The following is a 487,587-nucleotide window of genomic DNA, read 5'->3' as shown; positions in this document are numbered from 1 at the left end:
ATAACTTTTGCGCAAACCAATCAATAAACGCTTATTGCGATTTTTTTTTACGAAAAATATGTAGAAGAAAACGTATCGGCCTAAACTGAGGAAAAAATAATGTTTTTTTATATATTTTTGGGGGATATTTATTATAGCAAAATGTAAAAAATATTAATTTTTTTCAAAATTGACGCTCTATTTTTGTTTATAGCGCAAAAACTAAAAACCGCAGAGGTGATCAAATACCACCAAAAGAAAGCTCTATTTGTGGGAAAAAAAGGACGCCAATTTTGTTTGGGAGCCACGTCGCACGACCGCGCAATTGTCTGTTAAAGCGACGCAGTCCCGAATCGCAAAAAGTACTCCGGTCTTTGGGCAGCAATATGGTCCGGGGGGTAAGTGGTTAAGGAGCTGTGTCCGTCCATGGACGATAAGAGAAACTCTTTTTTCATTTTAGATATAGAAGAAATTATAATGCGATTGTCAGGTTTCTATTGTTGTCTGTTGGCTTTGTTTAAGAGATTTCCACTTTTCCACTCACTTTCTGTGCCAGTGGCATTATGTTAATTAAAAGGTCCAAATAAATAAATTTGTCACACAGATCAGAAAAAGATTTGTTTTATTTAAAGGCCGGCAGTCACATCATAATAAATAGTGGACATGTGTCTCATATTAGGTGGGTGTCGCACTGTGTACACAATTATAATGCTGAACCTGCTAATGCCTCATTTTGAGAAAAGCCGGGTGAGAGCTTATTTGGCAATGGCAAGGAATTTATATATATATATATATATATATATATATATATATATATATATGAAGAAAATAATAATAATAATTTGTACAATATTCGGAAAAATGCTCTTTAATACCCGGAAAGACAACACACTCACTTCAAGGGCAAGGAAACCTACAAAAAAAAAACACATTACTATATATAAAAGACATATTAATAAATATGTATGTAAAAGTTCTGTTTTCAGCAAGAAACATCCATCTTTTTTTCCTGCATGACAACATTTTAGGCTGAAGGCGCTTGCTGCATTTTCCCATGGGATGACTGAGGGGAGGTCAGCGGTGTGCAGGAAATCATTTCCCCTGGGTGGTTACATCACTCCGAGTTTGGTACGGATACGCTGAAACCTTTACATATATATATTAATGATCGTCATCAATAGCTCTTCTCCGGAAACCACATTGTATTTTAAAGTGGATGTAAACATCAGACATGACCAAAGCATATCCCTCTATAGCAGGGATATGCAATTAGTGGACCTCCAGCTGTTGCAAAACTACAAGTCCCATCATGCCTCTGCCTCTGGGTGTCATGCTTGTGGCTGTCAGAATCTTGCTATGCCTCATGGGAGTTGCAGTTTTGCAACAGCTGGAGGTCCGCTAATTGCATATCCCTGCTCTATAGTGTGTACTTGTCTCAATCCAGAGCACTAAGCGTAGTTTCTGTCTGCGGCTTTGTTCCTCTGCATTCAGCATGAGTCACTTCTGATGAGTTTTCCTGACACCAAGAGAAAATTGGTGACGGGGGAGGGCACAGTCTGTGATTGACAGCCTCAGCTCTGTTCCTGTGTGCTGTATACAAGGGGGTGTGTCCCTTCCTCCAATCAGCTCTCCTCGCTTATGTAACTTTAGCCCCCTCCCCCCTGTTTTGAAGAGGTGAGAGATCCTATGTAAATTCTGTGCTTTGAATGAATGTAGGGGAAAGACGGCTGTAGATAGACAGGTACAACTTATGTAGGAGGATGTGTTTCATCTCTGTGTATCTGTAGGCCAGTCACTTCACTGGGTATATTATATGTAAGGGTTTACAACCACTTTAAGTCCCTGAGACCGCTCCTTCCAACCTCATGTACAAAAGTGTCTGGAGGGAGGACTAATGCTCACAGCAAGCAGCTTTTCACTTCCAATCAGAAAGTTGATATGGACAATATACACAATTCTTTCAAAAGCTTTAGTGTGTGACGTTTCTTTGCCACTGTGATGACAGAAGTTTTTAGAAAACATGAAACCTAAAATTAATTAACCCTTTAAATTAATAAAACATTCCAATTTATTTACAAAGTCAATTTATGGCATGCCCAAGAACATCAAAAAGTTCTAGCACGCCTGGGAAAATTGGTCCTTGTAGAGGTTAACCAAAAAAAGATCATTGCCTTTGAGCAGGGGTCTCCAAACTTTTTCAAACAAAGGGCCAGTTTATTCTCCTTCAGACTTAAGGGGGGCCGCATTGTGGCCAACAGGGGCAGAAAATGTCATGGGCCCATCATCGGTGAGAATAAATATGGCCTCATGGTTGGTGCTCAATAGGAGGAGTGGTGCCCCTATTAGTAGGAGGAATAGTATACCATCATTGGTATCCATAGAATAAATAATGCCCCATTGTTGGTGTCAGTGGGAGTAATAGTTCCTTATAGCAGTGGAAGGAATAGTGCTCCAAGGGCCGGATAACGACTACCAAAGGGCCACACCTGGCCCTTGGGTCGCAGTTTGGAGACCCCTGCCTTTGAGGATCAGAAGTGCTCATTACTGCATGCATGCATTTTCTGACATACAGTGGAACCTTGGTTTACGAGTAATGCGGTAAACAAGCGTTTTGAATAACAAGCAACTTTTTTTTTTTTTTTTATTCTGACTCGGTTTCCGAGTGTTGTTTTGCAAAACTAGCAGAATTCAAGCTAATGGGGTGTGCAGTACCGCATTTGGCCAGAGGTGCGGGGGCGCCAGTGACACTCAGAACAGTTCGGAGCAGTTTGGAAATACACGGAATCACTCGAAAATACGCAGAAATACTCAGTTCCCGAACCATTCCAAGGGTTTCCGCGATCGGTCGAGATGTCCCCCGAGTATTTCCGAGGCTCTCCGGCGCCACCCCACCTCTGGCCACATGCGGTATTGCATGCCATAGATGTCAATGCGGAACAAATTATCTTTGTTTCCATTGACTTCTATGGGGAAACTCGCTTATGTGAGTGTTTTGGATTACAAGCATTCTCCTGGAAAGGATTATGCTCGTAATCCAAGGTTCCACTGTAATGGAAATTTTTATGACTGATGTATTCCTAGAAAAAGGTGGTTTGGTCCTTTTAAAGACACATTATGGGAATTGCGTCCATTCATAAAGAATTCAGAAGATCCCAGAGGTTTGGTCATTCATTGCTCTTCCACTCTAAGATATGCAGGTCTACGGCTAACCTATTAGGTCATGTTGACTGGTGTTTAAAATCTGGACCCATAAAGAAAGTCTCCGCATGCTTATGGCTCTGTGCACACTAGCTTATGTTAAGGCTGCGTTCACATATGTGCGTTCACACAGGTCCAGAGTAGATTGCATAAGGGGGTTCTGTGTGTGTTTGGGTCCCGTTCAGCTGCAAATTGAGGCAAAAATTCAGACCTGAACCGGTGAACAGACACGCACCGGACCCCAGACACGAACCCGCGGCCGCACATATGTGAACCCGGCCTTAAGCTCCTAAGAAGCTACTTTGAGCACCTAGAAGCAAATGGTGTCCTATATGCCCATGCACATTACCGTAAGAAGCATTTTTCAAGCTTCAGCTTCTAGGAGCAGAAAAAAAGAAAACTAGTTCTTGGAAGCGATTTGCTCCTAGAAGCTTCCAAACGCTGTTAACTGCTGCTAAGCACAGGCTTCCAGTGTTTGACGTTTCTTTAAAGGGGTTGTAAAGGTTCATTTTTTATTTTCTAAATAGGTTCCTTTAAGCTCGTGCATTGTTGGTTCACTTACTTTTTCCTTAGATTTCCCTTCTAAATGTTTTTTTTTCTTTGTCTGAATTTCTCACTTCCTGTTTCTCCTCAGTAAGCTTGCCCCCATCATCCGAGCCGTTCTGACTGGGGGTTAGTCAGCCAGAACAGCTTACTGAGGAGGAACAGGAAGTGAGAAATTCAGACAAAGAAAAAAAACATTTAGAAGGGAAATCGAAGGAAAAGGTAAGTGAACCAAGAATGCACTAGCTTAAAGGAACCTATTTAGAAAATAAAAAACAAACCTTTACAACCCCCTTTAAGCCGGCGGCCCGCTGGCATCCTTAACAACCAGTGAATAGCTGGTTGTTAAGGAGCAGGCTGGTGCCGGACGCCGTGTCCTTAACAATGGCTGACCGCTAAAGTCTATGCTATTCATTGGTTTTTAAGGACGCCAGCTCGCTACCGCTTCTAAACACTTTTGAAAATGCTCCTAAACGTTGCAAAAATATGCAAAATATTAGCGTTATTATCCAGCTTTAACATTCTTTTGGGTGTCCAGTGTGCATGGAGACTTAAGCTTCATTTGAAACAAATACAGCAGAATATTGATTGTGCACCAGCAATGGACATGATGATACTTGCTCAATGTAGGCTGACAGAAATTAACATTTTCTATGCACTTTCTGCAGCCTCTGCTCATAGAACTCAAGCCAGCTGCAGAGAGATATGTCCCACCTGCTTTATACAAGAAACAAGCTATGCACGTCTTAAAGCTGACCATAGACCTCACAGAATCAATGAACAACCCATCCCTGTTAATCTTTTAGTCTATATTTAGCTATACAGACAAACACAGGGTACATAATATGGCCAATGTGGTACCCCCTTCAAATTATTGAATTTTAGACAATCATGAGCAGGGCCGGATTTCCCACAAGGCCACCGAGGCCAGGCCTTGGGGCGGCAGTGGGTGAAGGGGCAGCGCCGCTCCTGCGGCGACTTCTTGGTCTTCGCGGCCGCCCCCCGCACTGTAATGTACTATTTTTTTCGCCCGCCACTGGAGGTCTGCGGCCGGCGGAGATAATGTCTCCGCCGGCAGCCATTTTCTAGAAGACCACAGACTAGTAATAAACTAGAAGGGAGCATGCCGAGTGGCTACAATAGAAATTGAGCTGGGGGCACCGCCCACCCCCGCCCCTGGTCTGTCTGTCATCTGTGACCTGTTGTGGAAAGGGGTGGCGGGTGGGCGGTGCCGCCGCTCAATTTCTATTGTAGCCACTCGGCAGGCTTCCTTCTTGTTTATAACTCGTCTGTGGTCTTCTGGAAAATGGTTGCCTAACAATTTGTTCCCCCTCAGCCTTCAGTAATGGCGGTGGAGACACTACTGCTGGGACATAGAAGGGCTCTAATGGTGGGGGGGGACTTTATTGAAGGACCTGGCCTTGGGGCGGCACAGGAAGTAAATCCGGGCCCGATCATGAGCTTATAATATGCCAACAGTTTGAGAAGTTTGTTGTGGAGGAACGTGAGAGGCCTGCACTAACCCTAACCTTCAAAACACTTGCGGGATGAATTGGAACACCGATGGCAAGAGAGGTCTTCATCCCACATTCGTACCAGACCTCAAATGTTCTTTTGGTTGAACGGGCACAAACTCCTATAGAAAACCTTCTCAAAACAAGGCAGGCTGTTATTCTGTATACACAAAGGATGAGGGAAAACTCCAGAATAATACCCATGGGTCAGAAATGGAATGTCCAACAAGCTCATATAGATGTGATGGCTTTCGTGTCCATACATTTTGGCCATATAGTGTATAAAAAAGCAAGACTCATGATCAGGGTTGCCAACTTTCAGTAAATTTACGAAGTTTGTAAAATCCAAAATTGTTGCATCTGTCCATGAATGTCAGTTACGGTCATGCACCCTAAATGTCCGTAATGGACATTCAAGGACAGATGCAAAAAGTACAGATTTTACAACCTGGTCGTAAATTTACTGAAAGTTGGCAACCCCGCTCATGATTTGACCAAAAACAGCTTGCCAAGTAGGCAGATTTAGGTTCAGCTAATTGGATGTTACAATTGGGAGCAACTTGGTTCCCGGCTAAAATCAAACAATGAATGCAAGACGCGGCAAAACTGTCCCGAAATGCAAAATATGTAGATAAAGAAAACCCACTAAAAATTCAGACAAGGGACTTGCAATTCAGGCTCTTTTATCCCAAAAAACATTCACAGGATAGTAGTAGTGTACCAGCCACGTCCTAATTGTACAGGGTGGGCCATTTATATGGATACACCAAAAACAAAAGTTGGATTCAAAATGGCCGACTTCAAAATGGCCGCCATGGTCACCACCCATCTTGAAAAGTTCCCCCCTTACATATACTAATGTGCCACAAACAGGAAGTTAATATCACCAACCATTCCCATTTTATTAAGGTGTATCCATATAAATGGCCCACCCGGGTGGATCCATATAAATGGCCCACCCTGTAGATCTCTGACTTGAGAAAAGGTTGAGTCCTAAAATGTTGCAACATAAAAGTCTATGATGTGGCTAGTATGCTACTACTGTCCTATGATTGGCTAATTTTGAAATGAAAAAGCTTGAACTGAAGTCATACATGTAAATCTTATGTAGATTTACGGAATTACACCCCAAGTCTTCCTATGGGGCCAGATTACATGAGGCATACTTGGAAACATAGGATAAACGCATGTCATACATAAGTAAGAGTTACAATAGTGGCACTGTACCTTTCTTTCCCTGAAAGAGCTTATACTGTATACGTTTTGTGAATATAATTAGTGTTTCCAATGACTTGATCTTGAGTGCATGAACAATAAATGAATTGCAATGTATATACACAGTTATAATATATTTTTTAGCATCAATGCTTTTATCGAGTATAAACATTGGGGGTTTCCAGTTACCAGAATCTGTCCCTCAAAGTAGCACTGTTTAAAGGGTAAGCCATCCCAGAATTGATATTTCAGTTTTGTGTGTACACTGAAAACACCTACCCAATCAGTTTTAACCCTCCCCATGACCCATTCCCCTTCTCTGTATTGAACTATCTTTAGTTACCCAGCTACTGTCGGTGTATTCCTATGCAGCAGCGAGCACAAGAGACATGGGACCATCCAAATGCTGATCAAGATACATTTTGCCCAAGGTGGGAGGATACAGAGGTAGAAGGCTCAGGTATCAACATTCCTTCTAGGGTCCTAAAAAAAAAAAAAAAAAAAAAAGAAGGCCAGTGTGTGTTACAAAATGTCCATCCACAAAAAAAGATATATCAGTTTTGGGTGAACTGTCCCTTTAAAAAGAAAATTGGTTGCCCTGAGGAAGCTCAGTTTAATGACGGAGGTCGATCTGTATTCCAGAGAAGCTCTACATATGGCCATTTGGTCTGTAGACAACGCTTGATGGGAGTGTCATCTGTTTGGAGTCTTGGGTCTTCAAATCCCATGACGGCTGTCCCTTCAATGTAGGTGACCTGACACAAAAGCATAGATGTTAGGGAATGGGTCAAGAGCCATATTAAAACATAACACCTTGTGGACGTTACTGGAACCAGAGAAGGACAGTAGCACACAATTTGTTATTTTATTACAAACAAATAAAATAGATTTTCATTATACTAATAAAAGCATAATATCAGTTCTCATTTGAAATGTTGCAGGCCATACATTTACACTCCAACAATATTTCTTAGCTATTATGCCAAGAGGTCGACGCGTTTCACAAACATAGCTTCCTCAGGACCTCAATATCTTGACCACAAAGAAAAAGGCCTATCCAAAAGGGAAAAAAAGCACAGCAATTAATTCGAAACAATAACATGCGACAAGTAGCAACCATGCTGTGTGTCCCCAGATCACATACAGCTTTATGATACATGGCACACCATTGGCTTTTGCCACACTCCGATTGGCGCATGTAAGTGATCTGGGGGGTACACAGTACCATTTCAAATGAGCACTGATCTTATGCTATTATTAGTATAATGCAAATATATTTTAATTGTTTGAAATAAAATAAACACATTTTGTGCTACCACTTGTCTCTGGTACCAGTAATGGCCGCAAGGTTTTATTTATTTTTTCTTAAATAATAATTATGGATGAGGTACCAACATATAACCCAAATCTACTTTTATACCTAAAACATCATACCAACTTACATTTAAGGAAATATGTTCTATGCAAGGGCACCGTTTCAACTTAAAGGGTTACTAAAGGAAATGTTTTTTCTTTAAAATAACAAACATGTTATACTTACCTCCACTGTGCAGTTCGTTTTGCACAGAGTGGCCCCGATCCATGTCTTCTGGGGTCCCTCAGCGACTGTCTCTGGTCCTCCCTGCAAGAACTCACCACATTCATGTGAGAGAGCTTGCACGGTGATGAGTCCTTGCGGGCGCGCTCCCGTGATACAGCGAGCGGCCATAGCCGCTCATTGTATCACCCGGCCCCGCCCCTCGGAGCTCCGCGTTACTGGATGTAATTGACAGCAGCGCCAGCCAATTGCTGCGCTGCTCTCAATCTATCCGCTCTAGCCAATCAGTGGCCAGGCTGAGTGGCGAAGAGGATGTCGGGACCGAGCGCGGGACTTTCGACGTGTCAGGTAAGTAAAACGGGTGCTCAGGGGGGGTGGGGGTTGCGGCATCATGAGATATTTTTTCACCTTAATGCATACATTGCATTAAGGTGAAACATTTTTTTCCTTTACAACTCCTTTAATTGACCACAGTACCATGATGTCCCCTTTTCCTAAGTTCCTTGAGTTGGCTTTACATTTCACATTTAGATCTCCCGAATTACTTGCATGCTTTAGGGTCAGGAGGTTTCTCAGTAGACGTCTCCTGAGAATTTTCTGACACACACATCAGAGTTTAGGCAGAGCAGGAGATCTAGCGCTGACAACTATTTCACAGACATCAGATAACGGTCTTCTAATCCAACCAGTAGTGATCAGATGTGGTGGGGAGTCCATGCAGGGAGACTGACGTCAGGCTGCCCCTGTGTGGCAGTGATGGTATATCCAGGAATCGGATGTCCGCCCAAAGACGATGTGTCCAGCAATCCACTGCGGACTGTCATCCTCTCTCTCTCCCCCTCACCCACTTGTGAGTTCTATTTGTTTTATATGGTATTTTATGTAATAAATTGTGGTACACAATGCCGGTTTGGCGCTTTCTTCCCTTCCCTTCCTATTTTACAGCTTGTGGATTTCCAGCCCACAAATGAAAGCAGCCTTGCCAGCACCACAGTGTCAGCCATTTTCTACTAAATAATTTTTTTTATCCCTATACCCTATATTTCAATACCTCTTTTTTAACATGGAATATGACATTTTATCACTATAAAATGGGCACAGTGTCAGCGCTGTTTTTTGTTTATGTCTCTATATGATGATACTGCACAAGTGACAGAATAAAAAAAAAAGTGTTTTATTTAATTTCTTAATTTTCCCCCCAAAAAATTGACAAAAAAATTACAACTTCAGAAAACTCACCGTGCCTTTTATTAAAGAGGAGTTCCACCCAAATTTGGAACTTCCGCTTATCCCACTCCTCACCCCCTTACATGCCACATTTGGCATGTAATTTTTTTTGGGGGGGAGTGGGGGCTTCAGGAGGAGTGGGACTTCAGGAGGAGTGGGTAGACGATTAAGCCTAATCGCCTAGGTGATTAGGCTTAATCACCTACAGGAAGGGGCTGCTGTAGGCGATCGGCCAGAACACGTGACAGGTCCTCGGCGATCGCCTGTCCAATCAGACGGCGCCGGGCCGCTCGCGCATGCACAGTGGGTGCCCGGCCGTGAAGCCGAAAGCTGTCACGGCCGGGTGCCCACACTGAGCATGAAGACGCCGGCCGGCGAGGGGGGGCGAGGAGCGGAGCCCCGTCCAGCGCGTCGCTGGAGCCGTGGAGCAGGTAAGTGTCGGTTTATTAAAAGCCAGCAGCTACACTTTTTGTAGCTGCTGACTTTTTATAAACTTACAAAATGGGTGGAAAACCCCTTTAAATACCTTGGGTCTACTTTCCAAAAAAAGGGGTAATTTGGGGAATATTTGTACTGCATTTTAGGGCCTCGAGAAATGAGATAGAATGTCAATACATCAGGATTAATTCATTTTCAGATATACCATAGTTTGTGGACTTTAGAACATTCCTACAGACTAAATAATATACACTGATTTGCGTTATTTTCAATGTCAATACATCAGGATTGATCAATTTTCAAATACATTTTACCACAGTTTGTAGACTCTATAACTTTCTCATAGACTAAATGGTATACATCGATTTGGTTTATTTTTGCCAAAGAAATGTAGCCTTAAACATTTTGGCATAAATTTACAAAGAAACATTATTTGTTTGCAAAATTTTATTCCAAAAATTAAAAAAGATGTGTTATTTTTTTTTCAAATATTTCAGTATTTTTTCAATTATATAGCAAAAAAAAAAAAGTGGTGATCAAGTACCACCAAAAGAAAGCTCCATTTGTGTAAAAACAAATGATATAAATTAAATTTGAGTACAGCACTGCATGACTGAGCAATTGCCAGTTAAAGTTGCGCAATGCTGAATAGCAAAAAAATTCCTGGTCATGAAGAAGATAAAACCTTCTGGAGGTCAAGAGGTTAAAATGTCTGGCCATTAGCACGTCTCTGAAATACACACACATTTTCCCATGTTATTTCTTTATAAAAACACAAAAAAAAAACTGTTGAACCCACCAGAAATCCAGGGAGCTGGCAAGGTTTTTGTAGCATTGAAATGTGTTCTTAGCCGTACTCGACTGGGAAAACAAAACACCTCCTTACCGAATGGAGAAAGGGGGAGGGGCTTCTGTAGTCCAGCAGCAGAGAATTGGGCACTGTTGACAACACCGCTTTGGATTTCAGAGAGATCATCTCAAACAGGAAATTAGGAGCTTGTCTCTTGATTTCGAACTGGACCACCAGGTGTTTTTCTGTGCAGCTTTTTAATAATACAAATATGGAGAAATATGCGTGTGTTGCACATATACTGCTTTTTTTTTATTGTGCTCAGACATGCACCTTAATTTACTTCTACTTGAAGACTGTGAGAACACCGTAAAATGATAGCTTCATCCTTATGTCATAAGTGCAGGGACCCTACAATTTAATAATTCTTCCAGTATTATATTATTCTGCTTTGCTTCATGGAACACATTACTGGACTTTTTTCATTTTTTTTTAATGAAGCCTTAAACTAGAAGATGACGTTCAGCCGATGGCTTGACATGAAATGTCCCATCACAGTCACACCCTTGCTGGTCCTTATTTATTGTTCCTGCGACCATGGAGACAGCATCACATCATTATTTACAAGCTGGAATTCTGAGCGGCGAATCTTCTTTGAAGAGATTTTGCAGTAACCAGAGCCAGTAATTCAGCAAACAAGGTTAAGCAAAACTAATGCGCGTGGAAATTTCCCCAAAAAAGGTACGAACACACGATGGTTTGAATTTAGAACTAGAGCTTCAGCACAGATAATCTAATTCTAAATTTTGAGGTGGAGCAGTAAGCCATTTCTTTATACCACCTTGCATAACGCGATGCAATACAATCCTGTCTAAACCTAAAAGGATATGAAATTTAAGTTACATTAATAAAATGTAAGTAAAATTTATATATAGCCATTATTTTTTAAGTTTTGGATAGAGTAGGGAAGGATAAGATCCTCAGACAGTTTTGCTGCTGGTTCCCCCCTGCTATGTAGAAGTCCCAAAAAAAAAGAAAAAAAGAAAAGAGTCTGGTTAATAACATCATCAAAATATGATTCTTTGACTGTCAGGGCTGGGCTCAGCTCTTCCTTCTCTGAGCTGGCCGCTCAGCTGTCAGCGAATTATGCTCCTATGACTCACTTGTCCTACTCATCAGTCCTGCCTACTTAAGCCTTCCAGCTCAGTTGCTCTCTGCCTTTGCCTTGGTCAACATCACAGAGACTATCTTCTGCGTTCCTGTGAAAGACTTGCTTGGCTGACGTTTCTTCTGGCTCCAGATCCTGTTTGCTGTTCTACTATGTTTATCTCTGGTTCTCTGACATTTGGCTTGGCCGACTATCCGATCCGGTTCCTGAACTCCGGCTATATTTTGACTCCGTTTATCTTTTTATTATTATTAAACAAGTGTGATTTAACTGTACTTGTGTCTCGATCTGATTCATGGTTTCTGACAGACTGCTTCTGTACACTCATTTGGCTGTCTGGTTGTTTGACGTACTTGCAGTACATGCTCTGCAGGGCCTATTAGGCTTCTTATGGCAGCTCTGAGAGTCTTTAACATGACTTCATCGTTACTAAGTTTTTGATATGCGCATTGCTGCCCTTTATTACATTTTATTTGCAGCCACAATCTAAGACTAGCCAATCTAGCCCTGTAAAGCAAAAATCGTAATACATGCCTTTCCTGAAGCCGCTCCGGTCCAGTCCCACGCTGAGCAGCGACTTCCCTGTGTAGGAGTGTGCAGAAGAGGCAGCAAACAACGGAAGCCCCATAGTAACTCTATGGGTGATGTCACTTCCCAGCCATTGTCGGCTGCCTTCAGCAAACAGCTTCCGCCGCCGGAGATCAGACCATAGCGGTTTCAGAAAAGGTATGTATAGCGATTTTTGCTTTACAGGGCTAAATAGGGCAGTCTGGTGGCTGCAAGTAGTTTTAGAGATTTTAGTGTTAGGCTCAACTTCCACTTTAACCTGTTCCCCGGTCTGCCTTTTGAGATGCTTCTTTCCTTGGGTGCGTTCATCACTTACATCCATAGAGCTCTGGAAAGTTGCCATCATTTTCTGTTGGTTTCTTAGCTTTACATACGAGTTGCAGACCATTGTTAAATTGCACTATGGTTTTTGCACCCTTTAGAACGCTCTCTGTTGATCCTTTTTCATGTGTGCATTCTTTTAAATTTTTGTTCTGTATTAATAAAGATTATGTAAAAAAAATATCAACTCCAAAAAACAGGGTCATCGTCCCCAAGGTGTATCTGGTGGGAAAATCTTACAGTATCCCCAAGGAACAAAGGGGCACTGGTAAATATAATAAGACCATCACCATATGTCCTTCAGGCTGGTACATCCACAATGTGACTCACCCAATGGAAACAGCCACTTCCAGTGACAGAACTTCCGGTTTTAGAGAATGTATTTTATTTAAATTACAATGGCTCAGAATTTTTTTATATACATATGTTTGAACTAACAAAAATTGAAAGTGAAGCTATCATTTACCCATGCAGGGCTAACAAACAGGTTGACTTAAATGTTGGTCCCACCTGGTGATTCCAAATATTTATTCTTTCAAAGAAAAGAACGCCAAACCAACTGTGAAACATGGAGGAGACTCAATTATGTTTTGGTGCTGCTTTGATTTGTCTGGCAGGGGGTGCTCTGTGCAGGGCACAATACAATCTCAAGACTATGAAGGAATTCTGGAGCAAAACCCTACACCGGTTTCAGAAAGCTCTGCCTCCAGTGCAGGTCCTGGTCCTTCAGCAACAAAACACTGAACTATTCTGAAGTGGCTTTCTTTGAGCCCTTATCAGATTCCTATCAAACATCTATAGATAGAGCTAAAATTTGCAGTCTGGAGATGGCACCTTTCAAGAAGACCAGGCTAAACTATCTGTCAGCAGGTGCAGGTGTAAACATCTCACTGTGTTTTTTTGCAGTAATTGCCTCTTAACGTTGTGCAAAAAAATCTTCGTTTTGGATAGAGATTAGAATAGCTGTCAAGCTTTTATTTCTGCCTGTGCCTCAAATGCACCTTCTCTATTTGTCCTGTTTATCGTTGTCATCGAAAGTGAAAGTAAAAAAATAAAAAATGTTGGGTTGTCCCCTGAAAGGTAATATAGGGGAAATCTTCCAATGGGCACACTAGTTCTGGTAACCTGGGTTCCCAAGGGATTCTCTTAATTTGCCGGGATTTCTTTCTCCCCCAATGAGAGACAGATGGCAAAAAAAAAAAAAATGACAGGGGTTTTAACCCTCCTTTATTCTATCCAAAAAAAATAGTTTTACCTATAGCCCTACTTTAAGGGTCCCATTATTTTTGCCAATGCGATTATCATTTTCTTTAATTATTTAAAAGATTCCGTGGACACATTTGTATGTATTTCAGCTGTGCAACTCTCTCTGTCTGAGTTTTAAATCTGAATTTTGGAAATGACGGCTGACGTCATCATGCCGGGCGAAGCTTCGGACACCATACATAAAATATACTTTTTTACTTCTAATATGTGTGTGTTTTTCAAAAATTTGATAAAGCAATCTTCACTATTGGGCTTTCTTCTTGCCTTTCCTATGAATTGTCTAACACTGAGGAGGTAAGGATCAAGGTTGGTGGACAAGTAGAGCAGTGTCCCCATATAAATAAAAAAAAACACATTTGACCTCCTTGGTATAAAGAGGTCCATTTGAGCAGGTGAGAAGACACACATGAGGTGGGGTGAAGGGCACTGTGGTGATTAAGTGAAGAGTTTTTTTCTGTGAAGAAATCTTTGTTTTCTGGGACAAAGGTGTACGGGATCTTTTGATGAACTTTCTTCACTTCATGAATTTCATCTGATATGGACTTTTTTTGATTACTTATACTTAGTTTATCCAACTTTAAATGTTATATGTATGAATATATACATTTAGAGGTGTATAATATATTTAATATTTTGTGGTAGTGCCCATGTATTGCTGGCAGGGCAGGGGTGCCCTACCATGGGTACTGCTGGGACCATTGAACCCAGGCAAGAACGTGGACAGACTGACCATTCGGGCACTCAGGCAGCCACTAGGGTGCCCCATGAGAGGCTCCTGTCCTGGACACTCCTACTAGTTCGTAACAAAAAGGAACAAGTAGTAGCAAGAGCGGGCTGAAATGGGATGGGGGTGGTGTGAACATGGAGACATCCTGATGATTTCACTGCAGAGCTCCCTGTAAACAGGGGGGGGGGGGGGCAGGGGAGCTGCAAGCACCAGCACACTGGACAGGTGCTAGACTGGTGCCCTGGAAGCCGGCCAGGTTGCTTTGCACTTTGTAGCGGGGGACAGGGAGGCAGAGGTGATATGGAGACTGGGACGTAGAGGTTATATGTCCATATACTACCATACACTACCCTAGCCTGTCCATACACTACCCTAGCCTGTCCATACACTACCCTAGTCTGTCCTAGCCTGTCCATACACTACCCTAGCCTGTCCATACACTACCCTAGCCTGTCCATACACTACCCTAGCCTGTCCATACACTACCCTAGCCTGTCCATACACTACCCTAGCCTGCCCATGATATAAAACTATGGTTGTGGGGAGGCCTTTTGGTGGGTGCGGGCAGCATTTATTTTTTGGACCCAGGCAGCACAACTTTTTTGGCCAGTCCTGATTGTTGGTACCCTTATAAATATCTTATTCCTGGCTCTGTCCCTGCAGTGTTCTCTCTAAGCAGCTGTGACACCGGAGGGGGAGAGGGTTCCAATCAGCGCGAGTTCCACTTTAGGGTGGAGCTCCGCTTTAAGGACACTGCTGGAGTCGGCTGGAAGCGGGGGATAGGGTAAGCAATATACCTTATCCCTGCACCCCTACACTAAATGAGCATCTAACCCCTTGGGGTGGGGGTATTTCATCTCATTTCTGGAGTAATGCTTTAATTAACAGTCCGTCAGTCTTAATACCAGTCATCCCATTAGAACGTGGCCTTCCCATACAAGGATGAGTGTTGAAGAAATATAGTTGGCTTTTCTATTTTCATATACAATATACATGGTCACCTTTGAAGGTCTTATTCTCTCCAAATGATTTTTCAAGACTGTCAAAACAGATTGTCCCACGACACGTTCCGCTTAGTCAGCTCCTGCTTAGGTGTCTGGATTGTCTCCATTAGAGCCAAGAATTTCACCCCCTTTATTACTCTTTATTTATGCATCTCCAAAAGAGTGTCAACATAGCTATAATAGGTTCCATATGGAGGTTCACATTAAATAAAAATTTATGTCCTTTAAGTCCCCCATGCAAAAATGAAGAGGCATGACAAGACATCAAGAAATAGTATAAAAGGAGAGAGATAACGGCATGTGATGACAGCACGAGAAGTTAATATGAGAGGTCATGTAACCCTTCCAAGAAACAAAAAAAGACAACATTTCATTCCAATGCAGCTGTCAGCATCACTTTACATGAAACATACCTTCTCATTATTGTTTGATTGTCTTAATCCATTATAATGATACACACTAAATGATTCTGGAACTTTCGAACCCTTAGAAGTGGAAAAAGAAGGTAAAATACAATGTTATACATAGACATTTAAAGCTGTATAAAAGAGATAAAATACAATGTTCTACAATATATAAACATTTAAAGCTGTATAAAAAGATAAAACTAATCATATACACAGCAAAATAAATGTTCTAATTACAGTTATGTAATCCCTTCAGCAAAACATGTAAAACTCTTTAGTGGGTGTGCACGGGAATGCTTGGGGACCCATCTTAAAGGAATACTGTCACAGGGAAAATATGAGGGTTGTCATTGCTGGCCTCCTGAAGAAAATGCTAGTTGCTTGGCTTTAGTACTTTTGAATCACAGATCCAGAACAAACTTGCTATAAATTAGTGTCAAATTTCCTCATCTCTACTTGTTCAGGGCCAGTGACTCAGATACTCAGCATTGAAATCAAAGCTTCAGCATGTCAGCAAGCATAGGCGATCGCAGGGGGTGTGCCTGGGCACACCCTAATTACTCTATGCAGTGCCGATCCCCCCTAAGTTGCCCCCCCTACTGCAGTGCTGTTGGCTTCCCTCCTCTCCCCCTGGCTGCTGCAGGGGATGTTTCAGGATCGAGAGCTGGGGAAGGGGCTAATCAATATGTCATTTAACGGCCCCTTCCTTTTTTAAATGGACACACTCATTTTGTATAATTATAATACTATGATTCAGTTTATGAACGAAAAGCACAGAGCACTTCTCATTCATTCACTGTCCAGAAAAAGGCATGCTTGTTTGAGCTTTGGGGTGCACACCCTAATGCAATGGGCTGCACATACCGTGATTCCCCGAAAATAAGCCCGGGTCTTATATTAATTTTGGCAACAAAAGACAGTAGGGCTTATTTTCGGGGTAGGTCTTACCATGCAATGTGCTGTCTTCTCTCCCCCTCTCGCTACCTGCCTGACAGAAATCTCCAGTGTGAGCAGAGTTAAAATGCTTGTAAAATCTTATAATCCACTCTATTCTAGTATATAATGTACAATGTGTGTGTTTCTGTAATATAATTGTGCCAAATACCTTCGTTATAGCGCCGCTCTGCGCTTCTGTGACCCGCCGGAGCTCTCTTCCCCCGCAATTATATTACAGAAACACACACATTGTACATTATATACTACTGTAATAGAGTGGATTATAGGATTTACCAAGCATTTTAAACTAGGACTTATTTTCAGGGTAGGGCTTATATTGCAGCCCTCCTGGAAAATAGCGCTAGGTCTTATTTTCGGGGAAACCCGGTACCTAAGCCAGCAAAGGAACAACTTTAAAAAAATGTGTTTAGCAACAGCAGCCTACATGAATCTTACATAAAAGAGTCCAAATTACCCTTTCACTGCCACCGATGTAAAACGTATGTATGTAAGCAGCAGCAGCTTTTTTTTCTTTTTTACATACTCCTGGCTTCTACAGAAACTGGAAGGAATGCAGTACCATTGTCAGGCTGACTGTCAGCAGTCCGATGAGTGTGATTTGGGTGGCTGTACTTCCACAACCACTTAGATATGCCATTCCCCCCGCCATGTATCCTGGTCACCACTGTCCCACCTGCAGGCCTGGGATAGGCATCGGTGGATAGAGCAGAGGGAAAAGAGCGAACAGCAGTTTGTTGATCATCCATCCAGGTGAATGAACCCAGAAGCTGTGTATTATGTCACTTTTGGGTCCAGAGATGTCATTCCCTGGGAGCTGGGGCTGAGAATGAAACGAATCAAGCGCAATCTGTGCTCAATTAGCTGCAGTGGAGTGCAGGGGAGAAATCAGGGGTCTAACAGATGTCTCATTAAAGAAAACATGTTACACACAAAAACAAATGCACACACCCCCCAACAATTTTAAAGGCCGATGCCTCCATGTACACACACATAGAAACGTATACAGCTATTTATGAAAACAATGGCTGCACTACACATATTTGGTATTGCCACATCCGCCAGAGTGAGAGCAATAATTCTAGGACTATCATTCACAATTGACTCTAAAGTGATAACTTGTAAAGGCTTTTAAAGTGTTGCCTGGAGAATTATTGGGTACCGAAATTTGTCACCATTTCACAGGCACAATTTTAAGGCTTCACATGTTTGGCAGCTATTTACGAGATGCAATATCATCTTTTATAGTTTACCACATATTTAGTCTTTTTTTGCCCAAATTATCGGTTTGATAAACGTGCCTCATCATCATGTGACCCAAAAAATAGCAACTACTACCATTTTAGTATGAAGGGTCTTTGCTTTCAGCAAATATATATATATATTTAACTAATTTTCAGGTCTTAAATGTGTATTTTAACACACATACTATATGATATATATCTATGTATATCTATATATATCTCTCTCTCTCTATATATATATCATATCTCTCTCTCTCTCTCTATATACATATATATATCTCTATATCTCTCCATATATATATCATATATCATATCTCTCTCTCTCTCTCTATATATATATATCTCATATCTCTCTCTCTCTCTCTCTCTCTCTCTTTCTCTCTATATATATATCTCTCTCTCTCTCTCTATATATATATATCTCTCTCTCTCTCTATATATATATATATATATCGCTCTCTCTCTCTCTATATATATATATCTCTATCTCTCTCTCTATATATATATATATCTATCTCTCTCTCTATATATATATATCTCTATCTCTCTCTCTCTATATATATATATATATATATATATATATATATATATATATATATATATATATATATATAATCTCTCTATCTCTCTCTCTCTATATATCTCTCTATCTATATATCTCTCTCTCTCTATCTATATATCTATATCTATCTATATATATATCTATATCTCTCTCTCTCTCTATATATATATATCTATATCTCTCTCTATATATCGCTCTCTCTTTCTATATATATATATATATCTATATATATATATATCTCTCTATATCTATCTATCTATCTATCTATCTATCTATCTATATATCTCTCCATATTATTTCTCTATCTATCTATCTATGTGTGCAGGTACTGAGGTGGAATATTACTGCTCAAAAAAAAAAAAAAAAAAAAAAAAAAGATGTATGCATCTTGCTCTAACTATACTCAACATGTTGGGTTTTATGTTACTTTTAAGCAGGATAATTATAAAGCAAGTGCACTCTCCATGTAAACAAAAGCATGTGCCCCCCCTTTGCATCCCTCCTCAAGCCTGACACAGATCAGCAGCACAATTGCCCATAGGCTTCTGTACACAACATAGCATACCTGGTCGGGGAAAAACTCCTGCAGGAATGGGCCCAGTAATATGATCCCCAGACCTTCTGGGTCTAATTTGGTCTTCATGAGGTTTACACTGCAAAACATTGAAAATCAAACAATAAGCAAGGAATATTTGTGCGTTCCTGAGATATGCTGCGCTGCGCGGCCTGCCTCTGCCAATGAATGCTGTTCTATTTTCAGAATCCAGGGCGCATTCATCACAATGGCATCTCATTGGCCAAGTTGAGTTATTTTAAGGCTGCATAATCTCATGATTAAAACCAAAACAGTCATGATAATTTTGGGAGACGGAGCCTTATTAGGAAAACATTTCTGAAGACAGACTGTGTAGTAACCTGTGCTGGGAGCGTAGAGTGATCCGATCTCGTATAAACAGAAAAACAGTTACAAAGCCAACAAGAACTCATCAATTAAATGGACGCTAAAGCCAGTGTTGTTAACCCCTTCCATACTGGGCATTTTCATCCCCTTCCTGCCCAGACCAATTTTTAGTTTTCAGCGCTGTCGCACTTTGAATGACAATTGCGCGGTCATGCTACACTGTAACAATTTTTTTATCATTTTGTTCCAACAAATAGAGCTTTCTTTTGGTGGTATTTGATCACCTCTGCGATTTTTATTTTTTGCGCAACAACTAAAAAAAGACCGATTTTTTTTTTTTTTTCTGGGTAAATAAATAAGTTTTCTACTTCGATTATAGGCACCGATGAGGTGGCACTGATGGGCACCGATGAGGCGGCACTGATGGGCACCAGTGAGGCGGCACTGATGGGCACCAGTGAGGCGGCACTGATGGGCACCAGTGAGGCGGCACTGATGGGCACCAGTGAGGAGGCACTGATGGGCACCAGTGAGGCGGCACTGATGGGCACCAGTGAGGCGGCACTGATGGGCACCAGTGAGGCGGCACTGTTGGACACTGACAGGCCGCACTTTTAATGCGGCACTGATGGGCACTCATAGGCAGCACTGGGAATTTATAGGCGACACTGATGGGCACTCATGGGCGGCACTTATGGGTGGCACAGATGGGTACTTATGGGTGGCACAGATGGGCACTGATAGGTGGGCACTGGGCATGGATGGGCACTGAGGGTGGCACTGATGGACACTGAGGGGTGGCACTGATGGTATTGCTGGACATCACTTGTTTATCCCAGTGCCAGTCCCATGTTGTCCCATGTTGCCAGCCAGTGCCCCATGGGCACTGATTGGCACCTATTCTCTTTTTTTTTATTTTTTTTACTGCCCTTGGTAAAGGACCTGGGCAGTTTTTGCGATTCGGCACTGCGCCGCTTTAACTGGTGGTCATGTGTGGGCTTTCCTGGCGGTCCAGTGTGGGCATCCGAGGGGGGGGCTGCGCTGACAAACAATCAGTGATTGGACACGGCTGATCACGTGGTAAAGAGCCTCCGCCGGAGGCTCTTTACTGAGATCGGAGATGCAGGGTGTCAGACTGACACCCGCATCACCGATCGCGACCCCACGGGCACGCGCCGGCATGAAATCCTGCAATAGACGTCCAGTCAGGATTTCACTACCACTTCCCGGACGTCAATTGTCCATTGACCGGGCGGGAAGTGGTTAACCCCTTCCCGACCGCCGCATGTACATATACGTCGGCAGAATGGCACGTTCAGGCACACACACAAAGTAAACCCTAACTCCTACAGCGCCCCCTGTGGTTAACTCCCTAACTGCAACTGTCATTTTCACAGTAAACAATGCAATTTAAATGCATTTTTTGCTGTGAAAATGACAATGGTCACAAAAATGTGTCAAAATTGTACGAAGTGTCCGCCATAATGTCGCAGTCACAAAAAAAATCGCTGATCGCCGCCATTAGTAGTAAAAAAAAAAAAAAATAATAAAAATGCAATAAAACTATCCCCTATTTTGTAAACGCTATAAATTTTGCGCAAACCAATCGATAAACGCTTATTGCGATTTTTTTTACAAAAGATAGGTAGAAGAATACGTATCGGCCTAAACTGAGGAAAAAAAAAAAAATATATATGTTTTTGGGGGATATTTATTATAGCAAAAAGTAAAAAATATTGCATTTTTTTCAAAATTGTCGCTCTATTTTTTTTTATAGCGCAAAAAATAAAAACCGCAGAGGTGATCAAATACCACCAAAAGAAAGCTCTATTTGTGGGGAAAACAGGATGCCAATTTTGTTTGGGAGCCACGTCGCACGACCGCGCAATTGTCTGTTAAAGCGACGCAGTCCCAAACTGTAAAAACACCTTGGGTCTTTAGGCAGCATTATGGTCCGGTCCTTAAGTGGTTAAAATGCAAATTAATTTATAACTTTTTTGAAATGCGTTTTTTTTTTTTTTTGGATATCTTTGTTCTTATTCTGTCTCTCTCTGTTAAAATAAACCAACCATTAAAATTATAGACTCATTTGTCGGTGGGCAAACGTACAAAATCAGCAGGGGATCAAATACTCCCCCCCCCCCCCCCACCTCACCTCACTGTACAGTGAAATCCGGTAATAAGGAATAGAACCCTCGACTCCCACAATTCTCAAAGGAAATAAATAAAAAAGGCTGCAGATGGAGATCAGGCACGGAGACCATGGTCAAGGTGGGTCATGTGGTTATCGGATGGTCTGAAAACGTTATTCCCAGATAAACAATGGAAAGTCATCTTTCCAGCAATACAATGTCACATAAAGAAAGCGTGAGAATACTCAACTGTTCACATGACCCCATAGATGGGAGCCCAGGTCACATGTGGTTATTTGTTGTGCTGTGTATTTTATATAGACACACACATTTCGCATGTGCAATTAATCAGGTTTCACTGAAAAAGTCCATCCAAAGCGTATTCATAAGTCTCAGTGCTGTCACTGTCCTGGCTGAGAGTACTTACGTTTAGTGGTTTCCATATAGATTATGTAGACTATATACACTCACCGGCCACTTTATTGGGTACACCTGTTCCATTGCTTGGTAACACAAATTGCTAATCAGCCAATCACATGACAACAACTCAATGGGCTAGATTCAGCAAGAATTTACGCCGGCGTATCTATATATACGCCGCGTAAATTCAAAGCTGCGCCGGCGTATCTTCTTTCTGTATTCAGAAAGCAAGATACGCCGAAATTAGGCTAAGATCCCACTGGCGTAAGTCTCTTACGCCGTCGTATCTTAGCTGCATATTTACACTGGCCGCTAGGTGGCACTGCCGTCGATTTCAGCGTAGAATATGCAAATTAGCCGGATACGCCGATTCAGAAACGTACGTGCGCCCGGCGTTTTTTTTTACATCGTTTGCGTAAGGCTTTTTCCGGCGTAACGTTACTCCTGCTATATGAGGCATAGCCAATGTTAAGTATGGACGTCGTTCCCGCGTCGAATTTTGAAAATTTTACGTTGTTTGCGTAAGTCGTTCGCGAATAGGGCTTTGCGTAAATTACGTTCACGTCGAAAGCATTGACTATTTGCGACGTGATTAGGAGCATGCGCACTGGGATACGTTCACGGATGGCGCATGCGCCATTCATTAGAGACGTAATTTACGTGGGGTCATGTTTTATTTACATAAAACACGCCCACCTCTTCTCAATTTGAATTTGGCGCGCTTACGCCGAGAGATTTACGCTACGCCGCCGTAACTTAGGGCGCAGGTTCTTTGTGAATCCAGCCCCAGCCTCACTAAGTTACGGCGGCGTAGAGTATCTCAGATACGCTACGCCCGCACAAACCTACGGCGGGCTTTATGAATCTAGCCCAATGTATTTAGGCATCTAGACGTGGTGAAGATGACTTGTTGAAGTTCAAACCGAGCATCACAATAGGGATGAAAGGGGATTTAAGTGACTTTGAAAGTGTCATGGTTGTTGGTGCCAAATGGGCTGGTCCGAGTATTTCAAAAACTGCTGATCTACTGGGATTTTCATGCAAAACCATCTCTCGGGTTTATGGAAAATGGCCAGAAAAAAGAGAAAATATCCAGTGAGCGGCTGTTGTGTGGATAAAAATGCCTTGTAGATGTCAGAGGAGGATGGACAGATGATAGAAAGGCAACAGTAACCCAAATAACCACTCGTTACAACCAAGGTATGTAGAATACCATCTCTGAACACACAACACATTGAACCTTGAAGCAGATGGGCTTCAGTAGCAGAAGACCGCACCGCTCAGCTAAGAACAGGAAACTGAGGCTACAATTTGCACAGTCTCACCAAAATTGGGCAAAAGAAGATTGGGAAAATGTTGCCTGGTCTGATGAGTCTCAATTTCAACTGCGACATTCAGATGGAAAGGTCAGAATTTGGTGTAAAACAACATGAAATCATGGATCCATCCTCCCTTCTATCACCGGTTCAGGCTGGCGGTGTAATGATGTGGGGGATATTTTCTTGGCATACATTGGGTACCAATTGAGCATCGTTTAGATGCCATGACCTGAGTATTGTTGCTGACCACGTCCCTCCCTTTATGACTACCGTGTACCCACCTTCCAGCAGGACCCGATAAAAGGTTCTAACCCTTCTATCCAAAACAGTTTGGGAACAGGAGCCTCATTTACATTTGCAGTGTCACCTACAGGTAAAATTTGGAACTGCAGTTCATTTATTTATATGTAACAAACTGTGTGGACATTGGGGTTGATGGACAAAAACTGGAGAGTGCAAAATCTGGTGCAGCTGTGCATGGTGGCCAATCAGCATCTGAATTCAGCTTGTTCAATTAAGCTTTGGCAATAAAACCTGGAAACTGATTGGTTTCTATACAGAGCTGCACCAGATTTTGCACTTTCCAGTTTTTGAAAACTTGGAAGTGCAGTCGCTGTAGATCTGAGGGGAAGAGTGAAATGAGGGGGAAGAGTTGAACGAGGGGGAAGAGTTGAACGAGGGGGAAGAGTTGAACGAGGGGGAAGAGTTGAACGAGGGGGAAGAGTTGAACGAGGGGGAAGAGTTGAACGAGGGGGAAGAGTTGAACGAGGGGGAAGAGTTGAACGAGGGGGAAGAGTTGAACGAGGGGGAAGAGTTGAACGAGGGGGAAGAGTTGAACGAGGGGGAAGAGCTGAACGAGGGGGAAGAGTTGAACGAGGGGGAAGAGTTGAACGAGGGGGAAGAGTTGAACGAGGGGGAAGAGTTGAACGAGAGGGAAGAGTTGAACGAGGGGGAAGAGTTGAACGAGGGGGAAGAGTTGAACGAGGGGGAAGAGTTGAACGAGGGGGAAGAGCTGTACGAGGGGGAAGAGTTGAACGAGGGGGAAGAGTTGAACGAGGGGGAAGAGTTGAACGAGGGGGAAGAGTTGAACGAGGGGGAAGAGTTGAACGAGGGGGAAGAGCTGTACGAGGGGGAAGAGCTGTACGAGGGGGAAGAGCTGTACGAGGGGGAAGAGCGCAACGAGGGGGAAGAGCGCAACGAGGGGGAGGAGCGAAAACGAGGGGGAGGAGCGAAAACGAGGGGGAGGAGCGAAACGAGGGGAAAAAGCGAAACGAGGGGGAAGAGCGAAACGAGGGGAAGGAGCAAAACGAGGGGGAGGAGCGAAACAAGGGGGAGGAGCGAAACGAGGGGGAAGAGCAAAACGAGGGGGAAGAGCAAAACGAGGGGGAAGAGCAAAACGAGGGGGAAGAGCCAAACGAGGAGGAAGAGCGAAACGAGGAGGAAGAGCGAAACGAGGAGGAAGAGCGAAACGAGGAGGAAGAGCGAAACGAGGAGGAAGAGCGAAACGAGGAGGAAGAGCGAAACGAGGAGGAAGAGCGAAACGAGGAGGAAGAGCGAAACAAGGGGGAGGAGCGAAACAAGGGGGAGAAGCGAAACAAGGGGGAGAAGCGAAACAAGGAGGAAGAGCGAACCGAGGGGAAGCTGTGCCGATTTATATCCTCCAATCCTGTACAAGCAAAAATGCTGTTTTTTATGTTTCTTGCATGTTCCCCTCGGATCTACAGCGACTGCACTTCCAAGTGCACCTGTAGTGCAAAGTGAATTTGCCTTTAGTAAATAAATCCCCTCGTGTCAAAGACTTACACGTCTTGATGGTTCTGCGCTGAAAAATTTGTGTGACCCCCAACAATCCACTCTTGGAGAACGTGCAAAGAGCATGGAGGATTGACTGCACAACCAGACTGTGGAAAATACCTTTCAGAGTTTATTACTTTAACAGCCATGCAGGTGCAGAGCCCCAAACGCAGACAGTGTGCATTCGGTGACCCGCACCACTGTCACATTGGGAGCGGTGACTGTGTGTGTGCAGCTGCTGTGTCCCAATTGACATGAATTGGGCTGACTGCATGGGAATACATGGAACACCTGTGCATCCCCATTTGGGCAAACAGCCCTTACAAGGGTGTACGCTGTAGTACGCTCGTCTAAAGCAGACTTTACGAAACAAAACCGTTTAGGCGTATTTCACACCGGCACTGTCTGGGCTGTGCAGCAGGAGATATGTGAATCAAGCAGAATGGGATGGTTGTCACTTTTGTGGCATCCAAGTTCATCCAGGCTTTAGTTCCATTTAAAACCTGGAGCTTTCTGGACCCATGTTAGATCTATGGGTGGCTGGATGCAAACGCACGTGCGTTTACATTACACTGGCTCCAATCTATCATGTTCAGGCCCAGAGAAACAGAAAGGCAGCAGACCCTTTCCATTTCTTTCCAAACCAGGATGGACCTCAGAAGTAGGTGGAAGTGAACAGATGTACATCCCATAGACTTATATAGAGATTCTGATCAGCTCAGTCTAAAGCAGTGGTCATCACCCCCGTCCTTGGGGCCCACTAACAGGCCAGGTTTGCAAGATAACTGAAATACATCACAGGTGATATCATTTTCTGCTCAGTGATTGCATTTCCCCAATACATAAAACCCAGCCTGTTAGTGGGCCCTGAGGACAGGGTTGATGTCCACTGGCCTATAATACTGATCAGACCACCCGTGTGAATGGGGCTTTAGTGGGCTTTGCAACCATTATGGTTTGAATAATATTTGGAGATACTTACTATTCAGGATCTGACACAAGATCCAGAGCCTTCATGACTTCTTCCAGCAAAGCATCGGGAATGAAGCCATTGTCTGCAAGAAAAAAAAAAAAAAGTAACTAAGACACAGCAGAGGCAGCCACGTTGTAGACTTGTGTGTACACCTCGTTTTACTCTTTGCATTTCTCTATTAAAGTGTTTGTTACCCTAAAAAAAAAAAATTAATCCGTTTCCCTTAAAGCATGTTAGAAATTACACAGCACAAGCACTGTGCTGTATATCACCTGAAAAACCTGGCTGATCCTGCCTGGCTATTCCCTCCCCTCTGTAAACTGACCACGGTTTATCATGGCTGCTGAGCCCTGACACCGTGATCAGTTTACATGCCTCCGTCATCCACAGCCCTCCGCTCCTGTGCGTCTCCTCCTCCCCTCTGCCTGTCAGCTCTGTCTACTCCATGATTCTCCCCTCCTGGTGCAATCATATCTATACTACGATCATGACATCCCCTCTGTTATATAATGCTATGTGCCCCTGTGTTATATAAAAAATGCTGATTATACCGTATATCAGAGCATCTCCCAGAGCTCCCGCGACTCCTCGACTCTCTCCTCCCCGGCTGACATCAGCGCCAGTGCTCGGCCCCACCTCCTATAGTTGTCAGCTGAGCCCAGGAGTCACGTGAGCCCCTCAGATATGCAGTATAATCAGCATTTTCTTTCATATAATACAGGCGCAGGGATTCATAGCATTATAAAACAGAGGGGATGGCACGATCATAGTATCGTGGGTTAACAACCACTTTAAGTGGATGTGCATGCTAGTGCTAACTAGCCTTAAGCCTGCTCCTATCCCCCAATAAATCTTATTTTAAATACCTTGTAGAAGGAATATGCTTATAGTTACCCATTCTAAGGGTGTTACAGTCCGGTCACATGATTGGCTTCTAGCGGCGGCTTCAAGGGAGAGGAGGGACAGATAACAGACGCCCCATAGTAAGCCTATGGGTAATGTCACCGCCCAGCATTTCATCTATTGTCAGTGATCTCTCCTCTCCCATGAAGCCGGCCACTGGGAAGATCATGTGACCGGACAGGAGGACCCTCAGAATAGGTGGCTATAAGCACCTTCCGGTCACAGGGTAGAAAAGGATTTATAAGGGGTAGGTTCAAGTGTCATTAAACCCACATCATAAAAAAATATGAATAAATGGTGTATTACATGCTGTTCATACTCCGTCACTATGAGATTTGTTTTCTGTATACAAACCCGATTGATCCTACTGCTCTCTATCTCCACCTTTTGTTCACGTCCCCAATTCAGCTAGAGATTTTGCAGCTATAGTGGCAACTCTGCACATGCTCAGTTTTCAGCAATTTGCTATGCTAAGCATTTCCTCCCTATCACATCTGCGTAGCCCATGTGACTATAGAGTCTCATATGTGGGCGTATACACAGTGGTAAATAACAGCCCACTCCCTCCCTCCTCCATACCCACTAACCAGCTAAACACAATGGGGGTGGGATATTACATGTAGATTAATATTGGCTTCACCTCCCTCCTATTCTAAGACACAGGCTGGAGGGGCTTGACATTGGCAGAAATCCACCCATATCATGTGATTTTGACAAAATAATTAAGATATGAATTCAAACATATTTGTATGACAATTTAAAATAGTTCATTAATATTTTAACTCTGTATTGTGGTGGAGATGATTCTAAAATCCCTATTTTCAAATTAGGCCAATTCTTTTTATTATTAGAATCACTTAAATGTTGCTTTTCTTATATTCTTATATTGTTTTTATATTCTTTATACTGTTTATTTGTTTTTATACACATTATGCATACGTATGTATGAGAATGATCAATACTGCTTATTTTCCTTGATAAGTTTTGTCAAATATGTTTTTAGAGTATATTTCAACTTGGATGGACATACAGAGAGAGAACTATTGAAATCAAGAAGCAGCTCCATTCCCCTCACTCCTAAATTTCTCATTCCAAAACCCCCTTCTCTTCACCCCTACCAAAGGAATTCTATGTAAAATGGCGAATGAGTCTGAAAAAAGACACAAGGGGACTTTATGCCACATGACAAGAAGGGTGTGTGCAGCTAGTCTGGAATGAACTTGTGAGGAGAAACCACCCTTCTATATGAACTGACCAATGACAGACTCACAGGGGGCGTGTAATAAGAGACTGAATGGGAGTTATCAGTGGGTGTGAATTGTATAGGTTGACCAATGAGAATGCATTTTGTGATCTTGTGCTGAAAATAAAACCAACTGCCCAGTTGGCAGCCATTCTCTTTGCTGGCTGAATGTTGGAAGGTGAGATGTAGATTCTGTGTCTGGATTGTACATGTCACCTTATATATATATATATATATATATATATATATATATATATATATATATATATATATATATATATATATATTAATTTGGGTCTTCCGGCAGAAATGGGTAACCCTGAGATTGTCAGGATATAAATTAAGTAGTCTACATCAGTATTCCAAAGGCTTTTTTGTTTTAACATGTGACCAGCAGCAGAGGACTAGAAGCTCCTCCTGCTTATGTTTCCTGCAGACAGTGGCAGAAAGCTGGGTCAGGTGACAGCTGTATACCCATTAAGAAAAAACATTTTTTTTTTAATTAAAATTAGTGCCATCAAGCACATACAGAAAAAAAAGCAACAATGTAAATTAATCAGTGTGTGTTTAGTATCATAGCATATTATTAGCAACAGCCTGGAATTCCACTTCAAGCTGAAACATGGAAACCCATTTAACGATGAAGTGTGACTTAGTGATTGACATTCAAATACAGTGGAACCTCGGTTTAAGAGTAACTTGGTTTAAGAGCGTTTTGATTTGCGAGCAACTTTTTTTTTTAATTATGACTCGGTTTGCGAGTGTTGACTCACAAGACTAGCAGAATTCAAGCTAAAAAAGGCCCGCAGTACCTCATTTGGCCTGAGGTACGGGGCGCAGAAGCCGAGCAGAGCTGAAAATAGGCCTGTAGTACCTCATTTGGCCTGAGGTACGGGGGCGCAGGAAACGAGCCGAAGTGTCCTCGGGCCTTTTAGCGCTCTCTGGTGCCCCCACCTCTGGTCGCATTCGGTATTGCATCCCATTGAAGTCGATGCGGAACAAATTATTTTCGTTTCCATTGACTTAAATGGGAAAACTCACTTTGATATGCGAGTACTTTGGATTACGAGCATTCCTTCTGTAACAGATTATGCTCGTAATCCGAGGTTCAATTGTACACTTACAGCAAGCCGTAAGAAAATAAAACAAGCCCTCACTAACCTCTGTACGTTTAGGCACATTACGGTAAAAATCTTTAAATTTCAGAGAGAAAAAAAAAAACCACTTTTACTTTCCTTCTTTTTTTTTTAATCGCTAAATGGTTTTGTTCCCCCTCTCAGCAGTGACTTGGTAGCTTGCCAGTCTTTAAATCTCAAAGATGCACAGAAAGAGGGGAGAATTCATTGCATCTTTCCAGGGATAACATTTACGGAATTATGCCACAATTCTTGCAGCAAAGCAGGTCAGTGATGGCCGTTTTTTAGGCTTGGTGCAAACTTTTGCATATGGAAATGCATGTGTTGAGGGTTGGAATGCAGCGGCAGCACCATTCATACTCATTAGAACCCATTGCACATGCGTTGCATCACACCACAATGCACAGGACCACCTAAGATTGAGTCACTCTGCATTCCCAAAGAGCATAGGCGTTGGGAAGTCCATTAAAGTGAATAGGCCTGCCTTAAAACAATGCAAATTAGTGCGCGACGTAACACAGGTCAATGTGCTTTGTGTTAACGGACCACAAACATGAATGCTCATGTAAATGCTGGAATGTCCACAGCCTGGCGACAGATCCACTTTAGCCTAATACATGTGTTCCCCAGATTCCAGAGGCAGCACTCTCAGTTCACAAAAAAACTTGCTGGGAAAAATTCCAGAAGAACAAATGAGGTTTAACTGGAAAATCATTAACAAAAAAACGTAGAAACATGAAAAAAGTGACAGCAGAAAAAGACTGAGTAGTTAGAGTCTGCCCATGTTTTTTTTTATAGTTTTGGTTTTTTTCATTAACCACTTAAGGACCAGAAGGATATACCCACTTCCTGACCAGGCCAGGATACGTCTAACTGCGTCGCTTAAATTGACAATTGTGCGGTCGTGCGACGTTGTACCCAAACAAAATTTTCCCACAAATAGAGCTTTCTTTTGGTGGTATTTGATCACCTCTGCGGTTTTATTTTTTGTGCTATAAACAAAAAAAAGGGGCGAAAATTTTGAAAAATAAATAAATAAAATCTTTTACTTTCTAATTTAAAAAAAAATCTTCATCAGTATAGGCCAATATGTATTCTTCTACATATGTTTGGTAAAATGCCATCAAAATCGGACCAAAGTAGTGCAGGGACTACTTTGAAGTCGGAACCATTTTATTTTTTACTTTTTTCATTTGAGCAGAAAATCGCACAGAAACACGCGAATGGTGCGTTTCCATTAATTTCTATGGGAATACAAACGCTCCAAAAAAAAACAAATCTGCCTGATTCAAGCGACAAAAAAGCTCCAGAACTTTGTTAAGCTTCAGGCGACATGGAGTAGAGATGTGAACCATCTCCATAGAGAATAGATTTTTTTTCTCATCCAATGTTTTTGAGCTTCAAGCAGATATAATCGTTTAGGTGTGAACGGGGTTTAAGGCTTTAAGAAAATTATATACAGCAAGAAAAAATGTCAAATATACCGAAAAATTGATTATGAGTTTCCCTACAATTTAATATTGTGGATTTATGCTTTATTATATATAAAAAGAAGGGGGACCAGATTTGGAATTTCAAACCGATATCAATGAATGTTAAAGAGGAGTTCCACCTAAAAATTTAACTTCCTCTTAACCCACTCCTCGCCCCCTTACATGCCACATTTGGCATGTCATTTTTTTTGGGGGGGGGGGGAGTGGGGGCTTCAGGAGAAGGGGACTTCCTGTCCCACTTCCTCCTTCCGCAGAGGGGCTGCAAAGGCGATTAAGCTTAATCGCCTTTTGGCAGCCCCTCCCTGTAGGCGATCGCCTAGGACACGTGACAGGTCCTAGGCTATCGCCTGTCCAATCAAACAGCGCAGCGCCGGGCCTGCGTGCATGCGCAGTGCCGCTCACGCATGCGCAGTGGGTGCCCGGCCGTGAAGCCGAAAGCTGTCACGGCCGGGTGCCCACAGTGACAATGAAGACACCGGCCGGGGAGGGGGGGAGAGGAGCGGAGCCCCGGCCGGCTCGTCGCTGGAACGTTGGAGCAGGTAAGTGTCAGTTTATTAAAAGCCAGCAGCTACACTTTTTGTAGCTGCTGACTTTTAATAAACTTAAAAAATGGGTGGAAAACCCCTTTAAGGCTTAATTTATTATTTAATTTTAAACATCTAGTTATGAGACACAGTTTCTGATTTTCACCCTTGAGCGGTAAATATATTATTACTAATTTTATAGATAGATAGATAGATAGATAGATAGATAGATAGATAATCAGTACCTTATAGTGTGTCAGAATCAGGGCTGTGGAGTCGGAGTCGGAGTCGAGGAGTCGGAGTCGGGGGAAATTTTGGGTACCTGGAGTCGGAGTCGGCAAACAATGCACCGACTCCGACTCCTACTAAATTTAGATTGGAATTAAAAAAAAAAAAGCAAGTTTAAATGTCCCAATTCACAAAAAGTTATAATTAATGACTTCTCTACTGTAAGAATAAAGACCAATGCATGCAGTGCCTCACGTAACCGCAAAACGAACAGGTTAAGTGACCGTGAAGAAGCATGCTTCACTATATGGCACGCAACGCACAATTAGGAGCTGCAATACTTATACTTTCCATAGTGTTGTGTTCTGGTTTTACAGGGAACGCAGCGTCCATGTGTAACCTAGCCTCTCACTGATAAGGGATTAAACAAATATGTTTTTTGCAGGACTAGAGAGTGAGACACTTGTATAAGTGAAGGGAATGGAGGGCCAATAGTTCAAGACTGAAGCTGTAAACCATTGGAAAAACTGCTGTCATTTAGCTAAGGCTATAAAAACTTGTAAACTCTGATTGTTAGCTTAAACTTTAAACATGACTATGGGATTCTCCTAGGAAAATCATGTTTTAGAATAAATGCCCCTTCCTGGATCCTCCCACTGCCCTATGTTTTGTTTTAAAACAACCAAATAATGTGGTTTGTATTTTTGAACTGGTAAAGATCCTGTTCCTGATGTTTATGCCTGCTGCTACTATCCAGCCACTTGATTGATTAAAGCGGAGGTTCACCCATAAAACAATTTTTCCCCTTAGATGGATGCTTGTTTTGTCTAGGGGAATCGGCTAGTTGTTTTAAAATATGAGCTGTACTTACCGTTTTCGAGATGCATCTTCTCCGCCGCTTCCGTGTATAGGTCTTCGGGAATGGGCGTTCCTTCTTGATTGACAGTCTTCCGAGAGGCTTCCGACGGTCGCATCCATCGCGTCACTAGTAGCCGAAAGAAGCCGAACGTCGGTGCCGCTCTATACTGCGCCTGCGCACCGACGTTCGGCTTCTTTCGGAAAATCGTGACGCGATGGATGCGACCGTCGGAAGCCTCTCGGAAGACTGTCAATCAAAATAGGAACGCCCAGTCCCGCAGCCCATACCCGGAAGCGGCAGAGAGGATGCATCTCGTAAACGGTAAGTACAGCTCATATTTTAAAACAACTAGCCGATTCCCCTAGACAAAACGAGCATCCATCTAAGGGTAAAAAGTGTTATGTACGGGTGAACCCCCGCTTTAATAATAAAAAAAAAAAAAAAAAAAAAAAAAAACTTTGTTTTCATTGTGTTTGTCTTTTGCTTAAACTGTGCAATACAGTAGACTGTTGGCTTCCCAGCCAGTAGTCCTGTGGTAGGTTGCGTTTCTTTCCCTCAAGGAATGTATAAAATACATTCGCATATTAATACAGAGGAGTCGGAGTCGGAAGTACATAAAACTGAGGAGTCGGAACATTTATCTACCGACTCCACAGCCCTGGTCAGAATTATAATTCTTTCTGATATATCTCGCCAGAATATAAATCCCCCTGAAGAAGACTGAGAAAGCACAGGTCGAAACGCGTCTGCGTTTTTCATGTGCATGTCAACTGTATAATATGTACAATGTACTTTGTCACAATTTTAATATTAATGTATTATTCTTCAGACATGCCTGTAACCAGAGTTTATTCTGTTAAAAATCATTAGTAGCTTGTATTTTATTCTGTGTACAATAAAATATTTTATATCTCCATCCCTCTTTTTGATCGATGTACCATCCTGCAAAACAAAACTTTGGGGGAACTTTGCCATTTTGCAATTTATGATTTTGTAGTGCCATTTGAGGTCTATCATCAAATATAATTATGTACATCCCAACAATACAAGGTGGTTAATAAATAACTGTCTGGTTAATTATTATACATTTTTTTTACTGCGTTGATTTTTAATATGAAACTTGGTGCGATGCTTTGAACACAAAGGCCCAGATTCATGTAGATCGGCGTATATTTGCGCGGGCGTAACGTATCCTATTTACGTTACGTCTCCGCAACTTAGACGGGCAAGTGCAGTATTCTCAAAGCACTTGCTCTGTAAGTTGCGGCGGCGTAGCGTAACTAGACCGGCGTAAGCCCGCCTAATTCAAATGTGGAACAGGGGGGCGTGTTTTATGTAAATAACTTGTGACCCGACGTGATTGACGTTTTTCTCGAACGGCGCATGCGCCGTCCGTGGAATATCCCAGTGTGCATTGCTCCAAAATACGCCGCAAGGGCGTATTGGTTTCGACGTGAACGTAAAAGACGTCCAGCCCCATTCACGGACGACTTACGCAAACGACGTAACATTTTCAAAATTTGACGCGGGAACGACGTCCATACTTAACATTGGTACGCCTCATATAGCAGGGGTAACTTTACGCCGGGAAAATCCTAACGTAAACGGCGTATCTGTACTGCGTCGGCCGGGCGTACGTTCGTGAATTTGCGTATCTAGCTGATTTACATATTTCTAGGCGTAAATCAGCGTACACGCCCCTAGCGGCCAGCATAAATATGCAGTTAAGATCCGACGACGTAAGAGACTTACGCCGGGCGGATCTAATACAAATCTATGCGTAACTGATTCTAAGAATCAGGCGCATAGATACGACAGCGTATCTCCTTTGAGAATCTGGGCCAAAATCCCATTCAACTTCAATATACGTGTGAGATAGAGACGGCTGGACAGGAATTGCCTATCACCAGTCATTATTCACAAGTGTTTTCTTAAGAAATAGATTAGGATGACTCTCCTGTGTCCGGGGTGGAAAGTTTGGGTGTCAGATTCGGACACTCGGATCATATTTACAAGGTGACGTGATGAACGGTGATTCATGTTGGCGATTTGCTTAACTCCTAAAGGCAAAGTGCGATTCTACGGGAACATATGTTGGGCTCTCCAGCTTTGACAGACACAGTACAGTGCAGACCTCCTGACCATCGGTGACAAATGATAGAGGGTGTCAGGAGGGAACCTGCATGGTTAATGGCAGGAATCGTTATAATGTGAGTGTTCCCAGATGTTCCCAATGCATCAGTGTTACCTCTCATTTACATGGAGAGGCCGTACACAATGCAGACACCCGGAATAAAGCCTATAGAATTACTAATCATTTGTGAGCTGATCAAGCACCACATTTATTAACCGACTCACTCTGATATTTTCCAACAATGAACTCACTGTATATTCTTTTTAACACTAAGCCTATGTTATAGTTATATATGTATTTTTTTTTCTTTTGCATTTAACCACTTAAGGACCGCCTCCTGCACATATACGTCGGCAGAATGCTGGGCACAGGCACGTACATTGCCTTTAAGAGCCCAGCCGTGGATCGCCGGCGCGTGCACGCGACCCGGTCCGAAGCTCCGTGACCGCGGGACCCGCGCACCCTATCGCTGCCGGTGTCCCGCGATCGGTCACAGGAGCTAAACACACCTTCCCAGTTCTTCACAGTGGCAGTGTGATTGATGTCTTTCCCTATATCAGGGAACAGACAAATCAATGACGTCACACGTCCAGCCCCGCCCCCTACAGTTAGAAACACACATGAGGTCACACATAACCCCTACAGCGCCCCCTAGTGGTTACCTCCCAAACTGCAATTGTCATTTTCACAGTAATCAATGCATTTTTATAGCATTTTTTGCTGTGAAAAGGACAATGGTCCCAAAAATGTGTCGAAATTGTCCTATGTGTCCGCCATAATGTCGCAGTCACGAAAAAAAATCGCTGATCGCCACCATTAGTAGTAAAAAAAAAAAATATTAATAAAAATGCCATAAAACTACCCCCTATTTTGTAAACGCTATAAATTTTGCGCAAACCAATCGTTAAACGCTTATTGCGATTTTTTTTACCAAAAATAGGTAGAAGAATACGTATCGGCCTAAACTGAGGGAAATTTTTTTTTTTTTATATATATTTTTTGGGGATATTTATTATAGCAAAAAGCTAAAAATATTGCATTTTTTTCTAAATTGTCGCTCTATTTTTGTTTATAGTGCAAAAAATGAAAACCGCAGAGGTGATCAAATTGAAGTTATGGCTATTCGCTTATTTGCAGATTCATCGATAGCCAATTATTGTACAAGATTTACGGTATATAGCGCCAACAGTTTGCTCAGTGCTTTACAACATGAGGGCAGACAGTACAGTCACAATACAATTCAATGCAGGAGAAATCAGAGGGCCCTGTCCATTAGAGCTTACAATCTAGAAGGGAGGGTCAAGTGACAGAAAAGGTAATAACTGTGGGGGATGAGATGAAGAAAATTAAAGTACAGTTGTTAGGTGAAGGCAGGATAGGCCTTTTTTGAAGAGAAAAGATTCCAGGGATCGCCTAAAAGTGGATAGAGATGGAGATAGTCTGACAGATTGAGGTAGGAAATTTCAAAGGATGGGAGAGGCTCGGCAGAAGTCCTACAGACGAGTGTGGGAGGAGGTGACGAGGGAGCAGGAGGTTTTGGGAGGAATGAAGAGGACGATTTGGTCAGTATTTTGAAACTAGGTTAGTGACATAGGCGTGCCCACAGGGTGTGCCTGGACACACCCTAATCACCCCGTGTGGTGCAGATTGCCTTCTTTAGACCCCTGATATTTCACCAAAGCCCCCCAACGGGGCTCAAAGAAATAGTCAAAAATAATAAAAAATAAAAAAAATAAAAATAAAAAAAACTTACCTCAGCCACAGCCTTACTTACGCCAATCTCTGCTCTACTGACACCGTCGGTATATATACTGTACACACACACACACACACACACACGTGTGTTTGAGCTTTGGGGTGCACACCCTAATGTAATGGGCTGTGCACACCTATGGCTAGTGATGTAGCTGGGGGCCAAGTTGTTATGTTATTATTAGGATTTTAAATTTAATTGATCAGATAATAAAATTGAAGCGTGTGTGGCCACCATAGGCGTGCGCACATAGGGTGTAAGGTGTGCCTGGGCACACCCTAATCACCCTGTACTGTGCAGATTCCCCCTGCTGCCTGGCTGCAGAGAAAGGGACTGGGGAATCTCTGTCCTCAGTCCCTTTCTCTGTCTTAAAAGTTAGACATCAGGGGTCTGTTTAGACCACTGATATTTCACCAAAGCCCCCAACAGGGCTCCTAAAAAAAAAAATATATATATATATATATATATATATATAAAAAAATATATATATATATATATATATATATATATATAAAATAATAAAAATAAAATTGTAAAAAAATAATAATAATAATACAAATAAAGACACTGACACCAATCTCTGCCCTGCTGACAAAGCCCTACTGACTTGCCCACTGCCATATACGGTATATTACACACGCATGTGTGTTTGAGCTTTGGTGTGCACACCCTAATGCCATAGGCTGCGCACACCTATGGTGGCCACCATTACATGGAGCTTCTGATCAGGTCAGCCTACAAACTGACACATGGGCCTGATTGGATTGCTCATGTGAAAGAGGCCATAATGATCATTTTTGTCAAAGTAAAACCATTTGTTCTGGTGAAAAAACAAATCCAATTCACCCAACTATCTTTTCCTTGTTGTTCGGAATGATGATTAGCCAGAAATGAGTACTAACCTATATTAACTAGATTATTGAGTTTATAGCTGAAATAGAATGCTGGACAGTATTATCTGGAATAATTATTGCTCCGTACTGGAAGACGGGAGGGTTGGGTGGAGGGAACTGACAGACACAAGCCTGAGCTAACAAATTCCTTCCCCTCAACCTGTTTTATAGAGACATTTGTTCCGGACTATTAACTGCCAATAGGGTGCAAACACATTCTGCTTGCACAATTAACTGGACAATTAAACAGCATTTTGGAGGTTTGTGGAGATGGCACATTGCTGTTGGAAGAACAGAAGGCAACACAAGGTAAGATAATAACTTCAGTGTTAAAGATAACAAGTGGGAAAAGCAATTGAATGCAGTTAATCGCAGAGCCAGATCCCATGTCCCATCACAATGTGGATGGGGAATTAAAGAACATTAGCTATGGTTTATAAATAGGGTAAACTCCTGCGCTGTCTGAGAGGTGGAGGGGAGGGGAACAAACTAAAAATACTGCTGCAAATATAGAAGTCTACCTTGATAGACTAAGGTGAAACAGAAAAAATTTAAATACAATACTTGCGCTGTAAGGTGTGAAACAAAGAGTGAATAGTGGGTGATAACGTTTATAAGTGACTAGTGGAAATATTATTTGGTCAGAACAATATTATAAAGCATATATAGCAATGAAAATACAAGGACAGTCCTTAGTGAAAAATCTGCACTCTGGGGAAGTCCAGATCCGGCGCAGTCCTGCCGTGTATTGGTGTGCTCCAACAGAGATAAATCCTGATCTCCAACGGTGCAGGTGTTGTGTAAAAATAAAAATAAAAATAAAGATAAGAATGCAAAAGATACACTTTAGGAGAAAAAACACGGAAAAAAGTTCTAAAAGAAATGTATATAAGACCCTTGGATCCGGAATATAGGTGGAATAGAATAGTAGAGCCAACACCAAAGTTACATGTAAACACCTTTGGTGAACCCAGCTGCTCACCTCGAATTGCCCGCAATATGTCCAGATCAACCTGGTCTAGATGATTATAGTCCACAAATAGGTAGCACACGTAAATCTCCGTCCGATGTTTAACATGAAAAAACAGAGTAAAAGAACAAAAAGAGGCTGATGGTGAAATACCGTCACAAAAAGAAGTTGGCAATTGGGATCTTGGCGGGTGGGAGTGCCAAGATCCCAATTGCCAACTTCTTTTTGTGACGGTATTTCACCATCAGCCTCTTTTTGTTCTTTTACTCTGTTTTTTCATGTTAAACATCGGACGGAGATTTACGTGTGCTACCTATTTGTGGACTATAATCATCTAGACCAGGTTGATCTGGACATATTGCGGGCAATTCGAGGTGAGCAGCTGGGTTCACCAAAGGTGTTTACATGTAACTTTGGTGTTGGCTCTACTATTCTATTCCACCTATATTCCGGATCCAAGGGTCTTATATACATTTCTTTTAGAACTTTTTTCCGTGTTTTTTCTCCTAAAGTGTATCTTTTGCATTCTTATCTTTATTTTTATTTTTATTTTTACACAACACCTGCACCGTTGGAGATCAGGATTTATCTCTGTTGGAGCACACCAATACACGGCAGGACTGCGCCGGATCTGGACTTCCCCAGAGTGCAGATTTTTCACTAAGGACTGTCCTTGTATTTTCATTGCTATATATGCTTTATAATATTGTTCTGACCAAATAATATTTCCACTAGTCACTTATAAACATTAGCTATGGGTTACTGAACTTTGTACATTGCCCTTTGATTTACTACATTAAGGCAAGTGTTTATTGAACTGTACTTTTTAACTTTGCCCTACAGGTAAGTTTAGAAGTCTTGAGCTGCCCATGGATTGATTGGACGTGGATTGACTGGTTCAGCAGAGCTCATTTATTAAATCAACCCTACAAACTGTAGGTACAGAGGCAAGTGAGAGCATCTCATTTACTATTTTTCGAGAAGATGTCAAGTCTTGAAAGCTCATTTAAAGTTGAATTCCAGGTATGGATCTTTTCACATAATTAACGTTGGTCTAGCTTGGACAAATGTAACTACAGTGATGAAAATAAGTATTTGAACACCCTGCTATTTGGCAAGTTCTCCCACTTGGAAATCATGGAGGGGTCTAAAATTGTTATCGTAGGTGCATGTCCACTGTGAGAGACATAAAAAAAAAAAAAAAATCCAGAAATCACAATGTATGATTTTTTTAACTATTTATTTGTATGATACAGCTGCAAATAAGTATTTGAACACCTGAGAAAATCAATGTTAATATTTGGTACAGTAGCCTTTGTTTGCAATTACAGAGGTCAAACGTTTCTTGTAGTTTTTCACCAGGTTTGCACACACTGGAGGAGGGATTTTGGCCCACTCCTCCACACAGATCTTCTCTAGATCAGTCAGGTTTCTGGGCTGTCGCTGAGAAACACGGAGTTTGAGCTCCCTCCAAAGATTCTCTATTGGGTTTAGGTCTGGAGACTGGCTAGGCCACGCCAGAACCTTGATATGCTTCTTACAGAGCCACTCCTTGGTTATCCTGGCTGTGTGCTTCGGGTCATTGTCATGTTGGAAGACCCAGCCTCGACCCATCTTCAAAGCTCTAACTGAGGGAAGGAGGTTGTTGCCCAAAATCTCGCAATACATGGCCCCGGTCATCCTCTCCTTAATACAGTGCAGTCGCCCTGTCCCATGTGCAGAAAAACACCCCCAAAGCATGATGCTACCACCCCCATGCTTCACAGTAGGGATGGTGTTCTTGGGATGGTACTCATCATTCTTCTTCCTCCAAACACGGTTAGTGGAATTATGACCAAAAAGTTCTATTTTGGTCTCATCTGACCACATGACTTTCTCCCATGACTCCTCTGGATCATCCAAATGGTCATTGGCAAACTTAAGACGGGCCTTGACATGTGCTGGCTTAAGCAGGGGAACCTTCCGTGCCATGCATGATTTCAAACCATGACGTCTTAGTGTATTACCAACAGTAACCTTGGAAACGATGGTCCCAGCTCTTTTCAGGTCATTGACCGGCTCCTCCCGTGTAGTCCTGGGCTGATTTCTCACCTTTCTTAGGATCATTGAGACCCCACGAGGTGAGATTTTGCATGGAGCCCCAGTCCGAGGGAGATTGACAGTCATGTTTAGTTTCTTCCATTTTCTAATGATTGCTCCAACAGTGGACCTTTTTTCACCAAGCTGCTTGGCAATTTCCCTGTAGCCCTTTCCAGCCTTGTGGAGGTGTACAATTTTGTCTCTAGTGTCTTTGGACAGCTCTTTGGTCTTGGCCATGTTAGTAGTTGGATTCTTACTGATTGTATGGGGTGGACAGGTGTCTTTATGCAGCTAATGACCTCAAACAGGTGCATCTAATTTAGGATAATAAATGGAGTGGAGGTGGACATTTTAAAGGCAGACTAACAGGTCTTTGAGGGTCAGAATTCTAGCTGATAGACAGGTGTTCAAATACTTATTTGCAGCTGTATCATACAAATAAATAGTTAAAAAATCATAAATTGTGATTTCTGGAATTTTATTTTTTGATTATGTCTCTCACAGTGGACATGCACCTACGATGACAATTTCAGACCCCTCCATTATTTCCAAGTGGGAGAACTTGCAAAATAGCAGGGTGTTCAAATACTTATTTTCCTCACTGTATGTATTTACCACACCCGGCCGATGCCCCTGCAAGCTGATAATCACGGAGTGGCTGCTCTGCTGCACTATGAGCACAGGGTGTCAAGCAAACCGACTGCAGATGTTTAGTCAGATTAGGCAAACCGTCAGAAATGGTAACAGAAGTGATGTTCCGTCGCCACCATCTTGCTACACCCAGCACTCCTACACAGTAAGGATACTCTGAGAAGGGGGAATGTGGAAATCTTGTTACACCCGCCGTAATTTTCCATTTTACAGCTTTTTTTTAAAAAGGAAAGTGAGTTTATATAGTGAAATACAGTGCTTAGAAGTCCGTCTGACTAGTCAGTAATTGCATTTTAAAAGCAAACTTCTGTCAGATTACCAAACCTGTGAGATGAGCATTCCAAGTACTGGATTTCAGTCTATAAACTCACTTTACTGTTAAATATAAGTGTAAAATGCAAAATTTCGGTGGGCGTAACAAGATGTCCGCTTTACCCTTCTCAGAGTATCCTTACAATGGAGGAGTGCAGGGTGTAGCAAGATGGCGGCGACAGAATGTCACTTCCATTACCAATTCTGACGGGTCACCATATCTGACGAAACACAGGCAACTAGAGGCAGGGGTGACCAGGTCTGCATAGCTACACTTTGGAAACTAAGACCAGACTATAGATAGGATTTAATCAAGTTCATCAACAGTGGAGCAAAACCCATCCAAACACCAGCAAACAGAAAACACAGCAAACACAAGGATACAAGTAAACCAAACGACAAAATACCTAACAAGCAGCCCAACTTTAATATATCCAAAAAGAGGATCACAGATAAACAGGGTAATATCATAAATGCAAGGAAGGGGGGAACCAGGACTGGGATCAGGAACAAGGGGAGCAGATAAGAGGCAGCAAGGTACAAGACAGGAGCAAGATCAAGTTGGAATCTGGATTAAAACAGCAAGCAGTTTCTGGCTAAACTGTCTAATTGGGTAACTAAGTGGCAAATGAGGTTTAATGTTGATAAATGTAAAGTTATGAACTTGGGGGTTAAGAATATGCATGCATCATACATACAAGGGGAGAACAACTGGTGGAATCAATGGTGGATAATCTGGGGGTTTTGGTAGATCATAAGATCAATAATAACATGCAATGCCAAGCTGCGGTTTCCAAAGCTAGCAAAATCCTTAGAGAGAGAGAGAGAGAGAGAGAGAGAGAGAGAGAGAGAGAGAGAGAGAGAAATATGCAGTTCAGTTTTGGGCACCAGTTCTAAAAAAATGATATCAGGTAACTGGAGAAAGTGCAGAGAAAGGCAACCAAACTGATAAGAGGCATGGAGGAGCTCAGCTATGAGGAAAGATTAGAGGAACTAAATGTATTCCCTCTTGAGAAGAGGAGATTAAGCATGTACAAATACATAAGGGGTCCATATAGTGAACTTGGTGTTGAGGTATTCAATTTAAGATCATCACAGAGGACAAGGGGGCACTCTTTACATCTGGAGGAAAAGAGATTTCATCTCCAAAATTGAAAACGTTTCTTCACGCTAAGAGCTGCGAAAATGTGGAATAGACCCCCTCCAGAGGTGATTCTGGCTAGCTCAGTCGATTGCTTTTAAAAAAAAAGGGCTGGATTCTTTCCTAAATGTACATAATATAACTGGGTACTAACATTTAAAAGGTAAAGTTGATCCAGGAAAAATCCAATTGCCTCTTAAGGGATCAGTAAGGATTTTGTCCCCCTGCTGTAGCAAACTGGATCATGCTCTGCTGTTTTTTTTTTGCCTTCCACTAGATCAACTGTGGGTATAGAATTTGGTATATGGGATTGTATTTAATTTTTTTTTGGTTGAACTTCAGGAGGAAGAACTAAATAACCTCCCGACAGCCAACATCAGGTGGAGCCTGATTACTGGGATCTGCTGCCTGCTGGGAGACACCCGCTGGTGGACACCAGAACAACCACCCTTCACCCAGGAAACCACAGTGCCATTATCAGGAGGATCCAGGTCCTGAATCGAGGGGTCGCCTGCTTAGCACGGGCGACATTTAGAGAAAGCTCTGCATTTTCATTTACATCTCAAATTATAGTCCCCTGTGTACACCTTGGGTTAGATCCCCAAGCAAGTCTAACTGAAAAATAAGCTTATCTGCTAAAGCAAAAACCCCAATTAATTAGTTGTGTGCGCCCACCTTGCAATGACATCAATGGAAGTCATTATGAGCCATGCTGGGTCTATTCCCACCCCCAACACGAACTTATCATGAATGACGTATTAAAGAAAGGAGGAAATTTAATTGGTTCATTCTCCAAATTCCTCCAAATGTCTATGACAGAGCCATGAGGATTTTTATGAGCTGTAAGAGTTGAACATATTTTTCTGAGAAAGGGTGGACGAGTTTATGAAATTATTTAGGCGTTACGTTGTGTGGTGCATTTTGATGAAAACAGTTCCACGTTAAGTAAACTCTCACTGGCTTTTATATTGAAAGAACCAATCTTCATATCGTTTTAATTAAAGCCAACATTGTAAACAATGCTTACAGCTCAGCTGACAAAGAACTTACATAAAATTAAAGCGAATTTTAATGTACACAACAATAACATATCCAAGCTGTGCACTGCTGAGCAGAATATAAAACTGGAAACTGATGAGGGCCACATGAGCTGGCAATCTCTTAGACCCCTTTCACACTGGGGCGTTTTTCGGGCGTTTTTTAGGCGCTTTGGCGTTTAAAAAAAGCCTGTAAAGCGCCTGAAAGAAGCCTCATCTGCAATCCCAATGTGAAAGCCCAAGTGCTTTCAGAGGCCTTTCACACTGCCAGCGCCCGAAAAACGCTGGTAAAGCGCTGCTAAGACCCTTTTCACACTGAGGCGCTTTTCAGGCGCTTTGGCGTTAAAAAAAGCTTCCTCAATGGGAAGGGGGCTTTAGGAGCGGTGTATTAACCGCTCCTAAAGCGCTGCAAAGAAGCTGCATGCAGGACTTTTTTTGACGCCCTGCCAGCTCAGCGCCTCAGTGTGAAAGCACTCAGGCTTTCACATTGGGATTGCAGATGCAGCTTCTTTCAGGCGCTTTTTTTAACGCTAAGACCATTTTCACACTCGGGTGTTTTTCAGGCGCTTTAGTGTGAAAGCACTCGAGCTTTCACATTGGGATTGCAGATGCAGCTTCTTTCAGGCGTTTTACAGGCGCTTTTTTTAACGCTAAAGCGCTTGAAAAATGCCCCAGTGTGAAAGGGCCCTTAGAATATTAACCATGAAAAAGGACCTTTTCACACAGGTGTTCATCAGTCCATTTTTAATGTGATTAGATGAATCAAAAGCAGACTGCAATGTAACCCTAATGGGCAGGGGAGGGCTGGCAGCCTAAGGCCTGGGGAGCAAGTCCAGTCAAGTGGCCCATTAAACCAAACCAATTGAATCAACTAGTGAAGGACTACAAGTCCAAGCATGAACCCCTGAGATCTAAGAATGTGACCCCCTTACATCTCACGGGTTCATGCTGTGACCTGTAGTCCTTCATTAGTTGGGGGGTGACACATCCTAAGCTCTGAGGGGATCATGCTGGGACCTGCAGTCCTTCACTTTTGGGGGTCACATCCTCAAAAGTGAATGACTACAAGTCACAGCATGAACCCCTGAGATCTACGGATGTTACCCCCTTAGATCTCACGAGTTCATGCTGTGACCTATAGTCCTTCGCTAGTTGGGGGAAGGGGGGCAGGACACATCCTAAGCTCTGAGGGGGTGATGCTGGGACCTGTAGTCCTTCACTTTTGAAGGGTCACATCCCCACAAGTAAAGGACTACAAGCCCCAGCATGAACACTGGCTGAGATCTAAGGATGTGACCTTCTCTGCTGTCAGCTCATGCGCCCATGACACACAGGCTCCACATATATTGTAATTCATCCACTACTCCCAAACTCACCTCGGGCAGGTTGTCTCTTGAGAGGTGCCCTGTTTGATCATGGCCACCCTGTCCGCCCCCGCCCAGTCCAACCCTGCCTATGGGCAGCCAGATGCAAATGAAGTTTTGTTGGACCAATCACATGATGTCTGTGTCCAGATACACGTTTCCTGATGTGATTTGATGAGAGCAGGTATAGGATGGCGCATGTCCATTTACATCCAACCACCTAAAGTGACTGGATGGGGGCAGATATGGGCGAATGCATGTCCATTTATATGGATTGCCATAGGGATTACATGGGTCTGTTTTTACTCCATCACAAGCTAGAGGAGAAAATGGAATGCACAAGGATGTCCTACTGCATAGGTGTCGAACACAAGGCCCGCGGGCCGAATCCGGCCCCCAAGCCATTTCATGTGGCCCTCACAACTCCAGCCCTCCTCCAGACCCTGTACTTTCTGTTTTTAAGCAATGCACCCAGCATAAGCATAGGGAAAGGGGGTGCACTGTGATGTAAGGGACTCAGCTTCTGATGGTGGGGTGGCTCTTGACATCTAATGTAAGGGGATGGGATGCGCTGGACCTAATCTTACAGATACAACCGGCCCTTTTGAGGGCAATCATAATGCTGATGCGGCCCACGATAAAATTGAGTTTGACACCCCTGTCCTACTGTATATGTGACATCTATTTATATTATGATTCAACTCAGGAGGGGATACGTTTATAGATTTTTAGTGTGGTCTATGTCCCGTTGGGGAGGTTCATCCTCTCCATTTGTCCTGATGACCTTTGTTACTAGAACAGAAAAAGGGGGGGTAGTCAAAATGTTCCTGGTGTTCCTGGAACAGGAGGTGAGATGGAATCATCCAATGAAAAGACCTGCTCTGCTGACAACGGTCTGAGAAATTTCCAGAACCTTGGAGAAATATCCTCTCACTTCTAGTGGTCTCTCTGCAAAAGAGAAGTGAAGGGAAATCTCCCCAATCATTCCCATTCTAAATAAAAAATTTTGTCTGTAGATATACTTAAAAACGAATTACTGCAACTGTATATTTGAGCTTTTTTGTTTCTACAATCTCTGTAATACAGTAGGCCCCATTTTGTCTCCGTTTAAAAAATATAAATTTCCTCAATAAAAATATTTTTCAAAAAAAAAAAAAAAATATATATATAAATTTCCAGTTGGAGTTCTTGCTTTTTTTTTTTTTTTAATAACCACAAAAGAGGTTTTCATCACTGTTCAGAATGTAAATCTAATGTAAGTGACTACACCCATAATCTGCCCTCTCGCTCCCTCCTCTGAAGAATAATCTGCCTATATTTTGCCTTCTCTGGTTCTTCCCAACCAACCCCCCCCCCCCCCAACATCATAAGGACATTTTTAAATAAAGCCAATAGCTGACGTGATCTAGCAGGACCTAATTTTCTGACTAAAGTTCCACTTTAAGCTTTGGCAAAATAACCCGGAAGTTGATTGGTTTCTATGCAGAGCTGCACCAGGATTTGCACTCTCCAGCTTTAGTAAATCAACCCCATTGTGTCATTTGTTTTGAGGATTCTGGTAGCTTCACCAAAATAACCAATGGCCCTGTGTGTCCCGGGGGCTGAACAGACACTGAAGACAGGGTGTCCCGTATAGACATTGCGCCTCCATGAGTCTCACCTGAAAAAGCCACCTTAATTGGCCTCATGGGTAGCACAGCCCTGGGCACAGGGATCACAATTAGATACCCAGGAGGGCAAAGAAACAAGGTTCAAATTGGAGTAAAAGTATTCCCAAGACAAAACCTGGTCTTCCTGAGCTATGAATGGCATGACTACCTGAGACATCAACACAGGCAGGGATGGTGGTACAAAACAGATTTATGTTTGGCAAAAACTGCTAAAGAGAATTTTAGGATTGGAACCCCCCCCCCCCCGGTGAATTAGCTGTCTGTACGTCAGTTAAACATAGGCATTGTATTTGTTTGCCAGCTTTACCAGCTGTGCCAGTCTAGTGTTCTCTCTACACATGTTTCTTATGAGGATGTTTAGAAAGACAAAGCTGAGAATTAACTGCAAAGTCAAATTCCTACACCCAAATGAGGTGTCTGATACATCAGACATAACACATCACTGGCAGGGGAAGCTTTGTCATTAAGAAAATAATATAAAAAACCTGGCCAAGCAACTACTAAGGGGCCATAATGGAAAAATGAAGATAAAAATGGTTTTCAGGCTGTCCAGATATGGAAGAGAGTCCTTTGCTCTCTGCCAACAACCTTTGGAGTGCATTTCTGCAGACCAGTCCCTAACCTATACCTGCAACTCAAGAAAGCCATCTTCTGTATCCAGTAGATCGAACTCAAACCAACCTGAAACTGTGAAGATCTAGTCCCCCCTAGGCCTTCATGCACACATTAAATGTGTTTTCAATCTGAATGCCACGCCAATCTATATACTGTAGTTTGAAATACAGTGTAATCCACCCTTCAGTGCACAGATGTGAATGAGCTTTGCAATTTGATTTGCTGTGCCCCCCCTCTTCAAAAATGCAGGTACATTTTTTGTCAAGCATTGAGGGGTGTTAAAATAGATGTAAATATAAAATCTCATATAAGCCTTAACCTGTTAATGTTATTTCTGAAAGTATTTCCAATACTTTCTAATTCTGAAGGTTTCACTGAAAGTGATTATAGTGATTATACCATGAAGGTTCCTAAATTTCCTCGCTCTACAACCCTGGTGACATCGGGAGCTCTACAACAAAATGGCGCCCATCCACACACGGCCTCTGCATATAGTAAGCTCCTCTTACTTAAAAAAAAAAAAAAAAAAAAAAAAAGGCTTTAGCTTGGTCTTCCTACCAATGGGAGAACCCCCTCTAACATGTTTCACCCAATAGGGGGCTTAATCTTAGAGGCCCTATTTGGCAGAACATGTTAGAAGGGGTTCATGGGACCAACTGAAGCAATTTTTATGAAGAGGAGCTCACTATATGCCGAGGCAGTGTGTGGACGAGTACCATTTTGTTATTTTGTAGTAGTCCTCAATGTGTCCTACGAGACAGTATTCAACCCGACCAGCACCTGCAAACAATGTGTCCAGTGGGCTGGGATAACAGATTGAGGCATTGGAGCAGTACTTAGTTTCTGGTGAAATTTGAACACAACTGTCATTATGACCCTACCACTGTAGGTACTATTGCAACAATATATGATTAGCTCTTAGGAAGACCGGCCCCCTTCCATACCTAGATCGCAGGGACAGAGATCTTGGGAGAGGGAATGGAAACACATTTGCTAAACCAAAACCCCTATGAACTATTAATACATTCAATACAGAATCTAATTACAAACTGCTCATGTGCTGGTTAATGGTTCCACAATGTTTGGCAAATCTTCACTGGATGCCTCCAGCTCATATTTAAGGAGCGGTCAAATCCTTGGCACCCATCTACTTATCTGTTGGGAATACCCTAAGATTTGACATTATTAGATTAGCATACAGTATATCAAGTGGCATATAAACGCCTAAGCAAAGGCTTCTCTAAATCTCCAAAAGAGGTCCTTGCCCAACCTGAAACCGGACACTTGCACAAACCCATTTTCCACTACTGCCAATTGACACAGATAGCGGGCCTCAGCCCCGCCCCCCACTCTTGTGTCAATGCATTTGATTGACAGCAGTCCAATGAGGAGCGAGACAGTGGCGGGAGCAGCTGCATCGTGCACACCACTCGATTGGATCGGGCTCAGTTAAGTAATCAAAAGGGGGGGGGGGAAGCTGCAGCACAGAAGGTTTTTCACCTTAATGCATTAAGGCTTTAGAACCACTTTAAGCAAAAAATTAAAATAAAATTTGGTTCTTAATTAACAAATAAATTGGCTGCTATTCCTAAATCCTTGGATTAACACCTATCTCTCGTGGACCTAGACCATACACCGTTGGCTCTCTGAAAATAGGGCTCTTTTTGTATTACTTGAAATCATGGCTAGAATCCACCCTCATTTCTTTTTTACCTCTTCCCCTCCCATCCTTACCTTCACACCTGGTGAGCTATCCTTCCCTGTCTTTTACTCTCTTTACTATTTTCTCATCTTCAAGGTGTTAGGGCTGGACTCTCAAGCCCAACCATATAACCCATAATAGCTGACCTTATTGTTCCCATAGCTCTACACTTTTGGTAGCTTTGGGGCCCTGAGTTTACACAGGGCCTCTATTGTCCTAATCATATATTGCGAGACCACCCTGTTCTAGTTACATAATCCATTCCTTGGCGTTAGGAAGGCCTTTCGAAAGGATTAACACCTATGAAGCCTTCCTGACACCAAGGATGGGATTAGGTAATTAAAATAGAATGGTTCAACAATTTTCACACCTCCCATCTTGTTCTTGGACACAAACAACGTCCTTTCCACGGTGATTGGATCAAGTTGTCGGTTCTACTTGTGTGGATATAAATGCTGGGGTATATTCCCGATACTCATTAGAACTGAAGAAGTGGCTTGGATAACCCAAGAAACATCTTCAGCATCAACTAATGATGAATATATTTTAACCGTGTATTTAGCCGTCTTCCTGGAGTTAAGCTTTAAGAATCCAAAAAGAAACCTAAAACCACTGGTCTGAAAATTTACTAGCAGTGTCACAAGGGAAACATGACTTACAAAGCAGATAATATAATGGTTTATTTAATAGAAATTCCATTTAAAATTCCTATTAACCTGCAGAAGTTTGTGGTGGTTCTCAAACATTGCAGACCAATTACCAGAACGGACACAGGCAGGCCGGATGGAACTGGATGTATCATTTATGTATACGATCTTTAAAGTACAAGGCTTATTTGTACAATATAAAGTCCGCGCAGTGCCAGAGTCCCACACATGATCCTCCAACTCAGCGCTGTGAAAATATCTGCTAGATTATTTACTGGGATCTTAATAAGGCTAAGGCCACATAAGGCTCTCTTGTACGGCTTGATCAAGTTTCTTCTGTCAATTAACATAAAAGTTAATTCAGTCAGCAGCTGGGTTTCCCATCCGCACATTCAGCTTCTCTCATAGCAAGTCAGATAAAAATCAGGCGTCTTACATTCTTTCAGCTCATTGTTGGTGATCTGTGGGTTATATCTGCTCAGGCTTTGCCCCTAATTCCATTTCAATTTGTTATTGAAAGAATATTTTAATTCCTGGCTGACCACAGTGGTGTCACACAGAATGAATATTCTATGGAGTGTCAGCTGAGCTTATAATAATAATTGGATATGACTTCAGTTACAGTTTTTGGAGAGAAATAAATGACTTCGATCTGATTACTTTCTAAGTAGCATTACTTTAAATTATCTATTATTCCCATTGGAGGTGATGGCATGTATGAGTGTTATTGTATCACTTGCAGCTGCCTTCCAGTTTTTCAGTGTATTGAAGCACTGTACCCAGAAATTTTTGCCCAAGAAAATGTCCCTGTTTTTAGCATCAACAAAGCAAAAAAAAAAAAATACCGTATTTATCGGCGTATAACACGCACAGGCGTGTAACACGCACCCTAACTTTAAGAGGGAAGTTTCAGGAAAAAAACTTTCCACAGCCCCCTGCGTATAACACGCAGGCACAGTTTACCCTCTATATTCAGGTTAAAAAAAGTGAGTGTTATACGCCAATAAATACAGTAGGTATAATTTTAAAGCAGCTTTAAAGCCCCTTTCAATGCTTTACTGCTGCCTATTACAGTGTACTTTCTAAAAACACATATAGGTAGATTCACAGAGAACGGCTTAAACTTACGGCGGCGTAGCTTAGCGTGTTTAGGCTACGCCGCCGTAAGTTAGCTAGGCAAGTACATGATTCTCAATGTACTTGCCTGCTAAGTTACGACTGGGTAGCCTAAACCTAATTCAAATGTGTTGGGGGGGGGGGGGGGGGGCGTGTTTAATGTTTATTACGTTTTTTTTTTACTGCGCATGCGCCGGGCGCCTACATTTCCCAGTGTGCATTGCGGCTAAGTACGCCGCACGGGCCTATTGATTTTGACGTGGACGTAAACAGCGTAAACTCCGATTCGCGGACGACTTACGCAAACGATGTAAAAAATTTGAATCTCGCGGCGGGAACGGCGGCCATACTTTAACATTGTTATTCCACTAGGGCCTAGCTCTAACTTTACGCGGCCTATCTCTTACGTAAACGGCGTAAAAGTACTGCGTCCGCCGGGCGTACGTTCGTGAATCGGCATATCTACTAATTTACATATTCTATGCAGACCGCAATGGAAGCGCCACCTAGCGGCCATCCGAAAAATTGCAACCTAAGATAGGACGGCGCAAGCCGTCTTATCTTAGATATGTTTAAGCGTATCTCTGTTTGAGCATACGCTTAAACATAAGTCGGCGTAGATTCTGAGTTAGGTCGGCTTATCTACTGATACTCTTATCTACTGACACTCTTACTGAATCTACCTAATAGAAACTCACATTATCCCCCGATTCAGCCCATGGAGTGCATGTCCACTCCACAATCAAGTCCATGGAGAAAAAATGTGTTTTTTTACTTACCGTAAAATCCATTTCTCCGAGTTCATTGACAGACACAGCCTTCTTTATTCAGAACCATAGGGATGTCACAAAGCAGTGCGAAACATGGGGGACGGGACAAGGAAAAATCCCAAGACTAACACAAGAGCCAACCAGGTAACAAGAGCTTCACACAGGACAAGCTGGAACCCAACCTGGACGCTACCCTTCAAGAGGAAATAGACCCTCTAAACAGCAGCCTGCAAAAACTTGCGGCCAAAAGAGGCAACCTGCAGATGCCAACCCATCACTTTGTAGAACTTGTGAAAATGTAAACGAGGACCAGTGGCCACCTTGCAAACTTGAGCAACGGGCGCCTGATGACAGAAGGCCCAAGAAGCACTAAGCGCCCGAGAAGAATGCACCTTAATATGGAAGGGGGGAACCTGATCCCTGACAGAAAAGCCCAGGTTCATCATCTATCCGATCCATTTAGAAAAACGTTGCAGAAGAAGCAGACAGCCCCTTTCTTGGCCCGTCTGAGTACAGTGAGCCTGACCTCCAAACAGACTCAGTGGCTGGCAAATACACCGAAATCCCCCAAAAACACATTCAGGGCAGATAAGGCAAATTCCTTGGGATGTGCTGACCGGGGACACAAAAAAAGGCATCACAATATGGAAATCCAAGGACGGAACTATGGAAAAAAGGGTGAAGAACCACCTTAACCTGGGCAAGGTGAACGACAAGAAGAAAAAATGTAATACCTAGAGCAGGGAGGGGGTTATTTACTGAGGACAGCCCATGGGTGTAACCAGGTGTTTTTTTGTGTTCTGCCTATGGAGGCGATATAACCCTATGGTTCTGAATAAAGAAGGCCAAGTCTGTCAATGAACGAATGAAAAATAAGAACTACAATTCTCTAACTTTAGGCAGGCCATAGAAAGATTATGCAATTTTCATTCCTGCAACCACGGGAAATCGCTCAATTTCCCCATCAACACAGTCAGCGTTCATGGCAGAATCCCTCCCGTGGAGCTATTGTGTTCTCCCAGTGGGGGGCCACGGTGAGGCATCTCTACCAGAACACAATGATCATTGCTAGCAGCTATAACCATCAGTAATAATCACATGCTAGGAATCAGACATGCTGGTTAAACCCAAATTGCTAAATGGATTAACTTGGGTACAATCAGCATGCCCATAGATGGTTTGAATCTCAGCCGGTCCCTGTTGAAACGGCCAAGATTCTAACCATCTATGGCCGGCCTTACGGATTTATATTCTGCCAGCTCAAAGTCTCCTGGGATAGTGACCTCAGACTGGAGACTTTGGGTCAATCTCTTCTGCACTATGCATACACCAGTCAATTTCCGCTGCACTGACCATATGCAGTCATGCAACATCAGTGGCCTGGGCTCAAAGAACCCTATAAAGAGTCGCTAGTGGTTGACACTAGAAATCACTGGATGCGCCAGGCTGCTTAGTATATTTTTTAAAGAACAGCTCAACTGACAGTGTAGGAAGGGCAAACAAAAATGTAATTGAAAGGGGGTAGTGATGGTCCTCTTTAAGACAGGTCAATAGAGCAGAGAAAAAAAATAGGGGAAGTACAGACTGAGGCAGAAGCGGGTTTAGGAATAGGGAGGCAGAGGGTCAAGTCAACCACAGTGCACCGATTGGGTAAATTTGGTAAACTTGATATAAGATTGCCAGTGATCCCAGACTTTATTGCATCAGGTGAGTATAACTGTAAATTGCTCCATGAGACAGAAATTTTTCCTGCTTTGAGTAGGCCTAATTGTAGTAGTGTTGTAGTTTGACTTAATTGTCAGTTGAGAAGTTTGCTTACACTTGGTGGCAATTAAGCACTGGGCTGCCATTAAAATGTGTAAATAATTGCTTAAAATCACACATTATAAATTATCACTAGGGTAGGAATAGTGGGGAAATCTTCCAATGGGAACACTTATTCTGGTGACAAATTAGGCATTTCCCTTAGGCCTCGTACACACGATAGGTTAACCAGAGGACAATGGTCTGATGAACCGTTTTCATCGGTCAAAACCGATCCATGTGTGGGCCCCATAGGTTATTTAACCATCGGTTAAAAAAAAGCCAACTTGCTTTAAATTTAACCGATGGATTCCTAACCGATGGGAAAAAAACGATCGTTAGTAGGCACAATCATCGGTTAAAAATCCACGCATGCTCAGAATCAAGTCGACGCATGCTTGGAATCATTGAACTTTGTTTTTTTCGGCACGTCGTTGCGTTTCATGTCACCGCGTTCTGACATGATCGTTTTTTTAACCGATGGTGTGTAGGCGCGATGGACCATCAGTCAGCTTTATCAATTAACCAATGAAAACAGTCCATCGGTCCGTTCTCATCGGATGGACTGATTGTGTGTACGAGGCGTGTACAGATATTTCCTCGCTTCCTGTTGTATCTATAGGAGTGAAAGGAAATTCTCCCCAATGTGGTGCCTTAGAAGGTTTTTAACTATCCCCATCTTTCACAAAATGGAAAAACCTGGCTTTATATACACTTTAAACTAAAGCAAAGATATGGGAAAATATCAAATACCCAACCATTGGTTTATCTATGTAATCATTCATTGAGAAATCATTAAATGTGTGTGGAATACAGTTAGAATTATTAGCTCCATCTGTCTTTACGTTCACTATCTATAATCATTGTGTAAAACAAATCAATCGGATGGGTCTATTGCATTGCACAGTAATCTCATCCGAGTAGGTTTTAGGCACCTGGAGCACGAGTTGTGGGGACACTGTACCGGGGGGCCAAGCATTAAGTACATTTCACCAATGGGAAATACACTTTTAGTATCTAATAAGCAGACGGGGCAGAGGATGCTGCAGAACTGGAGGTTGTGAACATTGGAGTCACCCTTCAACTATACAGTGTGGCAGGAGACTGTCACAAGATTGCTATGAAATTCTAGATGTCAAAACTGGAGATAGGGCTCTGCAGATGTACAGTATATAGTGGTGTCATGTGTTTTAAAGTATAACACATTTAAAATAAAATGTATTACAGGCCAAATGATTTACATATCTATTCAGCTTCTTTTAAGATAACATCACCCATGCCAAACAGCATATCCAGGTCCCTGACCTGACTTTTCTTTAATGTATCCCAAGCAATACAGGGTGGTGTATGACCTGACCTAGTCAAGGTGTGAAGCATGGAAGGAACAACATAAAATGATAAGGTTTTCCAGAATATACAAGTATTAGGCCCATTTCACAGGGACATCCCGATTAGGTTTCCCCCGTTTTTTAAGCTGACCCAATCGGAACCTCTATTGCCCTCTATGGCTGACACCTGCCGACATCTGATCTGCTAAAAAAATAAAAAAAAGACGGACGGACGGGGATCAATTCCCCTTCCGTCTGCCGGATCAGATGACAGACGGAGCGCACACGGACCTGTCATCCACCTGCTCAGCGGGAATCAGGGGAAAGATTCCCCCGCTGAGCAGGCAGATCCGCTGCTGGAATCTGCCCCATAGAATTAAATGCAGACGTTTTATATTTACTTAGGTCATCAAGCATCCATATCAGATGTATTGGTTTTTGGTACACCGATTACACATCCTAATTGACAGCAATAATGATACTTGAGGCCACCAGAATGTAATGACTATATGTATTTTTTTAAATCGCACCTCAAAAAACAATCTAAATAAAAAACACACACATACCTTCTGGATCATATGTTTGAAAAATCCGCCTTGCTTGCTCTGTAGGAGATTCAGGAGCAACCAGAGTAATTTCCTGGAAAAAGAAAAAACACAAAAATCATCACTTACAGTTCAACAAACTAAAAATGTATAGTTTCTAAGAATAAGAAATATGAAAATACCAATGCCCAAGACTATGCTACTAAGTACATTCAAAAAGTAACCTCTTCCCTGGTACAGTTTGATCTCTGGAGCTCAACTAGACTCAGTATGGTGGTCTGGACTTTCCTCCCACCTCAGTGGCCAATGAAAAGTGTGCTGACCCATCTATCGGGGCAAGGACACCCTCCACTCTGAGAAGGCTTTCAACAAACTTTGGGAGTGTGTCTGTGGGAATCTGTTGTGCCCATTCAGCCAAAACTGCATTTGTGAGGTCAGGTAGTGATGTTGAAAGAGAAGACCTGGCTCACAATTGGCATTTCAGTTCATCACAAAAAGGGTGGAGGTCAGGGTACTGTGAAGGCCACTCAAGTTCCTCCACACCAAACTCAGAGTTACAGTCATAGTGGAACGGAAAAAGGACCTTCCCAAGTCTGTTACGACAAGGTTAAAAGCACATCATTGTTGAATTGCAGTGGTGCCATATTGTCTGTGTATATCGGATTTTTTTTATATTATATTATAATATATATACATATATATATAAATAAATATATATATATATACATACATACACACACATATGTGTGTGTGTGTGTGTATACATATACACATACACACACCCACCCAAAGATTTTGCATGGCAAGAACTGCAAACAGAGGTGGCAGGGTTATTTGAATGTGCACTGGTGGTGTTCACAGGAAAGCTTCTATGCCATTTTGGATGAGGACCTGGCTCACAATCGGCATTTCAATTCATCTCAAAAAGTTCAAATCACTTGAAGGTAGTTGTATGGTCTACACAACTACAAAGTCCTGTATAATACAAAAATGTAATTCTTGGGGTTGTCAACCTTCATCTAATTGCCCACGTAACTTGCATACGGACACGTTAATTGATATGTTATGGCATTGTCCTAAACTATTTCAGCATTGGAAAGATATTTTTTATTTCATCTTAACATTCTTCAATCCAATCGACTTCTGACCCTAAACTTACCCTGTTGGGAATATTTCCAGAGGCTTGGCCATTATTTTCTCATAAAATGTACTCGTTTGTTATTTCTTGCCCGTAAGTGGATTTCTCATCATTGACTATCTTCTAACTCGCCAACTTGTGTTCAGTGGTGCACGGCGGCAAATGGCGTGCTGGATAGGGATTGATTTATTTATAAGCCAAGGGGTTGGGAATACATTTGATAAGATCTGGTCTTCTCCACCCTATATATAGTATCCACTTGTGTGGATGTTCTTTTTTGGTATGGTCCAAAGTGTTTCTGCACAATGTTGGGTCTATGGTGTGGAGCGTAATTGAATTACCAATTTTTCTTTAATGTTAACCACTTAAGCCCCGGACCAAAATGCTGCCTAAAGACCCAAGGGGTTTTTACAGTTCGGGACTGCGTCGCTTTAACAGACAATTGCGCGGTCGTGCGACGTGGCTCCCAAACAAAATTGGCGTCTTTTTTTCCCCACAAATAGAGCTTACTTTTGGTGGTATTTGATCACCTCTGCGGTTTTTATTTTTTGCGCTATAAACAAAAATAGAGTGACAATTTTGAAAAAAATGCAATATTTTTTACTTTAATAAATATCCCCCAAAAACATATATAACATTTTTTTCCCCTCAGTTTAGGCCGATACGTATTCTTCTACCTATTTTTGGTAAAAAAAAATCGCAATAATCGTTTATCGGTTGGTTTGCGCAACATTTATAGTGTTTACAAAATAGGGGATAGTTTTTTTTTTTTTTTTACTACTAATGGCGGCGATCAGCGATTTTTTTCGTGACTGCGACATTATGGCGGACACTTCGGACAATTTTGACACATTTTTGGGACAATTGTCATTTTCACAGCAAAAAATGCATTTAAATTGCATTCTTTATTGTGAAAATGACAGTTGCAGTTTGGGAGTTAAACACAGGGGGCGCTGTAACATTTAGGGATCACTGTGTATGTGTTTACTAGTGTAGGGGGGTGTGGCTGTAGGAATGACGTCATCGATCGTGTCTTCCCTATAAAGGGAATGACACGATCGATGCGCCGACACAGTGAAGCACGAGGAAGCCGTGTTTACACACGGCTCTCCCCGTTCTTCAGCTCCGGGGAGCGATCGCGACGGAGCGGCTATAAACGAATAGCCGCGCCGTCGTCCCGGATCGCTCCTGAAGCCACGGGGACCGCCGCATGTACCGGGGGGGGGGGGTCCCGATCGGACCCCCGACCCACATCAAGCAGAGGACGTATATATACGTTGATGTGCCTGTCTGTGCCATTCTGCTGACGTATATGTACATGAGGCGGTCCTTAAGTGGTTAAACATTTCTCAGCAATGACTGCTATATTCCAGAACAAAAATTATTGTTAAATGTATCTATTTAAAATAATTTTATTTTCATTTTTGTATTTTTTGTTCTGTATAGGTAGGTATTTGTGGTGTGTTTTGTTTGTATATGTGTATTAAAAAAAAAACATTTAAAAACTCAATAAAAATTATTTGATTAAAAATAAAAATGGGCAGACCCAAACCCAACAAACATGACGTGGAAATAAATTGCTATTTAAGTGATTACATTATCCAAAGATCGATTATATTTTACACAGAGCTTTACAATATAAAGGGAAACAGTACAGCAACAATACAATTCAATACAATAGTTCAGAGGGCCCTGCTCCTTAAAGCTTACAATCTAATAGTATATATACACATTTACCCTTTAAAAAGATACTAGGGAAAACATCTCAAAAAGGCGAAAAAATATCTGACATGCTTGTACATAGGATTAATACACTCTTCCCAAAAAACTCACAAAATCATATGGCAAAGTCCAGCACACAAGAATATATTATAGCAGATGGGTATACAGATTTCCTCCTAAATGTGCTAATCTATACAGACTACAATAATTTATAGGCCGGCGGGTGAAAGGAGAGAGAGAATATAAAGAACAGACACCCAGGGAGGTTAGGGAAAGCCAACTCATCAAAGAGAAGACCTTAGTGCTGTACTCTCTCTGGATTTCCTCCAAATAACTTCTGGGACTGCGGGGTGGACAGGACTGCGGAGCTAAGTGGTCATAAAAGTGAAAGTGTACTTTACTGGAAGATGGATGTGTACTTGCCAGATCGGACTATAATATTTGGGGGCAGCAAAGTGCAGAAAGGATTAACGTAGTGTTGGGGATTAGTTTGGGTAAGATATCAGCGGGATGACCTAACTATTAGGGTTAGAGTTTAGAAGAACGTTGTGGGAAGATTAAAGTGGACCTAGCATATTCTATATATTTTCATACCAAATGCACACATTGCCAAGTATTGGCTAAATCAGGTCATAAATAAATCTATTTTATTTCCTTCAAACCACTTCAACCTAACTGTGTTGATGTAAAAATCCCACCTGGCTTTTTACCAATTAAAAGGTGGAGCTTATCTAAAAAAAAAAAAAAAAAAAAAAAGTATAATGTTCCCGTGTATTGAGACTTTCAGCAAGAAGAAATAATATAAAAGAGCAAGACGAGACAAATATTTGTAAAAGGTGAGGTGCTGTGCTGGAGAGTGCTTCCTACCAGAATACAACATACACATTTTTTGGTGTACAATGCAGGTCATAACATGTTAACTAGGGATGACCCGAAAACACCCCCCCTGTTCGGTTCTAATTTTAAAGCCTAATATGCAAGTTATTGTCGTAAAACGTCTTTGAGAACCCGGGTCTTCCCCCAGGGAACATGTATCAATGGAAAAAAAGTTTTAAAAACGGTAGTTTTTTTCTGGAGCAGTGATTTTAATGATGCTTTAATGATGCTTAAATAAAAAAAAAAAAAAAAAAATGAAAAATTCCTTTAAATATCGTACCTGCTGGGTGTCTATAGTATGCCTGTGAAGTGGCACGTGTTTAGAACTGTCACTGCACAAAATGAGATTACTATAAGAAAAAAGTAATTTAAAACTGCTTGCGGCTTTAATGTAATGTCTGGTCCCTGCAATATGGATGAAAATCATTGAGAAAAATAGCACAGACACAGACAGTACACACACCACGTAGCTTTAGGTGCACACTGCAGAGGACACAGGCAGTACACACCATGTAGCTTTAGGTGCACACTGCAGAGGACACAGGCAATACACCACGTAGCTTTAGGTGCAAACTGCAGAGGACACAGGCAGTACACCACGTGAGAATACTGCAGCTAGCACAATCACCTGCCTGCCAGTAAATTAGGAAGAGCTGATCTAGCTAAACTATACAGTGTATAAATATATATACAACACCTGGGATGCATATATATCCTCTACACACTGTAACTTTAACTGACTAGCCTGCCTGCCTGCTCTAACTACCTGCAAAAAAATGACACTCTCTCTGTCTCTCTTAACCACCGCAACACACTACACAATGCCGACCTGCAGGCGGCCTTTTATAATGTGGGGCGTGTACTAAACCCCCTGAGCAATAATTGGCCAAAGCCACCATGGCTTTGGCCAATTATGGCTCTCCGTTTTTTGCAAGCTGTGATTGGCCAAGCATGCGGGTCATAGTGCACGCTTGGCCAATCATCAGCCAGCAATGCACTGCGATGCCGCAGTGAATTATGGGCTGTGAAACGTAACTCGAATTTGGCGCAAACGGCCCAAAACGTTCGTAATTCGACGAACGATCGAACATACGATGTTCAGATCGAACATGAGTTTGACTCGAACACGGAGCTCATCCCTAATGCTAACGCATTACAATACTAAGACTGGCTCTTAATAAACACAACTTGGTAGAAGCAGAGCTTTCATTGCTCATATCAGAGCTGCTCTCCACCTGATGACCTCTGATCGAATGACTACTGCAGGTTCTCATTTGGCCTTGGCTTATTGCTCTCCATATTGCTCCTTTTTACTTCTGTGATCGCAAATTTTTATTACTACCGATGCCAATCGGTTTTTATGCAATAAAACCTATCCTTTTTGATCCAAACAATGTGGAGCACCTTCTTTTTTCTCTTTACATCTTCCTTGAGAGTTTTTTTGGCCCTTCCATCCGGCTGTTTTAACTTGGTTTCTCAACCTTACGGTCACCTACAAGACCCCTGGAATCTGCTCCTGGAAACCCCTGGGTTCCCATGATCGCTGTGGAAGACTGCCCATCTTGGCTCTCTCTGCTCGATAGACTCGTCATCGATGTTTGAGTCCACCATCTCTGGTAAGAGTACATACCCAATTATTTTAAATTGAAGATACAACACGTTGATGTTTCCACGTGTTCACTATATCACTGTGCTTCACTTCTGAGCAACAACTATTTTATACTGGACTTTGTGTTCACTACATGGATTAGTTTGTTCATTTGGACATTTCCCATAACATTCTATATACGAGTTATATATGTTATGTTTTCACACTTTGTACCTACCTTCATGTGTATTGCAACATTTGATTATTTGAATATTGCTTACTCAACTTTTTAGCACTACATTTTCCATTTACCAGGTTCTCATTTACAGCTTCCTCTCCAGCAGGAAAACAGTGAGTTAAGCAGCACATAGAGGATTAAAAATCACTTGATTCCCCAATCAACACAGTGTTCTGCCAGCGTGGGGGTGCAAGGGGCCTGCCCAGCCGGCAGAACACAATGGTTAATACTAGCGTCTATAGCCACCAGCAGTAATCACATGAAAAAACAAAATCTGACTGGCTGATCGACTTGGGTACAATTAGCCTGCCCATAGATAAATCTAAACTCGGCCGGTCCCTACTGAACTAGCAGAATGCTGATCAATGTATGGCTGGTATAACAACCCATAAAAGTACAATTGTAATATTATGTGATACCTACCTAATCATGTGTATAAAAGCTTCAATTGTGTCAAATAAAACAGAACAATTATTTGGAAAGACGCGGAGTGTATCTTTTGTGTCTGTTCTCTACTTCAGTAGTTATTCATTTGGAACCACTAAATATGAGGATAGGAGTTGCCTATCTATAAAAATTCCAGAACAGTATACATGGATTCGAAAAAAGTAAACATTATTTTGATGTTGGAATAAAGTTGGTTTTGTAACAAATCACAGTAAAAATGGCTAAAACGCTCTGGCAGAATCTTACAGGAGGAATCTTTATAACATTCCTAGACGCATACTTCTATTTCCCGCAGGTGACCATCTTGCCAAACAAAGACCGATTCCCACAGTCTTCCACCTACGCCATATCCCTGAATGCACATCATATCATCCTATTGTGTAGTTGGTAAAATAGGATACATTTATTTATAACCCTTAATAAAAAAAAAAAAAAAAAAAAGTATATTTAAAATGAAACAGCAACACCAGCACTAAGCTTCAGAGCAGCTCTGGCCACATTGTGGAGTCCACATATCCAAATGACATTTGTGTAGCAGAATATGGCTGACCACACACATAAAGCAGTGCTCGCAAGACTTGTGGGCATTCCTTTGCGCTGTTTTAGGACCCTTTCACACGGGGCGGATCAGTAATGATCCGCCTCCGTATGCTCCGTAAGCTCAGCGGGGATCGCTCTGTAGATCCCCGCTGAGCCGTCAGATGACAGGGCAGTCCCCGCACACTGTACAGGGACCGCCCTTGTCTTTTCCCCGCTTTCCCCTATGGGGGATCGGATGAACACGGACCGTGTGTCCGTGTTCATCCGATCCGCAGACGGGTTTTCTTCCGTCTGCAAAATCGGATCTTTGCGAAGGCGGGTGATTACGGGTGTCAGTGGATGTTTATCTGCTGACATACGCAATCACAAAGGGACCAATGTATGTCCCTTTTTCATCCGCAAAAGGATGGATGAAAAAGCGGACATACGGTCCGCATGTGTGAAAGGTGCTTTTCGTCCAGAAGCGGGAAGCTTTTAACTCCAAATAAGGGGTTAAAAACTCCCGTGTTGTGGCGCTTTGGAAGCGCTGCCCATTCATTCCAATTGTCAGGGCGCTTTGGGAGCGCTAAATACAGCCCTCCCAAACCGCCCCAAAGATGCCGTTTGCAGGACTTTTTGGAATGTCCACAAGTGCACCACTCCAGTGTGAAAAGTCACATTTGAATGAATAGGTGGTGGTTTTAAGGCGCTTAGCAGAGGCTATTTCTAGCGCTAAAGCGCCTGAAAACCACCCCAGTCTGAAAGGGGTCTAAAGAGTTTGTAAAGGTCAATTTTTTTAAATAACATGTTATACTTACCTGCTCTGTGCAGTGATTCCGCACAGAGCGGTCCGATTCTCCTCTTCTCAGGTCTCTGCCGGCACTCTTAACTCTTGCTCTTCTTTTTGTGCCCCCATTGCAAGCTGCTTGCTATGGGGGCACACCTGTGGGCTCAACCCTGATTAGCTGTGTGATGGGACAAAGTCCCCCAAGTTGTAATCAAATGGCTGAAAATGCAATGTGTAGTAAAAACACATGGATGAACTGCATTTTTACCGCTTCCCAACCCTTCCCCCTTAAGCTACAAAGGCAGTAGACAAGGGTATACACATGCCAAAGCCATAATGCTTTGCTAAAATGATCCTTCATCACACGCTCTTTGGGAAGTACCGCCCATCTCACTGCGTAAAAAAAGACCAGTTTAGCAGTGTATGGCCATTCATGCCCAACAAAAGTTGGAAAACTTTTGTCGTTCAGCAGCTGCACCCACTGATTAACAAATCCTGACAGTGGAGAGTCCAGCTGGGGACATTCCTCCATCCGGCTGGGTTCACACTACTACACTACTTTCATCCTACTTTGCTCTGCTACATTGGTCCTACATTTATCCTACTTTCATGAACAGGATACTACTTTGGTCCGACTTCAACGATATTCAATGGGCTGAAGTAGGATCAATGTAGGACCAAAAGTAGTACAGGGAGCATTTTCAAAGTCGGACCGACTTGTGTAGGACCAGTTAAGACAGCTCTCATAGGGAAACATTGATTTTCACACGTCATGCTACATGAGGCTCCCAATGTAGGACCGTTTGTAGGACAAGTGTGAACCCAGCCTCCACCTCGCTTGTGTGGATGGAGAAATCTGTTAGAAATCTGAACAAAAAACTACCAGTCTGTGGCCATCTTAACACCAGAGAAAACCAGTCCTCAAGGCCAGGCAGGTTCTTCTACACCAAACTCATCATACCATGCCTTTATGGAGCTGGCTTTGTACACAGCGGCACAAACAAATAAGCCTTCTCTAAACTGTTATCCCAAGTCCAGAAGTTCCCAATTGTATGCTGTAGTATTGACAGTACTCTTCAATGAAAACGCCTAAACTCAATGATTTGGAGGGGGTCAGTGCCGGGAAAAGGTCATCTAGAGCCCAGGTCGAACATGCCAAACTAAACACCCCCCCCCCCCCAAGATGTATTCGCAAAATTCCCCCCACAAAACCACTGAGCACTAATCTGCATCCTTGCCCCCTAAGCATACATTCCCCCTCCTCCTAGTACAAATTCGACCCCCTGCTGATATCCCACTTCTCAGCACAACTCTTTGCCCCCCATCCCAAAAAAAAAAAATTCACCCTTCTAGTACACATGTCTGCCCCCCCCCCCCATTGTAAATCCCTTCCCCAATCAAAAACTATCTCAAAACCCTCCCTTCTAGCACAAATTAACTTCCCCTCCTAACACAAATCCCTATAGATCACCACTCTTTGCACCCCCCCCCCAAATATCCCTTTCTAGAACAATACTTACCCTCTTCTAAACCCCAAATTCCCTCTCCCAACACAAATTAATTTCCCCCAGCCCCATTCTGCCTGCAGTGGTCCACATACTTAAGAAAAGGAAAGTCACAAAAAGCCGCACCAAAAACGAAATCCCATCAGCCTGGGCTCCATCCAGACCACACCACTGGCGCATTTCACCCTGCCCACAGGGCTTAATCATGGGGATCATGTCCACAATATTAGCCATAGGAAATGTGAGCTGATTACACAATTGCTTTACTTTAAAAATACGTTGGTCCCACAAGTACTTCCTTCATGTGTTGGGGGCAGGGGTCGTCTTTGAAGAACTGAATGTTGTAACCCTGCAGTATCTACCAACATATAAAGCAGATATTGGCCAGCGCCCATCTTCATCTGAAATTAAAAAAAAAAACGCATTCTGTACAAACCGGCAAAAACAGCTTAAGAACTGTTACCAGTTGTATCAAATGTCATGAAGTTGATGCGTTTTTAAGCAGTCATAATTTTGCGAGACCGCCCCTTGGGATCAATGAGTGATGCGAGAGTTGGACTCTGTCCATAGTAATACTGTATATAATAAACATTAAAGAGTCGCAGGCAGTTTGTCATCTGGGCAGAGAATAGCCGCGTTGTGTGAGCATTTGTTTGAATCGGCATGTGTTCTTACTGATGTCTGAGAAAAGACTTGGTTCTCAGGGGAGATGCACTTTATTCTGAAGTCACGTATTGAAGGGTCATTCTTGCCAAGTACAAAACTTGCTTTATTTTTTGTAATCCTGTGAAGGCACATTGTGTTTTGTTGGTTCAATTATAATGTCACACGCTAGAAGTTTGTTATTTCAGGCTAAAGCTGCCCACGCACTTCTCAAATTTCATCCAATTACTGCTCAATCGGCCATAATTTGAGCAGTGGGGGGCCCTCTGGGCATCACCCAAAAAACTTCATTTGAAAAATCAAACGAGCCAGGTGAAAAATTGTAAGCCAAACAGCAACTACTCTACCCAATCAGATGCAATCACAGTTGCGGTATTAAGACAGTCGTGGATGCTGTGGCTGCTGAACACAATAGCCAGCAGGAGAAATTCCTTCATCCACACATTTTAGCATGGATGGAAGAATCTATTTGATTCCTCTCATTCAGTCCACAGGCTGGCTGACAGACATCTGTGCATGTATGGCCAACTTAAAATGTACTTAACCACTTAAGGACCGGACCAATATGCTGCTAAATGACCCAAGGGTTTTTTACAATTCGGCACTGCGTCGTTTTAACAGACAATTGCGCGGTCGTGCGACGTGGCTCCCAAACACAATTGGCGTCCTTTTTTCCCCACAAATAGAGCTTTCTTGTGGTGGTATTTAATCACCTTTGCGGTTTTTATTTTTTGCGCTACCGTGTTTCTCCGAAAATAAGCCCGGGTCTTATATTAATTTTGGCAACAAATAACACAGTAGGGCTTATTTTCGGGGTAGGTCTTACCATGTAATGTGCTGTCTTTCCCCCCCCCTCTCTCTCCCTGCCTGACAGGAATCCCCAGTGTAAACGGAGTTAAAATGCTTTAATCCACTCTATTACAGTAGTATATAATGTATAATGTGTGCGTTTCTGTAATATAATTGTGCCCAATACCTTCGTTTTAGTGCAGCTCTGCGGCCTGCCGGAGCTCTCTTCCCCGCAATTATATTACAGAAACACACACATTGTACATTATATACTACTGTAATAGAGTGGATTATAGGATGTTACAAACATTTTAACTAGGGCTTATTTTCAGGGTAGGGCTTATATTGCAGACCTCCTGGAAAATAACGCTAGGTCTTATTTTCGGGGAAACACGGTATAAACAAAAATAGAGCGACATTTTTGAAAAAAAAAATGCAATATTTTTAACTTTTTGCTATAATAAATATCCCCCAAAAACATATACATTTTTTTTTCCTCAGTTTAGGCCGATACGTATTCTTCTACCTATTTTTGGTAAAAAAAAATCACAATAAGCATTTATCGATTGGTTTGCGCAAAATTTATAGCGTTTACAAAATAGGGGATAGTTTTATTATTTATTTATTTTTTTACTACTAATGGCGGCGATCAGCGATTTTTTTCGTGACTGCGACATTATGGCGGACACTTCGGACAATTTTGACACATTTTTGGGACCATTGTCATTTTCACAGCAAAAAATGTATTTAAATTGCATTCTTTATTGTGAAAATGACAGTTGCAGTTTTGGAGTTAACCACAGGGGGCGCTGTAGGAGTTAGGGTTCACCTAGTGTATGTTTTCAACTGTAGGGGGGTGTGGCTGTAGGAGTGACGTCATCGATCGAGTCTCCCTATAAAAGGGATCACATGATCGATGCAGCCGCCACAGTGAAGCACGGGGAAGCCGTGTTCACATACGGCTCTCCCCGCTCTTCTGCTCCGGGGAGCGATCGCGAGGGGGCGGCTAGAAACGAATAGCCGCGCCCTCGTCCCGGATCGCCCCTGAAGCCGCGGGAACCGCCGCATGTACGGGGGGGTTTCCGATCGGACCCCCGACCCACGTCTAGGCAGGGACGTACAGGTACGCCAATGTGCCTGTCCATGCCATTCCGCCGACGTAAATGTACATGCGGCGGTCCGGAAGTGGTTAAACCCACTTTGTATTTCTTGCTGTTCATACTCACTATGGGTATAGTTTCCTGCATTCTGCAAAAACCTTGTTGATCCTGCTGTCCCCCTCCTGTCCATGTCCCTGCTGCAGCTGGGGATATTTTTAGAGCAGTGTTGGCAGCTCTGCCCATGCTCAGTGTATTTCTAATCTGAGCATTTCCTCCCTATCACATCTGAGCAGCCCATGTGACTATAGAGTCACACATGTGAGTGTATACACAGTGGTAAATGACAGCCCACCCCCCCCTCCTCCTCCATGCCCACTAACCAGCGAAACACAATGGGATCCAAACATTACATTTCAATTGATGGAAGCTTCACCTCCCTATTATTCTAAGACACATGCTAGAGGGGCGTGACACAGGCTGTGACTGGAACAAAAATGGCAATGCCTTGGTATTGCCAAAAAAGATTTGATTTCAAATATATATTTGTATGACAATTTTAAACAATAGTTTATCGATATTAATTATCTTTACTCTGCATGGGTAAAATTGCTTGTTTTGTCCAGGGGTGCACCAAAAGGCAATACTTACCGGATTCTTAACTCCTCCGAAAAACAGCGCTCCCCCACGTCCAGCGGTGGACTTTTTCATTCCGTCCTCATATGCAGAGCCAGTCTTTGGGCGTGCTGATGTCAGGAAAAGTCCACCGCACAAGACAACTAGCTTGCGGAGGGCGGAAGTGGCATGGACCGGTCTTGGGCTTGAAGGATTGTTAGATTAGGAAAGTATATATCCACTCTCCTCCAAGACAAAAACAAGGAGTTAAAGCGGAGCTCCGCTGAAAAAAAATATTAAAAGCCAGCAGCTACAAATACTGCAGCTGCTGACTTTTAATATTAGGACACTTACCTGTCCTGGAGTCCAGCTCCGTCCGCAGCAGAGGACGAGCGATCGCTTGTCACTCTGCTGCCCCCCCGCCATCCTCGGTGAGGGAACCAGGAAATTAAGCGCTCCGGTGTATTGTCACACTCTGCTGCCTATCGTAGAATGCTGGGGAAGTCACGTGGCGGCCAACTGCGCATGCGCGATGCGTTCCAAACGCAAGTGCGATGCGTTCCAATGGATTCACGACAGTACACACCAGTGAAACTTCGGTCGGCATCCAGGCTCTTTCCTTAACATCCCTGTGGATTGGAGGATGTTAAAAAAAAGAGCCAGGAGGCCGACTGGCCACTTTCCTCTAAATCCACGTCGCCCTGAATGCCGGGTTCGCTGGTGTGTACTGTCGTAAATCTACTGGAACGCATCGCACTTGCTTTTTGAACGCATTGCGCATGCGCAGTTCGCCGCCACGTGACTTACGCAGCATTCTACGATAGGCAGCAGACTGTGACAGTAATCCGGCTTCACTGCCCGGTTCCCTACGGCGCATGCGCGAGTCGTGCTACGCCTGCTGATTGGCTATAACATAAAGCATCATTTACTAACCACTAATTGGGAGTTGAGTGGGAATGTCATCAACATGTGGCCCCCAGGTGCAAAGATGTTTTGCTGTATTTAGGGAACATATGGAAAGGTCATCATGACCAATGTTCATGCAGAAGCCTTCACTTGTGACAATGAGAACACAAAAAGGCCACAGCTGTGGAATGAATTGAGGGTTAAAAAAAAAAGTATAAAAAGTGTTCCAAGGACAGTCTACAGAATAATCAAGAGAAGGCACAGAAACCCGAGACCCCGAGAGCCCAGCGCCTCCCATCTTATAGCCAAAACATGGAGGAACTTTGGGTTCTCTTCTCTAGTTGAGTCAGATCTGCCCTGACCACAGAAAGATAAACACATGTGTTTTCATGTTTATGCCGTTAATGTGGACAGTTATTTATTTACCCTGAAACGTTTCTGGGACAGTTCCATCAGATGCCATCCCAGCTTTGTCTTCTGCATGTTTACTGGTTATTATTCTCCAAAAATGTCCTCGTTTAAAGCGGGGGTTCACCCTATTGATAAAAAAAAAAAAAAAAATGTTCCCTCTAGCATAAAATTCGGCATAGTAGCGCGAGCTACAGTATGCCTGTCTTTATTTTTTTATCCCCGTACTCACTGTGCAATCGTAGAGACAAGATTACGACTCCCCGCGGGGAATGGGCGTTTCTATGGAGAGAGAAGGTGATTGACGGCCGGCTCTGGCACGTCACGCTTCTCCGGAAATAGCCGAAATAGGACTTGGCGCTTCACGGCGCCTGCGCACAGTCTGTGCGCAGGCGCCGTATAGCGCCGTGAAGAGCCGAGACCTGTTCCGGCTGTCTTCGGGGAGCGTGACGTGCCAGAGCCGGCCGTCAATCACCTTCCCTCTCCATAGGAACGCCCATTCCCCGCGGGGAGTCGTAATCTTGTATCTACGAGTGCACAGTGAGTACGGGGATAAAAAAATAAAGACAGGCATACTGTAGCTCGCGCTACTATGCCGAATTTTATGCTAAAAAGTTGTTATGGAGGGTGAACCACCGCTTTAAGTGCAAAACTAAAACCTCAACACAATGAATACAGAAATTATAATTTTGTAACGCAGCAGAAATAACTTTTTTGAGGGGGTTATTGGTAAAAGGACCAGAAAGGTTCATGCTTCTGATCTTAAGACTCCCCCCACCATCGAAAACAAGATTACCCATAACAAAATATAGGAAAAAAATGGTGAATAACTGCAGAGCGAACAGGCCACAATTAAAATTTCCATTTCCCCCAAAAATTTGAGTGATATTAAGTGGCTTCAAACCAGCTAGATGGGTGGCAATTGCCTCTGATGTCCCCGGTCTGAGCTGGCAAAACTGGTCAGACGGTGTCTTTGCCATATGCCCAGCCTAATTTCTGGATGCCAATGCCGAGATATATATGTATTCTCTATACATGATGTTGCAACTGTGAGATTGTGCCACAATTTCATTGGACAGTATACTGCAGGCAACTTTGAGGATATTGGATGGACTCAGCATTTTAATCTGAATTTGGTTTCCCCACTTTGTGGACTGGTATATGTTGAAGTACAAGGGAGGTGGGATACAGTCACCTTTCATACATTCCCAACATACAGGTGACTATTCTGTATAGGTTCACCTTGAAGGGCATTTCAAGTGTCCTCCTCTAGACCAAAGTGCCCGTTATCATATGCGAGGCACCTACAGGACATATACGGGAAGCAATTAATGCATGTGCTGAAATAATTAGTTGACTTCCATTGATTATATATATATATATATATATATATATATATATATATATATATATATATATATATATATATATATATATTATAACCCCTTGGAACATTGAAGAAACTCATAACATGCAAGCTTTACTACCATTTTATATAAGTGTTGGGCATTCCAGTGTGTTTTTAACTCAATTTGTTTATTATGTTTTTATACGTGTCCAATAAAGATATGCTGATTTGCATGTGTAAGGTGGAGTTTCAAGTGGTGGAGATATTTATATGTCTATTGCATGCATGGGAGGTGCGAGTGAGGCAGTAGAATCGAAAACCAGGTTTTTATTGTTAATTGGGCTTGCAAATCTTTACAGGTGACTCCCCCTCGCTGCAATCTAACCCATGCATGTAGTATACAAGTTAAATTATTAGGAATATTGCAGGACCCCTATTTTTTCAATTCTGAATAGATGGGTGCTCAACATGCACATAATCTCTCCCTGATTTTGGTTTCACAGCTTTTTCTTTCACTTTCCATCCCCTGGTTCTCACCCCTTTCTTTCCCTTCCCTCCCCCTGTTGTCTTGTTCCCCCCCCCCCCCACCTTTCCTTCTTCTCCCCCTTTCTTCTCCACCCCCCCTTTTAATTCCTCCTTGATTCTCCTTACTCCCCTATCACCTTTCCTATTCCTTTATTCACTACCCATATCTGATTTGGGAAGTCCCCCTCTCCCTTTTCCCTTGTTTTCCCAACCACCCTTCCCTTTCTTCCCCTCTCTCCCTCCCTTGGTATTTTCATTACCACTTCCCGCCTCTCCCCTCTTTATCTTGCATCTCCTTTCCCAGTTAGTGTATTGGCTCTATGTATGGACTCACAGTTTACAAATTTTCAGCCCACCCCAATAAGCCTCCCGTGTTGGCCCCCGGTCGTGATGATATGTACGATTTTACCAACACATGTAAAAGTTGCAAAATTGTGCTTGGGCATTTACATTTGTTCTACCCTTAGGCATGAACGAGTTTAATTGTTGGTTAGTAAGAAGAATGCTCCTTACATTGGTGGTCTTACAGATAGCTAAAAGGATCATTGGTGTCAGTGGTTACCCATCTGAAAGGCAGAAATTGCCCCTTGTCCAGGCAACCTCTGGGAAACCTGGTTCAGAAACTTTGCACTAGAGCCTAAAGCTGGATACACACTATACCATTTTCTGTAGATGTCTTCCTTCAGATTTACCAAAACCATATAATATAAGGTCAAACCTTAAAGGGTAAGTTCACCTTTACAGAAAAATCTGTAATGTGAACTTACACAGAACCCCCACTTCGCACCCCCCAGTCCCGCTGACCGGCATGGCGGCAATCGCCCGTTCTGAGACCCAGTACAGCCGACTCGCGGCTCCTGCACTTCGAAATCCTCTCAGCTTTGTCTCTTCTTCCCTGCTGAAAGGATGGGCTCCAATTGGTCAGCGGCGCCCATGTGACGGCGCCGACCAATTAGAATGCTCCTAGATGTACCTCCAGATGGATGGGGTACATTTAGGAGATTAAGCTCCGGGGATTTCTAAGCCCTGTGTAAGTTCACCTTACAGATTTTTCTGTAAAGGTCAACTTACCCTTTAAAGGGGTTGTAAAGGTAAAAAAATGTTTCCCTAAATAGCCTCCTTTACCTTAGTGCAGTCCTCCTTCACTTACCGCATTCTTCCATTTTGCTTTTAAATGTCCTTATTTCTTCTGAGAAATCCTCACTTCCTGTTTTTCTGTCTGTAACTCCACACAGTAACGCAAGGCTTTCTCCCTAGTGTGGAGAAAGCCTCTTGAGGGGGAGGGGGCGAGCAGGAGGGTCAGGACGCTCTCTACTTTGCAGATAGAGAAAGGAGCTGTGTGTTAGTGGGCGTCCTGACACTCCTGCTCGCCCCCTCAAGAGGCTTTCTCCACACCAGGGAGAAAGCCTTGCATTACTGTGTGGAGTTACAGACAGAAGAACAGGAAGTGAGGATTTCTCAGAAGAAATAAGGACATTTAAAAGCAAAATGGAAGGATGAGGTAAGTGAAGGAGGACTGCACTAAGGTAAAGGAAGCTATTTAGGGAAAACATTTTTTACCTTTACAATCCCTTTAAGCATTTTAATTTGCACAGTTTTGGTAAATCTAAAGGAAATCAAAAAAAAAGTTGTATAGTGTTTATGGGTTTTAACTGGTTGCTACAGGCAACATCTCCTCTATCCATTCCAGGCAAGCCGATCCCAGAGCTTTCTGAAGGAAAGGATACAACTACAACCCTTCAAAATTACCCAACTGCAGCTTCAAATAAAAAATAAAAAAAATTCCCCCTTTAAATAAAACAGTTCAGCTTGATTTATGCTAGTGCTATTTAAAGAATGAGATCTAATCAATGTGTTCATTCAGTGACTTATTTCCTGTCCTTTAAAGTATTCTACTCTAGCTGCAAGAGGGATCAGGGATGGCATTTTTGTAGATTGTATGTTATTATTGTTGCTTCCGCGATTGCAGATATACTGAGAAACAACAAACCATATAACAAAATCTGCAGCACCCATACCATCCTACCACTCTATACATCACTATATATTAAACATTAAAGTGCATAGGTTTCTTTAAATTATTCAAGTGCTATATACACACACACACACTATGGGCCAGATTCACGAATAATTACGGCGGCATAACGTATGCCCTTGCCTGTAAACTTGCGGTATGGGGGCTGTGTAATGTAAAGGGCTCCAGAGGTATGGGGGCTTTTTTATGACTTATCACAGTTTGAAGACATTATGGGAAAAAAAAAAACTCAATTTGGAGATCCAAAAAGCAATTCATTAGATTGTAAGAACATAATGTTCAGCAAATTGCTCAACATCTATGACTTTTGAAATCATGCCTGGCAACGTTTAATGGTATTGTTAGCAATAACTCTTGTGTAATATATAAAGCAGCATGCTAAGAATGGCTAGGCTTTATTCATTGAAAAAGTAGAAAGCCAATTCCTAAAAGAAATCCGTCACCTGGCCAAAAAAAAAAAAACTGCCCCCTACTAACTACTTAGAATTCACCTGCCCATGCATATTTTTACTATTAACATTCGCAGTTGTCACACTAAAAAATACAAATTCTGGATGGACCCTCTGCGCACTGTTACACCCTTTCCAGCGACCTAGGCAATGAAAAACAGGGATATTTAATTCACACATATTGCAATACATGTTTAAGCCGTCCAACTGCCTAATCCCGCTTCTGGCCAGTCCTACACTGCCTTGCCGCTGCAAATGCTACGGTGGACACCATGCCAACATGGTAAATGAAGACCCAAGGTGGGGGGAGAGCAACTAGGTGAGCGGCAAAGGTGGGGGTCACACTTCATCATTGGTGCACATTGTCACTTTTTGGAATCCTGATTTCTATATGAACTTTTTATGATTTTTTCCTTTCCAATATCTATATCTTTCATGTATTGATTAATTGGATAAGGAGATGTATTAAATTGTGATATTTAGCGCACCACTATTCTTTGTACTATTATTGACTGGGATTTTTTGGGTAAAATTGCCTTGAGTGTTCAGCAGCTGTTTATATTTTAACACATTTTTTGCGCTGGTATAATTTTATTCCATTAATTATCCTGCTCTTCTCTCCTCCCTTTGCCATACTAATAGACTGACTGGAGACTGCACTGTTCACTGTTAACCCTTTCCTGTATAGAATGGAAGATCAGGGAAGCAGCACAGAGAGCAAGAGCCAGCTGCACTGAAAGTTGTAAACTTTAAATGCTAAGGTAAGAATTTAAACATCATTTAGGCCCCTTTTACACTGGGCGCAGGAGGTGGGCTGGCAGTATAGCGGCGCTATTTTTAGCGTCGCTATACCGTTGCTTTTGACGCAATATTCGGCCACTAGCGGTGCAGTTTTAACCCCCACTAGCGGCTGAGAAAGGGTTAAAAACGCCCGCAATGGGCTGCTGAAACAGCCTATTGCGGGCGGTACAGCCGCGCTGTCCCATTGATTTCAATAGGCATCAGTGGTAAAGAAGCGGTAAACACACCGCTCCAAAGATGCGGCTAGCAGGACTTTTGGAGCGGTCCTGCTAGCGCACCTCTTCAGTGTGAAAGCCTTTGGGCTTTCACACTGAAGGCTGCATGGAAGGATTTGTTCAGGCGATATTTAGGCGCTTTTTTTAGCGCTAAAACGCCTGAAAAACGCCTTGCTGTGAAAGGGGCCTCACTATTAAAATGTCTGTTTTATTATGCTGAAGCTACAAAATGCGGAATGTTTAATACTACCTTAACAGTACGATTCATTTTAAAGACCAATCGCAATCAATTGTAATGGGTAGGTGTCGACATATTCTTGGTAATGCAGTAGATGTGATGTTGGGTATTAAAAAGGGCATTCACACTGAAAGACAGACAATGTGGGTGTACCTAGCAGCACTTCCTTCTTTCTCGCCTAGGTGACAATGACGTTGCACACATCTGTGCTGATGGTCTATGCTGGGCTTCAGGACCAGTGAAGCACCACAACTCTGAACTGGCCACCGCAATGTTACTCAGAAAAAATTGGAAGCAATCTCATAGTGTAAAACTGTAAAAAAAGCTTTATGAAAAATTTAATAAATATGCACTTACAATATATGGGTCAGAGGAGCTTATCGAGGCATGTATTTCCTGTGTAAAACCTTCCTGTGGGCCGTCACGGATCTGTCCTGACTCTCCAATCACTCGCCGTGTATGATAACGTCACTCTGGAAAAACCTGTCTGATGCGTTACGTCACAGATGACGTCGTCAGGAGGATGGGTCGGGCTGGGGCCTTCGGGAGTGATGTCATAACGCACAGCGGGTGATTGGAGGCTCAGGACCTGGCAGAGACCTCTGGCACATCTTTGCACATGCCGGTTTCATGCATAAGCATGCAAGGACAGTGCAGTGAATGAGGGACCTCTCTACCTGTGCATGCATGAGCACAACTTGGCACATGCGCAGATACGCCATATGGCTCTGCTAGGTGAGAATGATGTTCCACACATCTGTGCTGATGGTCTATGCCGGGCTTCAGGACCTGGCAGTGACTTTTGCCACATCTTTGCCAATACGGTTTTGGTTTCCATGCAGTGGCGGCCCGACCATAGGGGGCGCCGCCCCCCCCCCTCCTGTAGTCATAAAAAAATATATTATATATATATATATATATATATATATATATATATATATATATATATATATATATCTATATATATCTATATCTATATCTATATCTATATCTATATCTATATATATATATATATATATATATATATATATATATAAACGGTCCCTTTAAGGCTTTTAAAAATTTGTTTTGCAGCGCCGTACAAATAACATACACTCATGCATTGCATGAGTGTATGTTATTGTGGCCAGCCTATTCAGATAACCGGACATTGGGCGCCGATTATCTGAATAAGGACAGTTGGTTTGCTGTGCGGAAGTGCCTATCAGAGCCAACGGCACAGCCCTTCAGCCCCTCGGATGTCTTATCCTCGGAATGTAGTGGGCTACGTCCCTTGGATAAGACTGACGGCCGTCTCAGCCAATCAGGTTCACTGATTCTGGTTATCAGTAACCTGATTGGCTGAAGCGTCATCGAGGGCAGCAGAAGACATCGAGGGACCGTGGAAGGAGAATGGCGAACCCCAGAAAGGTAAGTGCCGGATGGGGGGGGGTCAATCTGACTGGCAGCATTTTACAGGGCACAGTGGGGACAATTGATGTGGGGACAATTGATGTGGGCACAGTGGGGGACAATTGATGTGGGCACAGTGGGGGACAATTGATGTGGGCACAGTGGGGGACAATTGATGTGGGTACAGTGGGGGTCAATTGATGTGGGCACAGTGGGGGACAATTGATGTGGGCACAGTGGGGGACAATTGATGGCACATTGGCTGCGTTTGATGGCACAGTGGCTGCGTTTGGCATGGCACAGTGGTGACAATTGATGGGCACAGTGGTGACAATTGATGGCACAGTGGCGACAATTGATGGCACAGTGGCGACAATTGATGGCACAGTGGCGACAATTGATGGCATGGCACAGTGGTTGCATTTGATGGGCACAGTGGCTGCCTTTGATGGGCATAGTGAGGCTGCAATTGACTTTTTTTTTTTTCATTTGTTTGCGCCCCCCTAAAAATGTTGAGCACCAGCCGCCACTGTTTCCATGCATAAGTGCGGAAGGACAGTGCAGTGAATGAGGGACCCCTCTACCTGTGCATGCCCGAGCACAGCAAACATATGGCACTGCAAGGTCCTGAAGGCTGAGCAAGGGCCCTTTAGTGCATCTGCCTGACTGTTGAAAATGGTGGTGCCAGTGGAGGGGGGTGGAGCTACAATCAAGGTGAAGTTCATCTTTAACAAACCTTTGTCCATATTGTAAAGTATTGATAGGACAAAGGAATAAAAAAAAGGAGGATTTATGGGAGAGAAAAGACCGACACAGAGAGTGGGCATTTTTTCATCCTATGTGGAGTGACAAAGTTATTTTAGGAGAGCAAAAATGCCCATAAAGCAAACTTATAATATATTGGTATAACCAGGGACACCTTAACAGCATCATGGGCCCCTGAACAAAATTATGCACTGGGGCCCTTATCAGCTTGCCCCAATTTACACACCTACTTTCAAGAAATAAAGTATAAATAGCCGATAGAATTAAACAAATATTCATTAGTACTTTCAATAAAAATCGATTTTACAAAAGAAAAATATTCCATAATTCAAGACTAGTCAATACAAAGGGCACCATACAGGAGGGCACAATACTGAGATCAGAAGGGCACAGTATAGGTTCTGGGACGCTTCTCAGGACGCGACCATATCAGGATAGTAAAAAGCATGACTGTTCCCAGCAAATCTGGGACAGTTGGCAAGTATAATGTAATGCAAGATTATTATGGGGCCTGCTATGTACCTGGGGCCCCTGGGCAGTGCCCAGGAGTGCCCTTACATTAAGATGGCCCTGGGAATAACAGGGCATGATTCATTTATAATTAATTTGCAGGGTTTAGAGACCATTGGCAACCTATGAACAATCAACGGTCTTACAGTATTTACTGCTAAATCTGAATGATCTAACCCAGTATAATCTCCTAAGCATGTTTTACGATCGGTTTAAAAAAAAAAAGCCCAGAGTTGTAAAAATGACATGTTATCAAGGAAAGCCAAAACGAATGAACCTGATAGACAGAAAATGTTTAAATCTGTCCAAATTAAATTCCATCACTTCAGCCAAAATGTAAAAAGCTAAAATCCAAAGCCTTGACTATATCCTAGATTTCGAGAAACACAATGAAATGTCCATACATGGAAATAACACCAAGACGGAGGTGTAGCACTTTTGTTAGCACACCAAGTCCCAGAAGACACTTCCTAAATCTTACCAGCACCAAGTATTAAATAAAAACAAAACAAAACAAAAAAAAAACTAAAAAAACACACAATAGCTTCTCTGGCTCGGCTGCATGAATCATAAACACGCCACAGCGCAGCACTTTTCAGCCGAGTGCCGATCCTCAGTCGTACCACTTATTTTAGGATTTTAATGTTTGTCCCTAGAGGCAAAAATATCACAGGCTTTGTGGCTTCCAATGAAAACATTCCGAAAGTTTGATCCGTCGGATCATAAACAGAGGATGGGAGCCAGAGTACTTGTAAGCTTTCCTGGCATCCTTGCAACTCTTGTCCTACAGGCATGACTTATAGATTCAAGGCCGGCACAGGAAACATCAACAAACAAGTGTTACAGCAGAAATTCAGACGGCGACACCTGTATTCTCAGCAGAGGTCCCATGACTGTACAGCTTGCAGGCAAAAATGATGATCAAAACTCCATTTAAAGGTACCTGTCTACACAAATAGTGTATGTGTAAGGTAGAGTGACCAGACATCCCCAGTTTCAGGGGACAGTCCCTGGATTGAGGACACTGTCCCCGGACCAAGTCTGTCCCTGGTTTTGTCCCCAGATTGGATTTAATAGGGGGCAGGGGCTATTTCAAAAGAAAGTCAGTGCAGAATTAAAATAAAAAAATTTGAATTGCACACCCCCCGCTCCACTGTGCCTACTAGCATAGGGGGGTTGTATTTTTCCCATTATCTGTGCCCCTTTCTGATGATCATGTGCTGGTCGGAGCGGAGGGAATATTGCTTCCGTTTCGGGTGCATGCCCTTTCAGCTCCGCTAGTATGTTCTTCTGCCTTGGCTCAAATCCTGGCCAGCCACCTGCCTATCTCCTTGCCTTCCCTGATGGAGTGATCTTCCTCCGCTCCCCACCCAGTAGTAGCCGGGGCCCGAAGAGCGAGACTTGACAGGCTGTGAGGCAGGCGGCGACGGGCAGAGAGTCGCTGATTGTTGCCATTACTAGTAAAGAAAAAATATGTCCCTGGATTTCATTTTAAAAATCTGGTCACCTTAGTGTAAGGCCTGGTTCACAGTGGTACGTTTTGCATCTCAAATCGGCGGCATTTGCCGGCAATGGCACCGTCCTAATCGGTGCGACGCCACATTTGCGGCGCTGCACCGATTTAAAAAAATAGTTCCAGTACTACTTGTTGCGATTTCGGGCTGCGATTTACATTGACATCAGTGCAGAAACCTGCACAGAGGTCTCTGAAATCGCGGCCGAAATCGGGACTGCCAGCGGGAGTGAAATCGTGCGAGTTCCGCTGAACTCGCATGGCTTCACTCCCGCAGCCCAATGTGAACCTGGGCTAAAGCTACAGCATAAAGCGTGAGTAGACAACCTTTGAGAGGCAGAGAGCTACCTGAACATGAGAGATCAAAGATGACTGGGGTTCAGCGCCCTTATTTATTTTTTTACAAAATTAACTAGCAATTAGGGTTGCCACCTGTCCAGGATTGACCTGGACAGTCATGGCTTTGCAACACGTGTCCGGGTTTCAGTCTGCCTGAATCCTGGACACGCTCAGACTGGACTGTGGCTCCCTCTATGCAGGCTTTCAGGAGAATCAGTCTATTGCAAAGGGATGAAAATGACAGGAAGTGGCCAGTATGGTGTACAGCAGGGGTGGCCAACCAGTGGCCCGGGGGCCACATGTTCCCCGCGGAGCCCTCTGATGTGGCCCGCGACCTCCTGCTCTGGAATGGTGGGTTGACAAGCCCAGATCGCAGGTTGCCAACCCACCATACTGCAGCATCAGTGTTGTGAATGGTGGTGGTAGAGGAAGTAAGCGGCTGCGGAGCAGAGCCCCATAGGCCGATGCTTTCTCTACAGCTAGTCTATGGCAAAGTTGAGCTAACCCGCAGGATAGACACAGGTGCATTATGCTGCACCCACGTTGTGGGTAAACCCCAGCACATCAGGGTGAAAGCAGTCTTAGGCCCTTTTCACACGATCAGCCCAACCAAATAGGACCCTCAATTAACCTCTACAGAGCGACAGATGTCCGTTTACGCTCGCCTACCTCCAATCCAAAAAACAAAAGGGAATTCGTCCCATTCCATCTGGGTGGATTGGAGGACCTATAGAGTAGCCGTGACCTGTCATCCGTCCGCTCCGCTCAATGTGGCCCGTGACTGGTTACCAAGATGCTTAAGTGGCCCTCGCTCTTCAAAATGTTGGGCACCCCTGGTGTACAGGGTCCTCCCTTCTCCCGCGAAGGGCACAGCAATCTAAGCATATTTCACAGGCACAGGAATGCTTTTGATTTTATTTACCCATGCCCCTTTAAGCCCCTCCCTCTGTTAATGCAATTTGGCCACACCCAGTGATTGCAGTAGTGTGCATAGCGCACTGAATTACTACTCTCCTTGGGGCAAGCTAAGGTGTCTCTCATTTTGCAATTTTATAGTGTATGCTATAAAAGAAAATTGCTGTGTGCCGCGAAAGTGTTCGGGTTTGGCTTGAAGAAAAGGTGGCAACCGTACTAGCAAGGCCTAACTAAATAGTAAGGAAAACTGTGAAAAAATAATAATAAAAAAATATATATATAATAAAAAAAATATAATAAACAAATGTCAGTGTAAAAATATAAACGTACACTACGTTAACAGTATCAGTCAGTAGAGCAGTGTTGGTAGGGCAGAGGATGTTTTCCATAGAGCTGTGGTTTGTCTCAGTAGAGCAGTGGACAGTATCAGTAGGGTAGAGGACAGTGTTAGTCGTTTATTTTTTACAATTTTATAAAAATTTTAGAAGCCTCATTGGGGGTCTTTGATGAAGAATCAGGGGTCTAATCAGACCCCCAATGTTTCACTTTTGAGACAGAGAAAGGGACTGGTGACAGAGATTGTCCAGTCCCTTTTTCTGCAGCCTCAGCTACACTGGACAGCGAATAAATGGGAAGTGCTCTGTGCCAAATGGATTCCTACACATTCAGAAACTGTTTGCTATGCTTCAGTTATGAATGAACACAGTGAGTGGCACTGATCACGCGCTCATAAAAAACTCACTGTATTCATTCAGAAAAGGAAGCGTCCGGTAAATGAAATTTACTGGCCCCTTCCCTCGCTCTCTATCCTGAAACATCCCCCACAGCAGTGAGGGGGGAGAGAAGTAAAGCTGGCGGGACTGCAGGGAAAAGAAGGGGGGTGCGGAAAGCACATGGGGCGCCGGGTAGCTGAAATAGGAGTAATAGGAGGGGAAGCATTTACTAGTACCACTCCTAGCTGTAAATGCTGTCCAGCTGCTCCCTCCTGCTCAATTCCAAGAGGTCCGCAAGGAAGGATCACAATCTACCCCTCACCTACCTGGGAGACGGGTTGGAGACCCAACATACTTGAAACAACTGAACACTTCCAACAATAATGTTAAGTTTAGTGAAGGCCCTTTCCTGTACCAGCTCCATAAAGATATGGTTTGATGAGCTTCATGTAAAGCAGTGGTCTCCTAACGGCGGCTCGGTGGCCGACTGCAGACCTTTGCTTGCTTTTATCCGGCCCTTGGGGCATTATTATCTGGCCCCATCAGCAACAGTGGGGCATAATTCCTGACGCTGACAATGGTGCACTTTTCCTCCCACAGACACCAATGACGGGGCACTATTCCTCCCACTGACACCATCGATGGGGCATTATTCCTCCCACTGACACCAATGACAGGGGCAATAATCCTCCCACACACTATTGATGGGGCACTATTGCTCCCACTGACACCAATGACAGGGCACTAATCCTCCCACTGACAGTATTGATGGGGCACTATTCCTCCCACTGACACCAATGACAGGGCACTAATCCTCCCACTGACACCAATGACAGGGCACTATTCCTCCCACTGACACCAATGACAGGGCACTAATCCTCCCACTGACACCAATGACAGGGCACTAATCCTCCCACTGACACCAATGACAGGGCACTATTTCTCCCACTGACACCAATGACAGGGCACTAATCCTCCCACTGACACTATTGATGGGGCACTATTCCTCCCACTGACACTACTGATGGGGCACTATTCCTCTCACTGATCCCCTAATACCAAAGAGGGGACACTGTTTACTTCCAGTGACACCAGGACACTTTTTGCTCCCGCTGGCCACAGTCTGGCCCCCCTAAAGTTTGAAGGACAGTAAACTGGCCCTTTGTTTAGAAAGTGTGGAGACCCCTGATGTAGAGGAACATGTGTGTCCTGCAGAATGTCCTGACCTCAACCCTACTGAACACGCTTGGGATAGCTTGAGCTCACAAATGCCATTTTAACTGACTGGGCACACATTTCCACAAATGCACTCCAAAAGCTTGCAGAAAGCCTTCCCAGAAGAGTGGAGGCTGTTATAGTCACAAAGGATAGGCAACGCCATATTCATTCCCCTGGTTGGAAGGGGGTATGCAACAAGCTTGTACACGTTTGAAGGTCAGGTGCTCACAAACATTTGGTCATATAATGTAAAAAGGATAGGGGAGGGCAGCTGGCCCCAGCCTAAAATAAAAGATTTGATACCCTTAAAATAAAACTTCAGCAAACTGAATCGGGAAAGGGTAGAACCTCCGCTAGGTTTTTACTACTCCCTGTAACCCTATCGGGTGTCTGTTTTAACCACTTGTGCCGATATACGTCGGCAGAATGGCACGGCTGGGCACATCCACGTACATGTACGTGGCTCTTTAAGCCCGGCCGTGGGCGTGTGCACGCGACCCGGTCCGAAGCTCCGTGACCGCTGGACTGGCGGACCGGATCGCCGCTGGAGTCCCGCGAATGGTCCCCGGAGCTGAAGAACAGGGGGAGCCGTGTGTAAACACAGCTTCCCCGTTCTTCACTGTGGCGCTGTCATCGAAGGTGTGTTCCCTTTTATAGGGAACCACAATCGATGACGTCACACCTACAGCTAGAAACACAAATTAGGTCACATAACCCCTTCAGCGCCCCCTTGTGGTTAACTCCCATACTGCAATTGTCATTTTCACAGTAAACAATGCACTTTAAATGCATTTTTTGCTGTGAAAATTACAATGGTCCCAAAAATGTGTCAAAATTGTCCAAAGTGTCCGCCATAATGTCGCAGTCACGAAAAAAATCGTTGATCACCGGGATGAACTGCTGTTGTTCCTGCTACCCTTTTTTTATGAGCTCGATTGAACATTGCAAAATGTGAGTTACTCTCTTTTAAAATAAATATTGTTTTTTTTACGGAATTATGCTATGTGCGCCCTGCTTTTTCTTTTTCATATTTATCGGTTGGATTACTGATATACCCTCCGTGTGAACGTCGCTGCTTGCTGAAAACCATTTTCATACCATTTGCCTGAGGTTTTCTTCATTGATACCGAATCGCATGACGTGTATGGTGTACCCTCTTCAGCGTATCATCTTTAACAAAGTTTGATTGGCCTAGTAGGTATATGCCTGTCTGGGTCCAATCGATCCGGTAAGCCCCTTGTCATAAGTGGTGGTGGACTCTTCACATTTTTTAAGCATTGGATTATGTGTGCGTTTTCCATTCATTTGAGAAGGATTCACCGATTCAGTCATTAATATATGGACTTTAATATACCATTAATTCACGTGGTGTTGCACGTTATCTTTTACAATTGTTTATCACTAATTGTTTCATTGTTAGCGCTACACTTTTCTACACATGTTTTATTAGCAACTTTTTGATCTCATTTGCTGTGTTAGCGGCTTTTCAGTTTACTAGATAGCGCAGTATTTTTTCTTTTTTCTATTTTGTGCAATAAAACTATTCCCTTTTTTGTAAACGCTATAAATTTTGTGCAAACCAACCGATAAACGCTTATTGCGATTTTTTTTTACCAAAAATAGGTAGAATACGTATCGGCCTAAACTGTGGAAACAAATAATGTTTTATATATTTTTGGGGGATATTTATTATAGAAAAAAAGTAAAAAATATTGAATTTTTTTCAAAATTGTCGCTCTATTTTTGTTTATAGCGCAAAAAATAAAAACCGCAGAGGTGATCAAATACCACCAAAATAAAGCTCTATTTGTGGGGAAAAAAAGGACGCCAATTTTGTTTTGAAAACGTTGCACGACCGCGCAATTTTCAGTTAAAGCGACGCAGTGCCGAATCGCAAAAACTGCCCGGGTCCTTTAGCTGCCTAAAGGTCCGGGTCTAAAGTGGTTAATGGCCCTAAATATCTGGATTGCATTTCAAATGAACCGCATGCTCCAATGAATCCGAAACTAGCGCCACTTCAAAGTCAACAATTGGCTACACGGAAGCTGCACAGGTGACTAACATTTCCCTATAATGGGACGTTATCAAAGCAGAAGATTTTCTTTATATGGAGTACAAGCTGATTTCTGGTAATGATAGAACTCGGTTTGTTCTGTGAAAAAGCAAGCCCTTGTCAAGCATTGTTGTTTTTTTATATAACGGTCATTCGGAAAGTCAGTGCTCCGGTTACAATGAATATCATTCTTCTGTGCTGTAGACATGAGTCTATCGGTTACATCAGGTGAACCCTTCACAGTTCACAAGACCAGAATAGAAGAGAATCCCACCAAGGCTCAACGGAACTGAAGACTTCTGTGCGTTTCTCATGGAGATAAGATGAGAACAGAAATACAGTACACAAAAAAGGATAAAATAGCAGAAAACCCAAGTAGACCTTCAGTGTCCGATTTACTTTACTGAAGTGTTTTTTTTTTTTTTTTTAACAGGACTGACTACTGATGCTACAGTGCCTTGAAAAAGTATTCATACCCCTTAAAATTTTCCACATTTTTGTCATGTTGCAACCAAAAATGTAAATGTATTTTATTGGGACTTTATGTGTTAGACCAACACAAAGTGACACATAATTGTGAAGTTGAAGAAAAACGATAAATGGTTTTTGAAATTTTTTGAAAATAACAGATACTTTGTAGAACCACCTTTCATTGAAATTACAGCTGTCTTTTTGGGAATGTCTCTACCAGCTTTGCACATCTAGAGGGACATTTTTGCCCATTCTTCTTTGCAAAATAGCTCAAGCTCTGTAAGATTGGATGGAGAGTATCTGTGAACAGCAATGTTCAAGTCTTGCCACAGGTTCTCAATTGGCTTTAGGTCTGGACCATTCTAACACATGAATAAGCTTTGATCTAAACCATTCCATTGTAGCTCTGGCTGTATGTTTAGGGTCGTTGTCCTTCTGGACGGTGAACCTCCACCCCAGTCAAGTCTTTTGCAGATTTTTCTTCCAAGATTGCCCTGTATTTGGCTCCATCCATCTTCCCATCAACTCTGACCAGCTTCCCTGTCCCTGCTTAAGAAAAGTATCCCCACAACATGATGCTGTCACCACCATGTTTCACGGTGGGGATGGTGTGTTCAGGGTGATGTGCAGTGTTAGTTTTCTGCCACACAGTGTCAATTTTGGTCTCATCTGACCAGAGCACTTTCTTCCACATGTTTACTGCGTCCTCCCCACATGGCTTCTCGCAAACTTCTTATGGCTTTCTTTCAACAATGGCTTTCTTCTTGCCACTCTTCCATAAAGGCCAGATTTGTGGAGAGCACGACTAATAATTTTCCTGTGGACAGATTCTTCCACCTGAGCTGTGGATCTCTGCAGCTCCTCCAGAGTTACCATGGCTGCTTCAGTGATTAATGCACTCCTTGCCCGGTCATGTCTTGGTAGGTTTGCAGTTGGTCCATACCCTTTCCATTTTCAGATGAAGGATTGAACAGTGCTCAGTGAGATGTTCAAAGCTTGGGATATTTTTTTATAACCTAACCCGGCTTTAAACTTCTCCACAACTTTATCCCTGACCTGTCTGGTGTGTTCCTTGGCTTTCATGATGCTGTTTGTTCATTAAGGTTTGCTAACAAACCATTGAGGGCTTCACAGAACAGCTGTATTTATTATGAAATTACATTACACACAGGTTGACTCTATTTACTAATTAGGTGAATTCTGAAGGCAATTGGTTCCACTTGATATTAGTTAGGGGTATCAGCATGAAGGGGTCTGAATACAAATGCATGCCACACTTTTCATATATTTGTAAAAAAAGAATTGAAAACCATTTATCAGTTTCCTTCCACTTCACAATTATCTGGCACTTTGTGTTAGACTGTCACATAAAATCCCAATAAAATACATTTACGTTTTTGGTTGCGACAGACCCCAGATCTCAACATAAAGAGGACCTATGAGGGTCCATGAGAATCATAAGGGATGTTGTTCATCATTCAGCAGCAGGGGAGCATAAATGTAAGAAGATCAAAGTTAAAAAAATAATAATAATTATGCCTGTATGTTGCGAACAAGACAAATGAAATAAAGTAAAGTATAGAAAAACATTCCAGCTTATTTCTGAAATAAAAAAAATCTCAGTGGTCTCAAGGAACTCACTATAATAAATTGTGCTTAACCATCTATTTCCGTTGGTTTGTGTGGTTGGACACGTGTGGTTTCATTCTGGCAAGGCTTTATTCTAAAATATTATCAAGACATATTAGTCTCGTCATTACCGCAGAAATGAAAATTTACTAAAGCAAAGTATAAAGTGGATTACATTAAGTGATAGATCATACAGAAAATGAGACGTGTGGTAGAGACGTAGGGGCAGACATGTACTCAAATGTTAATGTAACAGTCTTACTGGTATGAATAAAGAGAAATAGAAATAGAAGAGAGTTTTAAAATATATGCGTTGACCAATTCAGACATTTAGAGCAGTTCTGGGTTATCTCAAGGAGTCCAATTAGCCCTCCTAGATCTGATCCTTGATTACAGAACAATTACTCTCTATGTTGTAGAGATAAGGAGAAGGGAAGTATACATATATACACACACTGCACCCTCTAGTGTACAGTTTAGTTGTGTCAAGGTGGGTGCTATCAATAGATTAGCAGAGATCTGTTCTATTCAAAGCACAGCTCTGCGCATTCCTTCCTTTGCCTATGTGGATGGGGGGGTGCCTTTCCTCCAATCAGCTGTCACACAGTGTATGTCCAGACTCCCCACCCAGTGCTAAACAGGAAGAAAAAAATCTCTAACACAATGTTCACTTTCTAAAGAATATAGCAAACTGAAGACAGTAGATATACATGCAAGAATAAAAGGGGTTGTAAAAGTATTTTTTTCCCCCCTAAATAGCTTCCTTTACCTTAGTGCAGTCCTCCTTCACTTACCTCATCCTTCCATTTTGCTTTGAAATGTCCTTATTTCTTCTAAAAAAAATCCTCACTTCCTGTTGTTCTGTCTGTAACTACACACAGTAATGCAAGGTTTTCTTCCTGGTGTAGAGAAAGCCTCTTGAGGGGGGAGGGGGCAAGCAGGCAAGTCAGGACACTCTCTACTTTGCATTTAGAGAGAGGAGCTGTGTGTTAGTGGGCATCCTGAAATTCCTGCTCGCCCCCTCACCCCTCAAGAGGCCTTCTCTACACCTGGGAGAAAGCCTTGCATTACTGTGTGGAGTTACAGACAGAAGAACAGGAAGTGAGGATTTCTCAAAAGAAATAAGGACATTTAAAAGCAAAATCGAAGGATGAGGTAGGTGACTGCACTAAGGTAAAAGGAAGCTATTTAGGGAATTTTTTTTTTACCTTTACAACCCCTTTAAGTAGGGAGATTTGTTTCATTCCTGTGTATCATCTGAGGCTGTTCACTTCACTGGGTATATGTGAAGGTTTACATCCACTTTAAGTGAGTCTTGGTAATTACTGTGGGTTCAGATTTAGGTCAGTGGGCAGGCTCTATAGGCTGGGCTTCTAGTACCTCCCCCTGGCTTCTTGAAGCTTCTAAAAAGTTCTAGAACTTAGTAGGAGGGTGTATGGAGATTCAAGCCTGTATAATCAAGGAATCTCTGCCAATCCCTGGGCAAGGTCGGTCCAGAAAGTAGAGAGATGGCCATTAAATATTGAAGAGCCTGTAGCCTGATAGAGGGGGTTAGATGTTGCTGGTTGGAGAAGGATGAAGTGCTGAGTCATGAGGGGACGCCGTGGCTCTGCTTCCATGATGGAGCTGAGGAAGGAGAGGAGAGGACACTGGAGAGAGGGATCTTCACCACCCTATGGTCTCATTCAGGAGACACCCCATCAAGCATGGAAAGCCCTGTACAGCAGGAAGCCTGAACAGCAGTCTTAACCAAGGCAGCAGGATTTAAGGGACAGTGTTGGCAGCACGCATGTGTCTATTTCCCAAAGACAACCTCTGGATATGATGCCGAGCACGTGGCACTCAAGTTCTTTGGTAGACCATGGCGAAGCCTGTTCTGAGCGGACCCTGTCCTGTTAAACTGCTGTTTGGTCTTGGTCATCGTGCTGCAGCTCAGGTTCAGGGTCTTGGAAATCTTCTTATAGCCTAGGCCATCTTTATGTACAGCAACAATTCTTATTTTCAGAAATTTCTTTGCCATAAGGTGCCATGTTGAACTTCCAGTGACCAGTACTGAGAACGGGGAGGGAAAATGGCTGATAGGGCCCAATTTGGACATTTTCACTTAGGGGTGTACTTACTCTTGTTGCCAGCGCTTTAGACATTAATGGCTGTGTGTTGAGTTATTTTGAGGGGACAGCAAATTTACACTGTTATACAAGCTGTACACTCACTACTTTACATTGTAGCAAAGTGTAATTTCTTATAAAATATTTACAAAAATGATAGATAGATAGATAGATAGAGACTGTATATACACAGTCATGTCCATAAATATTGGGACATCGACACAATTCTAATCTTTATGGCTCTATACACCACCACAACAGATTCAAAATGAAACAAGGTGTGCTTTAACTGCAGACTTTGAGCTTTAATTTGAGGGTACATCCAAATCAGGTGAACGGTGTAGGAATTACAACAGTTTGTATATGTGCCTCACACTTTTTAAAGTGACCAAAAATAATGGGACAGATTAACAATCATAAATCAAACTTTTTAATACTTGGTTGCAAATCCTTTGCAGTCAATTACAGCCTGAAGTCTGGAACGCGATGACATCACCAGACGCTGGGTTTCATCCCTGGTGATGCTCTGCCAGGCCTCTACTGCAACTGTCTTCGGCTCCTGCATGTTCTTGGGGCATTTTCCCTTCAGTTTTGTCTTCAGCAAGTGAAATGCATGCTCAATCGGATTCAGGTCAGGTGATTGACTTGGCCATTGCATAACATTCCACTTCTTTCCCTTAAAAAACTCTTTGGTTGCTTTTGCAGTATGCTTCGGGTCATTGTCCATCTGCACTGTGAAGCGCCGTCCAATGAGTTCTGAAGCATTTGGCTAAATATGAGCCGATAATATTGCCCGAAACATTGTCAGCAATCACATCAATAAATACAACACGCCATGATACTACCACCACCATGCTTCACTGATGAGGTGGTATGCTTTTGATTAAGAGCAGTTCCTTTCCTTCTCCATACTCTTCTCTTCCCATCACTCTGGTACAAGTTGATCTTGGTCTCATCTGTCCATAGGATGTTCTTCCAGAACTGTGAAGGCTTTTTTAGTTGTTGTTTGGCAAACTCTAGTCTGACCTTCCTGTTTTTTGAGTCTCACCAAGGGGTTTTGTGGTGAACCCTCTGTATTCACTCTGGTGAGGTCTTCTCTTGATTGCTGACTGACACACATACACCTACCTCCTGGAGAGTGTTCTTGATCTGGCCAACTGTTGTGAAGGGTGTTTTAATTACCAGGGAAAGAATTCTTCAGTCAGTCATCCACCACAGTTTTCCGTGGTCTTTCAGGTCTTTTGGTGTTGCTGAGCTCACTGATGCATTCTTTCTTTTTAAGGATGCTCCAGACAGTTGATTTGGCCACACCTAATGTTTTTGCCATCTCTCCGATGGGTTTGTTTAGTTTTTCCAGCCCAATGATGGTTTGCTTCACTGATAGGGACAGCCCTTTGGATCTCAATATTGAGAGTTGACAGCAACAGATTTCAAATGCAAATAGCACACTTGAAATGAACTCTGGACCTTTTATCTGCTCCTTGTAAATGGGATAATGAGGGAATAACACACACACACACACACACACACCTGGCCACGGAACAGCTGAGCAGCCAATTGTCCCATTTACTTTTGGTCCCTTAAAAAGTGGGAGGCACATATACAAACTGTTGTAATTCCTACACCCTTCACCTGATTTCAATGTAAATACCCTCAAATTGTTTCATTTCAAATCCATTGTGGTGGTGTATAGAGCCAAAAAGATTAGAATTGTGTCGATGTCCCAATATTTATTGACCCGACTATATATATATATATATATATATATATATTTTCTATTTTTTTTTTATACACGCACACAAAACCCTATACATGCACACATTTTATATTTAGTCTTTGTTGCCATTTGTGCTCCATAATAAAGAAAAAAATACAAAATCAGTACACACTCCCTTATTTCTACTCTCCTGTATAATGCCACCCAGTAGAATATTATAAAAATGTACGGAGGCGGCGAATTGGACGTATCGACTGTGGATATGTTCATGTATGCAGTCCCAAAGGCCACATAAAAGTATAGGAACACCATATATTTCATTCATGCTTTGGGTTTTATATACTGCCAACAACTGAAGGTGTCCAGCATTATGATATATTACAAACTCATTATTGGTAATTCTGGGGGCTATACAGCGCTTCCTCTATTACATCCCGTATACACACCAAAGTCTAACTTATTGACTTGTTACATACTGAATTCTGAAACTTGTTTTACTTGCAGATTTCTGCATCTCCACTGAGTTTTCCAACTCAGGAAACAAATGATGTTAATAAAAAAGGGGAATAAATTATGTCAGCACAGTAGATTGGCTATTACAGGAAAACACATCAACGCATTTTCCCACTGCTTAAAGCAGGACTAAACTAAAAAATTAGGAAATTGCTGTTAACAGGCAGACTCTTTATTGCAGAAGAGACATACTATACCTTTTCAACAATAAAACAGACTTACCTACCTCTCTCATCAGGTCAGTGTATGTTCTTGGCACACTTTGGTGCTGGAATGAATTCCCATTCCCAAGCTGTCATTCAGGCTTAAGTTACCAATAGGACTAAAGATTTAGAACCTGGAAACAGACTAGGCACAGGAGGGGAGTATACTGTAGCTCCATTTTAAAGGAAAATCTAAACCCTCGTACACATGATCGGACTTCTATCAGACAAATCTGTGGATTTTTTTCCGAAGGGCGTCGGTCGTGAACTTGTTCTGCATACAGACGGCAGAACTTTTTCAGTCAACATTCACAAAACAATGTGGTTTTTCAGCTCTACCTTTACCGCCACCCTTTGGGCAACTTCTGCTAATGTTGTCTGCCGGTTAGCATTGGTTCGGAGCATGCATATTTGTATTTTAGTAGGTTTCGTGTACAAACAATCGGAGAATCCGACGTCACACATTTGTTGTCGGACAATTTGAGAGCATGACAATCTAACATTTGTTGTTGAAAAAAAACAACAATTGTCCGATGGAGCATACAAACGGTCAAATTATCTGACAAAAACATCCATCGGACAGTTGTCGGAATATCCCAACGCGTGTACGGGCCTTAAGATTAGAAAAATGTAGGCTGACCTTGCCAACGTCTCCCTCTGAACATGCTACTACTCAGTCTCACATGGGGGTTCCAATGGTTTTAATACTCTTGTAGTTACTGAGCATGGTGGTCTACAATTTTATCTTAGCAAAAGTGTAACCAGAACTACTGTTACTAAAATATGCAAATCTTCTTCTCCACCACAAGATGGCAATAGTGGATATGTTCTATTACTGGGTTTTGAACTTGGAGTGATGAACGCTGGGAGATGTAGTCTGAGCAGTAAGCATGGCCATTACTATTGCTGGATGAAAGAACTCCTAGACTGAAAGGGCCAGATTCAGATAGATTAGCGGATCTTTAGATCCGCGAAATCTATCTGATTTACGATCCGCCGGTGCAAGTTTTTGAGGCTAGTGCTGTATTCACAAAGCACTTACCTCAAAACTTGCGGCGGCGTATCGTAAATCCCCCGGCGGAATTCAAATTCCGCGGCTAGGGGGAGTGTACTATTTAAATCAGGCGCGTCCCCGAGCCCATCCAACAACGCATGCGCCGTTCACAAATTTTCCCAGCATGCATTGCTCCAAATGACGTCGCAAGGATGTCATTGCTTTCGTCGTGTACGTAAATTATGTCCATCCGTATTCGAGAACGACTTACACAAACTACGTAAAAAATTCAAAACTCGGCGCGGGAACGACGGCCATACTTAACATTGGCTGCGCCTCATAGACCCAGGGATAACTACACGCCGGAAAAAGCTGAACGCAAACGACGTAAAAAAAAAGCACCGGGCAGTCGTTCGTTTCTGAATCGGCGCAACTCCTCATTTGCATATTCGTTGCGTAAAAAAAAACGAAACGCCACCTAGCGGCCGGCCTGGAATTGCAGCCTAAGATCCGACGGTGTAACACAGTTATACCTGTCGGATCTTAGGAATATCTATGCATAGATATGACTGGCAGAACTCAGAGATACGACGGCGTATCAGGAGATACACCGTCGTATCTCTTTGTGAATCTGGCCCAAAGTATCTGGAAGCAGGAGGAGAAAAACAAAGGGGGTATAACTAAAAAAGCCTGGGAAAGAGCCGCAGAGAATTGGGGATTACCAAAGAGTAGAGCTTCTGAGGAGTGGGAAGTGTTTGCAGATTGGCAGCTGGAAGTAGCTGTCGGGCTGATGCCTTACAAAGAGCCACTGGACCCCTTCACAGATGGTAAACGGAGCTGGTCGGATTTCAGCACTGCCCCTTTGCTTCTCTTTTGAGCCCCGAGAGCCACTTTAATTTAAACTCCAATGCTTAGTACAGCTTTATAAGGGGTACAACAAACTCTCTTTATATTTTTCTATCATTTGCTATTGTTAGTCTGTGAAATGTACCAATGAAAGTGTATTGTGTGAGAAATGGAGAGCCATCCTATGTTTTTGGCATACTGCATAAGCCATCTCAATGAGTCTAATTAGCCCTTCTAGCTCTTATCTCAGTAATACAGAATGATTAGTGTATGTTGGGGCGATGGGACATTTGGTAAGTTTGAGTAGTTTAGCAAAAGACAGGGAAGGCTGGCACCACTCGGGGCCGTGTGTATTGCCAGCCCACAAAAGGACTTGGGTATGCATTTTGGCCAGATCAATAGGTATTCTTCTGTACTTGAAAGTTCTCTTTAAAGAGGAGCTCCAGGCTCCTTCAGATTTTTTTTTTCAAGTCAGCAACTACAAATACTGTAGCTGCTGACTTTTAATATTAGGGCAATTACCTGTCCAGGAATCCAAGGGTATCCTCACCCGAGCCGATATTTCAATCGACTATCAGGTGCTCCCGGAGCCATCTTGATTAAGGAAAAATAGCAGTGAAAGTTTGCGGCTTCACGGCCGGTTCCCTACTGCGCATGTGTGGAGCACGCTGTGCTTTGTGAATGGCCCTGCTGTGGGGGAAGGAGGAGGGCGGCTGAGTTTCTGGCTCAGTTTGCCATTAAAACCAGGTACCCGCTCCCCCCCCCAAAAGATGCCAAATGTGGCAGCGGAGGAGGCAGACAAGCAGAGCTTCCCCTTTTCGGTGGAGCTCCGCTTTAAGGCCTTGTTCACACGGGCATATCTATCTGTATATGTGTGTGAAAGGCTCTCTTTCCCTGCACAGGTATTCCATGCATCTACATGCAGGCAGTTCATGTCTTTTTTGGGATGCAGCTGCAAGGACACAGCCACTGGTCCCAATTTAACAGCTGTACAGGTGCCTGTCCACCAACGCGGCTGTCAAATTGGGACCAGCGGCTGTGGTCAAGCAGCTGCTGAGTACCAAAAGACATGAATGGGACAGCCTGCAAGCAAATACAAGGAATGCCTGTGCATTCCGTGTGGGCAAAAATGAGCACGTATTACAGAAATGTATTACATATGTGTTTTCCGTTTTGCCTCGATATACACTTTATTCCCTTTCTGACACTTCATTGTCCAGACCAAGTCTAGAATCACCGAGTTAAAGAGTCTGAGAAATAGGAACACACAGTGTTGCACATTCCTAGTTGTTTGCTGCAAGTTTAATCAACATTAGGACATTTTACATTTGTACTTATGAAGCCATACTATAGTCACAAAGGGGTTAACCCTAGAACTCTGCCTTTGGCTAGTTATTCAGGCATTTTTTATTCATCACGCTCAATAAAATGGTAAATGCAAGAACAGAAGTCATTAGGGGAAAACGTCATAAGAGGAGAGAGATCTTTATCTCTATAATCAGGCAGTCGGCGGAGCCTGTACTACTCCAAGCCTTTCCATAGCTAATGTTTCCAATCAACATTCCTCCCATTCAATCAGTGTCACCCGGCCTTTCACATCACGGAGCGCCTTGCCTTCCATTCGCAGAACATGAAAGGAGCATGTCCTCTGTTATTGTGTCTAGTGGAAGTGGTACTCGGGCAGCTGGTGGGATATTGCTGGATCCCAACACTCAGAACTGGGAATAAGTGGAAGAGGAAGACAATCTCACCGCTGTCACTCCTTTTAGGGTTGAGATGGATTATATGGCTTTGAAGATGACAGTACGCAAGCCATATTGAAGTACTTCTCATAACTAGCTTAGCTACACCGTAACCCTATCAAACTAATTCAAGTTTAACACCAGACCCCAATTAAACCTTAATGGTCTACTCTGCCTACATTTTACTCTATATATGCATTAGTCAAACCTAAATTGATGTCATATTTATTACTTATCAGCCTATTTGTGGAATATCTCTATCATTCTGCTTTCATCTCGAGTGTAACCTTATTTCAATTACTCATGGGCCTTCTCTTTGACGTATAATAAAATAATTTTCTGATGCCATTTTAAAAATATTAAATACAGGTGGGGGTTCCCCTATAAAGCTTTCTTTTTCCCGCCGAGGTCGCCAAGTTCAAGCTTCCTCCTTGCCCGATTTGAAACGCCACTTTCAGAAACTGGATTTCCCTCCATTCCAAAAGGAACTATCCTCATCGTCCTCCCGCCCACGGTTGATACAGCCTCCCAGCAAACCATCGCAGGCATCCCAAAAAAAGTACGCTTGCAAGACCGCTGCGCAAAAAGAGTGTGACTTAAAGCAGAAGTAAACCCATCGATTTGATAGTTAAAGAAACAGTTAACATTCCTGGCATGCCAGGAAATGTTAGCTGTCACATTGGTTGTGCTCTCGATCCAATAATTGGTGTCATAACGGATCACACATACAGCATCATGGCAGTTGAAGGTTAAACAAAGGCCAAGATGGCAGCTTCCTTGGCTAAAAACGATAGGAGGGTTTACTTATACATTAAAGCATTGCAACGACCGCCATTTTATTCTCTAGGGGGGTTAGAAATGTTATATATATATATATATATAAAATAAATAAATAATGTTTGGGGGTTCTAAGTAATTTTTTAGTAAATATCTCAGAAAAAACACCAAATCTCAGAAAAAAGGCTCGGTCCTTAACCACTTCAATACTGGGCACTTAAACCCCCTTCCTGCCCAGACCAGCTTTCAGCGCTGACGCATTTTGAATGACAATTACCTGGTCATGCTACACTGTACCCAAACAAAATTTTTATCATTTTGTTCCCACAAATAGAGCTTTCTTTTGGTGGTATTTGATCACCTCTGGGATTTTTATATTCAGCAAAAAAAAAAAAAAAGACCGAAAATTTCGAAAAACATGCTTTTTTTTGTTTTCGTTACAAAACTTTGTAAATAAGTATGTGTTATCCTTCACGGTTGGGCACAGATGGGGCGGCACGGATGGGCACATATGGGCCACACGGATGTACTGTAATATTTTTTTGTACTGATGGATGCCAATCAGTGCCAATCAGTGATGCCCATTGTGGGCACTAATTGGCATCCATTGTGGGCACTGATGGCATCCCTGGTGGTCTAGGCTGGCATGCCTGGTGGTGGGCATCCCTGGTGGTCTGGTGGCATCCCTGGTGGTCTAGTGTGGGCATCCTCGGGGGGGGGGGGGCTGCGCTGATAATCAATCAGCACAAACCCCCCCGTCAGAGGAGCAGCCGATCGGCCCTCCTCTACTCGCGCCTAACAGATGCGAGTGAGGAAAAGGCGATCACGGCTGCTCTTGTTTACATCATGATCAGCCATGATTGGACATGGCTGATCACATAGTAAAGAGTCTCCAACAGAGTTTCTTTACCTAGATCGGTGTTGCGGGGTGTCAAACTGACACCCTGCAACAACAATCGCCGCGATGCGCGCCCCCCGGGCTCAATATCCTAAAGACGTCATATGACGTCTGGTCAGGATATTGAAACCACTTTGCCGCCGTCATTTTGCAATAGGGTGGGCGGCAAGTGGTTAAAGGGGTTGTAAAGGTACAATTTATTTCCCCAAAAAGCTTAGACCTTAGTGCAGCCTTCCTTCACTTGCCTCATCCTTCCATTTTGCTTTTAAAAATCCTCACTTCCTGTTCTTCTATCTGTAACTCCACACAGGAATGCAAGGCTTTCTCCCTGCTGTGTAGTGTCGTACTCGCCCCCTCCCTTGGACTACAGGAGAGTCAGGACGCCCACTAACACACAGCTCCTTTCTCCATCTCGAAGTAGAGAGCATCCTGACTTGCCTGCTTGCCCCCTCAGGAGACTTTCTCCACACCAGGGAGAAAGCCTCCCATTACTGTGTGTAGTTACAGACAGAAGAACAGGAAGTGAGGATTTCTCAGAAGAAATAAGGACATTTAAAAGCAAAATGGAAGGATGAGGTAAGTGAAGGAGGACTGCACTAAGGTAAAGGAAGCTATTTAGGGGGGGGGGAAATGTACCTTTACAACCCCTTTAAGTGGTTAAATATAGGTACTCACATTGTCTTAATGATATATTCATAATTATAGCACTGAAACTATTTCTGACCTTTATATCTGGCTGGAGTTCAGCTAGCATTAGTTACAAATTGGAATTCCCTCTGTAGCGTCTCTAAAATGTATTTCCAGAAGCTTCGCTGATAACTTCAATGTGACAAGGAGGCCATGGAGAGGCTTACAAGGCTGAAGGCTACATGAATGGATCCGTGATGGCGTTATGAACTTGGAATTTCCCGAAGCTTTCTTTCTTTTTAGCAAGGAAAGAGGAGCATAAATCGTTCAAAAGCAGAAAAGACTGAACCTTTCAGAAGATTCTAAAAGTAGAATTCCAATGATGAAAGAACAGGGGGAGGAAGTGTCCCCGAAGCATGCCAAATCTTCTATTCCTGCACGCAATGACTTCCTTTGTAGAAAGCGTGCAGCATCAATATCTACAGTCTTCCAGATCATCAGACTCCGAAACATCTACTGACTGTCATCTCTCCGTCCCGCGTCTGATCACATGATTTACACAGGCCGTTATATGTCTGTGTCCCCCCTTCACCTCTGTAGTAAACATACATGTAGGGAATTTGTAATGGGTCTGGGTCAATTTTATTGAAAAAAAAATTAGGGCTGTTACTGATCAAAATTTTTTTGTTCGATTAATCGTTTTTTTTTTTTTTTATCGATTTATCGACTAATTTCGATTAATTATAACGCATATACACATCTAACTACTTTTAGCTCATCTCCTTGGAGATAAAATCGATGTAGCTTCATAAACTGTAAAAATAGTGTGAGTAATACCAAACGGCACCAAAAGCAGTCATAAAAACATGTAGCCAAGTATGATACTGGTATAAAAATGTGTACAACGATACCACTGCTGAATCCAGATGAGGAGAGGTTAACATCAGTCCGTCGGCATGTAGATGTCCCATGAAGGGAACAATATTAACTCCCAGTGGATGGTTGTAGAATCCCAGGTTGATAGAGGCAAGGTGTGGCAGATAGTAAGGTCCCGCCGGCATGCAGATATGAAGGCACAGCGAAGGACCCCTTCAGATGGACACGGCAAGCCCCGCTGGTGTCCGTGATGTTACTGGATTTCTGACGGAACTCCCTGAAGGCCCAAAAGCCGGGGGAGAGGTGAGTACCGATCAAAATAATTTTAATCAATCAAAAAGATTTTGATCGATCAAAAAAATTTAAGATTTATCGATTAATTAAAAGTTAATTTGCACAGCCCTAAAAAAAAATTTTTAGGGCATGTTCACATGTGCAGCAGGGACTGTCACTCCTCTGAAAAGCGAACCACACTCAGTGTTTGACAAGTAGTGAAGAGGAGTTGTATCGCCTCCTCACCGCCTGCTTTAACCCCTTGGATCCCGCAGATGAGGGGCACTTGCACAGCGGCCCCATTCACTCGAATGGGTCATAAGAGGGGGTAGAATTCCTCCTGAAAAATAAGTACGTCCCTGACCACTTCCTCCACAGTTAAAGAGGAAGGAGGGGGAAGTGGCGGTAAAACCAAATTCAACTGTGGGGTTTACTGTCCCCCAACTGCTAATGTGAATAAGCCCTTAAAAAGGTAAAAAAAATTACTTGAATCTGTTAGTCAGATACAACCTACGTTCTTTAACCTCCCTGGCGGTATGATTCTTTCAGAAAAAACATGCTAAAAGCGGTACCATTATTTGCAAGGAAATTTGGCGTTTTATATTGTAGGTCTGTAATTTTTAGAAATAACTCACTTAAATCTGACCAAACAAGATTCTAATAGGCATCCCGTGTATTACATTTTTTTAAAAACAAAATTATAAATTATAATATAATAAATAATTATAAATAATTATAACAAATAATAATATAATTATAATAAAAATTATTCAATAATGTAATCAAATCAAAATCACTGAAATTTGCTCAGTTGCAGAATTGTCGCAATCATTACTTTTATTTTTTTATGACGAATTTCCCCACAAATCGCTATCGCACAATTCTGCAAGTGATTATAATTTATTATCGCTGTTTTTTAGCTGATCTAAAACTATTTTTGACATAAAGGGACACTTTTGGTTGCTATGGACAATCTACAGTTTGCAGGGAGAAAAAAAGGTTTTTATTATATAAAATGACATGCAGGACACTGGGCAGACCACTAGGGACAGGGGGGGTGTGTTTTTTTTACATACAGTACTGTAATCTATAAGATTACAGTATACTGTGTGTATAGTGTTTGTTTACGTTTTTGAATTTGGCACCGTTCTCCGTCCCCGTGCGTCGTAACGTCGCAGGGAACGGAGATCGGCGTCACACGGAGGCACTATGTGAATCGAGCGAGGTCCCGCTCGCTCACACAGCGCGGTGGCATCGCTGGATCCAGGGACAAGGTAAGTAAAAAGTGCCTGTGGATCTAGCGAGGCAAGCCCGTGACTGACACGGGGTTACCGATAGTAGCAAGAAAATCTAACCCCGAGTCAGTCTCGGGAACACCGCCAGGGAGGTTAAGGCACACTATTGTTGTAACCTTGTTATTAATGTTTTCATTTGTTCTGGAACTGTGAGAGCAGGCCTCGTAGGCCGAAGTACGGTAACTGTATATTCTGTTAAATATCAATAAACATATTAAAAGTAAAAAAAAAAATTATAATATATATATATATATATATATATATATATATATATATATATATATATTATACAGTTTTGTTCAAAATTATTCAACCCCCCAATGCTGTAAAGGGTTTTAGGGAATTTAGTGTACATTTGTAATTGTGTTCAGAATGAAATCCTACAAGGACTTCTTAAAGAACCATATGCAACTAAAATGACATCAATTGGTTTTGTAATACAGTAGTAAATGTTTATTTTGTGAATTCTTCATTTACACAATTATTCAACCCCTTAAAGACTACCACTCTGAAGAACAGAGGTTTATTGAAGTGTTCTCAATCAGGTATTGAAAACACCTGTGGATGTCAGGGAGCAGCAATAAAGCCTAATAAGCACCAATTAGGCAGCTTTAAAATGACTGTGATACTCAGCTCCTTCTAGACATTTACTGGTGTGGTTACAAACATGGTGAAGTCAAGAGAATGGTCCAGGAAGACAAGAGAAGAGGTGATTACTCTTCACAGGAAGGGCAATGGCTATAAGAAGATTGCAAAGATGTTAAACATACCAAGAGACACCATAGGAAGCATCATTCGCAAATTCAAGGCAAAGGGCACTGTTGAAACGCTACCTGGTCGTGGCAGAAAGAAGATGCTGACTTTGACTGCTGTGCGCTACCTGAAGCGTAGAGTGGAGAAAAGTCCCTGTGTGACTGCTGAGGAACTGAGAAAATATTTGTCAGATGTGGGTACTGAAGTTTCTGCTCAGACAATACGGCGCACACTGCGTAATGAAGGCCTCCATGCCAGAACTCCCAGGCGCACCCCCTTGCTGTCTCCAAAGAATAAGAAGAGTCTACTGCAGTATGCAAAAATCATGTGGACAAACCACAGAAGTTTTGGGATTGTGTTCTGTGGACTGATGAAACAAAATTAGAACTGTTTGGGCCCATGGATCAACGCTATGTTTGGAGGAGGAAGAACAAGGCCTATGATGAAAAGAACACCTTGCCTACTGTGAAGCATGGCGGGGGGTCAATCATGCTTTGGGGCTGTTTTGCTTCTGCAGGTACATGGAAGCTTCAGCGTGTGCAAGGTACCATGAATTCTCTTCAGTAACAGGAGATATTGGATGACAATGTGATGCAGTCCGTCACAAACCTGAGGCTTGGGAGATGTTGGACCTTTCAACAGGACAATGATCCCAAGCATACCTCCAAGTCCACTAGAGCATGGTTGCAGATTAAAGGCTGGAACATTTTGGAGTGGCCATCGCAGTCACCAGACTTAAATCCGATTGAGAACCTCTGGTGGGACTTAAAGAAAGCAGTTGCAGTGCGCAAGCCTAAGAATGTGACTGAACTGGAGGCTTTTGCCCATGACGAATGGGCGAAGATACCCGTAGATCGCTGCAAGACACTTGTGTCAAGCTATGCTTCACGTTTAAAAGCTGTTATAACTGTAAAAGGATGTTGTACTAAGTACTAAGATTGAATGTCACTTGGGGGTTGAATAAAACTGATAATGATGTGAGCACAGAAAAGACATTTGTGGTTATTTCATTATAAATGTTATGTTATATTTGTCTGACCTACACGTGCCTCTTTGATTTAATTGTAAGCAGGATGACAGGATGATCAAAATCAATGTCAAACTGGGCAAAACAATCAATTTCAGTGGGGGTTGGACCCCTGACCCTCTGATTTGCCCTGTGATGATCCCAAGAACAAACAAACTCTCTAGCAATAAACACCAAACTGAGCATGTGCAGCCCGACTCCAAAAGATCTGTACTATCCAGACCTGTTCTGGAGTCAGTGGAATAAGAGGATCTGTGCATACAGGATCAAACATCATTTTTACACAATACAGAGGATTAACCTCTTAGGTTCCACATTAAATAAAACAAGCACACTATACTGCATATACAGACTGATTTTACTGGTTTAGTAACACTATAATACTCCCTCCCACAATTGCCAATGCTGCGTTCTGCTGCGACTCCTGTGCTCATTACTCCAGAGTTGTGTTGTACTAATACAAATGGTGTGTTATTAGTCAGATCACCAGATGAAAACAGAGGGGGGGGAAAAGCCAAAGAAAATGCAGCCAGCACAACTAATGCTTGGTAAGCTGCAATATATTACAGTTTTGGGCTTAATACTGAAATGCCTTTGGAGATCAGTAGCTCTATCATGGGTCAGAAAATTAATCTTCCTAATACTGAGAGAGACAAAAATCACTGCTATACTACAGGAGATTAGTTACACATTTTATGGTAAATACCGCAAAGCAAAAAAAACGAAAGTATCATGGTAATAAAAAGTGACAGCCTATCATTGGAAAGAACAAATAAAAGGACCAAGTGCTAGAAGGATGGATGACATTCATATCAGAACAAAGAAGAGTGGACACAAAAAGTCACACTGATTGGGAAACCGCATACTTGGCATCCAATTGTAAAAAAATAAAATAAAAAATAAAATGTGCAGCTTTTTTTTCCTTTTGAACGCCAAGAGCCCCACACTTCATAATGTCTGAATTCAATCACGTTCACATGGGCGGTTTACTAAACAAATTAAAACATCTGTTTGAATAGATAAAGATACAGTGGTAACAAGAAAAAAGAAAAAAACATGAGATAATTCACATTCTAAAGAGCATCTGAGGACTTATTCAACAATTCAGATTTAGAATAATGTGCAAAGTGCAGGCAGATTTTCGATTTCATGAGTTTGGAATGGTGGGACAATATGCTTATTCTACTGTCACCTACATAAACTATATTACCAAAAGTATTGGGACGCCTGCCTTTACATGAACTTTAATGGCACCCCAGTCTTAGTCTGTAGGGTTCAATATTGAGTTGGCCCACCCTTTGCAGATATAACAGCTTCAATTCTTCTGGGAAGACTGTCCACAAGGTTTAGGAGTGTCTATGGGAATGTTTGACCATTCTTCCAGAAGCACATTTGTGAGGTCAGGCACTGATGTTGGATGAGAAGGCCTGGATCGTTCCTCCAGTGTGAAAGCCCGAGGGCTTTCACACTGGAGGGGTGAGCTGGCAGGACCGCTCCAAAAGTCCTGCTAGCCGAATCTTTGGAGCGGTGAAGGAGCCGCGTGTTTACTGCTCCTTCCCATTGAAAGCAATGGGAAACTGCGGCTATACCACCGGCAATGCGTCTCTGCAGAGGCGCATTACCGGCGGTATTAACCCTTTTTCAGCCGCTATTCCGATGGTAAAGCGCCGCTAAAAATAAAGCCACCGCACCTCCCGCCCCAGTGTGAAAGGGGCCTTAGAAGGGTAGTTTTAAGGGAGTGTTGCAGACCAAATTGTAAGGGGTCCAAAAGGTAACAATGATGTGATGGCTCAGACCGTTGAAGACTAGGAATTGTAGAATTCTGAATGTAAATGGGATCAAGGTGATGATTAAGGCCCCTTTCAGGCGGTTCAGCGCTAAAAATAGCGCTCCTATACCGCCTGAAAAAATCGTGCCTTGCAGTCTCCAGTGTGAAAGCTCAAAGGCTTTCACACTGAAGCGGTGCGCTAGCAGGATCGCTCCAAATGTCCTGCTAGTCGCATCTTTGGAGCGGTATACAAGCGGGGTGTTTACCGCCCTCTCCCATTGAGATCAGTAGGAAACCGCGGTAATACAGAGGCGCATTGCCGGCGGTATTATTCATTTTACGGCCGCTAGCGGGGGTTAAAACTGCACTGCTAGCGGCCAAATATCACGGTAAAAGCGATGGTATGGCGGCGTTAAAAATCGCGAAAGAGGTCTAACTATTAAAACCAAAACCAATGGCCTCTACTACACACTCATTCGGTTAGGCCGGCCATACACATTTAGGCCCGGATTCACAAAGGAGTTACAACGGCGTATCTCCAGATACGCCATCGTAACTCTGAGTGCGGGCGGTCGCAACTCGGCGCCTGATTCATAGAATCAGATACGCCTCACAGTTGCCTAGATACGAGCGGCGTAAGTCTCCTACGCCGTCGTATCTCAGGGTGCATATTTATGCTGGCCGCTAGGTGGCGCTTCCGTATATTTCCGCGTCGAATATGCTAATTAGCTAGATACGCCGATTCATGAACGTACGCGCGCCCGGCGTATCAAGATACGTGGTTTATGTAAGGCGTCGGACCAGCGTAAAGTTACCCCTCATAAAGCAGGGGTAAGTCATGTTAGGTATGGACGTCGGAAACGTACGAACAGCTGCGTATTTTACGTTGTTTGCGTAAGTCGTCCGTGAATGGGGCTGTGCGTAGGTTACGTTCACGTCGACTAAGCATTGAGTGGGCGTAATTTACTTTGAAAATTCGACGTGATACTGAGCATGCGCGCGCATGATCCGTTCGTTCAAAACGTCATTTACGTGGGGTCATGATTAGTTTGCATAAAACACGCCCACCTCTTCCTCATTTGATTTAGGTGCGCTTACGCCGGCACATTTACGCTACGCCGCCGTAACTTTGGACGCAAGTGCTTTGTGAATATTGCACTTGCCTCTCTAAGTTGCGGTGGCGTAGCGTAAATACGATACGCTACGCCCGCTTAAATTTACGCCGCCCTACGTGAATCTGGGCCTTAGACTTCTTTTGCTGACTTTGCGGGCTGAAGAAAAATCTAACCGATATACTGCCACCGCACCTCCCCTGCCCCGTGTGAAAGGGGCCTAAAGAGGGAGCTTTTTGATGACTTCCTTATTGTGCAGGTATAGCAGTACTCTGGTATCGGAGGACAAGGGCAGTAGACGTAATGCACAGACATTTTAAAAGTTTACAATGGTCCTACGCAAAGTTAGTAACACAAAAATTTGCAACAAAATAAAGATGGATATAAACTGAGCTTAACACTTTTATGAACCGATTTTTTAGCAGTTCTTTGTAGAGTATCTAGAGCACAACGTATCCAAATATCACAGCGTAAAGGACATTTAATATCACAGAAGCTCAACAATTCAGCCTTTGTGGAAGCTTTAAGAAATAATTGTGCCAGGGAATAGAACTACGTTGAAATGACACCCAAATCACAGCACCCAAAATAAAACTTCTAAGGAGTTTGACGTCAATCAGATGGAAACTGGTTCATATGAAATTAAAGGCATGTGAACACTTCAACTTCAGTAATTACCACTACAGTAAACAAAAAAAAAGTAATCTATTTTAAGTATTTTTTTGAATCATTTTGCCAAATTAAAATCTAAAGATAAATGTAAAACATCTGCAAGAGTTGTTAAAACTAAGTAAGTCTGAGATAAAGATAAAGATAGTGCTCCTTAACTCCTTCGTGGTGGTCAACTTTCTTACTATGGGGGGCCTTAAATGCTGTCCCTGACACCACCAAAGGGCTGCACATAATATTCAGTGAATATTCAGTATGAGAGACAGCAGACACACAACAGTATATAGCCAGAGACTGCAGCTATGGTACAGGAGGAGATGGCCAGAGACTTCAGCTATGGTACATGATGAGATGGCCAGAGACCTACGGATATGGTACAGGAGATGGCCAGAGACCTACAGATATGGTACAGGAGATGGCCAGAGACCTACAGATATGGTACAGGAGATGGCCAGAGACCTACAGATATGGTACAGGAGATGGCCAGAGACCTACAGATATGGTACAGGAGATGGCCAGAGACCTACAGATATGGTACAGGAGATGGGCAGAGACTGCAGCTATGGTACATGAGATGGCCAGAGACTGCAGCTATGGTACAGGAGGAGATGGCCATAGACTGCAGCTATGGTACAGGAGATGGCCAGAGACTGCAGCTATGGTACAGGAGATGGCCAGAGACTGCAGCTATGGTAGAGGAGGAGATGGCCAGAGACTGCAGCTATGGTACAAGAGATGGCCAGAGACTTCAGCTATGGTAGAGGAGGAGATGGCCAGAGACTGCAGCTTTGGTACAAGAGATGGCCAGAGACCTACGGATATGGTACAGGAGATGGCCAGAGACCTACGAATATGGTACAGGAGATGGCCAGAAACTGCAGATATGGTACAGGAGATGGCCAGAGACTGCAGCTATGGTAAAGGAGATGGCCAGAGACTGCAGCTATGGTACAGGAGATGGCCAGAGACTGCAGCTATGGTACAGGAGATGTCCAGAGACTGCAGCTATGGTACAGGAGATGGCCAGAGACTGCAGCTATGGTACAGGAGATGGCCAGAGCCCTACGGATATGGTATAGAAGATGACCAGAGACCTACGGATATGGTATAGGAGATGGCCAGAGACCTACGGATATGGTATAGGAGATGGCCAGAGACCTACGGATATGGTATAGTAGATGGCCAGAGACCCACAGATATGGTACAGGAGATGGTGACATAATGGAGACATGATACAGGAGACAATCTGAGAGACTGACCATGTTATAGGAAATTTGGAGACTTGGGACCTGATTCAGGAGACAGTCAAAGACTGAAGACATTACATTGACTGCTAGAAAATCAGTACCATAAATGGGGTAATATGGAAATACAAATTAGTGTCTGCAGGGGCCCAGAGGGACACACAAAACGTGCCAAAAGGGCCAAGTGCATCTCAAGGGGCAGATGGTTGAAGGGTACCAGGGTTTAATAGCCCAATGTGGTGCTCAGCAATGTACGAAGAACTACTCCATTGTAATAAAAGAGCAATGTTATGGAACAGAGCGCTGTACAAATCACTAGATATAGCAAGATGTTGATGGCCAGTTTGCTCTCTCTTGACCCTCCGCGTTATTAAACTCGGAAGACTATTTCATTTCTGTGTAGGGCAGCAATGTGCGTCCTTACACCAATATAGTATCACACCCCCTCTGTATTATAACTATGAATCCCAATGATCATAACCAATACGCAATAAAATAAATAAATAAATAAAATTATGTTTAGCAACAAAATAAACAAAAAATATAAATATATTCCCCCTATATGGAAGAGGCCCTAAAAAAGAATTTCAGGTATGGATTTTTTATACATAGTTGCATTGGTCTAGCTTGGAGCAATGTACTGAGGTACAGTATTTATCGGCGTATAACACGCACAGTTGTATAACACGCACCCTAACTTTAAGAGGGAAGTTTCAGGAAAAAAACTTTCCACAGCCCCCAGGGTATAACACGCAGGCACAGTTTACCCTCTATTTTCAGGGTAAAAAAGAAAGTGTTATACGCCAATAGATACAGTATATACCAGACCTGGCCAATGATCCTGAAGGCTGGAAATCACAGAGGATGATACCGCAACACCAGTGATCTCTACTTACGGCAGCAGGGCAGCCACTCCGTACAGGACCGGGAAGGAGGTGGAGATCATTGTAAAGTGTACTTTAGTGATTTCCAGCTTCCAGGGGCAGTGGCTGGATATGGTATACATTGTACATAGTTACATTGGTCAAATGTACCGTATTTATCAGCGTATACCGCACTTTTTTGCCCTGAAAATCAGGGCAAAGTCGTGGGTGCGCGATATACGCCGATAACCGCTTCCCGCGCTGTGTTTGAACCACTCCGCCGACATATACCGAGCGCAGTACACTCGGGTATAGTCGGGCAGGCTCGGCTCCGCTCGTGGTCCTGTCCTGTGCGTCCTTTACGCGAGAGGAGCCGAGCCTGCCCGACTATACCTGAGTGTACTGCGCTCGGTATATGTCAGCTGGGTGGTTCAAAAACAGCGCGGGGATCGGCTGAAAAACACAGCGGGGAGGACACCACGATGGCTGCAGAAGGACGCCGGACCGGACAAGGCCGCCGATGGACGTCGGGAAAGACACCGACGAGGGGCATCCAAACTAAGTATTTTTTTTTCCAGGAATTTTCCTTCTAGGTTGGGGGTGCGCGCTATACACCGGGGCGCGTTATAGCAAGATAAATACGGTAACTACGTATAAAATAGCCATACCTGGACTTTTTCGTTAAACTCGGACCGCGCCGCTCGCGCATGCGCACTGCCGCTTGCGCATGCGCAGTGGGTGCCCGGCCGTGAAGCTAAAAGCTGTCACTGCCAGGTGCCTACACTAGGAATGAAGACGCCGGCCGGCGAGGGAGGGCGAGGAGCGGAGCCCCGGCCGGCACGTCGCTGGAGCCGTGGAGCAGGTAAGTGTCAGTTTATTAAAAGCCAGCAGCTACACTTTTTGTAGCTGCTGACTTTTAATAAACTTAAAAAAAAGGGTGGAAAACCCCTTTAACCACTTGCCAACCGCATACCTCGTGAGCGTACCCGCGGCGTTGATGTCCACCGGGTGCCCGCGATCGTCTCACGGAGAGAGGCAGAACGAGGAGATGTAAACAAGGCATTTCCCTGTTCTGCCTAGTTACAGGACACTGATCTAGTGCTCACTGTCATCGGGAGTAGTGATCACCGTCATGTCATTTGTAGCCCAGCCCCCCCACAGTTAGATTCACTCCCTAGGACACACTTAACCCCTTCCCTGCCAGTGTCATTTACACTGTAATCAGTGCGTTTTTATAGCCCTGATCACTGTATAAATGACAATGGTCCCAAAATAGCGTCAAAAGTGTCCGCCATAATGTCGCAGTCCCAATAAAAAAAAAAAAAAAACGCAGATCACCGCCATTACTAGTAACAAAAAAATATATAATAAAAATGCCATAAAACTATCCCCTATTTTGTAGACGCTATAACTTTTGCCCAAACCAATCAAAATACGCTTATTGAATACATATGGGCCTAAACCGAGGAAAACAAATTTTTTTGAAAAAAATATGTGGGATATTTATTATAGCAAAAAGTAAAAGATTGTGTTTTTTCTAAATTGTCGCTCATTTTTTGTTTATATCGCAAAAAGTAAAAAAAAAAAAAAATGCAGTGGTGACCAAATATCACCAACCAAAGCTCTATTTGCGGAGAAAAAAAAAGGACGTTAAATTTAAGTTAAAGCATCGCAGTGCCAAATCGCAAAAAATGCCCTGGTCAAGGAAGGGGCTTAATTCTTCCGGGGCTGAAGTGGATAAGTTGCAATACATGAAATGCTTGTTTTTGGGTTTAGACACTTTGGGGGAGATTTACTAAAACGGGTGCACAGAGTCTGGTGCGGTTGTACATGGTAACCAATCAGCTTCCAGGTTTTATTGTCAAAGCTTAACCTCCTGAGACCCGCGCTATAGCCGAATGACGGCTACAGCGCAGATCTGAAAATCCAACTAGACGTCAATTGACATCCGCCCCTTTGGGCGTTCCCCGCGCGTGCTCCAAAGCGCGCAGCGGGGAAACTCTGTGTTGGCCGTGTCCCTTGGACACAGCCAATTACAGATCGCCACGAACGGCCAATCAGAGTGGCCGTTTGCGATGCGATCTGTGCGGCCAATGAGAGATGATCTCATATGTAAACATATGAGATCATCTCTCATTGTCGGCTCACACAGAGACAGCGTCCTGTCTCTGGAGAGGAGACCGATCTGTGTCTCTTGTACATAGAGACATAGATCGGTCACCTCCCCCAGTCACCCCCCTCCCCCCACCTACAGTTAGAACACTCCAAGGCTACACATTTAACCCCTTCCTCACCCCCTAGTGTTAACCCCTTCAATGCCAGTCACATTTATACAGTAATTAGTGCATATTTATAGCACTGATCGCAGTATAAATGTGAATGGCGCCAAAAATGTGTCAAAAGTGTCCGATGTGTCCGTCGCAGTCCCAATAAAAAAAAAATCGCAGATCGCCGCCATTTCTAGTAAAAAAAAAAAAAATATTCTGTCCCCTATTTTGTAGGCGCTATAACTTTTGCGCTTATTGCGATTTTCTTTCTTTTTTTACCAAAAATATGTAGAAGAATACGTATCGGCCTAAACTGAGAAAAAAAAAAGTGTTTTTTTTTTTTAAATTGGCATATTTATTATAACAAAAAGTAAAAAATATTGTATTTTTTTTCAAAATTGTCGCTCTTTTTTGTTTATAGCGCAAAAAATAAAACCCGCACAGGCGATCAAATACCACCAAAAGAAAGCTCTACTTGTGGAGAAAAAGGACGTCAATTTTGTTTGGGAGCCACGTCGCACGACCGCGCAATTGTCAGTTAAAGCGACACCGTGCCGGAAGCTGAAATTTCACCTGGGCAGGAGGGGGGTATATGTGCCCAGTAAGCAAGTGGTTCATTGAACAAGCTGAAGTTAGAAGCCTATTGGTTACAATGTACAGCCTCACCACATTCTGTGTGCACCAGTTTTAGTGAATCTCCCCCACTGTGTTCAGGAAATAGCAGGGGGTCTTTCACAATGGTTACATGGTAAAAGCGCACTGCAGGCCGAGGCCATTACTAGTCGGGATGCGTTTGTTTCGGCTTTCTGCTTCACCAAAGGCCAATATTAAAATATTAAAGCAAAACTACAGGAGATAAAAGGGCTTCCTGAGGGTGAGGTCATCTCCCACTAACTGCCACTGCTGAGATATAAGATCACATCTGTATAGAAGCCGGGTGACGACTCCTCTAATGCAAACTTCGCTTCCACGTTTAACAAGGGAAACGCAAAGCAGATGAGCAACAGACAGATCGCTTTTCCCCAGAAAGGAAATTAATTGACAGCCATCCCTTAGGCACATACTATTACATTTTATGGTCTGCATCAACTGCTCTATGACTCCACTGACAGACGTGTTCAATAATGCATTGTAAGGAGCAAAGGCTGTATGCAATGCAGTAACCAATCAGAACTCTTGCTTTAAAAGCTAAGTTGGCCTTTTTCGGAAAATAATTAAAAAGGCGAACTAACACCGTAGAGCACGGGTGTCAAACTGGCGGCCCTCCAGCTGTTGCAAAACTACATGTCCCATGAGGCATTGCAAGGCTAACAGTTACAAGCATGCCTCCCACAGGCAGAGGCATGATGGGACTTGTAGTTTCGGAACAGCTGGAGGGCCGCCAGTTTGACACCCCTGCCGTAGAGTTTGTTATTGTAGAGGTGAGGTCATCAATGTGCTGTACATGCCTGTGCAGAGAGCAAAGCTGTGGAAGGGGCCCAGCAGGCTCCACCCACTACAGGATGGGGGCAGAGACCAGACCAGTCACTCTACATAAGTAGAGAGTGTAGCAGTGACCGGTCTTAAAGTGTTACTAAAGTGTCTCTTTTTTTTTTTTACATTAACATAACAAACATGTTATAATTACCTGTTCTGTGTAGTGGTTTTTGCACAGAGGCGCCCAAAACCTCCTCTTTTCACATCCTTTCCTGTGCTCCTGGCCCCTCCTGTCGGTTGCCCCCGTAGCAAACAGCTTGCTCTGGGGGTACCCAAGCGTGTGCTCCCAAGCCACGGCTCTATGTCTCCATTTTGACGTGTCTCCTGATTGGCTCACTGGCTGTGATTGACAGCAGCGGGAGGCGGTGGCAAAAGCCAATCAGGAGTGCGTGTCCGGAAAGCCAAGGCTCTTATGGACATTCATGGATAGGGAGGAGGCTCAGGTAAGTATTAGGAGAGGGTTGGGGGGGGAGCTGTCTGTAAAAGCAATCCAGTGGCATATAACCTGCTAGAATAGCTTTTACAAAATAGCTGGCTGAAGAAAAAAAGATGATGATTCTGGGAAGATGCCTGTAGCTACAGGCAGGGTGGGAAAAAATATATCAATGATTTAAAAAAAATAAAAAATTAAATTGGATTTTAAATTAGATTTTTTTGATTATCAAATTTTAATAAAATGCTTTTGGAGTAAAAACCTAAAGATCATTTTCCATTTAAGAAACACTAATAATTTAGTTTATTCAGCATGAAATGTTGTTTAGTTATGAAGCATGAGGCTGTATATAATTCTGCAATATTTACATTTTGGTAAACTCATGAATCCAAGCTCTGCAAGCTGAGATAACATGCACTGCATTGATGCATTTACACAATTTCACAGTAACCATGAGATAAAACGAAAATCAGGAATATTCCTTTATCCCATTGTTTTGCAAATCTATGTACACTACAAACTGTATGATTGAATCGATCTGCGGACTGATCTCCTGCTGAGCCGACAGGAGCAGGCGGACTCCATAGCGACGGAGTCCGCAAAGTGTGAATGAGACCTTACTAACCTGACAGCTTATTATTCTAAATAAAAAAACGTAATTTTGTTAGGAAATTATAAAGATTCTAATTACCAGCAAGAATAAGTCCTTACATTTAAAGAGCACCCGTCATTTCAGATCCATCGTGGCAGCGCCTGTTAGTGGGCATCCACTCACCTGCTGCTGCCATGTCCCTTCACCTTGTTGTGTCACTGCCGCATCACCAGCCGTCCCATTAACCACTTAACCCCCGGACCATATTGCTGGTCAAAGACCAGAGCACTTTTTGTGATTTGGCACTGCGTCGCTTTAACTGACAATTGCGCGGTCGTGCGACGTGGCTCTCAAACAAAATTGGCGTCCTTTTTTCCCCACAAATAGAGCTTTCTTTTGGTGGTATTTGATCACCTCTGCGTTTTTTGCGCTATAAACTAAAATAAAGCGACAATTTTGAAAAAAATTATATTTTTTACTTTTTGCTATAATAAATATCCCCCAAAAATATATACAAAAAACTTTTTTTTCCTCAGTTTAGGCCGATACGTATTCTTCTACATATTTTTTGTAAAAAAAAAAAAAAAAAACGCAATAAGCGTTTATTGATTGTTTTGCGAAAAAGTTATAGCGTTTATAAAAATAGGGGGTATTTTTATGGCATTTTTATTAATATTTTTTTTTTTTACTAGTAATGGCGGCGATCAGCATTTTTTTTTTTCGGTACTGCGACATTATGGCGGACACTTCAGACACTTTTGACACATTTTTGGGACCATTGGCATTTTTATAGCGATCAGTGCTATAAAAATGCATTGGATTACTATAAAAATGCCACTGGCAGTGAAGGGGTTAACACTAGGGGGCGGGGAAGGGGTTAAGTATGTTCCCTGGGTGTGTTCTAACTGTGGGGGGGGGTGGCCTCACTAGGGGAAATGACTGATCGCTGTTCATAAATTGTATGAACAGAAGATCAGCATTTTTCTCCCTGACAGGACCGGGAGCAGTGTGTTTACACACACAGCTCCTGGTCCCCGCTCTGTAACGAGCGATCGCGTGTGCCCAGCGGCGATCGCGCCCGAGATAACAGCTGCTCTTTAAAAATATGATTTAAATCAAGTCTTTTTACTAGCGATTTAAATCATAAATTTAAATTGTGAATTAAATCGACTTGATTTAAATCAAATCCACCCTGGCAGCAGGCATCATCTCGGAATAGCCGCGTCAATCTAAGGACGCCGTATGGTCAGGAAGTGGTTAAACGGCGCCCATGCTGCATAAATGTGTCTCTTATTATCTACCTGGAGTCCAGCTTTAAAACCCACTTTAATTTTCCGAAATATTTCTGCGCTGTCATATGTACAGAATAAAAATTATACACAGAGTAAAATCTGTTTGTACACATACATGCCAGGAAGCGGAGAACTATGAAGCTACTGTGTAGGCTTTGGAATTAAGAAGCTATTCACGAGACCATGTCATATGAATTCTTCTGCCGGCACGTCACAAATCACAAATGTTAAGAGTAGATGTAATGAGTCCATTGCATGCAAAGACAACCCGCTTTACAGACGAGCCTTTCAAAGGTCCAACTGAATTGATCAGATAAACCGTGTGCCGACTCGAGCACAAGACATCCTGAAGGTAGCCGACTGGTCACACTAAAAGCAAGAACATTACAGGACATTGCAAGACTGAAACATTAAAGTAACTTAACCACTTTAACCACCTAAGACCCGGACCAAAACGCAGGTAAAGGACCAGGCCCCTTTTTGGGATTCGGCACTGCGTCGCTTTAAACAACATTGACGTCCTTTTTTCCCCCACAAATAGAGCTTTCTTTTGGTGGTATTTGATCACCTCTGCGGTTTTTATTTTTTGCGCTATAAACAAAAATAGAGCGACAATTTTGAAAAAAATGCAATATTTTTTACTTTTTGCATCGATTGATTGTGCGTCCCTAATATAGGGACGCACAATCAATCGATGACAGCACCACAGTGAAGAACGGGGAAGCCGTGTTTACACACGGCTCTCCTCGTTCTTGAGCTCCGGGGACCGATCGCGGGACTCCAGCGGCGAGTCCCGCGGTCCCGGAGCTTCAGACCGGGTCGCGGGAGCGCGCCCGCGACCCACCGCTGGGCTTTATACAATCACGTACAGGTACGTGATTGTGCCCAGCGGTGCCATTCTGCCGACGTATATCGTCGTTAGGCGGTCCTTAAGTGGTTAATACCAGATTTTTTTTTATGTTTTGCAAAATAAATAATAAAAAAAAGACAATATATTGAATTTTTTTTTATAAAAAGTTTTTTTTGCAAATAATCTTTTTCAAAAATGTATTCTAAAATATATTCTGCTACATTTCTTTGGTAAAAAAATAACCAAAATCAGTGTATATTATTTAATATGTAGGAAAGTTAGAGTTCAAAAATGATGGTATATATTTGAAAATGAATCAATCCGGATGTACTGACGGTCTATCCAATTTCTTGAGGCCCTAAAACACCAGGACAGTACAAATACCCCCAAATTACCCCTTTTTTTACAAGTAGACAGTCCAAGGTGATTAGTAAGAGGCATTTTTGAAGTTGTAAATTTTTGTTCAAAAAAAATAAAAAATTCTAAAGCCGCGTACACACCATCGGTCCAAACCGATGAAAACTGACCGAAGTTCAGTTTCGTCAGTCTAAACCGTCCGTGTGTACGCCCCATCGGTCTTTTGTCCTTCGGACAAAAATTAGAGAACTTGCTTTAAAATCAAACCGATGGACGGCTGACCGATAGGTCCAAACCGATGGTTAGTACACAAAAGCATCGGTTCAAAACCCGCACATGCTCAGAATCAAGTCGACGCATTCTTGGAAGCATTGAACTTCGTTTTTTTCAGCACATCGTGTGTTTTACGTCACCGCGTTCTGACCCGATCGGTTTTTTGAACGATGGTGTGTACGCACATCAGACCACTTCAGCGGTGAACCGATGAAAATGGTCCATCGGACCATTCTCATCGGATGGATCGACCGTGTGTACGCAGCCTAACAGTCACTAGAGCATTACAGCATAATCATATGGACTGGTGTGGTGGTGATCAGGAATGCGGACTGGTGACAATATATATATAAAAAAATATATTTTTTTAATTTTACCTTTTTCCTTTAACATACTGTAACCAGAGGAGTACAGTGTTACCTTTGTGCAAACTTCATTTTTTTGAACCACTTGCCAACCGCAGCACGCTGCACGATGATATACGTGGCAAATGGACGTACCTGTACGTCCCCTTTAAGAAGCCACGCGGCAGGCGTGTGCCCGCAGGCCCCGCAAACTCGATGTTCCCTGTGTGCCCGCGATCGTGTCATGGAGCTGCACAACGGGGAGATGCCTATGTAAACAAGGTATTTGCCTGTTTTGCCTAGTGACAGGACAGAGATCTACCGCTCCATGTCATCGGGAGCAGTGATCACTGTCATGTCACTTGTAGCCCAGCCACCCCACAGTTAGAATCACTCTCTAGGACACACGTAACCCCCTTCATCACCCCCTAGTGTTTAACCCCTTTCCTGCCAGTGACATTTACACAGTAATCAGTGCATCTTTATAGCACTGATCGCTGTATAAATGACAATGGTCCCAACATAGCGTCAAAAGTGTCCGATGTGTCTGCCACAATAAAAAATTTGAAGATCTCTAGTAAAAAAAAAAAAAAAAAAATTCGTAAAAATGCCATAAATCTATCCCCCGTTTTGTAGATGCTTTTGTGCAAACCAATTAATAAATGCTCATTGTGGGTTTTTTTACCAAAAATATGAAGAAGAAAACATATCGGCCTAAACTGAGGAAAAAAATTGTTTATATATATATTTTGGGGGCATTTATTATAGCAAAAAGTCAAAAATACTGCAATTTTTTTTCACAATTGTTGCTCTTTTTTTGTTCATAGAGAAAAAAATAAAAACCGCAGAGGTGATTAAATACCACAAAAAAAAAGCTCTATTTGTGGGGAAAAAAAAGGACGTCAATTTTGTTTGGGTACAACGTTGCATGACCGCGCAATTGTCAGTTAAAGCGACGCAGTGCCGAATCGCAAAAAGTGCTCTGGTCAGGAAGGGGGTAAATTCTTCCAGGGCTGAAGCAGTTAAAGTAGAGCTAAAATCCAACAGGATGGGAAATTTGCTAAAAGCATACTTTTTTTTTTTTTTTACTTTTAAGAAAAACACAGTTTTTAACTTAATAACTTTCTGCGTCTCAGAATTGCTGATTTGAACATCCATTTTATGTTACATTTATTGGAATTTCAGTCATTGCCAGAATAGGATTAGTAGTTAGCTCACTGATTGGCTTTACTGATTCCCTAAAAATCGATCTTTATTGGAATCAGTTCAGTCGGCTTTGATGTTTCAGTACAATGAAGGGTGGTATCAAACACTATGGCCCAGATTCTCGTAGGAGATACGACGGCTTATCTCCAGATACGCCGTCGTATCTCTGAGTGTGAGGCGTCGTATCTTGGCGCCTGATTCAAAGAATCAGATACGCCAGAATTTGTATAAGATACGACCAGCGTAAGTCTCCTACGCCGTCGTATCTTAACTGCATATTTACGGCGGCCGCTAGGGGCGTGTACGCTGATTTACGCCTAGAAATATGTAAATCAGCTAGATACGCCTATTCACAAACGTACGCCCGGCCGTCGCAGTAGAGATACGCCGTTTACGTAAGGCTTTTTCCGGCGTAAAGTTACCCAATGCTCTATGAGGCGTACCAATGTTAGGTATGGACGTCGGAAAAGCATCAAATTTTTCACGTTTTACGTCGTTTGCTAAAGTCGTTCGCGAATAGGGCTGGGCGTCATTTACGTTCACGTCGAAAGCATTGGCTTATTGCGGGTTAATTTGGAGCATGCGCAGTGGGATACTTTCACAGACGGCACATGCGCCGTTCGTAAAAAGCGTAATTTACATGGGGTCACAAGAAATTTACATAACGCACGCCCACATCTTCCACATTTGAATTAGGCGGGCTTACGCCAGCCTATTTACGCTACGCCGCCGCCGCAACTTTGCTTTGGGAATACTGCACTTGCCTGTCAAAGTTGCGGAGGCGTAACGTATATAGGAAACCTTACGCCCGCACAAAGATACGCTCTCCTACGTGAATCTGGGCCTATATTTATTAACATTCCAACAGCAAAATCTTCATTTTTGGGTGTCGCGAATTACCACCTCCTCTGGGAGTCTCAAATCTCTTCCTGCATTCCCCCGGTGTAAATTGAAAATGATAAGAGGCCCCTCTTGTAATGAAACAAAATCACTTTCCAAAAGTTGACCCCTTAATGTGCCATTACAACCAAAGGAAAGAAATGCCCTGAGCAGGATTTGTTCTGCACCTCGAATTTCCCTCTTATATAGGAGATGCCTGCAGACACACTGAACACTGATCCCGGATGAAAGCCCCCTTCCCTTCTCTCAATATCTCCGGGGCATCTCCACAACCTACTAGAAATTCAGCCACCTAAAGAAAGCTAAACACTTCAATTTGCTAAAAGGGTTGTTCAACGTAAAAATTACATTCTGAGATGAAGAACTTTCTGTATAAAACAGAACTTAGAAGTACAGTGGAACCTTGGATTACGAGCGTAATCCATTCCAGGAGAAAGCTTGAAATCCAAAGCACTTGTATATCAAAGCGAGTTTCTCCATAGAGGTCAATGGAAACTAAGATAATTTGTACCGCATTGACTTCTAAGGCAGGGGTGGACAATATCCGGGCGCCAGGTCGCAATTGTGACAAGAAATTGTGACCTGGCGCCCGCCGGTAATTGAGGCCGCGGCTTTGCGGCCTACAAGGACGCAAAGCTGCGGCCTCAATTACCGGCCGCCGCGATCGCGCGGTGGGGGAGCACTGGTAATTGAGGCCGCGGCTTTGCGGCCTTGTGAAGTCCCAAGCTCTTCCTTCTGTGATCTGGCGCCATCTGGTGGTGGCCGTTGGCATTACAAGTTAAACAGCCATTCTAATATGTAATTTTTCACTATTGTCACTGCCATCTCCTTCCCTCTAATTAGAAGCCCCAAACATTATAAAAATGCTTTATTCTAACACCCTAGAGAATAAAATTGCAATACTTTCTGTCACACCGTATTTTCGCAGCGGTCTTACAAGCGCACTTTTTGGGAAAAAATTACACTTTTTTTAATTAAAAAATAACACAACAGTAAAGTTATCCCAATTTTTTTAATATTGTGAAAGATAATGTTACGCCGAGTAAGTTGATACCCAACATGTCACGCTTGAAAATTGCGTCCGCTCGTGGAATACCGACAAACTTTTACCCTTAAAAATCTCCATAGGCGACGTTTAAAAAAATCTACAGGTTGCATGTTTTGAGTTACAGAGGAGGTCTAGAGCTAGAATTATTGCTCTCGCTCTAACGATCGCGGCGATACCTCACGTGTGGTTTGAATACCGTTTACATATGCGGGCTCTACTCACGTATGCGTTCGCTTCTGCGCGCGAGCTCGAAGGGGCACGTTTTCTGGCTCCTAACTTTTTTGGCTGGCTTCTAGATTCCAAGCAAATTTGTCAAACCCTGTTCTAAGGCATGCAATACCGCATGTGGCCAGAGCTGGGGGGCGCCGGAGAGCTTTGGAAATACTCGGGGACAGCTCGGCTGATCTCAGAAACCCTCGGAAAGGTTCGGAAACACTCGACAGAGTATTTCCGAGTGATTCTGAGTATATTTGAACGTCTTGAAACGACTTTGAACCGTTCCTAGTGTCATTGGCGCCCCCGCACTTCTGGCCAAATGCGGAACTGCACACCCCATTAGCTTGAATTCTGCTCATTTGCGAGACAACACTTGCAAACCAAGTCAGGATTTAAAAAAAAAAAAAAGTTGCTCATAATCCAAACGTTTGTTAATCTCGCTACTCTTAAACCAAGGTTCCACTGTAAAGTATAAAGAAAAAGTAGATGGCCCAACACAACCGGGAGAATCATTGGGGTGTTCTGAAAGAAAATCTATCCTCCTAAATACTGTATGTATGGGACACCAATCAAAAACGTGTGATTAGGGAACCAAACAAAACAACATGAGCATATCTGGTTAAAGCGGTTGTAATGTCTCGAGGGAAAAAAAGAAGGTCCCTCTGCAGGTTTAAAGCAGAACTTGACCCTCTCAATCAACATTGGCCTGGATTCAAGAAGCAATTGCGCCTGTGTAACCATAGTTACACAGCGCAATTGCTTACTTGCCGCTGCGTAACGAATGCTCCTGATTCAGGAACCTCGTTACGCCGACTGCAGCCTAAGATATGCGCGGCATAAGGCTCTTATGCCACGCATATCTTAGGCTGCATTCTTGCGATGGCCGCTAGGTGGCGTTCCCGTTGTGCTCAGCGTATAGTATGCAAATTGCATGCTAACGCCGATTCACAACGTTACGCGAGCCCTGCGTACGCAGTTTACGTCGTTTCCGTACGGGGTTTTTCGCGCAAGGCTGCCCCTGCTATTAGCAGGGGCAGCCAATGTTACGTATACCCGTCTTTACCGCGTCGCGAAATTTAAAATTTACGTAGTTTGCGTAAGCGATTCGTGAATGGCGCTGGACGCCATTCACGTTCACTTTGAAGCAAATGACGTCCTTGCGACGTCATTTGCCGCAATGCACGTCGGGAAAGTTTCCCGACGGAGCATGCGCTCTACGATCGGCGCGGGAACGCGCCAAATTTAAATGATTCCCGCCCCCTGCGGGATCATTTAAATTGCGCGCGCTTACGCCGGGCATTTTGCCGGCGCGCCCACGCAATTTACGGAGCTACTGCTCCGTGAATCAAGGGCAGCGCAGTAAATTTGTGGGGGCGCAGGGCAAAAACGTTGCCCTGCGCCTCCGTAAAAAATGCGCAAATCTACCTGAATCCAGCCCTCTGACCATTTGTAATCCTTATGCTGCTAGGATTAGTAAATATATAGGAAGGTATATCATTTGCCTGTTTTAAATTTCTTTTTTTTTTTTTACATTTCTTCAATTACTTCCTTGTTTCAATGTCATGCATCCCAGAAGTCTTCAGTAGGGGAGGAGGGGCTCTCTCAGCTAAGCACACCCTCTCCTGCGTGCATGTCTAAGCTAAGGGCAGGTGGATTCCAGGAAGTAAGTGTTATATGAATCATCTGCCCTTATTCCAGATGGGCACGGCCAGAAAAGATAGGGGGTGATTTTCAAAGTGATTTCTCAACAAGATAAAGCATGGATGGATATGCGAGTTTGCTTTGAATATTAAAAATAAATTAGATCGCATTTTTGGTTTGTGGTGCTCAGATGAAGTGAAGTTCAACTATGTTATCATTGTGTCATTGTGTATCATTATGTACTCTATGTCCTGTATGCCAATACAAAAACACATGGTTGAACCCAGTCCTCATCCCTACTGCTGACCATAAGTGGGTCTATACCAGTGATGGCGAACCTTGGCACCCCAGATGTTTTGGAACTACATTACCCATGATGCTCAACTGCACTGCAGTGTGCCTGAGCATCATGGGAAATGTAGTTCCAAAACATCTGAGGTACCAAGGTTCCCCATCACTGGTCTATACTGTCGATACTCTGGATGGTAGAGTGACAAGCCACATGGCTTTCCCCTTTAAACCTTTGAAAGCATTTTATGGTAGGAAGATAGAAATGAACAAAGTTGCCACTTTTGTTGTACAACGTGCTTCATGAGGCTTGGTTTGTATGGATATAAAGATTACAAAACATAAAAAAAATTAAATATGAATAAGCTCAACATATTTTTGAAAATTCGTATACAAATCTGAGTTCCCGTGGCCAGGACAACTGCTGCCAAATCACATATATTTACATGACCTCTACCCTGAGAGCCAATAAAGAGAATTAGAAGGAGTCTGCTCAGGTCATCACTTCAAAGGCAACAAGCTGAGGGGTAATAACATTATTCTAAGTAGAAAATGATGCCAACTTGCTACATAATAGACTTGGCATGAAATAAAAACACAGATAATCAAATTTATGTCACTTATGCAAGTAGACTACAGTGGGCGTGGGATAATTGTATTTTATGTTTTTCGTGTTGTTTAAAGTGTGTGTGTGTGTATATTAAGGATGAGCCGAACACCCCCCTGTTCGGTTCGCATCAGAACTTGCGAACACACCAAATGTTCGTGTGAACTTTAGAACCCCGTTAAAGTCTATGGGACTCGAACATATGGAATCTAAAGTGTTAATTTTAAAGGCCAATTGTCCTAAAAAGTGTTTGGGGACCCGAGTCCTGTCCCAGGGGACATGTATCAATGCAAAAAAAAAAAGTTTTAAAAACGTCAGTTTTTTCAGGAGCAGTGAATTTAATAATGCTAAAAGTGAAACAATAAAAGTGAAATTTTACTTTAAATTTCGTACCTAGGGGGGGTGTAAAGTCAGCATGTGAAAAAGCGCATTTTTCCCGTACATAGAACTGTCCCTGCACAAAGTGTCATTTCTGAAAGAAAAAAAGGCATTTAAAACCGGCTTTGCGGCTCTAATGAATTGTTGGCTCTGGCAATCCAGAGATGATTCATTCATAAAAAAAAAAAAAACGTGGGGGTCCCCCAAATTCCATTAACAGGCCCTTCAGGTCTGATATGGATATTAAGGGAAACCCCGACGTAAATTAAAAAAAAAAAAATGGCGTGGAGTTGCCCCAAAAATCCACACCAGACCCTTATCCGAGCACGTTAACCTGGCCGGCCACAGAAAAGAGGGGGGGGCAGAGTGCAGACCCCCCCTCTCCTGAACCGCACCAGGCCACATGCCCTCAACATGGGGAGGATGTCCCCATGTTGATGGGGACAAGGGCCTCATCCTCACAACCCTTGCCCGGGGGTTGTGGGGGTCTGCGGGCGGGGGGCTTATCAGAATCTGGAAGACCCCTTTAAAAAAGGGGACCCCCAGATCCTGCCCCCCCTATGTGAATTGGTAATGGGGTACACAAAAAAACACACAGACACGGTAGAAAAAATGTCTTTATTAATAAAATAAAAATAAAAAATCCAGCGGTGGTAACGCACTCTCGATGCGGCTCCCTGCTCCAACGTTGTCTTCTATCCAGCGACGGATGATCTCTCCAGCGACGGGTGATCAGCGGTCCGGTCCAGCGATGAGAAGATCCATCCGTCCAGAGCGCAGCAGGCGAGCTCCACTCTCCGCTGGACACAGCCCAGCGGAATGACGCGCTGGAGCTTTGACATTTCTTATATAGGGGAAGCGGCCACCCGTCACGTGACCCCGCCCCCTCTGACGCACCCTCGTACGTCACTGGGAAAGCCCGGTCTTTCACATAGGGGGGGCCAGGATCTGGGGATCCCCTTTGTAAAAGGGGTCTTCCAGATTCTGATAAGCCCCCCGCCCGCAGACCCCCACAACCACCGGGCAAGAGTTGTGGGGATGAGGCCCTTGTCCCCATCAACATGGGGACATCCTCCCCATGTTGAGGGCATGTAGCCTGATGCAGTTCAGGAGAGGGGGGGGGGGCCGCACTCTGCCCCCCCCCTCTTTTCTGCGGCCGGCCAGGTTAACGTGCTCGGATAAGGGTCTGGTGTGGATTTTTGGGGGAACTCCATGCCATTTTTTTTTTAATTTGGGGTGGAGTTCCCCTTAATATCCATATCAGACCTGAAGGGCCTGTTAATGGAATTTGGGGAGACCCCCACGCTTTTTTTTTTATTTATGAATGAATCATCTCTGAATTGCCAGAGCCAACAATTCATTAGAGCCGCAAAGCCGGTTTTAAATGCCTTTTTTTCTTTCAGAAATTACACTTTGTGCAGGGACAGTTCTATGTACGGGAAACATGCGCTTTTTCACATGCTGACTTTACACCCCCCCTAGGTACGAAATTTAAAGTAATATTACACTTTTATTGTTTCACTTTTAGCATTATTAAATTCACTGCTCCTAAAAAAACAACCGTTTAAAAAAAAAAAAAAATTGCATTGATACATGTTTCCTGGGACAGGACCCAGGTCCCCAAACACTTTTTAGGACAATAACTTGCATATTAGCCTTTAAAATTAACACTTTAGATTTCTCCCATAGACTTTACCAGGGTGTTCCGCGGCTTTTCGAATTTGCCGCGAACACCCCTAATTGTTCGTTGTTCGCCGAACAGGCAATGTTCGAGTCTAACATGAGTTCGACTCAAACTCGAAGCTCATCCCTAGTGTGTATATATATATGTGTATATATATATATATATATATATATATATACACACACACATACACTGTATATACTCGAGTATAAGCCGATCCGGATATAAGCCGAGGGACTACATGTTTGCTAAGTTTCGGTTCAGGGGGACTTACGATCGGCCGGTATGGGGACCGCAAATTCACCAGAGAAATTACCGTTTAACATGGGAGTCTATGAAAGGGGTGCCCCGGGTTTGAAAAATCATGCTGCCCGGCCGTGGGTCCCAGCTACAGGGCAGAGTGAATGTAAATGTTTATCAGAACCTTCTATGACAAAATGCAGTTCCTTCCGTGCGTTCATCACCCAACAATTATCATGCACAACAAAACCCCCCATTAAGGATGAGCTCCAGCGTGTTCGCATAGTACACTTGCAGAGCCCGCCAGGAAGTCGGCACGGCGATGTGCTAATCACAGCCAGGGAGACATTGTCCCGATGCTCGGCTGCAGAGATTGGGAAATGTCGCCCTGGCTGTGATTAGCGCAGCGCCGTGCACACTTCCTAGCAGGCTCTGCCACGTGTACTATGTGAACACGCTGGAGCTCATCCTTACCCCCCATCACACAGCAAAACGGGTAAAGCAGTTCCTTGAAGCTGAAAACATTGAAATAATGAATTGGCCAGCCCAGAGTGCTGATCTAGTCCCAATAGAAATCCTCTGGAAAATTCTTGGTGACAAAGTTATGGCCAAGAAACCCACTACAGCAGTGGTTCTCAACCTCTCCAGTGCCGTGACCCCTTGATAAAATTTCCCAAGTTGTGGGGACCCCTAACAGTAAAATTATTTTCGTATTGTGGGTTGTAAGCAACCACAGCAAGACAAGTAATTTGCGCCCCTAAACCACGGATATTTAGCGCTCCCTGAGTCCCTTCAACTTGTACTCTATTAAAACCCCTTATGGTACATTTTTGGATGTACCACTCGTTCTCTTTGTTCTCCTTTCTTTTCCTTTTATCTCTTTCTATCCTGATTTTTTTTTTTTTTGCCCCCATTCCTCTCTCGCCGTCTTTCTTGTTCTTTCTCTTATTCTTTCTTTCCCTTTTTCTTAGTTCCTCCCCCTTTATTCCTCGACCCTTCCATGTATTCTCTATTTTTATTCCTTCTCTAACTCCTTGGTGGGGGGGGGGGGGGGTTCTAATCAGCCAACTTAGGTGCTCTTGATCAAGGTCATCTGCTGATCGGAGAACTGTAGTGGGAACTTTAAATGACAACTCTAATCATAGGTAGTGTTACTCAATGTGTCTCCGGCTTTACTGTGTCGCTGACTTTGTGGTGTCTCGCAGCAGTGACACCTATGCCGAAATCAGGAGATAGGGTCTCCTTCAGCCCCTCCCACTTCAGATACCTCACCAGTCAGCTGACCTCTAGTCTCTGTCCCCCAGCCATACCGTGACTGACCGTGGGCAACTGCAAAGAGGCTGAGTGGGCGGCCGCGGGCTCCAGGGACAGCCCAGCTGGGAGGCCACAATAAGGCTGGGAGAGCGGTGCGGGCTTCAGGAACAGCTGGGGGTTCGGTGACCCCTAGCAAATCGTCATTTGACCCCCAAGGGGGTCCCGACCCCCAGGTTGAGAACCACTGCACTACAGTCACAGAACTGTGGAAGAGACTGGAAGAAGAGTGGAACAAAATCACACCAGAGCCGTGTGAGAGACGAGGGATGTCCTGTGCAAAGCAGATGTGCTAAAGTCATTCAAAGCAAGAGCCAGTCCCCCCACTTCCCACTAATTGAGGATTGTTGTAACCTTCAGACATTTTTGTTGTAATATTTCTCTGTGCTACAGTCATTGCGGTTCTCTAATTTTGATCATACAAAAGTGAAAAACACTGTTCTTATAGCATGATATAGCAATAAAGATAACATTATTTCTGAAGAAAACCAAGTGTTCATAAATTGTTCTCCAATTTTGATCTTGTGTGTATATATATATATATATATATATATATATATATATATATATATATATATATATATACACATACACACACACATATACATATATATATTATACACATACACACACACACACACGTGTACCCTGTTCAAGCCAAAAATGTAAAAAAAAGTAGGGCTGTTGAAATTAACTATTAATCGATTAATCTTTAATTATTTTGATTGGTACTCACCTCTCCGCCGGCTTCCGGGTCTTCGGGGAGTTCCGTCAGAGATCCGGTGACATCACTGACACGGGCGGGGCTTGCCGTGTCCATCTGAAGGGCTCCTTTGCTGTGCCTTCATATCTGCATGCCAGCGGGACCTTACTATCTGCCACACGTAAGGGCTGTTACACATCCCTCTATCACTTCCCTCTATCAACCTGGGATTCTACAGCCATCCACTGGGAGTTGTGATAGTTCCCTTCACGGGACATCTACATGCCAACGGACTGATGTTAACCTCTCGTCATCTGGATTCAGCAGTGGTATCGCTGTACACATTTTTATACCAGTATCATACTTGGCTACATGTTTTTATGACTGCTTTTGCTACCCTTTTGATATTACTCGCACCATTTTTACAGTTTATGTAGCTACATCGATTTTATCTCCAGTGCAATATTTATTTTGTTACCTACTATAAAAGTTTTAATGCTATTCCCATCGAGCGCTGCCTTTGTGTGTTTTTTGCATCCTGCTATCCATTTTTCCAGTGGTTGGTAGCTGCACTGGGAATCAGCCTGCAAGGAGGAGATCAGCTAAAACTAGTTGGATCTGTATGTGCGTTATAATTAATCGAAATTAGTCGATTAAACGATAAAAAAAAAAAAAAAAAAACACAAACATTTTGATCAGTAACAGCCCTAAAAAAAGAAAAAAAAGAACTTTTGGCTGAAGTTGGGTTCAAATTCCAGACAGTTATATGAAGGTCGCACTACCTATTCAGGGTCCTGCTCTCATGAGGTCATCAAATCGCAAACACAGTATTGAAAAACTGCATTCTTTGCACCTCATTTCCAACAATATACAGCGTTTCTGCTGAAAATGGACCAAAAAATAAATAAAAAATCATGAAAAGAATTTCCTATACACATAACTAGTAAAAAGGGTAAAACAACACACCAGGATTTAGGCTGTAGTGTGGGCCAGCTGTTTTTAACAAGCCTAAAGTGTATTTAATGTGCCAGGAGATCCTCCCCTAGACTTAAGGATCAGAGCATCACAAGGAGAGCTTCACTATTCATTTATCTTCTGCAGAACGCGGTGAGGTCACATCTGTATTGTGTCTAATTATAGTTCCCACAACCCAAGTAAAACACACAAGACGGATGACATGGGTCAGCCGAGGCACACTCATGCCAGGGTTAGGAGGTGAAGGGGCTATCATTTAAAGATCTTACAAAGGAGCAGGAAGAGGAAAGACCCCTCGCTGTAGGGTTTATGTGGCAGATTATCGGATACGATGCAGGCAACCAGTTCCTTAGTCAATCAAACTCTGGAGATTACTGAAAATCACAGAGTCAGTAACACAACACTGAGTGTCTAACCACAAGGCTTCAAATCCAAGTATGTGCGAGAAAGGGGACCCGGCATAGCTACCCATTATCATACACAAGATCCCTCCTGGAGGTATGTGATAACTATCCATGGAGGGGTAGACTTGACAGATACACTCAATGTCAAGCAAGCGGCGAGATGTGCAATATGCCGGATAATTGTAGACAGGGCAGCAAAGACTGTACAATAAAAAGTGTAGAGGATAATTACAACCCTTTTACTGTAATAGAAGCTGTATGCAGTTTCTCCATTATTCTGAAATTTCTGTGCACACAGTGTATTTACCCCTATTAAAGACAGTTCTAATATTCAGATGCTATGTATCCCTTGGAAGCCCTGTTGCACAAGTCCATCCTGCCTTTCACCAAGGCTCAAAGGCAGTTGGTGGGGTTTGCCTTCCTGGCAGCTTGGTAGACCATGATGCCCAGGGCAGGACTTAGGGTGGTGGGGGCCCCTGGGCTTGAGTGTTGAAGGGGCCACCTGGAGCCGACTATTGGGGGGGGGGGGGGTCCGAAGATGTTGAGCGAGGGGGGGGATCATAGTTGTTGAGCGGGGGGGAGGCACATTAAAGCATTAAAGTTGTTGAGTGGGGGGGCGCATTAAATTTGTTGAGTGGGGGGGGTGCCTCTCACCTGTGCACGGAATGTGTCGGCTCTCTTTTTGTACGGGAAAGTCGCGCAGAATCCGTGCGTGTTGGGAGGTATGCGCAGGGCCGCCATCAGGAATTTTGGGGCCCCTTACTAGGGTTGCCACCTGTCCAGGAATCACCCGGACAGTTCGGGTTTGGGATCTTGTGTCCGGGTTTCAGTCTGCCTGAAACCCGGACACATTATTTAGACTGGGCTGTGGCTCCCCAAGTAACTGAGGTAGTCACACAAAAATCTGTTGCCATTTGGGAGATGCGGGCCGCTGTCTGGGGGCAGGTTTGGCATCACTGAGGGGGAGCCATGATGTCAGCAAGAGCAGTTTGGCCACACCCACTGTTTGCCGCAGCACGCTGCATTACCACTCTTCTTGAGGCACCCAAAGGTGCCCCAGGTCTTTTATAATCCTATTGTGTATACTACGAAAAAAATGTGCCCTGTGCCGCTAAAGTGATCGGGTTTGGCTTGAAGAAAAGGTGGCAACTCTACCCCTTACACAGCTTAAAGCATGCTGCCGCCTGAAATTGAGAAGCGGGGGGGCTTCCGCAAATTGAGAAGCGGGGGGGGGGGGGGGGCCTTTACAAAAAAAAGAAGAAATAACGTTTTCTTTATTTTCATGACTATGAAAATTGTAGATTCACACTGAAGGCATCAAAACTATGAAGTAACACATGTGGAATTATACATAACAGAAAAGTGTGAAACAACTGAAAATATATTTCATATTCTAGGTTCTTCAAAGTAGCCACCTTTTGCAGCAGACACATCTCTAGAACTGGTAAGAGGAGACTGTGTGAATCAGGCCTTCATGGTAGAATATCTGCTAGGAAACCACTGCTAAAGAAAGGCAACAAGCACAAGAGACTTGTTTGGGTAAAGAACACAAGGAATGGACATTGGACCAGTGGAAATCTGTGCTTTGGTCTGATGAGTCCAAACTTGAGATCTTTGGTTCCAACCCCCGTGTCTTTGTGCGACGCAGAAAAGGTGAACGGATGGACTCTACATGCCTGGTTCCCACCGTGAAGCATGGAGGAGGAGGTGTGATGGTGTGGGGGTGCTTTGCTGGTGACACTGTTGGGGATTTATTCAAAATTGAAGGCATACTGAACCAGCATGGCTACCACAGCATCTTGCAGCGGCATGCTATTCCATCCGGTTTGCGTTTAGTTGGACCATCATTTATTTTTCAACAGGACAATGACCCCAAACACACCTCCAGGCTGTGTAAGGGCTATTTGACCAAGAAGGAGAGTGATGGGGTGCTGCGCCAGGTGACTACCTCTTGAAGCTCATCAAGAGAATGCCAAGAGTGTGCCAAGCAGTAATCAAAGCAAAAGGTGGCTACTTTGAAGAACCTAGAATATGAAATATATTTTCAGTTGTTTCACACTTATTTGTTATGTATAATTCCACATGTGTTACTTTATAGTTTTGATGCCTTCAGTGTGAATCTACAATTTTCATAGTCATGAAAATAAAGAAAACTCTTTGAATGAGAAGGTGTGTCCAAACTTTTGGTCTGAACTGTATATATAAAAAAAGGGGGTAGCCATCTGGGGCCCTGGGTACCTCTGGGCCCTTTAATAAAAAGAAAAAAGAAACCTCTGGGCCCTTTAACCCTTTCATGCCTATGCCTATGTATGACATTTGGTGTTTACAAGTTAAAATCCATATTTTTGGCTAGAAAATTACTTAGAACCCCCAAACATTATATATATATTTTTAGCAGAGAATCTAGAGAATAAAATGGCGATTGTTGCAATATTTTATGTCATACGGTATTTGTGCGGCGGTGTTTTAAACACAACTTTTTGGGAAAAATTTACTTTCATGAATTTTAAAAAAATGAAAAAGTAAAATTAGCCCAATTTTTTTGCATAATGTGAAAGATGATGTTATGCCGAGTAAATAGATACCAAGCATGACACGCTTTATAATTGCACGCACTCGTGGAATGGCGACAAACTACGGTAACTAAAAATCTCCATAGGCGACGCTTTAAACTTTTTTTACGGTTACCAGGTTAGAGTTACAGAGTAGGCCTAGTGCTATAATTATTGCTCTCGCTCTTACGATCGCGGCGATACCTCACATGTGTTATTTGAACACCGTTTTCATATGCGGGCGCGACTTCCGTATGCGCTTTCTTTGCTGCGCAAGCTCGCGGGGAGGGGGGCGCTTTAAAAAAAATTTTTTTTGTTTTCTTATTTATTTATTTATTTTTTCTAATATTACATTTTTTTTTTTTTTTTTTTTACATTTTGATCACTTTTATTGCTGTCACAAGGAATGTAAACATCCCTTGTGACAGCAATAGGTCGTGACAGGTACTCTTTATGGAGGGATCGGGGTCTAAAAGACCTCCGAGCCCTCCTTTGCACTTCAAAGTATTCAGATCGCCGAAAACGGCGATTCTGAATACTGTGTACTTTTTTAAATCCGGCGCCATTGGCAGCCGAGAAACCCGGAAGTGACGTCATGACGCCGCTTCCGTGGTTTCAATGCGCACACTGAATCAAAGCCGTTTACGGCTTTGTTTCAGAGCGCGCCGAGACGCTGGAGGCGCCGGATCGTGGATCGGGTCTCCCGGTGGGACGGGAGGCCCGGTCAGAGCGGCGAGAGGCGGCGGGAGGGGGGGGATGTCCCCTCCCGCTCCTCCGGCATAACAACCGAGCGGCTTTTAGCCACATCGGTTGTTATGTTTGGAAAGCCGATCGCCCGCTCTAAACAACGGTACCGGGATGATGCCTGCGGCTGCAGGCATCATCCCGGTACAACCCCTGAAAGCCGAGGACGCATATATGCGTACGCTCGGCGTGAAAGGGTTAATAATAAAAAAAATAAAAATAAAAAAACACATTTATAAAAAATACATAAAAAAAAGAGAGGTTGCCAACTGGGGCCCTGGGGCCTCTGGGCCCCTCTGGGCCTTTTAATAAAAAATAAAAAAATATAAACAAAAATAAAAAAATAAACATTTATAAAAATAAATAAAAAAGGGGGGGTTGCCACATGGGGCCCCGGGGACCTCTGTAAAAATAAATATATATATATAAAAAAAGGGGGTTGCCATCCGGGGGCCCTGGAGACCTCTGGGCCCTTTAATAATAATAATAATATATATATATATATATATATATATATATATATATATATATATATATATATATATATATATATATATATATATATATATATATATATATATATATATTAAAAAACATTTTTTTTAATAAAAAATAAATAAAAAAAGGGGGGTTGCCGTCCGGGGCCCGTGGGGCCTCTGGGGACCTCCGGACCCCTAAAAAAAAAAAAAAAAAAAAAAAAAGGGGGCCCCCTATTGGGCGGGGCCCATGGGCTTTAGCCCAGTCAAGCCCAATGGTAAGTCCGGCCCTGATGATGCCAAAGATTTCTTAATTTTGCCGAGATAAACAGCGTCTCACTGGAACTATGGTTCATGAGAAGCTTGTATCTATCCTTACTGATACCCACGTCAAGTTCCTAAAGGTATGGGACCCACGGATCACTTTGAATGACCACTAAGGTCTGTACAGCTCCCTTTTTTTATCTATGATTGCTAGGGAGGCATGGGTCCACTGTACAATGGACTGGACAACTTAGGAATTTTCCCCTACCCTTCCCCCTGGCAAATTTCCTATCCCCTCTGTTCCAACACCCCCCCCCCCCTCTTCTCTTAGCGCCCACTACCACTGGAGCTAGACAATTACCAGTCTCATTCATTATTTCTGAAACTATATTGTGCATTGCCTTAACGTCCAAATGAACTTGCTACTATGGTGCCACCCTCCATTACAGCCCCAATGAACTTCTTGTTCTCCTCTATTTAATTATTATTTTCCTGCAGATTTTTTTTTTTTTTCCACTTCTATTTTTATAAACTATTAATAATTAAAACGATTTTTGTTTGCTTTGTTCGGTGATATTTTTACACCTTTAAACACTTGCTTACTGGGCACATATACCCCCTTCCTGCCCAGGCGAAATTTCAGCTTTCGGCACCGTCACACTTTAAATGAAAATTGTGCGGTCGTTCGACGTGGCTCCCAAACAAAATGTACGTCCTTTTTTCCCCACAAATAGAGATTTCTTTTGGTGGTATTTGATCACCTCTGCGGTTTTTATTTTTTGCGCTATAAACAAAAATGGAGCGACAATTTTGAAAAAAAAAAACAATATTTTTTACTTTTTGCTATAATAAATATCCCAATTTTTTTTTATTTTTTTAACTATTTTTTTTCTGTATTCTTCTACATATTTTGGGGAAAAAATAATCGCAATAAGTGTAGAGTGATTGGTTTGCGCAAAAGTTACAGCGCCTACAAAATAGGGGATGGAATTCTGTCATTTTTTTTTTTTTATTATTATTTTTATTTTTTTACTAGTAATGGTGGTGATCTGCGATTTTTATCAGGACTGCGATATTATGGCGGACACATCGGACACTTTTAAACATTTTTGGGACCATTCACATTTATACAGCAAACAGTGCTTTAAATATGCACGGATTACTGTATAAATGTGACTGTCAGGGAAGGGGTTAACACTAGGGGGCGAGAAAGGGGTTAAATGTGTACCCTGGGAGTGATTCTAACTGTGGGGGGAGAAGACTGACTGGGGGAGGTGACCAATCTGTGTCCCTATGTACAAGGGACACAGCATCTGTCTCCTTTCCCTGACAGGACGTGGATCTCTGTGTTTACACACAGAGATCCACGTCCCTGGCTCTGTCACTGCCGCTCGCGGGTACCCGGCAGACATCGCGGCATCGGCATTTCTCAGTGATGTGCTGGGCACGCCCCCCAGTAGCCGGAGGACCAGAGGCCGTAAAAAGACGGTCTCCCGGATCTATAGAGCCACCTTGTGACCGTCTTTTTACTACGGACCGGGTCTCAATATTTAAAAAAGTATCAGTACTCGTACATCCCTAGTATACAGTATGTGTAAATACACACATAAGAGACACACTATATTATATATGTGCAGGGGAGTATTTGTCTAATTGAATAAACGAAGTTCAGGAGTTTTACCCTTCACTCCCATATGTATGTATACCCCTGTGGTTTGTTTTACATCGGGAAAATGACACAAAAGATGAAAGATTGAAGATTTAGGTTGTGATAATCTATTAGTGTCAACCTTAACCCTCTATTGTCAAACATTTTGTTCAACACATTTAACAACTCAGATTTTTGATCATTGATCATATACCTAAAACTTCATAGAGATGGAAAGAGAGAATTGTAGTTGTAGCACAGGGAGGTTATAAGGATAGCAGCATTTGGGATTTTCCAACCCAGAGGTTTGTGGCTCATTTACACCAGATGCAGTCAAATGTGTTTTTAAAAACGCATTATAAACATCAATGCAAGAAAAAGTAACGTATTTCTATGAGCCTAGTTTACACTATTGCAATGTAAAGTAACTTTTTTTTTTTGCAAGTACATATACCAGAACACAACGCAAATTATTATTATGCATACAGGTACTGGAATAGCGCTGACAATTTATGCAGCGCTTTTCATACAGTGGGGGGTAAAAATTATTCAACACGTCACCATTTTTCCAGGTAAATATATTTCTAAAAGTCGGTAACAACCCATACATACAAAGACACCAAAACAAATAAAGTTCAGAAATTAAGTTATGTGTAATAAAATGGAACAACACAGGGAAAAAGAATTGAACGCATGAAAAAAAAGGGAGGTGCAAAAAAGGCATGGAAAGCCAGGACACCAGCTGAAATCTATAAGTAAATAGAAAGCAATTCTGCCCCTTGTCAGTGCAAATTAATATCAGCTGGTTTAGTCTTAAACTGATGGTTTATAAAAAGGTGTCTCATTACCAAGGTGTCACACAAGAAACATCTCATGATGGGTAAAAGCTAAAAGCCCTCCTCAAGATCTTTGCAACCTTATTGTTGCAAAACATACTGATGGAATTGGGTACAGAAGGATTTTTAAACTTCTGAATGTTCCAGTGAGCACTGTTGGGGCCATAATCCGAAAGTGGAAAGAACATAATTCCAGCATTAACCGGCCACCACCAGGTGCTCCTCGCAAGATTTGACAGGAGTCAAAAGAATTATCAGAAGAGATGTCCAAAAGCCAAGGACCGATTGAGGAGATCTTCAGAAAGACCTGAAATTAGCAGTTGCAATTTTCTTAAACAAAACAATAAGTAAGGCACTCAACCGCCATAGCCTGTTTGCACGCTCACCGCGCAAGACTCCATTGCTGAAGAAAAAGCATGTTGAAGCTTGTTTAACCACTTTCCGCCCGGCCTACAGCAGAATGACAGCCGGGCAGTGGGTTAGTTATCCTGACTGGGCATCTTATGACATCCAGCAGGATAACACGCCGGCACACAACGTGGCGATCAGTAGTGCTGTGAGTAGCTCTGACAGACACACTGCATCTTTGATCGTTTAAGGAGCCTCTGACCGAGGCTCCATACCACATGATCAGCTGTGACCAATCACAGCTCATCACAGCGTAACCAGGAAGTGGCAGTTAAAGGCTTTCCTCGCTTCACGCTGGATGGGGGGTGGGGGTCTGTGCTGATAATCAGCACATTGATTATCAGCACAGACTCATCAGATGTGTCACCAACAATGCCAATCTGTGCCCATCAGCTGCCAGTCAGTGCCCACCACAGTGCCATTCGGTGCCCCATCAATTCTACATATCAATGCCAACTCATCAGTGCCGCCTCATTAGTGTCCGTCAGTGAAGGAGAAAACTAAATTTTATAAACGGAAACAAAGAAAATCTTTTATTTATTTATTTTTCTACGTATTTTTTAGTTTGTTTAGCAAAAAACGAAATCACCAGTGCTGATTAAATACCATCAAAAGAAAGCTCTATTTATCAGAAGAAAATTATAGCGTTGTATTACCGTGTAATTGTCATTCAAAGTGCAACAGCGCTGAAAATTGTCCTGGACAGGGAGGGGTACAGTGGCCGGTATTGAAGTGGTTAAAGTTTGCTGCACCACATTTAGACAAGCCTGTGAAATTCTGGGAGAATATAGACCAAAATTTTACTTTTTGGATGGCATAATACACACCATGTTTGGAGGTCAAATTGCACATCACCCCAAAAACACCCCCCCCCCCCCCCATACCAGTAGTGAAGCTTGGAGGTGGAAACGTCACGATGCGTTACAGTACTGGCAAACTTCATGTCATTATAAGAAGGATGAATGGAAAAATGTATCAAGACATTCCTGATAAAAAATCTGCTGCCATCTACCAGGATGATGAAACGAGAATGGATATTTCAGCGAGACAATGATCCCAAACACAAATCCAAGGAAACTCTCAATTGGTTTCCAAGAAAGAAAATTAAGCTGCTAGAATGGCCCAGCCAATCACCCGACTTAGAAAAATCTATGGAAAGAACTAAAGATCAGAGTTCATAGAAGAAGCCCACAGAACCTTCAAGATTTGAGAACTAAAGATCAGAGTTGAAGATTTGAAGACGTGCAAACTATGCAGGTAGTGCCATGGTTGTGATTGAAACCAACAATCCTAGTGCTGCCAGCAAATGCATTGCAGACATGCTGCAAACAAACAAATGCATGTACATAAAAAATATACACACTGAAGGCTGGGATTTGGGTATAAATCTTAAAGGATCACTAAAGGAATTTTTTTTTTTTTTAGCTAAATAGCTTCCTTTACCTTACTGCAGTACTGGTTTCATGTCCTCATTGTTCGTTTTTGCTTTGAAGTTGCTGTAATTCTGCTGTGATCTCCACACTTCCTGCTTGTCTGGCTCCTTATAACCACAGTACTGGGAGATTTCTCACGGTGGTCTAAGCTGTCATTGCTGTGTGTCTAAAACTTAACAGAACCAATCCGATTCATTTTAAAAACAAAACACTGCCCTGGATATGTTTGTTTTTGTTGTGTGTCTCTCTAGTTCACAGGAACATGAAACCAGTTTAAAAGTGAAACTAACCTGCAGGCACATTATATGATTGATTTGTATCTATTTGTAATCATTTTTAAAAGGAATCAGTTAACTTTTATGTCTCTATACCCTGTAAACAGTCATGTCAGCAAAAAAATGTTTTTCCTTTAGTGACCCTTTAACGCGAGTTTCGTTTTTGTTTTTTTTCCTGTGAGACACATTAGTAATTACACTGATCAGCCCTAACTTTCTGACTACTGACTGGTTAAGTGAACAACATTGATCATCTTTTCCATTTATATAGTGCTGTTTTTTGTGGTTTTTTTTATAAGTAAATAACTATAGTTGAGTGGTCTGAATTAAATATTGGTATGTCACCAGGGGCGGACTGACCATTTGAGCACCCGGGCACTGCCCAAGGGCCAATGCCACTAGGGGGCCCCATCAGGGTTGCCAGCCTCAGTAAAACCAGGGACAGTATGTAAAAATCCGTGTTTTAAAAAAAAAAAAAAGATTTTAACTGCCCCGCCTCTCCAGTACCTTTTCAGTGTTGTTAGTATAATGTGTGTGTATATTGTGTGTGTGTGTGTATATTGTGTGTCTGTGTGTGGGTGTATATTGTGTGTGTGTGCATATTGTGTGTCTGTGTGTGGGTGTATATTGTGTGTATATTGTGTGTCTGTGTGTGTATTGTGTGTCTCTGTGTCTCTGTATTCTCCTATTGCCCGGGGCCCCAAAATCTCCTATTGCCCGGCGGCCCCATGAGTTGTCAATTTTCCCCATGTATGTCACATTAAAGATCTATAAACGTTCATGAAAACAGGTATTCCCAATGATAAATGTGAAACATCTTACCTTGGTGAAGAACACTGTAAGATGCGTTTCGCTGCCAATCACCCAAATTGGATACTTCGGAGACTTCAGGAAACCGCCTACCTGGGAAATGAAAGACAATTTAAAAAAGCGTCCCAGGCAACAAGAGGAAATACAAACCTATCCAGTAAACACAACTGTGCTAAAGTTCAGTATCTGAACCTACATCCTTAGATGTGGTGGCTTTATTCGTTTTTACAGGCATTGTTCCGTTTGGCAGGTAAAATGGCTTCCATATATGCATTTCATACTTTGTATCTAGCGGCCAAGCAAGACTTTTGGCGCGGTCCTGCCAGCGCACCACTCCAGTGTGAAAGCCCTGTGGGCTTTCACACTGGAGAAACAGCAGCCACTGTTTCAGGTTGGTTTGCAGGTGCTATTTTTAGCGCAATATCGCCTGCAAACCGCCCCAGTGTGAAAGGAAAACATACTAGGGTCAATTTAGACAGGATCCAATTAACCTATCAGCATGTCTTTGGAGTGGGAGGAAACCTGAGTACCCGGAGGAAACCCACGCAGGTACAGGGAGAACACGCAAATTCCAGGCAGATAGTGTTATGGTTGGGATTCAAACTGGCAGGCCCAGTGCTGCCAGGCAGAAGTTCTAACCACTTAGCCACTGTGCTGCCCCCAATGAGCAGTACATACCATAGCTCCTACTGTAGGAAGAGGTGAAGGTCGTCCCATTCCAGACGCAGTCATTTTAGGTCCTGTCCAAAAAAAAAGCACTGCCCCCACATTCCTCTCCACCCCAACGCTGGTAGAATGGGCTAAAATTCACAATATTGCGCCCCCGCTCTGGACTGTTTAAACTGCAGAAGCATGCAGTAGGTCCTCTGCCAGCTCCAGCGACCTTTAGCATCAGCCATTTAAGTGCCAGGTGTGCACAGTGTGCTCAGCTAGAGAAAAAGACTGTGAAGTTTGAATGCCCCAGAGTTTCCGCCAGGGGGCACAATATAGTGAAATTCAGCCCTTCCTAAAAATGGCAGGATGGAAAGCAATGAGGGGTCCACATTTTTTCTTGACAGGACCCAAAACAGCTACTTGTGGAAGAAGATGACCTTCGCCATTTCCTACAAAAAGAGCTACGGTAGGTTTGGTTTATTGGATATAGAGTTGAATAAAGGGATTTTCTGAAAAAGGTGAACTTACAAACTTTAAGGCTGAACTCCAAGCAAACCGCTAAATACAAAGTATGAATTGTATTTGGAAACAAATTTAACCTGCCAAAAAACGTCTACTTCTGCCCAACCAGCCCTGAAAATTCATAAATCTCTGAAATATTGCCCCAAGGGCCAAATAAAAGCAAGCAAGGGGCCGCATCTGGCCCCCAGCCACAGTTTAGAGCAGGGCTTGACAAATCCCGGTCGCCAGGTCGCCATGGCGACTAGAAATAGTGTCCTGGCGACTTGGCTTGGAAGGTGGCGCCATCTGGTGGTGAGCCGTTGTATTACAAGTTATTACCACCAGATGTGTGAGCTGGCGCCATCTGGTGTTGGTCGTTGGTATTACAAGTTAAGCATTACAAGTTAAACAGCAATTCGAATATAATTTTTCACTATTTTCCCTCTAATTAGAACCCCCAAACATTATATATATATTTTTTATCCTAACACCCTAGAGAGTAAAATGGCGATCATTGCAATACTTTCTGTCACGCCGTATTTGCGCAGCGGTCTTACAAGCGCACTTTTTTGGGAAAAGAATACACTTTTTTTTATTTAAAAAATAAGACAACAGTAAAGTTATCCCCATTTTTTTTTTATATTATGAAAGAATGTTACGCCGAGTAAATTCATACCCAACATGTCACGCTTCAAAATTGCGTCCGCTCGTGGAATGCCGACAAACTTTTACCCTTTAAAATCTTCATAGTCGACGTTTAAAAAAATCTACAGGTTGCATGTTTTGAGTTACAGAGGGGGTCTAGGGCTAAAATTATTGCTCTCGCTCTACCAATCGCGGCGATACCTCACATGTGTGGTTTTGAACACCGTTTACATATGCAGGCGCTGCTCACGTATGTGTTCGCTTCTGCGCGCAAGCTCGTCGGGACGGGGTGCGTTTTCTGGCTCCTAACTTTTTTAGCTGGCTCCTGGATTCCAAACAAATTTGTCAAACCCTGGTTTAGAGATTACTGCTGTAAAGCATTGCACCAGTGATCAGAAGAATGCTGGTACCATGCAGATCTGTCAGACTATCTCTGTAGGCCCATTCATCTCGTACGGGCAAGCAAAAAATAATCTGTCAGGAAACAATCAACTACCACTGCGCTCCACAGTCCTGTTGTAGTTCATTGAGATCTACAAGCCGACAGCTGCAAAGGGCTTGGGAATCGCACAGCAGCTGCAGCATTGGTAACATGTTATGGAAGCCTAAAAACGGGTGGAACATGTAAGATGTTCCCAAAGATGAACTTATCCTTCAAGTAACACCTACAGATCTTCTTCCTCAGTCAGCCTGTGACTGCACAGTGAAAATAGAAGCCGAAGACTGAGGAGCTCACCTTTCCATCACTCTGCTCTCTTACCCTTCTAGCAGGTTTCTTGTTAGCACATAAGCACTGCAGCACAAGTGATTATTTTAACTCTTAGGCCCCGTACACACGATAGAATCCATCCGCAGATAAATCCCAGCAAATGGGTTTCTGCGGATAGATCCTATGGTGTGTACACGCCAGCGGATCTGTTTCCGCGGAAAAATCTCCTCTGGGATGGATTCCAGCAGATCGGATATTTGTTGTGCTGCACAACATATCCATCTGCTGGAATCCATTCCAACGGATGGATCCGCTCGTCTGTACAGACTTACCGGATCCATTCGTCCAAAGGGATTCCCCGCACGCGTCGTAATGATTTGACGCATGCGTGGAATTCCTTATATGACAGCGTCGTGCCCGTCGCCGCGTCATAATCGCGGCGACGGCGCGACACGTCATCGGCAGAGGATTTCCGCGCGGATTTCAATGCGATGGTGTGTACACTCCATCCCATCGAAATCAGCGGAAATCTTTGAGAGGATTTATCCGTGGAAACGGTCCGCTGGACCGTATCTGCGGATAAATCCTCTCGTGTGTATGGGGCCTTAGTAATTGGAGATTTTGACAAATTGGTAGTTGGACACAACACCGGCAACAGAATAGAGTCCGGTACAGAAAGATTGAGCCGCTTTGACAGTACCGCGGCCAACGAGGACAGAGTTGTCACCACCTAGGAGGCGGACATTTTGTTGGCTGGTATCGTAGCGGAGTAAGAATCCCCGCTCATAATATCCTGCACCGGACTCTATTCGGTTGCCGGTGTTGTGTCCAGCCACCAATTTGTCAAAAACTCTAATTACTAAGGGTTTAAAAAAACCTGGAATTTAAAGCGGGAGTTCACCCTAAAAAAAAATTTTAAGATTAGATTGATGCTCATTTTGTTTAGGGGAATCGGGTAGTTTTTTTAAAAACGAAGCAGTACTTACCGTTTTAGAGAGCGATCTTCTCCACCGCTTCCGGGTATGGGTCTTCGGGACTGGGCGTTCCTTCTTGATTGACAGGCTTCCGACAGGCATCCATCGCGTCACGAGTAGCCGAAAGAAGCCGAACGTCGGTGTGGCGCTATACGGCGCCTGCGCACCGACGTTCGGCTACTTTCGGAAAATCGTGACGCGATAGATGCGACCGTCGGAAGCCTGTCGGAAGACTGTCAATCAAGAAGGAACGCCCAGTCCCGCAGCCCATACCTGGAAGCGACGGGGAAGATCGCTCTCTAAAACGGTAAGTACTGCTTTGATTTAAAAAAAACTAGCCGATTCCCCTAGACAAAATGAGCATGAATCTAATCTTAAAAATTGTCATTTCCGGGTGAACCTCCACTTTAAGTAGTTGGAGTTTGATGGGTTGGAGAATTTGACAGAACACCTGCTTTGTTCATCTGACCACTTGGGTCTCCCGATGGGACAGGAGAGATCAAGCAAGTCGCCGAATGCAGTGAGAGGGAAGGCACTCTGATTGCTATTACAAGAGAGCTGAACCGTCGACTCTAAAAATAAAAATAAAAAAAATTACCGGGTGTATCACCATAGCACAAACACTTTGGGCCGGATTCACGCAACACTTACGCCGACGTATCTCGAGATACGCCGCGTAAGTGTAAATGTGCGCCGTCGTAACTATGCGCCGTGCCCATAGAACTAGATACGCCTGAAAATAGTCTTCCTCCGACCGATTTAAGTTTCCTATGCCGTTGTATCTTGGGCGCATATTTATGCTGGCCACAAGGGGCGCTCCCATTGAGTTACGCGTCGAATATGCAAATGACTGAGATACGCCGATTCACTAATGTACTTGCGGCCGTCGCAGTAATATACGCTGTTTACGTAAGGCGTACGTCCGGCGTAAAGTTATTCCACATATAGGAGGCGCAACCCATGCAAAGGTATGGATCATGGAACAGCCGCCGTATTTTACGTAGTACTACGTGAATAGGGCTGGGCGTAAGTTACGTTCAGTGATTCGACGTATCTTAGGAGTTCTTTCCGACGTGATTCTGAGCATGCGCACTGGGAGCGTCCACGGGACGGCGCATGCGCCATTCGTTCGGCCCATCATTTGCATGGGGTCACGCTTCATTTAAATGGATCAGGCCCACTCCCACCTACTTTGAATTAGGCCGGCTTATGCCTAAGAATTTACGTTACGCCGGCGCAACGTTGGGAGCAAGTGCTTTGTGAATACTGTGCTTGGCTCTCTGTTTTACGCCGGCGTAGCGCATATGAGATGCGCTACGCCGGCAGAAATATTCGCCGCTCTACGTGAATCCGGCCCTTTGAGTACAATGAAGTACCAGGTATGTGGTTTGGCGGCAAGTGGGTAATATAGCAAAGGTGCTGTCAGGATTAAATAAAAAGATTTATAAACTGACGGAAGACCTGCCTGACAGAGTAAGCCATCAGCCCCGAGATCAGACAAAGAACAGGTCAACCTATATGGCCTTAAATTTGGCAATGATATGGCAATGATACGGCATTCTCCTTTTACAGGGAGAGAATACAAGTCCTACCTATCCTAGAAAGGCAAGACTGCTCTATTTTAACAGTGGCGAATAGGATTCTTCCACAGGTCATTTTCAACAAGTTCTCTTTAAATGGATTTCTACCTTTTTCCCATCTAAATTAACAACAGCCCTGCTTTTTTTACACTCACATTTTCCCATTCATGGAACATCAGATAACTATTTTTATTACACTTTAAACTTCAAAACACCATCTGAGAGATAAAAGCATAAACAAGGAGTAAAAATATCTCGAGTGGTTTTCGTTAGGGAACAGATTACACGGTTTGGAAGTTCCTGGAAGGTGTTGAAGTCCCTCTCTGATGGCGTACTGTACATTCATATACATAAATAAAAAGGCAGATTTAAAAACAAAAAAATTCTTCTCCTTTTATAGATGTACATGGAAAACACGGTCGGACAGCTGTAGCTGGGTGAAGTACGTTGGACATGTGCTGATCAAAGGTTACATAAACTGGTGTGATTTACAAATTATTCCATTCAGCTTAGTTTTTAACTTGACTTTTTTTTTTAATACACCAAAATAACAGCACAATAGTGAGCTAAAAAAAAATGTTGTCCCCTGCAGTAATTGCTTTCTGCCACAAGAGGTCTCCAATCTTCCAGGTTAAATGACAGCCATCACCATTCAACCCGCCATTCTAAGCCCTGGCTGTCAGGGACCTGCCCCCTGGGATGATGTCATCACTCAGCCTTCATTTCAAGTGTTATTGCACTGAAGTGCACTCATATGTCATTAGAGGGGCACCTTTCAGTTCAAGAGTAATGCTAGGTACACATTAGAAGTTGTTTTTTAAGTTCAACACAGCGGGCTGAACGGAAAAAAAATGGAAGGATCACCATACTAACTGAGCAATGTTAGTACGGCAATCTCCCCCACTGAGCTTTTGTGTTCTGACAGGAGCACTGTCTCTGGCACAATTGGCTGCCAAAGCTGATTGGAGGCTTGTTTTCCAGCATTCACATTTGACAAAAGATAGTCGCTATACAGTACACACCGGCTGAATATTTGTCCTGTGTGTACCAGCCTTAAGGACTGGTCACTGCAACTGCCGAGACAAGGAAGGATATTATCATTGCTTTTAAAAAAACAGGACATACTGGTCTTCAAAAGCATTCCTAAATCTGTCGGGCCACTTTTGCAACTCGTACAACTCAGCTCAGCCAGGACAGTGACACCACTGTTATATTTAAGGAACACAGTGGTGTCACCTCCCGCCCATAGCCGGCTGATTGGACAATGAAGGAACAGCAACACACACGTTGTTCCTTCAATCCTTCGGTCAGGTAGTTCCCTGTTGGCACATGAAGATGTAGCAGAGCCCGATTTATATCTTCCCCCTGTTTTGCAAGGCATGATAGGAGGCCGATATACAGACAGATTAAAGAGTCATGATAGTCTTATGTGGAAATATGTTTTATGTATTTATATATACATACACACACACACACACACACACACATACATACATACACACACACATACATACATACATACACACACAAATACAGTATAGCCTTGAGTTCCATTTTAAACCTTTAAATTAATGCAGGGAACACAGAAGGACAGGACAGGTATGCTCCATCACAAGAAAACCAATGTAGCGCCATGTGTGTACACCTGTGCATAAAGGGACTGCCACACATGCATCAGAGAATGTGCGTGCTTTAAAGCACATGTGCACGCTTGTTGGCATCAAACAGCCTATATAAACTGGGGCACTACAGAAACAGCTTGCCAAATGGTCTTTATCTATTCCCCCAATTACTTGACCCAACCTGTTAATTTTGTTTGCACATGTACGACCTTGAATTGTCTTCTGACCTGCCTCTGGACCGCTGCCTGCTGCCTTGAGACCTTGGATAGACTATTGGACTCTGTTCACTACTTTCTACCTTGAACCTCAATTACCCAGCTGTAACCAACCTCAACTTGTACCCCGGCTCTTCTTCTGTCTTCTGAATTGGCAACTCGCTGCCCGGCTTTTAGCAGCCTCATCTGGTGCTCTTGACTTTGCTCCTGTCTTCCAATTTGCCTAGCTGTTACGGACCTTGGCTTGTGCAGCCCCAATTCTGTTTTGGTCTTGTGATTTGGTATCTCGCTGCCTTCATGTTGTTGGTCTTGGCTTTTGTTCCCGATTCTTCTTCTATCTTCTGATTTGGTACCTCGTTGACCAGCTGTTACCAACCTTGGTCTGTGCCTCCAACTCTGCTCCTGTCTTCAAATGTGATACACCACTGCCCAGCTGTTACCTGCCTCAGATTCTATCTTTAATGCTGTGCCTTCTTCAAAATTTGGCACCTTGCTGCCCTGGCTGCTAACTGCCATGCACTTCTGCTACCCAAATTACACCAGCCTCTGTTTGTGCCCACGACTTGCCCTCCAATGTGGTAACATGCTGCTCAGCTGTTACCAGCCAAGGCCGGTGTTCCCAATTATGTTCCTGTATTCTGATTTGGTACCTTGCTGCCTGGTTTTCACTGACCTCAGGTTGTGCCCTGACTAGATTCCTGTCTTTTGATTTGGTGCCCCACTGCTTAATTTATTGGCCTCAGCTTGTGTTTCGGACTCTTTTGTCTCCCAATGCACTAACTCATTGCCCAGTTGTTACCAACTGGTCTTGGTCCCCAACTCTTTTCCTGTCTTTTTATTTAGTACCTTGCCGTCTGGCTGCTATTGAGCTCAACGTGTGTCTTGGCTATGTTCCTGTGACCTGTCTGATGCTTCTGTCTTCTAACATCTTGTTTCAGCTCAGTGGTCTACAGTTACACACCCGACAGCTGCACATATCCAGTAATACCTGCAACACCAGCACTCATGCAATTCCATGTTCTTACATTTTCTGCAACCATTTAGGGATGTTGGACTGGATGTGCAAGAGAAGCCAACTCATCAACTCAGTCTCTACCAGGTATGTGCCTACAACACAACTCAGGTATGTGATACAACTTAGTGTGAAAGGAAAACTATATGAGCCAATTCAAACAAGTGTGAGTTACAATATGTGCTGCAATGTAACAGTGTGAATAAAGCCTACATGTTTTTGGCTAGTCTACTCTAAATAAAAATGTCCATGTGTAATCAATGCTGGAGGTATGGAGAGCCAGGTGGTACACTTCTCCATATTTGGTGGTCCTGTCCGAGAACCAAACCTTACTTGTCAGCTATATTTCAACTGAGCTATCTTATTACGAGTAGAACATGGCCAGAGATGCCAGAAGTAGCCATTCTCTCCATGATCCCTGGATTCATCAAAAAATATCAAAAAAGGGCCCAATTCCTAGATACTGGAAGTCACCTATGACACTGGGAATGGGTTTGTGAACTAAATTTTATAAAGCAAATGAAGGAGTTATTGGCCACGTCTAATGAAAACTTCACCAAGTTCAGGAATGTGTGGTTTCCATGGATAGAATTTGACTCCCCCGAATTCTGCCATTTCTAAACTCCAATTTGCAAACATTCACTTGAGACCTTGTTGGGTTGACCTTCCCGTACGGCACTCTTCCGGTTGACCTTCCAGTACGACACTCTTCCTGTTCCTTCCCCTCCTTTTTTTTCATTTCATTCTCTCTACTTCTCTTGAATTTTTTTCTACTTCCTACTCTACCTTGGAAAATATGGCACTTCCCACAACACTTAACTAGACTAGAAAACCAAGCTGCATTTCCACAGAATTACTGCATTTATCCTAGTTCTTGTCATGTCTGCATTGTTTTCTTGCTCGATTCCTTTCTCTCCCCCTGCAGTATATTCCCTTGAGAAGCTGCCCAAGCAGACACTTGAGCCCAGAACTGTTACAAGTTTGTATAGTCTTTCTGAATATCTTGCTTGCTGATTAATTGTTGTGGATTATACTCCATGTAATTGAGTATACCACCATACAGTGCCTTGCGAAAGTATTCGGCCCCCTTGAACTTTGCGACCTTTTGCCACATTTCAGGCTTCAAACATAAAGATATAAAACTGTAATTTTTTTTGAAAAATCAACAAGTGGGACACAATCATGAAGTAGAACGAAATTTATTGGATATTTCAAACTTTAACAAATAAAAAACTGAAAAATAGGGCGTGCAAAATTATTCAGCCCCCTTAAGTTAATACTTTGTAGCGCCACCTTTTGCTGCGATTACAGCTGTAAGTCGCTTGGGGTATGTCTATCAGTTTTGCACATCGAGAGTTTGTGAACAGCAGTTTTCAGTTCTTTCCACAGATTCGATTGGATTCAGGTCTGGACTTTGACTTGGTCATTCTAACACCTGGATATGTTTATTTGTGAAACATTCATTGTAGATTTTGCTTTATGTTTTGGATCATTGTCTTGTTGGAAGACAAATCTCCGTCCCAGTCTCAGGTCTTTTGCAGACTCCATTAGGTTTTCTTCCAGAATGGTCCTGTATTTGGCTCCATCCATCTTCCCATCAATTTTAACCATCTTCCCTGTCCCTGCTGAAGAAAAGCAGGCCCAAACCATGATTCTGCCACCACCATGTTTGACAGTAGGGATGGTGTGTTCAGGGTGATGAGCTGTGTTGCTTTTACGCCAAACATAAGTTTTGCATTGTTGCCAAAAAGTTTGATTTTGGTTTCATCTGACCAGAGCACCTTCTTCCACATGTTTGGTGTGTCTTACAGGTGGCTTGTGGCAAACTTTAAACGACACTTTTTATGGATATCTTTAAGAAATGGCTTTCTTCTTGTCACTCTTCCATAAAGGCCAGATTTGTGCAGTATATGACTGATTGTTGTCCTATGGACAGAGTCTCCCACCTCAGCTGTAGATCTCTGCAGTTCATCCAGAGTGATCATGGGCCTCTTGGCTGCATCTCTGATCAGTCTTCTCCTTGTATGAGCTGAAAGTTTAGACGGACGGCCAGGTCTTCGTAGATTTGCAGTGGTCCGATACTCCTTCCATTTCAATATTATCGCTTGCACAGTGCTCCTTGGGATGTTTAAAGCTTGGGAAATCTTTTTGTATCCAAATCCGGCTTTAAACTTCTCCACAACAGTATCTCGGACCTACCTGGTGTGTTCCTTGTTCTTCATGATGCTCTCTGCGCTTTAAATGAACCTCTGAGACTATCACAGTGCAGGTGCATTTATACGGAGACTTGATTACACACAGGTGGATTCTATTTATCATCATTAGTCATTTAGGTAAACATTGGATCATTCAGAGATCCTCACTGAACTTCTGGAGAGAGTTTGCTGCACTGAAAGTAAAGGGGCTGAATAATTTTGCACGCCCAATTTTTCAGTTTTTTATTTGTTAAAGTTTGAAATATCCAATAAATTACGTTCCACTTCATGATTGTGTCCCACTTGTTGTTGATTCTTCAAAAAAAAATTAGTTTTATATCTTTATGTTTGAAGCCTGAAATGTGGCAAAAGGTCGCAAAGTTCAAGGGGGCCGAATACTTTCGCAAGGCACTGTACCTGAAGTATTGTGTTCAAATGTTCTCTTTGACTATCACCATTGTGCCATATTCTCCCAAAAAGCCTTATTCTTAAAAAATAAAAATAAGATGTCCATGTGTGACTATTTCTACCCAAATGGTCTTCCCCCCTTCGGAATGCAGGTATTGCAATATGGGGTGTCTGCAATGAACCCAGAATGTCCCCTGGATTGGTTTAGAGAATGCGTACAGTCTGGCCGATTACTATACTTTACATTACATACAATAATCTAAAGTAATTAAGTGTGGGTGGGCAGCCAGTAATTAAAGGGAGGATGTACTTAGCTTGTGGTTAGGACTCATTTACAGGAGATGTTAACTATAAAAGTAAACAACCTTAAAGGCTGAACTAAAATTCTTATTTTATGCTTTCTTTTTCTTGAGAACTATACTCAAACTAAGGAATGCACATACTGAATTACAGAAAGCATCCAGGCTACCAAATATTAAAGCATATCTAAACCCACTTTATTTCCCATTTGGATAGAGTGGGGGGGGGGGGGGGTTGTTTGCCATCTGTGTGTTGTTGGAGAGACTTTAGTTCACTTCCTGTCCTGTAGACTCAACAGAAAACATGAAGAGAGGTTTTAATTCTTCTTTTCTTTATTCTAAAGTAAGAAAGCGTTTTTGCAGGAAAAACACTTTAATTTCTATGAAGGCATTTTATTGTGTTTAACCACTTACCCCCCGGACCATATTGCTGCCTAAAGACCAGAGTACTTTTTGCGATTCGGGACTGCGTCGCTTTAACAGACAATTGCGCGGTCGTGCGACGTTGCTCCCAAACAAAATTGGCGTCCTTTTTTTCCCACAAATAGAGCTTTCTTTTGGTGGTATTTGATCACCTCTGCGTTTTTTATTTTTTGCGCTATAAACAAAAATAGAGCGACAATTTTGAAAAAAATGAATATTTTTTACTTTTTGCTGTAATAAATATCCCCCAAAAATATATAAAAAAACATTTTTTTTCCTCAGTTTAGGCCGATACGTATTCTTCTACATATTTTCCTAAAAAAAATCGCAATAAGCGTTTATTGATTGGTTTGCGCAAAAGTTATAGCGTTTACAAAATAGGGGGTATTTTTATGGCATTTTTATTAATATTTTTTTTACTAGTAATGGCGGCGATCAGCGATTTTTTTTTCGGTATTGCGACATTATGGCGGACACTTCGGACATTTTTGACACATTTTTGGGACCATTGGCATTTTTATAGCGATCAGTGCTATAAAAATGCATTAGATTACTATAAAAATGCCACTGGCAGTGAAGGGGTTAACACTAGGGGGCGGGGAAGGGGTTAAGTATGCCTGGGTGTGTTCTTACTGTGGGGGGGGGGGGGGGGTGGCCTCACTAGGGGAAACACTGATTTTCTGTTCATACATTGTATGAACAGAAAATCAGCATTTCCCCTGCTGACAGGAACGAGAGCTGTGTGTTTACACACACAGCTCCCATTCCCCGCTCTGTACCGAGCGATCGCGTGTGCCCGGCGGCGATCGCGCCCGCCGGGCACACGCACGGGAGTCGGGGGCGAGCGGGGAGCGCGCGCGCGCGCCTCCGGCGGCGCGCACGCGCCCCCTAGTGGCGGCTATACGATAGGACGTATAGCTACGGGCTCTCGCCCAGGAGAGCCGACCTGCCGCCGTATAATGACGGTGCGCGGTCGGCTACTATTAATGATTTTTTTTATTAGTTGCAGTCTCCTCTCTGGAAATAGGAAGGGAAAGCTAGCATATGAAAAAGAAGGGATGCTAAAGTAGAAGTAAATGAAATGGAGGTGGGGAAGAGGAGCAGTGCCTGACTACCCAATACGCAGCATGAGCACCAGCCTACGTGCCAACGCTGTTTAAGGGCCCCTTGACAAGGGATCAAAATAATATTGATTTGATCTTAAAACAAAATAACAATGAAGCTTTCTTAAATTGCTTAATAATCAACTCAAAGAAGTGAATGTACGTGTAATGTACAGTAGTGATGGTCTTCTCCATCCAACGGCCAACATGCACACTACTTAGTTCAATGTTATCCACTAGAGCACAGAAGAAACTGGCAAGGGGACCCCAAGACCCCGTTTACACTGAAGCGTATTTCAGGGGCTTTAGCGTTAAAAAAGCACATGTAAAGCGCCTGAAAGAAGCTGCATCTGCAATCCCAATGTGAAAGCCAGAGTGCTCTCACACTAAAACGCCTGAAAAACGCCCCAGTGTGAAAGGGGTCTTGGCTTTAAAAAAGCGCCTGTAAAGCGCCTAAAAGAAGCGCCATCTGCAATCCCAATGCGAAAGCCCAAGTACATTCACACTGAGGCGCTGCACTTGCAGGGCGTAAAAAAAAAGTCCTGCAAGCAGCTTCTTTGCAGCGCTGAATACACATCTCCTAAAGGGACCCTTCCCATTGAGGTGCTTTTTTTTTTTTTACGCCAAGGCGCCGTAAAAACGCCTCAGTGTGAAAGGGGTCTTAGCGGAGTTTTACCAGCGTTTTTCCGGCACTGGCAGTGTGAAAGGGCTCTGAAAGCACTCGGGCTTTCACATTGGGATTGCAGATGAGGCTTCTTTCAGGCGCTTTTTATTTTTAAAGCCAAAGCACCTAAAATCCCCCAGTGTGAAAAGGGTCTAAGGCAGAGTTCCATGGACTCTAGGAATTGTCCAGAAGTTTCTAGGGTTTGCTTAAACAATGATGGTAAAAATGATAGACCCTTCATTTATTTGTAGGTGGGTAAACTTACCAAATCTACAGGGAATCAAATAAGTATTTTCCCCACTGTAGATCTATTTCAGATCTCTCCATGCCAGTTTCTATTTCAGAGAGAAACAGAAACTGGCATAGGTTCTGCAATTAAAGAGAATGTATAGAAATATATAGAAAACTAGCACAGATCCCCACCAGGTCCAGTCTGGTCAGGAGACACATCACATACTTGAGTATAAGCCAACCCAAGTATAAGCCGAGGCACCTCATTTTACCACCAAAAAATGTGAAAACTTATTGACTCGAGTATAAGCCTAGGGTGAGAAATACAGCAGCTACTGTAAGCGGAAAGAGGGTCAACAATGCCCATTTGCACGCCTCACTGTGCCCATTACCTCACTGTGCCCATTACAACCTCACTGTGCCCATTGCAGCGTACCTGAAATTCTTGACCGGCTGCGCCGCGGTCGTCCATTTTTTAAAACTCGCGGCTTCCCCCTGGTCCCGTCCCGTTCCGTGATAGGCGTTTGACACTGTGTTCAGTGTTCCGCCTATCATGGACGTTCTTTCATTCTCGGACACGGAGTTTCCCAGCAGACACTTTATTCAGTTTTTTCGCCAATCACGAACGTTCTTTCATCCTCGGACAAGAGAAGGTCCGTGATAGGTGGAACACTGAACACAGTGACGGCTGGGAAACTCACTGTCCAAGAATGAAAGAACATCCATGACAGGCAGAACAATGAACACAGTGTCAAGCGCCTATCACAAGAACGGGACGGGAACAGGAAGCCGCGAGTTTTAAAAAATGGACGCCCGCAGCCTCTCAGGTACACTGACTCGAGTATAAGCCGGGAAGGGTATTTTCAGCCCTAAAAAAAGGTCTTAAAAACTCGGCTTATACTCGAGTATATACGGTAACAAGTTTTAACCCTTATTCAATTTTTCCTGCATGATCAAGTCTCCACAGGGATTTCCCTACAAAGCACCAGTACAGAATCAACCAGCTTTACGTAGGTCAGACTAAATGTGTAATCCAATTGGTGCTTTGTGGAATTCAGTCTTTATTCCAGCTGGTGTTAAGGATTCATATATTCCGATTTAGAAGAAGTAGTAAGGAAATGCAGCGTAATGACTTAACCACAAAGCTAACAAAAGTCCGATAGCATTACATGGCTTCTTATTAACACCTACGCTGGTGCATCACAGAACAGCACAGCCTTTGTCTATGGAATATAATATCTGCACTAAAGAAATCTGAGAATTGAGCTGTGTGCAATGAAGGCCAAACCAGGAATCCATCACCTGAGAACACAATGTGCTGCTATGATCCAACAAGTCTAACAAGCGGATCTGGTCTCTATGGACTGCGCTCTGGCTCGGCATTCCAGTGCCAGAAAAAAAGCTGTAAGCACAACTGCATTCACAGCTAAAATAATCTTTTATTTCACCTGTAACCCAACATATACGACATATTAATAAAAAAATAAAAAAATGTAATAACAGAACACATTTTCCCATAACGGCAGGACACAGGATAGCTGTAGGGGCCTGTCACTTGCCACACTGGCTCAGCATAGGTCTAGCGTCCAGTAGAAAAAGCAAAATAACCTGGGAAGGTCATCTCAGAACCTGTACACAGAACTGATCAATCTCATTGACTAAAGCCTGTACACACGATCGGATTATCCTATGGGAATTGTGTGATGGCAGGCTGTTGTCGGAAAATCTGACCGTTTGTATGCTCCATCAGACAATTGTTGACAGATTTTCCGCCAACAAATGTTGGATAGCGTGCTTTAAAATTTTCTGCCAACAAATGTGTCTTGTTGGATTATCTGACCGTGTGTACACAAGTAAACAAAAAAGAAAAAAAACTCTGCGCTAAACCCACTCGCACTCGAAGAAAATTGAAAACAATTACCTAGTAAAAAAGTGATCATAAAAAAGGTGAAAAAAATATGTGATTGAATGAGAGATGCTGCTGCCTATAAGAGCTTAAATACCTAAAAACTCAAACGGACATACATACAGAAAATAGGCGCGTAATCCCAAAGGGTTTCGAGTGCAAAAAAAGTGAAAAAATCTTATGAATATATGTATATCTATAAAAACGTGTAACAAAGCACACAAAAAATTTATAAAAACCAAGGGTTAATGAGTGACCAAAAAACAGAGGTGTCTACTACTCAGTCCTTCGGACAAAATGCCAAAGTACAAACACGCATGCTCAGAAGCAATGCTAAGCATAGCACAACATTAGCAGAAGTTGCCCAAAGGGTGGCGCTAAAGAGCTGAAAAAAGGGATTTTTAATACAGCTTACCTGTAAAATCCTTTTCTTGGAGTACATCACGGGACACAGAGCGGCATATTCATTACTATGTGGGTTATATGGAGTACCTTCAGGTGATGGACACTGGCAATCTCAAACAGGAAGTGCCCCTCCCTATATAACCCCCTCCCATAGGAGGAGTACCTCAGTTTTGTAGCAAGCAGTATGCCTCCCAAAATGGTCCCCATAAGAGGGGTGGGAGCTCTGTGTCCCGTGATGTACTCCAAGAAAAGGATTTTACAGGTAAGCTGTATTAAAAATCCCTTTTTCTTTCTCGTACATCACGGGACACAGAGCGGCATATTCATTACTATGTGGGATGTCCCAAAGCAATGCTTACAATGAGGGGAGGGAGACATCTTCCCAAGACAAAAGGATTTAATTTAGAGATATACTTAAATCATATTAAATCCAACTTAGTTGAGAAAAAAATAATTTTTAATTTTAACTCAAAAGGGAGCCCCCGGAACCCGAGGGTCTCAAACTGCAGCCCGCAGCACTGCCTGCCCAAAGGCTGTATCAGTATTCCTTCTTACGTCCAACTGGTAGAATCTTGTAAACGTGTGGACCGAAGACCAGGTTGCCGCCTTGCCATAGAGATCTGGTGGTGTGCTGCCCAGGAGGCGCCCATGGCCCTAGTAGAATGAGCCTTCAATGATAACGGAGGAGGCAACCCCTTCAAGCCGTAGGCCTGAGTGATTAACTGTTTAATCCACCTCGAGATGGTGGATTTTGCAGCTGCCTGCCCCTTTTTGGGCCCATCCGGTAAAATGAACACCACATCTGTTTTCCGGATCTTCTCTGTAGCTTTAAGATAGGCCTTCATGGCCCTGACAATATCCAAGGTATGCAGCAACCCTTCCTTTTTGGAAGTAGGTTTAGGAAAGAAGGATGGTAATACCAAATCCTGGTTTAGATGAAAACTGGATATAACCTTTGGTAGGAAGGAAGGATGAGGGCGGAGAACGACCTTGTCCTTATGTAAAATAAGATATGGTTCCTTACAGGATAAGGCTGCCAGTTCCGATACTCTTCTGTCGGAAACTATGGCGACCAAAAATACTAACTTCCTTGTCAGTAAAACCAAAGGAATTTCAGCCAACGGCTCAAAAGGTTGTTTCTGTAAACTTGACAGAACAAGATTTAAATCCCACGGACAAAGCGGGGATTTAACTGGAGGATTAATACGTAAGACCCCTTGAATGAAGGTCTTAACCAGCGAGTGGGTGGCCAGCGGCCGCTGAAACCACACTGACAAAGCTGAAATCTGTCCCTTGATTGTGCTTAATGCCAGTCCTTTATCCACTCCTAGCTGGAGAAAACGTAATACTCTATCGATGGTAAATTTGCGAGAAAGCCATCGCTTGGACTCACACCAGCCTACATAGGCCTTCCAGACCCTGTAATAAATCACCCTAGAGACCGGTTTCCTGGCTCTGATTAGGGTAGAGATTACTTTCTGAGACAGACCTCTACCCCTGAGAATCAGGGATTCAGCTTCCAGGCCGTCAAATTTAGATGCCGTAAGGCAGGGTGGAGGATCGGACCTTGCGATAGCAGGTCTGGCCGTAGAGGAAGAGTCCAAGGGTCTCCCACTACCATCTTCAGGATTAGTGAATACCATGCCCTTCTGGGCCATGCTGGAGCTACCAGGATAACTGGTATGTGCTCCACCCTGATCCTGCGCAGCAGGCAGGGTAGTAACTGGAGCGGGGGAAATGCATAAAGAAGTTTGAACTGATGCCAAGGGCAAACTAACGCATCGGTTCCGCAGGCCCTGGGATCCCTTGTGCGGGACATGAACCTGTCTAGCTTCTTGTTCAGTCTCGATGCCATGATATCCACGTCCGGCACTCCCCATTTCTGGCAGAGTGTCTGAAAGACCTGTGGATGCAGAGACCACTCCCCCGGCAACAGAGTCTGGCGACTTAAGAAGTCCGCCTGTAGGTTGTCCACTCCGGGAATGAATATAGCCGATATGCAGGGCACATGGGCTTCTGCCCACAAGAAAATCAAGCTCACTTCTTTCTGAGCGGCTTGACTCTTGGTTCCCCCTTGGTGATTTATATATGCCACCGCCGTGGCATTGTCCGATTGTATTCTCACCGGGAACCCTTGTAGTTTGGACGTCCAAGCCCTGAGGGCTAGTCGAGCAGCTCTGAGCTCCAAGATATTGATGGGCAACTGCTTCTCTGCCGCTGCCCAAGTGCCCTGACGAGTGCAACCATCCAAAATTGCTCCCCAGCATATCAGGCTGGCGTCTGTGGTTACTATCTTCCAGGTCACAGGACTGAAAGTCTTTCCCTTGAGGAGATTCTGAGGGTTTAACCACCAAGATAGACTTTGCCGCACTCTTGGTGAGAGTGGCAAAGGAATTTCTAAGGCCTGAGGCCTCTTGCTCCATGCTGACAGGATGGCTGCCTGCAGGATGCGAGTGTGGCTCTGAGCGTACGGAACCGCCTCGAATGTGGCCACCATCTTGCCTAGTAGTCGCATACATAGGCGAACAGTTGGCCTTTTCTTTCTTAGAACTATTTGTATTAGCTCTTTGATGGCCTTGACCTTTAATAGGGGTAGGAACACCTTTTGTTGTTCTGTATCCAATCTCATGCCGAGATATTCCAGCTGCCTTGTGGGCAGGAATGCTGACTTGTCTCGATTTAGGACCCAGCCGAACCTCTCGAGGTACTGAACCGTGAGGGCCACTGCTCGTTCCAGGCCAGGAGACGAGTGGTCTACGACCAAGAGGTCGTCCAGGTAAGCCAGGACCGTGACCCCTTAAGTCCTTAGATTGGCTAGGATTGGGGCTAGGACCTTCGTGAATACCCGGGGGGCCGTAGCCAACCCGAAGGGGAGCGCCACAAATTGGAAATGACGCTGAGCCACCGCGAAGCGTAGAAATACTTGATGTGGCTGAAAAATTGGCACATGAAGGTAAGCATCCTTTATGTCTATGGACGCCATGAAGTCGTCCTTCTGGAGCACGGCGACAGCTGACCGAATAGTTTCCATCCGGAATGAGCGGACCTTTAGGTACGCATTTACTCCCTTTAAGTCCAAGATTGGCCTGACATCGCCGTTGGGCTTTGGGATGATAAACAGGTTGGAGTAGAACCCCAATCCCTGTTCCCGGACTGGTACTTCTACTATCACCTTCTGGCATAGCAGATGATTCAATGCCGCCATCAATGCGGCTCTTTTCACAGGGTCGCCTGGTACTCTTGACTCCTGGTAATGAGGAGGAGGGAATTTTAGAAATTCTAGTTTGTAGCCCGTGGTCACGGAAGACCGTACCCAGCAGTCGGGAATGCTGACCTCCCAAACCTCTGCAAAGAGACGCAGCCTTCCCCCCACCATCGTGGGTGGGGGCGCCCCTTCATAAGGCCGACTTGGGGGCTGGCTTCGCAGGCTTGCGGTACCACTGCTTCTTGCCCCCCGTGGCTTGGCCCTGCGGCTTATTGTTAAATCCTGATCTTGCAGGAGGCCGTCGATACTGTTTGGTATTAGAGGGCCCCTGCCCCGGGGAGGGCTGGCGCTTAAATGCGGGCCCTCGGGCCTTCTTCTTGACTGGCAAGAGAGTGCTTTTGCCGCTTGATATAGTCTGAATATATCTATCCAGATCTTCTCCGAAGAGACGTCCTCCATGGAAGGGAAACCCTACCAGGAGTTTTTTGCACGGGGGCTCAGCCTCCCAATTCTTCAACCATAAGAGCCTTCTCATATGGATTAGAAATAAGGATAAACGTGACGCCTGCTGGATGGAGTCCTTGATAGCATCCACCGTAAAGCGTATAGCCCTGGGTATATCCGAAAATAGTTTTATCTGATAATGCTTGGGCAACTTCAATAGCAGCCACAGCGGGCTGAACTATCGCCCCTGCTGAAGTAAAGGAGGCCTTAAGTAATGTTTCCAAGCGTTTATCAACCGGATCCTTAAACACCTGTAAGTTTTCTACAGGGCAAGTTAAAGATCTGTTCACACAGGAGATGGCTGCGTCCACCGCCGGGGGCGCCCACCTTTTGGAGAATTTCTCCTCCATAGGATATAAAACAGAGAATTTTTTAGGTGGTAAAAAGACTCTATCTGGCTTGATCCAATCCTGAAATATGACATCCTCGAGTAGAGGATGGACCAGAAAAACTGCGTTGCTTTGAGGCGCTCTTAATGAGCCTAAAGCTGAAACCACCGATACTTGAGGTTCTGGTATGGGTAACTTAAATGCCTCATGGACCATGTCCGTTAAAGCTTGAACCCACAAACTTTCCCCTTGGGAGGTTGAACTAGACTCCTCAGTATCCGGATCCTCGATCTCTGAACCACCCTGGTCCAAAACGTCAGGATTATCCAATTCCCCTAGGGAAAGGATCTCTGAGTCTGAGGGTTCCTGCTCGGGTGACGGAGACCTAGTCCGCTTTCTACCCGATATAGCCTTAGCTATTCTTTTTGCCATTCTTTTCTCTAGTTCTCCTAAAGAAACAGCAAGCACCCTCTCAGTGACAAAGCCGGGGTTGGACTGAACTGGACCAGCCCCAGCACCAGATCCCCCAGGTCCCATCAGGGCGTGCCCTGATATGTCCTGTGGGGAGAGCAGCGGCATAGCCGTGTCTGAGCCCTCGGATTTTGCAGGGGAATCCCCACCCTTTGTACCCTCTGACCCAGAAGCCATGGTACAATACCGAGGTACACCTGCTATCACCCAGCCACAGACGTAGCTAAGGGGATCTGCCGGTTTGGGAACGATAGAGACTAACGCCCAAACTGAGAAGGGAGATCAGAAGTACTTTCCCTTTTTTTTCTTCTTTTTTCTTTTTTTTTTTTTTATTTCTTTTTTTTTTTTTTTTTGAAGAGGAAAAGAAAAATACTCTGTCTCCTAATAAGTATTGCCAATAGCCATCTGCTGAAAAAAAGGAAAAAGAAACCTATCTGTAGGTTTGACAGTCTATTCTTTAGAAAAATACTGTAATCTTTCCTTCCGCCACTGGGTGCCTCAGTGAGCTCCGCTCTGCGTCCTCCTCCTCTCTAACTCAGGAAGACACTGAGCTTTTGGCAGCTAATGGAAGGGCCTCCCCTTCCTATATGTAAATCGCCGCCCACAGGTTTGCGCCCCCACCCCAGCCAATGGCGCGAAAAAACGTTCATATCTCGGGCACGCGCGCCCGTCGGGGGGGGCCATCGCACATGGAGGAGGACGGAGCGGCGCAGCACCCAGGCAGGTAAGCCCTCAGGTAGGTCACAGACCTCCTCTTAGCATGGGAAACACGGCTCCTGTATTTCACAGAGATCCCACACCTAGCGCAGCAGACCTAGCTAAACAACACTTACCAGGGAGGACACCTATCACTGGGGGAAAAAGATTTGAATCATCCTGTCTCTGACCATAGACATAGTGATTCCTTGCCAATGCAGAGCATACCCAGGCATGACCCCCTGTGCACCTCCCTCCAGGGAATCTGCTAAGAACCAAGTTCCGCAGGCTCCCCAATACTTACCTGCTCCATGCCGCAGGACTTTTGCACAGCAAGAGGTCCAATCTTCCCCCATCTCCGTGGGTGGCGTCTAGACCTTCAGGCCCTGGGTTCCTATGAAGGAGCCACTGTCCTGGGCCCATATAGCACCCTGGCAAACAGGAGCTTTAGATGCCCAAGGTTCTAAGTCCTGGGCCCAGGGTCCAGCTCTCTAAAAAGAGAAGCGTTATGGGCAAACCCCATGGCTTTGGGGTCCGGATACTGTCCACTTTAGCACTGAGGCCGTTGGACAGATCCGGTTAGCCTGCCTTGATCCCAAGGATGTGGAGGCAAAGCTAAACCATGACCAACACCTAAGACACTGGCGAAAAAACTGAGGTACTCCTCCTATGGTAGGGGGTTATATAGGGAGGGGCACTTCCTGTTTGAAATTGCCAGTGTCCATCACCTGAAGGTACTCCATATAACCCACATAGTAATGAATATGCCGCTCTGTGTCCCGTGATGTACGAGAAAGAAAACCACGTAGTTTTGTGTTTGTTGGCTGACAATTCTTTGCCGTTTGTATGCAAGGCAAGTTCACGGCCAACGCCCTTCAGACAAAAGTCCTACGCTTTGTCCGATGAAAATCCGATCGTGTGTACAAGCCTTTGCATTGGATATCTATTGAAGAAGGGCCAAGACCATATTCCTGAGCTGTGCTTAGCAGTAGCATGATGTTTAGAAAAACACAAACACACAAAAGCAGCGCTCAATGTAGATGGCATACAACTTTAAAGTCTTGTATAGGGTAAAATAACATTGGTGTAGCACATGGCCACTGGTAAGCGGGGCGCGTTCCGATGACGTCAGCGATGGCAGAATGGACGAAGAGTGGCAAGGCAGCCAATGGGGACCCAAACGCACTGGTATGGCGTCAGCAGTGGCGTTGGTGTAACCAAATGAATAGAGGAGATGCAAACAGGACTCGGACAGCAGTGGCAATCGTTTTAACTCGAACGGAGGGCCGTGACTGACATGTTTTGCGTTACTACGCTTTTTCAAAGTCATCTCTTTTATTACACCACAACCATTATTTTATTATTATTATTGTGTGCATTTTTAAAGTGTTCGTTGCCACGTGCTACACCAATGTTATTTTACCCTATACAAGACTATAACGTTTTATGCCATCTCCATTGAGCGCTGCTTTTGTGTTTTTTGTGTTTTCCTATCCATCCTTCCAGTGGTTTGCAGCTGAACTGGTTATTAGTTTCCTTGAACTCTACAGGTTGGACATTGTCACGCTTAAGACTGTAAGCTTGCAGCGCCTACAGGATTTTTTGTTGATGTTTAGAAGCCAGTATATCAGACAAGGGAAAAATTCCATGGTGGAAATGTTTGCACAGGAGCTGCAAATGGAAGCTGATCCTAGCAGTAGCAGATGCACTAACCTCACCAGTGGTCAGTTTATAGCACACTTTTCTTACTAACACCATTATTAGTAACCACTGCCCAGGGGAGGGCTGGCAGGGGGGGCAGAGTGGAAATCTCCCCCCAGGCTGGTGACACTATGCACAGCCACCGGCCGCCACCGGCCGCCACTACCAAATGCTGTTTTTGCAGAGCAGGAATAGACCTGCTGGAGCTCTGTTAACACAGGTCACGGCCGCTGCTCACCTGCCACTATGCAGCCGTGCCTGTGTCAGCTCCGAGGTAGATGGCTGCAGAGCTGAGCTATGTCTCGTCTCACACATAGCTCAGCCTCAGCGCACACCAGCGCTGACATCCCCTTCTCTCTCTGCACAGACACGAGGACTCTGATGTAAGGGGAGGCTCTGTGCAGACTCTGATGTAAGGGGGGCCTCTGTGCGGACTCTTGTGATCCTGAAAAATCTTAGACTGTTTTCCTCGATCCATCACTTTTGAATGAATGAAAAACTTATATAGCGCGGCACATGCGAACTGAATCGCCTCTTTTCCATGCTCTATGGGCCACTTGACTGGACTTGCCCCCCAGGCCTAAGGCTGCCAGCCCTCCCCTGCCACTGCCTTTGCCCTTACACCTTTTTATACATGAAAAGGATTTCCAAAGTAGTATGGGTTAGCTAAAAAAAAAAAAAAAGTAATGCAATGCTACTCAATCTAAGCTAACTGGAACCCCAGAGTGATTCATTGGACAGGGACTAAGTTGGTGTAACACTGTTGTAAATCAAAGGAATTTCTCATAAAAAAAAATAACCAGAGAACCTTTAAAATGTAAAAAAAAGCCTAAAGCTTCAATTGATGCAAAAGGCATAATAATACACTATATTTTACATTTACCCGATACAGGCTGATGTCACCACGTAACCAGAAGTGACCCACAAGTCCTTGTACCAGCAAGAGTTGTCTTTTTTCTGTGTAATCACTCTATCATGCGTGGGAAGACACAGCAGATATGGAGTACCAGAATACAAGCAATTTATGACTTCTCCAATATTAGGGGGCATATTAAATTTGGTAAGCCTGTAGTTTGAACCACCTGGTGGAAGTTTCCAGGTCTGCTGTGGCACCCTTTTCAAGAAACTTTGGTGGAATTTCCCATTATAGTTACACATGTGTAGACTTTCACATTACCTTTGGGACATTACATTTTTTATTTTCTGATATTTATAAGAGATTTTTATTAGAGATTTCGGGCGGACCAGATGGTCACGAGAGCCTCTATGATCGTCAGAGGCCGGGCGCGATGATGTTATGACGTCACGCCGGGGAGCTGCGGTGGCTCAACGCGATTGGCACTGTGCTGACAAGCCATTCACCTCTGCAGCTAGAGGTTCGGATCCCGGTCTCGGCTTCATGTGAATTGAGTTTGGTGGTCTCAGCCCGGCTCCCGGTGGGTGTGCTATGCAAGGTAAGCCTGCGCTTAGTACGCTCACCCCCCTCCCACAAAAACCACCACACCTACACACACACTCTAAATTGGGTTAAGACACGCACTTTGACCACGCGGTCTCTAAAAGAGAGGCGAAGGACTAATGGGGCTGGTTGAGCGGGCTAATCCTCTCACTCCCTTATAGGGAGTCCCTCTGCCCTGTTGGGCTTCAAAGCGGAGCAGGTAGGGTGGGCTGTGTGGGAGGACCCCCTCACACACCCGCCATTGCCACCCGGGGCATGGAGAAAGGTGGCAGATTGCCTCTGGGGGAGGCCTGCCTACTCCCAACTCCTGCAGTCCGGCTCCTCTCTCGAGTACACGCACAAAATACACAAAAAAAAAAAAAAAAATGACGTCACGCCGGGCCTCTGCATTCAAACAAATGGCACCGCCTCGGCTGGAAAGTCATGATAGATCTTTTAATTTTAGGCTTCCCAGCCTACAGGGGCGATGTGGGGTCTTAGTGACCGCAGATTTCATCACTGTAAAGAGGACCTGTCATGTCATATTCCTATTACAAAGGATGTTTACATTCCTTGTAATAGGAATAAAAGTGATCAAAATTAATTTATTTTTACAAATTGTCAAACTAAAAAGTAGAATTAACAATTTTTTTTCGTTTAACTGCTTGCCGCCCGCCGCATGCAGATATACGTCTGGAGCATGGCACGGGCAGGCAAAAGGACGTCCCCTTTAAGAAGCGGTTGTTGCGGGCATACCTGCGACCGTCTCACGGAGAGATAGAACGGGGAGAGGTTAGTGTAAAAACAACATCTCCCCGTTCTGTCTAATGACACTGTCACGGATCGTGTTCCCTGTCATCGGGAAAGCGATCAGTGACGTGTCGCAGCAAGTCATGCCCCCCTACAGTAAGAATCACTCCTTAGGGTGGGGATATGCAATTAGCGGACCTCCAGATGTTGCAGAACTACAAATCCCATGAGGCATAGCAAGACTGACAGCCACAAGCATAACACTCAGAGGCAGAAGCATGATGGGACTTGTAGTTTTGCAACAGCTGGAGGTCCGCTAATTACATATCCCTGCCTTAGGGAACACTTAACATCTACAGCACCACCTAGTGGTTGACCCCTTCACTGCCAGTGTCATTTTCACAGTAATCAGTGCACTGATCGCTGTAAAAATGAAAATGGTCCCAAAAATGCGTCAAAAGTGTCCGATGTGTCCACCATAATGTCGCAATCACGATACAAATCGCAGATCGCCGCCATTACTAGTAAAAAAAAAAAATGATTAATAAAAATGCTATAAAACTATCCCCTATTTTGTAGACGCTCTAACTTTTGCGCAAACCAATCAACAAACGCCTATTGCGATTTTTTTTTAACCAAAAATATGTAGAAGAATACGTATCGGCCTAAACTGAGGAAAAATTATGTTTTTTTATATCTTTTTGGGGATATTTATTATCACAAAAAGTAAAAAATATTGAATTTTTTTCAAAATGGTCGCTCTATTTTTGTTTATAGCACAAAAAATAAAATCCGGAGAGGTGATCAAATACCACCAAAAGAAAGCTCTATTTGTGGGGGAAAAAAGGCCGCCAATTTTGTTTGGGAGCCACGTCGCACGACCGCGCAATTGTCAGTTAAAGCAATGCAGTGCCATATCGCAAAAAGTGTCCAGGGTCCTTTAGCTACAAAATGATCCGGGGCTTAAGTGGTTAAAGTGCCCCTGTCCCCGTATGCTCGCACGCAGAAGTGAACGCATACGCAAGTTTCGCCCACATATGAAAAAAGGTGTTCAAACCACACATGTGAAGTGTCACCGCAGACGACAGAGAGCAATTATTCTAGCCCTAGACCTCCTCTGTAACTCAAAACATGTAATCAGTAAAAAAAATAATAAGCGTCACCTGTGGGGATTTTTAAGTACCGAAGTTTGGCGCCGTTCCACGAGTGTGCGCAATTTTGACGCGTGACATGTTAGGTATCTATTTACTCGGCATAACATCATCTTTCATATTCTGCAAAAAAATTGGGCTAACTTTACTGTTTTTTTTTTTAACCACTTAAGCCCCGGACCAATATGCAGCTAAATGCAGTGCGGTAATGAGGTGTTTTTACAATTTGGCACTGCGCTGCTTTAACTGGTAATTGCGCGGTCATGCAATGTTGTACCAAAACAAAATTTGCGTCCTTTTCTTCCCACAAATAGAGCTTTCTTTTGGTGGTATTTGATCACCTCTGCGGTTTTTATTTTTTGTGCTATAAACAAAAATAGAGCGACAATTTTGAAAAAAATTCAATATTTTTTACTTTTTTCTATAATAAATATCCCCAAAAAATATATAAAAAAATATGTTTTCCTCAGGTTTAGGCCGATACGGATTCTTCTACATATTTTTGGTAAAAAAAAAAATCACAATAAGCGTTTATCGGTTGGTTTGCGTAAAATTTATAGTGTTTACAAAATAGGGGATAGTTTTATTGCATTTTATTATTTTTACTACTAATGGCGGCGATCAGCGATTTTTTTCGTGACTGCGACATTATGGCGGACACTTCGGACAATTTTGACAAATTTTTCACAGCAAAAAATGCATTTAAATTGCATTGTTTATTGTGAAAATGACAGTTGCAGTTTGTGAGTTAACCACAGGGGGCGCTGAAGGAGTTATGTTTCACCTAGTGTGTGTTTACAACTGTAGGGGGGTGTGGCTGTAGGTCTGATGTCATCGATTGCGTCTCCCTATAAAAGGGATCACTCGATCGATGCAGCCGCCACAGTGAAGCACGGGGAAGCCGTGTTTACATACGGCTCTCCCCGTTCTTCAGCTCAGGGGAGCGATCGCGAGGGGGCGGCTAGAAACGAATAGCCGCCCCCTCATCCCGGATCGCTTCCACACGATTAACGACCGCCGTGTGTACCGGGGGGGGGGGGTGCCCGATCGGACCCCCGACCCACGTCTAGGCAGCGACGTGCGGGCACGTCGTTCTGCCTGTCCGTGCCATTCTGCCGACGTATATGTACATGCGGTGGTCGTTAAGCGGTTAAAGCGCGAAACTGTTTTGGTCTTTCCAAAAAAAAAAAACGTGTTTTGAAAAATTGCGACATAAAAAGTTGCAAAAAAACATATATAATGTTTGGGGGTTCTATGTAATTTTCTAGCAAAAAAAATATGATTTTTACATGTAGGAGAGAAATGTCCGAATTGGTCTGGTTGGCAAGGGGTTAATTGAACAAGCTGAAATTAGAAGCTGATTGGCTACCAGCACAGCTGCACCAGGTTTTGCCCTCTACAGTTTTTGTAAATCAACCCCTTTGTGCCATCAGGTAGCCATCTCATAACCCACAGGAGTCGTTATAGCGAGTTTGTAGGGCTCAGTGTGATGTAGAAGGGCTCTTCTTACCTTGCAGTATCGTAAAGACTCCATCAGTGTGAGAAAACCAACATGTGCCTGACTGTGGATACCGAGCAGCTCTGGGAAAAAGAAAAGAAAAGGATTAATGTAAAGTTGACAGAGTATCTGAATGAATCAAAAAGTATGCTTCAGGGATGGAGAATTTCATTCTAAACAGGGAACAGCATTTTAAAGCGGTATTAAACCCCAAACCAAAAATGTCATATTTTGCAGCTCATCAATCTTTAGATGTGGTGGCTGCATTAGTTGGCTTTTTTTTTTATAAGCAGCTACAGCAAATAGTTGTTGTTTTTTTCCTTTTGGGGTGAAAGTTTTACATATACAGGCATACCCCACTTTTAAGTACACAATTGATCATTGTAAGCAACCCTGTCAGTAGTAAATGGTTTGACTCAATCCTCCTAACTGATTGAATTTGCAGGAAAGCTTGTTCTGTTGGAAACCAACAGACTTACTGGCTAGATTACAAAGTGAGAATAAAAGAAAGGAAGCCTAAAAAAAGAAAATGAATGCAGACACCAAATTGAAGAATTGGTAACCTGCTCCCGTGCTCGTCTCCAGGACTTTTACAGAGCCTCTCCAAGCCTATGGAACTCCTTACCCCAATCTGTCTGTCTATCTCCTTCTCTATTATCTTTTAGAGGATCCCTGAAAACCCCTCCTCTTCAGAGAAGCCTATCCTTCCCACACCTAACAACTGAATTTTTATTTGAGTCCATCTGATCATCCCCCACAGCTAACTACCCTTTGTTCCACTTGACCCTCCCTTCTAGATTGTAAGCTCTAACGAGCAGGGCCCTCTGATCCCTCCTGTATTGATTTGTATTGTGACTGTACCGTCTTCCCTGATGTAAAGTGCTGCGCAAACTGTCGGCGCTATATAAATCCTGTATAATGATAATATTATATTAAAGGTTTTCTTTTTGGTTTAATATTTCTTTAAATTGACATAACCTTTCTGATTGGATGCTACAGCCAACACCACATTCCTCACACCAGGCCTCTGTGCGAATAGTGATCACTATTGTAATGATAGTAGAATGGAGATGAGCATGCAGCACACTGGACAAGCAGATGGCCTTGCATGTAGCAACAGTGTGGGTCCAGTCTAGTGCTGGGGATCATACTGTGGAGGTGCCATAGCAGTGTAGCTTCAACCAATGAAATGTATTATATAAATATTATATATACAGTGCCTTGCGAAAGTATTCGGCCCCCTTGAACTTTGCGACCTTTTGCCACATTTCAGGCTTCAAACATAAAGATATAAAACTGTAAAAAAAATATTTGAAGAATCAACAACAAGTGGGACACAATCATGAAGTGGAACGAAATTTATTGGATATTTCAAACTTTTAAAAAAAAATAAAAAACTGAAAAATTGGGCGTGCGAAATTATTCAGCCCCTTTACTTTCAGTGCAGCAAACTCTCTCCAGAAGTTCAGTGAGGATCTCTGAATGATCCAATGATGACCTAAATGACTAATGATGATAAATAGAATCCTCCTGTGTGTAATCAAGTCTCCGTATAAATGCACCTGCACTGTGATAGTCTCAGAGGTCCGTTTAAAGCTCAGAGAGCATCATGAAGAACAAGGAACACACCAGGCAGGTCCGAGATACTATGTGGAGAAGTTTAAAGCCGGGTTTGGATACAAAAAGATTTCCCAAGGTTTAAACATCCCAAGGAGCACTGTGCAAGCGATAATATTGAAATGGGAGTATCAGACCACTGCAAATCTACGAAGACCTGGCCGTCCCTCTAAACTTTCAGCTCATACAAGGAGAAGACTGATCAGAGATGCAGCCAAGAGGCCCATGATCACTCTGGATGAACTGCAGAGATCTACAGCTGAGGTGGGAGACTCTGTCCATAGGACAACAATCAGTCATATACTGCACAAATCTGGCCTTTATGGAAGAGTGGCAAGAAGAAAGCCATTTCTTAAAGGGTCACTAAAGGAAAAACATTTTTTAGCTAAATAGCTTCCTTTACCTTACTGCAGTACTGGTTTCATGTCCTCATTGTTCGTTTTTGCTTTGAAGTAGCTGTAATTCTGCTGTGATCTCCACACTTCCTGGTTGCCTGTTTCCTTATAACCATCATACTGGGAGATTTTCACGGTGGTCTAAGCTGTCATTACTGTGTGTCTAAAACTCCTCAGAACCAATCAGATTAATTTTAAAAACAAAACACTGCCCTGGATTTGTTGTTTTTGTTCTGTGAGTCTTCCCGACTCACCTCTCACCCGGAAATTCATGTATGTACCTTTAAAACCGAACGTGAAACTAGAGGCACATTATATGATAGATTAAATTCAATTTTTAATCATTTTTAAAAGGAATCAGTTAATTTTTATGTCTCTATACCCAATAAACAGTAATTTCAGCAAAAACATTTTTTTCCTTTAGTGACCCTTTAAAGATTTCCATAAAAAGTGTCGTTTAAAGTTTGCCACAAGCCACCTGTGAGACACACCAAACACGTGGAAGAAGGTGCTCTGGTCAGATGAAACCAAAATCGAACTTTTTGGCAACAATGCAAAACGTTATGTTTGGCGTAAAAGCAACACAGCTCATCACCCTGAACACACCATCCCCACTGTGAAACATGGTGGTGGCAGAATCATGGTTTGGGCCTGCTTTTCTTCAGCAGGGACAGGGAAGATGGTTAAAATTGATGGGAAGATGGATGGAGCCAAATACAGGACCATTCTGGAAGAAAACCTGATGGAGTCTGCAAAAGACCTGAGACTGGGACGGAGATTTGTCTTCCAACAAGACAATGATCCAAAACAAAGCAAAATCTACAATGGAATGGTTCACAAATAAACATATCCAGGTGTTAGAATGGCCAAGTCAAAGTCCAGACCTGAATCCAATCGAGAATCTGTGGAAAGAACTGAAAACTGCTGTTCACAAACGCTCTCCATCCAACCTCACTGAGCTCGAGTGGTTTTGCAAGAAGGAATGGGCAAAAATTTCAGTCTCTCGATGTGCAAAACTGATAGAGATATACCCCAAGCAACTTACAGCAGTAATCGCAGCAAAAGGTGGCGCTACAAAGTATTAACCTTAGGGGCTGAGTAATTTTGCATGCCCAATATTTCAGTTTTTTATTTTTTTTAAAAGTTTGAAATATCCAATACATTTCGTTCCACTTCATGATTGTGTCCCAAAATTACAGTTTTATATCTTTATGTTTGAAGCCTGAAATGTAGCAAAGGGTCGCAAAGTTCAAGGGGGCCGAGTACTTTCGCAAAGGCACTGTGTGTGTGTATATATATATAAATATAAATATATATATATATATATATATATATATATATATATATATATATAAAAAAAATCGGTTCCTTTATTAGTCCAAAACCCAAACAAACTTAAAAAATAAATAAAATAAAAGGCCAGTTTCTGCGGCATTTTTATATCCTTAATCTCCTGCTCAATGCTGGATTTTAGCTTTAAAGTACAAAAAAAAAAAACATGTTTTCCTTGCAGTGGGGGTGTGCCAGCGCTGCAAGGGTCTACTGCTTGGTTTTGTCTGGGGGATTGGAGAGATGAGATACACAATATTGTCAAAAGTATTGGGACGCCTGCCTTTACACGTACATGAAGTTTAATGGCATCTCAGTCTTAAAGAGGATGTCCAACTGAAAAAAAGATATTAAAAGCCAGCAGCTACAAATACTGCAGCTGCTGACTTTGAATATCAGCACACTTACCTGTCCTGGAGTCCAGCGCCGTCCGCAGCAGATGACGAGTGATAGCTTGTCACTCTGCTGCCCCCACCGCCATCCTCGGTGAGGGAACCAGGAAGTGAAGCGCTCCGGCTTCACTGCCCGGTTCCCTATGGCGCATGCGTGAGTCGCGATGCGCCGTGCTGACTGGTTCCCGCTGGGCTCTGGGAGCCGAGTGTTTCCCAGAACACAACGGGGGGAGGAATCTGACGTCTTGAACGCAGTCTACCCGCAGACTGTGTGGCCGGAAGTGGGTGCAAATACCTGTCTTTTTGACCCCAGATCTCATATTTAAGAGGACCTGTCATGCTTTTTTTTTCTATTACAAGGGATGTTTACATTCCTTGTACTAGGAATACAAAAGTGACACAATTTTGAGAACAGTGTAAAAAATAATAAAAAGGTAAAATAAATAAGAAAAAAAAATGCGCCTGGTCCCGCCGAGCTTGCGTGCAGAAGCAAACGCATACAAGAGTAGAACCTGCACGTCGCCTATGGAGATTTTTAAGGGTAAAAGTTTATCACCATTCCTTGAGCAGGCTCAATTTTGAAGCGTGACCTGTTGGGTATCAATTTACTTGGCGTAATATTATCTTTCACAATCTAAAAAAAAATATTTGGGCCAACTTTACTGTTGTCTTATTTTTTTATTCAAAATTGTGTTTTTTTTTCCCCAAAAAAAAGTGCGTTTGTAAGACCACTGTGCAAATACAGTGTGACAAAAAGTATTGAAACGACCGCCATTTTATTCTCGAAGGTGTTAGAAAAAAATATATATAATGTTTGGGGGGTTCTAAGTAATTTTCTAGCAAAAAAAAAGTCAACAAATCTCAGAAAGAGGCTCAGTCCCTTAAAGCGGAGGTTCACCGGTAAAATCCTGTTTTTACCCTTAAATTGATGCTCATTTAGTCTAGGGGAATCGGCTAACTGATTTAAAATCCGAGCATTACTTACCGTTGTAGAGAGCGATCTTCTCTGCCAGATCCGGGTATGAGTCTTCGGGACTGGGCGTTCCTTCTTGATTGACAGTCTTCCGACAGGCTTCCGACGGTCGCATCCATCGCGTCACGGTTTTCCGAACGAAGCCGAACGTCGGTGCGCAGGCGCAGTATAGAGCCGTGCCGCCGTTCGGCTTCTTTCGGCTACTCGTGACGCGATGGATGGGACCGTCGGAAGCCTGTCGGAAGACTGTCAATCAAGAAGGAACGCCCAGTCCTGAAGACCATACCCGGAAGCGACGGAGAAGATCGCCCTCTACAACGGTAAGTACTGCTCGGATTTTAAAACAACTAGCCGATTCCCCTAGACTAAATGAGCATCCATCTAAGGGTAAAAGAGCAAAAAACATCATTTATCGGTGAACTCCCGCTTTAAGTGGTTAAGGATGCAGCCTCTAAAGATTTCAGGACTGAGCCCTGAAAATGCCCCCAGCTTTGCACTGAGTAAACTAATGACAAAAATCCAAGTGACTTCAAAAAGGATAAAAGAGATACAATGTACACAAATCTCTTATCTCCTCCATCTTCCCTGGAATATTACACACAAACCTCATTAGGACATAAAAGGAAGAAACCTTTTAATAATTGTAAATACAAGCGGTGAAAAATGGCCTAAAGGAAGAAAAGGTTTTCTCTTGTTTTGCAGACCTATAAAAGGGCTCAGAGGGGTCAGCCAGCCCTGGCACAAGGCAATGCGTTTCTCCATCTCATCCAATACAATTCACAGGATGGAAAGGAGCAAGACGTGACTGACACCTACTGGACAGATCGGTATAAGGCACAGTGAAGAATTTATATATTTTTTTTGGGAGGGGAATCAACATATTATTATTATAAAAGATTTTGCAAAGGATTTTTTAGAGTGGCAACAGTTTGCGCAGCACTTTACAAAATAAAGTAGGACAGTTACAGAATTAAAAACATTTTTCTGCAGGAATTTGCAGCGGTTATTTTGTTTTCTGTGTGACGTGACACACAACTGACGTGAACAGAGCACATGACTGACACATGTGAAAACTGAGGTCAAACTGCATAAAAATTCACTGAAACGTGCATAAAAACTGATGTACACTCGTGTGTCTCTGTAAGTGAAATCTGCAACGTTTTCCCATCCGTTTTCATTCACATATGCCGGAAAAAATGTTTTTTCCTTATACAGTGTGCATTGTTAACTGAGGCAGATATTACTAGCAGACCGTCACTGAAAAAAAAAGGAGGAAGCAGAGTCTTCATATGTAATGAGCAAGTATGGCTGCCTCATGCCTTACAGAATTACACACATGTATTTTATGTGATGGACAAAGTGGTACATAATTGTGAAGTGGAAGGAAAATGATAAATGATACAAATAAATATGTGAAAAGTGTGGGGTACATTTGTATTCAGCCCCCCCCGGAGTCAATATTTTGTAGAACCTCCTTTCACTGCAATTACATCTGCAAGTCTTTTTGGGGATGTCTCTACCAGCTTTACACATCTAGAGAGTGACATTTTTGACCATTTTTCTTTGCAAAATAGCTCAAGCTCTGTCAGATTGGATGGAGAGCGTCTGTGAACAGCAATTTCCAAGTCTTGCCACAGGTTCTTAATTGGATTTATGTCTGGACTTTGACTGGACCATTCTAACACATGATTATGCTTTGATCTAAACCATTCCATTGTAGCTCTGGCTGTATGTTTAGGGTTGTTGTCCTGCTGGAAGGTGAACCTCCTCCCCAGTCTTAAGTCTTTTACAGACTAACAGGTTTTCTTCTAAGATTGCCCTGTATTTGGCTCCATCCATCTTCCCATCAACTCTGATCAGCTTCCCTTTCCATGCTGAAGAAAAGCTTCCCCACAACATGATGCTGCCACCACCATGTTTCACAGTGGGGATGGTGTGTTCAGGGTGATGTGCAGTGTTAGTTTTCCGACACACATAGGAATTTGCTTTTAGGCCACAAAGTACAATTTTGTTCTCATCTGACCAGAGCACCTTCTTCCACATGTTTGCTGTGTCCCCCAGATAGCTTCTCACAAACTGCAAATGGGATTTCTTATGACTTTCTTTCAACAATGGCTTTCTTCTTGCCACTCTTCCATAAAAGGCAGATTTGTGGAGAGCACGGCTAATAGTTGTCCTGTGGACAGATTCTCCCACCTGAGCTGTGGATCTCTGCCGCTCCTCCAGAGTTACCATGGGCCTCTTGACTGCTTCTCTGATGAATGCTCAACTTGCCCGTCCTGTCAGTTTAGGTGGACGGCCATGTCTTGGTAGATTTGCAGTTGTGCCATACTCGGATGATGAATTGAACAGAGCTCTGAGATTTTCAAAGCTTGGGATATTTTTTTATGACCTAACCCTGCTTTAAAAACTTCTCCACAACTTTATCCCTGACTTGTCTGGTGTGTTCCTTGGCCTTCATGATGCTGTTCGTTCACTAAGATTCTCTAACAAACCTCTGAGGGCTTCACAGAACAGCTGAATTTCTACTAAGAATACATTACACACAGATGGACTCTATTTACTTATTAGGTGACTAAAGGCAATTGGTTCCACTAGATTTTAGTTAAGGTATCAGAGTAAAGGGGGCTGAATGCAAATGCACACCACACTTTTCACATATTTATTTGTAAAAAAAAGTTTGAAAACCATTTATCATTTTCCTTCCACTTTCCAATTATTTACCACTTTGTGTTGGTCTATTACATAAAATACATTTACATTTTTGGTTGTAACATGACAAAATGTAGAAAATCTCAAGGGGTATGAATACTTTTTCAAGGCACTGTAATTTCTTGTAGAATAGATGAAAGAAGGGTTTTCTTGGGTTTTATTGCTTTTTGCGGCTTCATTGGGGAGATTTTCCCTAACTTTTTATTGTGATGACATTGGTATCATCTGGAGAAGAAGAAAAAAAGACCAACTTCGGGCACAATACATTTTCCAGAATCAAAAGCCGTTGTAAAACGCTGACACAAAAAATGAACAACGCATATCCCTCTATAGCAAGGGTCTCAAACTGTCGGCCCTCCTGCTGTTGTGAAACTACAAGTCCCATTAGGCATTGCAAGGCTGACAGTTACAAGCATGGCTCCCTCAGGCAAAGGCATGATGGGACTTGTAGTTTCGCAACAGCTGGAGGGCCACCAGTTTGAGACCCCTGTAATATAGTGTGTACTTGCCTCAATCCAGAGCACCAAGTGTCATTACTCTGCTAGCAGCATGAGTCACCTCTGAAAAAGTATTCCTGACACCAAGGCAAAAGAAAAAGGTGATGGGGGAGAGAGCTCCAGTACACAGCCTGTGATTGACAGCCTCAGCTCTGTTCCTGTGTGATAGGGGGTTGTCCCTTCTCTTTAATCAGCTCTCTGCCCCCTGCTTTCTAAAAGCTCAGACAAGATGGATCAATTCTGCACTTTGAACAGCTGTAGAGGAGAGGGGGCTGCAGATAAACAGGCACAACAATGTAAACGGATTTGTCTCAAGAGACCACTCACTTCACTAGGTATACAAGTACCATTACAAATGCAAACTTTGCACAGATTGACTAAGTAATGGGGAAAGGTTTTTGACTGGCTCCTTAACTGGTTGCCGACCAGCCGCCATCGTTTTACGGCAGCAGGTCGGCTCCCCTGCGTGAGAGCACGTAATACAACATCAGCTCTCGCGCAGGCCACTAGTGGCGCGCTTGCCTCAGACTCCTGTTCCCGGCGGGCGCGATCGCCGCCGGGCACACGTGATCGCTCATTACAGAACGAGAACCGGGAGCTGTGTGTGTGTAAACACAGCTCCCGGTCCTGTCAGGGAGAGAAATGCTGATCTTCTGTTCATATAATGTATGAACAGCGATCTGTCATTTCCCAATGTCAGTCCACCGCCCCCTACAGTTAGAACACACCCAGGGAACATACTTAACGCCTTCCCCACCCCCTAGTGTTTACCCCTTCACTGCTAGTGGCATTTATATAGTAATCCAATGCATTTTTATAGCACTGATCGCTATAAAAATGGCAATGGTCCCAAAAATGTGTCCGAAATGTCCGCCATAATGTCGCAGTACCGGAAAAAAAAAAAAACGCTGATCGCTGCCATTACTAGTAAAAAAAAAATAATAATAATAAAAATGCCATAAAAAATGGATTTTTAATACAGCTTACCTGTAAAATCCTTTTCTTGGAGTACATCACGGGACACAGAGCGGCATATTCATTACTATGTGGGTTATATGGAGTACCACATAGTAATGAATATGCCGCTCTGTGTCCCGTGATGTACGAGAAAGAAAATACCTCCTATTTTGTAAACGCAATAACTATTGCGCAAACCAATCAATAAACGCTTATTGCGATTTTTTTTAGACAAAAAATATGTAGAAGAATACGTATCGGCCTAAACTGAGGAAATTATTTTTTTTTTATATATTTTTGGGGGATTTTTATTATAGCAAAAAGTAAAAAAATATAAATTTTTTTCAAAATTGTCGCTGTATTTTTGTTTATAGCACAAAAACTAAAAACCGCAGAGGTTATCAAATACCACCAAAAGAAAGCTATATTTGTGAAGAAAGAAGGACGCCAATTTTGTTTGGGAGCCACGTCACGCGACCGCGCAATTGTCAGTTAAAGCGACGCAGTGCCGAATCGCAAAAAGTGCTCTGGTCTCTGACCAGCAATATGGTCCGGCGGTTAAGTGGTTAGGGACGCAATGAATGAAAACCTGCATTCAGTTTGGATAGTTCGACTTTTTCAGAGATAAGTGAGCTGTGGTGCACCTTAGCCTTGCAACTGTCACCAGACTAAACCTGACAGGGCAACAATCTAATGGGATAGAGACTTACTCATCCCTGAACACTCCCGGTCTCCATCCCACACATTGGAAACAGCGTGACCCGTCAGCAGAAGATTAATCAAACTTTGGCTAAAAAAAGAAGAAACAAAGAAAATAAGATGTTACACAATAAAACATGTGCAATTAGTTTAGTTGCAAATTAGTTTTCGAAAGAATTTTGACAAATTAGTTGATTCGGAAACATCCTTATTAACAAAAACCCATTTAACACATTTTTCCAAATGATTAAATTGTAGGTATTAGAATTTCCTTTCAAATTTGGCTGTTAGTGGACATAACAAATACAAATTTATCCAAAGTTACGAATGATCCGAAATAACGGAGGCCATATCTAAACGAATGAAACATAATGAATTAATAATAATAAATAATAAAATAATAATAAAAACATTTTTTTATTATTATTATTATTCTTAATTTATTCCATTCCATTTGTTTAGATGCGGCATTCGTTATTTTGGATAAATTCGTATTCGTAACAGCTAAATTTGAAAGGAAATTCCAATACCTATAATTTAATAGCTAGTTATTATTAGTTAGTAATTCTTCATAATTTTCAGATTTTCTAACGAATTGCGATAACAAATGACCAAAATAATTGAAATAAATTTGTCCATTATAGAATATACAGGCCTTACCATACAGTACAATAGCATTTGCCATTGATCGGCATGTGGTTTTAGCTTAAAAAAACAAAGTGGTGATTTATAGGCATACACTTACCTGACTTTTAATCCATCCCCAGCTAAAAAAACTCAGCTTTCTTTAGAAGTACAACACTATGTAGCACATGCTCCTGCTCTTTTCTGTGATATTATTGTGCAATAAAAGCACATCTTTATGTCTGTTTGTGCTGGTTGTTAGCTCCACCCTAGGATCAAGCCCAATTTATGGGTATTCTATGGGGGACTTACAGCACTTTGGCCACCACCCCTCCTCTCTGAGTACTAGGCAGGTAGATATGGTTTAACACCGGGTAAGGGCACATCGCTTCTGATGCGATTAGTCACAGCAGAAGCTGATCAGCGGGTGCCGGTGACTTGTCGGTATTGTTCCCCTATCCAGATGGTTCCTGTAAGGACTGCGCAGGCGCAATCCTTGCCGATGGAAATATCCGAACCTCGGCCGGCATCCAGGCTCATTCCTTAACATCCCCGTGGATTGGAGGATGTTAAAAAAAAGAGCCAGGAGGCCAAGAGAGCGGAGCGAAGACGTGAGGTCGACTGGCCACTTTCCTCAAATTCCACGTCGCCCTGGATGCCGGCCGAGGTTCGGAGATTTCTGTCGGCAAGGATTGCGCCTGCGCAGTCCTTACAGGAACCATCCTGATAGCCGGAACCATATTGGCAGATCACTGGCAAATGGATGTCCAAACCAACAAACTTGGTGGTCATGTGACCATAAGCCCCGGCCCTAACATTCTAAACCCCTTAAAGGGCTGGCAGGCGCCGCCTCTAAGAGCCAGTTCACACTGGGGCGACTCATTAGGCGACTCAGCCGCCTGACAAGTCGCGTCCCATTCTATTTAATAGAACCGTTCTAATAGGAGCGACGCAAGTCGCTCCGACTTAGAAAAAGGTCCTTGTACGACTTTGGGGGCGACTTGCATTGACTTCTATACAGAAGTTATTTTGCAAGTCGCCTCTGAAGTCGTCTTCAGGACGCCTTGCCGAGTCGCCCCCGAAGTCGTGCCTCCCCAGTGTGAACCGGCTCTAAGGGGTTAAACAAGGCAATGCTCCGTTCTGACAGCAGTGATGTGATGAATCCATCAAATCACTTAATAAAAGCATCTCACAAAGTACACAAAAACACTGGCTAGGCACAGAGGTCTCCCCTTTTTGACTTCACCTCACAACATTAGATACCATACGGATTTCCGTTTATTTTCCACTGCTGTAACTAGTGTGAGGTTGATTGTCATAAGTTCTGTTTTTAAAATGATATATTTTTTTTTTTATGTACAATAAATACATTTTTACTGTGTCATCAGTACCGAGAAAGTCCATATACACATTTTTTTTGGGTGATAGTTCAATTTTGGTTTGCGGTATTCGCAGCCGCGACCATTCTATCTTCCGTTACCCTCCTTTCTACTGGCTAGGCACACATTTAACCCTTTGATCGCCCCTGATGTTAACCCTTTTCCAGCCAGTGTCATTAGTACAGTGACAGTGCATATTTTAGCACTGATCACTGTATTGGTGTCACTGGTTCCCACAAATTGTCAGTTCGGTGTCCTATTTGTCTGCCGCAACATCGCAGTGCCGCTATAAGTCGATGATCGCCGCCATTACTAGTATAAAAATAAAGAAATTAATTTTTAAAAAATCCAGTATATATCCCATAGTTTGTAGTTGCTATTACTTTTGCGCAAACCAATCAATATACGCTTATTGGGATATTTTTTTTTTTTATATAAATATGTATCCGAATACGGTATGGTGTAAATTGTTGCGCTGCTAAATGTGTATGTATCAAGCTGCTAAACACAGCTACTGAAAACAAGAAGCAAAAAAACAGAATATAGACAAAAAAGTGTAGCGCTCTGATACAAAAAAGGTATGACAATAAAATCAAAAACCGTGCGTGGTCAATATGCAACAATATGAAATGCACATGTGTAAGAAGATACAAATGTCATAAACAAATATGTAAATGTCCAAAATGAACCAAGTGATGAGTAGATACAAAGTTCAAAATTGGAATGTGAGATGAAATCTTCAAAAAATAAGTGAATATAAGTGAATTTCCAAATGGAGAAATATCCCATCACCAGTGCGGATGCAGGCTTACCGGAACGTGTGGACTCTGCGAAATATATATTTCCAGAGTCGATCAGGATTGGTATAGACTGGAAACCACGGTGTGGAGTTGCTTCAGGAAGGGGTCCACGAATGATCTTAATACCATAACCTAGGGAGAACTGGAAGGTCTCTCGCTCAGGAAATGCAGGAGATGGTCATCCGTTAGTGAAGGTCACATGTGAACGTGGAAAAGAAAAGAGGGGACGCCATAGTGTAATACCGTCAAAAATCAGTATAGGTTTAATTAAAGGTTGCACTTACATGTCAGTTGAGAATAAAGCGCACTTCAATAAAATGATGGCAACATTGGAGTCATCCCTGACGCGTTTCGTGTGAGTACACGTCGTCAATGTTGCCATCATTTTATTGAAGTGCGCTTTATTCTCAACTGACATGTAAGTGCAACCTTTAATTAAACCTATACTGATTTTTGACGGTATTACACTATGGCGTCCCCTCTTTTCTTTTCCACGTTCACATGTGACCTTCACTAACGGATGACCATCTCCTGCATTTCCTGAGCGAGAGACCTTCCAGTTCTCCCTAGGTTATGGTATTAAGATCATTCGTGGACCCCTTCCTGAAGCAACTCCACACCGTGGTTTCCAGTCTATACCAATCCTGATCGACTCTGGAAATATATATTTCGCAGAGTCCACACGTTCCGGTAAGCCTGCATCCGCACTGGTGATGGGATATTTCTCCATTTGGAAATTCACTTATATTCACTTATTTTTTGAAGATTTCATCTCACATTCCAATTTTGAACTTTGTATCTACTCATCACTTGGTTCATTTTGGACATTTACATATTTGTTTATGACATTTGTATCTTCTTACACATGTGCATTTCATATTGTTGCATATTGACCACGCACGGTTTTTGATTTTATTGTCATACCTTTTTTGTATCAGAGCGCTACACTTTTTTGTCTATATTATGTATCAGAATACGTATTGGCCTAAAATGATGAAGAAATCATTTTTCTTTTTAATTATTAATTATTGGATATATTTTATAGCAGAAAGTAAAAATGTTTTCCATTTTTTTTTTAAATTGTCAGTTTTTGCAAAAAATTAAAAACCCAGAGGTTATCACATACCACCAAAATAAAGCTTTATATGTGGGAGAGAAAAATAAAAAAAAATATTTGGGTACAGTATTGCAATTGCGTGGGCAATTGACAGTTAAAAATAACAGTGCCGTATCGCAAAATATGTCCCGATTATGAAGGGGGGGGGGGGATATTTTAGAGGTCAAGTGGAAAAATCCTCCTATCCTTTAAAGCCAAGGAAGCCGCTTGTTTGATCTGCAACTGCCATGGTGCTGCACATGTGATCAGTTATGACATCAACCAGATTGGTTGAGCACACAAGCAGATTTGACAGTCAGCAATCCCAGCATTTCAGGAATGTAACCGTTTTCTGAAACCATTAAAGCGGGAGTTCACCCGAAAAAAATTTTTTAACAGTATATTGGGCCTAATTACGGAAAGCAGAATCGGGTGTTTTGTTTAAAATCAATGCAGTACTTACCGTTTTAGAGATAGATCTTCTCCACCGCTTCCGGGTATGGTCTTCGGGACTGGGCGTTCCTATTTGATTGACAGCCTTCCGACGGTCGTATATATCGCGTCACGAGTAGCCGAACTTCTGTGCGGCTCTATACGGCGCCTGTGCACCGACGTTCGGCTACTTTCGGAAACTGGTGACGCGCTGTATGCGACGGTCGGAAGGCTGTCAATCAAATAGGAACGCCCAGTCCCGCAGCCCATACCCGGAAGCCACGGAGAACATCCATCTCTAAAACGGTAAGTACTGCATTGATTTTAAACAAAACACCCGATTCTGCTTCCCGTAGTTAGGGCCAATCTAATGTTAAAAATGTATTTTTTGGGTGAACTCCCGCTTTAAATTAATAGGTTTAGTTCCACTTTATGATTTACTGCTGCTCCGGGGCTTCAGTAAAATGGCAACCAGCAGCAAGAAAAAACAGGAGCAATGCTGGAGGCAATTTATGGCACACACTAATTTTGGTAGCATAAATATTAATGTGGAATGTACGTTCCTTGCAAAAAAAAGTTATTTAAAAAAAAAAAATTAACAAGTTGTGATGGGTAAAGTTCCACTGTAAATCTTTCAGAAATAATTCTTGAATAGAAGCAGTAGCGAGTTCCCATCAGTCACTTTATTCTATGGAAGAAGTTGAATCATGCCACAGTCTCACCTGCCATGCCCATACACCGGGTCTATCAGGGGCTCATCCGCATCTTCTATTTCATTCTTCACATTTTCAATACCCTGGGTGTAAAAAAAAGAAGTCATTAATATTCCTGACAGCTTCCTAAGGCCTTGTATACATGAGCTCCAGTCTGTATGACAGCCGTGTGGACTGAGAGCTTTCACAAAGCATTTGCAAAGCTTTCGCCCCGTTTTCAAGCAGCTTTGCCGAATCCTTTAAGAAAACACCATTAAGCTCCAGTCTGGGGTGTTAATCTGCGCTGAGTATGTCATTGCTAACAAGCCTTAGCGGGATTTACAATACTTCAATACTTCTTGAAAGCCTGCTGAAGACTACCAACAGCTCGTTTAAAGTGACACTCGGCACTCCTATTAAAATCTGTGCTTAGCATCCCCTTTCTGGAACCAAAGTTTGTGTATCTAAACCTAAGGACACAAATGTAATATACTGCCGCTTACAATCCACAGGTGTGGTGGGTGCATTTGCTTTATTTTATTTTTTCAATTTCAATTAAATTTTTTGGGGTTTTTTTTTGCTTTATTTCCACCTAATGATCCTGTTAGTAACACAAAGTCTGACCTAGGGTGACCACCAGGGTGGATATAAATCAATAATTAAAAACAAAAAAATGATATTATGTATATATTAGTGCTGCGGAAATGAACGATTAAATGCTCGATTAATCGTTAATTTCTTTGATCGATTAAAGTAATTTTGATCGAGGATGATCCGCAGAGTGAGCTCCGCGGTCTCACCCATAGGAAAGGCCGCGGCTTCGGCCTAGCTCCGGAGCTGCGGCCATCTTGGTTCACCCGGCGGCAGCCGAGTAGCGGCGCGCTGACGTCATCCCCCGCCTACCTGCTTGTGTACTCTGCGGACAGGTCTGCCTGCCTGATGTATATTCTGGTAAGAGAGGACAACCGTGTGGTTACAGTAACAGTATGGGGGCAGATGTGTAAATTCTTGCAGTATGGGGGCAGATGTGTGTATCCTTGCAGTATGGGGGCAGATGTGTATATCCTTGCAGTATGGGGGCAGATGTGTATATCCTTGCAGTATGGGGGCAGATGTGTATATCATTGCAGTGTGGGGGCAGAGGTGTATATCCATGCAGTATGGGGGCAGATGTGTATATTGCAGTAAGGGGGCAGATGTGTATATCCTTGAAGTATGGGGGCAGATGTGTATATCCTTGCAGTATGGGGGCAGATGTGTATATCCTTGCAGTATGGGGGCAGATGTGTATATCCTTGCAGTATGGGGGCAGATGTGTATATCCTTGCAGTATGGGGGCAGATGTGTATATCCTTGCAGTATGGGGGCAGATGTGTATATCCTTGCAGTATGGGGGCAGATGTGTATATCCTTGCAGTATGGGGGCAGATGTGTATATCCTTGCAGTATGGGGGCAGATGTGTATATCCTTGCAGTATGGGGGCAGATGTGTATATCCTTGCAGTATGGGGGCAGATGTGTATATCCTTGCAGTATGGGGGCAGAGGTGTATATCCTTGCAGTATGGGGGCAAATGTGTATATCCTTGCAGTATGGGGGCAGATGTGTATATCCTTGCAGTATGGGGGCAGATGTGTATGTCCTTGCAGTATGGGGGCAGATGTGTATATCCTTGCAGTATGGGGGCAGATGTGTATATCCTTGCAGTATGGGGGCAGATGTGTATATCCTTGCAGTATGGGGGCAGAGGTGTATATCCTTGCAGTATGGGGGCAGATGTGTATATCCTTGCAGTATGGGGGCAGATGTGTATATCCTTGCAGTATGGGGGCAGATGTGTATGTCCTTGCAGTATGGGGGCAGATGTGTATATCCATGCAGTATGGGGGCAGATGTGTATATCCTTGCAGTATGGGGGCAGATGTGTATATCCTTGCAGTATGGGGGCAGATGTGTATATCCTTGCAGTATGGGGGCAAATGTGTATATCCTTGCAGTATGGGGGCAGATGTGTGTATCCTTGCAGTATGGGGGCAGATGTGTGTATCCTTGCAGTATGGGGGCAGATGTGTATATCCTTGCAGTATGGGGGCAGGTGTGTATATCCTTGCAGTATGGGGGCAGATGTGTATGTCCTTGCAGTATGGGGGCAGATGTGTATGTCCTTGCAGTATGGGGGCAGATGTGTATGTCCTTGCAGTATAAGGGCAGATGTGTATATCCTTGCAGTATGGGGGCAGATGTGTATATCCTTGCAGTATGGGGGCAGATGTGTATATCCTTGCAGTATGGGGGCAGATTTGTATATCCTTGCAGTATGGGGACAGATGTGTATATCCTTGCAGTATGGGGACAGATGTGTATATCCTTGCAGTATGGGGACAGATGTGTATATCCTTGCAGTATGGGGGCAGATGTGTATATCCTTGCAGTATGGGGGCAGATGTGTATATCCTTGCAGTATGGGAGGCAGATGTGTAATATATATATATATATATATATATATATATATATATATATATATATATATACACACATACATACATATACATACACACACACACATATAGACACACAACCGAGTGATTGTATATAGTGTATACCACATTTACCACTGACTAATGCAGAGTTGCAATGCAATGAGATCAGCTAAAAGTAGTTGGACATAAGGAGTGTTAGAACTACAAAACATCTCCACCTTTCCTCAACTCCTTAACAGTGCGTACAGGAGAGAATTGGATTTCTGGCGGGATCAACGGGTATTTTTTTGCACATATGGAACTGACATAACAAAACACCTTCAAAGATATATTTAAAATGGAATTCCAGGGGTAGCTGCATCCAGAAGTTTCCCTAATGCATAGAACGCATTAAAGCCTAGTTTATGTCTTTTTAAATAACACAACATGTTATAATTACCTGCTCTGTGTAATGGTTTTGCACAGAGCAGCCCGGATCCTCCTCTTCTCGGGTCCCATGCTGGCGCTCCTGGCACCTCCCTCCCGCCAAGGGGCCCGACAGCAAGCAGCTTGCTCTGGGGGCACCCAAGCAGGCGCTCTCCCGACCCAGGGCTCTCGTGTGTCCATTCACACACAAAGCTGCAACTCCCCCCACTCTCCTAAATGGCTCACTGGCTGCGATTGACAGCAGTGAAAAGCCAATCAGGAGTGCGAGTCCCAGGAGAGGCAAGGATCTCGTGGACATCGCTGGATGGAAAGGGGGCTCAGGTAAGTATTGGGGGGGCTGATCACAGAAAGCTTTTTTCCCTCATGCATAGAATGCATGATGAAGGTAAAAAAACCTTCTGCCTCTATGACCACTTTCATTTTCCTCTTGTTTTGTTAAAGTGGAATTCCAGGATTGATTTGACAAAGCTTAAAGCAGCTCCCATCCCCTAACACTTATAGTAACTACCTTGGAGAAAGAATAAGCTTATACTTACCTATACTCAAGAGCGTTCTGGTCCGGAAACGTGATCGGCTCCCAGCGGTTGGCTTCAGGGGGAGGAGGGACAGCCGACTACGAATACCCCATAGTAAGCCTATAGGTGATGTTTACCTTCTAGTCATTTTTTCGCATTGTTAGCGCTCTCCTCTCCCCTGAAGCCAGCCGCTGGTGAGATCATGTGATCGGAGCACTCTGAGAATACATGAAGGTAAAAAATCCCTATGCACAGTTCTCCCCCAATATTTATCTGAGCCCGATCTCGGTCCTGCAATGTGCACGTGAGCAGAGGATTGCCCAGCTCTCTGCCTCCTCATTTGCTTTAAGACAGCAGTGTGAGCCATTGGCTACCGCTGCAGTCAATCACAGCCAATGAGGAGGGATAATGGGCAGGGCTGAGCCATGCTGTGTGTGTCTTATGGCCAAAGAACAAGGCTCGGGAGCAAGCACACATAGGAGTGCCCACATAGCAAATGGCTGGCTATGGGGGTGCCCAGCAAGGGAGGGACCAGGAGCGCCGGTGGGCTGCTCTGTGCAAAACCATTACACATAGCAGGTAAGTATAACGACATGTTTGTTATTAAAAATACATACATACATATATATATATATATATATATATATATATATATATATATATATATATATATATATATATATATATATATATATATATATATATACATATATATATACATACATATACACATACATACACACACATATATATATTTAAATTTTTTTCTTTAGTATCACTTTAAAAAATCACTGTATAAATGGGAACTCTTACCAGGAATATTTTTTTTAAGTCTGTGTGGCCTGGTTTGTGATTGACCCCTGGCGCAAAGAACAGCCAGATCCTATAACTCCACTGCAGTATCAGCACATGTTATATGGAAGATGCAGGCTTCCCTGCTCCCACATGTCAGCATGCAGTCCAAATACAGTAAATGGCTGCTTAGGTATTCATTATTAAAAAAAAAAAAAAATCCTGACTGAACCATGGCTTTTTTGCCAGATATGCTTAGCCTGGTCCTAAAGCAAAAAACTACTAGTATAAAAATTACTAGTATATAGCAGAGACCTATGGGTGGTGGTTTATAAGCCTCCTATAGTGGGGTTCACAGTGAATTTTCCTACTTGCTGCTAATTTTTTTACTCTATTGTTACAAGGACACCAGCCCTTAGGGTGGGGTACAAGACAGCATTAGACAAGTCTAAGAGTTCTGATACCACTTGATGGTTGAATGAATATGTAAAATGACCAGGACACAAAGATGCGCACAAAAAGAGCGTTAAAAAAAAAAAAAAACACAAGTTGGCATTAAAACCCATAGCAAACAGATAGTTCAAGTGCAAAACAGTAAATAAAAGAATAGAAGCAACTATAGGCAACACACACTATATTGTCAAAGGTATTGGGACGCCTTTACAATTGAATGGCATCCCAGCCTTCCCAGAAGAGTTGAAGCCGTTATAGCTACGAAGGGCGGGCCAACTCAATATTGAACCCTACGGACTAAGTAAGACGCCATTAAAGTTCATGTGCGTGTAAAGGCAGGCGTCCCAATACTTTTGGCAATATGATGTCGATTCTTTATGCCAAGAAACCTGCATAGAGATAGAAAACCTTGAACCATACCTTGGTGAGAATGACAGAGTACAGGAACAGCAGCACACCAAACTTGCTCCGCCAAGTTAAATATTCATCCCATAAAGCTTCCTTCAGCTCACAAAAATTTCGGAACGTTTTTTTTCTGAGGAAACGCAAGGAGAAACGTTGTTCATACAGGCATTGCTTGCTTTTGACATAATATGAACTTTTACAGGTACAATTCAGTCAAAACTAAAAATGGAACCCTAAGCTGGCCATACATTAGTAGAAATGTGTTCAAAAGGTTTTGTTTTAAGAAAACTCGTTCAATTTTCTAATTGTTAGTGGAGTCAGATGGAGTTCCTTTTCTCCCACAGTGACTAGAAAATTTGAAGGGGCAAGACAGAAATTCATTTGTTCAAAAATTATTTAACAGTGTATGTAGGTTTTGTTTAAAAAAAGTTCATCTATCCCAAAATCGAATGTTAAAATGCCGGCATCCAGAGCGACGTGGAATTTGAGGAAAGTGGCCAGTCGGCCTCACGTCCGAGCAGGCTCGCTCGGCCTCCTGGTTCTTTTTTTTAACATCCTCCAATCCATGGGGATGTTAACGAATGAGCCTGGATGCCGGCGGAGGTTCGGAGATTTCCGTCGGCAAGGATTGCGCCTGCGCAGTCCTTACAGTAACCATCTCGATAGGGGAACCTTAACGACAAGTCACCGGCAGCATTTACAGATCTAATAAAGCTGCCCTCCTACTGATCCTGTATATAGGTTCCTACTGATCTTTTAGGGATTCTGCATATAGATTCCTGGTGCCCTCCTACTGACCCTGTACATGTTCTCATTGTCCTCCTACAGATTTTTTTTATATAGGTTGTCAGTGATCCTGTAAATATGCCTCTACTGTCCCCTACAGATCCTGTATATAGGTGCCTACTACTGATCCTGTATATAGGTTCCTACTGCCCTACTACTGATCCTGTATATAAGGTCCTACTGTCCTCCTACAGATACCATCCTACTGATCCTGTATATATTGGTTCTACTGCCCTCCTATGGATCCTGTATATATTGGTTCTACTGCCCTCCTACGGATCCTGTATATATTGGTTCTACTGCCCTCCTACGGATCCTGTATATATTGGTTCTACTGCCCTCCTATGGATCCTGTATATATTGGTTCTACTGCCCTACCTACTGATCCTGTATATATTGGTTCTACTGCCCTCCTACGGATCCTGTATATATTGGTTCTACTGCCCTACTACTGATCCTGTATATAGGGTCATACTGCCCTCCTACAAATACCATCCTACTGATCCTATATATATTGGTTCTACTGACCTCCTACGGATCCTGTATATATTGGTTCTACTGACCTCCTACGGATCCTGTATATATTGGTTCTACTGCCCTCCTACTGATCCTGTATATATTGGTTCTACTGCCCTACTACTGAACCTGTATATAGGGTCCTACTGCCCTCCTACTGATCCTGTATATATTGGTTCTACTGCCCTACTACTGATCCTGTATATAGGGTCATACTGCCCTCCTACAGATACCATCCTGCTGATCCTATATATATTGGTTCTACTGACCTCCTACAGATCCTGTATATATTGGTTCTACTGCCCTCCTACGGATCATGTATATATTGGTTCTACTGCCCTCCTACGGATCCTGTATATATTGCTTCAACTGCCCTGCTATAGGTCTTGTATATATTGGTTCAACTGCTCTCCTACAAATCCTGTATATATATATATTGGTTCTACTGCCCTCCTACGGATCCTGTATATATTGGTTCTACTGCCCTCCTACAGATCCTGTATATATTGGTTCTACTGCCCTCCTACGGATCCTGTATATATTGGTTCTACTGCCCTCCTACAGATCCTGTATATATTGGTTCTACTGACCTCCTACTGATCCTGTATATCATGGTTCTACTGCCCTCTACTGATCCTGTATATAGGGTCCTACTGCCCTCTACTGATCCTGTATATAGGGTCCTACTGCCCTCCTACTAATCCTGTATATCATGGTTCTACTGCCCTCTACTGATCCTGTATATAGGGTCCTACTGCCCTCTACTGATCCTGTATATAGGGTCCTACTGCCCTCTACTGATCCTGTATATAGGGTCCTACTGCCCTCTACTGATCCTGTATATAGGGTTCTACTGCCCTCTACTGATCCTGTATATAGGGTCCTACTGCCCTCTACTGATCCTGTATATAGGGTCCTACTGCCCTCTACTGATCCTGTATATAGGGTCCTACTGCCCTCTACTGATCCTGTATATAGGGTCCTACTGCCCTCTACGGATCCTGTATATATTGGTTCTACTGCCCTCCTATGGATCCTGTATATATTGGTTCTACTGCCCTACCTACTGATCCTGTATATATTGGTTCTACTGCCCTCCTACGGATCCTGTATATATTGGTTCTACTGCCCTACTACTGATCCTGTATATAGGGTCATACTGCCCTCCTACAAATACCATCCTACTGATCCTATATATATTGGTTCTACTGACCTCCTACGGATCCTGTATATATTGGTTCTACTGACCTCCTACGGATCCTGTATATATTGGTTCTACTGCCCTCCTACTGATCCTGTATATATTGGTTCTACTGCCCTACTACTGAACCTGTATATAGGGTCCTACTGCCCTCCTACTGATCCTGTATATATTGGTTCTACTGCCCTACTACTGATCCTGTATATAGGGTCATACTGCCCTCCTACAGATACCATCCTACTGATCCTATATATATTGGTTCTACTGACCTCCTACAGATCCTGTATATATTGGTTCTACTGCCCTCCTACGGATCATGTATATATTGGTTCTACTGCCCTCCTACGGATCCTGTATATATTGCTTCAACTGCCCTGCTATAGGTCTTGTATATATTGGTTCAACTGCTCTCCTACAAATCCTGTATATATATATATTGGTTCTACTGCCCTCCTACGGATCCTGTATATATTGGTTCTACTGCCCTCCTACAGATCCTGTATATATTGGTTCTACTGCCCTCCTACGGATCCTGTATATATTGGTTCTACTGCCCTCCTACAGATCCTGTATATATTGGTTCTACTGACCTCCTACTGATCCTGTATATCATGGTTCTACTGCCCTCTACTGATCCTGTATATAGGGTCCTACTGCCCTCTACTGATCCTGTATATAGGGTCCTACTGCCCTCCTACTAATCCTGTATATCATGGTTCTACTGCCCTCTACTGATCCTGTATATAGGGTCCTACTGCCCTCTACTGATCCTGTATATAGGGTCCTACTGCCCTCTACTGATCCTGTATATAGGGTCCTACTGCCCTCTACTGATCCTGTATATAGGGTCCTACTGCCCTCTACTGATCCTGTATATAGGGTCCTACTGCCCTCTACTGATCCTGTATATAGGGTCCTACTGCCCTCTACTGATCCTGTATATAGGGTCCTACTGCCCTCTACTGATCCCGTATATAGGATCCTACTGCCCTCTACTGATCCTGTATATAGGGTCCTACTGCCCTCTACTGATCCTGTATATAGGGTCCTACTGCCCTCCTACTAATCCTGTATATCATTGTTCTACTGCCCTCCTACTGATCCCTGTACCTAGGTTCCCATTGACCTCCTACTGATCCTGTATATAGATTCCTAGTGTCTTTCTACTGTTCTTGCATATAAGCACCTCACATGGTCACTGGCAGTATATATAGTAAAGTCTGTGCTATGTAACCTGTCTCCTTGCTTCCTTTATCTACTATCACAAACTACCACTAATATTTTTTATATTCAGTTAACTTGTCAGGTTGACAATCTCTCCCCCCCCCCCCCCCCCCAACAAAGACGTTTAGCCAAGTATAGGCTGCGTGGAAAACTGAAGAACTGACCAGGTAAACTGTGCTCCATTCATTAATTTCATGTTGCACATATTCTTAGCAAACAGAAATCAGTTTTAAAACAAAAATACTCACTGACCTCTGTAGCTGTGGGCACTGAGGAGCAATTCATCCTCAAACTGTCTACATCTACAGGTTACATTTTCAGTTCCGATTGGAAATCATACTTAAAGCGGGAGTTCACCCGGAAAAAAAAAAAATTTAACATTAGATTGGGCCTAATTACGGGAAGCAGAATCGGGTGTTTTGATTAAAATCAATGCAGTACTTACCTTTTTTGAGATAGATGTTCTCCCACCTTCCGGGTATGGTCTTCGGGACTGGGCGTTCCTATTTGATTGGCAGCCTTCCGACGGTCGCATACAGCGCGTCACGAGTTGCCGAACGTCGGTGCGGCGCTATACGGCGCTTGCGCACCGACGCTCGGCTACTTTCAGAAACTGGTGACGCGCTGTATGCGACGGTCGGAAGGCTGTCAATCAAATAGGAACGCCCAGTCCCGCAGCCCATACCCGGAAGCGGCGGGAGAACATCTATCTCAAAAAAGGTAAGTACTGCATTGATTTTAATCAAAACACCCGATTCTGCTTCCCGTAATTAGGCCCAATATAATGTTAAAAATAGATTTTTTGGGTGAACCTCCACTTTAAGTAAAACCAACGATCCTATAAACCATTATAAATTTACACATTCATCCTTAAAATTCACAGCAGAAAGTGCTCCTTCTCCTTTTCCTTTTCAGCAAGTCAACTCCTGTTGCTCCCCCATCCCAGCAGTGACATCTGCCTTCTGGCCTTCTAAGCTGTAAAGTTAAGACAGAGCAGCTTACAATAAGAGAGGGAGGGGACAGATTGCTGACGGTAAAGAACTTCAGAGCATATTATGTGAACTTTGAGAATGAATTGTTCCATGGGGTCTTTTTTTTATTTAAAAGGGGTTCCTATTTTTTGAACCCTTAGTTTACTAATCAGACCCAATTAAATGCTTCCCCATTTAGCCTTTAAAAACATATTTATATTCTTGCTGATTCTTCTTTTTTTTTTTTTTCTAAATATTATTTTAAGTTTTTCATAGTTTTTTTTCATTGCATTCTTTCTTTCTGCATTAGAAAATTGTAACATTTTGCACCAGACTCATAATTTCAATGTCTATTTAAAACAGGACAATAGAATAAAAAAAATTATACTTTTTTTTTTCTTTTTTATTTGGCTAAGGATTGCAGAATAATATCAAAATTTAGGGTTCAATATTGAGTTGGCCCACCCAACATATACCCAGTGAAGTGACTGGCCTAAAGTGATACCCAGAGATCAAAGCAAATCTTCCTACATAAGTTGTACCTGTTTCTTGTCTCTACATGTGTTCAAAGAACAGAAACATCCCAGCTTTTCTGAGCTTCATTAGACACCGCACAACTCAGAGGAGAGCCGAGTGTAACTTGAGTAGTTCAATATTAAAGTGGAGTTCCACCCGTTTTTTCCCCGCCATTTTTTTTTATACTCACCAGAAAGGGCGGTTGCTATGCGGAACTCGCTCTTCTGCCTCTTCCTACACCGCGGTCGTCTTCCTCGTCCTGCGTCGCAGTGTCTTCTGGTGAATGGGGTGCGTTGCCTTCTGGGAACTGTGTGTCTCCCAGGAGGCAGCCGCCCATTCACAAAGCGCCGTGCGAGTCGCGCATGTGCAGTAGGAAACGGGCAGTGAAGCCGTATTGAAGCCCATTTCCCTTAGTGAGAATGGAGGCGCCAGGACCAAGTGATCGCCGTCGGGGGGACCGACATCGCGGGTGCCTAGGACAGGTAAGTTTCCTTATTAAAAGTCAGCAGCTACAATGTTAGTAGCTGGTGACTTTAAAAAAAAAAAAAAATACGGGTGGAATCCCGCTTTAAGTTGGCCCACCCTTTGCAGCTATAACAGCTTCAACTCTTCTGGGAAGGCCGTCCACAAGGTTTAGGAGTGTCTATGGCAGGGTTTGACAAATTTGCTTGGAATCTAGGAGCCAGCTAAAAAAGTTAGGAGCCAGAAAACGCGTCCGTCCCGCCAAGCTCGCGTGCAGAAGTGAACACATAAGTGAGTAGCGCCCACATATGTAAACGGTAGTCAAACCACACGTGAGGTATCGTCGCGATCGTTAGAGCGAGAACAATAATTCTAGCTCTAGACCTCCTCTGTAACTCAAAACATGCAACTTGTAGAATTTTTTAAACGTCGCCCATGGAGATTTTAAAGGGTAAAAGTTTGTCGGCATTCTACGAGTGGACGCAATTTTGCGTGACATGTTAGGTATCAATTTACTCGGCTTAACCATATCTTTCACAATATAAAAAAAAAATTGGGATAACTTCAACTACTGTTGTCTTATTTTTTTAATTAAAAAAAGTGTATGTTTTCCCCAAAAAAGTGCGCTTTTAAGACCGCTGCGCAAATACAGTGTGACAGTAAGTATTGCAACGATCGCCATTTTATTCTCTAAAAAAATATGTTTGGCGGTTCTAATTAGAGGGAAGGAGATGGCAGTGAAAACAGTAAAAAAACACACATTAGAACTGCTGTTTAACTTGCAATGCCAACGGCGGCCACCACCAGATGGCGCCAGGCCACAGAAGGCAGTTTGGGCCTTCACAAGACTGCAAAGCCGCGGCCTAAATTACCGGCCATCGCGGGCCCGCACGGAGACACGGGATCGTGCCTCCGTGCGGAGACACGGGATCGTGCCTCCGTGCGGAGACACGGGATCGTGCCTCCGTGCGGAGACACGGGATCGTGCCTCCGTGCGCCCCCCACCTCCCCCGCCGGGCGACGGCTGGTAATTGAGGCCGTGGCTTTGCGGCCTTTTAGGCCACAAAGCCACGGCCTCAATTACCGGCGGGCGCCAGGTCATAATTTGTCGCAATTGCGACTGGCGCCCGGATTTTGGCGAGGCCTGGTCTATGGGAATGTTTGACCATTCTTCCAGAAGTGTATTTGTGAGGTCAGGCACTGATGGGGACGAGAAGGCTAGTCAAGTGCCTCCAAAATTCGCTCATCCATGTCTTTATGGACCTTGTTTTGTGCACGTGTTCCCACAAAGTTAGGAGCATGAAATTGTCCAAAATGTCTTGGTATGCTGACATCTTAAAGCCTCGTACACACAATCGGATTTCCATCGTACAAAGCGTAGGACTTTTGTCCGAAGGCCGTTGGGCATGAACTTGTGTTGCCTACAAAACGGCAAAGAATTGTTGGCCGACAAACATGAAACTACGTGTTTTTTCAGCTCTTTATCGCCACCATTTGGGCAACTTCTGCCAATGTGTCATGGTTAGCATTGCTTCTGAGCATGCACGTTTGTACTTTGGATTTTTGTCCAAAGGACTTCTGTACACACAATCAGATAATCCGACACACATTTGTTGTTGGAAAATTTTAAAGCATGCTATCCGACATTTGTGGGCGGAAAATTCGACAATTGTCCGATGGAGCATACAGGCGATCAGACATTCCGACAACAAAACCGTAGATTTTTTTCTGACGGATGTTGGCCCAAACTTGTCTTGCATACACACAGTCACACAAATGTTGTCGGAAATTCTGAACGCCAAGAATGCGGTGACATACAACGCGAACGACGGCACTATAAAAGGGAAGTTTAATACCAGTTGTGTTAGTAGAAGTTTGGTGAGAGACGATTCACGCTTTTCAGCCTCGTGCTTTTCAGTCTGTTACAGTGTGATGAATGTGCATCTCAATTATGAACGCTAGTTTTACCAGACCGAGCGCTTCCGTCTTGTACTTGATTGAGAACATGCGTTGAATTTTGTGCGTCAGAATTGTCCACACATGATTGGAATTCATGACAACGGATTTTGTTGTTGGAAAATTTGAGAACCAGCTCTCAAATTTTTGTTGTTGGAAATTCCGACAGAAAATGTCTGATGGAGCCTACACACGGTTGGAATTTCCAGGAAACAAGCTCCCATCGGACATTTATTGTCGGAAATTCAGAGCGTGTGTATGTGGCATAAGAGTTCATTTCACTGGAACTAAGGGGCCAAGCCTAACCCCTGAAAAACAACCCCACACCATAATCCCTCCTCCACCAAATGATTTGGACCAGTGCACAAAGTAAGGTCCATAAAGACATGGATGGGCGGGTTTTGGGTGGAGAAACTTGACTGGCCTACACAGAGTCCTGACCTCAACCTGATAGAAAACGTTTGGGATGAATTAGAGTGGAGACTGCGAGCCAGGCCATCTTGTCCACATCAGTGCCTGACCTCACAAATACGCTTCTGGAAGAATGGTCAAACATTCCTATAGACACACTCCTAAACCTTGTAGACAGACTTCCCAGAAGAGTTAAAGCTGTTATAGCTACAAAGGGTGGGACAACTTAATACTGAACCCTACAGACTAAGACTGGGATGCCAGTAAAGTTCATGTGTGTGTAATGTCAGGTGTCCCAATACTTTTGGCAATATAGTGTATGTATTACTTTGTTACTGAAAAAAAAAGGCCCATAACCAAAATGGTCATAAAGGGAATATACAGGTGTGAGAGCTTAACTCAGGGCTAGACAATATCCGGGCGCCCGGTCGCAATTGCGACAAGAAATTGTGACCTGGCACCCGCCCGTAAATTGAGGCCGCGGCTTTGTGGCCTACAAGACCGCGGACTAATTACCGGCCGGTGCGTGTCTCCGTGCGCCACCACCTTGCGATCGCGGCGGGCCCACGACGGCCGTTAATTGATGCCGTGGCTTTGCAGACTTCTGAAGGCCCAAGCTTACTTCTGTAACCTTGCGCCATCTGGTGGTGGCCGTTGGCATTACAAGTAAAACAGCAGTTCTAATGTGTTTTCTTCACGGTTTTCACTGCCATCTCCTTCCCTCTAATTAGAACCCCCAAACATTATATATATATATTTTTATTCTAACACCCTAGAGAATAAAATGGCGATCGTTGCAATACATTCTGTCACACCGTATTTGCGCAGCGGTCTTACAAGTGCACTTTTTTTGGGGAAAAAAATACACTTTTTATAATTAAAAAATAAGACAACAGTAAAGTTATCCCAATTTTTTTTATATTGTGAAAGATAATGTTACGCCGAGTAAATTGATACCCAACATGTCACGCTTCAAAATTGCGTCCGCTCGTGGAATAGGCGACGTTTAAAAAATTCTACAGGTTGCATGTTTTGAGTTACAGAGGTCTAGGGCTAGAATTATTTCTCTCGCTCTAACGATCGCCGCGATATCTCACATGTGTGGTTTGAATACAGTTTACATATGCGGGCGCTGCTCACGTATGTGTTCGCTTCTGCGCGCAAGCTTGGCGAGACGAGATGCGTTTTCTGGCTCCTAACTTTTTTAGCTGGCTCCTAGATTCCAAGCAAATTTGTTAAACCTGGTTAAAACTGGTTAACATTTAAAATAATTCTAAGATAATTTCGAGGAGGAACGACGACCGAGACAATTTGTCTGCTATCTATCTACACTTCTGCCACTTCTATCCTCAGTGAGCTCGATATCAGAGCTTGATAAATATCATCCCTGCTGTGAAATGTCTCAGCTATGGAGGTCTATAAGATGTGTACACATTCCTTCCTAATCACCCCAAACCAAGAATGCCATGAATGGCTCATTTAGGAGAAAATAAATATTGCAATTGAATCTCCTGGATGGGAAAACAAGTCCTTATTGACGAGGTTAATTTATAGGGCATAATGATGTGCAGATGTGAAGAATACATTTCATGCAGCCGACTATTAAACAAACGCCAAATGACGCATGCAAAGCACGGCTATGACTATAATAAATAGAAAACGTTTTTTAAACCCGCAGTACATTTGAATAAAGCTCAGGGACAAGCTTATCAAAGGGTTTAAAGCCGAACCCAAGAAAGCAAAATTATGAAAATTATTATTTTTGCTGGATTTAGGCTTTAAAAATGAACCTGTCTAGGATGGGGGGGACCCGCTTGTCCTATACAGTGGAACCTTGGATTACGAGCATAATCCGTTCCAGGAGAATGCTCAATCCAAAGCACTCGCATATCAAAGCGAGATTCCCCATAGAAGTCAATGGAAACTAAAATAATTTTTTCCGCATTGACTTCAATGCCATGCAATACTGCATGTGGCCAGAGGTGGGGGGCGCCAGAGAGCCTCAGAAAGGCTCAGCTGAACTAGAAAAACCTTGAAAGGCTCGGGAACCGCGGTTTTCCCAACGGATCCGGTGCCCCCCACCTCTGGCCAAATGCGGTACTGCACACCGCTGTGGCCTGAATCCTGCTTGTTTTGCAAGACAACTCTCGCAAACGGAGTCAGGATCGTTAACCGTGTTACTAGCAATCCGAGGTTTGACTGTAATTAGCATACATTATAAAATTTTCTTATTCAATCTCCTTTAGATTTACCATTAGCTACAGTTGCCACAAAAAGTATGTGAACCCTTTTGGAATGATATGGATTTCTGCACAAATTGGTCATAAAATGTGATCTGATCTTCATCTAAGTCACAACAATAGACAATCACATTCTGCTTAAACTAATAACACACAAATAATTAAATGTTACCATGTTTTTATTGAACACACCATGTAAACAATCACAATGCAGGTGTAAAAAGTATGTGAACCCTTGGATTTAATAACTGGTTGAACCTCCTTTGGCAACCAAACGTTTCCTGTAGTTGCAGATCAGACGTGCACAATGGTCAGGAGTAATTCTTGACCATTCCTCTTTACAGAACTGTTTCAGTTCAGCAATATTCTTGGGATGTCTGGTGTGAATCGCTTTCTTGAGGTCATGCCACAGCATCTCGATCGGGTTGAGGTCAGGACTCTGACTGGGCTACTCCAGAAGGCGTATTTTCTTCTGTTTAAGCTATTCTGTTGTTGATTTACTTCTATGCTTTGAGTCATTGCCCTGTTGCAACACCCATCTTCTGTTGAGCTTCAGCTGGTGGACAGATGGCCTTAAAGTGGACGTAAACCCATTTTTTTTTTTATGTCACAATGTAGAGTATAAGATTTCCTATCATCTGTGCCCAGTCTTGCCACACAGAGTTAATCCAGCTCTGAGAAATCCTCATTTATTGTTCAGTGAAAATTAACAGACTTCCAAATAAAACCCCGTCTAAATAAAAAGTCCTTTCCTCTCTCCTTGCTTTGAGTGACAGGTTATTTACATATCTAGCTTGGACATGTTTATCATATGTTATGTTATGTTTATCATAATATGAGGTGATCCACAGTATAAAAAGTGAGAAATCAACCCCTCCCCCACATAACACATCCTGGTAATATACAATGACCTATGGATCACCTCATATTATGGTAAACATAATATATGATAAACATGTCCAAGCTAGATATGTAAATAACCTGTCACTCAAAGCAAGGAGAGAGCAACGGACTTTGTATTTACACAGGGTTTTATCTGGAAGTCTGTTAATTTTCACTGAACAATAAAAGAGGATTATAAAGAAAAAGTGCAGCGCCAATAAGAACAAATATGCCCTGTTGGGCAATATCCCATATAGACTCAACAAAGTCTCTAGTTGCCCCCATGTGGCTCCCGCCCCTCACCCAGACCTCTCCTCCAATGGCCAGTCCTCTAACTGAGTGACAGGAGGTTCTGGCCTATCAGCACCCCTCACCGCTTGTATGGATCAACAGCAGGCGGAGCGCGCCACCATCAAGCGCAAGCCCCGCCCCCTCATGACGCGGCCCAGCGATGAGAGGTTAAGCAGACGCTGTCGCTGTGTATAAGCATAGCGCAGCGTCATGCTAATGTGCTGAGAGGACTCATCGGTCTGTATAAGATCATAAGGCAATGAGGACACTAAACAGGGGTACAAGGAAAACAGTAGTGGCTGCGCCTAGGAGATGTGTATAGAGAGCCTCCTAGTGGTGGGAGGTGGTGACTACCCACCACCCATTCCCATAAACCAAAGTCATAGGCACCCAAAGAATACACACCATACCTACATATGGAGCGCCCCCTAGTGGTCAAAAATGATATATGACCATCATTTCAATCCCATAATAATGGGCTATAAGGGAATTTGAATTTTAATATTTTGGAGATGGTCTCATGGGAGCAAATCACCCTACTGACCCCTAGTACCGAGGAGGATAATTTTGTCATTCCTTGTGTACTCACTGTTCACTAACACTGACTTTGTTGAGTCTATATGGGATATTGCCCAACAGGGCATATTTGTTCTTATTGGCGCTGCACTTTTTCTTTATATCTTGTTTCACAGTTTTTCCATGTTGTGCTGGCAGCCTTACATTTTTTGATTTGCACTTTGTTCTATTCTCACATTGTATTATAGCGCAGTATTTTTTATTTTTTAATAAAAGAGGATTGCTCAGAGCTGGATTAACTCTGTGTGGCAAGACAGGGCACAGATGATAGGAAATATTATACTCTACATTGTGACATAAAAAAAAATGTTTTGGGTTTACATCCACTTTAAGTTCTCCTGCAAAATGCCTTGATAAACTTGGCAATTCATTTTTGCTTCGATGATAGCAATCTATCTAGGCCCTGACCCAGCAAAGCAACCCCAAACCATGATGCCCCCACCACCATACTCTACAGTTGGGATGAGGTTTTGATGTTGGTGTGCTGTGCTTCTTTTTCTCCACACAGTGTTGTGTGTTTCTTCCAAACAAATCAACTTTGGTTTCATCTGTCCACAGAATATTTTGCCAGTACTGCTGTGGAACATTGAGGTGCTCTTGTGCAAACTATAAACGTGCAGCAATGTTTTTTTTTTGGACAGCAATGGCTTCCTCTGTGGTAACCTCCCATGAAATCCATTCTTGTTTAGCGTTTTACGTATCGTAGATTCGCTAACAGGGATGTTAGCGTATGCCAGAGACCTTTGTAAGTCTTTAGCTGACACTCTAGGATTCTTCTTCACCTCATTGAGCAGTCTGCGCTGTGCTCTTGCAGTCATCTTTACAGGACGGCCACTTCGAGGGAGAGTGGCAGCAGTGCTGAACTTTCTCCATTTATAGAAAATTTGTCTTACCGTAGACTGATGAACAGCAAGGCTTTTGGAGATACTTTTATAACCCTTTCCAGCTTTATGCAAGTCAACAATTCTTAATCGTAGGTCTTTTGAGAGCTCTTTTGTGCGAGGCATCATTCACATCAGGCAATGCTTCTTATGAAAAGCAAACCCAGAACTGGTGTGTGTGTTTTTTACAGGGCAGGGCAGCTGTAACCAACACCTCCAATCTCATCTCATTGATTGGACTCCATTTGGCTAACACCTCACTCCAATTAGCTCATACTTTTTCCACCTGCACTGTGAATGTTTACATGGTGTGTTCAATAAAAACATGGTAACATTTAATTTTTTGTGTGTTATTAGTTTAAGCAGACTGTGATTGTCTATTGTTGTGACTTAGATGAAGATCAGATCACATTTTATGACCAATTTGTGCAGAAATCCATATCATTTCAAAAGGGTTCACATGCTTTTTGTGGCAACTGTATGTAGTGCAAGGGCCTGTTTGATTGCATACAAATTTGAAGTGTTTAGGTATGCCCTCATATTATATGTTTTTTGTAAATCTAATGGCAAAATTGTACAAGAAAATGGTATGCTGTATGGCCAGCCTTACTGCTGCTTCACTTCAACAGCCCCCGAAAAAGTCACCAGCAATTGTGAAAGTATAGCTGGCAACTGCACACTCAAAAGGCATGTGCCTCAGACCCATGTGATGGCACTGGGACCTCGTGATTGGCCATTCAAACTGGCGGCCCTCTAGCTGTTGCGAAACTACAAGTCACATGAGGCATTGCAAGGCTGATAGTTAAAAGCATGACTTCCTCAGGCAGAGGCATGATGGGACCAATTTGAGATCCCTGCCCTAAGCATTGAAATTAGAAAAGGCAGGGTGAGTCGTGGGCTTCTCTGAACTACTGGAACTTTTGCATTCTATGCATGAAGGTAAAAAAAAAAAAAACCTTCATGCAGCTTCATCCCCGGATCCCGCTGCTGTCAATCACAACCAGTGAGGAGGGAGCAGGGGGCCAAGAGGGATTGGAAGGGAGCATGCAGCTTGCAATGGGGACACTTGGCAGGGGGGGTGAAGCCAGGAGTGGAAGCGGGGACCTCGGAAGAGGAGGATTCGGGCTGCTCTGTGCAAAACTATTGCACAGAGCAGGTAAGTATGACATGTTTGTTATTTAAAAATATATACTGTGTATATAATTAAGCCTTGACAAACACTTTAAAGCATACCTTAAAGCGGGAGTTCACCCATTTGTTAAATTTTTTTTTTTCTCCCCTTAGATTCCTGCTCGTTTGGTCTAGGGGAATCGGCTATTTGTATTAAAATATGAGCAGTACTTACCCGTTTTCGAGCTGCATCTTCTTCCGTCGCTTCCGGGTATGGGTCTTCGGGAGCGGGCGTTCCTTCTTGATTGACATTCTTCCGAGAGGCTTCCGACGGTCGCATCCATCGCGTCACTCGTAGCCGAAAGAAGCCGAACGTCGGTGCGGCTCTATACTGCGCCTGCGCACCGACGTTCGGCTTCTTTCGGAAAATCGTGACGCGATGGATGCGACCGTCGGAAGCCTCTCGGAAGACTGTCAATCACGAAGGAACGCCCATTCCCGAAGCCCATACCCGGAAGCGACGGAGAGGATGCATCTCGTAAACGGGTAAGTACTGCACATATTTTAAAACAAATAGCCGATTCCCCTAGAGAAAACGAGCAGGAATCTAAGGGGAAAAAGTGCCCTCTAAGGGTGAACCCCCGCTTTAACCCAAAAAATTTGCCACAGCTTGGCAGTTTTTAAATGTAGCGGATGCATTAGTGCTTTTTATTTTTCAGGCGTCATTTCTTTTCCATTTCCTTGGTAATCCAGCAATAAACACACTTTTTGTTCCTGGTTGGCTTACTCACTCCATTGCATCTATAAAGGGAGCCATGGCTGTCACTAGGCTTTTCTCCTAATCTCCCTTCCACTCCTTATCACCACTACACAGGGAGGTGTTCTTTGCCAGTGTTCTGTCAGATTAAGTGACCCGTCAAATGTTGTTAAAGGAAGTGACATTCCGTCGCGGCCATCTTGGTACACCCCGCACTTAGCCAAAAGTCTGAAGTCGCCAAGGGGACATCTTTTTACATCCACCAAAGTCTTGCATTTCACACTTATTTTTACCACTAAACTGAGCTTATATCGTGAAATACAGTATTTAGAAGTCCATCACACTGCTTTGATATTCAATTTAAAAAGCAGCGGTCTTCTGTCAGATTATCAAACGTGTGAGATCAGCAGGCTTGCTGCTGCTTTTAAAGTTAAAGTGGAGTTTTTTTTCATTATTGTGCTCATTAGACCTAAAAAAGTAAAAAATAAAAAAAAACATTTTTTTTACTCATCTGGAAATGCCTGTTGCTATGCGGTCCCACGAAATCTGCCTTTGAAAGCACCTATGATTCTGACATCATCACCCTCTAATGCTCCTGGGAAATGTGTGTCATCATTTCCCAGGATGCAGTGCGCTGTCCAATTATCACTCCCCATCCATGACTTCCAGGAAGTAAGTGCTAGTAGGCTTCACAATGCCCACAAGCAAAATGACAACGGTGTAGACATAGTTTTATAAACTATCTTTTTTGAATATCTATGCGGATCGGTGGCGGATTGTAAAATAGTAAGTGACCAGATTTATATTATAAAAACACAGGATGAAAGGACATACATTTAACAAATGCTAATTGTGGTTGGAATTCCGCTTTAATTATCAAAAAACAGCATCACAGACTTCCAAATACTGTATTTCACTATATAGGCTCAGTTTAGTGGTAAAAATAAGTGTGAAATGCAAAACTTTGGTGGGTGTAAAGATGTCCACTTGGCGACTTTAGGCTTAGTGTAGCTGAGTGCGGGGTGTACCAAGATGGCCGCGACAGAACATCACTTCTGTTACAACATTTGACGGGTCACCCAATCTGACGGAACACTGGCAAAGTCATGGCTGTTAAGAATGTTTCGGCCCGCTTCGCACCTTAACAAACAGCTATTCTTCACAGAGAATTCTAATTGGATCAATATTTTTGATGAAACAAAATTAGTAACAAATGAATCTATCTGAAACAAACAAATCACATTTTTCCACTCTGCACATATCTACATGTTCTAAAAGGTTAACTCAGGGGTCGACAAAATCCGGGCGCCAGGTCGCAATTGCAACAAGAAATTGTGACCTGGCGCCCGCGGCGGTCGGTAATTGAGGCCGCGGCTTTGTGGCCTTGTGGAGTCCCAAGCTCTTCCTTCTGTGAGCTGGTGCCATCTGGTGGTGGCCGTTGGCATTACAAGTTAAACAGCTGTTCTAATGTGTAATCTTTCACTATTTTCACTGCCATCTCCTTCCCTATAATTAGAACCCCCAAACATTATATATTTTTTTTATTCTAACACCCTAGAGAATAAAATGGCGATTGTTGCAACACTTTGTGTCACGCCGTATTTGCGCAGCGGTCTTACAAGCGCACCTTTTTCGGGAAAAAAATACACTTTTTTTTAATAAAAAAAATAAGACAACAGTAAAGTTATCCCAATTTTTGAAAGATAATGTTACGCTCAGTAAATTGATACCCAACATGTCACGCTTCAAAATTGCGTCTGCTCGTGGAATGCCGACAAACTTTTACCCTTTAAAATCTTCATAGGCGACGATTAAAAAAATCTACAGGTTGCATGTTTTGAGTTACAGAGGAGGTCTAGGGCTAGAATTATTACTCTCGCTCCAACGATCGCAGGCGATACCTCACGTGTGGTTTGAATTCCGTTTACATATGCGGGCGCTACTCATGTATGTGTTCGCTTCTGCGCACGAGTTCGTCGCGACAGGGCGTGTTTTCTGGCTCCTAACTTTTTTTAGCTGGCTCCTAGATTCCAAGCAAATTTGTCAAACCCTGGGTTAACTTATCCCTTAACGCTTTATGTAAAGGGGCGGGGGGTGTGAAGAACAAAGTAGGGAGTAATCTGTATATATGAAATTCAAATCTAATTCACGTTTAAGGCTTAAAACATACATGTAATTTTGAAATTAAAAAAAACAAAAACATGGAGTAGAGCTTGGCCCGACTCCCAGGACGTCAAGCTGCACCCATGAGTACACAAGAGCCTTTCAAACCAGTCGGCGGTCTGATATGAGGTCTGTGTACCGGGAATGGCTTTGATGTTGAAGTCGAAGGGGGCCAGTCAAGGACATCTTTTAAAAAAATAGAGTTATCCTTCAAACAGACATTAATAAAACATTGCGCCAAATCAGTTATCATCTTTGAACTCAAACTTACAAATATTTATAATTTTATGTAAACAAACATTAAATTAATAAAGCTTGTATTGTTGCAACAGAAACCGCTTTTACGACGGCCCAAGGAGGGAGTATTAAAATATAGAAAGCACAAAAAAATAAACAGAAAAGTAATAATATCATTCAAAAGGCACAAAAAGGAAAAAATAGGTCAACTGCATTTAAAGAAGCCCCAGTAATGCTAGCCGTGATGTCGGTCAGGGCGCCCCGCAATGGCACACAGACACACGTCACGGGTAACTGGCTTAGCAAGCACCCGTCTCCAGCTTCCAGCACTTGTCTGTGGCCAACATGGTCCACCTTTCACTGCGTTCTTCTTGCTGATGCTTAGACAAGGGCTGGGAGTCAGACTGGCGCTATTATTAAAGTGGGCACCTCCTTGCTATCTGAGGTGATGGGCAGAAGTGCGCCGGGGGGGGGGGGTTGGACATCCTGTCTGACATACACTATATAACCAAAAGTATTGGGACGCCTGCCTTTACATGCACATGAACTTTAATGGCATCCCAGTCTTAGTCTGTAGGGTTCAATATTGAGTTGTCCCACCCTTTGCAGCTATAACAGCTTCAATTCTTCTGGGAAGGCTGTCCGCAAGGTTTAGGAGTGTGTCTATGGGAATGTTTGACCATTCTTCCAGAAGCGCATTAGTCAGATCAGGCAATGATGTTGAACAAGAAGGCCTGGATCACAGTCTCCATTCTAATTTACCCCAAAGGTGTTCTATCGGGTTGAGGTCAGGACTCTGTGTAGGCCAGTCAAGTTCCTCCACCCCAAACTCTCTCATCCATGTCTTTATGGACCTTGCGCTTTGTACACTGGTGCGCAGTCATGTTGGATCAGGAAGGGACCGTCCCCAAACTTTTCCCACAAAGTTGGGAGCATGAAATTGTCCAAAAATGTCTTGGTATGCTGACGCCTTAAGAGTTCCCTTCACTGGAACTAAGGGGCCAAACCCAACACCTGAAAAACAACCCCACACCACCAAATGATTTAGAGCAGTGTACATAGAAAGATCCACAAAGACTAAGGATGAGCTCTGGCGTGTTCGCATAGAACACGTGCAGAGCCCGCCAGGAAGTGTGCACGGCGCTGCGCTAATAACAGCCAGGGAGAAATTTCACGATCCCTGCAGCCGAGCATCGGGACAATGTCTCCCTGGCTGTGATTAGCACAGCGCCGTGCTCACTTCTTGGCGGGCTCTGCGCGTGTTCTATGCGAACACGCCGGAGCTCATCCTTAATAAAGACATGGATGAGCGAGTTTGGGGTGGAGGGACTTGACTGGCCTCAACCCGATAGGGATGAGATAAAGCGGAGACTGCGAGCCAGGCCTTCTCATCCACATCAGTGTCTGACCTCACAAATGCACTTCTGGAAGAATGGTCAAACATTCCCATAGACACTACTAAACCTTGTGGACAGCCTTCCCAGAAGAGTTGAAGCTGTTATAGCTGCAAAGGGAGGGCCAACTCAATATTGAACCCTACGGACTAAGATTGGGATGCCATTAAAGTTCATGTGCGTGTAAAGGCAGGCGTCCCAATACTTTTGGTAATCTAGTGTAGCATGAAGCATTACAGGGCACCTAGGAATATTGAACTAAGTGCCTTCCTCTGGATCAACCGTGAATATAGGACAGTTTTCTTTTCATCGAATTTTTTCCCCCATTGGTTGAACTAGATTTACTTGTGTCTTTTTCCAATCTTTTCCCTACAAATACTTTGTCCCAACAATAGTGTAAAATAAATAAATAAAAAAGCACACCTTTAATTCCATCCAGTCCACACTAGTGCCCCTTAAAGTGGAGTTCCACCCATAAATATAACATTACATCAGTAGTTTTAAAAAAATGTCATTAGTCCTTTACGAAAACATTTTTTTTTTAGATGCCTTCAAAGTGTTGTTGCTAGGCAGAATAGTTAATCTTCCCTCTTCCTGCACCTAGGTGCTTAATGCTTCCTAACCTACACCGCACAGACTCCTGGGAATGTAGTGGGTGTAACTTTCCCGGAGTCTGTGCACTCCCCAGTCTCAAAGAATCATGTGACTAAGGCCGGGTACACACGGACAAACATGTATGGTGAAAGCGGTCCGTCGGACCGTTTTCACCATACATGTCTGCCAGAGGGCTTCTGTACGATGGTTGTACACACCATCGTACAGAAGTCCGCGCGTAAACAATACGCGGGGCGTGTCCGCGGTGTCGCCGCGTCGATGACGCGGTGTCGCCGCGACAATGACGCGGCGACGTGGGCGGCCCGCCTTTAAAATGCTTCCACGCATGCGTCGAAGTCATTCGACGCATGCGAGGGACGGCGGGCGCCTGGACATGTACGGTAGGTCTGTACTGACGACCGTACATGTCCGAGCGGGCAGAATTCCAGCGGGCTGTTTTAAAACAAGTCCAGGAATATTTGTCTGCTGGGAAAAGGCCCGGCGGGCAAATGTTTGCTGGAATTCGGCCCGCTCGCGCCCACACACGACCAAACATGTCTGCTGAAACTGGCCTGCGGGCCAGTTTCAGCAGACATGTTTGGTCGTGAGTATGGGGCCTTAGGTTTCAGATCAGGTTTCAGCACCTGATCTGAAACCTATTACACTGCTTGTGCAGCACTGAGCATGTGCGAGATCTGCAAGGCTGAAATCCAGGAAGTCATACAGTCTGGCTTCATGATGCCCACACTTAAGATGGCCCCAGTCAATTTCTATTTTATAAAGTGTCTAAATGCTGTAACAACCTAACAAAACGGACCTTAGTTTACAGACTAACTTTACTAGAATACATTAAGCTTGTGTATTACAGGGGTATTTATATTTAAAAAGTGAAATTGTGGCCGGAACTCCGCTTTAAATAATTCGGAACACCCGTGGGGCAGGAAGGATCAGCAATCATGTGACCACCGACACAGTGGTCACATGATTGGAAGCCAGTCTTGTCAGCTACCAATCTGTAGAGCGACCCGGGAGCGGTTGGTGACAGCTCGGTCTCAGCACATAAATGACTGCCACCTAGTGGCACACATGTGAGCATTAAAGCCCACTTTTTTGCCGCCACACATATGTGTCTGGCAGTGGTAAAGGAGTTGAGAAAGATCAAATCACAGCAATTTGGGAACAACAAATCTCAAGTTTTATGACATGCTTGGATTTGTAGTTAAACAGCCACAGATGATCCATATAAAAGGAAAACACGATTTTATTGAATTCAGTTTAAATGGTGTCGGGTTACTTACTGAAATAACGCATGAAATCTTTCAAAGCCAAGCTCCTCTGCAGCCAACGCAGCTACACATAAAAGACACTTTTCAGCACTACACAGCGAGAAAATAGACACAAGAACATACTAAAAGCTATATAGCAAAGTCCTATAAATAAAAACATAAAACATTTAGGAGACATTACTTGTATTGAAAATTTTAACGCATAATAAAGAAACATGATTGAGAAAGTCCCATCAGAGACTCAATAAAGAGGAAACCTGGACTGAGAAACAAAGAGGTTGCTGTCCACATTCTGGAAATGCTGGTTGTCAGGCCATCCCTTATTCTTCTTGTCCTATGCTGACCACGCTATTCTCTGTATTGCATTTATGGAGAAGTTGTCACCCTAGAACTGAAAAAGTTTTAGGACTGCAGAACTCCTCCCCTATCCCCTCATTGCTATAAAAATTGGATATTCTGTAGTCTGGGGATCGGCAAACCATGGATCGCAATCTACCCTTCGATTGTACTCTACCCTTCGACCACAAGCAGGCGATGGGTAGATCGTGACCCTGTGTCCCTGCTTTGCTAGGTGCCGCTCCTTCCCCTCTGAGCCTCTTCTGCCGCTCTCATCCTCATGTCAGAGTGGAGAGAGGGAGGCAGCACAGCTCAGGACAAAGGATGGGAATGGGAGCTGGCAAGTTAACTTTTTGGCTAGGTTCACATATGTGCAGCCTGGGGCCCTGTGCATTTCTGTTTACTGGTTCAGGATCAAATTTTTGCCTGAAATCGTGCCTGAACCGGACCCAAACACGCATAGGACCCTTTAGGAAACCGCACAGTGGCTGCCCCAGACATGTGTAACCAGCTCCATTGGGAGAATGTCATGTGAATTGGATGCAGTGAAAGCCGCATCCAATTCCCACATATGTGAACCCAGCCTTCAAATTAACTGGATGGTGATTGGTTGCTAGGACACAGGGTGGTCCTAGCAACAAATCACCAGTCTGTTAATATGTAAAGTTAACTCTGGCAGCTCCTGCTCACAAATCCTCTGTCCAGAACCAAGCTAAGCCTACCGTTCTCCATTGTACTACAGGGTGCGCCATTTATATGGATCCACCCGGGTGTGCCATTTATATGGATACACCTTAATAAAATGGGAATGGTTGGTGATATTAACTTCCTGTTTGTGGCACATTAGTATATGCAAGGGGGGAAACTTTTCAAGATGGGTGGTGACCATGGCGGCCATTTTGAAGTCGGCCATTTTGAATCCAACTTTTGTTTTTGGTGTATCCATATAAATGGCCCACCCTGTATATAGGTAGGAGCAGTGAAGTGGACTGTGTGTGTGGGGGGGGAGGGTGGTATATGTGAAAAAGGCAGAGGACACTACTATGGTGGGGCAGCTTTAGGGGGCACATGGACACTACTGTAAGGAAAAGGGGGAGCAGAGGAGACTACTGTGTGTAGGGTGGGGGGTGTCAAGGGCCAGCAAAGGACACTACTGTGGGGGGTGATGCAAAAGGGGGGCAGATGTTACTACTGTGTGAAGGGGCAGGGGACAGAATTTTGTGGGCTGATGTGAAAGGCGGGGGGCAGAGGTCACTATTGTAGGGGGGGGGCAAAGTACATTATTGTAGGGGGCATGATGTGAAGGGGGACAGAGGACACTACTTTGGGGGGTGTTCTTTATGCCATTAATTTATTGGGGGGGTTGTTTAGATCGCTCTCCGCTGAAAAAGGGTCATAGGAGTGCAGAACGATTGCACTCCTGTGACCCAGAAGAGAATCCCAGCCAAATGAGCCCAGGCTGGACTTCTCCTTTAACAGATCAAATAAGATACGTTCATTGTTAGGGTTTACTAAGTCAATGTTTCTCAACTCCAGTCCTCAAGTACCCCCAACAGGTCATGTTTTTAGGCTTTCCATTATTTTGCACAGGCGATTTGATCAGTTTCACTGCCTTAGTAATTACCACAGCCGTTTCATCTGAGGGAAATCCTGAAAACATGACCCGTTGGGGGTACTTGAGGACTGGAGTTGAGAAACATTGTACCAAGTCACTGACCCAGAACAGATCAGAATGTGAGATCACAAATCACAGCCCCGGATTTCTCTCAGTACAGGTTTCCTTTAAAATCTGACAGCTGCTTCTGTCCTCTGTGTCTAAACACAAATGCATCCATTCATTTCTCATTTCAGAATTTTGCCAGGGAATTACAGCTGCAATGTCATCATTCACATGGGTGCGGAGGCCTGTACAGCATGAATAAGCTGTTATTTTTATCTTGTATGGCTGGAGCTACATGCAGGCAGTCTATGTTAATGAATGAGGCTGTACCTTTTAATTTGACAGATGTGCAGGGACAGGTACATGGAACCATCAGACAGACAATGACGTATTCAACAGCACATGCGCTGAGGCCCGTCACCGGGGGAGGGGGGCTGTCTCTTCCTTGCGATTGCAGCCAGTCCCCCAATGATGTTTTGTGGTGCATGCACTCAATTAGGTGGCAGGCGGCAAGTACCAGAAATAGACAGTTGGCAGCCAATGAGGTCAAAGAAAAAGATGGTGGTGCAGCACTATGTGCAACAGCGGAGCAGCAGATCCCTACAGGACGCAGCTGGATTTGCTGAGCATGGGCATATGTTTATTATTATTATTAAAAGAGAAGTATGGGTTTTCATTTTAATAATCCTACTTGCTTAGGTGGATGCAGCATCTGTTCCCTGGTGCCTCCAAGACTGAGAGCCGAGCGATCCAACACTGCAGACTGCTCGGTTCTCACAGCTCCCTGAGCAGAGAGCCGGCTCTCTGCTCTGCCCCCCTTTCAGCCCAGTGTCTGCTGAAAACGGATCACAGGAGTGCAGAACTAACTGTACTCCTGTGATCCACAGGAGAGGTACAGAAAAACAAGCTTTGGCTGTACTTCTCCTTAAAGCGGTTGTAAACCCGCGATTAATTTTTATTTATTTTTTCACCTGAAAAGCAAAAGCCATAATGAGCTAGTATGCACCGCATATTGGCTCATTATGAAATACTTACCTCGGAACGAGGCGAGAGGAACTTACCTGGTCCACGCCGAGCGAGATGTCATCTTGACTCGGCGTGTCTTCCGGGTATCGCCGCTCCAGCGCTTTGATTGGCTGGAGCGGCGATGACGTCACTCCCACGCACGCGCGGGAGACTTCAATTCGGCAAGGTACGGCGGCTGCCTGTCCTTTAGCCAAGAAACCCTGCAATCAGCGGCGCATTGCGCGCGGGGGGGGGGGGGGGAATATCTCCTAAACCGTACAGGTTTAGGAGATATTCTTTATACCTACAGGTAAGCCTTATTATAGGCTTACCTGTAGGTAAAAGTCAAAAATGTGGGTTTACAACCACTTTAAAAAAAAACAATGAGATAGGTTAAAGGATAAGTTCACCTTTTGGGAACAACTAATACATACACATAATTGTGGAACCTGGAAAACATTGCAACCCTTATCAGTGGATCAGGGGTGCAATGCCAGACTCCCTCAAACAAGTGCTGCAGGGCTTCAGAACTATAAACTGTCCGCCCCAAAGGATGATGGGACTTGTAGTTCAAGTCATTCACAGGAAACAGTGAATAAATGACGAGGCCATGTCGGCCACACAGCTGCGTTATTTCCAAACAGTGACAGCGGGTTCCGGGAGAAGTTCCCTGCTTGCTGTCACGGGGGGGGAGGGGGGTGGGGGTAGAGGCTGCAGCTACTGGAAAATGTTACATTTCCACCCTAAAGACAGGTGGAATATTTAGCCTGTTGCAAAAGGCAAACTTTTCCTTTAGGGCCAGTTCACACCAGACGCAGTTCTGTGCGCATTTTTTCTGCACTAAAAATGCATGCACAGTGTTTTCCATGTATTCCAACGGCTCTAGTTCACACCATGCAGTCAGTTTCCGGTCTGTTTTTCTTAGAACTGAATGTATTGGTGCAGAAAAAACTGAACTGCATCTGGGGTGAACTGGCCCTTAAAGTGGATCCTAATTTATCTGGCTCAGCAAGCACAGGCTAAATTTTGGTGAGTGTGTAACAGAAAGAAGTTGAACTAACAATTGACTTCTAACAGCCACGTTGGAAAGCTTTCATAGATTCCGCGTTAAAGCGGAGTTCCACCCAAAAGTGGAACTTCCGCTTAATCCACTCCTCGCCCCCTTACATGCCACATTTGGCATGTAATTATTTTGGGGGGGGGAGTGGGACTTCCTGTCCCACTTCCTCCTTCCGCCGAGGGGGTGGTAAGGCGAATCGTCTAATCGCCTTTTGGCAGTTCCCTCCCTGTAGGTGATCGCCTGTCCAATCGGATGGCGCAGCGCCGCTCGCGCATGCGCAGTGGGTGCCCAGTCGTGAAGCCGAAAGCGGTCACGGCCGGGTGCCCACACTTGGAATGAAGACGCCGGCCGGGAAGGGGGCGGGGGGGCCTGGAGCGGAGCCCCAGCTGGCGCGTCGCTGGAACGTGGAGCAGGTGAGTGTATGTTTATTAAAAGCCAGCAGCTACACTTTTTGTAGCTGCTGACTTTTAATAAACATTAAAAATGACTGGAACACCCCTTTAAGAGTCCCTGCTGTCAGAATACAATGTTGCAGCGGGAAGAATTCCTGCATTCAACTCGCTTGAGTGGATGGTGGAATTTGTTGGTTTTATTTTGTTCTGCCTGCCAGCTGAATGAGAGCAAAATGACCATGTACACCCAGCTTAAAGGGGTTGTAAAGCTGCTGCGGGTGATTTCTTTCTAACAAGGTCCGACGGCTGCCGGGCCTTTAGCTGAAGATCCCCGCTGCGCATGCGCCACTGCAGTCAGCGGCGCATTGCGAGGGAAATATCTCCTAAACCGTGCAGGTTTAGGAGATATTATTTATACCTACAGGTAAGCCTTATTATAGGCTTACCTGTAGGTGAAAGTGGTTGTACTACCACTTTAAGAAAGGAAACATATAGGTGGGGGGACCAAAGTCATTTTGTAATTGTTAGCGTTGACATAGACTTTAACAATAGTAAAAATGGACTCTTATATTGCAGGAACAAGGCTCCACTCTGTTGGTACAAACAGGAGAGGTCAGAAGCAGCAATCTATCCCAAATCTTGAAAAACCTTAAAAAATATATATGCGTTTCTAAATCAATACAAGAAATGTTGCCATTAAATATTTGCATCAAGTCATAAAAGCAAAAAACATGCATAAAACTGTTACTGGGCTGATGCTATGACTTCAATACAAAAGGTAAAGAAAATGTTGGTCTAACATTATAGGCATATCTCTGGAGGAACCTTCCATGTGTGGATAAATTATTATACAAGATTTGTTTAGTGCCAACAGTTTGCGCAGCGCTTTAGGCTCCATGCACACTGAAGCTGATAAAAGCTATAAAAGTAGTAGCTTTGCCTTTCAACGTTTTTTTTAGCGTTTTTGCAATAGCTTTAATAAGCGTTTTTGAGTGTAGCTTTTTTCTTTTTTTTCTTTAAATGGATAAAAAAAAAGCGTTTTTGGGCGTTTTTCTGTGTTTAGCTTTTTTTTGCGTTTTTTCTCGCCGAAAAACGTCACTTTGAACGCAAATTTCGGGCGTTTAGAAAAAAGCCAATAAACTCCAAAGCTCATTAACACTAAAAAACGCCCAGGTGTGCATGGGCACATAGGCTAACATAGAGTTTAGTTTATGGGCTTTAAAAAAAAAAAAAGGCAAAACGCCAATAAACTGCAGTTTATCAGCTTCAGTGTGCATGGAGCCTTACATTTACAAAAAAAGGACAAGTAAATAACAATGTATCATTGTTTCCTCTTTCAAGTGAACCTGTCACAGATTTGAAAAGATCAAAGTAACACTGGCAGTGACCACATGGGCGGAGCATTTACTTTCGTTTTTTTTCTGGGGATAGGAGCTCCCAAACTCAGCTGACCTCTGCAACCAGACCCTGTGACCTCCCAAAGTTCCTGGAACCTACAGATCACCCACTATTCAATGGGGCGCCTCCCTATTGGACAAGAACAATGAGGATTGTGGTGAAAATGGCCAAAGTTGAATAAAGGCCATTGGCTAGAAACCTGCAGGACTTGCATTTCAGTGCAGATGTGACTTTTAGCAAATCGGCGACAGATTCACTTTTTTCAGTTGATAGATACACAAGCAGCACTTTGTCCTACAGATTGCGCATATAAAAGAGGAACCAGGAATAAATAAGGCTCATTATAAAAGCTACATAAATGGTGGAGCCTTCACCCAAAACAACCAATCAGGGTTCAGTATTTAAGACAAGTGCAGATCCAGGCAATATTTGAAGCACTCAACTAGCTGCTAATGCCACCCAGCAAACACGGCATCTGTGCTGAAGTTGGAAGTTTGCTCAGGTTACCGTAAAGTGCACCTGTAACCACTGTTATGTTTAACCACTTCCATACAGGGCACGTATACACCTTCCTGCCCAGACCAATTTTTAGCTTTCATCGCTGTTGCACTTTGAATGACAATTGCGCGGTCATGCTACACTGTACCCAAACTAAATTTTTATCATTTTGTACCCACAAATAGAGCTTTCTTTTGGTGGTATTAGATCACTTCTGGGATATTTATTTCCTGCAAATTTTTTTAAAAAATTACCGAAAATTTAGAAAGTATTTTTTTGTTTCTGTTATAAAACATTGTAAATAAGTACGTTTCCTCCTTCACTGATGGGCACTGATGGCACTGCACTGATGGGCACCGATGAGGTGGCACTGATGTGGTGGCATTGATGGGCACTAATATGCGGCACTGATGGGCGGCACGGATGGACACTGATGGGCGGCACGGATAGGCAGCATGGATGGGTGGCACGGACGGGCACGGATAGGCGGCACAGACGGGCACGGATAGGCGGCACAGACGGGCACGGATAGGCGGCACAGACGGGCACGGATAGGCGGCACAGACGGGCACGGATAGGCGGCACAGACGGGCACGGATAGGCGGCACAGACGGGCACGGATAGGCGGCACAGACGGGCACGGATAGGCGGCACAGACGGGCACGGATAGGCGGCACAGACGGGCACGGATAGGCGGCACAGACGGGCACAGATAGGCGGCACAGACGGGCACGGATAGGCGGCACAGACGGGCACGGATAGGCGGCACAGACGGGCACGGATTGGCGGCACGGATTGGCGGCACGGATAGGCGGCACGGATAGGCGGCACGGATAGGCGGCACGGATAGGCGGCACGGATAGGCGGCACGGATAGGCGGCACGGATAGGCGGCACGGATAGGCACTATTGTATGTGTTGTACTAATGGATGCCAATCAGTGCCAAACAATGCCTGCCAATCAGTGATGCCCATTGTGGGCACTGATTGGCATCCATTGCGGCACTGATTGGCATCCATTTTGTGTGTCCTCCTCATCCCTGGTGGTCTAGGGTGGCATCCTTTTTTTTTTTTTTTTCACTGCTGTTCTATATGCCCATCCCTGGTGGTCCAGTGGGCATCCCTGGTGGTCCAGTGGGCATCCTCGGGGGGGGGGGCTGTGCTGATGATCGATCAGCACAACCCCCCCATCACAGGAGCAGCCGATCGGCTCTCCTCTACTCGCGTCTGACAGACGCGAGTGAGGAAAAGCCGATTACCGGCTTTTCCTATTTACATCGTGATTGGACACGGCTGATCACGTGGTAAAGTGTCTCCGTGAGAGACTCTTTACCTTGATCGGTGTTGCGGGGCGTCAGACTGACACCCTGCAACAACGATCGCAGCGATGCGCGCCCCCGGGGGCGCGCAGCGGCTCAGAATCCTGAGGACGTCATATGACGTCCAGTCAGGATTCTACAACCACTTTGCCGACGTCAATATGTCATTGGCGGGCGGCAAGTGGTTAAATCTGAACTTCAGGATAAGCAAATATTGTCTGAATACAAGAGACATGACTTACTTGAGTCTTGGTGTGTTTTGTATTTGTATTGTAGATTTCAACAGCCCGCCATGAATGAATCCAGTTTTGGCAGGTACAGCAGGGAGATTTGATCGACTTCAATATAACCAGCCTAACGGATTTTTTGCATGCGATTACTGCTGGTGATATAGCCACCAGCAGTAATCATTGTGTTCTGCTGGCAGGGAAGCCTTCCTACCAGCAGAAGACTGTAGCACTACAGGAGGGACTGCCCCATCAAGACTTACTGCGTTGTTACGGGGAATTTTCTTTCCTGCAACTGAAGGAAGATTTCTATAAGGTATGGTTTACACTTGTGGTTGGAGGGAGGTAAAAAATAAATGGTCCCACCCTCCTGCTGGAGGCTCCCACAGCAAGCAGCTAAAGAGGCACGCTCCCGAGCCGCGGCTCTGTGTGTTGATTCAAACATGTATCCGTGGATTGACCCTGCCCCTCCATCTCCTGATTGGCCCATCGGCTGTGATTGACAGCAGCGGGAGCTAATGGCACCCACTGCTGCCAAAAGTCAATCAGGAGTGCGAGTCCCCGGAGTGCCAAGGCTCTCGTGGACATCAGTGAATCAAGGTGGGGCTCTGGTAAGTATTAGGGGGGCGAGGAGGATTTTCTACCTTCATGCATAGAATGGTCAAATGGGGGGGGGTGAGAAAGGGGGAGAAGAACTTCTGCTTTCGATTGTCTTGACCAAGGGTCTTTAAACTACGGCCCTCCAGTTGTTCAGGAACTACAATTCCCAACATACCTCAATATGTCAGAGTTTTACAATGCCTCATGGGATGTGTAGTTCCTCAACAGCTGGAGGGTCGTAGTTTGGAGATCCCTGCTAGACGATTGGAGTGGAAGAGCGGGTAACTGTCAAAACCCAGGTAGCCGCTCCCCTCCCCAAAAGTGCCATTACCGAAAGGGGAAGGGGGGAGAAGGCTTTAAGGGGTTGTAAAGGTACAATTTATTTATTTTCCTAAACAGCTTCCTTTACCTTAGTGCAGTCCTCCTTCACTTACCTCATCCTTCCATTTTGCTTTTAAATGTCCTTATTTCTCCTGAGAAATCCTCCCTTCCTGTTCTTCTGTCTGTAACGCCACACAGTAATGCAAGGCTTTCTTCCTGGTGTGGAGTGTCGTGCGCGTCCACTCCCTTGGACGACAGGAGAGTCAGGACACTCTCTACGTTGCAGATAGAGATAGGAGCTGTGTGTTAGTGGGCGTCCTGACTCTCCCGTAGTCCAAGGGAGGGGGCGAGCACGACACTCCACACCAGGGAGAAAGCCTTGCATTACAGTGTGGAGTTACAGGCAGAAGAACAGGAAGTGAGGATTTCTCAGAAGAAATAAGGACATTTAAAAGCAAAATGGAAGGATGAGGTAAGTGAAGGAGGACTGCACTAAGGTAAAGGAAGCTATTTAGGGGTAAAAATAAAATGTACCTTTACAACCCCTTTAAGGCCTTCTCCTGCCTTCCCCTTTCGGTAATGGCACTTTTGGGGAGGGGAGCGGATACCCGGGTTTTGAGTTACCTGCTCTTATTTCCACTCCAATCGTTTAGGAAAATAAATTACCTTTACAACCCCTTTAAAGTTTCCCCTTTTGGGTGGAGCTCTGCTATAAACTGGAAATGAAGCCAGACAGGGTGGTAACATGCTACGGCTGCAAAGCTTTGCCTCAAAGCATAGCAAAAATGATTCCCCCTCCATGCGTTGGTCTGGCAGCACCACCACTGAAGGCGACCCATTCACAAGAATGGGGATGCATTGCAGGTGTAAAGGGAATAATAGGTGTGTGGTGATTGGGGGGGGGGGGGGGGGGGTAAATGAACAAAGATCAGAGAAATATGGTTAGAAACTCTGCACAAGAAGATTGAAAGAAGATTGAAAGTAGTTCATTTTTTACTAATGCAATTACTGCTCCTCAATGATTCCTTCATATGACTTATTTCTCTCTATGAGGGTAACAAAGCATACAATGAAATCCGCCTCCATAATGTTTCCTTTTGTGTGAAGATCAATTAGCAAAGCCGCAATTATTCTTACAAGAGCGCCCTTTATTGCCGATCGGGATAATTGTCAGCTGCTTTGTGCTATCAGTTATCTTTTGTCAATGCTCATCAGACGACAGGACGGGGAAATCCTCTCCTAGATGTGCGGAGAAAAAAAGATGCCTATAGAACAGTGGTTCCCAACCTGGGGTCGGGACCCCCTGGGGGGTCGAATGACAATTTGCCAGGGGTCACCAAATCCTGGGCTGTTCCTGGAGCCCGCGGCCCACCACTCAGGCTCTTCGCAGCGGCCCATTCAGTTCACATCATGGCTGGGGGCCAGAGACTAGAGGTCAGCTGACAGGTGAGGAATGTGAAGTGGGAGGGGCTGGAGGAGACCCTATCTCCTGATTTTGGCATAGGTGTCACTGCTATGAAACACCACAAAGTCGGAGACACAGTGAGTAACACTACTTGTGATTAGAGTTGCCATTAAAAGTCCCCACTACAGTTCTCAGATCAGCAGATGATCTTAACCTTCTGAGACCCGCGCTATAGTCGAATGACGGCTACAGCGCGGATCTCAAAATCCAATTAGACGTCAATTGACGTCCGCCCCTTTGGGCGTTCCCCAGAGCGCGCAGCGGGGAAACTCTGTATTGGCCGTGTTCCTTGGACACAGCCAATTACAGATCGCCGCGAACGGCCAATCAGAGTGGCCGTTTGCGATGCGATCTGTGCGGCCAATGAGAGATGATCTCATATGTAAACATATGAGATCATCTCTCATTGCCGTTTTACACAGAGACAGCGTCCTGTCTCTGGAGAGGAGACCGATCTGTGTCCCTTGTACATAGAGACACAGATCGGTCACCTGCCCCAGTCACCCCCCCTCCCCCCACAGTTAGAACACTATATAGGGAACATATTTAACCCCTTCCTCAACCCCCTAATAAGAGGGACTCTGAGCAAACAGCTAAACGGTTAATGTATATAAAGTTATATGTTGAACAGATTTAGTTTTGAGGCCTCACACACATTGGGAGTTTACCCCCCGACCGCGCATAAGACTCCGGAATTTATGTGCAAGAAGTTGCAATTTCAATCTGTTATTTACATAAATTCGTTAAAGGGGTTGTAAAGTTAATTTTTCCCCCTAAATAGCTTCCTTTACCTTCGTTCAGTCCTCCTTCACTTACCTCATCCTTCCATTTTTCTTTTAAATGTCCTTATTTCTTCTGAGAAATCCTCACTTCCTGTTCTTCTGTCTGTAACTCCACACAGTAATGCAAGGCTTTCTCCCTGGTGTGGAGTGTCGTGCTCGCCCCCTCCCTTGGACTACTGGAGAGTCAGGACGCCCACTAACACACAGCTCCTTTCTCTATCTGCAAGGTAGAGAGTGTCCTGACTCTCCTGTAGTCCAAGGGAGGGGCGAGCACGACACTCCACACCAGGGAGAAAGCCTTGCATTACTGTGTGGAGTTACAGACAGAAGAACAGGAAGTGAGGATTTCTCAGAAGAAATAAGGACATTTAAAAGCAAAATGGAAGGATGAGGTAAGTGAAGGAGGACGGCACTAAGGTAAAGGAGGCTATTTAGGGAAAAAAATTACCTTTACAACCCCTTTAAAATTCATTTTTGGAATTAGGTTAGTTTTTTTAACTCAATTAGACCGAATTTGGAAAATTCAAATTAATTCGAAATCACATTGATTCTATTTGAAATTCACATTTTGCAAGATGGCTATATTCTATTCCATTCTATTGTTTTTTTCTATTATTTTCTGTTTGAATTTAAATTTTGATTCTATTTGAATTTTCGGAATATGGTTATATCGTTAAATTCTTTCTATGCCATTTTCTACTTTATTTGAATTCTGCAAGATGGCTATATTCCATTTTATTATATTCCATTTATTTTCTATTCTTTTTTTTTTCTACTTGAAATTCGAAATTTAAAAGATGGTTATATTCTATTTTATTCCTTTATTTTATATCCTATTTTATTCTTTTATGTTCTATTTTTTTGTTCTGTTTTACTCTATTCTTTTCTATTCCATTATAAAAAAAAAATAATTCCATCCCTTTATTTTCCATTTTATTTTTTTCCATTCTTTTATTTTGTAATCTGTTCTACCCCATTATATTCTATTATTTTCTATTCTATCAATTTCTATTCTATCAATTTCTATTCTATCAATTTCTATTCTATCAATTTCTATTCTATCAATTTCTATTCTATCAATTTCTATTCTATCAATTTCTATTCTCCTCTGAAATTCTAACTCGATCTGAAAAATATATGAATTTTGAATGAAAAAATGTACTTTGTTATTTTGGATTTGTTTAAATTTGTTACATCCAAATTCCCAAATAATTTTTTTTATTATTATTTTGATTCGGAACAAAACAAAACTGCACGCGTCTACATTCTAGCTCTGCAGCCAGCAAACTCTGAGAGGCTGAAAGCTGCTGCAGTTGTATGGGGATAGATGGTGCACTGAGTGCTGCTAATGCTTAGGGCAGGATATGCCCAGGGACAAAGGCTCAAAAAGCAAACTGCTTACATTTCAGTCATTTGTCCCTGAACACATACTGCCCTAAACGTTTGTACCATTTGGCAGGGCTTCAGTGCCCCCCCCCCCATTTTAAACTGATGAGGCCCAGGCACCCCCCCATTTTAAACTGATGAGGCCCAGGCCCCCCAATTTAAAACTGACGAGGCCCCCCAATTTAAAACTGACGAGGGCCAGGCCCCCCCCAATTTAAAACTGACGAGGCCCAGGCCCCCCCCAATTTAAAACTGACCAGGCCCCCCCAATTTAAAACTGATGAGGCCCAGGTACCCCCCATTTTAAACTGATGAGGCCCAGGCCCCCACTTTTGAACTGACGAGGCCTGGGCCCAGTGCAGGAGGCCAGGCTGTACTGCCTTATCAGCAGCCCTGGCTGTTGAGGTTAGAGTGATTTCTCATCACTTCTGGTTCTGCTGACAAAGTGAGGGGGACTGTCCAGCACAGAGCCCACCAGCACTGTAACACGGTAAAAACCTTACAGAGGTTCTAAATCTTTCTCACTCATTTCTAAACAAGGAAAGAAAACTTTTTAGCTTGACATCCAACTTTGAATATGGGAAGCCTTCCTAGCTTCAGCAACCAACAATATTGGCATGTGGTTATACCTGTGTATAGGGACCTAAACATCTCTACTGTTCACAAGTGTAGAAAAGGTTTGTTCAATGAGCCCCATTGTGTGATCTCCCACACAACCGCATTGTAAAAAGTAATATCTGCCTTCCATGAATGCCTTGTACTAGAAGTGATGAGCTGTGTGATTCAGCACATGTCCCCTGGGCAGCATTAGCAGCTTGCAGTTGAGAAGGATTGACTTGTGTTACACTACAAGATTGCCTCTTATATCTGCAGGAGAATGTTCCTAACATGTGATAACAATGGATCAATAATGGATCAATAATGGATCAATAACGGATCAGTAATGGAAAAGGGTGATTTGGGGTCTTTGAATAGAGAGGAAACCACATTCACAGTTCAGTTCTTACTTGGCGTCTCTTCCGGCTGGCTCGTCTCTGCAGAAAGCTCCCTCTCGGGCTCCGGGGTGACTTTTCTTTTCTGCCATGTGGCAAGGCAGTATGAGCTGGCATTGGTTGTGCTGGCCATCTCCAGAATGTCACACAGTGTCTGACAGAAGACGTCTTTCTGCTCATCTTCTACACATAAGAGAAGATGGGTAGGAAAAATAATAACATCTCTAATGAAGCCATCACTCCGCACAAAAAAGGCAACAAAATGAATTCATGCTGATGCCAAGCGCAGCGCTGTGCACACTTCCTGGCGGGCTCTGCAAGTGTATTATGCGAACACGCCAGAGCTCATCCTTAATTACAAGGAATGTAAACATCCCTTGTAATAGGAATAGTGTGTGACAGGTCCTCTTTCAATAAGACCCCACATCTTTCCTCCAGGCTGGAAAGAATGAGATCGTGAAAAAAAAATTCACAGATCTCATTCTTACTAGCTGCAATTGCGGTTTGATTACTTATGGGTACCCGGGAGTGACGTCATCACATCGCGCCCGGGCCTCCGACGGTCATAGAGATAACTGGTGACCATCTGGTCACCAGTCATCTCTATGCTGCACATCCGGCGGATGGCAATCATCTCTCCGGGCACCCGATGGGACGGGAGAGCCCGGAGAAGCACCGGGGACATCCCCCCCTCCCGCTGCCCATAAGAACAATCAAGCGGCGGAACTGCCGCTATGATCGTTCTTACGGTGCGCAGGATCGCCGCCGGAAGAAAAAAGGATATCTGAATGATGCCTCTAGGTGCAGGCATCATTCAGATATCCCTGCACAAATCACAGGACGTCATATGACGTCCACCCTGGATAACAGATCACCTTTTTGGACGTCATATGACGGCGTGCGGGTTTAAAGTAGTTAAAGATCCAAAAAAAGAAAAAAAAAAAAACATTTTAGAACTACAACCATAAACATAAATAGTAACATGGCCTACCTTGGCAGTTTTTCCAGTTGGGCTTCTCAGAAGCAAATAGTTGATTCTTTAATAAAAAAGCCTGAAAAGAAAAAGCATAGTTAGCAAAGAGAACCTGTGAGTGTTCTACTCCTGTCTATCACTACAGCTAAAAGATCCATCACTGAAACCATTTCTATGTTGTCAGCATCAGCAATAGGAAGCAAAGGAAACAAGGAGGAATTCCTTTTTCTTTTAGCATTCAGTCGTTTCTTATGCTTTCTAGGTTTTCTTCAATGACCAGTGAATTAACAGGAGAACAAAGGATTTATAATCCCCCCCACCCTTTCCTAACCCATAACTCTCACTTACCTGTGAAGACCCCCAAGGCCAACTTCCCTGCCGATTTTGCCTTTGAACCTCAAAGACACGGACCTTTGAAGGTCCCACACTGGGTTCCCCTTACAGCTCATTCACAAGTGAGGTTATACTGCCATTCCTCTGTAAGCAACTCAGACGGCTTTTCAGAAGGCATTTAAGAGGTTTTTTTTTTTTTCACATAGCAAAAATAAATTAAACAGTGGAAGCGCAGCACACAGAATTAGCCGAATCTCCAAAAACAAGTTCAATGATTGCTGCAGCTGCAAAGCATCATGACGGCAGCATCTGTACGGCTCTGAGTGACTTCATGTCTTAGTGCAGGTGGGCAGTAAAAAAAAACCCTGCTTTTACCACTCCTCGCTGCCCGTGTGACAACAACCAGATCCCAAGTAAAACCAGCACACATACACACACAAACACTGGTTACCGTGTGTTCCCTGAAAATAAGCCCGGGTCTTATATTCATTTTGGCAACAAAAGACACAGTAGGGCTTATTTTCGGGGTAGGGCTTATATTGCAGCCCTCCTGGAAAATAATGCTAGGTCTTATTTTCTGGGGAAACACGGTAGGCATACATTTCAGCCCTTGATTTCCCTAGATGTGAACTCCTTCTTGTCCAGCGTCATTAGCACAGTGACAGTGCATATTATTAGCACTGACCACTGTAATGTCACTGGCGAGGTTAGTGGCAGTTGGTCAATTCCCCCAAGTGTCAGTGTAGGACCGTTCGCCACACTATCGCAGTCCCGTTAAGTCGCTGATTTTACTAGGATAAAAATAAAAATCCCTATATATATATATATATATATATATATATATATATATATATATATATATATATATATATGGATTTTTATTTTTATCCTAGTAAAATCAGCGACTTAACGGGACTGCGATAGTGTGGCGAACGGTCCTACACTGACGCTACACACACACACTAGGGCCAAAACAACTAATCGATTATGAAATTAATCGATTACAATTTTCATAATCGATTAATCGGCCAGTAACATAACGGGGTTAAAAAAACTAAAATTAGCCCTTTATAGTACAAAAAAGCAAATCGCTACTGTAAATATTACTTTCACTGTCCCACAGTAAAAAAAATTAACCCCTTACAGTAGCGATTATTTGCTCTTTTTGTACTTATTTTTGTTTTTTTAACCCCATTATGTTACTAAACATCTCAGGCCGGGGTCACACCTCTATGTTTTTTGATGCTTTTTGCAGAAACACACTACAGTTCATTTACATGTTTTCCTATTGGACACGTTCACATCCATGATTTTTTTCAGCTGCTGCGTATTTGGAAAGGGCAAGGAATTTTTAACGCAAAACTGTGCTATTTTGTTTTTTTTGGTTCAATATACTTCAATGGAGAAGCTGCAGAAAAGCATGGAATGTGTTTTTGCGGCAATTTGTGTTTTGTAATCTGCCCAACAACAAATTGGCCCAAAATCTTTTAAGAATGCAAAATGCCAATTTTTTTTAAGACTATTATGAGATTAATCGAAACAATAATCGGCCAACTAATCGATTATGAAAATAATCTTTATGTGCAGGCCAAATATACACACAATAGATTATACATGCTAAAACTTTCACACAAAATCAATTCATATACATTTTTTTTTTTGTTGTTTACTAAAAATGTATTGAGATTTTTTTTATACGATATGTTTTATGACAGAAAAAAAAATTGTTTTTATTTTTCAAAATTGTCTTTTTTTGTTTTTTATATAAAAAAAAAAAACCAGTAGTGATAAAATACCACAAGAAAGCTGTATTTGTGTATACAAAATTTTATAATTTAATTTGGGTAAATTGTTGCATGACCACACAATGAAGGTGGTAAAACCTTCCGGCGCTCAAGTGGTTATAGGGGAGATAGGGCCAAAGCTCTTCTGGCCCTACTAGTCCTGCGAGTCAAACCAGTGCTCCTAGTTCTGCGCTCCAGTGACCCTTTTTCAGCCGACAGCAGAGTAAAGTCTGCTGTCGGGTGACGTCACTGAGCTGGTGCAGACTTTAGAGAGATCCTGACTTTAATGTCAGAATAAACCCAGATGATTGAACATGCGGCTGTCTCAGCCTCTCAGTAGCCCACTGAGAACCTGAACCAGCTGCTCCCGCCCCCTCCACAGTCCGGCGCTCCAATAAGTGCTGGAGGGGTAGAACAGTCACCAGCTCTGCTCACTGAAGACTGAGAGCTGAGTGATCAGCAGTTGTTGATCGCTCAGTTCTCCCACTTAAATGTGGCGGGGGACAGGCGCAGCATCGGGGCGATGCTGCATCCACCTAGGTGAGATTGCATGATCGTTTTTTTTCATTCTACACATGGTTGGGTTCTACCTGTACAGGTGCGATCACAGCACACGGGCCTCCTTCAAACTGCTCCAGGGCTGTAGGCTCCAAGTCACTGAACACAAACCCTGTCCAGGAAATAAAAAAGGAATTTCAGCAGACCGGCAAGAACATTTTATACAGCAGAATTAAACAAGAGAAGCAGGAATAGGAATGTGTTTTCATACAAATTAAGACCACATGCACATTGGGGCATCGAGACCCAATGCCGGTATTTTTGAGAACCCGGGAAGCACATGTATTCTACGTTCCAGATATATATAACCAGCGAGTACCACTTGTTAAAGAATCCAGCTACAGTGTATTTCAGGCTGTCGTAGACTTTGTTTTTTAAGGCAGCGACAGCCTGGGTAGAAAAGAACATCAACACCACCAGTATGCAGCAGAGAAGTAATGGAAGCAGTGGTCTCTCTGCACAGGTCTGATCCATGCTCTACTATATCAGCCCTTAAAAATTTGTAATCAGCAAAGTTCATGCATTCTGCTGATTGGAGAGCTCAAGTTCTGTAGGGGCAGTGGAGTGTGTGTCAGGCCTCTGCTAAAAGAGCACTGCTACCGCACAGAGAGCATCGGTCTTTTCTATAGTATTTGGCAGGTGACTTTTTTACTCAGGATGTGGCTATTTTATTAAATCACAAACTTTAAGGGCTTATTAAAGTGGATGTAAACCCAATTCATGAAATTTAAACTGGGCACATATATCTGTAGTGTTTTGTTCTCTCTCTTCAAAGAGCTAAGTACCGTAGCCATCTCCTGACCCATTCCTCTGTTATCAGCCTAACTAGCAAAAACTAAAAACCGCAGAGGTGATCAAATACCACCAAAAGAAAGCTCTATTTGTGGGGAAAAAAGGACGCTAATTTTGTTTGGGAGCCACGTCGCACGACCGCGCAATTGTCAGTTAAAGCGACGCAGTGCCGAATCGCAAAAAGTGCTCTGGTCTTTGACCAGCAATATGGTCCGGGGGTTAAGGTGTACAATAGTACAATTTTTTTTTTTTAAACTCTCAATATGCTACAAAGCTCTTATGATGCACATTCTATAGCGTTGTACACCCAATCGGATTTTCCGCGGACAAAGCCTCTGACTTTTATCCGAAGGGCGTTGGCCATGAACTTGTCTTGCATACAAACAGCAAAGAAATGTCGACCAACAAACACGTGACGTACTATGTGATTTTTCAGCTCTTTAGCGCCGCCCTTTGGGCACCTTCTGCTAATGTCGCGTTTGGTGAGCATTGCTTCAGAGCATGCGTGTTTGTACTTTGCACTTTAGTACACACGCTCAGAAAATCCGACAACAATTGTCCGATGGAGCGTACAAACGGTTGGATTTTCCGCCAACAGCCTATCATCACACAATTCCGATGGTGTGTACGAGGCTTTAGTTGCTGATATACATCATTTATCTTCCAGAGCTTCTGATGTAATTGCCTCAGACTGGTTGTGAACCACAGTACAGCACAGGAGTCCTGAGCAACCCAAGAGCTGTGTGACGTACAGTACCTGGCGCAGCAGACGCCACGCTTACCTTGTGTCCAGCGGCTGAATATAGAATCCACCAGGCCTTTACCATTCTTCTCCCCCCACACCAGATCCACCAATTCTTTATTAGAGTCCGACATGATCAACCCGTCCGTGTCTCTTCCTTTAATGAGTAAATATGTTCCAAATGTCTCTCTCCGCTCCACATGAAATCACCCCGTCTTTACCCCAAACAAGAGTGGAAATCAAACAATAATTGCTGAAAGAGATAAGAAAAGGTGACGTTAGGCACAAGGAGAGCGAGCCAAACCATCATGGCGGCTGGAACCAACAGAGTCATGCAGTAGGGCAGTGCCAGGACCCAAAGATGCCATGTACCATACCGGGACCAGCATTAGAAAGCAGATTTAGGCCCCTTCAGGTTCGCCTGTCAGTTTTTTAGGCAGACCTGATTGGACGCGCCATGCAGGTCTATGGAGCGACGGATGCAGTGCTGCCAACCTACCAGATTGAAATTTACTGACACGACATCCAAAATTTACTGGCTAAGCCAAGTTTTTACTGGCATTTCCAAAAGTTACAAAATTACAGTTTTAAATCACATATACTTATTTGTAGCCAAAATACTGAAATTTGGACCGTATTTTCCGGCGTATAAGACGACTTTTTGCATCTAAAATCATGCCCCAAAAGTCGGGGGTCGTCTTATAAGCCGGGTACCTGTGTCAGACGTCGGCCATCCATTATTAAATGTGAGGTATGTAACTAATGGCACAGTGAGACATGTTACTAATTGCACAGTGATAGATGTATTATACAGTGAGTATATCCCAAAACCAACATTTTAGCTGGAAAATTAGGGGGTCGTCTTATACGCCGGCAAATACGGTAATTAAAGGGGTTGTAAAAAAAAATCCCCTAAATAGCTTCCTTTACCTTAGTGCAGTCCTCCTTCACTTACCTCATCCTTCCATTTTGCTTTTAAATGTCCTTATTTCTTCTGAGAAATCCTCACTTCCTGTTCTTCTGTCTGTAACTCCACACAGTAATGCAAGGCTTTCTCCCTGGTGTGGAGTGTCGTGCTCGCACCCTCCCTTGGACTACAGGAGAGTCCGGATGCCCACTAACACACAGCTCCTTTCTCTAGCTGCAACGTAGAGAGTGTCCTGACTCTACTGTAGTCCAAGGGAGGGGGCGAGCATGACACTCCACACCAGGGAGAAAGCCTCTTGAGGGGGCGAGCATGAGTGTAAGGACGCTCACTAACACACAGCTCCTTTCTCTATCTGCAAAGTAGAGAGCATCCTGACACTCCTGCTCGCCCCCTCAAGAGGCTTTTTCCCTGGTGTGGAGTGTCGTGCTCGCCCCCTCCCTTGGACTACAGGAGAGTCAGGAGGCACTCTACGTTGCAAATAGAGAAAGGAGCTGTGTGTTAGTGGGCGTCCTGACTCTCCTGTAGTCCAAGGGAGGGGGCGAGCACGACACTCCACACCAGGGAGAAAGCCTCACATTACTGTGTGGAGTTACAGACAGAGGAACAGGAAGTGAGGATTTTTCAGAAGAAATAAGGACATTTAAAAGCAAAATGGAAGGATGAGGTAAGTGAAGGAGGACTGCACTAAGGTAAAGGAAGCTATTTAGGGGAAAAAAATTGTACCTTTACAACCCCTTTAATGTAGATATTTCTTATTCTTTTTTAGATATAGTAATTATGTAGCTCAGGGACAGGACTCAGGAGGGCAAGAAATGAGAATGGGCGGCACATAAACATGAAATGGACTCTCACAGTGACGCTGACAGCAGTGTGCAGCAGCAAAGATCCCCAACACAACACGTCCCCTCCGGAGTCACAGTGACAGTCTATCTCCATGCCAGGTGGTCCCTCCACTCCAAACAGCATTGACAGTCCTGGCTTGCCGTGCTCCCGTCCCTTAGATCTGCACACGAGACTCCAGCCTCTCCACTTGGCACCCTTGCACCATGAAATCACACAACACTCTCAGGCACCACCTTCACCAGTCCCATCCCGTGCTGGTGTCTTGTCGAGATGGTTCCCCCATCGGATAGGGTCTGGCCTTGACTGCGCAGGAACCACGCATGCAAAGTCAGAGGTTGCGGAAATCTCTGAGCCTAAACAGCTGTTTGTCAGTTGTCAACGGAGCATACGCACAGGCCTGTCGCGACAAGGCAAGCAAACCAAGCAATTGCTTGGGGCCCCGAGCTGGCCTGGGGTCCCAAGCAGGGCCCTTGCCGTGCTTCCTATAATTGCTGCAGCTGCCTGAGCGCTCTATAGAGAGCCTCAGGCAGCTGCAGCACTGCTGCCTCTCTCGTCACTTCTTCCCCTTCCCTGTAGCTTGGCCTAACTCCTCTACCTTCCTCCTGTCAGGCAGTACAGGAGATTCAGTTTCCTGTTCCCAGCCGGACTGACAGGAAGTGCACACTGAGTGCTCACGTCACTTCCTTTCAGTCCGGCCTGGAACAGGAAACTGAATCTCCTGCCACGCGGTATGGGGGTGTAAAAAGAACATAGGGAGGGAGGATGGGTTGGGGGGCCTCCATATCCATTTTGCTTGGGGCCCCCAAATTCCTTCAAACGGGCCCTGCATACGCAATGACCATGCGCAGCGACTGCGCAGTTGAGCCCGGACCCTATCTGATAGAGGAACCATATCATTAGAACACCGGCACTGACACACTGTAGAAGGCACTTGGACGGTCTCGGCCACCTGCACATGCACGGTTCCAACCATATTTTTTTACGGGCAGAGGAAACGTGGCCATTTGCTACTGGCTGCCAGTAAAAATACTGACGGTTGGCAACACTGGTCAGCGGTGACATGTCCACTGACAACTGATCCGCTGAATCCAGACAGATGGAGAACCTATTTTCCATCTGTCTGGCAAATCGGATGAAATTGGACAGGCGGTCCGTTTTCATCCGATTCACCATAGAGGAAAGTGGAGCTCACTTGCTCACAGGTCTGTCTCTGTACAGTGAGCGAAGATGGACCTGTCATCCGCCAACTCAGCCTGGATCAATGGAACGATATCCACTGAGCAAGCTGAGTCTGTACATGGACAGCCCAGTGTGAAAGGGGCCTTCAAGGCAATGTAAACACCAACAATGAACTGCTCTTAGTAGTACAATCCCTGGTGTCCCAGACCTTGTCCAGTCCCAACACACAGAGGGAGATTTACTAAAACTGGAGCGTGCAAAATCTGCTGCAGCTGTGTATGAAAACCAATCAGCTTCCAGGTTTTATTGTCAAAGCTTAAAGCGGAGGTTCACCCTAAAAGAATTATATACCATCCCGTCCAGCATACTTGCGTCAGCTACAGTATGCTTTTTTTTTTTTTTTCGCTGTATTTACCGTTTAATTCCTCAGTTTCTTTTCAGACTCCCGCGGGAAGTAGGCGTTCCTATAAAGAGGGGGATATGATTGACGTCCGGCTATGGCGCGTCACGCGTTCCGAAAATAGCCGAAATCGGACTCTGCTGTACACGGCGCCTGCGCAGTCTGCTCCTAGTCCGTGCGCAGGCACCGTATAGCGTCGTGAAGAGCCGAGACCTAGTCCGGCTATTTTCGGAACACGTGACGCGCCGTAGCCGGACGTCAATCATGTTCCCCTCTTCATAGGAACACCTACTGTAGCTGACGCAAGAATGCTGGATGGGATGGTACATAGATGTTTTTTAGGGTGAACCTCCGCTTTAAAGTGATTGCAAAGCTTTGAATTTTTTTTTTTTTTAAATAACAAACATGTGATACTTACCTCCACTGTGCAGTTTGTTTTGCAGAGTGGCCCCGTTCCTCGTCCTCTGGGGTCCCCCGGCGGCTCTGGTAGCTCCTCCCCGCATAGTATAACTACCCCTATAGGAGAAGCGATCTCCGGGGGGGTTACCTTGCAGGCGTGCGCCCAAGTCCAGCATTTGCATCCATAGACGCAGAATGCCAGCCTCGGCCATGCCCCCTGGCGCGGCATCATTGAATTTGATTGACAGCAGCGGGAGCCAATGGCTGTGCTGCTATCAATCTATCCAATCAAGAGCTGAGAACCACGGGCAGAGGAAGAGCGTGTCTCCGCCATGGGAAATTCCAGGGCTCAGGTAAGTAAAACTGGGGGGGGGGGGGTTCGGTCACTGCCAGTTTTTTTTTCACCTTAAAGTGGATGCAAACCCAAAAAAACATTTTTTTGTTTTTGATGTCACAATGTACAGTATAAGATTTCCTATCATCTGTGCCCAGTCTTGCCACACAGAGTTAATCCAGCGCTGAGCAATCCTCTTTTAATGTTCAGTGAAAATTAACAGAATTCCAGATAAAAACTTGCCAAATTATAAAGTCCGTTTCTCTGTTCTTGCTTTGTGTTACAGGTTATTTACATATCCTGGTAATATACAATGAACTTTGGATCACCTCATATTATGATAAACATAACATAACATATGATAAACATGTCCAAGCTCTAGATATGTAAATAACCTGCAACACAAAGCAAGAACAGAGAAACAGACTTTATAATTTGGCAAGTTTTTATCTGGAATAATGTTAATTTTCACTGAACATTAAAAGAGGATTGCTCAGCGCTGGATTAACTCTGTGTGGCAAGACTGGGCACAGATGATAGGGAATCTTATTCTCTACATTGTGACATCAAAAACGAAAAAACTATTTTTTGGGTTTACATCCACTTTAATGCATAGGCTGCATTAAGGTGAAAAAACACAAGGGTTTACAACCCCTTTAACTGAACAAGCCAAAGTTAGAAGCCGCTGGGCAGCTTCATCAGATTGAGTGCTCCAGTTTGATAAAATTCCCCCCATAATGTTATCTCGGGTCCTCTATGCAATGTGGGCAGATCCTGGCTGGGGAGGAGGAGACAGCAGAGAATGCAGACCCTAGGTGAAACCTCATTTGGTCACCCCCTAACCCCACCCCCTTTGCCCTGCCCATGTGACAGGAATGTTTTTTCCAAAATATTGAATTTTTATTTCTCCACATTTTGTCATGTTACAACCAAAAACGTAAATGCATTTTATTGGGATTTTATGTGATAGACCAACACAAAGTGGCACATAATTGTGGAAGGAAAATGAGAAAATGGTTTGTATTCAGCCCCCTTTACTCTGATACCCCCAACTAAAATCTAGTGGGACCAAGTGCCTTCAGAAGTCACCTAATTAGTAAATAGAGTCCACCTGTGTGTAATGTAATCTTAGTATAAATACAGCTGTTCTGTGAAGCCCTCAGAGGTTTGTTAGAGAATCTTAGTGAACAAACCGCATTATGAATGCCAAGGAACACACCAGACAGGTCAGGGATAAAAGTTGTGGAAAAATTAAACACAGGGTATAAAAAAAAAAAAGATCCCAAGCTTTGAACATCTCATGGAGCTCTGTTCAATCCATCATCTGAAAATGGAAAGAGTATGGCACAACTGCAAACCTACCAAAACATGACCATCCACCTAAACAGACAGGCTGGGCAAGGAGAGTATTAATCAGAGAAGCAGCCAAGAGGCCCATGGTAACTATGGAGGAGCTGCAGAGATCCACAGCTCAGGTGGGAGAATCTGTCCACAGGACAACTATTAGTTGTGCTCTCCACAAATCTGCCCTTTATGGAAGAGTGGCAAGAAGAAAGACATTGTTGAAAGAAAGCCATAAGAAGTCCTGTCTGTAGTTTGTGAGAAGCCATGTGGGGGACAAAGCAAACATGTGGAATAAGGTGTTCTGGTCAGATAAGACCAACATTTAACCTTTTAGCCTAAAAGTAAAACATTATGTGTGGCAGAAAACTAACACTGCACATCACCCTGAACACTCCATCCCCACCGTGAAACATGGTGGTGGCAGCATCATGTTGTGGGGATGCTTTTCTTCAGCAGGGACAGGGACGCTGGTCAGAATTGATGGGAAGATGAATGAAGCCAAATACAGGGCTATCATAGAAGAAAACCTGCTAAGCCCCATACACACTATGGGCCAGATTCAGAAAGACTTACGACAGGCGTATCAGTAGATACACCGTCATAAGTCCTAATCTGAGGCCGCGCAAATTTAAGCGTATGCTCATAATGAGATACGCTTAAATGTTGCTAAGATACGACTGGCGTAAGGCACTTACACTGTCGTATCTTAGATGCATATTTACGCTGGCCGCTAGGTGGCGTTCCCGTTGTTAAATATGCAAATGAGCAAATATGCCGATTCACGAACGTACGCCAGGCCGGCGTATCTGTTTACATCGTTTGCGCAAGACTTATGCCCGGCGTAACGTTACCCCTACTATAGTGAGGCGCAGCCAATGTTAAGTATGGACGTCGGGACAGACGTAATTTACGTTGAAGTCGATTCACAATTGAGCTGGGCGTAAGTTACGCTCACGTCGCTTTCATTGACAATTAGCGACGTGATTTGGAGCATGCGCACTGGGATTCAGTCGCGGCCGTCGCATGCGCAGTTCGTTCGGCGCGGGGACGCGCTTGATTTAAATGATACACGCGCCCCACCCGCCGAATTTGAATTCCGCCGGATGATTTACGCTACGCCGCCTCAACTATACAGGCAAGTGCTTTGTGAATAAAGCACTTGCCTGAAAAACTTGCGGCGGCGTAACGTAAATCACATACGTTGCGCCAATATAAAGATCCGCTCTCCTACCTGAATCTGGCCCTATCAGTTTTCCTGCAGGTTTTTCTCTTCAGGTTTACCACAACAACCATGTAGTGCATGGGCCGGCCTGATTGCATACAACTTGAAACTCTTAAGGTTTGAGCTCATATTAGATAGTTTTGGTAAACCTGAAGACAAAAACCTGCAGAAAAACTGATTGGGCCAGATTCAGAAAGCTTCTACGCCGGCGTATCTCCAGATACGCCGCCATAATTTCAAATGTGCGCCGTCGCATCTTTACGCCGATTCACAAAGCGAGATACGTCCAAAAACATGGCTTCAGCCGTCCAACGTAACTTGCCTATGCCGGCGCATCGTGGGCGCATTGTTACGCTGGACGCATTCGGCGTTCCCATTATAAATATGCAAATGACCTAGATACGCCGATTCACGAATGTACTTGCGCCCGCTACGCCGTTTACGTAAGGCTTACGTCCGGCGTAACGTTACCCCTGGTATATGAGGCGCAGGTAATGCAAAGTATGGACGTCGGAACAAGCGTATCTTTTTACGTCGTTTACGCAAGTCGTAAGTGAATGGGGCTGTGCGTAGGTTACGTTCACGTCACAGGCATTGAGCCGGCGTAACTTAAGGAGAAAATTTGACGTGATACTGAGCATGCGCACGCATTCCCAGTTCGACCGGCCATTAATTTACATGGGGTCACGCTTAATTTAAATAGATGACGCCCACCTGCTTCCTACTTTGAATTAGGCGGGCTTACGCCGGCCAATTTACGCTACGCCGCCGCAACTTACGGAGCAAGTGCATTGTGAATACTGCACTTGCCTCTCTAAGTTGCGGCGGCGTAGCGTAAATAAGATACGCTACGCCCACACAAAGATGCGCCCAGGTACGTGAATCTGGCCCATAGTGTGTATGGGGCCTTAGAGTCTGCAAAAGACTTGAGACTGGGGTGGAGGTTCACCATCCAGCAAAACAACGACCCTAAAGTACAGCCAGAGCTACAATGGAATGGTTTAGATCAGAGATCAAAATATATGGGTGGATGGGCCTGGGGGAGGGGAATTCAAAGGCAGACAACATCTATGTGCAGAGAGTCCTTGATAAAACCCATGTGTAATACTGAGCTGATATGCGTCAAAGAACTGGCATCCAATGAATGAAAGGGTCAGGCCAGGGAAGTCTTAAATCATGTTGGACGTCCTCCAGGAAAGAAAGGAGGGGGGGATCTGTCTGAGCTTTTAATGCACACTGTGAAAACAGCACAGGATGCAGGGAATTTGAGTAAGTAAAGAGTAAAATGAGGCGTCTATACAACTGTGCAAGACTACAAGGAAAGCTGAAGTTGACAATTACATATAATATATTGTATTAAACATTAAATGACATTAAAAGGTTTTTTTTGCACAAAGAGCTTCCAGAGTGCTCAACGTCTTATAAAAATAAAACACTGAAAACTCCAAGACGTTATTGCCCATTAAACTTTATGATCACATTCTTTCAAAAACGCAATGTCACATGACTGCAGGACTGACCGAGGTCACCAACTGACAAAGTCACATGACTGACCGAGGTCACCAACTGACAAAGTCACATGACTGACCGAGGTCACTATGGAAGTCACAAGGAGAATCGGAGGCTGACTGTTCAATAACTGGAAAAAGCAACAATAATGTGCAAAATACACATTATTGTCAGAAAATAAAGTTTTAGCAAAGTGACAGTTATACAGAATGAATGGAAAATATTGATATAGAAGAATGGAGGGTATATGTGTATATAGAGGATGGAGAGTACAGTGTATATATGGGATGGAGGGTATATGTGTATATAGGGGATGGAGGAATGGAGGGTGTATGTGTATATAGAGGGTGGAGGAATGGAGGGTATATGTGTATATAGAGGGTGGAGGAATGGAGGGTATGTGTGTATATAGAGGGTGGAGGAATGGAGGGTATGTGTGTATATAGGGGATGGAGGGTATATGTGTATATAGGGGATGGAGGGTATATAGGGGATGGAGGGTATATGTGTATATAGGGGATGGAGGGTATATGTGTATATAGGGGATGGAGGAATGGAGGGTATATGTGTATATAGGGGATGGACAAAGTCACATGACTGACCGAGGTCACCATGTATGGAAGTCACATGACTGACCGAGGTCACCATGTATGAAAGTCACATGACTGACCGAGGTCACCATGTATGAAAGTCACATGACTGACCGAGGTCACCATGTATGAAAGTCACAAAGTCACATGACTGACCGAGGTCACCAACTGACAGTCACATGACTGACCAAGGTCACCAACTGACAAAGTCACATGACTGACCGAGGTCACCAACTGACAAAGTCACATGACTGCCCGAGGTCACCAACTGACAAAGTCACATGACTGACCGAGGTCACCAACTGACAAAGTCACATGACTGACCGAGGTCACCAACTGACAAAGTCACATGACTGACCGAGGTCACCAACTGACAAAGTCACATGACTGACCGAGGTCACCAACTGACAAAGTCACATGACTGACCGAGGTCACTATGGAAGTCACAAGGAGAATCGGAGGCTGACTGTTCAATAACTGGAAAAAGCAACAATAATGTGCAAAATACACCATATTGTCAGAAAATAAAGTTTTAGCAAAGTGACAGTTATACAGAATGAATGGAAAATATTGATATAGAAGAATGGAGGGTATATGTGTATATAGAGGATGGAGAGTACAGTGTATATATGGGATGGAGGGTATATGTGTATATAGGGGATGGAGGAATGGAGGGTGTATGTGTATATAGAGGGTGGAGGAATGGAGGGTATATGTGTATATAGAGGGTGGAGGAATGGAGGGTATGTGTGTATATAGAGGGTGGAGGAATGGAGGGTATGTGTGTATATAGGGGATGGAGGGTATATGTGTATATAGGGGATGGAGGGTATATAGGGGATGGAGGGTATATGTGTATATAGGGGATGGAGGGTATATGTGTATATAGGGGATGGAGGAATGGAGGGTATATGTGTATATAGGGGATGGACAAAGTCACATGACTGACCGAGGTCACCATGTATGGAAGTCACATGACTGACCGAGGTCACCATGTATGAAAGTCACATGACTGACCGAGGTCACCATGTATGAAAGTCACATGACTGACCGAGGTCACCATGTATGAAAGTCACAAAGTCACATGACTGACCGAGGTCACCAACTGACAGTCACATGACTGACCAAGGTCACCAACTGACAAAGTCACATGACTGACCGAGGTCACCAACTGACAAAGTCACATGACTGCCCGAGGTCACCAACTGACAAAGTCACATGACTGACCGAGGTCACCAACTGACAAAGTCACATGACTGACCGAGGTCACCAACTGACAAAGTCACATGACTGACCGAGGTCACCAACTGACAAAGTCACATGACTGACCGAGGTCACCAACTGACAAAGTCACATGACTGACCGAGGTCACCAACTGACAAAGTCACATGACTGACCGAGGTCACCAACTGACTGAGGTCACTATGTATGGAAGTCACAAGGAGAATCGGAGGCTGACTGTTCAATAACTGGAAAAAGCAACAATAATGTGCAAAATACACATTATTGTCAGAAAAAAGAGATTTTTAATACAGCTTACCTGTAAAATCTTTTTCTTGGAGTACATCACGGGACACAGAGCGGCATTCATTACTATATGGGTTATATGGAGTACCTTCAGGTGTAGACACTGGCAATCTTCAAACAGGAAATGCCCCTCCCTATATAACCCCCTCCCATAGGAGGAGTACCTCAGTTTTGTAGCAAGCAGTATGCCTCCCAAAATGGTCCTCAAAAAGAGGGGTGGGAGCTCTGTGTCCCGTGATGTACTCCAAGAAAAAGATTTTACAGGTAAGCTGTATTAAAAATCTCTTTTTCTTTATCGTTACATCACGGGACACAGAGCGGCATTCATTACTATATGGGATGTCCCAAAGCAATGCTTACAATGAGGGGAGGGAGAACATCTCCAAGACAAAAGGATTTAATTTAGAGATATACTCAAATCATAATAAATCCAACTTATTTGAGAAAAATAATCTTAAATTTTAAATTTAACTCAAAAAAAGAGGAGCCCCCGGGATCCGAGGGTCTCAAACTGCAGCTTGCAGCACTGCCTGCCCGAAGGCAGTATCAGTATTCCTTCTTACGTCCAACTTGTAGAATTTTGTGAATGTGTGGACAGAAGACCAGGTTGCCGCCTTGCAAACTTGAGCCATAGAGATCTGGTGGTGTGCTGCCCAGGAGGCGCCCATGGCTCTAGTAGAATGAGCCTTTAATGATACTGGAGGAGGCAACCCTTTCAAGCCGTAGGCCTGAGTGATTAATTGCCTGATCCACCTAGAAATGGTGGACTTTGCAGCTGCCTGCCCCTTCTTGGGCCCATCCGGTAGAATAAACAGCACATCTGTTTTTCGGATCTTCTCTGTAGCTTTAAGATAGGCCTTCATGGCCCTGACAATATCCAAGGTATGCAGCAACCCTTCCTTTCTGGAAGTAGGTTTAGGGAAGAAGGATGGTAATACCAAATCCTGGTTCAAATGAAAACTGGATATGACCTTCGGTAGGAAGGAAGGATGAGGGCGGAGAACGACCTTGTCCTTATGAAATATAAGATATGGTTCCTTACAGGATAAGGCTGCCAGTTCCGAAACTCTTCTTGCGGAAACTATGGCAACCAAAAATACCAACTTCCTTGTCAGTAGAACCAAAGGAACTTCAGCCAACGGCTCAAACGGTTGTTTCTGTAAACTTGACAGGACAAGATTTAAATCCCACGGACAAAGCGGGGATTTAACTGGAGGTTTAATACGTAAGACCCCTTGAAGGAAGGTCTTAACCAGCGAGTGGGTGGCCAGCGGCCGCTGAAACCACACTGACAGAGCAGAAATCTGTCCTTTGATTGTGCTTAATGCCAATCCTTTATCCACTCCTAGCTGGAGAAAACTTAAAACTCTATCAATGGTGAATTTGCGAGGAAGCCATAGCTTGGACTCACACCAGCCTACATAGGCCTTCCAGACCCTGTGATAAATCACCCTAGAGACCGGTTTCCTGGCTCTGATTAGGGTAGAGATTACCTTCTGAGACAGACCTCTACCCCTGAGAATCAAGGATTCAGCTTCCAGGCCGTCAAATTTAGATGCCGTAAGGCAGGGTGGAGGATCGGACCTTGCGATAGCAGGTCTGGCCTTAGAGGCAGAGTCCAAGGGTTTCCCACTACCATCCTTAGGATTAGTGAGTACCATGCCCTTCTGGGCCATGCTGGAGCTACCAGGATGACTGGTATGCGCTCCACCCTGATCCTGCGCAGCAGGCGGGGTAGTAACTGGAGCGGGGGAAACGCATAAAGAAGTTTGAACTGATGCCAAGGGCAAACCAGAGCATCGGTTCCGCAGGCCATCAGATCCCTTGACCGGGACATGAACCTGTCTAGCTTCTTGTTGAGTCTCGATGCCATGATATCCACGTCCGGCACTCCCCATCTTTGGCAGAGTGCTTGAAAGACCTGTGGATGCAGAGACCATTCCCCCGGCCATAGAGTCTGGCGGCTTAAGAAGTCCGCCTGAAAGTTGTCCACTCCGGGAATGAATATTGCCGATATGCAGGGCACATGAGCCTCTGCCCATAGGAGAATCAAGCTCACTTCTCTCTGAGCGGCCTGACTCCTGGTTCCCCCTTGGTGATTTATGTATGCCACTGCCGTGGCATTGTCTGATTGAATTCTCACCGGGAACCCCTGCAATTTCGACGTCCAAGCCCTGAGGGCTAGTCGAACAGCTCTGAGCTCCAAGATGTTGATGGGTAACAGCTTCTCTGGCTTTGCCCAAATACCTTGGCGAGTGGAACCCTCCACAATTGCTCCCCAGCCCGTCAGGCTGGCGTCTGTGGTCACTATCTTCCAAGCCACTGGGCTGAAAGACCTTCCCTTCAGTAGGTTCTGAGGGTCTAACCACCAACACAGACTTTGCCGGATTCTTGATGAGAGTGGCAACGGGATATCCAAGGCCTGTGGCCTTCTGCTCCATGCTGACAGGATGGCTGCCTGCAGGATGCGAGTGTGGCTCTGGGCGTATGGCACCGCCTCGAAGGTAGCCACCATCTTGCCTAGTAGTCTCATACATAGGCGAATAGTCGGTTCTTTCTTGCTTAGAACCAGTAGGATTAACACCTTGATGGCTTCGACCTTCCTCAGAGGTAGGAACACTCTTTGTTGTTCTGTGTCTAATCTCATGCCGAGATATTCCAATTGCCTTGTGGGCTGGAATGCTGACTTTTCCCGGTTTAGGACCCAGCCGAACCTCTCGAGGTATTGGACCGTGAGGGCCACTGCTCGCTCCAAGCCGGGAGACGAGTGGTCTATGACTAGGAGGTCGTCCAGGTATGCTAGGATCGTGACCCCTTGAATCCTTAGCTTGGCTAGGATTGGAGCTAGAACCTTCGTGAACACGCGGGGGGCCGTAGCCAACCCGAAGGGAAGCGCCACGAATTGGAAATGACGCGAAGCCACCATAAAGCGTAGATATCTTTGATGTGGCTGATAAATTGGAACATGAAGGTAGGCATCCTTTATGTCTATGGACGCCATGAAGTCGTCCTTTTGGAGTGTGGCAGCTGCTGACCGCACGGATTCCATCCGAAATGAGCGGACTTTTAAGTATGCATTTACCATCTTTAGGTCCAAAATTGGCCTGACATCTCCATTGGGCTTTGGGATGATGAATAGGTTGGAGTAGAAACCCAGTCCCTGTTCCAGGACTGGTACCTCTACTATTACTTCCTGGGAAAGTAGATGATCTAGAGCCGATCTTAATGCGGCTCCTTTCTCCAGATCGTTTGGAATCCTCGACTCCTGGAAATGAGGAGGAGGAAACCTTAGGAACTCTAGCTTGTAGCCTGTGGCCACGGAAGACCGTACCCACTCGTCGGGAATGCTGGCTTCCCAAATCTCCGAAAAGAGTCGCAGCCTTCCCCCCACCTTCGTGGGTGGGGGCGCCCCTTCATAAGGTAGACTTGGGGGCTGGTTTTGCTGGTTTGCGAAACCACTGCCTCTTGCCTCTAACAGCCTGTCTTTGTGATCTGCTGTTGAAGCCGAAGTTTGTTCTTGCAGGGGGCCGTCGATACTGCTTGGCATTAGAGGGCCCCTGTCCAGGGGAGGACTGTCGTTTAAACGCAGGCCCCTGAACCTTCTTCTTAGTTGGCAAGAGAGTACTCTTGCCGTTTGAAATGGTCTGAATGTATTTATCTAGGTCTTCTCCGAAGAGCCGACCTCCATGGAAGGGGAACCCTACCAGGAGCTTCTTGCATGGGGGCTCAGCCTCCCAGCTTTTTAACCATAAGAGTCTTCTCATATGGATAAGGGATAACGATAAACGTGACGCTTGCTGGATAGAATCCTTGATAGCGTCTACCGTAAAACAAATGGCCTTAGGGACATCCGAAAATTCTTCTGCCTGCTCGGCAGGAATAAGTTCAAGCATTTGCTTAAATTGATCCGATAAAGCTTGAGCGACTCCAATCGCAGCCACGGCTGGCTGTACTACTGCCCCTGCAGCAGTGAAGGAGTTTTTAAGTAGTGCTTCCAAGCGTTTATCAACTGGATCCTTGAAAACCTGTATGTTTTCTACAGGGCATGTTAACGATTTGTTAACACATGAGATGGCTGCGTCTACTGCAGGAGAAGCCCATCTCTTGGAAAACTTTTCTTCCATAGGATACAAGACAGAAAATTTCTTAGGTGGTAAGAAAACCTTGTCTGGTTTGTTCCAATCTTGGAACAAGACTCCCTCCAATAGAGGATGGATCGGAAACACCGCACTGCTTTGAGGCGCCCTCAGTGAGCCCAAAGCTGACACCGTCGATACCTGGAGATCTGGTATAGGCAGGTTGAATGCCTTATGGACCAAGTCCGTCAAGTCTTGAATCCACCAGCTCTCCCTCAGGGAGACTGCCCCAGACTCCTCTGTATCCGGATCATCGATCCCTGAACCTACTTGGTCCTTGTCCAAGAGGTCGTCCAATTCCCCAGAGGAAAGGACCTCCTCTTCCGAGGGTCCGCGCACGGGTGACGGAGATCTATTCCGCTTACTACCCCGCATAGCTGCGGCTATCATCTTTCCCATGCTTTTCTGCATCTCATTTAAAGAGGTAAGTAACACCTCCTCCGTGACCATCTTAGGATTGGGTTGACTCGCGTCAGCTCCAGCCCCCGATCCCGATGGCCCAACGGCTCCCAGTGGGGAAAGCAGCGGCATAGCTCTATCCGAGACCTCAGACCCTGTGGGGGAATCCCCACCTTTTGTACCCTCTGATTTGTTCTTTGATGCCATGGTACAATACCGAGGTACACCTGCTACTTATTGGTACCTGGGACTTATAAATAGTTAAATGCCCAAACACCTGTTTGGGGAATAAAAAATGTTTCCTCTTCCCCAGATGACACTTTTTTTTTTTTTTTTTTTTTTTTCAATCTAGGCAAGAAAAAACATTCTATCCCCCTGAGTAGTATTGCCAAAGAAAAGACTATGAGATGGAAAAGAAAAAACAGCCTATTCCTAGGCTAAACCACAATCTTCTGAAGACTGTAGTATTCTTTCTGGCCACTGTGTGTCCTCAGCGCCCCGTGCTTCACTCCAGTCCTTCCTCCCTCAAACCATAGTATCGAATGAGCTGTGGTATCTAAGGAAGGGCCGCCCCTTCCTTAAATCACTGACCCGCCCTTCCCCCCCAGCTAAAACGGCGCCAAATGCGCCTATAAACACGTGCACGCGCGCCGCGCGCGTGCCCGCCGACGGGGGGGGGTGTATGGGAGGAAGGGCCTCTCTGTTCCTGCAGCCGCAGGCCTGGAACACACGAGGAGGACAGCGTTCTGCCTGCCTTGCAGGCATGAGGAAGAGGACTGGATAGAGCATCGCCTGGAGGCTTGCAGGTAAGCATAGCTCTCTGACACACACATACATTGTACACAAAAGGCCCCACTCACAGCTTTTCCAATACTACCAGGGAGGTCACTTTTTTAAGGGGAATAACAACATATAGAGCCATCCTATCTTCATGATATGTGACTGGTTTGCCAGATGCAATGCATAACTTTTAGGCATGTCCCCTGTGACCTCCCAGAAAAAACTTGCTAAGAGCCAAGTTCCGCAAGTTTTCCCCTTACTTACCTGCTCCATGCCGCAGGACTTTGCAAAGCAAGAGGCCCAATCTTCCCCCATCTCCGTGGGGATGTCTAGACCTTCAGGCCCTGGGAACCTTCTTCTTCCATGAAGGATCCACTGTCCTGGGCCCATACAGCACCCTGGCAAACAGAAAACATTAGGCGCCCAAAGGTTTTCTAAGGTCTGGGCCCAGGGTCCAGCTCTCTTAAAAAGAAAGCATTATGGGCTATACCCCAAGGGTTTGGGGTCCGGTTACTGACCACTTTAGCGCTCAGGCTTTTTTGGACAGAACCGGTAGCTCACCTAATCCCAAGGATGCGGAGGCAAGCTAAACCATGACTAACACCTAAGACACTGGCGTAAAAACTGAGGTACTCCTCCTATGGGAGGGGGTTATATAGGGAGGGGCATTTCCTGTTTGAAGATTGCCAGTGTCTACACCTGAAGGTACTCCATATAACCCATATAGTAATGAATGCCGCTCTGTGTCCCGTGATGTAACGATAAAGAAAAGGGGATTTTTAATACAGCTTACCTGTAAAATCCTTTTCTTGGAGTACATCACGGGACACAGAGCGGCATATTCATTACTATGTGGGTTATATGGAGTACCTTCAGGTGATGGACACTGGCAATCTTAAACAGGAAGTCCCCTCCCTATATAACCCCCTCCCATAGGAGGAGTACCTCAGTTTTGTAGCAAGCAGTATGCCATCCAAAATGTTCCCCATAAGAGGGGTGGGAGCTCTGTGTCCCGTGATGTACTCCAAGAAAAGGATTTTACAGGTAAGCTGTATTAAAAATCCCCTTTTCTTTTCCGTACATCACGGGACACAGAGCGGCATATTCATTACTATGTGGGATGTCCGAAAGCAATGCTTCCAATGAGGGGAGGGAGACATCTCAGCCAGGAGATTTAATTCAGAAAGTATTCTTTAAATCATAATAAATCCAAATTAAATCCAACAAAAAATAATTATTCTGATTAATTTAATTAATTCATTAATTAACCAAGGGTGCCCCGAATCTCAAATCGCAGCCTGCAGCACTGCCTGTCCAAAGGCTGTATCGGCCCTTCTTCTCACGTCCAATTGGTAAAATTTTGTGAACGTGTGGACCGATGACCAGGTTGCCGCTTTGCAAACCTGAGCCATAGAGATCTGGTGGTGTGCTGCCCAGGAGGCGCTCATGGCCCTAGTAGAATGGGCCTTAACTGATAAAGGAGGGGGCAACCCCTTCAAGCCGTAGGCCTGACCGATCAACTGCCTAATCCATCTAGAGATGGTAGCTTTAGCTGCCGCCTGACCTCTCTTGGGCCCTTCCGGCAGAATGAACAATGTATCCGTCTTTCGAATCTCTTCTGTAGCCTTGAGATAGGCCTTCATGGCCCTGACAATATCCAAGGTGTGCAGCAACCCTTCCTTTCTAGAAGTGGGCTTTGGAAAAAAGGATGGTAGGACCAAATCCTGGTTCAAGTGAAAACTGGACACCACCTTAGGCAGAAAAGACGGATGTGGACGGAGAACCACCCTGTCTTTATGCAGAATGAGGTATGGTTCTTTACAAGACAAGGCTGCCAGCTCTGAAACTCTTCTAGCGGAAGCCATAGCGACCAAAAATACCAACTTCCGAGTCAGTAATACCAACGGAACCTCTGCCAGAGGCTCAAATGGCTGCTTTTGCAGCGCTGACAACACAAGATTCAAATCCCACGGACAAACCGGAGACTTGATGGGGGGATTAATGCGTAAGACCCCCTGTAAAAAGGTTTTAACCAAAGAGTGCGTGGCTAACGGCCTCTGAAACCATACTGATAAGGCAGAAATCTGTCCTTTAATAGTACTTAAGGCCAAGCCCTTATCTACCCCTATCTGGAGGAAACGCAATACCCTGTCAACGGTGTATTTGCGTGGAAGCCATCTCTGGGACTCACACCAGCTTACGTAGGCCCTCCAGACCCTGTAATAAATTACTCTGGAGACTGGTTTTCTAGCCTTAATCAGAGTAGAAATAACTTGGCTAGATAGGCCCCTACCCCTGAGGATCAGGGATTCAGCCGCCAAGCCGTCAAATTTAGATGCCGTAAGGCAGGGTGGAGTATCGGGCCTTGAGAGAGTAGGTCTGGCCGAAGTGGAAGGGTCCATGGTTCTCCCACTGACATTCTCACGATTAGTGAGTACCACAACCTCCGGGGCCATGCTGGGGCTATCAGAATGACTGGTCTGTTCTCCACCCTGATCCTGCGCAGCAGGCGGGGCAGCATCTGTAACGGGGGGAAGGCGTACAGCAGACTGAACGGATGCCAAGGGCAAACCAACGCATCGGTTCCACAGGCCAGAGGGTCCCTTGATCGGGATATGAACTTGTTCAGTTTCCTGTTGAACCTTGACGCCATGATGTCCACATCCGGAGATCCCCATTTCTGGCAGATCTCCTGAAAGACTTGGGGATGGAGGGACCACTCCCCTGACACCAGCTGCTGGCGACTTAAGAAGTCCGCCTGTAAATTGTCCACCCCTGGGATAAAAATCGCCGAGATGCATGGTACATGCGACTCTGCCCACCGGAAAATTAAGCTCACTTCCCTTTGGGCGGCTCGACTTTTCGTGCCCCCTTGGTGATTTATATATGCCACCGCCGTGGCATTGTCGGACTGCACTCTCACTGGAAACCCCTGAAGTTTGGACATCCAGGCTTTTAAGGCTAAGCGTGCAGCCCTGATCTCCAGGACATTGATTGGCAGCCCTCTTTCCGACTCTGCCCAAACCCCCTGCTGGATTTGCCCATCCAAGACCGTTCCCCAGCCCTTCAGGCTGGCATCTGTGGTTACCAACTTCCAGATGATGGGACTGAATGATTTTCCCTTTAGGAGGTTCCGAGGCTTTAGCCACCAGTAGAGACTTTGCCGGACCCTTGATGGAAGGATCAACGGAAGGTCCAGGAGTTGTGGATCTTTGTTCCATGCTGACAGGATGGTTGTCTGCAGGATTCGAGTGTGTGCCTGAGCGTATGGCACCGCCTCGAAGGTGGCCACCATTTTTCCCAGTAATCTCATGCACAATCGGATAGTTGGCTCCCTTTTGCTTAGCACCAACTGGATCAATTTTTTGATCCCTTTGAACTTCTCTAAAGGGAGAAACACTCTTTGCTGCTCCGTGTCTAGCAGCATGCCGAGGTATTCCAATCGTTTTGTGGGCTGTAAAGCCGACTTTTCTTGGTTTAGAACCCAACCGAATACCTTGAGGCACTGAACTGAAAGGGCTACCGCTCGACCCAGGCCCGAAGCAGAGTGATCTATGATCAGGAGGTCGTCCAAATAGGCCAGGATCAAGATTCCCTGGGTCCTTAGATTGGCTAAGATGGGGGCCAGGACCTTCGTAAACACACGGGGGGCTGTAGCCAACCCGAAAGGGAGAGCCACAAATTGATAGTGGCGCCCTGCGATTGCAAAGCGTAGGAATTTGATGCCCCTGAAAAATTGGAACATGAAGATACGCGTCTCTTATGTCTATCGAGGCCAAAAAATCGTTCTGCTGCAAGGCTGCGGCGGCAGACCGTATGGATTCCATCCGAAAGGACCGAATCCTCAGGTAAGAGTTTAGAATCTTTAGATCCAGGATGGGCCTTACATCGCCGTTGGGTTTTGGCACGATAAACAGATTGGAGTAAAAGCCTAGCTTGTGCTCCTGAACTGGTACCTCTACGATTACCCCTTGGTTTAGAAGACGATCCAAGGCTGTTAGCATGGCAGCCTTCCTTTCCGGATCGCTTGGAATTCTTGATTCCTGAAAATGCGTAGGGGGAAACTCCCGAAATTCTATTTTGTAGCCAGCCGCCACCAAGGAAAGAACCCATTTGTCGGGGATCTTGGCTTCCCAAACTTTTGCAAAGAATCGAAGCCTGCCCCCCACCCGATTGAGTGGGGGCGCCCCTTCATAAAGCTGACTTTGGAGCAGGTTTAACTGGCTTGCGGGCCCATGGTCGCTTGCCACCCGCGGCCTGTCCCTGCGACTTATTACCAAAGTTTGACCGTGCGGGAGGCCGTCAATACTGCCTGGGGGCCGAGGGCCCTGGGGCTGGGGATTGCTGCCGCTTAAACGCCGGACCTCGAAATCTCTTTTTTACTGGTAAAAGAGTACTCTTGCCACTTGATATTGTCTGTATGTACTTATCCAGATCTTCCCCAAAAAGCCTTCCTCCGTGGAAGGGAAAACCTGCCAACAGCTTTTTACACGGAGTCTCTGCTGACCAATTCTTTAGCCACAGGAGCCTTCGCATATGTACCAAGAATAGCGACAGACGGGAAGCTTGTTGGATGGAGTCCTTTATGGCATCCACCGCGAAACACAGAGCCCTGGGGAGGTCAGCCAGATCCTGTGCTTGCTGAGCCGGAGCTCTCTTAACATCTGCTTAGTCTGGTCTTTTAACGCCTGACAAACGCCAATCGCAGCCACGGCCGGTTGCACAACTGCCCCTGCTGTAGAAAAGGATGCTTTCAAAAGGGTTTCCAACCGCTTATCAACCGGATCCTTGAACATCTGTATGTTCTCTACTGGGCAAGTTAAAGATTTGTTCATGCAGGAGACCGCCGCATCTACAGCGGGAAGCACCCATTTCTTTGAAAAACTTTCCTCCATGGGGTACAAAACAGAAAACCTTTTAGGAGGCACAAAAATTTTATCGGGCCGGGCCCAATCTTGAAAGATCAGGTCTTCCAACAAAGGGTGAACCGGAAACACTGCGTTACTTAATGGTGCTTTTAAGGAGCCCAAAGAAGATACGGCAGGAATCTGAGGCCCTGGCGAGGGCAGCTTAAAAGCTGAGCGGACCATGTCCGTTAAAGACTGTACCCACAGATTCTCTGCTTGAGAAACCGAAAAAGGTTCCTCAATAGTGGACTCCTCAATGTCTGAACCTTCTAGGATCTGCTCCGTTTGGTCCTCCTGGGATTCTAACTCCTCTGGGGAGAGAATCTCAGCATCAGAGGACACCAACTTAGGGGACGGAGATCTAGTCCGCTTTTTGCCTGCAAGAGAATTAGTAAGTAAAGTTGTCAGTCTCTGTTCTAACCCCTGCAGGGAGACAGATAACATATCCTGGGTGACAAAAACTGGGTCGGGCAGAATGGGGCCAGCCAGAGCACCCACCACACCTAATGGCTCCTCAAAGGCGGCATCTTCTAGCTTTTTAGGAGAGGACAGAACCGGCATAGTCCGATTAAGATCCTCAGAGCTAGAGGGGGAACCCTTCTGTTTCTTTGCATTTTTAGCACTTTTAGTCCCCGAACCTTTAGGGCCCATGATACAATACCGAGGCACTCCGCTAATAACAACTGACTGTTGTAGCAAGGAGAACAAAAAATAAGTAGCTTAAGGCAGGAAACCTTATAAGCCAATGGGAAGGTAGTGCACACCTTTCCCCTGAAAGAAAACTTTTATTTATTTTTTTTTGTCTTTGTTTTCTTCTTTTTTTTTTTTTTTTTTTTGAATATTTAAATTTTTGCACTTTAAAAGGGACTGTGTGAATGCCAGACTGCTGCCAAAAGACCTTTGGCTAATAGAGAAAATCAGGGGAACAACTCCTATCTTCTCCCTTTAGTCAGTGAGGAGCTTAGCTCCAGACCTAAACAGGTCTCTTTTACCGCCACTAGGTGTCACCCTGCTCCGCTCTGTGTCCTGCTCCTTGTGTCCCTCCAGTCAGCCGACGAATCCCACACTGACCGGAGGACAGAGCTGCTCAAGATAACAGCGAGGGGGGAAAGCCCCTATCTCCCCGCCGTCGTCGCGACGCTCCCCGCCCCCTCCGCGCGCATCTATATCATGCGCGCGCGCGTCCCAGAGGGGAAGCCATGAGGAGAGGAGCAGCACGCCGGCGGCGCCAGAGGACCCAGAGCTGTAGGGGAAAAAACGCACCTAAATACAGGTAAGTCCCTGGCCTTAAAGCCGAGAGATAACGGGGGTGGGCTTGCCCTGCTTGTCCTAGAACCAGGCAAAGAGCCCCTACCCCCCAAAAAACCATGCGGGACAATCAACCAGCAACACAGCCCGTGGGGGTGGGGGGTATACTAGTAAATGGGAGGTGACCATCCTGTCTAGCAGACATAGTGGTAAAAGTTGCCCATGCAGAGCATCCCAGGCTAACCCAACTAGTCTTCCCCCTGAGGGACCTGCCGACGAACCAAGTTCCGCAGGCCCCCCTCGTACCTGCTCCACGCTGCAGGGTATTGCAAAAAGCAAGAGGCCCAATCTTCCCCCATCTCCGTGGGTTCTGTACTAGACCTTCAGGGACCCGGGTCCTGCTGGAACACCACTGCCCTGGACCTATACAGCATCCTGGCAACAGTGCCTTTTGGACTTTAGAAAGCTCAAAGTTCTGGGCCCAGGATCCAGCCCCTTAAGAAGAGGCATTATAGGCGAAACCCCACGACTTGGGGCCCGGGTACTGTCCACTTTGGCTCTGAGGCACTTTGGACAGATCCGGTATAGTCTGCCTAGTCTCAAGGACCTGGAGGCAAACTTCTTTGTGACCAACACCTAAGACACTGGCGAAAAAACTGAGGTACTCCTCCTATGGGAGGGGGTTATATAGGGAGGGGACTTCCTGTTTAAGATTGCCAGTGTCCATCACCTGAAGGTACTCCATATAACCCACATAGTAATGAATATGCCGCTCTGTGTCCCGTGATGTACGGAAAAGAAATAAAGTTTTAGCAAAGTGACAGTTATACAGAATGAATGGAAAATATTGATATAGAAGAATGGAGGGTATATGTGTATATAGAGGATGGAGAGTACAGTGTATATAGGGGATGGAGGAATGGAGGGTATATGTGTGTATATAGGGGATGGAGGGTATATGTGTATATAGGGGATGGACAAAGTCACATGACTGACCGAGGTCACCATGTATGGAAGTCACATGCCTGACCGAGGTCACCAACTGACAAAGTCACATGACTGACCGAGGTCACCATGTATGGAAGTCACATGACTGACCGAGGTCACCATGTATGGAAGTCACATGACTGACCGAGGTCACCAACTGACAAAGTCACATGACTGACCGAGGTCACCAACTGACAAAGTCACATGACTGACCGAGGTCACTATGTATGGAAGTCACAAGGAGAATCGGAGGCTGACTGTTCAATAACTGGAAAAAGCAACAATAATGTGCAAAATACACATTATTGTCAGAAAATAAAGTTTTAGCAAAGTGACAGTTATACAGAATGAATGGAAAATATTGATATAGAAGAATGGAGGGTATATGTGTATATAGAGGATGGAGAGTACAGTGTATATAGGGGATGGAGGAATGGAGGGTGTATGTGTATATAGAGGGTGGAGGAATGGAGGGTATATGTGTATATAGAGGGTGGAGGAATGGAGGGTATATGTGTATATAGAGGGTGGAGGAATGGAGGGTATGTGTGTATATAGAGGATGGAGGAATGGAGGGTATGTGTGTGTATATAGGGGATGGAGGAATGGAGGGTATATGTAGGGGATGGAAGGTATATGTGTATATAGGGAATGGAGGGTATATGTGTATATAGGGGATGGACAAAGTCACATGACTGACCGAGGTCACCAACTGACAAAGTCACATGACTGACCGAGGTCAACATGTATGGAAGTCACATGACTGACCGAGGTCACCAACTGACAAAGTCACATGACTGACCGAGGTCACCATGTATGGAAGTCACATGACTGACCGAGGTCACCATGTATGGAAGTCACATGACTGACCGAGGTCACCAACTGACAAAGTCACATGACTGACCGAGGTCACTATGTATGGAAGTCACAAGGAGAATCGGAGGCTGACTGTTCAATAACTGGAAAAAGCAACAATAATGTGCAAAATACACATTATTGTCAGAAAATAAAGTTTTAGCAAAGTGACAGTTATACAGAATGAATGGAAAATATTGATATAGAAGAATGGAGGGTATATGTGTATATAGAGGATGGAGAGTACAGTGTATATAGGGGATGGAGGAATGGAGGGTGTATGTGTATATAGAGGGTGGAGGAATGGAGGGTATATGTGTATATAGAGGGTGGAGGAATGGAGGGTATATGTGTATATAGAGGGTGGAGGAATGGAGGGTATGTGTGTATATAGAGGATGGAGGAATGGAGGGTATGTGTGTGTATATAGGGGATGGAGGGTATATGTGTATATAGGGGATGGAGGAATGGAGGGTATATGTAGGGGATGGAAGGTATATGTGTATATAGGGAATGGAGGGTATATGTGTATATAGGGGATGGACAAAGTCACATGACTGACCGAGGTCACCAACTGACAAAGTCACATGACTGACCGAGGTCAACATGTATGGAAGTCACATGACTGACCGAGGTCACCAACTGACAAAGTCACATGACTGACCGAAGTCAACATGTATGGAAGTCACATGACTGACCGAGGTCACCATGTATGAAAGTCACATGACTGCCCGAGGTCACCAACTGACAAAGTCACATGACTGCCCGAGGTCACCAACTGACAAAGTCTCATGACTGCCCGAGGTCACCAACTGACAAAGTCACATGACTGCCCGAGGTCACCAACTGACAAAGTCACATGACTGCCCGAGGTCACCAACTGACAAAGTCACATGACTGACCGAGGTCACCAACTGACAAAGTCACATGACTGACCGAGGTCACCAACTGACTGAGGTCACTATGTATGGAAGTCACAAGGAGAATCGGAGGCTGACTGTTCAATAACTGGAAAAAGCAACAATAATGTGCAAAATACACATTATTGTCAGCAAATAAAGTTTTAGCAAAGTGACAGATATACAGAATGAATGGAAAATATTGATATAGAAGAATGGAGGGTATATGTGTATATAGAGGATGGAGGAATGGAGGGTATATGTGTATATAGGGGATGGAGGAATGGAAGGTATGTGTGTGTGTATATAGGGGATGGAGGGTATATGTGTATATAGGGGATGGAGGAATGGAGGGTATATAGGGGATGGAGGGTATATGTGTATATAGGGGATGGAGGAATGGAGGGTATATGTAGGGGATGGAAGGTATATGTGTATATAGGGAATGGAGGGTATATGTGTATATAGGGGATGGACAAAGTCACATGACTGACCGAGGTCACCATGTATGGAAGTCACATGACTGACCGAGGTCACCATGTATGGAAGTCACATGCCTGACCGAGGTCACCAACTGACAAAGTCACATGACTGACCGAGGTCACCAACTGACAAAGTCACATGACTGACCGAGGTCACCGACTGACTGAGGTCACTATGTATGGAAGTCACAAGGAGAATCGGAGGCTGACTGTTCAATAACTGGAAAAAGCAACAATAATGTGCAAAATACACATTATTGTCAGAAAATAAAGTTTTAGCAAAGTGACAGTTATACAGAATGAATGGAAAATATTGATATAGAAGAATGGAGGGTATATGTGTATATAGAGGATGGAGGGTATATGTGTATATAGGGGATGGAGGGTATATGTGCATATAGGGGATGGGGGGTACATGTGTATATAGGGGATGGAGGAATGGAGGGTATATGTGTATATAGAGGGTGGAGGAATGGAGGGTATATGTGTATATAGAGGGTGGAGGAATGGAGGGTATATGTGTATATAGAGGGTGGAGGAATGGAGGGTATATGTGTATATAGGGGATGGACAAAGTCACATGACTGACCGAGGTCACCAACTGACAAAGTCACATGACTGACCGAGGTCACCATGTATGGAAGGTCACATGCCTGACCGAGGTCACCAACTGACAAAGTCACATGACTGACCGAGGTCACCAACTGACAAAGTCACATGACTGACCGAGATCACCAACTGACAAAGTCACATGACTGACCGAGATCACCAACTGACAAAGTCACATGACTGACCGAGATCACCAACTGACAAAGTCACATGACTGACCGAGATCACCAACTGACAAAGTCACATGACTGACCGAGATCACCAACTGACAAAGTCACATGACTGACCGAGGTCACCAACTGACAAAGTCACATGACTGACTGACTGAGGTCACCAACTGACAAAGTCACATGACTGACTGAGGTCACCAACCGACAGTCACATGACTGACCGAGGTCACCAACTAAGTCACATGACTGACTGAGGTCACTATGTATGAAATCACAAGGAGAATCGGAGGCTGACTGTTCAATAACTGGAAAAAGCAACAATAATGTGCAAAATACACATTATTGTCAGAAAATAAAGTTTTAGCAAAGTGACAGTGTGAAGGATGTCAGTGTAAATCTCCCTGCTTGGTTCATGTGTCACAAGCTATTGACATGTTAATGACCCTTCCTCAGCCAGCTCCCTAGTTCAAATGGTAATTGATTTATTGTGTGTGGGAAGGAGACCGGCCTTACTGTTTACAATGATTAGATAAGGGGCTCATGTTAATTATTCTGATTGCTTCGTTGTGGTCAGGCTGTTACACCTAGTAATTAACTCCAGTGATGTCTTTATCTAAAGAAACATGTCTGCATGGTCGGCTCCGACTTGTCTCCTATAATCTGTATGGGAAACCCCACTGTGTGAGGGGGGCGTTCCTAACAGGCTGTAACCACACATAAGCTGAGTTTTTGTGTCAATAAAGTGTCTTGTTCCAGCAGTAAGCTTGTCTCATGTGTGGCTTTCTGGGCGATTCCAGGGATATCCCTCCTCGTGGAATATTGGGGTGATTGTCGTTATGGGAAGAAGGGAACGTTGACGGGGATATCATACCGATACCGTCACAGACAGTTATACAGAATGAATGGAAAATATTGATATAGAAGAATGGAGGGTATATGTGTATATAGAGGATGGAGAGTACAGTGTATATAGGGGATGGAGGAATGGAGGGTGTATGTGTATATAGAGGGTGGAGGAATGGAGGGTATATGTGTATATAGAGGGTGGAGGAATGGAGGGTATATGTGTATATAGGGGATGGACAAAGTCACATGACTGACCGAGGTCACCATGTATGAAAGTCACATGACTGACCGAGGTCACCATGTATGAAAGTCACATGACTGACCGAGGTCACCATGTATGAAAGTCACATGACTGACCGAGGTCACCATGTATGAAAGTCACATGACTGACCGAGGTCACCATGTATGAAAGTCACATGACTGACCGAGGTCACCATGTATGAAAGTCACATGACTGACCGAGGTCACCATGTATGAAAGTCACATGACTGACCGAGGTCACCATGTATGAAAGTCACATGACTGACCGAGGTGACCAACTGACAAAGTCACATGACTGACCGAGGTGACCAACTGACAAAGTCACATGACTGACCGAGGTGACCAACTGACAAAGTCACATGACTGACCGAGGTCACCAACTGACAAAGTCACATGACTGACCTAAGTCACCAACTGACAAAGTCACATGACTGACCGAGGTCACCAACTGACAAAGTCACATGACTGACCGAGGTCACCAACTGACAAAGTCACATGACTGACCGAGGTCACCAACTGACAAAGTCACATGACTGACTGAGGTCACTATGTATGGAAGTCACAAGGAGAATCGGAGGCTGACTGTTCAATAACTGGAAAAAGCAACAATAATGTGCAAAATACACATTATTGTCAGAAAATAAAGTTTTAGCAAAGTGACAGTTATACAGAATGAATGGAAAATATTGATATAGAAGAATGGAGGGTATATGTGTATATAGAGGATGGAGAGTACAGTGTATATAGGGGATGGAGGAATGGAGGGTGTATGTGTATATAGAGGGTGGAGGAATAGAGGGTATGTGTGTATATAGAGGGTGGAGGAATGGAGGGTATATGTGTATATAGAGGGTGGAGGAATGGAGGGTATGTGTGTATATAGAGGATGGAGGAATGGAAGGTATGTGTGTGTATATAGGGGATGGAGGGTATATGTGTATATAGGGGATGGAGGAATGGAAGGTATGTGTGTGTGTATATAGGGGATGGAGGGTATATGTGTATATAGGGGATGGAGGAATGGAGGGTATATAGGGGATGGAGGGTATATGTGTATATAGGGGATGGAGGAATGGAGGGTATATGTAGGGGATGGAAGGTATATGTGTATATAGGGAATGGAGGGTATATGTGTATATAGGGGATGGACAAAGTCACATGACTGACCGAGGTCACCATGTATGGAAGTCACATGACTGACCGAGGTCACCATGTATGGAAGTCACATGCCTGACCGAGGTCACCAACTGACAAAGTCACATGACTGACCGAGGTCACCAACTGACAAAGTCACATGACTGACCGAGGTCACCGACTGACTGAGGTCACTATGTATGGAAGTCACAAGGAGAATCGGAGGCTGACTGTTCAATAACTGGAAAAAGCAACAATAATGTGCAAAATACACATTATTGTCAGAAAATAAAGTTTTAGCAAAGTGACAGTTATACAGAATGAATGGAAAATATTGATATAGAAGAATGGAGGGTATATGTGTATATAGAGGATGGAGAGTACAGTGTATATAGGGGATGGAGGAATGGAGGGTGTATGTGTATATAGAGGTTGGAGGAATGGAGGGTATATGTGTATATAGAGGGTGGAGGAATGGAGGGTATATGTGTATATAGGGGATGGAGGAATGGAGGGTATATGTGTATATAGGGGATGGAGGAATGGAGGGTATATGTGCATATAGGGGATGGAGGGTATATGTGTATATGGGGGATGGAGGAATGGAGGGTATATGTGTATATAGGGGATGGACAAAGTCACATGACTGCCCGAGGTCACCATGTATGGAAGTCACATGCCTGCCCGAGGTCACCATGTATGGAAGTCACATGCCTGCCCGAGGTCACCAACTGACAAAGTCACATGCCTGACCGAGGTCACCAACTGACAAAGTCACATGACTGACCGAGGTCACCAACTGACAAAGTCACATGACTGACCGAGGTCACCAACTGACAAAGTCACATGACTGACTGAGGTCACCAACTGACAAAGTCACATGACTGACTGAGGTCACCAACTGACTGAGGTCACCAACTGACAAAGTCACATGACTGACTGAGGTCACCAACTGACTGACATCACCAACTGACAAAGTCACATGACTGACATCACCAACTGACAAAGTCACATGACTGACATCACCAACTGACAAAGTCACATGACTGACCGAGATCACCAACTGACAAAGTCACATGACTGACCGAGATCACCAACTGACAAAGTCACATGACTGACCGAGATCACCAACTGACAAAGTCACATGACTGACCGAGATCACCAACTGACAAAGTCACATGACTGACCGAGATCACCAACTGACAAAGTCACATGACTGACCGAGGTCACCAACTGACAAAGTCACATGACTGACTGAGGTCACTATGTATGGAAGTCACAAGGAGAATCGGAGGCTGACTGTTCAATAACTGGAAAAAGCAACAATAATGTGCAAAATACACATTATTGTCAGAAAATAAAGTTTTAGCAAAGTGACAGTTATACAGAATGAATGGAAAATATTGATATAGAAGAATGGAGGGTATATGTGTATATAGAGGATGGAGAGTACAATGTATATAGGGGATGGAGGAATGGAGGGTATATGTGTATATAGAGGGTGGAGGAATGGAGGGTATATGTGTATATAGAGGGTATGTGTGTATATAGGGGATGGAGGGTATATGTGTATATAGGGGATGGAGGGTATATGTGTATATAGGGGATGGAGGGTATATGTGTATATAGGGGATGGACAAAGTCACATGACTGACCGAGGTCACCAACTGACAAAGTCACATGACTGACTGAGGTCACTATGTATGGAAGTCACAAGGAGAATCGGAGGCTGACTGTTCAGTAACTGGAAAAAGCAACAATAATGTGCAAAATACACATTATTGTCAGAAAATAAAGTTTTAGCAAAGTGACAGTTATACAGAATGAATGGAAAATATTGATATAGAAGAATGGAGGGTATATGTGTATATAGAGGATGGAGAGTACAGTGAATATAGGGGATGGAGGAATGGAGGGTATGTGTGTATATAGAGGGTGGAGGAATGGAGGGTATGTGTGTATATAGAGGGTGGAGGAATGGAGGGTATGTGTGTATATAGAGGGTATGTGTGTATATGTGTATATAGAGGGTGGAGGAATGGAGGGTATGTGTGTATATAGAGGGTATGTGTGTATATAGAGGGTGGAGGGTATATGTGTATATAGAGGGTGGAGGAATGGAGGGTATATGTGTATATAGAGGATGGAGGAATGGAGGGTATATGTGCATATAGGGGATGGAGGGTATATGTGTATATGGGGGATGGAGGAATGGAGGGTATATGTGTATATAGGGGATGGACAAAGTCACATGACTGACCGAGGTCACCAACTGACAAAGTCACATGACTGACCGAGGTCACCAACTGACAAAGTCACATGACTGCCCGAGGTCACCAACTGACAAAGTCACATGACTGACCGAGGTCACCAACTGACAAAGTCACATGCCTGACCGAGGTCACCAACTGACAAAGTCACATGCCTGACCGAGGTCACCAACTGACAAAGTCACATGACTGACCGAGGTCACCAACTGACAAAGTCACATGAATGAACAAGGTCACCAACTGACTGAGGTCACCAACTGACTGAGGTCACCAACTGAAAAAGTCACATGACTGACTGAGGTCACCAACTGACAAAGTCACATGACTGACTGAGGTCACTATGTATGGAAGTCACAAGGACAATCGGAGGCTGACTGTTCAATAACTGGAAAAAGCAACAATAATGTGCAAAATACACATTATTGTCAGAAAATAAAGTTTTAGCAAAGTGACAGTTATACAGAATGAATGGAAAATATTGATATAGAAGAATGGAGGGTATATGTGTATATAGAGGATGGAGAGTACAGTGTATATAGGGGATGGAGGAATGGAGGGTGGATGTGTATATAGAGGGTGGAGGAATGGAGGGTATATGTGTATATAGAGGGTGGAGGAATGGAGGGTATATGTGTATATAGAGGGTGGAGGAATGGAGGGTATATGTGTATATAGAGGGTGGAGGATTGGAGGGTATATGTGTATATAGGGGATAGAGGAATGGAGGGTATATGTGTATATAGAGGGTGGAGGAATGGAGGGTATATGTGTATATAGGGGATGGAGGAATGGAGGGTATATGTGTGTATATAGGGGATGGAGGAATGGAGGGTATATGTGTATATAGGTGATGGAGGAATGGAGGGTATATGTGCATATAGGGGATGGAGGTTACATGTGTATATAGGGGATGGAGGGTATAAGTGTATATGGGGGATGGAGGATTGGAGGGTATATGTGTATATAGGGGATGGACAAAGTCACATGACTGACCTAGGTCACCAACTGACAAAGTCACATGACTGACCGAGGTCACCATGTATGGAAGGTCACATGCCTGACCGAGGTCACCAACTGACAAAGTCACATGACTGACCGAGGTCACCAACTGACTGAGGTCACCAACTGACAAAGTCACATGACTGACTGAGGTCACCAACTGACAAAGTCACATGACTGACTGAGGTCACTATGTATGGAAGTCACAAGGACAATCGGAGGCTGACTGTTCAATAACTGGAAAAAGCAACAATAATGTGCAAAATACACATTATTGTCAGAAAATAAAGTTTTAGCAAAGTGACAGTTATACAGAATGAATGGAAAATATTGATATAGAAGAATGGAGGGTATGTGTATATAGAGGATGGAGAGTACAGTGTATATATGGGATGGAGGGTATATGTGTATATAGGGGATGGAGGAATGGAGGGTATATAGGGGATGGAGGGTATATGTGTATATAGGGGATGGAGGAATGGAGGGTATATGTGTATATAGGGGATGGAAGGTATATGTGTATATAGGGAATGGAGGGTATATGTGTATATAGGGGATGGACAAAGTCACATGACTGCCCGAGGTCACCAACTGACAAAGTCACATGACTGACCGAGGTCACCAACTGACAAAGTCACATGACTGACCGAGGTCACCAACTGACAAAGTCACATGACTGACCGAGGTCACCAACTGACAAAGTCACATGACTGACTGAGGTCACTATGTATGGAAGTCACAAGGAGAATCGGAGGCCGACTGTTCAATAACTGGAAAAAGCAACAATAATGTGCAAAATACACATTATTGTCAGAAAATAAAGTTTTAGCAAAGTGACAGTTATACAGAATGAATGGAAAATATTGATATAGAAGAATGGAGGGTATATGTGTATATAGAGGATGGAGAGTACAGTGTATATAGGGGATGGAGGAATGGAGGGTATATGTGTATATAGGGGATGGACAAAGTCACATGACTGACCGAGGTCACCATGTATGGAAGTCACATGACTGACCGAGGTCAACATGTATGGAAGTCACATGACTGACCGAGGTCACCATGTATGGAAGTCACATGCCTGACCGAGGTCACCAACTGACAAAGTCACATGACTGACTGAGGTCACTATGTATGGAAGTCACAAGGAGAATCGGAGGCTGACTGTTCAGTAACTGGAAAAAGCAACAATAATGTGCAAAATACACATTATTGTCAGAAAATAAAGTTTTAGCAAAGTGACAGTTATACAGAATGAATGGAAAATATTGATATAGAAGAATGGAGGGTATATGTGTATATAGAGGATGGAGAGTACAGTGTATATAGGGAATGGAGGGTGTATGTGTATATAGAGGGTGGAGGAATGGAGGGTATGTGTGTATATAGAGGATGGAGGAATGGAGGGTATGTGTGTATATATGGGATGGAGGGTATATGTGTATATAGGGGATGGAGGAATGGAGGGTATATAGGGGATGGAGGGTATATGTGTATATAGGGGATGGAGGAATGGAGGGTATATGTGTATATAGGGGATGGAAGGTATATGTGTATATAGGGAATGGAGGGTATATGTGTATATAGGGGATGGACAAAGTCACATGACTGACCGAGGTCACCAACTGACAAAGTCACATGACTGACCGAGGTCAACATGTATGGAAGTCACATGACTGCCCGAGGTCACCATGTATGAAAGTCACATGACTGCCCGAGGTCACCAACTGACAAAGTCACATGACTGCCCGAGGTCACCAACTGACAAAGTCACATGACTGCCCGAGGTCACCAACTGACAAAGTCACATGACTGCCCGAGGTCACCAACTGACAAAGTCACATGACTGACCGAGGTCACCAACTGACAAAGTCACATGACTGCCCGAGGTCACCAACTGACAAAGTCACATGACTGCCCGAGGTCACCAACTGACAAAGTCACATGACTGCCCGAGGTCACCAACTGATAAAGTCACATGACTGCCCGAGGTCACCAACTGACAAAGTCACATGACTGACTGAGGTCACCAACTGACAAAGTCACATGACTGACCGAGGTCACCAACTGACAAAGTCACATGACTGACCGAGGTCACCAACTGACAAAGTCACATGACTGACTGAGGTCACTATGTATGGAAGTCACAAGGAGAATCGGAGGCTGACTGTTCAATAACTGGAAAAAGCAACAATAATGTGCAAAATACACATTATTGTCAGAAAATAAAGTTTTAGCAAAGTGACAGTTATACAGAATGAATGGAAAATATTGATATAGAAGAATGGAGGGTATATGTGTATATAGAGGATGGAGAGTACAGTGTATATAGGGGATGGAGGAATGGAGGGTATATGTGTATATAGGGGATGGACAAAGTCACATGACTGACCGAGGTCACCATGTATGGAAGTCACATGACTGACCGAGGTCACCATGTATGGAAGTCACATGACTGACCGAGGTCAACATGTATGGAAGTCACATGACTGACCGAGGTCAACATGTATGGAAGTCACATGACTGACCGAGGTCACCATGTATGGAAGTCACACGCCTGACCGAGGTCACCATGTATGGAAGTCACACGCCTGACCGAGGTCACCAACTGACAAAGTCACATGACTGACCGAGGTCACCAACTCACAAAGTCACATGACTGACCGAGGTCACCGACTGACTGAGGTCACTATGTATGGAAATCACAAGGAGAATCGGAGGCTGACAAAGTCACATGACTGACCGAGGTCACCAACTGACAAAGTCACATGACTGACCGAGGTCACCAACTGACAAAGTCACATGACTGACCGAGGTCACCAACTGACAAAGTCACATGACTGACCGAGGTCACCAACTGACAGTCACATGACTGACCGAGGTCACCAACTGACAAAGTCACATGACTGACCGAGGTCACTATGTATGGAAGTCACAAGGAGAACCGGAGGCTGACTGTTCAATAACTGGAAAAAGCAACAATAATGTGCAAAATACACATTATTGTCAGAAAATAAAGTTTTAGCAAAGTGACAGTTATACAGAATGAATGGAAAATATTGATATAGAAGAATGGAGGGTATATGTGTATATAGAGGATGGAGAGTACAGTGTATATAGGGGATGGAGGGTATATGTGTATATAGAGGGTGGAGGAATGGAGGGTATATGTGTATATAGAGGGTGGAGGAATGGAGGGTATGTGTGTATATAGAGGATGGAGGAATGGAGGGTATGTGTGTATATATGGGATGGAGGGTATATGTGTATATAGGGGATGGAGGAATGGAGGGTATATAGGGGATGGAGGGTATATGTGTATATAGGGGATGGAGGAATGGAGGGTATATGTGTATATAGGGGATGGAAGGTATATGTGTATATAGGGAATGGAGGGTATATGTGTATATAGGGGATGGACAAAGTCACATGACTGACCGAGGTCACCAACTGACAAAGTCACATGACTGACCGAGGTCAACATGTATGGAAGTCACATGACTGCCCGAGGTCACCATGTATGAAAGTCACATGACTGCCCGAGGTCACCAACTGACAAAGTCACATGACTGACCGAGGTCACCAACTGACAAAGTCACATGACTGACCGAGGTCAACATGTATGGAAGTCACATGACTGCCCGAGGTCACCATGTATGAAAGTCACATGACTGCCCGAGGTCACCAACTGACAAAGTCACATGACTGCCCGAGGTCACCAACTGACAAAGTCACATGACTGCCTGAGGTCACCAACTGACAAAGTCACATGACTGCCCGAGGTCACCAACTGACAAAGTCACATGACTGCCCGAGGTCACCAACTGACAAAGTCACATGACTGCCCGAGGTCACCAACTGACAAAGTCACATGACTGCCCGAGGTCACCAACTGACAAAGTCACATGACTGCCCGAGGTCACCAACTGACAAAGTCACATGACTGCCCGAGGTCACCAACTGACAAAGTCACATGACTGCCCGAGGTCACCAACTGACAAAGTCACATGACTGCCCAAGGTCACCGACTGACAAAGTCACATGACTGACCGAGGTCACCGACTGACTGAGGTCACTATGTATGGAAATCACAAGGAGAATCGGAGGCTGACAAAGTCACATGACTGACCGAGGTCACCAACTGACAAAGTCACATGACTGACCGAGGTCACCAACTGACAAAGTCACATGACTGACCGAGGTCACCAACTGACAAAGTCACATGACTGACCGAGGTCACCAACTGACAAAGTCACATGACTGACTGAGGTCACTATGTATGGAAGTCACAAGGAGAACCGGAGGCTGACTGTTCAATAACTGGAAAAAGCAACAATAATGTGCAAAATACACATTATTGTCAGAAAATAAAGTTTTAGCAAAGTGACAGTTATACAGAATGAATGGAAAATATTGATATAGAAGAATGGAGGGTATATGTGTATATAGAGGATGGAGAGTACAGTGTATATAGGGGATGGAGGAATGGAGGGTGTATGTGTATATAGAGGGTGGAGGAATGGAGGGTATATGTGTATATAGAGGGTGGAGGAATGGAGGGTATGTGTGTATATAGAGGATGGAGGAATGGAGGGTATGTGTGTATATATGGGATGGAGGGTATATGTGTATATAGGGGATGGAGGAATGGAGGGTATATAGGGGATGGAGGGTATATGTGTATATAGGGGATGGAGGAATGGAGGGTATATGTTTATATAGGGGATGGAAGGTATATGTGTATATAGGGAATGGAGGGTATATGTGTATATAGAGGATGGAGAGTACAGTGTATATAGGGGATGGAGGAATGGAGGGTGTACGTGTATATAGAGGGTGGAGGAATGGAGGGTATATGTGTGTATATAGAGGGTGGAGGAATGGAGGGTATATGTGTATATAGAGGGTGGAGGAATGGAGGGTATGTGTGTATATAGGGGATGGAGGGTATATGTGTATATAGGGGATGGAGGAATGGAGGGTATATGTGTATATAGGGGATGGACAAAGTCACATGACTGACTGAGGTCACCATGTATGAAAGTCACATGACTGACCGAGGTCACCAACTGACAAAGTCACATGACTGACCGAGGTCACCAACTGACAAAGTCACATGACTGACCGAGGTCACCAACTGACAAAGTCACATGACTGACCGAGGTCACCAACTGACAAAGTCACATGACTGACCGAGGTCACCAACTGACAGTCACATGACTGACCGAGGTCACCAACTGACTGAGGTCACCAACTGACAAAGTCACATGACTGACTGAGGTCACCAACTGACAAAGTCACATGACTGACTGAGGTCACCAACTGACAAAGTCACATGACTGACTGAGGTCACCAACTGACAAAGTCACATGACTGACTGAGGTCACCAACTGACAAAGTCACATGACTGACCGAGGTCACCATGTATGGAAGTCACATGACTGACCGAGGTCACCATGTATGGAAGGTCACATGCCTGACCGAGGTCACCAACTGACAAAGTCACATGACTGCCCGAGGTCACCAACTGACAAAGTCACATGACTGACTGAGGTCACCAACTGACAAAGTCACATGACTGACTGAGGTCACCAACTGACAAAGTCACATGACTGACCGAGGTCACCAACTGACAAAGTCACATGACTGACCGAGGTCACCAACTGACAAAGTCACATGACTGACTGAGGTCACCAACTGACAAAGTCACATGACTGACCGAGGTCACCAACTGACAAAGTCACATGACTGACCGAGGTCACCAACTGACTGAGGTCACCAACTGACAAAGTCACATGACTGACTGAGGTCACCAACTGACAAAGTCACATGACTGACCGAGGTCACCAACTGACAAAGTCACATGACTGACTGAGGTCACCAACTGACAAAGTCACATGACTGACCGAGGTCACCAACTGACTGAGGTCACCAACTGACAAAGTCACATGACTGACTGAGGTCACCAACTGACAAAGTCACATGACTGACTGAGGTCACCAACTGACAAAGTCACATGACTGACCGAGGTCACCAACTGACAAAGTAACATGACTGACTGAGGTCACTATGTATGGAAGTCACAAGGAGAATCGGAGGCTGACTGTTCAGTAACTGGAAAAAGCAACAATAATGTGCAAAATACACATTATTGTCAGAAAATAAAGTTTTAGCAAAGTGACAGTTATACAGAATGAATGGAAAATATTGATATAGAAGAATGGAGGGTATATGTGTATATAGAGGATGGAGAGTACAGTGTATATAGGGGATGGAGGAATGGAGGGTATATGTGTATATAGAGGGTGGAGGAATGGAGGGTATGTGTGTATATAGAGGATGGAGGAATGGAGGGTATGTGTGTATATATGGGATGGAGGGTATATGTGTATATAGGGGATGGAGGAATGGAGGGTATATAGGGGATGGAGGGTATATGTGTATATAGGGGATGGAGGAATGGAGGGTATATGTTTATATAGGGGATGGAAGGTATATGTGTATATAGGGAATGGAGGGTATATGTGTATATAGAGGATGGAGAGTACAGTGTATATAGGGGATGGAGAAATGGAGGGTATATGTGTGTATATAGAGGGTGGAGGAATGGAGGGTATATGTGTATATAGAGGGTGGAGGAATGGAGGGTATATGTGTATATAGAGGGTGGAGGAATGGAGGGTATGTGTGTATATAGGGGATGGAGGGTATATGTGTATATAGGGGATGGAGGAATGGAGGGTATATGTGTATATAGGGGATGGACAAAGTCACATGACTGACCGAGGTCACCATGTATGGAAGTCACATGACTGACCGAGGTCACCATGTATGAAAGTCACATGACTGACCGAGGTCACCATGTATGAAAGTCACATGACTGACCGAGGTCACCATGTATGAAAGTCACATGACTGACCGAGGTCACCATGTATGAAAGTCACATGACTGACCGAGGTCACCATGTATGAAAGTCACATGACTGACCGAGGTCACCATGTATGAAAGTCACATGACTGACCGAGGTCACCATGTATGAAAGTCACATGACTGACCGAGGTCACCATGTATGAAAGTCACATGACTGACCGAGGTCACCATGTATGAAAGTCACATGACTGACCGAGGTCACCATGTATGAAAGTCACATGACTGACCGAGGTCACCATGTATGAAAGTCACATGACTGACCGAGGTCACCATGTATGAAAGTCACATGACTGACCGAGGTCACCATGTATGAAAGTCACATGACTGACCGAGGTCACCAACTGACAAAGTCACATGACTGACCGAGGTCACCAACTGACAAAGTCACATGACTGACCGAGGTCACCAACTGACAAAGTCACATGACTGACCGAGGTCACCAACTGACAAAGTCACATGACTGACCCAGGTCACCAACTGACAAAGTCACATGACTGACCGAGGTCACCAACTGACAAAGTCACATGACTGACTGAGGTCACCAACTGACAAAGTCACATGACTGACCGAGGTCACCAACTGACTGAGGTCACCAACTGACAAAGTCACATGACTGACCGAGGTCACCAACTGACAAAGTCACATGACTGACCGAGGTCACCAACTGACAAAGTCACATGACTGACCGAGGTCACCAACTGACAAAGTCACATGACTGACCGAGGTCACCAACTGACAAAGTCACATGACTGACTGAGGTCACCAACTGACAAAGTCACATGACTGACCGAGGTCACCAACTGACAAAGTCACATGACTGCCCGAGGTCACCAACTGACAAAGTCACATGACTGACCGAGGTCACCATGTATGGAAGTCACATGACTGACCGAGGTCACCATGTATGGAAGTCACATGACTGACCGAGGTCACCATGTATGGAAGTCACATGACTGACCGAGGTCACCATGTATGGAAGTCACATGCCTGACCGAGGTCACCATGTATGGAAGTCACATGCCTGACCGAGGTCACCAACTGACAAAGTCACATGACTGACCGAGGTCACCAACTGACAAAGTCACATGACTGACCGAGGTCACCGACTGACTGAGGTCACTATGTATGGAAGTCACAAGGAGAATCGGAGGCTGACTGTTCAATAACTGGAAAAAGCAACAATAATGTGCAAAATACACATTATTGTCAGAAAATAAAGTTTTAGCAAAGTGACAGTTATACAGAATGAATGGAAAATATTGATATAGAAGAATGGAGGGTATATGTGTATATAGAGGATGGAGAGTACAGTGTATATAGGGGATGGAGGAATGGAGGGTGTATGTGTATATAGAGGGTGGAGGAATGGAGGATATATGTGTGTATATAGAGGGTGGAGAAATGGAGGGTATATGTGTATATAGAGGGTGGAGGAATGGAGGGTATGTGTGTATATAGGGGATGGAGGGTATATGTGTATATAGGGGATGGAGGAATGGAGGGTATATGTGTATATAGGGGATGGACAAAGTCACATGACTGACCGAGGTCACCATGTATGGAAGTCACATGACTGACCGAGGTCACCATGTATGAAAGTCACATGACTGACCGAGGTCACCATGTATGAAAGTCACATGACTGACCGAGGTCACCATGTATGAAAGTCACATGACTGACCGAGGTCACCATGTATGAAAGTCACATGACTGACCGAGGTCACCATGTATGAAAGTCACATGACTGACCGAGGTCACCAACTGACAAAGTCACATGACTGACCGAGGTCACCAACTGACAAAGTCACATGACTGACCGAGGTCACCAACTGACAAAGTCACATGACTGACCGAGGTCACCAACTGACTGAGGTCACCAACTGACAAAGTCACATGACTGACTGAGGTCACCAACTGACAAAGTCACATGACTGACTGAGGTCACCAACTGACAAAGTCACATGACTGACCGAGGTCACCATGTATGGAAGGTCACATGCCTGACCGAGGTCACCAACTGACAAAGTCACATGACTGACCGAGGTCACCAACTGACAAAGTCACATGATTGACCGAGGTCACCAACTGACAAAGTCACATGACTGACTGAGGTCACCAACTGACTGAGGTCACCAACTGACAAAGTCAAATGACTGACTGAGGTCACCAACTGACAGTCACATGACTGACTGAGGTCACCAACTGACAAAGTCACATGACTGACTGAGGTCACCAACTGACAAAGTCACATGACTGACCGAGGTCACCATGTATGGAAGTCACATGACTGACCGAGGTCACCATGTATGGAAGGTCACATGCCTGACCGAGGTCACCAACTGACAAAGTCACATGACTGACCGAGGTCACCAACTGACAAAGTCACATGACTGACCGAGGTCACCAACTGACAAAGTCACATGACTGACTGAGGTCACCAACTGACTGAGGTCACCAACTGACAAAGTCAAATGACTGACTGAGGTCACCAACTGACAAAGTCACATGACTGACTGAGGTCACCAACTGACAAAGTCACATGACTGACTGAGGTCACCAACTGACAAAGTCACATGACTGACCGAGGTCACCATGTATGGAAGTCACATGACTGACCGAGGTCACCATGTATGGAAGTCACATGACTGACCGAGGTCACCATGTATGGAAGGTCACATGCCTGACCGAGGTCACCAACTGACAAAGTCACATGACTGACCGAGGTCACCAACTGACAAAGTCACATGACTGACTGAGGTCACCAACTGACTGAGGTCACCAACTGACAAAGTCAAATGACTGACTGAGGTCACCAACTGACAAAGTCACATGACTGACTGAGGTCACCAACTGACAAAGTCACATGACTGACCGAGGTCACCATGTATGGAAGTCACATGACTGACCGAGGTCACCATGTATGGAAGGTCACATGCCTGACCGAGGTCACCAACTGACAAAGTCACATGACTGACCGAGGTCACCAACTGACAAAGTCACATGACTGACTGAGGTCACCAACTGACTGAGGTCACCAACTGACAAAGTCAAATGACTGACTGAGGTCACCAACTGACAAAGTCACATGACTGACCGAGATCACCAACTGACAAAGTCACATGACTGACCGAGGTCACCAACTGACAAAGTCACATGACTGACCGAGGTCACCAACTGACAAAGTCACATGACTGACCGAGGTCACCAACTGACAAAGTCACATGACTGACTGAGGTCACTATGTATGGAAGTCACAAGGAGAATCGGAGGCTGACTGTTCAGTAACTGGAAAAAGCAACAATAATGTGCAAAATACACATTATTGTCAGAAAATAAAGTTTTAGCAAAGTGACAGTTATACAGAATGAATGGAAAATATTGATATAGAAGAATGGAGGGTATATGTGTATATAGAGGATGGAGAGTACAGTGTATATAGGGGATGGAGGAATGGAGGGTATATGTGTATATAGGGGATGGAGGGTATATGTGTATATAGGGGATGGACAAAGTCACATGACTGCCCGAGGTCACCAACTGACAAAGTCACATGACTGCCCGAGGTCACCAACTGACAAAGTCACATGACTGCCCGAGGTCACCAACTGACAAAGTCACATGACTGCCCGAGGTCACCAACTGACAAAGTCACATGACTGCCCGAGGTCACCAACTGACAAAGTCACATGACTGCCCGAGGTCACCAACTGACAAAGTCACATGACTGACCGAGGTCACCAACTGACAAAGTCACATGACTGACTGAGGTCACCAACTGACAAAGTCACATGACTGACTGAGGTCACTATGTATGGAAGTCACAAGGAGAATCGGAGGCTGACTGTTCAATAACTGGAAAAAGCAACAATAATGTGCAAAATACACATTATTGTCAGAAAATAAAGTTTTAGCAAAGTGACAGTTATACAGAATGAATGGAAAATATTGATATAGAAGAATGGAGGGTATATGTGTATATAGAGGATGGAGAGTACAGTGTATATAGGGGATGGAGGAATGGAGGGTATATGTGTATATAGGGGATGGACAAAGTCACATGACTGACCGAGGTCACCATGTATGGAAGTCACATGACTGACCGAGGTCAACATGTATGGAAGTCACATGACTGACCGAGGTCAACATGTATGGAAGTCACATGACTGACCGAGGTCACCATGTATGGAAGTCACATGACTGACCGAGGTCACCATGTATGGAAGTCACACGCCTGACCGAGGTCACCATGTATGGAAGTCACATGACTGACCGAGGTCACCATGTATGGAAGGTCACATGCCTGACCGAGGTCACCAACTGACAAAGTCACATGACTGACCGAGGTCACCAACTGACAAAGTCACATGACTGACCGAGGTCACCAACTGACTGAGGTCACCAACTGACAAAGTCAAATGACTGACTGAGGTCACCAACTGACAAAGTCACATGACTGACTGAGGTCACCAACTGACAAAGTCACATGACTGACCGAGGTCACCAACTGACAAAGTCACATGACTGACCGAGGTCACCATGTATGGAAGTCACATGACTGACCGAGGTCACCATGTATGGAAGTCACATGACTGACCGAGGTCACCATGTATGGAAGGTCACATGCCTGACCGAGGTCACCAACTGACAAAGTCACATGACTGACCGAGGTCACCAACTGACAAAGTCACATGACTGACTGAGGTCACCAACTGACTGAGGTCACCAACTGACAAAGTCAAATGACTGACTGAGGTCACCAACTGACAAAGTCACATGACTGACTGAGGTCACCAACTGACAAAGTCACATGACTGACCGAGGTCACCATGTATGGAAGTCACATGACTGACCGAGGTCACCATGTATGGAAGGTCACATGCCTGACCGAGGTCACCAACTGACAAAGTCACATGACTGACCGAGGTCACCAACTGACAAAGTCACATGACTGACTGAGGTCACCAACTGACTGAGGTCACCAACTGACAAAGTCAAATGACTGACTGAGGTCACCAACTGACAAAGTCACATGACTGACCGAGATCACCAACTGACAAAGTCACATGACTGACCGAGGTCACCAACTGACAAAGTCACATGACTGACCGAGGTCACCAACTGACAAAGTCACATGACTGACCGAGGTCACCAACTGACAAAGTCACATGACTGACTGAGGTCACTATGTATGGAAGTCACAAGGAGAATCGGAGGCTGACTGTTCAGTAACTGGAAAAAGCAACAATAATGTGCAAAATACACATTATTGTCAGAAAATAAAGTTTTAGCAAAGTGACAGTTATACAGAATGAATGGAAAATATTGATATAGAAGAATGGAGGGTATATGTGTATATAGAGGATGGAGAGTACAGTGTATATAGGGGATGGAGGAATGGAGGGTATATGTGTATATAGGGGATGGAGGGTATATGTGTATATAGGGGATGGACAAAGTCACATGACTGCCCGAGGTCACCAACTGACAAAGTCACATGACTGCCCGAGGTCACCAACTGACAAAGTCACATGACTGCCCGAGGTCACCAACTGACAAAGTCACATGACTGCCCGAGGTCACCAACTGACAAAGTCACATGACTGCCCGAGGTCACCAACTGACAAAGTCACATGACTGCCCGAGGTCACCAACTGACAAAGTCACATGACTGACCGAGGTCACCAACTGACAAAGTCACATGACTGACTGAGGTCACCAACTGACAAAGTCACATGACTGACTGAGGTCACTATGTATGGAAGTCACAAGGAGAATCGGAGGCTGACTGTTCAATAACTGGAAAAAGCAACAATAATGTGCAAAATACACATTATTGTCAGAAAATAAAGTTTTATTAAAGTGACAGTTATACAGAATGAATGGAAAATATTGATATAGAAGAATGGAGGGTATATGTGTATATAGAGGATGGAGAGTACAGTGTATATAGGGGATGGAGGAATGGAGGGTATATGTGTATATAGGGGATGGACAAAGTCACATGACTGACCGAGGTCACCATGTATGGAAGTCACATGACTGACCGAGGTCAACATGTATGGAAGTCACATGACTGACCGAGGTCACCATGTATGGAAGTCACATGCCTGACCGAGGTCACCAACTGACAAAGTCACATGACTGACTGAGGTCACTATGTATGGAAGTCACAAGGAGAATCGGAGGCTGACTGTTCAATAACTGGAAAAAGCAACAATAATGTGCAAAATACACATTATTGTCAGAAAATAAAGTTTTAGCAAAGTGACAGTTATACAGAATGAATGGAAAATATTGATATAGAAGAATGGAGGGTATATGTGTATATAGAGGATGGAGAGTACAGTGTATATAGGGGATGGAGGAATGGAGGGTATATGTGTATATAGGGGATGGACAAAGTCACATGACTGACCGAGGTCACCATGTATGGAAGTCACATGACTGACCGAGGTCAACATGTATGGAAGTCACATGACTGACCGAGGTCAACATGTATGGAAGTCACATGACTGACCGAGGTCACCATGTATGGAAGTCACATGACTGACCGAGGTCACCATGTATGGAAGTCACACACCTGACCGAGGTCACCAACTGACAAAGTCACATGACTGACCGAGGTCACCAACTCACAAAGTCACATGACTGACCGAGGTCACCGACTGACTGAGGTCACTATGTATGGAAATCACAAGGAGAATCGGAGGCTGACAAAGTCACATGACTGACCGAGGTCACCAACTGACAAAGTCACATGACTGACCGAGGTCACCAACTGACAAAGTCACATGACTGACCGAGGTCACCAACTGACAGTCACATGACTGACCGAGGTCACCAACTGACAAAGTCACATGACTGACCGAGGTCACTATGTATGGAAGTCACAAGGAGAACCGGAGGCTGACTGTTCAATAACTGGAAAAAGCAACAATAATGTGCAAAATACACATTATTGTCAGAAAATAAAGTTTTAGCAAAGTGACAGTTATACAGAATGAATGGAAAATATTGATATAGAAGAATGGAGGGTATATGTGTATATAGAGGATGGAGAGTACAGTGTATATAGGGAATGGAGGGTGTATGTGTATATAGAGGGTGGAGGAATGGAGGGTATATGTGTATATAGAGGGTGGAGGAATGGAGGGTATGTGTGTATATAGAGGATGGAGGAATGGAGGGTATGTGTGTATATAGGGGATGGAGGGTATATGTGTATATAGGGGATGGAGGAATGGAGGGTATATGTGTATATAGGGGATGGAAGGTATATGTGTATATAGGGAATGGAGGGTATATGTGTATATAGGGGATGGACAAAGTCACATGACTGACCGAGGTCACCAACTGACAAAATCACATGACTGACCGAGGTCAACATGTATGGAAGTCACATGACTGCCCGAGGTCACCATGTATGAAAGTCACATGACTGACCGAGGTCACCATGTATGAAAGTCACATGACTGACCGAGGTCACCATGTATGAAAGTCACATGACTGACCGAGGTCACCAACTGACAAAGTCACATGACTGACCGAGGTCACCAACTGACAAAGTCACATGACTGACCGAGGTCACCAACTGACTGAGGTCACCAACTGACAAAGTCACATGACTGACTGAGGTCACCAACTGACAAAGTCACATGACTGACTGAGGTCACCAACTGACTGAGGTCACCAACTGACAAAGTCAAATGACTGACCAAGGTCACCATGTATGGAAGTCACATGACTGACCGAGGTCACCATGTATGGAAGGTCACATGCCTGACCGAGGTCACCAACTGACAAAGTCACATGACTGACCGAGGTCACCAACTGACAAAGTCACATGACTGACCGAGGTCACCAACTGACTGAGGTCACCAACTGACAAAGTCAAATGACTGACTGAGGTCACCAACTGACAAAGTCACATGACTGACCGAGGTCACCAACTGACAAAGTCACATGACTGACCGAGGTCACCAACTGACAAAGTCACATGACTGACTGAGGTCACTATGTATGGAAGTCACAAGGAGAATCGGAGGCTGACTGTTCAGTAACTGGAAAAAGCAACAATAATGTGCAAAATACACATTATTGTCAGAAAATAAAGTTTTAGCAAAGTGACAGTTATACAGAATGAATGGAAAATATTGATATAGAAGAATGGAGGGTATATGTGTATATAGAGGATGGAGAGTACAGTGTATATAGGGGATGGAGGAATGGAGGGTATATGTGTATATAGGGGATGGAGGGTATATGTGTATATAGGGGATGGACAAAGTCACATGACTGACCAAGGTCACCAACTGACAAAGTCACATGACTGACCGAGGTCACCAACTGACAAAGTCACATGACTGACCAAGGTCACCAACTGACAAAGTCACGACTGACTGAGGTCACCAACTGACTGAGGTCACCAACTGACAAAGTCAAATGACTGACTGAGGTCACCAACTGACAAAGTCACATGACTGACCGAGGTCACCAACTGACTGAGGTCACCAACTGACAAAGTCAAATGACTGACCGAGGTCACCAACTGACAAAGTCACATGACTGACCGAGGTCACCAACTGACAAAGTCACATGACTGACCGAGGTCACCAACTGACAAAGTCACATGACTGACCGAGGTCACCAACTGACAAAGTCACATGACTGACCGAGGTCACCAACTGACAAAGTCACATGACTGACCGAGGTCACCAACTGACAAAGTCACATGACTGACCGAGGTCACCAACTGACAAAGTCACATGACTGACCGAGGTCACCAACTGACAAAGTCACATGACTGACCGAGGTCACCAACTGACAAAGTCACATGACTGACAAAGTCACATGACTGACTGAGGTCACTATGTATGGAAGTCACAAGGAGAATCGGAGGCTGACTGTTCAATAACTGGAAAAAGCAACAATAATGTGCAAAATACACATTATTGTCAGAAAATAAAGTTTTAGCAAAGTGACAGTTATACAGAATGAATGGAAAATATTGATATAGAAGAATGGAGGGTATATGTGTATATAGAGGATGGAGTACAGTGTATATAGGGGATGGAGGAATGGAGGGTATATGTGTATATAGGGGATGGAGGGTATATGTGTATATAGGGGATGGACAAAGTCACATGACTGACTGAGGTCACTATGTATGGAAGTCACAAGGAGAATCGGAGGCTGACTGTTCAATAACTGGAAAAAACAACAATAATGTGCAAAATACACATTATTGTCAGAAAATAAAGTTTTAGCAAAGTGACAGATATACAGAACGAATGGAAAATATTGATATAGAAGAATGGAGGGTATATGTGTATATAGAGGATGGAGAGTACAGTGTATATAGAGGGTGGAGGGTATATGTGTATATAGGGGATGGAGGAATGGAGGGTATATGTGTATATAGGGGGATGGAGGGTATATGTGTATATAGGGGATGGAGGGTATATGTGGGGATGGAGGAATGGAGGGTATATGTGTATATAGGGGATGGAGGAATGGAGGGTATATGTGTATATAGGGAATGGAGGGTATGTGTGTATATAGGGGATGGAGGAATGGAGGGTATGGGTGTATATAGGGGATGGAGGAATGGAGGGTATGTGTGTATATAGGGGATGGAGGAATGGAGGGTGTGTGTGTATATAGGGGATGGAGGAATGGAGGGTGTGTGTGTATATAGGGGATGGAGGAATGGAGGGTATGTGTGTATATAGGGGATGGAGGAATGGAGGGTATGTGTGTGTATATAGAGAATGGAGGTTATGTGTTTATATGGAGGGTGGAGGAATGGAGGGTATATGTGTATATAGAGAATGGAGGGTATGTGTGTATATAAAGGATGGAGGAATGGAGGGTATGTGTGTATATAGAGGGGATGGAGGGTATATGTGTATATAGGGGATGGAGGGTATATGTGTATATAGGGGATGGAGGAATGGAGGGTATGTGTGTATATAGAGAATGGAGGGTATGTGGGTATATAGAGAATGGAGGGTATATGTGTATATAGAGGATGGAGGAATGGAGGGTACATGTGTATATAGAGAATGGAGGGTATGTGGGTATATAGAGGATGGAGGAATGGAGGGTATGTGTGTGTATATAGGGGATGGAGGAATGGAGGGTATATGTGTATATAGGGGATGGAGGGTATGTGTGTATATAGAGGATGGAGGAATGGAGGGTATGTGTGTATATAGAGGATGGAGGAATGGAGGGTATGTGTGTATATAGAGGATGGAGGAATGGAGGGTATGTGTGTATATAGAGGATGGAGGAATGGAGGGTACATGTGTATATAGAGAATGGAGGGTATGTGTGTATATAGAGGATGGAGGAATGGAGGGTATGTGTGTATATAGAGGGGATGGAGGGTATGTGTGTATTTAGGGGATGGAGGAATGGAGGGTATATGTGTATATAGGGGGTGGAGGAATGGAGGGTATATGTGTATATAGAGGGTGGAGGAATTGAAGGTATGTGTGTATATAGAGGATGGAGGAATGGAGGGTATGTGTGTATATAGAGGGGATGGAGGATATATGTGTATATAGGGGATGGAGGGTATGTGTGTATTTAGGGGATGGAGGAATGGAGGGTATATGTGTATATAGGGGATGGAGGAATGGAGTGTATATAGAGGGTGGAGGAATGGAGGGTATGTGTGTATATAGAGGATGGAGGAATGGAGGGTATGTGTGTATATAGAGGGTGGAGGAATGGAGGGTTTCTGTGTATATAGAGAATGGAGGATATATGTGTATATAGAGAATGGAGAGTATATGTGTATATAGAGGGGATGGATGGTATAGTATACATTATGTGTGTGTGTAGTGGGGATGGAGGAATGGAGGTTATATGTGTATATAGGAATGGTGGGTAAATATAGTGGGGATGGAGGAATGGAGGTTATACAGTATGTGTATATAGAGGGTGGAGGTTATATATGTATAGTGGGGATGGGGGAGTGGAGGGTATACAGTATGTGTATATAGTGGGGTTGGATGGTGTATTAGTATATAGAGGAAGTAAGGTGGGGGGGGGGATATATCAGTATAGAGGACAGATGATGTAGTCGGTGATGATGGGCGATCTCTGTACACATACCCCGATCCGCGCTCCAGCGATCAATCACCCCCCACACTCTGCACTGACTGACTCAGGTGGAGAGAGAACCGGAAGCGGAAGTGTGTGCGGAGCGGAGGGGCGGGGCTCCGTGCTGTCAGTGTGATGCATTCATGTATCTCTAGGGGTGTCGGTGGAATACGGTGTATCGCTCCGGGTTACACTTTGTATCTCTCGGTGTGGATTTCCGGCTCATAGAGCGGATATCGGGCGATGTGTCCTCCATACACACTCCGTGCTCCTGTCCTCCCCGCTCTGATCGCTCCTGTAGATTATTGTTGTTCATTCATAGATCGGACATCCTGAACATTCCCCTCCCCCTCTTTATTAGATATGAATGGAGAAGATCACACAGTGGGGACACGTGGCTGGATGTCATCTATAGTGATACCAGAAGAAGAGTACACACTCCATGCAGACAGACAAACTCCATGCAGACACCCTCCATGCAGACAGACACACTCCCCTTCTGGGATCTTAGTCCACAATCCCGGTGCTGTCAATTAATTTTTTTATGTGTATCATATCTTCTCTCTTTCCAAATCCTCCCTCCAAAAAAATAAAAAATAAATCTCCATACCAGCATACATCCCTTACCCCTAAAATTTCCCCTCCAAGCACAAGGGGGCCCCAGCACAAGTTCTCTCCCCAATTCCCCCTCTCAGCACAAATCTTCTTCCCCAAATTTCCCTTCCTAACATAAATAACATAACATACTAGCACAAACCCCACCTCCCAAAAAAGCCCCCCCCCCCACCATATCACCTCTTCTCGTACAAAGTCAAACCCCTCTAATTCCCCCCAAGCACTAACCCCCCTCCCCCCACTTCAAATCCCCCTATAGCACAGATCCTCTCCCCAATCCTCCCCCTAGCATAAATACCACCCCCCCCCCCCAAATTTATCCTCCTAGCATAAATACCACTCAGTCATTCATACTAGCACAAACCCCCAAATTCCCCCTCCTAACACACATCCTCTCCCCCTACTCCAAAATCCCCCTCTTAGCATAAATCCTCCCCCCAAAATTTCCCCTCCTAACATAAATACTCCCCCCCCTCCAATCTTCCCTACTAGCACAAATACCTCTCCCCCCCCCAGAAAAAATAATCCACTCCTAGCTCAAATTTTATCCCCCCTCTACCATATTACCTCTTCTAGCACCACACATTCCCCCTCCTAGCACAAATCCTCTCCCCCTACTCCAAATCCCCCCTTAGCACAAATCTTCATCCCAATCCCCCCTCCTAGCACAACTCCCCCCCCCCCCCCAAATATCCCCTCCTAGCATAAATACACCCCCAATCATCCTTCCATCCCAAAAAAAAACCCTTCTAGCACAAATATCCTCCCCCTTCTACCATATCACTTCCTCTAGCACAAACCCCCCAAATCCCCCCCTCCTAGCAGAATAACTCCCCCCCCCCCAACACAAATCACCCAAATTACCATTCCTGGCACACACCCCTAATTTCCCAAACTAGAACCATTCTTATCCCTGTCATCCTCCAAATTCCCCCTCCCAACACAATTTCTCACTCAATCTCCTCAAGCTGCCCCCCCCCCCCCCCTCACATGATACCACAGTGCCCAGGGTAGTCACTCCCTCTGCCCACCCCTTGCCCCGGCCCTGCTGCTTTCCAGAATTGCTGGTGCTGACTGTCTTGGGCTGAGTACTATATTCTATATATATATGTCACAAAAGTTAGTACACCCCCCACCTAAAGCTACGTAGTGTGTACTGCCCGTGTCCTCTGCAGTTTGCACGTAAAGCTACGTGGTGTGTGTACTGCCCGTGTCCTCTGCCGTTTGCACCTTAGAGCCCATTCACACCTTGGCGTTTTGTCGACTGTAGCACGACGCGCACAAACGCCAGAGGGACCAAAATACATGTAAGGCTATGGGCATGGTTCACATCTGAACGCCGATGCGCCTGACGCGCATCGCATGTAGTCAATAAAAGTTCCGGACCCTTTTTTGTCGCGCATATCGCGCGATATGCGCGTATTTGAGCGTTTCCATTCCCCATAGAAAGTAATAGAAACGTTCGATTCAAGCGACTTGCGCGACAACGGGCGTTTGCTACGGGCGTTTCGTCAATAGAACTTGTCGCCCATGCAGAAGATTAAACAAATCTACCAACATAGCAACAAGTGATGAAAAGATGATAGTTTTTCCTATTGGCTAAAAAAAAAACGTCAAAGTACAAAAACGTCGGACAACGCTGTATGCAAACGCGCATATTAGCATGAATACGCGCGACAAAACGCCGGAAAAAAACGCCGGAAAATGCCGCTATTGCCTACGCCTAGGTGTGAATGCAGCCTAAAGCTACGTAGTGTGTACTGCCCGTGTCCTCTGCAGTGTGCACCTAAAGCTATGTGGTGTGTGTACTGTCTTTGTCCTCTGCAGTGTGCACCTAAAGCTACGTGGTGTGTGTACTGCCTTTGTCCTCTGCAGGCCATTAGTATGTCTGGAAGGACAACAAGGAGAGGCAGAGAGTCACGAGGGCAAGCAGGCTCTGCGTCTAGAGCAGGGGTCTGCAACCTTTAAGACATAAAGAGCCACTTGGACCCGTTTTCCGAAGGAAAAAAAAACTGGGAGCCGCAAAACCATTGCGGCATTTAAAACAAATATAACACTGCATATATTGTTTATTACCTTAATGCTATATACAGGATCGTGCACTCCAACCAAAAAAAAAGAATGCAATTGAACAGCACATTACACAGCCAATAACATTACACAGCCATAAAAAAACAAAAAAAAATTAAGTGCCAGAGAAAATGACCAATGCTCCAAAATGCCGTAGAAAATTAATCAGGGCCCCAGTGCACCATAAATCATAATTAGTGCCTGATGTAAATAATAGTTAATAATGAGGGCCCAATGTCATCCTCGTCATTATAAAAATAACTTGCTGGGCATGTGGAGGTGGAATCTTATCTGATATAATTGATATTGTACAGTATTGCATTTGCTGGGTATGTGGAGGTGGAATCTTATCTGATATTGTCAATATAAGATAAGATTCCACCTCCACATGCCAAGCAAATGCAATACTGTACAATATCGGATAAGATTCCACCACCACATGCCCAGCAAATGCAATACTGTACAATATCAGATAAGATTCCACTTCCACATGCCATACTGTACAATATCAGATAAGATTCCACTTCCACATGCCCAGCAAATGCAATACTGTACAATTGTACAGTGTTGCATTTGCTGGGCATGTGGAGGTGGAATCTTATCTGATATAATTGATATTGAACAGTATTGCATTTGCTGGGCATGTGGAGGTGGAATCTTATCTGATATTGACAATATCAGATAAGATTCCACCTCCACATGCCATACTGTACAATATCAGATAAGATTCCACCTCCACATGCCATACTGTACAATATCAGATAAGATTCCACCTCCACATGCCATACTGTACAATATCAGATAAGATTCCACCTCCACATGCCCAGCAAATGCAAAACTGTCTGTACAATATCAGATAATAAGATTCCACCTCCACATGCCCAGCCCCCAGCCCTAGACTAGGCCGCTCCCCCCCCCCCAGTCCCAGACACTTCCAAACACATGCCGGTCCTCATCTGCGCTGCTCTTACTGCTGTCTGTGTCGCCTCGTCTCTCTTTCTCTCTCTCTTCGCACTAGGGCCACGGTCGGTGCTGATAAGCTCAGCTGAGTCTTTTGGTCCGGAGCAGAGCCTCCGTGGGGGAGATGTCGGCGGCTGAGCTGAGCTGAGAGCTCTCGTTGTGACAGGCAGGCAGGAGACTCCAGGCGCGTGCATGCGCCAGCGCCACCCGGGCCGCGAGCACAGACAGGCCAGCTCTGTGGCCAGTCACATAACGCGCCGTGACCGAATCACAGGCCAGCTCAGGCCTGTGGCCACATGACCCCCCTGCCCCCCCGCACGCTGCGCGGTAGATGTAATTGCGGTAACGCCGCCCAAGTAATGGGAACAGCGTTACCGCGAGGGTAAGAGTAATCAGGTAGAGGGGGCGTGGCCGACTTCCGGGATGTGAAGACGCTTCTGCTCAGAGCTCCGGCCGTGGACATATCCTGAATCATCCTGACGGGCTCCAGACTTGGACACTATCCTGCCAAATTGCCTAAAATAGTGAGGGAGAGACCCAGGATCCTGAGGATGGTGAAACACGGGTCCAGCATGGACCCTAACCCAGCGGGGAAGCCCACGAAGTTCTCTCACGTGGCGTCTCAAAATGGCGCCCGCACGGATCGCAGGGCCCTATCTGTACCCCCGGCCCGGGGGGGAGCCGAGGAGGATAGTGAGTGGCCGAGCCTACCTGACCCTCTGGCTTCACCTGCGGCGTCTCCTCACCCGGATGGAGATAATGGACACGATAAAAAGCTGCCATGCCGCCCTGTCCTCCCAGGTGGATGCTATCAGAGTGGACTTCGCTATACTAAAAGATGATGTGCAGAAGGTCAGGCAGAGGGTTACACATGCTGAGCAGCGCATAGGATCGGTGGAGGATCTGGTTAACCCCCTTGTGGTGCAGGTGAGAGATATGGCGGCGGACCACAAGTCCCAGGAGGCCAAGTTGGGGGACATTGAAGACAGACTGAGAAGGAATAACCTCAGGTTCCTTGGCTTCCCGGAGGGGTCCGAGGGGAAAAATACAGAGGAATTCCTGCTAGCCTGGCTTAAGCAGACCTTTGGAGAAGCGGACTTTTCTCACTTATTTGCCATTGAAAGGGCACATAGGATCCCTCTGAGGGCGCCCCCGCCGGGCAGGTTTCCTAGGCCCATGCTGGCTAGATTTCTATATTTTAGAGATAAGGAACTTATCCTGCGCAAGGCCCGCAACATGCCTGAGCTAATGTTTAATGGCAACCGTATTACTATTTTCCCGGATTTTTCAGCAGCAACGCAGAAACAGCGAGCGGCATTTCAAAGCGTGAAGCAACGCCTGAGAGAACGCAACCTGCCGTACAGTATGCTTTACCCAGCCAAGCTTAGAGTGGCGCACAAGGGGCAAACGCAGTTCTTCCTGTCCCCTAGGGAAGCAAATCGCTGGTTGGAATCCTTGGGACACGGTTAAGGTAGATATGTACCTCGCTGATTATTTGATACCATATTTGGAGAACCTGGGGGGGACCCCCCAGGAACTAATGACTGTAATAATTCGCAAAGATACGTTTTCAACATCCCCATTACTGCTAGTTTTTTGACTGACCGTCTCTGGCCCCCTGGGTCCTTCAGGTTTCAAGTACTGTTGAAAGACTCCTGTACACCCAAAGCTAACCACGGCCCGGATTAACGCTCTGTGAGAAACCACGTACTTGTCCCTAGACTTTCCTAACCGGCTGGTGAGGGAAGCTGACCCCCCTTTAGGGACGACCTTTTGAGACATGTTGTTTGGGGGAAAAGCCTGTGGGATGTTCGGGGCTACAGGCAGGGTGGGGGGTATGGATCCAGGAATCCTAGGTTGTGGACCTGGAACAGTTTGGGTTTTTTTTTATTTCTCTTTTTTAACCGACCACTTTTTGTTTTTCTTGTTTTTGATTTTTTTTTCCCCCATGCCTCCATTGTATAAGGACCCGGGCTCTACAAGGTTCTTGGCGGGATCTAGAATTATTATGTGGACTGTATATACATGCCTCAGACATACTTCTTATCATAATGTATTGGGCTTGATGTTGACACTGCAGGGCACTGTTTGCTTGTATGTGGGAGGGGGAATGGGAATCCTTCACTCCAAGATATACAACCCTCTGCACCAATTTACCCGTAAGACCCATGACGCAGTCCCTTAAGTTGTTATCTTGGAATGTGCGTGGACTCAACTCAAAAATCAAACGGTCCCTAGTATTTAAATATATTATGAGACATAAGCCGCAGGTCATATTTTTGCAGGAATCCCATCTGGTAGGTTCCAAGACACTGGCTCTACATAGAGCCTTTATCGGTAAGGCATTTCACTCAACATACTCCTCTTACGCCAGGGGGGTCTCGGTCCTCGTAGCTAAGTCCCTCCTGTGTGTAACTAAAACGGTTAAACTGGACCCTTTTGGGAGATATGTGATCCTAGTGTTGATTATCAATAACCAACCCTACACGTTTGTAGCAGTGTATATTCCACCCCCGTTTAAGGGGGAGGTCTGGGAGGCTGTGATGAAGGAAGTGCTGCAGGTGGCGGAAGGTCCTATTATCCTAGCGGGGGACTTAAACGCAGTTTTGTCCCCGGATAGGGATAGATTTGGGATGGCGGCAGTGAGGAGTTCCCCTCTAGAGGCCTGTGTGACACAGTACGACCTGGAGGAGGCCTGGAGGTGGAAGCACCCTGATGCTCGAACCTACTCTTGCTTCTCTGCCACGTTTAATACCCTATCTAGAATAGATATGTGCTTTGTGTCTAAGGCGCTTCTCCCGAGAGTGGTAGATGTACAGTATTTGCCAAGGGCTATTTCGGACCATTCCCCACTAGTGCTCACCTTGGATATGGAGAGGCCCCGAGGGTACACAATATGGAGGTTGAGCCCCCTGTGGCTCAAGGAAGAGTGCTTTGAACGGTCCACTGCCACGTCCATTAGTAACTTCTGGGTGGAAAATAGAGGGGAGGCCCCAGTAGGGGTTACATGGGATGCGTTCAAGGCCACACTTAGAGGAGTAATTAAGGGGGAGGTTAAACGGTTCCAATCCGACAGGGAGTGGAGAGTTAGAGAGTCAGAACAGTTGGCTACAGAGGCCGAAGTGGCATACATAGATAATCCTACCCCTGACATGCATATGAAGTGGAGAGAGAGTATACGGCAGTTAGACTTGGTGCTTGTGGAAAAGACGCAGAAAAAATTGCTTTACCAAGCGCAACGTGTCTTCGAATTTGGAGATAAAAACAGCAGGTTGCTGGCCTACTTGGCCCATTCGCAACAAGCACCAACATCTATCCCTCGTATATATAATGCCCGGATGCAGATCTGCACGTCACAAGAGGATATAGCTAAAGCATTTGTAGATTTCTATTCAGATTTATACGCCTCAAAGGTGGACTATGGTGGGGAGGCGGTACAGGCATTCTTGGCCCCGATACCCCTCCTGGAACTCTCTGGGGAGGCGGCGTCGGAACTTGATCTCCCCATTACGGTGGAGGAGGTAGTATCAGCCATACATTCCCTGAACTCGAATAAGACTCCGGGAATGGATGGATTTCCGGCTGAGTGGTATAGTACATATGCTGACAGCCTGGCACCGCAATTGCTCAAAATGTATATGGACGCCTATCGGGGGGGGGGTGCTCCCTGAATCCATGAGGGAGGCACTTATAGTGTTGATCCCCAAGCCGCACAAGGACCATGACCTATGCGAATCCTATAGACCAATATCGCTAATTAACGTGGATGCTAAGATCCTTGCTAAATTACTGGCTAAACGTTTAAATCCAAAGATTGCATCCATTATTCACCAAGACCAGACAGGTTTCATACCTGAGAGGTCGACCGCAATTAACCTGCGCCGTCTTTTCACTATCCTGCAGGCGGAGGGATCCACACCGGATAATAGGGTGGTGGTATCTTTGGATACGCATAAAGCGTTTGATTCCATTGAATGGTCTTATCTTATAGCAGTCCTTGGGCGGGTGGGGTTCGGCCCCAGGTTCACGAAGTGGGTCCAAATTTTATATGCTGACCCACGGGCTAGGCTTAGAGTTAAAAACGTCATCACGGACTCGTTCTCGATTGCCAGGGGCACGCGGCAGGGGTGCCCATTGTCACCCCTGTTGTTTGCTCTGGCGATAGAACCGTTGGCTGCACAGATAAGAGCAGATGTAAATGTAAGGGGATGTATGGTTAATGAGCTGGAGGAAAAGACTTCCCTTTACGCGGACGATATGCTTCTTTATCTGGCGGAAGCAGAGGGATCACTGACCAGCGCTCTAAAATTAATCTCAGACTTCGGGAACTTTTCAGGTTTCAAGGTGAACTGGAACAAATCTATTGTGTTCCCCTTCAACTCTGATGACACCCTGAGGTTACCCCCAGATGTCCCACTCAAAGTGGTGTCCAAATTCCGCTATCTGGGAGTGGAGGTCCAGCTGCCATGCAGTGCTTATATGAATAATAATTTGACCCCTATGAAGTTACGCCTGAAGGAAAGCCTAAGAACATGGGCTAAACTACCGTTGGGCCTCCTAGGGAAAATTAATATAGTTAAAATGATTTATTTGCCTAGGTTTCTGTACCTGTTTTGGCATGCCCCAATTTATATCCCTAAAAGATGGTTCACAGAAATAAATACAATGTTAACCTCCTTTCTCTGGGGCCTTAAACCCGCAAGGGTATCCCTGGACACACTCTATCTGCCAATAAGGGAGGGAGGACTGGCCATGCCGAATCTACATTGTTACTATCTTGCAGCTCAGCTAACGCACGTGCACTGGTGGGGGTTCCCGAACCTATGTATTGCATCGGTGGCCACTCAGGCGGCTATGGTCCACTCGTTTGAGGGGCTGATTAATGTTCTATATAGAAATGGCCCATACCCAGCGAAGGGAGGGGATATACTGAAAATGTCATATAAAATATTCCATGCCTGCAACGCTAGGGTAGGGGGTACTAGTCTGGAGGCCTCCCCCAACGCCCCCCTGTGGCATAATCCCCGACTTAAAGAAATAGCCAAGGTACCGGACGGGTCGTGTTGGGCAAAGTACGGGGTCAAATATGCCCATCAACTGTTCAGGAACGGGGTATTTAGGAGTTTTATAGACCTGAAGACGGAGTACGGGCTCCCTAACACTTTCTTTTTTAGATACTTGCAGCTGCGGCATGCCGTAACGGCACAATACGGGGGGGGGGTGGTGGCGCTCTCCCCCTCCAAAATGGAGAAATTGCTTACAGATGGGGATCATTCCCAGTTGATCTCTAGATACTATTTTATGCTGTTGACGTCCTCCTCTCCTAGAATGGAGAGGGTTAGGGCGCAGTGGCAAGCGGACATACCCTCGATCACTGACGAGTCGTGGTCTGAAGCCCTTGACTCGTTGGTGCCCTCGATGATCTCGGCCAGAGACAAAATTACACAATTTAATTATTTACACAGAGTGTATTACACTCCCAAACGGTTACACAAAATGGGTAGAGGGGATTCACCTGAGTGCCCCCGCTGCCAGGCGGCGGAGGGCGATTTCTTTCATATGGTCTGGACGTGCCCCCGAGTGGAGGGGTTCTGGAAGGACGTGTTGACATTTCTGGAGGCTAACCTGGAACTACCTAATATATACTCCCCGGCTAGGTGCCTGTTAGGTGACCTGGAGGAGGAGGAATTATCTGTATCAAAGAAAATACTGTTAAGAATGTTGTTCTGTTACGCTAAAAAGGCTCTGGCCATTAACTGGCGAAAACCATCCCCCCCGTCTCTGCAGGGATGGCTGAAAATGGTGAATAATGCACTGCCAATGTACAAGCTGACATACGCGGCTAGAGGCTGCCCAAAAAAGTTTGAGAAGGTGTGGGCGGGATGGATTGAGAAGGTCTCGGGAGATGTAGAAGTTTAAAGAGTATGATGTGATTTGTAGGCCAAGACTCATACAGTGGGAACTGGCTGACCGGTTGGAGGCCGGATTAGATAGAACTCGGTCCTAGGGGATACAGGGGGAGATAACCCTTTTCTCCTCCCCCTTATTGCTAATACTAGTATAATAAAAAGAAAAAAAGGGAGGTTTTTTTTTTTTTTTCCTTTTGCTCTGTCGGTATCTGTTTTTGTTTATCCCCTGTTACGGTTGACAGGGATATGTTGATGGAAAAAGGGAAAAGAGTACAATGAATATGCTTGTCGAATAATGTGTACATGATGTACTATAATGACGCTGAAACCCCTTATGTTCCATGAGATGTGAAAATATGTACTGTATTAAGCTGCTGTGTTATGCTGTGAACATGTACAATACAATTTACACTTTAAAAAAAAAAGAGTAATCAGGTAGATTACTCGTTACCCTCAAAAGGTGCCCCGGAGCCGCGGCAAAGGTTCAAAAGAGCCGCATGCGGCTCCGGAGCCGCGGGTTGCAGACACCTGGTCTAGAGGCAACAGTGCTGGTCGTGGACATCCTCATCAGCACGTCGCCGTTGGACACGCTCGTCCTTGTTTTCGCCAGCTGGCTGTGTTGAGCCGCAACATGCCGAAGACTTGGTAGAGTGGATGACCAAGCCATCCTCATCCTCCTCATCCTCTCTCACCCAGGCTCAGGGTACTTTGTCTGGCAAAGCAGCTGCCAAGGCGTCCTCTTCCCTCTGCTCAATAGCATCAGTCACTCCTTCCCTAGTCCCACCATGTCCTCCTGAGGAGTCCCCCCAACTGTTTGACCACAGTGTTGGGTACATGCTGCATGAGGATGTGCAGCGTTTTGAAGGCTCCGATGATGGTACACAGCTAGAGGAAGGCAGTAACGTGAGCCCAGAGAGAGGGGGTGCCCAAGAAGGACAGCAATCTGGCAGTCATGTTCCCCCAGCTGCAGCATGCTGCCAGGTTTTCTACAGTGATGAGGAGGGAGGGGATGATGAGGTCACTGACTCTACGTGGGTGCCTGATAGGAGAGAGGAGGAGGAGGCACAGGCACATCTCCAACGAGGCAGGATGACCTCCAGGGGCCAGCTTAAGGGCAGCACACCGACTGCATCACAACGCAGAGCTACGCATATGCAGGGCGCTGCTGTGTCTCAGCGTTATTCCAAAAGTTCTTTGGTGTGTGCCTTTTTTGAGACAAGTGCATCAGATCGCACCGCTGCTATTTGCAACATATGTCTCAAGCGTATCTCGCGTGGCCAGAACATCAACCGCTTGGGCACCACATGCTTGACCAGACATATGTCGACCTGCCATGCACTCTGGAACCCATCTCCATCGATGCCACAAAGAATATCATTGGTACTTTGCGGAACAGCACAGCGCCCAATGATACCATCCCCATTAAACTGCTGAAGGAATGTGCCGACATCCTGGCACCACCTATCACGCAGCTTATAAACCAGTCATTTAAGGAAGGCATAGTGCCCTCCCTGCTGAAAGAGGGCACAATCCAGCCCATCTTGAAAAAACCTAACCTGGATCCCAAGGACCCAACTCACCGCCGCCCCATAACAGGCCTAAATGTTCTCTCCAAGGTAATGGAGAAAATAGTGGTACAACAGCTGCAACAGCATCTAGATACCCACAATCTACTCGATCCATTTCAATCAGGTTTCCGTCTCGGATACAGGACAGAAACGGCCTTACTCAAAATATGGGACGACGCCCTCGAGGCCGCAGACGAAGGAGAATCTTGTCTCCTGGTTCTGCTGGACCTAAGCGCAGCCTTTGACACGGTAGACCACAAACTGTTACTGACGCGACTGGCTGAGGTAGCCAGAGTCGCAGAAGGTGATTTACCATGGTTTTCCTCCTTCCTGGAAAACCGATCACAAACAGTGAAACTGGGATCTTTCACGTCGGAAAAGCGCACGGTGTCATGTGGAGTCCCCCAAGGATCCCCCCTGTCACCGGTGCTTTTCAACATCTATCTTCGCCCTCTCTTTGAAATCATCAGTAGCCAAGAACTACTCTATCACTCTTATGCAGACGATACGCAACTGTATTTTCGCATCTGCAACAAAAAGGATCATCATCCCAGTTTAGAGAAATGTCTCTCTTTGATAGAAAACTGGATGACTAAGAGTTATCTTAAACTCAACAGTTCCAAAACCGAACTTCTTATGTTTCAGGCCAGCCGAAAGAGTCAACTGGCAACAAACTGGACACCTCCGCCCATTCTGGGCCAAATCATCACCCCTAGCTCTAAAGTCAAAAGTCTCGGAGTCATCTTCGACACCTTCATGACAATGGACGCACAAATAGGGTCAGTAGTCAGCGGATCGCACCATCTGTTGCGCCTACTACGCAGACTTATTCCATTTATCCCCAAAGAAGACGTAGCAGTCGTGGTGGGAACAATCGTGAACTCCAGACTGGACTATGCAAATGCCCTTTACCTCGGACTCCCAAAGTACCAAATCTCTCGTCTGCAAGTCGTTCAGAATACGGCCGCCAGACTGGTGACTGGGAAAAAAAATGGGAATCAATCTCACCTTCGCTGAGAACCCTTCACTGGTTGCCAGTAAAAGACAGAATTGCTTTTAAAGCACTCTGCCTGACACATAAGTGCATCCATGGGAAGGCTCCGCAATATCTTTGCGACAAGATAGAACCCCACAATTCCATTCGCGTTCTGCAATCCACCGACCAAAATCTGGTCAAGGTACCCAAAACCAAATACAAGTCTAAAGGAGAAAGAAGGTTTGCATTCCAAGGTCCTAGACTATGGAACGCTTTACCAACCAGCATTCGGTTGGAGGAAAACCACCTGACTTTCAGAAGACAGATCAAAACTCTGCTCTTTTGATGTCAAGAGACAGGAACAACAAGCGCCCAGAGGCGATTCAGTTCGCATGTGCCGCACTATATACGTTTTTCATTCATTCAGTTCATTGGCAAGCATACCTCAAAGCAGGGCCGGTACAAGGCAGGGGCGGGAGGGACCAGTGCCCTGGGCTGAGTTTGGGAAGGGGCGCAAAACACTACAGCATCATGCTTTGTCTCAGCCTCTGCCTTTGGTGATTCTTTCCAAAAGCACTGCTGAGATTGTGCTCTTACCTGCTGCAGGCTTCCCCCGGAAAGAACACTCTCCTGGGCACACGTTTTCCTGACAGGCTGGGCAGTTGGATCAGTACAGTGAGAGCTCCAGACAGGTGGGTAGAGCAGACAGCACAGCAGTACACTGCAGCCCCGATCATCACTGCCCAGCAGACATCAGAGATTCTCTCTCCTTGCACAGACTTAAGATAAGGGGAGACAGATAACAGACTGCTTTTCTCCTCTTGTGAGTCCCGACCAGTTCTGCAATCCACACTATGCAATGCTCTGCTTTAAACCTGTGTTGACCATTGCAGTGAAAGTGAAAGTTAACTGTTTTATGAATAGGTTAGAAATATACTGGGACTTTTCAGGCTGTACATGGATTTATTGCACACACACTGTATCCTAATGAAAATCATGCATTTTAATAAAATAAAGTGTGTACAGTATGTGGAATACATCTATGTAGCAACTGAAAGTTTCCAGTATATTTCTAACCTATTAAGACCACAAACAGCAAGTGATGGGATGCAGCCAAACTCCAGCAAAGTAAAAAAGTCCACCCTGCAGTGCTGGAGGAAACCTTGTATTTGCTCCAGCCAACTGCAGCGCTCTCCCCCCTTCACCCAAAGCATCAGAGTCATCATATCATGTATTAAAAAAAAATGGCAGATCATTTTTTTTTGTGTGTTATTTTTTGTGTTATTTTAAATGAGCCATCAAAAGCAGCCACTGTGCCAACACACGCAGCCACTGTGCCCATCAAAAGCAGCCACTGTGCCAACACACGCAGCCACTGTGCCCATCAAAAGCAGCCACTGTGCCCATCAAAAGCAGCCACTGTGCCCATCAAAAGCAGCCACTGTGCCCATCAAAAGCAGCCACTGTGCCATCAAAAGTAGCCACTGTGCCAACACACGCAGCCACTGTGCCCATCAAAAGCAGCCACTGTGCCATCAAAAGCAGCCACTGTGCCAACACACGCAGCCACTGTGCCCATCAAAAGCAGCCACTGTGCCAACACACGCAGCAACTGTGCCCATCAAAAGCAGCCACTGTGCCATCAAAAGCAGCCACTGTGCCAACACACGCAGCCACTGTGCCCATCAAAAGCAGCCACTGTGCCATCAAAAGCAGCCACTGTGCCAACACACGCAGCCACTGTGCCCATCAAAAGCAGCCACTGTGCCAACACACACAGCCACTGTGCCCATCAAAAGCAGCCACTGTGCCAACACACGCAGCCACTGTGCCCATCAAACGCAGCCACTGAGCCCATCACACGCAGAAACTGTGCCCATCACACGCAGCCACTGTGCTATCAATTGTCACCACTGTGCCCATCAAACGCAGCCACTGTGCCATCAAACACAGCCACTGTAACCATCAATTGCTGCCAGTGTACCCCAGAAATTGCTGCCAGTGTGTGCCCATCAATTGCCGCCAGTGTGCCCATCAATTGCTGCCAGTGTGCCCATCAATTGCTGCCAGTGTGCCCATCAATTGCTGCCAGTGTGCCCCATCAATTGCCGCCAGTGTGCTGCCAGTTTTCCCCATCAATTGCCGCCAGTGTGCTGCCAGTTTGCCCCATCAATTGCTGCCAGTGTGCCCATCAATTGCCGCCAGTGTGCTGTCAGTTTGCCCCATCAATTGCTGCCAGTTTGCCCCACCAATTGCCGCCAGTGTGCCCCATCAATTGCCACCAGTGTGCTGCCAGTTTGCCCCATCAAATGCCACCAGTGTGCCCCCCCGCTCGGCACTTACCTGTCTTGGTCAAATCTATTGCTTCAGCCAATCAGGTGACCGGTAACCAGACCTGGTGCACCTGATTGCCTGAGAGGTGGGTCAGTGTTAGAGAAGCGATTCCCTAACACAACACTACGTAAGCAGAGAACGCACAGCAGTGCGCCCGCTGCTTAACAATTTGGAAGCCTATTAGAGCCCACAGGCTCTAATTAGAAAGCCTATTAGAGCCTATGGATCTAATCAGGCACTTCCAAATACACCCCTACCGCTGTAATTCAGATGCCTGGCGCTCGACAAGGGGCCGGACACCTGAAAAGTGGGCGGCATCAGCGACAATAGATAGATTCATGAATCTAACTATTGTTGATTGACAGGTGCAGGAGAGCGGGGGCAGTGCATCACAGTGTCTGTGGCTTTCAAAGTCCCACTCAAGGGGGAACAGTCCTTTGTTCTATTGCTTTAAGTATATTCTTGTTTTAAAACAACATTGATTCTTTCTTAAAAATGGGGGGGGGGGGCGCAGTTTGCCATCTTCGCCCTAGGCACCAAATGGGCTTGTACCAGCACTGCCTCAAAGACCCACACCAAAGAACAAAGCGGACCTCCTCTTGCCCCTCATCAGCTGGGAGCTCCAACCCCACTATACCCTCAGTACTCTCTGAAGCCTGCACTGATAGGACTGAAGGTGTAGAATTAGGTGTGTCACAGCCTAGTACATGCGGGCAATCTACTATCGGTACACCCATGGCAGATTGTACCAGGAAAATTTTCCTTCCCCTAGCTGCTGCAGCACCAAAAGAAGTACTCACCCAGCCATCCGCATGGCCAGCGGTTGAATGCAAGTTCCCAAATGCCACTTTTTCTCACGGAAGGCGATTCCGGCTCTCTACCGACATGTGGAAGGCAATGTCCATGCCTCGCTGGACAGGGCGGTCAGTGGTAAGGTACATATTATCGCTGACTCATGGTCCAGCAGGCATGGACAGGGACGTTACCTATCTTTCATGGCACATTGGGTGACTCTGTTGGCAGCTGGGAAGGACGCAGGACAAGGTACAGTAGTGTTGGAGGTTGTTCCGCCACCACGCCTCCAAAATGCTACTACTGGTTGTGACACAACTCTCTCCTCCACCCCCTCCTCTTCTTCTTCCTATGTGGCCTCTTCCTGTGCTGATGTGTCCTCAGAACCAGCGGTGCTCCGTAGGCGTTCAAGGGGCTACGCAGGTACACAGGCAATGAGATGCCATGCAGTGCTTGAGCTGGTGTGCTTGGGGGACAGGAGCCACACTGGGCCAGAGGTTCTGTCAGCTCTGCAGGGGTAGGCTCAGAGGTGGTTGACGCCACGCCAGCTTAAGCCAGGAATGGTGGTTTGCGACAATGGCACCAACCTCCTCTCCGCCCTGCGACAGGGACAACTGACCCATGTGCCCTGTTTTGCTCATGTCCTTAGATTGGTGGTGCAGCGGTTCTTGGGCAGGTACCCGGGCTTACAGGATGTCCTGAAGCAGGCCAGGAAAGTCTGTGTGCATTTCCGACGGTCATATAATGCCAGTGCTCGGCTGGCAGACCTCCAAAGGGAATACAACTTGCCCAAGAACCGCCTATTCTGTGACATGCCCACCAGGTGAAACTCTACGTTGGCCATGCTGCAGTGGCTGCACACACAGCAGAGGGCCATCAATGAGTATCTGTGCCGATATGGCAGCAGAACTGGGTCAGGGGAGCTTGGGTTTTTCCCCCACGCCAGTGGGCCATAATCAGGGATGCATGCACTGTCCTGTCACCATTTGAGGAGGCCACGAGGATGGTGAGCAGTGACAGTGCATGCATCAGTGAGACTGTCCCTCTAATTCACCTGTTGGAGCACACGCCGCGTGGAATAATGGACAGGGCCCTTGAGGCAGAACAGAGGGAGGAAGAGGACTTCCTTACCTCTCAAGGCCCCCTTTATCCAGACAGTGTTCCTGCTTGCCTGCCTATCACACAGGAGGAGGAGGAGGATTGTGTCAGCATGGAGGTGGAGCCTAGCACTCAGCATCAGCAGCAGTCTTCAAGGGATCAATTACAGTCCCAAGGAACCCATGGACTTGTACGTGGCTGTGATGAGGTGGCTGCGGATCCTGTCGTCCTCAGTGACCCAGAGGACTTTGCACCGAATGCCTCGGCAAGCCTACGCTGCATGGCCTCCCTGATCCTGCAAAGCCTGCGGAAGGATCCTCGTATTTGTGCTATCAAGGAGAGGGATCATTACTGGCTGGCAACTCTCCTTGATCCACATTACAAGAATAAGGTTGCGGACCTTATCTTGCCGGCGCAGAGGGAGCAAAAGATGAAACATCTTCAGGAGGCCTTGCAGAAAGGTCTGTGCAACGCGTTCCCAGAGACTGGGGGGTTACAAAATCCAGGTCCTGGACATCGTGTTGCTGAGGCTTCGGTGAGTCACAGAAGCAGAGGTGGAGAAGGTGGCCATCTGATCGATGCGTTCAGACAATTTTTTAGTCCGCAGCCTTTAGGTATGACCGGTTCCAGCAACCATCGCCAGCGTCTGTTTTACATGGTGCGGAATACCTAGGGGCAAGATCAGACTTGGACACCTTTCCCACCGAAAATCCTCTGGCTTACTGGTTCTTGAGGATGGATCACTGTATCGAATGCTTTTGCACAGTACGCAATTACATAGTTAGTCAGGTTGAAAAAAGACACAAGTCCATCCAGTTCAACCACAAAAATCACTGTATCGAATGCTTTTGCACAGTACGTAATTACATAGTTAGTCAGGTTGAAAAAAGACACAAGTCCATCCAGTTCAACCACAAAAAAAAAAAAAAAACACAGTACAATCCCATACACCCAACTCCATACCCACAGTTGATCCAGAGGAAGGCAAAAAACCCCAGCAGAGCATGATCCAATTTTCTACAGCAGGGGAAAAAATTCCTTCCTGATCCCCCGAGAGGGAATCGGATTTACCCCGGATCAACTTTACCTACAAATCTTAGTACTCAGTTATATTCTGTACATTTAGGAAAGTATCCAGGCCTTTCTTAAAGCAATCTACTGAGCTGGCCAGAACCACCTCTGGAGGGAGTCTGTTCCACATTTTCACAGCTCTTACTGTGAAAAAACCTTTCCGTATTTGGAGATGAAATCTCTTTTCCTCTAGACGTAAAGAGTGCCCCCTTGTCCTCAGTGTTGACCGTAAAGTGAATAACTCAACACCAAGTTCACTGTATGGACCCCTTATATATTTGTACATGTGGATCATATCCCCCTGAATCTCCTCTTCTCAAGAGTGAATAAATTCAGTTTGGTTGCCCTTCTCTGCACTTTCTCCAGTTCTCCGATATCCTTTTTGAGAACTGGTGCCCAAAACTGAGCTGCATATTCCAGATGAGGTCTTACTAATGATTTGTACAGGGGTAAAATGATATCTCTGTCTCTGGAGTCCATACCTCTCTTAATACAAGAAAGGACTTTGCTTGCTTTGGAAACCGCAGCTTGGCATTTCATGATCAACTAAAACCCCCAGATACTTCTCCACTACAGATCCCCCCAGTTGTACTCCCCCTAGCATGCATGATGCATGCATATTCTTAGCCCCCAAGTGCATAACTTTACATTTATCAACATTAAACCTCATCTGCCACTCAGTCGCCCAATTAGACAGAGCATTGAGGTCGGCTTGTAAAATTGGAGACATCCTGCAAGGACGTTATTCCCCTGCATAGCTTGGTGTCATCTGCAAAGACAGAAATGTTACTTTTGATCTCAGACCCAATATCATTTATAAATATATTGAAAAGTAAGGGTCCCAGCACTGAACCTTGGGGTACACCGCTGATAACCTTGGACCATTCAGAGTAATTATCATTAACCACGACTCTCTGAATTCTGTCTTTCAGACAGTTTTCTATCCATTTACAAACTGATATATCCAATCCTGTAGACCTTACCTTACACATGAGCCGTGTGTGCGGAACTGTATCGAATGCTTTTGCAAAATCCAAATATATCACGTCCACAGCCACGCCTCTGTCCAGGGTTTTACTTACCTCTTCATAAAAGGAAATCAGGTTTGTCTGACAACTTCTGTCTTTCATGAATCCATGCTGTCTGCTGCTTAAATAGTTTTTTTCCAGCAAGAACTCATCCATGTGGTCTTTTATTAAACGTTCCAGTATCTTCCCAACTATAGAAGTTAAACTAACAGGTCTATAGTTACTTGGTAAAGACTTTGTTCCCTTTTTAAATATGGGCACCACATTGGCCCTGCGCCAATCCAGTGGTACTATTCCTGTCATTAATGAGTCCCTAAATATTAGATACAGTGGCTTTGAAATTACAGAGCTCAATTCTTTTAGGATCCGTGGGTGGATGCCATCTGGTCCAGGTGCTTTATCCACCTTTATTCTGTCTAAATATTTCTGGACCATATCACTTTTGAGCCATTGTGGATTTGGGGCTGTGTCACTCCCACCCCCATTTTGGACATGAGCTCCACCATGCTCCTTTGTATACACAGAGCTGAAGAAAGCATTTAACAATTGAGCTACTGGCTTGTCCTGCATTCAGCGTTCTTTCAGAACGCACATTCAGTGCTGCTGGAGGCTTTGTAACCGATCACAGGGTGCGCCTCTCCACCAACTCGGTCGATCGACTGACCTTCATAAAAATCAATCAGGCTTGGATCACCACCAGCTACCAAGCACCTGATGCTGATGTAACTAAGTAATTTTTTTTTAAATGTCAGATCCCTTCAAGACTGCCTATGCTGATGCTGAGTGACTATACTGTTATGCTTGCTGAGTGACTATCCTTTTCCTCCTCAATGATCATGCTGATAGCTTGTAAGAACATTTTTGGTTCTGGGCACCGCGACCAGTGGCTAAGGCCCAATTTTTCTGCCCCTGTTTAACAGGGGCGGGTAATTACAATTTTTGATGCAATACTTTGCAGCGGGCTCATTCCTGTGCTCCAACTAGAGTATCTGTGAGGGGTTGCAGTGTTGTGGCACCAACACCACCACCAACAAAGGCACAATTGTTCAGCTCCTGTTCAACAGGGGCATGTAATTACAATTCTTGATCTAATATTTCACAGCAGGGCCCATTCCTGTGCCGACCAAGAGTAACTGTGAGGGCTTACAGAGTTGTGGCCCAATTTTTCTACCACTGTTCAACAATGGCATGTAATTACAATTCCTGATATAATAGTTCACACAGCAGGGAGTTCCAGCGCCCACCAAGACTAACTGTGAAGGCTTACAGTGTTGTGGCAACACCAACACCTAGGGCCCAAATTTCTGCAAAGTATATACGGCAGGCCCCTACTTTCAAACATCCAACTTACAAACGATTACTACTTGCAAACGGAAAGGAGACAACAGGAAGTGAGAGGAAATCTAGCCCTAGGAAGGGAAATTCTCTCCTGTAAGGCCCCGTACTCACGACCAAACATGTCTGCTGAAACTGGTCGGCAGACCAATTTCAGCAGACATGTTCCGTCGTGTGTACAGCCGCGCGGACAGGATTCCAGCAAACAATTGTCTGACAGACCGTTTCTGAGCAGACAACTGTTTCCCGGACTTGCTTTAAAACAGTCCGCTGGAAACCTGTCCGCCCGGACATGTACGGTCGTCTGTACAGACCTACCGTACATGTCCTGCCGCCCGCCATCCCTCGCATGCGTCGAATGACTTCGACGCATGCGTGGAAGCATTTTCAAGGCAGGCCGCCCACGCCGGCGCGTCATTGTCGCGGCGACACCGCGTCATCGACGCGTCGACACCGCGGACACGCCCCGCGTATTGTTTACGCGCGGTCTTCTGTTCGATGGTGTGTATAGCCATCGAACAGAAGTCCCCGGGCAGGCCCCGGCCAGACATGTCCGATGGAAACGGTCTGCAGACCGTTTTCATCAGACATGTCCTGCCGTGAGTACTCGGCCTAAGAGGTGTCTCCTGTCCACTGATGCTTTATCACCAATCCTTCTTTCACTAAAAAATTTTTTTTTTTCAAAACATCATTTGTCATTGGGATAGAAAGTGAATTGCAATCTTCTGAACAGATGCACACAGACAGCAAAACAAATGTTACAGGGGTGATAATCCTTCTCTATGTTTTCAGAAAAGCGTAAAAATAGATTTTATGGCTGGAGCTATACTTTAAAAAAGGTACCAGTTCAAAATTACAAATATTCTACTTAAAGCGGGGGTTCACCCGAGAACATATATCTCTAAAACGGTAAGTACTGCATTGATTTAAAAAAAAAAAACACCCGATTCTGCTTCGCACAATTAGCCTCAATCTAATGTTAAAAATTTATTTTTTGGGTGAACCTCCACTTTAACAACAAACCTACAGTCCCTGTCTTGTTTGCACCACCTGTATACCGCTGTTCAAAGTATATAGGGCCAAAGGGGCTTGTAATGACCTGGGGGGGGGGGTGGGGGGAAACACATGCTATTTTTCTCAATGATTTTCATCCATATTGCAGGAACCAGACATTACATTAAAGCCGCGAGCAGTTTTAAATTACTTTTTTCTTATAGTAATCTCATTTTGTGCAGGGACAATTCTAAACACATGCCACCTTACAGGCATACTATAGACACCCAGCAGGTACGATATTTAAAGGAATTTTTCATTTTTTTTTCACTTTAAAGCGGAGGTTCACCCGAAATTTTGACTTTGGCTCAAGTAAACTAGCAGGCAGAGACAATAACTAATCCATTGTTTTTTTTTTTTAATGGCGATCCTTACCTTAGTACTGCAGCAGTTTCTCCCCTGTCACTCAATATTCCCCGCGGGAGTGGGCGTTCCTAATCACAGGCTGTGATTGACGTGCTTTCGACTGGCGCATACTGCGCGTCACGAGTTGCCGAAAGAAGCCGAACGTCGGTGCGGCTCTATGCGGCGCATGCGCACCGACGTTCGGATTCTTTCGGCAACTCGTGACGCGCAGTATGCGCCGGTCAGAAGCACGTCAATCACAGCCTGTGATTAGGAACGCCCACTCCCGAGGGAACGCCGGTGGGTGAAAATAGCCCTACACAGGTATGTAAGAAAAAAAAAAAAAAAACAACAGCATACTGTTGGTCTCCTAGGTCGGCTCCATGTATTGTTAGAATTTTTTTTAGGGTGAACCCCCGCTTTAAGCATCATTAAAATCGCTGCTCCAGAAAAAACAACAGTTTTTAAAACTTTTTTTTCCATTGATACATGTTCCCTGGGGCAAGACCCGCTCAGCGAAGCTGGCCCCCCTACAATCAGCACAAATAAAAACTCAAGTGTGTTTCTTTAGTGCTACGTTTTGTGCTGCTATTATTCCCGTTCTATCTTTTATCATTTTTGCGTTATTAATGATTTAATAAAGGTCACCAAAGGTCACACAGCCCCCCTACAACCCCAAAATGACACAAAACTGGTCTCGTTGGTTAGTGCTACATTTGTGCTGTTTTGTGCTGCAAAAATGTCCATTCTATCTTTTATCATTTTTGCGTTATTAATGATTTATTAAAGGTCACCAAAGGTCACACAGCCCCCCTACAACCCCAAAATGACACAAAACTGGTCTCGTTGGTTAGTGCTACGTTTGTGCTGCAAAATTATTTATTTGTGCTGTTATGGTTTTAAAGTTATAACAGTTTATTTATTTTTTTCAAACCCCACTCACTTTGCCCACCTTACAATCAGCACAAATAAAAACTCAAGTATGCTATGTTTGTGCTGTTTTGTGCTGTTTAAATTTCCTTTCTATCTTTTATAGTTTTTGCGTTATTAATGATTTATTAAAGGTCACCAAAGGTCACACAGCCCCCCTACAACGCCCAAATGACACGAAACTGGTCTCGTTGGTTAGTGCTACGTTTGTGCTGTTTTGTGCTGCAACCAACCAGCCCCAGCCCCTTTTCATTTTGTTTGGCTGTTGTAGGGTTTTTCAGCAAAGGCTTTCCCATAGCACAAATGATGTCTCCCTGTGCATACATATGCACATGCGCAGACTGGCAACTGGTCGGGCAGATGAGCGCGAGCATGTCATCAATGCTGGTGCCAGACAGACTATATAAACAGGCTACAGTTTGGTGTGCAGCTTCTGTGTGTTCGTTCCTGATTGCTGTGTTTGACTTCTGATCCTAACCCAGCTTGCTCCTGACCTCCGTTTGACTGCTACCTGCCCTGACCATGGCGTGTCTCTGGATTCTGCCTTCTGTTCTTGCCTGATCTAACTCCTGTTGCTGATTTGGCTTGTGACCCGACTATCCTGTTGTCTGTCGTCTATGCCTGATCTGCCCGACCATTATGGACCCGGCTCATCTGACCCTGCATCCTGCTCATCAAGCCTGCTACAGCTCTTCAGTCCAGCAAGGTCTCACCTGTCTCCTGCTTCCAGCTGCTTACCCACAGTCTGCTGCCAGCCAAGCTCAGTGCCAGCTTATATGCCACCAGCCGGTTCTGCTGCCACCACGCAGTCTACTGGACTGATCACAGGCACCCATACCTTGCTGTGCTCCAATTGCTGCTGTCTAACCAGGAGATCACTAACCAGGTATGGGACAGGAGGGCAGGGTGATGTCATTGTCTGGGAAAAAACAAATTGCTATTATCTTAAAAATAAAAGCAGCACAAATTTGTATTTTTATGGCACAAAAAAGCACAAACGTAGCACTAACAAATAGTATGTTTGTTTTTAAGATTTATTAACATGGGGTGCAAAGTGAGTGGGTTGTTATCAAATAAAAACAAGCTGCTATATCTTAAAAACCATAACAGCACAAATAAAAATATTAGCAGCACAAACATAGCACTAAAACATTTGAGTTTTTATTTGTGCAGATTGTACGGGGGGGGGGGGCAAAGTGAGTGGGGTTTGAAAACAACAAAAAAAACATAACAGCACAACTAAAAATTTTAGCAGCACAGACCAGCACAAACGTAGCACTAACCAACGAGACCAGTTTTGTGTCCTTTCGGGGTGGTAGGGGGGCTGAGTGACCTTTGGTGACCTTTAATAAATCATTAATGAGTCCATCTGATCATCCCCCACAGCTAACTACCCTTTGTTCCACTTGACCCTCCCTTCTAGATTGTAAGCTCTAACGAGCAGGGCCCTCTGATCCCTCCTGTATTGATTTGTATTGTGACTGTACTGTCTTCCCTGATGTAAAGCGCTGCGCAAACTGTTGGCGCTATATAAATCCTGTATAAATTTTAGCAGCACAAAACAGCACAAACGTAGCACTAACCAACGAGACCAGTTTTGTGTCATTTGGGTGTTGTGGGGGGCTGAGTGACCTTTGGTGACCTTAACGTTAAAAGATAGACACAAACGCAGCACTAAGGAAACACACTTTAGTTTTTATTCGTGCTGATTGTAGGGGGGGACAAAGTGAGTGGGGTTTGAAAAAACTAAAAAACTGTTATAACTTAAAAACCATAACAGCACAAATAAATTTTTTAGCAGCACAAACCAGCACAAATGTAGCACTAACCAACAAGACCAGTTTTGTGTCATTTGGGCGTTGTAGGGGGGCTGTGTGACCTTTGGTGACCTTTAATAAATCATTAATAATGCAAAAACGATAAAAGATAGAACATGAATATTAGCCGCACAAAACAGCACAAAACAGCACAAACATAGCACTAAAGAAACACACTTGAGTTTTTATTTGTGCTGATTGTAAGGTGGACAAAGTGAGTGGGGTTTGAAAAAAAGAAATAAACTGTTATAACTTTAAAACCATAACAGCACAAATAAAAAAAATTGCAGCACAAAACAGCACTAACCAACGAGACCAGTTCCGTGTCATTTGGGCGTTGTAGGGGGGGCTGTGTGACCTTTGGTGACCTTTAATAAATCATTAACGCAAAAACGATAAAAAATAGAACAGAAATAATAGCAGCACAAAACAGCACAAACATAGCACTAAACAACGAGACCAGTTTTGTGTCATTTGGGCGTTGTAGGGGGGCTGTGTGACCTTTGGTGACCTTTAATAAATCATTAATAACGCGAAAACAATAGAAGATAGAACAGAAATAATAGCAGAACAAAACAGCACAAACGTAGCACTAACCAACGAGACCAGTTTTGTGTCATTTGGGCGTTGTAGGGGGGCTGTGTGACCTTTGGTGACCTTTAATAAGTCATTAATAACGCAAAAACGATAAAAGATAGAAAGGAAATTTAAACAGCACAAACATAGCACTAAAGAAACACACTTGAGTTTTTATTTGTGCTGATTGTAAGGTGGGCAAAGTGAGTGGGGTTTGAAAAAATAATTAAACTGTTATAACTTTAAAACCATAACAGCACAAATACAATTTTTTTTAGCACAAAACAGCACAAACGTAGCACTAACCAACGAGACCAGTTTCGTGTCATTTGGGCGTTGTAGGGGGGCTGTGTGACCTTTGGTGACCTTTAATAAGTCATTAATAACACAAAAACGATAAAAGATAGAAAGGAAATATTAGCAGCACAAAACAGCACAAACGTAGCACTAACCAACGAGACCAGTTTTGTGCCATTTGGCATTTGTAGGGGGGCTGTGTGATGTCATAGTCTGGAAAAAACAATTGCTAATATCTTCAAAATAAAAGCAGCACAAACGTAAATTTTTGCGGCACAAAACAGCACAAACGTAGCACTAAAGAAACACACTTGAGTTTTTATTTGTGCTGATTGTAGGGGGGCCAGCTTCGCTGAGCTCAAGACCCGGGTTCTCAAACACGTTTTCCGACAATAACTTGAATATTAGGCTTTAAAATTAGCACTTTTGAATTCGAACGTTCGAGTCCCATACGGGGGGGTGTTCGGCTCATCCCTAATGGACAGCGATAATAATAGGTAAATAATAATAAATGGAAAAAAGTAATACTAATAATAATTATTATTATTACAGTAATAACAATATACGGTTAATAATAATATTTATACCTGCAAATAATAATAGTAACAATAATATATGGTGATGTATCTTTCACGCTACTCAAGAGTAAATAAAAAGTGACTGAAGGTTGAAATATATGGATAATATTAATGATAATAACAACAACAATACTAATAATACATGGTAAGTAATAATAAAAAATATTCATAGTTAAAATAGTAATAAAAATATAATATATAGTTAATAACGATAATTATAATAATACATGGTTAATAATATAGTAATAAAAATACAATATATGGTTAATAATAATAATAATAATAATAATAATAATTATAATAATACATGGTTAATAATGATAGAAACAATAATAAATGCAAAATAATAACATATTAATGATAATATTATTTTTAATAATAATAAAAGGTAAATAATAACAATATTAACAATAATTGTAATAGTAATAATAATATATGGTTAATACTAAATGATAATTATAACAATACATTGTATATATTAATAATAGTAATAATAATATATGGATGATAATAATGACAACAATAATACATGGTAAATAGTAATACTAATAACAATAATAATAATTATAATAGTAATAATAATAATAATTAGTAAATAATAATAACACGCATCCTGGTGTTCACAATAATACATGATAAATGATAATAATAGTAACAATAATATATGGATAATAATAATAATAATAATAATAATAATAGTAATACATGATGAAGTGTAGTAAGCTGACCAATAAATAAACATCCCAACATTCAGTCTCTTCTGCCTCCTCTATCCGGGTCTTCCTCAGTATTTTTCATATTTATCAATCGGGGAGATCAGACTTTCCTCACTATCAGAGTCCGAAGTAAAGTTTCTTTACACTCGCTAGTCGCTATCTTTGGTCTCTCCAAGAATACAATGTAACCAGATCAGACGTGTGTCAGGATCGCATGTGGAGGAGGTTTGTCCTCTGGCGGCCGCCGTCCCAGCTGAGATCCACACACTGTTCTGCACATGGTGCTGCAGGAAGTGAATCTGAGAGTGCTGAGAGTAGAGAGTGGTCGGGGCTGTCAGCTATGGGAGGACAAAATAAAAGCAAGAAGAGCAACAAGAGGAGGCAGAGGAGAGGAGGTGAGCAGATCCATTCATCCCATGCTTGTGTACTAACATCTGATGCCATGCTTGTGTACTAACATCTGATGCCATGCTTGTGTACTAACATCTGATGCCATGCTTGTGTACTAACATCTGATGCCATGCTTGTGTACTAACATCTGATCCCGTGCTTGTGTACTAACATCTGATCCCGTGCTTGTGTACTAACATCTGATCCCGTGCTTGTGTACTAACATCTGATCCCATGCTGGTGTACTAACATCTGATCCCATGCTGGTGTACTAACATCTGATCCCATGCTGGTGTACTAACATCTGATCCCATGCTGGTGTACTAACATCTGATCCCATGCTGGTGTACTAACATCTGATCCCATGCTGGTGTACTAACATCTGATCCCATGCTGGTGTACTAACATCTGATCCCATGCTGGTGTACTAACATCTGATCCCATGCTGGTGTACTAACATCTGATCCCATGCTGGTGTACTAACATCTGATCCCATGCTGGTGTACTAACATCTGATCCCATGCTGGTGTACTAACATCTGATCCCATGCTGGTGTACTAACATCTGATCCCATGCTGGTGTACTAACATCTGATCCCATGCTGGTGTACTAACATCTGATCCCATGCTGGTGTACTAACATCTGATCCCATGCTGGTGTACCAACATCTGATCCCATGCTTGTGTACCAACATCTGATCCCATGCTGGTGTACCAACATCTGATCCCATGCTGGTGTACCAACATCTGATCATATGCTGGTGTACCAACATCTGATCCCATGCTGGTGTACCAACATCTGATCCCATGCTGGTGTACCAACATCTGATCCCATGCTGGTGTACCAACATCTGATCCCATGCTGGTGTAACAACATCTGATCCCATGCTGGTGTACCAACATCTGATCCCATGCTGGTGTACCAACATCTGATCCCATGCTGGTGTACCAACATCTGATCCCATGCTGGTGTACCAACATCTGATCCCATGCTGGTGTACCAACATCTGATCCCATGCTGGTGTACTAACATCTGATCCCATGCTGGTGTACTAACATCTGATCCCATGCTGGTGTACCAACATCTGATCCCATGCTTGTGTACCAACATCTGATCCCATGCTGGTGTACCAACATCTGATCCCATGCTGGTGTACCAACATCTGATCATATGCTGGTGTACCAACATCTGATCATATGCTGGTGTACCAACATCTGATCCCATGCTGGTGTACCAACATCTGATCCCATGCTGGTGTACCAACATCTGATCCAGTACTACAATGCAGAGATATTATCCAATACTAAGTACTAAGATCTGACCCCGTTGCAGAGTTCTGTAATCTGCCCCCCCCCCCATCCTTGTGTTTTCTGAGATCTGCCCCCCCCCCCATCCTTGTGTTTTCCGAGATCTGCCCCCCCCCCATCCTTGTGTTTTCTGAGTTCCCCCCCCCCCCATCCTTGTGTTTTCCGAGATCTGCCCCCCCCCATCCTTGTGTTTTCTGAGTTCCCCCCCCCCCCATCCTTGTGTTTTCCGAGATCTGCCCCCCCCCATCCTTGTGTTTTCCGAGATCTGCCCCCCCGTCCTTGTGTTTTCTGAGTCCCCCCCCCCCCATCCTTGTGTTTTCCGAGATCTGCCCCCCCCCATCCTTGTGTTTTCCGAGATCTGCCCCCCCATCCTTGTGTTTTCTGAGATCTGCCCCCCCCCCCATCCTTGTGTTTTCCGGGATCTGCCCCCCCCATCCTTGTGTTTTCTGAGATCTGCCCCCCCCCATCCTTGTGTTTTCCGAGATCTGCCCCCCCCATCCTTGTGTTTTCTGAGATCTGTCCAACCCCCCATCCTTGTGTTTTCTGAGATCTGTCCAACCCCCCATCCTTGTGTTTTCTGAGATCTGCCCCCCCCATCCTTGTGTTTTCCGAGATCTGTCCAACCCCCCATCCTTGTGTTTTCTGAGATCTGCCCCCCCCATCCTTGTGTTTTCCGAGATCTGTCCCCCCCCATCCTTGTGTTTTCCGAGATCTGCCCGCCCCATCCTTGTGTTTTCCGAGATCTGCCCCCCCCCCCATCCTTGTGTTTTCTGAGATCTGCCCCCCCCATCCTTGTGTTTTCTGAGATCTGTCCCCCCCCCCCCCATCCTTGTGTTTTCCGAGATCTGCCCCCCAATCATTGTGTTTTCCGAGATCTGCCCCCCCCATCCTTGTGTTTTCCGAGATCTGCCCCCCCCATCCTTGTGTTTTCCGAGATCTGCCCCCCCATCCTTGTGTTTTCCGAGATCTGTCCCCCCCCATCCTTGTGTTTTCTGAGATCTGTCCCCCCCCCCCTCCTTGAGTTTTCTGAGATCTGTCCCCCCCCCATCCTTGTGTTTTCTGAGATCTGTCCCCCCCCCCCTAATCCTTGTGTTTTCTGAGATCTGTCCCCCCCCCATCCTTGTGTTTTCTGAGATCTGTCCCCCCCCATCCTTGTGTTTTCCGAGATCTGCCCCCCCTATCCTTGTGTTTTCCGAGATCTGCCCCCCCGTCCTTGTGTTTTCTGAGATCTGTCCCCCCCCCTCCTTGTGTTTTCTGAGATCTGTCCCCCCCCCCCCTCCTTGTGTTTTCTGAGATCTGTCGTCCCCCCCCCCATCCTTGTGTTTTCTGAGATCTGTCGTCCCCCCCCCATCCTTGTGTTTTCTGAGATCTGTCGTCCCCCCCCCATCCTTGTGTTTTCTGAGATCTGTCGTCCCCCCCCCATCCTTGTGTTTTCTGAGATCTGTCGTCCCCCCCCCCATCCTTGTGTTTTCTGAGATCTGTCCCCCCCCCATCCTTGTGTTTTCTGAGATCTGTCCCCCCCCCATCCTTGTGTTTTCCGAGATCTGCCCCCCCTATCCTTGTGTTTTCCGAGATCTGCCCCCCCGTCCTTGTGTTTTCTGAGATCTGCCCCCCCCCATCCTTGTGTTTTCCGAGATCTGCCCCCCCCATCCTTGTGTTTTCCGAGATCTGCCCCCCCCCATGCTTGTGTTTTCCGAGATCTGCCCCCCCCCATGCTTGTGTTTTCCGAGATCTGCCCCCCCCCCCATCCTTGTGTTTTCCGAGATCTGCCCCCCCATCCTTGTGTTTTCCGAGATCTGTCCCCCCCCCATCCTTGTGTTTTCCAAGATCTTCCCCCCCCCATCCTTGTGTTTTCTGTGATCTGTTCCCCCCCCCCCTATCCTTGTGTTTTCCGAGATCTGCCCACCCGTCCTTGTGTTTTCTGAGATCTGCCCCCCCCCCTGTCCTTGTGGGCCAACCCTACCCAACCCCTGAAAAACAACCCCACACCATAATCCCCCCTCCACCAAATGATTTGGACCAGTGCACAAAGCAAGGTCCATAAAGACATGGATGAACGAATTTGGGATGGAGGAACTTGACTGGCCCTCACAGAGTCCTGACCTCAAAATCGCGGGTCATCCAGCCTGGAGATTGCACGGGGATGGGGGGGGTTGAATCAAGATCGCGATTTTCTTACGATTAATCGTGCAGCTCAACCTCTGGCCTAGTACCTGCACATCTCATAGCCCAGGGGTTGACAAATTTGCTTGGAATCTAGGAGCCAGAAAATGCGCCCCGTCCCGACGAGCTTGCGCGCAGAAGCGAACACATACATGAGCAGCGCCTGCATATGTAAACAGTGTTCAAACCACACATGTAAGGTATCGCCGCGATTGGTAGAGCGAGAGCAATAATTCTAGCCCTAGACCTCCTCTGTAACTCAAAGCATGCAACCTGTAGAGTTTTTTTAAAATCTCCATAGGCGACGTTTAAAAGGTAAAAGTTTGACGCCATTCCACGAGCGGACGTAATTTTGAAGCGTGACATGTTGGGTATCAATTTACTCGGCGTAACATTATCTTTCATAATATTAAAAAAAATGGGGATAACTTTACTGTTGTCTTATTTTTTAATTAAAAAAAGTGTAATTTTGTCCCCAAATAAGTGCGCTTGCAAGACCGCTGCGCAAATACGGCGTGACAAAAAGTATTGCAACGATTTGTCATTTTATTCTCTAGGGTGTTAGGATAACAAATATATATAATGTTTAGGGGTTCTAATTAGAGGGAAGAAGATGGCAGTGGAAATAGTGAAAGATTACATTAGAATTGCTGTTTAACTTGTAATACTTAACTTGTAATACCAACGGCCACCACCAGATGGCGCAAGCTTACACATCTGGTGGTAATAACTTGTAATACCAATGGCTCACCACCAGATGGTGCCAGCTCACAAAAAAAAAAAAAATTGTCGACCCCTGTATAGCCAGCCATTGAGACAGAGCATACTCTTTAGCTCATATGAGGAGTATGTGATAAGGATCTACAGTGAAGTTGGTCAGGAGGAGAGAAGTCCTGGGAGCAATAGTCTGCAGGAGATATGCAGGGGAGGAGAAATGGTCTGCATGGCAATGCAGGGGACGTGACTGTAGATATTATCTGTCCATCAGTACTTCAAGGCTCCACCAAATTCCAAGTTCTTTAACCACTTCAGCCCCCGGGCCATTTTGCTGGTCAAAGACCAGGCTACTTTTTGCGATTTGGCACTGCGTCGCCTTAACTGACGATTGCGCGGTCGTACGACGTGGCTCCCAAACAAAATTGATGTCCTTTTTTCACAAATAGAGCTTTCTTTTGGTGGTATTTGATCACCTCTGCAGTTTTTATTTTTTGCACTATAAACAAAATTCAATATTTTTTACTTTTTGCTATAATAAAATATCCCCCAAAAATATATATTAAAAAAAATTCTTTCCTCAGTTTAGGCCGATAAGTATTCTTCTACATATTTTTGGTAAAAAAAAAAAAAAACTAAACAAAAATAGAGCGACAATTTTGAAAGCAATTCAATATTTTTAACTTTTTGCTATAATAAATATCCCCCAAAAATATGTAAAAAAAATGTTTTTCCTCAGTTTTGGCCGATACGTATTCTACATATTTTTGGTTAAAAAAGTTGCAATAAGCGTTTATTGATCGGTTTGCGCAAAAGTTATAGCATTTACTAAATAGGGGATAGTTTTATGGCATTTTTATTAATTTTTTTTTTTTTTTTTTTTTACTAGTAATGGCGGCGATCAGCGATTTTTATCGTGACTGTGACATTATGGCGGACACATCGGACACTTTTGACACATTTTTGGGACCATTGTCGTTTTTACAGTGATCAGTGCTCTAAAAATGCACTGATTACTGTAAAAATTACACTGGCAGTGAATCGGTTAACCAATAGGTGGCGCTGTAGGGGGTTAAGTTTGCCCTAGTGAGTGATTCTTACTGTATGGGGGGAATGGGCTACATGTGACAAGACAGTGATCACCGCTTCCGATTACAGGAAGCTGTGATCACTGTCATTGTCACTAGGCAGAGCGGGGAGATGCTTGTTTACATTAGAATCTCCCTGTTCTTCCTTACCGTGAGACGATTGCGGGTATCCCCGTGGCGATCGAGTTCGTGTTACCCGCGGTCGGGCTCACGGAGCTTGCGGCAGGTGCACGCCCACATCCACAATGCTACGATCTTAAAGGGGACGTATATATATATACGTCCATCTGCCTGTCCATGCCATGCTGCCGACGTATATAGTACCTTGCTCCCCTCTTTTCCTGGCGCTGAAAACTGAGTCATCTTTGGGGGCCTACCGCTGCCAATGAGCTGCACTTCCAGTAAAAGGCAAATATGGTTATTTTGTTAAATTAGCGATTTCAACAATTTCTTTTTAAATAACATCCTGCTTTTCAATTCAAGTTTTTCTTCTAGTTTTAATATAACTGTCTCTAATGATGTTCTCTTTAGGACATGATGTAGCTGGCTTGTCCGCACAAGATCGCGTGAATGTCAGGATGCAAAACAAAGCAAAAAAGAAAACTGCTCAGAAATACTCGGTACATCAGCTCCTGGAGAAGGTGATATGGAAATAAATACATTACTCACCATACACACTAGGTGGCACTATATAGGGTCAATGTGTATACAGTATACTGTATTCCCTTGCAACTAATTGTTGAGAAATGCAATCAGCAAGCAATTAAAGCGGAGTTCCACCTAAAAATGGAACTTCCGCCTAACCCTCTCCTCGCCCCCTTACATGCCACATTTGGCATGGGGAGAAGGGGCCCCCTTTGATTGGCGATCGTAGGGAGAAGGGGCCCACTTTGATTGGCGATCGGAGGGTGAAGGGGCCCCCCTTTGGTTGGCAATCCTAGGGTGTAGGGGGCCCCCTTTGGTTGGCGATGCTAGGGAGCAGGGGGCCCCCTTTGGTTGGCGATGCTAGGGAGCAGGGAGCCTCCTTTGGTTGGCGATGCTAGGGAGCAGGGGGCCCCCCTTTGGTTGGCGATGCTAGGGAGCAGGGGGCCCCCTTTGGTTGGCAATGCTAGGGAGCAGGGGGCCCCCTTTGGTTGGCAATGCTAGGGAGCAGGGGCGCCCCCCTTTGGTTGGCGATGCTAGGGAGCAGGGGCGCCCCCCTTTGGTTGGCGATGCTAGGGAGCAGGGGCGCCCCCCTTTGGTTGGCGATGCTAGGGAGCAGGGGCGCCCCCCTTTGGTTGGCGATGCTAGGGAGCAGGGGCGCCCCCCTTGGTTGGCGATGCTAGGGAGCAGGGGGGCCCCCTTTGGTTGGCGATGCTAGGGAGCAGGGGCGCCCCCCTTTGGTTGGCGATGCTAGGGAGCAGGGGCGCCCCCCTTTGGTTGGCGATGCTAGGGAGCAGGGGCGCCCCCCTTTGGTTGGCGATGCTAGGGAGCAGGGGCGCCCCCCTTTGGTTGGCGATGCTAGGGAGCAGGGGCGCCCCCCTTTGGTTGGCGATGCTAGGGAGCAGGGGGGCCCCCTTTGGTTGGCGATGCTAGGGAGCAGAGGGGCCCCCTTTGGTTGGCGATGCTAGGGAGCAGGTGGGCCCCCTTTGGTTGGCGATGCTAGGGAGCAGGTGGGCCCCCTTTGGTTGGCGATGCTAGGGAGCAGGGGGCCCCCCTTTGGTTGGCGATGCTAGGGAGCAGGGGGCCCCCTTTGGCGATCAGAAGGCAAGGCATGCCCCTGCTCCTCCCTTCCCCATCCTCTCTCTTCTTTCTCCAAGCTTGCATACTGGCTCTAGACTGCAGTGTCTTCTGTTAACTCTTTCCTGCGAAGACAAGAAGTTAAGGGAAGCAGCAATGAGAGAACAGGAGCCAACAGCATTAAATGTTTTTAAATTGCAAGTATTGGGGTAAGAATTTTAACAGTTTACTATTAAAATGATTCATTATTCATTAAGCATTTTCTTAGCAGGGAATGCTTGTTTTTTTTCTTTTAAAATGAGTGATGGTCACTTTAACTGCTAGAAAACAAATATTTGTTTAATCTTTGAATTTTAATAATGTTCTCTTTTTTTTTTAAAAAGACTGAAGAATATTTGGACAATTTGAACTATGAGATGGCCAAGCTGTTTTGCCAGCGAGCCCTGGACATAGAGCCGGACAACCTGGACATACTGGACATGATGGGGAACATCTGCATGGAGCTCGGCGATGGTGACAAAGCCAAACAGATATCCTTTCTATATTTTATGCTCGTGGTGATCAGTCTGGGGATCTCTCCTTAGGCTTGGATCACAGGAATGTTCTTTGGTGATCGGAAGGAAAAGGGGTCCCCTTTGGTGATCGGAAGGAAAAGGGGTCCCCTTTGGTGATCGGAGGGAGAAGGGGCCCCCTTTGATTGGCAATCCTAGGGTGAAGGGGCCCCCCTTTGGGTGGCAATCCTAGGGTGAAGGGGCCCCCCTTTGGGTGGCAATCCTAGGGTGAAGGGGCCCCCCTTTGGGTGGCAATCCTAGGGTGAAGGGGCCCCCCTTTGGTTGGCAATCCTAGGGTGAAGGGGCCCCCCTTTGGTTGGCAATGCTAGGGAGCAGGGGGCTCCCCTTGGTTGGCGATGCTAGGGAGCAGGGGGCCCCCCTTGGTTGGCGATGCTAGGGAGCAGGGGGCCCCCCTTGGTTGGCGATGCTAGGGAGCAGGGGGCCCCCTTTGGTTGGAGATGCTAGGGAGCAGGGGGCCCCCTTTGGTTGGCGATGCTAGGGAATGTTTTTTTTTTATGTATAAAGAGGTAATATTCACTCATTTAGTTAATTTATTAGTGATGACCTGACCTAGTGATGTGGACTGTGAATTTAAATCTCAACTTCAAGCTGTGGATCAACTTTCCCCTCCATAATTGCCCTTTACTCTCATTGGTGCAACCCGGGACTTTTTTTTAAAAAAACGTTTGCTGACCGCCTCACATAGGAGTATGGCGGCAGAGCGGCTCTTCTGCTCTGTATTATGTATGTAGTGATTAGTCACAGCACAAAGCCGATCAGCGGATCCTGGCCAATGATTGACCACCGACACCCGCTGGTCGGTGAAGAGGATGACAGGACATGTGAATGTAAACAATACAGAGCTCTTTCCTGCCAGCGGGGATTTGCCGCTTTTTGTTTCCCTGCAAAGCAGGGAATAAAAGCTGGCACATCCCTTAGTAAAAACAGCACACCGTGAATGCACCAAGCACCGTTGGGCACACATATCGCTCTAGAGGCTAACCCCTTCCCAGCCAGTGTCATTAGTACAGTGACAGTTAATATATTTAGCACTGATCACTGTATTGGTGTCACTGGTTCCCACAAAGTGTCAGCTAGTGTCAGATTGTCTGCCATACTATTGCAGTCCCACTATAAGTCACTGATCACCACCATTACAAGTATAAAAATAAATAAATTAAAAATGACAGTATATATACCATAGTTTGTAGATGATATAACTGTTGCGCAAACCAATTAATATACAGTTATTGACATTTTTTTTTACCAAAAATATGCAGCAGAATACAGATTTTTAACCACTTGCCTATTACTCACCACTGGGGTTTTTTTTTTTTTTTTTTTTTGCTAAACAACTGAAAAAAGACAGAAAATGTAAAAACAAAACAAATTTTTTATTTTTTTTCATATAGTCAGATTCAGAGAGAGTTACGCCGGCGTATCAGTAGATACGCCGGCGTAACTCGGAATCTGCGCCGTCGTAAGTTTAAGTGTATGCTCAAACTGAGATACACTTAAACCTAGCTAAGATACGACAGCCTGCGCCGTCGTATCTTAGGGTGCAATTTTTCAGCTGGCCGCTAGGTGGCGCTTCCGTTGAGTTCGGTGTAGAATATGTAAATGCCTAGATACACCGATTCACGAACGTACGTGCGCCTGTCGCAGTAAAGATACGCCGTTTACGTAAGGCGACCCCCGGAGTAAAGTTAGTCGAACAAATAGCTGGCCTAGTCAATGTTAAGTATGGCCGTCGCTCCTGCGTCGAAATTTGAAAAATTTACGACGTTTGCGTAAGTCGTCCGTGAATGGGGCTGGACGTCATTTACGTTCAAGTCGAAACCAATACGTCCTTGCGGCGTACTTTGGAGCAATGCACACTGAGATATGTTCACGGACGGCGCATGCGCCGTTCGTAAAAAAACGTCAATCACGTCGGGTCACCAAACATTAACATAAAACACGCCCCACCATCCTCATTTGAATTGGGCGCGCTTACGCCGGCCCCATTTACGCTACGCCCCCGTAAGTTAGGCAAGTGCTTTGTGAATACAGTACTTGCCTCTCTGACTTAAGGCGGCGTAGCGTAAATACGCTATGCCGCCTTAAAGATGCGCGCCCCTACCTGAATCTAGATATCCTGTTTGCAAATTTTATAACAAACTATTATTTGTTTTCTCCTTCACTGATGGGCACTGATGATGCAGCACTTATGAGCCCAGCAACAGTGACACCCAGCATCCCCCCCCCCCCTTTTCCCCTCATTAAGTCATCAATCTTTGATCCAGGGCTTGAGCCGATCGCCTTTAGGGATCAGGAAGGAATTTTTTTCCCTGCCGCAGCACATTGGCCAGCTTGCCCAGGGTTTTTTTGCCTTCCTCTGGACCAAGGATTGCTGAGAGCGAGGATTCCCTGAATCCTCTCTCACCAAACACCCGCACCCCCCCTCACGGTGACTGGCAACAATGGTTAAATTGAGATACTCTGCGGAAACCATTTGGGGTCTGAGACAATTCGCAACAATATTACCTGCCGTCACCACAAAAGCCTTAAAATCGGATCAACTTTTGAGAATCGATCGACGATCGATCATCAAAAATTTCAACCATTCAACACAGCTCAAGCACATATCATGTGCGTTGCTTAACACTAGATCGGCAGTTAAACACCGCTCAGAAATCCATGATTTCTTACTACAAAACGATCTAGACTGCCTCTTTATTACAGAAAGTTGGCTGTCAGACGACTGCAACACCATTCTCGGAGAATTGGTGCCAGAAAATTATCGCATCCTAACGGAAAATAGAATAGGGCAAAGAGGAGGAGGCCTGGCGGTGATTCATAAGTCGCATATTGCAATCACTAAACCGGTCCTTCAAAATCCTCTACCTTTTATGGAAACCCTTACGCTTCAACTTCAAGCTCACTCTCAGGAGACCGTTCACATTCTCCTCTGCTACAGGCCCCCTGGGCCCAAATCGCAGTTGATTCCAGCATTAACGGAGTTCATTTCCACTTACTCCCTTAACAGCAATCATCTTTTGCTGCTCGGGGATTTCAATTTGTGGGCCAACTCCTCACAGGATCCCATCGCGGAGGCCTGCATCGACCACCTGGAAGGATTAGGACTTCAGCAACTTGTATGCGGTCCCACGCATGCCTCAGGTCACACACTCGACCTAATTTTCAGACAAAATCTGAAAATAAACATTTTGGGAAATGAACCTTTGCCATGGACAGACCACCATGCAATTAGCTTCATAATTCCCAGAACTTCACTAGTCATGAAAGTACCCAAGCCGGTGACAATACACTGGGCTAGATCTCAGAAGAAGCTCCACTCGGAACTCTTCAGATCTACCCTGGGAAACCGAATTGGGGCTATTCCTCCTCAGCTAGCAGCCTCAGATACTTTGGATGCCATAAATGCAGCTCTGCTACAGTCAGCCGACTTAGCAGCACCAAAGCGCAAACTCCGCAGCCGGGCAAAAAAGTCCAGCTGGTTCAATAACCAGCTGTCGCTATTGAAGCAAGAGCGCAGAAGGGCGGAAGCCGCCTGGAAAAGAAGTCCTTCAGAAGACCGCCTCAACTTCTACAAAGCAGTAACAACACGATATCACAAGGAAATTTTCAAAGCCAAAAAACTGCACTTTTCTATGGTAATTAACAGCGCAAGGAATCGCCCACGCGAACTCTTCAGGATGGTCACCCAGACCATGAATCCGGGATGTCTTGAAGTTCCCACTTCAGACACCCAAGAGTTCTGCAATGAACTATCGGATTTCTTCATCAACAAAATTGAAAAAATTCGGGTAAGTATTCGGCAAAACAATACTCCACTCAGCCCCCTCTTCAATCAATACACCGACGGAACGCCTCTACAATCAACTAAGTTCACTTTGGAACCCATCTCCATCGATACCACAAAAAAATTCATTGGTGCACTGCGCAACAGCACAGCACCCAATGACATCATTCCCACCAAGCTACTGAAGGAATGTGCCGACATCCTGGCGCCTCCGATCACGCAGCTTATAAATCAGTCATTTAAGGAAGGCATAGTGCCTTCCCTGCTGAAAGAGGGCACAATCCTGCCGATCTTGAAAAAACCTAATTTGGATCCTATGGACCCAACTCACCGCCGTCCCATAACAGGTCTAAATGCTCTGTCCAAGATAATGGAGAAAGTGGTGGTAAATCAGCTGCAACAGCATCTGGACACCCACAACCTACTCGATCCATTTCAATCCGGGTTCCGTCCCGGACACGGTACAGAAACGGCCTTACTGAAAATATGGGACGATGCGCTCGAGGCCGCAGACGAAGGAGAATCGTGTCTCCTGGTTCTGCTGGACCTAAGCGCAGCTTTTGACACAGTAGACCATAAATTGCTACTGAGACGACTAACAGAAGTCGCCGGAGTCTCAGAAGATGCCTTACCATGGTTCTCCTCTTTTCTCGGAAACCGATCACAAACAGTGAAACTGGGATCCTTCACCTCAGAAAAACGCACGGTGCCATGTGGGGTCCCCCAAGGATCCCCCCTATCACCGGTGCTGTTTAATATCTATCTTCGTCCTCTCTTTGATATTATCGGTAGCCAAGAACTACTCTATCACTCTTATGCAGACGACACGCAGTTGTATTTTCGCATCTGCCATAAAAAGGATCATCATCTCAGATTAGAGAAATGTCTCTCTTCAATAGAAAACTGGATGACTAAGAGTTATCTCAAACTCAATAGCGCTAAAACTGAACTCTTTATCTTCGATGCCAGTTGGAAGAAACAACCGACAACAAACTGGACACCATCTCCCATCCTGGGACAAATCATCTCCCCTAGCTCCAAAGTCAAAAGTCTGGGAGTCACGTTTGACACCTTCATGACAATGGACGCACAAATAGGGTCAGTAGTCAGCGGGGCGCACCATTTGATGCGCCTACTACGCAGACTGATTCCATTTATCCCCAAAGAAGACGTAGCAGTCGTGGTGGGAACAATCGTGAATTCCAGACTGGACTATGCAAATGCCCTTTACCTCGGGCTCCCCAAGTACCAAATCGCTCGTCTTCAAGTCGTACAGAATACGGCCGCCAGACTGGTGACTGGGAAAAAATCTTGGGAATCAATCTCACCTTCATTGAGATCCCTTCACTGGTTGCCAGTGAAAGACAGAATTGCATTTAAAGCACTCTGCCTGACACATAAGTGCATCCATGGGAAGGCTCCTAGATATCTATGCGACAAGATCAAACCGCACAATTGCAACCGCATTCTGCGATCCACCGACCAAAATCTGGTCAAGGTTCCTAAAACCAAATACAAGTCCAAAGGAGAAAGAAGGTTTGCTTTCCAGGGCCCCAGGCTTTGGAATGCTTTACCAACCAGCATTCGGTTGGAGCAAAACCACCTGTCCTTCAGAAGGCAGATCAAAACCCTGCTTTTCTGATAGGCATGAGACACAAACAACAAGCGCCCAGAGGCGATTCAGTTCGCATGTGCCGCGCTATATAAATTTTTTCATTCATTCATTCATTCATGAGGCTGTGCTAATAGGTGGAACTGCTGGGCACTGATTGTTAGCGCTGGTGGGCACTGATTGGTAGCGCTGCTGGGGCTGCACTGATAATCAGGACACTGATAATCATTGCCGATATCCCTTTAACACAAGGCTGTTATCGGCTCTCTTTTTCTTTCCTCACGCTGTCAGCTTCAGGATAAAAAAAAAAAGCAGATTACTGGCTCGTGTTGACATCCATGATCAGCTGTCATTGGACATTGCTGATCATGTGGGCCGCTGTGATTGGCTCTTTACCCAGATCTATGATAAGCTGAGTCCGAAGGACTCAGTCATCGGAGAGCGTTCCGCACGCGCGCGCCACAATTGCGGAAGGGTATCCATATGCGCCCTGCCGGCAATGTAAGCCCAGGCTGTAGCTGTTTTTTGGCTATAGCGTGGGCAGGAAGTGGTTCAAAAAAACGAAATGGTTCTCATAGAGCAGTATGCTTAAAAACATCCCCCTTTTTTATTAAAATAGAAACACTCACAAATGAAGTGCACTAAACACAGTGCACAAAGGGTACTCAGTCCTTTAATACATGTGTTGCCCCCTTAAGGCGAATCATCAACATCAGTACATGTGTTCCGGCTATACACAATGACCTGGCCTGACTGACGCGTTTCGTCACATGGCCATATTTTTCTCAAAGAGAAGAACTAGATTGATGAGTTTGGTACAGCTATCAATATAGGGTGAGTATTTCAGACACATCTGCTTTTCTTTTATGAACTAATGCTGGCCACTGATAGTTTTACAATGGACTTAAGCAATAGGTTCTTTTGATATAACTGTATTTTCACCAACTCATTTTGCTTTCTTAACTCTTGTTCACGTCTTTCTGAGAGCCGCCGAGCTCAGTCCAGACAAAGGACACTCCAAATACATGTGTCTCGGACAGATTCATTGTAAGGAGGAAGCCTTACAGTACTTCAATAAAGGATTGGAAATGATGATCAGCGCTTATCAGAGCCAGCCACAAGTGGTGAGTTATGATGTCATGTTTTCAGTAATTTGCTACCCATTGCCAACCATCCATAAATGTGAATGGTTGGATTTCATGACCTTCAAGTTAGTGGGGTGGGGGTGAAGACACTTTTGTTGCTGACTTATCAGTGAGAAGGCTAATACACTAGTAAAAATTCAATTTGTTTGACTTTTTAATCGTTAGTGGGATCAAATCGATGTTCGTTTTTGACCACAGCAAAGAAAAACTCAACGAATCAGGACGTACATTTTTTTCTTGAATGGATTTCTAACCGTGAGTGTGGTTTTTGCTCGGAAAAGTCCATTTCAAAATCAGGAGTTAAAAGCTAACAGGACTTTGAAGTACTTTTGAACGACATTTCAAACGTATAAAATATTCTGGGAATTTTCACATAAACATGTGTTTGAAAATCTACTAGTGTGCGGCCAGCTTAACTGCTTCTTCCCCAATAAGCCCACTGGGTGGCCTCCACCGGTATGGCTGGATTGGACGATTGTTATCTATGGTAGTTGCCGCTGGTGCTCAATTTTCTTGGGGGGCGGCACATGGCCTCCCCAGTTAGCCATCGCTCGATCGCCGCAGCGCTCGCCCATTAGGCCCCCCCCGCCAGCCTCTGCACTTACCACATCCAGGTTGCAGCCCCCCCCCCCTTCATCTGCTCCCGAGTCCCGACGGTCACTTCTCCTCCCAGCCAATCAGGACTTGGGACCCGTGGCAAATCAGGTCTTAGGACTCCCGGCCAATCGGGTCTCAGGACCTGCTTCCTAATTGGCCAGGAGGAGAATCAGCAAGACATTAGCGAATATTATTAGCTGATGTCACACAACAGGATGGACTCTGGACGCAGTGCTCTGGGCCCCTGGAGCCCACCATTTTTTACACCAATTAGAGCCTCTGGCTCTAATCATGTGCTTCTAAAAATAATAGCATGTAGATTAGGGGGTCGGTGCCCCTGTGCCTTGCATGAGCGCCCACCACTGGTGTATGGGTACTGTAACGAGACCCTTGCTCGCTCGCTTCCGCTCTCCTGACAATCCTCTGCTACTAGTGAGTCAGCTTGCAGATCGCAACGTCTGATGGTTCGGTCATCCAAGGCTCCGGGATCTGAACTACAGCTATGTGCCGTTCGGAATCCATTAGAACAAACACCAGGCAGGCTGTATGTAAGTTCAAACAGGAAGACCTTTAATGGAAGTACACAACACACTTTTAAACAGAATTTAGAAATATATAAAAAGAGAGGGGTTCATATGTTCCTGAACTGGAGGGGTGGCCACATCCCTGGTAGTTTAAACAAAAAGAAAACAATTACCCTCAGATGGGACTTTAAAGGCCAGACTCCAGTAAAGATATATAAATTAATTTATTAGATGTTTAAACCAAAATGGGTTGACATTTGTTTACAGAATGATTCTGGATGTTGGATTACAAAAGTCTTCTGGAACAGTCAAAAAAAATAAAAACATATAGAAAATAATAAAAAAGTGACACCTGGGACGCACGTCCCGTGTGTGGAACCCAGAAAAAACAAAAAATAAACCTTGTGACAACACAATACAAAATAAATTAAAAAACACTCTGTAGAGAGCAGTGGAGAAATGCCCGACGCGTTTCTGGTCTGTTGATGGAGCAACAGACCTTCATCAGGGGCCACAGGAGTGTATGGTTACAAGCTTTTTTTCTCTCGTTTGTAGTAAACAAAGGTTTGAGAAAATGACCCTCAAATTTTGGGTTCTGGATGTCCCCAGAGCCGATTTATAGGGTCCTATGGGTAAAGAGAAAGGGAGGGATGGCTCCGACTGATCTCAGACACACGGTGTCCCAGGTATGGGACTTATTAGGGGCAAGAGTGCAGCAGGTCAGTGGGTTCACTGAGTCCAATGCGGACGATCCTCTTAAACGTTGCTCGGGGGAATCCCGAGTTAAGTGTGTAAAGGGGAACCTGATGCCAGATGCCGTGGTTTGAAGTATATTGTGATACCAGCGTTACTCCCTTCAGCTCACAGGGTGCACCGAGCAACGTTTAAGAGGATCGTCCGCATTGGACTCAGTGAACCCACTGACCTGCTGCACTCTTGCCCCTAATAAGTCCCATACCTGGGACACCGTGTGTCTGAGATCAGTCGGAGCCATCCCTCCCTTTCTCTTTACCCATAGGACCCTATAAATCGGCTCTGGGGACATCCAGAACCCAAAATTTGAGGGTCATTTTCTCAAACCTTTGTTTACTACAAACGAGAGAAAAAAAGCTTGTAACCATACACTCCTGTTGTCCCTGATGAAGGTCTGTTGCTCCATCAACAGACCAGAAACGCGTCGGACATTTCTCCACTGCTCTCTACAGAGTGTTTTTTAATTTATTTTGTATTGTGTTGTCACGAGGTTTATTTTTTGTTTTTTCTGGGTTCCACACACGGGACGTGCGTCCCAGGTGTCACTTTTTTATTATTTTCTATATGTTTTTATTTTTTTTTACTGTTCCAGAAGACTTTTGTAATCCAACATCCAGAATCATTCTGTAAACAAATGTCAACCCATTTTGGTTTAAACATCTAATAAATTAATTTATATATCTTTACTGGAGTCTGGCCTTTAAAGTCCCATCTGGGGGTAATTGTTTTCTTTTTGTTTAAACAGAATTTGGAACATCCCGCCCTCAACAACCGCTTTCCTATTGGTCAATCGTAAAGTACATGTAGTCCTCCTTCAGGTCCTCCTTAGCCATGCAAATGAGGACTTGAAAATGAGTCATCAGGGATTGGTCCGATAGCTTGATTAGAAGGACTGTTATGTGTAATGAGACAGAAGCCCCAGGGGGCAATCAATGTACACAATAGCCAGACACGGAACAATGGAGCCATCTGGAGCCTTAAGACAAATAAGAAGACCCCCCACTGTGTAACAGATTTCAAGGAGGAACACTTCTGCATTCCAAGGTCCATGACAGGTACCTTTTTGCCTTTTGTGGAACTCCAGCCTTTTGCTCCCCTCCCTGGTCTGTAGATCAACTTCTGGTCAACCACAGTGGAAATAAATGGACGATAATTTGCCTGGTTCAGCACGGACCAGCAAAATTTGGATCCATGTATGGCTAGAATTAGCAGGGACTTGAAACTGAATTTTTGGTAGATGGTGAAGGTCTTAAAGAATTTATCAAAAATAAAATGACACTCAAACAGGTTAATAAAAAAAATAGGTTGCCCTTTAAAAGAGGGTTAAGAAGTTCAGTAGAGTTGAGAAAAACTTCTGTAGACATCACACATTGTTTTTTTATAATGGCTCCGCCAACGGTCTTAATTCCTCAGCAAAGTAATCACTTTGTCTTTCTCTTCTTCTTTGCAGTCGGGGGCCGCGAGCTGGCCAGAGGAGAATGAAGTCACTACAAAGGACATCTCCACAGCGTTCTGCTCCATCGCAGAGATCTATCTCACTGATCTTTGGTAAATGGCATGTCTATGAATTTTCCTTTATTTTTTTTTTGCCTCTGAAGTGTAGGATGTGAAAATCACAGATTTCTCCTTTTAAGTTCTTTGTAATTCTCACTTTTGGTTTGAATTAGACCTTGACGGAAACTCAAAAGCAGACCCTGGGCAGGGGAAGCATGACCTTGTCAGTGGTTCCACCACTGAAGCTGAAATGATATCAGGAAAATAGTCTACTGGTTGGCGGGTCCTTCAGCTGACTTGGGGTTTACAACTTTCGCTGCCGAAACAAAATTTGCGTACACCTAAAAAATACACATTGTACATTGAAAAGCACTTTTAACCCCCCAAAAATTATGGTCTAGATTCAGAAAGAATTTACGCCGGCGTATCTATTGATACGCCGGCGCAGCTTTGAATTTACGCGGCGTATCTTCTTTCTGTATTCAGAAAGCAATATACGCCGAAATTAGGCTAATGCCGCATACACACCATCACTTTATGTGATGAAAAAAAACGACACTTTCTGTGAAGTAAAAAATGACGTTTTTGAAACTTCAATTTTCAAAGACGAAGTTGCCTACACACCATCGTTTTTCTCACAATGTTCTTGCAAAGTGAGGTTACGTTCCACCACGTTTTACCATTGAAGCTAGCTTCTGGGCATGCGTGGATGAAAAAACGTCTTACAAAACGACGTTTTTTGCTACACACGGTCAATTTCTGTGAAGTAAAAAGTGCACTTTTGAAAAACGACACATAAAATTGAAGCATGCTTCAATTTTTTTTGGTCGTTTTTTACAAGACATAAAATGACGTTTTCCCCCACACACAGTCAATTAAAGTGACGTTTTTAAAAACGTCATTTTTTTTCATCACATAAAGTGATGGTGTGTACGCGGCATAAGATCCGACTGGCGTAAGTCTCTTACACCGTCGTATCTTAGGGTGCATATTTACGCTGGCCGCTAGGTGGCGCTTCCGTCGATTTCAGCGTAGAATATGTAAATGAGCTGGATACGCCGATTCAGAAACGTACGTGCGTCCGGCGGATTTTTTTACGTTGTATGCGTAAGGCTTTTTCCGGCGTAGCGTTACTCCTGCTATATGAGGCATAGCCAATGTTAAGTATGGGCGTCGTTCCCGCGTCGAATTTTGAAAATTTTACGTCGTTTACGTAAGTCGTTCGCGAATAGGGCCTTGCGTAAATTACGTTCACGTCGAAAGCATTGACTATTTGCGACGTGATTAGGAGCATGCGCACTGGGATATGTTCACGGACGGCGCATGTGCCGTTCGTTGGAGACGCCATTTACGTGGGGTCATGTTTTATTTGAATAAAACACGCCCACCTCCTCTCAATTTGAATTTGGCGCGCTTACGCCGACAGATTTACGCTACGCCGCCGTAACTTAGGGCGCTGGTTCTTTGTGAATCCAGCCCCAGCCTCACTAAGTTACGGCGGCATAGCGTATCTCAGATACGCTACGCCCGCACAAACTTACGGCGGGCTTTCTGAATCTAGCCCTATATATTTTCTGAAAGTGGAGCCCACATAGAATAAAATGGTGGTAGATAGAATATTTTATGTTGCACACAAATTACGTACTGTTAATCAAATCTACTGTATATATTAATAAATAAATACACCCAACATATTTATTTGCACTATCTCCAGATTGGGTGATTTCTGGCTTATTAGATAGGCCTGAAATAACATTTTCCATTAAAGTGGATGTAAGCCCTCCATACACCCAGTGAAGTGAACAGCCTCAGATGATACACAGAGATGAACCAAATCTCCCCACATAAGTTTTACATGTATATCTGCTGTCTTCACATTTATATACTGTTTAGAAAGTTCAGATCATGTTAGGAGATTTTCTCTTCCTGTTTAACAAAGTGTGATGTCTGGGCATACAGCCAAGATGGTTAACATTGCTGATTTGAGGAAAGGCACACACTCCCTCTCCACTCTCAGAGGTGTTTTGTAACGGGGCCAGCTCCCTGCTAATCTATTTTAGCACCCTCCCCTGACAGAAATGTCAGGCTGCTTTTATCTGATGTGTCCAAGAATTTGTCAGGAGTTATCAGGCTGATAACAGAGGAACATCGAGGAGAGAGCTATATGTGCCCAGCTCAAATTTCACAAATTGGGCTTACATCCACTTTAACCGCATGCCGACCGCCGCACGCAAATGTACGTCGACAGAATGGCACGGGCAGGCAGATTGGCGTTCTGGTGCTTTCCCCTATTCTGCCTAGTGACACTGTCACTGATGGCTGTCCCTCGTTATCGGGAACAGTCATCAGTGATGTGTCACGTGTAGCCACGCCCCATAACAGTAAGAATCACTCCCTAGGGAACACTTAAGCCCTACAGTGCCACTTGGTGGATGACCTCTTCACTGCCAGTGTCATTTTCACAGTATCGGTGCATTTTTATAGCACTGATCACTCTAAAAATGACAATGGTGTCAAAAGTGTCCGATGTGTCCGCCATAATGTCTCAGTCACGATAAAAATCGCTGATCGCCGCAATTACTAGTAAAAAAAAATATTAATAAAAATGCCATAAAATTATCCCCTATTTTGTAGACGCTATAACTTTTGCGCAAACCGATTGCTTTAAAAAATAAAAATAAAAAACAAATCTACTGAGCTAGCCAGAACCACCTCTGGAGGGAGTCTATTCCACATTTTCACAGCTCTTACTGTGAAGAAACCTTTCTGTATTTAGAGATGAAATCTTTTTTCCGCTAGACGTAAAGAGTGCCCCTTTGTCCTCAGTGTTGACCGTAAAGTGAATAACTCAACACCAAGTTCACTCTTTGGACCACTTATGTATTTGTACATGTTGATCATATCCCCCTTTAAACTCCTTTTCTTAAGAGAGAATACATTCAGTTCCTCAAATCCTTCCTCATAGCTGAGCTCCTCCATGCCTCTTATCAGTTTGGTTGCTCTTCTCTGAACTTTCTCCAGTTCCCCGATATCCTTTTTGAGAACTGGAGCCCAAAACTGAACTGCATATTCCAGATGAGGTCTTACTACATCATCATTGACAGTAAAATTGGAACCTAATCAATATAAGGTGGGTGGTTTTAGGGTTATAACTGATCGGTATATTTATGCAGTCCCTTATATTGAGTCAGTAACTGAGTCCATCAGAACTGGTTTCGTGACGACTGACCCATCTGTAGAACTCTCTGATAAACTAAACCTTTTAATTTTCTCTCTCTGTGGACAGCATGGAAGAAGGAGCAGATGATAAATGTAAAGAAGCCATTGAAAAAGCTCTTGAATATAGTCCAAACAGCCCCGAAGCCTTGCAGCTGATGGCAAGTTACCTCTTCAGCATGGATCTGCCACAAGTAAGTGAATCACCTACCAATTGCACATGTGGAAGGGTAGATCCTCCCCAACTGCTTAAGGCTGCATTCACACCTAGGTGTTTTTACGCCCCACGCTATTGCAGCCTGCAATACGCTGGAGGGGTGATTTAACATTGTCGGCTATGGAGATGGTTCACATCTCCACGCCAAACGCTGTACGCCTGAAGCTCAAAACAAGTCCCGGACCCTTTTTTTCAGGTGGCTTTCAGCGTTCGGCATAGCCGACAATGTTAATCACCCCTCCGGCGTATTGTAGGCTAAAAAACGCCGCTTTTTGTCGCGGCAAATCGCGGTACAATACGCCGCGTTCAGGTGTGAATGCAGCCTTACAGGCAGCTTGAAAAAAATAAAGAGAAAATGTCCGCTGCACAGTCAGCTTCTATAACTAAGGAGAGGCGATTGTGGAAGAGACATCTCACCATGAATGTAGTGGAATGACCTGGAGCACCATGCTTCTGTCCAGCAAAGGGGACACTATTGTAATCGGCTTTATTAGGTCGTCTGGTTCTTTTCAGGGCTGAGTGCATTGAAGTTTGTACTTAATTTTTATTTGTATTTTATTTTATACTTTCAGACCCCATAGTGTACAGTGATTGGCGTGCGCCTGATGAAAAAAGCATTCAATTACAAGCAGGACTAATTCTGCCATTACAGCTTACTGTGCAATCTGCTATAGGTCTACCAACAATTGTACAGTAAAAGTGTCAGACATTCAAATCGGAACCTGTGTGACCAAATTCAGGCAGATATTCGATGCGACGCCTTCATTTTTCTAAAAAATCAAATGCAGACATAGGTAAGATGCTGGGCTGCATCTTAAAATGGAACTACAGGGGTGATTGCTTTCTATGCCTGTTCATTGGTTGGGATGATGTCACTCGTACACATGCCCAGGAGCTAGTCCTCCCGGCTTTTAAAAACCGTCCCAGCACCAGTGGCGGCTGGTGGTATTTTTTTTTAGGGGGGCAGTAAACAACCAGCCCATTTCCCTGGGTCGGGTTTTCCGTTTGCCCCATCTAGGTTGCGGGCTTGCAGTGCTCCTATGAGTGAGTGAGTGACAAATTTGTATAGCGTAACACATGCGAACTGAAACGCCTCTGGGCGCTTGGTATCCATTCCCTAAGTAAACTTTCGCCCTCAGAAGAGATGGGTTTTGATTTTTCTTCTGAAGGCCAGGTAGTTCACCTCCAATCGGATGCTGGTTGGTAGCGCATTCCATAGTCTAGAGCAGGGATATGCAATCAGCGGACCTCCAGCTGTTGCAGAACTACAAGTCCCATGAGGCATAGCAAGACTCTGACAGCCACAAGCATGAAACCTGAAGGCAGAGGCATGATGGGAATTGTAGTTTTGCAACATCTGGAGGTCCACTAATTGCATATCCCTGGTCTAGGTCCTTGGACTGCAAATCTCCGTTCTCCTTTAGACTTGTATCTGGCTTTGGGTATCTGGAGTAGATTTTGGTTGGTGGATCGCAGAGCGCGATTGGGGTTGTGAGCTTTTATTTTTTCGCATAGATATTGGGGGGCATTTCCTTGAACACACTTATGTGTCAGACAGAGTGCCTTGAAAGTGATTCTGTCTTTTACTGGTAACCAGTGAAGGGTTCTCAGTGAAGGTTAGATTGATTCCCATGGTTTTTTCCCAGTCACTAGTCGAGCGGCCGTATTTTGAACGACTTGCAGACTAGTGATTTGGTATTTGGGGAGTCCTAGATAGAGGGCATTTGCGTAGTCAAATCTGGAATTGATGATTGTTCCCACCACGACTGCAATGTCCTCTTTCGGGATAAAGGGCGTGAGTCTGCGTAGTAGGCGCAGCAGATGGTGCGATCCGCTGACTACTGCCCCTATTTGTGCATCCATTGTCATGTGGGTGTAAAAAATGACTCCGAGACTTTTGACTTTGGAGCTGGGGGTGATGGTTTTACCCAGAATGGGCGGGGGAATCCATGTTGTTGTGGGATGATTCTTTCGATTGGCGTGAAACAGAAGAAGTTCTGTTTTCGATCCGTTGAGTTTAAGGTAACTTTGTCATCCAATTTTCTATCAAAGTAAGGCATTTCTCTAGTCCGAGATAATGATCCTTTCTGTTGCAGATGTGAAAATACAGTTGTGTGTCATTTGCATAGGAGTGGTAAAGTAACTTCTGGTTACTGATGATTTCAAAAAGCTATGAGCGACGGGCGGTGGCTTCTATTGCATCGCCCCCTCCTCTGCATCACGGCGGCTTCCGCCGTGCATCTCCTCCTAGGCATCCAATAGGATCTTTCGGCCTATCGAGTGACGTGTCTCAGGATCTGCTTCCTGATTGGCCAGGAGGATGATCAGTGTGGCAATAGCACCCATGCGCCCCTAATGGACGGGCCGGCACTGTAGGCTGAGCTGCGCATGCACAGCTCAGTCTACAGCGAGCAGGCAGGGACATTTTATTGCAAAAGAGGCAGTGCATGTCTTTTCTTCCATAAAAATTTGACGGCTCGCTGTTTCTTACAGCAGAACTTCAGTTCCATTTAAAAGTGGTACTAAAGTCTTGTTTTCTTAATTTAAAAATAACAAACCTGTTATACTTACCTGCTCTGTGTAATGCTATTGTACAGGGCAGCCCCGATCCTCCTCTTCTCAGGTCCCTCTCTGGCGCTCTTGGTCCCTCCCTCCTGCCCCCACAGCAAACCGCTTGCTATGGGGGCACCTGAGCTGTGCGGCTGTCTTGTGTGTCTATTCGGACATGGTGTTGTGGCTTGGCCCCACCCCCTCTCTCTCCTTAGTGGCTCACTGACTTTGACCGGAGCGGAAGCCAATGGTGCTCCGCTGCTATCTCAGCCAATGAGGAAGGAGAGTAGCCCCACAGCCAAGTGTTTCATGCAACATTGCTGGATCGAGAAGGGGGGCTGCTGCACACAGAAGGTTTTTTTATTTTAATATATGAAATGCATTATTATAAAAAAAACTTCTACTTTTACTAACACTTTATATTGTCCATACACCAGTAGAATGTCATTAAAATTGTTTTGTTTCAAGAACATTAGTTTGATTATCTAATGGTCAGTGGGGTCAGATCAACATTGGTTTTTGAGAAAAAAAAAAAAATCTTGAACGAACACATGGTAGTGTATGTGGGTTTCCTTCCGAAAGGTTCGTTCATTCAAATTGAAAGTTAAATGCAAAACACTTTTTTTGTATTATTTTTCAAATGACATTCGTCAAGTTTATGTGTACTAAGTATTTTCATATAAATGCTCATAAGAACATTTGTTTTAAAATCTACTAGCATATATGCATCGTTTTTTTTTTTTTTGCCTGGATTCCTATATGTGTGAGCAGAGCTCCCCCTTGTGGCAATTGGTGTGTGTACACAGCGAGTGTCTGATGTAATGTTCTTTTCATTTTCTGAATAGAAAATAAAAAATCTTGGTAATATCTAGACCAGGGGTCTCAAACTCAAATTACCTGAGGGCCACAAGACAAGTTTTCATATGCCATGGGGGGCCGCATGCAAACTTTCAAACTTCAAAAACAACAATACTGGTGTCAGCGAACACATTATTAACCCCCAGCACTGGTGTCAGCGAGCGCATTATTACCACCAGCACTGGTGTAAGTCAGGGTTTGACAAATTTGCTTGGAATCTAGGAGCCAGCTAAAAAAGTTAGGAGCCAGAAAACGCACCCCGTCCCGACGAGCTTGCGCGCAGAAGCGAACACATACGCGAGCAGCGCCCGCATATGTAAACAATGTTCAAACCATACATGTGAGGTATCGCCGCGATTGGTAGAGCGAGAGCAATAATTCTAGCACTAGACCTCCTCTGTAACTTAAAACACGCAACCTGTAGATTTTTTTAAACGTCGCCTATGAAGATTTTAAAGGGTAAAAAAGTTTGTCGGCATTCCACAAGCGGACGCAATTTTGAAGCGTGACATGTTGGGTATGAATTTACTTGGCGTAACATTATCTTTCATAATATTAAAAAAAATGGGGATAACTTTACTGTTGTCTTATTTTTTAATTAAAAAAAGTGTAATTTTTTTCCAAAAAAGTGCGCTTGTAAGACCGCTGCGCAAATGCGGCGTGACAGAAAGTATTGCAACGATCGCCATTTTATTCTCTAGGGTGTTGGGATAAAAAATATATATAATGTTTGGGGGTTCTAATTAGAGGGAAGAATATGGCAGTGAAAATAGTGTAAAATGACATTAGAATTGCTGTTTAACTTGTAATGCTTAACTTGTAATACCAACGGCCACCACCAGATGGCGCCAGCTTACACATCTGGTGGTAATGACTTGTAATACCAACGGCCACCACCAGATGGCGCCAGCTCACATCTGGTGGTAATAACTTGCTCTTTGCTCCCCCCACTTCCGCTCTGCCTGCGGGCCATTTATAACTGGTCCGTGGGCCGCAAATGGCCCGCTGCCGGTACTTTGAGACCACTGATCTAGACTCCACATACAGTGTCAATTTTGTAAAAATGATTGCGCAAAAGCGAATTGATTCCATCACACTTGTGGCTGGAACATCCACAGGCCTCTTAATGCCTAACTTCAGTAATTTTTTCATCTTTCCATCTATTAAATCTTTTGCCCTTGTTGTTGTTTTAACTTTGGATAGTAAAGCATTTTTTTCTGCCAGTAAATACCTTATACAGCCCACTTCCTATTTACTGTGTGGTCATTAGCCTAGGCTTATGACATCATACACAGCTCTCTCTCCTGAGAGTTTGCCAGGAACGGAGGTGGGATGAGTCATAAGAGGGCCAATGAGAGCTGCAGACCTGGAGGTGTGCCTCTGTGTAAGTACAGGAAGTGAACAGGCAGCAGCTTCAGCTGCCCACAGTTAAAATGGATGCAGCCAGACTCGGTGTAGGGAGTGTACTTGACAAATATGCTGCAGTAATGAGTCACAGTATATATAAAATAATATGCAAAGTGGTTGGAGGGAAGCTTCAGACTGGCAAAGATGTTTTATTACAAATTATGTGAGTAGACTGCAGTTCCTCTTTAATGCATAGAATGAAAAAATGACTGAAGTTCCACTTTAACCACTTAAGCCCCGGACCGTTTTGCTGGTCAAAGACCCGGACATTTTTTGCGATTCGGCACTGCGTCTCTTTAACTGACCATTGCGCGGTCGATAAGCACCTTCTGTGTGTAGCAGCCTGCCCAGCACCTCCTAATTACTTACCTGAGCCCCATCTCTCTCCAGCAATGTCCACGAATGTCTAAGCTGTCCGGGACACTTCTCCTGATTGGCTGAGGCACAGCAGCAGTACCATTGGCTCCTGCAACTGTCAAAAAAAGTGAGTCAGCTAATCGGAGGAGAGAGGGGGTGGGTGAGGATTATGTGTCTGAATTTGACCCAGGGAGTTGTGACTTGGATCGGGTGCCCCAATAGAAAGCTGCTGACTGTGGGGCACCCGATAGGAGGGAGGGGCAAAGAGGGACCCGAGAAGAGGAGGATCCGAGCTGCTCTGTGCAAAGCCAACTGCACAGATCAGGTAAGTATAACATGTTTTTTTTTTTTTTAATCACTTTACAATCACTTTAAGAAGGAATTTGAAATCTGCAATATCACCATCATTAGCATTGGAAGTCTTCAACAGTCCTGTAAAGGGGATATCTGGGCTTATGGTGTGTTGCTGTACCTTTTTAGGCCACATGCAAATTGTATTATTTTACTGTAGAGGCTTTCTACTCCATACAGGAGTGCCTTTGTGTATTTGGTAAAGCCTTAAGGCCAGGGCTGTCTTAATGAGAGGGCACACCTGGGCACTGCCCAGGGGCCCCTGCTGCACAGGGGCCCCTGTTTTTTCCCCAAAGCAGCTGGTCCTTGAGCCCACATTGCCCCAAATTTGGGGGCCCCATGATGGCACTGAGAGTAATACATACACAGGGGAGGCAGTCTGCCTCCTACCTACTTGATGTCTGTTTACCTGCACTGTCATCATTGTAGGGGCCCCAGAGCATTACTTTCCCCAGGGGCCCATGATTCTATTAAGACGGCCCTGCTTAAGGCTCCCCCCCCAGACCCCCCTTCCAATCCAGCGATGTGCACAAGCTCAGTAGCTTCAGCCGCATTGGACAGATTAATAGCAGCAGGAGCCATTGGCTCCCACAGCTGTCAATCTAAAGCTATGACATGGAAGCTGGGGGCGGGGGCGGGGCTGAGACCCACTGTCTATGTCCATGGACTCGAGAGCGACCCTGCACGGGTGCCCCCTTTTTCGTGAGGGCACACGATAAGAGGGGCCAGGAGCGATGGCCCCTAGAAGAAGAGGACCAGGGCTGCTCTGTGCAAATAAAGAAAACCGAATCCCACAGGAAAAAACAAGATAGTGTATCCCTGGGGATGTAAGGGGCTACTAAGGCAGTGACGGACAATAATGTATGTTTCAAATAATTTATTTAAAAGTTATGTACATATACAAATAGTGGGATAAATAGTATCAAAAAATTACAAAAATAGTATACTAACCAATGCTAACTTAAAATACCAACTTACTATGGCCGGCCAGTGCTGCACCAATGAACCTTTGCACAGAGCAGGCAAGTATAACATGTTTGTTTATTTTATATATTTCTTAAAGCCCCCAAATTTTTACAATTACTTTAAGGCCTCCTCCCCAGCTCCTATTTATGATTTTCTTGCTTTTGGGAAGAAGGGGGGGACGATTTTGACGGGTACCCCGGTTTTGAGAGATACCCGCTTTCACTTCCGCTCGTATTGCCTATGTCCCCTCCCCCGAAGTCTTCTTGAACACATAACAGGTCCCAGAAAACGTTGGGACCAGTCACAGAGCGCAGCGCCTCTTGCGCATGGTCAGTGCAAGCTGTCACAGCCGGGTGCCCATGCTGGCGAGAGACGACACAGGGAGAACACAACTTGGGTGAGAATACAGCTGGACCGTGGGACGGGTGAGTGTGTGTTTGTTAAAAGTCCGCAGCTACAGTTTTTGTAACTGCTGACTTTTAATTTTCAATTAAGAGACTGGAGCTCCTCTTTTTAAGACATTTCAATATTTATTTATTTTTAACATTAAAACATGTCATACTTACCTGCTCCGTGCATTTGTTTTGCACAGAGCTACCCGGATCCTCCTCTTCTTGTGTTCCTTGTTGGCGCTCCTGGCCCCTCCCACCTGGCAGGTGCTCCCACAGCAAACTGGAGGGGCACCCAAGCAGGCGTGTTCCTGAGACACGGCTCTGTGTGTCCATTCACACACGGAGCCACGCCAACCCCCCCCCCCCCCCCCCCCCCCTTCGTCTTCTGATTGGCTCACTGGCTGTGATTGAAAGCGGCAGGTGTCAATAGCCCCCGCTGCTGCCAACAGCCAATCAGTGCAAGCCCCCTGGAAAGTTAAGGCTCTCGTGGACATCGCTGGATCGAGAGGACGTTTGGGTAAGTATTGGGGGGGGGGGGGGGGTGTACTGCACACATAGGGGCAGATCCACAAAAGGATTACGCCAGCGTATCTATAGATACGCCGGCGTAATTTTAAAATTCCCGCGTCGTATCTACAAAACAAGATACGACGGCATCTCGGGTCGATCCGACGGGCGTACGTCTTAGTACGCCGTCGGATCTTAGGTTAATTTTTTCCGCCGGCCGCTAGGTGGCGTTTCCATCGAATTCCGCGTCAAGTATGCAAATTAGCTATTTACAACGATCCACGAATGTACGGCCGGCGCATTGTTTTTACGTCGTTTGCGTTCGGCTTTTTCCGGCGTACAGTTAAAGCTGCTATTCTGAGGCGTACTCAATGTTAAGTATGGCCGTCGTTCCCGCGTAAAATTTTTGATTTTTTTACGTCGTTTGCGTAAGTCGTTCGCGAATAGGATTTTGCGTCGAATGACGTCACCGTCGCAAGCATTGGCTTGTTCCGGTTAAATTTCGAGCATGCGCACTGGAATACCCCCAGGGTAAAAAAACGTTGTTTACGTCGGATCACAACGTATTTACATAAAACACGCCCCCATTACAACCATTTGAATTACGCGCCCTTACGCTGCCCAAGTTGCACTACGCCGCCGTAACTTACGGCGCAAATTCTTTGTGTATTCGGAAAAAAAAAAAAAGTTACGGCGGCGTAGTGTATCTTAGATACGCTGCGCCCTATGTACTTCTGCGCCGCTGTACGAGGATCTGCCCCATAGAATGCATAAAGATAAAAAACCTTGTTCCTTTACAACCTTTTTAAGGTAAAAAAAAACAAGGCTTTACAACCACTTTAATATCTTAAATCTAATGACAATCATATCCTTTCATTTCAGTTACTAATGGTTGTTTTCTGGATCCCTTTTTTTAAATCTCCCCTCTAAGTAAACCTGTAGTGTCCACGCTCTGAGATATGACAGGTCCTCACACGGTTTATGAACTGAGGCTTCCGGTGTGGGTCAGATCCTATTTAAATAAGACATCCTCGTCCTCATCCAGGTAATAAAGAGTGGCAAGTAGTTATTGGAAGCAGTTGGCCCCTGTCAATACCAGCAATAGTGATCTATGGGCAGCAATTTCCGCCTCTCCTCCTGGTCAGGAGATCGGTAATAATTTCCAGAGTTATTACATGTGCAGCCGCCTGATGAGATATTTATTACTGGCAGGTTGAGTTAAGTAGATGGGCCTTGGCATAGGATCTCGGGGAGATAAATGATAGACGCACTCATAGCGGGGACATTAATCACACAATATTTACAGTTGTTCTCTAGCTGGAGAGGGCAGCTGTCAATCACCGGGAGGAGGGGTGCCGCAGCTAGGCTTTCCTTTTACCGCTGAGATTTATGAGCGCGTAGACTTGTATTCCGAGCGGCTGTGTCAATCACTGCGATAACATTTTTCTTGTGCTTACCCAGGTACCAGACAGGACTATGAATAGGAGATCCCTTGTATGCAAGGTCAAAGACTCCCCAAACTCATATTCTAGTTCTAGGTGGGGTCTCCCCACAGCTTCCTCATCTTTTAGGATAGAAGTAAAGCAGACATTGGCAACTCCGGATCAGTCATCCTTATCGCCGCGTCACCATTGAGAAGGTCGCTGAGCCATGGCTGGCATAGAGGCAGTGACCTATCGGGACACGTGATACAAGGACAAGGGGAGTTTACTCCATGTACCGTATTTATCGGGGTATTGCGCGCTCCGGCGTATAGCGCGCACCCCTAAAGTGGACCCGCAATTCCTGTAAAAAAAAAAACATTTTAGTACTTACAGTTTTGGTGTCTTGCGTGGTGTCCATCTGCGGCCTCGTCGGGTCCGGCGTCCGTCTGCGGCTTCGGTGTTGTCCTCGTCGGGTCCGGCGTCCATCTGCGGTGTCCTCCCCGCTCGATCCCCGCTTCCCGCGCTGAGTTTGAACTACTGCGACGGCATATACTGAGCGCAGTACACTCGTGTATAGTCGAGCAGGCTCGGCTGCTCTCGCGGTCACGTCCTGCGCGTCCTGTACGTCCAGGACGTGACTGCGAGAGGAGCCGAGCCTGCCCGACTATACACGAGTCTACTGCGCTCAGTATATGCCGGCGCACTAGTTCAAACTCGGCGCGGTTATCGGCGTATATCGCGCACCCACGATTTTGCCCTGAATTTCAGGGCAAAAAAGTGCGCGGTATACGCCGATTAAATACGGTATATGTAATACCATGGAAAAAAGAAATGTTCCTGGACTGCCGCACTCTTATAGGCGATTTATTGAAACAAAATAAACAAAGGATAAAATACAAAGCTGTTGTATAACATCCAAAAATTCATGCAACACTGCAATCAATGGTAGAAAGTGGACATAGGGGACAAAAAAGCTAACATGTTTCACATCATGGATAGATGCTTAGTCATAGCTTAGTCATCATATATGTAATATCAGTTAGGTTCCACTCATTATTTTGGTTCTTAACCACTTCAGCCCTGGAAGAATTGGCTGCCCAATGACCGGGCCATTTTTTGCGATTCGGCACTGCCTTGCTTTTACTGAGAATTGCGCGGTCATGTGACGTACACCCAAACAAAATTGATGTCCTTTTAACCCACAAATAGAGCTATCTTTTGGTGGTATTTGATTACTTCTCCGGTTTTATTTTGTGTGCTATAAACAAAAAATAAGCGCCAATTTTGAAAAAAACAACAATATTTTTTACTTTTTGCTATAATAAATATCCCCAAAAAATATATATTAAAAAAAAAAGCAAAAAGCTTTTATTGATTTTTTTTGGTGCAAAAGTTATAACATCTGCAAAATAGGGGATCATTTTATTTTTATTATAAATTTTTTTTTTCACTAGTAATTTTTATCGTGACTAAGATTATGCCGCGCACACATCGGACACTTTTGATACTATTTTGGGACCATTGTCATTTATACAGCGATCAGTGCTATAAAAATGCACTGATTACTGTGTAAATGACACTGGCAGGGAAGGGGTTAACCACTAGGGGGCGAGGAAGAGGTTAAGTGTGTCCTATGGAGTGATTCTAACTGTGGGGGGGCTTGGCTACGTGTGACACGACATTGATCACTGGGGCACATTTTGTTGTGCCCATCAGTGTGCACCTTAAAATTAAATGTGCCCATTAAAGTGCCCCTTAATATCAAATTTGCCCATCAGAGTGTCACTTAATATAAATTGTACCCATGGGCAAATTTTATTTTAAGGGGCACTTTGATGGGCACGTTTTGTTGTACCCATCAGGGTGTCCCTTAACATAAAATATGCCCATCAGCGTGGCCCTTATTTTATGTTAAGGGACACGCTTATGGGCACATTTTATGTTAAGGGGGACTCTGATGGGGCCATCTGATCTAAGGAGGCACTCTGATGGAAATGCCTTATGTAAAGGGGCGCTGTGATGGGGACACCTGTGACTACAATTTTTTCATTGCACAGACTTGAGATTCGGACCTCGGCCCAAAGAAAATTTTAGCGACCGGACCTCCTTGAATTTTAATTCAGTGCCCCTGCTATAGCCAATCCTGAGGGGGGGGGGGGGGGGTTGTTTATCCAGAAGGTGGTCGAAGAGCCCATAAATAGACTGAGGCCTGAGGCAGACGGAGCAGAGCTCCTGTGTCCATTCCTGCTAGAGGAGACCCCTGTGCTCTTCCCCGGGGCAGGATTTCTGAAGGTGCCACCTAGAAGACATCCCAGCTGATGGGCCCCATTCGCAAAACCTTGGTTTTGAAATTTGTTTGGGTCCGGAGAAGCTCACTGGAGGGAGAACCAGGAGGAAGTTGGAGAAGTGTCCAGCTGTCCTATGGCGGTGTGAGTTTGTGTCTTTTTCACTGGAGAGGGCCTGGTGGATATCACAAGGCGGCAACCAATGATCCTGGTGGCCATGTGAGTAATTGACCCTGGTCCTGAAAGTTAGACTGTGTGCAGCTCTATTCTGGTCCCTTGGGAAAAGGTCCTAGTCCCCTGACAGCAATAGATTCTGTGGGCATTTTTGATCAAGCTAGAGAAGGGTCCTCATAGCGTTCAGTTCTGGGGTATCCCATGCCCCCTCAGCCCACACTTGGGTGAATGTTGAATTACAGCCGTGTGAATAAGGCTTAAGAAGCTTTCATTTAATTGATCTGTATTCTGATCGGTTGTCAGACATCCAATCAGATTTTCATTCAGAAATGGTTAAAAAAAAAATTCTGCCCATGCCAATCAACCTGTCAAATTCAACATCAGTCATAAGCTCGCTATATGTAGAAAGGAAATTGCCCCAACGTGGACTTGATAAACAGGTTGGGGGAGTGTGAAAGAGTAATGCAAAGGTATAAAATATAACAAAGTTTATTCATCACATAAAGTAAAAACAATTCCCAAAAGGGGGACAATAAAATGCATAGAAGCATAGCTGGATGATCTAAATCAGGGGTCCCCAAACTTTCTAAGCAAAGGGCCAGTTTACTGTCCTTCAGAGTTTATGAGGGCCAGCCAGTGGTCAGTAGGAGTCGAAAAGTTCCCGACATCAGTGGGAAAATTGAATGCCCTATTGCTTCAGTGTGAGTAATTGTGCCCCGTCATTGGGTCCCATTGTTGGTGTCATTGAGAAAAACTGTGCCCCGTTGTTGGTGTCATTGTGAGGGATTGTCCCCTGTAACGGAATGACCCGTGACAAATAGAGACTTTGGAAGGATGAGGGGTACTCCTGTGCCAGCATCACTAATAACTCTTGTGTCTAGGGTCACCCTGTGTCCCTTTTGGGCATAGGGTGACTGAGAAATATTAATTAGAAATTACATGACCGGGGACATTACTGATGGCTCATATTGCAGGATCTTGAGATATTGCAAAGTGTTGGTTTATTCTGACCCTACGGGTCAATAGAATGACTCTTTCAATGCTTAGCCCAGGCTATTGAGTTGTTAAATGAGGCTGGCTCCTGAAAGGCCTTTCATTGTGTGATAACACTGTTTAAAGCCTATTGATGATCAGGTGTGAATACCTTTCTGTCGGAGACAGACCGTCTGTCTAAAGATGTGGATTGAGGGGAAATCATTGTGTGATGGTGTTTTGTTTGAATTCTATTAATAAAGGAATGTGAATTATCAGGTGTAGTGATTAGGTCATGTTAATTATAGACCGGCGCCAAAATGTCTGGAATCTTTAGTAATTAGCCCATCTGAAGGTTTATTGAAGCCCCCCCAGTGTGTGATGTGTGGGTGGAGAGTTTGATTGTTCCTGTGATTACTGTAACCTGTTGTACTGTATATAAGACTGAAAGTTACCATTAAAATTATTTATACATTTTGAAGCAGAGAGTAGAGCTGTCAGTCTCATTTTCTGGGAAATGGGATGGATCAGGTCCTGTTGGTTGGAATGTCAGATAAGCTGTCGTGGGTTGATGGAAGGTCGTAAACGGTGGTGACCGTTACATCCTTGATCCTTGGTGTCATTGTGAGGAATTGTCCCCCATCGTTGGTGTCATTGGGTCCCTTTGTTGGTGTCAGTAGGAGAAACTATGTTCCATTGTTGGTATCAGTGGATGAAATGGTGCCCGAAGGGCCGGATAAAAGCAAGCAAAGGGCCGCATCTGGCCCCCGGGTCACAGTTTGGAGACCACTGATCTAAATAAATAAATAAATACAAACAAGCACCCAATTCGTGAGGTAGGCTGTAGCACCGAGCCAGCCAAGATGGAGTAATGGCCCTACAGGCTTCAATGTGTTTACAGCAGAACCCAAATCCAACGCTTTTCGGAAATGTTTTGTATATTCATTCTTTAGGGAAGAAGAAATGGGTGCATGAGATAAGTAATCATCATATACAAAAGCATCAGATGCATATTAATGATGTATTTAAGGGGGACATCAGACTCAACTCAGCAGGACATATGCAGGCGTGGGGCAAATACAAACCACCTCCGTGCAATATACGGGAACCGTAAGCAGTCAGACACTATAAATGACCCCCGCTGAAAGGGCCAAGGGGGGTTCTGAGAGAGTGTCAGTCCGCCTGGTGTAAGGCTGATGGAACATCTACCTGACTGAAGCTCACTATATAGTTGGAGTCTGTGGCTTAAGATTCTTATTAAATTCGATCACTTTAGTTGCATTGAACGATCATATCAATATACAGTATATGGGGCCACCTTATTAAAGGCTCAAGTTTTTTTCACTGGTTGTCTCTTTTAAGTAGAGGGTGACTTTTCAGATGGATTACACACATGGTAAGATTTTGGTTGGGCACCTCATGAATCACCAATAAGCTGACCACTCAAAGTGATTTATGTTTGAGTTAAAAAAAAAAAAAAACAGACCCAGCAGAATGTTCTTTTCATAACACGTTTTATTTTCACTTTTAGAGCTCCATTTTTGCATACAGATTGCTTCATTTGAATTATGGGCAGATGAAGGCAAAACAAACAATATTTATTATGCTGTAATAAAATATGGCCCAAAAAAAAAAATCTTGCTTGTAATTTGCAGCTGCTTTTTTCCATCAGAAGTTCCACTGCTGGCCACTAGGTGACACTGTTCAGTCATTGTAGTGCGGTGCGGCAGCAGTCCTGTTCAGCGGGTAATGTATGTTGGTTTTCACGGCTCTCATCTTATCAGCGTTCTTTTCAAACGTTTTCCTTTACTAATACAATTATGTAGGCCATCAAAAATGCAATACCGCACCTAAAAGTATTCATCTTGTCTGACTAATGGAACAAGTCTATTAGTGCTAATAACTAATAAGGTATCGCAGAGATTGCTTGGCTGCTCAAAGCTTGGTAAACGGGTGGGTGTGGCTTTTGACTAGATCAGGTACCCCAAGGTGCCCGCTGCCGTCTTTGTTGGCCAAAAGATCGGCTTTTGTGCACCTGTGCCCTCTGATACTGGTTATATTTTGTCAGCAGTGAAAGCACTTCAGTAGCCAGTAAGCACGTTCCCTGGATGGAGAAATACTACAGTATGTGAATGATGGCAGGACATGATCATGAAGACATGCATGTTGACTGTTTACACGTGATACTCGAAAAATTTGAATATCGTGCAAAAGTTCATTTATTACACGAATGCAACTTAACCGCTTCCGGACCGCCGCATGTACATTTACGTCGGCAGAATGGCACGGACAGGCACATCAACGTACCTGTACGTGCCTGCCTAGACGTGGGTCGGGGGTCCGATCGGGACCCCCCCCCCCCCCGGTACATGCGGCGGTTCCCGTGGCTGTCCGAGCGATCCGGGATGAGGGTGCGGCTGTTCGTTTTTGTCCGCCCCCTCTGGATCGCTCTCAGCCAATCCGCGCGCTCCCCCTGCGTGTCACTTCCTCCTCCTGTGTAAACACAGGAAGAGGGAAGTGATGTGATCTCTCCTCTCAGCGTTTTTTTCAACCGCCGCTGAGGAGAGATCACATCACACAGTGAGTCTGCACAACACTACACTGACACCAGTACACGCAGGCACATTAACCCCTTGCGATCACCCCCCTGTCACAGTGTCACTGAATGCAGTGATCATATATGTACTGATCACTGCATTTAGTGTCAGTGTGACAGTTAGTGTGACAGCCAGTTAGTGTTGGGTTCAGGGTAGCCCCCGTACCCCCCCTAATAAAGTTTTAACCCCTTGATCACCGCCCTAGTTAACCCTTTCACTCCCTATTGCCAGTGTCACTAAGCGATCATTTTTCTGATCGCTGTATTAGTGTCGCTGTTCCCGCTAGGTAGCTATTTTTTTTTTTATTGCGATTTTTTTTTTTTTTTTTTTTTTTTTACTAAAGACATGTGGCTGAATCAATTTTGGCCTAAATGTTTGACTAAAATTTAGTTTATTCGATTTTTCTTAAAACAAAAAGTAAAAAATATTGTTTTTTTTTTCAAAAATGTCGCTCTATTTTTGTATATAGCGCAAAAAATAAAAATTGCAGAGGCGATCAAATACCACCAAAAGAAAGCTCTATTTGTGGGAAGAAAAGGACGCAAATTTTGTTTGGGAGCCACGTCGCACGACCGCGCAGTTGTCTGTTAAAGCGACGCAGTGCCGAATTGTAAAAACCCCTTGGGTCATTTACCAGCGTATTGGTCCGGTCCTTAAGTGGTAAAAGGTGCAACTAATCTATGAGAGAGACTCTTTACATGCAAAGCAAGATAGTTCAAGCCGTGATTTGTCATAATTGTGATGATTATGGCTTACAGCTCATGAAAACCCCAACGTGCCCTGAGCCAACTATAAACATTGTAATGTTTTTTTTCTTTAGATCAAAGGAATGAACTTCAGTCTGTAAATGAGGGAAGTTTAACCACTTAAAGGGGAGTTCCAGGCTTTTTAAATTTTTTATTAAATGTCAGCAGCTACAAAAAGCATAGCTGCTGGCTTTTATTAAACAGACACTCACCTGCTCCACGGTCCAGCGCCGCCCGGAGCTCCGCTCCTCTCCCCCTTCTCCGGCTGGCGTCTTCATTTCTAGTGTTGGTACCCAGGCCGTGACACCTTTCGGCTTCACGGCCAGGCACTCACTGCGCATGCGCAAGTGACGCTGCACTCTGTGAGTGGTCAGGCGATCGCCTGGGACCCGTCACGTGTCCCAGGCGATCGCCTACAGGGAGGGGTCGCCGTAGGCGATATGACGTATCGCCTAAGCGGTCCCTGGGCGGAAGGAGGAAGTGGGACAGGAAGTCCCACTCCTCCTGAAGCCCCCAGTCCCCCCGAAAAAAATTACATGCCAAATGTGGCATGTAAGGGGGGCAAGGAGTGGTTTAAGCACTTTTGGGTAGAACTCCGCTTTAAAGGCTAAACCTTTTTATTAGGGCTGCAACTAACGATTATTTTCATAATCGATTAGTTGGCCGATTATTGTTTCGATTAATCGGATAATGGCCTTAAAAAAAAAAATTGCCATTTTTTTGGGCCAATTTGTTGTTGGGCAGATTACAAAACACAAATTGCCGCAAAAACACATTATACGCTTTTCTGCAGCTTCTCCATTGAAGTATATTGAACCAAAAAAAACAAAATAGCACCGTTTTGCGTTAAAAAGTATTTGCCCTTTCCAAATACGCAGCAGCTGGAAAAAAATCATGGATGTGAACGTGTCCCATAGGAAAATATGTAACTGAACTGTAGTGTGTTAGAGCAAAAAGCACCAAAAAACACACAGAGGTGTGACCCCAGGCTTGAGAAGTTTAGTAACATAATGGGGTTAAAAAAACAAAAATAATTACAAAAAGCGCAAATAATTGCTACTGTAAGGGGTTAATTTTTTTTACTGTGGGACAGTGAAAGTAATATTTACAGTAGCTTTTTGCTTTTTTGTACTATAAAGGGCTAATTTTAGTTTTTTTAACCCCATTATGTTACTGGCCGATTAATCAATTATGAAAATTGTAGTCGATTAATTTCATAATCGATTAGTTGTTTCGGCCCTACTTTTTATGACACTTGTTGGTTTCAAGTCAAAATCATATTTTTTTTGCTAGAAAATTACTTAGAACCCCCAAACATATTTTTAGAAGACGCCTTAGAGAATAAAATGGTGGTTGTTGCAATATTTTATGTCACACTGTATTTGCGCAGTGGTCTTTCAAATGCAATAAACAAAACAAAAAAAAAAACACTTACTGTATTTATCGCGGTATAACGCGCTCCCGCGCACCCCTAAAGTGACCCCGAATCCTGTAAAAAAAAAAAGTTTTTTTGTACTTACAGTTTGGTGTCTTGCGCAGCGTCCATCGGCGGCCTCGTCGGGTCCGGCGTCCTTCTGCGGCTTCGGGTGTCCTTCTGCGGTGGGTCCGGTGTCCTCTTCGGCGGGTCCGGTGTCCTTCTGCGGCGTCCTCGCGGCGTCCTCGCTCGTTTCCCGCGCCGAGTTTTGAATACTGCGCCGACATATACCGAGCGCAGTACACTCGGGTATAGTCGGGCAGTCTCGGCAACTTCCGCGCTCACGTCCTGGACGTACAGGACGTCAGCGCGGGTAGCCGAGCATTGCCGACAATACACGAGTGTACTGTGCTCTGACACTCGTGTATTGTCGGCAATGCTCGGCTACCCGCGCTGACGTCCTGTACGTCCAGGACGTGAGCGCGGAAGTTGCAGAGACTGCCCGACTATACCCGAGTGTACTGCGCTCGGTATATGTCGGTGCGGGTATCGGCGTATACCGCGCACCCACGATTGTGCGCGGTATATGCCGATAAATACGGTAAATGAATAAAAAAAAACAGCCAAGTTGGCCCAATTTTTTTTTTGTACAAGGTAAAAGATGATGTTACACTGCGGGAATCGTGATCTTTATTCTAAGCAATAAAATAGTGATTTTTTATTTTGGCCAGAATCATCGTGCAGCTTTACCTTATACACATAGGGCCAGATTCAGGTAGGAGATACGACGGCGTATCTCCAGATACGCCGTCGTATCTCTGAGTGTGCGGCGTCGTATCTATGCGCCTGATTCTTAGAATCAGTTACGCATAGATTTGACTAAGATCCGACCGGCGTAAGTCTCTTACGCCGTCGTATCTTAGTTGCAATTTTACGCTGGCCGCTAGGTGGCGCTTACGTATATTTCCGCGTTGAATATGCAAATTAGGTAGATACGCCGATTCAGAAACGTACGTTTGCCCGGCGCATTTTTTTGCATCGTTTACGTTAGGCTTTTTCCGGCGTATAGTTGCCCCTGCTATAGGAGGCGCAGCCAATGTTAAGTATGGACGTCGGGACCGCGTAAAAATTTTCACGTCGTTTGCGTAAGTCGTCCGTGAATGTGGCTGGGCGTAAGTTACGTTCACGTCGAAACCAATGAGTCTTTGCGGCGTCATTTGGAGCATACGCACTGGGATACTTTCACGGACGGCGCATGCGCCGTTCGGAAAAAGCGTCATTTACGTGGGGTCTCAATAAATTTACATAAAACACGCCCACATCTTCCACATTTGTATTAGGCGGGCTATTTACGCTACGCCGCCGCAACTTACGAAGCAAGTGCTTTGTGAATACTGCACTTGCCTGTCAAAGTTGCGGAGGCGTAGCGTAAATAGGATATGCCCGCACACAAATACACGCTCCCTACCTGAATCTGGCCCATAGTGCTCTGGCTCTCTGCCCCCCCCCCCCTCTTTACACAGAATCAACATTGGATCGTACCTTATCCAGCCATGTGCTCAAGCTCGGTGCTCCCTCCCAGTCTGTTATCATCTCTACCATTAGGGGTCCCCTCCTTCTTTATCTCCCACGCTTTGCACTACTCCCGATGCCTCCCTCTGAGTTCACAAGAGCTGGAACTGCAGAGCAGACATCGGGTATCAATGTAGTCTGTCAGAACTGTCGGCGTGCATTGAGAACAACACTGAAAACAACCTTCTACGGAAAACATATGCCACAATGCTGATTTGCGGCAGAACCCCTGAGGACCATCAGCAATTCATTGTGGACCATCAGTGGTCCATGGACAGATTGCTGCTCTAGCGTGTTTTCTGCAGTTAAGTTTTAAAACTGCGCTCTAGAAATATGACATTTTTTTTTCTTACAAGGTAGTATCAAAAAGATGGTTATCAAAGGGCAACAAGTATCAGCGGGGCACAGAAAAGAGAATTTTCTAGTTAACGACGGTAGCAGCAGCCTCCTTGTGATGTTCCCTTCTGGGACTTTTACATTTAAACATTTCAAGAAGGAATAAACCGCAAAGCTCTCACATAATCATACGTTGTGCTGCAGAGCGGACCAAGTGACTTTTGCTTGACCCGATAGGTTGCATAGTTAATGGAACTATTCTGTCTATATGCCAGAATCTTTATTTGGACTTTAACAGTGCAAATAAAGCATCTAAAGCTAACTGAACCCTTTGTTTTAGCAGTTCGGCTCTAAAGCAAATTTTTCCATTTTTTTACACACCTGTAAAAATCATCATTATTGGCAATAAAATGACTTAAACCCCCAGAACGTTAAATATTTTTATAAAAGCAGAGGCCCTGTTAGAATAAGAGGATGATAGTTGAAAAATTTTATGTCACGTGAAATTTGCGCAACTGTTAATTAAGCACTTCAGCCCGGAAGGATTTACCACCTTAATGACCAGGCCATTTTTTGCGATACGGCACTGCGCCGCTTTAACTGACAATTGCGAGGTCGTGCAATGCTGTACCCAAACAAAAGTCCCCCCCCCCCCCACAAATAGAGCTTTATATTGGTGGCATTTGGTCAGCTCTGTGGTTTTTAGTTTTTGCGCTATAAACAAAAAAAAGAGAAGCAATTTTGAAAAAAATTAGGGCTGTGCAAATTAACTTTTAATTAATCGATTAATCTTTAATTTTTTTGATCGATCAAAATTCTTTTGATTGCTACTCACCTCTCTGCCGGCTTCTGGGCCTTCAGGGAGTTCTGTCGGAGATCCGGTGACGTCACGGACACCGGCGGGGCTTGCCGTGTCCATCTGAAGGGCTCCTTTGCTGTGCCTTCATATCTGCATGCCGGCGGGACCTTACTATCTGCCACACGCAAGGGCTGTTACACTTCCCTCTATCACTTCCCTCTATCAACCTGGGATTCTACAGCCATCCACTGGGAGTTGTGATAGTTCCCTTCATGGGACATCTACATGCCGACGGACTGATGTTAACCTCTCCTCATCTGGATTCAGCAGTGGCATCGTTGTACACATTTTTATACCAGTATCATACTTGGCTACATGTTTTTATGACTGCTTTTGCTACCGTTTAATATTACTCGCACCATTTTTACAGTTTATGTAGCTACATCGATTTTAACTCCAGTGCAATATTTATTTTGTTACCTACTTGAAGACTATAAAAGTTTTAATGCTATTCCCATCGAGCGCTGCCTTTTGTGTGTTTTTTGTATCCTTCTATCCATTTTTCCAGTGGTTGGTAGCTGTACTGGGAATCAGCCTGCAAGGAGATCAGCTAAAAGTAGTTGGATCTGTATGTGCGTTATAATTAATCGAAATTAGTCGATTAATCGATAAAAAAAAAAAAAAGATTAATCAAACAGAAAATTTTTGATCAGTAACAGCCCTAAAAAAAATATATATATTTTTTACTTTTGTTATAATTAATATCCCCCCGAACAAAAAATAAATAAATAAATATATATATATATATATATATATATATATATATATATATATATATATATATATATATATATATATATATATATATTTATACATAAAAAATATTTTTTCCTCCGTTTTAGGTTGACATATATTCTTCTATATATTTCTGGTATAAAAAAATTGCAATAAGCCTATATTGATTTGTTTGCAGCACAGTGGTGTAGTGAGTAGCACTTTCGCCTAGCAGCAAAAGGGTCGCTGGTTCGAATCCCGACCACGACACCATCTGCCTGGAGTTTGCATGTTCTCCCTGTACCTGCGTGGGTTTCCTCCGGGTACTCCGGTTTCCTCCCACACTCCAAAGACATGCTGGTAGGTAAATTGGATCTTGTCCAAATTGGCCCAGTATATACAGTACAGACCAAAAGTTTGGACACACCTTCTCATTCAAAGAGTTTTCTTTATTTTCATGACTATGAAAATTGTAGATTCACACTGAAGGCATCAAAACTTTGAAGTAACACATGTGGAATTATACATAACAAAAAAGTGTGAAACAACTGAAAATATATTTCATATTCTAGGTTCTTCAAAGTAGCCACCTTTTGCTTTATTACTGCTTGGCACACTCTTGGCATTCTCTTGATGAGCTTCAAGAGGTAGTCACCTGGCGCAGCACCCCATCACTCTCCTTCTTGGTCAAATAGCCCTTACACAGCCTGGAGGTGTGTTTGGGGTCATTGTCCTGTTGAAAAATAAATGATGGTCCAACTAAACGCAAACCGGATGGAATAGCATGCCGCTGCAAGATGCTGTGGTAGCCATGCTGGTTTAGTATGCCTTCAATTTTGAATAAATCCCCAACAGTGTCACCAGCAAAGCACCCCCACACCATCACACCTCCTCCTCCATGCTTCACGGTGGGAACCAGGCATGTAGAGTCCATCCGTTCACCTTTTCTGCGTCGCACAAAGACACGGGGGTTGGAACCAAAGATCTCAAGTTTGGACTCATCAGACCAAAGCACAGATTTCTACTGGTCTAATGTCCATTCCTTGTGTTCTTTAGCCCAAACAAGTCTCTTCTGCTTGTTGCCTTTCTTTAGCAGTGGTTTCCTAGCAGATATTCTACCATGAAGGCCTGATTCACACAGTCTCCTCTTACCAGTTCCAGAGATGTGTCTGCTGCAAAAGGTGGCTACTTTGAAGAACCTAGAATATGAAATATATTTTCAGTTGTTTCACACTTTTTTGTTATGTATAATTCCACATGTGTTACTTCATAGTTTTGATGCCTTCAGTGTGAATCTACAATTTTCATAGTCATGAAAATAAAGAAAACTCTTTGAATGAGAAGGTGTGTCCAAACTTTTGGTCTGTACTGTATATGTATATCTGTGTGTATAACTGTGTGTCCCCATTGTGTCGAGATCCTACGGGGTAAAATGACCGCATCAGCCAAGCAGACACTGGCTGGAAAAGGTGCCTAGAGACGATTCAGTTCACATGTGTAGCGCTATACAAGTCTTTCATTCATTCATTCATTTGCGCATAAAGTTAGAGCGTCTGCAAAATAGGGAATAGATCTATGCCATTTTTATTATTTTTTTACTACTAATGGCAGTGATATGCGCGACTGCGACATTTCGGCAGACAGATCGGATACCTAACTGACATTTTTGACACTTTTTGGTAACCAGTGACAATATTACCGTAATCTGTGCTAAAAATATGCACTGTTATTGTACCAACGACACTGGCAGGGAAGGGGTTAACAGGGGCGATCAAAGTGTTAAGTGTGTTCCCTGCAGGTGTCTTCTAACTGTATGGGGGATGGGTTGCCTGGGGGAAACACACAGATCCATCTTCCTGCATAGCAGAAAGATGGGATCTGTGTGATCTCTCCTGTCAGAACGGAGATCTGCCTTGTTTACACAGGCAGATCCCCGTTCTGTCACTGCGGGGAACGGTCGCGGGTTGTCTGGCGGACATCGATCCAGGAAATGTACCTGCCTACTCACAAACAAACTGTCCTTTTTGAAGTAAAACACATAGGCAAGTATTTGTGAAAAAAAAAAATATTTATTAGGGGTCATAACAAAATAGAGGAAGGCAAAGCTGGATAAACTTGGGCAATTGGCGAAGCCTTTGTACCCCAGGGCACACATCAACTATTTGACAGGCAAAATTGGTAGCCTGAGGAGTCCATATAATAGGGAGCACAATCTGGTCCAGGACTTTAGAGAAATCGGGAACAGCAGCAGATGACATATAGGCGCGAATCGTCTCTCACCAAACTTGTACTAACACGAGATTAGCAGAAGGAACCCAAAGGGTGGCGCACTTGGTATTGAACTTCCTTTTTATAGTGCCGTTGTACATGGCCGCGTTCTTGGCGATTGGAATTTCTGACAACGTTTGTGCGACCGTGTGTATGCAAGACAAGTTTGAGCCAACATTCCATCTGAAAAAAATCCACGGTTTTGTTGTTGAATGTCTCTGATTGTGTGGACGCGGCATAACAGTTGCAGCATGGCTCCCAAAGGCATGATGGGACTTGTAGTTTTGCAACAGGTGGAGGGCCACAGATTGGATACCCATACCCTAGACCAGGGGTGTCAAACTCAATTTCATTGTGAGCCACATCAGCATTTTGAGTGCCCTCAAAAGGGTCAGTTGTATCTGTAAGATTAGATGTCCGGCGCATCCCCTCCCCTTACATTAGACGTCAAGAGCCACCCCACCATCAGACGTTGAGTCCCCCACTCTCCCTTACATCACAGTGCACCCCCTTTCCTTATGCTGCTCATGGGAAGAAGCTGGATGCATTGCTTGAAAGCAGAAGGTAAGGGTCTGGAGGAGGACCAAAGATGGGCTGGAGCTCTCCTGCAGGAGAGGTGCGAGGGCCACTTGAAATGGCCTGGAGGGCCGGATTCAGCCTGCGGGCCTTGTGTTTGACACCTGTGCTTTGAGCCAGAGGAAGAATACCGACTGAATTTAGGAATGTTTGCTTTGCTGCCATGGCAGTAGTACACCCTAGAGACCCGCTTTAATTAAAGGTTATCTTGTGTGGTGGTATCAAACTTGTGCAATTATCTGAGCAGAAACATGATGGCCAGGGAATGACAGCGCCTGCTGGGTCTTGTAGTTCATCCTTGGCTGTGTTTTGCCAGTTAGGGGACTTTTACAGAGAAATGGTTAATGCCGGTTAATCGCTGCGGCAATGCAATGAAATTGCATTTGAGTTGTATGAGAAGGACTGGTAATTGCCTCTTATAATGCAGTGACTTACTCGGTGGCCATGAATCAGCCTGTAAATTGTGGGGAAATGATGTGCATAGTTATTAGCACTGCCAGATCATGTATCAACCAACACAATGCAATACCACTGCAGTACTCTTTCTTCTTTTGTTCTGTAAAGGCACAGGCAGCCTCTTTGTACATGGGGCTTGTTTAAAGGGAACCTGTCATTATGCCTATTCAGGTCAAGGTGACAGGTTTGTTTTTTATTTTCTAAATAGGTTCCTTTAACCACTTGCTTACTGGGCACATATACCCCCCTCCTGCCCAGGTGAAATTTCAGCTTCCGGCACTGCGTCGCTTAAACTGACAATTGCGCGGTCGTGCGACGTTGCTCCTAAACAAAATTAACGTCATTTTTTCCCCACAAGTAGAGCTTTCTTTTGGTGGTATTTGATCGCCTGTGCGGTTTTTATTTTTTGCGCTATAAACAATAATAGAGCAACAATTTTGAAAAAAAAAACTATTTTTTACTTGTTGCTATAATAAATATGCCAATTTAAAAAAAAATACATATTTTTGGTAAAAAAAATAAATAAAATCGCAATAAGCGCAAAAGTTATAGCGCCTACAAAATAGGGGACAGAATTATTATTTTTTATTATTTTTTTTCTTTTACTAGAAATGGCGGCAATCTGCGATTTTTATTGGGACTGCGACATTATGGCGGACACATCGGACACTTTTGACACATTTTTGGCGCCATTCACATTTATACTGCGATCAGTGCTATAAATATGCACTAATTACTGTATAAATGTGACTGGCATTGAAGGGGTTAACACTAGGGGGTGAGGAAGGGGTTAAATGTATTCCCTGCATTGTGTTCTAACTGTGGGGGAAGGGGGGTGACTGTGGGGGAAGGGGGGTGACTGGGGGAGGTGACCGATCTGTGTCCCTATGTACAAAGGAAAACACAGATCGGTCTCCTCTCTCCCTGACAGGACGCTGTCTCTGTGTGAGCCGGCAATGAGAGATGGTCTCATATGTTTACATATGAGATCATCTCTCATTGGCCGCACAGATCGCATCGCAAACGGCCACTCTGATTGGCCGTTCGCGGCGATCTGTAATTGGCTGTGTCCAAGGGACACGGCCAACACAGAGTTTCCCCGCTGCGCGCTCTGGAGCGCGCGCGGGGAACGCGCAAAGGGGCGGACGTCAATAGACGTCTAGTTGGATTTTCAGATCCGCGCTGTAGCCGTCATTCGGCTATAGCGCGGGTCTCAGGAGGTTAAGCTAGTGCATTGTTGGTTCACTTATCTTTTCCTTCCATTTCCCTTCTAAAAAATTTTTGTTTTGTTTTTGTCTGAATTTCTCACTTCCTGTTCCTCCTCAGTAAGCTGTTCTGGCTGACTAACCTCCAGCCCGATGATGGTGGAAAGCTTTCTGAGGAGAAACAGGAAGTGAGAAATTCAGACCAAAAAAAAACATTTTTGAAGGGAAATCGAAGAAAAAACCAACAATGCACTAGCTTAACAACTTGAGGACCGGCGCACGACGATATATGTCGACAAAATGGCACGGCTGGGCACAAGGGCGTACATGTACGTCCCCTTAAAGAGCCCAGCCGTGGGTCGCATGGCGCGCTCGCGACCCGGTCCTCTCCTTCGTGACCATCCCCGTGGGAACAGCGGACCCGATCGCCGCCGGTGTCCCGCGGCGTGTCACAGAGAGGAAGAACGGGGAGAGGCGAGTGTAAACAAACCTCTTCCCGTGCTACCTAGTGTGGCTTTCACTGATCGTCTGTTCCCTGTGTTAGGGAACGACAATCAGTGACGTCGCACGCACAGCCACGCCCCCCCCACAGTAAGAACACTCCCTTTAGTACACACTTAACCCCTACAGCTCCCCCTCCTGGTTAACCCCTTCACTGCCAGTGTCATTTTCACAGTTATCAGTGCATTTTCATAGCACTTTTCGCTGTGAAAATGACAATGGTCCCAAAAATGTGTCCAAAGTGTCCACCATAATGTCGCAGTCACGAAAAAAATCACTGATCGCCGCCATTACTAGTAAATTTTTTTTTTTTTATAGAAATGCAATAAAACTATCCCCTATTTTGTAAACTCTATAACTTTTGCGCAAACCAATCAAACACTTATTGCGTTTATTGATCGGCCTAAAGTGAGGAAAGAATATTTTTTTTATATTTTTTTGGGGGATATTTATTGTAGCAAGAAGTAAAAAATATAGATTTTTTTTCAAAATTGTCGCTCTATTTTTGTTTATAGCGCAAAAAATAAAAACCGCAGAGGTGATCAAATGCCACCAAAAGAAAGCTCTATTTATGGGAAAAAAAGGACGTCAATTTTGTTTGGGAGCCACGTCGCACGACCGCCCAATTGTCAGTTAAAGCAGTGCAGTGCCGAATCGCAAAAAGGGGCCAGGTCCTTTACCTGCATAATGGTCCGGGTCTTAAGTGGTTAAAGGAACCTATTTAGAAAATAAGAAACGCACCTTTAGAACACCTTTAGGTTATAAGGGCTAAGCGCTCACCGTTGATCGGAAAACACCTGGTTATCTTGCCATCCCATTGCTGACATGTGAATGAGGCCTTTGTGAGTTGGCCTATCTAAGTGGGCAAGCCTGCCCAGGAAGGAGAACATTTAGATTCATGGATGACAAGTCTTTAATCCTCTTTGCTGATCTTAAAACTTTTTTTTTTTTTATGCTGCGACTGTTATCAGCAAGTGCCTGAGAAATGTTTGTATTTAGGAATGCGTAGTATGCAATTCATCACTGGTCTTAGGTGGATGATCAGAGCCGTCATGGTGGAACCGCTGTATCCCGCTGCCGCTTGTTTAATGGGGAACATAAGAGGAAAGTATCAGCAAATGGTCTCATTTCATCTTAAGGAGAGAGGCAAATGAGCAGAGCGATGCAGTTATCAGACTGACAGTGTGTGAAAGTCAAATATATGTGTTTTATTAGGACTGTATATCAGGGAATTTACGCTCGTAGGCGGAGGCTGCTTTACGACGCCGGTTTATTTATTATTCCCTGTTTATTGCACAGAACTGCGGTTTTAGCAAGTGTAAATGTCTAATGTCATTAATCTTCTCATACATTATGCAGTCTGATGACATAAAAAACTTGTCTAAGGTCTCTAGTGCTGCTTTTCCTTTTAATGTTTGTCCTGAGTCTCCTGTGTGAAAGTGTCTGAAGAAAGAACTGCTCTTGATTCCCTATAACGACCAATCCAATTCTCTCTAAACACTAACTGGGTGACATTTAGTTTTGCTAAAGCCCTGTGTATCCTTTACAATTGCCATTTACTCTATAAATGCTTTCACTTTTTTCAACTTTTTTGTGCATCTCCTTTGGGGCTGATTTCCTCCGGTATTATTATTTAGCCCCATCCTGTCTACATGCACTCACCCCACATCAGCTACACCTTCGGCTTCACAGTCATGGAAATGGTGGACCATGACTGGGCAATGTGTGTGAGCACATGTCCGTGCAATAGAGGCTTCCTCCATATCTTCTAATGCTTCTAGTTATGGCCTTAACTCTATAGCGCCTAGTGATGACCCTTCCTCTACAGCGTCTAGTGATGACATTAACCCAGTCTATACCTCCTAGTAACGGCCCTACTTTTATAGCCTCTAGTGCTGGTTCTACCGATCAATCGCCTAGTAATGGCCCCATCTCTGTACCCCCTAGTGATGGCTCTGCTGATATAACATCTGTAGCTCCAAGTAACAGTCCTACTTCTATAGCTCCTAGAGATGGCCATATCTCTATACTGACTAGTGATGGCCCTACTTTTATAGCTCCTAGTAATGACCCTATCTCTAATGCCACGTACAGACAGATGTTGGCTCAAACTTGTCTTGCATACACACGGTCACACAAATGTTGTCGGAAATTCCAAAAGCCAAGAACGCAGTGACGTACAACACGTAGGACGGCACTATTAAAGGAAAGTTCACTACCAGTCGTGTTTAGTAGAAGTTTGGTGAGAGACGATTCGCGCTTTTAAGCCTCGTGCTTTTCAGTCTGTTGCAGCGTGAAGAATGTATTATCTCCATTACGAACACTAGTTTTACCAGACCGAGCGCTTGCATCTCATACTTGATTCAGAGCATGCGTGGAATTTTGTGCGTCAGAATTGTCTACACACAACCAGCTCTCAAATTTTTGTTGTTGGAAATTTCCGATGGGGCTTACACACGGTTGGAATTTCCAACAACAAGCTCCCATCGAACATATGTTGTCAGAAACTCCAAACGTGTGTATGCGTCATATAGCTCCTGGAGATGGCCCTCTCTCTATAGCTCCCGGAGATGGCCCTCTCTCGATAGCTCCCGGAGATGGCCCTCTCTCGATAGCTCCCGGAGATGGCCCTCTCTCGATAGCTCCCGGAGATGGCCCTCTCTCGATAGCTCCCGGAGATGGCCCTCTCTCGATAGCTCCCGGTGATGACCATATTTTTAGAGTTTCTAGTGATGGCCCTACCTGTATAGCCCCTAGCTTCTAGTAATGTCCCTACCTCTGTTTGTTTTTTCTGCCACCAGTCCACAGTTTTTTTTTTTGTCCATGTCCCATCTGGAGAACTTCATTTTCTGTCCCAGAGACTCAGAAAGTTAGAGGGTATTTTAAAGCAAGAGAAAATCCCCTCTTAATTGTCATCAAAACAGGTTTCCATATTGGAAGATTTTTTTTTCTTGTGACCATTCCAAAATGTTGAATATCTCATCACTTTTAGTACCAGAGATAATGGTCACCAAGACAAATAACATAGGGGGCGAATCCTCCCAGCAGTGACATGGTCAGTGAAAACTTCTGACCCTTTTTTACTCTATCCAAGACTAACAAATAACCTTTACAGATATTTCAAGCTAACCTGTTGCAGTATTCTGTACTACCGTATATGAAATAGCTCCACTGGGCTTAGTGCTATCCCATCCTTATGGTTTCTGCTCATAAAACATGTATGTGTCTACTGACTTTCCAATATCTTTATTTTACTCCGTTCAATAATTTAATATTGTTGCTTTTGATTGCAGGAAGGTAAAGAATATTTGCTGAAAAGCCTGGCATCATGGCTGCCAAGCATGCAGAAGAAGTCAGAACAGGAGGATGAGGCAAGTCAGCTGGAAACATCGGAGGTAAAGGAGTCACAATAGACCATAAATGTTTGCTTTAAAGAAAACCTATGCTTTGCCCATGAAGGGCAGCTGGAGAGGGTGGTCCTTACTGCTGTGCTGAATGGTGATCTTATAATTGGGTGTGAGTACGCTCCAGTACAGTAATACTCCATCAGTGCCCCATCAGTGTGATTATGCTGCCCTTTGGGGCATAAATACCCAATGACAAGCCTGCACGATAAATGAAAGGATCAAAAAAAAATAACGTTTTCACTAGGAGCTTGCTGACACTACACAGTGATCGCTCCATCTTTACCTTAAACCTATAACCAATAACCAGTGCAGGGCTATGCTATTATAAATCAACAATTCATTTTCAACTGATATCAATATATAGATGAAAAAAGTGAATAACCAAATTCAAATACAGTATCACAAGTATGATACAATAACCATAAAATATATACAATAAACATGCAACAAACATTCATACATACACAAACGTGAAAAAAACAGAAATCGCACAAAACACTGTAATGAAATACCCAGTAATAGTCCCAATCCATCAATGTCATAAATTTTGCTTCTTCTTTACATTTCACGCTCAAAGGTGTTCCATAATCACCCAGTGGAACTCCAAACTGGTCACCTCTACAAGTTGCCTTTTAGAAAGTTAAAAATTGACCTTTGGGGTGTGTCCACGACAGCCTGGAAGTGAGTTGCATGACCCTGGGTGTCATTTAATCAATCTGAAGACTGGCGGCTTCTAGTGGCCAAAATTAATTACTGCAGGACACGGCTACGAAATGACTCTACATGAGGGGTGCCCAACCAGTGGCCCGCGGAGCCCTCTGATGTGGCCCGCAACCTCCTGCTCTGGGATGATGGGTTGGCATAAGCCGATGTTTCATGTATAGCGCCAACTCTTGTCACAGGTGGAGTGATACCAAATACTGCCTGGGACAGCAACAGCTGCTGATACCTGAATGGAAGACTGTTATTAAAGATAAGTTTAATACTAAAATCGCAGTATATATGAACCTATCTGTTCTGCAGTGGTTACTGGGCTGCATTCAAACTGATCCACAGGTGCACCGCAGAACACCTGCGGGTTACCTGCACTGAGCCATAGACTTCTGCTATTACCTGTGGGTTGGTCCACTTCAGAAAGTACACCACACCTGCAGGATATAATAGAAGTCTTAAGTGCAGCTACCCCGCAGGAAACCAATAGTTGCACTGAGCTGCACCCTCGGTGTGGGTATACCGCAGTGCATCAGTGTGAAAGCAGCCTTGGGCCCATTTGACACAATCAGTTCGACCCAATTGGACCCTCCATTCACCTCCTATTGAGCCACAGATGTAAACGAACTTGTGGCCGTTTACACCTACCTACTTCTAATTCGATCTGCTAAAAAAAACAGAAGGGGGCATCTGTCCCCTTCCATCTGGGCAGATCGGATTGGAGGGCAAATAGAGTAGAGTGGGCTGTGCCCTTGTCTGCTCTGCATATGCAGAGTGGACATGGACCTGTCATCTGCCTGCTCTGTTCATTGTGGCCCGCGACCGGTTACCAAGTCGCTTAAGTGGGCCTCGCTCTTCAAAAGGTTGGGCACCCCTGCTCTACATTAACCTTTTCACATCTTTTTACCTCCTGGCCCTATAAAGGTTTATGATGCCAGGAGGCGGGGCTGGGCTTAAGAGCATGTGACCGCCGTGATTGACTGTCACAGCGGTCATGTGATCCGAAAAGCTTTCGGTTATGCCCGGGAAAACACGAACAGAAAATGGTAAGAAAAATTCCGCTTTCGAAACGATTGTACAATATTCTCATCGTTGGTACAGAGCTTCCGAGAGCCGATCGGAACAGTTCATCTGATAGTATTTGATTGGACATACACAGTATTTTTTTTTTTTCGTATGATAACAGATCGTATGATTTTTGTTTAATCAGTACAGCTTAATGCTGTACTGATTAATGCATTACAACACATGACATCACTTCCAAATTCTGTCGTACGAGAATTTTCTTGAATTTAGTAAACTCATCAGATTCGATCTGAGATTAGCATGCAAAAAAAACAGACGATCATTCATCTGATATAATCTCATTGTGTGTACCGGACATTAGGCAATTGTATATAGTGGCGGCAGTTTATGCATATAGCGTACATTCACATCAGTCCCTGCCCTCAAGGAGCTTACAATCTAAGGCCCCTAACTCACATTCATACATACACATATTGGGGCCAATTTAGACAGGAATCTACCAGAATGTCTTTGTAGTATGGGAGGAGAACATGCAGACTCCAGGCAGGCATTGTGTTATAGGTGTCACTTTGCGCAAAGTGTCAAAAAGCAAATACAAATTACGATAAAAATATTTAGAAAAAAAGACCAGAATGTGCGTATAGTTGAAAGGTAAAAAAACAATAATGACCCACTGCTAGGATGCTGCAGCATTAATTGTAAAATCTACCCTAGTGCCAAACTGTGTTTGCTGTGCTTCCTAAAAAATTTCAGGTGCATCAGTTCATATATGTAACGGACCTATGAACTATTCTGAGCTCAAAGGGTTAATTGTAGAGTGACTTTTTCCACTGCTGAATGCTAATATTCCCTTTGCATAGCTAATGGACTCTCCTTTGTGTAGTTACAGCCTCCTGCCAGGTGTATGCTAACGTGATGATGTGTGAGTGTGTATTGTTCTAAAGGTTAATTGAATTCTATTGAGAAAGGAATGTGCCTGGCCAGGTCATGTTAAGTGGGTCTCGGTGCCGGAATGTCTAGAGACTGATTGATTCAAGGAGATGTCATTATTTCAAAGTATCTGTGTGAAGGGGGGGCGGAGATTGTCATTGTTCCTGTCACAGTTGTAACCACATATAAGCTAAGGAAAATGTCCCATTAAATCAGTCCTGCTTGACTCTTCAAAACGTAGCCCCGTCTCGTTTCTTGAAAGGGCATTCAATGGGATATACCGGCGGTACCTGTATATCGCCACTTGCCAGGGAAAAGGACTTCTCCAACGGCTGATACCCTCTCACTAGCCCGGGTAGCCGTTACAATTTAACCTATGCAAAACTCATCAGTATATAGAAAAAAACAAGCTAAATCTAGTCCATAAATGCTGTAGCCAGTGAACGTAGTGCATAAAAGTTCATCAAAAATCGTGCATAAAGAGTTCATCAAGTATCAAAACAAAAAGTGTTCTGTGTTGGTGTAAAATCACTGCAACACCAAACGTGCAGCCTCTTGATCACGAAACACGTAGGGACTGGCTTACAGGTCACGTTGGATGTCATTTCCATCAAGTGAAATGGTCGCTGGCTCCAAGGATCGTGAACCGCAGCGCATGCAGATTGTACAGCTGGCAGATAATTTTCTAGTGCTGGTGCAATCACCAGACTGCTAAAATATAGAAGCCATTTGGTGTGATGCCTCGATTACAGCCGTCTTATGAAGTCCTACAGCTGGTCGCCTAATCTCAATGCAGCGATAAGACAATGACCCTGATAACTTTTTGAGTTACACCTAGAGACACAGTTTGCCTTTGGCCCACCATTGCTGACCTTACCAAAATCCAGCCGCTACTAGACCTGAAGGATCACCTTTCACCGTAGCCAATGTGGTTTGGATATTTCCCTCCATTGGTGTTGGTACACCTTCAGCTCGTTTGGCTCATTGGGCATATGCCTTGCTGAGCCCACATTCTCCGGTAAGCCTTCACCTAAATAGTGGTGGATTTCTACAAACTTTATGTGACCATTTTTGCCGGCACTGGGATTTCATTCGTCCATTTTTCGTCCATTTTTCTTTGCCTATTTTTATATTTTTTCTTTCCTCTGCACGTTGCTCCTATTGAGGTTTTGGACATTTTAATAGCCCCTCTTTTTCAATTGTTACACATTTATTCATTTGATCTTTCAGGTGGATTTTGTTTATTTTCGGAGAGATAATATGTTTGAACTAGACACTTTCCATTTTTGGGTTAACTTTGCACTTTTTACTGCTGACTTAGCAGCTCATATATTTTTATTTGCTATTTGGTACACTTGTGCCAATAAGTTTTGCATATTAGTACCGCGTTCATTTCGTAGGTACATTTCATTCACTAGCGCTGTACTTATTTTTACCCTATGCCTGTACCTAGTACATAATTGCATTTTGTACTGTTACTTATTGGATATACAGTGGAATCTTGGATTACAAGCATAATCCGTTCCAGGAGAATGCTTGTAATCCGAAGTACTCGCATATCAAAGCGAGTATCCCCATAGAAGTCAATGAAAACGAAGATAATTCATTCCGCATTGACTTCTGCGGCATGCAATACCATATGTGGCCAGAGGTCGGGGGGCCCCACAGAGCCTCAGAAATACTCTGGGACAGCTGGGCTGATCTAGGAAAACCGTGGAAAGGCTCGGAAACACTTGGCAACGGCGTATTTCCGAGTATTTACGACTGGCTCCAAAACATTCCGAGTGTCACCGGCGCCCCCGCACCTCTGGCCAAATGCGGTACTGCACACCCCATTCGCTTGAATTCTGCTCGTTTTGTGAGACAACACTCGCAAACCGAGTCAGGATAAAAAAAAAAGTTGCTCGTTATTCAAAATGCTCGTTAACCACGTTACTCATAAACCAAGGTTCCACTGTAATGGGAATATTGAGGTTGATTATTCAAGCTCATTGGAAGATGTGCGTCAAATCACTTGTGTGAATAGGGTTTAACAGCCAAAGCTATTTTCTATTTTTCTTTTTTCTTTTGGGCATCTAATTTTTTATACAGTTATTTTACTAAAACGAGTCCTGTTTTAAATTGCTCTGATTCACCATCAAATTCCAGTACTGAAGTAGTAAAAATCCGCAGTGATTTGTTCTCCTTTTTTTTTCCCTTCCCCTCCTTGCTGTGAGACAAGCCAAAGATCCATAATCACCTTGTTCTGCGATGATGACAATAAAAATAAAAAATAAATAAAAATCCAACGTATCATTTGTGTTCCTTGCGACGCAAAGGGTTAATTTATTTCTTTTTCGTAAGCAGCGTTTGAAGTATTTGTCCTGTCTGTGTAGTGGACCGAAATTCACAGCAGTTGCAGCAAATTGAACAAGTATCTCCACAGGAAATGATTGCTGCACAAATAATGAGTTGTCAGCAAACGCTGGGCCTTTGTGTGAGTTATGATTGGCTCTCGGCGTCCGCCGCACACAGGCTGCGCCTGAAGATGTGAGTAGGAGACGGGATGAAGCCGGAGCCACTGCAATAAAAGTATAATCCAGATGTAGCATAAATATTGTGTTACTGATAAATGTCAGTGATCAATTTCCTGCAGGACGTTGTTTTAACGGAGCAATAAACCCGGAATGCAGGATGACGTGTATAAATATTAAAATAATACCGGCTATGGCATTGGATGGGGGTATAAGAGAAAGTTTCATGACTACTGATATTCGCAAGGAAGTTGCGATTTGTAGGAGAAAGATCTTTTCCTCCTCTTTGGTAAGTCATGCTGCTGCCTAACCACTTCCTTACCGGGCCTATTCTGGCACTCCTCTCCGACATGCAAAAATCAGCATTTTTTTGCTAGAAAATTTACTCAGAACCCCCAAACTCTATATCTATCTATCTATATCTATATCTATATCTATATCTATCTATATCTGTATCTATCTAACATATATATATATACACAGCAGGGCTCGACAAATCCAGGTCGCCATGGCGACTAGAAATAGGGTCCTGGCGACTTGGCTTGGAAGGGGGGGCCAATCTGGTGGTGAGCCGTTGGTATTACAAGTTATTACCACCAGATGTGTAAGCTGGCGCCATCTGGTGGTGGCCGTTGGTATTACAAGTTAAGCATTACAAGTTTAACAGCAATACTAATGTAATTTTTCACTATTTTCACTGCCATCTTCTTCCCTCTAATTAGAACCCCCAAACATTATATATATTTTTTATCCTAACACCCTAGAGAATAAAATGGTGATCGTTGCAATACTTTCTGTCACGCCGTATTTGCGCAGCGGTCTTACAAGCGCACTTTTTTGGGAAAAAATTACACCTTTTTTAATTAAAAAATAAGACAACAGTAAAGTTATCCCCATTTTTTTTAATATTATGAAAGACAATGTTACGCCGAGTAAATTGATACCAAACATGTCACGCTTCAAAATTGCGTCCGCTCGTGGAATGGCGACAAACTTTTACCCTTTAAAATCTCCATAGGCGACGTTTAAAAGATTCTACAGGTTGCATGTTTTGAGTTACAGAGAAGGTCTAGGGCTAGAATTATTGCTCTCGCTCTACCAATCGCGCCGATACCTCACATGTGTGGTTTGAACACCGTTTACATATGCGGGCGCTGCTCACGTATGTGTTCGCTTCTGCGCGCAAGCTCGTCGGGACGGGGTGCGTTTTCTGGCTCCTAACTTTTTTAGCTGGCTCCTAGATTCCAAGCAAATTTGTCAACCCCTGATATACAGTACAGACCAAAAGTTTGGACACACCTTCTCATTCAAAGAGTTTTCTTTATTTTCATGACTATGAAAATTGTGGATTCACACTGAAGGCATCAAAACTATGAAGTAACACATGTGGAATTATACATAACAAAAAAGTGTGAAACAACTGAAAATATATTTCATATTCTAGGTTGGTAGAATGACACGGCTGGGCATATGGACGTGTGTATATATACATTCCCTTTAAGACACGCCATTGTGGGCTCCGACGTCCACCGGGAGTCCAGCGATCGTCTCACGGAGAGGAAGAATGGGGAAATGCTGATGTAAACAAGGCATTTCCCCATTCTGCCTAGTGACAGAACACTGATCACAGCTCCCTGTGATCGGGAGCAGTGATCGGTGTCATGTCACACGTAGCTCATCCCTGACACAGTTAGAACACATCCCTAGGACACACTTACCCTTTCAGCGCCGCCTACAGGTTAACCCCTTTACTGCCAGTCACATTTACACAGTAATCAGTGCATTTTTATAGCACTGATCGCTGTATAAATGTGAATGGTCCCAAAAGAGCGACAAAAGTGTTCGATGTGTCCGCCATAATTTCGCAGTCATGATAAAAATCGCTGATTGCCGCCTTTACTAGTAAAAATATAGATTTATAAAAATGCCAAAAGATCGATCCTTTGTTTTTTAGACACTATTGGCTAGATTCAGGTAGAGTTAGGCCGGCGTATCAATAGATACGCCGACCTAACTCAGAATCTGCGCCGACCTATGTTTAAGTGTATTCTCAAACAGAGATACGCTTAAACATATCTAAGATACGACGGGTTGCGCTGTCCTATCTTAGATTGCAATATTGAGGCTGGCCGCTAGGTGGCGCTTCCATTGCGGTCGGCGTACAATATGCAAATCAGTAGATACGCCTATTCACGAACGTACGCCCGGCCGACGCAGTACATTTACGCCGTTTACGTAAGAGATAGGCCGCCTAAAGTTATTCCATCAAATAGATGGAATAGTTATGTTAAGTATGGCCGCCGTTCCCGCGTCGAAATTCGAAAAATTTTACGTTGTTTGCGTAAGTCGTCCGTGAATAGGGATTTACTTTGTTTACGTCCACGTCGAAATCAATAGGCCCGTGCAGCGGACGTAGCCGCAATGCATACTGGGAAATGTAGGCGCACGGCGCATGCACAGTTAAAAAAAAACGTCAAAAACGTCAGGTCAAGCTCTATGAGCATAAAACACGCCCCCTTAGCTAAATTTGAATTAGGCGCCTTTACGCCCACCCGCTTTAGGCTACGCCGCCGTAACTTAGCAAGCAAGTACTTTGAGAATCATGTACTTGCCTCGCTAACTTACGGCGGCGTAGCCTAAACACACCAAGCTGCGCCGCCGCAAAGTTAGGACAGGGTACATGAATCTAGCTATATAACTTTTACGCAAACCAATCAATAAACACTTAATGCAATTTTTTTTTTTTTTTTTACCAAAAATATGTAGAAGAATACATATCGGCCTAAACTGAAGAAAATATATATATTTTTTCTATATTTTTGGAAATAGTTATTATAGCAAAAGTAAACAATGTTGCTTTTTTTTCAAAATTGGCGCTCTTTTTTTGTTTATAGCGCAAAAAATAAAAATGGCAGAGGTGATCCAATACCACAAAAGAAAGCTCTTTATGTGGGGAAAAATAAGGCGTCAATTTTGTTTGGGAGCCACGTCGCACGACCGCGCAATTGTCAGTTAAAGCGACGCAGTGCCGAATCGCAAAAAGTGCTCTGGACTTTGGGCAGCCAAATGGTCTGGGCTGAAGTGGTTAACCACTTCCATACCAGGCACTTACGCACCTTCCTGCCCAAGCCAATTTTCAGCTTTTAGCGCTGTCGCACTTTGACTGACAATTGCACGGTCATGCTACACTATACCCAAACAATTTTTGTATAATTTTGTTCCAACAAATAGAGCTTTCTTTTGGTGGTATTTGATCACCCCCCTGCGATTTTTTTTTTTTTTTTGCGCAACAACTAAAATGTTCTGTAAATTTTTTGGGTAAATAAGTTTTCTACTTCGATTATGGGCACCGGTGAGGCGGCACTGTCGGACACTGACAGGCGGCACTGATAGTTGGCGCTGGTATACGGCACTGATGGGCACTCATAGGCGACACTGATGGGCACTCATGGGCGGTACTTATGGGTGGCATGGATAGGCACTGAGGGGTGGCACTGATGGACACTGAGGGGTGTCACTGATGGCATTTCTGGGCATCACTTGTTTATCCTAGTGCCAGTCCCATGTTGTCCCATGTTACCAATCAGTGCCCCATGGGCACTGATTGGCATCTATTCTCTTTTTTTTTATTTACTGCCCTTCCCTGGTGGTTCAGTGTGGGCTTTCCTGGTGGTCCAGTGTGGGTATCCGAGGGGGGGCTGCGCTGATAAACAATCAGCGCGAACCCCCCCTGTCAGGAGAGCCGCCGATCGGCTCTCCTCTACCAGACGCGAGTGAGGAAGAGCCATCAACGGCTCTTCCTGTTTACATTGTGATCAGCCGTGATTGGACACAGCTGATCACGTGGTAAAGAGCTTCTGCCGGAGGCTCTTTACCGAGATCGGAGATGCAGGGAGTCAGATTGACACCCCGCATCACAGATTGCCATGCTGCGCGCCCCCACGAAATCCTGCAGGACGTCAATAGACGTCCAGTCAGGATTTCGCAACCATTTCCCGGACGTCAATTGTCCATTGAGCGGGCAGGGAGTGGTTAAAGGTCATGTTGCGGGTAAAGGCAGGTGTCCCAAAACTTTTGACAATATAGCGTGTATGTATATTGTTTTCTTCTTGGTTGAATCAGATGGATTTGTGTCTTTTTTTTTTTTCTCGACCAGACTAACGATGTAACATTGTAAGTATATGAAAAAAGCCGTTCTACTCCATTGCGGCGTCTCTGAGCGCGCCGTGGTCTTTGCATTTCATCTCCTCCCTCTGTCTTGTATCAATGGCTCCATTGTGGCCAGATAAATAGGGCCAGTGCGAGGGGAAGCTGTGAGCCTTGAATCCGGTAAAGCCGTGGCCTAATAAGACGACATGGTGGTCATTAGCCGTCGCGTATTTCTCTTCTGTGGTCGCTAGGTTATCTGCGCTCCCATACCGGCCTCCTACACTCCTTTCCTTTCGGGGACCGCTGAGCCCAACAAAGGGACTTTGTCTTCGGCATGACAGTACATCTATCCCAACGCTAATGATTCCTCTGCCTTTCTTCCCGCTTTTATCCTCCCTTTATTCTTCTGCGGGGGGATTCGTGGTCAGATGTACAGGACGCCAGCTTTTCTTTGCTCCTAATTATTTGGCGCTTCCTCCCAACATGCCGCGTTTATCTCGTCTTGTTCTTGTTTGCCGAGATCACAAAAGACAGAAGCTGACAAATATCGCTAGTGCTGGCGAGGGCCAGAGGTCCCCGCCATCGTTTAACATTCCATTTATGTTTTCTAGAGGAGATGGAAGGCTCCAAAAAAAAGAGCTAAATACATGTATGGGAGCTTTTCATCCTGCCAAAGGTCCATCCAGTCCTGAGATTTACACTGTCTGGCTCACAGTGACGCTTATTCCGGCAGGTCATGAGACCTGATTTTCCTCTGTTGCAGAAATTTCTTCCCCATGTATAAAGAAGAAAATACCCTTCATTTTTGTTATGTAAAGCGGTATTAAACCAAACAACAAAAAAATGTATATATTGCAGCTTAACCACTTAAAGCGGAGGTTCACCCTAAAAACATGTATATACCATTACATTCAGCATACTTCCGACATCTACAGTATACTGTTTTTTGTTTTTTTCTGCTGTACATACCGTATTATTGTTCTTTTCCACCCGGTTTCCGGGTACTTGCTCCTGCGGGAGTAGGCGTTCCTATGCAGCGGTGCAATGTCATCTGGGACTTAGCCCAGATGATTGAAGTGCTTAATAAAAACTTCCCCCCAGCGGATAAGGCGCGTCACGAGTTCCGAAAATAGCCGAACTGGGAGTCGGCTCTATACGGCGCCTGCGCAGTCAGCTCTACACGGCTTCTAGTCGGTGCGCAGGCGCCTTATAGGAACTCGTGACGTGCCTTATCCGCCGGGGGCAGCTGCTGACTTATAAAAAATGGACTCCTACTTGTCCAGCGCGCCCGCAATGTCAGCAGCCGAGGCTGAGCAATCGCTCGGTCCTCGGCTGCTTCCGTCGCCATCCTCGGTGAGGGAATCGGGAAGTGAAGCCTTGCAGCTTCACTGCCCGATTCCCTACTGCGCATGTGCGAGGATCACGGTGCGCCGTCACTGGTCCTCGCTCTCTCCTGGGAACAGTGTTTCCCAGAAGACAGCGCGGAGAGGGGGTCGTGTGACGTCACAGGCTGGATTCCCCGCGGGGATCTGAACCCGGAATTGGTGCAAATACCTGTCTCAGACAGGTATCTGCACCCCCCTCCCTCCTAAAAGGTGCCAAATGTGACACCGGAGGGGGGGAATCCAAAAAGTGGAGGTTCATTTTTTGTGTGAACCTCCGCTTTAAACAATACTAAACCCTGATGAAGGGGAATCCTCTAACCCCCTGAAACATGTTGGCACATCTGGATACCAGAGTCTTAAAGCGGCATTCCCCATAAAAGTGGAATTTCCACTTATCTGATTGCACCCCCCCCCCCCCGTGTCTCATTTGGCACCATTAAGGGGGTGTGGGTACCTTTTTGTGACGGGTACCCTGCTCTCACTTCCGTCAGACTCCTCCTCCCCCTGCTGCCGGGCCAGTAACAGAGCGCAGCGCACTTTTCACATGCGCAGTAGCGACCTGGCCGTAAAGCCACAAGGTTTTACGGCCGGGTTCCCTTATCAGTAATGGCGGCGGCACCCGACAGCTACTGGAAACATCGGCTGGGGTGTCAACATCGCTGGCTGGATTCCAGGACAGGTAAGTGTCTGAATATGAAAAGTCAGCATCTATAGTATGTGTAGTTGTTGACTTTAAGGGGAGGCTGGTATACCACTTGAAAAAATACTTTATACATTCTGCTTTTGTCACTTCCCTCCCTGCACACCCCATTTTTATAGTGACCTGTATCTGATGGAGTGAATTTCCATTTGTCCTGCTGACTATCATCTCTGAATACAAAAATTTTGGGACTCATTGGGGATATTTCACTTACATTCAGGAAGTGAATGAAATCTTTCCAAGGGAGGCGAGTCTTCTCTTAGGGCTCATTCACAGGAACGCTTTACCGCAAAGTGTGGCAACATGCTTTTAAATGTGTTTGTCGGATGTAGTGTAATTCATTCTGAATGGCATCTCGACTCATCACTCCTCCATGTCTTTAAGGACCTTGCTTTGTGCACTGGTGGGCAGTCATGTTGGAACAGGAAGGGACCGTCCCCAAACTGTTCCCACAAAGTTGGCAGCATGAAATTGTCCAAAATGTCTTGGTATGCTGATGCCTTAAGAGTTCCCTTCAGTGGAACTAAGGGGCCAAGCCCAACCCCTGAAAAACAACGCCACACCATAATCCCCCCTCCATCAAATGATTTGGACTAGCGCACCAGTGCGTTTCGTCACAGACTGACATTGTCCTGGGACATGGGTGACGCGTTGCGCCATCACCTCGTATAGAAAAAATATAAAACCAAGCCTCGATCTGAATCCAGAGTGGTTGGCTGGACACCAACCAAGCCTCGTTCGGTTTGCAAACCCAGATGACAAATTTCCCCATATTGGAAACCGCAAAAAACTAGGGCTGTTACTGATTAAAATTTTCGTGTTCGATTAATTGATTTTTTTTTAATCGACTAATTTTGATTAATTATAACTGTAAATGTCGTCATCTCCCCCACTGTAATATCCACAGACATCCCCCCCCACTGTAATATCCACAGACATCTCCCCCCACTGTAATATCCACAGACATCTCCCCCCACTGTAATATCCACAGACATCTCCCCCACAGTAATATCCACAGACATCTCCCCCCACTGTAATATCCACAGACATCTTCCCCACTGTAATATCCACAGACATCTCCCCCCACTGTAATATCCACAGACATCTCCCCCCCCCACTGTAATATCCACAGACATCTCCCCCCCCCACTGTAATATCCACAGACATCTCCCCCCCCCACTGTAATATCCACAGACATCTCCCCCCCACTGTAATATCCAGACATCTCCCCCCCCCCACTGTAATATCCACAGGCATCTCCCCCCCCACTGTAATATCCACAGACATCTCCCCCCCACTGTAATATCCACAGACATCTCCCCCCACTGTAATATCCACAGACATCTCCCCCCACTGTAATATCCACAGACATCTCCCCCCACTGTAATATCCACAGACATCTCCCCCCCCCACTGTAATATCCACAGACATCTCCCCCCCACTGTAATATCCACAGACATCTCCCCCCCACTGTAATATCCACAGGCATCTCCCCCCCCCACTGTAATATCCACAGGCATCTCCCCCCACTGTAATATCCACAGACATCTCCCCCCCCCACTGTAATATCCACAGACATCTCCCCCCCCCACTGTAATATCCACAGACATCTCCCCCCCACTGTAATATCCACAGACATCTCCCCCCCACTGTAATATCCACAGGCATCTCCCCCCCCCCACTGTAATATCCACAGGCATCTCCCCCCCCCACTGTAATATCCACAGACATCTCCCCCCCACTGTAATATCCACAGACATCTCCCCCCCACTGTAATATCCACAGACATCTCCCCCCCACTGTAATATCCACAGACATCTCCCCCCCACTGTAATATCCACAGACATCTCCCCCCCACTGTAATATCCACAGACATCTCCCCCCCACTGTAATATCCACAGACATCTCCCCCCCACTGTAATATCCACAGACATCTCCCCCCCCCCATTGTAATATCCACAGACATCTCCCCTCCCCCATTGTAATATCCACAGACATCTCCCCCCCACTGTAATATCCACAGACATCTCCCCCCCACTGTAATATCCACAGACATCTCCCCCCCACTGTAATATCCACAGACATCTCCCCCCCACTGTAATATCCACAGACATCTCCCCCCCACTGTAATATCCACAGACATCTCCCCCCCACTGTAATATCCACAGACATTTCCCCCCCCCATTGTAATATCCACAGACATCTCCCCCCCCACTGTAATATCCACAGACATCTCCCCCCCCACTGTAATATCCACAGACATCTCCCCCACTGTATATACGATTGTCTGCTTGCTTACCACTACACAAGAAGGCAGATCCACAAACAGTTAAGGCGGGTGATAATGACGTCAGCACGGCGCTCACCTAGGCCACCACCGGGTGTACCAAAATGGTCGCCGCTCCGGAGCTTGGCCTTTCCGCGGCGAGGTGAGTACCGATCAAAATAATTTTGATCGATCAAAAAAATGTACGATTAATTGTTAATTTCCACAGCCCTACAAAAAACCCTGGCAGAGGTTTGGGTTTGGATACACTTTAGGTGAAATTGAAGTGGCCATTCCAACTACTTCGAAGAATTTCTTGAATATCATCAATCCTGTGGACAAGGGTCACCATGACAAATAGATGATGACTCCCAGACTGGACACAGATGGCGAAAAAAAAAACAGCAATTGTATCCAAAAAAAAAAGCTTTGGGTTTAGATACATTTTAGGTAAAGTTGAAGTGGACATTCCTTCCAACTTATTTGAAGTATTTCTTGAACAGCATTAGCAGTTTATTGACTGGTTTCCTTCCGTTGCTCTATGGCGAGCTCTCTCACCCGCCAGTCGTAGAATGACATCTCGTATTTAGCACCATCTGCCGCACATAGATGACCACGTCTTACCAGGCTTAAACTCTAACACCTCTGTAGGCATTTGCATATTTGACGCTGACGGAATTGATCAGACATGCAAATAGTGTCTCTAGGAATGTCTTATCTCCGGCCAAAGCTATAGATTGATGAAGTGTTGGGATTACATCTCCTCTTCCCTCTGACACTCTGCCTGCGTGCGGGAATTTACATATGTGCGGCATCTTCACACTTTATGGATGGTGTTTAAACCTCTTAATTCTGCTGTCCTCGCCTCCTGCCCGCTCATTTATCACCAGAGCCTGGCAGCAGACTTCCATCAGGAATATATCAGGAAGGGTTTTTACTAATCTGAGCATTTAAAGAGCAACTCAAGACAATATGTAAAATCATTAAGTAAGGGCTCGTTCATACAGACGTGTGTGTATTTGGGAAGGGGGGTGCGATAAAATGAGGCAGCTGACCCTCTGGCTGCCCACCCTAATGCTAACATTACAGCCAGATGGTGCTGGACATATGCAACGGCCATGATGCTTTCGTTTTGCTGCTAACCATTTTTTACTTTGGCTGCAGAGTTTGACAGATCGCGCCACCCTTCAAACTTGCCCATTGAGTTCAGGTGTAACTGCTGTTTCAAGATTGACTTCTGGGACTTGACTCCCACGGGAGTAGGCGTTGCTACTGTATTTCCCAGCGCCGCAATGAATCTTGGGAGCCTAGGTGTTGCGGAACGCCGTACTAGGATTTCCATCACAATGGGGCGCGAACTTTCAATGACGCCGCCCGTTGTGATGGCAACCATAAACCCTGCACATGCGCGGAAACGAGCAGTGAATGCTGCAATGCAGCATTCACCGCATACAGGAAATCATTGCTTGTGGGCTTCAACATGCCCACAAGCAAAATGGAAACTGCCGTGCTCGCATTTTCAAAGTTCTTCTTTTGCCAGAAAACGGACACGGGATATTTCATGACATCAAACGAGTGAGTATTTCTTTATAATGAGGAAACCTATTGAATACCAGAAAAAAAAAAAAAAAAGATTTGCCGCAGAACCTCCGCTTTAAGCCCCGGACCATTTGGCTGGCCAAAGACCAGGCCACTTTTTGCGATTCGACACTGCGTCGCTTTAACTGACAATTGTGCGGTCGTGCGACGTGGCTCCCAAACAAAATTGAAATCCTTTTTTCCCACAAATAGAGCTTTTTTTTGGTGGTATTTGATCACCTATTTTTTGCGCTATGAACAAAAATAGAGCGACAATTTTGAAAAAAAAAAAAAACAATGTTTTTTACTTTTGATATAATAAATATCCCCCAAAAATATATAATAAAACATTTTTTTCCCTGAGTTTAGGCCGAAATGTATTCTTCATATTTTTGGTAAAAAAATCGCAATAAGCGTTTTATTGATTAAATGATAATCTTGGAAATTGTCAGGGGTTCCTATACTTTTGTATGTATGTATATACAGTATATTTATTATTATTTTTTTGCAATATTTTTCCTATGAAAGTGGATTTACCCTTTTAAAGACCAATTGCTCCTCCTTTATTGGCATTGTAATGCAGTCAGGTTGTATATTTATTAGTAAAGCTGATTTTCCTTTTTATATATTATGTGCTGCAGCAAGGATTAAATTCTCTTTGTGCTGGCAGCATGTTGAAGGGTCAGACCTCTACTCTCACACACTACGCATCAGCCGGAGTATCCAGTGGTACAACAGTGGCAGTGCGCTGCTCCATTCAACAGCACATGTTGGGCGAGTGTGAGCGTGGAGTGTGCAGAGAGTTCAGACCATTACAGACCCGGTGCACTGCAGTGTGAATGAGTGCAATGGTACGACTCTCCACCGCGCTACCAGCACAGGGGAGATTAACTCTTGCTGCAGTACATAATATGGAAAAGTAAGAAAAAACATTAGCATATTTACTATTGTATAAGCAGCCTGACTGCAGTACAATAATAAAGGAGGTTCAATTTGGCTTGTATACTATCCAGACATGTACTGTACCAAAGTCGAAAAGTCAATTGGGTTTTCCTTGGAGTGACCTTTCTTTTTTTTTTTTTTTCAAGAACTTTACAATTCCCAATATACGACAATTGTATAATTAAAAAAAAAGATATCTCTACTTTTTTTCTTTAACATTTCTCAACTATGATAAAGTGTCAGCACCTGGGTCACATGCTGGTGGCACTGTGCTTCCCAGAGCAGAAAGTTGTAGTTCCAGTGTCCACCAGTGGGTGTCTCCCAGCAATTTCTAGTAATCGGCCTACACCTGATGCTGGTTGCTGGGAGGGTATTTAAAGGGGTTGTAAAGACAAAAATATTTTCCTCTTAAATTAAAGTCTGACAGTAGCTGATAAAGTAAAAAGTAATGTTTTGCATTACAACTAGTTTGATACCTGTTGAAATTGAGCTGTTTTATTCACCTCCGTCACCTCACATCATTATTCTCACTGACTTCCTGGTTTGCGGTGCGCATTCATTGCTACATCACAGCCTAATGGGAACTACAGTTCCCATTAGGCTTAGCCTCCATGCCTGTGAGGGATAAGAGAGCATCTTCACGCAGGACTGTAGTCATAGGGAGGGGGTGAGAACATTCTACTTTCCACCATGCAAAACAGCTCAGATGCTGGTGGAAAGCAAGAAGAGGAGAGACAGGAAATGGAATTTTCAAACCTGGATTACTGTATTTCGGAGGTCAAAAGGAAAAACGAGGTAAGTGATGTTTAAATGCTCTAGCTTACAGCAATCAATTTATCTAATAAAAAACGAACCTTTAGTGTTCCTTTAAGCCAGTCATATATCTTATTCAATTTCCTTTACATTTATCTTCAACTATGTAGTGCAAAGGCCTGCCTGATTGCAAACAAATTGAAAGTTTTAGGTTTGACCCAATAGTATATGCTTTTGGTAAATCTAAAGAAAAATTGTACAAAAAATTCTATAATGAATGGCCAGCTTAAAGCGGGAGTTCACCCAATTATATATTTTTTTCTCTTTTGCCCTTAGATGCATGCTCGTTTTGTCTAGGGGAATCGGCTAGTTGTTTTAAAATATGAGCCGTACTTACCTGTTTTCGAGATGCATCTTCTCCGTCGCTTCCGGGTATGGGTCTTCGGGAGCAGGCGTTCCTTCTTGATTGACAGTCTTCCGAGAGGCTTCCGACGGTCGCATCTATCGCGTCATGAGTAGCCGAAAGAAGCCGAACGTCGGTGCGGCTCTATACTGCGCCTGCGCACCGACGTTCGGCTTCTTTCGGAAAATCGTGACGCGATGGATGCGACCGTCGGAAGCCTGTCGGAAGCCTGTCAATCAAAATAGGAACGCCCAGTCCCGCAGCCCATACCCGGAAGTGGCGGAGAAGATGCATCTCGTAAACGGTAAGTACGGCTCATATTTTAAAACAACTAGCCGATTCCCCTAGACAAAACGAGCATCCATCTAAGGGGGAAAAGGGTCATGTGCGGGTGAACCTCCGCTTTAAGTCTCTCCTCTGCTAGTACACTTTGCGTCAGTGTTTTGCTGTCCTAAATCAGATGCTGCTTGCCATTTATCCTGTTTTATATTATTATTTTTTTGCCCTGCATCCTGTGCCCTGCTGCCCTATATATGCTTCCCTTGGTGCCTTTCTATACTTCTCCAGGAATTCCCTGTGACCTGTGTTCCTTTCTCATTATGTATATATTGTGTTATAGTTAGGTGGTTAGGTATTTTGTCATTCGGTTAATTTCTCACTTCTCTTTAGGTTAGCTGTTTTCTGTTGGTTGAATGTCTTTTTTGTTTTACTTTTAAGAAAATGCTGTTCTCTGCTGTATACATTATTTGGTCTCAGTTTTGTAAGTGTAGCCATGTAGATCTGGCCTTCCTTACTGCTGATTCCTGACATAAGGAGAAGAGCAGAAATAGGGTGCATACAAGCCCTGTGCTATAAAATGCATTTATTAAAATAAAGTCCAATAATGCACTGGTAGCCGTAAAATGGCACTTTTAGAATGCAGGCCCAGCACCATAAGCCCACTCTCCTTGGTCAGCAGCAGGGTAGAGGCATTAGAAAGTGGACATGACCCCGAAACGCAATGCTGTAGCAAGTGGAACCCAGGACTATGCATTCTTGCTGAGTGCTTTTCAGTAAGGAAGAACTCCGCTCGGCCCTTGAGTCCCTGCATGAGGTTGACAGACTGCTTCAAGATTGCATACTTAGCCCTGCTTATGGCCCTGGAGAATGTGTTCATGCTGCTTGATCTCAACATGCTTGAAAGTGCAATTTCTTAAGCTAAATCCACACTGTTGCATTGCCTTATCCCGGGTTTATTCACTCGTCAGCAAAAATTAGCAACCTATCTGTTTATAGATGCTGCAAGGACGATCGCTCGGTCATGGAAGGAACCCATATTCCCTTTTCAGGAAGTGAAAGTTTGCCTGGCGCCCATGATGGTCAATGACAAATGTGTAGTATTAAAGACACACATGCTAAGTTCCTTTAAGTCTGGGAGCCATGGTTGACTTATACCTTCCCCGACCTCGCTCAGACTAGTGTGGGTTGGCTTTGACTGGTATACTAGGTGTTCCCAGGTCCCCTCTTCCTCTTCTCCTCCTTCCTTTCCTCATCTCTATCTCTGCTTTCCTATCTTGACTTATCTCACAGTTTTTTTTTCTGCTTTCTCGTTTTTACCAGGGCCCTTAGCTCTCTTTAGCCATCGGTAGTTGTCCAGGACCATTTAAATGCTGAGTTACTACACATTTGTCCTGGTTATTTTTGCACTCTATGGGGTTTACCCCAAAATATGTATGGTGCACTCAGGTCTTCTGTGATAGTTTAGTCAGGAGGCTTTACTCCTTTGTTTATGTTGTACATTTTATGTTGACCATCATGATGGCCACGATGGTCAATGGACAAATGTCTAGTATTCTTAAAGACACACATGCTAAGTTCCTTAAAGTCTGGGAGCCATGGTTGACATATGCCTTCCCTCAGACTAGTGTGGGTCAGCTTTGACTGGTATGCTAGGTGGTCCTGGGTCCCCTCTTCCCCTGTTGCTCCTTCCACATTTGTCCTGGTTACTTTTGTACTCTATGGGGTTTACCCCAAAATACGTATGTTGCACTCAGGTCTTCTGTGATAGTTTAGACAGGAAACTTTCCTCCTTTGTTTCTTTGTATGTCTTATGTTTTTTTTTTTTTTTTTAACTTTAAAGTGTATTTTTGTGCGTGTACTCGAGAGAGGAGCCGGACTTCAGGAGTTGGGAGTAGGCAGGCCTCCCCCAGAGGCAATCTGCCACCTTTCTCCATGCCCCTGGTGGCAATGGCAGGTGTGTGAGGGGGTCCTCCCACACAGCCCGTCCTACCTGCTCCGCTTTGAAGCCCAACGGGGCAGAGGGACTCCCTATAAGGGAGTGAGAGGATTTGCCCGCTCAACCAGCCCCGTTAGTCCTTCGCCTCTCTTTTTTAGAGACCGCGTGGTCAAAGTGCGTGAATGTTAACCCAATTTCGAGTGCGTGTAAGTGTGGTGGTTTTTGTGGGAGGGGGGTGGGCGTACTAAGCGCAGGCTTACCTCGCATAGCACACCCACCCGGAGGCGGGCTGAGACCACCAAACTCAATTCACATGTAGCCGAGACCAGGATCCGAACCCCTAGCTGCAGAGGTGAATGGCTTTGACATTATTGTATGTTTTACTGCTATAATTGCAATAAAAATGATTAAACCATAAAATGCAATTTCCCTGCTACCCCCCTGAGTGGAATATATCTATTTCTTTTATAGTAATAAACACTTCTTTTATAACACACAATTACACATTACCAAATCCATTGGTAATGTGGCTTCCAAGATCCCACAAGGCCACCTGGTAATATTTTATCACCAGATCGTAGAGAGTTTCCTGTTCTTAGCTGACAGGAGTGGCACCCCGGTGTGGTCTTTTTCTGCTGTAGTTTATCTGCTTCAAGTTTGGATGTGTTGTGCGTTCAGAGATGGTATTCTGCATACCTTGGATATTTGAGTTACTGTTGCCATTCTATCATCTCCAACCAGTCTGCCCATTCACCTCTGGCCTCTGATATCAACAAGACATTTTCCTCCACACAACTGCCGCTCACTGGATGTTTTCTCTTTTTCTGACCATTCTCTGTAAAGCCGAGAGATGGTTGTGTGTGAAAGTTCCAGTAGATCAGCGGTTTTTGAAATACTCAGGCCAGCCCATCTGGCACCAACAACCATGCCACGCTCAAAGTCACTTAAATCCCCGTTCTGATGAGCGGTTTGAACTTCAGCAAATCGTCTTCACCACGTCTAAGTGCCTAAATGCCTTGACTTGCTGCCATGTGATTGGCTAATTAGCAATTTGTGTTACCAAGCAATTGAACAGGTGTACCTAATAAAGTGGTCGGTGAGTGTAGACCACAGATCCCAAAGTTTTATTTTCAGCCATCCTTTACTATCAGTCATTATGTACAATTTAGTACAGGATTCTAGGCTCTCCCATACGTCTACCTGATGTCTTTATCATGCACACATGGGAACCTACTTTAAGTTCACTGGTCAATGTTGCGTGACCTGCTTTGCCGTCCCCATCACCTGTGCAGGTCTGTATGGTCACCTGGTTGCACGGATGGACATATTTTAGCTGTAGGCCAGTGGTTCTCAACCTGGGGGTCAAATGATGATTTGCCAGGGGTCACTGAATCCTGGAATGTTCCTGAAGCCCACACCACTCTCCAGCCTTTTTTCGCGGCCGCCCAGCTGGGCTGTTCCTGTAGCCCGCGGCTGCCACTCGGCCTCTTCACAGCCACCCATTTAGTTCCCGACATGGCTGGGGGGCAGAGACTAGAGGTCAACTGACTGGTGAGGAATGTGAAGTGGGAGGGGCTGGAGGAGACCCCACCTCCTGATTTTGGCATAGGTGTTACTGCTGTGAGACACCACAAAGCCGGAATTGCAAAGAGTAACACTACCTGTGATTAGAGTTGCCATTGAAAGTCCCCACTACAGTTCTCAGATCAGCAGATGACCTTGCTCAAGAGAAATTTAATTGGCCGATCAGAACTCTCCCCAGTATTGCCACTTATCCCAACTACTGTTAGGGGTCCCCACAACTTGGGAAATGTTATCAAGGGGTGACTGCACTAGAAGGTTGAGAACCACTGCTGTATGCTCATTTTTTAACACAATGCTATGGATTGAGCTGAAAAGACATGACGTTATTGGCACCACTCGATCAGTACATTATGCTGATACAATAAAATGTTGCCTGGGCTTCAGCTTTAACATAACATTTCAGTATACTGTATATTACTGTATATAATGTTTTCTGCAATACTGTGTCAGGGGACATCCTCCTGCAGAACGCTGAGCTCAGAGCAAGATACACGAGGCACAAGGGAACCCCAAATATATTCACGTCACTGAAATCCAGTTACAGCGACGAAAAGAAAAAAAAACAAATAACCAACCTGTCACAGGCCTTGGCAGAGGGGGCAATGATTTTCGTATTAAATCTAATGTTTAAGCTGAGCAGTCAGTCCTTAGCGGTTTGTATTCCACCTTTACAAGTCATCGAGGAACACGCAGATTTATTTGTTTCTCCATGCTTATAAGAAAACATTGTAGAATTGAATGATTTACCATTAGCGTAGCATATCCAAAATAAAGCAAAAAAAAAAAAAAAATTGTTGTCATTCCTGCTTTTGGCCACCGGATGGCAGGCAAGCTGCATTTTTCCACTCGTGGCGTCCTTTTAATTCTTCAAATGGGGAAAACAACGGCGGTATTGACTCCCCTAGAAATCATGTATACATGACATAAGTCCATTTATTTCCAGCCACTCATTAGGATGCTTTATGCTTAATAAGTGCATTTCCATGTTGCAAAGACGCAGTCATTTCTCCTGCTTGCTCCTTCGGCCTAGTTTTTCACTTTCCTCCAAATGTGTTTTGTCTTCTTTCCTCCCCAGGCTTTTTACGTTATTTTCTGATCATATTTTTTTTTTTTTTTTTTTGCGCTAGTTCCATTTCTATATCACGACGATCACTCAAGTGCAGATATCTTCCTCCGATTGTATTAGTAGGGTTAATTTTCCCTCTATCGCTTCAAAAACCCTGTTTCCGTCTGTTGAGATTTATCGTTGGCCATTGACCCTTTAGTCGTAAAGTGCTGATGAATAGCTTTCTGCATGTCCCAGCCTATCAGATAATTTATTACATCCCAACCTGGTGAACCTGCGTTTCCCCTCTTCACTGTCGTGCTGATTTATGCTGTCAGATCTTTTTGTTCATCTGCGGTGGTTGTTTTTATATTCTAATTCGATTCTTACAATACTTCTCTTCTTTTGCTCTTAAGAAATATTTCCCAAAGTATGTTTTCTCTATTCAAATATTCAAAATATGAACTACCGTACTTTTCGGCGTATAACACGCACCCTAACTTTAAGAGGGGAGTTTCAGGAAAAAAAACTTCCACGGCACCCTGCGTATAACACGCAGGTACAGTTTACCCTCTATTTTCAGGGTAAAAAAGTGTGTGTTAAATGCCAATAAATACAGTACTTAAGTTCCTGACCAGGCCTAAAACATTTCTAAGGGAACAATAAAAGGGCAGCACCTGGTGGTGGCCAAAAGTGCCCTGTGTTGGGCTTTAAGGTGAACCCTGTTCATGTTGAGTACCCTAGGACCAGGCTGCACCCTATGCTCTTGACTTCTGCCCAAGTCAAGCTTAACCTTCGCCCTTTTTTAGTTTTAGGCTTTAACTATACCAAATGTAGTCTCTTTTGCCCACTTAAGTTTTGACACATGCATTAAAGGGGTTGTAAAGGTAAAAAAATAAATTCCCTAAATAGCTTCCTTTACCTTAGTGCAGTCCTCCTTCACTTACCTCATCCTTCCATTTTGCTTTTAAATGTCCTTATTTCTTCTGAGAAATCCTCACTTCCTGTTCTTCTGTCTGTAACTAAACACTGTAATGCAAGGCTTTCTCCCTGATGTGGAGAAAGCCTCTTGAGGGGGTAGGGTTCGAGCAGGAGGGTCAGCACACTCTACTTTGCAGATAGAGAAAGCAGCTGTGTGTTAGTGGGCGTCCTGACACTCCTTCTCGCCCCCTTCCCCCTCAAGAGGCTTTCTCCACACCAGGGAGAAAGCCTCGCAATACTTGGCTAGATTCACAAAGAGTTAAGCCGGTATAACAGTAGATACGCCGTCGTAACTCTGAATCTGCGCCGTCGTACATTTAATTGTATTCTCAAATTCAGATACACTTAAATGTAGCTAAGATACGACTGCCTGCGCCATCGTATCTTAGCTGTCTAGTTCCGCCGGCCGCTAGGGGCCTGAACGCTGATTTACACGTAGAATGCGTAAATCAGCGAGATACGCCTATTCACGAACGTACGCTTGCCCGTCGCAGTAAAGATACGCCGTTTACGTAAGGCGTTTTCAGGCGTAAAGTTAGTCGAACAAATAGCTGGCCTAGCCAATGTTAAGTATGGACGTCGTTCCTGCGTCGAAAATTTGGAAAATTTATGTCGTTTGCGTAAGTTGTCCGTGAATGGGGCTGGACGTAATTTACGTTCTCGTCGAAACCAATACGTCCTTGAGGCGTACTTTGGAGCAATGCACACTGGGATATGTCCACGGACGGCGCATGCGCCGTTCAATAAAAACGTCAATCACGTCGGGTCATGGTTTATTTACATAAAACACGCCCACCTCTTCGCAATTTAAATTAGGCGCGCTTACGCCGGCCCATTTACGCTACGCCGCCGTAACTTAGGAGGCAAGTGCTTTGTGAATTCAGCACTTGCCTCTCTGACTTAAAGCGGCGTAGCGTAAATACGATACGCTACGCCGGGTCAAAAATACGCCGCCCTACCTGAATCCAGCTATATGATATGTGTGTAGTTACAGACAGAAGAACAGGAAGTGAGGATTTCTCATAAGAAATAAGGACATTTAAAACAAAATCGAAGGATAAGGTAAGTGAAGGAGGACTGCACTAAGGTAAAGGAAGCTATTTAGGGAAAACATTTTTTACCTTTACAACCCCTTTAAATGGCAGAGTTCGAACCTCCTGCTGAACCGGCCAACATTAGAAATGTGTATGAATAGGCAGAATGTGCATGTCAGGTTTCACCTGCGATTATCGCTAGCGGCTGCCCCCCCCCCCCTCCGTCAGGAGAAGACGGGCCCGGCAGTAGGGATTCCTGCATCAACACTGTCTTTGTTGATGGGGGAATTGAGCAAATTTCTTTCCTGCAACCCATGGTTGTAGGAAAGAAATTTGCCTTGTGTATAGTAGGCTTCAGTCTTTAAAGTGGTGCTCCACCCAAAAGGGGGTGTTCTGCTTGTCTGCCTCCTCCCCTCCCACATATGGCTCCTTTGGGGGGGTGGGTGGAGCGGGTCCCTGGTTTTAAATTCGGCCTCCTCCTTCCCCCGCAGCCGGCCCAATGGGAGAGCGCAGCATGTGCAGTAGGGTACCGGCTGTGAAGCCTCAAGGCAGTTTCCCTTGTGGAGATGGAGGCAGGAGCACCCGATAGCCGATTGAAAAGTCAAAGCAGCTACTGTATTTGTAGCTGCTGACTTTTGATTTTTTCTGCAGGAGCCTGGAGCTCCTCTTTAAGGTGACATTTTTACAACTGTCTATCTTCTGTCAGCCTGAACATCAGATGCAGAGAGAGACATAAATGATGGTACTATAAACACACCTTCCAGGAAATATCACAAAGTCAATTTAAAAACAAACAATTACAAGTTTAAAAGCATCATAAAATATAAATAAGATGTATTCATGTCAACTTCTCCTCAAAAGAAGGAAAAGTAACACATGTCACATTACATTATAGCTTCACATCTTAGAGTCATAGGTGTCATGGATCTACGCGTTTCTCCAGAGATATAGCTTCATCAGGATCCATTGACCTTTGATGTGACTGTACAAACTTTCAAAAACATGTGATCTTCACACCTCCATGTATGCCTTTCATCTACATCGACAATTAAGACTACCCTTTGCAAAAACAAAGCAACTTCTATGCACAGCACATAGACATCAGTCTTCAATCCAAAATAATCAAACAATTGCCTGAATGGGCGGATGGTTCTACCAACATGAAGATTCCTGCTTTTCACAGATTAATAATTTTTTAAGGTGAACCCTGTGCTCTTGTGCCCCCCCCCCCCCGGATCCTAGGACCAGGCAGTAACTATGCTCTTGGCACCTGCCAAGTCAAGCTTAAGCCCTTTTTTTTAGCTCTAGGCCTCAACTCTATCAACAATAAGAGCTTTTATTGCCCACTAAAGTTCTGGTACTCAAATGGTCAGGTGGAGGTTATTGTCATCTACCCAAGTCAAGTTTGGGCTCCACCCTTTTCTCTGTTTTTAGGCATCAACTGTGCCAAATGTCAGAGGTTTTCAGGCCTCCTGAGACCTAAATGGTAGGGTGGAGCTTATTGTCCTAAAGGGCAGCACCCTATGGTGGCCAAAAGTGCCTGTGTTGGTCTTTAAGGTGAACCCTGTGTTCATAATTTCCCTTCAGGTATAATAAGGTATTCTGAATCTGAATGTTGAGCCCCCTTGGATCCCAGGATTAGGCAGTACGTATGGCCTTGACATCTGCCCCAGTCGAGCTTAAGCTTTGCCTTTTTTTTTGTTCTAAACATGAGCTCTACCAAATGTTGTTGCTTCTACGACCCACTGAAATTCGGACACGAGAATGACAGGGTAGAGCATATTGTCAGGGTGAGTTGGAGCATAATCTCAAACTGAGTACTTTGTGTCCCGATATCAAGAATATTCATTGTCTGCACACTTTATTTTTTATTTGAGATCCAGTTGACTGCCATCACTGTAGGCAGTTCACACTGACATCTAATTAAGGCAATTTACTACATTCCTTCCAGATTCTATTACATTATGTTGTTCAAGCCCTGAAGGAGGCATGGCTGAAGCGGGTTGACTGGATCTGACGTTTCTGTTCAATAAACAATCTTATGAACATTCAAATTCACAACCATTTCTAAGGACTCCTAACCACTTATTTAGGGTGGAGCTTATGGTGGGTCTTCATTTCCAACGGGGTTCCCTTGTCCAGTCAATTTTACATTACCAATATTCATTTTCGGCTCACTAATATCACAGCAGAATTTTTTATTTTTTTTGCAAGTGTGAGGATCTAGTTGACAACTCTTGATATAGTCAGGTCACGGTGTCAACAAGCCATAATCCAACCTTAATTCAGGCCAATTAGACTCCATTAACATTGAATGCATGGACACAAAAAACGCACGTTATGCTTGGGGGTGCTATTCATTGTTAATGGCACCCCAAACGTCACAAGCAGATGCACGTTTTTAAAAGTACAGCCAAAGCTCATTTAGCTGTACTTCTCCTGTGGTTCACAGGAGTACTGTTCGTTTTGCGCTCCTGTGACCTGTTTTCAGCAGAGAGTCCGCTCTCTGTTGACGTCACAGAGTCAGTCTGGGCTCCGCGTCATCACGATCACAGAGTCAGAATCTTCCCAGATCCCTGGATTGACACCCGACTCAGCCTCTTGGCGAGCTTCTGAGAGGCTGCCCTGGCCTCTCCCGCCCCCTTCACAGCCCAGTGCTTCAATGAGCAAGGAGTGGCAGAGCAGAGAGCGGTGGCTGACAGTCTGCAGAACTTACAGTAGGTTCCCATGTGTGCATGATAAAGACATCAGGTAGACGTATGGGAGAGCCTAGAATCCTGTACTAAATTGTACATAATGACTAAAGGATGGCTGAAAATAAAACTTTGGGATCTGTGGTCTACACTCACCAACCACTTTATTAGGTACACCTGTTCAATTGCTTGGCAACACAAATTGGTACACTTTAACATTAGTACACCGCATGTACGCCTCATATAGCAGGGGTAACTTTACGCTGAGAAAAGCCTAACGTAAACGGCGTATCTGTACTGCGTCGGCCGGGCGTACGTTTGTGAATTTGCGTATCTAGCTGATTTACATATTTCTAAGCGTAAATCGGCGTACACGCCCCTAGCGGCCAGCGTAAATATGCAGTTAAGATCCGACGGCGTAAGAGACTTACGCCAGTCGGATCTAATACAAATCTTTGCGTAACTGATTCTAAGAATCAGGCGCATAGATATGACGGCTCAACTCAGAGATACAACAGCGTATCTGGAGATACGCCGTCGTATCTCCTTTGTGAATCTGGGCCAATGTCTTTTACAAATAGGAGAGAAATGTCACAATTGGCCTGGTTGGAAAGTGGTTAAAGTGTAAAAGGTTGTCTTATATGTCGAAAAATACGGTATTTATATATAGTTTTTTTTTTTTTTTTTTTAATCGATAAAAAAATATTTTGGCTTTCATTTATATTTTAAACTGAATGGATTGTTTTACAAGGTGATCGTTTACCATCACTTTAATAAAAAAAGTTTTGCCCACTTTTGCATTACTTTTGGTACAGGTTTTTATATGTACTTTTATCTGTGTGTTTATTATTAGAATACAGAATTTATTTAGCGCCAACAGTTTACGTAGCGCTTTACATTATAAAAAGGAGACAATACAGTTACAATACATTAAAATGCAAGAGGATTAGGAGGTCCCTGCTCAGAAGAGCTTACAATCTAAGGCCCAGATTCTCAAAGGCGTTACGACGGCGCAACACCATTTGTGCCATTGTAACTCCTCATCTGGCCCCGGGTATCTATGCGACTGATTCTTCGAATCAGTTATGCATAGATACCCATTAGATCTGACAGATCTTAAAAGCATTTATTTTTTCCCGCCGCTAGGTGTCGCATCGTCGTTTTCCCCGTCGTCTATGCAAATGAGGTAATTACGCGAGATTCCCGAACATACGCGCGGTCGACGCTGAGAATTTACATAGTTTCCGTAGCGTACACGACGCGTAAGGTTGCCCCTGCTATTAGGAGGGGCAACCAATGTTAAGTATGGCCGTCGTTCCCGCATCGAATTTAAAAAAAATTACGTCGTTTGCGTAAGACGTCCGTGAATGGCGCTGGACGCCATTTACGTAAACGTCTAAGCAAATGACGTCGGGGCGACGTCATTTAATGCAATGCACGTCGGGTAATTTACCCGACGGAGCATGCGCAGTACGCTCGGCGCGGGAGCGCGCCTAATTTAAATGGTGCCCGCCCCATTTGAATTGGGCAGGCTTGCGCCGAGCGATTTAACGATACACCGCCGCAAGTTTACAGGTAAGTGTTCTGAGAATCAGGCTGTAAACCTGTAAACCTGCGGCGGTGTAACGTAAATCGCATACGTTACGCTGCCCAGGAGCAACGTAATTGTATGAGAATCTGGGCCTAATAGTTTAGTGGCTTTTCCTGGAGTTCAGCTATAAGTTTTCATCTTGGCCGCCTTTATGAACTTACGATAGATTGGAACTGTCATTATTATCCAACAAGCCAGCAAGCTGTCACCAAAAGGTTCTCGCATTTTAATAAAGGATTTAGTTCAATAAAAGAATAGCTTTTATAGTAATGTGGAAAATGGCCTAATGCGAATCACAGAGCAGGATCTCATGCACAGTAATGAAATCTCATTTAATAAACCACCTCCACACAGTCCTTTCTCGTCCAGGAATTTGTTCCTCCTTGTTGGTGTCCACCATTTGCTCCTTGGAGACGCCAAGTAAAGTAACATATGACGGAGCACATTGCCATTCCCTCAAGCTGTAAACACTTCTTAGACAAATACAAAATAATGGATAAGATTCCTTCCCGTTTCTTTATCCTGTTGTCAGAGCAGAATGGCGTTTTTTTCTTTTCTCCGGGGAGACCGCTAGAATTATAGACGGAAGATATTGCAGGGTGGCCCTTGTCAGATACAGGAGAGGGTTCTATGCCATATTCCCAGCACTATGAATTATTCATCATAAATGATTCTTACTTTTACTACGTTTTTTTTTTTCATCTCAAGCTAGGGCCCTGCCATCACATAATTGTTTTTTTTTTTTTTTGGGGGTTCAATCATTTTTTACTGAGAGGTAGGATTCACAAGTATGCAGTGAAATGGGTAGCATAGGTGTGCAATCAATGGTAAATGTGATTGGTTATAGGTTCTGCTCTGTTGATGTTATTAGATCAATTTGTGGCCAACGGGTTAGGAGCTAGAGGTCCACAGGTCGCCATGCTATGTCCAGTGGCGGCTGGTGGGTTTTTAATTTGGGGGGCGGCACTGCCAGCCCCCCCGCCACCCAGGGCAGGTGGCAGCACGGCAGTGACAGCACCCCCCAGGCGGCTCTGTCACTTACCCGGTCATGGCTGTGATCTCCTCCTTCTCCCGGAGGTGTGAGGAGCTGCGGCCATAGGTACGGAGAGCGGCCTGGAGGTGCAGCCATAGGTGCGGGGAGTGGCGGCTCCGGTGTCCGCTCCTCCTCACAGCGTACTGTAGCATACCTCCCAATTTTTTGAGATGGAAATGAGGGACACCTATCGGCAAAAGTATGTAGGTTAGGACACACCCATTGCCATGCCCCCTTAAAGGAGAATTGTACAAAAAATTGTTTGGTTAAACCCACAAGTGCTTTTTTTTACCACTACTATTCCTTTATATTGGCTTCTGGAATTTACAAATGCAGCAATTTAAAAATCAGATGAAAGGGTTAGTGCTGGAAAACACTTTTTGATAGATAAAAAGTGCATTTTATATACAACTATATAGATCAGATCAAAATGAGGAGGAATGAGGGACAGAGGAACATTGCTCCAAATGAGGGACAAATGAGGAGGAATGAGGGACAGAGGGACATTGCTCCAAATGAGGGACAGTCCCTAGAAATCAGGGACAGTTGGGAGCTATGCTGTAGGTCCAGGCTGTGATCTCCTCCCCACCTTCTCCCGGAGGTGCGGGGAGTGACGGCTCCGGTGTCCGCTCCTCCTCACAGCGCACTGTAGGGTCCGGGCTGTGATCTCCTCCCCACCTACTCCCGGAGGAGCGGGGAGTGGCGGCTCCGGTGTCCGCTCCTCCTCACAGCGTACTGTAGGTCCGGGCTGTGATCTCCTCCCCACCTTCTCCCGGAGGTGCGGGGAGCGGCGGCTCCGGTGTCCGCTCTTCCTCACAAGCGTACTGTAGGTCCGGGCTGTGATCTCCTCCCCACCTTCTCCCGGAGGTGCCTGGAGCGGCCGCCTCCATCTCCTACAGCGTACTGTTCCTCTTCCACCTAAGTGCTAGTCACCCAATAGGATCGTCTGACACTTGGGGAAATGGTTCTCACGACCTGCCTCCTGATTGGCGGGGAGGAACTTTAGTGAGAAAATGGCAAATGTTCATTCACCATAGTTACACAACAGGGTGGGATCGGGACGTTGTGTTCTGCGCCCCAAGCCCACCCTTTTTTTGAAGCCCATTAGAGCCTCTGGCTCTGATGCTCAGGGCTGTCTTGCACTCTGCTGGGCGAAATCACTGAGTGCTCACTGATCACTAAAAGGGTACAAGTACTACCTGTTTGTGTTTGGGAAACCCATTAGAGAGCACTTTTTGTCTGGAACTGACCTGAGTTTAGTTAGTGACTTCGGTGAGCAGACGATTGTTTTTTTTTATGGTATGGGCATGCTGTACAAAACTCACTGAGACTGCATCTTCGGTCCTTCTCTCTCCCTCCTATTTAGCCTTCTCCACCTCTGTCATCATTGAACAGCGGAGAGCAGGAGGCAGCACAGCCCAGGGCGGGGGGAGGAGCTGACCAAATTAACTTTTCTAGCTAACCCGCATGTTGTTGGTGGCTAGGTCCTAAGAAACCAATCACCAGCTTGCTAATATGAAAAGTCACACGGTCATCTCCTACTCCCACCCCCTGTACAGAACTGTGCTGCCTCTTGGTCTCATGTGCACAGGTAGGATGCTATGGAACACTGCAATGGGAGGGAAGGGGGAGGGAGAGGACACTACCATGTGTGTGTGTGTGGGGGGGGGGGGTTTGATGTGAAAGGGGCAGTGGAAACTTTTATGGGCAGGCCACCCCCACAGCAGTGTCCTCTAGCACCCTTCACATCACCCCCCCTCAAATCCCTGCAGTCTGAACGTAACACACTCCTGATCCCTGCATTCTGAGCGCAACACACTCCTGATCCCTGCATTCTGAGCGCAACACACTCCTGATCCCTGCATTCTGAGCGCAACACACTCCTGATCCCTGCATTCTGAGCGCAACATACTCCTGATCCCTGCATTCTGAGCGCAACACACTCCTGATCCCTGCATTCTGAGCGTAACGCACTCTCGATACCTGCATTCTGAGCGTAACGCACTCTCGATACCTGCATTCTGAGCGTAACGCACTCTCGATACCTGCATTCTGAGCGTAACGCACTCTCGATACCTGCATTCTGAGCGTAACGCACTCTCGATACCTGCATCCTGAGCGTAACGCACTCTCGATACCTGCATTCTGAGCGTAACGCACTCTCGATACCTGCATTCTGAGCGTAACGCACTCTCGATACCTGCATTCTGAGCGTAACGCACTCTCGATACCTGCATTCTGAGCGTAACGCACTCTCGATACCTGCATTCTGAGCGTAACGCACTCTCGATACCTGCATTCTGAGCGTAACGCACTTTCGATCCCTGCATTCTGAGTATAATGCATTCCTGATCCCTGTATTCTGAGCATAACGCACTCCTGATCCCTGCATTCTCTGCATAACCCACTTCTGAACGCTGCATTCTGAGCGCAGCACACTCCTGAACCCTGCATTCTGAGCGCAGCACACTCCTGAACCCTGCATTCTGAGTGTAACACATTCCTGAACCCTGCATTCTGAACGTAACGCATTCCTGATCCCTGCATTCCGAGCGTAATGCCCTCCCAAACCCTGCACTCAATTGTGATCCTTTTTTTATGTCCACTGCGTTTGCGGTCTACATTTTGGGTTAACAATGCATCATCACTCGAAGTAGAGCACAAAGGCAGTGCTTTTTAAACACTGTGCAGGAAACACACATGGAACATGCCTTTCTGGCATCGCGTTCTAAAGAGAACCGGCCCTAACAATTGGAAACTGTGCCCGTGATCGTTGACTTCATTAGTGTTGTTCAAGTAGATCTTCATCTCTTTAAGGTTGCCTACCCCCGCTTTAGTGGATACATTGGAATAAAGAATGTTTTTATATTTACATAGGACTGGGCTTTAAGAACATTGTTGTTTAAAAAAAAAAAAACGACCTCATTCTTGTTATTTGCTTAAAATACTGTTTTTTTTTCTTACACGCCGCAACGAGATGCTCAAAGTGTGAATAGGCTCAGAGCCAAAAAATACATTTACTGGTGTAAACAATGCAGCCTTTCACATGTTCATGTTATCCAATTAATCCGCACGTCCTAGGGATTCTTGAAGTATCTTTTGTGTCTAGTGGCAAATGTTTAAATGTTGCTTGTAGCTACGCGGGAAGGTGAACGCGCGGTGTTCTGCAGTTGCCTAGGAAATGTCCATCACAGGCACAGAAGTCCACGTTGCTATAGTTATTCCATGCAGTCAAATTTATTTCATTCCTTTCCTAGTGGGAAGAGAGGATCTTTCCTGATCCTGAAGAAGCATAAAGAATTAGGATGGTGTACGAAATATGGAGAAAATTAATTTTATTGCTCTGCTCAAAGCTGAGCGCTGGACAAACCGCAGATGAAATACATACACAATATATGTTTTACCTGCCTAAGGATTTGTATTTTTGCCCATCCAGTTCTGGATGGGCACGCTGTTTCAACTGAAATTTCCTCCGCTCTGCCCACAGCCCCGCCTCCTCCTGACCCCACGCCTGTAATAGACAGCATGCGGGTCCAATGCTGAGATGTGTTGTCTATCACAGGTGCGGGGTCAGGAGGAGGCGGGGCTGTGGGAGCGAGCAGAGCATATGTGTGGATTGGATGCAGGTTCCCCTCATCCAATTCACATGACATGGGAGTATGCCCAGCATTCCAAAAGGGTCCTGTGCATCTTTGAGTCCGGTTCAGGTGAAAATTCAGACTGATTCACACCTGAACTGGTGAACAGGGAGGCATCGGACCCCATGCTGGGAACCGCGGCCTCACATATTTGAACCCGGCCTTAAAGGGGTTGTAAAGCTATGTGTTTTTTCACCTTAATGCATCCTATGCATTAAGGTGAAAAAACCTTGCACTCTCGGGGCCCCCCAACCCCCCCCGTTTTACTTACCTGAGCCATGAAACTCTGTGGGCGTGATCCCACGATGCTGTCCCCCAGCTTAAGGCGGCTCTTCATTGGAGATTGATGGCAGCACAGCCATTGGCTCCGCTGCTGTCAATCAAATCAATGACGCGGTGTGCTGGGGGGGCGTGGCCGAGTGATACACTTGGCGGCTATGGCCGCCACTCTATCACACGAGAGCGCGCCCGCAAGCTAACCCCCCTTGGGAGAGTGCTTCCCAAAAGGTTAGCTCTTGTGGGGAGGAGCCGAGACAGCCACTAAGGGACCCCAGAAGACGAGGATCGGGGCCACTCTGTGCGAAACGAACTGCACAGTGGAGGTAAGTATGGTATGTTTGTTATTTAAAAAAAAAAAACATTTTTAACCCTTACAACCCCTTTAAGGTTATGCAATCTGGCCACCTGCCCCAACACCTTTTGTGTTTGTTAAATTTCCTGGCAGGACATTTGGCTGGACCAGGGCCCTCCTGATATTGTGTGTGACGGATTGTCCAGCACCTAGCTTGGGTGCTTCTGTTAGTATACAGCTTCCTCCAGTCTGGAACCAGGAACCAGGTTTGATAGCCGAGCACCCAAGAACTAGACAACACTAGCTTAGGTGCAAACTGGAAGTCCCTGTATTGTAAACACACACACAATTTATACCACACAATATCAGATAAGCGCTTAAACACATTAGCCTAAGCAATTAGCACATCTAACGAAAAGCCAACATAAACATTACGCTAATCCTCATCTGGCATCTAATAGCTGACAGTGAAATAATTAACATGAACTAATTAACAAATAGTCACCTAGACAAGCCTAGGTAACTTACTGTAGGTCATTGTCCACCCAGACAGTTGGGCACCAGTATTTACACCCAGGGATGTCCAAATCTCATTAACCAGCTTTCTTTTCACATACATCTTCTCACTGAGTTTCAAGTTGGCAGAGATTATCATGGCTTCCTTGAGTGTTAAACGTAATAATGTCCTCTTGCACTATATAACAGGACATCTTTCTAACGCTTTGCATAACCAAAGTGACACATCTATCAACTTCGCAAAGGTTGAACATGCTATTTCAGTTTTAATCCGAAGTCTTCTGCCCTCCTTCCCCCTATACCAGCCGTTCTCAACCTTTTTAATAAGGAGCAATCCTTAAAATAATATTCTGGTCTCGGGTAACCCCTGCTAAAAATGACTGTATAATACATTAGTGTGATGGTCAAGGAGAAGACTGCTCCTTACATTTGGGGGTCAGTGGAAATAATCCTCTTTTACAGATAGGTAAATACAGTGAAACCTCAAATTGTGAGTAACGCGGTTAACGAGCGTTTCGCAATACGAACACTTTTTTTAAAATTCTGACTTGGTTTGCAAGTGTTGTCTCGCAGAACGAGCGGGATTCAAGCCACAGCAGTGTGCAATACCGCATTTGGCCTGAGGTGGGGGGGCAGCGGAGCTGTTCGGAAATATTTGGAAAGTCGCGGAAATACTCTGTTCCCAAAGCCTTTCCAAGGTTTTCTGAGTTCAGCCGTGCTGTCCCCAAGCCTTTCTGAGTATTTCCGGGCCTTTCCAGCGCCCCCCCCACCTCTGGCCACATGCGGTATTGCATACCATAGAAGTCAATGCGGAACAAATTATTTTCGTTTCCATTGACTTATATGGGGAAACTCGCTTTGATATGCGAGTGCTTTGGATTACGAGCATTCTCCTGGAACGGATTATGCTCGTAATCCAAGGTTCCACTGTAGATCAGTGGTTTCATTGGTCACTTATCTGAGTAGCAGACATTGTTTGTTGCTTAAGGAACCCCTAGCCAACTCTTGAGGAACCCTAGGGTTGCACAGAACCATGGTTGAGAAGGGCTGTCCTATATCCAATGCAGCACCAATATTCCTATCCTGTGTTTGTTTTACCACTTGCTGGCATGGCAGCTGTGCGCAGGATCATGTATTTATACATGATTCTGCATTTCTGGCTGCGCACGCTGGCCACTCGATGTTCTCCGGCACCCCCCGATTGTAGGTAAACAACACAGAACAGCTATCTGCCCATGTAAACAAGGCAGGTCGCCGTTCTGACAGGGAGGAAAGAATGTATTATTGATAGAGACTCATTAATTAATTGATTTCCTGATACAATCTCAGGGATACCCATTTCTGCCGTCTGATTCAAATTACTATGGTGATACAGTGCAATCTATGGAGAAAACAGACCACATGCTCACCTTCCAACGTTTCAACAGCAGAGCGACTGGAGCTTCAGCCAGCTCCCTAATTTATTGCAAGATGACATCACAAGACACATGCATTTGATTGGTTCACATCATAAATTCATTCATCCCAGCCCCCTTATTACACACCCCCTGTGCTTAGCAGGGAACCCTCATTGGCCAGTTCATATAAGGGATGGTTTCCTATTCCACGTTCTTTTCAGACTAGTTGCACACACCCTTCTTGTCATGTGACATAAAGTCCCCTCGTGTCTTTTTTCAGACTCATTCGCCATTTTACATAGAATTCCTTTGGTTACAAGATTCAAATAGTCATTTGGGTGAGGGGAAGACAGGATGAGGGGACTTTATGTCACATGACAAGAAGGGTTGTGTGCAACTAGTCTAACCTAATGCCCCGTACACATGGTCGGATTTTCCGCCAGCAAAAGATAGAGAGCTGGTTCTCAATTTTTCCAATGGGAAATATTCCAATCAGAAATTCCGATCGTCTGTAGCAATTCCGACACGCATAGTTCTGAGGCGTGCTTGTAAACAATTTGACGCATGCTCGGAAGCATTGAACTTCACTTTCTCAGCTCATCGTAGTGTTGTATATCACCGTGTTCTTGATGGTCGAAAGTTCAGAGAACTTTTGTGTGACCGTGTGTATGCAAGCCGAGCTTGAGCGGAATTCCGATCGTGTGTACGGGGCGTAAGGGCTCATTCGTAGTAGAACATAATGCTACAAACCCACATTTCCCACACCACGTTCAAAATGCACTGTGCCCTTTGCTGCAGGTGTCAGTGTGTTTCTAAAAACACCCCAATCACAGATCACAAATGCAGTGCCTGCATCAGTACCATGCGATACGATTGCTGTGAATTTTGTAAAAGTAGTGCATGCAATATTTTAGGTGCGATCCAATCCGATTTTAGCCCATTCAAATGAATGGGCTGAAAATCGAATTGCACAGTAACACGGACAGCAGTCTTCTGTGAATTAGGTGTGAACTTGCCCTTATTTGGGTACAGCAGTGTTGCATGACCGTGCAATTGTCATTCAAAGTGCAACAGCACTGAAAGTAAAAAATTGGCCTGGGCAGGAAGGGGGTGAAAGTGCCAAGGAAGAAAGTGGATGTAAACCCTGATCATGAAATCTGACCTGGGCACATAAATCTGCAGTGTTTACCTATCTCTCTGCAAAGCCCTAAGTCCCCTGTCTTTCTGCCGCTCTGTTCCTCTGTCAGCATGATAACTTTTGACAAGCTCTCTGACACAGGAGATAAAAGCAGCTGGAAATTTGTGTCATGGAGGGAACTTAGAGATAGATGAGCAGAGAGCTTGTCTATTCACAGCACAGCTCTGTGCAAGTTTTTTCATTCCTCTGCCTATGTGAAGGGGAGGGGAGGGGGGTGGGGTCTGTGCCTTTCCTCCAATCCGCTTTCATACAGTGTAAGTCCAGACTTCCCCACCCACTGCCGAAACAGGGAGAACATTTTCTAACACGATTTGCACTTTCTAACGAATGTAGAAAGCTGAAGACTGCAGATATACAAGTACAGTGGAACCTTAGATTACAAGCATAATCCGTTCCAGGAGAATGCTCGTAATCCAAAGCACTCGTATATCAAAGCGAGTTTCCCCATAGAAGTCAATGGAAACTAAAATAATTGGTTCCGCATTGACTTCAATGCCATGCAATACCACATGTGGCCAGAGGTGGGGGGGGGCGGCCGGAGAGCCTCGGAAAGGCCAGAGGACAGCTCGGCTGAACCCAGAAAGGCCCGGAATGGAGTATTTCTGAGGTTTTCCGAACAGCTCGTCTCCGGCACTCCGGCACCCCCCCCCCCACCTCAGGCCAAATGCGGTACTGCACACCGCTTTGGCTTAAATCCTGCTCATTTTGCTAGACAACACTCGCAAACTGAGTGCTCGTATTGCGAAACGCTCGTTAACCGCGTTACTCGCAATCCGAGGTTCCACTGTAAAACTTTTTGTAGGGAAATTTGTTTCATTTCTGTGTATCATCTGAGGCTGTTCACTTCATCGGGTTTACATCCGCTTTAAATGGGGCGGTCCGCAAGTGGTTAAAGGAGATTTACTTACCCAATCGTTTTCTGCTTGGTGCTGCTAGATCGGTCCTTGCAGGGTCTTCTTCTCCACGCTACAGCGGTCTAAGGTGCTGACATCATCAGATCAATGTAGGGTCAATAATGGACATGATGAAGCGGAGGAACAGTCTCCCGCTGGAGCGTGGGGGAGCGCCGGATCAGGTAAGATAAAGTGCTTCTCCTCTTCCCTAGAGCAATTAACCCTTGCAGTGCAGGCACAGCCTCACCGCGAGAGGAAATTTTCACATTTCCCAGAGTTGTTCTTTAATAATATTAAATGTCTGCGGAAAGAAGAACTCCCAGATCATATCAAATAAGGATTCTACTTCTGGAACGGTGTTAAGGCATCTAGAGTGCCGATCAATATGTCGGTGATCAGTGTCGGCTCTGCGGTGTCCGCTGGTCAGATTGATAATGTTTCCAGTGTTCAGTTCAATCTCCGATGAGCAGCAAATAGCCGGATTGCTACATGTGAAGCTGTGATGACCTGTGGAAGCCCTGAGATGTCTGTCACTGTCCATCCTTCTGCTTCCACCACATACAATTATTTCAGTGAATCCAAATCTCATTTTCTTTGTTTCCATGATATCTAATCCGTGTTAGACTTCCAGGTATTTCTTATGTTACTGTTCTTCCCTTAACCACTTAAGCCCCGGACCAATATGCTGCTAAATGCCCAAAGGCGTTTTTACAATTCAGCACTGCGACGCTTTAACAGACAATTGCGCGGTCGTGCGACGTGGCTCCCAAACAAAATTGGCGTCCTTTTTCCCCCACATATATAGCTTTCTTTTGGTGGTATTTGATCACCTCTGCGGTTTTTATTGTTTGCGCTATAAACAAAAATAGAGCGACAATTTTGAAAAACATTCAATATTTTTTACTTTCTGCTGTAATAAATATCCCCCAAAAACATATATAAAATTTTTTTTTCTCCTCACTTTAGGCCGATACGTATTCTTATACCTATTTTTGGTAAAAAAAATCGCAATAAGCGTTTATCGATTGGCTTGCGCAAAATGTATAGCGTTTACAAAATAGGGGATAGTTTTATTGTTTTTTTTTTTTTTTTTTACTGCTAATGGCGGCGATCAGCGTTTTTTGTCGTGACTGCGACATTATGGCGGACACTTTGGACAATTTTGACACATTTTTGGGACCATTGTCATTTTCACAGCAAAAAATGCATTTAAATTGCATTGTTTATTGTGAAAATGACAGTTGCAGTTTGGGAGTTAACCACAGGGGGCGCTGTAGGAGTTAGGGTTCACCTAGTGTGTGTTTACAACTGTAGGGGAGTGTGGCTGTAGGACTGACGTCATCGATCGAGTCTCCCTATAAAAGGGATCACTCGATCGATGCAGCTGCCACAGTGAAGCACGGGGAAGCCGTGTTTACATACGGCTCTCCCCGTTCTTCAGCTCCAGGGAGCGATCGCGACGGAGCAGCTATAAACGAATAGCCGCGCCGTCATCCCGGATCGCTCCCCGCGGGAATCTGACCGCCGCATGTAGCGGGGGGGGTCCCGATCGGACCCGCGGAAAGGCTGGGACGTACCTGTACGCCCATATGCCTGTATGTGCCATTCTGTGGACGTACATATACATGCGGCGGTCGTCAAGTGGTTAAAGTGTTTACTAAACCCAGATCCCTACATTCACTACAACTGGTCTCCCACAGTACACAGAACATGGAAATGCAATTCATTTAGTAAATATAAACTGCCAAATACCTTTTTCTCATCAGCAGTATATAGCAGTCTTGTGACTTCTATCAGTGTCTGGTTAAAGCTTGTAGGAGGAGTTTTCATTCTAGCCTGACTGTCCTATGAGGCTACAGGACCCCTGACCCTCTGTTTGGACAGTGCTGAGTGGCCCTGTGCTGATCATTTGTACCCTCCTAAGAAAAAATAAAACAATTCTTTAGCAATACACACCAAACTGGGAACGGGCAGAGTGCCCCCAAGGCTCTATACAAGTGTTCTCCAAACTGCGGTCCTTTGCTTGCTTTTATCCAGCCTTTGGAACATTCTTCCACCCACTGTTGGCAACAGTGGAACGTAGTTCCTGCCACTTGACACCGACACTGGGGCACTAGTCTTTTTACTGACCCCAACTATGGTACACTATTCCTCCCATTGATACCAACAAAGTGGTACTATTCCTCCCACTGACGCCAATGATAGGGCACTATTCCTCCCACTGACACCAATGATAGGGCACTATTCCTCCCACTGACACCAATGATGGAGCACTATTCCTCCCACTGACGCCAATGATAGGGCACTATTCCTCCCACTGACGCCAATGATAGGGCACTATTCCTCCCACTGACGCCAATGATAGGGCACTATTCCTCCCACTGACACCAATGATAGGGCACTATTCCTCCCACTGACGCCAATGATAGGGCACTATTCCTCCCACTGACGCCAATGATAGGGCACTATTCCTCCCACTGACGCCAATGATAGGGCACTATTCCTCCCACTGACGCCAATGATAGGGCACTATTCCTCCCACTGACGCCAATGATAGGGCACTATTCCTCCCACTGACGCCAATGATAGGGCACTATTCCTCCCACTGACGCCAATGATAGGGCACTATTCCTCCCACTGACGCCAATGATAGGGCACTATTCCTCCCACTGACGCCAATGATAGGGCACTATTCCTCCCACTGACGCCAATGATAGAGCTCTATTCCTCCCACTGACGCCAATGATAGGGCACTATTCCTCCCACTGACACCAATGATGAGGCATTATTCCTTCCACTGACACCAATGATGGGGCACTACTCCACTCAGTGATAACAATGATGGGACAGTATTGCTCTCTTGGTGCATTGTTTAATTCCACTGACACCAGGACATTTTCTTCTGCCACTAGCCACAGTTCAGCCCCCCTAAAGATTGAGCCTGGGGTCACACTGTAGCGATGCGAGAACCCACGCAATTCCAGCGCCGGTTCCCGCATCGCGTCTCTCCAGTTCACACTGCCCTCTGCGAACCGCTGCGGGTGTCTATACGATGTTAATGATACCCCCAGAGCAGTTCACAAGTCGTAGTGCGAACTGTGGACTCAGACAGGAAAAAACAAAATCCTGCACCTTTTCCAATACAACTGCATGGCTGAACTCGCATTGCACAGACATCGCAATGCGGTGCGAATCACATGCGATGTCTGTGTTTGCCGTGGTGTGAACCCGGGCTGAATGACAGTAAACTGGCCCTTTGTTTAGAAAGTTTGGGGACCCCTGCTCTATACTACCAGCAGATGGATTGGGGACAGTAAAAGAAGGGGAGGATCAGAAAAGACAGGATCAAACAGCCTTTTTACCCAATGCAGAGGGTTAACCTCTTAGGTTCCCCAGTGAGTAGAACAAGCATGCTTTACTGCATATACCGACTGATTTTACTTTTGTGGGTTAGGAACACTTTAACAGGGTCTAAATCTGCTTTTCTGACCACAAAAATAACTAAAATAAAAATTGTTCCCAGCACTGTTAATAAATCTGCCCTCTCTATTGTTATACATTCATCAAAAAATATTAGTACAAAAATACATAAAAGTGAAAAGCACACAGGAAAAGACTGTTACTTCTCCCGCATTGTGCTTCAAATGACATGTATTAATGGTCCACTCATTGCAAGCGTTTCAAAGGCTGAACTCTCCCCCACTTGCCCCATTAAGTGCTTTCAGCGCTCAGCGTCATTTCACATTTTCAATTGTTCCTATAATTAAGCAAAAGCTGAAGTTCTATTGACACTGAGCCCTTCAGCTGTGAGTTCATGTGAACACATGTTCAGTGGAGCAGTACCGTATACCCGTATACCATCACCTTGGTATATATAGCAAAAGATTCATCAAAGTCTAAAGGCTCAGAGCACCCCAAGATACAGTGCCTTGCAAAAGTTTTCACCCCCCTCCTTGTTTTTTTGTGTCTTGTTGCCTCACAACCTGGAATTAAAATAGATTGTTTGAGGATTTGCATCATTTAATTTACAGAACATTCCCACAACTTTGAATGTTTTTTTTTTTTTCTATTGTGTAGCCAACAACAAAAAGGACAAAATAACAGAAAAAGTCAATGGCCCGGATTCACAACGGAGTTACGACGGTGTATCTCCAGATACGCCGTCGTAACTCTGAGTTGCGGGGTCATATCTATGTGCCTGATTCATAGAATCAGTTACGCATAGATTTCTCTAAGATCCGACCGGCGTAGATGTCTTACACCGTCGTATCTTAGGCTGCATATTTACGCTGGCCGCTAGGTGGCGCTTCCGTATATTTCCGCGAGGAATATGCAAATTAGGTAGTTGCGCCGATTCAGAAATGTTAAATTGTCGCTCTATTTTTGTTTATAGCGCAAAAAATAAAAACCGGCTCCCAAACAAAATAGAGCTTTCTTTTGGTGGTATTTGATCACCTCTGCAGTTTTTATTTTTTGCGCTATAAACAAAAATAGAGCGACAATTTTGAAAAAAATGCAATATTTTTTCCTTTTTGCTATAATAAATATCCCCAAAAAGATATAAAATAACATTATTTTTCCTCAGTTTAGGCCGATACGTATTCTTCTACCTATTTTTGGTAAAAAAAATCGCAATAAGCGTTTATCGATTGGTTTGTGCACAATTTATAGTGTTTACAAAGTAGGGGATAGTTTTATTGCATTTTTATTAGTAATTTTTTTTTTTACTACTAATGGCGGCGATCAGCAATTTTTTTTTCATGACCGCGACATTATGGCGGACACATCGGACAATTTTGACACATTTTTGGGACAATTGTCATTTTCACAGCACAAAAAGCTATAAAAATGCATTGTTTACTGTGAAAATGACAATTGCAGTTTGGGAGTTAACCACTAGAGGTCGCTGAAGGGGTTAAGTGTGACCTCATATGTGTTTCTAACTGTAGGGGGCGGGGCTGGACGCGTGACATCATTGATCGTGTTTCCCTATATTAGGGAACACACGATCAATGACAGCGCCACAGTGAAGAACGGGGAAGCTGTGTTTACACACAGCTCTCCTCGTTCTTCAGCTCCGGGGACCCATCGCGGGACTCAAGCGGCGATCGGGTCCGCAGGTCCCTTGGTCACGGAGCTTCGGACCGGGTCGCGGGCGCGCGCCCGCGAACCAAGGCTGGGCACTTAAAGAGGACGTACAGGTACGTGCCTGTGCCCAGCCGTTCCATTCTGCCAACGTAAATGTGCAGGAGGTGGTTCTTAAGTGGTTAATAAACATTTTATCCATCCACCAATTTATCGAATTGCAAACCAGGTGCTTCACTAAAAGTCCCACCCCTTTGTCGCTTGCTTGCGTGCTTGCTTGCTCTTTTTCTGTCACGTTGACAGGGATGGAAATACGGGGCCATACCAGGCCATGATTTCATTTAAAGTCCCCAAAAAAAATACTTTGCTTTATAATATGTGGTGAGCAGGAAGATTGCTGCCCTTACAGTGGTGGTTAGAATGTCACATTTAAAGACAGGTAAAGAGATTGTTGTTGTCGTGCTGCTGGCTTTGCCAGGGGGTGTTTTTCTGAAATCATGAAGAAACCACCAAATGGGAGGTCAATCAGCCACAAAATCCAGTTTAGAGGAAACCTTTGTTCTATGGAAACTTAGTTAAAGTGGATGTAAACCCGATTTTTTTTTTTCACTGGCACAACGTAGAGTATAAGATTTCCTATCATTTGTGCCCAGTCTTGCCACACAGAGTTAATCCAGCTCTGAGCAATCCTCTTTTCTTTTTTCAGTGAGATAAACGGACTTACAGGAGAAAACTTTTGTCTGTTCCGCCCCTTGCTGTGAATGACAGGTGATATACATATCTTATCTGCATTAGCATTATTTTTTAATTCCTCAGCCCCACTCCTTTTCTGAAGTCATGTGGTTACTTTTCTGGATTTTGACTGGATGTTGTTGATCATAGCAGAATTTAGTGTAAGGAATACACAGGAGAAAATGTATGTTGACAAGTGGAGTTAGAAGTGGGCGGAGAGTCTACTGACATCACGACTCCACCCACCGAGCTCCAGACAACAGACCCACCCACAGAATCTGCAGTTTTTCAGTTCTTATAACAGACAGAGGGGAGACATTTGACGGGTAAGGATACATGCAGGAGGCATCTATATCCTTATAGATAAGCACTATGGGCCAGATTCTCCAATAATCTGCGGCGGCCTAGCGTAAGCTATTTACACTACGCCGCCGCAACTTACTGCCGTTAAGTGCCGTTTTCCTCAAGCACTTGCTCCGTAGTTTGCGGAGGCGTAGTGTAAAAGGCCCGGGTATCCCTGCGTATTTCAAAGGGGGCGGATTATATTTAAATTAAGCGCGCCCCCGTTCCAAAAGAAACTGCGCATGCGCCGGGCTAAAAATAGCCCAGTGCGCATGCTCAAGTTGGCTGAAAACGTCAATGACGCCGACGTGTGCGTCATTGACGTAAAGTCGTATTCAAGAACGACTTACGAAAACGACGTACCCGACGGGAAAAGACGACGCGGACCCGACACCATACTTAACATGGCATACGTGGGACTGGCGTAAGGTTACCCCCTCATATAGCAGGGGTAACCTTACGCAAACGACGTAAGCGACGGTTACGCGACGCGATTTCGTTCGGGAATCGGCATATCAGGCTCATTTGCATAAACAAATGAGACCTGAACGTAAACGCCACCTAGCGGCCGGCGGCGAATTACATTTAAGATCCGACAGTGTAAGTGACTTACACCTGTCGGATCTTCAGCGTATCTATGCGAAAATGATTCTAGGAATCACTCGCATAGATACGCGGGTCAAAAAACAGAGATACTCCGTCGTAACTCTTCTGAGAATATTGCCCTATGGCAGTAGTTTAGAAAGGATGAGAGTGGCTTTACATCCACTTTAAGAATGGTTGGGCTAACCTAAAGTGATATGAATTCAGCTCTGCTCAATGTTGATTTTTTTTTTTTCTTTTTATGTGAAAAAACTATTTTCTATGAAAGTATGAGAGCAGTGCTTTGCTAAATCCCCTGTTTACAAAATGGGCTTTTATCGTTCCCTAGCATAACACACAAAAAAGGCAAATTGACCATGGGATTTCATGAAATCCTCAGCTGATTGTCAGTGTAGAGCTGAAGGATTTATCAAGGGCTAGATTTACTGTATTGATGAGAATTCCACCTGACTTTTGCTCACTGACTTCATTTCTTACAAACAATGAAGACGGGCAACATGTAACTGGAAGATTGCATTCATCTGTCGCTGAAAGTGCTCTGCTGCTGATGGGTCACTTCTACAGGGGGCTCCGAGGGGCAATGGAGAGAATAATTTGTGATAACTGAGGTCAGAGCTCATTGCTTTCCTGCATTTTTTTATTTGTTTTAGTTCTTCCCTGACCAGGAGCAGACTGAGAGTAAAATGAAACCCTGCTTGTATTTAAGATGAGTTAAAAGGGTTGTAAAGGTACAATTTTTTTTTCCCTAAATAGCTTCCCTTTACCTTAGTGCAGTCCTCCTTCACTTACCTCATCCTTCCATTTTGCTTTTAAATGTCCTTATTTCTTTTGAGAAATCCTCACTTCCTGTCAGGGCTTTTTTTCTCAGATAATAGGTGCAGGAACTCCCCCTTCCCGGGTCACCCCTTTTCTCCGCCCCCTACCCACCTCTGAGCACCGTCCCTTGGTTCCATCCCTCTACCCATCTCCCAGTACCGCCCCTTTTAGACAATACAGAACCAAGTATCATTCTTTTTAAGTAATTTGTATGGAATTTGGTAATGATATCAAGAAAATCCGGATCCCCTGCAGCCAGCAACAATAGACCCTGCTAACACCAAAGGATCAACCCACAATAAACCCCCCCCCCCCCCAGCAACAATAGACTTTCCGGCAGCATTAACAGATCTCTGCACAGCCAGCATTAAGGGGGTTGTAAAGACAAAAATATTTCCTCTTAAATTAAAGTCTGACAGTAGCTGATAAAGTAAAAAGTAATGTTTTGCATTATAACTAGTTTGATCAATGTTGAAATCGAGCTTTTTTATTTACCTCCAGCACTCCTAAATCATTATTCTCACTGACTTCCTGGTTTGTGGTGCGCATTCATTCTTGCTTCATCACGGCCTAATGGGAACTACAGTTCCCATTAGGCTTAGCCTCCATGCCTGTGAGGGATAAGAGAGCATCTTCACGCAGGGCTGTAGTCATAGGGAGGGGGTGAGCACATTCTGCTTTCCACCATGCAAATGGCTCAGATGCTGGTGGAAAGCAAGAAGAGGAGAGGCATGAAATGGCATTTTCAAACCTGGATTACTGTATTTTGGAGGTCAACAGGAAAAACGAGGTAAGTGATATTTAAATGCTCTAGCTTACAGCAATCAATTGATTCAATAAAAAACAAACCTTTAGTGTTCCTTTAACAGACTCTACAGCAGCCATCAGCCAACAATAGACCCCTCCCCCAACAGTAGATCTCTTTCAGCAACAACTGACCCCCCCAGCAACTTAAGATCTCCCACCAGCAACAATAGACCTCCTCAGCAACAACAGACCACCCCCTGCAGTGATCTTCAATACCCTGCAGCGCACCCCTTGTCATTACATACAGTCAGTCCAGGAGGTGCCGGAACTTCGTTCCCCCGTGTTCCCGCTGAAAAAAAGCCCTGCTTCCTTGTTGTCCGTTGGACTAGTTGGGCTGGCCTCCGGTCCCCTGCCCCTCCTCAGAGTACCGGAAAACCCCTTTCATTACCTGATGAGATGTTGGAGGGGTGCCACCCCTAGATTTTAAGCCTCAATTTATGTATATTGTATGGGGGGGTGACCCCCATTTTTGGCCCGCTATCTGACCCTCAGATCCCCTGTGATATTATCATAGGTACCAGGTCTCAATGTGATTACGTGCTCCCTCTGTTTCTTTTCTCTGTTATGTTGGAAAAAAACAAAAATGGGATGGCTTATTGTTTGATGTAAGATGCTTCTGACAACACGAGTTGTGATGTATTACTATGCCGTCCACAAATAAAGATTATACAAAAAAAAAAAAGCCCTGCTTCCTGTTCTTCTGTCTGTAACTCCACACAGTAATGCGAGGCTTTCTCCCTGGTGTGGAGTGTCGTGCTCTCCCCCTCCTTTGGACTACAGAAGAGTCAGGACGCTCTCTACGTTGCAGATGGAGAAAGGAGCTGTGTGTTAATGGGCGTCCTGACTCTCCTGTAGTCCAAGGGAGGGGGCGAGCACGACACTCCACACCAGGGAGAAAGCCTTGCATTACTGTGGTGAGTTACAGACAGAAGAACAGGAAGTGAGGATTTCTTAGAAGAAATAAGGACATTTAGAAGCAAAATGGAAGGATGAGGTAAGTGAAGGAGGACTGCACTAAGGTAAAGGAAGCTATTTATGAAAAAAATTGTACCTTAATACCTTTTAAAGGGGTTGTATGGGTTTGTTTTATTCTTATTTTTAAATAACAAACATGTTGTACTTCCCTCCACTGTGCAGTTCGTTTTGCACAGAGTGGCCCCGATCCTCCTGTTCTGGGGTCCCTCGGTGGCCGTCTCGTCTCCTCCCCGCAATAGCTAACCCCCCTCTGGGAAGCTCTCTCCCAAGGGGGTTAGCTTACGGGCGCGCTCCCTGTCATACACGCTGCATCCACAGACAGAGTTTATGACTCTCTAGGACAACAAATTATACATGCACAGTATAACAAAAACATGTAAAGTGTTCATTGCAATGTGCAAAAAAAACCTAATCTATAAATGTGGAAAACAATTGATATTCCATGTCATATGTACCCACCCTGAGGAGGTGGAAATAGGCCATGCTACGCGTTGAGTGCCATGCCAGATCAACATCAACCACTATGCAGCTGAGTAGACTTTTCCTTCTACTTTTTTTGGTCCATTGTTTGGGGGGGTGGGGGGGTTGATGGTGCAGGACAGGCAGTACAGAGAACACAGTTGATGGTGGGACAGGCAGTACAGAGTCCTCCTCTACTTCTTTTTCCACCATCAACTGCCTGTCGCCAACACCTGCTACCCCCTAGTTGGTGTTGGGAACAGTCAGTACAGAGGGGGCAGTTTATGTTGGGGACAGGCAGTTCCGAGGGGGCAGGTGATAATGGGACAGACAATACACAGGGGGCAGAAGATGGGGCAGGTAGTACATAGGGGGGCAGTTGATGGTGGAAACAAGGCAGTTTGGAGGGGGTAGTTGATGGTGGGATAGGCAGTACAGAGGGTGCAGCAGTTGATGGTGGGACAGGCAGTACAAAGAATAGCAGTTGATGTTGGGGACAAGGCAGCACAGAGAGGGGAAGTTTATGTTGGGGACAGGCAGCACAGAGGAGGGCAGTTGATGGTGGGGACATGCAGTACAGAGGGGGGCAGTTGATGGTGGGGACATGCAGTACAGAGGGGGGCAGTTGATGGTGGGGACAGGCAGTACAGAGGGGGGCAGTTGATGGTGGGGACATGCAGTACAGAGGGGGGCAGTTGATGGTGGGGACAGGCAGTACAGAGGGGGGCAGTTGATGGTGCGATGGGCAGTACAAATGAGGCAGTTGCTAATGGTTCTATGAGTCCATTCCTGGGCTCGCTGCTCGCTCTCCCCTTCCTTGGTTCACATGGGTCAGGGCCAAAGTTTGGGCAGCCAGTCACATATCAGCTTAATTTCCTCTTTGCTCTCCTGGGCTACACAGTCCAATCAAGCGATGGAGAGAAAGGAAGGGGGAGGGATTTTCAGTGTATTAAAGCAGAGTTCCGCCCCAAAAAGAATCAAAAGTCAGCAGCTACAAATACTACAGCTACTGACTTTTAATATTGGGACACTTACCTGTCATGGAGCCCCCGAAGACGATCTGTCCCTCGGCTCCCAGGTTCAGGCGCCAGCATCTTCAGTAGGGGAATCAGAAAGTGAAGCCTTGCGGCTTCACAGCCTGGTTCCCTACTGCGCATTACTCGAGTCACGCTGCATGTCTTCACTGGTCCCTGCTGTCTTCTAGGACCTGTGTGTCTCCCAGAAGACAGCGGGGGGATGGGGGCGAAGGTGGGGCTGGACATGGCGTAGATCGCAACGGAATCTGCAGCGATCTATCCTTGGAAGTGGGAGCAAATACCTGTATTGGACAGGTATCTGCTGCCCCCTGAAAGGTGCCAAATGTGACACTGGAGGGGGGAGGAACCATAAAAGCGGAAGTTCCATTTTTGGGTGGAACTCCGCTTTAAGCTGGTTATTAGATTTTCAAACAAATGTTCATACAATATTCATGTGAACATTCTTTGTACATTTGATGACTGGGCAAAGGACGTTTAAAAATACTTAAACATTTTGGGCCAGATCCAAGTACCCTGGCGCATTCCTCCGTCTGGAGTAGCGTATCTCTAATACGCTACGCCGCCGTAACTTACAGTTTTTTTTTGTATTCTGAAAGAATTTCCGCCGTAAGTTACGGCAGTGTAGCGTAACTTAGGCGGCGTAAGGGCGTGTAATTCAAATGTATGTGATGGGGGCGTGTTTTATGTTAATACGTCTTGACCCGACGTAAATGACGTTTTTTTTTTAACTGCGCATGCGCCGTACGTGGGGGTATCCCAGTGCGCATGCTCAAAATTAACCCACAAAAAGCCAATGCTTACGACGGTGACGTCATTCTACGCAAAGCCCTATTCGCGAACGACTTACACAAACCACGTAACATTTTCAAAATTCGACTCGGAAACAACGGCTATACTTAACATAGGATAAGCCTCATATAGCAGGGGTAACTATATGTCGAAAAAAGCATTACGGAAACGACGTAAAAAAATGCGCCGGATGGACGTTCGTGGATCGCCGTATCTAGCTAATTTGCATACTCAACGCGGAATTAGACGGAAACGCCACCTAGCGCCCAGCGTAAATATGCACCTACGATCCGACGGCGTACTAAGACGTACGCCTGTCGGATCGATCCCTCATTCAGTCGTATCTTGTTTTGTGTATACAAAACAAAGATACGACAGGGGAACTTTGAAATTACGCGGTGTATCCATAGATACGCCGGCGTAATTCGTTTGTGGATCTGGCCCTTTGTTTGCTTTTAACCTTCGAATGGAAAGGGACCTCCAGCCATGGAATCAGAAAAATGTTCTACATTTAGGGACACTATAAAGTGGGGGGCAGGCTCTCCTGAAAATGGGGGCAGGCTCTCCTGAAAGTGGGGGCAGGCTCTCCTGAAAGTGGGGGCAGGCTCTCCTGAAAGTGGGGGCAGGCTCTCCTGAAAGTGGGGACTGTCAGCTTCATTCTATTTTATATTCCAGTTTCCTTCTACGTTTAACTGTGAACTTTTTTTTATAAGACTAATTGAATTACATTAACCCACCTGTAAAGTAACAATCATTAGTTGAAACCCGTGCTTCCATACGTGTTCCTATGTTTGTCGTGTAAAGACGTAAATGTTTGAACGCTCTCTATTTTTACACATTCACTAAATGCCAGAAGTCTTTGAGGTTACAGCTATTGATCTGGGGCTGTATACTTGTAAAGCACGTTTGCATTATTCATCTGTGAATCGCACTACCCAGCTAAATTGCTGTTGTTTCGTGGCACTGGGCTCGTTACCTTAGAATTGCTAATGTTCCTCCACTGTTTTCCCATCGAGTCTTGAAGCTAAAAGTAGATTTCCCCCTCTCTCTCTCTCTGCTTCCAAGACGCCGGTTTGAAATTCTTGAAGTACAGGTGAAGGTGTACTCCAATTACAATAATATTCTACAGCTCAGATTAATATTTCAAGATAATGCCGAATGTCTCTACAAGAAGCTTTGAAGTGCTCGTACGTCTCATTGTGTTGGATTTCGTCTTGCATTTCCCCAGATCAAGGTGAAGATGTCGTTCCTACACAAGACTCTTGTATAATATGTCATTTCCGATAAAGCTTTCAAGGGAGTATTAGCATGTTACCATTGTCATGGGTTTTTCATTTCATTTTTTTATTTAATCTCTTCAACTTCACTATTTTTACTATGGTCTGTAGACCTGCCAGCTAGCATGAGGTATTCAATCATGTAACAAAAAAAAAATAATACATTTTGAATTCAAGTGATGTTTCAGAATGCTTTGTGTAGTAAAACCCATACCCCCACCGCAACCGCATGCATCTTCTTTTGCCAGGACAATTTGTGGTCTGCACACAGCGCCACCTAGTGGACACAGGTACAATGATCTTACTTGCCCCATTGGTGGGACAAGGTGCTCTGGCACCCAAGGATAAAATAGTTAAGCTTTCTTTCACATCCACATGTACAATGCCTTGGTCAGTGCAAGATACAGAAATTACAGCTGCTCCTCACTGGTCCTAGGGTTACCATTAGAGATGGGCTTGGGCGTGTTTGAAACCCTACCTGCCCGATCCCGCCAGGAAACCGGCACTGCTCAACGCTAATCACAGGCTTTGAGACATGATGGAACAGGCAGTTGATGGTGGGATGGGCAGTACAAATGAGGCAGTTGCTAATGGTTCTAGAGTCCATTCCTGGGCTCGCTGCTCTCTCTCCCCTTCCTTGGTTCATATGGGTCATATGAACCTTACCGAAGATGCTGGCACCTGGAGCCAAGGGACAGAGTGTCTTCGGGGGTTCCCTGACAGGTAAATGTCCTAGTAATAAAAGTCAGTAGCTGCAGTATTTGTAGCTGTTGACTTTCAATTTTTTTTGGGGTGGAACTCCGCTTTAATACACTGAAAATCTCTCCCCCCTTCCTTTCTCTCCACCACTTGATTGGACTGTGTAGCCCAGGAGAGCAAAAAGGAAATTAAGCTGATATGTGGCTGGCTGCCCAAACTTTGGCCCTGACCCATATGAACCAAGGAAGGGGAGAGTGTTGGCTTCCTGGCGGGATCGGCCACGTGGGGTTTTAAACACGCCCAAGCCCATCTCTACCTAACATATTTTGGTCCACTGAGGGTGGTGTTGCACCTGTGTTAAACCAGTATCATTTTGTCTTAATCAGCATAACCACAGAGTATCGTAATAAAAATTAGTTTTTCCATTTTGGCTTCCAGGTTCCATTGGCGCCACAGCCAAGCGCTGTCCTAAAGGGCTGGCGGTTGTATTTCTGCATACCCACATTACCTTATCTCCAAAGAATGTGTTGCTGTGCACTGCAGTGTTCTTGGTTCCCACATCCTATGGTTCTTCCTGTGCACTTCTGTTTCCTTGTGTCTCCAGTGACCCTTGCCCTCTTGTGCTCCTAGAGACACCTTGCACCCCCTGTGATCCTTGCACCTTATTGCTTCGAGTTTCCAGTGTATCTAACTTGGCTTTTGCCTGCATGACTGTGTATGATGGCTCCATCTGTGAGCTGTGCTAAAGCAAAGTCCATGACTCCTTGCAGGGTGCTTTGAGGATTATCTGGCGGCTCCCTAGATACTGCGCCTTGGCCTTTCTTATCTGTAAGAAATGCACTGAGATCCTAAACCTGGGCACACAAATTCAAACATTCGTACAGAAATTGTTCCTCAGAACATACAATCTTGCCATCATTGAATCAACTAATTTTTAATTTGAAAGCCCTAAAAATTTCACCCAGACCAGCTATTTGAATGGAATTCTTGGAACATTAAATAGGTTTCATTACAGTAAGGCAGGGTACAGACGTAACATTTTTATGAGTTCAACCCAGCAGATTGCTTATGAGGGGGGTGATGTGAAGGGGTTGGTGAGGTGTGTGTGTGTGTGAGGAGGGGGGGGGGTGTGAAGGTAATCTCTGCTGGAGGAAAATTGTACTGATCCGACCTCCCATGAATTTTAATCCAATAGCCCTGATGTACTTAAAGTGTAATTTTAAGTGGAATTTTAGTCAGAACACACAGTGAGGGAATACGCTACAGAGTGCCGCACGACTGCAACACTACAGGGGAATACCCACAGCTCTAACAAGGATCGCCGTCAGGATATCCCTGTCCTCCACTTGGACGTTCAGCTAGGAACCACTATGGCAGAGTGGTTGCAATATCAGCAATAATTACTGGGTCCCCAAGTCAGACGGACGGTCTGACCCCTTCATTCCTCCACGATGCTGAGAGAGCTGTGATGTAGAGGGAACGTAACCTACAGTGAAGGAGAATCCACGTATTTGAGTGGAACACAGTTTTTGTACCACACATCCAGTCCTTTTGCATTTTTTAAAGATGCAGACCAGACCTGGTATCTTAAGGGAGGAAGAGGAAAACCCTTGAAACGCGTTGGCCAATTGTTCAATTTTTATTCCTTATATGGCCACCATTTTTTGATTTTATATTTAACTGTAGGGGGTACTTACGTTGTAACTCACCCACTCTTATGAATACGTAGTATTTTTACTTTCTGTGTACACCAGTTTGTTTTAATAAACGTTTTAAAAGTACTCTTTCTCCTTCTAGTTTTCCATTCTTCTTCAGCGCAGCTGAGGCTGCAGAGAAAGGGACTGTGGAATAAGTCCTGCATCCCTTTTATTGTCTCAAAGGGGAGATGAGATGTCAGGGGTCTGTTTAGACCTTTGATATCTCACCAAAGCCCCCCAACAGGGCTGATAAAAAAAAAAAAGAGGATATTAAGGTTACACTGTAAAAATAATAAATGAATAAAAAAACACTGACACTGTCCACACTCCCCCCCCCCCCCCAAAAAAAATGTAAAAAAATAACAAAAAATATATAAATTGTAATTAATAATGAAAAAAATTGTAAAAAATAAAATTGCAAAAAAAAAAAAAAAATACTTTTACAGTCCACACCTCATCAGTGCCACCTATCAGTGCTGCATATTAGTGCCACTGTCACATGACATTAAAAAAAAAGTATCGGTATCAGTATTTGTCTTATCAATGTAACCGTACTGTGAACACTTGTCTGTGTTGATGGGGGATTGGGTTTGCAGGAAAGAAATTTACACTGTGTATGGCTGGCCTTAGTGAACTGTGGTCCCAAAGTAAACATTTTAATTTCTGGCAACCTCCGTAGGTATTTTGCATGTGAATGGATATAATAAAATGCGAATATTCACCAGAACAAAAGGGATTAAATAAGAGAAGTTCATTGTTGAAGTTTACATACACTTATTCCTAAGTAAATACTGTATATACTTGAGTATAAGCCGACTTTTTCAGCTAATTTGAAAAAGCCCCCCTCGGCTTATACCCGAGTATCCCTGTGTCATGCTGCAGTCGGCGGCCGTCCATTGTAAAAAAGACCCGCCCCCTCCTCGTCTATGATCGAGCATCCCTGTGTCATGCTGCAGTCGGCGGCTATTCATTGTAAAAAAGACCCGCCCCTTCCTCGTCTATGATCGAGCATCCCTTTGTCGTGCTGCAGTCGGCGGCTATTCATTGTAACAAAGCCCCGCCTCCTCCTCGCCAATGCTATAAGGAACACTGATACAATGCTGGGATCAGTGTTCCGCCTATCACAGATGAGGAGGCGGGGTTTTGTTACAATGGATGGCCGCCAACTTCAGCATGACACAGGGATGCTCGATCAAGGAGGAGGCTAGGCTTTGTTACAATGGACGGCTGCCGACTGCAGCATGAGACAGTAGGAGATCAAAGGTAAATGAGTGAGGGCACAGTGAGGCTGCAGATGGACACAGTGAGGCACAGTGAGGCTGCAGATAGGCACAGTGAGGCTGCAAATGGGCACAGTGAGGCTGCAGATGGGCACAGAGAGGCTGCAGATGGACACAGTGAGGCTGCAAATGGGCACAGTGAGGCTGCAGATGGGCACAGTGAGGCTGCAGATGGGCACAGAGAGGCTGCAGATGGGCACAGAGAGGCTGCAGATGGGCACAGAGAGGCTGCAGATGGACACAGTGAGGCACAGTGAGGCTGCAAATGGGCACAGTGAGGCTGCAAATGGGCACAGTGAGGCTGCAGATGGGCACAGAGAGGCTGCAGATGGGCACAGAGAGGCTGCAGATGGGCACAGAGAGGCTGCAGATGGGCACAGAGAGGCTGCAAATGGGCACAGTGAGGCTGCTAATGGACATTTTTTACCTGCTTTTCCACGTACAGTAGCTTCTGCATTTCCCACCCTAGGCTTATACTTGAGTCTATAAGTTTTCCCAGATTTGTGTGGTAAAATTAGGTGCCTCGGCTTATATTCGGGTCGGCTTATACTTGAGTATATAGAGTAAGTATGAAGGTATGAAGTGTGCGCTCGGAGGGATTTTAAACTCCTGCTGCTTGTTTTTTATAAAATGACTGAGTAATTTGATTAAAATTATTACAGTTTTGATGATGGGACGAAACCTGACCCTGCCACCAGTCCTCTGCCGTTCTTCATTCACCTTGGTGCGAGAAAAGATTGAATTGCTTCTCAACCAGCGATGTCAACCTGCGTGATCCCAAATAAGCCAGACATCACTTTATTACCCGCATTGGCTTCTAGCAGTGCTCTTCCATTAGGCTTTATAAATCTGCTGATGCAAAAAGTCACTGAGATTGACCTCCAAATCGGCAAAAGCTGCAGAAAATCACTGCCACTTGTCTGCCACGTCGTATTACACTACTTTTATATTAATGACAATATGGCTGCAGTGATGATTTGTGGTTCCAGGCCTCTGTTTAGCGATGCAGAGCTGTGAAATGCACTCCATGGCAAAGTGCGCTTCCTCTCCTGCTCACCTACGCCGTCTCATTAAAAGAGATTTGCTGCGAATGTCTGAAAAATGCTCATTTTTTATTTCTGTCTCAGCTAACTAGGGATCATAGGTGTTTCTCTTCTTCATTTTTAACATGGATGGCTTAAAGCTGGAAAGGGGTAGGATGTAGGTTAGATGCTAATGTCAGCTTCAGATTTACAAGATGGTCCGGAATAACCCTGTGACACAATAACCCTTTACGTATCCATGACTTTGGTTTTATTAGAATAAGAGATGGTGATCCTGTGTATGTTGTTTTCAAGATTTAGCAGAAACATGCACAAGGTGGGATCTCATTCATCCCTTAAAAGTCATAAGAACTCCTAGGGCCAGATTCACAAAGCACTTACGCCGACGTATAAAAAGTTACGCCGACGTAAGTGCAAATGTGCGCCGTCGTATCTGTGCGCAAGACCCTCAAACAGATAAGCGCCTAAAACCAGGCTACACCCCGCCAACGTATCTTGCTTACGCCGGCGTAGGATGGGCGCACATTTTGGCTGGGAGCATGGTGCCGCTCCCATTGATTAGCCATTCAAACATGCAAATGAGGGAAATACGGCAATTCACGAACCTGCATGCGCCCGACGCAGGCTACAAGAGGTGTGCGTAAGTTGTACGTCCGGCATAAAGTTATGCCCCATAAAGGAGGTGCAACCCAGCAGCAGACATGCAAAGGTCTCCACCAGGGAACACAAGCCGGCGTAGTTTATGTTGGACGTGTGTCTGGCTGGGCGTAGGTTTTGTTCATGGTGTACGCAGTGATCCGGCGTATCTTAGGCAGTTGTTCCGATGTTGTTGTGAGCAGGCGCAGGGGGATGCGTCCACGTCACGGCGCATGCGCAGTTCGTTATACGTACTTGTCTGGCGCTCGGCCCATCATTTGCATGGGTCACGCCCAATTCCACCTACGCCAGCCTGCGCCTTTGAAACCCACTGGGAGCACTGGCTTCCTGAATTCCATGCTTGCCTCTCTGCCCTGCGTCGGTGTGGCGTACGGTGTTTGCGTTATGGCGGTGTAATGTGTGCCCACCTCTCTGTGAATCTGGGCCCTAGAGTTTATAAAGTGGTTCCAAAGGATGAAAGTTTTTTTACCTTCATGCATTGAAATCAATGGGAAATCGCGGTAATACCGCCAGCAATGCGCCTCTGCAGAGGCGCATTTCCAGCAGTATTAACCCTTTTTCAGCCGCTAGCGGGGGTTAAAACCGCACCGCTAGCGGGGGCGATTATTGCGGTAAATATGAAGGTATTGCGGTGCTAAAAATCGCGCTGCTATACCGCCACCGCACCTCCACTGCCCCGTGTGAAAGGGGCCTAAAAAAAGATGTGTGTGTATATATATATATATATATATATATATATATATATATATATATATATATATATATATATATATATATATATAGTGTTAATTTTCTACACAAGTCATATTGAAGTTTTAATTTTATTAAAAACTTTCATGGGGGAAAAAAATAGCGAATTAAAAAAAAAAAATCAGCATATACAATTGTGACACAAGCCATATGGTAATTTAATGGTATTAAAATAACATTTCCCTTTCAATTTGCAGTTCTGTAATTTTTTGTAAAATGCAATATTGTAACCTAAAGGTGTTCTGTACACAGATGGTGCACAGAGCACCTCTTGATAATGTAATTTCCTGCTTGTGTAATTGGCTCACTGATTTTTTCAGAAGTCTGCACTAAGGCTGACAATTCATTATACAATTTTCCTTTAGATTTACAAAAACCATAAAATATGAGGTCAAACCTAAACACTTTCATCTTGTATGGAGACGGTTCACATATCTCCGAGGTGGCTGCGGAGCTGCTTGCACACAAACGCTTTGCGCCTTTGGCTCTGTTTCAGGGCCGAATTCAGGCAAAGATTTTGCCCTGTGTCCAGTGACGTTGCATCCATAAGGACGCAAGGGCGCCCCCTCTCTCCAGCCACCCCCTCTATCACCAATGGATAGATTTATGCATTACATGAATCTATCTTTGGCCGTCGCTGCCACCCCCTTTTCAGGCGCCTGGCCCCTTTTTGGGCGGCCTGAATTACAGTGGCGGGGGGGGGGTGTTTTTGAAGCACCTGATTAGAGCCATAGGCTCTAATAGGCATAAAAAAAGGTAAACAGTGAGCGCCATTCTTGACACTCGCAGTTTACCCAGCTGTGTTAGGAAAGCGAATTAATATTTACTTTCCTAACACTGAACTGCTTGGGTCTGTTACCGTCACCTGAATGGCTGAAGAAACGAGCGCTGTGATTGGACACCGATCATGCATCCAATCATAGGAGAGGACAGGACGAGCGGGCGAGACAAGACATCGCCGGCATGGAGGAGCATGGGGGACACTAGGAATGTAAGCAACCCTTGTAATAGAAAAAAAGCATGACATGACCTCTTAACCACTTACTGCCCGGCCTATAGCAAAATGACGGCCGTGCAGTGGTTCAGTTATCCTGACTGGACATCATATGATGTCCAGCAGGATAACAGCCGCCGTGCGCCCGTGGGTGTGTCAGTCTGACGGAGGCTCTTTACCACGTGATCAGCCATGTCCAATCATGGCTGATTACGATGTAAACAGGAAGAGCCATTGATCAGCTTTTCCCTCACTCGCGTCTGACAGACGCGGGTAGAGGAGAGCCGACCGGTCATTGAAGAAGAAAACATACTTATTTACAATTTGTTTTAACAGAAAAAATAAATAAAAAAACTCAATTTGTGCAAAAACTAAAAATTGCAGAGGTGATTAAATACCACCAAAAGAAAGCTCTATTTGTGGGAACAAAATGATTAAAAATGTGTTTGGGTACCGTGTAGCATGACCGTGCAATTGTCATTTAAATTCCGACAGTGCTGAAAGCTGAAATTTGGCTTGGGCATGAAGGTGTATAAGTGTCTGGTATTGAAGTGGTTAAGATCTGGGGTCAAAAAGACCTCAGATCTCATATTTATTTTTTCTTAAATATATTGAAAAAGGGCCCTTTAAGAGCTATGGGCGGAAGTGACGTTTTGATGTCGCTTCCGCCCTGCTATGGTATGCAGACGGGTGGGGACCATCTTCCCCTCACTCGTCTCCATACCCGGCCGACAAGAGGATGCAATCGCCTCTGCCACTGCTGATGGCTCTGGTAAGCAGCGGATGGCACTGGAGAGCGGTGGGAGGGGGGCCCTCTCTCGCTGCTGATAAAAGTGACATTGCAGCGAATCCGCCACAGAGACCACTATTATCTGAAACCGGACTGCCCGCTGAAGAGGAGGATACCTGGGTTATAGCAGCTAGCTGCTACCATAACAAAGAGATCCCTCTTCAAACAACCAACGTATATCGGCATTCGGAAAAGGCCCAGTTCAGTTGGGGAGCATATTTGCGTACGGTCAGCGTGAAGGGGTTAATTAAAAAAGAAACTTTAATATTAACTTATCTAATTGTGGCCAACTTTCAGCAACCTGCAGACCTCAAGTGATCAAGTTCTATAGAATTCGGTTTTCCGCCAGCTCTCATGTTGGGTGTTGTGCCACCCTCACCACTTGGTGCCCTGGCAGAGATGCCTGGTTGACTAGCTTGTGGCAGCTTATTTCAAAGCTCCACTTCCCACCCAGTGTTTTTCCAAACATCTGCGAAGGACCCCTGACAAGGAAATGCTGATGAAGACAGCTGATCGTTAATACGTGTACACCATTAAGATAACAGAAGCAAACATGTTACTGATTTAATAATCAAGAAAACTAGGTGACAAGGTCGGCAACAGAGAGTGAGAAGCAACGTGTAACTAGCGCACTGAACAGAGGAACATTCGACACGATCATCAGAAGATGTGAACTCGGCTCAGCAGAATTTCTAACCATGTAGGCACAGCGGAAAAAAAAGCACATTAGGACACAAAGCAGCATGATTAAAAGTTTTTTTTTTTACAATTTGTTCTACGTTAAACTTTGTTGGAAAAACCATCTGCTTATAATAAAGGGCCTGCTGCTTTTGTTTACAGCAGCTGAATCAAAGTTTAAAAGGCCAGGAAAAGTGAAGCGATTGCTGATCAAAAGTTGATGTTTTCTTTGAAAAACTAAATACACAATATTGTGAAAAGTATTGGGACGCCTACCTATTCACATGAACTTTAATGGCCTCCCAGTCTTAATCCGTAGGGTTCAGTCTTGAGTTGGCCCACCCTTTACAGCTATAACAGCTTCAACTCTTCTGGGAAGGCTGTCCACAAGGTCAAGGAGTGTGTCTATGGGAATGCTTGACCATTCTTCCAGGAGCGCAGTGTCTGCTCTAATTTATCTAAAAGGTATTCTATCCGGTTGAGGTCTAGGCCAGTCAAGTTCCTCCACCCCATACTCGCTCATCCATGTCTTTATGGACTAAATGATGTCGTTAAATGTAACCATATTGCTACACTTAGAGGCACCTCTCTTCTCTCTTATACTCTGGATCTCCTGCTGGATTTTGCTTCTAATCCCCTTGGGGAGGCTTCCATTTTTGGATAGACATTTTATGGTTACACAACTTATCACATTGCTATAATCTTTTTATATGGACCAGGGCTGTCTCAGTGAATGGGCACACTTGGGCACTGGGGGGGCATGATCAGGACACGGAAAAGGTGGGGGGGGGCAGGTGCTGTGTTGGGTGAATGCACTAGCTTTTGGCTGCCTGGGCCACTCTTCTTTGACAGGAGTAGCTGCAATGTCACTCCTGTCAGAAGGAACAGCGGCTGGCTTCTGCTTGAGAGGGGGATTCAGCTTTCTCCTCCTTCCTTTAGGGGGCAGAAGAGAGCAGGCATTGAGACTGAGAACTCACCTCAGTCTCAGCATGTGGGAAAGCTGCAGGTGGGAACAGCATTTGTGATCTGTGAGTACAAGGGGGGTACAACTCTGATAATAGGGGCACTGTGATGGGGGAACCTGATGTATTTGGGCACAGTGATAGGGAAACATGATGTAAGGGGTACTGATGCAGACTCATAGGGGCTCCAGCGAATTACTTTGCCTAGGGGCCCATGGTGCTATTAAGATGACACTGATATGGACTATAAACTGAAGGACTTATGAATAAATGGTTGTGGAACCAACCATTTGAGTTTCCATTATTTCTTAAAGGGACACTAAAGGCAAGTTTTTTTTTGGTTATACTTACCTCCGCTGTGCAGTTTGTTTTGCACACAGTGGCCCCGATCCGTGTCTTCTGGGGTCCCTCAGCGGCTGTCTCTGGTCCTCCTCGCAAAAGCTTTCCACGTTAATGCGAGCTCCCTCGCATGGTGGAAAGCTTTTGCGAGCGCGCTCCCGTGATACAGCGGTGGCCATAGCCGCCGACTGTATCACTCGGCCCCAGGGCGCCGCGTCATTCGCTGTGATTGACAGCAGCGCCAGCTGCCTAGCCAATCTGCCTAGCCAATCAACGGCCATGCTGGGAACTGAATAGGATGACGAGAACGCGCACGGGACTTTCGAGTGGAGAGGTAAGTAAAACGGGGGCTCGGGGGGGGGGGGGCGGTGCTATGAGATGTTTTTTTACCTTAATGCATAGGATGCATTAAGGTAAAAAAACTTTTACCTTTACAACCCCTTTAAGGGAAAATTTGCTTTGATATACAAGTGCTTTGGATTACAAGCATGCTTCCGGAACAAATAATGCACGCAATCCAAGGTTTTACTTTATAATGTAAAGATTATGGGCCAGATCCACAAAGAAATTACGCCGGCGTATCTATTGATACGCCGCGTAATTTCTAAGATCCCCCGTCGTATCTTTGTTTTGTATCTACAAAACAAGATATGACTGAATGAGGGCTCGATCCGACTGGCGTACGTCTTAGTACGCCGTCGGATCTTAGGTGCATATTTACGCTGGCCGCTAGGTGGCGCTTCCGTTGATTTCCATGTAGAGAATATGCAAATGAGCTAGATACGACGATCCACAAACGTACGTCTGGCCGGCGCATTTTTTTACTTTGTTTCCGTAAGGCTTTTTTCGGAGTAACGTTACCCCTGCTATATGAGGCGTTGCCAATGTTAAGTATGGACGTCGGGCCAGCCAAATTTTCCGTCATGTACGTTGTTTGCGTAAAACGTTCGTGAATAGGGCTTTGCGTAAAATGACGTTCACGTCGAAAGCATTGGCTTGTTGCGGGTTAATTTGGAGCATGCGCACTGGGATACCCCCACGGATGGCGCATGAGTTGTTGAGAAAAAACGTAATTTACGTTGGGTCAAGTAAAATTAACATAAAACACGCCCACATCCTTATCATTTGAATTCCGCGCCCTTACGCTGGCAGATTTACGATACGCCGCCGTAACTTTAGAGGCAAGTGCTTTGTGAATACAGCACTTGCCTCTCAAAGTTGCGGCGGCGTAGCGTTACTACGATACGCTACGCCTGCCTAAACTTACGATGCGCTACGTGGATCTGGCCCTATAAGTTATATAGCAATCTCATGTATATCAGGAATTACAGGTTGGAACATTGTAATGACAAAATGATATACAGAGGAGAGAATTAATATTCGATAATAACATTCTATAAGGAAATTTAGAAGCTATATCGGTAGTACCGTAAGTTAGAACAGTAGATAGAAAGTATGTCTTCTAATAATATGTAGAATCATCTATAATAATCAAATATCATATACATTAATATTTAGGAGAACATTTTAGAAAACATCCACTACATCTCATCCAGTTTCTTTGCCTCTTGAAATGTCTTGTTTTTCTATCATTGGAGAGAGGTGTTTTGACCCGGAGTGAGCACCCTTTTTTTTCTCATAATGATGCCTTGCATACCGAAATTCATTAAAATTTTGAGTTCATCACTTCAAAAAGCGCACATCAAACACAGGTCGTTATTTTCTTCTCGGCCTCCCAAAGGTCGAAATCAAGTGTTGAAATTATACAGAAACCTCCATCATTTAGCATTTCCTTCTCTATAATTTCATTAAGCGAGTAAAGCTTTATAAATCTCCGCTACTTAAGAATTTAAAAATTTTCTTAGCTTTAAGTGCTTGGGGTTAAATACCAATCACCATTTTTTTTTCATCAATAAATATACATTGCAGTAAAAAGCCTCGTCGCCTACATACACATAGTCCTGTTAATGTTAGCCCTGTGTAATAGGTGGTCATGTCTTCATTTTATGGCTTTGTTTTTAAAGTGAATTCCCATTCTTCGACAATTTATAATACCATTGTATACTCTTGCAGCTGGGAAAGAAAAAGAATTTGAATCTGAATAGCATTTTACATTGTAGCAAGTCATTTGATAAGAAAACATCTGAATGCTGTCTAGACTATCTCCCTGACACCTCATGGAATTTATAGATAGAGCCTCCAAGTCGCCAAAGAATTTTATAGATCTAAAAATAACAGTCGTTTTCTGAGCTTGTGAAAAGTGCTGATGTATAAATACACTTCTTTTCATTCTGATAATACACCTTTCCTTTTTTTTTTTTTTTGTGCCAAGTGAGGCTTTTGTTTTAGAAAATTCTTCTTTTTTTTTTTTTTTTAAAGGGCCAGTCTATCCTAATGCGAAATGTCAGTGTTTGGTAGATGCTGGAGAATTCAACTACTTGACAATTTCTTAGATTTCCCAGGTTTTGCACCCCTGCTTTGCCCATTGTGAAGGTTTTAGGTCTCCTTGCTGAATGATTTCTTTATTTTATATTATGAGTAATGTCAGCCACTCCTCCCTACCAATCCTTTCACTGAATTCTGCTCGCCAAATGAATTAAATTAAAAATACTAACAGCATACAAAGCCATCCGTAACTCTGCCCCCAGCTACACTTTATTGTCAAAAGTATATGGACGCCTGCCTTTACACACATATGATTTTTAAGGGTATCCCAGTCTTGGTCCATAGGATTCAATATTGAGTTGGTCCATCCTCCAGCTATAACAGCTTCAACTCTTCTGGGAAGGCTGTCCACAAGGTTTAGGAGTGTGTCTATGGGAATGTTTGACCATTCTTCCAGAAGTGCATTTGTGATGTCAGGCACTGATGTTGGACGAGAAGGCCTGGCTTGCATTCTCTACTGTAATTCATCCCAAAGGTGTTCAATCAGGTTGAGGTCAGGACTCTATGCAGGTCAGTCAAGTTCCTCCACCCCAAACTCATTCATCCATGTCTTTATGGACCTTGCTTTGTGCACTGGTACGCAGTCATGTTGGAACAGGAAAGGGCCATCCCCAAACTGTTGCCACAAAGTTGGGAGCATGAAAATTGTCCAAAATGTCTTGGTATGCCGATACCTTAAGAGTTCCTTTCACTGGAACTAAGGGACCAAGCCCAACCTCTGAAAAACAACCCCCCACCATAATTCCCCCCTTAACCAAATGATTTGAACCAGTGCACAAAGCAAGGTACATAAAGACATGGATGAGCGCGTTTGGGTCTGGACCTTAACCTGATACCTTTGGAATGAATTTGGGCGGGGGCTGCGAGCCAGGCCTTCTCATCCAACATTAGTGCCTGACCTCACAAATACGCTTCCGTCTTCGCATAGAAACACTACTAAACCTTGTGGACAGCCTTCCCAGAAGAGTTGAAGCTGTTATAGCTGCAAAGGGTGGGCCAACTCAATATTAAACCCTACGGAACTAAGACTGGGATGCCATAAAAGTTCATGTGTGTGAGGCAGGTGTCCCAATACTTTTGACAATATAACGTACATCACCAAAATAACATTACAAAACATCAACCAAACTGTCCTTTTTTGCTGCTCCAAAGACCTCCTGTTTTCTAGCTCCTCATCACCTCCTCCCATGCTCACCTTCAGGACATCTTCGGAGACTCTCTCATCCATCCTCTGGAACTCCTTAACTCAATTTGTTCTGCTACCTCCTACTTTGTCTACTTTTAATTTGTTTCCTAGTAATAAACTGTACTATTACTTTAGCCATCAGCTCATCCCTCAGACTTATTACATTTAGTGTTACTTGACCCTAACTTTAAGAGGAGGAGAGCAGGGCCTTCTGAACCCACATGTATTGAATTGTATTGTATTGTACCTGTACTGTTTCCAGGGCTGGATTTAGCTTATCTGATCTGGGAGTGCATTATAAAAAGTCAGGGGGCATAATGTCAACAGTGTGACTGGGAACCAGAACTCCCTGTTCACTTTGTGCTTCTGTACCACGAGTCACAACCCAGAAATAACACCTGACGGAGTACAGAGGTGGTGTAGGAGTAAACAGGGAGTGCTAGTATGGATTAGGCTGTCATTAAATTCGTACTTTAAAGCAGAGGTCCGCCTAAAAAAATATATATTAAAAGCCAGCAGCTACAAATACTGCAGCTGCTGACTTTTAATAAATGGACACTTACCTGTCCAGGGTGCCCGCGATGTCGGCAGCCGAAGCTGATCAATCGCTCGGCTCTCGGCTGCCCCCACCGCCATCTACGGTGAGGATATCAGGAAGTGAAGCGGTGCGGCTTCACTTCCCGACTCCCTACTGCGCGTCCTCACTGGTCCCCGCTGTCTTCTGGGACCTGTGTGTTTCCCAGAAGATAGCGGGGAGGGGGGCTGGCAACTGCCGATGCTATATAAACCCTGTATAATAATAATAAAACTGAAGAATGTAACAAGAGGAGCTTGAATATTCCTGAGGTGGGCTGAAACGCAGACAAGGACTAGTCTGGGGAGATCTTTTCACTGCAGTTGTAAGAAGCCACATGTCCCTTAGATGATCATGATTTTCAGGAGAGATCGCTGTTACTGGGCCCCTAATCAGGAGCTCCTGGGCCTTTCACTACCCTGTAAAACCACTGGCAGTATTGACAAGGTGTGCCAAGTGGATATGTGCTGTGATATTATTCCTTAGAAAGAGCTGTTTGTTACCTTTGATGTCAGGCCAAGCTCAGAGGATACATGGGGGGACAAAGGCATTGTGCTTTCCGCTGGTCCTCCGCAGCATTTTCTAATGGTGTGCCCTAAAATAGTTGCAAGTGGTTTTGCAAGTAGAAAGGGAGGTGAAAATGGCTGTATAAGTGTCTTACCACCATACTCGTGGTACTTTAACCACTTCCATACAGGGCACTTATACACCTTCCCGCCCAGACCAATTTTTAGCTTTCAGCACTGTTGCAATTTGAATGACAATTGCGCGGTCATGCAACACTGTACCCAAACAAAATTTTTATCATTTTGTACCCACAAATAGAGCTTTCTTTTGGTGGTATTTGATCACCTCTGGGATATTTATTTTCTGCAAAAAAAAAAATGACCAAAAATGTAGAAAAAAAAATAAGTTTTTTTTGTTTGTTATAAAACATTGTAAATAAGTACGTTTTCTCCTTCACTGATGGGCACTGATGGTACTGCACTGACGGGCACCGATGAGGTGGCACTGATGTGGTGGCATTGATGGGCACTAATATGCGGCACTGATGGGTGGCACGGATGGGCACTGATAGGCGGCATGGATGGGCTTGGATAGGCGGCACAGATGAGCACGTATAGGTGGCACAGATGAGCACTGATAGGCGGCACGGGTGGGCACTGATAGGCGGCATGGATGGGCACTGATAGGTGGCACAGATGGGCACTATCGTATGTGTTGTTCTAATGGATGCCAATCAGTGATGCCCATTGTAGGCACTGATTGGCATCCATTGCGGCACTGATTGGCATCCATTTTTTGTGTCCTTCTCATCCCTGGTGGTCTAGGGTGGCACACTTTTTTTTTTGTATCCCTGGTGGTCCAGTGGGCATCCCTGGTGGTCCAGTGGGCATCCTCTGGGGGGGCTGTGCTGATAATCGATCAGCACAAACCTCCCCTGTCACAGGAGCAGCTGATCGGCTCTCCTCTACTCGCGTCTGACAGACACGAGTGAGGAAAAGCCGATTACAGGCTTTTCCTGTTTACATCGTGATCAGCCGTGATTGGACACGGCTGATCACGCGGTAAAGAGTCTTCGTGAGAGACTCTTTACCTTGATCGGTGTTGCGGGGTGTCAGACTGACACCCTGCAACAACGATCGCCGCGATGCGCGCCCCCGGGGGACAGAGCCCCAGCACTCTGCATTCTGTATGTAATTTACTCCTGAACTCTGCAGTGTGTAAAGCACTCCTGCACTCTGTACGTAGTGCACCCCCAGATACAACCGTCTCTTTGAGGGGAACCAATACTGCTGATGCGACCCACAATATTTACACCCCTACCTTAATCCATTCCAGAAACAATGGAAAGACAGATAACATTGTCCAGGAACAGGAAGGGAAGTGGGGAATTTGTGAAAACCACCCTGTTCTACTTGCATCATCCCATCTTTGATGTCAGGAAGGTTTCATAAATATTAATCCTTCAATTTGAATGGCTGGAGGTGTGAATTGTTGTCAAAACACTGGTGTAGAGATGTTAAAATGCCCTTATGTGTAGGAGACAGATGATGTCAAAGCCCCACCCCTGTTCTATGATGGTTGCTCCATTTAGAAATGGATGGCTTCTTTTATGCCTCTTGTGAACCATCTGTCCTCTTTAACTGGCAAAACCTCAAAAAGCTCAAAAAGTTCTCTCTGCTCAACCATACCAGCCATACCACTGCTTTAACAATTATAAAGCCTTCCTGACACCAAGGATGAGATTAGGTAACCAGAAAAGGGTGGTTCCACAATTTTCATATCTTGTTCTTGGATGATCATGTGTCCAGTTTCGTAGTGATTTGGGTCAGGGTGTCAGTGCCATCCGCGTGGATATAAATGCCGGGGTATTTTCCCGACACCTGAAATTCATTTGAACTGAAGACATTACACAGTAATAACGGTATGCAAACAAATTTAATGCACACAGTGGATTTATATCCTTTGTGGCTCATGAGTACCATATTTCCACAAAAGTTTCTGTACCTTTTTTTCCAACTTTAAATATCCAGCTCCAGGCACAGTTCAGACTTTGTAACTATTACAACTTTCTAACATTGCCGGCAAGATCTCCTATTCCTAATGACCTGCAGTGCTGGGTACGCAGCGCTAAATACAACATTTGCAAGTCATAGGCTGTTTACCTCGCACCGTATGTTTTTCTCCCAGGTGCCCCATGAAAAAAGTTGTCCGCTCATTTACTTGCACAGTTCTCGGAATTTTCCTTTTCTTCCAATTTAGGTTTAAGCTCCCCAATGCCATGCCTCTATTTGCCGAGCATTTGTTCCTTCTTTAAGTTTAGCTTGCAAGAATTAGCAGGTATACGGCAAATGGTATTTAAAGTGTACCTGTATCGAAAACAGCTACAGCAGCAGTTCTGCAACCTAGATTAAAAAAATGTATGCATTTCCTGTTAATTTATGCCCACGTACACACAATCAGATTTTCCGACAGCAAAAGTCCGATGTGAGATTTTGAACAGAAATTCTGACCGTGTGTGTAGGCTCCATCGGACTTTTGCTGTCGAAATTTCCACCAACAAAAGATTGAGAGCTGGTTCTCAATTTTTCCTAACGGAAAAAATTTCGATTGGAAAGTCCGATCGTCTGTAGCAATTGCGACACGCAAAATTCCAACTCATGCTTTGAACTACATTTTCTTGGCTCGCCGTAGTGTTGTACGTCGCCGTGTTCTTGACATTCGAAAGTTCAGAGAAATTTTGTGTGACCATGTGTATGCAAGCCAAGCCTGAGCGGAATTTCGTCTGAAAAACCATCCAAGGTTTTTCCAATTGAAAATCCAATCATGTGTACGGGGCATAAGAGGGTAAACACTGGCTTTCAACTATGCCCAGGAAAGGTCATCCGGTGCTCAGGGCAAAGATGGCACACTGTGTCCCCCACCCCACTGGGATGGGCTAATAGTGCAATAAGGTTTTTAATGCATCTAATGTTTGTGACATGCACTGAAATAGTACCAATAATTGTGTTACGCAGCCGTGAACTGAAGAGTTTAAAAATTGGACCACAAATATGGGGCTAACAGTGAGAAAGGTTGGTGGTGTCACTGGAAGAAAATATGTTCCTGCATCAGAAAGTTACTCGTAGAAAAAACATCCCTGTGTTGGTGGAGTCAGTGGAAGAAAAAATATGGAATGAGGGCCCTTTCACACGGGGCGGATCCGCCTCCGTGTGTCCATAAGCTCAGCGGGGATCGCTCCGTAAATCCCTGCTGAGCCATCGGATGACAGGGCGGTCCTTGCACACTGTGCAGGGACCGCCCTGTCTTTTCTCCGCTATCCCCTATGGGGGAGCGGATGAACACCGACCGTGTGTCCGTGTTCATCGGATCCGATCCACAGACGGAAGAAAAAATAGGGGTTTCTTCCGTCCGCAAAATCGGATCTTTGCGGAGGCGGGTGATTACGGGTGTCATTGGATGTTCATCCGCTGGTGATTACGGGTGTCATTGGATGTTCATCCGCTGACACCTTCAATCACATAGGGACCAATGTATGTCCCGTTTTAATCCGCAAACGGATGGATGAAAATGCGGACATACGGTCCGCACATGTGAAAGGGGCCTAAGGCTATATTGATAGACTGGGAAAGGATGTCATCTGGCAAAGTCCATTATTGTGTCTGCATTTTGCATGTTATTAGTGTTCTCCGATTGTTCTCATTAACAAGGCTCTTATTTTCGGGGATGCTTTTATTTTGACAGATGTTTACCAATAGGGGTCTCCATTTTCAGTTATTTTCTGGTGTTAAGTGGTTTTCTGATTTAGGTTGTACAGCAGGAGCCTGGTCGTTTCGTTCTTCTGTGTAGGCTCTCTTGGTGCTGCCTATTGTGGGCTTCTGTTATGGATTTTATGCCAAGTGCGTGTTTTATTTGGAATTCCAATGTTGGAGAAAAATTAAGGGGTCTTTTGACATTTTGTCGTTTTATGCATTGAAATCGTTACTAATTAGATAACTTTCTAGCTACTGCATGCTGAAATGAAGAAATTAATTAGTCAGACAATACAAGCTTTCCAAGTTCAGCTGAAGTTTTTGTTGTCCTTGGTCAGATCACTCAATCTTATGCCGCGTACACACAATCGGATAGACTGCCATCATCCTTAAATATATAAAAAAGGAGAACTTCCCCCAAAGGGTGGGACTTTATAGGCACTGATATAAGAATACAAAATGTGAATAATATAAAATGTAGACATTTTATTAATATACAAGTATAAAAAGACATGAAACATGGACAAAATATATAAATATTACAGACATACCATAACAGAATATAGAATGAGTGTAGGATACAGGCAAACGCGTTTCGGGATTGCTTCTTTAGAGGTGTCCTGAATTGACAGTATACATTTTATACTGTCTCATTAAGGTGTGTGGCTGCTATTGTTGGTGTTGACAGGCAGCGAGGGGGTGATGTTGCCTCCTCACCACCTCTTTTAACCCTGAAAATCTAGACTTGCTCTGCCGCTACTTTGTGCATTGCATGTGGTTGTAGCCCCATTCATAGTGATAACCCTTTAAAAATTTGCCATATGTACAGCCTTGAGTGACTGCATCTCCTTGTTCCTAGGGGTAGATTTCCTCTCACTTCCTGTTGTCTCCCTCAATTTGTAAGATGTAAGTTAGATGTATGTTATTCGGAGACTGCCTGTATACGCTAATCAAATTACTGTACAGTTATATTTTACTCTATTTATTAAATTCCACATCATTTTTACATTAATTTATTAATGTTTTTCTTTTCGGTATAAATTTCGAAAGAACAAGCTGCAATGAAATCACAGAGATTCATTTTTTCACTAAATGGGCTTTAAGCCTTCATACAGAAAAGACAGAGTAAACAAAACAATGCTTATAGACCTCTATTACAATTTATTAATGGTTTTCAATTGTTTGTAAAATTATGAACCCTTAGGTATTATGTATAAATCAATGACAGATAATACATCTTAAGTAAATTGTTATCATGATTACTCTACACTCTAATAAAATTATTATTATTTTCATGTATGCCTGCCAAAATATATTGTATCAAAATAACCTAATCCCTCATCAATATACCACTAAGGCAACTGATATACATTTTATATATATATTTTTTTTTAATTAGCATTTGACCTGTTACATAATTTATTTTTACTAATAATTACATATACTGTGTATATATACAGTTAAGACAAAATAAACAAGACAAAGACATTAGAATTTATTAATGCTTTTCAATTGTTTGTAAAATCATGAACCCTTAGTTATTATTAAGTTAATTATTTATTATCATGATTACTTTACACTCACTCATTTTATTATTTTTATGTATGCTTGGAAAAATATATTGTATAAAAATAACTTAATTTTTTATTATTATGCCACCAAGGCAACTGATATACATTTTATATGTTTAATTTCATAAGCATTTGACCTTTTTAAAAAAAAATGTTTTGCTAATAACTACATATACTGGGCCAGATCCACAGTCAGCGGCGTAAATGTAGGCGGGCGTATCGTAGTTGCGCTACGCCGCCGCAACTTATAGAGGCAAGTGCTGTATTCACAAAGCACTTGGGTCTAAAAATACGGCGGCGTAGCGTAAATGTGCCGGCGTAAGCGCGCCTAAATCAAATGAGGAACAGGGGGGGCGTGTTTTATGTAAACTAAGCATGACCCCACGTAAATTACGCTTTTTTCGAACGGCGCATGCTCAGTATCACGTCGCTTTTTCAAATTAAATTACGCCCGCTCAATGCCTAGACGACGTGAACGTAACTTACGCAAAGCCCTATTCGCGAACGTTTTACGCAAACAATGTGAACGACGGAAAATTCGACGCTGTCCCGACGTCCATACTTAATATTGCGTACGCCTCATATAGCAGGGGTAACTTTACACCGGTCCGATGCCTTACACAAACGACACATATAGATACGCCGGGCGCAGGTACATTCGTGAATCGGCGTATCTACCTAATTTGCATATTCAATGCGTAAATCTACGGAAGCGCCACCTAGCGGCCAGCGTAAATATGCAACTAAGATACGACGGCGTAAGAGACTTACGTCAGTCGTATCTAAGCAAAAATCCGGCGTATCTTGCTTTCTGGATACAGAAAAAAGATACGCCGGCATATCAATAGATACGCCAACGTAACTTCTTTGTGGATCTGGCCCACTGTGTATGTGTGTGTGTATGTGTGTGTGTGTGTGTGTGTGTGTGTATATATATATATATATATATATATATATATATATATATATATATACAGATTACACTAAAGAAAAGTACCGTTAATCCCCACACACTCACACACAACAAAACAAAAGGCACCTTCCACATAAAGGCAAAAAATAAAGTTTAGTAGTAGCTAACATTCAACTAGACCTTTTCTGTAATGTTGAAGAAGTTCCAGAGCTAATCCAAACCACTTCTACAGTTCTAGTGAGTGTCTGGAAAATATCCTGGTATTTACAGTGCCTTGCAAAAGTATTCACCCCCCCCCCCCCCTGGTATTTTTTGTGTCTTGTTGCCTCACAACCTGGAATTCACATGGATTGTTTGAAGATTTTCATCATTTAATTTACAGAACATGGCCACAACTTTGAAGATTTTTTTATTATTATTGTGAAGCAAGCAATAAATAGGGCAAAATAACAGAAAGATGTGCATAACTATTCACCGCCCCTAAAGTCAATACTTTGAAGAGCCACCTTTTGCGGCTATCACAGCTCCAAGTTGCTTTGGATAAGTCTCTATGAGCCTGCCACATCTTACCACTGGGATTTTTGCCCATTTCTCCGAGCAAAACTGCCCTAGCTCATTCAGGTTGGATGTTTTGTGCTTATGAACAGCAATCTTTAAGTCTGACCACAGATTTTTTTATTGGATTGAGGTCTGGGCTTTGACTAGACCATTCCAACATATTTACATGTTTCCCCTTAAACCACAAGTGTTCAGTGCTTTAGCAGTGTGTTTGGGGTCATTGTCCTTCTGGTAGGTGAACCTCCACCCTAGCCTCAAATCACACACAGTGTGGTTCAGGTTTTGCTCAAGAATATCCCTGTATTCAGCACCATCCATCTTTCCCTCAACTTTGATCAGTTTCCCAGTCCCCCTGATGTTGTTTCTTGGGTGATGTGTTGGGTTTGCGCTAGACATATCGTTTTTTTGGAAGGCCAAAAAATTAAATTTTAGTTTCATCAGACCAGAGCACCTTCCTCCATACATTTTTGGGAGTCTCCCACATGCTTTTTTTGCAAACTCACCAAACGTGCCATTTTGTTTTTTGCTGAAAGTAATGGCTTTCTTCTGGCCACTCTGCCATAAAGCCCAACTCTATGGAGCGTACGACTTATTGTCGTCCTTTGTACAGATACTCCAGTCTCTGCTGTGGAACTCTGCAGCTCCTCCAGGGTTACCTTAGGTCTCTGTGCTGCCTCTCTGATTAATGCCCTTCTTGACCGTTCTGTGAGTTTTGGTGTGTGTCCGGCTCTTGGCAGGTTTTCTGTTGTGCCATGTTCTTTCCATTTGGTTATGATAGATTTTATGGTGATCCTAGGGATCATCAAAGATTTGGATATTTTTTTATGACCTAACCCTGACTTGTACTACTCAACAACATTGTTAGTTGTTTGGAGAGTTACATACGCACATGCCAATTATCTTTTTTTTTTTTTTTTTTTTTTTCTGAAAACATATTTATTATCCATCACATATAATTCAGATTTAAAAAAAAAAAACATTGAACTGGCTGTAATGTAATAAAATGGGTAAAACGTTTACATATTCACACATGTGCCTCAGTCACATTAATCCAATCGAAATATCTAATACAATGTCACCTTAACCCAATCACCATGGAATGTGTCAAGGCAGATATTGATTGTCCAAGAGCAAGGATAGAAGGTGTAAAAGTTGAGGAACCACTATATTTTGGTTACCTGATTCCATCCTTGGTGTTAGGAAGGCTTCATAAATGTTAAAGCAGTGGTATGGTTTGCAAGAAGCATGAAAGGGGCCATCTATGTCAAAATGAAACAACCATTATGAAGAGGTGTGGTGGGATTGTCCCCATCTGTCTTCCACATATAAAACTATCTTAACATCTCCAGCATGTTGACAACAATTCACACCTTCAGCCATTCAAGTCAAAGGATTAACCTTTTTGAAGTCTTCCTGAAACCAAGGATTGGATAATGTCCCTAGAAAAGGGTGGTTCCACAATTTCACACCTGCCATCTTGTTCTTGGATAATAACATCTGCCTTTCATGTGTGATAGGATTAATATGTCAATGCTGTGAGGATATAAATGCTTGGGTAGGGAAGTTTAAAATTGCATTATTTGCAGGCAGAAGGCTGTTCCATTTTGAGATGGATGGCCTCTGTCCCGATCCTCTGAATACTCAAGTATTTCTCTTGATTTTAATACACAGTAGTGGGTCCTCCGCCCTGTCTTAAGGCTAACCCCCTCCAGACGACTCCGTGGTCTGGAAGGAAGGCATTGTTCTGTGTTTGACCATTTGTTCATGTACTTTAATTATCTCCTGGGGCTTCTCGGTTTCATTACACATCTCAGTCCTCCTATCCAAACTATCAGACCAATCCCTGTTGACCCTGTTTCAAGTCCTCATTTGCATGGCCAAGAGGACCTAAGTGAGGACTAGATTGTACTTTATAATTGACCAATAGGAAAGTCGTTGTTTGGGTGGGGTGTTCAAACTGCTATGTATAAAAGTGTGATGTGTGCATCCAATAAAGGTGAGATTTCTGTTTGAACTTACATACAGCCGGCCTGGTGTTTGTTCTGAGCTATCACAACTCGATTCTAACGGCACATAGCTGTAGTTAGAATCCCGGAGCTTTGGATGACCGAACCATCAGACGTTGCGATCTCAAATCTGATTAAATGGCAGCAGAGGAGTATCGGTAGAGTGGAACCGAGCAAGCAGGGGCTCGTTGCAGCCTCTTTCACACTTTTTGTGAACCTTAAAACCTGCTAGGATTAGCTGTGAAATGTCTTCAGCATCACAGAACAAGTCCAGTGGATTTTGACTACCTATGACCTGGATAAATAATGACCCTCACAGACAAAATAACAATAGATCTCTTTTTTTTCCCCCAAGCAAAATTTACCTTTTAAAGCTGTTACCATTTTGACAAAATTTCATTAACAGAGAAATCAGTTATGCCGATGTCGCACCACTGGTCCCCAGTAAGGAGCTCTGGGAAAGGATGTCATCTGGCAAAGTCCATTATTGTGTCTGCATTTTGCATGTTATCAGTGTTCTCCGATTGTTCTCATTAACAAGGCTCTTATTTTCGGGATGCTTTTATTTTGACAGATGTTTACCAATAGGGGGCTCCATTTTCAGTTATTATTTTCTGGTGTTAAGTGGTTTTCTGATTTAGGTTTTACAGCAGGAGTCTGGTCGTTTCGTTCTTCTGTGTAGGCTCTCTTGGTGCTGCCTATTGTGGGCTTCTGTTATGGATTTTATGCCAAGTGCGTGTTTTATTTGGAATTCCAATGTTGGAGAAAAATTAAGGGGTCTTTTGACATTTTGTCGTTTTATGCATTGAAATCGTTACTAATTAGATAACTTTCTAGCTACTGCATGCTGAAATGAAGAAATTAGTCAGACAATACAAGCTTTCCAAGTTCAGCTGAAGTTTTTGTTGTCCTTGGTCAGATCACTCAATCTTATGCCGCGTACACACAATCCGATTTTCTGTCGGAAAAACCTTGTATTGTTTTTCCGACGGAAAAACTGAAGCTTGGCTTGCATACACACGGTCACACAAAAGTTCTTTAAACTTTTGACTGTCAAGAATGCGGTGACGTACAATACTACGACAAGCCGAGAAAATTAAGTTAAATGCTTCCGAGCATGTTTCAAATTGTTTCCGAGTATGCGTCGGAATTGCTACAGACGATCGGATTTTCTTATAGTAATTTTTGACGTCGGAAAATTTGAGAACCAGCTCTCAATCTTTTAATGGCGGAAATTCCGACAGCAAAAGTCCCATGGAGCATACACACGGTCGGAATTTCTGTTCAAAAGCTCACATCGGACTTTTGATCGTGTGTACGTGGTACTGGAGGTTGAGAAACAAACATTGTACTGGTTCTGGTCTGTGGGGCTACCACAGTATTCTAGCACACTGGGTTGGTGCTTGAGACGCTTGCTTTTAGGTGCTGGTGTAAATCTCCGTGAGAGCCTGACAGCTGCTATGGTGGTTGGATGGCGTGATTAATGAATAATGATTTACCTGGCTAGTTACATTTTTGAGAAAATTCATTGGATAGCTGTACTGGTAGGGAGATGTGTGATACATTTGCCTATATGTCTCAGTGTACTGCTCCCTGCTAGCCATATGGGTTAGAGGTAGAAAGGAATTTCATGTGTGATTCATTGCTCTGACCGGTTATTGACGTGCTAATGTCCCCTCACTATTCTAAAGGTTAATTGATCTATTGTGTTGTGTAAAGAAGATCTGTGTTTACCCTTAAAAGATGTGTATTGTATCATCAGGCTAAATGATTAGAGAAGTAGTATGTTAATTATTCTGATTGCTTCAGTGTAGTAATTAACTCCAGTGATGTCTTTATCTAAAGAAACGTGTCTGCAGGGTCGGCTCCGACTTGTCTCCTATAATCTGTATGGGAAACCCCACTGTGTGAGGGGGGCATTCCTAACGGGCTGTAACCACATATAAGCTGAGTTTTTGTGTCAATAAAGTGTCTTGTTCTAGCAGTAAGCCTGGACTAATGTGTGGCTTTCTGGGCGATTCCAGGGATATCCCTCCTCGTGGAATATTGGGGTGATTTTCGTTATGGGAAGAAGGGAACGTTGACGGGGATATCATACCGATACCGTCACAATTGGTTGGTAGCAGCGGGATCTTCCCTTCTATTCCCCTTTACACCCGGATTCCAAGCAGACACTGGAAGAACTACTGGAAGTTCGTGGAAGGATTGCTAGCAACAAAACCAAGCGGGTCATCATAGCAGAATCAATGGAGCTAGACCAGGAGGACGGGATTGCAGCAACGCCAGCAGTACAAGAGATGGAGACACCAGTGATTCAGGAGGAGGAATCGCCAGCCAACAAGCTAATGAGAGAGAAGCTAGCTTGGTTCGGCCCAAACCCAACGCCGGATGTGGTGCTGAAAGTGATGGACATGTTAGTAAACGCAGAGCTACAGAAGGCTAAAGAAATAAGAGACGCAGAGCTACAGAAGGATAAACAAATAAGAGACGCAGAGCTACAGGAGGATAAACAAATAAGGGACGCAGAACTACAGAAGGCTAAAGAAATAAGAGACGCAGAGCTACAGAAGGATAAACAAATAAGGGACGCAGAGCTACAGTTAAAACTGGCAGCAGTCCAACAAGCAGCCGCACCTTCTACGAACAGTGAGTACAGCACAGCAGACGCAAGGAAGATTCCGTTTAGCGCTTTTAAAGCTTTTGGTGAAAAGGACTGTGAGATTGATAACTACCTGACGGATTTTGAGCGACAATGTAACCTGCACCGAATAGCTAGAGGAGAGTGGGTTTCAATATTGTCAGGCAAACTGTCAGGCAAAGCTTCTGATGCTTTCCGGACCGTGCCAGATCAGGATATCCATAGCTACGCCAGGGTTAAAGAAGCGCTCCTGGCTCGTTATGCAGTAACCCCAGAGTCCCACCGACAGAAGTTCAGGGACTCGCGCAAAACCACGAAAGACTCTTACGCGGAATGGGCATGCCAGCTGTCCCTGTCGGCCTCTAACTGGGTTAACAGCAGCCAGGCCACCACCGCAGAGGACATTTTGCAACTAATGCTCCTGGAGCAATTTTACAATCACATCCAGACGGACGTCAAGGATTGGGTGAGAGATCGCAGGCCCATGACTCTACCAGAGGCCGCGAAGTTGGCGGATGAATATGCGGATACTCGCAAGACAAACCAGGTCACACCACGGGTACAACCCCCACAACCAACGGCGCCCTCACACCCACCAGCCGCTAGATACCAACCGCCTAACAGACCGATGACATATAGCCCTCGCTACCCACGCCAGGAGGACAACGAACAACGCTGCTTCCGGTGCAAACAGTTGGGTCACTTCAAGCAGAATTGCCCCATGAATGACAACACCAGGTCAAATTGGTCTCAACCTGGGTACCGCCCACCAGCAGCAGCCCATTGTGTAGACTCAGCTTGGGATCCCCAGGAGCTGGGTCAGGAAGAACCATTGGGCACCCCTTACGAAGCCCTCATGGTACAATCTGTTATTACGGACAACAGGGAACACCATTGTCAGCTGGTCATGGGCGACAGCCATGAGCCGGAGGGGCCTTGGAGGGAGCTGGGCAGAAAGAGGCACCGCCAGCTACCCTCCAAGAAGAAGAGGTCCTGGAAGTCATTTAACCAGCGGACCTGGGAGGAGAAGAAGCGACTGGAGGAGATGGAATCGCAGCGGGCGTCCCAGATGCGGGCCGAGATGTTCGCCAAGGGCCCACCGGTGGCCCCTTACACCACCACCCAGTTCCTGATGATGAAGGACCACGTGGAGAGCCTGCAGGACATGAGCAAGCAGGAGCTGATCCGTGAGTACATAGAGCTGGAGGAGTGCATAAGCCGCATGGAGGAGGAGAACAACCACCTGAGGTCACAGCAGGCTGACCCCCCCAGGCTCCATGAACTGGAGATGGAGCTGGAGAAGCTCCAAGAGGAGAACCGGCGGCTGCGGAGGGAGCAGGGGGTGGCTGACCTTATGGGGCTCTGAGTCCCCTTCCCCCCCCCCCCGGACTCTGAGCACCAGTGCTACAGCATTTCAACAAATATAACTTTTTCTTTTTATGAATCTCCTGTGATTGTCACTTCAGAGCCATAACCTGCCCCCTCCCATAGCGGGACACCTAGACGGCGGCGCACAGACCCATTCGCTGGCTTCACACTGACTTCTGGTGACTTTGCAGATCGCACAAAGACTTGGGGACTGACCGGCGTGTGATCTGACGACCCGGTGACATACCTGAGTCTGAAGCAGTTGTCAAGGGAGGTCAGTCATGCCAAACGGAGTTAACCTCGGACTAAAAGCTCTGAACCCGTCAACCCTACTGGACCAGGGAAGGTCCAACCGGATTTGCCGGAGCAGGGAGCAAAAGGGGGGCCATTGTGATACATTTGCCTATATGTCTCAGTGTACTGCTCCCTGCTAGCCATATGGGTTAGAGGTAGAAAGGAATTTCATGTGTGATTCATTGCTCTGACCGGTTATTGACGTGCTAATGTCCCCTCACTATTCTAAAGGTTAATTGATCTATTGTGTTGTGTAAAGAAGATCTGTGTTTACCCTTAAAAGATGTGTATTGTATCATCAGGCTAAATGATTAGAGAAGTAGTATGTTAATTATTCTGATTGCTTCAGTGTAGTAATTAACTCCAGTGATGTCTTTATCTAAAGAAACGTGTCTGCAGGGTCGGCTCCGACTTGTCTCCTATAATCTGTATGGGAAACCCCACTGTGTGAGGGGGGCGTTCCTAACAGGCTGTAACCACATATAAGCTGAGTTTTTGTGTCAATAAAGTGTCTTGTTCTAGCAGTAAGCCTGGACTAATGTGTGGCTTTCTGGGCGATTCCAGGGATATCCCTCCTCGTGGAATATTGGGGTGATTTTCGTTATGGGAAGAAGGGAACGTTGACGGGGATATCATACCGATACCGTCACAAGATGAAATTTCCAATTCTTGATTTAAATACTTTGTGGATGTGATAGACTCCAGTAGTATTTCCAAATTATACCCTGATGTTTGGCTGTCCTTTTCTGTTTTAGTTTGTTATGGAATTCTTCCTTATTCAGCTTCTTGAGTTGTGGGGCAATGAAATCTAGAACTTTTTGGCTGCTTATTATGTTTTGGCTTGAAATGGATCAGTGGGGGAAAAAGGAAATATGAATATGTGTGGCTAGGTTGCTTGGCTTACAACAACACAGCAAAATGAAGTTTTAGTCATGGACTTTTGTTATGGCACATATAAAATAACACCACAAGAATAATTATATAAAATCACAGAATGTATTATACATAACATTTAAAATTGCATATAGTGCCATGTCCATTGTAGGGGTCACACATTTTTATATCCAAAAACGAAAAAACATCCAGTGTGTCCATATCATACAGCAAACTAGCCATTTTGCTGTATGATATAGACATGCTGGATGTTTCATTGTACAATATATTTGATGTGAAGATATTTAAGGACAACTGACTGATTAGTAGGGATGAGCTTCGTATTCGAGTCGAACTCATGTTCGACTCGAACATTGTATGTTCGATCGTTCGTTGAATTACGAACGTTTTGGGCCGTTCGCGCCAAATTCGAGTGGCGTTTCAGGACCCATAATTCACTTCGGCATCGCAGTGCATTGCTAGCTGATGATTGGCAAAGCATGCACTATGACCCGCATGCTTGGCCAATCACAGCCTGCAAAAAACGGAAGAGCCATAATTGGCCAAAGCCAGGGTTGCGGTGGTTAAAAGAGAGAAGACAGAGAGAGAGTGTCATTTTTAGTAGGTAGATAGAGCAGGCAGGCTAGTCAGTTAAAGTTACAGTGTGTAGAGGATATATATGCATCCCAGGTGTTGTGTATATATATTTATACACTGTATAGTTTAGCTAGATCCACACTACCTAATTTACTGACAGGCAGGTGATTGTGCTAGCTGCAGTATTCTCACGTGGTATACTGCCCGTGTCCTCTGCAGTGTGCACCTAAAGCTACGTGGTGTGTGTACTGCCTGTGTCCTCTGCAGTGTGCACCTAAAGCTACTTGGTGTGCACCTAAAGCTATGTGGTGTGTACTGCCTGTGTCCTCTGCAGTGTGCACCTAAAGCTACGTGGTGTGTGTACTGCCTGTGTCCTCTGCAGTGTGCACCTAAAGCTACGTGGTGTGTGTACTGTCTGTGTCTGTGCTATTTTTCTCAATGATTTTCATCCAGACATTACATTAAAGCCGCAAGCAGTTTTAAATTACTTTTTTCTTATAGTAATCTCATTTTGTGCAGGGACAGTTCTAAACATGTGCCACTTCACAGGCATACTATAGACACGCAGCAGGTACAATATTTAAATTAATTTTTCATTTTTTTTCACTTTAAGCATCATTAAAATCACTGCTCCAGAAAAAAACTACCGTTTTTAAAACTTTTTTTCCATTGATACATGTTCCCTGGGGCAAGACCCGGGTTCGCAAAGACATTTTACTACAATAACTTGCATAGTAGGCTTTAAAATGAGCACTTTTGAATTCAAACGTTCGTGCCCCATAGACGTCAATGTGGTTCTAAATGTTCGCGCGAACGGTTGGTCCGTTCGAAGGTTCTGGTGCGAACCGAACGGGGAGGGGGGGGGGGTGTTTGGCTCATCCCTACTGATTAGGATAGGAACAGTTGACCTTCCCTTTTTACCTTTTGGATATGGACTAATTTTGTACTTTGTGGTTGGTAATAGTGTCCCCTGACAGGGAGTTGATGTTTTCTCACCTCGTCTTTCAGGACAGCACCTGGAGAGAGCGCAGCTCCACCCACTTCCCAGGAAACACTGCAGTCAATGCTATAAATTCCGCCCCCTTCCACCATGGCCTCAGTTGTAGTGTTTCCTCCGGCCATGGTGGAAGCGCTGCAGGGAACCAGGGGTGTGCTGTTCTCTCCCCAGGCGGGGAAGGTGGATTGTTTTGGAGCATACCGGTGTTTTAGGTTAGGTGATCCTCCAGAGGCGGACCCGACTTCTCCCCTGACGCGCGGGTGAAGTTCGGGTGCTTCTCCTCTTCGGTCCGGCGAGGACAGAGGCTGCTGGAGGTCCCGCTCCCTTAGTCCGGGCATCGTAGCTTGCGGGGGGGCGGTCAGGTGCCGTCCTTCCGGCATACGAGGCTCCGGAGCGGAGGGCGTAGTGACGTCCTTTCCGGGTGGAGGCGGGACTTCCGGCGGCGCGTGGCGGCTTCCGGTTCCGGCCGCCTGGAACGCAAGAGGGGGAGTGAGCTTCGGCGGTGCTATTTCCGGGTCTCGCAGCGGCGAGAGGAACCCGGGAGATTTAAAACCGCTGTCGCACGCCCGCAGCGTTCTGGGACCATGGAGCCAGAAGACGCAGCGGAGGTGGCGGGAGCAGGAGCCACAAGCACCAGCCCGGCCCAGGTAGGAGACCCAGCGAGGGTCAATGTACCAGGGTTTTGTTATGTCCCTCTTTTCTGCCCCTTCGGGGGAGGGGAGCCTGCCTCACTCACCCTAGTCACTTCTGTGGGTGCGTGTAGTTTTCTGGTACAGCGGTGATGGGTGCTGGTTTTTATTTGTTCACTAGCTGTGTGCACTTGTGTGTTTTGTTGGCTGGCGTACAAAGGTTAAACATAGCGTTGTTGTCCTTTGTGTCGTTTCAGAAAGTTAAAGAAAAACTTAAAGTGGTAGAACCTCCTCCTTCCAAGAAGCGGTGTGCTACTTGTAAAGCTTCCCTTAAAGGGAACTGGACCAAACCTTTATGCAAAACTTGTATTGCGGAGATTGTCAGGGGGGAAGCCTCTACTAGTTCGGCCTCTGAGCAGACCACCGTCAAGGGAACGGGGGAGTTGCTCTCTTCATTTAGGGAGGAGTTGCACCAGACTTTCCAGTCTTTTCGCTCCTTCCTGGACAAGGGTCCGACTAAAGGATCTAAGGCCAGGGCCAGTACCCCCTCCACATCTAGAAGGTTAGACAGTGAGTCCGAGGAGGAGGAACCTGAAAATGCTATTTCAGGATCAGAGGCGGAGGATGAAGAAGAAAGGGATACTTCTTCCTCACGCTATAAACTGTCCTTAGAGGAGGTTGATGACCTATTAAGGACAATTCATTCTACCCTAAACATTAAAGAAGATGCGACTCAGCTGTCATTGCATGACAGGATGTACCAGGGTTTGGATGAGGTAAAACATCGTACCTTCCCGGTACATAAAGTATTGTCTGAGACAATTAAAAGAGAATGGAAGGACCCAGAGAAGGCACCCTTCTTTTCTAAATCTCTGAAAAGGAGATTTCCTTTCGAGGAGGATCCAACGCAGGCCTGGAATAAAAGGCCTAAACTGGATGCAGCATTCTCAAAAGTTTCCCGCAATACGGACCTAGCTTTTGAGGATACAGGTGCCCTTAAGGATCCCCTGGATAAAAGAGCAGATGGCCTGCTCAAAAAAGCCTGGGATACCTCCTTGATTAATCTTAAACCAGCTATGGCATCCACTGTGGTGGCTAGAAACCTTGAGCATTGGCTGGATCAGCTCAAAGGTCACATTGAGGCCGGTACCTCTCGTAGAGAGCTTTTGGAGTCCTTTCCAGTCCTTATGAAAGCGGTAGGCTATATAGCGGATGCTTCGGCTGAATCCGTGAAGCTCTCCGCCAGATCCTCGGCGTTGATAAATTCAACCAGAGGGGCCTTATGGGTTAAGACCTGGCAGGGGGACACAGCCTCTAAGCTGAAACTGTGTGGCTTACCTTTTGAAGGAGACTTGGTTTTTGGCACAGGACTAGACACCGTCCTAGATAGGACGGCGGATAGAAAGAAGGCTCTTCCTTTAAAAAAGGTAGATTCGGGGACCAAGAAAAATTTTCGTCCTTTTTTCCAAGCCAAGGGTCCTAAGGAGGCACAAAGAGGTCAGGGTGGTAGACCCTGGTGGTCCCAGAGGGGCCGCGGGAAGCCTGGGGTGTTGTTTCGCTCTCCCAGCCAACCCGCTAAGCCCCAGTGACGGTCTCCCAGCTGTGGGTGGTCGGCTCCAAGCCTTCCTTCCACAGTGGGCAGAGGCGACGTCCAGTCCGTATGTGCTCAAACTGATTGCAGAGGGATACGCACTGGAGTTTTCGGGAAAACCACTGTCGCGGTTTTATGTGACCCAATTGCCCAGGGAGCAAGAGAAGTCTCAGGCTATGCTGACATTAGTGGAGGATTTTCTCCAACAGAGGGTGATTATGCCAGTTCCCCAGAGAGAACAGGGGGAGGGCTGTTATTCCCATATATTCCTTGTAAAGAAGCCGTCGGGCAAATTCAGGTTAATTTTAAACCTGAAGGTCCTGAATCTAGCTATCCGGTACAAGAGATTCCGCATGGACTCTATATACTCGGTGAGAAAGCTTCTTCCCCTGGGGTGCTTTCTAGCTTCAATAGATTTAAGGGATGCTTATTTGCACGTCCTGATCAGGACTTCCTCCCAGCGCTATCTGCGTCTAGCCATCAGAACAGAGAGCGGAGTGAGACATTTTCAATTCAGAGCCCTCCCATTCGGCCTTTCCTCCTCTCCCAGAGTCTTTTCAAAGGTGGTGGCAGAGGCCTTGGCACCCCTAAGGCTCAGGGGGATTTCTATAATTCCATACTTGGACGACCTCCTGCTGTTCGCCAAGTCGGAGGAGCAGCTTCTCCTGGACCTGAGGAGGACCCAGGCTCATTTGGAAGGGCTCGGTTGGATCCTGAACAAAGAAAAGTCAAGTCTAGTGCCCTCCCAGAGGATAGTCTTTCTAGGATACGTTATAGACTCTGTTCAGGGGAAAATCTTTCTACCAGAAGAAAAGATAGAGAAAGTTCAGGCTGCGGTGAAGACAATTCAGACGAATGTGCCGATTTCTGTGCGCTCAGCCATGTCCACAATGGGCTTACTCACGGCCGCCATTCCGGCGGTGCAGTGGGCTCGTCTCCATTCAAGGGGCCTACAACAGGTGATCCTTCAGAATTGGACCCATGGGGAATCCCTAGAGAAGAGATTCAGAGTTCCGTCTTCAGTGAAGAGGAAACTTTGGTGGTGGAGAAGCCAGGCAAATCTGCGCCTAGGTCTGTCTTGGTCCTTCCTCCCTACAAAGGTCCTAACTACGGACGCGAGTTCGTGGGGATGGGGTGCTCACCTGAACGGGCAGATGGCGCAGGGATCCTGGACGAGGGAAGAGTCCAGAAGGTCCTCCAATTGGAGGGAACTCAGGGCCATTTGGTTAGGGCTAAGGGCCTTTCAGGAGCTGATTCTGGACCAACATGTCCAGATTCTGTCAGACAACGCCACAGCAGTGGCGTATGTTTCCAGACAGGGGGGCACGAGAAGCAGAGTACTCCTCAGTCTGGCCTTACAGACTCTGTCCTGGGCAGAGGTGAACTTGGCTTCCCTATCGGCAGTACACCTAAAAGGCAGCCTAAACATGCTGGCAGACTTTTTAAGTCGGACAAGGGTTCTGGAATCGGAGTGGTGTTTATGCCCGGAGGTCTTCCAAGAGCTAGTAAACAAGTGGGGAACTCCTCAGATAGACCTGTTCGCGGCCCAGTCCAATGCCAAGGTTCCAGCTTATTTCTCTCTAAACAGAATGGACCAGGCAGAGGGTCTAGATGCGTTAGTTCAACACTGGCCCTTCCGCCTGTGCTATGCCTTCCCCCCGGTTCAGATCATTCCCTTAGTGTTACGGAAGCTTCAGGAGGAGAAGACTACTCTGATCCTGATAGCCCCGTACTGGCCCAAGAGGCCTTGGTTTTCGAGTCTGTTGGAACTAGCGGTAGAAGACCCCTGGGTTCTACCAGTCAGAAGAGATCTACTTTTTCAGGGCCCTCTACTGCATCCAGACGTGAGTCGGTTAAGGCTCACGGCCTGGTTACTGAAGAGCTAATTCTTAGCAGGAAGGGTCTATCCAAACGTTTGGTAGATACGCTACTTAGTAGTAGGAAAGAGGTCACGAGGGCCATCTATTTCAAGACTTGGAAGGTTTTCAATTCTTGGTGTGAAGTTAAAAATTATTCTCCTTTGAATACTTGTTCCGTCTTGGAGTTTTTACAAGACGGTATGGATAAGGGTCTGGCAGCCAGCACCTTGAAGGCGCAGGTGGCGGCTTTGTCAGTGTTTCTAGAGAGACGTTTATCTCTAGAGCCCTATGTCATCAGATTTTTTAAGGCCTTAGCCAGGGCTAGGCCTTCCCCGTTTAAATTTTTCCCCAAGTGGGATTTATCAGTGGTCCTGGGGGGTTTGACTCAAAAACCCTTCGAACCACTGGTAGACGCCTCTGTAAAGTTTCTAACTTTAAAATTGGTGCTTTTGGTGGCGGTCACCTCAGCAAGGAGGATTAGCGAGCTTCAGGCGCTTTCCGTTTTGGAGCCTTTTTTGTCAATCTTCCCTGATAGGGTAGTATTAAGAACTGATCCGAGTTTTCTTCCGAAGGTAGTGTCAGTATTTCATAGGACGCAGGAAATAGTGTTACCTACCTTTTGTCCAACTCCTTCTTGTCCGAAGGAGAGAGAATTCCATTCCTTAGATGTCAGGAGATGCATTAGACGCTATCTAGAGGTCTCTAGCGAGTACAGAAAGGCGAATTCGCTTTTCGTTCTGTTTTCAGGATCCCGCAAGGGGCATGGGGCTTCCAAAAGTACTCTGGCTAGATGGTTACGCATGGCTATCCATGAGGCATACAAAGCTAAAGGTTTGGATCCCCCTCCGGGAGTAATGGCCCATTCTACTAGGGCGGTGGCAACTTCCTGGGCAGAACGGGCTGGAGCTTCACCAGAACACATCTGTAAAGCGGCAACGTGGACGAGCTTTTCCACCTTTGCTCGTCATTATAGGATGGATTTGCTCTCTGTGTCAGAGCAGTCTTTTGGCAGGAAGGTCCTGCAAGCGGTGGTCCCACCCTAGAGTAAGTACTCGGTTATCATCTCCAGGTGCTGTCCTGAAAGACGAGGTGAGAAAACCTTAGTTAGACTTACCGGTAACGGTATTTCTATGAGTCTTTCAGGACAGCACCGATAACCCGCCCTTTTATTATTAAAGATAATATATATATATGCTAATGTGTATAGTTTCTATGTTCTGCTTATCTAATTTCAGCGTGGCCGGAGGTACTCGTGAACAACTGAGGCCATGGTGGAAGGGGGCGGAATTTATAGCATTGACTGCAGTGTTTCCTGGGAAGTGGGTGGAGCTGCGCTCTCTCCAGGTGCTGTCCTGAAAGACTCATAGAAATACCGTTACCGGTAAGTCTAACTAAGGTTTTTTACCTCATTGTCGCTCCTTGCTGGCCCCAAGGTCCAGCAAACTCTTCATATCCTTGATTTTAAAGAGATTGGGTTGCATGATAGACAGGGATTTTGTTCTCGGAAAATAGGTACAGGAACTCACTCACGACCCCCCCCCCCCGTCCCTTACACACACCCTCCAAACTGCATCAAATAGTGGGTGAGGTCAAATTTCACTAACAGTGGGCAGGTCTTTACAGGGTCATTAAATACCAGGAGTACATTATGTACAGAGTGCAGAGTTAAGGAAGGGGGTTATAAACAGACTGCAGAGTTGAGGGTGTGCTATGTAAATAGTTCAGGGGTGCGCTACACACAGACTGCAGAATTCAGCTACCTTCTACAGCGGCTTACTTCTGCATTCCCAATCCACAGCTCAAGTCTATCCCTCTTCAGCTCTGACCTCTGCATGCAACCCCCCTCTACTGCCTCCATCTTTTTCCCCATCTCCTTAAAAGCTCCACCATCTCCCACATGTTTTATTTTTGTTGCTGTATTAAGCTGAAGCACCCAGCTTAGTTCCTCTGCATACTGTAGTCTCTACCTCTCCCACTTGCAGGGAGATCATCCAGTGGTGATGTTGGCATTTGCACTCCACCCCATGTACCTGCATCTCCCTTGTCCCCATCCTTCACTCAGTGGGAGCTGTTCTGTGTGAGTGGTTGGGGAACAAGCTGTCACTTGTAAGCATAGAAGCTGGACTTTTGTGTTTTCAAGTAATTCGTGGTCATCAGAGAGCAGAGGGCCTGAGCCAGAGGTGGTGGAACTAAATTCCCTCTAGTTCCAGCTGAAAAAAGCCCTGACATTGATAGAGATATCCATTCACGTATGCTTCTGTGGAAGATCATTCAAAACATGTTGAGTCCACATGTGGATTGTTGGATGAAATAGCGTGTGAACCCTACAATGGACATGGTGCTATATGCGATTTTACATTTTTTGAGTAATCAGTTTTGTAATTTTATATCATTCTTGTGGTGTCATTTGCTATATCCCCGAACACAAATCCATGGCTACAACTTGATGACATGTTGCAGAGTTAGGTAGAGCACCTCTTGTTGCTGTCTATGCTTATATAACAAATATGTGGGAAACCTTTCAGCACTCAGGATTTCCGTTATTTTCCCCTTGCAATGTAACCTGTATACACAAGCTGTTTTTTCCATGCTTCCTTTCCGCTTTGGATTTTTCTGATATGCCTGTTTATTCAGTGATATTGTGAGTACCCTCAACTACCTCTTTTAAAGTAAAGATTTGGATAACTATTGGATATGGATATGGATTTACACTATGTGGATGCTCTATTTTATTGCATATTCATGATGGGAAGGGAATATATCCTTGCACATCCATGGAGCTGCCATTGAATTTGCCATGATCCTTGATCCTGTGGTTGGATGACATCCGCTGCCTTATATATATGGGGCGTTTCTGACTCCGTAGTAGAGTCCTATTATTCTGGTAAGAGTCCATCCTAATGTGGTGGTAGATTGCGTGGTAGAATCACATCACTCATAAATTTGGATTTTAACATTTTCATGATTGCATGGAAAATGTTTGTGTTTTTATATAACTTTTTGTACACATATGGTTTATACTCTGAGTATAGGGATTAGTTAACTCGCTTCCCTTAATTCCAAGTGATAGCACTGGTATCGGGTGATTGGCTGTTGAGTCCTTTTTCAGCACTGTATAATCTCCAGCTCTTGATTTAAGCTTACACTGGGCATATTCTTAGCACTACTAATAGCCGCATAGAACCAATCCCAGGTGTTGGTTTGTAAAGAAACAGGTAAAAAAATTAATGGTTGTAATGGGAGAGCCGTTCTTAATTTGTGAATGAGGCGGATGGGCCCAGTATACTATATATATTGTTAATTTATTCCCAAAAAATAGTAAGCAGTGCAACATTATGCATGATAAATATAAAATGTAAATGTTAAATGCACATAAAAAAAAAATGCAGTCAGCAGAAACTTTAATTTTTCACTCTGCTTAAGCTTCATCAGTGTGTAAGATTTAAGATCACATGGGAGTTAAATTCAGCTTCCTGCCTCCTTTTCCTTTTCATTTCTGGCTTTAGAAATTGCTTTTTTTGCATTCTTTTTCAAAGGTACACTGCAGTGCAACTGAAAAACCATGAACTGCATACAAAGAGTGCTGCCCGCCTGTAAAGGGCTTTTCCATCCAGGCTTTGCCATAATAACCAATCCTCCCTTTTATGAGTAATCTGGTGATCTGAGAACACCTGCTTCTGAGGTAGACGAAGGATTTCCAAACACAGGCACCTTGCTGTCCTTGCAAACAGGAAACGTAATGAAAACTAATTTCTATATCTAATATGGAGAAAATCACAGATGACATAATATGATGCAGGCCATGGGTAGCATTATCACAGCAGTTCTACCTAACCTTCTTTAAAATCAATTTTTATATATATAAATAGAGAATAGAGAATAAATTGGTGGGTTTTGCATTTTTTTTATGGTTTTGCATTTTTTTTATGGTTTTGCACAGTTTTATTTTTAAATGCAATTTTTGGGAAAAAATCCACTTTTTTAAAAATTTGAATGCAAAAAAACATAATACATAACCCAATTTTTTAGTAAAATATGAAAGATCGTGTCCCGCTGAGTAAATAAGTACCAACATCTATACGGGATAGTCCCCTGTGTGAAGCAGAATAGCAAAAAAAAATACTTTTTGTCAGGGTATTTATTCCTCCACACGTCACTCAACCCCAATACCAAGACTAATTTAGCAAATGGAGTGGGGCCTGCAGAGCCTGTAGGTCTGTCCCCAGTTGGATAGGGCAGGAAGTCGCACACCAGGGCCAACACAAGGAGCTACTTAAATTACCATAAAGTGGGAATGCACCCAACCTAAGGAACCACACACATTTTAATTTAGCAAATGACTGTAAGATGATTAATATCAGCATTCAGAGCTGCATGCCAATGTGATCTGTAGTAAAGGGGAGGCAAGACTTAAACTTCTTAAACACAAATCTACTCATACACTATAGTGTCAAAAGTATCGGTACAAATTTGTCTTGACTTTTATTAAAATCCAGCAAGACCCATATGGGTACTGTGACGGATCCTATCCCATACTCTGCTGAGTGCTTCCGTCATATTATTATAACTGCATTGAATACAAGTCTAGCCGGAAATAGCTTGTAGCATCTAGCACGGTTTATTGGGCAGAATACAGACTTTTATAGACTTTTAACAAAATGGGTTAGATAACGAGGTAGGGCAGACTCATGGATCCTCCCCACTTCCCTCTCCCAACACCTTTAGCAAACAACTATATAATTAGCATGTTAATTAACACAGCACAGCCCAGGTGACCAGACAGCCCGTCTCCGGAGGACAGTGTGATCAGCTCTTTCAGTGTTAATGTATTGTTCAGAATTAACAACTAACATTAGTCTTTGGGAAAATCCAAGAAAACAGTCTCTCAAAAATGTAACAAAAAGATTCATATAGCAATAACAAATAACAGGGTGAATGTGGCAGAAAAGGTGCCTGCAGCCAGTGTCCGCGACAGGTACGTTGGAAGGCGGAGCCATAAATTGGGCTAGACGTTTCAAACACTCCAGAGAGAAGGATGGAGGAGTATAAATATTTGTCACAATACATACTACCCCAGAAATTTTACACCGTAAGAAAATATATCTACCTTGGTCATCCACACAGGATTGGATCAGATGAAAGAGAACATTATTAGTGACGAATGCTGACCCCTCTGCAATAGGCAGTGTGGGTGGAGTGAAACTGTGTAAAAAAAAAACTGTGTCGAAGCAATGATAAGGTATTTGATTGAAGACGAGTTTCCTGCAAACATACAACGGCATTGGGGTATGATTTCAGGGCAGATTACAGCGCCACCCGCTTCACTCCATCATTCATCCCCTGCACATTCCAGGACAGCAGATTGTATTTAACCACCATAAAAACTGGGTTTGTTCAATGGCCCAAATAAGGGAAGATTGAATGCTACATCTGGGTCATCTAGGACAAGGCAAGACGGTAGTACCGTATTTGCCGGCGTATAAGACCACTGGGCGTATAAGAACGACCCCCTAATTTTCCAGGAAAAATGTTGGTTTTGGGATATACTCGTCATATAAGATGACCCCCTTCCTACTAGTCTTTCTGGAAGCTGAGGGGTAGCCGGAACCGCTGACAGAAACAAACTTTTTTTAAATCTCACTGTGCCATTACATTACATGCCCCCACTGTGCCATCACTTGCCCCCACTGTGCCATCACTTGCCCCCACTGTGCCATCACTTGCCCCCACTGTGCCATCACTTGCCTAAACTGTGCCATCACTTGCCTAAACTGTGCCATCACTTGCCCCCACTGTGCCATCACTTGCCCAAACTGTGCCATCATTTGCCCCCACTGTGCCATCACTTATCCCCACTGTGCCAACAGTGCCATCCACTCACGTTTTGCTGATTTGTTTCCAGGCCAGTGACAGTCTCCGTGCGGCAAACGTCCACGATTTGAAAGCCGCGCCTACTTCTCAGCGTGTCCTGTGATAGGCGGAACACACATTTTCCCAGCAGCGCCTCTGTTCTGTGTTCCGCCTATCACGGACGTTCTCTCGTCCGAGGATGAGAAGGCATCTGTCATAGGAGGAACACAGAACAGAGGCGCTGCTGGGAAGATTTGTGTTCAGCCTATCACAGGACACGCTGAGAAGGAGCGGCTTTTAAATCATGGACGCTCGCAGCACGGAGACTGTCATCGGCGTATAAGCCGACCCCCCGACTTTGATTGCATTTTTTTGCATCCAAAAAGTCATCTTGTACGCCGGAAAATACGGTATACATGACTGTAAAAACTATAGCAGCAATAAACCCAAGGTTTTTCCAGGGGTCCAAGAGGAGGCCAGAGCAGGCAGACACCTGCGGGGCTATCGTATAACAGGGCAGAGTGTCGCATAGATAGGCTGGCAATATAGAGATACTGAGAACACACACTGCTAAGGGCCACATATAGGGCCAGATTCACAAAAGAGATACGACGGCGTATCTCCTGATACGCCGTCGTATCTCTGTTTTAAGGCCGTTCTAACTATGCGACTGATTCATAGAATCAGTTACGCATAGCTAGCCCTAAGATCAGACAGGTGTAATTGAATTACACCGTCGGATCCTAGGATGCAATACTTCGGCCGCCGCTGGGGGGAGTTTGCGTCGTAAACCAGCGTCGGGTATGCAAATTAGCAGTTACGGCGATCCACAAAGGTTTTTCCCGTTGTTACGTCGGCGCAAGTCTTAGTTTCCCGTCGCAAAGTTAGGGGTACTTTAACATGGTGTAAAATTACTCCACCATGTTAAAGTATGCCCGTCTTTCCCGCGTCGCTTTTGAATTTTTTGTTTTCCCGACGTAAGTACGTTACGCACGTCGCGATTCTCAACACATCGGCGCATCGTAATTTTGCGCAAAGCACGTCGGGAAATTTGCGAACGGAGCATGCGCAGTACGTCCGGCGCGGGAGCGTGCCTAATTTAAATGGTACCCGCCCCATTTGAATTGGGCCGCCTTGCGCCGGACATGTTTATGATACACCGCCGCAAGTTTACAGGTAAGTGCTTTGTGGATCGGGCACTTAGACTGAAAACTTGCGGTGGTGTAACGTAAACGGGTTACGTTACGCTGCGCCGCAGGTACGAGAATCTGGCCCATAGTTCCGGTGTAGCCATTCATGGCTCATCCAGTGGGGGAGTAGCTTAACAAAACCATAACTATGTGGAAAAGATTATTATTATTTTTATTTTTTATTTTTTTGAGAGTGGTGAAATTATCAGACTGAGGAATGAGGAAAATGAAAACTGTAATAAACTACATTTATATTGTAACTGGAAACTGTACACATAATTGGAATTTCACTATTCCAATATCCTAGTAAAAAAAATTTTCTCCTGCAGGCCGTTTTCCCACTTTATGAATCCCGAATCGCAACCGCCAAGCTACTGATAGAAGCCGAAGAGTATGAGGTAGGAACATTTGTGTGTTATTAACTGTTAACTGTCATTTGCTGCGATGATCCATGGAGACTGGGGTGTCCCCCTTCGTATTTCTGCGTACGATATGAAGATGATATTTGATAATTACTCTGAACTTTTATGTGCTGTTTAAATGTCAGATCTGCAGAAAACGCCTCTTAAGCACAGCTAGCGGTTCATTATTCCTGTATGTCACATGGTCCCCGAGGAGGAACGGCTGTGACGAAAGTGCACAGAGCTCCCACTGTTACCTGTCCTATCCAGCTATCATGTGACATTAGAATATTTATTTTTTATTTTTTTTTGCTTATAAATAATAAAAAAAAAATCTGCCTTTCAACCAAGGCATTGTAAACGGAGGTGCATAAAATATGAGTGGATTTATGTATAAGATGTCCAAGTCTTGCCTCCCTTTTACTACAGATCACATTAGCATGCAGCTCTGAATGCTGACATCAATCATCTTACAGATATTTGTTAAATTTAATATTTGGTTACTTAGGTTGGGTGTGTTTTCACTTTATGGTCATTGAAGGCGGCACTGGTGATGTATCCAGGACCTCACAGCTGCCTCCTGGAAGAGTGCCTTTCAAAAAAATCTTGTCTATAAAAAAATCACATACCAAAATAATTTGAAAATGTCTTATATTTCATAGGTTAATCCAGTTTTTCAACACCTCCGATAGATTGGAGTTTTCCTTCATGCTCTCACCTCTCCATTCAGCATCCAGGAGTGGAGAGATATACACTATATTGTCAAAAGTATTGAGACGCCTGCCTTTACACATACATGAACTTTAATGGCATCCCAGTCTTAATCCGTAGGGTTCAATATTGAGTTGGCCCACCCTTTGCAGATAGAACAGCTTCAACTCTTCTAGGAAGGCTGTCCACAAGGTTTAGGAGTGTGTCTATGGGAATGTTTGACCATTCTTCCAGAAGTGCATTTGTGAGGTCGGGCACTGATAGGGATGAGAAGGCCTGGCTCGCAGTCTCCGCTCTAATTCATCCCAAAGGTGTTTTATCAGGTTGAGGTCAGGACTCGCTCATCCATGTCTTTATGGACCTTGCTTTGTGCACTAGTCCAAATTATTTGGTGGGGGGGGGGGGGGGGGAGTATGGAGTGGGGTTGTTTTTCAGGGGTTGGCTTGGCCCCTTTTTTGCAGTGAAGGGAACTCTTAAGGCTTCATTATACCAAGACATTTTGGCCAATTTCTTGCTCCCAACTTTGTGGGAACAGTTTGGGGATGGCCCCTTCCTGTTCCACCATGACTGTGCACAAAACAAGGTCTATAAAGACATGAATTTCTCTTAGAGTTTGAGGTGGAGGAACTTGACTGGCCTGCACAGAGCCCTGACCTCAACTTGATAGAACACCTTTGGGATGAATTAGAGCGGAGACTGCAAGCCAGGCCTACCCGCCCAGCATCAGTGCCTGACCTCACAAATGTGCTTCTGGAAGAATGGTCAAACATTCCCACACTCCTAAACTTTGTGGACAGCCTTCCCAGAAGAGTTGAAGCTGTTACAGCTGCAAAGGGTGGGCCAACTCAACATTGAACCTTACAGACTGAGACTGGGATGCCATTAAAGTTCATGTGTGTGTAAAGGCAGGCGTCCCAATACTTTTGACACTATAGTGTATGAGTGGATTTGTGTTTAAGAAGTTTAAGTCTTGCCTCCCCTTTACTACAGATCACATTAGCATGCAGCTCTGAATGCTGATATTAATCATCTTACAGTCATTTGCTAAATTAAAATGTGTGTGGTTCCTTAGGTTGGGTGCATTCCCACTTTATGGTAATTTAAGTAGCTCCTTGTGTTGGCCCTGGTGTGCGACTTCCTGCCCTATCCACAGCTCCCAGGACAGACGCACGATGGTGGCCCTCATACATCCATCGACTGTGATTTTACGTCTATCCATTCTTGCAATTTAGTTTATATTTAGTTTATATTTTGTCAATGAATGTTCTGATGAAGTGAACCAAGATTCATGAAATGCGGTGAGAATGAGAATTATCATGACATAATCCAGACACCTGCATTTAGTTTAATATTGTTGATCTTTACAAACTGGCATATGATGGATGTATGCCAATTGCTTTGCCACTTATTTACACTCTTTGTACTTTTTAGAATGCAGATAGATATATTATAGTTACCGTATTTATTGCGGTATAACGCGCTCCCGCGTATACCGCGCACCCCTAAAGTTGCCCCGAATCCTGTGGAAAAAAAGTTTTTTTTGTACTTAGTTTTGGTGTCTTGCGCGGCGTCCATCGGCGGCCTCGTCGGGTCCGATGTGTCCACCATAATGTTGCAGTCACGAAAAAAATCGCTGATTGCCGCCATTACTAGTAAAAAAAATAAAATAAAAATGGCATAAAACTATCCCCTATTTTGTAAATGATATAACTTTTGCGCAAACCAATCAATCAACGCTTATTGCGATTTTTTTTTTTATACCAAAAATAAGTAGAAAAATACGTATCGGCCTAAACTGAGGAAAAATATATTTTTTTATGTATATTTTTTGAGGATATTTATTACAGCAAAAAGTAAAAAATATTTTTGTTTATAGCGCAAAAAATTAAAAATGCAGAGGTGATCAAATACCACCAAAAGAAAGCTCTATTTGTGGGAAAAAAAGGACGCTAATTTTGTTTGGGAGCCACGTCGCACGACCGCGCAATCGTCGGTTAAAGCGACGCAGTGCGGAATCGCAAAAAGGGGCAAGGTCCTTAACCTGCATAATGGTTCGGGGCTTAAGTGGTTAAAGGCAAGCTGTTAATGGAAAGTTCATTTTTAGGGTGGAACTCCGCTTTAATGGTTTTTACATTTGCTGTGCTCTGTAAAGTACTTTTAGTTTGCCATGAAATACTACAATTGCAATTTTTTTATTTATTTTTTATTGTTCTTCATCCTGTACTTTTTTTATTTTTTATTTGAAACCGGTTTTCTTTCCTTTTGTTGTTTGTTTGTGTCTCATTTGTCAGATCTGCCACAATACACACGCTGCTCTTTGATGCTGTAGAAGTGGAAAGCGCAACCATTAAACCATAGATAAATATACGAGGCACAGATCTACGGATAGCGTTGAAATAATTAGATCAAGTTCCTGCAGAGAAAATTTCTGTTTGAAGCGTTTAGCGTCTTCGGGGACAGCTGTGTTCATAGCTGTCACACTTCAATATCTGTCCAGGAAATCTGACGGCATGAACGTAGTTCTGGTCCTACGGAGGCTTTTATCCCTATTAACCAGAACTACTGTTTCTTTATTTTCTTCTTTTTCTTTCCTTCACTGCTGTGTCATTCCATAGGCAGGGCTTTGTCCACAGATTTGTCAGATAAGATGGATGGTTTGAGATCCCATCACATTCCACCCACTGAAGTGTCATCTCAATCAATGTGTTTTCCGTGCTTTTCTCGGTCTATTGTCACCTTGTCCATTGCTCTGGCAAATAGTACATTTATCTAGTGCTATATTAGGAAACCATTGATCAGCTCAAGGATGATCCAATGCTTATTCGCCACTTATTCACCTGTTGGATCGTTAAAATATAAACTCCATATACACACAGAAGAATGCAATCCTGTAATTATTCTTACAACAATAATGCATCCCTTAACCGCTTGCCGACCGCTGCACGAGTCCAGGCCCGGATTTACTCCATTTGCCGCCCCAAGGCCGGGTCCTTCAATGCCGCCCCACCTGCGCAGTACGGGAGGGACTTTTTCGGCAGGACACTGAGAAGCGGGGAGGGGGGGGTGTTGCTGCCAAAAATAACAAAATTACATTGAGAACCGGGAGGGGGGTTGCTGCTGCCGAGAACTATAAAGTGAAAGTGTCTTCTCCTCTCAGCCGCAGGTGCTGCCCCTGCACCCACTGCCGCCCCGAGGCCTGGCCTTGTTGGCCTTGTCTGGAATCCGGCCCTGTGCACGACTATATATGTTGGCAGAATGGCTCGGCTGCGCATTAACCTCTTGCCCTCCGCCGCACGCAGATATACGTCTGCAGCATGGCGTGGGCAGGCAAAATAACGTGTATATACGTCACCTTCAAGAAGCGGTTGCCGCAGGCATACCCACAATCGTCTTACGGAGAGATAAAACGGGAGATGTTAGCGTAAACACAACATCTCCCCGTTCTGCCTAGTGACACTATCCCTGATCGTGTTCCCTGTCATCGGGAACACGACCAGTGACGTGTCACAGCAAGCCACGCCCCCCTACAGTAAGAATCGCTCCTTAGGGAACACTTAACCACTTAAGCCCCGGACCAAAATGCAGGTAAAGGACCAGGCCCCTTTTTGCGATTCGGGACTGCGTCGCTTTAACTGACAATTGCGCGGTGGTGCGACGTGGCTCCCAAACAAATTTGGCGTTTTTTTTTTCTCACAAATAGAGCTTTCTTTTGGTGGTATTTGATCACCTCTGCGGTTTTTATTTTTTGCGCTATAAACAAAAATAGAGCGACAATTTTGAAAAAAATACAATATTTTTTACTTTTTGCTATAATAAATATCCCCCAAAAATATATAAAAAAAAAATTTTTTTTCCTCAGTTTAGGCCGATACGTATTCTTCTACATATTTTTGGTAAAAAAATCGCAATAAGCGTTTATCGGTTGGTTTGCGCAAAATGTATAGCGTTTACAAAATAGGGGATAGTTTTATGGCATTTTTATTTATAAATTTTTTTACTACTAATGGCGGCGATCAGCGGTTTTTTTCGTGACTGCGACATTATGGCGGACACTTTGCACAATTTTGACCCATTTTTGGGACCATTGTCATTTTCACAGCAAAAAATGCATTTAAAATGCATTCTTTATTGTGGAAATGACCGTTGCAGTTTGGGAGTTAACCACAGGGGGCGCTGAAGGAGTTATGTTTCATCTAGTGTGTGTTTACAACTGTATGGGGGTGTGGCTGTAGGACTGACGTCATCGATTGTGTCTCCCTATAAAGGGGATGACACGATCGATGCAACCGCCACAGTGAAGCACGGGGAAGCCGTGTTTACACGCGGCTCTCCCCGTTCTTCAGTTCCGGGGACCGATCGCGGAACCCCAGCGGCGATCGGGTCCCGGAGCTTCGGACCCACGGCTGGGTAGATGTACAGGACGTGCCGGTACGTCCATCTGCCCAGCCGTGCCATTCTGTGGACGTATATCTACAGGCGGCGGTCGTTAAGTGGTTAAAGGGGTTGTAAAGGTTCGTCTTTTATTTTCTAAATTGGTTCCTTTAAGGTAGTGCATTGTTGGTTCACTTACCTTTTCCTTCAATTTCCCTTCTAAATGTTTTTTTTCTTTGTTTGAATTTCTCACTTCCTGTTTCTCCTCAGTAAGCTTTCCACCATCATCCGAACGGTGGAAAGTCATTTAGAACAGCTTACTGAACACCTTACTGAGGAGGAACCGGAAGTGAGAAATTCAGACAAAAAAAAACTATTTTTAGAAGGGAAATGGAAGGAAAAGGTAAGTGAACCAACAATGCACTAGCTTAAAGTAACCTATTTAGAAAATAAAAAATGAACCTTTACAACCCCTTTAGCCCCTACAGCGCCACCTAGTGGTTAACCCCTTCACTGCCAGTGTAATTTTCACAGTAATCCGTGCATTTTTATAGCACTGATTACTGTATAAATGACAGTGGTCCCAAAATAGCGTCAAAAGTGTCCGATGTGTCCACCATAATGTCGCAGTCACAATAAAAATCGCTGATTGACGCCATTACTAATTTTAAAAAAATGACAATACAAATGCCATAAAACTATCCCCTATTTTGTAGATGCTATAACTTTTGCACAAACCAATCTATATATACGCTTATTGCAATTTTTTTTATTTTTTACCAAGAATATGTACAAGAATACGTATAGGCCTAAACCGAGAAAAAAAATTTATATATTTTTGGGGGGATAATTATTATAGCAAAAAAGTAAAAAATATAGCTTTTTTTTAAAAATGTATGCTTTTTTTGTTTATAGCGCAAAAAAATCTAACTGCAGAGGTGATCAAATACCCCCAAAAGAAAGCTCTATTTGTGGGTAAAAAAGGACGTCAATTTTGTTTGTGGGCCACGTCGTGCGACCGCGCAATTGTCAGTTTAAGCGACGCAGTGCTGAATCGCAAAAAGTAGCCCAGTCATTGGGCAGCCAAATCCTCCAAGTCTGAAGTGGTTAAAGTGGTTGTAAACCATTGAAATGAAAAATGAACAAAGCATATCCTTCTATAGTCTGTCCTTGCCTCAATCCAAAGCACCTATTGTGATTTTTGCCTGCTCTGTCATTCCTCTGCTATCTGCATGAATCACTTCTGACAGTCTATGCTGACACCAGGCAATCCTGGGAGGCGGCGCAGCACCCCCTCCAGCACATAGCAGGCGATTGACAGCCTCAGCTGTGCATGTTTGTATGAGAGTGTATAGAGTGTATAGAGGGTGTGTGTCCATTCCCTCCACTCAGGTCTCAGATTACACTTGGCTCCCTCCTCTATACTGTGTAGTGTGTGACATCAGATCCTTGTCCCCTGCCTTCCCGAGCTCAGAAGGATTGTATACATTTTGGGCTTTTGAACATCTGTTGAGAGTGGGTTGCAGTTAATCAGGTGCATCTTATGTAGAAGTATTTGCTTCATCTCTTCGTATCACATGAGGCTAGTCACTTCAGTGGTATATGTAAGGGCTTACAACTGCTTTAACGCATCTAAAATATGTACCCAAAATAACTTGATATTTGCCTTTTATAATGTGCCTTGGAGAGTGAAAGGAGCCCCTCGGGTGTGCTGAATGACGGTGAGCCTGAAAATAATATGCTTATAGGAGGAGAGAGCAAACAGGTGATCTCATCAATATTTTGCTGAATTTTCTTTTAAATAATTTTTATTAACAGAAGAGTGCAACAATACTGGTGTATGAATTGGAAAGGCATATTTCTTGATCATACATCAGGGGACACAGAGCCTTAATTACTTAATGGGTTATGTGGTCACAACAGGTGATTGGACACTGGCAAACCCAATTAAAATTGAGTTCCTTCCCTATATAACCCCCCCCAAATGGAGAGTACCTCAGTTTTTTTGCCAGTGTTAAGGTGGTTGGTCACGTTCAACAGGCCTAGGAGCGAAAAACCGAATCCATTCCTCGGGCTGATATCAAAGATGGTTGGTACCCGGGCCTCGTGTAAGAAGAAACAAGGTTTGCCTGTACTGTCTCTCTGCGGAGGTCTGGGCTCTGGGATCCAAACTTTGGTGTACTAATACATATGTGGCACGAAAAGTTTCTGGCAGGGTCTTCTACAGATCCACGCATGAGGTTTTCTCGAATAAAACCCTAGGTAAAGCTAAAGGTTGGCACAACTTGCCCGCCTTGATGGGTGAAAGCTAGAACTACTTTGGTAGCTTTCCTGCGGCGTGGATCAGGTAAGAGGAAGATAATTTTTTATATTTATGTATTATTTATGTATTATCTTCCTGAGTAGGATGTCTTTCCTGGTTTTCACCACTGGAGGGAGTAAGTGTAACCGGTTTTTTTTTTTACATAGCCTTCCAGGATATATATGCTCAGTGAAGTCGGTCATAATAACACCACTCACCTCCTTCCGCTGCAGGCTCTGCCACGATACGCATGCAGGGGTCCCCAGATGCCCCCCCGGTAACTCTCCCCCGCTTCCTCGTCTACTAGGGGCCGCCATGCGCGCACTGAAAACGATCATTCGCGCCAGAAACGATCGTTTGTGCGCCGGAAATTATCGTTTTCATTTGCATAAGTGTTACCTTATAGGGTCCATATATGTAGAACTCTAATTCCATAAAAAGATTGAGGTTCAACGAGACAAGCAGACAAATCTATTATCAAGGTGCTTTTGTACCTGGCAGTACCTGGCAGAGGCCAACAAATACCTGCAATTTAAACTCAATTTAAAGTTGTTGAGAGAAAACAAAAACAATATCCTCTGGGTGATCTATGTAAATTGCAGGGATCTTAACAAAATGTGTTGCAGATTCCTACCTGTTTCTGCTCTGAAGAAAAATATGTTTGTTCTTCTATGTCTTTTGGATACCGATTCTGAATGGGAGTAACCTTTTCATTATTGATCAGCTGATGCACTTGCAGGGATCTAATGAGGAAAGTTGCAGTGTCTGCATCCCTTTTAGAAGTGATTAACCCTTTAGAAGCATCTCACCAAAAATTTAATTTTCGTTGCGGATGCTTAAAATTTGACCTGTATCTTGGTGCAGACTTCTGGGAAAACCAGTAAGCCAATCACACAATTTTGGGGACATTTCATACACCAACTTCAGAACAGTTGCACAAAACCCCTCCAGGTTGCCATATAACAGAAAATTCTAGCGCTGCAGATTGAAAAGCAAAGGTTATTTTTAAATGCATTAAACTACAGCATGACTTGAGTCGCCATTATTTATGCTATAATATTTGTGTTTTCTCGTAAAAAGTAAAGTTACCCTTTAATTAAATGTATTTAAATAGAAGAAGTGTTGGCTATAACTTGCTCACGGTATACCATATCATTAGATTCTATGGGCACACTGAAGCATAAAGAGAACTTTAAATTTGTTATTTTCTTATGACTGCCTCTGCTCTTTCATTACATTCAGGAGACTGGGGGTGAAGAGAAGACAACACTGTATTCTTTAGTCTATAGTCTATAAGTGAGGATCTCCAGCCAGGTGAGCTGCAGAGGATGGTCAGACTGCAGACATACTGTACATGATGGTCAATGATTGCACACATGCTGCAGGGCATAGTCAGATACTAGACACATGTTGTATGGGATGGTCAGAGACCACACACATGTTGTATGGGATGGTCAGAGACCACACACATGTTGTGTGGGATGGTCAGAGACCACACACATGTTGCAGGGAATGGTCAAAAACTGTACACATGTGTAGTGGATAGTCAGAGACTTTACACTTGCTGCAAGGGATAGACAGAGATTGCACATGTGCTACATGGGATAGTCCGAGACTGCACATGTGCTGCATGGGATGGTCAGAGACTACACATGTACTGTAGGGATGGTAAGAGACTGCACACATGCTGTGGAGGATGGCCAGAGCCTACACATGTACTGTAGAGATGGTCAGAGACTACACATGTACTGTAGGAATGGTAAGAGACTGCACACATGCTGTGGAGGATGGCCAGAGACTACACATGTACTATAGAGATAGTCAGAGACTGCACACATGTTGTAGGTCATGATTAGAGACTACACCCATGCTACAAGGAATGGACAGAGAATATGAATGTGTTGTAGTTGTTGGAGACATGGGGACATGTTACAGAAGACAGTCACAGGCTGGAACCACATTACACGAGACTGCTGAAGATCATTGCTATTACAGCCCCCCTACCACTCAGTGCTCCCTACAATCTCCTTCAAAATTACTTGTCTTACATCTGATATTTCAATCAGCAAGATATATCATAAAGGATCAGAGAACATAGAAAAAAAAAAGGGATGTAGAAAAAAAAAAAACATAAAAAAAAAAGAAAGGGATTAAAAACAGAAATAAAAAAAACATCTAACTACTAGAACCCGAGTCCAGTCTACAAAATGTTTTCTTTATTGGTCTCGGTGAGCACCAAGGTAGGAATAACACAGACTACTGCCCACAGGGGCTCTGAAGGCTCCACAGCAGTAAGTGCTAGATGGGCATAGGTTGGGCACCAGGGTGAATACTGTGTTTAGTGGTTTTGGTAACTTGCTGTTATCACCCTATCTGGACTTAAAGCCCTGTACACACAATCGGTCCATCCGATGAAAACGGTCTGATGGACCGTATACATCAGTTAACCGATGAAGCCGACTGAAAAAAAAATTATTGTGTCCGATCGTGTCCGAACGCAGTGACGTAAAACACAATGACGTGCTGAAAAAAACGAAGTTCAATGCTTCCAAGCATGCGTCGACTTGATTCTGAGCATGCGTCGATTTTTAACCGATGGTCGTGCCTACTAACGATAGTTTTTTTTCTATCGGTTAGGTATCCATCGGTTAAATTTGAAACAAGTTGGCTTTTTTTTTAACCGATGGAGCCCACACACGATCGGTTTGGATCCATCAGACCGTTCTCATCGGTTTATCCAATCGTGTGTACGTGGCCTAAGAATTCTTCTAATAATTAAATTTTTGTCAGTAAAGCAACTTTTTTTTTAGGGAAAATGTAAAAAACTGCGCTAATAATTTTAAAACGTACTTTGAAGGACAATGGGGAGTTAGATTTGGGTTATTCCCCAAACCACCATCTAACTTTCCACCCGTAGACCATATTCATTGCAGGCATCCATTTTTGATCATTGGAACCATGTTTGAAGATTTTAGGGCACCTCTATGATCATCGTATTAGGAGGACTGATGTCCCCTGCTTAGAAGACTGACTGGATTAAAGGCCCTGGCTGGGTATGGATCCACGGGCGTTTTTGACCTTTAGCTATGAGAGGTCTATCTGATCTGGTAAGAAAGCCAGTTTTCAGCCATTGGTAGTGGTGTCAATTCACAAGGTGTTGGCTGGTGGTGAAGATCCATCGGAATCACTGAGCATTTTTCACTGGAACATTTATATTACTGGACTATTTACTGGATAATTCATTTTCACTGTTTGAGTTAATTTAGCTATTGGATCACTTTCAGCTATTTTTGAGCATTCTTCAAGGGATCACTATGCCTTTGTTATTTCTGTTTTGGTTTTATTTATGTTATGCAATTTTTAGCGCAGCTTATCTAAACCTAATTATTGTGGAAAGAGGTTTGGTGCGTGTGATTGTTACATACTAATAGATAGTAAAATGTTCATTTGAGGCTCTCCAAGATTTATAAGCAAACATGATGATTATAACACTTAATAATAGTTATTATGTTTGGTAAAATAGTCTAATTACACGTTTCATTGATTTTCTAAGCAGATTTTTTTTTAATGCAACCTCTAAAGGTAACAAACTGAAACATGAGATGCTTTTATAGTTTTAATGTATAACTACAATTTTTTTTCTGTATTTGTCATAGAAACATAAAAAAATGTGATGGCAGAAAATGACCAAGTGGTCCTGTCATGGATATTCAATAAAGTCTGGCAACTTACCTGTCTCCATGTGTTCATTAGAGGCCTGACTCTGTTCTGGCTGCCCCTTTATCATCTCTCCTTCCTGAGATGGCCTGGGGTGGGACCATACAGGAAGTCTATATTAACTGTTGCACTGCAGGTCTGCAGTGCTGTTCAACTTTGTAGCTTGAGTTTCTGTCTGCTGTGTGCCAAGTTTACCTTCCTGTGTACCGATTTTGGCTCGTCTCTGACTACTCCGGCTTGCCGGTTTCCCTGACCTTTTGCCTGTCCCTCGGTTACCCTTGTCTGCCTGTTGCCCTGACCTCGGCTTACCCATCACTATCGCTTGTCCTGGTTGCTGCTTCCCCTCTCTCCCTCCGGAGCATGACCTAGGAGACCCCAGGGGTCGCGACCTGGATCCAGCTGCAGCGAAGGCCATCCTCACCACCAGAGGCTCTGGTGAACACCAAGCTGGGTCTTAGACTCCGTGCCCTGGGGAATCTGGGCTCACGCTTCCTCTCTGATTGCCGCAGTCGGCAATCGGGTTCACTACCTTGTGGTGCATCCCTGACCCCTACGGGGTGCACTTGTCACCTGGCCACAGGTGACCTGACAGGTCCACTGAGTCTTTTTTTTTTTTGTGTGCAGATCTATTGTGTGTTTGTCCAAACCATGTTAACAATTCGCTTACTGTTGACCGACTCCGTACCTCTGATGGAAGTTTGTTCTAACCTTCAACTACTTAGTTTTGAACATTCCTCCTGCTAGTTTGAGGTCATGTCCCTGTGTTCTTTATCTTAAAGGGGTATTAAAGGTACAATTTTTTTTTCCCTAAATATCTTCCATTACCTTAGTGCAGTCCTCCTTCACGTACCTCATCCTTCGATTTTGCTTTTAAATGTCCTTATTTCTTCTGAGAAATCCTCACTTCCTGTTCTTCTGTCTGTAACTACACACAGTAATGCGAGCCTTTCTCCCTGGTGTGGAGTGTCGTGCTCGCCCCTCCCTTGGACTACAGGAGAGTCAGGACGCCCACTAACACACAGCTCCTTTCTCTATCTGCAACGTAGAGAGTGTCATGACTTTCCTGTAGTCCAAGGGAGGGGGTGAGCACGATACTCCACACCAGGGGGAAAGCCTCGCATTACTGTGTGGAGTTACAGACAGAAGAACAGGAAGTGAGGATTTCTCAGAAGAAATAAGGACATTTAAAAGCAAAATGGAAGGATGAGGTAAGTGAAGGAGGACTGCACTTTGTACCTTTACAACCCCTTTAACTTCATATTGAAAATACTTCTCTCCTGAATCATATTCACCCCCTAATGTATTTAAAGATTTCAGTCCCTTTAAAATTTTTCCTTAAAACTATACATTTTAGGTCCCCGCAGTCTTTCATGATATGTTTCATCACTGAGGACTGTCACCATTTTTGTTGGCTGTTTCAGGATTCAATCTGTCTTAACAATATCTTTTTGTAAGCAAGGTCTCTAGGACTGGACATAGTATTCTAGATGAGATCCAACTAAAGCTCTATATAGAAGAATCAGGACCTCCTTCCTCCTGCTGGTGATCTTGTTGGTAATAAAGATCTCTATAGAGGAATCTGCATCTCCTTCTTGCTAGAGATCCCATCTATATAGGGGAATCAGGATCACCTTTCTCCTGCTGGTGCTTACTAAAGATCTACGTAGGAGGGCCCAGGACCTCATGTACTTGATCCTTAAAGTGGTTGTAAACCTTTGTGTTTTTACACCTTAATGCATCAAGGTGAAAAAACATCCAGCAGTCACCGGCTTCCCCGAGCCCCCGTTTTACTTACCTGAGCCCAGAATCTCTGTGGGCACGATTCCGCGTTGCTTAACCCCCAGCTCTTGTCGGCTCTTAATTGGATGATTGATAGCAGCGCAGCCATTGGCTCCCGCTGCTGTCAATCACACCCAATGACGTGGCCGCCAGGGGGGCGGGGCTGACTATTACTATGGATGCCGATTGTATGGCTCGGGAGCGCACCCGCAAGCTAACCCCCTTGGGAGAAAGCTTCCCATAGGGGGTTAACGCTTGCGGGAAGGAGCCGAGAGAGACGCCGTGGGGCTCCAGAAGAGGACGATCGGGGCCACTCTGTGCAAAATGAACTGAACAGTGGAAGCAAGTATGACATGTTTTTTTTTAATCTGCAAACCTTTACAACCTCTTTAAGTCGAAATGCTGGGAGGGCTCTCCTTGCGGCTGAGTGTCCCTGAAGGTGGAAACAGGGGAACACTAAGCCCAAAGAAGCTGGGGTTACCGGCTGTGCCACAGATAGGAGATGTAGGTGGATACCAGATGAGAAGAGCAGTAAGACCCAGGTGAGCTGACATTGGTGCGGAATGCACACAGCAGGTTGCAGTGGTAAGTGCAGCAGGCTGGATACAGCAGGTAGGTTCCACAGGCTGGAGTAACAGGCATGTACAGCAAGTAGGCACCTAGGCAGATCACTGCAGAGATGGCAAAACAGGAGGTATAGTCAGGAATAGTAGCAAAGTTTAGACGGCCTACGGTAGATTGGTGTGCCGCTCAGGCTCGCTTGAACAATGTGCTATGCGAGTGCTGGCGAGGGACTGGAGCTCATCCCAGTTCCTGTAGTAACTAGAGAGAGGAAGGAGGGAATCCTCAGTGCCGCACATCCACAGGGTTATGTGATGGTAAAAGAGAAAACCTCAGCCTGGGCTCTCTTCAGGCCACGCTCCAGATGCGTTTCGCTCTGCCCCCAGAGCATAGTCATGGGGAAGGTTAGAGGGATGGTGGTCTGCAGCCAGAACATCAGAGACGTGGTCAGACAAGCCAGGGCAGGAAACTAGCAGATCCGTGGACAAGCCGAGGTCAGAGCCAGAAGAAACGGGTAATCCAGAAGCATAAGCAAAACAAGGTAGCAGGAAGCTGAAGACCAGGCAGCAATGTCATTGTGTAATAGCCACTCTTTTAAAGGCCAGAGGGTGGCAGAATCTGGGACACAAGCATGCACCTGTTCTCCAATATGTGTGCGTACATTTCTGTGCAAACGGGCGTGGCTATTTTGAAAATTGGCCATTGTGCCAGGCCTATGGGAAATTCTCCTCTGGCTAGTCTCCTTCCTTCTGTTGGTGATCCCTTTAGTGATACACCCCAGAATTATATTTGCTTTCCCTGCTGCCTGGCCACACTCCTTTTGCAAAAACCTGAAATAAGAACCTTACAAATATATGTTGTTCTGGCCAGCACCGAACCACCAATATTGTACAGATAATTTTCCCCCTAAATGCAATAGTTTACATTTAAAAACTTCACATGGGGAAGGTCAAGTGCTCTCCAATACCTGGATGCCCTGTTGCATTAGTGTAACAGAGTAAGGGCTTTGATGGGTTGAGGAGGTGGCCATATGGAGTGGATAGCTTAGTATAGCTTACAGAGGTGTCCAAACTTTTTTCAAAGAGGGCCAGATTTGATGAAGTGAACGTGCGTGAGGGCCGACCATTTTGCCTGACATTATTTGAATCATTAAAATTCAGTCTAAGTGTGTTTATCTGAGCACTAATAGACTGCCCAACAAGAATTATCTTGCCGTTGTGGCGATAGATATCTTTTGTGGCCCCAAACAAATCCCAGAGCGTTGCTCAGGACTAAGGTTGAATTTGGGTGTGTTATTTGGATGTACCGTATTTATCGCCGTATAACATGCACCTTCACTTTGAGGGAAGTTTCAGGAAAAACTTATTTTAAATAAATAAAGAACTGGGAAGCAAAATAAGGGTCAGTGCCCATCAATGCAGCCTCACATGTGCCATGAATGCAGCCTCACAATTGCCATCAGTGCAGCCTGATTGATGCCCATCTGCAGCCTCGGAAGGGACAGGACAAGCGCCAGATTACATACAGGAGAATCTTCTGTTTAAATGACGGCCTCTTTAATACAAAGTCCCGCCACCAATCATAGACAGAACAGTCATCCAATGGAAGCCCAGGAGACAGGACTCCCAATTACAGATGCAGCCGGGTAAACAAGAGATTCTCCTGTATGTAATCTGACGGAGCTCGTCTCGCCCCCTCCAAAATATATATTGTAAGGGTTTAGCTCGGTAGTGGGGGTGTGTGACCCCCTGGATGGGTTCACTACACACTGATTTATACAGAGAAACAGCCAAAGACGGTTGAAAACAAAGATTTTGATTTATTCTTCCATCTTGCTGGAAACAAGTGCAAGCATCCAAACAGCATAAACAAAATCAAACCTAAAATAAACCCTGGCCACTTGGGGCGTCTACCTGCACCACACAGGAACCTATCTAGGGAGTCTGGCACAGCCTAGTGCTGGGCAGATACTGCTGGTCATACAGCAGAAAAACAATAGTCTCTTTTTGATTTTTATCACACAGAAAAATCAATCACCACCTCACCTCCTCAGAAGACTTTCAGCTACTGCTCTCCTTACTCACAAAGCCTCAGGATGGAGCAATCGGTGATAATCCTCTGGATTACTTATAGAGGCCTTAATTGCCTCATTCTGAACAGCTGAAGTTTTCCAACACCCTTAAACTTTTTCTGGCTACTTCTGCAGCCAACGCCTAATAACAATTGGTGTATTGTCTAAACAAGGCAGAAATGTATCTCCAGTCTGTGACAACACCCACAGATTTACCTAACTTCCTGTCACAATATATCCAAATTACCAAGGGGGCCACATTAAACCGGAAAGCGGGCCGCAATTGGCTTGTTGGCCAGGCTTTGGACATGCCCTGGTATAGGTTATGAAGAGGCCCTGTTGCTTTGCCCACCCTAATGGGTCACAGTGTCTCTTTAAAATACTCCTCGCACACAGAACCTGGATTGTCCTTGCTTTTGAAAGATGGTTCAAAGTCTTTGATACCACATATTAAAAAAATTGAAAGAAAATGGAATGACCGTTATATTTGTAAACTTTCTTTATGTCTTTGTTAGATTAGAGAAACCAATGAGGTTATAAATTGCACTTGTCCATTAAAGGTTTGGTTTGGACAGTGACCCGTCAAAGTTACTGTCCTGTCAATATCAATCAGTATGAACTATTTTTCATTTGGCTTCTACGCTGTACTTCATAACAATAAATGAAATTGGCAGCATATTACTTTATTGTGTCATTTAGAATACTCCAGAGCCTCTAAGATCAATTGAAATTATGTAGGCTTTCTTGAGGATTACAAAGTGATGAATATGATGTAATTAGATGATCTGTCACTGGAGCATTATGTCGCATTAGGTAAGTGGCCATATTTTATGACTATAAACTAGCAGAAATAAAAGTCTGCTTCCTAACGTTAATTGATTTTATTTTTATATCAGCTGTGATTTATGGACCATTTGGGTTTATTATGTTCAGATGATTCATTTATGACCCTGACAGGCCTGGAAATATACAATCCTATACCTTAGTCAATCATTTATTAGGACCTATTTTTTCACATATAAAGCATTCAAATAATGTGCAAATAAACAAGCTTTAAAGTCCTTATCTGCACAGATATAAAGGATAGAAATCAATGAACTTAATATTAAATTAATTCATTTGAATTTATTAAAAAAGACATGCTGTATATTAGGGATGAGCCCGATGTTCAAGTCGAACGTAAGTTAGACTCGAACATCGGGTGTTCGCCTATTTGCCGTACAGCGAACATTATGCAGTGTTCAGCAAATTCAAAAGCCGCGGAACACTTTTTAAAAGTCTATGGGACACCACATGAAAAGACAATCGTGCTCATTTTAACCACTTAAAGCGGGGGTTCACCCAAAAAAAAAAATGTTGTTAACATTACATTCAAGCGAGTTATGATGACATTACGCATTTTTTTAAAAAATCCGTGCCGTACATACCGTTTTATATATATATATATATATATATATATATATATATATATAAATGTTCACCGCTGTTTCCGGGTATAATCTGCGGGACTGGGCGTTCCTAATTGATTGACATGCTTTCGACCGGCGCATACAGCGCGTCACGAGTTGCCGAAAGAAGCCGAACGTCGGTGTGCAGGCGCCGTATAGAGCCGACTCGCAGTCCGGCTTCTTTCGGCAACTCGTGACGCGCTGTATGCGCTGGTCGGAAGCATGTCAATCAATTAGGAACGGCCAGTCCCGCAGATTATACCCGGAAGCCGCGGTGAACATATATATATAAAACGGTATGTACGGCAAGGATTTTGAAAAAAAAAACAGCGTAATGTCATTATAACTCGCCTGAATATAATGTTAAACATTTTTTTTGGGGTGAACCCCCGCTTTAAGACCCGGACCAATATGCAGGTTTGGGATCTTGCCCCTTTTTGCGATTCGGCACTGCGTTGCTATAACTGACAATTGTGTGGTCGTGTGACAAACACAAATTGGCATTCTTTTTTTCCCACAAATAGAGCTTTCTTTTGGTGGTATTTTATCACCTCTGCGGTTTTAATTTTTTGCGCTATAAACAAAAAAAGTGAACATTTTGAAAAGAATTCAATATTTTTTACTTTTTGCTATAATAAATGTCCCCAAAAAATATATAGAAAAACATTATTTTTCCTCAGTTTAGGCCGATACGTATTCTTTTACCTATTTTTGGTCAACAAAAATCGCAATAAGCGTTTATCGATTGATCTGCACGAAATTTATAGCGTTGACAAAATAGGGGATAGTTTTATGGCATTTTTATTAATAATTTTTTTTTACTACTAATGGCGGCGATCAGCGATTTTTTTCATGACTGTGACATTATGGCGGACACATAGGACAATTTTGACACATTTTTGGGACCATTGTCCTTTTCACAGCGAAAAGTACTAAAAAAATGCACTGATAACTGTGAAAATGACAATTGCAGTTTAGGAGTTAACCACTAGGGGTGCTGTAGGGGTTTAGTGTGACCTCATGTGTGTTTCTAAGTGTAGGGGGGCGGGGCTGGACGTGTGATGTCAGTGATCGTCATTCCCTATAACAGGGAACAGACAATCACTGACATTGCCACAGTGAAGAACGGGGAAGGTGTGTTTACAGACCCTTCAGGTCTGGTATGGATTTTTAGGGGAACCCTGCACCAAAATTAAAAAAAAAAATGGCGCAGGGGTACCCCCAAAATCCATTCCAGACCCTTATCCTAGCATGCAACCTGGCAGGTCACAGGAGTGCCCCCCCTCCTGAACTGTACCAGGCCGAATGCCCTCAACATGAGGATGCTTTGGAGTTGCCCCCCAAAACACCTTGTCCCCATGTTGATGGGGACAAGGGCCTCATCCCCACAACCCTTGCCCGGTGGTTGTAGGGGTCTGCGGGCAGGGGGCTTTTCGGAATCCGGAAGCCTCTTTTAACAAGGGGACCCCCACATCCCATCCCGACCCCCCCCCCATGTGAATTGGTAAGGGGTAAAGGGTAAATAGTACTCCTACCAATTCACAAAAAAGTATCAAAAATAGTGAAAAAGACAGGAGACACTTCAGGACAAGTCCTTTATTAAAAAATAAAATGTCCCGCGGTGTTCATTAAAAAAAACGCAACAGACAACAGATCTGCCTCCCGCCGAGTGACGGCTGTTGAGGGCGTGTGGCCTGGTATGATTTAGGGGGGGGGGTGCTCTCTCGTCCCCCCTTTTTCCTGCAGCCTGCCAGGTTGCGTGCTCGGATAATTTACACTATGGTGAGCTTCTCTAATTTCTGGGTATACTTGTCTGGTTGATGCCCATAAACTTTGAGTTGCATTGGTTTCTGGTGTATATCCTGTTCCATCACGCAAGAACTCACTTGTGAGCTGATATCCCAACATCCTCAGGATAAAGGCCCTGGCTGGGTTTATAGCCGCAAGCATGATTAGCTTGCCTTCTGGCAAGCACTCACTCTGTGTGGTGGAGGTGCACAAGTCTGTTGTGGTGTTTTTTGGGATTGTTCACCAATTCAACTATCAAGCTACATGCATTTATGTTAATGGACTGGGTCTGCCCATTATATTTTGAGTTCACATACATTTCAATATGTTTATAACCTTCACTTATATGCAATAATTTATTAGCACAGCTCCTTTTTTATGATTTTACGTTACAACAAAGGCAAACAGAAATAAGTTTTACTGAAAGAAAAGTTATGTTCCAAAGAGAGCTTTCCCCTTTTCTGAGAAAACAAACATATCTTTGAATCTCCAATTCTTGGTGTACTTTTCACCTGGAAACTTTTGCGGAGGAGGTACTTGATCCCGAGCCACACTGTGTGCATCTATTGACACACATGGTGCGGCTCGGCTTGGCCCTGCTTCGCCCCCCACTTCCCTGTCACTGGCGATGGCTCTCACACAGTCCAGTTAGAGCCCTTTCACACTGGGGTGGTGGGGGTGTCGGCGCTTTATTGTCGTTTTTGCAGCGCTATTCGGACGCTAGCGGGGCGCTTTTAACCCCTGCTTGTGGCCAAAAAAGGGTTTAAGCCACCCACCAAGTGCCGCTTTGCCATGATTTTAATGGGCAGGGGCGCTTTAGGAGCGATGTATTCACCGCTCCTACAGGGCCTTAAAGATGCGGCTAGCAGGACTTTTTTTACAATCCTTTACAATCCATTGTGAAAGCCCTTAAGCTTTCGCACTGGAGTGAATGAAGCGTCTCTTTCAGGGCACTTTGCAGGCGCTATTTTTTTGCATTATAGTGCCTGCGAAGCGCCTCTATGTGAAAGGGGTCTTGAGGGGGGGGGGGGGGGGAGCAGTGGTGGGACGTGATCAGGCTCAGGTAAGTATTTACGGGGAGCTGGGGTGGGCAACTGCAGCTAAAAGGTTTCTCTGCATGAAGGTAAAAAATAAATAAAAATAACTTTTGGCCTTTAGAACCACTTTAAGAAGGTTGCACAGCACTGAATGTCATGCGAGTAGAGGCTAGAGTCCTTAAAGCGGAGGCTCACCCTTTTTTTTTTTTTATGTACATCCATCCAGCATACTTGCGTCAGCTAAAGTATGTTTTTCTTTTTTTTTTTCGCCGCTGTATTTACCGTTTAATCGCTCAGTTTTGTTTCAGACTCCGGCGGGGAAATAGGCGTTCCTATGAAGACGGGAACATGATTGACGTCCGGTGCATTGCCACGAAATGAGATTTGCCATCGGATGAGATGGTCCGCCTCCATCACATCCTATTGGCTCACTCCTGTCACGTGACATATTTAAACGTCAAGTATCGACGCGAACATCAGTCTCAGCTAGGCTATCATAGGGAGAGGATCTCCTCTCCCTGTGATAGCTGAAGCTGCACGGAGCTGGTGCACGGAGCTATTTGCGTAGTCCTGCGCACTACTACTTTACCTGCACCCGATGCTCTACTTTCTGTTCCCCGTTCCCTGAGCCTTAACGGGGGACGGGGAGTAGAGCTGCGGGCGCGGGGTGTAGTTAGCGCTGGCAGGAGGCACGCTGACAGCGCTATCGGGCATTGGGATCCCGATAGCGCTGTGGATCTATCGCGCTCGCGGGGAGGCATGACAACGCTATCGGGCAGAGGGATCCCGATATCGCTGTAGATCCCGAAGTGACATTGTAATGAAGGAGAACATTTATTAGCCTGACATTGTAATAAAGGAGAACATTTATTAGCCTAGTAAATGTATGAGCTTCTGTGGTCCGATTCCGCTCTCGGAATCGGGCCACAGAGGCCATGTGAGCTCCGTGCACCAGCTCCGTGCAGCTTCAGCTATCGCAGGGAGAGGAGATCCTCTCCCTATGATAGCCTAGCTGAGACTGATGTTCGCGTCGATACTTGACGTTTAAATATGTCACGTGACAGGAGTGAGCCAATAGGATGTGATGGAGGCGGACCATCTCATCCGATGGCAAATCTCATTTCGTGGCAATGCACCGGCTATGGCGCGTCACGCGTTCCGAAAATAGCCGTAATAGGACTCGGATATATACGGCGCCTGCGCAGTCAGCTCCTAGTCTGTGCGCAGGCGCCGTATAGTGCCGTGAAGAGCCGAGTCCTACTCCGGCTATTTTCGGAACGCGTGACGCGCCATAGCCGGACGTCAATCATGTTCCCCTCTTCATAGGAACGCCTACTCCCCGAGGGAGTCTGAAACGAAACTGAAGGGTTAAACGATAAATACAGCGCAAAAAAAAAAAAAAAAAAAACATACTATAGCTGACACAAGTATGCTGGATGGGATGTTTTTTAGGGTGAACCTCCGCTTTAAGCGATGCCATATCTAAAGGCTTTTAAATCGAGTTAAAAAGAATTTAGATAAAAGTCAGTTCATGAGCACTGTAGTTTAGCTTAGTTCCTGGAGAACATTACCATTTTATTTATTGATTTTTTTGTTGTCTTGAGTGGGTCTTTAACCTTATTGATGACAAACTTGAGGAACATCTTGTTTTAAATGAATGAATTATGTAGATCACCAGTAATTCTAGGAGAGATTTGTGGATGGATTATAACAAAGGTCACTCTGGTAGGGGGTACTCATGGGGACCACATTAATTAGTGATAATCTGTTTGGACATATTGGGCCGCCTTTGTCCTTATGAGATGAGCACAAATAAATGCAAGAAAATACGTATGATAGATTAACATAGAAAATTGCATACATTAATATCATAGACTATAAACCTGATGCTTGAGTTCTTAAAGTAAAAAACACACTGTTAAGCTACTGTATGTATGTAAAAAACACATTATTTAAATTTGTTGATGAAATATTTTTTCATACTGCCACCCCTTGCCTTCCAGGACCGCATCCCTAGCGCCCAGAGCTTTTTTTCTCAGAAAATAGGTGCAGGAACTCAACCACGACCCCGTTCAGATTTCACAAACAGTAGAAGGGTCTTAAAGGGGCATTAAATACCAGGATTGCATTACATACAGAGTGCAGAGTTCAGGGGGTTACACACAGAGTGCAGAGCTGTGACTTGTACACACAGAAACCAGAATTCTGTGTTTACAAGTGATTGTGGTGAGCAGGCACCAAAGGGTCTGAGCGAGAGGTGGTGGAACTCGGTTCCCCCTGAAAAAAAGCCCTGCTAGCGCCCCCAGATACAAACACATTTCTTTCTTGGTATTTAGTTCTGCTGCAAAGTTAAAGCCCAACTCCAGGCAACTTAAAAATTAATCACAAAAAAAAAAAAAAAATTACACTTAGTGCTCTGGAATGAGACAAGAACACACTGTAGAGAGATATGCTTTGTTCATATTTAATGTCTGAGGTTTATAAACACTTTAGGCCCCTTTCACACTTGTGCCACTTGTCCTGTGACTCAAGTCGCACTGACTTCAAAGTAGTTCCTGTACTACTTTGATCAGACTTTGATCCGGGTTGAGGTCCATAGACCTCAAGTTTACACAGGCAATCCTTGAAATCGCTGAAAAAATCAAGTCAAAATGCTGGCTGTAAAATCGCAGCAAAAACGTGCGACTTTGAAGTCGCGGTAGTGTGAAAGGGCCTTAAAGGCGAGAATAAAGTAAACCAAAAAAGGGGGAAACAAATGCAGCCATCAAATCTAAGAATTGTTGAGCTGCAATATAATAATTTTTTGGTTTAAAGTCTAATGCCACTTTAATTTTCTGATATATGCTGTGCACCATTTATTTTTTAACATTGGCTTATTCCCATGGGAAAAGTTGTGTGGACTCATGTTTGGGAGCCAGGCCAACGGCGGTGTCTTCGGTGCCGGTCATTACTGTTTTTAAACCAACCCGCCTACAGTAAATACAGTTTTTGCAGTTTAGCAGCAAAGTCTGCGGAGCAGCTGAGGCTGAATTGATTCCCTCTATGGCGGCCATCCATAGGGGAACATTCTGCATTAACAAACAACTGTTGCTTTGTTAGTTTGTGTGTTACACGGCCCACAGGCTGTAAAGCTGTCTTTTCCGTGCCAGTTGCCGCAGGGAATTTATTCACTCCTGCCAAAATCCTCCATGCCGACTTTGCCTAAAGGAAAATGAGATCAGCGCTCCATCCTTCATGCGTCCCGCAGATCCGTCCTTCGCCGTAATTTGTCCAGTGACCATTAATCTCCCATGTCTGTTTCTCTGCATCGAGGAATTCATTAAATCATTTTTTGGCTGCATCCCCGCCCGATTGTTTGCCAATTGTTCAGGCAGCGTCTATCGATAATTAATTAAATAATTTCGCATTTTTCCAACTGAATCTGTGCCGAACTCTTCAATTACGCATTCAGCATGTTCTTTGTTCTCTGTCAGTGGCTGTTTTTATATGTTTAATTAAGCAATTTTTTTTTATATCAGTTGTCATAGTGACAAAGAGCGCATTCTGACTTTTCTTTTTGTAATGCTTTTGAGATTTAGGAAATGATTCTGAAATGAAAGGAACCTATCATATAATACTCTATGCTAGATTTAGAGGAAGAATTCTTTACATTACATTACATTACTTTTTTTTCACATGCAAATATATGTATATATATATATATATATATATATATATATAAACACACACACACAGTGGGTATAAAATAAGAGTCGCCCCCTTTAAAAAAAAATAATCAAATTGTGTTGCTTTGCAGTATGAAACAAAGACAGACACAGTTTTTGTTTGATCCAGCTGTATTTACATCAGCATGTCCGAAAATCTTTAAGAAAAATTCAAAAACAGAATCGCAGAGTTGGTAAAAGGATCACCCCCTTTTGCTTTAAAGGGGTTGTAAAGATACCATTTTTTTTCTTAAATAGCTTCCTTTACCTTACTGCAGTCCTCCTTCACTTACCGTATTTATCGGCGTATACCGCGCACTTTTTTGCCCTGAAAATCGGAGCAAAATCGCGGGTGCGCGATATACGCCGATACCCGCTTTCCCGCGCCGAGTTTGAACACTGCTCCGGCATATACCGAGCGCAGTACACTCGTAGGCTCGGCTTCTCTCGCGCTCACGTACAGGACGTCCAGGACGTGAGTGCGAGAGTAGCCGAGCCTGCCCGACTATACACGAGTGTACTGCGCTCAGTATATGCCGGCGCAGTGTTCAAACTCGGCGCGGGGATCGAGCGAGCACACCACAGAAGGATGCCGGACCCGACGAAGAGGACACCCGAAGCCACAGACGGACGCCGGACCCGACGAGGCCGCCGATGGACGCCGCACAAGACACCAAAACTGTAAGTACTAAAATGTTTTTTTTTACAGGAATGCGGGTCCACTTTAGGGGTGCGCGCTATACGCCGGAGCGCGCAATACCCCGATAAATACGGTACCTCATCCTTCCATTTTGCTTTTAAATGCCCTTATTTCTTCTGAGAAATCCTCACTTCCTGTTCTTCTGTCTGTAACTCCACACAGTAAATGCAAGGCTTTCTCCCTGGTGTGGAGTGTCGTGCTCGCCCCCTCCCTTGGACTACCGGAGAGTCATAACCTGCACATCTAGACTTTTCAATATTTGCTCACTCTTCTTTGCAGAACTGCTCAAGTTCAGGTACATTTGATGATGACTGTTTGTGGACTACAGTTTTTAAGTCATTCCACAGATTTTAAATGGGGTTTAAGTCTGGGAAATGACTAGGGCATGCAAAGACATTGACCTTTTTCTCCTTCAACTACTGTGTGGTCATTGTTGCTGTGTGCTTTGGGACATTATCATGTTGGAAGGTAAACCTTCTTCCCATTGACAACTTTCTGCCAGAGAGCAGCAGATTTTCCTCAAATTTGATGGTATTTTGCCCTATCCATTTTCACTGCATGGATCAGTTTGCCATAGCGTTAGACGGTCCTGAGTCGCACTGCTCACCTGGAATCTCCCATCTCTGTGCCAGCACTCGCCTAAAGTATTACCTCTAAAATAAATATGTCTGGTTCTTCTCCACTTCCCCAGCGATTCGGGGGGCGATCCAGTTCAATGCAGAGGGTTTTCAACCAGGTTGACATATACTTTGAGATGCTGCCCCAGGCGTTTCCCATGGAGAGAAGCAAAGTAGGCTTTGTGATATCTTTGCTTTCTGAGAGAGCCATGGCCTGGGCAAACCCTCTATAAGAGATGCAAAAACCTGTAGTCCTGAGTTACCGAGAGTTTGTGGCTTCCTTTAAAAGAGTATTTGACTTTCCTGCATGCTCCACTAATGCTGCCAAAAGCCTCATGTCCATCAAACAGGGTATGAGAACTGTTACTACAGTGGGGCAGTACTACAGTGGCCCAGACCCGTGGGTTTATGACCTTTGCAGAGTTTTCTTGGCTTTGCCAACTATTATCACACGTTTATTCGTAACTTCTCATAACAGATTTAGTTTCCAGATTCCATTAATGAGAGTTTAAAGGCTGCCTTTGCTTCTGCTCCTGTGTTGATACAACAGTTTTCCTCCACTTTCTACATGGAGTCAGTTCCTGTGATTACTCCTGATCGTATTCTGGCTACAGTTCGCACCATAGCCAGGAGGCATCTTCCTGGAGCCATCTCCTTGAAGGTACCACTGTGCCGGTTCTTATTCTGACTGACCATAAGAATCTCACATTTTTGTCTGAGGCCTCTCTCCCAGAGGGGCACGGAGGGCTCTTTTCTTAAGTTTCAATTACATAATCTCATTCTTACCTGGTACTAAGAATGTAAAAGCTAATGCATTGTCACTACAGTTTTCCTCCACTTTCAAAGATGGAGTCAATTCCTGTGATTCCTCCCGATTGTATTCTGGCTACAGTTCGCATCAGTCTCCATTCTCAACTTGAGAAACTTTGTGACAGCTGCTTTGTCCCTGAGAGTCTCTGTACTGCCAGGCTTACCATTCTCCCAAGGCTGCTGGCCACCCACGGAAGAATGAACTCTTTTGGGCCATTCCCAACAATTCTGGTGGCCTAGTGTACGTGCTGATGTAGCCGCCTTCGTAGTTGCTTTTTCCATGTGTGCTCAGAGTAAGACACCACAACACCTGCCAGTGGGCCTTCTACTAACCACAACCCAATGGAGAGAGGTCTTGGACCCACCTATTTATGGATTTCATTGTGGAGTTACCCAACTCTCAGGGCAACACAGTTATCCTTATGGTTGTTGACCGGTTTTCGAAAAATTTCTCATTGTATTCCACTTAAGAAGTTGCCCACATCTAAAGAACTGGCTTCCATTTTTGCTCGGGAGATCTTTTTCTTACATGGAATACCCAAGGTGATCCTCTCAGACAGGGGTAGCCAGTTTGTGTCCAGGTTCTGGCCTTTTGTGCACAGTTGGGAATTCAGCTCTCCTTCTCCTCTGCATATCACCCGCAGTCCAATGGGGCCACAGAACAAGCTATCCAGTCCTTGGAACAGTTTTTGCATTGCTGCATTTCTGACCACCATAACAACTGGTTGGACCTCTTACTTTGGGCAGAGTTTGCCAACAATAGTGTTGTCGATACCGCTTTCCTTCCAACCATCCATGTTGCCTGACGACTCATTTGTTCTTCAGAGCATTCCTGTATTGGAGGAGCATCTCTGTGGTTTTCGTTCCACTTGGGTACAGGTCCAAGAGACCTTGCGACGTGCCAATGATATTTACAAACTCCATTCTGACCGTAGACGCCTACCTGCCAAGTTGGGGACAGGGTCTGGCTGTCATCTCGCAACTTTTGACTCCATGTTCCCTTATTAAAATTGGCACCACGGGTTATTTGGGCCTTTGTTTTCACTGTAAGATCAACCCAGTGGCTTACGCTTTAGACCTTCCTTATAATATGCGTATTTCAAATGTCTTTCATGTCTCCTTATTAAAACCTTTGGTTAGCAACAGTTTCACAACTTTGGTACCACAGTTTAGGTTGAGAACCATGAGGAATATGAGATGCAATCTATCATTGATTCCCATTGCTTCTGTGGGTGCATGCAGTACCTGGTTCATTGGAAGGGTGTCCGGTCCGGAGCAACGCTCTTGGGTCTCATCCTTGGACATATATGCTCCCGCCCTCCTCCGTGCCTTTCATAGATGTTTTCCCCTCAAACCAGGTTGTCCTCTGAGGGAAAGGGGTTGTTGAGGAGGGGGTACTGTTGGAGCTGGGCTCAGCCCTTCCTTTTTAGAGCTCTGTGCTCAGCTGTTGGTTAATTACCAAAGACTTTTCGTTCCACAGTGACTCACCTGGTCTTCGTTTCCTGCTCGTCAGCTAGAGCTGCTGGTTACATAAACTCCCTGGATCAGATTGTCTGTGCCTTTGCTTTGGTCAACATATTCCGACTCTCTCTGCTGTGTTTTCCTGTGATAGACTTTTGCCTGGCTAACTTCACTTCTGCAAAGGAGATCCTGTTTACTGCACCGAACTATGCTGATCTCTGGACCCCTGTTTCACTGGCTTGTGCTGATTACCCATCCTGGTTATTGAACTCTGACTATGTTTTGACTATGTTTGCTCTGTTTATGCCATTTTTACAATTTTATTAAATAGTGTAATGTTTTCTACTGCACTTCTGTCTCAGTCTGATTCATGGATCCTGATAGTGGGCACTCAATAGGAGGGAGGGGCCAGGAGCAAAAAGAGGAGGATCTGGGTTGCCCTTTGTAAAACCAACTGCACAGAGGAGGTAAGTATAAAACTAGACTTTACAATCACTTTAATCATAATGTGCTAGCATAACACGAAACGTATCAATTTCTTTCCGTCCAGTGTAATTTTATCTTTTCTGTATTGTACTAGATGCATTAAAGTCCACAAGGTGTGCAGCCATCCGGAGCATCTTTTTATTACTAGTCCTGTCAGTTAGGTTTGTCTTTATGATGGCAGACAAAGGCATCTGCAAATGTGTTTACCTACTAAAGTATATATAAATCACAGAAAGCTCCCCAAACTCTGGAAAGGAATGAGCAATTAGCAAATACAGGGGATTCTGGGGAAGCCCACCTCCCCACAGCCAAGACGTGGGTTGTCAGTCTCTTCTTTTCTTTCTTCCAGTATTTTTTTCTGATATAAATGCACATCTTTCTATGGAAGCTAAAGCCCTGTACACACGGTCGATTTGTCCGCTGAAAACCAACCGATGGACTGTTTTTATCGGACAAACCGATCGTGTGTGGGCCACATCGGTTTGATTTCCATCAGTGTAAAAAAAATAGAACATGTTTTAAATTTTTCCTATGGATAAAAAAACTATAGAAAAATCCAATCGTCTGTATGGAACTCCATCGGTCAAAAATCCACGCATGCTCAGAATCAAGTCGACACATGCTTGGAAGCATTGAACTTCATTTTTTTCCGGCTCGTCGTAGTGTTGTACGTCACCGCGTTTGGACTCGATCGGATTTTTGACTGATGGTGTGTAGGCAAGACTGATGAAAGTCAGCTTCATCAGATATCAGACGAAAAAATCCATCGGATTAGATTCCATCAGATATCTGATCGTGTGTACAGGGCTTTAGACTATAAACAATTAATTTTTTTTTTCACAGCATTGCTGAATATTCCTCTTAGGCTGCATTCACACCTGAGCGTTTTGTCGCCTGAAGCGCGACACCCCAAAACGCTAGAGGGGAAAAAATACATTATTCTCTATGGAGATGGTTCACATCTCCACTACAAAACGCCTGACGCCGAACGCCTGAAGCCCAAACAAATTCTGGACCCTTTTTTGTCGCTCGAATTTGGGCGTTTGGGCGTTTTACATTGGTGACCCTAGACCTGTAAAAAATTGCGGTAAAAAAACGCTGCGTTTTCTCGCGGCAAATCGCGGTAAAAAACGATGTGTTTTGTCGCGGTAAAAAACGCTGCAAAACGCTACGCTCAGGTGTGAATGCAGCCTTACAGAAATGACTTTTCCTGTAGGGCCTGTTCACACCTCCTTGTCCAGCAGTAATGAATACACTGCGATGTGCGGCGGTATTGCAGCCCATTCTTTTTTAATGGATTACCAACGTAGGAATAATTGCTCCTTTTATTTATTTTTCCATAACAGCACATTACAATACACATCATGCATTGAGGTGTAGCACACGTGTACCCTTCAGATGCTTTGGGATGCGTTTATTGCAACACAACAGTGTTACCACACACTGGGACTCTGGGTAAGAATAAGAATAGTCGTGTGGTTCGTATTTCATTCCAAAACAAAATTCTGCCAAATGTTTCATTATTCGGATGTTTCCGCATTTCCAAATTACAATAGTAACAAATTTTAACGAATCCGAAATAATGAAACTAAAACTAAAAAGTCTCCTAATCAAATTTGAATAATTGTTAGATTTCAGAGGAAAATAAAATAGAATAAAAAATCAAGTAATATAATAGAAAATATACTAGAATAGAAAATAAAAGATTAGAATATGAGTAAAACACAACCGAATACAAAATGGAAAAATATATAATAGAAAATAAAGGGATAGAATGAAAAAAGAAAGGAGTAGAATAAAAAAAGAGAGAATAGAAAAGAATAGCGTAAAACAGAAACAAATTGAATAGAAAATAAAAGAACAGAATTAATTAAAATAGAAAAATAGAAAATAATAAAAACAAAGAAGAATGCACCCTAAATCTTCTGAAATGGTTTTTGAATGGAATTCGAATTGATTTGACTTTTCCGAATTCGGTTGAATTGAGTTGGAAAAAATTAAACTAATTCCCGAAAACAAATTGAAGTAAACAAATTTAAACAAATCTATGTAAATAACAAATCGATTTGAACCTAAATATATGGAACACATTCCGAAAACAAATTAAATGAATTTAAATAAAATGATGTAATAACAAATCGATTCTGCACATGTCTAATAAAAGATGACATATATGATACAGTCTACCACAAGCATTAACACAGCAGTTTAGGTTTATTTGCGTCCCCCCTGTAAAGCTTGGTTCACACTGGATGCATGTGGTCCAGCGTGTCACATGTAGGGTATCCTATTCATTTCAATTATTCACCCATCGTATTAATCCCCTGAAGAAAACTACGGACGTTGAAATGCATCAGGATTCATTTCTATTATCTTATGATCTTGTTTGATTTTTATTGATGGGTATTCATATGACTTTTTAATTTCCTTCTGCTGTTTTTAATATATTTGTACAATAAATGTTTTTGTATCTTATTTGTGATTGTTTCCTACAGTGCCTGTAACAGTCCATCCATAGTATACCTACCATAGGTGTGTGCAGCCTATTGCATTAGGGTGTGCACCCTAAATCTCAAACGCACATGCCTTTCTCTGCAGTTTCAACTGCACTGGACAGTGAATGAATGGGAAGTGTTCTGTGCTGAGCGGCTTCCTGTTCATTCACAAACTGAAGCATAGTAAACAGTTTACTATGCTTCCGTTATGAATGAACACAGTGAGTGTGTTTGCTGTGTTAATTTAGAAAAGGAAGGGGCCAATATTTACTAGCCCCTTCCCCCACTCTCCATTCTGAAGCATCCCCGGCAGCAACCAGTGGGAGAGGAGGGAAGCAAGAAGCAACGTAGGGGGGAGGGGCACAACATGGTGGCAAGCCCAAGCAATAGTGGGAATCGCCACCGCACACAGTGATTATGGTGTACCCAGGCACACCCCATGCGCAGGCCTATGATGCCGCCTTTTTCTTATCTCTTCCTGGGATGTGGGACCGTCTATTGGGCATGTGTGATCTGTCTGACATAATTTACTTATTCATTTCAATGGGCTGCCCTATCTGCGAGAAATGTGCAGTCCAAAAATGAACTGCGCACATTTACAGATGCGTAGGGCCTCCACAATTAAGCCCCCAAAAGGTGAAGGTGGAGAACAGGAGCTGAAGCCATCTTTTACCCATTTATTTTCAAACGTTTGCAACAGGGAGTCGATGTCTATCCAAAGTGCAAAGCATTTCTCTGTGTCGAGAAAGCGATCGATTTTGCACGTTTTCCCGACGCACAAAGATGTGAACCTAGGGTAAGAGTTTCAGTAGCCAAAGGTGAGAGAAGACACTCAGAATTCAAAGATGAGAGGAACATGTTCCTCGAGGGATGTCCCCAAGGGAGGTTCAGCCAATTAGAAACCACCCATCAGCAAAGTATAATTTTAGCTGAGTAGAAGTTATGTCTATCACATTATTATCATTATACTGTATACCCCCATTTTGGCATGGGGTACAGGGTGCTTTTTGCAGATCCGTGGACTGAATATCGGTACAGAATGACCACCTCTGTATGGCGGGTGTGAACAATTACGCTTTGCTTTGACTCCCCAGTCCAGGAGAGGTTTGCTGCATAGAACAATTTCAAGATGTTGATTTGCATTAGTGATCTGTTGTTCAGGTTTGGGTTTAGTGCATGCGTTTAATGAATGTATGTGCATTATTCAAAGATTAACCTGAGCTGAACGGGATTTATGCTCCTTTCTCTCATTGATTTCTGCCCACCTTCAGGAGTTGATCTTTCCACCACCGATTTATATGGGCTGTTTTTAAGGAAGATTCCATCAGAGAATATTTACAGTATGTCATCCCACCCCCTTGCATTAGACAAGTTCTGAAATCCAGAGGTGTTTTATAATTTATTGCTGCTGATCGGTGGGGAGGATGCTGGAGAAAAGGTCTGGATAAAAATCACAAAATTATATTGCACACAGGCTTAAAAAGATAAACTGATAGGATATATAATAACAATTTGCCATTTTGTAAAGATATTGTTTATTTACTGTTTTTTTTTTTTGTTCTTTGTTGCATTTTAAGGCTGCTTATTTTCCGCAGTCACTTCCAATCTGCATGCACTCCAGTGATGGCTGCATGGCATTTTGTAAAGTGGAACTTCACCCAAAAGGGGTGGTTCTTTTTGTTAGAATCCCCCCCCCCCCCCCGCCACATTTGGCTTTTTTTTGGCAGGTACCCGATCCCACTTATGGTCAGATTCCTGTGGCAATCTGAACAAAAGTTCAGCCCCCCTTCCTTTCCCTCACAGCTTTCTGGGACACATCGCGCTACCATTCAGAAAGAGTGGCTCATGCATGCACAGTAGGAAACTGGCTGTGAAACCACAAGGATTCACTGCTGGTTTGCCTTTGTTAGGATGTCAGTGCCTGGATCCGAAGCTGATTCAAGAATCGGCTAAGTAGAGAACATCTCTGGATCCCTCGACAGGCAAGTGTCCTTATATTCCAAGTCATCAGCTTTGTAGCTGCTGACTTAAAATTTTTTGGTGGGAAACTGGTGCTCCTCTTTAGGGTGGGTGTCCTGATGGTGACAACCGTGTACAATGCCTGTGTAAAGTGTGTTGAAATGACCGCTTGTAATCTTAATCATAAGCCCTTGTGAAAGGGTGGCAACGGGAAAAAATGGAGAGACCGGGACAGAGCGGTGCCATCCTTTAACAAGAAGTATATCGATTTTTTGACTGCTAAAGAGGTGATTTCAGAAATTAGCAATAAGCTAATGCTAGCGTTGCACCAATAAGGGTATTGGTGCTAATACTAAGCATTTGCACAAGTACATGCACTCGTGCAAATGCTCCAATACTAATACCGATACCTTAAGCCCTCGTTCACACTGAGGGTCGGTTTGAAATCGTGCAAGTTCCGCTGAAACCATGAATCAGGCCGAGACAGAAGTACAGTTGAATCACACTTGTTGAATAATAATAAAAAAAGGTAAACAGAGTAAACATAGCCAGAGTTCGGTAACCGTAACGAATACTCAGACAAGCCAGAAAGTCAGGAATCAGTGTAGTGGAACAGCAAGCAGGATCTGGAGCCAGAAGAAATGTCAGCCAAACAAGTCTTTAACAGGAATGCAGGAGATAGTCTCTGTGATGTAGACCAAGGCAAAGGCAGAGATCATCTGGGCTTAATTAGGCAGGACTGACCACCAGGAAATCTTTAACAGGTACTCCACTGTGGAGAGATGGGAGCTGGCAATTAGCCGACAGCTGATTGGCCATCCCAGAGAAGGAAGGGCTGAGCCCAGCCTTGACAAACTGGCACGATTTCAAACCAGCATTTCAGTCCGACTTTTGGGGCGATTTGACAGACATCTGTGCTGGTTCAATGCAGAGATGTCTATTCAAATCGCCCTAGAAGTCGCCTAACTAGTGCAGGAACTACCTTTGGGAATCGGTGTGGTGCCACTAGTTCAGCGGCGCAACGATCCAGGTGGTGTGGTTGCCAGCAATAGGCAGCGATTTGACATGTCAAATCGCATTTCAAAGTGGCCCGAACGTGGGCTCACACTCGGTTCACAAATGTGCGGGCCGGTTTGTGAACCAACAATGCACTAGCTTAAAGGAACCCATTTAGAAAATAAAAAAGAAACCTTTACAACATTTAATCAATGGATGATAACTACTACCTGATCATTTTAGATTTTTAATGGCCTCTGATCACAAAAGGGTTCTTATCAACTTTTTTAAATTTGAACGAAGTGTACCCCATAAATTAGTCAAGGACCTCCTGCATTAAATGTGTGTAAATTTTAGGATTAACTTGAATGCATCCTTCAAGAGATGGCATATTCTGGCTTTTTGAAGGCAACCATATATCGTAGATGGCAGTAATCTCCATCCATAGTTCACAGTCACACCGTGAATGGCAGCATTTCCTCTTTTTAAAGCTGCATGCTTTGCTGCTCCCGTATTAGAATTATGCACAGAGAATTTTTATGGCTCATTAGGCTTTAAATATTTGCAGGCTCCGCGATTGGCGAGGACAAGTTCTGCCACACTGTCGTCACTTAAATTAACCTGAAAAATTGTGTTTATGCCTTTCCGTGGGACGGCCGTCACATTAGCCATACGCCGATGAGCTTTTTTAGTTTTCTATTTAATTGCTTGAAAGTTATGCCTGCCTAGTTTCGTTTGAATTAATAAACTGGGCAAAAAAAAATCCTTTGAGGATTCGGTCTTACAGTTCAAAAGGAGCAAACTGGCGCATCCTGCATAATTATGTGCCTTAAAGGAGACAGTGCTTATAAAGTGAAAAAAAATGATGGTGTAATTGCTACATGTGTATCTATTACATTTATATACAATTTAATTAACTAATGTAGAATTCGACCTTCATTTGCGTAATTAATTTGAGCATTAATCTTGTAAAAAAATGACAGCCCCCAGCGTGGTGGTGCTCAGTTGGAGGCTCATGTGAATATTTAAAAAAAAATTAAGTGCATTTTTATTGTCCATTTCTATGTGATTTGAATTGTCAATATAAGGATGGTGGGTATTTAAAGGAACCATGTCACGCTCTGAAAATAAAGTTCCCTGCAAGAGAAGAGGCATCATACTTCCTTCTCCAGAAGCTCATTTCTCTAAGTGCTCATTTACACTATTGGATGGTTGGCGGTAAAACACTGCTGTTGAGCCATGCTTTTCCAACTCTCTCCCGACCTCTACCTCCTTTAACTGCAGAGGCAGCAGCCGGGAGTATACACATGCTGTAGCTGCAATGCTTTGCTTTGTGGTTACGGCAGGACATAGAGCTTTTTCACACAAGCTTTTGGTCGCTATTCGATGTGATGGTTTATGCTGCGGGTATATAAAACTGGCTTCAATGCTTGGTGGATTATAGACCTGGAGCACAGATGTGCAAAATGTGTGACTTGACTCCTGTTATCGTTAAGTTTGTTCCAGCATAGGGACTCGCCCAGTATTGAAGCAAGTTAATAGTCCAGGGCTTGGTATTTTGGACAGCTATTTTATCTAAGAGAAATTTCCAAAACATGGTGTCGGCTGGTCTCAGCCCTTCCTTCTCTGAGCTGGCTGCTCAGCTGTCGGCTAATTGCCAGCTCCTACCTTTCCACAGTGACGCACCTGTTGATATCCTGCTCTTCAGTCCTGCCTACTTAAGCTGTCCAGTCCAAATGATCTCTGCCTTCGCCTTAGTCAATGTCACAGAGACTATCTCCTGCGTTCATGTTAAAGACTTGCTTGGCTGACATTCCTTCTGGCTCAAGATCCTGCATGCTGTTCCACAACGCTGATCCCTGGCTTCCTGACTTTCTGACTTGCCTGACTATCCGTTCCGTTTAGCAAACTTTGGCTATGTTTTGAGTATGTTTGTTCTTTTTACTTTTATTAAACACGTGTGATTTAACTGTACTTCTGTCTTATTCTTTTGTTGTAGTGTAGTGCAGTATTAATTTTGATGTCAAATTTTGATTTATTTTTAGTCATAGTCTTTGACTAAAATGCCATTTTAGTTTTATTTGTATTTTAGTCATCTGGATTGTTTTATTTTTTGTTGATTAAAATAGTGTTAATATAGTCGACTAAAAATATTTTAGTTGATAAAATTAACACTTACCTGTCAAATGAAGCGCTCCAAACAATCCTGGGTGTTTCCATTTTCGCCTAGTCTCTTTCTCGGTTCACTCTGTTCAGCTTCTTTAATGGCCGGGCAATAGTGACGTCACTCACGGGAGTTACTTCGTCACGGCACAAAGCAATGTCATAAATGAACTCTGAGCTGCTTGTGCACAGCTAAGTGTACATTTCTGCTGCCAGGCAGGGAGAAGCATTTATGACAGGAGAGACTGATAATAGGGTCCAGCCCAGCCTGTCATATGTTTTTAAAATTTTGAATTGAATTCCACTTTAATTTTGTGGTTTACAAAGTTACTTTACAAGGTTTGAAAAAAGACAATAAACCATCAAGTTCAAGCTGTTCTTGTACATGTGAACACTGTTGATCCAGAGAAAAGCCTAACAAAACCACAGTGAGCCAGCTTCTAATTTATCCTCCCAGTGGGGAAGTATAATTCCTTCCTTGTCAATCACAACAACTAATTCTCTAGTTTCTCTAACAACTCTTATGATGATGTCTTAGGATTTAATTAGGAAGGTGCCATTCCTAGCAAGAAAGGCATTTACTACCTTTTACGTAAATGTCTACTGTTGACCATCACCAGCTACGCTGATAGAGAGTACAAAGGTCTTTTCAATTATCCTTTTATTTATAAAGCACCATTCAATCCTGTACATCCACTTCTAAAGGTTACACATTAGTGCCCAGTACCCTTGCAAGTCTGCATGAATAAATTCCTGTTCTGTCACAAAATGGAGCAACAGTTATTTTTTTTAAGATGTACCTTTTATGATTAAAGAACAGTCTGGTTCTCCAGGCGGTGACTTAGGCCTAGATGATGCCATTAGTCTTCTGCAGACTGAAGAAAACAGGATATGTAAACGAAAGGTTGTGAGCCTTTTTTTCCAACCATCCTTCATTCATAGATCCTTTATAATTCATAGGGGCTATAATATGGCTTCTGTGAATGGAGGAGCTGGGTGGAAAGGGTGGGCATAGTCAGGCACTCTTGATGAGAACCTGTGACAGCTTCCATGGAAGATTATGGCAACGGAAATGAACAAAGGGGGATTTCACCTAACAGAAGAGGCATCAGCACAAGCTTTCACAAGTGTTGACAGTGCACAATTGAATGGTTAGTCAATTTCAAAACTCAAACATTTCCTAGGTTTTATCTCTGCCACCCAGAAAAACAAACCTAACCAAAATCTATCTTAATCCTCAGTCACAGATTTCTCTCCAGCAAGGAGAACAGTGAGCAGAACAGTAGTGGCACCACCAAATATTACTCCAAATCTCCTGAGACTAGCAGTCCGAGGCACCAGTGGCTTAGAGGATCTCACACTGTAGATATACAGCTAGGAGGCTCAAAGTCAAGACTAAAGCTACAACTTTCAGGGTTCTGATTGAGCAAAATTATAATTTCTAGATGTTCCCTAAAAGATCCTGTAGATCTTCACTTTTATAAATCAGATCCGATTAAAAGTGTTAGTTCACCTTTCCAGAAACAAATTAACTAAGGTGAACTAACACCCCCCCTGCTCCCCCCAGCCCCCCCCCCCAGCCCCCCCCCCAGATTCTGATTGTCACTGGTACATGACTGCTTTGACCAATCGGAATCCCTCTAATTCATCCTGGGAGTTCTAAACAAAAGAAGGGGGAGGAGATCAGGGGATCTCAGACTGCTACATAGGTGGCATGGGCAGTGCCCCCTCATCCCCCCTCTTCACTCCCAACAGCTCATCACCCACTCAGGTAAGTATAATGAAGACCAATGGCGAGAGCATGGGGTGGGGTTCCTGGAAAGGTGAACCTTACACTTTCAATGAGGTGCATGGCCTAGCGTGGGTGCTGCTATAGATTAGAACAGTATTTCTCAACCCTTTACCAGTCAAAGCAACCATTAATGTTCTGCAAGGCACCCCATTTTAAATGTGTAAAACAAAACTAATAGTTTTTGATGGTTTTAGTGCAGGCTCTACACAGTTAGGACACCCAACATTAGAGGTAGTTTATTCTTACAAAGCAAATACACTTTTGTACACTGGTACTGGCTAGTTTTCCAGCATTTCTTCTGCCCCATTTTCTCTCCTCCACGCAGCTAATGTGGCTCCAGTGTTGACAGGAATGCTGTTTAGGTGCCCGATGTCCTCGTTATCAACCAATGACACCAGGTTGTTAGGATGCTGGTAGCTGGCCCGCACCGTGCCCAAGGTTGTAATGTTGCACACTGACAATATGTGGCTTTGTGTAACAAAAGGCAGGCTTGACTCACCCACTGGCTTGGACATTTTGCTAAGGCACCCCTGAAAAACCCAGATGGCACCCCAGAGTGCCTCGGCATTCAGGTTGAAAAGGGCTTATTTAGACCACTGTGCACAATTCAGCAGTGTCTATCCCTAACTAAAAAAAAAAAAATATATCACATTTTGTTAAGCCTCCTTTTACTACATTAGTATTTAATGTATATGTAATGCATCCTTCACACATGAAATATTTGCATTAAACTCACAGCCCAGTGCCTCTTAGTCTCATCCCACCATCCATATTGTGCAGCAAGCTGTCCCACTTGTTAAATCTCCATTTCCAGTGCTAGCTTTATTCCTCGAACGGCTCTGATCTCAGAGAAAGTAGACCAAGTGTTCCCAGGTTCCAGGCCCTACCCTTTGTAGTTTTCAGAGGAGTTTCACCTTAAAAAAAGGCAGCTAAACCTCAGTGCAACTCTGAGGTGTAGCTGGAATACATTTTCTAACTTTATAAACTACAAGTTGCAAAGCACAGCATTAGGTGACATATATATATATATATATATATATATATATATATATATATATATATATATATACGGTATATAAAAAAGCCATAGTCTGCGATCTTTTTTTGTTCCCAAGCTACATGTGATGGAATCCCGTTGGTTTTCCAGGGAAGATTTCTGTAATGATGTGTCTTAGCACCTGTTGGCTGTGATTCGATCAGCACGCTCATGTTTAGAACACGGGTTACCCAGTGTGGCGGTTATAGCTCTACAATCCTCGCCTCCCGTGCTGAGTTGTAAGGAAGCGTGCTGTGTAGCTGTAGAATCATTTGTCCTCAGCAGGAAAAGGGCCAGGTGGTGACCAGCTGGGGCGCATGTCATGGAAGCGTCTATACGGTGTATATATAGAATGTAAAGGCCCACTATATTGGGGTGTATATATATATATATATATATATATATATATATATATATATATATATATATATATATATATATATATATATATACATTGTATGAGGTCAATACATGTAATATTAGCACACAGTAAATTCATTCATTATTTTATTTACCATGTCTTTACATTTTTCTCCAAATTTTCATGAAGGCCAAACTGCCCAGCCGGAGTGACATTTGCAGGGGCTGGGACAAACCATATAATACTATTAGGGGGTTACATACGAGGACACATGTTATTAATATGATCTAAACTTTTTTCCAAAGGAACTGATAAACTGCTTGTCGTAATTTTTTTTTTTTTAAATGTTTTTTTTTTTATTTGCTGATTATTGAAGGTCAATTTAAAACTACAAGTTTATCTAAGACTATTCAGTCTACAGGATGGCGATGCTGCTGCCAATTTCACTTAAAGAGAAACTAAAGCCTAAAAAAAAAGACAAGACAAAGGTGAAATTAGCTAGTATGCATAGCATGTAATACTCGCCTCCGATCGAAGTCTCCACAGCCATCCTTGTACACAGCTTGGGCGGCCGACATCTTTCCCGGGGGTTACTTCCAGGTATCGCGACTCCGGTGCTGTGATTGGCCGGAGCTGCGATGACGTCGCTCATGCGCGCAGGAGCCGCCAGTCACGGCAGGGGCTCCTTTAGGAATGGCGCAATCGCTGTCGGGAGTAGACACCGGTGCCGTCCTTTCTGTAAATATCTCCTAAACCATGGAGGTTTAGGATATATTTTCAGCACGTACAGGTAAGCCTTAATCTAGGCTTACCTGTAGGTAAAAGTGGTTGTAAAGGGTTTACAACCACTTTAAAGCAAAACTTTGCCAAAAATGGGGAAGTTCTGCTTGTTTTGACAGGTACCCGCTCCCACTTCCGTCAAATCACTGCGGCGATCTGATCGGAAGTTCGCCTCATCACATGTCCCAGAAGACTGCAGCACCATTCACAAAGCACAGCGCAGTTTGCGCATTCACAGTTGGAAACCGGCTGCAAGGCTTCACAAGTGGAGTGGAGATGCTTGGGTGAGGACATTGCTTTATCCCTGGACAGGTAAGTGTTTTTATATTAAAAGTCAGCAGCTACAGGATTTGTAGCTGCTGACGTTTACTTTTTTGGGTGGAGACTAGATCTCCTCATTAATTAAAGGAAGTGAAAAAATTTAAAGGTTTCACTGGCAGGATCAACAGGTAATAAAACTGTTCAAGGTGGGGACTGCTGTGCTAATGCTAGCGATGGACTGAATCATACTGTATGTGTTCTGAGAATCATACTGTATTGTATTCATTTAAAGTGGAACTTAACTCTGTCAATCAAAATAAACTATTTATAATCCTTATGCTGCTAGATGGATAGGAAGTTATATTATTATCATTTGTTTTAAACTTTGTTTTGTTTTTTATTTCTTTATTTTCTTCTTGGCTTCTGGTCTAGACTAACACAATGTCTTGCATTCCAGGAGTTTTTTGATTAGGAAAGTTTACTAAAATACAATAACTTAAAAGCCATTTTCTCTTTTGTGTTTTATGTTATTAAAAGTAGTCATATTGTTAGTCAATGAGAATTCTTTTTGGGGATTTATCGAAGTATAAAATATGCTGGAAAAAAAGATTTATGTTGTTGAATAGTCTTGCTATTTTAAGGCAAACCAAAAAAAAGGTTATTAGTTAAATTGATCACAAAGTACAATTGAAAAAGAAAGAAATAACCAGCTTCGTAAAATAAATTGATGCAAAAAGCAAGTCACTCTGAAGATGGATGATTTCAGCCTGGGTACTATTTGTAATATTTAATTTCCCGAATATAATGAAAAATACAGAATTATTCCACACGCATAAAACTTCTTTGTATCGTTAAATTCTGTGTGCCGGTTAAAGCCAAATGGGGAAATCCAATATTTTATCGTTCTCTCACACACACAGGAAGTGAGGGGGAATCATTCAAAGGGGACATCAGTTCTAGTGACAACTGAGAGGGGTCTTTCGGTTTCCAATTACCGTATATACTCTAGTATAAGCCAACTTTTTCAGCACTTTTTTTAATGCAGAAAAAGCCCCCTTCGGCTTAGACTCGAGTAAGGGGCCCCTGCTGTGTCAGTCTACTTTTCGGCAGCCGTCCACTGTAACAAAGCTCCACCTCCTCCTTGTCCGTGATAAATGATACACTGAGCACTGATAACAATGCTGGGAAACTGAATCAGTGTTCTGTCTATCACGGACGAGGAGGAGGTGGAGCTTTGTTACAGTGGACGGTCGCCGACAGCAGTTACATGACAGTGGGAGATCAAAGGTACATGAGGCTGCAAATGGGCACAGTGAGGCTGCAGATGGGCACACACAGTGAGGTTGCAAATGGACACAGTGAGGCTGCAGATTGGCACACACAGTGAGGCTGCAGATTGGCACACACAGTGAGGCTGCAGATTGGCACACACAGTGAGGCTGCAGATTGGCACACACAGTGAGGCTGCAGATTGGCACACACAGTGAGGCTGCAGATTGGCACACACAGTGAGGCTGCAGATTGGCACACACAGTGAGGCTGCAGATTGGCACACACAGTGAGGCTGCAGATGGGCACACAAAGTGAGGCTGAAAATGGGCACAGTGAGGCTGCAGATGGGCACACACAGTGAGGTTGCAAATGGACACAGTGACGCTACAGCTGGGCACACACAGTGAGGCTGCAGCTGGGCACACAAAGTGAGGCTAAAAATGGGCACAGTGAGGCTGCAGATGGGCACACACCGTGAGGCTGAAAATGGGCACAGTGAGGCTGCAGATGGGCATTGTTGACCCTCTTTTTCACTTACAGTAGCTGCTGCATTTCCCGCCCTAGGCTTATACTCGAATCAATATGTTTTCCCATTTTTTTTGTGGTAAAATTAGGTGCCTCGGCTTATATTCAGGACGGCTTATACTCGAGCATATACAGTACTTCCTGTTGTGTCTCTGAGAAAGTGAAGGGAAATTTCCCCGGTGGGATAGAGTTAAAAAAATATATTAAAAAAAGGGCAAAGGTTGTATGCATTCCATACTCTATCCAAAAATAAAGAAATAATAAAAAAAAAACAGACAAAGGCTGACCATACTCTATCCAAAAAAGAAAGCAATTAAAAAAAAAAATCTCTCTACGCTAATCAAAAAAAAGTTTGAACTTTAGATATTTAGTACTTCCTGTTGTGCCTCTGAGAAAGTGAAGGGATATTTTCCTGGTGGGATACAGATTAAAAAAAAAAAAAAAAAAAAAGATAGAACGAAGATTTCATACTCTATCTAAAAAAAGAAAGACATTTAAAAAGAAAAACAGACAAAGGCTGTATTAATTCCATATTCTATCCATAAAACTTTTTGAACTTTACATATACAGTACATTATTATATGGTGAATTTATTCAGCTATTCACCCTTAATGTCTGCTGATTGATGGCCTTCCACTAACCTCTGTACCTGCCATTACAATATTAAAGTAGAAATACATTGTTTTTGATAGGTACATTTATTTGATTATTTTTTTTTATTTTTTTTATGTAAAATAATGTAAGCAGGTTTTTTTTTTTTCTATTTAATGTTTGAAACCGCTAACTAATGTTAAAGGAGGGCTGTTTTTTCCGGAACCATCTTGCCCCAAGGTCTCGTTGTAGTAATTTATTGTGTCCTCAATTGTATGAGCTGTAATAAGTTGGCTGTGTTGGCCTCAATGGGGTGATGTTTTTTTGTTTTAACTCATTTATTTGTATAATTAATTTAGTTTAGAAACCAGTAGGTAATATAGATTATCACTAATGAGTTGTTCATATCATTAGTAGTCTCAGTAATTTAGCCGACCTTTCTTAATGGATAGGGGGGGGGGAAGGTACCTACGGGTGAGACTGACTACTGTGCAGCACTCCTGTAGAGCCTCAGTGGCCCAGACAAAACAGTGATTCCTAATCAACCTAAAGGATTATTTTGACATTTCCTACACATGGTGTCTGATGGATACCAAGTTGTGTCCAATTAAAAGAGCCACTATATGTTATGGTTGAACTCCAGGCAGACCAGTAAATATATATATATATATGAGCTGTCCTAATTGCAAAAGGATTTGTAATTCTGTCTATCTAGAGCAGTGGTTCTCAACCTCACTAGTGCCGTGACCCCTTGATAAAATTTCCCAAGTTGCGGGGACCCCTAACGGTAAAATTATTTTAGCGTGGGTTGTCAGCATCCAAAGCAAGACAAGTAATTTGTGCCCCTAACCCGCGGACATTTAGCGCTCCCTGAGTCCCTTCCACTGGTACAATATTAAAACCCCTTATGCTACATTTGAGGATGTACCCCTCTATCTCTTTGTTCTCCTTTCTCCCCCTCCCCCCCCAATCCCTCTCTCTAGCCGTCTTTCACTCCCTTTTTCTTTGTTCCTTCCCCTCTTTTTCTCTCCCTTCCATGCATTCTCTATTTTTATTTCTTCTCTTATTTCTTGGTGGGGGGTGGGGTTAGTAGGATCAGTGGCGGTGCTGGCGGGGAGTTCTGATCAGTCAACTTAGGTGCTCTTAATCAAGGTCATCTGCTGATCTGAGAACTGTAGTGGGGACTTTTAATGGCAACTATAATCACAGGTAGTGTTACTCACGGTGTCTCCGCATTCACGGTGTCTCAGACTTTGTAGTGTCTCGTAGCATTGACACCTATGCTGAAATCGGGAGATAGGGTCTCCTCCAGCCCCTCTCACTTCACATTCCTCATGTCAGCAGACTTCTAGTCTCTGCCCCCCCAGTCATGCCGTGAACTGAATGAGCGGCTGAGGGCTTCAGGAACAGCCCATGATTTGGTGACCCCCTGGCAAATCATCATTTGACCCCCAAGGGGGTCCCGACCCCCAGGTTGAGTACCACTGATCTAGAGGGTTGCGCTTTGCTGCCACACAGCACAGACCTCTGTTTTTCTTTTTTTAATTACTAAAAAGCTGCACTTGTCCTTTCTATGTGCAAAATTACAATACATGAAAAACCTATATAAATAAAGTGCCTTAATTGCTACTTACAGTGCAAAAATCACATGTAATATAAGTTTACAGGTGTTACTCGAAAAATGTGAATATCGTCAAAAAGTTCATTTATTTCACTAATGCAACTTAAAAGGTGAAACTAATATAGGAGATAGACTCATTACATGCAAAGCAAGATAGTTTAAAGGGGGGTTCCAATCACATTTTGAAATTTTTATAAGTATCTTATTTCATCTGGCAAGACAATTGTGCAATTAAGTTCACTTACTATATTAAAAACCGCCGCCGATCTGCCGAGTGACATTGTAAAGAGACTTTTAAAATCCTTTTCTCCGAAGTTCTCATTTTGCTTGTGGGCATGTGAAGCCCACAAGCAGTTACTTCCTGATTAGCGGTGGCGAGCGGTGACTATCATGCCCCGCCCATCCCGCCTTAATCTCACGCATGTAAAGTGAAAGCAAAATATGAATCGGCAGTTACCTGATATTACAGCAGAGGTGCAGGAGATTCTGGCACTGTGGAGATTAATCAACGAGTACTCTACCCACACGTCCCTCTTTTGGTTCAGGCTGCTCAGGCTATTCCTGGCTTTAAAATGGTGCCAAGATACTCACTGAATCGCGTCACTTCCTGCCTTGAAGTACCGCAAATCTAGCTCTAGGGGAAGCGCACGGCATCCTGGGAAGTGACACACACATTTCCCAGGAGCATTAGCGTTCTGAGGACCCGAGGGAGCTGAAGTCAGGATCCTAGGTGAATCCTAAGGCAGATTTTGTGGGACCGCATAGCAACAGGCATTTCCAGGTGAGTAAAAAATACATTTTTTTTCTTCTTTTTTAGGTCTAATGTGTACTATAATGGAAAAATAATTTTTTGATGGAAACTCTGCTTTATGCCGTGATTTGTCATAATTGTGATGAATATGGCTTACAGCTTATGAACACCCCAAATCCACAATCCCAGAAAATTAGAATATTACATGCAATCAATAAAACAAGGATTGTACATAGAACAATATTGGACCTCTGAACAGTAGAAGCATACATATGTACTCAGTACTTGGTTTGGGCCCCTTTTGCAGCAATTACTGCCTCAATGCGGCGTGGCATGGAAGCGATCAGTCTGTGGCACTGCTGAGGTGTTATGGAAGACCAGGATGCTTCAATAGTGGCCTTCAGCTCTTCTGCATTGTTCGGTCTCACGTCTCATCTTTCTCTTGGCAATGCCCCATAGATTCTCTATGGGGTTTAGGTCAGGTGAGTTTTCTGGCCAATCAAGCACAGTAATCCCACGGTCATTGAACCAGGTTTTGGTGCTTTTGGCAGTGTGGGCAGGTGCCAAGTCCTGCTTGAAAATGAAGTCGGCATCCCCATAGAGCTTGTCTGCGGAAGGAAGCATGAAGTGCTTCAAAATCTCCTGGTAGACGGCTGCGGTGACCCCGGACTTAATGAAGCACAGTGGACCAACTCCAGCAGCTGACATGGCTCCCCAAATCAACACAGACTGTGGAAACTTCACACTGGACTTCCAGCATCTTCCAATGTGTAGCTCTCCATTCTTTTTCCATACTGGGGGTCCTTGGTTTCCAAATGAGATGTAAAATTTGGACCACTGAGCACCAGACCAGGTCTGTTTTTCTTTAGCCAGGTAAGACGCTTCTGACGACGTTTGTTGTTCAGGAGGCTTGACAAGAGGAATGCGACGTTTGAAGCTCATGTCCAGGTTCCGTCTGTGTGTGGTGGCTCTTGATGCACTGACTCCAGACTCAGTCCACTCCTTGTGAAAGTCCCCAACACTTTTGAATGGCCTTTTCCTGACAATCCTCTCCAGGCTGCAGTCATCCCTGCTGCTTGTGCACCTTTTCCCTTCCACACTTTTCCCTTCCACATAACTTTCTTTTAATGTGCTTTGATACAGCACTTTGGGAACATCCAACTTCTTTTGCAATTACCTTTTAAAGGCTTTCCCTCCTTATGGAGAGTGTCAATGATGGTTTTCAGTCTTTCCCATGATTGTGATTTCTACTGAACCAGACTGAAAGACCATTTAAAGGCTCAGGAACCCTTTGCAGGTGTTATGGCTTAATTAGCTGATCAGAGTGGGACACTTTGAGCCTAGAATATTACACCTTTTCACACTTGTCTAATTTACTGAGATGGTGGATTTGGGGTTTTCGTGAGCTGTAAGCCATAATCATCACAATTATGACAAATCACGGCTTGAACTATCTTGCTTTGCATGTAATAACTCTATCTCATATATTAGTTTCACCTTTCAAGTCGCATTCGTGAAATAAATGAACTTTTGAACGATGTTCTAATTTTTCGAGTTTCACCTGTATGTAATATGATAAAGTCCAATGTATTTTTTTTCTCTGCTACTGTACAGTAACACTTTCAGGTCTTGCCCCTCCCCTAGCTTGTGATTGGACAGTGAAGAAGAAGCAGAAGACGGACACAGTCATCTCTCTTTTTTAGATGCCTTCAAAGTGTTGTTGCTAGGCAGAATAGTTAATCTTCCCACTTCCTGCACCTAGGTGCTTAATGCTTCCTAACCTACACCGCACAGACTCCTGGGAATGTAGTGGGTGTAACTTTCCAGGAGTGCATTCCCCAGTCTCAAAGAATCATGTGACTTGGACAGCACAGGTGCTGAAACCTGATCTGACACTGCTTGTGCAGCACTGAGCATGTGCGAGATTTGCAAGGCTGAAATCCAGGAAGTCATACAGTCTGGCTTCATGATGCACACACTTAAGATGGCCCCAGTCAATTTCTATTTTATAAAGTGTCTAAATGCTGTAACAACCTAACAAAACGGACCTTAGTTTACAGACTAACTTTACTAGAATACATTAAGCTTGTGTATTACAGGGGTATTTATATTTAAAAAGTGAAATTGTGGCCGGAACTCCGCTTTAACCGATGACAACGGTCCTCTAGACCGTTCTCATCGGATGGACTGATCGTGTGTACGAGGCTTAAATCTACCCTTAGTTGGGTGAGAAAGAGCTTGCCCGTGTGATGGTGGAAGTGAACAGTAACAGCTGGGAGTGCCTTAGTAACGTCCTAGCAACGAGGAATCAGGAGATGATGTCATCTCTGGGAGTTTTTCAATCAGGCTTCGGGAGGTACGCAAATGGCCTGCATCTATATTTTTCAACCTTGGTCAAAGCTGCACAGTTTGTTATCTATAGGCGCCCCTTACCTACTTGGGCACTTTTTTGGTAAAGGTGAACAATGCCTTTAGTGTTCCAAAATGTATCTGATGCAAGGTGTACTTTAAATTGTGTGATCTTTGATTTTCGTAGTTCCAGGATTCACAGACTGATTAAACTTTCTCTAGAAATGGCTCTCTAAACAGAAAGTGCCCTTTCAGTAGCGGTAATGATATTGCTCTGGCCTTGGTGATAACTTCCCTCTTGACCCCGTCTGTCACTTATTCTAAAACACTATTCCTGAGTTCACTTCAAAACCAGCAATCCTTCCAACAATTTATTTTGACTTTTTATTTTTTTCTTAGAATCTGTTTTTCCCATTTACAAGTCAATATTACTTCTCTTAGCAGTTATTTATACGGCAATTTCAACTAAAACATTTTATTGCCACTTTAGATGGAAGACGGCATATTGATTGCTGCGTTGGCTTTGATTAATTTGCCTGATGTTGCGGAATACTGTGAAATGCATGTAAATCACTCACTCTGCTGAGTCGGGGGAAAAATAGTTTACATATTAAGTGTGCTGCCCTCTTGAAAGTTTCATTGTTTGAAGAAGTGCACATCTTTCATACACTTCATAGGGATTATTTATATCTTCGTATGCAGAAACTCTGTGCTTGGGCTATGCTAATGTGTTATTTACCCTGTGGATAGTTTTCTTTTTATCTTTTTATATTCCCCATGTATTTAAAGAATTTGTTCAGTAAACATTGCAGCTTGAGTATTTATTGTGCAAGTTTGCTAAAACTCTTTTTTTTTTTACACATAGTGATTTAGTGTGAAATAGATTATGAACATCTAAATTTTTTTTTTTTCGTTTTGGATGAAGTGAGGAAGGGTTAGATCCCCTGGTATAGCTGTCTGCCTCTGCACTGGGGGGAGTTCCCTTGGTTATTCATCGCCAAAACTGAGAGTGATGGGTTTTCTCACTTCCTGTTGTGCCTCCATGACCATGCACTTCCTGTTGTGCCTCCATGACCATGCACTTCCTGTTGTTCCTCCATGACCATGCACTTCCTGTTGTGCCTCCATGACCATGCACTTCCTGTTGTTCCTCCATGACCATGCACTTCCTGTTGTGCATGGCCCATTTTTTTTTTTTTTTGTAGCCAGGAAAAGCTTTGGCTTCGGATACACTTTAAAGTGTCATTAAACCCAGACTATGAAAAAAGCTTATTACATGCTATATAACAGCATATACAAGTGTTTATACTCACAAAGCCACTAAAGCATTGGCTTTGTGTAGAGTGAAAAATACCTGGTTGATCTTGCCTTCAGCTGTCCCTCCCATCTGCTCTGTACCCCCATTGCAAGAATGAGTTTGTGTAGACTAGCTGGGGTCCTCTATGGAGCCTGCTCAGTTTCAGTTCACTTAAAAGCTCCTAGTTTTATCCTTTTTCCTATCTGTGCAGCCCACATTACTATTGGGTCAAACATGTGGGTGTATACACGGTGGTAAATGACACTCCTCCTGGTCTTCCTCCATGTCCTCCTCCATATCCTCCGTCTCAATGTGCTCTTCCTCCACCACATCGTCCTCCTCCACCATGTCCTCCTCCTCCATATCCTCTGCCGCCTCCTCCTCCACGTCCTCCTCCACGTCCACGTCATCCTCCTTTTCCACGTCATCCTCCTTCTCCTATTGCTAAACACTATGGGGGTGGGATATAGTATTCTGATTAATTACATTCACTAAGAAATGTACAAAAACACTTAATTTTAATATAAGTCAGTATTAAATATATCAAATGTTTCTAGTTCTACTTTCCCAAATTTTTGTGGACTACTCCACGCCTTAACTCCTGAGCAATTAAGCTCAGTCACCCTATGTTGACCCTTGACCTTGGCTGGAAGGCTGTTGTTGTTTGACAATTCCTACTATCAAATATGCTTTCAATGTGTATTATTAAGCTGTGCCATGCTATGCTTAATGTTTCTATCCCCTGCGTGGGATCATTACAGTTGTTCTCACTTCTCATATATTTCAATAAGAAAGATTGTACCAGAAATATAGCAAAATTTAATTTCTAATACCTGTAAAGTAAAAAAAAAGAGTCTTCGGTGCAGATGCCATCTGAACAAAATGAAAGCTAGTGTCAATCACCTTTGGCTCTGCCTACACTACATTGATGCACAAAAATACATATTTGATGTTCAATAAAGATTGATAGGGAGCCGAAAAACAGTTATTTGATATTTATAATGTTATATTCTAATTTGAATTGTTGGTTTTAGTCATGTGACCAGCACAGCACCAATC

General features: G+C 44.3%; 2 protein-coding genes across 2 annotated transcripts in view; one reads left to right on the top strand and one right to left on the bottom strand.

The window, feature by feature from the left end:
* Positions 1–6,965: 6,965 nt before the first annotated feature.
* MINDY3 (MINDY lysine 48 deubiquitinase 3) lies at positions 6,966–270,219 on the bottom strand. Its single transcript, XM_040352409.1, has 16 exons — positions 270,120–270,219; positions 220,850–221,062; positions 219,308–219,387; positions 216,619–216,679; positions 215,643–215,810; positions 202,200–202,251; positions 181,749–181,863; positions 176,693–176,766; positions 171,651–171,730; positions 162,081–162,151; positions 134,792–134,872; positions 55,138–55,210; positions 26,210–26,282; positions 19,227–19,314; positions 15,908–15,979; positions 6,966–7,204 (listed from the first exon to the last, which is right to left on the bottom strand). Exons 2-16 carry the CDS (start codon positions 220,941–220,943, stop codon positions 7,058–7,060), a joined length of 1,329 nt encoding a protein of 442 aa, XP_040208343.1. The 5' UTR covers positions 220,944–221,062; positions 270,120–270,219; the 3' UTR covers positions 6,966–7,057.
* Positions 270,220–296,344: 26,125 nt separating this feature from the next.
* The window catches only part of LOC120939943 (probable assembly chaperone of rpl4), a 639,324-nt gene continuing 448,081 nt past the window's right edge, over positions 296,345–487,587 (top strand). Inside the window, exons 1-8 of the mRNA XM_040352408.1 lie at positions 296,345–296,570; positions 302,369–302,478; positions 303,940–304,086; positions 310,499–310,648; positions 313,994–314,091; positions 317,324–317,447; positions 346,251–346,352; positions 438,645–438,713. Of these exons, the coding sequence (XP_040208342.1) occupies positions 296,390–296,570; positions 302,369–302,478; positions 303,940–304,086; positions 310,499–310,648; positions 313,994–314,091; positions 317,324–317,447; positions 346,251–346,352; positions 438,645–438,713 (981 nt within the window). The 5' untranslated portion in view covers positions 296,345–296,389. The remainder of the gene's footprint in view (positions 296,571–302,368; positions 302,479–303,939; positions 304,087–310,498; positions 310,649–313,993; positions 314,092–317,323; positions 317,448–346,250; positions 346,353–438,644; positions 438,714–487,587) is intronic.

This window comes from Rana temporaria, chromosome 5, assembly GCF_905171775.1.
Source record: "Rana temporaria chromosome 5, aRanTem1.1, whole genome shotgun sequence".
NCBI lineage: Eukaryota > Metazoa > Chordata > Amphibia > Anura > Ranidae > Rana > Rana temporaria.
This window is presented reverse-complemented; position numbering and strand designations above follow the sequence as displayed.

Bases quoted from the DNA above. Each gene is read 5' to 3' on its own strand.
- MINDY3 (XM_040352409.1), bottom strand. From the start codon at position 220,943: ATGTCGGACTCTAATAAAGAATTGGTGGATCTGGTGTGGGGGGAGAAG. The intron at 176,767-181,748 runs GTATGGTTCAAG...TTTTACACCCAG, and splicing joins ACTCTGTCATTCTCACCAAG to GGTATTGAAAATGTGAAGAA. The intron at 7,205-15,907 runs GTATGTTTCATG...CTTTTGTGTCAG, and splicing joins AATCAAACAATAATGAGAAG to GTCACCTACATTGAAGGGAC.